Source organism: Ambystoma mexicanum, chromosome 4q (genome assembly GCF_040938575.1).
Source record: "Ambystoma mexicanum isolate Mex_15411 chromosome 4q, UKY_AmexF1_1, whole genome shotgun sequence".
Taxonomy (NCBI): Eukaryota; Metazoa; Chordata; class Amphibia; order Caudata; family Ambystomatidae; genus Ambystoma; species Ambystoma mexicanum.
In genome coordinates this window covers 929,949,051-930,525,766 of record NC_090928.1, presented here as the reverse complement: position 1 = coordinate 930,525,766, position 576,716 = coordinate 929,949,051, and positions in this window count along the sequence as shown.

The following is a 576,716-nucleotide window of genomic DNA, read 5'->3' as shown; positions in this document are numbered from 1 at the left end:
CCACTTAGATTTGTGGTTTTCCCGCAGGGCCCAGAGACTGATTACATTTCTCATATTAATTCATAGAATTTTGCGCACAAGTCGTGCATGCGGCTGGCGCACAATGTGAGCGTTCGAATGTCTGCGCCAGCCGTGTGCGCTAAAATCGATTTCCACGCACAGCGTATTCATGGATTTTAGCCTCCAAAACCAGCCGTGGCGCACAGTGGCGCAGTGACCCTGCAGCAGCACCAGTTATGCCCCCAAGAACGCCCTTGCGCAAGGAAAAGCCATCAAAATCCCCAATCCAGCACAAAGGGCTGCGCTAACCCTGGACCAGTTTACAGGGCTGCCAAAAGCAAACGCCAAGCGGGGAACGTGTATTACTGGGGCTCGCGTGAAGTTTCACATGAGAAAAGGGCCTGTGCGAGTGGGGTACGTGTATAACTGGGGTTCACGTGAAGTTTCACACGCGATTGGAGCAGGCTACATGTATTATGGGGTTCGTGGGAAGTTTCACACGCGAAAGGGCCTGTGCGAGTGGGGTACGTGTATAACTGGGGTTCGCGGGAAGTTTCACACGCGATTGGAGCAGGGTACGTGTATTACAGGGGTTCGCGGGAAGTCTCACACGCGATTGGATCAGGGTACGTGTATTACGGGGGTTCGCAGGAAGTCTCACACGCGATTGGATCCGGGTACCTATTTCGGGGGTTTCATGTCCTCTTGCACCCCCACCCCCCAGCAGTGCAGGGCACCTGCCAGCAGGCCCCGACTCATGTCCCACTCGTGTCCCCATACACCCCCACCCCCCAGCAGTGCAGGGCACCTGCCAGCAGGCCCCTGTAACGCTCACCTGGTTCCCACGGGGGAGCTGGTCTAGTCTGGATTGCTGTGGCCTCTTCTAGCGTGATGCGCAGGACCCGGAACACCAATTGGACAGGGCCTCCAAATCGTGCTTGCCTGGCCCGTAGGAATATCCTTCTGCAGATGAGAAAGGGGATTAACAGTCTGCAGAATAGTGTGCTAGCTCCCCCTTTCCCCCCTTCGTTCCTCTCTAACTTCCTCCAAACCCACTTTATGGTTTGGAAGGATGAACTCTCCATCCTGCTTCTGGTGCAGGGGCACGCGTTCGTCCAGTTACTTCACTGGTTTTCAGAATGGCGCTGGCAAAATCCACTTGACTTTCCTGAGCGATGCGTCGTAAGTATGAAAGTTCAAAGTTCAAGTGAGGCCCCCTTTATGTTGTCTTTCTAACCTGTGATCTGTCCTTTATTTCAGGTGCAGAATGAAGGCGATGCGTCGAGGGGTTAAACTGCCGAGGTGAGTAGTGATGAGGGCGATCCCTCTAAATGTCCTTATCATTCCCCAGAAATGTCTCTTGTCCTTTCCCCATAGGGACCGGGGTACGGTACCTGCCAACCGGGCGCCGCCGACCCGAAATGTGGAAGAAAAGCCGGTAAGTATTATGGCTGTTAATCAGGCTTTCCTTCTGTGTTCCTTCTGCTCACCTTTTGTTTCTTCCTCTCTCCCCTAGGTGCAGAGATGTGGCGTCCGATGCTGACAGCCGCGATGGAGCCGGGAGATGTCTCGAGGACAGGTGAGTGAAGCGTGGCGCTGCAGCGAGCAACGCAATGCTTTTAAATGGAAGTCTTTCTTCAGGGATGCTGGCGAGAAGATTCCGGATGCAGGTAAGAAGTTTGAAATAGTCCTTGGTTTTCACCTTTCTCTTCTCTTCCTTCCTTGCAGGTCTTCCAGGTTCGAGGCGGGCGTGGCTGGAGTCCAGGAGCAGGAGCCGACACGGTGAGCGTTAAGCTGCAGGAAGCAGAACAACGCGAAGCATGAGCTGCTGTCTGGGCGTGGCTTAAATAGCCTCCAAAGAAGTCCCAGGTATGTATCCTTCCCCAACTAGATATGTATCCTTCGCTGGCCACGCCCGAGTAAAAAAATAGTCCCTATGAAAAAATAGTCCCTTTCAGGTCTCAGGGAGGCCTGAAGCGTGCAGCATGGTCTGCATCAGGTAAGTGCACAAAACACCTCCCTTTATGAGCCTGGTGCCTATGGCGCCAGGACTGATGTCCAACATGAGCCTGGCACCAAAGGCGCCAGGACTGAGTCCAAAGAGCCCCTATAAGGGGCCGCTGGGCTTTTACCCGAGGGCATGATGTCTGCTTCCGGGGGTGCTGGGCCTGGCCTGGTGCTCCGGGGGTAGGCATCATTACAGCACTCCCCCCCAAGGCCCCTCCCAAGGTCGTTCCTTCTGGAGGTTTAGGTTTGTTTAGGAAATTCCGATGGAACCTTTTTACCAGCCGAGGTGCATGTACGTGATCACTTGGTTCCCAAGACCTTTCCTGAGGCCCGTACCCTTTCCAATCAATTAGATAGAAAAGTTTTGATTTTGAGATCTTAGAATCCAAAATGTTCTTCACTCGAATTCAGGCTCCCCATCTATCTGAATCGGTTCTGGTGGCTTTGTTAATCTGGTTCCTGGGTGCACTGGTTTCAAAAGTGACACATGAAAAACGGGGTGAATCCGCATGTTAGCTGGTAGATCGAGCTTGAATGCCACTGGGTTGATTATAGCTTTGATCGAGTAAGGGCCTAAATACCTTGGATTAAAGGTTCGAGGCCCCTTGAGTGATAGGTGTTTGGTAGCCAACCATACTTGATCCCCTATTAGGTATGGAGGCGCCTCTCTTCGATGCAGATCTGCATTCTTTTTGTATTTCCCTTTCGCATGTTGCAAATGTGCAGTTGCATCCTTGAAGGCTTGAGTAATCATAGAATGCAAATGGTCCACTGCGGGCATTTCAAGGCTCAGAGGTGAGTCCAAGTCTGAAGTATGAGGGTGATGTCCATATAGGGTATAAAAGGGGCTCTGACCAGTTCCAGAGTGTATCGAGTTATTGTATGCATATTTACCCACCCATAACATGTCCTTCCAATTACCCTCCGATTGGTGCAACATACATCGTAGATATTGTTCAAGGGTCTGGTTCATTCTCTCCGTCTGACCATCGGTCTGTGGGTGGTGGCTGGTCGAGAGTCTTACGTCGATTTGTGTCAGTTGACAACACTTTTTCCAAAAATGAGAAATAAACTGGCTTCCCCGATCGGAGACTAGTATGGACGGGAATCCATGCAAACGGATGATATTTTCAAGGAATTCCTTGGCAAGAACAAAGGCTGAAGGTAATCCTTTCAACGGAATAAAGTGGGCCATTTTGGAAAATAAATCCACCATGACCAGAATAGTATTGTAACCATTACAAGAGGGCAGGTCCGTGATAAAATCTAGTGACAGGGTGTGCCAAGGTGCTAGTGGAATGTCTAAGGGCTGAAGAAGACCGGCGGGTCTTGTCTTTTGACCTTTGTTTTGGGCACAAACTCCACAGGACATCACGAAAGATTAAATATCCTTTCGCCAGGAAGGCCACCAGAATTGTCGTTTAACCTTTTCCTCTGTTTTGGCAATGCCAGGATGTCCTTCCATCAGGGTATCATGATGACGGGAAATAACCAGTTCTTCCAATTCCTTTTCTGGCAAAAATAAGCGTCCTTGGAAGTAAGGTAAGCCATCCTTGACTGAAAAGTTACACCCCCTTTTGATCCAATCCTGCAAGGCTGAAGAGTCCAGGAATTGTTTCACTCGTGCTTGAATGTCTTGAAGGGTTTGTAAAGTGGTTATCCCCAAAATTCTTTGTTCGGGAATTATCGGCACAGGTTCTGAGTTTGTGTCTATTTCTTCCATTCCAATTCGGGATAGAGCGTCCGCCTTACCATTCTTATAGCCGGGGCGGTAGGTGATTACAAAATCGAACTAAGCAAAGAACAAAGCCCATCGGAGCTGTCGAGACGATTGAGCTTTGGCAGTTTTTAAATATTGTAAATTCCGGTGATCAGTGATCACGGTGATGGTATGCCGGGCGCCGAGGAGATAATGCCGCCAAGCCTTAAAGGCAGACTTAATGGCTAATAGTTCCTTATCGGTGATCACATAATTTATCTCCGGCGGTGAGAACTTTCTGGACCAAAATGCTACGGGGTGCGGTTGGTTGGTTTCAGGGTCTCTCTGAGACAGGACAGCTCCCATGGCTAAGCTGGACGCGTCGGTTTCGACTATATATGGGAGATCGGGACGCGGGTGCTTCAAAATAGGTGTGGACGTGAACTTAGCTTTCAACTCCTGAAAGGCCTGTTCGGCTTCCTCGGTCCATTCAAAACGTTTATTTTTTCGCAAGAGTGCAGTGATGGGTTGCACCACACGTGAAAACTCCGGGATAAACCTGCGATAAAAGTTGGCAAAACCAAGCATGCTTTGGACACCTTTCACCGAACTAGGTGATGGCCATTTGAGGATGGCATCCACTTTCCGTGAATCCATTCGGACCCCTTTAGGTGTCAGGATGAATCAGAGAAACTCAACCTCGGTGGTATGGAAAACACATTTTTCCAGCTTGGCAAACAGTTTGTGCTGGCGCAGTTTCTCTAGGATGGCCCTGACATCCTTTCTGTGATCAGATTCCGAAGAGGAGTACACAAGAATGTCATTGATATACACGACAACACAGACATCGATGAGTTCCCGAAGGACATCGTTCATGAAGAATTGGAAGGCTGCAGGCGCGTTACACAACCCGAAAGGCATCACCTGGTATTCGAATAGTCCATATTTTGTACGGAGGCCGTTTTCCATTCGTCGCCTTCTTTTACTCGTACCAGATGATAAGCCCTCCGGAGATCTAACTTGGTGTATACGCAAGCGTCCTTCACCTGGTCAAGGAGTTCAGGGATCAGAGGCAGAGGGTAACGATTTTTAACAGTTATCTGGTTCAATGCGCGGTAATCGATACAAGTTCTAAGGTCGCCTTCTTTTTTAGGCACGAAGAACAAAGCTGAGGATGCCGGGGACTTTGACGGGCGAATGAAACCATTGGCGAGGTATTGATCTAAATATTGTCTCAAATGCAGATTCTCTGGTTCAGTAAGGGCGTAAATCCTGCTACAAGGGGGTTGTGCACCAGGCACCAGATCAATTTGGCAATCGTACGATCTGTGGGGAGGTAACGTGTTGGCCTGTTCCTTTTGAAAGACGTCCTGAAAGTCTTGGTACTCTGGAGGTAGTTGCACGGGGACAGAGGTTACTGATGCTAGATTAATCTTTGGATTTTCTGGGTAGCAGGTTTGTGCACAATCCGGGAAGGTTATTCGCTTCGCTCGCCAATCAATTCGAGGATTATGTGTCTCTAACCAAGGGATTCCGAGAATAAGCTGAAACTGTGGAGCCTTGATTACATCAAACACAACTGCCTCCCGATGGCCATCCGGACCTACAAGTGTCACCTCAGCTGTGGTTTGTGTTACCGGTCCAGAGGCAATTTCGGTTCCATCTACTGTGGTGATGACATCTTTGTTGGTTTTAGGACGCAGAGGGAGGTTTATCCTAGAGACCAATTCTCGATCCACATAGTTTCTTATAGCCCCGCTATCGATGTATGCCTTTATAGCATGCAACCGTTTAGGCTGTTCCGGATCTACGAGGACCATTGGCACAATGAAATGCGAGGTCTGAGAGTTAGTTTTCAAGCTCGGCAAGCGGACCCCTACGCTTGCCAGGCGTGGTTGTTTCCCGATACAGAGTTTCCATGGATTTTATCAGCGGCTCCTACCACCTTCTTGGGCTGCTTAACCGGGCAATCTCGTAGAAAGTGTCCAGAGGACCCACAATAAAGGCATAATTGCATCTGTCGTCTTCTTTCCCGTTCTTTTTGAGTTAGGGGTCCTTTAACCCCTCCGATTTGCATAGGCTCCGAGCCATCAGCCCCCTTGGGGTTAACGTGAGTCTTGGCCAACACCCAGGTTTCAAACTTGGACCGATCTGCTTTTCTGTTTTGCAGCCTGTGATCCAATTTGACCACTAAGTCTATATATTCAGTGCATTCTTGGGGCGGATTTACAACTTGTGCCAGGACATCTTTAAGTTCTCCGCGTAGACCTCGATAGAATAACGTAATTCTTTTATCCTCTGGCCAGCCAGTTTCCACAATTAGTCTATTGAAGGTTGCAATGTAGGATAGAAGGTCTTGATTGCCCTGTCGCAGAGATAGAAGTTCGTCATCCAGAGCCTGTCCCTGGGAGTGTCGGGCAAATAACCTTTCCATGCTTGTTTGAAATCCTTGAAAATCACGAAGAATCGGGTCATCTTGAGTTACCAGTGGGACTGACCAATCGGCAGCACAGCCGCTGAGATATGACAACACAAAGGCTACCTTGGTCTGATCATTAGGGAAGGCCCCAGGTCTGCATAGGAAGTGCAAACAACACTGATTCATGGATACGGCGAATCGTTTGGGGTCCCCAGCAAAGCGTTCAGGTGGGGCCAGCGGCATGTTTCCAGGTAGATTAATCTGCACCGGGTTACTGGAAACCACAGGAGCGGGGTTCCCCCCGGAACCGGGTAAAGGAGTTTGTCCAGCTTGACCTTGCAAAAGCTGTCTAGCCAGGTCATCAGCTCTATCCTTTATTACAATCACTTCCCTCCTGAGGGCACTAGTCTCTTGACGAGCGGCGTGTACTTCGGCCCGTAATTCCCCCAGTAATTGGGCCAACTGGTCAGTTTCGGAAGTTTCCATAGCGCCTGGGTGGGAATTTGTAGGAAGGCTTCGCATTCTGTAACGCTCACCTTGTTCCCACGGGGGCGCTGGTCTAGTCTGGATTGCTGTGGCCTCTTCTAGCGTGATGCGCAGGACCCGGAACACCGATTGGACAGGACCTCCAAATCGTGCTTGCCTGGCCCGTAGGAATATCCTTCTGCAGATGAGAAAGGGAATTAACAGTCTGCAGAATAGTGTGCTAGCTCCCCCCTTTCCCCCTTCGTTCCTCTCTAACTTCCTCCAAACCCCGGTTTAAGCTCACCTTATGGTTTGGAAGGATGAACTCTCCATCCTGCTTCTGGTGCAGGGGCACGCGTTCGTCCAGTTACTTCACTGGTTTTCAGAATGGCGCTGGCAAAATCCACTTGACTTTCCTGAGCGATGCGCCGTAAGTCTGAAAGTTCAAAGTTCAAGTGAGGCCCCTTTTATGTTGTCTTTCTATCCTGTGATCTGTCCTTTATTTCAGGTGCAGAATGAAGGCGATGCGTCGAGGGGTTAAACTGCCGAGGTGAGTAGTGATTAGGGCGATCCCTCTAAATGTCCTTATCATTCCCCAGAAATGTCTCTTGTCCTTTCCCCATAGGGGCCGGGGTACGGTACCTGCCAACGGGGCGGCCCCGACCCGAAATGTGGAAGAAAAGCCAGTAAGTATTATGGCTGTTAATCAGGCTTTCCTTCTGTGTTCCTTCTGCTCGCCTTTTGTTTCTTCCTCTCTCCCCTAGGTGCAGAGATGTGGCGTCCGATGCTGACAGCCGCGATGGAGCCGGGAGATGTCTCGAGGACAGGTGAGTGAAGCGTGGCGCTGCAGCGAGCAACGCGATGCTTTTAAATGGAAGTCTTTCTTCAGGGATGCTGGCGAGAAGATTCCGGATGCAGGTAAGAAGTTTGAAATAGTCCTTGGTTTTCACCTTTCTCTTCTCTTCCTTCCTTGCAGGTCTTCCAGGTACGAGGCGGGCGTGGCTGGAGTCCAGGAGCAGGAGCAGACAGGGTGAGCGTTAAGATGCAGGAAGCAGAACAACGCGAAGCATGAGCTGCTGTCTGGGCGTGGCTTAAATAGCCTCCAAAGAAGTCCCAGGTATGTATCCTTCCCCAACTAGGTATGTATCCTTCCCTGGCCACGCCCGAGTGAAAAAATAGTCCCTATGAAAAAATAGTCCCTTTCAGGTCTCAGGGAGGCCTGAAGCCTGCAGCATGGTCTGCATCAGGTAAGTGCACAAAACACCTCCCTTTATGAGCCTGGCGCCTATGGCGCCAGGACTGATGTCCAACATGAGCCTGGCGCCAAAGGCGCCAGGACTGAGTCCAAAGAGCCCCTATAAGGGGCCGCTGGGCTTTTACCCGAGGGCATGATGCCTGCTTCCGGGGGTGCTGGGCCTGGCCTGGTGCTCCGGGGGTAGGCACCATGAAAGCCCCCACTCATGTCCCTTTGTACCCCCAACCCCCAGCAGTGCAGGGCACCTGCCAGCAGGCCCCCACTCATGTCCCACTGCACCCCCACCCCCCAGCAAAGCAGCGCACCTTCCAGCAGGCCCCTACTCGTGTCCCACTCATGTCCCCCTGCACTCCCACCCCCCAGCAGTGCAGGGCACCTGCCAGCAGGCCCCCACTCATGTCCCACTCATGTCCCCATGCACCCCCACCCCCCAGCAGTGCAGGGCACCTGCCAGCAGGCCCCCACTCATGTCCCACTCATGTCCCCCTGCCCCCAGATCATGACGATCCTCAATCACGGCCCTTATGGCCAGCCTCCCCAGCCCAAGGACCCAACCAAGTATTGCATCCACCCACATAGAAAAGGCAATTACATGATACAACCCCAATGGCAAGTATGTAAATGAACACATGTCCGTCACACACACACAATGGGTGCAAGTGAATGTGAAAACCCATATCATGACATGCATGAAACCAATGAGATAATACCACACATCGAAGTATGAAGAAAAAAATGTATTAAACACAACATGAATGTAATCATAATCCAAAGAAATCCAAATGAAATGGTGTCCAAAGTCACAGTCTAACAAATCCAAGGGAAAAAGAAAGTGAAAACCATTGCTCCATGGTGAAAATAAAGGTGAACTATGTACAGATGAACAATCCAACCGATGAAATGAAACCTATCAAAAATACTACCTAATAAAAAACTATATACAAAAACGTGGTGCATTGTCCAAGCGCAACCAAAATAAAGAAAAAACAAAAGGAAACCTAACACTATCTAACTATATATAATGGCGGCGGGCAAGTCCAGCGGCTCACTCTGGTGTCCCGGGCCAGGGCATCATCGAACTCCATGTCTATTTGCCGGAGGTGGGCCTCTGTCCTGGCCCCGAGGTCTCGCAGGCAGGCACTCATGGCCTGTTCCAACTCCCTGCGTGTTGCCTTGAGGCACTCTGCCCGCCTCAAAGCCCGACGCATGGAGAACTACGCCCTGACCATGGTGAGCCGCGCCTCTTCCACCCGCCGCCGCTCCGCACCTATCTGCTGGCCCAACCGGTGCCACACGGAAGACACTCCCATTCCTGGGTCCTCCTGCCCTCTGGCCGATGCCTGCCCCTTCGATGTTGATGGCCCGAGCCATCATTGCTCCCACCTAGAGCCTGCTCCTGCTGCTTCTGTCCATGTGCCATGTCTGATGGTGCCTGCACATCCTCCATCAGCTGGTCTCCAGTTGTGGTGTCCACCCCTGCTGGGCTGCCGACTGCCGACTGTGGCAGGGATGTGAGCTCCACCAAGCTGGCTGTGTTGGTCGGGCCAGGTCCACAGGGGGCCCTGGTGGAATCTGGGCTGGAAGATGGTGTGGAGAATGACTGGCGCATAGTCTCCACAGAGGAGGAGAGGTCCGCCAGAGTGCGCGACACATGTAGGAACCCACCAACCAGGACGGAGCCCATACGTTCGTGGGACCCCTCGTCCACAGGTAGTGGAGAGGCAAATGACATGGCACTCTCCCCTACCTGCGGACGGGCCTGGGACGGGGCCTCCCTGCTGGTGCATGGTGGTGCAGTCACAGGGTCAGGGACAGCGACATGCACAGGCCCCTCCACGGTGACCTGTGCTGCCTCCTGACCCTGGACTGCACCACTTGCACCAGTGGTACTACCCCCACCAGGCCCCATGTGCGGCTCAGTAGCGGGCTCCTCCTCCTCTGTGGAGACCACCAACCTGGATGTCTCCACACCGTCTTCCGCCAATGCAAGCCCCTGTGGGGGCTCACCCGGCCCTTCCGCCACAGCGTTGTGGCAGACGCAGCACCAGCCCCCTCTATCCCGGATGATGGTAATTCCTGGGAGGGTGGCTGGGCCTTGCGTCGCCACCCAGTGGAGGCATCCACGCCGCTTGGCTCCACAGCGCCGTCTCCGCCCTCTTCTTCACTTGATGCTGCGTAGAGGGAGACATAGAACACAAGCATCCGGATACAGTACAAAATACCCTAGACAGGAAGCAATAACACATGAGTGGCACTGTCAAATGTCACTTCCATCCTGTCATTCCACAACACATGGGTGAATGCACACAACACACATGCAGAAACAGTCCTGGTGCCTGCAATCAACATCAACATTAATGTAGAAGGGCCCCTGTAAACCAAGATGTTGCCTTCAAAGTCACATGTATCCATGGCGTTTCAAAGTCACACACACACTTCTCAGGCACACAAACACACATGTGCAAGATACATGTACATGACATCAGCACCCATTCCTCACCCCCCTTCATGTCCAGGAACAGAGACAGCCATGCTTTCATGTGTGCATTCCGCATAGAGCTCCCCATGTTGCATTAAAACACATGCACCAACCATGTGGTTCACACATAACTGGTCTCACATGCATGACCATGATGTCCCTGCACACACACATCCATACATGGCCTATGTCACATATACAAGCAAGCATCAGACTACCAGCACACTGCAACATGCCCTGTCTCACACAGTAATGCTTGGCCACTTACTGCTCAACTCCAGACGGGTCTGCCTCAGAAGGATCTGGGCATGGAGCGCTGGGCCTACGCATTCCAGGACCCTCATCTGGATGTTACTCATGCGTGCCCGGCCCCCCTCCGCGAGACGCCGGGTCTTGTGGAGGGTCCTGGACCTGAAGTTCTCCCAGCACTTCTTGACGTGCTTGATGTTCGGGTTGCCACCCCCTCTGCGTTGTTGGCAACCACTACGTCGTCCCAGATCCTCTCCCGTCCTTCCTTGTTGGCGGGTGATGTTCCGAAGAGGGCATCATAATGCCCCAGGACATGCTCCACCAGGACACCAACTTCAGTGGCAGTGAAGCTGGTGGCCCTCTGCCTCTCTGGCTGGGGGTTGCCAGTGGTGCCAGATGGAGATGTGCCCGACATGGCAACCCCAGAGGCAGGAGTGGGTGGGCAACTGGGTCTTTGGGGCTGGGCTGTGGAGGGATGGTATCCCAGTCGGGAGTCTTCTGTTCCAGCAGGGGTGGACACAGCAACTGGACCCCTGCAGATGGCTGATGTGCAGTCACCAAATAGCAGGGCACGTTGGCAGCAGACAGTCAGGCAGCAGCAGATGGCAGGTGGGAGCGTGCTCAGGGTTCTGGGGGCAGGAAAATGGCCTTCAGGGCAGGACCATGGTCTTCCGTGTGTGTATGCATGGCCAGCTTGATACGGAGTGATTTGGCATGTGAAAATATTGCACGTCAGCGTGTAATTCAAGGAAAGGTCCTTAGCGCATAAGCGGGTCAGCACACATATGCGATTTCATTGGACCAAAGGCCCTTAGCGCGTAAGCGCGTCTGTGACGTATCGCACACGGGCGTTGCCCTTTCGCGTTTAAAACTTCATGCGAACCCCAGGAATACACGTACCCCACTCGCACAGGCCCTTTCGCGTGTGAAACTTCCCGTGAACCCCGTAATACACATACCCTGCTCCAATCGCGTGTGAAACTTCCCGCGAACCCCAGGAATAATGCAAAAAAAAAAAAAATGAATACATGATGAAACTATATACAATCCATTGTCCAAGGATTTAAAGGGTCCATGATCCCAACCAACCAAATGAAACCTACCTAACAATCTACCTAAAAATAGACTATACACAAATTTGTGTGGCATTGTCCATTGACCACAAATAAAAGGAAAACGAAAAGGAAACCTAACTCTAAAAACTATTTACAAGGGCAGCGGGCTAGTCCGACGGCTCACTTTTGGATGTCCCGGGCCAGGGCATCATCGAACTCCTGCTCAATGTCCTGGAGGCGGTCCTCTTCCATGGCCCCGAGGGTTCGCAGGGACGATGACATGTTCTCCTCCAACTCCCTGCGAATTACCTCGAGGCACTCAGCCCGCCTCAGGGCCCTCCGCATGGAGTTCTCCGCCTTGTTGCTGCTGCTGCTGTGCCTCTGCCTGTGCCCTGGCTCTTGCTGCCTGCACATCCTCCTCCGGCTGGGGTGCAGTTGTTGAGGTGGCCACCCCTGCTGGACGTCCGACTCCCGACTGTGGCAGGGATGTGTCCTCCACCAGCCTGGCCGCAGGGTCAGAGGCAGCTCCAGAGGGTACCCAGGTGATGCATGGGTGGGAAGATGGCATGGAGAACGACTGGCGCGGAGGGGGTTCAGGTGAGGAGGGAGTCGCAAGGAGTTCCAGCACACGGAGGAATCCAGCACTGGTGACCCGTCCCAGCAGGTCAATGCGGTCAAAGAGGCACCTGAGATGACGTGCAGTCTCTTCACAAAAAGACTGCACGTCACCTTGCATGCCCCGTTGACGCAACGCTATCCCGGCCAGGACAGGCTCAACACGGTCCCGGATAGCCATGTCCGCAGGGAGAGGAAGGCCAGTTGTTGTGCGCTCATCCCCTTCCTGAAAACGGGTCTGGACGTAGGCATCCCTGCTGGTGCCAGATGATGCGGTGACAGGATCAGGGACATGATTGCACACATGCACCTCCATGGCGGCCTGTGCTGCCTCCTGTCCCTGGTCCTGCACTGCACCACTAGCACCAGTGAAATCCCCACCTCCAGATCCCGTGTGTGTCCCTTCCAGGGCCTCCTCATCCACCAAACCCCCCACCAACCTGGATGACTCCATGCCATCTTCCTCCGTCGGACCCTGTGGGGTCTCAGCTGCCCCTTCTGCTGCCGAGGAATCCACCTCCTTCGCCTCTTCGACCTACCCTCAGCAGCTGCAGCCTGGGACGTGGCACCAGACTCCTCACTCCCCGACGAGATGACAATCTGGGAGCGGAGTCGGGCCTTGTGTCTCCGGCTGGCGGACGATCCCTGCCGCTGTGCTCCACAGCACCCTCTCTGCCCTCTTCTTCAGTTGACGCTGCAGACAGGGAGAGATAAAACACAGGCATCACGGCACTGTACAATGGACTGATACACACATGACAGTTGCACATGAGTGGCAATGTTTAACTTCAGACACGGCATCACACTCCATGACACACATGTCATTTTAACTCACACACATTACCATTTCAACAGCAATATTGCACCAGGCAGCACCATCCATACACATACAACAGCATGAACAGCCAAAGGTGAGCCTGACATCACATGAAACACAAGGAGTGCACTAGACATGCACACACGCCACCACACTTACATGCATGTCTACATCTCCTCCAACTGTTGCAGTGATGAGATCGCCATACATGTCACATCTGCCATTCATCCTTCTACATATCAGTGTCACGTGCATCCATGTTGCATCACAGTTGCACACTTGTCAGATACACATACATGCACATGTACACAGTGCAGGTACATGCATTATGAACCACCATTCATGCCACAACCATGCCAATGTACATACACAGAATTTCAAACATGTGTGCTCCAACACCTGCATTTGCCCAGCATGCTTACCAACACATACACCATCAATGTGCCTCACAACTGAGAGGACTCACATGTGGCAGCCTCACGCCCATGTTCATACACATCCCTACATGGCCCTACATAAACACATGTGCAACCTGCACACTACTGGCACACCACGATACGCACAGCGTACTATCAACATGCATTTACACTTACCGCTCGATTCCAGACGGGTCTGCCTCTCAAGGATCTGGACGTAGAGCGCTGGGCATATGCGTTCCAGGACCCTCATTTGATGGTTCGACAGCTGGCCCCGGCACCCCTTGGCATCCGCTGCCTTAGCGAGGCGCCGGGCCTTGTTGAGGGTCCTGGACCTGAAGTCCTCCCAGCGCTTCTTGACATGATGTAAGTCGCAGACTGCCACCCCCTCCACGTTGATGGCAGTCACTATGTCCATCCAGATCCTGGTCCGTCCTTCATTGTCGGCGCGCAACCTTCCAAAGAGGGCATCATACTGACCCAGGACTTGCTCCACCAGGACACCAACTTCGCTGGCAGTGAAGCTGGTGGCCCTCTGCCTCTCTGGCTGGGGGTTGCCAGTGCTGCCAGATGGTGTAGTTCTGGACATGGCAACCCCAGAGGCAGGAGTGGGTGGGCAACTGGGTCCTGGGGCTGGGCTGTGGAGCGATGGAATCCCAGTCGGGAGTCTACGGTTCCAGCAGGGGTGGTCACAGCAACTACACCCATGGCTGACGTGCAGTCAGCAAATGGCAGGGCACGTGGGCAGCAGGCAGTCAGGCAGCAGCAGATGACAGGTGGGAGCGTGCTCGGGGCTTTGGGGGGCAGTAATTCGGCCTTCTGGGCAGGAGCCTGGTCTTCCGTGTGTTTTCGCATGGCCAGCTTGATACGGGGTGATTTGGCACGTGAAAAAATTGCACGTCAGCGTGTAATTCGAGGAAAGGGCCTTAGCGCGTCAGCGCGTCAGCACACGCACGCGATTTCATTGGACCAAAGGCCCTTAGCGCGTAAGCGCGTAAATTACATTACGCGTGTGGGCGTTTCCCTCATAGCACGTGATGACAGAGCACACGTGGAAAAACTGCACGTCCGAGTGTCATCGCGTGTAATTGGAGGAAAGCGCCCTCATACACGCGTATCTGACGTGTACGTGTGGGCCGGTTTAAAAGCTACGTGTAGGACGCCATTTCCTTGTACGTGCTTTTCGTGGAGAGCGAGTGGGTGAAATCTGTACTTCTTGTCGGTTCACACGCGATTACTTCACAGCGTTTCTAGTTCGTACTCCCTGTTACCTCTGACAGCTCTTTTCTGAATTTTTGTTGGGCCTGTTTCCTCAAACTTCTCCTTTTGTCCTGTCTCAGACAGCATACAATTCTTCTTTTGGCGGGAGTGTTGCCAACGCGCACACGTGCGTATTTTTCACGTTCTTTTTCCAGGCAGACGGTGAGTTCCGCACGTACTTAGCAACTGTGCTTATGCCGTGTGTCGCGTTCCCCTTCAGAGGTCATTGTAGGCTGCGTGTATTACGCGTACGCTTATTTTTGTGTTTCTGGGTGCCGCAGCGTAGTGCGGGTTCATTTTTTCACGCACGTGGTCTACAAGGGGTTGCGTGCACGTTAATTTTTTATTTTGGGCTGCCTGTGCGTTGTGTGACCCGTCATCTTCCCCCAGGGGACACAGACAGCCTTGCCAGAGCACTGGGGTACGAATTCCATCTAGTATCCTACCCCTTTAACCCCCAATTGCCCAGGACAATATTTTACTGCAACTCCCATACGCACAACAACATCAGTGCCATGGTTGGGAGGCGACCAAGTGGTAAGGGAGGCAAAGGTGGCCGACCTTCAAAAGGTGGGCGTGGTAGGCGCGGTAGGGGATGTGGCTGGGATTTGCAGGGTGCCCCTATACTCCCATGTGTGGAGGAACAATCAGGGACACCCATGCCACCCCCCCATGGTTGAGGGAAACGTGGCTGACACCATCCCAGCTCAGCCCCTCAACAAACTCACTGAACATGAGTCTGTTGCTCGGGCCTTCATCACAGAGGAACAGATCCAAGGTATGGGAGAACTACCTGATTATGATGCATTGTCCGGTGAGTGCCCATGCATGTGTGTGTAATGCATGTGTATGTTGTTTGGGTGACGGGTTCTGATTGAGTGCCAGGTGAAGGTGTGTGTGCCCGAGTGGTATGGGTCACCCATGTGCTTCATCCAAAACATTCAGCGGCCTTGGATTTGGGTGTGACAGTATCCCTTCTGCCCACAGTAGTAATGTAGCGCAACATTACGGCAGTTGCCCTTGAAGTGGCATCTTGCAACAACATTGTTTGTATTTTTCATTGTTCGTTCAGGCTGATTGTTTCAATTCTCCCACTTTTGCTACGCATTCCTCAGCCCTATTGTCACATTTGTGACATGCTTCTGTCATTGATGAACCCCACATTGGCCCACATGTGTTACCTTGTTAGGTGAATGATTTGACCATTCAGGCTGATTGAGTATTGGCCTGATCACATACATTTTTGGGGCCTGTTTGAATGCGGAACATGATAGTTGTTTGCTGTCATGTTGAAGTGCACAACCATTGATGTGTACATCGGCCTGCAATCACTGTATTTTTGTACACTGCATGTGTTGCAGTGTGTGGCACATGCCTATTTTGTCACACTATGTAGCATTTTCATCTCATCATGTCCATCTCACATGGATGGCTGACAGTATTCCTTCACTGACATACGGATGTACTTGTGGAATGTACCATGGCTATGGTACATGCCATCTGTGTGATGGCATGTGTCATGCATGTGTATTGGACATGCCACTAACAGGCCAATGTGTGATGACAGTGCTATCCAGCATGCAGCAAATGTGTTGCTCTTCCATCTTGGTATCATCGGTGTCTGCCTTTTGCCTCCCCTTCCAACTCATTGACAGTGCATGCATGGGATGGTTATAGTCATGTGGGACATGTGTAAATCATGTACTGGTTCTGTAGCTTGTCAGGCCTATTTGTGTGCTATGGTGCTAATGCCTGTTTCCATTTTTTGTCTTTCATGTTTTTGCAGGGAATGACACACTTGATGCTGTTGAGGTTGAGGAGATGGTGCAGACCCAGGAGGGATCTCAGGCATGACCGGGCACCAGTGGGGGGCATGGTGTGGTGGTGGGTGAGAACCCAAACTTGCTGCAGACCATTCTGTCCAGGGGTGTCTCTGGGTGCACCTCCCCAGACCTCTATTCAGGTGCTGATTTGGATGATGAGACCTATGTGCCGTCGCAGGTAAGTGTTTCTGGCAGGGATTCTGTTCTGTCCAACCCACCTGCACCAGGGGTAGAACCCTCTATGGGGATGTCAGTGTTGGTAAGTCCGCCTTTGGCGGTTACGGATGCAGGGTCACACTCCACAACATCTGATCCTGTTCCTGGACCAGCAGATCAGAGGGGGAATGCAGTCCTGCAGCCTCAGGCAGTGCCGGCACAGCAAGGCACAGATCGCCTTGCCCCAAACAGGTGTGGTGCCCGCCGACGCGGTGGCCGTACGCCACCAGGCAATACCGCATGGGAACAATCCATGTACGGTATGGCAACCCAACAGGCAGCATCAGTTGAGATGATGGCTCAAGCAATGGAGAGGGTGGCCACTTGAATTGTCCCCCCTGAAAGGCAGATGGAGCAACTACAGCAGGCAACAGACTCCATTTGCCAATCACACAGGGAGGACATGTTGGCGTCCAACAGGGACAGACGGGCAGCACTGGAGACTCTACGCCAATCGATATCAATAGAGTCCCAGGGCCACAGGGAAGCCCTGAGGGTAGAACTCCATCACCTCAGGGAGACTCTTGTTGACCTTGAGGCTTCCACTAACTTGAGGACAGAACAGCAGCTGGAGCGGCTCACACATTCGCTCTCAGCTGAGATGCAGGCAACTCGGGAGGCAATACGGGCATCACGTCAGGTGGTGCATGGGGATCTCCGCACTATAATCCTCCAGAACGAGACCTTCCACACCTGCATGCTTGCTGCCATGGAGGACCATACCAGGGCTTTGTGTGGGCTGCCTCCCATAGCACCACCACCTCCTGTGGCAGCAGCAGAGGGTGGTGAGAGCGACAGCAGCAGTTCTCCCACATTGGCATAGCCGTGCAGGCCATGAGCCCATGGAGGTGTTTTTTTTTTCCCAACATCCACACAGGTGGCTGTTGGCGCGCACCCTGTCCTTGGACCTCCCGGGTGGCCCCCCCATCCCCCACATGGCCATTTTTGATTTTTGATTTTTGATTTTTTTTTACAGTGTGTTGCCTTGTGTGGCTCTCGTGGGCATCCACTGTATTCCGGCTGGGGACATGCAGGCTTGTCCTGAGTTTGGGTTAGATGCTTGGGTTCGTGAGACACACACCCCTCCTGCTTCCCATTTCAATGGGCTTGCAAAGGGTGTGCCCAAGTGACAGTGACTTACACAGTGACTTTGGACTCCCATGAGCTGTGTGGGCAGTCTGTAGTCAATACTGTGTATACATTCCTAGTGGATATTGTTGTTGTAGTGTACACAGCATGGTGTATTGATATGTGCTTGTGCATTCATGTCTTCTTCCTAATTTGCAGGTTCATTTCTCATGTATTCACGAGGCCGTCTACTTTGGAGATGGAGTTCATGTTGTAAGCAGTGCACTTACACATTTGCGTGGCAGCCGCACTGTACAGTTGGAAGTGGTCGATCAGGTTGTAAGACTACCACTACTTTAACTTAGTACTGTCATGTTTATGCTATGTTTGAGGTTGTGTAGCTGCATTGTATTGTTGATAAGTATTTAGTCATGTGCGTTGTTAGTTCGACATTACTGGGAGCATATTGTGTTTGGCCAGTTTCCATTAGGGACACTGTACTTTGTGACACTTGTGTCATGTTTTGGGTATTGCTTTGTTTGCTCTCACAAAGCATGACATGCCATGGTGTGTTGGGTGGCGGTGCTGGGGAGGGGTTGGGTGACATGGCACTGTTGTCATGTTGTATCTTGCAAGGGGGTAATGAATTTAGCAGCATAGAAGTGTGTCTTTTGATGACACAGCATTGGTGGTGTTTGTGTACAATGTAACACTTCCAGGTGACCAAACTCAGGCTGGTATGGTTGTGACAGTTGACTGTCCCTTATGTCATCATCATTGATAGTCAGATGGTATGTGCCAGGGCTGTGCGCACTCCACAGGGGTGTGATTTAGGTGAAGTAATTAGCCACTAGCTGCGTACGGGCTGCTTCACCCCATGCCCTTTCCCCTCCCATTTGCAGCGGCCGTGCATGTGGTTGGGGATGTGGGGGCACCACCATGTCCACGGGCAGGCCCCGGTGTGTTGCAATGTTGTGCAGGACACATGCTGCCACTATGATCCTGCACACTACTGGGGGATAACAGCTGCCTGCCAGAACAGTCAAGGGAGCCAAAGCGTGACTTGAGCACTCCGAATGTGCGCTCCACTATGCCCCGGGTTGTAATGTGGGCTGTGTTGTATCTTACCTCGGGTGGCGTGGTGGGGTTCTGAATTGGCGTCATCATGTGGGTGCTCAGAGGGTAGGCACTGTCCCCTGGGGAGGTGGTGATGGGTATCATTAGCGGGGTTGTGACATTACTCAGTATCTGACATGCATGCATGTGCTGTGGCATTTATACTCACCGAGCAGCCATGTATCGCCATGCCGCCCAGCTTCTAGGTCCTGGTTTAGGGTTGACATTCTGTAAATAAAACTGTCGTGGGTGGACCCTGGATAGTTGGCATATACTGAGGTGATGATTCCCTTGGCATCACATACTACCTGGACGTTGATGGAATGCCAGTGCTTGCGGTTTCTATAGATGTGCTCTGATGCCCTGGGGGGACGTAGAGCCACATGGGTGCAATCAATGGCACCTAGGACTTTGGGGAATTGTGCCACCCCGTAGAAATCCTGGTAGGTAGCCTGCCTTTCTGCAGGTGTTCTGGGCAGGTATATGTGCCTGCGGACTGATGGGCGTGCAGTCATGATGGCCAAGACCTGGTGTAGGCAGCGTGACTGCGTGGCCTCTGACACCCCCCCCACTATAGCACTTGTCCGCTGAAATGATCCCGTGGCCAAGAAGTGCAGTACATTGAGGACCTTCTCCAGGGGGCTGAGTGCTTGGGAGCACAGGGTGGGTGATGTGAGGTCATCCTCGCACTCACTCACCAGGTCGAGTATTATGTGAGGTGGAAACCTGTACCTTCCATACACCTGGTCATCAGGCATCCCAAAAAGGTTGGTTCTGGGTGTGAAAATTCTGGGCCTGACTATCCTTCTCCTCCTCCTGCTGTATCCCACGTCATTTGCTGCTAGGAATGGTATATTCATCCTGGCGTCTGAGCTTGTTTGTTGTTTGCGCGCACTTTTATGCTGCACGGGTCCACGTACGGCTGCTTCCTGCTGGCGTACGTGTTTCTGGATTAGCGCGTCTTTCTTGGCACACGCGTTAGCCCCGTTCGAATCCATGAATACGTGTTTTGAAGGTGCTTGTGGGCGTTCCGCACATTTGCCTCCTGTACTTCCCCCGGGACGCCCACATTTTCACGCGTTGTTCCCCATTTCGCGTGTCACGCCCTCTGTTCCTACTACTTTTGTTGTGTGCGACGCACTATGAGCGATTTCGCTCTGCGCGTAGCGCGTGCTGTTTGGACACGTGTGCGCCTGGTGCGCCACGCAGAATTTTGGCACACATCCTGGGATTTACATGCGCACGGACTTCCATGAATCGCTGTGCGCGGGTTTCGCTGCAATTTTCGCACTGACACTGCGATTCGCACGCTTTTGCACGCTTTTGCACGCTTGCGCTGAAAATTTCATCGCACATTAATTCCATGAATCGGCCTGACAATGTATGTAGAAATTGGTGTATTAGTTAAATCTGTACAGAACCAGCATTAGAATGGTCTCAGTAGTGGCACTTTGATTATTTAAATGTGTTCCAAAATTACTTATTTGCCGGAATTTGACAAATAAACGTGCACTATGGGCCTCAGGATTACATTATAGTGCACACTTAACAGTTTTTGTATTTTACAAGATTTGTTGTGTATATAGTATATTTTTTTTTGGTTTACAGCTTTTTTCTACGATGCAGTCAGCAAAGCAACAACAATGTGCTAAAAGGAAGGATCGTTTACAGGGAAGTAAAGTTTTACAATTTAATATTTTAAAAAGCAGTGTGTTCAAATCTGTACATATAACTAGTGCAGCTAATAAAACAATACCTGTTATTAATAATACATTTTTGAAAATGTGCTATTTCAGATAGAAGATGCACCAACTGAACACATTAATGGAACACAGAATATTTTTAGTGAAAGTAATACAGAAAACATTTAGAAAATCTGTTAGTAGCTAGTAAAAAAACATTTTTAGAAGAAAAGAAAGGAAATGTGCAACCAATTTGAAAAAGTGAAAAAAGTGGAATGAAGGTAAGAAAATGTTCATCTCTTGACTTTTTGCAAATCTCGGAGAAGTGTAAAAAGAAAATCTAGATATGTTGCAAAGCTTTTTTTGCAAAATAAAGTAATAATTAAAAACGCTTCCGATGTGAAAAGAAAATTGTTTATTTTTATATTGAATAAACTTAAGAAATTACTTACGGTGACTACACCATTGCATGGAAATACAGAAACAGTTAATGTACTTACAACTTTTGTGACGTGTTTGGTGCAGAGTGGAAAAACACTTCTCATACAGAAGGATTTTTTAAGGCAGAGTGTTACATTCAAGAATAGGATGTGCTTCTTGCTATTGATGAGAATGGGCGTAGCCACAAAATCAAAACGGTGTGATTTCGAAAGAAGAAGAAATCCTAAGGTCAGATAATACAGAAATCGAATGTTCAGGTCAGTCTACAATAAAATCTAAAAAGCAAAGTGATGTATGGATGTGCAATTTTGTGAGCTATGTTGATACGTTTTCTTGTTAAGTCTTAAAGAGATTTTTTACAAGTTTTGTACTAAAACAATAATTTTCAAAGGCTGATCAAGATGCTACAGAGAATAGATGACTGTGACGTTTGTGAAAAACAGGACTTCTGGGTCAGTCTCTGGCTTGTCTTGATAAAAGTAGATGTGAGATTCAGTTATATCATCATATATGGATGCTGCCTGCACATCATACGAAAATGAAATACCTTCTAGTTAAACTGTATGAGTGCAAAACACCATGTATGTCTCTTGCACTTTTCAATCAAACACTTCTGACTGGAACTGTCAAATGTGTAGTTTTAACACTGCAAATGATAAACAGAGTGCACATAAAAGATTATGTGTACATTGATGAAACACTTACAATGAGTGGAAATGATGATCCTATGCTTTCAAAGGTTCTGACTTTTCAACAGTATTAAAAAATATTGCAATGTTTCAGTTGTCCTCTTCTGAAAGACTTGACATTGTTTTCGTATCATGTTGACTCACTTTTTATAACTCTCAGGTGCAACTAGTATACATTGAGGAGAAAATTAAACACAGTGTAGAAGATGTTTGGAGATAACTGTATCTGTATTTGTTTGTAAAAGAATGATTTGACACAAGTGAGGCACTTTATGTTAGTAGACATTGGGGTTCATTCCGAGTTGGGCAGTAGCCATGGTGCTTTTAGCTTTAGCACCATGGCTGCCTCCCATACCGGGTCCGGGTCCGGTGTGGCTGAATGGGGACTTACCGGATCATTCCGACCCTGGAGGACCCAGTAAATCCCCATTCAACCAACCATTCCCCATTCCCATTTGAGCCCCCATAGGGCTAAATGGGAATGTGGAAGGCGCTAATAACGGGCCCGCGAATAGCAGGCCCGTTATTAGCGCCCTGGTCACTTAGCGGGACCCGTAAACGACGTATGGTCAGACCATGGTCAGACCACACGTCCTTTACGGTTCCCGCTAAGGGACCTCGGAATTAGGCAGTAAGGGATTATCGGCACCGGTCTCCTTACCAGTGCCCAGTATCCCTTACTGCCCAACTCAGAATGACCCCCATTGTGTTGGGTTTTATAATAAAACAAGTATTCCTTCAAGAAGTGTCTAGAATGACATAGTAGTGCCTAATATCCCTGTTGTACTTCAAAAATTGAACATGTTTGAAGTTATTGCATTGCAAGCTGTTCATCCTTTCCAAGTTATTGTTAGATTGCAAACAAATATGTGAATCCTGCCTAAAATCCCATTAGTGCAAGGTGTAAGAGGCAAGGTTTTTGTATGTACCTCTCAATTGTGAAATTGCAGATTATTTGTTTTAGTAAAAAGTGTTGCCACAAAAAATAAGAACATTTGGCTACAGCATATAGATGTTGGAAAGGTGATAAACGCATTGGTGTTTCTATTGCAACACAATGATTTATACAAAGACAGTCTGACCGTGCCAGACTTGTCTATGCTTGATGTTGAGTCAACAAACAAAAGCAGTCAAGCTCAATTCTAACGTCTATCTATTGCAGAAGGGAATTGTTTGTATGGGCATTGCACTGTTCATCCTCCACATTCACGTGAAGTAATGGGTGACAGTTTAGAATTGTATCAAATGAAAGCAACGAAAGGTGCACCAATCAGTGTCTGCGGAAAGAGGTTAGAAGCTCTTTGTTTCCCTCTACTTTTCCCTATTGGAACACGAGGCAGATTGGATGATTGGAATGTTCCAATTTCTTCTTCATCATATCATTGTACAAGAATTTATTCTGAAGATTCCCAATTCCGCACCAATGTTGAATGTATTTGTCACTGTATGAAAGTGAATTTTCCACATTATGGTATGATGTTGCTCAAACACTCAGATACAAAATAGATTTCAAAATCTTTCTGCATTCGAGATTCTGCTACAGGTGAAAGAAAAAATGTTTTAGAAGGTAGACTTGCCAATATTCTTGCCACAATGAGAGGAACCAAGGAACCATGAAATATTACTATAGGAGACACTCAGAGGTTAGATGCATGATCAGAAACTCGGGCCCTCCAACTTGCTTTGTGGCTTTAAGTTGCACTGAGTATGGTTGGGATGCTCTTGTACAGTGGATTTGTGAACACAATCCACAGAAAGAAGACACAGAACACAAAATACCAGGAGAATTGTGTTCTATGAAACCTGTAAGTGTATTGTGGTTCTTTCATCACAGATTTTTAGCAATGTTTCACGTTATATGTAATAAAGAAAATGATCCACATATACATATGCTGTTTTGGATTAAAGATGCACCTCAGTTTGGTAAAGAAAGTGATGGCAGTGTGATGGAGTTCATAGACAAATATGTTACTTGTTCCATTCCTGCTCAGCATGTGAATGCTGTTCTACAGAACAAGGTGGAAACATTTCAAAGGCACTCATATGGTAAGTACTGTCAGAGCAAATGCAAACATAAAGACAAGTGCTACACTTAGTGCAGATTTGGCTTTCCAAGGCCTGTGACACCAGTTGGTCGAGTGAATACTTTGATGTCATCTTTTCAACACCATGTTACTGGTGCGCCACTGAGAAATATCTATAATTTAAAATGATATAAGGAATGACAATTCATTAATGATTACAATTCTGTCATTTCTCAGCTTTGGAATGCAAATACTGATGTACAGTATATTGCTGATAATGCAACAGCTGTTGCTCGTTATGTTACAGCATACATGGCAAAAGCTGAAAAGAGCAATGCAGCTGAAGTATGGGCGGACTTATCAGCAGATAAAAGTCTTAGTCAGAAACTTCCAAGCTTTGGTCTGGAGATGCTCTCACATAGAGAGTATGAACGATACAAAGCAGAATATTGGCTAACTAGTTTACCTCTGTATGGATGTAGCATTAATGCACTTTGGTTAAGGCTTGGCCTAGTTACTACTAGAAATCGGGTACTGAAGCCTATGAGTGAAATTCAGCAGTTAGCCGAATCAGTACCTGACAGTACAGAGATTCTGAAAACCAACCTAATTGATACATATTATCCAAATCGATCAATAGAGTTGGAGGATTTTTGCGTATATGAAACAGCAGAATGCTACTCGTATTGAAAGATTGAAGTAAACAGTGACAGGGGACGGTTTAAAGTACATGGATGTAGTGCTTGTCTAGTGAGACATGAGAAGGCAAGTCTCATCAACCACATGAAACTGTCTGAGAAGAAGGAATTATTTATTTTTTGTCTTTTGCAGTTGGTTTTCCCATGGTGTTCAGAGAGTGATTTATTTGGAAGTTTTGAAACTTATGAAGAATATTTTTTTGCACAAAAAAGCCTTAAGTATCAACATTTTCAGCACTTTTTGGAGTTACTGGAAAAAGAACTTTTGGTAGCCGAATTGGCAAAAGAGACTCCTGAGGGCAGTCAAGATTCTGCAGCAGGAAGTTAAAATGACCTTGGTGAGCTAATTATGAAAAATTATGTTGAGCTTTGCCATGAAAGAAGTAGAAAGCGCAAAGCAACAAACTAAAGGTTCCAGATGCAAATTATGATGAAATAGTTAGTAAACTTGTGAAAAGTGCCCAATTTCCAATGTGCTGTGCATATGCAGTTGCTATTCATAAATCACAAGGCTTGACTTTAGAAGCAACACTTATTCACATTGGTCATACAGTGTTCAAACAAGGAATGTCATATGTAGCTCTGTCATGAGTGAAAAATATTGAAGGTTTATTTTTAATAAACGTTGATGAAAGAAAAGCAACAGCTGACATTTCTTGCATTAAATAATATAATATGTTATGTACTGTATGCTCCTCACCTCAACCTTATACCTGTTCCTGCTAAGCACTTAGCCAGGAAGCGTACAGAATCATTGAAACTACATTCAAATAAAACCATTCCTCTTAGAACTAAAAAACAAGACAATCTACCAGAGTTGAAAAGTCATTCCAGTATGACATACTCCCATTGTAAATTTAGTAATGAAACAGGAGTTGAATGCTATGCTAAGGCAGCTGTGTGTATGTTGTTCCAAATGACATAATTGATGCAAGAAATAGCTTCGACAGCAGATAAGCTGCTATGTGTGGAACTTTCATTTCTTAAAATATCTGTAGATGAAACACCACACAGTATATATTTGGCAGTGTCGATCCCAAATGTATTAGCTCTAGCAAGTGAAAATCAACTATTTTCTCAAAATGCTCAGGAAGATAATCAAGAATTTGTAATGACTGTCTTTGATTTATTACTGCAGGAAACTGTTAGTGTAGATAGATATGTAGGAATTAGTTATGAGGGGAGGCATAGATATCCACAATGTAAGACAAATTACACTAAGGATATTTCTAAAAGATGTGTATATGTTCCTATCCCTAATCAGAGAAGTGTAAATTGTTCTGATCTTCTAACCGAGCATTCCATGATATGCAATGCAGTGACTGTGGTTGTAATTAACACACCAGTAATGAATTTTGTAATTAGTCAAGTTTCTATTACTAAGAAAACCTTTTAGACGTGTGCAATTATTTTTCATGAGGGGGCATCTATTCACTGTGGACATTTCACAACATGGGTGCGTACAGAAGTAGATTGGTCTGTCTGTAATGACTCTATAGTCACACACCAAGCTAGATTGTCAAAGGGTTTAAATAATGCTTACTTAATGTTGTTAGAACCAACTTTTTCAAATATATCTTTTATATTCTTAGTGAATATAAACATACAGAATAAATGTTTAAAATTGAAGAATAAGTGTTTTATGTTAAGTAGAATATAGATTGTTACAAGGATGTATTTTAAAATTAGTATGAAATAAATGTAGAGATAACATTCTGAAGATTACATACATTAGAAGAGGAAGCATCATTCTGTAATCTTCTACCTCTGTTTTATTGTGTAAAACAGTGTGTATTTTGATATGTACAAGTGTTCCCTATAAGTACCAGGTTACATAAGTGCTTCCATGTACATTATTTTCAGTGTTATGGAGTGTAGAAGCTGTTTATGAAACAACTAAACAGTAGGATGTAGATACAAAAAAGTAAAGTACAATGGGCCTCGTTACGAGGTTGGAGGTAGCCAAAGCAGCAAGGCTACGTCTAAAGTGGCAAGAAAATCTGGCACCCGCGAATGAGCAATTGCCAGGGTATTCAGGCCCCGCCGGACTCAGTAATTTCCCTTTCGTGGGTGCCGGTGCCGGTAGATCCCCATTCCCATTTGAGCCCCATAGCATGGAATTCTTTTGTTTTTCTATACTGGCTTATAAGAAAATGTCATTAGCTCCTTAAAAAGGATGCATACCAATTTGAAAATAAGTATTCTAATGGCAATTAAGTTTGATTACATAAAAAAGTATTCCACACTGCACACACCTATCTGTGCAAATAGATGTTTTAAATAACAATCCCAATTTTTTATAACTTTCAAATATGATGTGTAGATTTTGAGATGTCATTATTAACTTTGTATGTGTGTATATCACAGATTTCACAAGAAGTATGGAAAAGACATTAGTTAGGTTTTTAGGGTAGCTTGTGGTAAGTGTTAATACATTTACACACACACACACATGCATTTACACACACACACATGCATTTATTGTCTTCCTATTATTTGAAATATTGGTATGACTAGAGTTCAACAATATTTATAGTCAAAATAATGTTACAATATTGGCATGTCTTCATACATTTATTTGTAAAACTGAAGCCATGCCTAGGTTATATGTCTTGGTTTCCAGGTTAAGGTTGCAAACATTAATCTGAACATTTGTCTTTATTTAATATTTAATAAGTTCTGTACAGAATTGAAACACGGCTTCATTTTAGTGAAATGTCTTTATAGGTGCACAAATATTGACATTAAGGCAATTCTATTTATTTTATTGATAGTAAACTGTTTATACCCCTTCTCTTTGAAACTGTTATTCTTTTAAGCTTCTTTGACATAATATTCATTTGTACAATTGTTAACAGTTTTCTCAAACCTGTCATATACATATGAATGTATAAAGTCAGATACTATGTAATTTGTCTTCTCAAGTTCCGCAAGCTCCTCCAGACTTTCCTCTTCACCTCCTCCTTCCCTTCATCCCTCCTCTGCTAAACCACACAGCTGGTGAGATTGGTGACAAGAGCTCTTGTGTGTCCTATTGGGCCCTGGCCTCCCACCCCCAATTGCTGCCAGCCCCCAAACACTCCCAGCACTTACCTTGGCACCCACTGCCTTATGCCACCACATGCCTGCACTTAACTTATTTATTAGCAGCTGACCATGCACCGAGGCACGCACAACTGCTCCCCCAATCCCTCATCCCTTCTCTCTCTCTCTCTCTCTCTCTGCACTTGCGCGTTCTGATTGCTTTAATGTACTTCACTTTAAACATTTATAAAGTGCAAACTTTGGACCCGTAGGCATTAGGGTGCTGATAAACAAAAAAAAACGATCACATGCAAGGCACAGGTAAGGAAACTCGAGTGGGGAGATACCAGGAGGGGGGTATATACAAACAGTCACGTTTTCAGCTTTCCCTTGAAGGATTCCAGATTGTTCTCACATCTAAGATCCAGTGGAAGATTGTTCCAGGCTTTGAGTGCAGCGATGTGGAAACCTCCTTTTCAGCCTTCCTTGTTCTTCTTCTAGGTAGCATAAGACATTTCTGATTGCTAGATCTGAGGGATCTGCTGTGAACCTTTTCCACAATGAGATCTTGCAAATAATTGGGCATAATGCAAAGTCTGCATTTAAGTGTAATCTCAAGGAGGCAGTAACGTACACAGGTCTCCACCGGAAGCCAATGCAGTGCTCGTCAGGCATCCGAAATGTGGTCACGGTGAGCCCCATGACCACCCTCACTGCCGCGTTTTGGATGACTTGAAGTCTGTTTGCCTCGGTTTTGCTGAGTCCAGCTAGAAGACTACAACAATAATCTATTTCAGCACCAACAATGGCTCTATCAATTGTCTCTGTGTTGGCCTCCATGATGAAAGTTCTAAGGTGAGCAAAAAGCTTGATGTAATAGACCGCAGCAGAAACAAGGCTCCCAATGTGGGCCTTCATTGTGAGCTGCTGGTCAAAGAAAACACCTAAGGTCTTCACTTTCTTTTTGGGAGTTATCTTGACATTTCCCATTTGAAAACCCTCATACGGAGGGCTAATTTTAGATAGCATGGACGGCGTGCTAATAATCAAGAGCTCTGTCTTGGCCCTGTTCAAGGCCAAGTTATTCTGCACCATCCAGTTCTCAATGGATGTATAGACGCTGTTAAGTTCTACTTCATCCCGAGCATGAGTAACAACCATGGGGACGACACACTGCGTGTTGTCCGCATAGTTGGTAAAGAGGATCCCCTCCTGATTCATCACAGCCAAGAAAGGTGCCATGAATATATTATAAAGGAAAGGGGAAATACCCCAAATTCAACAGAAACCGGGAGGGCCACAACCTCCTCAAAAAAGAATCTGCTTTTAATATTGTTCAAGAAAGAAACAAGCCAGCGAACCGCTGCTGGAGAAAAATGTGCCACTTCCTCCAACCTGGCGACCAATATTGAGTAGTCGACCAGGTCGAAAGCAGCCGATTAGTTCAAGAACATCAGCATAAAGGAGAGACCCTTGTTCACACGGTCCAGAAGCCTGGACTTCAATTCCAATAAAGCATTTTCTGTTCCAAATCCTAAATGCTCACAAGTCAATACTAGGTCCACCGCTATCTTTCATTTTTACTTGATTTTCATTCCCATATTCCCTCCCTATTGCCCTCTGGGTGTTTTGAGACACAATTTACTTGAGGTATAAGCACCTTACAAATGCACAATAGATAAATACATATATATATTAATTGTAAAATATTTGACAGAAGTGAATTTGTTTCTCTCCAACAAGAAGTTTTTTTTTTCCTCTGTAGCATCCATCATTAATACAACCTTTATTGGTTGTGCACTAAGAATACATTCAGTATTCACAAAGTACTATTATGACAAAAAACATCAATATTCTTCTTTTTATTTTATTAAGAAATGCATTTCATTCTGTTTCAGAATTACTGTTACTCAACAAAGAAGATGACATATACAAAGGTAAGACAACTTATTAATATAATATTACAGGGCCTGCGGTAGCCAACCTGTAGTTATGATTAAGCTTCTCAACCCATAGGAAGAGCACTTTTTGGGTGGCTTATACCTTTGCCCCCCTGGACGAATCCTTACCAAGCTGGCAAGTTTGGTGAGGTTTCATCAAGGGTATGCAAAGTTTTAGAGGGGTCCCAAAATGTCTGTTTTTCCCATAGACGCAATGGAAAAAAATTGCTCACGTGTACAGCCCAAACCGTTGGCTATATTTTCACCAAAATTGCGGCAGGAGTGGCAGCTTGGTCCCGAAATCATGCTTTTGGAAATTTTGTGTAAATCCGTCCAGTAGTTTATTTTAAAACGACCCAAAAGTAGATAAACAAAAATTAGTGATATCTGAGTTCAGTTCGTGGTCTGATTTCCTTATTTGGCCCATGAACAGGCATCTGATTGGCCTAGAAGGTGACATGAAGACCACGGATATCGGACACGCCCACTGATTGGATGGTGAAACGCATGAAGTGCATCAGATTTTTGGAAACATCCGCCATTTTGAATTTGCGGACAGCCACCGCTGTACACAAACATCGCAGTAAAACATATTAAAAAAACACAGCATTGCACTTGTCAAACATATCAAACAGTCTGTGGGGACGTGAGGGGTGATGAGGATGGGATGGTATATGGCCATAACAAGCCAAAAAACTGGTGTTTTTCATCCCCGAAGTCTGCAAACAGTCCGGATGTTCGGGTACAGTACTGTGATGTTCGTAAACACTTCAGATGTTCACGGACATCTATGCCGATTTCTGCATTACAGGATTGGTGAAAAGCAGTTTTTGAATAGCTTATATCTTTGGAGGTAACTCAATGAAACTACATGACATTTTGGAATTGTATTGTAGACTTGATACTGAATAGTTTGGGAAGGAGTGGAGCTGTTTTGCCAAGAGGGAACATAATTAGAGTGGGGGCCCAAAATATTGTAAGGGTTTATAAATGTGGTGCCATTTGACGAATCTACACAAAAGTTTACAAAACCATTTTAGATCTAGATATACATGTTTTTGTAAAGTTTGGAGGGATTTTGTGAAGAGGGGGCTAAATTTGAGGGTGGGATCAACCTTATTAGATGTCTTATAACTTAGTTGCCATTTGACGAATGTGGACAAATGTTTTCAAAAAGATTATAGACCCAACTTTGAATGTGTGTGTAAAGTCTGAATGGATTTTGTCTAAGTTATATGACTATTGTATGTAGATACATTTTGACACAAAATATTACATATCGTGTAAAGGAGCATTGCCAAGGACCTTAAAGCATCGTTTTGCAAATGTGTATGTGTTTTATTTTTTGACAAGTGTCATAATATATGTACAAAAAATTGTGATATACCTTTGGTGACTGAGGTATAGCCTGTGGCCATGGGCAGTGACCAGATTGTCCGGGTCATGGCATAAGGTCATGACCCAGACAATCTGGCTACTGGCCATGACCATGAGGGATGAAAAATGGGGTTAAAGTGGTCATGTCCAGCTGGGACCGGATATGTGGTAAAGTTATTTGGAAGTGGGATAGGTTTGAAAGGGCAAAAATGATATGCCTGTGGAAATATGGTCATAGGGTTCTCTCTTTGCCTTCTGCAGGCGTCCATGAAAAGGGAAGATGGTCTCTGTAGGGAGCTCCACATTCCCTTTCGATGGTGGCCATCTTGGAAAAGGATTTTCCTTCCTACACCGGGACGCCAGACGTGTCCCGGTGTTGGAAGAAAAATCCTTTTTTTTAGCACCCCGGGTTCCTGCTTTGCAGGGGCTGGAATCGCTTGGGCCGATAACTTGAGCGGCCAGGTCGTTACCCCCCATTCCAGCCCCTGGAACAGGGGATGACACCACCTTATACCCATTAGCATAATTCAAAATGCTAATGGAAATGTTGAAAAATCTTATTGGGTCTGTGTACTTTACTGAGAAATTTAAAGTAGATGGAGTCTATAACATTTTTTATTTTAGTTCTATTTTTTAACTGTGAAAGGTGGTTCCTAAAGGAACTTTTCTTCTGTTGTTTTTCTGCTGTATTTTTTTGTTTTGTAGCAGGAGAGGTGGAGAGGGAAATGAGAGAAGAGGCACCAAGCACTAATATGAGGGGGAGGCGGACAGGGGAAGATGTCTCGCGTGTGTTACTTCTAAGGTAGGGGGCACTGTTTCTCATGCACCTTGATTACAGCTTAAAAAGCACTTTGGAATTGCTTCCCCCTGCAGAGTGTTGTGTTGCAGCATATACAGAGTATTGTTGTCTTCGAAAGATATGGATCAACAGCCTCTTTTGTTGCTTGCAAGGTAGCTGGTGGGATTTTGTGTACCACAGAAGTAGGCTGTGTGGTTACAGTAATGGTTGAGGAAGATGAGGTGGGGGAAGACAACCTACTACTTGCTAAGAAAGGAACAACCTTTTTGAGAGCCATGCATTGGTTGAATTTGGTGCACCAGCGCATGGAGGTGGTCCCGTAGGAGTCCTGTCCAGGTAGTCTGCGACTGAATACAACGTTGCACTCAGTGTATTTCACTTTGGTAGCTTTAGTCTTTGGTACATTCCCAACAGTGGTAACGAACTGCCACACCCATGATCCTCTCTGGGTGCTAGAGGTAGGCCCTTCCTCTACCTCATCTTCTTGGTCCTCTTCATTGTCTTTGGAAGTACTGCACTTTTTTGTTGTGTAGGTCTTCCAGCTGCTGTTGATGGTGGTGGCTCTTTAGAAGGAGGGATGGTAATAGCTGATGCCATTTTTAAGATAATTAGCAGTTTTGCTAATATTGTTCCAAGTGTGTGCTTTGTACTAGATTGTTAATGGATAATGAGTAAGAATAGGCACAGGAGCTGTGCAAGGATCAATTTTGAGCTTGAAAGTTCTAAGATCAGTCGAACATGCAGTTCTGAACTGTCCTCGAAGTACGGACATGATCGCGAAGAGCGGACGCATTTACGGAAATTCATGCCACACGCGAGCGCATGGTCACGTGGTTCTGTCTGGAAGGAATGTGATGATGTCAGACATTTCGCGGTCGTCGACGGACACAGAAAAAGTGGAATAAGTTGCAGAAAGTGCATAGAAGTGTTAAAAATGACACTTGACGGTCAGAAATGGCAGAGTATTAATGTGAAACTTTGTGAATTGCACAAACATATTGCTATATTGGGGTAAGTATGATGTTAGTAAGTTGTAGGGAAATAGCATGCACTGGTAAAACCCATGAAATTCACAGAATAAACATTGTTAAAGGGAAGCTACGGTTAAGTTGCACTAATAAACACTCTGAAATTCAATGAAAAATGTTATTAAAGGGACGTTATTGTTAAGGTGCACTAATAAAAACCTATGAAATTCAATGAAAAACCTTTGTTAAAGGGAGGTTATGGTTACAAATAAAACCAAAAAACCTCTGAAATTTGCCAGTTATGGTAATCTAAGCAACCATAACTCATGCCACCACTGTGTGATGTCATCTTTGATGTCCTGGGTGTTAGTCTTAGCAGTGTATGGTGGTGGCGCGAGCTATGGTTGCTTAGTTTACCATAACTGGTGAATTTCTGAGGTTTGTCGGTTTTACTTGTAACAATAACATCCCTTTAACAAAGTTTTTTCATTGAATTTGATAAGTTTGTATTGGTGCAACTTAACCATAGTGTCCATTTAACAACTTTTTTTCATTGAATTTCATAGGTTTTTATTAGAGCAACTTAACCATAACTTCTCTTTAACAAAGTTGTTTCAGTGATTTATATACATATATACAATTCACATATATATGCACACAGATATGTAATTTATTTATACAAATATATATATAGCCGTGTATACAGCAGCAGCCAATGAGATCTGGGTGTTTGTAGACATGTCTAAGGTGAGCAACTGCCGTGATGCTATCCGCAGCTATGGGCCCCGTCCGGTAACATCATAACTGCGCCTATAAGTGAAACATTTGTGGGATTTCAGTCACTGAAACTGAATAAAACTATTACAATATATATTGTAATATATGCCTGCAGTCTGTGCTTAATTTCATCTATTTTTGCAACTCAGAGCATGGCCCTTAACAGGGCTGTTTCGGGAGAAGGGATGAAGGGTGGAAATGGGAAGGAAAACACATAAGGATGAAACATATAACAAAGGGAATTAAAATAAAATGGCACATGTAAATATGATTATTTTTCTAATAAACAGGGGGTGTCAATTAAAAAGAAAACTAAGGATGACAATTAATATGGTGTTCAGATATTACGTTTTCCCAATCCTTAGTTGTGGCACCTCCCACGGCTACCCATTGGTGGCATAGTTCACACATGACTCTCCTGAGACATTGGGAGCTAGTAAAATTGGAACAGGTGGAGATGACACTGCTGCAAAGGTTGACGGTCATTCAGTGTCGGTGACCATCCACTGGTGGATGCAGGTGCTGGAGGTGGTGCTGATTTACATGTCTGTAATGCATGAGCCCCATACATTTAAATTTTGTGATGTTCATGCGATTTCCGATATGTGTCATCCACATCATCCCAATGCACTTGCACCAGATGATTTATCAAGACAGATGTTCCAAGGCTTTGCGACGGAACATTTTACAGTGCGCGTCTTAGAGTCTTCTTGCACAATGTGCACTGTTTGTCCTCTGCCTCCTTTTTAGAGCACTGTTCCTTCATCTTGAAATATCTCCTACTGTCTGCAGAGGTTCTTAATCCTGTGGCGTTCTTCCTGGGTGGTGATGGATTGGGGACCCTGATGACATTGTCATCGCTGCTGCAGCTGCTCTCATGGATTTGACATGTTGCAATGTTCAACTGGGGAGTAAAATGTGAAACAAGAAAAAATACAACACTAAAAAGACAATGCCACACAAAATGAAAACGTTTTTTAAAAAAGAACAAAAATCTTTAAAAGAAAATAGACAAACTGTTCAAATCACAAGACAAGGGAAAAGAGTATTAGGTTAAAAGTGGGTAAAAAGGAGGAAGAATTAAAGGGTTAAAGCTGTTCCTGCAGTTACTAGGATAGTCTTTCACTAACAAGTACTGATAGCATTGAACAATCTGAACTTGATTTTTGTGGGAGTGGTGCTTATTCGCGGCGCCGCACCTCTGCATGACCTGATTGGTCACTTTTGCACCTGTGGATTTCATCATGTGGCATGGGCGTAGCCATGTCAACACTCTGCAGCGTGCGATTGGTCCATTCATTTACGTGGCTAAGAGTCATGTGCAAGCGTGTAACCACAGTGTGCATTCTGATTGACAGCCTCACAAGGTGCGAAGACACATAGACATGCTAATGATGCACGATGTCCGATTGGATGATTCAGCACGCACAGGTTTCATCATAAAGCGTGGGCGTCGTCACGTTGAGACGTTGCAGTGCATGATGGGTTAATTTGTTAATGCCGCAAGGAGTCATGTGCAGATGCGTAACAGCAGAGGGCATTCTGATTGGCTTTCGCATGAGGCGCGAAGACATGTAGAGGGGTCAACAAGGCACAATGTCCGATTGGGCCGTTTCATGCACAGATTTTGTCATACAGCGCGGGCGTAGCCGCATTGAGTCACCACAGCATTCGATTGAGCCATATGTTGATGCGACTAGGAATCATGTGTAGGTGCGTTACCGCAGCACACATTTTGATTGGCTTCTGCACGAGGCGCAAAAAAGCGTAGATGCATCAACAAGGCACAATGTCCGATTGGGGCTTTTCGCGAATGCGGACTTCATCATATGGCATGGGCTTAGCCATGCTGAGACACCACAGAGTGCAATTGGTCCATTCGTTGAGGCGGCTAGGAGTCATGTGTAAGGCGTAACTGCAGCACATGATCCGATTTGCTAGTGCAAAAGGTACAAAGCCACGTAGCGGCGTCACTGAAACTCAAAATGTGATTGGGCCTTATCTAGACGTAGCTACGTCCATGTGCAGGTGCATCTTCTCATTGAGCCATGTTATTGGCCAATGATTTAGGCACAAACACGTCATTGCACTTGGGCGTACCCGAGTGTATGGGAACGACATTCTGGTTGGTTATATCATGCAACCTGTGGTTATACCCCTTTCCCAAGCACCTCTTTTCTTTTTTCTGTATTTTCTTTTTGTCTCTTGGTGGTTGAACTTCATTGTAAGCCTTTAGACTTAAAAAGCAGTAACTTGATTTATCTATTCCTTATTTACGTTTCTTGTTCCTATAACTTTGTCCTTTGTAGTTTCACATTTATTGTTATTTTATTTTGTATTTATTTATTTTTTAACATTTTTATATTAAGTGACAGATTCCTTTTTGTGTTGTGTATTTTTACAGTTTTCATTTTTCCTCCAGAGTCTTGCATTTTAAAATTACTACGACCAACAGTAATGATGAGAAGGTGTGAGTGGCTTCTGCTTTATTTCCATGGATAGAGCAATGTGCCCAGAAAACTATTTCTGACAGTTGCCAATATTTTTGGGTAAAGGACCAACACAGCAAGAAGGAGACCAAGGAAGTAATGTGCAACTTCTGTAATAATATTTTGCAGAGGGGACCTTCAAACAAGCCATCGCAAAGTTTCAGAACCTCAACGTTACTTCAACATCTTGCCCGCGTACATTGGGATGAAGTGGACAAATCGTATAGGAAGGCTCATGTGAAACATAAGGTCAAAGCGCATGGAGCAAGAGCAGCATAGCAGTATTCATTATCTGCACCACAGTGTTCCAATACGATTGCTACATATTTTCCACCAGCTAACACCCAACCTCAGCCCATCCTGTCTGTACCCGATCTTTCAAACTGTTTGGTGATGTGCAAAACCTGTCACACCTTGATTGAGGTGGGTGATGACTAGACGGTTTGGGCAAGGCTGTTTGAGAAAATCAGGCAAATTGTCAATGTTAGGAATATTTATAAATAACAATTCTTTTTTACCCCATTCTTTAGATGAAAAAACACACAAAATAATGTACAAAATATAAAACATGAAGAAAAAAAAGTTCCCTTTGTTTACTCTTTGTTTTATGAATGAATCTTAATGTTTGCCCTTCCCAGTTCGTCCCTCTTTTTTTCCCCTATCCCCCAAACCGGTGCTCTTCAGGGCCAACTTTTCAGTAAAAATAGACAATACAAACAAACACTGTATAAATGGATCAAAGACCTTTAATTGATTGTTTTAATCCATATTCACATTTTTTCATTAGAGCCATGAGTATTCCCTTTCAATCCATGGGTAAACCTCCCCATTTGTTGCCACTTTTACCGACGCATGCATTTGTGGTAGCCGCAGCTATACAACTGTTTTTAAAAAAAGACATATGTACATATATGCGGCAGTAGTTTTGCAAAGATTTATTTTAAAACAATAGTGCACTCAAAAATGTTATTGTCCCGAGCGTTCGGGCATGTGGTTTTAAGAGAACTGTGATAGATCGTAAAAACATTTCCTATGCACCTTACCTTAGTTTTTTGCACTTTTACACATGTGAAATCAATGAGCATGGCGCTGCCATCTTGTGCTAATCTTATTCGTGGATCGATCTCCCTAAATTGAAGTGCCCCTGCAGCACTAAATCATATCACCCGCCCCTGAAGCTGACATCAGTATTCCTACCGATATTCTCTACATATTTTCATGACGTTAGTGGGCAGCGTAGCCAAACGTGCACAGTCATCACCTATGGCTTAATGTCAGTTGACGCAGAACCCGGAATATCAACACACGTGTCCCAAATCAGAATAGAAAACACTATTTTTAAAGGAAACATCAATACTTTGCAATTTACAATGTGCTTTTATTTCACAAAATACCCTTGAAGAAGATCCAGTGATTTCGATTTACCGCACATTTTTTAATGTCCTTGGGTTAGAGTATCAAAACTTTATCATGAGGCACACAGTGTTGCTTTCGGGAGAAGATGCCCATTCGACGCACCTTGAATCGCAACGCTTCAGCATCAGCTTCTTGCTAGACTAGCGTAAACAATGACAGGTTGCTACTTGTCACTGGTACCGCCAAAGGGTATATCGGTCCCACATCAGTGTAATGGAAATCTATCTGTTTGGGTGTATCTGCCACTGCTGGCTGAAAAATCCATCTGTTGGAATCTGGAAACTATGGCATTTGCAGAACGGCAAAATATAGCTGTGTATAAAACATAATAATAATATATTTTAGTAGCCGTTCTTTATTCAAATGTGTACATTTACCCTGTAATTCTGCACCGGGTGAAACCTAATAACAAACACAAACCACAAACAATGGAAACACACAGCTGCGGACACTCAAGGTGTGAAAAAACACATAACAGGTTATCATTCCATGTTCTAGAGAGGGGCGCCTGCTACCTTGTTTAAAAATGTAATGGAACTGGCAACATCAAATTTCGATAAGTGAACCAAGTCCCCTCGGAAAATGTTCTGCACCCAGCACATCCAATAATACAATGTTGATAGCACACCCTGATATTCCATGAGACAAAGTGGTTAAGATATAAGTGGCCTCCATGCAGGTTGTGTTTGCGGGTCGTCGATGAATGATCGTCACAATGTGCTCAAACTAACAACCCATAACAATGTAAGCAAGCAATACCGGTCAGAAAATTAGACCTTTACTCGTTCATCTTTAAACTCGTCTTTAAACTGAATAGTTCAACTTACATTATATTTGGTAGGTCCATTCTCTTGGCGTAACGCAAAGTGTCCGCTCACAACAACAGATTGAAAGTAAATGTTCCATTGTCCAGTTTCAAAATAGTGGGCCTCATTCCGAGTCGGGCGGTAAGGGTTAACGGTCACCGGTAACGAGACCGGTGCCGTTAAACCCTTACCACCCTATTCCGAGTTCCCTTTGCGGGTTGGAACTTAACACCTGCTTTTTGCAGGCGTTAAAAAACCACCCCGCAAAGGGACCTTGGAGCTAATTACGGCACCGTAATTTACGGTGCCGTAATTAGCACCTTCCCCATTCCCATTGAGCCCTATGGGGCAAAAATGGGAATGGGGAAGGGCCCATGGTGAATGGGGAATTACCAACCCCGCCAACCTTGGAATGGGGCGGTAATTCCGCCATTCACCATGGCGGAGTCGGAATGATAACGGCGTCAACCAAGGCGCTAATAGCGCCTTGGTTAACGCCAGGGTCGGAATGAGGCCCAGTGAATGTTATCATTTTTGCGGGTATTTGACACCTTCTGTCCTTCAAGCCATAGCGAATCCTCCCTTTCGTCCAAGGTTGCATAACAATTGAGCTTGTTTAGAGCGTGTATGCCTGTAGCTTTCATTTTTATGAATGAAAGCCACAAACGTGTCAGTGTGAACTCCTCACAAGCAACATCACACGAAGTGACCTTCACTCCATGGGAGTGATGAACCCAGCGGACCAACGTGGCATTTGAAATATGTTCGAAAAATAAACAAATTGTTTGCTGACATCCACCAATGCCATGCGATCATGAATACTTTTTTACCCATTAATAGTGCTAGTGATTTAGTTATTTTTGGACAACAGTTACACTGAAGGTAAGTAAAACAGATAGTACAAGCCACTGAATGTCTGGTGTAACCTAAGATTCAGTTGTGTCTGTCTGAAACAAACCATGACATCATATGATGATATGATATTGCATTTATAACGTTCCAATGAACAAGTGCTTCAAGGTGCGACGAGGCAATGCAGGGGGAACAGAGGGAAGACAGAGACAATCATCTTACTAGTGTTGGGAAGTAGATGATCCTTGCCCCCCTCCCCTTCGTTCGTCATTCTCGAAACATAACATATGTAATAACCAAGGGGGTAGGTGTAGCCAACCCCTGCGACATTCCGTTACACCACAGCCCATTGAAAATAACACATACACTATAGTTTCAAGCCCCTCATCCTTCTACTAGGCCCGAAAATCCATCTCTCTGTACAAATGCAGCTCTCCCATCCCCAGCGCCTCGCTCAGCCAGCCCACACCATCTCCTTCCCAATGCCACATCTGTGCGTGCCCTATTCTCGTGGAGGAATGTGCTCTGCTAATAACGTGAGACACTGACAAGTCATAAATCCAAGTGCCTATTCATCCACACTGAACTTCCCACGCACTAACAACCTCCACTCCATCAGGCCTGAGCCCACCCGCTCAGACCCCACAGTTCCTTTCATGCTGATATCCATCTGACCCTCACGTTCCCTGATCAGTCAAGGACACATATCACAGCCCTTATCCCATGTAGTAATATATTCTCCCAAAAAGCAACACACGTCTACCTATATCCTGAGGACCCAAGCAGGGCAGATGATCGCGCAAGTCCAGTTGAGGGGGAAAGGGGAAAAGAGCAGGCAAAAAGTTGACAAAGAGGATACATTTGAAAAGACAATTTGTGCCATCAATGCCAGTGGTTTGGGTCTAGCAGAGGGATTTACAGGCACCTAGCAACCACAGACATGTATGTTATCGTTCGAGGACCAGTAATATAAAGTCTGGGAAGGCAAAAGATATATATTAATGAATCATAAACTGGATTAAATCTGCATAATGAAACACTTCTTAATACTTAATACTTTTTATAGCATTGAAATTCAAGTTTAATAGCATTCCATTGTTGGTGTACAATGTAGAAACATTGGGGAACATATCCCAAAAGTTATAGTGAGCACATTAAGAACACTGCTGCAAATCATTTATACTGGGAAGTCAACTGTTCAACAAGTTGAGCTTTAGGTGGACAGGGCTCGTTTGCAATGTTTTGTGGCATTGTATGTGTCCTAGGAACAGAATCAGAATCCATTGCATGGGTATGTATGGCCAACACAGTCAAAGTGAGATCTTTCACAAAATCGAATTCCATTTCCGGGTATATTGGCTTTTTTTGCTTTGTTTTGCAAAGGCCAAGGTAAACTAAAGCATCCCAATGTTTCTGGCAGTTCTTGATTGTTCTCTAACTAGGTTCTTGCTATGGACTAATACGGCTAGTAATGTTCGGGCTTGAATACAGTCTATGCCGAAATTAAACCTTTTGGGCCTGTACTTTAGGCACATATTGTAGAACACCTCCAAATCACCAGTGTGACAGAATTCTGTGAGTCCCTTTAGGTCTATTGAAAGAGTTTTGTCATACACAATCTTCTCAAGAGCTTTGTGTGGAGGTGAACATGGCACCAACCACTTCTTCTTGCCTTCCTGCTCTCCCGATAACGGTCCATGTGCACATTTGTGAATATTTTGGTTTTCTGTCCATGAGTGAACATTGGAACAGTGGTGCATCAATAAGTGCCATTTTTCAAGTAGAATTTCCACAGACCCATCACAAGTTTTGGAGCTCCACCAAAGATGGTTGCTGAAAGACTGAGACCACTGTAAAATATTTTCTGAACCTTTTTTTTACCAGCAGCTGGGATTTATTTATTCACTGATTTGGCAACATGCCATATATCAAATTGATGACAAATGTTTGGAAACTGCTCTCGCATGGCCTTGGCTGTTGAAACATGTCTTTCAGTGGCTATGAGGTCTATTTGCATTCCCCTTGATTGAAGATGTTCGAGGGATTTATGAAACCATGTTTCTCCATGGCCACTGAGGATTTACATTGGGACACCTGCACAATCTCCGAACTCACAAGTTTTTTAGTTTTCATGTCTTGAAAGTGGTATGTGCAGTACTTTGCTGAAAAACTGGGGCTGTCACTCTGTCCGTCACCAGCTAGCCAGAACTGTTTGCCAGAGAATGTGCTTTCAATTGACATCTGTACAATTTTCCAGGCTTGATTAATAGCGGGGAGTAATAATTCCCTTTGATATTTGTAGTACTAGGTTTTAGCAAGGAACTGAACTCCCACAAAATGACAGAAACTGGACATCTTACTGATTTCCAGCATTGGTTGGGCAGACCATGAAAATTTATGATGGAGGCTGACACAGCTGGCTTGGATTTTAAGGTTAGTGCCTTGTAATACATGAGACACATGCACCAATGGCTGCCCACATATTTTACCCCTGAATGTATGGACACATTTGAGCATCATTATAATGTCCCCCAAGCAACTGTCGAATACAATGGCCCTCATTACGACCCTGGCGGAAAGTGACTGACCGGACCGCCACAGCGTAAATAGCGTTTCCGCCATTGCACGATGGAGCAAAGTGCGGCCCATTCCGACCCATCGGGCATGAGCACCACGCCATGGCGGAAGTGCAAAGTCCGCGATGGCGGAAATGACCCCAAAACGGCCCACACCGCCGCCGTACGGCGCCCTAGGTGCAATACCGCCACCCATCATAGCGGACACCGCAGTGAGCGCCAACCGTAAAGTACGGCGACCGTAAATATACGGAAACGGAAGTAAAAACATGGGCCCGGAACGGGAAACAACACCCCGTACACCTATAAAACCACAAAATACACACAACCACTAAAAACACCACCCTGAGACACATCCCAACCCGTCATCCACCCTAGTGAAACCAAGAAAAATGGAAAAAGTAGCGAAGAAAGCGTGCGACCGCAAGCGGCAGGTTCACTTCTCCCGTGAGGAACTCACCGTGCTAACAGAGACCCTCCAGGAGAATGCCGCCGCCGTCTTCTCCACGCAAATGACCAGGACGGCACTTGCGAACAAGAAGGCCATATGGGCCCTGGTGGCACAGCGGGTAAGTGCGGTGGGGACCGCACCCCGCAACCCACAGCAATGCAGGAAGCGGTGGGACGACCTGCGGATACGCGTCCGTAGCATACTTTCTGCCAACCGCAACATTGCCACAGCCACCGGGGGAGGGTCGGAATCACCCATCAAGCTGACCCCCTGGGAAGAAATCTGTGCCTCCACCATTGGAATGGAGAGCATAGAGGGAGTCGGAGGGATGGAGAAAGGAGTGCAGACATCCGGAGAATCAGGTAGGTGGCCCAAATAAAACAATGCCAAAACCACAATGTACAATCATGTGAAGTACCACGTGCCCACATAGTGCAACAGAAACACATGGCCAGGAGAACATCCACACACATTGGCCTGATAGCGCACTTTAAAACCACAATAAATACATAAATAATTAAAAACCCCAATAACACCCACTACAGGTGCAGCAGGCACACCCTAACTGCAGGCTGCCAAACAACTGCACCCTCACTCCACACACAAATGAAAGCACCTCCAAGGCCCCGACCCAAATCACCCTCAGGTACCACCCCAATGCATGTGATACATTGCCATTCCAATTCCCACAGACCCATCAATAACGCTCGCCCTCCTTTACTCCACCACAGGGTCCGATCCAAACGACGAGCTCCAGGACACCCCTACCAGCACACCTGCAAAGAGGGCCAAGACCGACGGCCAAAGACCCTCCACCTCAGCTGCACGCATCAAGACACGGCAGCAGCACATATCAAGTGGCAGCACACAGGAGGGAACATCAACAGGCACCCCAGCAGCCAGCATGCCCACAACAGCACCACCACAGGTCCCCCCAATGGATGCCACAGAAGGTACTGCCTCTGGTGGCAGCAGCACCATAGGTGACACCCCATTAATGGCAGCATGCTCCGACACAGAAGACGGGGATGTCGAAGTCAGATCCATCCATGACCTGTCCCAATCCCCCTGTCTGTTCCATCCCGTACACCATGAGGATACCACGCAGGGGCACCCACAAGACGACGACTGGCCATCCCCCACAAGCCCTGTGGCAGGGCAACATGAGGCGAACAGCCCCTCTGTGACACCACCGCAAATGGCCATGGCCCAGCAGAGGCAACAGTCCCTCGACCAGTTAATCGTGCAACAGCAGCAACTGGCCACGCTCCTCAAGGACCATGCCGATGGATGTGGGGGCACTAAGGCAGACATAGAAACATCAACTGAGACACTTAGGGCACAAATCGAGAGTAGCACCGAGAGCCTGAGAGTCCAAATGGAGAGTAGCACCGAGAGCCTGAGAGTCCAAATGGAGAGAAGCACCGAGAGCCTGAGGGGGGAACTGCATGCGACGTCCAAAGACGTATGTGCCGAACTTGCCGCAGTGCGCCGTGTGCTCACTGAGCTCTCACAAACCCTTAGGGACATGCATGGACGTGAGCAGGCAGAGACATCATCCGTTGCAAGTTCCGTCCAGGGCAGCCCCCAACGTAGATCTGGGAGGAACCTGCGCTCCACAGGCAGGGGTGCCCCTGATACCCGCAGAGGGGGCTTGCAATAGCCACTGCCCACTGACAATGAGCATCTTTGGACACTGGTGTTCGGGGGGGAGGTAGGAGGGTGGAGGGGGTGTGTTGGGCTCACTTGGGTGGCGGGTCGATAGGGTGTTCAACATGATATCACATATGCCATAAACAATGCACGATCAAACAATGAGATGTGTGGACAATGATCTTTGTGTACTAGGCCATCATAGGCGTACAGTCCTTTTTGTGCATGTACCAGACACACACAGTGCCACGAGTCCCGTGTCCATGTATCAGCCACCAGGCGTGAGTGCTAGAAGCATGCATCTATGAGATGCTGACGAATTTCACGGCCCTCCTGTGCCTCGCAGACTCCTTGAGGTGCTGCCACATCCCCACCCTCATCATGACCATCTTCAGGTGCTTGCAGTTCTGCGTCAGGGGGCATGGGCACATTTCTACGTACGCACATGTTGTGGAGCATGACACATGCCATCACCATCTTTGCAACCTTCTCATGGCGGTACAGGAGTGCCCCGCCAGACCTGCTGAGGCACCGGAAACGGGTCTTCAGTAGGCCGAATGCCTGTTCAATGACTACACGGGTACGTGAGTGGGCATGGTTGTAGTCCTCCTCATGCTGGTCCCGTGGGTTCCGGACTGGTGTGAGGAGCCATCTCTTCAGTGGATATCCGGCATCACCTGTATGTGGACGATAAACGAATTATGTGGAATGCCATAGCTACGTACGCACCCCCCCCCCTTCCTGCCAGGTCATTGCCGCATCACATACCCCACATCATCATGCATGAAATGAGACTCACCGAGTAGCCAGGATCTGTTCCCTGCGTGTCGCTCCATGTAGCGTGGTATTGTAGAGTTCCTCAAGACCATAGAATCATGGGTTGATCCAGGGAATCGGGCACAACAATGTGTAATGATCCTGTTGGAGTCACACACCATTTGTACATTCAGTGAATGAAATTGTTTTCGGTTGCAGTACTGGGCCTCCATGGCATGTGGGACGACCAATTCCACATGGGTGCAGTCGATGGCACCAATGCAACCCGGTATGCCGGCAAGTGCATGGAAACTTTTGTGTTTCCTGCTCCGAGCGTGGTAGAGAGATGTAGTCGTCTGCGTGCTGCAGGAGGGCATCGAGCACTTGCAATAGTGTCCGTGAGAACAATGGCTGAGAAATGCCATGCAACTGTCCGACTGTGTGCTGGTAGGTGCCTGTGGCCAGGAAGTGGAGTACAGACACCACCTTCAGTAGGGGTGGGATGGCGGTTGGGCTATCTATCATGCTGACAAGGTCAGCCTGTGTCATGTCCACAATGGCGGCTATGGTGTCCCGGTCCAAATGGTAGAGGGTGTGGATCTGCTCATCAGTGAGGTTGAACGGATGTGCTCGGAGGCGTGGGATTGCGGGCTGCCTGCGTGGTGGTAGTGGCTGTGCTGGCGGCCCTTGCTGGCCATGCCTTGCCCTCCTCCTCCTCCTGCGTCTCCTCCGTGCGGCCGGTTGTAGTTGGTGTTCGTCTTCTTCTTGGAGTTGGAGTACTTGCAGTGCTATCAGGTCCCCCAGGGCCAACATCGCGAGTCCGGCCGGTAGCATTTCGGAGTGGTTGTGGGAGGAGACTGGGCGTGCAATTTATGTGTTTTCAGGCTGTATGGCCTCCACCTGTGGTGATTCATTCCACCTGTGCAAGCTGCTCTCCCCTTTGGGCGAGCACGTCCCGCACACAACGCTGCAATTCGAGGAATGGCATCTTGCTATTACAATCATGTATTAGTACCCGATGGCCGTGTAACATTGGTTGATATGTTCATTCGGCTATGGTCCCATTGTTTCACATGCATTCTTTGCAGTCGCGAACAGACTTGTGAAGGGTCAGTGGAACGTAGTACTCGAGTAACGGTGGGCCCTCATGCATCACTGTACCGAGTTGCACCGACGGGCGGGGCGTCCCATTTGTGGGTGAAGGCAGTTGCCATTTTCACACACAGCCGCACTAGATGGATTAATTTGTGATTTCAAGCGGCCACAGATGCCTTTTCGACGTGATGTTGCAAATGAGGAATTCGAAGGGCGGCGCTTTCGGTCTTCAGCTAGCGGCGAGGAGATGCCCACAGGTCTGACTGCAAATATAACGTTCTATTGTTCAGTGTCCTTGGGACAGGGGCCATGGCGAGGATGCAATGATTGATATGAATAGTTTGGGATGCGCAATATCGAAGTGGATGATGAGGCCGGACGTTCCCAAATACATGTTACTTCACAACACTGGAATTACGGGCTGGGGCACAGTGGATTTTGCAGGCTGCATAACGCACAGACTCAATGGAATTCTCACATGTTATGTGAGTATGGAAACAGGCGTTATCATTACGGGATGAGGGAATGATGAATGGATGCATGGGCAGATGATTTGATACGGTGTTTGCCATGTACAGGGCTTCTTGGAATCTGTCCGCCTCCCCTGCGCTATGTGATGCAGGGCTGCCATAGTGGGACCATCGTCTATCTGGCCTTGTTGAGCCCTCCCTGTCTCGACGCGCTTTCAGACACTTGTGTCCATGCACGTTACCAATCCCATCTGATGGATTCTGTTTTCACAGACGCATGCACAGGTACACTCGTTTGTGATGGTGTTTCCACCTCGATATGGATAGTTATGAGTCGCAAGTGGTTTTGGGGTGGTGATGATCCTTTGGAGTGGGCTAGCATGCATATGGCTGTGGATCTAGTGTGATCATTGAAGTGAGTTGTTCGAATGTAGTTCTGATGGCCATTCTTTTCTTTTTCTTTTCTTTTGGTTGACAGGTATCTCCTCCCCTTTTGCCACTGCCATCTGTATGCCACTCCTGCAGATGGCTTTTACTCCCGACACCTGCTGCTTCGTGTTAATCAGTGGAGCAGCATTACGATCTTATGGGATGATCGCCAATGGGCCACATGCCCTTACGCAGTACTAGTGGCTCGGAGCAACATTTCGGCCTTTCAGCTGTACTAGTGCCTCCCTATTGGGACGGCCCTGCGGTTCTAGGCGCTTCCATGTTGCCTTTTCGTACGGAATGTAGCCCCTGTGTACCATGAGGGAACAGGGCGTCACACAGGAAGTAGCTGGTCATTTCTTGCGGATGCAGCCCACAATGGTGAAATGTGTTTTGGAGTTCATGGCCTAATGGCTGTATGGGCTTGGTGAATCTGTTGTGCATTAAATTTCTATTCTGATATGGGCCGTGTAGCGTTCTTCTTTGCAAGTGATGTGGCATATTCCTATTTGGGGAGCGATGTATTGTGAGGAGATCTGCATTGGGTTCCAGCTTCGGAGTATAGTTGCGTGGTACTGTGCTGGGCGCGTTTGCCTACGAAGCCCAGTGAGGTCAGGGGTGAGGGCTGCCAATATGACTGTTTGGATGATGTCATGCTCAGGGGCGGGGGGTAGGTTTTGTGTAACAGATGCCGGTCAGCCAGGTGGATTGGTGGAATGATGTGATTATCGGAATTATGCTGCCTGTGTTTGCGTGCGTTTCTTGGTGGGAGACTGAGGTCATGTCCATTGGTATAGCTTCTGTATTCGTGCCATCTGTGCCCTGCAGCTCCCATTGGCCCCTCTTGTGATTCTTTTGTTCGTTGGCATGCATGGGTGACTTGTACATTTCACTGGTTGCATTGTGACTTCGTTGCACCTACGGGGAGTTGTACTATGTGGCCAGGGAGCGGTGTACAGGCACTCAGTGGGGCCGTTTACGGTTGATTCGCGATGCCGTACTTCTCACCATGGCGGAATGGTACTTTCCGCCGTGCTTGATGGCGTTAGGTACATGTCCGCTAGGGTCGGAATTCGCGTACCCTTGCGCCATGGTGCTAATTACGGTTTGGCATGGCGCGCGCGCGCGTACTTGGTGCAGTTAGCGTTGGCGTTCACTACGGTGTCGCTAATGGCATCGTACTTTACGGTGACGGGTCATAGTCGCACCGAGCGCTATTCGATGGCGGTATTGCATTTCCGCCATCGTTTTTCGCTTTCCGCCAGGGTCGTAATGAGGGCCAATGTATTTTTGCTCCTTTATCAGCCAATCGTCCTGCATGAATGTAGTTTGTGACTCAACTGTGGTGGACAAATCGCCCAAACTGGCCAAATTGAAGTCAAGATATTTGGCAAGCTACAGTCTCTGTTAGTTCATCTTGTGTTATTTGCACTAGAATTGGAGAAACCCTCAAATTAGAATGTTTATTGGGTGGACATTTTTTCCCGGGTGTAGATTGTTCACATGGTCTGCGAGGAATTCCAATGCATCTTCATTATAGTCAGTTTCATTTTGTTGACTTCTCACATTGTAGCAATGGTCCAAGAACACTTTGCTGGCTTTGCCGGTCACATTCAATTCAGTTTCAGGCCATTGGGCCTAAACATCACAAGTCTTAACCACCAAATGGCTTAAAGAATGGAGAACGCTGCGCCTCAAATAGTAGTTGCTCCATGGTGAAATCTGTTTGGACATCTTTGGTTTCATTTGTTGTCTCTGTCTTTATACTTCTTTCCCTTCTGGGCCTCTAGGAGATGTGTTGTAAAAACATGTTCAATGTATAGCACACATAGCAGATAGCGCTATAAATACAAAAACATGTTATGAAGAAAACAACAGTCCAAAACACTTATAGAAAGTGAAATTGTTTGTTAGTTACCCAGGTTTTCTTGATTTTCGGAGAAACCGTGGTCTTCCCTGTAACGACTGCAACAGCAAACTGATCCACCACCACTGAACCATGTGCATCCACTTCTAATTCCACACCTTCTGTACATTCCTTGAATAGAATATTCATTAGAAAAAAACAAAAGTCAATTGTATTGGAAATTAAAAATGTTCATCGCACAGAGTGCTTACACACATACCCTTGCAAACAGTGTACGTCACTTAGTCAAAATATACATTTCAAATTTCACCTAATGAATGGCAAGTGTACTTGATCAGAGATCACTGTGCAAAACATACTGATTGTAATGTTGCCCTCACACATTTTGCAATGTATTCTGGATTAGAGAGGAAGTGTGACGTTAGAACTGATATCATAAAAGTTTGAAACACTGCACGTTTATATGAATGTCACTGTCTAATAGTATCCTATGTAGGATTTACTTTCTTTCATTCAAGGGAACTGTAAGTACGTATACCTCAAACCCGGAACCAGCTGCAAAGGACAATGTAATTGTAGTCGAAGTACCAGCATCCCCCTGTAACACAGTACTTGTTTTAGTACAGATGAAAGCAGCGAAATGGGACAGAGGGAATGGGATGCAGCCAATGATACATATAAAGGGAAACCCATAAATGCCACGTAGTGTAAACAACCGACAGGATACATAAACAATTTCATATTATTTGAAATTCGAAGCATAATACATTCTCGTAATTGAAAAGTGAAATAAAATGTACCTGATAGGCGCTTGGAGTTGTTGTTGACTCCGGAAAATAAATGGTTGCAGAATCTTGCTCCTTTCTTTTCAGTGCGTTGTCATGAAGTGGAAAAAGGGAAAATTAGATTTGCATTAGTTATGTGGGAAGATCCACCTGTTGAGAATATGAACTTGGTATACTGGACGTGTCAGTGGTTTCGTCACTTGAGAGGGTCTGTGCTTCCATCGGTATGCTTTCCTAAAAAAATGGACATGTCATGCAACCGATTACGAAAACATTATGCTTCTTTTGAAGGGCACTATGGCATTGTTTTCTATGGTGATAATTACTTAATTTTAGGCTCCATAAACCAGGGACAGATGTATAGTAAAATGCGGTATAGTGAAAATGTAATACAATCTGGTAAATATGCAAACTTTAGTAATAGAGTTGGAATTGCATTTGGAAGCAATTTACGAAACATTCTGGGTCGACGCTTTTTTGTGTACTTCGATTGGTTGTACATATCTGCGGTATAGTGCAGGCTGCAGATGTGGAATAGATTGGCCCTCAAGTCCCCCAAGACAGCCTGGGCTCTACTTTCAATCTCGTCCAACGTAAAACCACAATATTGAACCCATCTTCGAATTAAATCAATATCTTTCGGGTATGTATGCATGATTGTGTCCTGACTTTTGACATGGCTCCTAGAACGGCAACCCAAAACCATACAAGCAGGCATTCTTGAAAAATCTATAAGATCTGTATAAAAAAGTATAAATAATTACCAAAAAATGGTACTGTATGCATGAGATTGATGGAATTATATCACAGCTTTCGATGCAATGTTTGTATTGGTCAAAGAAGCAAAACCTGTGTAGCGTAGTCGAATATATGCTGGAATACATTTAATACAGAATTGATTGATATGACGCAAATCGTAGCATGTTACTCGTCCGCTGAATGTACTTTCATGCTTCAAAAGGAAACATGCTTATAGACATGGTCCGAGAAAAATGCAATTCTATTACAATGGACACTGATGAAATGTGCTATATATAGAGATTTGAATCCTTGAAACATTAGACAATGGTAAAGTCATTGAGATGAGTGACCATTACACTACTGGGTACATTCAGTCAAAATAGATGGAACAGTGAAGTTAATAGGTGACCTGCCCTTACCTTGAATAACAAACAGTTTGATTCAGCAACCAGAGGAGTGAGTAGCAGGAGAGTAGGTAGCACAATAAAGAGTTGCCTTCCAGTGCTCACAGATGTTCTCCGGATAAATATAACGGGCTTTATAAAGGATTTTAAAAGTGTGTGTATATGTGAATGTGTGACATGTTTCTGGTGGGGTCTGCTGAGGGGAGCCTGGAGACGCTGGGTCTGGGGAAGCCATGTGAACAATGGCCCCTGTGGGGAAGATACCTTTGAAGTGTGCATGGTGTTTGGCACCTTGGCCGTTCCCACCCTACCAGCCCCCTTGGGAGCGCACAACGGCAGGTGCAAACTGCCATTGATGGTGGAAGGGGTTGGGTGGGCATGAGGTGTGTAGAAAAGGCCTGGAACACTGCTGAAGGGAGAGACACACGTATGTGGATTGCACAGGCTGGGTCTGCGAGAGAGGGGAGCCTGGAGACACTGGGTCTGGGGAGGCCATGTGAACAATGGCCCCTGTGCAGAAAATACCTTTGAAGTGTACAAGGTGTTTAGCACCTTGGCCGTTCCCACCCTGCCAGCCCCCTTGGGAGCGCACATCGACAGGTACGAAAAGCCATTAATAGTGGAGGGGGGACGAATGGGAATGAGGCGTGTAGGAAAGGCCTGGAACACTGCTGAAGGGAGAAACACACTTATGTGGATTGCATGGGTGTAGTTTAAGAGAGAGGGGAGCCTGGAGACACTTGGTCTGGGGAGGCCATGTGAACAATGGCCCCTGTGCGGAAGATAACTTTGAAGTGTACATGGTGTTTGGTACCTTGGCCATTTATAATGAAGGGGGCATGGATTGTTACAGAGGAGGTGAGCGTAAAAGGGCACCAGCCATTCTTTAATTTCCCTCATAGACAATTGAGCGTGTCCTTGACTCACTGATAAATTGAAACAACTATTCATAAAAGCTCTTTTGTATTTTATTTTGTTGCTGATGTTGATGGCACACATCTATTACAAATTGTATACATTGTGTTGCAGCACAGTGTGGGAAAATCCCATGTACTGTCCGTTGTCACTGGGCAATTTGGCGCAAATGGCTCCAACAACACAGGCGGGCATTACTTGTCGAACGCGGAATCTAATCCTCCCATAAAGCCAGCATGTAAAGGAATGATAGGCCACCAGCCTGTACCACCTCAGGAAGAGAAACACACATACTGTATTTAAATGAACCTGATAAGTGTACAAACTTTACTTGAAAATGCACCATGTATCCTATGGCATAGTTGCCCATACAAATGTTACTTCATGGATCAATCAACTTGGGCTTTGAAGTGTAGACGCATTACAAAAGTTAACACCCATGCAATCCATAACGTTTGAGGCACAGGGAAGTATTGTTTCTTAGTTTAATGTGAAAGACATATAAGATGAACACTCCGATTTCTCCAAAGTGCGAGAATTGTATTCAATTGGTAGACTACATTCATTAGGCAGTGATAGATCAAAGTTATGACAATATATGAATGGTTAGTGGCCTCAGTGGTCAAACTGTCATCACATCTAGAGTACACATACTCGTTACTTGGATTGCGAAGGGGAACTGTTGTGCCAAGTTCATGCATAAGCACCATCATAATCCTCAACATGGACCTTGTGAGGCAGGCTGCCCTGACGTCATGCAGTTCGGTAACGCATAGCAGTGATGTGTCTTCTTCCGATATGTAGGCCAAGCATCCAGAGTTTTCTCAGCAGCAGCAGTTCTCTTCCTCGGTTGGCATGACCTTGCACCGATTGCAGGTACATCAGGTGGAGACGTCTTGCATGAGACTAGGATCTGGCTCAGGATCTATTGATTCCTCTTCCCAACTGTCGTCCGATGCCCCATCATTTCTGCATCTTTCTCTATCAAGTAATTCCACCTCAGAATACTCCGGCTCGTACTGGTAGGGCTGCAATGTTGCCATTATACAACAAAATTGAAGCCAATAGTAATGCTAGTATAAGTATCTGTTCGCAAGGGGCTCAGTGCAACGAAGATAGTGAACAGAGCAGAAACGAGTAACAGGCTATACAAAAAAAAACAGTGAAACGATTGAAAAAGCAACTCTGATGTTGTCTGGTGAGAAACAGTCTGTTTATTCTTATTGTGGAAAGAGGAGTCCTGCCATTTCCATGGAGACACGTCATTATCTGGCATGCAGAGAACGTTGACACGAGACGTGTATTTGCGTTGTTAAATGGGCCGTACGCATCTAGTGAGGTCAGCTTCAGGGGCGGGTGATATGATTTAGTGCCACAGGGGCACTTAAACTTAGGGCGATCAATACACGGATAAGATTAGCACAAGATGGCTGAGCCCCGCTCGTTGCTTTTGCATGTGTAAAAGTGCGAAAAACTAAGGTAAGGTGCATATCAAATGTTTTTACAATCAATCATAGTTTGATTAAAACCACATGCCCAAATGCGCGGGACAATAAAATTTTTGAGTGCACTATTACTTTAAGATATGTATATATTTATTTATTTATTGTTCGCTTGTACAACAAGCAAATTCTGTTTCAAAGCGCCCACATGGCAACAGGGAGAGTACATGGGACTAACACATTAAAATACATAAAATAATACATAAAATAATAAATACAGATGAGGGAAAATTGCTTGTGGGTGAGCAACAGATGGAGTGCAAGGTATGGTAAGTGCAAGCCTCCAGGACGGAGGGTGTGCAGAGGCAAGTGATGAGGATAGACAGAAACTGGGGTCGATTCGGTGTGGGAGGTCATGGCCCCGAAGATGCATAAGGGCTGTGGACACCAATCAAAGCAACTGTGAGAATTAGCAGAGGAGAGAAGGGGGGAAGGAGGAGGTGAAGAGGAAAGTTATGAGAAGCTTACGGAATTTAAGAAAGTCCTGCTCAAGATGTAGAGGGAGGGGGAGGCTGTTTCATAGAAGGGCGCCTGCTGAGGAAAGTGATCGACCTTCTGCCCTCTGTTTAGCAAAGTCCTTTAAACACAAAGAGTTGGTGCCAGAGGAACAGAGAGTTCTAGAGGGAAGATATTTAGTAAGAAGGAAGAATATTTAGTAAGAAAGAGTTGAAGATAGTGTGATCCCCGTCCCCAGACAGCCTTGTGAAAGATACTGCAGGATTTGAATTTAATTTGTGATGTAACCATGAGCCAGTGAAGACTTTTTAGGGAAGGAGAGATGTGGTCTCTGGGCTTGAGGCCAAGGATAAGTCTTGCTGCCCTTTTCTGCACTAGATGGAGGGGCTGCAGTGTGGAAGAAGGTAGATTGCGGAGGAGGCTATTGCAATAGTCATGCCTAGAGATAACCAGGGTTCGGGTAACATTGATCTTCTGACGTAAGTGAGAAAAGGTAGAATTCCTTTGAGAAAGAAGAGCTGAAAGTGGGGCTTATTGGCAATGTCCTGAGTATGATGGAGGATGGAGAGAGAGGAGTCAAAGATGACCCCAATATTTATGGATTCAGTAGATGGAGCAGGGGGAGAGCCCATGGAAGCAGGCCAGAGTGAAGGGAAGAAGGCGGGAGCAGGGGTCCCAATGGGAAGGATCTTAGTTTTGCTGGCATTGAGGCAGAGATCATTGGAGGTGCACCAGGCCTAGATGGCAGATAGGCAGTCAGAGATGATGGTTGATATTGAGGGTAGTCTTTGCACACAGTTACTGTAAAACTTTCATAACTTTCTTTTAATCAATAGTACTTATAAATGTAAACACTTTAAAAAGTTAAGTAAATATGCAAAAACAATTATTTTTTGAGAATAGGTTTATTTGGGGAATGTGGTTGCACAATTTATTTTTATTTTACTTTCTACACATGATACATCATCTTCATCTGCATTATTACTATCAATTATCTATGGAATAACAAAACCCTTGAATTTCAACAAAATTCAAGGAAAAACCTTTAATTGCAGGGACATCAAGTTGAGTAATAAATTGTAAAAAGAAAACTTGAGATTCAAGGAAAAAATGTTAGTTGCAGGGACGTTAAGGTGAGTAAAACATTGTAAGAAAATATTTAAAATTCAAGGAAAAAACGTTAGTTGTAGGGACGTTAAGGTGAGAACTTAACATGACAAAACCCTGACAATTTAGCTAATGCCAATTTAACTTTGTGCACCCTGTTGCACAGTCTATGCCTACAATGATGACATCACAGATCACATCACTGATGACATCCCTAATTACATTACAACAGTAACAGGCAATAAGGATGGCCGTCAGCCATGGTCAGTGTGCATTGCCAAATATATTTTAACACATTAATGGGTACTAATCATGGCCTTCAGTCATGGACACTGGCCACAGACTTCACAGATGTGCACTGTATATTTTTAAACACTAACAGGCTACCATATCATAAAATTCCATATCATATCATATCTACCAAGGTTTTGGCCTTCACCAGTGGCTACAGCTTTTAACCATGTCCACTGTATATTATATACACTGATTAGGCACTAGCCACGGGCTTTACCACAAACCTGGCCAGTGGGCACAACCTTTTGCTGTGCCCACTATATATGTTAACATATAAAAGGGCCACTAGCCATGGCCTTTCATCTTGCGCAGTTTGTACATCTTTTGGCCATGTCCACTGCATACTTTAAAATAATAGCATGCCATAAGCAATAGTCTTCGGCCTTTCCCACTGTATATTATATACACTAACCAACCACTAGGCATGGTCTTCACCACAATACTAGCCACTGAACCATGGCTGTACTGTCACTATATTCTAACAGATGAATGGGCACTAGCTATGGCGTATAGCTATGGCCAGTGACTACAGCTATCATCCTTGCCCACTGTATATTTTAAAATAGTGATGGCCACTAGGCATGGCTTTTAACCATGCACATTGGTATTTTCCAACACAAACTGATGACTAGCTATGACGTTTGGTGATGGCGAGTGACCATAGCGTTAATCATGGCAAGTCCATGGCCTAAATTGTTATTTAGAAAATTAAATTTTTTATGAGCTAACTTATTAATCATGTTATGTCTAATGCCATTATTGATGTGATCTGTTATATACAATGTAATTAGTGTTGCCACTGGGGATGTCATCAGTGATGCAATTTGTGATGTTATGTGTTCACCTACAACATGTTATTAGTGATGTCATCAGTGATGTGATCTGTGATATCATCATTGCGGTCATAAGTTGCGCAACAGGGGGCACAACGTTAAGGTGGCTTAAGTGGAATTTTCAGGGTTTTGTTGCATTAAGTTCACCCCTAACGTCCCTACAACAAAAAAAGTTCCTTGAATTTCAAAGGTTTTTTTTAGAATGTTTTACTCACCTAACGTCCCTGCAACTGAAGTTTTATTCTTAAATGTATATATATATATACTTAGATTAAATACACCATCTGCAAAAATCACTAAAATAGAAAAACATTACACCAAACTTACCCCTGATGAAAGATCACAGAAAAAGCAAAGATAGCAAGATGATGAAATCTGATGAATCAGGGGTGGAAAGAAAACAAAAACCACAATGTTCTTTAAAACATATGATCTTGTGTACAAAAAGGGACTAAAGGTAAAATAAAAGTCTCTTGGGCCCAGAGTTGGACCCAAGTGGCAGATAGAAGTCAATAATACCTTTCTGTGGTTCTTGATGGTTCAACACCATCAAACTAGGCTTCTCAGTACTGTTTGTGCAGTGTGAATCTGGCTCAAATGCATCGGTTGCATTGTTCCAGACAGGGTTGAGCTGGGTTTGAGCTGAAGTATGTTGCAGTTCAAAGTAGTGTGGATCATGAGGGTCGCCAGGGTTGTTTCGACAGTCAGATGACAGTGAAGGTGCTAGTGACTGAATGTACAGGTCAGGACGGGCAGTGCGATGCAGCTTTGAGGGTCACGGTTCAAAGAGGCCACAGAGTGGTTGTTCGATGGGCAGCTTGAAGTGGCGTTCAGTGTAGTCCAGATCACGGGGGCAACCAGGGTCGGTTCGACAGCCAATTCAACAGTGAAGATGCTGGTGCTGGATGCACAATTTCAGTCAGGAGGCAACCGGCCAGGCATCCGAAGGTCATGGTTTTAAGGATCCCTGAGGGTCTGGTCGTCTATCAGTGAAGTTCAGAAACTTAGATGCTGGCATTTCGAAAAAACGGGGTTCAAAGGTGGAGGGTCCAACACTGAGCTTTAAATTCGAGCCAGAGAAAAATCATGCACAGCTGGTGCGGTGCGACTGCAAACTGGTTCGAGAGTGTTCAACAGTTGCTCGAAGATCAGTTACTTGCAGCTCCAGATGGCCCTGGCTATTTGATTGGGCTGAGCAAGCCTGAATCGTAGCTCGAAGCGTGCAGCAGCAAAAACACAGGGATCCTGGTTGTCTTGACTCTTCATTTGCTGTGAGTGCCACTCCAGGGACTTAAAGATATTAATAGCCCTTATTCTTGGCTTCCACCATGGGGGAGGTGGGCACACACTTTCAGGGATCACACAACACAATGAGGCACTGGGTAGCAGCGTGGCTGACAGAGATGGAGGTCTTGCTCCAGCAGCAAATTACACACAATGTTTGGGAATGGTTAGGGAGGAGGGTTTACTTCAGACTTAGCTACAAAGTCTTCCACTGTAGCAGAGGGCTTTGGAAAGACAACAATCCCAACAGAGATCCAATGAATTCTTCTCTGGTTGTTGTTCAAGAGTGAATCAAATAAGGCAAAGGTTTACATACGTTTGGATAAAAGCAATCCTACTTTAAGCGTCCAATTCCTGTCCTTGGAACATGTGGAAAAAAGCTAATAAAATGATAACAAATTAAATAAATATGGTGTTTAATGGTGAGGGTGTTTGAAATTTGGTGCAGAACAAAGAGTGTGAACTTATTGCCCTTGCTACAATTTTCCCTCAGCCATCCAGCCACAAGATTATTTGCACATTTTAATAAATGCAGTAGTTGTCTAGCAAAATTTAAAAAAGAAGGCCAATTCCAATAAGGTGTTGGCAGAGGTGTCATATGAACCCTGCTCTCGTAAATGCTTATTCAGGGATTATTGATTGATAGGGAATTTATAATGCACCTATACACAAGGGTTTAGGTTGGTTTTACTTTGCGAAAGCAACACCCTGCAAGTAAGCCTCATAAGACCATAGTTATAGGGGAGCCCATTGTGACATATGCAAATGTGTTGATGTTCTTTTACATTTCTCCTGGCTTTATCTATAATATCAAGAAGTGTAGCACAAGTCTGTTCCCATTTCTACTGTTTGCGGATTAAGCTTTGAGTTCACAAAAGAAGAGAAAAGATGGAAAGCGGGATTGAACCGTGGGCAATAATGTGAAGGTGAAACTGATTCTCCTGACTCAATTATTCCCCTTGGCCGTCTAAACAGTGAAATGGTGTTAGTCTGCGTATTTTACATCATCATGCACTCAGCTCAGGCAAAACCTGAGATTGGGTAAAATGGCTCCTGTCCAGTGCCATGCTAAGGAAGGGAAGGCATAGTTACTTTCTCTACAGGCATGGTGCCAATATGGAGAAAGAAATAAATCAAGCAGGTCACTTGATGAGACAATGGTTCTCACATTGAGGCAACGGGTGCATCCTATGCCCACTGATATTTCAGTTCATATTAACAGGTAGTGTAATTTGTCCTTCTTTTGTGTCCTGCATTTTGTGGTTTGAAGTACTTTAGACTCCCATTTGAGGGAAATGTCCTCTTTCTCAAGCCTGACAGGATAAGTCATTTGGTTGATCACTAGATTAAAAATTACAGCTCCTGATATTTGCAGGATCTTCAACGTGGAATAAACATTTACGAAATCCCTATGGTGAAATAAAATATGACTGCACTGCGATAACATTTACAAAGCACTTCTTTACATTTGTTAATGAACACAGCAATGTAGATGCATGGATTAGAAATGGAGGGTCAATTGAATTTGTTCCAATAGCTCTATGTTGGACACTGGGGTGGCTTTCATTTTGAGGAGTGGCTCTGCAAAGCTACAGTTCACTGCCCAGTCAAGGTCACAATGTTTCTTCAGGATTTATCTTGATCTATTTTAATGCTGCGTTGAGCATTTTCAGAAAGAAAATAGCAATATTTTAAATTGACACTCTTAAGTGCAATATTTCCTCCAGGCAAAAAGACAGACTTCGTGTGACTTGTTATTAAAGAACATATACAGACTTTCATCTTTGGTTTGAATGTGTTTTTCCAAAGACTGATATCTTTCTTTTGCCTTATTAATTTATAAGCTACTTAAATTATACAAATTAACAAGGGGGGGGTCCTGGAAGTCTCTCTACCAGATATTAGTCCTGGTTACGAGAGCCTTACCCAGAATCTTTAGCTCACTATCCAAGCACTTTGAAACACATTGTGTATAGGCGCTATATAAATAAACTATCATATCATATCTTTCACAGAGGAGAAATATGCAAAACATATCAGTCTTTGTCCTGCCCTGGGGCAGTCCAGCCCCAAAATGCTAGGCAATTCAGTGATGGTCAAGAGTACCAACAGCAACCCCAGACACGTGTTTCGGTCTGGTTTAACCTCATCAGTAGGGTGGACCTGTGCCTCTCTAAGAATAGTGAGCAAGGGGTCCATGTCTGGATTCCAATTGTAATGTAGAGTGAGACCCAAAGCTACATAAATTATGCAAATTAACAAGGGGTGTCCTGGAAGTCTCTCTGCCAGACATTAGTCCTGGGTACGAGAGCCTTACCCAGATTCTCCTCTTTCACAGAGGATAAATATCCAAAACATATCAGTCTTTGTCCTGCCCTGAGGCAGTCCAGAACCGAAATGCTAGGAAATTCTCCTCTGAACAAGAGTACCAACAGCAACCAAAGACACGTGTTTCGGTCTGGTTTGACCTCATCAGTAGGGTGGAGCTGTGCCTCTCTAAAAATAGTGAGTAAGGGGTCCACATCCGGATTCCCCTATTAACTCAGGGTGAGACCAAAAGCTACTTAAATTATGCAAATTAACAAGGGTGGTCCTGGGTGTCTCTCTGCCAGACATTAGTCCTGTTTCTGAGATTCTTACCCAGATTCTTTAGCTCACTATCTTTCAGAGAGGAGAAATATCCAAAAACATATCAGTCTTTGTGTTATGCCAGGACTGGTTCTAAGCAGTACACAACTATTTAATAGTCTAAATGAAGACAGTCACCAACCTGGATCCGGAATTTTGGCTAGATGAATGGAGAATTTACCTAGTCGCCACTCCGAGCTGCCGTTCCTGACAGGAGCGAGGGGTGGTCTCCAGGGAAACCCTTGTGGGGAAGAAAACCCTTGGTTGGGCTGCTACAGAGCAGTGAGTCCGGCTGGATTCCACAAACAAACTGACAACTCTGATGTGGTGGTTCCAATAGTTTAAGTGGGCGCCAACTGAAAGAAGAACGAGGGATTACAGAATGCTCCAATTATAGCCCTTTCAGGAAACGTAGGTGTGAGTCTTACCATAATAACAAGTGTCCAGAGTCCCAGAAGAGGAATGATGATGCTGCTTCGTGTAGGCACTGCTAAGGTCAATAGTGTCCCTATTATAGAGTATGAATAGTATAGTTGGTAAGAAAAGTAGCAGAGAGAGAATAAGACGTCAGGTTGAACTGTACTGTGTGCATAGTTTTGCTCACCATTTTCAACGATAAGCGTTCTGCAGAGAAGGCAGAAGTGTGTTTTCTACACTTGTCTCCTGCTGGAGATTGTAGATCAGAGGCACACCTAAGAGAGCTTCCCCCGTTGGTTAAAGTCATGGGTGTGTGTACATGAGAGACCCCATATGTAACCACCCACTATAGATCTGAATGCGAACCTACCCGCGACTGCGGGGCTGCCGCCAGCTGGGGGAGGTGTGTTTGTAGTCCGAACGCGATCTGTACACGAGACATAAGGAGGACCGGTGCTGGCAACGAGAGAAGGAGAAATTAAAAAGCACTAAGAGAAATAGAATCAGGAATGACAGAAAGTACTAAATAAACTGGATTCTGGTTAAATCGAGGATACCGAAGGAAACTTACTTTGCGTCGGCAACTTGGAGTGTAGCAACACAAAGACGCGTTGGGTCCTGAAGCATAAAGGTATTCCCTGTAGCTGCGGGTGTGGATTGACAAACAAACAGAGGCTGTACCACTAGAACAGTAACCGCAGCTTGTTGCACGGAGCTGCCATGTTGCAGAAAGCCGTGGACCGGGCTGCATAACGCCTGTGTATTGCTTGTTTAGGCACATCTGGTACTGGCGATATGTGGGTACTACAATGAAGCGAGTGTGTTATTATAGTATCCCCCCTTCTAGGGGGGAACACCCCTGGTTTGCTTGCATGACCCCGGTGGAAGGAGCGGACCAGATGTGGTGCATGCATTGCGGAAGCTGGCCACCATGTACTTTCTGCAGGTGAGTAGCCCCTCCAATCTACAAGATATTGGAGAATCCCTCTGCAGTAACATGAATTGCATATCCCCTCTACCTCGTATTCCGGACCTGTTGATGTAAGAACCAGTGGGGGTCTTGTCGTTACTCTGGGATGGAATCTGTTACGCACATCTGACTTCAGTTGTGAGATATGAAACACAGGAGGCATGCGACGCCATGAGTCAGGGAGATGAAGACGGATAGCTGAAGAACCAATTTACAGTAAAACTCGAAAGGTCCCAAAGTACTTAAGGGACAGTTTGGATGGCACCAGATGACGTGGAAGGATCCGGGAGGCTAACCACACATATCTTGATCTTTGGTGCCAATGTCCTATGTCCTATGTCGATTGGCAAAATGGTTTCTTCTTTCTTGTGCCTTTTGTAAGACGACACAAGCTCTCTTATGGTCTTTCTGGGTATTGTTCACAAGTGCATCAATATCTGGGACCTGGGTAGCTGGGGGAGACAAGGTAGGAAAGGATGCAGGATGATAACTGTATGTACAGAAGAAAGTACTGGATTTGATTGATGTATGGTTAGGAGTTATTATATGCATATTCAGTTGTAGGCAGTAGATCTTTCCAGTTATGCTGGGCCACCGAGATGTAACAGCGAAGGTAGCCTTCTAGTGTCTGATTAAGTCTTTCAGTCTGGACGTTGGATTGTGGATGATATCCGTAACTGAGAGCACGAGAAATACATGAAGCGAGCACAGCTGTTTCCAGTATCGTGAGTTATACTGTGGTTCACGGTCAGAAATGATGACCTGCGGTAGACTGTGGAGAGAAAAGATTTGCTCGATGAAGACCTGTGCCATCTGGGCTGCTGTAGGAATTCTTGGTAATGGAATAAAGTTTGGAGAATGAATCAATAGTAACCATCACAACAGAGGAGCCTCCTGAAGGTGGTAAGTCCATGATAAAATCGGTGGATATAATTTGCCAAGGTTTGGAGGGAATCAGCATTCCAACCAACTTGCGGATCGGGATGTGCAAGAAACCTTAGATTGGAGACATATGGCACATGAGGTGATGTATTCTTGTATGTCCTTGTCCATGGAAGGCCACCAGAAATGTCTATGTGCCAGATCCTGTGTGGTAGCTAGACCCCTATGCCCAGCGGAACAAGAATCGTGGCATAACTGGAGAACCTCATCTTGTAGAATCCTGGTCGGGATGTATACTCTCTACCCGTGAAAAAAGCATCCACCTCCCTTCACCAACTGATAATGTTTGAGAAGGGGGGCCTGTCGGGACTCCAGTTGAGCTGACTGCTTCTTGATCTTAGACAGAAGATCTGAGACTACCTGGATCACCATGGTCTTTGGGAACATGGGCTTGGACCTGAAATAAGTGTTGATCGCCTGGTCCTTTCTTTTTTAATAAACATATTTTATTTAAACATATTCATACAACATATCAACAGTTTCCCCCCTCCCCCCTTCCACCCCCCCATCCCGAGTTGATTCCTTGGTCTGTTCATGTTTGTCACTCCATGCATCACCTCCAGTAGTATGTCGCCTGTAATGTTCAAGATAGGACCCCAGTGCTCCCGCCATTGCCCACCAATAGTTCTCAGATTTCATGTTCTTCCCACTTTCCCCAGATCTTCGTAGCTTTTGCAGGGCACCCCGTGCCGTGTATATTCTGTGTTCTTTTGTCGCGCAGATGTCCATTTCATTGACCCATTGGTCGACTGTTGGGCATTCCGGTGCACCCCATTTCTGTGCTATGTCCCGCTTAATCAGGCCCATTGCTGTGGAGAGAAATATACCCTCCCATTTGTTCAAGGTGCTTTCATCCGGAGCGCCCAGTAGCATTATTGTGGGTTCTAGTGTTATTGTATGGCCCCGCATTCTTGTAAGTACTTGTGAGCATTGTGTCCAGAAGTCTCTGATTTTGGGGCAGTCCCAGAGGAGATGAAAAAAAGTGCCCTCCTCCCCCCGGCATCTCAGGCAATTGGGATCTGCTGCCCTTCCCCAACCGAAAAAGGCCACGCAGGGGTAGTATACCCTGTGGAGTATTTTGAGCTGTACCAGTCTTATTCTGGAGTCTATTGCGATTTCGCGAGGGTGTATGAGCACCTGAATCCAGTCCTCAGGGTCAATATCCCCAATATCCCGCTCCCATCTAGTTTTGAGGCTGGCCATTTCCGGAGTAGCGAATGCATTGATGGCCTTATACAGTATAGTCGTTACCTTGGTGGGGATATGTTGAGTCAGTAGGTTACGTTCCAAGGGTGTATAATCTGGTGCGTCAGCAAGTTCTTGCCTGTAACCCCTGAGAGCGTGCATTAGTTGTGTATAGTGATATTGTTCTGCTGGCGGGATTCCAAATTTCTGTTGAAGCATTTCAAATGGGAGGATGGCACCATCTGCGATAACATCTCCCACTGTTGTTAACCCAGCCCTCACCCATCGGGTGCATGTAGTCAGCGTTTTAACCTCCGTCAGCATATGATTGCCCCATAGTGGTTGTGCCATGGTGATCCTGTTCTCCCAGCCTATGTGTCTATGGGCCTGCCTCCAGACAATCATGATATGGGAAGAAGTAGTTTGTGCATGGGGTCTGGGTAGGCTTTGGTATAGTGTTCGGATTGGTGGGGTGTCCTGGGTAATAGGTAATTCCGCTCTGATGTGTGGGAGTTCTGGGTCCTCATGGCGGAGGTCATTAACTACATTTAATTGACTGGCCCAGTAGTAGGATCTGAGATGTGGGACTCCTATGCCCCCCTCCCAAACAGAACGCTGCAGCGTGGCTAGTGCTATTCGGGGCTGCCCCCCCTTCCATATTAGTTTCCTTAAGAGGCCCTCTACCCGGGTGAACTCAGAATTTGGTATGGCTAGCGGGGCGTTCTGCAGAACATAGAGGAAACATGGAAGTGCCATCATCTTGAAGAGGGCCGCTCTCCCCATGAGTGTTAGTGGCAGGAGCCTTCAGTGCTGTACGTCACCATCCAAGCGGTCGATCAGCGGGTGTAGATTATGCAACACATAGTTTGATAGTGTCCCAGTGACCCATATGCCCAGGTAACGAAAACCTTCCCTCTCCACTCGACATGGGGGAATTGCCAGATCGTCGCCTTTAACCGGCAAGAGGACTGATTTCCCCCAATTTACCCTGAGGCCACTGAAATTCCCGTAGGTCATCAGCATTCGGGCCATGATGGGGCATGCATGGTCCGGGTTACTCAAATACAACAATAGGTCATCTGCATAAAGGGAGAGTTTATCCTCCCGTCCGTTTGGCCTTTGGAATCCGGACCATGTAGTTACTTGTTGGAGCCATCGGGCTAGTGGCTCGATTGCTAGGGCGAAGAGAAGGGGGGACAGTGGGCAGCCCTGTCGAGTGCCTTGGCCCAGTGGGAAGGTTCTAGAGGTCCAACCGTTTACGCTAACTGCGGCCAAGGGGTCCTCGTATAGAAGTTGAACCCAGCTGAGAAAGGTTTCGCCTATGCCCATACGCCGCATTATTGTCCAGAGACTTGCCCATACCACCGAGTTGAACGCTTTCTCAAAATCAATTGCAAGCAACGCGAGTGGTGTATTAAGGGCTGGGGCCCTTTCCAGGAGCAGGTGTAAACGTCGTAGGTTCATTCTGGTCGATCTTTGCGGCATGAAGCCACATTGATCTTGATGGACCAGTGCCATTATGACCGTTTGGAGCCTATTGGCCAATACTTTGGCCAGGATTTTAGTTTCGCTATTAATGAGCGATATCGGTCTATACGACTTACATTGGTCGGGAGGTTTTCCTTGTTTGGGAATGACCACGATATTGGCGGTTCGTAGGTCCGGGGGTAGGGTGCCCTGCGTCTTGGCGGCTAGGAACAGATCACAAAGGGGGGCCGTCATCTTGTTGGTGCCTAACTTCTTCCAGGTCTCAGCCGGGAAGCCATTTGGGCCTGGTGTTTTCCCCAATTGTAGTTGGGTCATGGCCTCCGCGATCTCGGCTTCATCTATTTCCCTATCCAGATGTGCTCTTTGGGGTTCCAACAACTGCGGGAGCGTGATCTCCTCCAGAAGGGATGAGTCCATGGGGGCCGCTGGAGCGGCGTAGAGCGAAGCATAAAAGTCGGCAAATGCCTGCGCTATTTCTGGTTCTGTTTGGGCAGGTCTGTCTGGGCTATCTGTAATTAATCTAACATGTCTGTGCCCTTCCTCCCGTCGCTCCAGCCATGCCAATAGTTTACCCACTTTATCTCCCTGTTCATAAATTCTGGTTTTGGACTCCCTGTGTGCCTGTCTGGCGTTATCCAGCGCTGTGTTATGCAGGGTAGCTCTGGCCTTTAACAGGGAGCGGTGTGTTTCTGGGGGAGCCTTGGTGATGTAATTGGTTTCCCACTTTTTTTACCTCAGCCTCCGCCTCAGTTACTTTCCTATGAAGTTCTCTGCTTTTGTTGCATATCCAGGCCGTCAGCTCCCCTCTAAATACCGCCTTGTGTGCTTCCCAAAGTGTCACTGGGTCCTCCACCGAGCCCGTGTTAATTTCGTTGAATTCGTCTGACTTTACAGTAATATGCTCCACGAATTCAGGGAGGCCCACGTAGTAGTTATTTAATCTCCATGTTTTGGGCGGTAGGGGACGCTCCGCGTGGAGCGTCACCTCTAAGGGAGAGTGATCTGATATGCCGCAGGGGAGGAGCTCTGCCGCCTTTACCCTATATGCTTTGGGGGTTGGGAGAAAAAAATAGTCTAACCTGGATAGGGATGCATGTGTTCCCGAGTGGAAGGAGAATCCCCGGTCTGTTGGGTGTAGTTCTCTCCACACATCGCTCAGACCAAGCGCCGATGCAAAGGTCGCTAGAACTGTGGGCGGCGCGGGTTTCGATTGCGGATATGGGTCCGGTCGAGTGTGTTACACATAACATCATTAAAATTCTCTCCCAGGATCCACAGCTCCGCCTGCTGTTGCGCCATCAGGGCCGTCACCTCCCCCAGGAGAGCCTCCCCCAATCCCGGTGGGGAATATATTGCTAGAATAGCCATTGTCTCCCCCCAGAGTGTACCTTGAATCATCACGTCGCCCGATAGTTGGTTCTGCGTAAGAACTGGCAGTTTGAGCCTGCTAAGTGGGTCTCAGTTAGAAGAGCTACATCAGGGGAGCGTCTGTTAAGAAACTGTAGGATCAGTCGGCGTTTTAAACTTGAGCCCATGCCATTCACATTCCATGTGAGGAGCTTAAGAGACCTATGGCGTTCATTAGACATCGATGAGGCTAGTGTATTTTGGCAATCGGGGTCGCTATGGTGTTGTGTAGCCATTACTGTCTAGGGGTTTATGGTGTTGTGCTCTGCGGGCGCGTGGTGTGTATGAACTTAGAAACATTGTGTTCGCATTTGGTGGGAGCGTGGGCGGCGAGCACTGTGTGTTTGGTGAATTCGCTATGGACGTTTGCCTGGTATGGTTCCCCGGAAAAAGATAAACATAATACAACTTCCCTTCCCCCGTCCCCATACTCCTCCCCAACATGTAGTATCTGTCGCCCGAACTCTACTGGCACTTAAAAACTATGTCACCAGGTTAACTTAACATGAATTGTTCACACTACCCCTCCGACTTACTATACCCGTGTGGGTCTGGTGTCTCAGGTCTCAAGTCGGGGGCATTGAGGCTGCCGGTGGCATGGTGTGTTACTGGTGACTGCTTGCGGTTCATGTGATCCGTTGCAGGGGGACAGGGGTAATCCGCCATCGATGATACTCCTGGAGGAGTGTTCCTTGCTGCAGGTTGTTGCTGGGAGAAGTGGCCGGGCATCGAGTACGCCGTGAATCAGCCCGTTCACGTGTCCGGCCGCTGCACCTCTTTTTTCTTAAACACCCGTTATTCATTGGGGTCTCCGTCTGGTTCGATTGGGACCTCCGGTCTGGGTTGCTGTGCAGGTCTTTCTCCCCGTGGTCGGGGTCTTGACCTACTTCTGCGATTTTGATTCGGTCCAGTCCAGTCCCCCAATGTGAGTTTCTGTCCATCTCCAGGCCTCCATCTCCAGGGCTCCAGCGGGTCAGTAAAATGGATAGTTTTGCCCTCATGCAGGATTTTCAGTTGGGCTGGGAACACGTTCATGGCGAGTAGTTTCCTCTTTAGGTGTTCAAAGGATTGTCTGGCCCGTTCAACCTCACGGGTGTAATCTGGAAAAAAGGCTATTTTCACTCCATTATATGTCATTGACCCTTTGGTACGGGCCATTTGTAGGATGGCGTCTCTGTCGCGGTCATTAAGCAGTTTTGCGATGATTGTTCTCGGGGGAGCCCCGGGGATCGGGTGTCCCGTGGGCATGCGGTGTGCACGCTCCACCGAGAACATTTTTGAGAAGGTCTTTGGTGCAAAGAGATCCGCCAGCAATTTCTCCAAGAAGAGTTCCACGCTGGGTCGCTCTGCACACTCCGGTAGTCCCAGGATACGAATGTTGTTGCGGCGGGACCTTCCCTCTCCCTCGTCGACTCGGGCCTCCAGGGTTTTCAGTCGGTTCAACGTTTGCATGAGTTGTTGGTGTACCCCGCTCAGGTCATCCTCCACTCTGGAGATTCGTTGTTCCATTTCCGCGGTCCGGGATGAGAGTTTCTGGAGGTCGTGGCGGAGGAAGGAGACTTCGGTGGAAATGGTGTCCATCTTCTGCTCCACCGAGGCGCGCAAGTTTTCGATGGCGGCCATCACGTCCTTAATGAGAGTGGTTCCTCTGGTTCCTTTGGCGGAGAGGGGATTACCCTCGAGTCCTCGGTGCTTAGTGCCGTAGTTGTGCTTGTGGCGTATTGGTCCATGGTGTATTGGGTCGAGGTTTTCTTATTCCTTTCCTTGCCCATGGTATTGCTTTGCGTGGGTCGTTTGTTGCCTGTTTGGAAGGGGCTGTTTTTCCCTGCCTTATCTCGGGCCTCTACCGTGATCTTGTAGCTTGCTTACAGTGTTATAGTCTCAGGAGCCTTAAGCAGTAGTGGTCTCCCTGAGGTTCTGTTCACCAATGAGTTGTTCGATGTATCACCTCGTTTATCTTGCCTCCTTAGTAACTTGATATACGTCGTTCGTATGTATTTCTGTATCAAGGAGGGCCAACTCGCCTACTCAGTTCTCCCCTCGCATCGCAAAGATGGTTCCGTTCAGTATTCCACAAGGTTCTCGATTATCTCCTCCCCAGGCGGCCGCACCGTAGCAGGAGTGTGGTAGGCTGCCTCGCCAGGTTGCCAGGCGCCGTGGGATGTCGGTGGTCAGGCAGGGAGGAAGGAGGGTCACAGGCCCTTCACGTCTGTTCCCGCCATTCTGGTTTGGTCCTCTTGACTGGCGATGCTTTCCGCGGTGTCCCGGAGAAGATATCTCGGGCTCTGCCCGCCCAAGAGCCAAATGGTGCTCCGAGGTACCGCTGCCCGGGAGTGGCATTGTGACGCGGGTCGATTCCACCGTCGCATGCCGGGGGTGTGGGAAGATCGCACAGTCCGCTTGCCCTCAGCCACAGCAACAGGATATTGTCCACCGCTGCGCAAAGTCTGTGGTTTGAATAACGCCCAGTTGCTCCGAGGGTATTTAGTACCGCATCTGCTCCGACAGTTGAGATTCGCAGCTGCCCACGTTTGTCTTGTCGCGGCTTGGAGGCAGCCATCTTGGTTGGGCCCGCGCGATACGTTCTTACAGTTTCCAATGCCGATATCTTGCGTTTTCCGGCGTGAATCTGGCCCCTTTCACGGCTAGGTGCTGCTATCGTGTTCCGCTGCCCGGATTTATTGTTTTTTAGCAATTTCATCTTTTCGTAACGCAGGATATTACAGGATTTTTCAGGCGGGAGCGCCGACGAGTCACGTCCTCATCGCTCGCTCGCTGGCCACGCCCCCGCCTGGTCCTTTCTTGATATGGCGTCTGCACGAAAGTTGATTCTACCTGGAATGAATGAGAACTTGATTCTGTATGGAGAGAAGAAATGATCCCAGGGAGCTTGACTGCTTTTCTATGTCTGGGCATATTGTACGGCACGAAGGTTGTCATGATCCGTTCTCACTTCTGTCTGGAATTTGGCTCCCAGTAACAGGTGACGACATACCTCAAAGGCCCTTTTGATGGCCAAAAGTTCCTTTTCTAAGACAGTGTAATTCACCTCCCCAGGGGAGAGTGTTTTTGAAAAATACACAACTGGGCGTTCCTGATCTTGAGCGTCCGATTGCAGAAGAACCGCTCCTAAAGCATGATGGGATGCGGCAGATTAAGTGATGAACCTGCGGTTCTGATCTGGAGTAATAAGGATCGGAGCACTGGTGAATAATTCTTTAAGCTTTTCAAACGCTAGCTGTGTATCTGATGACTAGTGAAAAGTAACTCCTTTCTTCAAAAGGGATGTCATAGGTTGGGTAAGTGTGGAGAAATGTGGCATGAATCGACGGTAGAAATAGGCGAACTCTATGAATCGTTGAATGTCCTTAACAGATGAAGGGGTAGGCTATTTCCGGCCAGCTGCGACCTTCTCTGGGTCCATGGTGATACCATCGGCAGACAACACGTATCTAAGATAGACCACCCTGGGCTGGTCAAAAACACACCTCCAATTTGCAAAAAAGGTGGTTATGTTGCAACCGTCTGAGAACCTCTTTGACATGTTGTACTTGATCCTTAGATGAGGAGGAGAACACTAAAATGTCATTGAGATGTACTATGACGTTGTGAAGTAAGATATCTGCGAATAGAGGATCCATAAAACACTGGAAGACAGCAGGAGCGTTCGATAGACCAAACAGCATGACCTGGTACTGGTAGTGACCAAAAGGGGTGCGGAATGCCGTCTTCCACTCATCGCCTTGTCTGATTCTGAACAGGTGGTAAGCCCCATGGAGATCCAATTTGCTAGATATCTTGGCTCCATTGACGGCTTCCAAGATATCCGGTATGGGAGGCATAGTATACCAGTCGGGGATCGTGATCTTATTCAATCCGCAAAAGTCTATACATAGACGGAGCGCCAAGGTGTTTCTCTTGGGGAAACAAAAAAACGATGCCACTGCAAGGGATATCGATTCCATCATAAGACCGTTCTTCAGATTGGTCTGTAGGTAGTCTTTAAGCAGGTCTTTCTCCTTAGCTGACAGGATGTACATCTGTCTGAACGGCAATGGTTGGTCAGGGACTAAATCAATAGCACAATCGTCTCATCTATGGGCAGCAATTCTGTGCATTCAGCATTAGAGAACACCTCCTGGTATTGTTGCTAGGGAGCAGGCAGTTCAGTAACGGAGTTATGAGTGGTAACTGCTTCAGGGCTGGAAATGATCCTGCATGAAGGTGTCTGTCCACTGTTTACTATGCAATGCTTCAAACAATGCTCAGAGCCCAAGAAAAAAGAGCCTGCCGACCAGTTGATAAAAGGATAATGTATCCTTAACCAGGGCAATCCGAGAATCATGGGGTAGTGTGCAGCCTTGATTATGTCTAGTACTACTATCTCTTGATGTGCACCAATATTAATACCCAGTGGACCAGTCTGGTCACGTATAGGACCTGAAACCAATGGGTTACCATCAACACTCTCAAAGGGTATCGAGACGAACTTCATATGTCGAGGAATACCGGGTGAGCAGGCCCATTGGTCGTCAATGAAGTTCCCTGCTGCCCTGCTATAGACAAGTGCTAGAATGTTTTGTATGTGTGAGTCACCTATGGTGAAAGACATTAAAAGAACCAACATGGTGGTATTGGAGTGATTAGTGCTCAAAGAGGAATGTGAGATTGTTGAGAAACCATCTACTTGAGTGGATTCCTGAACCGTGGTTCCTCCTACGGTCGGGGATTGGCATTTCCTGACCTAAGTGGGGGGGGGGGGGTGTTGGGGCATTCCCTGACTGCGTGTGTATTTGCGCCGGAATACATACATGGCCCTTGTGTACTTCATCTAGTGCATTCTTCGGGGGACAAAGGTCCACATGCGGACCCTAACTGCATAGGCTCATCTGTGACTGTAGTCTGACCAGTGGCCAATCTAACTTCTGGGGTGGACATGGACTTTGTAGTCCTACCTTTCCATTTCTCAACCTGTCTCTCTATAATTATGTAATCCAACTGCATAGCCAAAGCAATGAGATCAGTGAGGAGGAGGGATGGGGTACCCAAGAGACCACTTCCTTGAGATCCTCAGAGAGTCCTCTCCTGAAGATTGTCACTAAGGCATCATCTGGCCAAGCAGTTTCACTGGCCATCTGCTTGAAACAGGTGATGTATGTGAGAACATCTTGATTTCCTTGTCTCAGGTCGAGAAGATGTTCCTGTGTAAGGAAATAGGTTGCTAATCTATCTATGAGGTCTAGTGGAGAAAGAATTCAATTCCCGTGATTCCTGTGACCGTTGGTTCAGCTCTGGTGAGTTTGGGTATGTTCATTTAAGGCCCCCCCTGGGCCATGCTGCTTGTTGGTGATTGTCGATTTTGGAGGCAGGCAGGGGCTGAGGGCAGAGGACCATGAATTGCGGCAGAGAAAGCTGGAAGTAAGCCCTGGTGATTTACAAGCTGTGGAGCTCATTGCTTGGAAGCTGGGAACGGCAGTGAGAGAGGCGTGCAGCGTCTCGTGCTGCAAGGACTATGAGGCGATGATGGTGGCCCGTTGTTACGCCCACTCGGTTTCTGCGGAGGTGTTGGGGCACAGTTGCATCCCTCCATGAACTTGAATCACCCCCTTCAGGCCTCTTCCTCAGTAGAAAAGCTGTAAGCGGTGGTACGTGGTGATACTGCTCCTGCGTGGAGATAAGAGTGTGTGAGTGTGCCAATCTGTGATTGTTGTACCTCTTGAACACTTCACCTCAAAGTACGGTTTCTGTGAGCATACGCCGGCCCATAAAGCTCACCTGTGAATTATGGAAGATAAGCTCTCTGCTACTTCTGGCAAGGGCGCATCGAATGGGATCTAGTTCCTTCACTCATCCCTGATAAGGATTAGCCCAGTCCAGTTGCAACTATGCTTCTTCTTATGATTGGTAAGTCTTTCTTGAGCTCTTGTGATGCTGTTCGTTCTGTTTAATGTCTTTATATGTTGCTCCTATTTATGCCCGCAATAATGTCTCTCTTCTGTTTTCTTCCCTTAGATGGAAATGCAACCTCAATGCAGCTGCGAGACGCGGACGAATGGAAGATGGATGCTACCGCAATGTTCGACAGCAGGTAAGTGATGGTATAAGGAAAAGCGCGAAGTATGGCGAAGCGCAAACTTAAAGTGACGGTTTTTTCGATGTCTAACCTTGTCTTCTCTTTTTCCTTGCAGGCGCTGCTGTGGATGATAGAGCATGTCGTGCTGCGGTGCCAAGATGAAGGTTTTGGTGGTCCGGAAAGTGTAAAGAGATGTACAGGTAAGAACAGCTTCCCCCAGTTGATAAGTATGCTGGCAGGAAGCAGGATGTCCAGGAAGCAGGATCTTCAAAGGTAAGTCTGACCTCAGGCGACGGTGAGCGTTACGCTGCTTGCAAGTGCGGAATAACGCGAAGCATCTGTCTTGAGGATCGGGGCTGCTTATATAGCTGAGATCGTGGGCACACCCATTAGGGCCGGCTTACCAGCCACACCCTGCCACTCCTAGAGACTGAGCACGTGCAAAGGCAATCCATTAGCAGCCACACCCAAGAATACACTTGGGGCTGCTTAATGGATGAAATGTTCAAGGTTAATGTATCCTGCTTAATGGATGGAATGTTCAAGGTTAATGCATCTGAAGTACTATGTCCATAATAAAAGCTCTTTTGGTGTTAAATGGATGTTCTCGTTTACTTTTGTTCATGAGCCTGGTGCCAAAGGCGCCAGGACAGTGTCCACCTAGGTCTCCTGTGCATGCGACCCCTGCATGCCTGTTCCCCTGACTTCATGACCATGACACCCGTCCAACGCGCATTTCTTTTTGCCTGGGGTAGGATTAGCATATGCACAAGATTAGCATATTAATCATATTATATTAATTAATAATAAGATAAGGGATTAGCATATGCACAAGATGTGAGCTGTTCCAAACAGTGGGTCATCTGGACCAAGAAAAGGTACCATCTAATCCATTAACAGCTATTTACATTACAGAAGAGAGTAAGGAGAAGAAAGGCTGTAAAGCTGTAAGCTGTAAGGGTGTTTCTCCTCTCCAAAGTACATGGGGTGTTGATTGAATTTTTTTCTAGCATTTACAAATTTTACACAAGTTTATAAGATGTCTGTGGACAATGTCACAGAATTTAAAGTACCACACACTTGCTCCTACAATGGCCAGATTCTGTGTACGCCATCTGTGACCACAAAAGCAATGGCACCTTGCCATCACCATAGTCTCATTCTAAACCAGCTGAGAAATGTAAAGAGGGAATGTAAAACACAAAGGAGAAGCTTGCAGGTCCCTGAAAATTGAGCAAAATGGCACCTGTATGAGGAGGATCAAGCATTTTGAAATGCTTGTGCTACTCTGTAAATTGGGTGTAGGGTTGTAGGATGCTGCCTGTAACAGCTCCTTCAGTCTAAACCGCCCCATGTACAGACCTGCCTTGAATACTGTCCATCACCCTACATTACTTTCTGACCTCACCTCGCTTTGTTTTTCAGTTAGTGTTCTGTGATGGTTTCAATCTTAACTATTTTACTGCACTTACTCAGTATCATGGGCTGGTCTGACCTCGTCACCTTATCCTCTTATGTACGGGTCCCATGGGTTCTGTTCTTGGGCCACTGCTTTTCTCAATATGCATTATTCCCCTGACTGCACCCAATCAGTCTTTCAACCTTGCAAATCATTTTCTTGCCAAAAAATCTCAGAACTTATTTTCCTCCTCTTCTCCGACTCTCTCTCTACTGTCTCAGCCTGCCTCTCTTTGTTTAGTCTTCGAGGTCTTCTCACTTTCTTCATCTCAACCAATCCAAAACTGAAATACTCTTCATCCCTCCTTCCACCTCATCTGTGTTGCCTTTTCCCTTCGGTCAGTTCTTGCCTTCTAACTTTCTTGGTTTTTCCTTCCATGTAGCAACCTTGTTGTTACCATTGACCCTTCCTTATCTTTCTCATATCGTATTTCTACAACCTCCTGTATCTGTAATTATCGTCTTTATGATCTATGCTGTATACAATCATTCCTTTTCACATCACCAAACTTCTCATCTCCACTTCTATTCTCTTTGAACTTGATAACTGCTGTGGCCTCCTACTGGGTCTTCTTTCTTTTAATCTTATTTGACTCTCTTCCGTTTTAATTCCTGAATCTGGGTTCTCTTTTCTTTACAGGCCTGATCATTAATCATTTAATCTCTTCTGTATATTTCTTTCCTTCCCTTTGCATCTCAACTTCTTTGCCACTTTCTTACTATTGTCTGTAAATGCTACCATACCATACCTGTGCTCTCTGGTATCACCCTATTTCACACCCACTCTCTCCATTTTCAACACCTGCATCTTCTCTCTGTCAGAAAATCTTGTGCACTTTCTCGCTTCTGCTCTTTTTCTCTTCTTGCTCCAAATGTGTGGAACCCTCTTCACCTCAATATTCTTTCTTCTCCTCCAATTCACACTGTTTATACTAGGCTAAAGGGTGCCTGTGCTTTCTTTCTGCTAATTCAAGTGTCTCGGTTGCTATTCATTTTTGTATTTTATCTATTCATATGTTGTACCATTTATTGTAATTCCTGTACATTACTTTGACGAAGGTGCTCTATAAATAGCAATAAAATACAAAATACATACACACATGCAATACAAAGAAATAAGCTTGTACGCCCCGTAACTGAGCAAAATCACATTTGTGTGCATAGGATCAGCCATTTTGTAAATATCATGGCTACTCTGTAACCTGGGTGTAGGGTTGTAGAATGCTTCTGCAAGAGATCCTTTAATCCACCTTGACATGTGTATAGTCACAGACACAACCACAAACAAACACACACACTCACACACACACACAACATTTACATACAAACACACATACATAAATACACACACATGAGGAATGTTAATGTTTTTTATTGTCTAGACTTGATCAATATAAGTCTTAGTGTGAGCAAGATGTCGCTTATAGAAACCTCAGCATCATCTCTGACCCTTCTCACACCTTTTCTACTTTCATCTCCAAAACTGGAACAGCAGCTCATCACAACTTCTTAAGTATTAGGAAAATCAGGCACCTCCTTCCTTTCAACACCGCCAAGCATCTCTTAACCCCTCTTGTCTTCTCTAAATTGGACTACTGTGCCAGCATCCTCTTTGGCCTCCCAAACTATGCTTGCTGTCCTCTCGACATGATCATTAACTTCCTATACAGGAATCTCTTTGAACTCCATCACTTCACACCTACTTCCTTGTACCATCACCAGGCTGGATTGCTGATGATGCAAAACTGGGCCAGATTTACATTTCTTCTCCTGGTTCACAAATCTATCCATGATAAGGCACCACTGCATCTATCCTCCTCTATCCAACTCTACAAGCCTTCTCGTAATCTCTGTTCTGCCTCCTCGGCTACCCGTGAGGCTTCTTGCCCTCCTGTGTTTCCTCTCACTTCCGCTCTTTCTCTCTTCTTGCTCCACGTACTTGGAATTCTCTTCCCCGGACATCCAAGAAACAGTATGCATGGATTTGTTTAAAACCAAACTGAAAGCCTACCTCCTCACTTCTGAGTTATCCTCTTAACCTACCTCCTATCTGCCTGCTAACTGACATTTTTCCTTGCCTCTAACGTGCCTCTGTCCCTCACTTCCTCTGCCTCCACTCTAGCACTTCAGCCATCATGGTCACATCCCGAGCCTAGCTGGCCCAACCTCGTAGCTGCACTTAAAAATGTCCAATGTTAGTTGCCCTTAATATATGTATTGTGAGAAACATGAGGGTATTCTCACTCCTACTCCCCTTGGATCCTCTGCGCAGGCGGCCAGGGAAAGGCCATTGCTCTTGGATCCAGACCCTGGGGGTGGAAAAGTGAGGGCGGATCACCTGGATGTAGGGTTTTTCAGGATTGGGAGTGGAGAAACCTTGGGTAAGACATGGTACCCCCCTTTTTCTATTGATGACAAACCTAACCCTTCGTAAATCTTTATGGGCTATTATAAGCCAGCTCCCCTCATTTTTCCACACGTGACACGTGACAATACGTGGACGAGGAAGAGGTGACTAGGAGTTATACACACCAACATGCAGCTACACCACTTTGGTACTGGGATGAGTAAGAAGGCCTCGGAGGAGTACCGTTGCCAAGACCAGGCATGTCTTACTAATAAGCCTAACTATGATATGATATGATAGGTCATTTATAATGCGCCTGAACACAAGTGTTTCTAGATGCCACAAGACAAGGAAGGGGGGACAGAGGAGGACAAAACAATGATCTTACTAGGCCTTGTGACATTCAGATCGTGCAAGTCTGGGGGGAGGCAGGGGGCAGGGGGAGAAGTGCTATGGGGCAGGGGGAAGGAGAGTGAAAGTAGCTCGTAAGTGCATAAGTTGGTGGCTGATAAGTGCAGACAGTCAGGGTTTCAGGGTTGCAGATACAGTCCCTTATGTGGTTGGGAGGCCTGGTGGCAGTGCAAGGGCAACTAGTCATGCTGGAGCCTGGTCCCGTAAATTCAGTGGGTGGCCAGGTAACCAGAATGTGAAGCAGACAGGGACATCAGCAAGGGAGCGGGAGAGAGAAAGCAGAAGCAAAAAGGAAGGTTGGTGGTGGATGAGCGGAGGACTCGAGAAGGAAGATTTTGTAGGAAGAGAAAGTTGAATGTAGTGTGAACCCCAGCCACAGAAAGCCTTGTGGACAATGCATAGGGTCTTGGACTTAATCCTTGCAGCCACGGGAAGCCAGTTAAGAGATTTCAGGGCTGCAGAGATGCAATACCTGGGCTTGAGGCAAGGACAAGTCTCGCAGTCCTGTCCTGGATAAGTTGTAAAGGGTGAAGAGCAGAGACAGGCAGATTTAGAAAGAGGCTGTTGCAGTAGTACAGCCTAGACAGGACCAGGGCTCTGGAGAAAGTGAGAAAAGGAAGAATACCTCTGAGGAGGTGTAGTTGATAGTGTGACTTCTTAGAGATGTCAAAGATATGAGGAGAGAAGGAAAGGGTGGAATTGAAGATGGCCCCAAGGTTCTTATCCTCAAAGGAAGTGACAGGTAGAGGGCCCAGGGTGGGGGCCAGAGTGATAGTGGGAAGGTGGGTGCAGGCGTCCCAATGAGGAGGATCTCAGTCTTACTGACATTAAGGCAGAGATAGTTGGAGGCACACCATTCCTGAATTGCGAACAGGCAGTCTTGTATGATAGAAGGAGCAGAAGAGGATGTAGGGAGCCTCAAGGAGAGCCGGGTGCCATCCACATAACACTGAAATTTAGAGCAGAAAGAAGAGATGGCCAGAGGTGCCAGGTAGTGGATAAAGAGCCAGGGAGAGAGGTTAGACCTCTGGGGGACACCACAAGTAGGGAGAGAGATAGAAGAGAGGAAAGACCCAAGTTGAACCTTGGAGGGTCGATCAATGAGAAAGGAGGTCAACCAGGCAAGGGCCTGACTAGAGATGGCTAGGTTATCGCAGAGACAATTGAGCAGGATGGAGTGGTTGACTGTGTCAAAAGGAGAATGAGGACAGAAGGAAGGTTGGAGTCAAGATTGGAGAGCAAGTCTTCACGGGTGTTCAGTTTCCATGCTTCTAGCTGCTCTGAAGCCAGACTGATGGTCATGGAGACAACCAACAGATTCAGTATGTAGATTAAGCTGGGAGATGGCTGGCTTTTCCAGGAGTGATGGAGATCGGGTGATAGTTTTCCAGAGTGGAAGAATCTGCAGAGAGGTTCTTAAGAAGTGGGTGCACTAGGGAGTGCTTGAGAAGGGAGGGGAAGGTTCCAGTGACATAGGAGTGATTTCAGAAATCAGCCAAGGCTGGAGCAAGGGTGTCAATGTGGTCCTTAATGGTTTTGGAGGAACAGGGGAGCACCTGCGTTGACAAGACTTTCAGAGATCAGACTTGTCTAGAAACTTTGTAGGGGGTGAACAGGGGGAAAGAGGACAAAAGCAGAGGAGAAAATGCCAGAGAGTGGCCTGGAATGGTAGATGGAGAGGAAGAGGAGGTAGAAGCAGAGAGAGTGGACAGGACGTCCAGAGTTTTAGTGATGAAATGAGATGCCAAAACCATGCAGAAGGCCTGGGCGGGAACATGAGAGGTAGAGACTGCAGGAGTTACTCGATGCTGCAGAGATGTGGGCTTGGATGTGAGCTCTCTTCTCAGAGAGGACAGAGAGTCTGTATTCCTTTGGAGCAGGCAGCAGGCCAGTTTGTCAGAGGGTGCGCTTTATGCCCTCCATTTCCTCTCAGCCACCCTAAACTTGGCACTTAAGGGCGACGAGGTCAGAATTGTACCAAGAGTTACACTTGGATGAAGGCTTCAAACGGATCCTCATGGCAGGGGCAAGGACATCCAGAGTGTTAGAGATAGAAAGATGAAGGTTGGAGAGGGCTGGGTCAGAGTGTGAGTCAACCAAAGGTATAGGAGGAGGTGAGAAAGTAGCGGCGAAAGCCTACACTGAGGCACACTTCATGGGCTGAATTACTGAGAAGGTGGGTGGCAGTGCGGTGGTCGGCTTAACCTGAGGGACAAACAGTGAAAGGTGAGAGGAGAGAAGAAAGTGGTAAGTCCAAGAGAGCGAAATGGTGAGAGGGTTTGAGAAGGGCATGTCTGACAAGATCAGAACATCCAGGGTGTGTCCTACCGAGTGAGTCAGGCCAGAGGGGAGAATGGAGAGAGAGGGAGAGTCGCAGATGTTGCAAAAGAGCCCACAGGAGGAGCTAGAATAATCCAACTGGATGTTCAGGTCTCAATGGAAGAGAAGTTGAGAGGTAGCAGCAAGAATGGAGGAGGAGAGGTCAGCCCATTTGTAGAGGAAGGGGGTGACCTGGCCAGGCGACCTGTAGATGGTGGCCACAGTGAGCGATGTGCCAGGAGTGATAGAGAGCCTGCAGACCAGACATTCAAAGGAGGAGTAGGCCTGCATATGAATAACAGAAGCAGGGATCCACTCTGGGAAGATCAGGGCTATTCCCCCAACAAGACAGGTGATTCTGGCTTCAGAGAGGATCTTGTGCCATCAGGAATGAGAGTGTCAAAACTGGTGACAGAGCATGCCATGAACCAAGCCTTGGTGAGACTGAGTACATCCAAATCAAACTCTTCCAGGAGACGGCAGATGTCCAAGGAGTGTTTGGCAGCAGAGCGGGAGCTAAGAGTAGCAACGTGGAACAGATTGCCACCTTTGCAAGATTTCCCTGGAGGGGCACAAGCATAAGATACATGCTCTGGAAGTGTAAGAGGTGCCAGAGAATGGGGAAAGAAGGAAGAAGGAGGAGGCAGGTTAGTCAGAGAGGAGGAAGAGAGTGCTGGAGAGGTGGCAGAGAGGGGAGAAGGCAGAGCGGCCAGAGAAGCTCCGGAAGGAGCCCGCGAGGTTGCAAAGGAAGGAGGTGGCAGAGTGGCCAAAGAAGCAACGAGGATTGACAGAGAGGTGGCAGAGGAGGGAGGTGGCAGAGAAGCCAGAGAGGGGTATATAGGAGTAGCACGAGAAGAAAGGATGTTGATGAGACTCGGGAAGCGTCAATCAAAAAGGAGGAGATTGGCCTGAGGGCCCTGGATCAAGACGGTACCATTTAAGTAATCATTAATGATGGTCTAGGAGTGGAAGGGGGTCAGGAGGGCTTCCCACTGGGTGCCACCATTTATGAGAGAGAAGGAAAAAGGAGAGGGAACAGAGACCATATGAGGGCTCCATAGGCCTGGAGAGGGAATGACAAAGAGGATGTCATTCAGGGTCTGTCTGGAGGAAGCACTGTTGTAGGTATCAGCAATATGGTGGCCTGGCTTGGACACCAGGATGTCCCTTTTGAGCTTCTTCCTACCAGACTTAGTGAGAGGGATAGGATAGGCAGCCAATTAAGAGAAAGGACTCAAACCTGCAACACTTTTACAGAAGCCAGGCTTACAAAAGGGGTGTGAACAGGATGGTGAAGAGTTAGAGGGGAGATGCTGATGGAAGCCGTGGTTAGTCATTATGCAACCGAAGAGGAACACTGAGGGTTACAGCTAGTGTGAAGTGGGAGCAGAAGCTCTGTGGGGCAGAGTCAAGGGGAAGGAAGGAGACCTGATGAAGGGTCGTACTTCATTCCATCAAAAGGATTGATCGTTCTTCGGTGGTGCTGCAAGAGCGCAAGAGTTTCTGAGGGGCAGAGAAAGAACCCCTGGAAGGAAGCCACCAAGTTTGTGGCCCGAGCGATATGAAAAAGGACTTCAGAGTGATCCGGTGAGTTTCACAGATAGACAAACAAGTTATTACTGTAACTACGAGGCTCATTAAGTGAACTGCTATTGTTAAATGAGAGCAGAGGCTTGTACAATGTAGCAGAGTGGTTGTATGTCTAGTTAATGGAACAATCACATTTTCAAAAGTCTCTGAATATTACAAATCCCTCCTATTCTCGGAGTAGGGTGCAGTGACAGCGCACAATAGTTCATCGCTATTTGTACATACTGTCCATTTGGTTTTTTGGGGAGGCCCGGCCTTCCGAAATTTTGCTAAGGGAGGTGGAGGGAGGGCCCAGGCCAAAAAAAGTTTGAAGACCACTGCACTAGTTTGTTCTAGTTCTGAGGGCAAGAATAGGTTTTGGACACAGACTATTAAGTTGAACTATTTGACTAAGACTTTCCTTAATTGTTCAGGAAGGGAAATCCCACCTTATCATAGGACAAGTTAGGCTTTTGACCACCCTGACATTTAAGTTAATAAATATCTTTTGTTTGATCTTTAAATCTATTGTCTGTGTCTTGCTTCACGATGCCTTCACAATATGCTCACTTATGTATTGTTCCCGGTAACTGTTCCTTTTACTCCCTCCGACAACCTGCTCAGAATGGCCCTCAAACTCACCCCATTGTTAGAAGCCCACTGCTACCCGTCAAATTTGATTTCTTATGTATTGTACTTTCTTTTGTGATGAAAAAAGCATTGCTCCTCCTGTATATAAATAAATAAAATAAAACAAATTTCCCATGTTGCTTTGCATTTCATCACAATCTGATCCGCTGTTGCTTTCGAGATAAGAATCTGTGCACCCTTTAGTTGCTGTATGTGCCATGCATAGAAAGCATGCTATATCTTTTTGTTTACTAATGATAAAGATTTGAGATAAGAATGATTGTGTACTCTTTATTTGTTTATCTGCCATTTTTAGAAAGCATGCTTTATTTTTGTGTTCTCTAAAAATAAAGATATGAGGTAAAAATAATTGTGCACCTTTTATTTGCTGTATTTGCCATTGTCAGAAATTATGTTATGTCTTTTGTTCACATGGTAGATGTATTTCTAGTTAGTCTGAAGAATGTTAACTGTCTTTGTTATATCTCAAAATACAATTTCTTTTTTGTTTTGAATTGATCCATAGCATCTATTACTTTTAGATTTTGGCAAACCAAGACATCTTGGCTGTCGTATCTCCTATGTAGTCTTTTTATCCCTCCAATATGGCGCCATTTATGTATGCGCATATATAGGGCTCCGTTTGGTAGTCCTTTTTTACTTTCCCTGACTCCCACGTAGAACACAGAAGCAGTTGCTTCAGCTCCGTCGGCAGTGGGGACTCGTGAGAGCGGCTACATTGAAGTCAGACGTAGGTGTTGTTCAAGTAAGTTTAAATGTGGAGCAAGTTCGATTTTGTACGCCAGTTTGTTTCACGGCAGATTCTATCACAGCGAGTGTCCGCTGGAATGTGTGAAACACAGTACTGTGATACTCATAACGTCCGGAGATGAAACAATGCAACATGCTGAGATACTTAGTCCTTTCTTTTGCCGAAACACGCTGAGCGGTTTCCAATTGTGCCGGCTAACTATGTTTATTTGAAGCTGTGTTTTCAGGTATCCATTGTGGGTACTATGGTAACGGGGTGTGTTTGCTATTGATTTTAGATTTATGAACACCTCTGAAGCCTCTGGTTACATTGAACCTACTGATCATGGATGTAATTTGGGACAGTGAATGACTACCTGACATTTAGGTGATCCCAGGGCTGGATCACGCATTGTGAGCAAGTTTTATATATGGCCAGGTAATTTTTATGTCTCGTTAATTGGGCTTGTTGAGGATCTTTTCTCTCTCTTCTGTTTACCATACACTTCTGGTGGTGGGTTGCTCTACTTACTATAGGTGATCTTTTCACCTTATATATCTAATTGACCTCATTCATAGTGGTTAGGTGAGCAAATAATATTTGTTGTCGCCCGGTAAGTGACTATTGATAGTCCTCCGTTTGTAGATTGTGAATATGGTTTCACACTGAGGGTGACTGTCTAGACTCTTGGTAATATGGTCATGGTGACTATGGTTTTTTCCTTCTTTTTCACGTTCGAGGCCTTGCACCTCGTTTTTGGTAGAAATGGAGAATAATGTTGAGTTAACGTTTTGTGAATACTGAGTACTTAGGCTCCTTGTGTCCCTTATATCTTGCAGCTGGTGTGTACTACATCTGTTGGTGGATGTGCTTAGGACCCCTACTGCACAACATTGAAAGAATTTTAATACTACAAGAAAGAAGTGTTTGTTTTCCCCTGAAGAGAGTTCAGCCATTGTATGGCAACAAGAACTGAAACATGTTACATGTCGGGATTATGCACATCATTGAAAACACATTTGTTTTATGATATTGTGATTTGCTGCTAAGGTTGTGTTTGCGTATGTGGTATAAATGATTGATGAAGAATGGTTTGAATTGAGTAATTGAACTGTATTTTTATGATCAGTTGTTGTGCTTTAATATGGGTCTATTTTTCTAATGTTTCTAATTTTTCCATTGTGATGAATAATACATTTATATATTTTGGTATTTTGGTGTACTTTATCTATTTTTTCAAGATATAAGTACATGTGTTCTATTTAAGAATATATGTAGGGTCTCAGTATTATACTTGTATTGTAGTAGTTTTGTGTCCTATCTCTTTGCTTAAGTATATTGTGATACCCCCTAAAGGTAGAGATAGTGAATATTAGGGGTAAATACTGTTTGCCCTTCTTTGATTTACTGGCTGTCGATTCTCAGCATGAAATAAAAATAAATGCCCTGCGAGAAAGTGGTTCACGGTGCATGACAGTGGGGTAACAAAAGGAAGTGTATGTTGCATGCTTTAGGGTGTTTCTCCAAGCATTGTGATTGGAATGCCCAAGGACATGGTTACAAATATGATTCATCCATATAGGTGCATAATCAGTGCAAGTGGTTTTAGTCCGGCACACATCCAAGTCAACGCTTACCATGTAACACACAACTGAAATCCTTATTTAGGCAACCAGACGTGGACTCCCTGCTCACTGTGCTCAGAGAGTCACAGCTTCACCTCACTGATGAGGCCTAACAAGGCTGAAACAAGTGTATGCGGTTGCTGTTGGTACTCTTGTTCAGAGAGAAATTGCCATAGCATTTCGGTGCTGAACTGCCCATGTGGGCGGGACAAAGACTGATATGCAAATGAATATTTCCCATCTGTGAAAGGTACAGTGAGCAAAAAGTGTGTGCTGCAAACTCTCATCTCAGAACAGGTTATGATGCCATGTTCTTTCTGTAGAGGAGCGCCTGCTACTTTTTTTTTAAATATTTGCAAGGAACTTGGAGTTTGTCACCCTACTTTGCCTGGGGGCAACCAGACGTGGATTCCCTGCTCACTGTGCTCAGAGAGGCACAGCTTCACCTCACTGATGAGGCCCAACAAGGCTGAAACACGTGTATGGGTTTGTTGTTGGTACTCTTGTTCAGAGAGGAATTGCCATAGCATTTCGGTGCTGGACTGCCCATGTGGGCGGGACAAAGACTGATATGCAAATGAATATTTCCCATCTGTGAAAGGTACAGTGAGCAAATAGCGTGTGCTGCAAACTCTCATCTGAGAACAGGTTATCATGCCATGTTCATTCTGGAGAGGAGCGCCTGCTACCTTTTTTGAAATATTTGCAAGGAACTTGCGGTTGGTCACCCTAAGTTACCTGGGGACAACCAGACGTCGATTCCCTGCTCACTGTGCTCCGAGAGGCACAGCTTCACCTCACTGATGAGGCCCGACAAGGCTGAAACAAGTGTATGCGGTTGCTGTTGGTACTCTTGTTCAGAGAGAAATTGCCATAGCATTTCGGTGCTGAACTGCCCATGTGGGCGGGACAAAGACTGATATGCAAATGAATATTTCCCATCTGTGAAAGGTACAGTGAGCAAAAAGTGTGTGCTGCAAACTCTCATCTCAGAACAGGTTATGATGCCATGTTCTTTCTGTAGAGGAGCGCCTGCTACTTTTTTTTGAAATATTTGCAAGGAACTTGGAGTTGGTCACCCTACATTGCCTGGGGGCAACCAGACGTGGATTCCCTGCTCACTGTGCTCAGAGAGGCACAGCTTCACCTCACTGATGAGGCCCAACAAGGCTGAAACACGTGTATGGGTTTGTTGTTGGTACTCTTGTTCAGAGAGGAATTGCCATAGCATTTCGGTGCTGGACTGCCCATGTGGGCGGGACAAAGACTGATATGCAAATGAATATTTCCCATCTGTGAAAGGTACAGTGAGCAAATAGCGTGTGCTGCAAACTCTCATCTGAGAACAGGTTATCATGCCATGTTCATTCTGGAGAGGAGCGCCTGCTACCTTTTTTGAAATATTTGCAAGGAACTTGCGGTTGGTCACCCTAAGTTACCTGGGGACAACCAGACGTCGATTCCCTGCTCACTGTGCTCCGAGAGGCACAGCTTCACCTCACTGATGAGGCCCGACAAGGCTGAAACACGTGTATGGGTTTGTTGTTGGTACTCTTGTTCAGAGAGGAATGGCCATTGCGTTTCGGTAGTGGACTGCCCATGTGGGCGGGACAAAGACTGATATGCAAATGAATATTTCCCATCTGTGAAAGGTACAGTGAGCAAAAAGCATGTTCTGCAAACTCTCATCTCAGAACAGGCTATCATGCCATGTTCTTTCTGGAGAGGAGCGCCTGCTACCTTTTTTGAAATCCTTATTTATTTTAAAAGTGCATTCCTGTTTCCTATTCTTGCGCCTATCTCGAAACAATGACCTCCACTAAAACGTCTATAAGTCACTCCGTTTTTGTGCTAGAAACAAAATTTCAACTTCTGCTTACAGCTAACACCCACAGCTTTAAATCGCATACGGTTCACCCATTATCGCGAATATCAGTGAAAAGTTTGCCGCAAATTTCTTTTTAGGGAAACTCTGACACGTGTAAAACAGCTTTTGATTGCTTCCGACTTAATTTTTTAGATTTCAAATTGTTTCTTGGTATTAAGTCATTGCTTGTGTTTGTGTGCAACTATCCAACGTGGCTCCCGTAAGAATGTATAGTAATTTCAGCAATTTTGAACATATTTGGTGTTTTGCCCAATCCATTCTAAGATAAATTTAAAAGCCATTCTGACAGCTTGACAGTCAATTCTGTTTTCTCTTGTGTTTGCTGGGGGAAAGTGGGATTGATATTCTGTTTGTATTCTGCCATTCCTGAATACCTGCTCTCTCCTCCTATCTCTTTACATTGTCTTTTCAGGGGTTGAGGGATGTGCTGGGGGAGCCTATAACCGCAGTGCCATCTGATCTGAACACACACACAAAAGTATAATTTCTGTGCTGAATTGTTTTGCTCACTATTACTCCTTCTGTGTTCTGTGTTACATCACCCCATTGGTGATTAGTGTGTACCCATTAAAACATAGTGTGATTAATTTGTAAATACATAAATAAATATTTTATCTTTGCAAACCAGCCTGATTCCTAGTTCAGTGTGAACGGAGGGGTTCCACGAGAGGGGTATGATATGAGTGGTATATCGTTCAGAATAAAGAACTTTTAGACAAAAATAAATAAGGATTTCAGTTGTGCATTACACGCTAGGCGTTGACTTGGGTGTGTGCCGGATTGAAATCACTTACAGCTTGGGGGCTCGTCACGAGATCCTGAATTAGACATACCACTTGTGATAGTCTAACACAGCATGCTAACTGACGGGGAACATACACCTTGTTGGGCTACCACACTGTGCTACACTGTAAAAACACCCTTCAATAGAAATACTCAAAGGAGTCGGGCCTGTTTTGCAAAAATAAAATAACCTTGAGATAAGTCAGAGGGAAATTAATATTTCCAGAATGGCGACCTTAGTAGAAATCAATATGGCAAAAGAACACCCACTGCACACATTGTTTGTCAAGGGTGAATGGGTAGAGCTGTATGAGAGTGCCTAGCTGCAGGAAATCAAACAACAAATCACTGTCATAGAATTATATACATGGCAGGACCAGGGTCCACTGCACCAGGCACTTAGTGAATTGTATATGGCCCCAAAAATAAAAGAAGAGCAATGTAAAATTGCCAAAATAGCGGCTTACCTATACCTCCACATTGGAGTAATACAGGAAAAATATGCCGAAAACCTAGTTCAGGCAAAGAGGCAAATACAATCCATAGAGAAAATCCAAACTGATTTGAACTCTTCAGAGCAAAGGCTACAAAAGAGGCAAGAATCAAAGAGAGAAACTAGACAGTACCTGACAAAAGTAAAGGAAGATCTGGATCTCCTGCAGCAAGAGAAGGTAGAGCAAGATACCCAATTACTGACACTGCAAAGAGAGTGTCAAGAAAGGTTGGATTTGCTACAACAGAGCCAAAAAAAGCTGGAACAACAAGTAAATTATAATAGAGCCTGCGAGGGGAAGATAGTTGCCCTAGAAAATCAGATTGATGAAATGAAGGAGGAAAATAATAAATTAATAGTGAAGGATCTCCACACTCAAAAAGATTTTGATGAGGAGCACCAGAAATTATGCGCCATTAGAAAACAATGGGATGACCTGGCTGCACAGAGGGGCACTCTAATTCAGGAACGGAACGCCTTCGGCCAGGAAGTCAGCCATTTAAAAACCAAGGTGGAAGAAAATCACCTGGCCCTTCAGGGACTGGGTGAACTCAAAATGGACTATGAAAAGCTGTTAGAGCATACCAGGAGGGTGGAAGATACTCTGGTAAAGAATCATCAGGCCAATCAGGATCAGACTCAGGAGGTGAGTCTCCTGCAGCAAAAGTTGTCCCAATACTCCCAATGCACACAGGAAGCACAGAGAGCAATGAGGCTCTCTGTGAAAAAATGACAGGTTCCATAGACAGATGCAAAACAAAAGAGGTGATGGCTGGAAGGTTTAGAATGAATCTTAACCTCTGGCATTGCTCTGGGCAACCCTCCATACCATCGTTCTTCGCCTGCCAAGCCATTACAGAAGGGGAGAGACCATATGCAAATCAGGCTTGGCCCCACCCCCAAAGGGGTAGTCCAGCCCGAACTGCTAGGTCACATCCCTTCTGCACGAGACCACAAGCATCCCCAGAACATGTTTCAGCCTTGTTCGGCGTCATCAGTGAGGAGTAGCTTGGGTCTCTAGGCCCAGCAGGCACGGGACCCATTCATGGTGACAATAGCAAAACAAAAGAGGTGATGGCTGGAAGGTTTAAAATTAATCTTAACCTCTGGCATTGCCCTGGGCAACCCTCCATACCATCGTTCTTCGCCTGCCAAGCCATTACAGAAGGGGAGAGACCAGATAGCCATGCAGGAACAACTAATAGAGACCAGTAGGGCCTTAATAGAAGAACAAAAGGGTCAGATTCTTGCATGTCATCAGGGAGTAGGGGCTGAGAGAGATGAGGTCAGATGGGAGAGGGAAACCCCTGAGCATAACCTCAGGAACCCTGTTCTCGCCAGAAACTTTAATCCCTTCAATTCCATGGACTCTGCCATCCCCATGTCCACTGGCTCACATGAACCAAGGCCACGGGGAGGGTAGATTTCAACCCAATTGTAAATATGGGGCTAATAGGTCAGCGCCTCCCAGAAATAGATTGGCGGGCATCTCTGTACAGGTTCCCAAGTGCTAGGGCCATCTTCTCTGATCAGGGAGACTCTAGTGAGGGGAGAATCAGAGAAATGGATCCTCAGAAATATAATTTACCAAGAGATCAGGCAGTGACAACTCACTCAGTTTTTGTGCTAGAAATAGAATTTTAACTTCTGCATGTAGCTAACATCCACCGCTTTAAATCGTATCTAAAAGCGCATTCCAAATCCATATGGTTCTCCCGTTATCGCGATTATCACGCGTTGAAAGGTTTGCCACGAATTTCGTTTTAGGGAAATTCTGACACGTGTAAAACAGCTTTTGATTGCTTCCAACTTGATTTTTAAGATTTCAAATTGTTTCTTGGTATTAAATCATTGCTTGTGTTTGTGTGCAACGATCCAAAGCGGCTCCCATAAGAATGTATAGTAATTTCTGCAATTTTGACCATATTGGGTGTTTTTGCCTAGTCCATTCTGAGATAACTCTATTAAAAGCCCTTCTGACAGCTTGACAGTCAACTCTGTTTTCTCTTGTGGTTGCTGGGGAAAGTGGGATTGATATTATGTTTGTATTCTGACATTCCTGAATACCTGCTCTCTCCTCCTATCTCTTTACATTGCCTATTGGATGTGCAGGGGGAACCTATAACTGCAGTGCCATCTGATCTGAACACACACACACAAAAGTATCATTTCTGTGCAGAATTGTTTTGCTCACTATTACTCCTTGTGTATTAAAGAGATTATTCTGTGTTACATCACCCCATTGGTGATTATTGTGTACCCATTAAAACATAGTATGATTAATTTGTAAATACATAAATAAATATTTTAACTTTGCAAACCAGCCTGATTCCTGGTTCAATGTGACCGGGGGAGTTCCAGGAGAGGGGTGTGATATGAGTGGTATATTGTTCTGAATAAAGAACTTTTAGACAAAAATAAATAAGGATTTCAGTTGTGCATTACATGCTAGGCGTTGACTTGGGTGTGTGCAAGATTGAAATCACTTACATCAGCAAATGCAAATCCTTTTAAAGTGCATATGAACTGTACACCTTCAATCACATGAGCATTGGAAAATGAACTTTTGGTGTCTAGATGTGAAATTATCCGGACTTATCTGTTTTTCAGGGAGTGGTTCTGGGTCTTCAGTAAACATCCTATGAACTAGAGCTTCCGGTGAGTTTTTATCCAGCCTGTATTCTCAGGCTCACACTTTGTGGCTGTCCTTGGAAATTTAAGATTAGCTCTACGTTTGAACGGTAGCTGGTAATTTTTCTACATTTGTTCTAATTAGTCATGCCAATAGTTTGGCTTATTTTCTATTCTTTGTTCTCCTCATTTTGGCTTTCACTACTAATTCACCACAAACACCTTACTTGGCTGAGCAGGGACAATTAGCAATATTGTAAAAACCGGAAGGTTATATTTGAAAAAGAAGGTAAAAAGGTGAGTCTTGAATTATGGCTATAGTATATGTGATATCCCACCTGACATAGCAAGTGAAGGAGATTATGTTTTAGACTACTATGGGAAAGCTGTGTAAAAGGTTTCAATGCACTGTGGAGCCATGGTTAAAAGTGGCCCATGAGAGACATATATTGTTCATGTGGGGGCAAGCATTACATTTCTCTTATTAGAGATCAAGTTGCAAGACAACATTAAATCCCAAAATACATTAAAGAGAGGAAGTAAAAAAAACACTCTACTAAGCCCTCAAAATAGCTCAAATCATTGAGCACACATCATTAACTGCATCACGGAAACACACATGGAGATATGTGAGATCAAAGAAGAATGTAATGTCAAGGAGGAGGCAAGGAAGGTAGCACTGAAGGATGTTACTTGAAAATAGTTCCATATTTCCTGTGCAGAATGTTTTCTTCATGCATGTGTCCTAAACATTAACTCTTTGCAAAAGCATGGGAGGAATTTGGCAAGAGTAAGATTCGTAGTGTGAAATAAAGTGGTCATTGATCCAAAAACGGTTCAATGTTCCAGGTGTGGAAGTGGTCAGTATGATTTTGTGGCAATAGGAGGGTAGATAACTATATACCCGAGTCTGCAATAAGGTGCACGTGGATGTTTTCGGTAATGATTTGACTATATCATATTAAGCATGTTGATGATCTAATCTCTATAGAGACACACACAATGAACCTGCGGTTGTGGGTCCAGTTCAATATAGCTGCAAAGATTAAGCAGAGAGGGGGTTTGTATATGCTTCTAAATGTGGGAATGCCCCTCAGCTGACATCACCAAAAATAATAATTGTTTAAGGTAGATCCTACTACTCAGAGTCCTGTTATGATGGTGGAGGTGCCTGACAAATAGTGTGAAGAGTAGAAAGATATGTTTTCTGTCATTCTCCGAGAGTCAAAGGGGTTTGACTACTGGATTATGTCAAAGAAAAATGCTACTCCACAACTCCGAAACATTAAACATATTTCCCAGCTTACGCAGAATCTCTTAAGAGGTTTTAGGAATTGCTAGGTTAAGGAGCTTTTAAGGAAATGGCCATTTCTGAGTAGAATGACCCCATTGTGCATTAGCCAAAAATCCCTCAGGATAAGTATAGATTTTACAGATTTCAACAATTTAATCTGGGTAGAAAGTTGAATGGCAGCTTACTATGTTTCTACATTTGTTCTCATTTGTCAAGCCATTTATTTGGCTTATTTTGAACTGTTTTGTTCTCATCATTTTGGCAATCACTGTTAGGTGGAGACGTGATTCAGAAAAATTGCCAGTTCTGACTAGTGTGACCCAATTGCTCAAGACCAAAAGCCCTGACGATAACTAATGATGTCCAGATTTCAGAGAGTTCAGCAATGTATTCTCTGAGGATAGTTACTCTCTATTGATGGCTTCAGAGGGTGTTGCCCCTTTGAATAAGACATCGATGTGCTACTTGGAGACTTGAAATGCTGCATTGGTATGATGATTGTGATGTCTACTTTGGTAGTTTCGAGAAAGACAGTTAAAAGTAGATGCTATGAGAGCTTGAATGAATCATCATCATTACAGATACCCACTGGCAATCATGCATTTTAATGTTCCATCCTGATAGCTTTCACACAACCCGGAGTTTAAGCTAGAAGTTTGATGCTCAGTTAATAGATACTTGAAATGGGTAACCCAAGAGCCTCTCTCAGAAGATTCCTATCACTGCTATTTTTAGTTCATATATAAGGTGTAACACCTTAATTTTTTTGCGCCCTGATTCCCAAGATATTTAGCGTCTGACAGTTTACCATAGACTGATGACATCACGCTCCAGGCATTCATAGAAAGGAGTGAGGTTTTGCTGAATGCCTTCCCCGTTATAATATATGTGTTCTCTACCTATCATGCTCCCCTCTTAGAACATAGTAACCCTGCATGGAATAGTACATATGTGCAACTATACTCCAGCCACCTCCGACATCTTCTCTCTCCCCGTTTAATTGTTCTCAATCCTTGTGTTTATTGAGAGTTTTTGAAACGAATTAGTTTCTCTGCATAGGTGTGTTACTTTACTATCTTGTTTCCGTGCAGCAACAAGTAAATTGCTTATCCCACTAAGACCATTCAAGCGAGCCAGTCCCATCCCAAATATCATTGTTCATGATTTACAGTGCAAAGCCTTGTTGCATTAGTCATGGGTATTAAAATGTTCATCCAGCATTTAAAGTATTAGACGTGTTACATCAGGATCCATGTAATGGTCAGCATGCATCATGCGGATTGTCCATGCAAATACCAGAGTGCCTTCTATATAGTAGTCTTTGTTAGCCTATTGTGCACACCTCCCTTAAGTTCTCGGTTTTGTGTCTGTTGTGTTCTTTCCTTCGGGTATGCTGGGATTAGCCAGGACAGTATCAGTGTAGAGATGACAAGCTGACATAGAAGCGGTGACAGATATGAAGGTAAGTTGGAGCACACATTTGGGGCTGCTCTTTGTGGGAGTGGCTTTAAATAGGCTTTTATCGGACAATAGCCCTCAAGACATCAACATTCCCACAAGAATTTGAGACCTCCCTGGAACAACTTCTAGGATTACTGAAGACAGGATACTTCATGCATGTTCTGCACCATAGGCCTGCGGTGTTGCTTAGAGTCAATTTTTTGTGCATGAGGGTTACTGTGAAGAGAGAGTGTGTGTGTGTGAGTGGATGTGTGTGTGATTTGCCTCAGTGCCCTCATGTGCACAAGCTGCCCCAATAACCAGGCCTTTGACTTTCTTCCCTCAGAGCCAACCTACCAGCCCTAACATGTGTCCCATCAGTCAGCCCTGACCTGCCAGCACTGACAAATTGTTATCATAAGAACGCTTAACCTACTTTTGTTGGCCCTGGTCAGTGTTTTGAGCAATTTGATTACATTATGAGCGCAAGGGCTCTCCCAACAGTCCCCCATAGAGCGCTATACTGATTGATTCTGCCTTAATGACTGCTAACGCAAATGTAGTAGACTGCCCTATGCAGCTCATAGCTATCTTTGCAATTGCCACATTTACATGAAAAAAGACACACTATCCCCTTCTTCTGGCAGGAAGAGAGGTAGACAACTGGTTGAAGTGCTGTAGCTTCAGGAGGCTTGGAATACGACAGATAAGCCAGCTGCCTCTGCTGTGCAGGTTTTTCCTTTCTCTCATGCATGAGAGCCTAGTTCTCTGTCACTGCTGCATGAAGCTACTAAGTGCTGCTAATAGGACCCTGGAAGAGACAAAGTTTTACACTGGGGGCTGTACTCCAGTGACGTTGATTCACCAAAACACCAAGGGTGGCAGAAATACATCACACACCCAGTGACATCACAGGAAGTGATGTCATACAACATTTGACCCTGGTGACATCACATTAAATAATGGATGACATTTAACCCAAATGACATCATCACCTGAAGTGACTGATGAGTGCAAAAAACATACATAAGCTTACATTTCTCAAAATACCAAACCAGTACTAATACAGACTGGACTTTTTTAGAAGCCAATCATATTTTAACCTGGGTGCTGCCTTGATATACTATGAAAGGGGTTATGTTATGATAGGAGTAGCCCCGTTCAAATCAACATAGGCTGTCATGCTTATGCCACTACAGCGTTATATGACCATTTGCTGCCATCTTATACCAATTATAGCTGTACATGTCAGGCTTAGTAATCATTGGCGAAGTAAAGCCCCAATTTCCTAGGTGCTGCCACAATACAGTATGCCAAATGTCGGCTCTATTTGCAGATACTGCTATTGTATGTCTGTTATAGTCTTGCAGTCTAGGTACAGTCAACATATAATAGCTATAGCTTCCAGTAGTTTATAGCCAGTAGTTTATCATATGCCAGGTGCATCCTCAAATGCTCAGTAATGTCACCCAATATCAGTGAATGCCTCATAGACCTGCTAGGGTCACCATATGTAAAGGAGAGCCTCAGATATCTAATTGCTGCCATCATATTTGAAGTGCAGCCTCAAATGCCCCAGTAATTCAATTCAATGCCATTTATGCATGGCATGATGTGCAGGCTCACATGTAATTGGTCCCTGCCCGCCCAGTTGCACACCCGCACTGCCTCCCAGAAACCCTTGCACTTGGGTCTGTATCTCTATCCCTACAGTCCCCCTACCTGCACTTTTGCATACCTGCTGTCTGCACTTACCCTTGCACCTGACACCTGCTGGCCGTACTTCTTGTTATTGTTTTGATCCCATGTACAGCAGTGCCCCCTCCCCTTCCCCCTGGCACTTTTCCCCTTCCACACCCCTGCACTTGCACAATCTCATTGTCACTTGGCCTAGTAAGATCGTTGTCTCTGTCATCCCTCTGTTCCCCCTTCCTTGCCTCGTCGATCCTTGAAACACTTGTGTATAGGCGCGTTACAAATGCCATATCATATCATATCATGTGCTAAGCTCAGCCTCAAATGATCCATAACTGCCACAAAGTTCCTTAAGTGCCTGCCTCTGAAATGCTCAAAATAGAAAGCTTTTCAATGCTTATTGGGGAGATGGAAATGTAAGTGGCAGACTTAAACAAAAATTAATGTTTGGGTTAGAAATTACCCTTTCATGATTTGCGCCTCATCCTGCGCCCAACAGGTGTAGGGGGGACCCTAATTTCTCTGCATTTAAAAGTGCATACCCTTTGCGAATTTTGGATGCCCTTTTAAATGTGTACAGTTGCCCCCTGATTTGGCCAAATGCACAAAGGGTTGAAAAAGTGCATCTGAAAGCGCGCAGCGCTTATTCACGTATAATTTGAGGATTTGCTGCTCCATTGTTTGGTGCATCTCATCACTTGTGCCAAGAAAAGATTTCAGCTTTGCCCCTATGGCATTATTCTGAGCCTATGCTTGGATTTCATGCTGACACTTATGCATTTATCCTAATTTGTTACTTATACAGCGCTTTCGCCAAAGCATGTTACACAAAACACTGTGATATAAAATTATTTTACTCAGCAGCCAAAATGAATGCTCAACTGTCAACTTAAAAAAAGATAAGTAGACTTGCTATGGTTAGAACCGGTAGAATACACAAAGATGTCAGCTGTGAGCACCTAACCCGCTAAACTATTTTAGCAGCTGTTTCTCCTTTAACGTTAAATGCTGGGTTACTATGCATAACCATGCAAAAAAAGACAGGCATATACACCCTTAGCACTTATGAGGATATATTCCTAATGTTTCTTTTTACCTGCACAATTGATTAAACATCTTCCTGTGTCACAATTGGATAGCTCAGTGAGTTAAATGTTGAACTCTGACATGTGCCAGCGTGCACTTTTCAAGTTTATATTTCTGGATGGCTGATTCAGCACTTTATCCATCTGAGGTTGATACATTGTTTGTTTATTTTATTTATATAGCGCGCCTGACCCAGGGGAATCTGGGCGCTCTAAGGTAAGACAGCGGTTACAAGTTAACAATCATACATAATAGCACATGGGATACATGTTACATACAGAAGCAATCCTGAGGCCTAAAATGTGCTGCAGGAGGTTTGTGGCAAAGTAATACAAGCATAATTATATACATACAAAAGAAATGCAAGAGCATAGATGGGCAGACTGGGTTAGAGTGTTAGATCTTATTGAGTAGCCAGGAGATGGTGTACTTCTAAATTTTTCAAAGGTTTGAATGGATTTAATGTCCTTTGGGAGTGTGTTTCATAGCTGGGTGGCAAGGACCGGGAAACTGGAGCCTCCTGCTCTTTTGAGGTTATATCTAGGTACCACTAGACATAGTGTTAGGGGATCTCGTGGTCTAGGCTGAGGGTCTCAGGGTGAATTTGTCAGTAAGATAGGGAGGGGCTTGGTGGTTCAACGCTTTGTGGGTGAGGCAGAGAGTTTTCAAGTTAATTTTTTCTTGTATGGAAAGCCATTTGCAGAGTTTTCTAGTTGCCGAAATATGTTCTCTTTTGCGAATGTTAAGTGCGGCTCTGAGCACATTATTTTGAAAAATATGCAGTTTGCTAAGTATGGATTTGTTGGCGCCGAGGTAAAGGCCGTTGCAATAGTCCAATTTGGACTGAATGAGTGCTCTGGCCAGCGTAAGGCAGCTGTTAGGTGACAGTAAGGGTCTACATGCCCTGATCAGTTTGCCAGCATATGCAGTGGCTGATGCAGTCATGTTTACCTATTTGGTTAGTTTGGAGTTAGCATTGAGGTGGAAGCCTAATGTTTTAACATCTTTGGCAATGGGTATATTGTTCCCATCTATGTAGATACTGGCGTATTTAGGACTTAGTTTCAGTAAGTTGTTTGATGACCCGACTAGGAGCATCTCACTCTTATCATCATTCAGGCAGAGGCTGTGAATGGCCATCCATGCCTGAATGATGGTGTAGACTTCGTTGATCCGAGAGACATCGGTGTCATAGGTGCCGGATAGGGGTAGGAGTATCTGGGTGTCATCTGCATAGTTAGTGTAGGTGACACCCAGACGGTCCAGTTTGTCGAATAAGGGCTTTGTAAAGATATTGTACAAAATGGGCGAGACACATGAACCTTGTGGTACGCCACATGTGTTGGGTATGGGATTGGCCACCATTGTGGGTGAGAAAACATGCATGGTCCTGTTGTCTAGGAAGGATTGAATCTATGTGACAGCAGAACTTGAAAAGTGTGCTGCTGATGAAAGGTGGTAACATAATATCTTATGGTCAACCAAATCAAAGTCCGCCGAAAGGTCTAGGAAGAGTAGGATGGCTACTCTTCCTTTGTCTTTTAGTTCATCGATCTGGCTTTTGAGGTCAAAGAGGGCAGTTTCCGTTCCGTGTTGGGGTCTGAAGCCAGATTGACAAGTTCCTAGTAGTTTATTTGACTCAAGATAGTCTTGGATTTGTAAATATGCAACTCTTTCTAGGATTTTCAATAACAACGGGACTGTTGTGATCGGTCTATAGTTTGAGGGTATGGACGGGTTGAGAGTTTGTTTCTTGAGTAATGGGAGAACCCAAGAAGTTACAGGGTACTGCATTGTTGGCGAAGGAGGAGTTTATTAGTTTGGAGATAAAAGGGGCCACATCTTTGGCCGCATCTTTTATGATCTGGGCTGGACAGCTGTCCCCTTTACAATTTGATGGTTTCAATGATGCTATTTTTTTTTACCTCAGGTATAGATACCTTAGTGAATTTGAATCCTGAGTTATGGTGTGCGGAGACGGGCGTAGTAGGACTGGTTGGATGACATGTGATTAGTTGGTGTCGTTTGTTAGTAATTTTGGTCTGGAGCCCCGTGATTCTGCTAGTGGAGCATTTTGGATGCTATGCTGGTGCACCAGGTTTTATCTTTAGTACAGGTGTCTGCTAGGGTGTTAGGGTTTTCCAACTCTCTTAGGATGTTGAATAATTCTTTGGTGATAGAGGCTGCTTGATTTATTCTGTCATCGAAGGTTTCTTTTTTGGTACAGATAATCTCACTTTTGTAGGTAGCTGTGATGGTTGCTAGGTTAGTTTTGTTCTCTGGAGTAGGGGTATTTTTCAGAGAGTTTCAAGTTTCCTCTTTTCTGTGCGTAGTAATTTTAGTTCAGTGGTGAACCGGGAGCAATTTTAGTGGGGCAATTGTGTCAATGGCTTTGTAGGTGTTTACCATCAGGTTTAGGTCATTAGTGGAAGGTAGTGCATTGAGTATGAGAGTTACTAATGATGTGATGGCCTCAGCTGTGATATTAAGGTTATTGATATTGATATCGAAGGAGAGGAGGTGGTGGAGGTGGTGGTCAGTCCACAAGAGGGCCGATGAGTCTTTTATGGTGAGATTGCAATTAAGGTCTGCTACCCAGTCGAGTATCCTACCTTTCTCATAGGTAGGTTGGGTACTTTTTTGTAAGAAGCCATGTTCTGACAAGGCATTGGCTAGGGAGATGGCAGGCAAGTCGTTCGGTCATTTAACCCACGGTTACAATCCCCAAGGATAATGTTTTGCACTGTAGGTTTAGTGTTGTCCGCCACTAGCAACGTGACGTCTTCTTCAAAGGATCCTGGAGGCCCTGGGGGTTTGTATATTAAGTGGATTGTAATAGTATTTTTGGGTGAGGTTAAGTGCTGTTAAATTTCATAGTAATAACACCATTTTACATTATGTAGAAGCAGTTGGAATCAGGAGTCAGACATGAAACACTATACATACAAACACAATATAGCAGCTATTTTACCTCGATACAGGAAAATCTAGGCCACAGTAACATCAAAACGTGGAGTATTTTTGTGCAAAATGAAAGACCTCAGAAACATAAAACATTACATTTAAACTCTGAATAAGAAGCTCCGGTTCTGGGCATCCAATCTTCCTGGGCTATATATACAAATAATAATCTCCATCTGCAGTTTTGTGCAGGGCCGGTCATAGGAGGTGTAAGGCCAAGTATGGGAAATCAAGTGTGGGGCCCATCAAATTGGCAATGGATGGCATCATGGGAAGTGACATCAGATGAAGTGACATCAAAGGAAGAATAAGTTGCTTATCTGATAGCACAGTTCTTCACAACATACTCCATCTATTGCCATTACTCAGGACTCCCAGAAATGTTAAATAAACATGTACAGAAGTGTACATGTGCATTATGCCTAGTCTTACATTCCATGCACTTCTGACCAATGCTAGACAACTAAGCTCCACCCCAGAGTCTCCTCTCAGATTCCCCCCTTGCCTGTCACAAGATCTAAAACAGCAGTGTCTGCAGGTAAGTACTGCATCAGGCTTGTTTTGGTACAACATTATTCCGGAGTAGGCTCCATTTAATGCAAACCGCCTACGCTTCATTGGTTATTTACAAAATACAGCTCCTGAAAATATTGAGCTTAAGGATTTTCTCTTGTCAAAAGGCTGCCAACAAAGGAATGGACACACTAATCCACCCCTATCAAAGTATGTTCCTTATTAGTCTGAAGTATGTGAGTGAGGAGTGGCAGGCATATAAAATACCCACTTGCAGCCCTCTAACAGGGAAAGCTGGGGTCATCTGGTCAGTGCAGGAAGCGCAGATATCAATATGCCCAGTAAAGACGGGGTGTAGTTCTAAAGGTGTGTTGCTGGACTGAGTTTATCATTTTAGGATGCCTATGGATTTATTCTTACACACTAAGGATAATCAGAGTTAATGAGTATTGTGTTTGCCTGAAATCTAATGCTAATGTATTTTTTTGTCTGTGAGAGCACTTTTTTTCCCCAATGACCGGTAGGGGAATATGTTGGTCCACCCACATGTTATGATCTATACATATTATTTGTATTATCCTATGCTATGCCACGTCATGCCTGGTTATTATTATTTGTATGTAGGACATTCACGGGCAATCTTCCCTTGGGTCAGACATTGCAGAATTTGCTGATGGGCCTGCTGCCTACGTCCCGTTCCTCAGCGTATGAATGCAGTATCAATTGGGGAAGTAGGGCGAGGGGTTTGCAGGCACACAGGCACTGGGAATATTCTGTTCTTACGTATATGTGCAGTACAGAAAATAGCTATTACAGAAGAATGTTGCACACCACGGAGGCTCAATTTGTTTTGTGTGTGATCCAAACTGGATGTGCCTATAAAGCATGTTAATGTCAGAACAGGACTGGATGTACTATGCTATGATATAGCACTGTCCATTCCTATTTTGTTCTATCTCCGCCTCCTCTTGTCCACCTAGATATAACCTCTCTTCCCCTCCCCCAAAAACACAGCTCTTCACTTGTTATTTCAGATTGCATGACACCGCCAATGTGGCATTTGGACATGTGAGAGACACCTTTGAAACATACACACTAAAGTAAAAGCGCAATTCAGAGAACACAGGCAATTGTGGCTAAGTGCCCTTGAAGTATGTCAGCTGGGCAAATGCCGAGCAGATCAGCGAGGAAGCGAACAGGTCAACGGCTGGAGGAGCAACTGCCACACAGCATTGCAGGAGCAGACTGCCACACAGCATTGCAGGAGGAGTGACTGCCACACAACATTGTAGGAGCAGACTGCCACACAGCATTGAAGGAGCAGCCACTGCCACACAGCATTGCAAGAGCAGCGACTGCAACACATCATTGCTCGCACATGAAGGGAAAGATGACCACCGGTAAATGCAGTGTGTGTGGAGAGGGACAATGGGCCTCATTCCGAGTACGGCGCTAACCAATGGCGCTATTAACGCCTTGGTTGACGCCGTACCCGGACCGGCAGCGCCTTGGTGGATGGCGGAATCACCGCCCCATTCCAAGGTTGGCGGGGCGGTAATTCCCCATTCACCAAGGCTCTTCCCCATTCCCAAATGAGCCCCCATAGGGCTCAATGGGAATGGGGAAGATGCAAATAACGGTGACCGTTCATTACGGTCACCGTTATTGGCTTGGAGGCCCCTTTGCGCCCTCGACTTTAACACCTGCTCAAAGCAGGCGTTAAGGGCGAGGGCGCAGAGGGAACTCGGAGTATGGCGGTAAGGGAATACCGCCACCGGTCTCGTTACCGGTGGCCGCTATCCCTTACCGCCATACTCGGAATGAGGCCCTATGTGTTTTAGTTGAAATAAGAAAAACGGGTTGTACAGTTCAAAAGCCCAGAAAGGGGCGTGCATTGGAGATGTCGAACCAAGTGAGAGAAAGAAGATTTCCTCTTTTGTTGCTCCTGATGGCTGATCGAATACCTTTAACCTACCAAAAAGAATGTGTAGATCAAATACATGTAATACACTTAGGAGGCTAACGAAGTCAGTTTTCCATATGCAACAGTTGTAGCAGGACGTGCATGTAGGCCTGCACGTGACAAGACAAAGACTACCGAGGTCTTCCTGAATAAGCATGAGTCTCCAAAATGACAAATGCAACTTGAGGGGACATGAAGGCGAATGCATCCACACACTTTTTTTCGACCGAGGACGCCCCCCATCTTGTTTTTTTAGGCCGCGTATCTCATTAAAATCAAAGAGGACATGTGTATCCTGCAACAGGAAAAGTCTGACCAGGATACCAGATTTCTGGCCTTGCAGAAGGAGTACCAAGAAGGTTAGGACTCCCTATTGCAGAGCCAGAAAAAGCTGGAGCAACAATTAGATTTCAATAGGGCATGTGCTGAGCAGGTAGTCACCCTGCAAAGCCACCTAGATAGGGAAAAGGCAGAGAGCAATAAACTGATCCTGAAAGACCTGGATACCCAGGCAGAGTTTGATCAGGAGCACCAGAAAGCTGGTGCCCTTCAAAGGCAAAGGGACGACCTGGCGGCACAGATGCAGACTCTTAGTCAGGAAAGGGACACCTTAGGCCAGGAAGTCTGCCATTTAAAAAGAAAAACTGAAGAAAATCACTTGGCCCTACAGGGGCTGGGTGACCTCCAAAAAGAGCATCAGAACCTGTTAGAGCACACCAGGAGGGTGGAAGAGGCTCTGGCAAGAAAGGAGCAGGCCAGTAGGGATGGGACTCAGGAGGTAACCCTCCTGCAGCAAAGACTGGCCCAGTACTCCAGGACCAATCAGGAGGCACAGAGAGAGAATGAGGCTCTCTGCCAGCACAATGATAGGCTCCAGCAACAGGTAGCCATGCAGGAGAGACTGATAGAGTCTAGTAAGGCCTTAACTGAGGAACTGAAAGCGCAGGCTCTTGCATTGCAACAGGGAGCAGGGAGGTTCGCTGGGAAAGGGAAACACCTGAGCATAACCTCAGGAGCCCTAGTACCAGAGGCCTTCATCTCTCCCAGTCCCTGGACTCTGCCACCCCCATGTCCCCTGGCGCACATGAGCACAGGGCCATAGGGATGGCAGATTACTATCCAGCCAAAAAGATGGGGCTCATAGGCCAGTACCACCCAGGAATGGATGGGTGGGCATCCGGGTATGGGCACCCAAGCACAGTGCAATTTAATGGGGAACCCCAGGAGAGTAGGCCCACTAAGGGCATCCTGTAAACCTCTGCCCAGTTAGGTCAGTGGGGGGGTACCCATTAAATCCTGGTAGCAAGGAGGGATCTGAAGACTTCTCTGAGCATCACAGGACACAGGAGACCAGGTCCCCACATTCTGCTAGCTATTCCCAGGCTCGCAGAATCCGGGAAAACCTGGAAAATCAGACGGGCACCTCTGGGAGCAGTGCTTCTGAATCAGAGGATGAATGGACCAGGGTTGCCCGAACCAAAAAGGCCAATAAGGTGAAAAGGGCCTTGCTTAAGGATCCCTTAAAACAGATTAAGGCAATCAGGAGTGTCATCACGCCTTATCATAAAAACGCCAAGTATTCTGTTTGGGAACTCTTGGAGCTCTATGAGCAAACGATGGAGACTTTCCATTTGAAGGACAGCAGTAGCTGCATCCAGTACGTCAAATGGACATTCTCCCCTGAATACTCCAGTTTCTTTGCAGGGCTGGAGGACCAAAACCATTCAAGATGGTCCACATATAGGGCGGCCATCTTGAAACATTTTTCTGTACATAGAAATCCCCAAGAGGCTCGCAAGGCAGCCTACAATTTTCAATGTGGGGAGGATCAGGCCCCACAAGAATTTGTGCAAGAATTGAAGCGTGCCTTTGCGCAGACCACCAGAATGATGCACACGGACAGCAGAGAAGTCATCAACACATTTTCCATGCTCTTCCCAAGTACATAATGACCCAGCTCGTGAGAGATTTTCACGAGAAAAGATCTTTAGACTGGGTCATTGAGCAAGCCACCCGGATCTATGAGGTGCAGAAGCCCATAGAAAATAAAAGTAATGCGCAGAAAAACCCCAAAACCAACAGCACCCCTGCTGCTGCCAAGGTGGCAGAGGTAAAGGTTGCCCCCATTTTAGATTTGGAGATGGGGGGCCTAAAAACCTGCCTGCACCAAATAATTCACAGCCCAGAAGGCCCTTGGGCCAGTCACAGACAGGGGTCCCCCACTCCCCTGACTATGTAAGTCCCCGCTACAAGGGAAACCGACCAATCCTGGGTTATGTGTGGACTCCTCCAGCCCAAGGGGGGGGATCCAGCAAAGCACCTGACCCAGGGAACTTCCCTCCTAACTTCCCACAGGAGGGCAGAAATTCCCCAAACACTGGGCAGAACTTTTTTTCCAGGTATCCACAAGGTTTCCAGCCCCAAAACCATCCATCCTTCTTTCCCCAATTCCCTGAGCCCAGACAACCTAATCCGGGAGAGGGGAGGCCAAGGATGGAGGGGTACCCAAATCTTCCCAATCCGCGGTATTACCAGGGAAGGGATAGCTACCCTTCCCGGGATCAGCCCAGGGGAAAAAATAGAGCCCCGTATCAGCCTGAGTGGGTTTCGCAACTTGAGCGCCAGGTCCAAAATATGGCACGGGATCTGGGTCACATACTGAGGGATCAACAGAACCCTCAGATGAGCATGCCACCGCAGAATGCCCCAAACTCTTGGCCTGGTGCTCCAGAACAATGACGGGTGCAGCACCCCGATAACCCACCGGTTTCCAGGGAGGAGGCACAAGGGGAAGGTGGGTGTAAAGCCTTGGAGGAAGCTTCCTTCCCAACTTGTAAACAGCCCCTGGAAAACCAGGAACCGGAAACAAAATCTCCTACCCCTGAAAGTCTGCCACCCAAGGAGCAGAGAGGGGGTAGGAGAAACAAAGGACCCAAACAGACCCACTTTGTGGAGGAGGTAAAGGTCTTCCAATTTGAGGGAGAGGGATCTCAGAGGATCCTGGGAAAAGGATCTTCTCCTTCAGAGATGGGGGAACTCCTCCCAAGGCAAAATGGGTCCCAAGAGATTCCAATCCAGACTGGGTGGATGTGGGGATTGAGCTGTCACCGCCCATCACCCTATCCCAGAACCAACAAAACCAAACCTCCATGGTTCAAACCCATCCTGGTGACTGCCTCCAAAAAGGCAGGGGCGGCCCAGAATCGGAACCAGGGGAACCTAAAACCGAATCAACAGACTGGGTAGATGTGGGGATTGAGCTGTCGCCGCCCATCATTCTATCCCAGAACCAACAATACCAAAATCACATGGGTCAAACCCATCCTGATGACTGCCTCCAAAAAGGGGGGGGACGGCCCAGAACCCGAAACCATTTCCAGTTGCCAATTTTTTCTTTCAGATTCCCCAGGCTCCCCACAGAATTCTGCCCAAATCTCTTCTCTCGCCATGTCCAAAACCAGAAAATTAGCCCACCAGTTGTCCAAAAATGTGCATTATCTGTGCCCCCTTGAGGAGAAGGAGGGAAGATATTATGCCCCGGTAGAAGTACAGGGGCAGGGTACAATTTTGGCACTGGTGGACACTGGATCCCAAGCTACCCTTCTGTCCAAAAGGGCCTTTGATGAACTAAATGCAGGAAGGGGGGAGAATTACCAAATTCCTCTCACCTCTCTTCCTGGACAACTGCAGAACTTTGACGGGAAGGAAATTCCCATTGAGGGGACTGCAGACTTGGACATTAAAAATGGGCGACACAAGGTGAAACACCCGGTCATAGTAGTGACTCCAGAGGGCACCCCTTGTTTACGAGGGAATGACCTCCTGAGAAGGTTGTCACCCCTAATAGATTGTGTAAACAAGGTCCTCTGGACCCAGACTAGTCGGCCAATAAAATTAAAACAGAGTGTCAACCATGTTAGTTTAAATGGCACCTGCCACATGGTTGAACAAAAATCTGACCAAGTAGAATTTCACTTCCAGGACAACCAAATTCCAGACGTGACAGTAATAGCAGTAGGACAACAGACTGGTGATGGGGGGTCCTCTCTATTTCTGAAAATCAACCTTCCTTCCAGTTTAAGGTGGTATTCCACACTGGAAGGAAACACTCTGAAATTCTTTACCAATCCACAATCAGACACTCCCACTCCTATAGTCCAGAAAGATGTGAAATCAGCTCAGAGCCTGGCTGATATTCAGCAAATCGAAGAGCAGTTGTTCATCCCTGTTCAGTTAAATGATGGGAAGGACTCTGTTCTCGCCCAAGTGTGTGTGAACAACGGTAAGCGCTTCATCAGCGAAGCCATGTTCCGCCAACTCCCAAAAGATCCAGCCATTCCCACATTCAAACTGATAGACAAATGGGAAATGAACCTGGAAGCACCCAATTCCAAACATCTCCTGCCAAGCAGGTTAATGCTCAAAATCTCCATTGGCAACAAGAGCATAGTCCATAAATCTTGGGTTGTGCGAGACGTCACTGCCGCCTTTTACTTAGGCAGTGACATTCTCAATCGCTTTGCCATTAGTTTGGACCTAATAAACTTCAAAGCTTGGTCCCGATTAGCGGATAATCCCATGGGCTTTGATGATCCAGAAAAAGCATTTAGGTCAGCTCAATTGCTACCTTATGCAGTTGAAATTCAGCTTAAAGAGGAAGTCACCATCCCAGAAAGGATCCGACAATTCTCCCTGGAAGTGAAAGTTAAAAGAGGACAAAAATTGAAAAACCCTGATGCTTATATTCATCTAAATGCTTCTCTCCAACAGCAAGGGTTAGGGGTAAACCCAACCCCATTAGTCAACATAGAACATGACACCATTCCAATAGAGGTGGATAACAGCGACTTACAGAGTATTACTCTAGCCGCAGGAACCATCATTGGAATGGCGGTTGATGACCGACATTTCTCCATTGATTTAGGAAATGAACTGTTAGGACAAATCCCCAAGGACTGTTTTGACAGTGACAGTGATGACAATACAACACCAGACAGGATTTTAACCCGGCATGGGGGGAACTTCCTGGTGTACACTTCTTGCCCTTATGGTAAGGAAGATGTGACTTGTGACTTCAGGACGGATGAGGTGATTTTTCAGGTCCATGAGGGCTGCCTTTCCCAACTGAAGCCTCCAGTCCAAATCAGCACTCTGAACAGGGACTTCTCCACCTAGCTGGAGGAGGCCGCTGAGATAGCCAAACCAGAAGTCTTTCCAGGCTTCAGGCAGATGGTGGAAGAGAGAGCCAACCTAGCTGATGCTTGTGTGACTCTAGAACAGAAGCAAAAGTTGAAACAAGTTTTCTTGGATTTCCAAGATCTCTTTGCGGTAGACTCATATGACTGTGGTCGCACCGACATCCACACAACAACAATTCCCACGGACCCTGGAATGACTCCAGTGTTTGTGAAGCAATATCGCTTGCCTCTCGCATCCATGGAGTCCCTTACGGAAATAATTAAGAACCTTGAGTCCCGGGGAATAATCTGTCCAGTCCACAGCACTTTCAATAATCCGGTGCTGGGAATATTGTAGCCAAACGGCCAGTGGAGACTCTGCGCCGACCTTAGGGGGCTCAACAAATGGGTCCATACTTCCCGATGGCCTCTGCCCTACATTGACCAAGGGCTGGCCCAGATCCAGGGGTCACAGGTATTCACTGCAATAGACCTGACCAATGGATACTGGACCGTGCCTGTCAGTAGGGAGGACCAATACAAACTGGCTTTTACCTTTGGGGGCCAGCAGTACACATGGACCCGGACTCCCTTTCGGATACCTCAACTCCGGCAATTAATTCAACATTTTCCTACATAAGGCCATGCCCGACCTGGGTGCGAGGGGTAACCTGGCTTATGTAGATGGTGTCCTCATCAAAAGTTCATCTGTGGAGGAACACATAGCGGAGATCCGTTATGTTCTGACGCAGTTGAGGGCCGCCGGAGCAAAACTTTCATTTCAGAAAGCACAGTGGTGTAGAACCCGTGTTAATTTCTTGGGGCATGAGATTACTCCTCAGGGTCTCTGTCCCCAGGAAAAGAAAGTGAAAGCACTTCAGAAACTGAAGGACCCCACCACTCTGCGGGAACTAAGGAGCCTCCTTGGACTGACTAATTACTGCAGAAAGTTCATTGAGGGCTACGCAGAGATCACCAGACCCATGATTCATCTCTTGAAGGGGAGGGTCAAGTGGGAATGGGGTCCAGAACAATCTGAGGCAGTAAGACAACTCAAGAGAAGCCTCTCACAAGCGCCTTGCCTAGCTTACCCTGTCAGAAACAAGGAGTTCTTCCTGGAGACAGGGTTCTCTAATACGTGCTTGACGGCAGTATTATACCAAAAGCATGACAAGGACAATAAAGTAATCTCCTATGCGAGCAAAACTTTATCCTCTGTGGAGGAGAAATTCAACGATTGTGAGAAAGCACTCCTGGCAACGGTGTGGGCATTGAAGAATTACCGCCCGTTTATCCAGGGGGAACACATCATAGTGGAGACTCGACACCAGCCTCTGCAATACCTCCAAAGTGACAGAATCCGGGCCGGAAATGTGAGTAATTCCCAATTTACTTCCTGGATTCTGTCAATGCAAGGCTTTCCTGTGGAGGTCAAATATGGCCAAAACAAGAAGAGTCCCCTCGCGCAAGGTCTGGCTGACTTGCATGATTGTGCCAGAGAAAACTGTCTCGAGGACGAAAGTCTAAAACAAGGACAACATGGAGGCATACCTTAATTCCCCCCACAAAGTCTTTGAAGAAGACAAGTGTGATGGAATGCCCACTGTCTATGTGGATGGATGCTCTTACCATGTTGACAACAACGGGGAAAAAGAACTCGTGGCCGGCGTAGGGAACGCATGGGTGAATGAGTTTCCAGAACCCTCCGCTGGATACAAAATTGGTCCCCGAAGTAGTCAGGTGGCAGAATTGATGGCTCTGCATCAAGCCATCCTCACTGCTGTCCAACATCAACTCCACGAACTGGTCATAATCACAGATTCGGATTATGTACGGAACGGGATTGTGGAGCACCTGGTTAACTGGAAAACCAGAGGCATGCTATGTGCTAATAACAAACCTTTGAAACATGGGAAGTTAATCCAAAATATTGATGATCTGGTCACTACGAATGGGATGACCATCTACTTCAAAAAGATCAAGGGTCATTCCAAAGTAGAGGGACCAGACAAAACTGGAAATGACTTAGCTGATCAGCTGGCCAACATCGGGGCAATCCAAGGGGATCTAATAGAAATAGAGTCCCTTTTGGGGGAAATCCAGGTCACTGCTATCACCAGGTCCCAGACAAATGCTCACAATGATCTTTCAACTGCACAATGGAGTAAGGAGACCCCTGATGCTGATTTAATTACAGCTCAAAAGGGGGATCCAATAATTGGTAAGTTTTACCAACACATTGAGGACCCTGAGAACTTTCCCCTGATGGATACCGATTACATTGGGAAGGAGGACCTTAGAGTGTTGATGAAATGTCCAAAGATGTTCCGAATCCAAGACGGTTTGTTGGTAAGGAAATCCCAAGCTGGCCATGATCAGTGGGTGGTCCCTACCTCATTCCGAAGCCTGATGTTAAGTCACGCCCATGATGCGGCCACCGCCGGTCATAGGGGGTTTCACACAACACTGGAAATCTCAAGAGAAGTTGCATACTGGCCACACATGGGGCAGGACCTCGACCAATACTTGAAGGGGTGTCTGGTGTGTGCACAATTGCAGCCATCACCCCTCACACACCATGCACCTTTCCAAAAGAGGGGGATGACACTGCCATGGTCAGATTTGCAAATCGACTTCGTAGACCTCTTCATCTGCTACTAAAATGTCACCATTTGAGTTGATGACCGGACACAACATGGTGCTTCCCCAGCATTTGCTCTACAGGACCCAAGAGCAGACACTGATAAATCCTCCACAACTCATGAGTATGTGGAGAATTTAAGGAAACACCTTCAGCATGCTTTTGCCTATGCAAAATCTAGAAAGATCAGCTGATAGCATGAAAACCACTACGACCTGAAGAGCACCAGGAAGGAATATACTGTGGGAGACCGGGTCTATCTATACAATTTCCAAAGGAACCAGGCCAAACAGCGAAAATATTTGCCTACATGGAAGGGACCGTTTGAAATTATAGACAAAATCTCCCCTGTAGCTTACAAGATCCGCATCCCCAAAGGCAGTTCGGCAGAGGGGGAAGACAAGTGGGTACATATAAATCAGCTAAAGTGTTGCCATCCCAGGCACACACTGCAGCAACTGGAGGAGTCCTCTGCAATACCAGAGGGGACCGCTCCAGATTAATTCAGTTCCCATCCTAAAATATCCCACATATAGTCTCTAAAACATTATGATTGGAAAGAAAATGTTTCATGTTATATCTTGTTTTAAAATAAGACTGAAAAATGTATCCTGATGTATAAAATGTATATGCTGACCCACCATTAATAGTGGTGGAGAAATGTCTACAAATAGGTATTGCCGCTTTTGCTTTATCATCCTAGGAGAGATGAAACCACGGAGACAGACCAAGGAGAACGACCCGGAGACCGGGAGCAAAGATCCGAGGGGCCCGGGGTACCGCCCAATATTCCCATCAGGACAGGCGAGGAAAACCGGTCGATCCAACCAGATGGAGGAAAAGATGCTGAACTGTGCCATCTACGGAACTGGAAGAAAATGAGGCGACCATCCCAGATCTTGCGAGTTCCATCAGTGAAAGTAAAGAATGGCCATCGCAAGAGGGGGGGCTTGTGGGATGTTTTTACCCATGCAGCCAAGCCCTACCATAAAACTGTGCAGTACTGGCATTGAAAACATCATGATGACCAGAACTCCCCAGAGAGTGCACAGGGAAAACATGAAGAATAGGCTGCCACCCATTTTTGCCTATGTTGTGAGCACAGGAGGGCACTGCCTAAAACCACCATTGGGCTACACACACAGTAGCCTGAAACCATTGGGAATGGCAATGCTGATTGCCAAAAGCAACCTAGAACTGTGGGGAATTCATTTTCTTAATGTCAAAAATGGTTGCAATACTGGTGCTCACCACTATCAGAAAGCCGGCGTTTTAGAACCACCAGACTTTTGTGTAAAACTGAACAAATGAACCCAAACCAGGCCAAGGAAAGACTTGCTAAGAGGTGGATACAATGTAACACTATATTCTGAAATGACTTGAAGGAATAATTATTTAATGTATATATAAAAAATAGCTGGTGATGTCAGCAGCTTAAGTGAATTTGGGTTTAAAGCCACTAAAATCTAAATGAGTGACCTACTTGTGAGTGTCACATAGGTTGCAATTGTTTAAATGTCATAGTTTTGAACTTAGAATCAGCATTCTAGCTGCATGTGCAAAAATTGTAAGTTGGATTTGAATGTAGAAAACTGGGAACTAAAGGGACATTTAGCTGAAGCCTGGCTGAAAGAGAGTGAATTCTGCCCGGCAACTACCCCCGACAGGAGGGAAACCTGCTCAGCCACTCTTCCCAGGCCTATCTGCATCCTGCTGCCCCTGCCAAAAGGAGATGACACCACCCTGATTGGATTAGGGGAGGAGCACCTGGGGACTGCAGGAAGTTGAACAAAGCCCTGTCCTGGGCTCAGGCAAATGTTATATTGGGGGGGTCGTAAAATGGCTTCCTCTTGGGAGAAACTGGGAGGGGCAGTGCCTGTGAGAGCCAGCTGAGCTTGGGGGAAGTGGATAAACCAGAAATTCCACCATGTGCTTTGGAAACCACACCTCTTTGGGGCCAGAGCATGATTTTAAAAAGATGGATAATTCACAGTGCGGATTTGTCAAAATTATATAAAGAACATCATCATTTTTGTGATTTTTCTGTGCACATTTTAAGAGGTGTTAGGACCCTGTGGATGTTCTTGGGGATAGTAGTGGAAAAAAGGGTTGTTACTCCAAATGTATGCATGTTAAAAATCTGACACTTTATCATCTGAAACCCATATCCCTGGTGCACATCTGTGTAAAATCTGGAAAGGTTTAGAGGTCGTTATCTGGATGAACAGGGGAGAATTCTGTCATTAGTGGACACAACATCGTACAAAGACAGGGATCGGATGGTTTGGTGCTACAGAAAATATGTTAACTGGGCCTATAATATTAGAAAAATGGTACATAGTTAAATATGTATTTGGGTCAGAAATAGATTTGTGTGCAATTTGACAAGGGGAGGTTCCTCTGACCATAAAACCTACAGCATCATTCTGACACTCCATTTCTTTCCCCCAATCAAGGGAGAGAGGAAAGCTTGGCCAATGATAAGTGAGCGGAGCAGGCTTAGCTAGGCCCAGGCACACACCCATTTTCAAAACACATAAAAGGAACATTGAAACCCAGGTAGAGACATTCACTTTCCACTTTCTTGCGGGACGCTTTGCCGGGAGACTTCAGACTTCACATCCAGAGATCCAGACTTCAAATCCATCAATCTCCAGAGACCAGAAATTAACTCCAGAATTTGTAGCAGAGAGGCCTGAATCCACAAGCTGAATCCTCTTCAGCAGGCCTCAAAACCAACCAAACTATTCAACAGCCGGGCGAGTTGTTTGAATTCTTTGCCAAGAACTTTTGCAAGAACCTGTAGCAGTATCCAGAAAGCAGTGCTGTATCCGGAACCAGAGAGAACCAGAGACCAGATCACTGTGAAGAACTGCTAGCAGAAGTCCAGCCAATCCTGACCCGATCAGTGACGAAGTCACAATCCTGTCCAAAATCTAGTGTGAGTACCCAGCTAGCACTGTGCCAAAACCAATCTCTTAGTTTAAAATAATCTAATCCAAACTATTTTAGCCTATTAGAACTGCCTTCTAAAATCGTGTCATTCTGTCATCTTTTTTTTTTTTTAAAACCTTTATTTTTGGTTTTTGTAATTTTCTGTTAAAACATAGAAACAAATACTCACCCACATTAGGGTGGACTTAACTCTGCGCCGTGTTCCTCCCATCCCTCGTCCCCCCTTTCCACCCCGTCAGTCCCCCCCGCTCGGCCCAAAGTTCAACTGTTTGTGATGTCCTGGTTCCAGGTCGATGTAGCATGGAGATGGTGCCGCTCGTTCCGAGCCCTCATCGAGACTCCTCTCCCATGTTTGAGGCAATTGGTTGGCTGGTGGAGGCCTCCTCTGATTCTTTAAGCAGGAATATTATCAGCGGACCCCAGATGTCTGGAGGGCGGGCATGAAGGGGAAGTTGTTTGACAAAGTCTGTATCCACGTCCTGGCAATAGAGGATGTCCCTGCGCCAAGCGCTGAATGTTGGGGGGGGGGCCTCGACCCCAGGACATGGCCACTCTCCTCCTGGCCAGTGTTAGCAGAAGTCCCGCCAGCTTTCTGGTCGGGGCGGGGAGCAGCCTCGTCATGCCCAGTAAGGCAGTTGTGTGGCTTGGTTGTATTGCCTCTCCCACTATTGCTGCTGTTGTCTCTAGGACTTGATTCCAGAACGGGGTTATTTCGGGGCAGTCCCATGCCAAGTGGACGAAGTCTGCTGAGTGTACTCCACATCTCTCACATTTTGCCTCTGCTTCAGGGTGATGTTTATTAGCTTTCGCAGGGGTGTAGTAGGTCTGGTGTAGAAAGTTAAAATGGATTAATTTAAGTCGCGAATTGAGAGCGATTTTTGAAGTCTGCTTCAGGATGTAGGACCAGTCTTCCTCTGATATTGTACTATGCAGGGACCTTTCCCATCTGGTCTTTGCTTGGTGGAGTCTCGGAGACGTATCAGAAATAATAGCTTTATAGATTTGTGACACCAACTTGCCTTCCCCTTGTGCTTGAATGACGTTGTGTAACAGTTGCCAGGTCTGAGGCTGACGTGGGAAGTCCGGCAGGAGCGCTTGAAACGTGTATCGGGTCCTGAAATAGAGGAATATATCCAATGCGGAGTTGCCGCCCTTCGATTTTGCTTGTTGCGGGGTTATAAAGCCGTCTTCAGTGAAGAGATCTCCCAAGGTCTCAATTTTCAGTTTATCGGCCCATTGGTGGAATACTTTTTCCGACGTTAGTGGTACTCCTGGGATGAATTTCACCGGCAACAGGGGAGAGTATCTCGTTTTTACCCCGTATCTATGGGCTAATCTGAGCCAGGCTCTGTATGTTGACAGCATTGCGTTCATGTTGGCGTTGGGGATGGGAATTTGACTGATGATGACTGCGGTTAGCAGATTTGGTGTTGCTAGCGCTCGTTCCACCTGAACGTGAGGCCTGATTGTGTGGGTAGCATACCAGTGACTGAGAAATTGCGCTTGTGCTGCCCAAAAGTATTTCTTCAGGTCTGGGAATGCGAGGCCACCGCTCGCCACTGGAAGTGTTAGTGTTGTGTATGCTACTCTGGCTGGTTTGTCTGCCCATAGTAGTTCGAGGACCATGCTTTTTATTCTTTTTAGATAAGTTTGGGGAAGGAATATTGGAATGTTGGTAAACAGGTAGAGTAGTTTTGGTAGAATCACCATCTTGACTAGAGAAACTCTTCCCCAGAGCGTTAGTGGTAGGGTCTTCCATCTTGTCACTTTTTCCTGGAGGGACTTAGTCACCACTTCGTAGTTGTCGCGGAATACCTCGTGGTAGCTTAGGGACACATGAATTCCCAGGTATCGGACGTCGGATGTTTTCCATGTGAGTTGAAAGTCATCTTCGAAGGGTTTGGTGGCTGGGGTCAGCGGGAATATTATGGACTTTGATTGATTGATTTTCAGGCCGGAGGCTGTTCCGAATTTGATGACCTCCCTCATGACTGGGTTCAGGTTCTCTTCGGGATCGCGGACGAACAGGACCACGTCGTCCGCATAGAGAGATATGATAAGCTTGTGCGGTCCAATGACGATACCTCTCTGTTGTCGATGTTCTCTTAGGATGGAGGCCAGTGGTTCCATCACCAGGGCGAAGATCAAAGCAGAGAGTGGACAGCCTTGTCTGGTGCCCCGTTGGATTACCACTGGAGCCGATTTTGCCGTACCTACGATGATGTTGGAGCGTGGTTCGTTGTACAGTAGCGATACCAGTTTGATGAAGCGGGCGCCCAGGCCCATTCTGGTGAGTATGGCAAACATAAATGGCCATCCCACCGAATCGAATGCCTTTTCGGCGTCGAGGAGGACCGCTATTGCTTGAGTTGAGGGGTCTAGTGCCTCAATGACACTGAAAAGCCTCCTGACGCAGAAGGTCGTGTTGCGGCCTGGGACGAAGCCTGCCTGGTCCGCCAGGACGAGGGTGGGCATCAATGGTAGTAGCCTTTTGGCCAGCACCTTTGCAAGTATCTTGTTGTCGAGATTGAGGAGGGAGATGGGCCTGTACGATGCGCAGTCCTCTGGAGGCTTGCCCGGCTTGTGCAGGAGAATGACGTTGGCTTCGCGGGAGGAGTCGGGAAGAGTCGCTTTTTCTAGTGCATCGGTGTATACTGTCGCTAGAAGGGGAGCGAGGGTGGTGGCGAAGGCTTTATAAAATTCTCCTGTTAGGCCGTCTGGACCTGGAGCTTTTGAGCTAGGGAGGGTTTTGATAGCTTCTATGATCTCCTCTTGTGTGATGAGGTCGTTCAGTGGTTCCCGCAGGGAGTGCTCAACCCAGTATAACTCTGCATTTTCGAGGTACTCCAACGAGACTTGTGGGTCACTGTCGTGACTGTTGCTGTATAGGTCCTGATAGAAAAGCCTGAATTCCTCCGCTATGTCTTCATCGGAGTGGACGAATTGCCCCTGCCTGGTCCGAATCCTTTCTATAGGTGAAAGTTTGTTGTGTGCTTTGATCAGGTTTGCTAGGAGGGCTCCCGGTTTTTGTCCTTCGCCATATTGTCTGACTAGACTGTTGCGATTTAGAAATTTCACTTCTCGATCCGCTGCGTTGTTGAATTTTTGTAGCTCTACCTTCAGAGCGACTGGAATGTTTGGGTTGGTTGTGCTGGTGCGCTGGAGTTCAAGTTGTTTTAGCTTCACTTCACAGGAAGTCAGCTCCCGCCGAATGAGTTTCAGTATGCCATTCTCTTTGGCGTGGCAGACCCCTCTGATGAAACACTTTAAAGTTTCCCACAGTGTACTTGGCGAGGTCACAGATCCTGTATTGACTTCGAGGAACAGCGCGATCTCTTCTCTTAGTTCGGCAGCGAAAACCTCATCCCGCATTGAGCCGGTTTTGAAACGCCATCGTTGTAGGGGGGGCTTGGGGTGAGTCGAGTTTAGAACGAGGGTTACAGGGGAGTGGTCTGAGAGAGTTCTTGGAAGGATATCGCATGGGCCGTTGGTCCACGGGCCGTTCACCGAGGTAAAAAGATAGTCGATCCGGGAGCTTGAGTTGTGTACAGCGGAATAGAAGGTGTATTCCCGCAGCTCTCCTTTAGAAGTTCTCCATGCATCCCTCAGATTGAATGCCTTGCAGATTTCTTTTATTTGAAGGCAGGCCTTGGATGGAGGTTGTGTGGATGTTCTGGACCTGTCTCTCACCGGGTCCATTACTGTATTCATGTCTCCGCCCCAGATTATGGTCGCAGGTTCTTGGTGTGATAGATGGGATATTACCCAGCTGAAGTTGTCTGGACCGTCTATATTTGGTGCGTAAGAGTTAACAAAGGTGATTTTCTGGCCTGCTAAGATGCCGCTGACGAGGAGAGTCCTTCCTTCGTTGTCTTTTGCAGTGTGGACAAGCCGGAAGCTGATCTTCTTATGTATTAAGATCGCGACTCCTCTGGAGTAGGATGAGTATGAGGAGAAGTATCTGTGACAGCCCCAGCTTTTAGCCCACTGATGATCCTTCCCCGGGAGTAAGTGAGTTTCTTGAAGCATAGCAACGTCAACTTCATGCCTTCTAAGATACTGGAGTATTTTCCTAGTTTTTGACGGGATGTTACCTCCTCTTATGTTCCAGGTTATGACTCTGAATAGCACGGGTCAAGGTCTATATTGAGTCGTTTTTTGTTCCCTCTGATCTTGCCCGGAAGCTCGGTGGCTGGGCGGTGAACCAGCAGTGGTGGCGAGCGAAGGGGACGTGGGACTGGAGGACGGCGTGGAACTGGTGGCGCAAAACTTGGACGCTCCTCGTGTCTAAACAAAGGTGAGGATGCGCACCTCAACTGGAGGTAGTGTGGTAACTGTGACTTCCCTCCCGCGCGCGGGTAACCCCCAACTGACCCGCGAGGTTCCCTCATCATAACTAAACTATAAGGGATGCTGTGCTTGGGGCGCTTGTGCCTCCTGAGAGGGGAGGGTGGCTCTCCGACGTACTAGGAGTGAGTCTCTGCGGTCTTAGGTTTTGTGCATTGGTGTCATGGGTATGAAACCTGTCCCTTCGAGCGCCTGGGACGACCGTTATGGCGGATCTCTGCGTCTTCTGTTTTCACGCTGCTGCAAGGGGTTATTAGGGGCGGTTCTGCAGCCAGCCCGATCAAGGTAATCGCTGGCTTCCTCAGGTGTGTGGAAGAAGAGTGCTTTCCCATCATGTTGAATGCGAAGTTTTGCTGGATAAAGCATTGAGTAGAGTATCTGGTTGTCTTTCAGCCTCCTCTTAACTGTCGTGAAGGAGCGCCTCAGTGTTTGAACGGTAGGGGAGAAATCTGGGAAGAACTGGATTGAGTCTCCGTCATATTGAAGGTTCCCCTTTTCTCTGGCTGCATTGAGTATCGCATCTCTATCTTTATAGTTTAATAGTTTTGCAATAATTGGCCGTGGATTTGCGCCTGGGACTGGTCTGGTGTTCGGAATTCTGTGAGCTCGTTCAACTACAAACAGTTTGGAGAGCTGCTCTTTCCCGAAGAGGTCAATGCAGATCTGTTCGACATGGTCTTCCATTTTCGTCAGGAGTCGTTGTTCTCTGATGCCGATGATTCTGATGTTGTTCCTCCTTGAGCGTCCCTCTAAGTCTTCGTTTTTAGCGCAGACTGCTTTCATCTGGGATTCGAGGGTGGTGACTCGAGTGGCAAGGCTCGCTGCGCCATCATCCAGGTCGGATACCCGTTGCTCTACTGTATCTAACCTATCGGCGTGCTTGTCGAGGCGATGTTGCAGCTGGTCGACTTTGGACGACAGGTTGTCGAGTTTGCTGCCCAAGTCGCCAATTCCAGCTTTAAGGTCCATCAAAATTTCTCTGATATCGAAGCTTGGCAAGGGCTCTTCAGGCAGGGACCTAGTGGGTGTTGGTGATGCCGCTCTGCTAGCTTCGGGATGTGGTTTGCTGGTGGATCCCGTCTCAAAAGTCAGTTTCTTTTGGGCTTTGTCAACTTTCCCCATTTCGAGCTACCGTCTGCTTCCGCACAATCGGGAGTGGAACAGGCGGATCGACCTCTGAGGTACTCAGGTGGGTTCGCTGTGCTCCTCTGGCTACCGGTATTCTGGTTGTAAGCTGCCGAACTTTCCCTGGGCCTCGATGCGAGGGGTAGTGTCGTCGCTCGGTGGGGCCTTTCTGGGTAGGTGTCGTAGCCCAACCTCTAGGGGTGAGGTTGTTAGTCGGAGTCTCCACTGCCTACCGTTATGCTGTGAGTTAAGGGTTATTGAGGATCTTCGATCTGGGCTCTTTATCTTGGCGGTTGTGGGGATCGACAGTGCTAGCCCTGGCCCAATGGGCTGATCGCTGCGACTTGTGTTGTGGCTGTGGGGGAATGGTGGTGGTATCCCTCGGTCGCTTCGCTTCTGAGGGGGGGGTGGCCCCCGATAATTTCGCACTTCTAGGAAGCCAGGTGTGGGTCGGATGTGGCCCTCACATCGAGGGGAGGCAGTTGGCTGGGCGCCAGGGACGGTTGCTGGCGAGGCGTATCTTGCTGTGCCTCCCGTATTCACAATGGATCCCGACGGCAGTTTCGGGCTTCAGCCGTCAAGCTATCAAGCGGATCGGGGAGGCAGCCGGCGCTGGGCGGGGGGGGGATCTCCTACCTGGGTGCACGGTGAGGATGTTGTTGCCCGCCGCCCCTCCTCTTGAGCCTCGACCGGGCCGCAGCAGGGACGGAGACTGTATGTCTCTTGGCGCTGCTGGCGCACACGTCTACCCGCTACTTGAAGCGGCCCGGTCCGACGCCCCGACGGGTCTCGGCAGGCTCCGGTTGTCAGGTGTTGCTTCTCGCACTTTAATGGGAAGCTCCTGCCCCCCACACCCGATTTCTTCTTCCGTCCCTGGCGTTCCGCTGGCGTGTACCGCAGGCCTTGCTGGTCGGGCCGGAACACGGCTGTCGCTCTGCCGCCGGAGACGATTTTCGTATCAAAATGTTCGTCTGCGTTTCCTAAATGCACCCGGCTGTGTTTGTGGGTGAAACGGACACCGTAGAGAAGAGGATGTCGCAGGATTAATGGAGAGCCACACGGAGCTCTCTAGGAGGCAGCCATCTTGGATGGCTCTCTAGCGCCCTCTATTCTGTCATCTTTAAAACTGAAAACTGACATCTGTCATTCTGAGCTTTAGAATTTCAAATCCGAAAAACTACTTTCACAAAATCGTCCGTATCTCCGGAACCGTTTGTGCTAGGAGCGAGTTTTAACTGTCATCTTAAAGCTAAGATTCTAAGCCTAGAACCGACTTCCTAATCGTGCCTCCGTAATTACGCTCGACGCACGCAACTAAATTTGCCGCGATTTGACATTTTGCTTAATTTCAGCCACGTGTAAAAATATTTGTCCTTGTTTTTCTTGCTGAAATTTGTGTGCAACCTGACAATCATTCATAGAACATTGCTAAAAAGATCCTGAACTGATTCAAAGTATCTATCAACTACCCTGAACCCCCTATAGGGAATTAAAAGCCTCCTTAGCATATTTCTCACTTAATTGCAACCACATCAAAGTATCTTGCCTGTGCTTAAAACTCATACCTGTTTTCTTCTAATCTTGCTACGGGGGAACTGAATTATATTTGATTGCATTCCTGAGAACTGTGTGCTTTCCTCCTATCTCTTTACCTTGCATAGAGGTGGGGGGGGAGTGAATTGTCCACGAAAAGTGATTACATTGTCTTTTGTTGAAGTCATATCAAGTTTATTTTCTGTACTGCATTTTCATTCATCATTGCATTGTCTTTGAAGCCATAAAAGCATTCTCAGCTACTTCATCCTCTCTATATCACTTCTAATCCATCAAAAAGAGTGTACCACTGTACCATTATCCATTGTTGATCACTTTCATCTTCACAAGTGTGCTATCAAACATTAATTTATTATAAAAGTTTGATATGTCTATTTATTGTTTAATTTTCAAACAAACCTTTTAATTTGCAAAACAAACCTACTTCTTGGCTCAGCGGGGTCGGGGGGATTCTGAGAGAGGGGTGTTATCCAGAGTAAATGAACTGGACATAAAAATACATCAATAAGGGCTTCCATCAGCATCCCAGACTAGGCATTGACTTTGCTGTAGTGTTGAATTGAAGTCGCTTACAGTTGTAGCAGCACTCTCCCTTCCTCCTAGTGCCGTCCCCATTATATAGCAGCAATGACATCTCCAATTTTACAATCTTGAAGAAGTACCCTGCCAAAGTTCTTGTAACTAGGATTGGACAGTTCCCCTCCTCTCTCCTCCCAGCCCATCTCAACGGATTGGTTAGTCTGGAACAGACATATGGCAGCACCATTTGCAATCCCCATTTGTTTGCCTGTCAAACTTTTGACTAAAGCTAGTTATGTAGCAAAACATCATCATTTCACTAGCAACTGCCATAACATATATATTTGCCTTTTCAGTTAATCATGAGGAATTAAATAAGATGACAGCCAGGTCTGCACCTTGTTGCATGGCCATGTGGCAATTTCACCAGTTTGCCAACTCTTAGATTCTGAATATTTCCAGGTCAGCCAGGAACCTAGTATAACTGGCCATTACAGTTCCCTAACTCCTAGGTGCATTAATTTTACATCCAAAATCGCCTGGAAATTACCTAAGAAATGGTACATAAATGAAGACAATCCGCCTTATGGTTTCTGGGAAAAGGCCCTAAATTATAACAGTCCTTTTAAATTAATTAGTGTGTATGTCCAGCAAATGGGAGATTTGCTTCATCCAGCCATCTGTCTCCCTGGGCCAGCCTATGAGTTTTTTATGAGTCTCTTTGAAGTTGGTTGTTTGCTCTTTCAAGGTGCAGGCCCCAATTTCACAAATTGTGGTCATGCTCCAGCCAAGGGGGACTGTCCTGCTGTCACTGACTTCAGAGCCAGCAAGTCTGGTGAACACTGAGTTGTCCACACCTTCAGCAGGACACACTTTATTGCAGTTACAATTAAATGGTGGATTTAACTTGCAGTGGGGGATTTCTTTGTGTAGTTTGCCCACCCACATGCCAAAATGGTTTGCCTTGGGCTGACAGAAAACTTTTCATGGAAACAAAGTGTGCTTTTCTTTTTAAATGTTAGCAGTGGTATATTTTTCACATTTAAACTGCAAGTGCACATGTCAGACCATTTTTGTGGGGGTCAGTGTTTAAAAATCCTGCTAGGCAAAACAGTTTTTGTGTCAGTCCTGAGCAAAACCTGCTTTTCATGTGAAAAGTACTTCAGTTAAGGGCCTTTGCATGCACCCCACACACCCCCCATTCATCCATGATTCTTTAGGGGGAAGAGCAGGGCAGAGTGGGGTTTCCTTAGGCATCCCCTTTTATTGTATATTCCTCTTTCTTTTGGAGCCCATGCAGATCAATTTTCTTCATTAGGGAGAGGGAACTTTAGTCTACCTTTCCATCTTTGGGTTGGGGGTGTAGCATGGCACCCCCTTTCTTCCTTCATTAGGGAGTGAGCACTCCAGCCTCCTCCTTTGCAATGGCGGGTGTGGCACGGAACCCCCTTTGATTCCTTCTTCCCAGGGTCTCTGGGGTTCTCACCGGAGTCCCCTCTTACCTCCAGGCTGGTATTTAAGGAGGTTAGTTCTCTAATAATAGAAAGAAAAAGAGGTTCAGTACTTTTTACGCACATATTTTCCTGGAAGATTTACATAGAATTGACGACAATAACAGCATACAGATATAGAAAGATATTTCCACCATTTCACAAAACATATTTTATCAATTTCTTTCTTTTCACAGTGAGCACCAAGTAAATTACTCCCTGTTATTACACGGCCACGGTAGTGGGCGTGTAGTTATGGTTAATTTGCTGTTTCCATAGGAAGAGCACTTTTTGGGCGGCTTATAACTCTGCTCCCCTTCGACGAATCCTCACCAAACTTTGCAAAAATAAAGTATATGATCCACTCTGAATTTATTTGCAAAGTTTGGTGAGGTTTGGGCCAGGGGGGAAACTTATAGGGGGTTCCCAAAATGTCTTTTTTACCTATAGAGTGAATGGGGGAAAAACTTTTCACATGGCTACAGGCCAAACCGCTGGACGGATTTTCACCAAATTAGTGGCTGTGGCAGGGGCTTGATCCCAAAAGCGTGCTTTTGTAAATTTGGTGACAATCCGTCCAGTAGTTTCCTTTAAAATGACCAAAGAATATGTCTACAAAAATTAGTGATATCTATGTCCGCTCCACGGTCACACTTCCCTGTTCGCTCCACGGACAAGATACTGATTGGCATGGGGGGTGTAGTGTGATGACCGCAGACACGCAACGTCTTCGCTGATTGGCTACAGCGGTCCGTGATGTACGTCTGAATGTGTGGATGCGCCCGACATCTTGTATCCGAAGACAGAACGGTCGCCACCAGAGGCGAAATGCTGTTTTAGAAAGTGTTTTGCTCTGCTACAGTGAGTGGGGAGGATTGCAGAGTAAGAGATGGGTTAAATACTGTACCTGTTTGGATGGTTTTTGTTAATGATGTATTGGCCATGCGAAATGGCGTTTGGGAAAATATTGTGATCTTCTATAGTGATTGGGGAGGTTTAGAGAGCAAGAGATGGATGAAATACTGTTCCTGTTTGGGTGGCAACTGGTAGTGATGTATTCTCCTTTGGCGCCTTCCAGAAAGTGATGGGTGTAATAAGCGTAGTATTTCAGTACGTACTGTGTGCAGGCACCTTGAAAATGATCGAAGGACACAAGTGGTGTTAGTGACCATTGACATTGCGTTCCTGTCGTTATTACATTACATTTTCCTATGGGTCGCTTATTGATTAGTACGACACCATGGTTGTGACACACGGCCACACTAGTGGCCGTGCAGTTATGGTTAAGTTGCTGTTTCCATAGGAAGAGCACTTTTTGAGCGGCTTATAACTCCGCTCCCCCTGGACGAATCCTCACCAAACTTTGCAAAAAAAGTATATGGTCCACTCTGAATGTATTTGCAAAGTTTGGTGAGGTTTGGTCCAGGGTGGGAAAATGTATCGGGGGGGGTCCCAAAACGTCTTTTTTTCCCATAGAGTGAATGGGGTAAAAACTTTGCGCACGGTTACAGGTGTTAGTGACCATTGACATTACGTTCATGTTGTTATTACATTACATTTTCCTATGGGTCTCTTATTGATTAGTACGGTACCATGGTTGTGACATGCTGCGGTGGTTGTGGGCAGGGCCTAGAGTCTTGGATGCATGGCCGTAGGCCGTATGCCGAAGGCCATACTTCCAAAACTGTAGGCCCTGGCCACAACCACCGCAGCATGTCACAACCATAGATACACCTGTAGTATTGATTATGGATGATATGGGTGTGGGGAATGTGAGCTGTGTTGGGTGCTTGGCTGAAGGCCATGCTCCCAAAAACAAAGTTATAAGGGCTGGAGGTATAAGCCAGTGCACACCAAACATTGCAATATCTATGGACATACAGCTAGGCATGCAGTCTGTGGCGAGATGAGGTGAAGCATACCACTCCTATCAATACACTCCTACCACTGTACATCACTGAGGTGGTTGTGGGCAGGATGTAGAGTTTTGGCTGCATGGCTGCAGGCTGTAGGCAATATACAATACTTCTAAAACCCAAGGCCCTGTCCACAACCACCACATCATATTACAGCAATGCATACACCCGTAGTATAGGCTAGCATGTTAGATGGTTCTGGGGAGGGTGTACAGTGTCGGATGCATGGCCGAAGGCCAAGCACCCAGAAACGACCTTATCAGCAGTGCAGTTATAAGGCAATGTACACGTATACATTCAAATGTTTGTGCGCACATATCCAAATGTGTAAGTCCAGCCCACAACCACTGCAGCATATTAGACAAGCACTTTAGTGGCTGTGCTGTTATGGTGCAGTTGCTGTTTCCATAGGAAGAACACTTTTTGGCAGCCTTATACCTGTGGTACCCTTGGACGGATTGTTACGAAAGTTTCCACCAAAAAAATAATCTAACACTCTGAGTTTCTTTGGAACATTTGTTGATGTTTCGTGCACGGGGGATGAAAGTTATAAGGGGCAGGGGTTCTCAAAACATCTTTTTTCACCTTAAAGTGATTGGGGGAAAAAGTTTGTGACCGTAAACACGTGGCTCTTTCTCTGATTACTTGTAGAACAGCGTGAAATACGTCAGCTTTCTTCTGTGGCCCCCCTATCTTTTATTCATGTTTTAGTGTACGCGCATATCGCCAGAAACTCATGTAAAAGAAGACAGCATTGGAATTGTCACATTGATGTAATAGTATTTCAGAAGGACACGTTTGAGGGGGCCACAATGGGATGTGGAAGCATAAACTGAAAAAGTGCAATTTTGTTGTCGCCAAAGTGATACGTTTAAATTCAAGCTTCTGCTCACTGTACCATGACCAATTATGGCGTGTGAGTTACAATGTTTTTGAAATTAAATAGCGGTCAGACTGGCGTAGTTAGTGTACAAAACTAAGGCCACCATCTGCAGTGTTTGCAGGAAACAGTGCTTCTGGAGGTGTATGGGAGTAGCAGTGAAGGCCAGATGAGTTGCTTTTTCGGTTGACCGCTCAATACGCCCGTGCATCCGAGTGAATGTATAAGGGGCAATTGTTTTTTGACCTTGACTGATAAGGTTATGTTTTAAAAAGTTTGTAGGGGACTTGCAATATCAGTATACGAAGACTCTTTGCTGCCAACACATTGGTATGTAACTTGCACAAACAGAATGGAGGCAGTAAATATTATATACGTTTATTTTTGCACACTGTACAGCGAACTGCGCTTTATTGTACCATTACTGTACATCTAATTGTGCTAATGTACCTGCCGTATTACCTTTATGCATTGTTACATTTTTCCTGTAATGTTGCAGAGGGCCCTGGTTGCACGTTTGTAGCTCATGAGTGCACTCATTCATTTTTAGCATTATTATTTTTTATTTGAAACGGTAACTTTGTCCACATAGCTTTGGGTGTAACTTTGCATGTTTTTTTGGTATTCTTTGAAATCAGGAGACGTAATATTTTTTTAATTGTCCTTTAGATTTAATTTCATAAACCATTTATCATCTTCCTGTGTACTTGCTATTTTTTTTACTCTTATGGCTAGGATGGCCAACTGTCCTGGATTTCGGGGGATTGTCCCGCAATTAGGTGCTCCGTCTTGCGCTTTGCAGAGTGGCTGTGCAGGACGCAGGTTGTGCTGACTTGCGTCGGACCAACCTGCCTCCAGCACTGCCACTCTGCAAACTGAAGGGGCCACGTACACAGCACGGCGCCGCGCCTGCTGCTTTTTTTGTCCGCCGGCTCTGCAGTCTTGGCTCCTTTTGAGCCTATAGTTGGAACTGCAATGCTCTGACACCTTGCTTAATTGAAATGGTAATGATTTGTTCCTGGGTCGTGATGGGCATGTTTGCCTTTAAAAAACATGATCATTACCTCCCAAGGACAAACCATTTGCATTTCAATTAAGCCTTGACGTCATGACCGCCTTGTCGGCAAGTGTCCCGTGACAGACTATCAAAGAGTTGGCGACTCTACTTACGTACTTACGGCGCATGCACAATGTGGCCGTTTGTAGCCTGATAGGTTCTCTGGTAAATTAGTCAAATTTTATTAACATATAATGTTTGAACACGTAAGTTTGTGTTGTACTTTGCACATTTTCTGTCTTTTAAAAAAAATGTTGGTATAGGTTTGTTATTGACACTTACTTTCTTTACATTTTCCCCCATAGGTATATCATGCCGTACTGTGTCTGCCATGGTTTTCAAATGCTGAGTGAGGGCTTCTTCGGACAGCAAATGCAACTGCTGGTGAGCGGTTGCCTGTCCATAATAATTATGTAGAATGAGTCTGTAAACCTGATTTGTCCATACGCTGAACTCGCTATTCGGAGCAACGTCACTTCATTTATGGTGGTGTAAGCTCCAGGTCATGACGACTTCTGGGAAATAACTGTGGAAACAAAGTGACTGCTTCAACGAAGAGTTAAATAATTTTGTATGCCAGAAAAATAACGTGTTCCTATTCTTCACCATTTCCTATGCCGCCCTTACAAGCAGTGTTGTGAACGTACTGAAAATGGGCTTACTCCGAAAGACTCTGATAGTTTGTTGTTAAATAAACCTACTTTGCAAATTCTATAATGTTCACGTTTTCTTTTATCTTCCACTGTATATTTTCAAAATATAAGTTATTAGGTTGTAAATCGCTGTATGTTTATTTACAAGTGTTGTGTCACGTCGCGTGCTTTGTGCAGCCTACCATGGAAAGGGAAGAGGGCCTATGTATGCAATAACCGCCTTACTTTTCTATGGCAGACATATTGAAAGAGGATTTTGATTGTAATCTAAATTGGCAAAGCATACTTTTTAGTAGCACACGCTACTGGTTTGCTATTTTAGACTTTTACTGGCAAAGATTATTTAGCCTATGTACTTTTCTGAGAGATATGCAGTACTTTGAGTGTATGCAAAATTGTTTTTTTTTCCCCTTACAATGTGAAAGGCCGTTATTAACGCATTATTTCCTTACTTTATGGGCACCTTTCTTTTTTGGCACGGCAGGTAATAAGAAATTTGCGAACGGCAATGAGCAAAAAGGCAACAAACGGTACTATGGGTTGGTGGATGTCCGGCGACAACTTTTATCCGTTTGTTATGTGCAAGGTAGCGCCACTGTTTCTTATGCTTTCACATCACACCACTGCGGCTGTTTCTTAGGGAGGAAGGACGCCTTCAGCTGATGTGTTCTTCAGATAAGTACAACTTTTGCTACCGATATATAATGTGTGGTGCATTGCTAATCGCTGCATACCAATACATGTTGGCATTGTGTACGGCAAATGTTGGAGGTGGATATTCCTACATGATTATAAAATGTATTTCCACACTGCCCACCAGGTATAGATCGTACAGTTAAGTGTGTACTGATTCTGGGACATGTCACGGTGCAGTATGACAGCATACCTTCATGTGGAATTTTCCACAAGGTGTATACTGTTTACCAAACGACCCTTGGTAAAGGGACGTTATGGTTACGTTGGTCTCCTGAAAATCTTTGACATGCAGTACACCATTTTTTTCTTAACAAGATCTTATACTTACAGTGTCCTACTAAAAACTCGTACAATTCACTAAAAAAAAACCTTTGTTAAGGGGACGTTATGGTTAAGTTGCACTACTAAAAACCTGTGAAATTCACTAAAAAAATGTTATAAACGTGACATAATACAAACGTCACATTATAGTTCCAAGTAAAACCGAAAAACCTCTGAAATTCGCCAGTTATGGTAGCCTAGGCAACCATAACTGCCCTCACCACTGTGCACTGCTAACACTAACACCCAGGACATCAAAGATGACATCACAAATGTGATTGATGACATCACTAATGACATCACATGTGTAGCCCCTACGTTTCTCTTCACTGCCATATCTAGGCAAGGTGGTTTTATTTACTGACGGGCAGAAACTTAACTTTCAAAAGGTATACTTTTATAGATATTGCTGTTCCCACATGTTCTTACAGTACTTTCCTTACATTTCAATCCCATTTTATGATGTACATATATAGGGGAAGAAGCAGGCCTGCAACACAGCTATCATTTTTGTGCGTGCATACAATCGTGTAGATTATGCACAGTTGCTAATGACACTGCCTCCTGTTTGCTTACTTTTCTCTCCACATATAAGCCTCATATTTGCATGCATTGTACTCCATTTATCTTTTGGGGCTATTACTAGAAATATGTAGTATGTGTTGAATTATTACCAAATTAGTATATTTTACAGACAGAAAAGTCTCATACTGAAGCCTTCACCGTTTTATTATACAACTTTGGAAAATACAAACATAGCACCTTTCTGGTGTATGCTGAAGTCTATACCTACATTTCTGTATGAGTAGGTTCCTGTACTAGAAAGAACACTGTAATGGAATTTTGATTAGAACACTACATTGCGTGATGAAGTATACAGTTTATTACACATGTCCCGATAACCCCTGATACTTTTTTGCCAAACTTTCATTCACAACCCCTTGTCTGTAAGGTAAACACACATGTGATGTCATCATTGATGTCACCAATGACATTTGTGATGTCATCTTTGATGTCCTGGGTGTTAGTGATAGCAGTGCACAGTGGTGCGGGCAGTTATGGTTGCCTAGGCTACCATAACTGGCGAATTTCAGGGGGTTTTCGGTTTTACTTGGAACTATAATGTGACGTTTGTATTATATCACGTTTATAAAAGAAAATTGTGAATTTCACAGGTTTTTAGTAGCGCAATTTAACAACTTTTTTTTAGTGAATATATATATAGTTGTCTTAGTTTCAATCCAATTTGTCATCATTCCTATTCATCCTTCAGATGGATACTCTGCTCGACTTTCATTTGGCTCCTCAATCAGTCGAAAAGCATGTCTGGGATGTCAGCTTTTTAACGCATTGATGTGGGCCCATTTTTCTTCTGTCTGTTCTCCTTTTGGGATATGGATCTTATAGGCAACAAGAGATATTGTACCTACAATTTCAAAGGAACCATGCGAATGAGAGTCTACTCAACCACAACAGCAGCCTCCCCCAACCCAGTAACCTGTGGTGTCCCACAAGGGTCATGCGTATCACCAACACTATATAAATGCATTTACAAAGCTCCTTTTTGAACAAACTAGACAACATGGGTATCACATATACCAATTATGCGGACAATACGCAAATTCTAATCCCAATAACAGGATTTCACGACACTGACACCCACAACCTGAACAAAATTTACCTCGCCATCCAGGCTTGGATGGCCCAAAACGAATTATGCCTGAGCGACGACAAAACGGAACTCATCCTAATTGGTAATAAATCCAAACTCGATAACTTGCCAAAACAATACGAATCCTTCAATATCGATGTAAATAAGATACAGGTCAACAAAGAAATAAAAACCGTGGGGGTCTACATCGACTCATCTCTTTCCCTCACAAGAAAGGTCTACGCCGTTGTCTTGTCTGCAGCCTACACTTCCAAACTTATCAGATCTGGCAGACCTTTTCTCTGATCTGACAATAGGATCACACTAGGAAGAGCCTTGATCTTCTCTAGGATAGACTATTGCAACTCACTATTCGCAGACACCAGTATGAGGAATATCAAAAAATTCCAAGTTGTGGAAAATAACGCAATCAGAGAAGCTTTAAACATACCGAAAAATGAGCATATCTCCTCTACCAGACGTCTCATACACTGGCTACCTGTCCATGACCGGATCAAATTCAAAATTCTTACCCTTAGCCACAAATGCCTGGCAAACAAGGCTCCAACATATTGCAGTAACAAAGTCACCAGAACCCAATCCATTAGATCCACCCGATCCTCCTATTCCAACCGTATCACCATCCCAAGATTTAAGAGGGTAAAAGGAGGGGGTTCCAGCTTCCCGGTAGTCGCGGCTAATCTATGGAAATCCTTACCACTACAATTAAGAAACGACCCATCATTGTGGTCACTCCAAAAAAATCTCAAAACTAAACTATTTAGTCTAGATCCACAACTATGACATTCCTGGGACAGATGATAGGTGACACACCGATTACGCTCTCCATGAGGACTTATATTAAAACAAAGTGTTAGTGTTATCATGTCTGCTCTCTTTCTGCACCTGGCCTATGAATGTAAATATAAACTGTAACAAGTAACAAATACGTACCGTTCTTATGAATGTAACTGCAATCTGTAACTTGCAACATGTAAGATGTAACAAAACTCCACTGTAAAACGAGAGAAGATGTGATTGATTCCTCTTTTTGATTCCCTTTTTTGTAGGGGAGCTCTGTGTGTGAGTTATCTGGGTTGAAGTTGAACACACACAAGACACCCCTTTAGGTAGCCGTTGAGGTCCTAGCCCATGTGTGGCCAGTAGACAACCTTGCACAAGATTTCTAATGTTGTGTGAAACCCCCTATGACCGGCAGTGGCTGTATCATGGGCAGTGTTCCCTCTAAGCTGTGCGCATGTGCGCTTGCCCAGCATCCTTCTTGGTGCCGCTCAGAAGAATTTCAGGAGCGCACAGAGACAATTCCCACCTATTCAAAAAGATGTAATAAGGAACAAGCCACAGCAGCTACCTAATACTTGTTTTCACTCAAAATGTAAATAAATTATAATAACTATTCTTAATATTCTTGTCTGAACTTTATGCATTGCCCTACTATGCAAGCTTGACCTTAAAAACCTAAAACCCCTAAAAACAGAATACATCGACGATAAGTTAAAAAACAAATATTAAAAAGTGGTTCCATGAACAGAAAGTATAACTAAGATATGCCTGCACACATTAACCAAATTATCGTCCCTCCCTACTGACGACTCCTATACTTGATTCTACCACATGACTCTAACTCCGCCCAAGGCCACATTCAGATATTACTAAACAACCTTGACTCTGCCTACCTTAGCTCTGCAAAAGGTTACCAGACTTAGATACTTAGATACTATTCTGGTTTTATTTTTGTTACAATATGAATGACGTTTAGCACAAGCATTACCCACACTATGCAACCCAAGTTTCAGCTCAAATATTGGATACTGACTAAGTAAGCAGGCTACTAGGATGTGTAACCTCATCCCATTCTTCCTATTCTTTGCACATATGTCACACAAGCACTTTGAAAGCCCCCCTTGCAGGTTAACGCATTATAAAACTAAAATATGTATTTGCCCTGTAAGTATTTTGATTGGGCAAATGTCATTCTCAGTGTCTCCTACTTTAGCATTGCTGACATTACCCTATAAGCAGAGAGCAACATTTCAATATCATTTACTTGGCCTGCGAGGGATAATTGGTATGGACTCTGCCTGGCATTATTCGTATATAAAATTAGTGCAACAATATTCAGATAACTAGAATGTTTTTCAGCAATCTGCAACCTTTCAAAATGTTCAGAGTTCCATGGAGCATAGACCTTAACAAATGATATTTTAACTCGCTGCTATACAAGAATGGTTTCACTGAGCACTTGTATAATCCTACCCAACAATTGAAAGGTGAGGTATGTTGCAAACAATCTTGCATGTACTTCATAGTAATTGTGCACATGCAGACTTATGACAGATTTTTCTTAAACTCCATATAATATCATTGTGAGATTTTAAATTGGATTTGCTTGCATTGTATTGTAGGTATGCAAATATCCCAGTGTTTTACTGCTACAATCCCTCACTTTTTACTGAGTCGTCTCATCTAATATTGGAGGCTAATACAGAAGCTGGGGAGGGGAACGGGTGGAAGGGAACAGGAGAACATTCCCTTGGGGTGAAGAACAAATCAGCAACTTTCAACAACCAAATCAGATGTTTTGGCAGTACAGTACAGTGAAGGAAATGTTTGCTAAAGAATAGGGAAGTATATAAATAGTCTAGGAAACTGCACCTTCTCTTTCTGTCTACGCTCAGCTGCTAAGGGCTTTTCAATATAATCATGGTTTTGCATTCATTGCCTCTAGCATCCCCGTGCATCATGTTCAACTGTTGAATTTCAGAGGACGAGTCCCTATTTAAAGAAGATGGTACTCAATTTGTTGTACCTATGAGCATTGATACTGTTGACTTTAAGGGCAAATATATGTAATGTTCTTCAACGGGGCACCAGAAGAAACCTCAGTAAGGCTCTTGTTGATTTTTGTCTAGGCTGTGGTGAGGAAGGGTGGGCAAAACTATAATCTGTATTATGTGCCCTGTAATTTCACTTCCTATGTCAGGGTTACAAGTAGGGTTTGTATACGATTTTACTCCATAATTGGAATCAAAAGATTTTTCAGGGAGTAAGAAAGTAATTGGCTTTTCCAGTAGGGATATTTCATGCTTACTAATATATGTTGTTTCCCCTTAAAATTCCACTTGAGATCGGGCAGTAGTATTATTAGAGTTTCCACCAATTCCACTGCTCTGCTGGTCATTGATTCGAAAACATATCAGTGTAACTGTGTGGGTAGAAGCAGGGGTAGATTACTACATGTTCATGGCTTCCCTTTTTTGTTGGGCATATTGCCCTGTTTTAGGGAGTAAAATGGATGGTGTATATGCCTCCTTGCCATAGGGCCAGTTTTGAGTAAATGTTGTCACAACTCACAGACCAACATAATGTAGATAGTGAGCAGGAATTCTGATCATCATATTCTGTGGTGCAGTTAGTCTGATACAATTGTCCTTACACAAATTATGAGGCATTTTCTCCTGGGTCTTGAATTACTCCATTAAAGTGGCACATGAACTCTTAGTAGCATATTTTCTGACACATTCCCTTCATTTACAATTATTCAATTTGCAAAAAATTGCATAATGTCAGAATTTTTGACAGCCGCATCAGTGATTAGCGATACCTGTTTTTGTCATAAACAGGAGTTGTTTCCCAATGGCATTAACCACTTTCTGTATTGTCTCTGAGCAGTGCTGACAATTGAATAGCCCTGACTAAACCTATTGTTTATCCTGAGCAAGGCAAACTTTTTTTGTGCATACATGTTTTTCTCTCTGCACAGGAGTACTTTTGTTAGGTACTATGGCATATGTGGAAGTCTTGACTGGTTGATAAGCTCCTTGTAATCGCATATGAAATAATTTTTATTTAGCCTATATTTCAGAAAAAGAGTTATAAGGTGCTCCTTTTACACTGATTTGTAAAGAATTGAGGTGATTGGGAAGGGGAAATTGACTTCCAAACTCTTCCGAGATGGTATCTCATGAACTACGCATGCTCAAAAAGTGGCTTACATCGTTAACATGGAAAATAATGTGCGCACAAAGAAAAATAATTTCCGCACTTAGAGAAAAATAATTAGAGGGAACATTGATCATGGGTGTCATTTAATATCAGACTACCACCCACTGGTCACAGCCATGTAGGGCTCTCCTTACCAACAAACCGTTTTGCATCCGGAACACCTTGGAAAACTTCATCAACACCCAGAGATCCAGTTTACCAGTATTTTCCAACTTTGTTAAAGGAAAGCTCATGGTGTCTTTGATGTTTCTATAAAGTTTCCCAATGAGTGGGTCCTCTTTCTGTGCAGTGATCAAATCTGCATTTGGGGTAACTTTATGCCTCTGGGCAGTTGAGAGTTCACTGTTCGCATTAGTCTGTGACCTGGTGACAGCAGCACATTTGGATTTCCCTCAGCAGGGATTCTGTTTCTATGAAATCCCCCTGCAGAGCTTTGATTTTAGCCAGCTGGTCAGCCAGGTAATTCCCAGTCTTATCTGGCCCCTCTATCTTGGAATGACCTCTTATCTTCTTCCAATAGATGGTCATCTCATTGGCGGTCACCAGATTGTCAATTGACTGGATCAATTTGGCATGCTTTAGGGGTTTGTTGTTGGCACAAAGCATGCCTCAACTCTTCCAGTTAATCAGGTGCTCCACAAACCCATTCCTGACATAATCAGAACTAGTAAATCATTATAACCAGTTCATTGAGTTGGTGATGCACTGTAGTGAGGATGGCTTGATAAACGGCCATCGACTCTGCAACCTGACTACTTCAGGGTCCTATTTTATAACCAGCAGAGGGCTCCAGGGTGTCATTTACCAAGGCATTCCCAGTTATTTTTCTCTGTTGCTATCAACATGGTAGGAGCACCCATGCACATAAGCTGTGGGTATCCCCTGACACGTGTCTTCTTCATAGACCTTGTGTGGGGAAGTTAAGTAAACCTCAATTTTTTTTGGGTCATTAGACTTTGGTCCGTGAGACTCTTCTTGTTTTGGCCTTATCTGACCTCCAAAGTAAAGTCTTGCATGGATAGAATCCAGGAAGTAAATCTGGAATTACTAACGTCCCCGACCTGGATTATGTCACTTTGGAGATATTGCAAGGGTTGGTGAGGAGTCTCGACAATGATGTACTCCCCCTGGATGAATGAGTGGTAATTTATCAATGCCCCTACCATTTCCCAGAGTACCTTCTAGAAGTCATTGATTTTTTCCTACACAAAGGTCAAAGTCTTGCTTGCGTATGACATGACTTTGTTGACCTTGTCGTGCTTCTTGTATGATACCGCTGTTAGGCAAGTATCTGAGAACCCTGTCTTCAAGAAGAACTCCTTGCTCTTTATGGGGTAAGCCAAACAAGGAGCCTGGGAAAGGATTCTTTTCAGTTGTTTAACTGCCTCGGATTGCTCTGGACCCCACTCCCACTTGACTCCAGCCTTTAATAAATGGACCAATGGTCGCGTGACCTCTGCATAGTCTTCTATGAACTTCCGACTATAATTAGAGAGTCCAAGAAGGCTTATTAATTCTTGCAGAGTGGTAAGGTTTTTTAATTTCAATATGGCTTCCACCTTCTTCGCGTGGGGATTCAGACCCTCAGGGGTGATCTTTTGCCCTAAGTAGTTCACTCGGGTCTTGAAAAGAACAGTTTTGTTCCGGCTTTCTGCAACTGGGTTAGAACATAGTGGATTTCTGCTATATGTTCCTCCACAGTAGAGCTCTTGATCAAAACATCATTCACATAGGCCAGGTTTCCCCTTTCGCCCAAATCGGGCATGGCCTTATGTATGAAGATGTTGAACTCATTGTCAGAGTTTATGTATCCAAAGGTGGTTCATGTCCACGTTTACTGCTGCCCCCAAAGGTAAAAGCAAGCTTGCACTGGCCTTCCCTACTCACGGGTACTGCCCAGTAACCGTTGGTCAGGTCAATGGTGGTGCACACCCTTAACCCTTGGATCTGGCCAGTCCCTGATCGATGTATGGAAGGGGCCATCTTGTCATGTGGACCTATTTGTTCAACTCCTTCAGGTCTGCACATAATCTCTATTGGCCTGGGTTGTTGAAGGGTACTGTGGAACGGACAAATCCTCCCATTAAAAATTAAATATTCGTAATAAAATCTTGGAGTGACTACATGGATGCAAGAGGTAACCAATATTGTTTCACAAATTCTGAAGCCATCTCAAGGTACGTGGGAATTGTGGTTGAATAAATGGATGTCAGTCCACAGTCATATGAGTCCACTGAAAAGATATCTTGGAATTCCAGGAAGACCTGTTTCAGCTTTTGTCTTTGCTCCTCAGTCTCACAGGCATCAGCAAGATTGATCATTTCCACAACCATCTGCTTGAAACCTGGGGAGACCTGGGCTTGGCAATTTCAGCAGTGAGAGATTGCTTTTGATGGTGTTGATGTAACGCTCACCTGGCTCCCACGGAGGCGCTGGTCTGGTCTGAGTTGCTGTGGCCTCTTCAAGCGTGAAGCGCAGAATTCGGACCACCGATTGAACAGGACCCCCGAATCTTGCTTGTCTGGCCCGTAGGAATATCCTTCTGCAGATGAGAAAGGGGATTAACTGTCTGCTGAATAGTGTGCTTGCTCCCCCCTTTCCCCCTTCGTTCTTCTCTGTCTTCCTCCAAAACCCCCGGTTTAAGCTCACCTTATGGTTTGGAAGGATGAACTCTCCATCTGGTGCAGGGGCGCGCGTTCGTCCAGTTACTTCACTGGTTTTCAGAATGGCGCTGGCAAATCCACTTGACTTTTTTGAGCGATACGCCGTAAGTATGAAGATGCAAAAGTTCAAGTGTGTTAAGACAGATTTCTGAACTCTGTCCTGGTGGCGCAGAAGTTCAGAAGGCCAACCTAATTACTTGGAACAGGGTAACCTCTGGACAAGCCAGACCAATCAAGGTAGCGATCGCGGCGGTCAAGACTAGGTCTCAAGAGGGGTGAGGGTGACTGAAAGCCCGCAATGAGCACACAAAGCAAGAGCGCTTACAAACTACTCCAAACAGTTGTTATATCAAAAATAGATACACATTTATTTTAAGGCCTTTAAAATAATGACCGTAGCGAGAAAATCACAATATCACAATATTAAACCAACACATACCATATCAACACGATATATATACAAATACACAGTCGCAAGCGTTTAAAGCACGAAATATGTAGTCCACCTGCCAGGGAAGGAAAACAGGCAGTGCGATAATGCTTTCGACTCAGTTCGCCTTCATAGGCACCTAACTAGATGGAAGTCCGAGCCCTGCGAAGAGTGGAGCCTTGTGCTCAAAGTACCTGCCACGCCGGTGCCGACGGGCACAAGGGGAAGCTCTTCGGAGGAAGTCAGGCGGTTCACGTTAGTGCACAGCAGAAGAAGAACAGGTTCCGCAACTCAAGCGCAGCCTCCACAGCGGGCAGAAGCAGAGCGCGAGCGCGGCAAAAGGGTGCTGTTTTTACACAGCAGGGAAAAGCAATGGGATACTGCAGGAGGGCGACCAGATCCTAGATATACTACTCACCGGTCCCCGAAGCAAGCAGACCCAGGCTTCTCCACGATAGTTTCAGCAGCTGGCAGGTTCAGAAGAGCAGGGAACGCTTTGTAGTCGTGTAGAGCAAAAAGACGTCCCAATCGACGAAACCGGCACTCCCTTCAGACCTGGGGACGCCAAGCGTACGAAGCGTGGGAGAGGGACAAGGACTCGCAATACAACACAACCTGGCGGCGGTTGCAGAGCCAAACTCCTTGGTAAGCTGGTCAGTCAACTGGATGGCCCAGAGACGCTTCCGAAGGCTTACTTGGCAGGAGATGGTTGAAGATGCCGGGAATAGCTGTTCCTGCTATTCCAAAGGTCGAAGCACCAGTACAGGCCTTCTGGTTCGATCAAAGGAGGACAGGGGCTCTCCGGACGACAGCAGTGCAAAGGAGGATTCCTTCAGCGGGTCACCAGCGATTCCTCGGTCCAGCCTCGTAGTTGCAGGATACTTGGCTCCTGTATTCCTTCGTTCGTGAGAACTCAGGAGATCGACATGGTAGTGGTGTTTCCAGCCCCCTCTTATCCACGGTTCCCTTTGCGCCAAAACGGAGGGGAGCCAATGGGAGATCCGCTCATCAAAACACATACCATACGTGGACCAATCACGGACCACGGTGGTCCCAGGCATTCACACCACCCTAGACTCTCTGGCACCCAGGATGTGTATTGGGACCAGACATCCCAGCCCACACCCTGGAGGCACACAAACGACATGTAGAAGCCCGCGAAAGCAACCACGTTTCGCGGGAAAGTACATGCCCAAATAAGGAAGGCCCCAGGTCGCCGGACCTGGGGAAGGTGAAGGGAGCAAGACGGACAGTGGACAGGACAAAGGAGCCTCGCGGCCTGGCCATTTTGGGAGCCAGGCCACCATTTTGGGTTCAGTGCAAAAACGTGCTCAGAACGCCAAAAGGAGCTCAAAATAAACAATACGATCGCTGCCACCATTCCAGTCCCTGAATGACTTGCACCGATCAAATACATTCCTAAAAGAGTATCTAGGGCCTGTAGAAGGCTAGAGACCCAAGAGAGCTGTAACTTAGCTTACAGTGCCCTCTTGTGTCGTGTTGCACTAAAGCTGCGACACGATAAAAGAAACTACGGGAAACCACGTTCCCCGGTACTGACTGTCTTAAGGGCATGTCAGTTTCCCCGTAAGAAAGGAGCGAAAGCCCAGAGAAGTGCGGCAGAAGGCTGTACTTCTCTGGCAAAGTCAAGAACAAGGTTAAAAACAATAGCAAAAAGTTTAGGGGTTGCCACATGGAAGGAAAATTCCCTACAATTACGAAATCTTTCCAAACAAAGTGTGAGCCTCCTTTTATGTTGTTTTTCCTAACCTGTGATCTGTCCTTTATTTCAGGTGCAGAACAAAGGCGATGCTTGAGGAGTTAAATTGCCGGTGGTAAAATCAGGTGAGTTAGTGATGAGGGCGACCCCTCTAAATGTCTTTATAATTCCCCAGTAATGTCTTTTGTCCTTTCCCCATAGGGGCCGGGGTGCGGTACCTGCCAAAGATGCGGCGCCGACCCGAGATGTGGAATGGTTCACCAAGAAAAGCCGGTAAGTAATATGGCTGAAAATTCGGCTTTCCTCTTGTGTTCCCTTGCTCACCTTTTGTCTCTTCTTCTCTCCCCTAGGTGCAGAGATGTGACGACCGGTGCTGAGAGCCGCGATGGAGCCGGGCGGCGTCTCGGGAACAGGTGAGTGAAGCGTGGCGCTGCAGCGAGCAACGCGGTGCTTTTAAATGGAAGTCTTCCTTCAGGAATGCTGGCGTGAAGATTCCGGATGCAGGTAAGAAGGTTGAATAAGTTCTTGGTTTTCACCTTTCTCTTCTCTTCTTTCCTTACAGGTGTTCCAGGTTCGAGGCGGGAGTGGCTGGAGTCCAGGTACAGGAGCAGACACGGTGAGCGTTCAGCTGCTGGGATGCAGAACAACGCGAAGCACGTGTGGCTGTCCGGGCGTGGCTTAGCCTTGGAAGAAGTTCCAGGTGAGTATTCTTCCACAGCCCCACCCAAGTAACAAAATAATTCCTTTAGAAAAATAGTCCCTCCTAAGCCTCATTTGGCTTGGTTCTTCATGCAGCATGGTCTGCATCAGGTGAGTGTGCAGCATGGTCTGCTTCAGGTAAGTGCACCAAACACTTCCTCTTATGAGCCTGGCGCCTATGGCGCCAGGACTGATGTCCAACATGAGCCTGGCGCCAACGGCGCCAGGACAGAGTCCAAAGAGCCCCTATAAAGGGCCGCTGGGCTTCTACCCGGGGGCGTGATGCCTGCTCCCGGGGGTGCTGGGCCTGGCCTGGTGCTCCGGGGGTAGGCATCATGTCAGTTGACCTGGACAGGGGATTCGAGGAAGTGATCCTTGACTCTGAACACTACCTCCTCTCTCCTAATGTCACAGGGCGCCACTTCCACACCATAGGGGCAGGAAGAGTACACCAGGAAATTCCCCCCATGCCTAGTAAATATATTTGCTGGAGGAATACAGTCGCTGATGTTGAAACCGTCGTTTGGAATTGGTCCTATGATTTCATTACCTAAATCAATAGAATAATTTTGGACATCAACTGCCATTCCAATAAAGGTATCTGTACCCAAAGTGATAGTTTGAGGGTCGCTGTTATCCACCAATATTCGAATGGTGTCGTGTTTGAGGTCTACTAGAGGTGTTGGATTTAAATACAAACCATGTGTTGGAGATGGGAATTTAGACTTATTTATGCATCCTGATGTTTGAGGTTCTGCCCTTGGTTAATTTAGAGTAAACTGTCCCATGAGGATAGCTCAGCGGCAGCGTGCTCGACTTGGAAACAAGACGACACAGAGCAACACAGGTTTGATCACTGGGTCCGCGCTTAGAAACCTCTGGGTATTAAGCGCGTTATAAATAACCTATCATATCATATCACCTGCCCTGGGATGGTAACCTCTTCTCACACTTGAACTTCAATGGCATAAGGCAGCAATTGAGCTGACCGGAATGCTTTTTCAGGATTGTCAAAGCCCATGGGGTTACCCCAAGTCGGGACTAGGATTTATTATGAATTATATGTATCCCAAGAGCAGATAAGAACTGGTGATTCCCTGATGTAAGTTCTGTTTTGGTTGATTTTCGGTTTCATATATGGGATTGAAGGTTTTGACTGTATCCATTATTTGTCTCTCTACACTCAATGAATTGCACTTCTGTCTCAGTGATTACTTTTTGTATCTGTGTTCTGATTTTCCCAATGGGCTTTATTTGGTTTTATTAACATTATGAGTATATATATTCTTTTCACCGTTGTATTACAGCACAGCCCTTGAAAAAGAGCAGAGCTCGAAAAACATGTCGGCTTGTCAAAATAAAATTTACCATGTACTGTAGTACTGACTAGCTACAAGTTTATTGAATTTGTTTTATCAGTATCAAACCAACTTTCAGGATATATGCGCAGTGTGACTGTGTCATCCAGTTGGTTTTATTATTAATTAGGATCAAATTCATTGCAAACCGATTCAGAATGTCACTGCCCAAATAAAGGAGGGAAGGGACATCTCTCACTACCCAACTATTATGCTCTATGCTTTTGTCGCCAATGGACAGTTTTAGCATACACCTGCTAGGCAGGAGATGTTTGGAATTTGGGGTTTCCAGACCTACTTTACATTTGTCAATCAATTCAAATGTGGGAATGGTCTAATCTTTTGGGAGTTTCTTCAATAATTCTTCGCTGATGAAGCTCCATCCATTATTCAGGCATGCTCTGGGGAGCACCGGCTCCTACCCAACATTTAACGGAATGGGGAAAAACAACTGCATGCTAATTTTCTGAATGTCCTTCACACTTTGAGAGGGTTCTTCCTTATCTGGTTTCACGGGACTCAATGTTTGTTTTGATTTTGGACTGGTGTAAAATTTTAGGGGGTTCCTTTCCAGTGTGGATTGCCACTTAAAAGTGGGATCATGGTTGATTTTCAAGAATGGAGAATGGTTCCCATCTACCGTTTGTTCTCCTACAGAGATGACAGTGATGTCTGCGATCTGGTTAATTCTGAAAATGGAATTCTACATCCTCAGAACGTTGATTAATTAAATGACAGGTATCGTTCCTGCTCACATAATTGGCACTCATTTTTAATTTTAGAGGCCGGTTTGTCCAGAGGACCTTGTTTACACAGTCAATCAGAGGTGATAGCCTCCTCAGGAGATTGTGCCCCTGTAAACAAGGTGTGCCATCTCGAGTGACAACTATCACCGGATGTTTCGGAAGATGACGTCCAATTTCTATTTCCAGATCCCCAGTCCCTTCGACGGAAATATCATTCTTGTTGAAATTTTGGACTTGTACAGCAAGTGGTGTGAGGGGAATTTCGTGGCAATCCCCCATCCTGAAATTAGTTGGTCAAAGGCCATTTTGGACAGGAGGGTGGATTGGGATCCAGTATTCACCATTGCTGATAATTCACACTGACCCTGCACCTTGACCAGTGCATACATTTGTCCTGCTTTGTCCTCCAGGGTGCAAAGAAAGTGTGAGTTATTTGACAGTCCAGAGGTCATTTTCTTAATCTTGAAATCCAACACACTGTGATCTTGGAAAGTTTTCTGTGTTGGAGTTCACAATTCTGTAAATAACATTTTGCAACTCGCAATGGGAGTTGTTGGGGGATCCTTTTCCCCGGCTCCTTTGCGGTCCACCTTTAATCGGTGCCAGTTCTCAGAACCTGTTTGGAGAAAGGACACCCGCTCCATTTCAATTATGTCTGGCTCACATGTTTGAGGTTGAATAGTTTCTGGTTCTGATCGGTCTCCATACTTACCCTGTCCCACTCAGGGTCTTTTGGGACCCATCTTTCTTTAATAGGGATCCCCCAATTTTGAAATAGAAGGTTGCTTACCTGAATCCTCCAGGGATTCTTCTCTTTCAAAGGGGATAATCCGGAGTTCTTCCACAAAGTGGGTTCTTCTTGGCCTCTCCTACTTACCCTTTGCTCTTTGGATTCTAACATGTTGGGGGTAGAAGAGACACTTTCAGGCTGAGAGGAATTTAGGGGTTCTGTTTGGGTGAGAAAGTGTGCTTCATCTAGGACTTGGCATCTCCCCTCCACCCAGGCCCCCTCCTCAGAAACCTGTGGGTTGTCGGAGGTTTCCTCCCGTCATTTCCCCCCTGGGGCATCTGACCTGCGGGTTGGGGAATTCTGGGAAGTAGGGTTGGGTTAAGAGTTAGACTGAGCCCTCAGCATGTACCACATGTCATTGGTCAGTTGCTGGACCTGTCACTCCAGCTGCGAGACCTTGTCTGGGAGGTAGGGAAGTCTCGAGTCAGACCTCTACTGCTCCTGAAAAGGGTAACTGCCCCTTCTCCGGGAGTAGTTCGGGTACTGGAAATTCCCCCCATAATTTTCTGTTCTGAATCTCCCTTCTCCTGGGTTCAGGGATCTATTGTCCTAGAACTGGGGAGAGAGAGGAGGACCATTTTGGAAGTTCTGGTTTGAGGGATATCTGGGGGAAAAGTTCAAATTGGGAGGTGGAGTGATACTTCTCTCCAGAGGGAATTTTGCAGCTAAGTTTTCCGAGGCAGTACTTACCCTTTTGGTTCCCCCTTTGGGACGGGTTAGTGTATGAATACCCCAAGATTGGTTTGGTTCACTTGTACCTAGGGTTTATATAGGTGGCAGGGTCAGAGGGTCATTGTTCTGGGCCCCTGACAACCATTCAATTGGGCTGGGTTGAGGGGTACCTTCTGCCTTCCATTTTCCTTGTTGGCAGAAGGGTTACTTTTAGACCCCCCATCTCCAGATCCAATGGAGGGGTCATTTTTAACTCTGCCACCTTCCCAGCAGCAAGGATGCTAGATGAGTTGGGCATTATGGCAATATTTTTACTCTCAGCAGGTTTTTGGACATAATAGATACTGGTGGCCTGTTGAATCTCCCAATGCAGGGTCCTATGCTCGTGAAAATCATGCACAACTGAGTCAGGATGTATTTGGGGAGTGCATGGAAATATGTAGTTATGAACTCCCTACTATTCGTGTACCAACTGACAGGAAGTCTGAGCAAATGTGCACTTTAGCTCATGCACAAACTCCCTAGGTGCCTGATCCTCCCCACACTTTAAGTTATATGCAGCCATACGGGCCTCTTGTGGGTTCCTATGTGTGGAAATGTTTTTCAAAATGGCTGTCTTACAGGTGGGCCATTTATAATGATCCTGGTCCTCCAGTACTCATGTCAATTTTTCAAATGCTATACAATTCACATAATTCCTGATCTGGAATGATGCCATCATCTGCTCAAGTTCCAGGTGCTCCCATATTGAATACTCATCATTCTTGTGGTTTGGGGTCAAGAAGCTCTTTATGGCCTTGTTCTGTCTGATTGGGTCTTTGACAAAAACCCTTTTTTCTGTTTCTGTGTCTTTTTCTTCTTCTGTACCAGAGTCCATTCACCTTCTCACTCCGAACTGCTTCTGGTGCTCCCATCCCTGTCTTCCAGAGACTCCCTGTCTCAATGAGACTGGGAATATCGCCCAGAACCACAGGGTGTGGACTCCTCCCACCTGGACCAAAGGGAACTCTCAGGGTCACTCCCCCTGGAGTTCCTTTTAGGTCCAAATGGAACCCAGTTTCTTCATCCCTCCTACCAGTGAGCTTGGAGAATTCCCCCTTCCCCTAAATATACAGAGGTTTTTAGAATGCCCTTCCTAAACTGAGGGTCTGGCTTTTCTCCTTCAGCGAAGCAAGCAAAGTGGTCTTTTTGTAGTCGCATCTTCAGCCAATCTAACTCCCTGACATTCTAATTATAAGAGTTTTTATGGTCTGAAGTACTTACAGTATTATGCCTTACTTTCTAAGACACACTGGTCCGGCTACTTTCCCTTCTGTGTGGAGTCTCATCCGTACCAGACAAGGGTTGGCCTTCTGGATCAATTGGGCTTAACCTGGGTAAGTCCAACTGCCTCATGTTCCCCTGTTCTTTGTCAGTGGCATACATGAGGTCAGTTCCCATTTGTACCTGGCGGGTGGAAAATGATGGGCCCGAAGCCCCTGATGGGAAGGGTGCCTCACCTTGATCTGTGGGCATTGTTCCATATCCTGTTTGGTTAGGGTGCCTCAGGGCCTGTTTATGATTTTTAATTTCTATGGTGAGGCTCTCCCAACTGATTCTCTCTGTCCTTATTTCCTGTTGGTATTCAGAGAGCAGTTTTTTTTAATTCTGACACTAAGGCCTGATCTCATATAACCTGCTCTGAGCTACCAACCAATCTTTTGTTTTCTGCACCTCATGCTGAAGTGATACATTCTCCCTCTGCGAGCCTTGTATGCTGTGTTCATATTCAAGGTGCCTTTCCTTCAGGACACTAAACTCCTTCTCTTGCTCATCACTACAATTCGCTGCCTCTGATAGTTCAGCTTCTATTGTCTCATGCACCTTCCAAGCGCATTCCCTTCTCCTCTAATTCTGGTCAGTTCCTGAGAACCTGACTATTCCTTATCTACCTCTATTTGCAACTGATTTATCCTCTGTAATAGGACATGGTTATCCTGATTCAAGGTCTTTTAATTGAATCAGCTGCATCCTCTGTTGTTTCAGAGTACGTATACCTTGATGCATTTCATCAAACTCCTTTTGTGAGTCCCTTTCTGTAATGATAAACTGACAAATTCCCCTTTATAAGGTCTTAATGTGTTGCTTGAGGGCCACAATGCCATCTAACAAACCTCTAGTATGACCAATTTGGTCATTCAATTGGCCTTGAAGGCTGCTTACCGTATCTGCACCCTCAGTGCATGCATTACTCAGTGCAGCGAACACTATCTCTCTCTCTGCACTGGCTTGCTGTTGTGTTTTCAGCTCCTGTTTGAGTTGTTGAACAAGATCATGGGCCTTTGACAGGTCTCCAGTCTGATTCATTCTACTAGGCTCAATATCTTGCCAATGCTCTTCCACTAAAAGCAAATTAAAATATAACTGAGCAGTTAGCTGAGCTATTTATATCTGTTCTTCACGAGCATTCTGGGTCATGTAAAATGCCTTGTGCTTTGTGCAATATTCCACCTTCAAGTCAAATATCATTGCTTAATGAGGTAACCTCCTGCACAAGTCTGGTTTACGAGTTTCCAGCCTCGCCCTCAACTCATTCTCCTTTAAGAAATAATTTAGCTATGAGATGCTCCCTGGCTTGACCACTTTGTACAGTAGTCATTTTAAAATGGCTTTTTGCAACTTTTGTTGAGCTTTCTCTATACAGGGGCAACAATCACCCTGTTCCTGCTTGATTTCCTCAGACAAATCAATTCTTCCACAATCTTAATTTTTCACCTGTACACCTCCCTGGAACTCAGGGGACAAGTCTGTCCCAATGCACCTTGTCATGAGTTGGAAATACCTAGCGAAATCCCGGCCACGACCCCCCAAATTGTATGAATGTGCTCAGGTTAATTTAATTAAAAAGCAGAACACTTTCTAACACCTACAGCCATGAGTGCGGGTCACAGGCCAGAAATGTACCCACCAGACCACTATGCTGTAGAAGGCAATCTTGTATTAAATGTCGCATTTTGGTATATTACAAAACATTGAATATTTCATAAAATACGATTTTTCTAGGATTAAAAGTAACAGACCTTCGGTTAGAGCAAAATTCACTCTTGTATTTTGTGGGTGTTGGTAATACATTTTATGTAATGCAAATACTCTTCTTCAATTGCAAAAGGCCAATTCAATGAAATGTGCTTACTTTCCTTGAAGAAAAGGTAACCCTCTGTGAAGTCACTTTTTATTTCATGTGCTAATGATCTCGCAGACTTTTATTTTTAAGGATATGTGCCCTCCTCTGCTGCTCTCCCTATACCTACGGAAATGATGCACCTTTAAGGGTTTATTGAGAGGCCACCCTCAACACGGGGAGTCCCTTCCCTCCCCACTCAAGGTTTCATACAACAACCTGTTTAACAGATTATTGTATTCGGCCCTACTTCAGATGCATGTCATGCCCCTTGCACCCCTCCCCCTGAGCTACCAATGAGCCAAGAAACAGGTCTGTTTATAGGAAATATATTTAGGTTTATTTTGATTAATGTTATGAAACTCTCACTGAAATGCCAAACACAACTTTATCTGTGGCACAACACAATACACTCTTCCCAACATAAATAAATCACGAAAGTGAGTTAAAAACAAAACAAATCACAATAGACTTTAAAAAAAATGTAATTGAGCAATAACCAAAACAATTATAAATGTAGTGCTTCGCAATTTTGATTTTCCTGCAGGCTTAAAAGGCTAGCTGCAGGGTTTTAAGATTGGTACAAATACATTTGGCATTTATAATTTCACCCACACCTTTGGTTTAAAATAAACACAGGGTGATTTAGCGGTTTGTTTTTCAGACGCCCCCCCACCCCCGACTTTGTTCTGTGTTGGGGAAGTCGAACAGAAAAAGTGGATAGGATTTGGGGAATTTTGAATTTCAGAGCCCCCTCCACCAAAAGGCCTCTTTTGGGGAAGCTGCATGGGAAAGATTGGGATGATTTGAGAATTTAGGATTTTCAGACCCGTCCACTTTAAAGGCCAGTGTTAGGGGAAAGTTGGAGAAAAGATTGGACTGATTTAAGAACAAAGACACCTCTCTTCCTTAAAGAAGTCGGGGTCCACAGGACAACAAGGATTACCCAATTGAATTATAGGCTATCGTTTTTCAGCGCACACTGGGAAGTGAGCTTTGTTCATTTTTAATTTTTAGTTCCACCAAATGGAGAAGTAATACATTTATCTTTTTAGTTAAATAGGCTAAGGATCTACACAGTTTTGCCCTTCCCCCACACTATAAAGGGAAAGGATTTAGGGGAAGCAGACTGCCCCACCTTTTTTTCCCAGGGCTCATTTCTACTTATATCGAAAGCCTCCGTTTAAAGTTCAGAATAGTCAGCTACATGTCAGGACTCGCTGGAAAGATAGTGCAGGAGTCTGGTCACTCCACTCTCAAGGATGGCCCCCCGCTGTCCACCATAGGACACAGTCAGCATTTAGGCCTTCCTAGCAATAGATAGCTCCACCCAGATGCACTCTCAGCAATCTCCTCTGGTGTTCCCTTGCAACTGTCATAATTTAGGTTGCAGCAGCACTCTTTAGATGGCAAATTTCAGCAGCTCTGTCCCTTCCTCCTAGTGCAGTCCCCCTTATATAGCAGCGATGACAACATCAATTTTACAATCTTCGGAAATCCTCATTTGTTTGGTAAAAACGAGTTATGTAGCAAAACGTCATATTCATACTTTTACCAGCAACTGCCATTATATATATATATATATATATATATATATATATATATATATATATATATATATATATATATATATATATATATTTTCCTTTCCAATTAATCATGAGGAATTAAATGAGAAGACAGCCAGGTCTGCACCATTTTACACGGCCTGTGTGGCAATATTCCGTCATTTTCACAGAAAGAATAACAGTTGTGAACATGTAATTTCCTACCCATATTCCTAATTTACCCTTCACCAGTTCACCAACTTTTACATTTGGGACATTTCCAGATCAGCTAGGAACCCAGATTAACTGGCAATTACAGTTTCCTAACTCATAGGTGCATGAATTTTAAATCTCCAAAATTGCCTGGAAATTGCCTAAAGCATGGTAAATAAATTAAGACAAGGTTGCTGGGAAAATGTCCTACGTTATAATAGTCCTTTTAAATTAATTGTAAATGTGTATGTCCAGCAAATGGGAGATCTACTTCATCCATCCATCTTTCCCCCTGTGCCAGCCTGTGACCAGATTTTTTATGAGTCTCTATGAAGTTGGTTGTTTGCTCTTTGAAGTTGTAGGTCCCATTTTCACACATTTTGGTCATGCTCCAGCCAAGAAGAACTGTCCTGCTATCACTGCCTTCAGAGACAGAAAGTCTGGGGAACACTGAGTTTTCCATACCTTGAGCAGGAAACACTTCATTGCAGCTGCAATTAGATGGTGGATGTAACATCCATAATTGCAGTGAGGGATTTCTTTGTGAAGTTAGGGTTTTCCTTTGGCCGACAGAAACTTTTTCATGGAAATAAAGTGGCCTTTTCTTTTGAAAAGTTAGCAGGGGTACATTGTTCACATTTAAACTGCAAATACACATGACAAGCCATTTTTTGGCATCAATGTTTCAAATTCCTGCTGTTCATGTGAAGGGGACCTTCCCTTTTCACTTGCAGCCATAGGCAAAGCCGTTTTTGTGTCAGTACTGAACAGAACCTGCTTTTCATGTGAAACGGACGTCTGTTTGGGTCCTTTGAATGAACCCGCTCATCAACGTTCCTGTGGTTTCCTCTCCTCTCACATCCTCCTGGCTGTGCCGTTTGGTAGACTGACCTCTGTGTGCACACTGACAGACAAACCCAATATGCCATGCACTTCCCAGCAGCTTTCACCCAACTCGGCCTTCACACCGCTTGTACATCAGTGGTTACCAACCTCATCATTGCCAGACTATGATCCTGGATGCTGTAGCAGATGCAACTTTCCATCAGAGGTTTTGCCATTGAAATGGGACCCTCTTTGATAGCTCTCACCTCTTTCCTCTCCTCTTGTCATGTTCCTGCTCTGGCCATTGGAATGCAGGTGTATGCTCTACTGCTATTCACAAACTACCAGAGGGCATTACATTTGCAAGTTAACAGGGAGATGCCCTAACTAACAGTAATATAACACAGAACACGGGGAAAAAGACATCTGTGTGACAAACTAGGTTACAGCACAGAGATATATACAATCACCTATGTAGTCAGGGGGAGGCAAGGCTGTGAAGGAACACCGAAGGATTGAGCGATTTTCTTTCTATACCTGCCTATTGTAAATCTAAGGCTAGATAGCGCTGATGTGCCACTTATCCCTGTGTTCTGTATGCTCTACTGCTGCAGACTATTTGGAGTAGTTGCTGAGCATCTGTGTTTATATGTTTCAGAGTAATCAGTGACTGTAGTGAAATCCATATCACCAAACTCAACTGGGTCATGCCGCTCTTCGACCATGAGCATCAGCAGTCTACACTTGTGTGCATTTGTGAACCCTTTTTATCTTGCAATCCATCTGTCTTGTATGAGCTGTTGTCTGCCGCCTTTGTTTACTGGCATGATTCCTGCTGTGGCGTCTTTCAATCATCTGTTGCTTTCCCAGCTAGCCCATCTGCTGGTAAGTGCCTTTTGCTGCTAGTTCCAGATTACTTGTGAGGTGCAACCTAATCATGTTCTCTTGCAAAATCTTCATTTTGGTTGTATTCATATCTTCATAGTTGATGTGAACAATATGTTAATGAACCCCCTTGAGGTCATATCACAATGTCATACTGTGAAAACAGAAAAAGAATATCGAGGCTGAGTAACCCAAAAGGAAATACACAGAACACGGGTTACAAAGGAACGTACAAAGTACTTTATTTTATACTGAATCCAGTTACAAAAAACAGAGCAAAATCAGATAGCTATCGGCCCTCAGTACAACACAACGAACTCCAGCCTGGTTCAGTGTGTTCAGTGAGAGACACTGTACATTAGAATGCATTCGCTTTTTATACATTTAGTGGGCGCGATGTCCGGCCCCACTTCGGGTTAATATTCCTTTTAATACATCATCGATCTAGGGTTCGTGCCAAGTCTCAAATAACGGCATATAACTGGTTTGCCTTTAATACATGTATCAACAAGCGTATGCAATAACTGTGTATTCTAAAGTTTTCCATGCAGGCTTTCTTAAACATTAATACAATGTAGTTAAACAGATGTTCTTCGTTCAGTATTTGAATACATTGTCTCAACATGTGCTCGTGGATTAGTTTCATTGCACGAGTAATCCTTCTACACATAGGTCAATGAAGGACAAGGTCTCAGTTCATGACCTCAACAAGTGGCCTGCAGGTAAATTAGACATTAGCTATGTACAGAGGTCAAGACGGCCATGTTGTATTCTGGAATGACATCGTCCACCTTTTTAGCTCACAGGGTGACTTTTACACAACGAATCCTAAAATTGCGGTTTGACCTAAAATGGCAGCTTACATGGATTTAAGGTCAGGACCTTGCAACACAGATTTCTTTCGCAAGCGACTTTCGAGCAGCTTGGCGTAGGCCAATATTAATATATTTATTAGGCACGATATACTTTCTATTTCGACAAACCCTCCTTTTGGCCTATGCCAAGTGCTAAAAACTACTTTGGATCTCCTTGCAAATACCTCCATGCTTCATTGTCCATGCAGCCTAAATCACTATCAGAAATATCTATTGCCATTAGGTCTTTTGCTAAAATATCCTTCAATAAGTATTCTTTGGAAGTCTTATCTGGGGCATACACTTTATGTCCTATCCAACCTATCGCTTGTGCGCAACATCCTCCTAGCATCGAACACATACCAGGAAGACACTGAATACAGCAACAAAGAAACAACAGTATTCCCAAAATAATCAATAAGACCGAAAGCACCTTCCAACCCCAAGATCTCAAGAAGTCCCAGAACCAAGCGCTCAGATCCAAGTTTCCCTCGGGAACATGCACTTCGGAACTAAGGACGTGCAGATTCTGTATTGCCTTGAAGATAGTTGGGGAGGAATCTGGTATGAAAACACAGCAAGCGGACCCCACTAATTTGCATACTCCACCACGCTCAGCTAGAATGACATCTAATGCCTTCGATTTTGAAGTGCTACTAATCTTATCGCCTTTTGTTTTAACGTCATATTATAGAGTATGTCCGTGGTACGGTTGATGGTTCTCTCCAGTACTCTCGCTAGTTTTCTAATATCTTCTGAATTCGCTATCTGCCCCCAAAATGGCACAACTGATTTAGCTATATCTCCCAAAACTTGTGCTGGGGTGACACTATTCCCATCCCGCCGTGGACGAGCCTTCGAAACTTCTTTTGTACTAGCTATAAACACCCCAGGTAACAGGATCCCTAAATAACAGGTTCCCTGCCAATCCCTGGGCAACCACAGGAATGCTACATTACCGCAGACAAAGTAGATGGGTTCGCCTACATACAAAGGTCTGTTCTCCCCAGTCAAATTTGCAACGTTGGCACAACCTAAAAAGTTTCCCATTGACTGAGTTCCATTCCTCTGTATGCAAAAAGAAACTGAATCGGGGCTATGCTTAACAGTGTAAGAAGGAGGCATGGCATCCTTATTGCCTATCGGAGCCATTTTAAAGGAAATCAAAGATTGGAAAGGACGAGACAGTTTGTCAGAAGGCCTAATAGAAGCAACATTCGATTTACTCCTATTTGCAAAAAAAGCGAGCATCCCAGGGGAGTCAAAACACGTTTCTCAAAACTATTCAAATTGGTGCCATCAAAGTCCCTGAGATGCTATCATTCCATCGGCCAAAGAACAGTGCTCTAAGAGAAGCATAGCAGGCATTTGTCAACGGTAAAGGATGAATATACCAACCTAGCCCCTTATCCCCGTGTTGCGGTAAATGTGAGCAGACCCAGCAGTTGTATTTATTAAAAATGGCATGTGAAGCATTCATGATAAGTAGTAGAGTGTTATTGTGGTACCTTTGTCTGTGCTGGGAATCCCGAGGGGATAAAGTATGCAAATGTACAAAGGGAGTAGGAACAATCGGTGCACTTTCAGTAGGCAACAAAAGGTCTAAAGAGTGAGTTTCCCCGAGATACCACAATCCTAAGGCAGCGACTATTAAAAAACCAAATATCATTATAAGAATACAGCAATACGTTTTCGGGGCCCAGGCATTTTGTCCATTGTCCCGGTTGGTCACCCCCTTATTTACAAGTCCCATATGAGCGGTAGCGGTGGCGGGCATCGTAGTCTTCAAACGAAAACTCCAAAGTTTGTTGCTGGCGACCTCCTGGTTGAGCGACTTCTTAGTCCTTCCACCACGCCAGCCAACAGAATCCCCTTTCTCAAATTTGGGCAAAAAGCAAACCCTCGATGACTCTTTTCCTTCTCCGAATGCACAGCCGAACCGTGCCGTAAGTCTATCAGATGCACAGCAAAACCGTGCCGTAAGTCTATCTTCGTGGTCGCAGGTTATATCGGACTTTTCCTGGTACTGATTGATCCGGAAACAATATGTTGTCACTTCCTGCTGGAAGCAACGTGTCAGAGGCAAGTGAATGGGCTGAATTTGAAACAGCCGTTTCCAGGTACAAAATTTGTGGAGAGTGTGGAGACAAAATGGCAGCTTCCCCAAGCCTCCTGGGCTCAGAGATATTTTCTGACACACTCTCAGTGCTGCTTACTGCTTTGGGATCATTGGTTGCAGTATCAGCGAGGGGTTTTGTTTCTTCTGTAGCGTGTGGCACAGGGTGAGGAAGTTTCTTGATGTGCGACGTGTGGATCCAGTTCTTTCGTCCAGCTACCCGCACTGCTGTCTGGGTGACCAACAGGACTTGGAATGGCCCACGCAAGCGAGGCGCGAGGCAGGAGGTGCGCTCAAATGATTTGACGAGCACCCAACTCCCAGGCCGTATTCCATGGCCCGGGTCCTCGTATCGCACAGGTAAAGCTTCTCGTGCCTGGTGATGAATCAAATACAGGTTTTTAGTCAATTGGCTAAACTAATCTGAAAGTAGTACATTTTCAACATTCTTTAAAGTTCGACATTTTGGAAGGTTCCAGATATTGGCAGGTCTCTCCATTACCACCTCAAATGGAGAGAGCCCAGTCTTAGTTTGAGGGGTTGTACGCATGGCTAGTAACACGATCGGTAAGGCGTCCGGCCATTTTAGTTTGGTGCCGGCACACGTCTTAGCGAGCTTGTTCTTGATGATACCGTTGTGTCTTTCTACTAGCATGGCGCTCTGAGCATGTCTGGCCGAATGGAACCGTTTGTCAATTCGTAATGCTGTACATATCTGTAGAATTACAGCGGCAACAAAATGTGGACCATTGTCCGACCAGATAACTCTTGGCAAACCGAACCGGGGGAAGTATTCCTTTAACATGGTTTTCGCAGTGGTCATGGCTGTAGCATCTTCAACAGGGAAAGCCTCAACCAATTTACTAAAGGCACAAATGACTACGAGGACATACTTTAGATTGTTGCATCGTTCCATTTCAATGAAATCAAAGTGAATAACTTCGAAGGGGACAGAAGGTGGGCCAAAACTTCCCCTTGGAGTTGATGTCCCCTTTCCCACATTGTGTTGTAGGCAAATCATGCAGTTCTGGACATAGCGCTGAGCAATTTTCGAAATCTTGTCATTTGCCCAAACTTTTTCTAACATTTACGTAACCTGCTGGGCACAAACATGTGTAGGGCCATGTGCCATGACAACCATCATCATGACATAGGCGTCAGGTAACAGCCATTTCCCTTCGACCATGTCCACCCAACACCCATCATCATCAAGTTTCCCCAAGCCTTCAGCCCACCTTTTAGACTCTTCCATTGTGGCATCAGCTTGGATATCCCGTACAGACCCAACACCCTCATCCATTACACAGGCATCTACAGTCTCCCTTGAAACATACATCTCCGTGAAGAGATCTGTGGCAGTTTGTCTATCTATCTGATCAGCGAAAGCATTCTCTTTTCCAATATCATCTTCAATCTTTCGATGTGCTGCACATTTCATAAATGCTAACTGAGTAGGGAGGCCAAGCGCCGAGAGTAGTTGTACTATTAGGGAGCCATGTTGAATCTTGGTGCCATGCGAAGTTAGGAACCCTCTTTCTGACCAAAGTCTCCCAAAGTTGTGAACCACCCCAAAGGCATACTGACTATCAGTATATATATTTACTGCAAGCCCATCGGAAAGTTCACAAGCTCGGGTCAATGCTACAATCTCTGCGGCCTGCGCAGAATTATGCATAATTCTCTTAGTTTCCACAACCGTGCTCAATGTAGTGATTCCATAAGCGGCTGTGGATGTACCATCCGGAAGTTTAAAGAAGGAGCCGTCACAAAACAGCTCTCCTTGCGGATTATCCAAAGGAGTATCTTTCAAATCAATTCTACCCTTTGTTTCTTGTTCGGTCATATACAAACAATCATGTGACTCTTCATCGCCGCAAGTAGTATCTTGCAGAAAAGGTAGGAGTTTAGCCGGATTAAGGACACAACACCTCTTAATTTGAATGTGAGCAGCAAACAAGATCAATTCATATCTTGTCAACCGTGCAGTGAGGTGTTGCGTTTGAGTTCGGTTCAATAGAACATCTACAGAGTGAGGCACCATCAGGGTTAGATCATGGTCTAGGACCATTCCCTCACTCTGTTTTACTGACACGGCAGCAGCAGCGACAGCGCACAAACGTCTTGGCAAAGCGCATGCTACAGGATCAAGGGCGGAAGAATAGTAACCGCACGGCCTATTCTTCCCTCCATGTTCCTGCATTAATACAGCCAAAGCACATCCATCACATTCATGCACGAACAACACAAAGGCCTTTTCATAGTTTGGTGTGCCCAAAACTGGTGCAGAGCATAATGCAGTCTTAAGCAAGTCAAATGACTGCTGGTGTACCGCGTTCTATGGCAATGGTGAAGAAATGCCCTTCTTCGTCAAAGCCACCATCGGTTTGATCACTAGCGAGAAATTCGGGATCCACAACCTACAGTAAGAAGCCATACCTATCAAGGCCCTAACTTCCTTCTGTGTATTTGGGACAGACATGCCAGAAATGTGTTTTATTCTTTCAGGTGTCAATCTTCTTCCCTCCTTTGACAGGAGATAGCCTAAATAGGCGACCTCCTGACAACAATATTGAAATTATTTAAGCAAAGCTTTGTGACCATGCTTAGCTACATGAATAAGTAACAACACAGTGCCCTCCTTACAGGCACTCTCAGAGTCAGCAGCTAGAAGCAAATTGTCAACGTACTGAAGCAAAGTACAGGTAGAGGGCAATTCAAGGGTATCAAGTTGTTCTTTCAAAGCCCTACTATAAATACTAGGACTCTCTGTGTACCCTTGAGGTGCACGAGTAAATGTAAACGAGCGTCCCCCTAAGGTGAACGCGAACAAATATCTACTATCCTTGTGTATAGGAATACTAAAGAACGCATTCTTTAAGTCCACAACACTAAAGTAAGCAGCTGTAGCTGGAATCATGGTTAGGATTGTCGTTACATCAGGCACAATTGGAAATTGTGGTGCCACAACTTTATTAATGGCACGTAAATCAATTATAAAACGGAATGGAATTACATTATCGCCTTTCTTGTACGTGGGTAAAATCGGACTATTACACAAACTTCCTGAAATTTCTTCAATCACCCCGCGATGCACAAAATTGGAAACAATGCATTTCAAAGCTTGCTCGCCCTCAACCGAAATCTTATACTGGGGAATGCGTGGCAGCTCATTCCATGTTTCAAAACTATTTTGACAGGCTCAATCTGTAAAACACCGACATCATTGTCGTCGACAGCCCACAAGCTGTCTGGTACATCAATGAATTCTGGAGGCAAAGGTCTTGTCAAAAATTGCGAGACAAAAAATTGCTGTGGTGAAATCGTCAAGCGCACTCCATCAGAAGAACAATAAATCACTGCATTTAATTCTTTTAACAAATTTAACCGGAGCAAGTTCTCTCCGCAATCCGAAGTCAACAGAAATGAACACTGGTCCGTAAAGGGACCCAAAGAAATAGGTACTGGCATAGAAACCGGACAAACAACTGGTGTACCGGAAAACCCTACAGAAACATGGGTTTGCCCTGACAGTGGAATGTTTGGAACCCGCGAATGATCAATGGAACACTTCTGTGCTCCAGTGTCTATCAAAAACTGATGTTTCCTATTTCCCACCACCATTTCAACGTAGGGACCTTTCTGATTGACGGGAATAGGTGTAGGTTCCAAACCCTGCTTCGGGCAATCCTAACGAAACAGAATATCATCAAAAGGAAGCTCTTCAGATAAATATGCAGCAAAAGGATGATCGAATATATTCCTGGTGTCCACACTCGGAGTCTGATTGTCCTATGAAAAAGGTTGCTGAGGGTCCTGTGTAAACTGACCTCTACCAGGGCCCGCTATGCCCGGACGACCTCTGGATTGCCTACCCATATTACCAAATGTATTATTCGACCTTTGTTGAACGACGGGGCATTGTGCTCGCCAATGACCTTCTCGACGACAATAAGCACACTGGTTAATATTCACAGGACCCAAGGGCACATTCCCCTGCGGGACATACTGACCTCTAACGTGAGAACTACGTCCTCTGGGGCCCCTAACAATTTGCTGCAATAGCACTTTAGTTTTTCAATCCTATCTTTTTCATTATTGACACGGTTCTCATAGTACTGAGCCATGTGCAGTACTTCTGATTGTGATTTCACCTGCCAAGCGCTCTCAGAAGACATCATTTGTGATTGGATGTCAGGCAGCAATCCACGTACAAATTTGTCCACAAATAATCTTTTCCCAGACTCTGTGCCACTGAAATCTGAGAATACCTGTTTGAACAAATTAAAGAACTAGGTAGCACCTTCAGACTTTCCTTGGACACAGGCCGTAAGCTTGTCCCAAATAATTCTCTTTTCGGGAATTATGGTTTTTAATTTAGCAATGATTCTATCAGGCAGCCTGTTGCGGTCTTTCACCAGCTGGCCTTTCCCCATCGAGTCTGGTTATTTTTGCCCATGTATCTCCCAACCCGGGTACATCGTCAATAGTTCTAACTTGTTTCCATAAATCTACGGGCAGGAGTACAGGAAACAACAAATCAATGTCACCTAAGGTGAACACTGAGGACTGCAAAACGGATTCTATCTCTTTATAGAACCCTGTCGGATTGTTCCTAATATCGGGAATAGATTGCCTAATAGTATTCACTTCCGGTTTTGAGAACGGGACGTGAACGAACTGTGATACATAATGTGCAGGAATGTTCACAGCGACTATATTATTTACAGCATCGGCCAACCTTCGGGACAAATGTCGGAGGAACCTCTCTCATAGGCAACTGAGAAATTGGTGACTCCGAACGCTTACTAAGCAACAGAGTCAAGTCGAGCGCTAAAGCAGTCGAAGAAGTGTCAAGTGAAAAAGCTCTCTTATAAATGCTCAATAACTATGTGGGACAACTAATCTTCCTTTTTACACATTCATCCTGCAGGTATTCTACCATTACCTGTATCACTTTCCTCTGCATTTCTAACGTATATTGACTATATGTGTCATATACCTCAACTGGCGTTATCGATGTGTCTGAAATCCATTTAATCGCTTCTTTCTTACAAATTCGCATTTCCTCCGATATCGGTTTACGACACGGAAGGAACTGTTTCTGTACATACATATTTTCCTCTTCATCATCCTCATTCTGTAACTTTTCTAACTCCTTTCTATACCCAAATAACCTCTCGACATGCTCATTTACCTTCTCCACAGTGTCTCTAGAAAGCGCTAGAGTATTTAGATCCCTTAACCCTTGCGGAACATCCGCATTATTTAATCTTCGCCACATTATACATAACTGAATCCCTAAACCTTCAATAAAAACATTTTTCTCAGGAAAATTATCTGTATTACAAAGTGTGGCAAAATCCCTAGCTTGATCATCCTTCTCCATACAATGCTTAGCCCATGCAATTAACTCATGTTTCTTCTCCGGCGGGACAGTATTGCAAGTGACAACTTTTGTTCCTGTACCTCGATCGATTGCAAGCGGCTTAGGACCACTTGGAAGAGATGGAGCAGGCAAATTTGATGGAGGTATTATAACTGGTGCGATAAAAAGAGGCGGAGGAGCAGGTGGAGGGACAGAAACCGGAGGAATAGGAACAACAGGTTGAGCAGGAAGAGCAGGAATAACAGCAGGAAGAGGTACAGCAGTGGGAAGAGGAACATACGGAGGTGGCGCAGAGGCACCAGGCCTTCATGCATTTAATGTTTTGTCAATAAACATCAGAAATGTGAAGATCTTTAGAAGGATAGATTTTCTGAATTCCAAGTGAGAAAGCCCTATACATAATTTTAGTCACCTCAGACTGTTTGTTTTGGTCATATAACAATGCTTTTTCAGCGTTCGTTTTATGACGACGTGCATGTTTCTCTCTACCTTTAAGTTATTGCAACACTTCTTTTTTCCAATTCTACAAAACATCAAATGCTGCAGGTCTAGCCTTTTTCTTTAACAAGACTGACTCCAAATATTCAATACGAGGGATCTCAAAACTACCATTGATTGGCCACTGAAGTTCGGAGGCATGTCTGGTTTGTCTGTGCCAAATATCATTAAATACTATACTTCCAATGCCATACTTACAGTTCATAGTACATGCCGGCGACACCTCCTGTGGTGCGGGACAGCTAAATTCCAAAGATTGTCTATCACTGCGGAATCATGCCCTAAAGCAGGTAGACAATTTCCCAGGCATATCTCAAATTCTTGATGTTACCTGGTCAATAAATGTGTCTGCAGATACAATGCGCCAAAATTCAAATTGTCAGGGTTAAATTAAGAATCGAGTCACGACTCACCTGACCAAACCTAAGGAGGACCGATCGGTACTTCTAAGAATCTTACCTAACTAATCTTACCTCGTGTATGGTGATTTCGGCAAATCTGCCTGCCTCGATAAGTGGACCCTCGTCAAGACGCTGTCTCGGACCACACGCTTATCGTCCAAGGATCGGGTCGTGCAGTGCTGTTGAGGTGTCGCGTCTCGTTCAGGGGGCCCCTTATGTCACACGGGCGCCAACTCTGATAACAGAAAAAGAATATCGAGGCTGAGTACCCCAAAAGGAAATACTCCAAACACGGGTTACAAAGGAACATACAAAGTACCTTATTTTATACTGAATCCAGTTACAAAAAACAGAGCAAAATCAGATAGCTATCGCCCCTCAGTACAACACAACGAACTCCAGCATGGTTCAGTGTGTTCAGTGAGAGACGCTGTACATTAAAATGCATTTGCTTTTTATACATTTAGTGGGCGCGATGTCTGGCCCCACTTCAGGTTAATATTCCTTTTAATACATCACCGATCTAGGGTTCGTGCCAAGTCTCAAATAACCGCATATAACTGGTTTGCCTTTAATAAATGTATCAACAAGCGTATGCAATTACTGTGTATTCTAAAGTTTTCCATGCAGGCCTTCTTAAACATTAATACAATGTAGTTAAACAGATGTTCTTCGTTCAGTATTTGAATACATCGTCTCAACATATGTTTATCGCGTTGCCTAGCAACACTTACTTTTGGCCCAGAAGGCCACCGGCAGGCGGAAGCCGGCCCACTCGAGGAAGGCCCTGGAGAGTAAGGCCCCTTCCTGTTTGCCCCTGTCCCCCATTCCATCCAGACGCCTGAGAGGGCAGGAGCCCTTCACTGTGCACCTGATGCACCTCTACAGTCCTGCCGACCTACATCAACACGGTCTGCTGGAGCAGCCGTGCATCATCTGTAGCCGACCTACATCAACACGGTCTGCTGGAGCAGCCGTGCATCATCTGTAGCCCTCCTTCTGCCCACTGCAGGTGAGCCTGAAGCCCACCGGCGGTGCGCTTCACCCCGCGCATCTGCCTAGCAGGCACCCGGAACCAACTCGGAGCGCATCCTAAGATGGCCGCCGCCATCATTGTTTATCGCGTTGCCTAGCAACACTTACTTTTGGCCCAGAAGGCCACCGGCAGGCGGAAGCCGGCCCACTCGAGGAAGGCCCTGGAGAGTAAGGCCCCTTCCTGTTGTTGCTCATGTGCATGGTGCTACTGCTACTGCTCTTATGCGCCATATCGCGCTGCGCCTCACTGATGCCACTGCAGCTGTGTTGTGCCCTGTAGTCGCTCATGGACCACAGTAATTGTGTTGTGCCCTATGGTCGCTTATAGACTACAGTAAGTGTGTTGTGCCCTATGGTCGCTTATAGACTACAGTAAGTGTGTTGTGCCCTATGGTCGCTTATAGACTACAGTAAGTGTGTTGCGCCCATGGCCATATATACACCATACTGCCATTTGCTTGCGCCCTATGGTCACTGCAACTCAACACTGTGTGCTTGACCTCACTCACTAGATAATAACACAGCAGACTTAGCAGCTACTCTGCCTGCGCACTACCCAGAAACTAGAACTCTAGCTATTCATCTAGATACAGGACTCTCACACATTATATTATGTTCCTTATACTATCCTATCTAGTATACCTGACCACCTCACTCGCCCTACTGGAAAGACTCACCATGTCGCCCCTTATAGCAACCACAATACAACAATCCACTACACAATGCAACGTAGCTGACAGAAACCTAAGACTACGAGCAAGACTACCCAGAATCTTTGATCCTCTCACCAAATACGAAAAAAACACCATTCGAGCCAAAAAGGAACCTACTCCCAAACCTTTCACCCATAATTACATTATGCACAACAATTACCAAACAAACAAAGAAACAAGTGCCACTCCTAATGCAGCAATAAATACTGCTACACACCCAAACCGCACACCTAAACTCAAAGGAGCCTTAATAAACGCTAGATCCTTAGTCGCCCATGCCATAGAAATATCTGAAGTCATCTCGACTGAAGACTACGACTTCCTAGCCATTACAGAAACTTGGCTGCATGAGGCATCAGGCCCAGCACTATCCCTAGCTGTGCCCAACAATTATACTATCCTCAGAACGGATAGGTGCGAAGCTCGAGGTGGCGGACTAGCCATCATCGTCAAAACTAAACTTGGGATGAGACTCACCCCTTCACCAACCATTGAATCCTGTGAGATAATGTCTACCAAGACCTCAACAGCTAACTCTCAAACTCTTAACCTTTACTTGATATACAGACCTCCAGGTCCTATCAAGAATTTCATAGAAGACTTAACTACCATCCTATCAGAAAACCTCAAAGATACTACTCAATCAATACTACTAGGTGACCTCAATATTGGCTTCAATGATATCAACGACGTACAAGCCACATCAGCATCCAACACCCTAACAGAACTGGGATACACCCAAAGAGTGTTTGAGCCCACCCATATCAAAGGGAGAACCCTTGATTGGATTGCTGACCACAACTGCAATATATCCACTCTCACCATCTCACCCCAAATCTGGTCAGATCACCATCTAATCTCATTCTCCTTGGACACTGTCACCCCTAAACTGCAACAACCGTGTGCACCACCTGCACTTACCAGAAACAAAAAAAAACATGACACTAGACAAACTACTTCCCGGAATCATGCCCACTTTGGACGCTTTACCTGACAACCTTAACCCTAACAGCCTGTTGGAAGAATTTAACAACATCATGAACAAAACCCTTGACGACATCGCACCACTAAAGCTCAGAAACAGCAAACCACAGAGCCACCTGAACAACTGGTTCACCCCTCTCCTAAAAAATCTGAGATTAGAGAAAAGGAAATGGGAAAATACGTGGAAAACTAACCCCACTCCAGAAAATAAACTGAAACTAGTTAACATCTCTTCTCACTATAAAAAATAAATCATTTTAGCTAAACAAGAGACTTGCAATAACAGAATTACACAAGCTAATTCAAGCACAAAAGAACTGTTCGCCATACTCAGAGAACTGGAAAACCCAATAACACCTCAAGATAACTGTCTTAAAGATAAAAAATGGTGCTCTGAAATCCAGCACGCTCTCTCTAACAAAGTCCGAAACCTTCAAAAGAAAATAGAACTAAAACGTGAGACATTAGCGTCCAATATATTACCGCCTACTAAGACACTCCCTAACTTCAAACCCACTACGCAATTCCACTTCTCCAAAGTCTCCATACTAGAAGTAGAGAAAGTAATACTCGGTCTAAAACCCTCCAACTGCAAAGGAGACCTATGTCCAGCACAACTCATCAAAGATGCCGCACGAGATCTAGCACCATTTATCACTAAGTTAATTAATGCCTCCTTTACCACAGGCATTATCCCCAGTAACTTAAAAGAGTCTTGGGTGCTCCCACTCTTAAAAAAGGCTACTTTAGACCCCACTATACCTACCAATTATAGACCTATTACTACGGTACCGTTCCTTTTGAAGATCCTGGACAAGGTGGCATATATCCAAATCCAGAATTTCCTGGAACAAAACCAACTATTAGGCTCCCGACAATCTGGCTTCCGCCCTCTTCACGGCACAGAAACTGCATTGATTGACCTTAAAGCTCAAATAGACAAAGTACGAGATTCTGGAAAACCAGCACTCCTCCTGCTACTAGACCTATCGGCCGCTTTTGATTTAGTGGACCATAAAGTCCTATGTAACCACCTAGCTTCTGCAGCACACTTCTCCACTGAGGCCATAGCATGGATACAATCTTTCCTTAGTGACCGCACCATGAGGGTTTTCTCACCTACAGCAGCTGCAGACCCCATCCCTATTACCTGCGGTGTGCCACAGGGATCGTGCGTTTCACCAACGCTATATAACATATTCACTAAGCCCCTGTTTGATGATTTGGACCATCTGGGTATCACGTATACTAACTACGCTGACGATACCCAGATCCTCCTCCCACTCACGGGGGTTTACGAAAAAGATCTAGCACTGGTGAACAAAATATACAGCATCGTTCAGGCATGGATGGCAACCCATGGATTATGCCTGAACGATGATAAAACTGAGCTTCTTATCCTAGGCACAGCACCCCTCATCAATAAACTAAGTACAAATTACTCCTCCTTTATCATAGATGGGAACTGCATACAAGTTGCTAAAGAAGTCAAAACATTAGGGATCTACCTTGATTCTACCTTATCATTCTCCAAACAGGTAAATTCCCTAGCTTCCTCAACAGCCTACACATGTAAGCTCATTAGAGCAGGAAAACAATTCCTATCCCAGCACAGTTGTCTAACACTAGCCAGAGCCCTTATCATCTCTAAACTAGATTATTGTAACGCACTGTACATAGGAGCCACTAAATCCATCATCAACAAAATCCAGATACAGCAAAACAAGGCCCTCCGAGCAGCATTGAACATCCCCAGGAGAGAACACATTACAGAAACAAGAAGGAAACACAAATGGCTTTCCACCCATGAGAAAATCAGACTTAAAACTGCATCCCTCACATACAAATCTCTACACAACAAAGCCCCAAAATACCTTAAGGACAGATTCACCAGATCACACTCCACAAGACAAACCAGACTTGCTTACACCAATCGCCTCCAAGTACCTTGTTTTAAACTGACCACCATAGGCGGAGCTAGCTTCCCAGTCAAAGCTGCTCAATTGTGGAACGAATTACCTACTACCGCGAGGCTAGAACATTCTTTTTCCAAATTCAGGCAAATTGTAATTAACTGGCTGACGACAGCTACTGCCAAATGAATATATGAAAATGCTTACGCCTGTCTGCTACACAGCATCTGTACCATATGATTGTAAACTTGTATTTGTAAACTTGCATCTGTAACTGGCAATTATCTGTAACATGTAACTGTAACCCGTAATTTATGCTCCAAGCTGTACATCTTCTTACTTTCGGCGCCCTTATACCCCAGGGTCCGGTGCGCATAATAAATACTAAACAAACAAACATATGCTTGTGGATTAGTTTCATTGCACGAGTAATCCTTCTACACATAGGTCAATGAAGGACAAGGTCTCAGTTCATGACCTCAACAAGTGGCCTGCAGGCAAATTACACATTAGCTATGTACAGAGGTCAAGACGGCCATGTTGTATTCTGGAATGACATCGTCCACCATTTTAGCTCACAGGGTGACTTTTACACAACGAATCCTAAAATGGCGGTTTGACCTAAAATGGCGGCTTACATGGATTTAAGGTCAGGACCTTGCAACACAGATTTCTTTTGCAAGCAACTTTCGAGCAGCTAGGCGTAGGCCAATATTAATATATTGTATATGTAATGAGGAGTAAATAGCCATTGCAAAAGGTGAATTGGGAAGGTAGCAGCCTATATACTTGAGTAGCTTGCAAGACCACGGTGCAACAAACTCCACAACGCACACCTTGCAGGTAAGGTATGAACGCAAAATGGTAGTTAGTGTATGGGTTTGTGGATTGTAACTTCACTGCAGATTGGATGGTGGTGCAGTAGTCCATATCAATTTTGCTGGGGAGAAAAGAAGAATGTCCTATTGCAACTCCACAGGCACATTTAGAGAAGTGGCAAAGAGTTACAAGAGGGAGGCTGCAGAGACAGACACTTTTTGAGTACTAGTAGGTCGTGTACTGATACTATGTATGATCTACTATGATCTATTTATGATGATCAGTTTAGGTATGATGTCTTACAATTTGTAAAAGAGGCTTCTAGAAGAGGTTTTAGAGTTTTGTGAGGCTTCAAGTAAAACATGTTATGATGTATTTGATATGTATGTTATGGTGTGTTATTTCTGATCTGTTAATGGGGTCCTCTGAATAAAGAATTATTGACTGACTTAGAGTAAGAAGAAAAGTGCAAGGAGCTGCCTCCGGGTGCGAGAGGAGAAGCCCACCAGCGGATTCCCAAGAAGTGGTTATCAGAAGAGGTGAGCACTAACTTCAAAAGGTGCAGAAATGCTCAGAGGCGCATTTTCCCAAGAGACGCTGGACAGGTGTGGCATGTATTTGCAAAAAGAGGTACAGTGAAGCTGAGTGGGACACTTGACCACCAACAGGCTGAACAGCTGAGACTAGGAGCTGCTTCCTGAGGTGCTGAACAGTCCAACCAAGCACTTGTCAAGAGAGGTACAGAGAATCTGATGAGCCCTCGATACAGTGGCTGCAAAGAGCCAAGCATTTGCTAAAAGAGCACAGAGAATGTGATAAGCACTCGATACAGTGGGTGCAAAGTGCCAAGCACTTGCCAAAAGGGGCACATTGAAAATGATGAGCCATCAATACTGTGGGTGCAAAGAGCCAAGCACTTGCCAAAAGAGGCACAAAGAATCTGATGAGCACTCAATGCCGTGGGTGCAAAGAGCCAAGCACTTGAAACATGAGGTATTAGAGAGTTTAGCAAAGCTCATATCACTTGAGGTGTTGAGGAGGTGAAACAATGTCTTGCCACAAGAACGCTTGTGACAAAAGGTCCCGAGAAGAGTGCTCCACGCAGTGCTGATAAGAGTACTTATCACAGGAGGCCAAGAAAAACACTTATAGCAAAAAGTTACAGTGAATTCTGAAGAGCACTTGCTCCATGAAGTAAAAGGCATTGTGAAGTCGAAAAGAATACTTACAATACAAGGTGTATAGAAAGCTTCAGGCCTAGCAAAGATAACTTGGTTTGACCTGAGTAAAATATTAGCATGGCTCATGCCTGTATAGGATATATATGGTGAGAGGATATATCCCGCTGCCAAAGCTGGAGATGGTTTATTCCTTCGGAGGCTTATAAGAAGCAAACAACCACAGAGGCGTTGGCAACTTGTATACAAGCAAAATGAATATGTTTAAAGTACCCAGTAACTTGACCTTGTGTTAGGGCCATAGCTCCCTTGGACCATACGCCAACTTGTAAAGCAGTCTTTTCAACTAAAAATACAAACGCTTTTTTTCTTTTGGGTGATTCATCATTCAAACATTTCAGAAAAGGAAATATCTTTAAATACCATGTGAGTGACTCACGTCTTTGTTCTGGGTCGGAGCGCTGGCGTCACAGAGCACCTATTGTATGGGGAGGATTTCCTGACCTGGCCGATTTTCTCATGGCAAGAGACGTCGGTGTCTGATTGTGTATGTATGTACGCATTGCAGTGCAGTGTTAATAATACTCTTTGGCTCCACGTGGTATGGTCGCATTGGAGCTTGGTATTCATTTCTGTGACTGCTGCCATTGTCACAAAAACCTGAGAGTAGTGGTTCGCCTTGGGCTACATGTGCAGGCGATGTTTCATGTGGAGACAAGACTGGCTTCTTTTTGTTGTCTTTTTCCTAGATTTTGGATTCCACAATGATGTTTCTTCTTTATAAATGTATGTCGCACATATGTTGAATTAAATATTTTGAGGGACCATCCGACATGTAACTGGCTTGATGCAAGCATATGTTTCTAAAATATCTGCCACTCATGCAGTGGTAGTGCCCAGAAATTTGAGAGATTGTCGTTTGGAAAATTTTAAGAAGTTTGTGGACTATATATTTAGAACCCGAAGCATAAAAAGAAAAAGAAAAAAAATACAAAAAGGCTCAGCACCAAATTGCACCAGAAACAATTTGCACCTGCTAATGGTCTCCAGATACGCATTTTTGATGGCTGAAAGAACTCCTCTTGTGCTCAATGATCAAGTTTTACATGGGGCAACATTCTCAAAGGGGACGCCTGTGAGTCAGGTAAAGGGAGTACATGTCAGCACTTAATACTAAGTGAGAAGTTGCTTGTAACCAATAATCACGCTGTGACAGAGTACCATCTGGTGAGGGTCCCTTTTTATTTTTATTATTTGAAACAATGATTCGTGTTATTCTGTTTCTGAAAGGGGAATCTGCTAATAAGACCCCCCCCTTTCAAAAAGCTACATGCCAAACGCATAGTGCATACATGTGCCCTTGCAGCAGGAGTCTCCCAACAGCTGCAGCATCTGTTCTTCAGTGGCACAGGGCAGGTATATGTGAACTCCTGACAGATGATTTGATCCAAAGTGTCTGCAGCCAAAGGTGACATTTGAACTTCTGCACGTTTGATTCCAAATTGTAATATTATCCACCGGGTAGCAGCTTGGTATATAAGAATAAGCTATATCTGGTTGTGGTATGGTGGATGATAAGTGGACACAAATATTAAAGCCACACAAATATGATGTTATACAAGTGTCAGCTCTATGTTGTGTGCCCCGGCCAGCTTTGTGAGGGCAATGTATATTCATGGCAGCCTGGCTGTTGGCACTTCTGCAGTGAGACAATAGCCAGGAAGCTGTTTTACTTTGAGTCCCGGGAAGAAGGGTAGCACCTCCCCTTGTTGCAGGCACCAGAAGGGGTGAAGTTAGTGCAACCAAAGAGGGAAAAGTGGAACTAACAACAGTTCCCCGCTCTTGCTTTTCGGTGGGGCTTTAATTCTTCCTGTGACCTCCAGTTCCTTTGGAACTAGGCACTGTGTGTCTGATGCAAGAAGGCAAGGGTCACTTGTTCTTGCAACAGGAACTGGACCCTTTACAAAGGCTTGTCCCTATCCAATCCCTAGTGACAATTCGCCATTATAAGGAAGGGGTCTCCGACTCCTTCTTTGATTCCTTCCTGGACACCAAGAAGAAGACAACTCTTAAACCTTGTGGGGACTGAAATACATTCCAAAATCCTCCGATATAGATGTGAAGGCAGTTGCATTCAAGGCAGAGGAGAGCACCCCCCAACCATACCCTGGGCAACATTGAGGGTGAACTGCTGTTGACTAAGACATGCCACTCTGCCAGCTTTCCTGGATCAAGGCTTCTCACTGGAAGTGAAGGACCCCTTCAAGTGTCAGCATGACTCTTTGGACTAGGAAAAGCAGAGTAAGAAGTGCTTACCTTGTCCTGGACCCTGAATTGCAACGACCAGCAACAAGGAGCCCAAGTGCAGCTTGAATCCTGTTTGCATAGCTTCAAACCACATTCAACAACCTTTCAGTCGCCAACAACGGTGGTGCTGATTTTGACACTCCTGCATCGTCGAACAATCTCCCCTGTTTCGCCCACAGCGTTCATCGCTGCCTTGGTTTGAATACTGTCTCACCACTGTAGAACCAACAGGACCTTGCCTCGACCCAACCTGAACTTCTGGAAGTTTTCATGTCATGTATTGCTTCAAATGCAATATAGAACTGCTCAAAGCTGACTCATCATCAACTTGAAGCCTGGAACAATGGTACTCATTGCATCTTGAAACCAGTTCAACTACAAGGACAGCACAGAGAAGACAAGTTTGATGGTGTCAAACCACCCACGATCAAGAACAAGGTACTGTCCTTTTTGTATCTTTTCTTGAAAAGACATCATTTAAAGTGACATTGCTGCAATAGCTTGCATTTTCACCCATGCTCAAGTATGCAGAATGCTGTTCTCCACAAGTTTTGCATTTTCTGCATTCTTTCCACATGGGGTGAGTTTTTGCTTGTGCCTGAGTTAGATAATTGCATGGTTGGATGTTCAATTGAATCACATATATTTTCTAGACCCTTAATTGGACATTCTTTCATTTTACCCTATGGATATGTGGGTTGCCACTGTTATCACTTAACGTCATGAATGTATAGAATGCCCTTGGCCCATGTTACACACGGCAAAGGAGATATACATATCCAGCTTTGTCTGTTTTACCTATATAATTGTAATCACTGCTGGTTCAGAATTACTGTGGGGCTTGTCATTACGTTACACATGCATAACAAGTTGTTTTATTTTTTTATTTTTTTATTTTAATGATTTTTATTTATTAAGCATCTAAATTCATAACAACAACCATGAGTCACAATGGCTGTACATGAGATTGATATGATACAAATAAAATATATAAGAAATGAATATATGAAGAATATTAGAGATTTTAAATAAAACAATCGCGCCATTATGAGCACACGCAAATGGTATGTAAAGGTTGCAGATAAATTTCCGTTTTATATGTAAAAATCATAAGACATACAAGGGACACATACAAAAGACCACATGAAATGAGAGGAAAGAGACAAGAGGAAGGGGTGGGGAGGTGCAATGTAATTGGTCTAATAAGCATGTAGGTCAATCTTTCACAAGTACAGAGAATAAAATTGATCGAGATACATAAGATAATATATTGAGACAATGTTCTATGACCCATGAGCTGACATATTGTGATAGTCTAACTAATTAATGAAAGGGGCCCATTTCAGGTTGTACATTGGCAATTTGTCCAAGTAGGAGGCCATGCAATGTTGAATTCTGTGAGTATGACAAACGCTGTTCCACCAGTTCTTGATGGAGATGTTTTTAAATTGCTTCCAATTGCTGGTGACGAGCTTGAAGGCAATAGCTATAAGAAGATCATATAAAGTTGAGGACGGGAGAGATATCTTTCCCTTGACTGCAATGCTGCCAAGAAAAACATTAGCAAAATAAACAGTAATCTGAACTTTAAAGATAACTCCCAGGGATCTCCAGATATCCTGCCATAATCGAAAGAGGTAAGGACAGTCATAGAACATATGTTTGTAAGAACCAGGGTTATTACCACAACACCAACAATTACCATCAGCATGAGCCTGAGATTTTTTAAGTTTTAAAGGAGTAATGAAGGCTCTATGCATGAAAAATAGAAGGTTTTGTGTGATATTGGCCAAAGTAGAGATTCCGCCGATTGAAGACCATAACAAAGTCCATGTGTGATCATCAAAGGTAGTGCTGCAATCAGTTTCCCATTGAGTTTCGACAATCCATTTCGGAATCAATGATTCTGCCGGTACCAACAGTTTATAAAGTGTGGCAACTTTGACATCAGAAGCAGGGTAAAGCAACTGTAACTCCAGGGAATAAGGTGATTAAACATTATTTTCATGAGCCTGAAGACCGGCTAAGCATGCATTAACCAATTTGTTGTAGAAGGTCAAATCTGATAAAGGAAGAGAGAAAGATTTCCTAAAATCCTAAAATGATCTTATAGTGTGATTTTGGATGATTTGGTCTATGTATCAGATACCTTTAGTGAGCCAGATCTTCCGGAAAAAAGATTCTACCATTGGTAGTAACTGATGCCTTATGCGATAAATATGGTGAGAGCTCTTGGGAGAGGGATGTTTACACCAGGATGGGTTGTCATTAGAATCTAATGTGGCATACCAGAAGCTAGTCTGCCTAAGTAGGAAAGCATGGTGATATTTTGTGAAGTCAGGAAAACAGACTCCTCCCTGTTCAAAAGGGGTTTTGAGTGTGTTAAGTGCAATGCTTTTAGATTTACCTTTGCCCCAAAGACAATTGAGTAGGATGGACTTGATGGATTTTAAAAACAGTGGTGGGAAGACGAATGGGAAACCTTTGTAGCATATATAAAATGATGGGGGAGAGCAACATCTTGATGTTGTCAAGACATCCCCACCAGGAAAGATAAAGGGGGGACCGGGTGGAGTTATGTTCAGAAAGCCTATTGAGTAAAATGCCTCTATTGATTTTAATAGTACTATTAATAGTAGAGGCAAACTGTATACCTATGTATTTATAGGCGTTAGCACACCATTTGAAACAAAAACTGTCTAATTCATGTTTAAAGCAAAAGGAATTCAGGGGTAGTAACTCTGATTTGTCTCTATTTAGCTTATAACCTGATACTGTTGTAAATTCCTGTAGTACAGCCAACAGGTGTGGAAGGTGTTGTTTGGGGTTCTTTGACATGATAAGAATATCATCAGCATATGCAGCAACCTTAGTTTCATAATTACCAAAAGAAATCCCAGGGATATTTTTGTTTTGCCTAATGAGTTCTAAAAGAAGTTCAAAAGATAACACATATAAAATAGGGGAACGGGGCAACCCTCTCTGGTGCCTCTTTGTAACAAGAAAAAAGATGATGTTTGACCATTGAATAATATGGGGGATTTTGGGTTTGAATAAAAATGTTTGACTAGGGAGATGAAGCCCATGCCACACCCGTGCCATTGTAGAGCATGGAACATAAAATCCCAGTTAACTCGATCAAAGGCCTTTTTGCCGTCTGGTGCAATGGCTGCGTAACCCTGATTGTCATTTTTTATCTCTGGCAGCTGGCAGTGACGTGTAAGGTGTTCAGTAAAAGTCTAGCATTGGCTGAGATGTTTCTGCCCTTAACATATCCTACTTGATCGAGTTTGATAAATTTGGAAAGGTGAGATTCTATTCTATTAGCTAACATTTTGGAACAAATGTTACTTTCTACATTAATAGGCCTATAGTTTTTAGGGAAGTCAAGATCTTTTACTGGTTTAGGAAAATGAATAAGAAGGGCTTCAGAAAAAGTGCCAGATGAAACTCCTATGGACATGAAAGAGGAAAATAGGGCTTTAAGTCTGGGGGTAAGCTGATGTGAAAATTTACTGATACAATTCTGTAGAAAGGCCATCTGGTCCTGGAGCTTTGCCTCTACTCAGCCCTTTGATGGCTTGGTTAATAACTTATTGTTCTCCCTCAAGGAGGTCTGTAAGATCAGTTATAAGGTAGGAGCTTCTGCTAATACCACTAAAAAAGTTAGATAGATTGGCTTCTGAGATACTAGAATCTGGGGAATGTAAATCAGAGTAGTATTTCTTGAAGGTTTCATTGATGTCTGAAGGATCTGTAATTACAGTTCCTGAAGTATTTTTGATACTACCAAAGGACTCTACCAGCTTTATTTGAAGTTTGATAGATTTTGGATTTATACTTTAATATAGCACCAGAGACTTGTTCAGTGAGTTTTTTATTAATTTGAAAACAAAGAGAGAGGACGGTGTGGAGGTCAAAATTGGAGGTGGAAAGATAAAATTGTTTTTCAGCCTTAGAAAGAAGTAAGTAAAGATTATCAAGGTCTTTTTTATACTTGTTCTTTTTCCTACTGGAATAGGCAATAATGTGTTCTCTAAGGGTGGCTTTGAAGGAATCCCAATTATTACTCACAGAAGTGTCATTGTCAGAGTTATCTACAAACTATTGATGTTGGAATGACAGTAGTGACTGGTTGAAATTCTTATCCTGAAGGAGACAGTTGTTGAATCTCCATCTAGAGGATGGTCTTCGAATATCTGAAAGATCCAATGTAGTGATAACAGGGGCATGGTCAGAGATAATAATATTTGAGATGTGGGAGTTGGTAATGGAATTCGTAAGGCATTTGGTAACAAATATGTAGTCAAGGCATGAAAGGGTATTATGGGGATGAGAAAGGAATGTGTAGTCCAAATCCACCGGATGTGCAAGTCTCCAAGTGTCAATAAACTTGTCTCAGATAGACACTGCTTAAAGGCTACTCTATCAGAATCGTCCCAGGACCTAGTATGATAGCAAGCTCGTCTGTCTCCTTCCCTTCGCTTGTTTTCTTTCCACTCCCCCCACACCCTCCAGCACTATCTGAAATGTCATCAGTCCTAGTACGATAGTCGCTTGTTTTGTTTCTCCCCTCCCTTTCTGCACCCCTCTCCCTCACCTTTTCTCTGGCTCTACCAGAAATGTTGTCAGGCCTAGTACGGTAGTCGCCTGTCTGTTTCAAGTTCCTTCCCACTCTCCCCCTCCCTTCCTTATCTATGGCTTAGCTCTTGCACTATCTGAAATGTCGTCAGGACGAGTACGATAGTTAATTTCACATCCTTACTGTTCATGGCCTGTAAGAATGTCATTGTATTTTCCCTTGTTCCCTCCCTTGCCTTGAAGTGCTTTGAAACACATTGTGTATAGGCACTTTATAAATAAACTATCATATCATATCATGTGATTTGGTTTTTTTTGAATGAACATTTGGATTTTCTATCCAGGAAGGGGTCATAGACTTGATTCATGTCCCCACATAGTATAAGGTTAGGGAAGTTGGATGTAAGAATGATCTGTTTGATAGAGAGCCAGAAATGTGTGTCAGGAAGAGTGGGACCATAAATGCACATGATTATGATGATGTCTGATCCAAAACGCAATTTCACCCAGGCCCATCTTCCATTGATGTCTACATCCTGACCAACAATATTATATGATCGTTTTTACTGATCAGAATAGCTACACCATTCCGCCTACCCATAGCAGCACGTGCTATTACATCCTTTACCCAAAAATATTTGAGTTTCATAGCTTCTGAGATGGAGAGATGGGTTTCCTGCAAACACACAATGGAGGGATAAAGCTTGTTCAGATGGGAGATGATTTTGTTTCTCTTAATGGGTGATTACAGGCTTTAATATTCCACGTTACACATCTAAACACCATTGTAATTTACAGAAATTATTATAAATGAATTAAGAAACCTGTGAGTAAAAAAGTCATTAGGTATTGTAAGCAATCTACTGAATATAGCGATCTGAGCAAGCATGTGATAGAAAAACAAATGCACTACTAATTGTAAGGATGACCACGAAAGGGAGACACAAAAGGAAAATGGGAAGGGAAGGGTACATTTGACCAGAAGGATAGAAAACAGAATTATACACCAGGTTTTTAAAAACATAACAGTGATGGTATATCATGGATTAGAGATATAAATGGGATCAAGTAACCTTAAGATAGAAGAAGGGTGAAAAAAAAGTTGGAGCAGATGACACCAGCAGGGCAACACAGCCCTGAGAGAAGAAGGGTACCCAGCGGTGCCCAGCCCACCACTCTAGTGGGAACATATTAAGAACTGCAGCATAACATGATATAGCAAAAATAGTCAAGTTCCAGATGTTGAAGGGTTGATGGGCAGAGATGTATCCATATTTGTGGTTTTGAGAGAGCAGATGAACGCCTTTAGATCTGCAGGATCATCAAAGATTGAAGTATGACCTTCAAATGTTAGTTTAAAGGAGCACAGATGATATAATCCATACCTGATGTTGAGCTGTTTAAGCACAGGATGGTAAAGAGAAACTCCTTCCTACGTTGGACTGTCTTCTTGGTGACATTTTGTGATATGTAAATCCTGTTACCGTGCCAGATTAGAGAGTTCCTTTCCTTGGTTTTTGATATAATGAGCTGTAATTGGGTATATTCCAGCAAGCAAAAAATCATAGTGCGCAAAGAGCGTTGCGATGGTAGTGAACTTCTGTCTGGGTCAATGTGGTGTGCACATTGAATATTTGGGGGTATTCCTTTAGGTATATGAAGTACCTCTGAAAGTAGGTTTTGAAGAAAAGCAATGGCATCATTCCCCTCACATCCCTCCGAAAACCCTGTAATAAGAAGGTTATCACACCTGCTTCTGTTTTCTAAATCTTCCTTATGTTTTTGAAGGTCTTTAACTGATTTCTCCAATAATAACACTCTTAAGTGAAATGTCTTCAGCAAGCCCAATTCTATTTTCCATTTCTGCCATTCTATTTTCAAAGACATTCCACCTTTCATCCAATTGCTGTAATTTTTGATTGGTGGTTTCTATGAATGGTTTGGGTGACCTTATTTCATGTAGTATAGTATAAATTGCAGGATCCACTGAAGGCTGCGGCAGGGCGATTCGCTTTTTTGCCTTTTATTAGCAGTAGACACTGCCTGAGATTCCTTCATGGCTATAGGCAGTTTTTGATTATTTTGCCCAGAGTCCATGTTAAAATGATAGGCCGGCAATAATGTGAAGAATATACCAAAGAAGATATGTATCCAGCCCCAACAGAGTCAAAGATTAGAGCATAGCTCTAGTACTTCATAAAGTTGTCAAATGTACTTAATATGTGATATTTTAAGTGTATTTCACTTTAAATTAACTTTTATCCTATTTAGCGTGGTACCTTAGCACAAAGAGCAGAGAGCACAAATTTATAAAGTTAATAAATGTTCTAATTCATGCTGTCAGAAAAGCAATACACTTTAAAATACCCTTAATACTGGTTATTTCTGCTTAATATCACAGGCGACCATTAGATGGTGCTTTGTCAGTTGTGGAATGCCGACTAGGCCCAAGCCGGCTGATAACGTGACAGCTGTGCCGAGGGTTTCCTCACACGTGATACAGTATGCAGTATCAGCTGCTGTGTGAACAGGAAAATGGTGCGAGCACTCCGCGGAACGTTGGAGTATTAACAGGGAAGGTAGCAGAGTTATCTTCTGTGACAGCTGTCACCGTCGCTGGACAGGAGGAATACAAAAAAGTTCAATGGGGCACGTGGTTAATGCCTTGCTCTGCCCAGGTAGGTACAATTATAACAAGGAACACAAATGAGCAAGGTCATGAAGGTCTCAATGCTGACAATAGAGTAACTGAATCCTGGACTGGTCTCAACAGAATTGGTGGACACAGAAATGCGGAGAAGTCTGTATACTGCAGTTTAGTTTTAATTCATGTGCAGTAAGTGTCACAATACACTTGAATTTAGAGAAAATAGGATACTCAAATTTAAACATACAAGGTCTAGTACCTAAGTTACATTGATCAAAAGACAAATATTTGACATATTGGATTCTTTGGCTTGTACATTCTCTACAGATTCCTTGGGAAGGAAACTAGAGAACCTAGTGAAGTAATAGTCCGGTGATCAGCACAATGGCATGAAAACAATCTAAAGTTGTAACAACATAAACAAACAAGTCAACATGACAGTGTTTCGGACATTTTCAAGATTAGCTAGGTGAGCTATAGTGTGTAGGCCTTCATCAGGACCGGAGATTCATAAGGAAGGAGTATCCTATGTGGTCTGCTGAAATAAACAGACAGACAGTGTGTCAGGAGTAGGTTAATTCTAAAGTGGTCTAGCAATAGAGATGTCACTGAATACATATAGAGAACAAGAGGGTTCCGGTGCTTACCGGTTCCAGGGAGCACAGTGGCTCAAAACATCTTAGTGTCTGTGTACACTGAGGAAGATAGTAGAATTCATTTTCAGAGGGGTCATCATTCCTGTCAAGAGAGATAATGGAATGCTCAGTGGGGCTTTTGATGAGCCATATGGTAGTACTGAGAGTTACGGGTGAACAGTCTTACCTAAAGTGCCCCTGTTGATGGTGAGGAGTTCATAAAGGAGGCAGCATATTAATTGCGGGCGTTGTTCCTTGAGAGGGCAATTTGGAATGTCTCTGTGGGAACAACCGAGAAGGAGACTCAATAATAGAGCCGAGAGTGTCCTACATGGGAGTAAGTGTGGTAGATACACCGTGTAAGGACATGCTCATATTGATGGCGGGACTGTGCCTCAGTTGGCGTGTGTGGGGCCCTAAAGGATGAAGGTGCAGCCCGTGTGTCCATAAGGAGTCGTAGTGATGGAGCATAAGACTAAGACTAAATCATGCCCTTATGGTGCGAGGCGGTGAAATTATGCGCCATGTGGCACGTGTGACTGACAAGAGTTGTAATAATCCATGGTGCGGTGTGCACAGCGGGACACCCTCTGGGTATTGAGGCATCCTGCGGTGGAGAACACACTAGTGTTCAGCATAGTGGTCATGATCTCATGCAGTCAAATGGCACCCGTAGTAGCATGTGAGCTGTACCAAAACATTAGGCAGCGGCAAGTGGTAGAAAAATGCACTCGCGTGCAGGTAGAATATGCAATGTAAAACAGCCCAGAGTGCGCAGGGCCAGGTGTGGCAGTGCCTGTGGGTGTTTACCTCTGGAGGGAGTTATACGGTGCACAGCTAGGATGGTGCGACCGGCGGTCTGTGTGCATGCTCCTGCGTGGCTCGCATAGAATGGCGTTGTCATGGAGATAGCCTTATTTATATAGGCAGCCATTTTGGGAGCATCGCGGATGAGTGGTCCTTGTCAGTGCCCATCAAAAATGCAGACGATGAATGTACACGGGGGCATATTGAATCCACATAACTGTGACAAATATGAGCAGCGAGATAGCTTGTTCTCGGCTGATGTTAGTGAATATGGCACGTAAAATCAGGCCGTGATTGAGACAGGCATGAGGATGGGCAGCAGAGTTGCCAAATGGATGGACAACATGTGACGAGTCCAAAAATACCAGCAACCATGTAAGCATTGTAATGATGTACCAACGCATTTTAGTTCATTTTTGGCGTTTGATAAATACCTATTAAGACATGAGAATGCTCAATTTAATTCACAATATGACAATATAGAGATGTCGTGGTTAGCAGCGGTGTGTATACCTTGTGATGATATAGACACACAGAGCACACTTTTCATTCTAATACAGCGCTAGACATATGCCTACTTGTATCTTGGATCTTGTAGCCATCAGGAAGGAGACTGTCAAAGCTCGTGACAGAGCTGGCCGTGAACCATGTCTCAGTAAGACTAAGGACATCAAGGTGTAGTTCTTCAAGGAGGTGGCAGATGTCAGAGGAGTGTTTGACGGCAGAGAGAGAGTGGCGAGTGGCAATATGAAGAATGTTGACAGCCTTAAAGACCTTCCAGTGAGGGGTACAGATCAGAGGTACGCCCTGCAGAGGAGAAAGAGCCCTAGGAGGGGCAGCGGAGGAGGAGAGAGAGGGCAAGGTAGCCAAGAGGGGAGAGGTGGGGACAGCAGGAGATGAGAGGAAATTGATGAGGCGAGGGAAGCTCCTATCAAAGAGGAGGAGATTGGCCTGAGGGCCTTGGACCATGACAGTGCCATTTAGGTAGACATTTATGATGACTTTAGAGGAGTCAAAGGAAGCCATGAGAACTTCCCAGCAAGTGCCATCATTAATGGGAGAGGAACAGATAGGGCAGAGCACAGAGACCATATGAGGAGTCCATAGATCTGGCGAAGGAACGACAAAGAGGATGTTGGTAAGGGTCTGTCTGGCAGAACCATTGGAGTAGGTGTCGGCGATAGGAAGACCAGGGTTAGAGGCCGAGATATCCTTTTTGAACTTCTTCCTACTAGACTTAGTGAGAAGGGAAGGATAGTCAATGGAGAAGCAGTTGGAGAAGATAGGAGAAACAAAAAGCGCCATTGGGGTGGAAGTGAGGAGAGGATGGAGATACTGTGGGGGCTAATGCAGGTAGGTGTGGGACAAAAGAGAGTGGTGAGGTCACTGGGCTGGCAAGTTACAGAGAAGAAACAGTATACAAGCAAAATACAGAGAATTTCGCAATGGGCAGCAAGATTTGACTTTTTAGCACAAAGCAAAAACAGCAAGATTTGACTTTTTAGCACAAAGCAAAAACAGCAAGATTTGGCTTTTAAGAGCAAAGCAAAAACAGCAAGAGTTAACTTTTTTAGCACAAAGCAAAAACAGCAAGTTTTGACTTTTAAGAGCAAAGCAAAAGCAGCAAGATTTGACTTTTTAGCACAAAGCAAAAACAGCATGATTTGACTTTTTAGCACAAAGCAAAAACAGCATGATTTGACTTTTTAGCACAAAGCAAAAACAGCAAGATTTGACTTTTAAGAGCAAAGCAAAAACAGCAAGATTTGACTTTTTCAATCTTGGAATTGGATGTTAGCAAAGGGGTTTAGGAAGCACTGCGCAGCAGGATGACAACATAGGAGTAACAAGCAGAAAGAACAGTGATAGTCAAAGGCAGTAGGAGTGAGTCCATAAGGAGGGAACTAACCCATAGTTCTGGAGGTGGCAAAGTCAAGGCAGTCCGCATTTCTTAGAGGAGTGAGGTGGGTATTTATATGCGGGATACTTTCATTGCTACTTTTGGGAAATGTGCTCTTGCTAATATATTCTGAGAACCAAGGGTGTGGACAGGATGTTATTCTTATGGGGAAAGGTATTGCATGGTGGATTTTCATGCTTGCTATTGGGGGGTTTGCTAATACAGTGGAACTGGGTAATATGTTGATCATTTGAGAGAGTTCTTGCGTAATGGAAAAAAATTATCTTGCACACATCTTTTTTCTGACATGACTACCCTCAGGTTTATAACTTTGAAAATCCAGAGCCTCGGCGATCTGATTAAGTGGCACAGACTCTGAGTTGCAGAGATAAGACGACTCTATATTCCTTCAAGAAACTCGCCTAGATAACACTAAATCTGGCAAAGTGGCTAGGGAATAGATGGGCCAGGCATTCTGTGCACACTTTTATTGCAAGAGGCGGGTATCGATTTTGTTTCACAAACATATCCAGTTTGTCACCCTAGATACCTTGGTGGATCCAGAGGGGTGATGCCTATTAGTTAGGGGTACATTTTATCAACAACATATTACCATCCTGAATATTTATGGGCCTATGGATGGCAACGCTGGGTTTCAACAAATGTATTCATGAAATGTGCACCCTAAATGGGTTCTCTCCCATTTCTAGGTGGGATCTTAACGTCACATTGGGCCTCATTACAAGGATGGCGCTAAGGGATTACCGGCACCGATAAGGGCACCGGTGCCGGTAATCCCTTAGCGCCATACTACGAGGTCCCTCAATGGGTCCCGTCCTTAATGTGTGGCCAGACCACACGTTAAGGAAGGGACCTGCTGAGGGACTTCAGTGCAAATAACGGTACCACTAATAGCTGTACCGTTATTTGCTCCTTCCCCATTCCCATTGAGACCTATGGGGGCTTAAATGGGAATGGGGAAGGGCCTTGGTGAATGGGGAATTACTGCCCCGCCAACCTTGGAATGGGGAAGTAATTCCCCCATTCACCAAGGCGGAATCGGTAAAATACCGGCGGCAACCATGACGGCTACTAGCGCCATGGTTACCGCCGTCCGTGTAATGAGGCCCATTGTCACCAGCGGTTGACAGGCAACCGGCACCTGCTACTTGCTCTATTATGCCTCAAACAAACAAGATGATGTTGCTCCTTATGGAGGAGCTCCGATTGAAGGACGTATGGAGAGTGCTCCATCCAGTATGGCGGGACTACTCATACCATCATAAAAGCTTTGCCCGGTTAGATTACTGCCCCGTTTTGTCCACTATATTATCCATGGTTGATCAATGAGAGATCCTCACTATTACGAACTTGGATCATGCTCTGGTCATCTTGCAGGTTACTTTCCTGTCTGTGTATAGTCAAGCTCCGCCCTGGAGATTGAACTTGGCATCACTACAATACCCAGAATATGTTGAACATTTAGTTGAGCAATCTGACCTATTTCGGGAAGAGAATTTGAGAGGCAACTTTATCAGGTGGCAGTGTATCCCTAGATGGGTGTACAAAGTTAAGCAGTAGAATACCCAAGAACAGCAGCTACTAGAGAATCTACAGCAGGCAGAACAGGCACATAAACAATCTAGGGTTCCCCTGTGTCTCACTAAGGTAAAGAAGCACCATCACTACTTTCAGGGTGCACAAATATTTCGCTAGGTGGGCTCAATCCTTTTATGAGGAAGGAAACTGGCCTCTTCATCCAATTGCTATCACTTTAAAAGGTGGTAAACATGTCCAACCTATCGATAAAATTAGAGGTAAATTGGGTGACATGCTGATCGCTACCTCTAATATAAATGACTGCTTTGCAGAATTTGATCTAGAGCTCTATGCTCCCACATCCTATATCACAGATGGTTGGATACTGTAACGCTCACCTGACTCCCACGGAGGCGCTGGTCTAGTCTGGGTTGCTGTGGCCTCTTCGAGCGTGATACGCAGAACTCGGAACACCGACTGAACAGGACCCTCAAATCTTGCTTGTCTGGCCCGTAGGAATATCCTTCTGCAGATGAGAAAGGGGATTAACAGTCTGCAGAATAGTGTGCTTGCTCCCCCCTTCCCCCCTTCGTTCTTCTCTAACTTCCTCCGAAATCCCCGGTTGAAGCTCACCTTATGGTTTGAAAGGATGAACTCTTCATCCTGCTTCTGGTGCAGGGGCGCGTGTTTGTCCAGTTACTTCACTGGTTTTCAGAATGGCGCTGGCAAAATCCACTTGACTTTTCCGAGCGGAACGCCGTAAGTATGAAGATTACAAAAGTTCAAGTGTTGAGCCTCCTTTTCTGTTGCCTTCCTAACCTGTGATCTGTCCTTTATTTCAGGTGCAGAATGAAGGCGATGCGTTGAGGGATTGAATTGCCGATGGTAAACTCAGGTGAGTTAGCGATGGGGGTGACCCCTCTTAATGTCTTTATATTCCTCCAGTAATGTCTTTTGTCCTTTCCCCATAGGGGCCGGGGTGCGGTACCTGCCAACGAAGCGGCGCCGACCCGAAATGAGGAATGGTCCACCAACAGAAGACCGGTAAGTGTTATGGCGGAAAATTAGGCTTTCCTCATATGTTCCTTCTGCTCACCTTTTGTCTCTTCTTCTCTCCCCTAGGCGCAGAGATGTGGCGACCGGAGCAGACAGTCGCGGTGGAGCCAGAAGAACTCCTGAGGACAGGTGAGTGAAGCGCGGCGCTGCAGCGAGCAACGCAGTGCTTTTAAATGAAAGTCTTTTCTCAGGAACACTGGCGTGAAGGTTCCCGATGCAGGTAAGAAGTTTGATAAAATTCTTGGTTTTCACCTTTCTCTTCTCTTCTTTCCTTACAGGTGTTCCAGGATCGAGGCAGCCGTGGCTGGAGACCAGATGCAGGAGCAGACACGGTGAGCGTTCAGCTGCTTGGATGCAGAACAACGCGAAGCGTGAGCTACTGTCTGGGCGTGGCTTAAATAGCCCCCAAAGTAGTTCCAGGTAAGTATCCTTCCCTGGCCACGCCCGAGTGGCAAAATAGTCCCAATGAAAAAATAGTCCCTTTCAGGTCTCAGGGAGGCCTGAATCTTGCAGCATGGTCTGCATCAGGTAAGTGCACAAAACACCTTCCTTTATGAGCCTGGCGCCAACGGCGCCCGGACAGAGTCCAAAGAGCCCCTACAAGGGCCCGCTGGGCTTTTACCCAGGGGCATGATGCCTGCTCCCGGGGGTGCTGGGCCTGGCCTGGTGCTCCGGGGGTAGGCATCATGACAGATACCCACATTCTTGCAAGGGCTTCAGATGCTGAGTGCCTCTGACGTGGAATGCTTCCATCGAATGTCCCGTTTATAGAGGCAGATGTGGTGGCCGCTATAGTGCGACTTGCAGCGGAGAAGGCAACAGGGCTGGTGAACTTCCGATTGATTTACATAAAGTGGCAGTAGAGACTCTTGTGCCTAGGCTGACGATAGTGTTTTATGAAGAAAGAGAAGCAGGGTTGATCCCCAACTCAATGCTCATTGTCAATATAATAGTCTTTCCCAAGGTGGGCAGAGATCCCCCAGGATGTAGTGCATATAGGCCTATCTTTCTAATTCAATCTGATGCAAACATACTGGCTAAGTGCTTGGTGAGGTGACAGGAGTGTGTGCTTCCCTGCTTGGTCCACCAGCATCAAACAGGCTTTATAATTAATAGACATTCCTGTGATAATATAAGATGCCTATTGAACACCATTGCTAGTCGTGCCAAACCGGGTGACATTATATTGTCCCTCTATGCCAGAAAAGCATTTGACAAGGTCCGTTGGGACTATATATTTTTGGTCTTGCAGAACTTCGGCATTGAGGGATACTTTGTGGATATCGTGAAATTGTTATATTCGAATCTAATAACATTGGTGGTGACCAATGGCTACATGTCTGCTCCGTTTGCTGCACATGGGTACTCGAAAAAAGTGCACTCTTTTGCCACTATTGTACGCATTGGCCATTTAGCCACTTTTGATTAAGTTCAGAATGGATGCTGCTTTGTAGGGCATCGATCGTTCAGGTGTGGAGCATCTCATTTCATTGTACGAGGACAATGTTCTGCTTTACCTGACTAAGTGGCAAACTAATCTTCTGCGTGTTTGTTGTATACTACAGGGATATGGTCCATTAGCAGGATATAAAATCAATTATGACATATTAGATGTTATTCCCCTGAGGACAGACCTGTGCATCCCTGCTTAAATTGCAGATGCAAGCAATAAAGTATCTTGGTGTGTGAATCCACACCCAGACCGATATTTTGGTCCACAATTACTAGCCACATATACAGACCAAAATTAAAACTGATCTACTCAGAGAGGACATTCTGCTTTGGTCCATTACGGTAAGAATCAACATGGTAAAAATGAATATCCTGCCGAAACTAATATGTCTGGCCGAGATGATTCCTTTGCCTATGCCAGCTCATGTGAGGCAGGATTTGGATAGGCAGAATTGGAGGTTTATATGGAGACATCAAAAGGCTATGTTGAATAATAAGATACTTCAGGCAACTAAGTAAGATGGGGGCTTGCACTCCCCTCTTGGCGATCGTATTTCTTGGTGGTGCAGGTGAGTTGGTTGGATTAAAAGATGGCTTACTTCAGAGGATACCTCTAGCTATCAGATTGCAGAACTTGACATCCTTCAACCTTTTACACCCCAAGAGGCTATTGCTCTACCTTGTGCACAGCTCTTGATTCATATCAAAAAGCATCCTATTGTAGGGCCTACTTTAGGACACTGGTCCCAAATGCTTAAACTCACTGGGGTTGACACAAATATGATTCCACCATGGGTTAGCCTTCGAGCTCTGTTGAAAATGTGCTCAAATAGACAGCAGCAATTTAGTTGGGTGGAACAATGGCAACATGTGTGCATCATGGACCTTTTTGAGGATCACACTCCAATGCTGTTTGTAGGGGCTAGGGCCGTTTTGGGCCCAGCACCGACTGCATGGCTAGTACAACGAGCATTGATTATGTCTCAGATTTCTCAAGCCACATTTACTTGGGAGCCATCAAATTGTGAGTCTGAGCTGACTTAGGACCTGTCTAACTACCCCAAAGTAAGTCCCTTTTTCTATCCTGCACTCCAAATAATTTAGAAAGAAATTCAACACTTGCGGCTAAGTGGGCAGATGATCTAGGGATCAAATTAGATAGCAAAAATATACATACATTTTTCTCTGTGATCAAGGATGTATCGTATCATCTAGGCAATAGGGAAATACAATTTAAAATATGGCAACGCTTCAATTGTACCCCCGTTAAGATGTATGCAATGAAATTAACTAATAGCCCATAGTGCTGGGGAGGATGTGGGCAGCTTGGGATGATGGGATATTTATTTTGGTCTTGTTCTTGGATTCAGACATTCTGGGGGATAGTATTAAACGGGCTTGCAAAGGTTCTAGGGGCTACTTCAATTCTAGTGCCTGTGTCTATGTTGTTTGGTGCTGAGGTGGAGGATTGGCACAGTTATAGCTATACCAGGAAGTTGATACACGTCATGTTATTAACTCATCGTAAGGCAAACCTGGTTACATGGAAATGAACTAATGTACATGATCAAATTATGAGGGCAGTTCTGCTGTCTAGGTTATGCTCTTGTGAGAGAAAGGCAAATAGACATTGTCATGGGTCTCCCAGAGCGGATTGAATGTGGGACCTATTTGATCAATATATTTAGACTTATCTGGTTTCTGGTCTAAACTGATGGAGTGGGATCAAGCTGGGATTAAGCTATTCTAGTCAGGAGCCGGGAGTGGGTAGTAGGAATGATTTACATTTTAATGAATCACTTGGTTTTGCTCAATCTCCTGTAAATTGTATTCTCCCGCACTGTGCGTACTGCCTGCTTCATAATCTATTGCTGGGTCATTTATGTATACCATGCATGCCGATATTGCAATGGATTCTTGATTAGAATAATCGATGTTTAGCTGCTCCGTTACCTGGTCCCCTATGGTTTCTTCTTTCTTTCCACCCTAATCTTTGTTCTATATTTCTTGCGGTCGGGGAGGATTTATTTATTTTCGTCATCCGGTGGTTTGGGTGAAAGTTTGGGTTCCACTGGACTTTTTGTAAACAAACCGACGGGTTTGGCCTGCTTTTGCATATTATGTACCTGAGTTACCCTACCAGGGTTTCCTTTCTTTTCTCTGTTTGCTTGGGTTGTCCAAGCTGTTTGTATTTACCAATAAAAATATTTAAATTAAAAAAATACAAACCCTCATTTTATAAGAGGAGTATATGGTAAAAAACAAATGGCCGAGTTAATGCGAGATGAGCAGGCACTGTTTATTTCAAATATTTTCTGATTCTTCCAAATAATTAGAATCCTTAAATCTTGTATAGTTGGTGGGGTGTGGCCCACTGTATTGTGCCACTTTAATAAGCCATCGGTGTGGGCCGCACACCCTCAATACCCACTAGGGGTTATGTAATTTTTAAACTTCCTTAGGTAAATGATTACCTGAAGCCTTTTGTGGTTTTGCAAATTGTGAAATTGCAATCTTCGGTTCTAGTATTTTTTTACCAAATATTGCAAATATTTGTTTCAAGCAAATATGTGACTAATTGGCCAATGCATTTCGGATGCTTGATCCTTCATCAGGGCTGAGTTTAATCCCTGTTTTCCACTGCATATCATATTCAACAAGATTGCAATTAACATTACATTGCTCATGATATTAACATAACGACAGGGTACCCACATGGGAAAAACACACAACATATAGAAAAACAACAAACATATTCTCTGTGAATCCATTATTTTTTTCAATCTAATGTACACAAGACACTGCTCATTTCTATATTATTGTCCAACCACATCCTGGTGTATTCTTCAGACTTCTCAAGTGTGCAGTTATAGCGATTACCTTGTCACACATAAGAACACTAAACCACAACTTCCTTCACCTTCAACATATGTTGTGCTTCTTGTTAGTTAGAATCTATGGTTAATGCATACCTCTCAACCTTTTTTGATACCAAGGCGGGTGAAAACCCAGAAAGGCCATAAACATAAAAGTAGGACTGCCATAAAAACATGAAACGGCAGTCCTACTTCTATGTCGCTGACCTTTTACGGGAGGGGGTGGGGAGGAATGCTCCCAGGCACAATCCTCTCATTGGAGGAGAGTGCCAGGGAGTGGAAGGGGGAGGAAATGGGGGCGTGAAAAGCATGACACTTGCTTTTCACGCCTCCATTCGCACAGGAAGAGTCGCGCCGGGACCCGATTTCGGGATCTCGAAATCGGGTCCCGGCAAAAATATGAATCGTAGCTCTCACCTTTGCCAAGGCGGGTGAAACAGATGAGCTGGCGGGTGGGCGGGTGTGTAGATGCTTTGGCGGGTGACACCCGCCAAAAGCGGGTGAGTTGAGAGCTATGGGTTAATGTGTTTAATGATTCATTGCTGATTGTGCAGACTAACACTATCTGTTAATGGTGACTGTGTGCTCTTATCTATGCGAGACGTAAACTTGCTCCGTGATATAGAATCTAACCTGAATAGCAATCGGTTTTAGTGAGCTGCAGTAACGTGATGCATTTAGTGTGCTGCCTGAAATTTACATAATTACTTTTGCACTTTAGAGGCAATCACTGGGTTAAGATCCATGATTAAGATCAAAACTCTGGTGCAATTACCTTCTGAAGAAGATTTGGGGTCTTGAAGCGCACATGTCCCGCGGTCCAACAGTGCTGTGGTGTACGTGTCCAATTTCTTGTTAGTTCAGTTGTCATGATGACGTCATCAAACAAGATGACCACGCGCATGGAACTGCGTCGGCCATCTTGGAGTGGGTTAATACCTACGCGTGATAAAAACAACTATGTTATAATTTACAGATGCATCTGTTAGCTCACAAATAAATGGTATCTGTTGTTATAGGCGTGCCTGGTTGTATTTAATTAATAATATATGGCGTGTCAATGCTTGAAGAAATCGATGTAAACACCCATGAATAAATAACTCATATCATATCAAGGTTGGTGGGATAAAATTGATATGGTCATATTACCATATAGTGCTCAGATCGAGCCTGGGCACACCCGAGGGTAGAAGAAAATAACTTAGATTACGACAATGATGTCTGTGTAATCTAGTAAAAAACAAATGGCAACATACTCTCTGGGGTATATGTTTGTGCTGAGGCACATCAGAAAAGATGGCAGTAAAAGTATTTAACACCACGTTTTATGATCTACCTCGTGCATGTTTAAGGCAGAGTTGGTGCGTGGGCTGGGAATATCATGTCCATCTCTCTTTCCTGCTTTGCCTTACACATGTGGGTGCCTTACCACCAGCATAGATTTTCGTGTCGAGGTAATGCAATGGAAACCTTTAGATCCTCCTGAAATTAAGACCTGGTAAAAGTAGGCAGATTACAAAAGAATACATTGTTAATGCCTCCTGCATCCGAAAATTGCAAGCAACGCTTGTCAGGTGTTCAGTCTGATCTTAATACAGGATGTACGCTTTTAAACCACACTGTAAAGATATGGCACAGCAGAAAGAAAAATTGCTAGTGTCGCAGAGATTTTCTGAGCATCATGACCTGAAGTATGAAATAAATTGACGCAGTGTGCACATACTCCATAGTCCGTTTAGTTCCATTATTTTATTCACAGTGAACATGAAACCCATTTCTATGATTCATACTCTGCATGCTGAGGGCTCTCATGAACTCAGGCTTAAAACCGGTAATTCCTTATGCACGAATCGTGCCATCTACAAGGACTTGTTTCCAGATTCATATTCTTTACATGGGAAAGGGAAAGCGATGTACAGGGTCACGTACAGGAAGCATCCAGATTCCAGGGAAATCACTTGCAGGGCTCCACAGGAACCTGAAAGACGTTCCAAGGGTAGAGCTGTTAAGCAATTGAAAGAAAATCGATCATGTGGAATATTTACACTGTAGAAAATAAAAATAAAAATAATAATAATAATGTAATATAATATAATAATAATACGTTTGTCTATTAGACACAGACACACTTAGATATATTTCGCATAAACATTGACTTTCCTGCAATTAGATACAGGACTCAGCTCTGTAAATAAACCAATATCCACAGATAAAGGGGAATATCTAAAACATGTATAGCCATCTAGCTATTTTGCTGCGATCTACAATGTTTCCCCGCAGGACGATTTCATCGAAGCCTGCTTGCCCGGGGACACTTTTGCCACTGCAGGGAAACATCTCTCCCGTTCCATGCCCCCCTTTCCTGTCTGTTCCCGATGTGGGTGACACCCCCGCAAGCCTAGTTCCCTCCCCTGCCCTCCCCTCCCCAGTCATCTGCGCAGCAGGGGATGCCGCTGCCACCCTGTCCCTGACCCACTCTCCTGTTCCCAACATTCACTCACAAACAAGTACACCACACACATATATAGACACACCACTACCCCTGCCCAAAACCCTTCCTTACCTGACAGTCCATGCCACCTCCATGATCAGCCCACTTCCTCTGTTTACAGTAAGCGCGAATGCAGTTCTGCTACACACAACTTGAGAAGAAAGGGGCCCTTTGGGGAAATGGCTGCGAGGAAAATGGTCAGACCGTTTTTCAGTAGTAGTAAAATAGCATTGTTGCTCAAAGGCACAGGACGTTTTAGGAAGTGCCCTGCTTTAGCAAATGGCCTTTACCACACAGAATGGGCATAATTATAGGGGGGACAAGTCCCCCAACTTTTTTGGCATGTCTTTTTGCATTGCGGCCACTGCTTCAATTAAGTAATTGGACAGCGCAAGCCTGGCTGGGCCGCCCAGACAGGCTCGTCTTGCCTCATTACATAAAGCTACTTTATTAAAGCGGGTGAACTGGATGCCCTGTGCGGCTCAGTCCCTCACCCTGGCTGGCATGACTCAAAGACAGCAGTCACTGCCATGGTGCTGGACTGGGTGGTGTGGGGCCGACTGTGCTGCCAAGCTGGCATGCACTTGCACGGCCATACTAGCCAACGAGCGGGCGTGTTGCTTTCCAGCTTTGCTTGTGCGACACAGTCAGGAACTAGGAAGCTCATTCAGCTGCCTGCCTTCTGTCTGGAGGTGCACGTGCGGGAGGCTAGCAGGCACAGTTGAGCCTAGGTGTTAACTCGAGAGTGAATGGCGACATTTGAAAGCAGAGCAGATACGTTTTTTTTTTAATTGTGTTTGTTTGGAGGGCTGCGGGCTAACCCTGAGGGGCTAACTTTTAGGGACTTTGGTAGATTGGTGAACTTTGTTGGTGCATATTCTAGTTAGACTATTCTAGTCAGCTTCAATGTTGAACACTCTCTGTGTCAGAAACACACACTTAAGAACTGTGAGAATGAGCTGTCTCGCAATGCCCTGCTCACTCACCTGATTGGCAAGTACCAGGTCACCCATAATGATGTCCATTGCCTAAAAATGTATGCATACAAATTGAGGTGCTAACAATGAAACGTGTTAAACTATTACTAATTTCCAGGCCTTTGTGAAAAGTGCAGCCCCTCTCAAGCACTGTTTGTCAGGTCCTGTCCTGCCATGACATTGTAGTTCAGCCAGGTCAGGTCAACGTAGCCCAAAATGTTGAGGGTCACAGCCAGGGCAAGATAAAGCCTCATCTGTACAATGGCTGTTGCGCCACTGTCTGCATGTGTTATTGTCTATGTAATGTACATATGAATGTTGTGAGGGCGCAGTGCATGTCAGTGGAGGTACTGGGTGCATGTGTGTGTAAGTGTGTGCAAGCATACATGTGTTTACTCTTGTTTCTGAATTCATAATAATGAATACATTGTTTGTATGTTCTGGGTGGAATGCGGTTTGTGAATGTTATGTTGTGTCACCGGGTGAATGGAAAACCCGGCTGAAGATGTGTGGGTGCCCATTTTCAACCTTATAGTTGGGGCCCCCTGCTTAGAGCGAAAACAGTCTGAGGCACCTGTGTGGTGCATACATTACAATGGCGACAAAGATAAGGTCAATAGCCGCCATTTATCATGTGGTGCCAGCCAGCAGGGAGCTTAAACAATAAAGGCCCACTGAAGAGTTATAAACCCTTCTTTTTCAGGAAGTGGCTGATGTGGAGGACCAGTGTTAGAAGGCAATGAGATGATAACACTTCTGTGTATCCCGTGGTAAGAGAAAACACAGCTTGTAATGTGAGCACTGCAAAGTGCACATTTTAAGCCCCAGAACAAAACAAGAGAGAAATTAATATATTGCCGTGTTGCAAGACTTCTGAGTGATGACTGGCAACATGGGGGCAGGTGCAGGGGGGCACCCCTGAGGCATGAAGCCTACTTCATTTGAAAAGGTTGAAAGGCTCTGATGCCGTCCTTGGTGAATGGGGATGAATTGTTTGTGTGTATGTATATGTGTGCATGAAAGGCAGTGAATTCTAAAGACACACTCTTGTGTTATAACTTTCAGAAGACTTGCAGTCATTAGAATTGAATTTTAAAAATATGCCACCAGTCTTATGACAGTTATAACTGAGCGTTGGCAAGGTATTCTTGTGGTGCAGTAGTTTAGTTCAATCCCTCAGTGCCATCATCCGCCCTTCCTCCACCCCACACCTTCCCTTCAGTTGTCATGTCCCCCTCCCCAAAGGTGTTCCGCAAAGTTATTCCACTGGTTCTTACAATGATTGATCTTCCTCTGTACAATTCATAGTCATAAAAACAAACGCTTTGAAAAGGCATAAAAAGCCATGGCACTGGCTCGTCAGTGTAATAACTTTGCCATAGCAAATGCAGGGATTGACAATAGGTAAAAGTTCATCTTACAGAGAAAAGGGCAGAATGAATGTCTCTGATGGGCAGCGGAAGACTGGCAACATTTAGCATGGGGGGCAAGTTTACTTTTCTGGCCCATAGTGCAATGGCCCAAGCTCACAGCGCAGTGTCCCAAAAGTACAGAACAAATAAACTTTATACCACCCCCCACACATTATCAAGTATATTTAGTAAATGTTATTGAAATTACTTTCCTTCTATGCAACATATGTTTTAGCAATTTGTGTGGTTTCTTAGACACCCAGAACTTTCAAAATGTTCACACTTACAAAAACATAGTGACATTATTTCACCAGGATAATATAATTGTTGAAACGGGAAATCTGGGATCTGAGCCCAGTTTTCAATATGTCACAGTTTGTAATTTGACAGCAGCCTTACATCTCCTACCATCCCATCTTTAGTTTTAGAACAATGTAAATAGGTGGCACAGCTAGAGAATTCATTAGTAGAGCAGAGTAATTAATGAACTAGGGAGCCTGGGTTTCCTCTCAGAGCCAAACAAGAGCTGGCATGTTAAAAGACCCATGCCTGGTTTACTGCTTCCTCAGCCCACAACACAAAACCGATAACTGCCACCCTGTCTACCCAACCCCCACAACATACGCCCCTCAGTCGGGTAGGACATAGATCTCAGCAACTGTCAAACTGCTTCCCTACATTCCAGATGTGTACCTCAGGCTCATTTACCGTATCTCCCTTACCCATCATCCTCCTGTGTCCTTCTCTTGCACCACATTCTCAATTAACTTGCAGACCTCTGTTCCCCTTTTGCTCCATCCTAACTCAATCCCTTTTGCTTACCTTGCATGCTCTTCCTGCCCTTTCCAAAATGCTCAGTCACCAATTCCTTGCCACTGATACCCTTTAATTGTCCATCACACCAAGCACATTCCTTGCCATTGGCCACCCTCAGTTGCCCCTGCTTATAGTTAGACAATAGACCACCATGATCTGGCAGTCAGCCTTGCAAAACTTGACAAGAAGCTGTGGTTGGGTTCTTGCTTTTAATTGTGGCTATGGTGCCTGCAGTTGAATAATGCAGAGTGAAAGACGGCGAGGGAACATGACTGTGTTTGTACCCCCAAGTTGCACTTCCTTGGAAAGTCAGCTTCATATTTTAACTCACAGAAGCAGAGAGAACTGCAAGGGGAATACGCCTTGGACCGGTGATGGAGAAGGGAGCAAGAGCTGACTATTACATTTATGTGTGTTGTGAAATAAGGTGTAGTGTGTGTGTTTCTGTGAGTAAAGTGTTTGAGTGTATTTGTGACAGTGTAATGTATAGGGGGAAGTGTGACTGGATCTAAATATCTGAATCTAGTGTTAATCTGCATTTGTGTTTTTTTGTTGATAATATAAGAGAACAGTATTCTGGATAAGGCAATGAAAAACAATCACACACTTGAGGTTCATTCAGCATTGGGAGGTAACAGTTAAATAGTCAGTATTTGTCAAATACTGTTGACTTTACCGTCCACCCAATTCAGGTTTTGATCAAATACCATCAATTGTATTCCGTTGGACTACTGGCAGTGTTATTTTAAGAGCACTTTTGCATTAATCCACCTATTTTTGCCACCATCTTGAGGGTGGAGGTAAAAAATCCAGACAGGCCTCACATTTTTTAAATCTTTCTTTTTACTGTACAGAACCAAACCACAGGTGCTTCACGTTCGATAGAGGGAAAAAGGATTTTACAAAGGGGCTTATTGAGGGGGTAAAAAGGTGTGCATCTCTGATTGCGTCCTCTCACCAACTTACCCACATAGTGCATAAAAGGGACAGAATGTAACCTGTTATGCATAACAAAATCAATAGTAGTGATATGGGCCACTAATGCACATAATGCATTTCTCCCTCCACAATAATGCTGAAAATGGCTGAAAATAAATGTTACTTTTTTTTATATTACCGCCATTGGAAATGGGAATTCTGAAATAGCACTGGAGCTATTCCGGGAGGACCACTTCAGCTGGTGGTAAATTTTGAGTAGAGCACATTTTCAGAAATACCACAGTCATATATAGTGTCAGCAGTATTAAAGAATCCATCCAACTCTGAATGACCCCATTAGTTTATAGTATTCTAATAATGAATGCCTGAATATTACAATTGTCTACAAGGGTTTTCAACTGTGATATGACATGATAGGTTATTTATAAAACACTTAATACCCAGAGGTTTCTAAGTACAGATACAGGGATCGAACCTGTGGTGCTACGTCATCTTGCTTCCAAGGCAAGCACGCTGCCCCTGTGCTATCCTCCCTTTGCCAAAAGTAAGTACCACAAACAGTCCAACAGCCATTTCTAAAACCACCATATAAGTAACATCCATGGGTGCTATTCAGGGTGCTATTAAACACTTTTTGTATGAACACACTGGTGATCAGGAAATTCACCAGCACATATGGGAAGCATTCATACAGAAACATACCAAGGACACTCTAAGATATGGACCCTTACTTCCTTGGCAAGTAGGAGTGGTGATAAGTTGCTGTGGATTGTAACAGACCAATGGGGCACAGTGGTGTCAACATTGCCATCCAGGGTGACAGAATCTGTTATATAAGTGCATACATTGCCGCTGAAAGGTATGAACATATCCCTGCAGCCTAGATACTTCTCCCTCTCATTCACTGTGGATGCCCATGGGTGGGGGCTGCCCAGGCAAATCTACAACATTGCTGAACCCCAGATGAATGCCTTGCCCCATTTACGCAGAATCTGGGCAGGCTTTGCAGAGCTTGGTTTCTTTGTGGCAGGCTAGATTCTGAATGATTTTGTCATTTACAATTTGTTTTTTTTATATATGTTGGAGCTCTGACACCTGTGGCAACAGTGCAGCCAGCCTGGGGGGCAATTGCCCCTTTGCCCCTCTTGCCCGCCTACCCCTGCTTATGGTACTTACTTAGAATGAACATGTTTCTATCTGTTTGTAAGGGAACACTGTGCTGTTTTCATCAGAAGAGGTGCTAGCGTAGGTGTCTAGCTGTGGCACGTAGCTTGAGAAAGTCAACACTCATGTATAACAGTCACCTTTTTAGTCTGCGGACTTGATAAAGTTCAGGCAGAAGGCACTCTGCCAATAGACACTGTGCAAACTCAAAAGGCAACCTCTTACAGGTTTACTTTGGAGGCTTGCTCTTCAGTGTCTGCTTAAAATGATTTTTCTTGTAGACAAAACAAACAAAGGACTAAGACATACGCACATCTTACTGTGCACGCTGCACAGCTGACTAAACAACTGACCTCATACAGCCAAAGGGCGTTCAGCAACTCCTACCCATGCAAATGAAAGGAAGTAAGTGTTATTATAATAATTGCTTAAGTTAAGCCCCATTGGACATGTTTAAGGCCAGAAAAAAAAACAGAATACTCACAAAAACAGGAGCCATGAATGCAATGACTTCCATTGTGTTTAAAAGAAGACTTTCGACTGTGGATCTTTAAATGCATTTTTAAACTTTCTGAAGCACAACGGAAGTACATACACAGCTTTGAGTAGTGCGCATTCAAACTTTCATGCTATTTATTCTGTGTTATTTTGCTCTGCTAGTGCCAAATCACGGCAGGCGAATTTTTCACATGACTGTAGTAAATAGCACTAATTATGTTCCTATATATTATGTGTGCTTTTGCTTTTCAAATGTGCAATGTGATCACTCATTTAATACATATTTAAATAATTCTAAAAAAAGGGACATTTTTGCCAGGTACAATGTGATCTGCTGCAATTTGAAAGCCCCATGTGACATGTAAACAATAATTCAGCAGGAGGAGGAGGTGCACGAAGCTAAGGCTGTGCTGAGCCACTGATGGTGCAGCAGGAGCTGAATAGGATGCGGTAGCGACCACCATGTGGAAGCGCTGAGCAAGGTGTGGGGTCCAGTGATTCTCTCGTGTAGGCCCCTCTGGCTGCTCCCAGTCCAATGCTGTGATGAGGCGTCTTGCATGACACCAGATGTCAGTCAGAGTGGACACCCGCGTGGCTCCATGGTACGGTGCTTTCGGTGGCATCAATGTCATAGTGTAGTGCGCACAAGGACGTCGGATATTCGGAGGAGGTGATGGCCGTGGTGCTGATGTGCAAAGGAAGGACTCTAAAGACACAGAGGGACCCGATGAGAAGGCCCCAAGGAAAGACTTGCTAATGTTTCTGCAAATGGTGGGATCTTCCCTCATCTCACTTACCTGAATTGCTTTGGAGATGACTATGTGGCAGTGTAGCAGTTGCAGGTCGACTTTGTATCTAATTCTCCTTGGGTGTTCCTGAGAGCAAAGGTTGGGCATGCCCTAGGTGAGATCAAGGCTGTGAGTGTTAATTGGCGTTTGAGGTGATTCATCTTTTTACCTCTGCTGTTGTACCCCGTTGCCTACGCTCTCATCCCCTAAATTTCTCTATTGTTTTTTACCTGTATCTGGAATGTTAAATGTTAAAGGTATTTGTACCGTGCACCGTCACCAACGGAATTGGTTCCCAGGCGCTCTGGCGGATCTGTAAACGATAAGGTGACAGAACTCAGCCATTACGCTTCTTGATTACTTTGCCCCTCAGCCAGCCAGGAGACTATCATGGTGACTTTGAAGGACACTTTAATGCAAAACAAGCCATTTGGCTACTCTACCTTCAGCTTTGCAATTGGATTTTGAAAGAATGAGGTAGGAATGTTCACCTGATCCCGTACCAAAGGTTCCATGTGTTAATATCCCCGCAAAAATATTGTGATACAATAATATCGCCATATTTTTGCGGCGATATTGAGGCATGGACCCTGCGGGGGACACCTCCACAACCCCCGCTCCCACAAATTATCCCCACCAAATATATCGCATATGGCGTTCCAGACGACCATATATACGGCGATATTTTTTGTGGGGATAATATGTAGCGATACCGTACCAAACGATTGGTCTTTCTCTTAAGCATGGAGATATTTTGACCCAGACTAAATTTTAAGGTATGCCACAAATGTTACCTGAAGCTCTGATTACAATAATCAGCACATCTTAATATTGGATACATGTTTCATTCAAGCAATATAAAGAAAATTAATGATATACGTACTTCACTGAAATGTGTGATTCCATATTCTCCCATACCCATTGATAATTATAACGTGGTAGAGACAGAAAGACTAACTACTCACGAGAGAATTAATTGATCACTTAGTCAACCATGGTGGCAGGATTATCAAACCCCAAATTTGCACCTGGCGCAGGGTGGACTAGTGTGCCAGTCCCAGAGGGGTGTTTTGGCCACAATTAGCACAAATGAAAGCCTCTCCCACAGTGCTTAGGAATGACACAAGGGGGGTCATTACGACCCTGGCGTTAAGGGTTTAACGGTGCCGTAAAAGGTCTCGGCGCCGTTAAACCCTTAACGCCTGATTACGAGGTCCCTTTGCGGGACCCGACTTTAACGGCTGGTTTTACCAGCCGTTAAAGTAGGGTGCCGCAAAGGGACCTCAGTGCTAATTTGCGGTACCGTACTTAGTGCCTTCCCCAGTCCCATTGAGCCCTATGGGGCGAAAATGGGAATGGGGAAGGGCCATGGTAAAATGGGGAAATACCGCGCCGCCAACCTTGGAATGGGGCGGTATTTCCCCATTCCACCATGGCGGACTAGTTACAACACCAGCACCACCCATGGTGCTAATAGCGCCATGGTTTAGCGCCGGGGTTGTAATGAGGGCCAATATGTTACCTTTCCCCATTTCGTAAAAGATTATCTTTCCCCATAACATCCTGGTAAAAAGCATTGACATGCCAATGAATGGGAATATCTCACTACAAGGAAGATCCTTTATTCCATAATAATTTGGTGACCTATACAGTGATCCATGTTTCATGCTAGATATCTCCAGCCTCTAAGCACTGTAATAGCCAATGTCACTATTATTAGCCCTCGTGGTACTCCATTCATTGACCAAAGGGTTGGCGAAGGGCAGAGCCAGTCCGACTGGGATATCAAACCCATGGCACACAGCGTCGCCCTTCCTGAGGCGAGTTTGTTGCACTTGAGCTATACTCCCAGCCAAACCTGCTAAACCGGGCTCCACTTAGTATTTCTTATTTGTATTTATTATGCTGTTTTCGCAATTGTAATGCACTACATGCCATGAGTGGCCTCGGAGCGCACGGCAAGAGGGCAGAGGACGGAGAGGTCATAAAGAAATGCCAGGTGTTTCACTGTTTTCACTCATGAGACCAGCCCAAAGTAGACAGCAGAAAGGTGTATCAATTGTTGAAATCTCAATGTTATAGAAGGTTGCATTTCCTCCATTTTGCAGAAACCAACTCATAAAGAAACTGGTATTTCGTCCGACGTTGAATTGAAAACATAAGGAACGCAAAGGAACAGTTTCAACTTAATGTGACAAGGAACCAATCTGATGCACAGATTATCAACCCCAGATTTGCACCTGGTGCAGGGTAGACTAGTGTGCCAGTCCCAGAGGGGTGTTCTGGGCGCAATTAGCACAAATGAAAGCCTCTCCCACAGTGTTTAGGAATGACACAATATGTTACCTTTCCCCATATCATCCTGGTAAAAAGCATTGACATGCCAATGAATGGGAATATCTCACTACAAGGAAGATCACTTATTCCATAATAATTTGGTGACCTATACAGTGATCCAAGTGTCATGCTAGATGTCTCCATCCTCTAAGCACTGTAATAGCCAATGTCACTATTATTAGCTCATAATGAAACTGGTACCAGTTGAAGAGGTATTTCATCCGACGTTGAATTGAAAACATAAGGAATGCAAAGGAACAGTTTCAACTTAAAGTGACAAGGAACCAATCTGATGCACAACCTCCGATATAGAGACTCCATATATGGCACACAAACTCACACCAGGTCATGCTACAGATGCGACTTACCATTCCCTCAGAGATGATGTACTCAGCTGTAGGTCAAGTATGAAACAAAGGTGGCCAACCAAACAATTTCCAATGAGTATGCAGAGGAGGAGCCCTCACAGCCCTCAATCATCAAGAACAAGACATTGTAACAAGGCAAAAATAAGCCTACGAATGTGGAAAGTTGAGAACAGAGTTTGAATCCAAGTTCAGACTCACCAGAAATACAGGAAAACAGAAGGTACCAAAAAGACTACATATACCTGATGTCTATGAACAGAGCCATGATAGTCGTCACACGTATAAATAAATGTCAGCAAACAACCAATGAGCTTCTTAATTGACACACATGCCATCAAAGGGACTGACTAATAACTGTCACGCTCACCTGATTCCCACGGAGGCGCAGGTCTGGCTTCGAGTGCTGATGCTTCTTCTATGGTGAAGCGCAGGACTCTGAAGATGGACTCACTGGCTCGCAGGAATATTCCCCTGTGCGTGAAAAGGGAGTATTACCTACTGACGGAATAATGCTCAAGCCTCCCGCTCCCTTCCAACCCTCCACGATACCCTTCCTCGATTCCCCGTGAAGTCTCACCTTAGGGTCTGGAAGGATGAGTTCTCCATCCTGCTTCTGATGCAGGGGCGCGTTGAAACCCAGTTACTTCACTGGATTGAGGTTTGATGGGAGTTCAAATAAGCTTGACTATTCAGGTAAGGCGCTGTAAGAGTTCTGTAGCAAGTTCAAAAGTTCAAGCTTAATAATAATGTTCATTGTCTTATTGCAGCAAGCGCTAACGCTTATGTCTTTTTCCCCTTAGGGGCCGGGGTTCGGAATGCCGGAGATATGGCGCCGACCCAAAGTGAAACGTGCAGTTCCAGTAAATGACAGGTAAGTTCTGGATGAGCGTTCAGGTAATGTCTTTGCATTCGCTCATTCAATGTCTTTGTCTTTTTTCCCCATAGGGGCCGGGGTCCGGAATGCCAGAAAGCGGCAGGACCCGAAATGAAATGGGAATGACCCAACAGGTAAGTCTTAGAAGGAAACTGAGCTTTTCCTATTCCCTTCCTTCTCTCACCTTGTGTTCTTGTCTTTTTCTCCCTAGGCTCTGGGAAGTGGCTGCGGATCCGGATGATCGCTGCTGAAGATGGAGGTGCCCAGGAAAGGTGAGTGAAATGCAGCGCTGCAGCGATCGAAGTGAAATGCTTTTAAAATGATGTCTTCCCTTTCAGGATCGTCGGTGTGAAGTCTCCGTGATGCAGCTTTAGCAGGTAAGGTCTTCTTTCTCTCCAATTCTCTCTTAGCAGGTGACCCAGGATGCTGACAGGCGTGGCTGAAGTCCAGATGCAGGAGCTGACACGGTGAGCGTCCAGCTGCGAGGAGCAGAACAACCCGAAGCGTGAGTTGCTGATCGGGCGTGGTTTAAATAGCTTTGGAAGAAGTTCCAGGTATGTATCCTTCCACTGATCAGGTATGTATCCTTCCCCGACCACACCCAGGGGAAAGTAGGTCCACAGGTAAAGTAGTTCCATTCAGGCCTCAAGAGGGCCTGGATGTAGTAGCACGGTCTGCATCAGGTAAGTGCACCTTAAAACACTTGAACACATGTCTAGCTTTATGAGCCTGGCGCCTAAGGCGCCAGGACAGGGGTCCAACATGAGCCTGGCGCCTAAGGCGCCAGGACTGTGTCCAAAGGGCCCCAGCTTGGGCCCGCTGGCACTTCCCTGGGGGAAATGATGCCTGCCTCTGGGGTTGCTGGGTCGGACCTGGCTCCTTGGAGGTAGGCATCATGACAATAACACAACCTACACACTGACCACTGCTACCATCAGCAGTGGGCATGTTCCCCTGGTGGGTACACACCCCTAAAATGATATGCTATAATATGATATGGCATTTATAACGTGCCTATACACAATCCCTTGGGCTAATTCGAAAACTGGCTCACAAACAAAGATGGAAACATTACAGCAGACACCCATGTCTAAGACGGTTCAGTGGTGTGAAAGTGCCTATTGAGTTTCAGAATAGCCCTAAGACTACAATTAGTAGTGATCAACTATATATTCAACTACGCATAATCACAAAAAAAACTAGGCGGAGCAAGTTTTGCAGCCTGGTTGCCCAAGAAGCTGGAATATGATCCCAATCTATTTGAAACAATGTGCAACGCTGCAACAGCAAACAGTTTGAAGGCTAATAATAAATGACGTCCGCTTTCCATAAATAATCCCCGCTTCTCCCTATGACAGTTTATCATTTGACTAAGAATGACTTCTCAATCCCCTAACTGCTTCTATGTTTTGTTTTCTGTTGTTTTTGTCCATGTGAGCGCCCTGAGACCTTTGGGTGAGAGTTGCGCTATATAAAAAAATATTTAGTTAGTTAGCTAGTATATGCAGAACCTGTAGGTTAGCACACCTGAGATACCCGTGAAGCACCCCAAACTATTGAAAGGCCTCGAAAAATGTAAAAGGTCTGTATATATATATATATATATATATATATATATATATATATATATAATGCTGCACATAGAGTAAAAGGGCACACCTACACACCTATGCCCAGTATCCCAGAACAGTGGGACTTCTTCTACAAATGACAGTAGTCCCAAAATCAGAACAGGCTAGATTATGCATCGACAGATAGCTTTCTAATACAACAACAGAACGCTAACAACACCCAGGGGCCAGATTACAGAAACTTTTCCCCGGCGCAAGTCCAAAATTGCACAGTATTAGCACTAGGGCAACGTTTGCCCTATAAAAGCACTGGGAAATATTTCAAAACCATTGAAAACCATTGCACCATGACAAGTGCAGTATGGCATGTTATGAGCGCCAAGTCAAAAATTGCCTGAGACCAAAGAAAACATATTTTGACTGCATTTTTGAGATATGATGAGAACGTAAGCTCTTCTTTGCTAACTATTTTACTATGTTACTGTGCTTTTGTGCTGCGCCAATTTACCAGCGTTGTCGTTTCAAAGTCCCAATATTTGGCCACAGAGTGGATTATTGTGCCCCCACACAGGAAAGCCAGATCTCTGTCTGATGGAAAGGAGAGCATTACAAAGGGTGAAGAAAGAGGGAGGGGAAAAGGTGACGAGGTTGCAGACAGAGAAAGGGAAATCCACAAGGGAAAACTGGTTTGTATTAGAATGGAGGGCTGTCCGTCCAAGATATATGTACTCACTTCTAGAGCGGGGTGACACAGAGTGTCGAGGTAATATTTGCATTGGGCTTCCAAGTCCACTTTCGGGTAGTATACGAAACTAATTGATTAATGTTGGGTGTGTGAGAGACTCTTGAGCATGCCCAGGTAACCTCAAAACGTATATAGGTTTACATTTTATGGGGTGCCCTTTAATATACCTTACCTGATCATGATGAGGAACGGATTCATGAAGTAAACCAGCAATTAAGACAGTATGGGCTTGTTGATATTGAAACCCTGTTCTTTTATATACTCAGGTGTATTGTTAGCTGTGTGAGTATGGGATTTACATTGCCAGGGACACATGTCTAGACCTGCTCTTGTCCTTACCCACATTGGTTCAATGTTGGAATACATTTGACAAGTGGTGTGTGACAAGGCCCTGACATATGTTTTAAAGTTCTCTGAGTATCATGTATTTTCCAGGTACCTTTTTTAGTTTACATGGTTTTCATTGTATTTTTCCCACTCAACTTTATTTTCCCAGGACATTATTTTATGTTATGTAATGATATATTATTAATATTATCATTGGGTTATTTATACTGGGCCAGTGCATATAAGAGGGAGATAATGGAGAGGTTGTGGCTGGCATGATGTGCATTTTAAATAGGGAAAAGGTTTGTAAATTAGTGTTCAAAGTATTGAGTGCAAGTGTTGTGAGTGCATATGCAATATTTGGGTTTGTGAGGGGCTCTAGATGTGCTTGGGCAATCCTATGTATTTTGTGAGCAAGGTTTGAGAAGGTCATGATAGGTGGGTTGCCCAAAGATATGAGATACCAATCTTGTATGTATGTTTTGATTATAAGAAGAAATCTATTGACCAGAAAGATCTACCAGCAAAAACTCTTAACAAAGCCCTTCAAACACTCAGTTTCCAACAGGTTAGCATAGACCCCACCCACATCAAGGGCCATACTCTAGACTGGATAGCTCAGCACAACTGTCAGATCACAAATAAGGCTAGCCTTCGCTTACCTTGGACTGACCACCATGCTGTCCTCTTTCAGATTACTACCACTAAGACAGCACACCAACCGTCCATAACAATCCCACCAGCTTTTTCTAGGAGCACCTGCCAACTGACCAATTAGAGACTCCTACCCTACCTCACAGTCTCTGCCCTAAGACCACCCTTCTCTATAGACCCCGAAGCATTAGTCCAAACATTCAACACTATCATCACTCAAGCCATAGACACCATTGCCCCACTCACTCACAGCAAAGCTAAACGCACCAAACACGCCAATGCTTGGTTCACTCCTGACCTCCTCGATCTGCGCTACAAAAAAGATATGCACTTTCCATTTGGAAAGCCAACCCCTGTGATTCCACAAAAAATGAATACAACAGACTTGCTAAAATATACAAAACAGCCATAGTCAAATCTAAAGCCATATATTTCAACACCAGGATAGACTCAGCGAGCTCTAACAATAAAGAGATGTTTTTCCATATTCAGGTAGTTAGAATTACCCACTCCTCCTCCCAAACTCATTGATAAAGATCAAGCCTGGTGCAACAGCATTCAAGATGCTATGCTCAACAAACTCGACCTGCTACATAGCAACATCACAACCAGCCAGCAGGCTCCCAACTATCAAGCACCCCTCCATCATGATGAAATAATGAACACTGACACTACCGAAAACCCTAATTCACCCCTAGTCTCCTTTAGAGAAGTCAGCAAAAAGGAAGTCCTAGTACTCATGAAATCCATCAAACCATCTAATTGCAAAGGTGACACATGTTCAGCCTCACTTATCAAAGAATGCACCCCTACACTTACTGCCTTTGTCACCGCCCTCATCAACGCCTCTTTCTCTACCGGCATAGTCCCAACATGCCTCAAGGAAGCATGGGTCCACCCACTTCTAAAAAAAGTCACTAGACCCATCCACACCAGGTAACTACAGGCCCATCACCACAGCCCCCTCCCTCCTCAAGATAATAGACAAAGCAGCCTACCTGCAAGTCCAGCAATTCCTGGAAACTAATAACCTCTTCGGTCTCCAGAAATCAGTTTTCCGCTCTGGTTATGGAACAGAAACAGCCTTACTTGACCTACAAAACCAAATAGATGACATCAGAGACTCTGGAAAACCTGCCCTACTACTTCTCCTTGACCTTTCAGCTGCGTTCAATCTCGTCGACCATGAAACCCTCTGTCAACACCTGTCAACCTCCGCACAATTCTCCCCTAACGCCACAACATGGATCACCTCCTTTCTCAAAGGTAGAATTATGAGAGTCTTTTTCTGACTTAGCCTCTTCTCACCCCAGCACCATCCACTCTGGAGTTCCCCAGGGATCATGCATATAACCTACCCTCTACAACATTCTCACCAGGTCCCTATTCTGCATCCTTGACTCCCTAGGCATCACTTATACTAATTACGCTGATGATAGACAGATCCTCCTAACACTTACAGTCAATTACGAAGCAGATTCCAAAACACTTAATGCCGTCTACACTGCCAACCAAACTTTGATTGCCAAAAACTGGCTATGTCTCAATGGAGTCAAAACAGAACTACTTCAAGTTGGATCCCCAGAAACTCTAAAAAAAATTGGTCAACCAATACACTACCTTTACCATTGATAACATACTTATCCCAGTCTCCCAGTCTGTAAAAACCTTGGGCGTTTACTTGGATTCAAACCTCTCCATGACTAATAAAGTCACCTCGATCACCTCATCCTGTGCCTACTACGCCAAGCTTATAACCGGCGTTAGGCCCTACCTAACTAGGGATAACTGCCTGACGATAGCCAGAGTTATAATCGGTTCCTGTCTAGACTACTGTAACACCCTCTTGGCTGGTACATCAAAAAATAAATATTACCAAACTACATACTGTGCAAAAGAATGCCCCCCGTGTGGCTTGCAATATCCCTGGAAGAGACCGCCCAATTCTGAGGTGCCTTAGCGGGAGCCACAAAGGACGTGTGTTCTGACCACATGTCCTTTATGGGTCCCGCTAAGGGATCAGGGCGCTAATAACGGGCCTGCTATTCGCGGCCCCGTTATTAGCGCCTTCCCCATTCCCATTGAGCCCTATGGGGGCTCAAATGGGAATGGGGAATGGTTGGTTGAATGGGCACTTACCGGGTCCTCCAGGGTCGGAATGACCCGGTAAGTCCCCATTCAACCAGACCGGACCCGGACCTGGAATTGGAGGCAGCCATGGTGCTAATAGTGCCATGGCTACCTCCAATCTCGGAATGAGGCCCTTTGTTTTGCTCGCCCCTTGGTCCCTGGCATGTGCCAGTTGTATGACTTGGTCTTCCAATTCTGGAGGGATGACCAATGCAGATCCCATTAGGGGCACTCCTTCAGTCCCATTTGAGAAATTCACCCTCACCTTACATAGTCCTTGTTGGAACACCTGCACATCTGGTGTTCTATGTTGGTTCACCACTAAGAAGATTCTCCAATGCCCTGAGTGTAATAGGGTGAGTAGATCCTGCAGTCCCTATTTTGTGTTATGGCATCCACAATGTATTTGAAGGACATTGCCTGTGTTAGGACTCACCTTGTGATCATGCTGAGTCTTTCAATGTACTCATCTACTTCTTTCTCTTCTATGGAACATTCAAGTGGGTGCTGAGACAGGTAGTCCACAGGATTATCCACCCTGGCTCAGAAGAGGAGTTTTACCCCATGATCGTGGAACTATATCAGCCACTTTTCAAGCTGAATGGGGGACATGGTTCCGACCACTGTAGCATGGGGACCAGGGGCTTGTGATCCATGTACAGGGTCACTGTATGACCAGAAATGTATAGGTGGATTAAGTTTACAGTATAGCCTATTTGACAATTGGGGTGGTAAACAATACCAATACAGTATCCTAGCACCTCATAAAGTGCCAGTGGGGGCTCTCTACTAGCATTAGTAGGTCTAGGGTAGTGAACATCACGGCCCTTGATAAGCCCACAGGAGTGAAATCAGGAATAAATCCCAGCGTACCGCACAAGTGCGGAGGAGTTTCTGGATACTCTCTGTAGATCCCTTGAGGGCGAGATACCTGCTTGCCTCGTACTCCTCCGCACTTGTGCGGTACGCTGGGATTTATTCCAGGTGCTAGGATACGGTATTGGTATTGTTTACCACCCCAATTGTCAAATAGGCTATACTGTAAATTATTCCCTCCTGATGAATGTTCCACACTTTGTTTTAGAGGAACAGAAACATGTCGAGACATATCTCTGGACTTTAAACAGAGAGTAAAATTTATAACATATTCATCCATATCTGGTTGGGTACCTTACTAGTTAGGTTGACAAGTACCCTCAGTGGTCGTATTTTTGCTATAACATTACTTTTAACTAGCCATTGGAGCCTGCTACGTATTCCCTATTGTTGCTTTCTACATGGGATGTGACAATTTCTGTACTGTGGACCTATCTATTTAATTGGATGTTTTAAATCTGACGATCTTTTCATTATTAAAATTTCATACTGACTTTTTAACCTTCCCTGGTCCCTCCTAGTCTTTTACTAAGAGTGTTTATGCCCTACACCTCTAGTACCTGCTTCATAACTTTGTCTCCCTATACTCCTACTACTATCCTCCCGGATATAGACAAAGTATACACTGCTAATTGTGATTAGACAGTAGTATACCGGGTTTCCTCTCCTTGTAACTAGTCCCAACTGGAGCGACAGGTCCAGAACCTCACCCAGGATCTGGGTCGCATGTTGAGGGCTCAACAGAACCCTCAGTTGAACATGGAGTCTCAGAACCCCACAAACCAAGGGTCTGGCACCCCAGAACAATGACGGGGAGAGAACCCTGACAAGTCACCGGTTCCAGAGGAGGAGGCCAGGTGGGGAAGGGGGGTGTAAAGCCCTACAGGAAGCTTCCTTCCTCACCCGTGAAAAGCCCCTGGACACCTAGGAACTGGAACAAAAATCTCCTTCCCCAGAAAATCTGCAACCTAGGGAACAGATGGTGGGTAGGACAAAGAAAAAGACCTCAAAAAGGCGCATTTTTGGGAGGAAGTTAGTGTCCTCCAGTTTGAAGGGGAATAATCCTTAGAGTATTCTGGGAAACCATCTTCTCTTTCAGGGACGGGGGAACTCCTCCCGAAGAAAAATGGGTCCCAATTAAAACAGAGTGTCAACCATGTTAGTTTAAATGGCACATGCCACATGGTTGAACAAAAACCTAATCATATTGAGTTTCATTTCCAGAACAATCAAATACCTGACGTGACAGTAATTGCTGTAGGACAACAAACTAGTGATGGGAACTCCTCTCCGTTCCTGAAATTCAACCGCCATTCCAGTTTTAAGTGGCATTCCAGACTGGAAGGAAATACTTTGAAATTTTGTACTGATTCACAATCTAGAGGAGAGAATAAAGTTCAAATCCCTGACCTGTGCATAAATGCCTCTATGGTAAAGCCCTCAGTTACCTTAAGAATAGTTTGGTATTATATACCCCGCAGAGACAGCTTTGCTCCAAAGGCAAGAGCTTATTGATAGTACCTAATTACAAGTTCAAGTCAAGCATGGGCAGATCTTTTGTAGTGCTAGCAGCTCAGCTGTGGAATACTCTTCTGACGACTATGAGAATGGAAGGCAATCACTCAAAGTTTAGAAAACTCCTGAAGACTCACCTGTTTAGATAATTCAGGAGTTCCCAGCTACCCTGTCAGTTTTATAGTTAGACAAAGGAGGTCTTTCTTTTATATAGTTTTGTGTTTGTCTTGTCAAAACTCCCTGATGCCTGCGGGCTGCCAGCGCTATATAAGATGAAATACATACATACATACAATCTGAAAATCCCAATCCTATAATCAAAAGTGATGAGAAACCAGCTCAAGGTTTAGCTGACATTCAGAAAATGAGAGGAAAGTTATTCATCCCTATTCTGTTAAATGGGGGAAAGGAGTCTGTTCTCACCTGAGTGTGCGTGAACAACGGTAAGAGCTTCATCAGCAAAGCCATGTTCCGAAGGCTCCCAAAAGATCCAGCCATTCCCACATTTAAATTGATCAATACGTGGGAAATGGGCCTGGAAACTCCCAATTCCAAACATCTCCTGCCTAGCAGGTGTATGCTCAAAATGTCTATAGGTAACAAAAGCATAGAACAGAATTTTTGGGTCGTGCAAGATGTCCATGCTGCATTCTATTTAGGCAGTGGCATTCTCAATCGGTTTGGCATTCATTTGGACCTGATAAATTACAAAGCCTGGTCCCTACTAGGGGGAAATCCCATGGACTTTGATGATTCTGAAAAAGCATTTCGGTCAGCCCAATTGCTGCCATATGCAGTTGAAGTTAAAATTGGAGAGGAGGTCACCATCCCAGGGCGGACACGACTATTCCCACTTGAATTAAAAATGAAAAGACGACAGTAACTGCAAAATCCTGACGCACATGTAAACCTCAATACCCATCTCCAACAGCAGGGGTTGGGGTTAAACCCAACACCACTAGTCAATGTAGAGCACAGCACCATTCCAATACTGATGGATAACAGCAACCCTAGGAGTATTACTCTGGTTGCAGGCACCATTATTGGAATGGCAGTTGATGACCGACATTTATCCATGGATCTAGGAAATGAACTGATAGGATTAATCCCTCACGACTGTTTTGGCAATGACAGTGACAATGACATACCACCAGACAGAGTCTTCCCCCGGCAAGGGGGGAATTTCCTGGTGTACTCTTCCTGCCCTTACGGTGAGGAAGAGGTGACCTGTGACATCAGGCATGATGAGTTGATATTCCAGGTTCAAAATGACTGCCTCTCCTACCTGAAACCATCTGTCCAGGTCTATACTCTAACCAAAGACCTCTCCACCCAGCTGTAGGAGGCTGCTGAGATAGCGAAACCGGAAGTCTTTCCAGGCTTCAGGCAAATGGTTGAAGAGTGGGTCAACCTAGCTGATGCCTGTGAGACTCCGGAGCAAAAGCAAAAGTTGAAACAGTTGTTCTTAGATTTTCAAGATCTCTCTGCGGTGGACTCGTACAACTGTGGTCGCACGGAAATTCAAACTACAACAATTCCCACGGACCCTGGAATGACTCCAGTGTTTGTGAAGCAATATCGCTTGCCTCTCGCATCTATTGAGTCCCTGACGGAAATCATCAAGAACCTTCAGTCCCGTGGGATAATTCGTCCAGTCCACAACACATTAAATAATCCAGTGCCGTGGATTTTAAAACCAAACAGCCAGTGGAGACTCTGTGCAGACCTTAGGGAGCGCAATAAATGGGTCCACATGTCCCGATGGCCTCTCCCATACATTGACCAAGGACTGGCCCAGATCCAGGGGTCAAAGATATACACTGCCATTGACCAGACCAATGGGTACTTGACCGTGCCCGTCAGTAGGGAGGACCAATACAAGCTGGCCTTTACCTTCGGGGGGCAGCAGTACACATGGACACGGACTCCCTTTTCATACATCAACTCCGGCAATTAATTCAACATCTTCCCAGATAAAGCTATGCCGACTTGGGTGAAAGGGGTAACCTGGCTTATGTGGATGATGTCTTGATAAAAAGCTCAACTGTGGAGGAACAAATAGCGGAAATCTGTTATGTTCTCACCCAGTTGAGGGTTGCCGGAGAAAAGCTGTCCTTCCAAAAGGCACAGTGATGCAGGACCTGTGTCAACTTCTTGGGGCATGAGATAACTCCTGAGGGTCTCTGTCCCCAGGAAATGAAAGTGGAAGCACTCCTAAAACTGAAAGACCCCACAGCTCTGCCTGAGCTAAGAAGCCTCCTTAGACTGACTAATTACAGTAGGAAGTTCATTGAGGATTACGCAGAGATCACAAGACCCCTGATCCATCTGTTGAGGGGGGGGTCAAGTGGGAGTGTGGTCCAGAACAAGCAGAGGCAGTAAAACAACTCAAAAGAAGCCTCTCACAAGCGCCTTGTCTAGCTTACCCTGTCAAAAACAAGCAGTTCTTCTTACGGACAGGGTTCTCGAATACATGCTTGACAGCAGTATTATATCAAAAGTATGACAAGGTCAATAAAGTCATTTTCTACACAAGCAAAACTTTATCCTCTGTGGAGGAAAAATTCAACCATTGTGAGAAGGAACTCCTGGCAATGGTGTGGACATTGAAAAATTACCACCCGTTCATCCAGGGGAACACATCATAGTGGAGACTCCACACCAGTCTCTGCAATACCTCCAAAGTGACAGAATCCAGGACGGAAATGTGAGTAATTCCAGAATTACTTTCTGGATTCTGTCAATGTAAGGCTTTCTTGTGGAGGTCAGACAAAACAAGAAGAGTCCCCTCGCGCAAGGTCTAGCTGACTTGCATGATTGTGCCAGAGAAAACTGTCTCGAGGATGAAAGTCTTAAAACCCAGGACAACATAGAGACGTACCTGAATTCCCCACACAAACTCTATGAAGAAGACAAGTGCCAGGGAATGCCCACAGTTTTTGTGGACGGGTGCTCCTACCATGTTGACAACAATGGGGAAAAGGAACTGGTGGTTGGCGTTGGGAATGCCTGGGTGAATGATGCCCAGCAACCTTTTGCTGGGTACAAAATTGGTCTCCGCAGTAGTCAGGTGGCAGAGTTGAAGGCAGTTCATCAGGCCATCCTTACTGCCTTCCAACACCAACTCAACAAACAGGTCATAATCACTGATTCAGATTTTGTCCAGAACAGGTTCGTGGAGCACCTGGTTAATTGGAAAACCAGAGGCATGGTATGTGCTAACAACAAACCGCTTAAACATGGCAAGCTAATCCAAAATATTGATTATCTGGTCACCTCTAGTGGGATGACCACCTATTGGAAAAAGATCAAGGGTCATTCCAGAATAGAGGGGTCAGACAAAACTGGAAACGTCCTATTTGATCAGTTTGCCAAAACCAGAGCCATCCAGGGGATCTTCTTGAGATCGAATCACTGTTGGGAGAATCCAGGTCACTGTTATCGCTAGGTCCCAGATCAATGCTCACAATGAACTCTCAATTGACCAGTGGAGTAAGGAGACCCCAGATGCTGATTTAATCATGGCACAAAAAGGGGATCTGATTATTGGAAAATGTTATCAACACATTGAGGACCCTGAGAACTTTCCCCTGATGGATACCGATTGAAGTTTCCCAAAATGTTCCGATTCCAAGATGGTTTCTTGGTAAGGAAATCCATCTCTGGCTGTGACCAGTGAGTGTTACCTACCTCATTCCAAAGCCAGATGTTTATTCACGCCCATGACACGGCCACAGCTGATCATTGGGGGTTTCACACTAATTTAGAAATCTTGTGGGGGGTTGCATACTGGCCACACATGGGGCAGGACCTCGACCAATACTTGAAGGGGTGTCTTGTGTGTGCACAATTTCAGTCAACTTCACTCACACACCTAGCTCCCCTCCAGAAGAGGGGGATGACACTGCCTTGGTCAGATTTACAAGTAGATGTCATCGGGCCTGTGATTCGCTCCTCTGGGGGGGGGGGAAGTACATGTTAACCGTAGCATGTTTGTTTACCAAATGGGTGGAATGTCCCCAGCCCCAAATTGCAAGGCAGAAACAGCAGCTGCCCTGATGATCAACCATATCTTCTCACGTTTTGGCCTACCCCAAAAGGATTGAGTCAGACCGAGGTAGTCACTTCAGCAGTGAAGTAATGACAAAGACGTGGGAGCTACTTGGGGTATAAAGGAAACTTCGCATTGCATCCCGCTTGTCCTCTAGTGGGGGAGTTGCGAGGTACAACAAAACAATTGTGAGCATTCTAAAAAAGTTTGTGGCAGACTCTGGGCCAAGTTGGGACATCCGATTACCGCTTGTCCTGATGGCCATCAGATCTACACATTCTTCTGCGACCTAGATGTCTCCATTTGAGCTCATGACTGGATGAAGGATGGTGCTACCTCAGCATCTGCTCTATAGAACACAAGAGCAGACACTGATAAACGCCACCACAACTCATGACTATGTTGAGAATCTAAGAAAACACCTTCAACATGCTTTTGTGCATGCTCAGCGGGATCTGGAAAAATCTGCAAAGGGTATGAAGACTCAATATGATTTAAAAACAACCAAAAAAGAATACCAAGTAGGAGACAGGGTCTACTTGTACAATTTCCAAAGGAACCATACCGACGAGCGTACATTTTTACCAAGCTGGCAGGGTTCTTTTGAAATTGTAGATTACAGAATCCACATCCCCAAAGGAGAACTGACGGAAGAGAAATGGGTCCATATTAATCAGTTAAAAAGTTGTCACCCTAGGCACACTTTGCAGCTTATTGAGGAGCTATGAGAAAACCAAATAGAGGAGACATCGGAAGCATGAGAATAAGGAAAAAGAAGAACCAGAAGGGAATAGATAGATTTACAGGTATAATTATTTAACAGGGAGTATTTTTCTTCATTGTCAGGACGAAAGGGATTCTGAAAACTCTAACCAAAATCCCTAGTTATCTGTATCTTGTGAGTGAGCTTTTGTCTTGTTATCTGAATATTGTCATTATTGAAATGTATGTATGTCCCATGGCTGTCACCCTTCCCGAAGGGCAGTCAGTGGAAAAATGTAGTCACCGGTTATTTATCTTATAGATTCCGACTGGTTGAGCCCTTCAAAGGCCACAGAGGACTTCCCTGGGGACCTGGAAAGGAGAAATCAAAGAAAAGCTGGAGGTGTCGCTCAACACCACAAAGGAAGACCTCAAGGAAAGCTGTGGATGTCATTCCACGCGCCAACGAAAGACAGCAAGAGGATTGTGGTGTACCGCTCCCTGATGGAAGAAGGACTCCTACCTGATGAACCTCATTTTGCCCTACCTGATGAACCTCATTTTTCCCAACAAATGAACCCCACTCTGCCCTACTCTCCCTCAACAAGGTCTCAGAAAAGTTAGGGGGGGATTTGTGGACTCCATTGACCCATTGAACAGAATTCTTCTCCATAACCAAGCTGCACTTTGGAAGTCAACAGCAAAATGGCTGCGCTGGCTCCTTGAGGCACCATTGCGTCAAAACTGCACCTTGCAGCGACAAAGGGATGGCTGCACCATCTTGCCAAACACAAAATGGGCGAGTTGGAACCAGGAGCACACAGAGAAAGGTGCCAGTGTGTTCTGGGTTGCACCCAAACGAAAAGAATCAAAGCAGTGCTGCACTGCTGCTTGCAAACCCACAGTTCCCATTGAAAAATTAAAATATTTACATTAAAAATGATGCTTTTTCCTTTTATCCCTCATCACACTATTTTATTAAGGAGACTCTGTCATGCCCCTTCACATTCACATGGTGCTCCAGCAGACAAGAGAAGTATCTTTGAATGACAGGATGTTGTTCAGTCCTGAAGGAATCAAAAGAAGCTTTACTTCAGCCACATGGGAAACGCTTTACTTTTGGGATACAAAATATCAAAGATCAATGCGTCAAAGAAGCCATGGCTCTGGGCCCATGTCAATTTCAGTGCATCTGTGTTTCAATCACAAAAGATGTTTCAAACACAAAACAAAGGATGTTTGCCTGACTGCCTCTATCTCCATGCCTCTCACGCCCTGCTCCTCCTATCACGCAGCTGGTCGGTGAGTCTGCTCTTCCCGACCCTCGGCCCCGCTCCAGCTCATCCCCTGTCCCTCCAGTCACACAGCGGCTCTGTGATTCTGCTCCTCCTGACCCACAGCACCACTTCAGCTCGCCCTCCCTTGCTTGGAGGCTCAGTGTTGGCGGGTGTTCATGCCCTGTTCTTGCGGCGCCACTCCAGCTCGTGCCCTGCTCCTCCAGTTACGCAGCGGCCCTGTGATTCTGCTCCTCCTGACCCACAACACCACTACAGCTCACCCTCCCTTCCTAGGAGGCGCCATGTTGGTGGGTGTTCGTGCCCTGTTCTTGCGGCACCACTCCAACTTGCGCCCTGCTCCTCCAGTCAAGCAGCAGCTCTGTGATTCTGCTCCTCCTGACCCACAGCACCACTCCAGTTAGCCCTGCCTTCCTTGGAGGCCCAGTATTGGCGGGTGTTCACACCCTGTTCCTCCTATCACTCAGTTTCTCTAGCACGAAGAGTGCTGCCACCGACCCACCGCAGCTCTACTCCAGCTTGACCAGATCACCACTAAGGCCCCTGTATCAATGGATTTTTGCCTGACTGCCTCTATCTCTGCGCCTCTCCCGCTGGTCTGCGCAACTCTCCACTACACAACTTCTCCAGCTCGACCAGTCCACCATCTGGACCCCCGAATCCATGGACGATTGCCTGACTGCCTCTATCTCTGTGCCTCACTCACTGGTCTGCAAAACTTTCCTCAGTGTCTTTACTGAAGGACTGTGCCTATTTGGCTCTCTCTCCCAGACTGTTCTGCCTACTTCTCGCTCTGCATCTGTTGGTCAACCTGTACCGGAGCTACTACCGCTTACCACCTGACTTTTCCACCATCTCCTGAGGATTTTCACCATCTCCCCTTTATGTAGTTGTCACTGCCTGTACCGGAGCAACTACCACGGACCACCTGATTTTTCTCACCGTCACCTGAGGATCCTCCTCCCTCTACATCCGTTGGACTACCTTTATTACCCAGCCTCACCTCCACTCCAGCAGTCTCCGCCAGCTCTGCTCCCACTTCCCTCCCTCCCCAGTCCCTCTTGCACAACTAACTTTCTCAAAGGCCTGTACTCCCTGTTATGCTCCACACCTCCCGTCAATCACTCCCCTTTTCCCTTTCCCCTCCCTGTTCCTCTGATTACCCCCTCACCACTCTCTGTCTCATCATCATGGCCATCTCCTCCTTTCACTTTCCTTCATCCCCTCACTCCCACCCTGCTTACCACCCCAACACATCTACTAGATGCCCCAACCTCACCTACCCACAACTAACTTGCACCCAACCCAACTCCATTGCCGTTGCCCTTTGGAATGCCAGATCAATCTGCAACAAAACTTCTGCTACCCTTGATCTATTCCTACACCTCAAACTTCACTGCATCACCGAAACATGGATCCCACCTCATAATACTTCTGCTTCAGCATCCCTCACTTCTTCCTTCTCTTTCACCCATGTTCCATGACCCTCAGGCCGTGGTGGCAGCAATGGACTTCTCTTGCGTCCCACTGACTTCCTTCTCCCTGTCCCTCTCCTCTCCCAGTCCTCCCCTCCTTTGAGTTCATGTATAAAATCTTTAACTCCCCACAAGCTATCGCTTTCCTTATTATTTACCGTCCTCCCGGCCCCCTTGGTTCCTTCTACAAGGACATTGATCACCTCCTCAGCCTCATCACCCCCAGTCCAGCCCCTTTAATCGTACTGGGTGACTTTAATCTCCATCTTTCCTCCAACCCTCCCTTTTCTCCCCTCTTTCCTATTCTTGACTCCTACCTCCTTAGCCCTCTGCCTCCCCCACTCACCTTTCTGGCTCTACTATTGGTCTCATCTTTACCTCATCATTTACAGCTTCTCCTAGCTCCTTCCTACCCAATTATCTCTCCAACTACTCCTTAATCTCTGTATCCCTCTCTCCCCTTCCCTCTCCTCCCCTCTCCCCTCATCCACCACCCCTTTTACCGACGTGATCTACGCAACTTTGACCCCTCTCTCTTCCTTGCTTCCTGCTCCTCTTCCCTTCCTCCTCCTCCATTTCTCCTCTCTCGTCCAACAACGCATCTTCTACCATAACCACTTCCCTCTCTTCTACTCTCGATCTTCTTCACCCTCTCTCTCCTTTCCACCCCTCTCGCAAACGTGCCCAACCTTGGCTTTCTTCTCAACTCACCTCTATGCGTCGCCTCCTCAGACGCCTTGAACGATGCTAGTTAAAACATCCCTCCCATTCTCATCAATCTTCCTACTACTCCAATCATACCCTCTACGACAGCTGTCTGCACTCTGCCAAGCTTTCCTACTTCTCTGATTTACTCCACTCCCAATCCTCCCACGCCCACCAAATTTTCCAAACCCTAACGTGTCTTCTCTCTCCCCTACCACTGATCACTCCATTGCCTCTCCTCTCTCTGCCTCTGACTTTGCCAACTTCTTTTCTGATTAAGTTCTCAACCTTCGCCAAGACATTCTCGACTCCACTTCCTACTCTCCCCCCTCACTCCCTCCCTCTCTTTCACCCTCCAGCATGTCCTCCTTTGCTACTGTCACCCACTCCGAAGTGTCCCTCCTTTTATCTAAAACTCACCCTGCTGCCTCTCCATCAGACCCCATCTCCACCTCCCTCATTCCTAAAATGTACTTCTTCCTCATTCCCTACCTCACATCCTTTTTTAACTCCTGTCTATCCACTTCTACCTTTCCTTCTTCATTCAAGCATGCCACTATCATCCCTATCCTGTAAAATCCATCTGCCAATTCCCACTTTGTCTCCAACTTTTGCCCCATTTCCCTCTTTTCCTTTCTATCTAAACTCCTCGAACCTATTGTCTATTCTCAACTCTTCTCCTTCATTTCTACCCACTCTCTTCTCCCCCCTACTCAATCTGGTTTCCGCCCTCTCCACTCTACAGAAAGTGCACTCACCGCTGTCCTCAACTCACTCCTATCTGCCCGGTAGTCAAAGCACTCCTCCATCCTCATTCTCCTCGATCTTTCAGCTGCCTTTGATACTGTTGATCATCCTCTACTTCTTAACACCCTCTCTTCCTTTGGCTTCAGAGACTCTCTCCTCAATTGGCTCGTCTCCTACCTGTCCAACCGCACCGTTTCAGTCTCCTGGGGAGGTTGCACCTCTCCTACCTATCATTTCAACCATGGTGTCCGCCAAGGTTCTGTCCTCGGCCCCTTTCTCTTCTCAATCTACACTTCCTTCCTAGCTCCGATCATCTCCTCTTTCGGTATATCTCACCATTTCTACGCTGATGATACCCAGCTATTCCTCTCCTTTTCTTCCTTCTCCCCCGACATCCATCTCAAGCTCTCCTCCTGTCTTTCTGCTGTCATATCCTGGATGTCCTCCCACTTTCTGACCCTCAATGCCTATAAAACTGAATTCCTTTTCTTCCCAGCTACCAATCCCTCCTCTCCTCCTCCACACATTCTCTTTTCCTCTTCCCAACTCCCCTTTTCCCCCAATGCCCACAATCTTGGCCTTCACATCGACTCCAACCTCTCCCTCTCCCACCACATCTCCCTCACCTTCCGCTCTTGCCGCTTCCACCTCTATAAGATTCATAAAGTCTGTCCCTTCCTCACCTTTCATGCTACAAAACTCCTCATTTCCTCCCTCATCTGCTCTAGACTCTTCTACTGCTGCTCTCTACTCTTCGGTCTCCCCTCCTCCCATCTCTCCCCTCTCAAATGTATCTACCACTCCGCTATCCACATGCTCTGTCTTCCCTCTCCTCATGATCACATCTCCTCTTCTCTCGCCTCCCTAAGCTGGCTCTCCTGCCACTCCCTTCTAAAATTCAACTTCCTCTGCCTTGTCTTTAAATCCCTCTATGGTCTCGCCCCACCTTACCTTTTCTCTATCCTCACCTTCCACTCTCCCCCCGTCCACTTCATTCTGCTGATCTCTTCCTTCTCACCTCTCCTCCCCTGCCCTGTGCCCCATCCCACCTCAGATCTTTTCAACTTCTCGCCCCTTTCCACTGGAACCGTCTTCCCCTCCCCATACGCTCCATCTCCTCCTACTCCTCCTTCTGCACTTCTCTCAAGTCTTACCTCCTCCAATCTCCATCATAATACCTGAGCTATCTCTTTCACGTTGGTCCTACCCCGCTTCCTACATTTTGACTACCTCCCCCACCTCCCGTTCCAGTCATGTAATACCTTACTGTTCATGTAAATTGATCTAAGTACTGTTTTCTGATACTTGTTTCATTGTTGCTTATGCTTGTTATGTATTCTTCTGCTCTCATGTAAAGCACTTTGGATGTAAGCGCTATATAAATCCTAATAAAATACAAAATACAAATTCAAACAAATTGCTGCCTACCAGAAACTAACTATGGCTACAAAACAATGTGGAAATGCAGAGGGACGAGACAAACCAAATTTTCAAGGAAAATGCCAGCTGGCTTCACACATGTAAAAATTTGCTTTTGCAAATCAGAAACAAATCTTCTTTTAAAAGTACCATATTGAACAAAAACTTGGCTGTGCCTAGCAATGTAAAGGGGTTTGTTGCTGGGAAACATAGAGGGGATGTTTTATCCAAGAGGTTTGTTTTGATCCAGGAAAAAATAAAATAAAAGGAATTAAACTGCATTGCCTGAAATTTGCAAGCTCCAGAACGGGTTTTACCCTTCTGGCTAAGCTAAGGTTCCTCCAAAAGGGACCACCATAAACTTCCAGGACACGAAAGTGATAATTGCTAGCTTGAAAAAACTTTGAATGGACAATGACAAAGTAAGTTCACACGCTCGTCAGACATTTGTCTGTGCTCCAGGCTGGGACAATGGACATCTGTGACACTAACCTGTGAAGTGGAAGCGGCCATAAAACCTTCAATCAAACTGGGAAACCCCCATCCCCACACTGAGCTGAAGTGACAGTTGGTGGTAGCGGAAGAAAAAGAAAATGGTCCAGTGAAGGACAAAAGCGAGCCCATTTGTTTCAAAAGATTATTCTATTAAGAAACGTTGAAGACGGTTATTTTTGAAGCAGACATTTTCAAAAATATAAAAAGTGAACAGTTTTAATGTAATTTTGTAGGGTGTAATTTAAGATGTTGTAGCCTTCACTGCCACCTTGGGAACAGAAATGGCAAAGAATTGGGTTTTCTAAGTAAAGTATACCTGATGCCACTGCAAATTTCGATGCTGACATGCCTAATGATAATCCACACACCTGTATAATGTTATAGAATTTTAAGCCAAATATTTCACACTAAATATTTAAAAAAAATATTAGAAGGGCGAAACAATGTCTTACAGACTGCAGAGTTGGACTGGCATGTGCTGCATAAAATATGTAACCTGTTTATGTAATTTGTTAAAATGCTACCACTGTACAAATGTGCCATTTATGGCAAAGCTAGATTTTAGCTAAAGTAACTGTGGGAGGGTCTGGACATTGTAAAACTCACATCATAAATCTGACATCCCGCCCTTGAAACCCAACCAGCTGAGAGCAAGGTGTCAACCATTACCCCTGACCAATACAGTTGTTTAGAGGCGTGCTCAGCTAAGCCTGCCCCACCGAATAGTTCTATGATGTCACCATGCTTTATATAAAGGGTGGCTGACAGGACTCTGGACACACGCTTTCCTGAATTTCCTGCGGCTGCGTTCCTGATCTTCCACATTCATCCAGCCTGATTCCAGATCCTACTGCAAAGCCAAAGCATAGCAGATTCCAGATCCCCTGCAAAGCAAAAGCATAGCTGATTCCAGTGCCAGGCCAAAGCATTGCTGATGCTTCCACAGCAAGGCCTCGACCCAGAAATCCCACTAACAAAAGGGAAAATAATGTGTTATTCTTTTGGGAAGCATCCTGAAACCAGATTGGCTTTTTGCCCACTGCAATCTGCTCCATCCCGCTGAGTTGTTGGTGTGCTTTGACCAGACCTTTGCCCAGCTGTCTTTTGCCAGGAGAGTCCGCCATGCGGTGACCTGAGTCCTGGAGTCCAGAACCCGGTTGACGGTGCATAATCCCAAATTTAAGAGCGGACTGTGAGTATCCACATCCCATCAAACATAGTCTATCCCATCTTGATTTGTGTCTTTAAGCAACCCTATCCATATCCTGATAACTTGTCTAACTGTCAGAATTCTCTGTGCATCTTGTCATTTACCTCCACGCATTAGCCCCACTTTCTTATTCCTTTTTGTCCTGCCTAGATCATAAATCCTTAGTCCTTAGTCCTTAGTCATATTTTGAGTAATCAAAGTAATTTTCGCATAATGTTGAACACTGGGGTGATAGGGTTGATGTCGCGAACACCTTGGATCCTACTGTGTCCCTCTTTATCAATATAGTCTTGCTAATCTAGTTTAAGTCAAATTTGTAATTTTCTCAGCTGATTTTCTTTCCTCTTTCATGGCTTCATTTTACCCAAATCAAACCTTTTTCTATCTTGCATATCTCATCCAGTTACGTAGCTAGAGACACCCTTTCACCTCTATCTTATCCTTGTGATATACATCTGTCTCCCAGCCCAAAAACCGCATTGGAAATCCAAGTAATTTACCAATTTTTCATAAAATTTGTTTGTGAGTCATTTTAAATGGGAATTGAAAACAAATGAAATTTTCTAACGTGATAATGCGGCTGCAGCATGTTCTAGCTTTCCACTTGTTTTAGAATGGTATGCCTTTTGTTGATCCATTGCCTTGTGATTGCTAGTCTTTATGCCCTACTGCCTTTGTGAGAAATCATATGTGCCTCAAACTTTTAACCGCACATTATTTATTTGTCCATTTCCCAGTGTCATTTTATGCCATTGCGAAGGGTTTAAAATCCTTTCTTTTCCCTCTTATTTTGTGAGGGAAGGATTTTGATTCTGTTTGCTGCCTCTTATCCCAGACTACCTGCTGCTTCTTTCCATCCACTCAATTTGATTATTTGTGGGTTCAGGGAACATTGCAGGGGGAAACCTTAACTTGGGTGCTATCTATCGTAATTGAAAAAGTGCTCCTATTCAATTGTGCTTTGGATATGTTCATGTAGAAGGTTAAACAAGTGAAGTTCAGTAGTCTTTGTTGTAATTATCACCCCATTGGTGATTGCTGCCCCATATTAAAATGTATGTGATTTTTGTGAATTCTAATAATAAATAAATATTGTATTTTCACCAACCGGCCTGGTTCATCGTCTATTGTGACATTTGCCCATTTGTATAAAAGGGGGTGTGAACCGGGTCGGGTATCGGCTCAATTTGAATTCATTGAAATTAAAGAAAAAACACTCCTTTTGAGCGCAACATCACAATCACAGGATATGACCAAGTGTCCAGGTCCAGTGTGTGACACCCGATTGGTATCCTTAACAAGTTACAACAGACATCAACAGACGTTTGGCTCGAGCGCTCAGTGAATTTCTCATAAAACCCACCTTATAAAAATATGTCACTCATGATGTCATACTATGTGGCAAATAATAGGAAACCTACGAGGGATTGTGATACATTTAAGGGGAATATGTAAGTATATTTTCAATATGGGCTGTGAATGTGATTGGTTATCTACAGTCAGATGGACACCTTATGCCTACCTCTAAAGACACGTCATCTGCGACACTCTTAAATACACAGTATATCATTAGTCTTCAAACTATAAGGCCCTTCGTTATACAGCCCCCTATAATTGGTTGCCATGCTTGTGACATTTCTGGAACATCCGGTTCACTTAGCAGCACGTAAGCTCATACCCAGGTGCCATGAGGTGGACTTTACTTTACCTCCCCACCCAATTAGCCCATCATCTCTCATCACCCCTGCCTTCTGCCATGAAGATTGTCTTTGAACTTGGCCTTGCAAAGTATTCTTGTTTCTAGTAACATATGGGAGTGCGAGCATGCAGCTGCTCCTCTACAGAAGGCTCCGTCTAATGGAAGGGATGATGACCATCTGCGATTAAAGATGTGGATTTGTCGCTTGGCAAGTTTAGGCGGTGGTTGCAGGCACAGTAATTGGGAAGTCTGCATCACATTTAATGATGACAAGTGTTGATGAGGACTGGTACTTGCTTTGACAGGATGGTTAATGAACATCAAGGATGACTATTCCGTTTAATCCTGGTGCACTGCAGAAATCAAGGAGATGTCTTCAATGTACTCCTCCTTCTGCCTATTGGGATTGTGAGTCTATCATACTTGCAATGGCTGGCAGTCTCCCTTGGTGAGTCTGTGACAGGTGTGTAGGACAGCTTGTGTTTTGAACAGGCCATAGTGCATGGCAGACATCTGAAAAGTGCTTTTGTTCGTCACATCTTCAGCAAGCTAGGACTACAGCTGGGTATGACTGTATGTGTGAAAGGAGACCACCACAGGTGTTGCATTGTCTGTACTAGTCTTCAGACTTCTTAACACCAGAGGGTCTTGAGCAATTGTTATTTCTGGTGTGAGACCTTGATTGAGGTTTGGGTGCAATGGAATGTGTCTCTTCCACCGGAACCACCTTGAATGCCTCCACCATATGGGTCACTCTTGTCTAGGTCATTCACTCTATTTAGCTCCAGAATTCTTTGTAGTGGGATGTCTGGCTCTTTAAGTATTTGTCAGTGTACTTTTGCTGATGCACAATTCTGGATGATTTATATCAACATTTTCATCCAGTGGTCTAAATAACATGGCTAATTGATGAAGTTGTGACCAAGCTTTGTCAAGGGATTCTGTTGGGCCCTGGTGGGCTTATCTGAAATGGAATCTCTCATAGTCTATTGACTATTGACTAATGGTTGAAATTTACTTCCTTCGTAGTAGCGTATGAATCGTCTCTCGTTTATAGTTTCTTGAAGATTTGGTGGCCCTCCCCTCCTGCATACGACAGCAACATGGACTTTTTAGCTTCATCGTCATCCTGACGTGTGTGACGAAGAACATCTTGAAGCTTTCCACCCAAAGGACCAAACGGGGGCCCGGAGCAGCTGAGATTTCAACAATGTCAAATTGGGACACAGGGTTAACTGTAAACACCATGGGGCTGAGAGTGCCTGGAAAGGCAATTGTTCCACCTGACTGGCAGGGCCTACTGCTAGGGGCATTCTGGATGAAAAGGATAACCCGTTGACCTCTTCAAACATGTCCATAGAAGTTATGGGCTCCAATACAGCTGGACACCTATCAAAAAGAGTTGGGGAGCAGGATCACACAAGCACTAGTCCTTGGGCCCCAAACAACCACACTCCCTGGTGAGGTAGATGCCTCTCAACGATGTTGTCAATATGCACAGGAAGACTGTGTGCTCTGGATAGATGCAAGTGCCTTTACAGGGGCGTTAAATGACTACAATGGCAGACTGCCTGTGGTTGTTGCTGAGCATTTAACAGAGGAAATCAACAATACTTTGGTTTGTTTCTTATTTTTTATAGGAACATGTGAGCCTTTGTTCCATCATCATGAATGATGAGGCACAATGTCAGAGTGACGCCAAGCAGGAGAGGAGCAGGTGATGCTTCAGGGGTGAAAGGGAAGTGCCGGGCCATGGCCATGTTCACCACGATGAGCCAGTGTGACTCCTCCCACCAGGTGCACCAGAGAGGAGCATAGGACACACATGTGCGGAGGTTGTGAGGCCCTTCACCAACCTCATTGCCAGTTATGGGCCAGAAGGACCACGGTCATTCGATGCAAGTGCTGCATAGGTATTACCGCTTGAAGGAATGGTGGGCAACCACACCAAAGCAGATGAGTATGGCAAATGACGAAACATATCCCGTATCTCCTCTTTTATTCAACATTAAGTGTCTCTGCCTAGGAGCAGAGACGCTTAACAGAGTTTCATAAAATTATGTCCCAGTACCTCAGGCGTGCTTCGGCCATCTCATGGTCACCCCTTCACCATATTGAGCAAGAAAAATAACTCCAGAATGAGCCCAGGATCTAATTCCAGCAGGCCCATGTGGAGGCGCCGCTTCGGGCCTTTGACAAGGGCAATTCTGTTCTAAGAATGACATGCTCTTCAGAAGCACTAGCGTGTTGTACCCACCTGCACAGCGCCCCCATAGTCTTTTTCTTTACCTATACATGGGGAGCCTTTTCATCGCTGCACACAGCACATGCAGCACAGCAAAGTAACATTCATTGGACTTTACTGTCAAGGGTCCACAATGTCATTATTTCTGCATCGGCAGCACAGCAGATGACTCTAGGCTGCCCTCCAAATGCCAGCGAGTGAAGAGGTGAAAGGTCATGCATCATCCAGGCTGCCCTATGTCACCAACATCTCCCTCAAGTGCACTCTAATGTGACGTAACACTGCTCCATTATTCAGCTGCAGGACTGCTCACATAATGCATGCACCTCACAGGAATTCAATGTTTACAGTACTTCGAAGTATTCCTGTTAAGCGCTAGTGAATACCATGACACATTGCTAAAAACCAGAGAGATATAGTAGCAGGCAACAATTGTTCTTTGACCATACACCTAATGCTATAGATGCAAATTAAGCCATCAAATGCGTTTTTTTCTGCATCTCGGTCACAGAACGTTAGTGTTGGGGACTGCTCCGGGTCACCGGGCAGCCCTATGCTCATGTCGGGGGGACACCCGATGGGGTACACAGGTGCAGCGCTCACGCTACAAACACCAGGGTGGGGGTCACCTCACCCGCTCCGGATCACCGGAGCTCACACATGGCCGGGTGGCAACTGGCTTACTGCGGCCCCGGCTCTGGGGGCACCCAGGCCGGGGTCGCCTCCCCAGCCCGACTCACAGGGCTAGGGGAAACCACAGGGACGGCGTTGCCTGACAGGGGCACTGTCCGGACTGCGTTGCCCGGCAGGCGCACCGTCCGGACGGTGTTGCCCGGCAGGGGCACCGTCCTCGAGCTGGGCCCCGTCCTTGGGCCCAGCTGCTACGATGCAGCACCAGCATGGTGCTGACAAAGGAACGACACCGGAGCCTCAAGATGGAGTGACTGACGAGCCGGAAGCGGCTCGTTACTTTTATTATGTTGGTCACCTGGCTACTGCCACATGACCCATGACAACATCCTGGGAGCTACCATGCTCCCAGGAAGGGCATTATGCAACAGTTAATGTCACTACACCATCTTTCATTTCTAGGAAGTGGCAGCTAACATGTTCTTTCCTGCGTCCCTCTTCATAAATGCTGCAAAGCGCTACCTAAATGCTAAATATCACAGTTCCAATCTCTTTACACCTGTGGCTGTTTCTGCCAGATACTGCTGCCTCCTCATTGTATCGTTGTCTGTTTCACACAGTTTGTAAGCTTGATAGTGTAACTGTAAAACACATGCCCTACTGAAAAAGAAACGATTCGCCATCTTCTGCTGAACTGCCCCAAGACACGAGAAATCCGTCGTACCTACTTGAAGAACAACATCTCCGACTTCTCATCGTTAGACGAGGAAAATTGTTGGAACAAGTTGATTGCAGGCGATAAGCCTGGCTGGGCCCTAGCCACGGTAAACATTATGCAACACACCATCAACTTGAAGCGTCCCTTAGAGGCATAGCCGACCGTTGCTCTCCTGTCGATCTTTCCAACAAAGGGCCTATACAAGTTAGGCCTCTTTACACCTGGTTCTCTTGCCGGCCCAGAGCCGCTCGCCGGGACGCCATACGCTCCAACAGCAGTCGTTCTTTTTTTTCGAGAACCTGCACCTACTTGAACCAGACACTGAATTTGAAATTATTCAAACGGATCTTCAGTCATTTTCGCTTTGTAAAAAAATCCGAAGTGATTAAACACAAAAAAAAAAAAAAAACACATGCTCTTACCTCATGAAGGACGGCAGCCACTGCAGGTTCTGGATGTCTCACTTGGCTGTGCTCCCTTCACAACATGCATGGGTCTGTTTCTTTAGAACTCTTTGACACGGTTGAATCTAAAAATGTGACTTTGCTCTGAGGTATCAACAGAGTCAGGATGCATCAAATTCAAGCTGTTTTATTCTTACAAATGTACAATACTCCAGTTTTACAAGGGAGACACCCACCCATCCATTCTCAGGCATACTCAGTTCCAAGTGAGACTCTCAGAATTTTACATGCATGGCATTTACCCAACATTCGTGAGCAGTCATTCATCAACAGCCATCAAAATTCTACTGTCAAGCAAGCAGGACCAGAGAGACAAACATACAATCTTATCAGATACACTCTATCACTCAAAGACACACACTACACATTCCCTGCATCACGGCGAGTCGGGAATGAGCCGAAGTATTGAAGGTGATGATGGTGCGACCACATATTATAAGAAATAAAATATCCCTTAAGATACTTTAAAATGATATTATAAGTGACCTCAGTGTTTCCTTGCTCCCGTTTTTGGCCACAGAACTCTTTGTTATCTTAAAATAGCCTTATAACGTATGGTTGGGGCACTTTATCCCATACGTTACAAGTGAATATGCAACCATAATAAATCCAACTATAATAATGTATTGCTGGCGCTATAAGGCGCTATAACAATGTATTACACGTTATAGCGATGTCACAATACCCTTAGTAGCTTTATCACCCAACACCTGTCATCTCTCCCGTATTGTTATTGAGAAATATTTCTAGGGACAACAGCAAAGCATCCGGTTTTTGAGATAAACCCTTACCATCTAGGATGCAGTACTGAAAACGTTCACTGAGTCTCTCATATACACATGTTTTTACTATTGATTGATTGATTGATTTGTTATTTATTAGGTCCCAGCCCAGTAGTGCAAGGTTAGCCAGGCAGCAGTGCAAGTTGGGCCAAGTGGCAAGTGCAGGGGGACTGGTAAGCGGGGGAATGGGTGTCCTGTAAGACTCAGAGGACACTGAGCATCCAGTCACCATACGGAGCAGAAGAAAGGGAAGGTTAGCAGGGGAGATGGAGCGAGAAAGAAGAGTAGAAAAGGTAGGTCTTGAGGAGCTTATAGATCTGGCTCAAGGTGGAGAGAATTGAACTGGGTGACCGCCAGCCCTTTAAGATGAGTGGCAATACTCTTGAGATGGATGGGGATGCAGATTTTATTCATATATCAATAATCTAAATGACTCAGGTATTTGGCAAAAAGGATAACTGTTTTAATATCAATTATCCAAAACAGACATCAACGGACATATCCGCACAAATTCTTAGCAAAAAATCGTCATAGGTGATGTCAACCTACGTATTTTTTTTTTTGTCAAGTAGTTGTACCCTTAGGGGATGCCATGTGGGTTAAGGGGAAAAAGACCCCTAAATGTTTATCTTTTGTTTTTTTGGGGGGTTTTCTCTCCCCTTTCCTGTTATACTCGTCGAATTGTCTTTTCACCTCTACCCCGGTGTGTGTTTCTGTGTATTATTGTGTATTATCAAGCACTTTTATGTTTAACTGTTTACTATTGTATTTTATGACACAACACTGTGTTTATGTTTTATAGGTTTTGTTTTTATTTGATTGAATAGTATGCAGGATTGTTGACTTTGGATTATAAAAGGTTTTTTCTTAACCATATACAATAAAAAAAAATGTTTAATAGCATTCTTTTCTAGCAACCTACATATTTATTAACATCATCCTACGTGGCAAACTACAAAAACTACAAAAACCTATTGGAGAAAGTGATTGGGTCTAAAGAGATATCTAAGAATATGTTCTATGCTAGTATGGGACAGTGAAAGAAAATAATTGGTTTCTGAACATCAGGTGGGGCAACTAAGCCCTCCCCTTAAATAGGTTACTATGAACGTCACTAAATACACAGCATCCTATTGGCTACACAAACTATAGGGCCCTTGATTATGTGGTCCCCTACGATTGGTTGGCACTCCAACCATTGTCAGAACTTTTCCACCTACAATGTCAATTAGGACTTTGAACTTGTCCATGGGAGTGTTCTTAACACTGGAGAATTCAGGGAGTAAAGGCACGCTCTGCCCTCGTGTGTAGGTGTGACCATCATGTTCGTCCAACCGCATCCTTCCACGTGACTGAAGACCACAAAATAGAGCCTCTCTTGTATTTAAAATACTATTTTCTAATAAACCTCTGGTTCCTTCCTTGTTTTGTTCATGCCTTTTGAACAGGAGTTTAGTTCTTTCACACAATTTGTATCCAATGTCTGCTCCCTCCAGCCTGATAAGTCTTTGGATTCTTGGCTTGGCTTCATGGCTCATCCAGCCTCGCCTTTCTGAGATTCACTTTGTAATTCATTTGTTTACTTACAGTGCCACACTGGAAAAAGAGGCCTTCCTTTTTTAGCCCAGCCCTGCTATAGTTCGTAGTGGAAACATCCAATCTTTACTCACTTATGATATATGCATATGGTGGCGTGTGCCGCAATCTATTCACTATAAAGCTAACCTCAAGAATACTTTGCCTGCTTGCATTTCTATGCATCTGTACACATGTAAACTGGCTTGATATCTTCATCAGCTCTGCGGCATAAGCTTTTTCACCTTGGTCCCAAGAAGTCACTGATCCTTTGTACTTTCTTGATGCCTTATAGAATATCTGCATTCTCTTGTCTCTGTATCTCTTCTATGTACGTCAGCTCGACTCTCCATGATGTCACCATTCATCTTGGTCATTCACTTGCTCTGCTTCTTCTGGGATTTCATTCAAATGGCCATCATATTGTCTCGTATGCAAGTATGGTTTTCTCAATGGGAACATTGCTTCCAGGATTCTCTTTGGTATCAGTATTCTTATTGGTACGGCATGTGTCTCATACTCTGGCTCTCAATATATAGATACTATGGGCAACGTAGTTGAGGTGGGGGTACTTGGCTCCCTCTCTATAGAATGGAGGCACACGCTTGCATGCTAACACCATCAAAACTACAACCCGCTAGGGAAAAAGGCCAGAGACACTGCTTGAAAGTATAGAAAGTATTTATTTCTACAAAATAGAGATGCATCAGCAAAGAAACTCAGCTCGTGTAGCACATTATAAGCACAAACAACATCACTGATGACGCATTTACAGATAGTACAATTCAACAATCCTCATTAGAAGAGCTCTATACATGTAGGGCCTGCTCCATATGTGATGCCAGGCCATAGGTTCATCGTCATCTGTCCATCTTCATCCATGTGGTCGCTGCTGGGTTCGTCATCCACAATGAAGCTGGCCTTACAGTTATTTGGCTACTTACACAAACAATGTTACTTATTGTTGTAACTCTGCACCTGGCAGATAAAGAGATGGCCTCGGGGGAGGGCTGAAGCGACCATAACTCACATCCTCCACTCATTTGCCAGACATTGGGGTCCTCCAACTTTGTTTTGGGCCATAATTTGCTGCCACCGTGCACCTCACTGTGCAAATCACATGACCCATTTCTGAAGACACGATAGCCTTGCCTTTTGATCTTAGTGATCGATCGAGGGGTGTAAAATTATTATGGTCAGTGGTCTGGGATTGGATGGTACTGTGGCATGTGGGGGTCTCAGGATGAAAGCATTGCAAAGCTGTATTTCTCATGTGGGGATTGTTTGGGGCAGGAGGGCCTTGCTATCTGTCTTCACTTCATTGCCTGCAATGCAACAAGAATCCAAAAAACAATTTATTGGATTCTTGTTGCATTGCAGGCAGTCTGGGTCTCCAACTTTGAGTCTCACATTGTGCGGCTAGAAGTGCCTTTGAGCCTACCTAGTGCAAGATGTACTAAGCATTGGGCTTCTAGCCTTGGTACTTCCTGTGGCGCTAGAACATTGAGTGCACCTGATGCATGCAATATCATCAAACACACATAGCAACTGCCATTCACTTTGCCTCTCCCCACTGAGATCATGCCTGTGTACAAACTATTAGATAGTTCTGAGTGATGCACATCTTGTATGGCGTTGAGACCAAGGCCATGGTAGGCATCATATTTCACCTTTCATGCTTATCTCTTTGTACGTTTGGGTGCACCTATATTAATAACACCACTAATATTATTTACATCAGTAAGGTTTGTGTTATGAAAAGCATTGGGGAACCTTGAAATTAGAAGGGGCCTAATAATATATTCTTACAATCCAGTGCAAGAGGGTGCATTCTTATCATGCACAGAGTTGTTGACGTGTTGATGCATAAAGTTGGGCCATGGGGAAAATAGATAGTAAGTTACATTTGAGTGAGATTAATTTTCATTTTCATCTGACCTATTATTTACAGTGAAATTGTAATGTCTTCCTCTACCCCCAGTCCATCTTCTTCACTATCTTAAAGGCAAACATGCATGCACACAAAAGAGAGAGAGAGAAAGAGGGAGAGGATGCAAGAAAATCCTCTTGTGCAAATGTAACGTTCGTAGCAGCTGTGCGTGTGCACGGGTTGGGGCCAATCGATATTGGTATGCTGGTAGTGGAAAGCAAAATTAGTTAGTTACACACTGCCAGTCTCGAGGGTGCTGGGGCAATGTCCGGGGGTGTTTTCTGAACATCATATAGGTGTATCCAATAGCAGAGCCCCTTCACCTTAACCGCAAGAGGAGTAGAGAATACTACCTCAAACGGTCCATTGAACCTGGGGCTGTTCCACCTTCAGACAAAGGAATGCACAAATATAAGTTCTCCTGGCAGCAGCAGTTGAGTAGGTGGGGAGTCAGTCATGGAGACAGCTGTGGCATCTTTCTCATTTTCTGATCAGGGTGGTGCAATCTGTCAGGAATCACATTTGATTCCGTGTGTTAGGGTGGTTAGAATGTCTTTGAAATCATCACCTAAAACAGCTGCCGCCATATGGGCGTCTGACACCCTCCTAACTGGGGACAGGGGTGTGTGCATACAGCAACCAGTTACCACCTCATGGATGACAAATGTTGATCCTTGCTGGGTTCCGTGTGCAAACTGAACCGTGGCATGGGTAAGCAATGCACCCAGTTTTTCTTCAACGTAGTGCAAAGATTACACAGTTTACTTTTGAGGAGTCAGTTAATCCTCTCCACAGCTCCATTGGCCATTTGGTGTTTAATGCAAAGTAGTGCAGTAATTTCCTTAAATCATTCTTCGAAAAATGTGTGCTATTATCTGAGCTTAACACATTACACACATCCCATTGGGGGAATACTCTGTGGACCGAAATGTTGCAATGCATTTGGCATCTGGATATGCACAAGGACCCTCCAGTACCCATTGTGAGAAGGGGTAGATGACACCGACCAAATTTCAGGACGCATTGCATCTCTCGCCAAATCCACGTAGTCTATATGAAACTCGCAGAAACGCCCAGTGGGGTGGGGCAGCGTGCCTCTCAGTGTTCGTAATGTCATGCATGTACTGAAACCTTGACACACGGTGCATCTAATAACCATATTTGTTAAATGTTCCTGAATATTTGGACTAAACTAGTCATCATGTATGTCAGCAGTTTTGTGGTGTTTGGAGGTGTGGGATCGGTGATGAAGCTGGTCAAACGCTACTACGAGCAGTATGTGTGGCATTATTGCTTTCCCTGTACATTCCTGTCTCCACAATAAATCAGTAGAGGACTGTTTGCATCCTCTTTTGACCCACAACTCTTTTTCCTCTCCCGGGGTCCTTCCATGTAACTCAATAATCTGTGCTATAGGCAGGGCATTGTATGAGACAGGTGGCTGATCAGTGGAATGTGTTGCAACAAAGTATTCAGCCACAGTTGGTACTTTAGTCATTCTGGTAATCTTTTGCCATTTCCATGGTAAGCATCCCACTTAAAATTCTACAATTGCCTATGTGTATACATATTATCACTGGGCATCATTAATTTACAAAAACGTACCATGTACGCATTTCCCAGAAATGACATTTTCCTGGCGTTTGCCTCCTCAACATGCTAGAAAAACCTACAGTCTTATTTTAATTGCGCGAAAATATTTAAACTGTCATAATTTCACCTAACTGTTTCTTTTGATTACTGAAATAAATGTTATGATCTGAACAGTCTCTGAAATCAACTGGGCCGGCTTTGTTTCCAAATATGGGCAGTCTTTACCACCCCGAGCCACATTTCAGGCTCTGGCCAGCTTAGCCGGGGGGTTGTCATGGATTCGCCTTTGATCTTATTCAGTTGAAGCTGAGGGCAGGTGTCACCGGAAATGTACACCTCTGTACCAGGGCAGTCCCCTGATCCATGGTACTTGGCTGGAGAAATGCCAGAAAGTCTGACGAGGGTGCTAGATTCTCCACCTTGGCCCATTCATAATTTGTGGGGGAGATTCCTGTCCGAGGGAGGTTTAGCGCCTTTGCTTTTCCTGGCCAGGCCCCTTTATCTTGCTATTTTCAAACACACATTTTTTTCTTTTTTTTCTTACTTTCTTTCACAAAACCCAAGTCTTTTTTGAATAAATATCATGTATATTTTTAAAGCAAATCCCCATCTCCCATCATATTTCTATGCAAGCACAAGGCCTCATATTAACATTTCACTTTAAAAAGACATTTTCTTGCTTGGCAAAAGCACCATTTCACATGTGGGTTAATTTTCTTGGATGTCGCAGATGTGGTTTTTCCTCGCATCCTTATTCTGAACACTTCCATAGCCCTAGTCAATTTCTAATACACATGAATCTGTCCAAGTAAAGGGTTCTTTGAAACTGGCATCAAGCAAAATGAGAAGGAGCTTTTTGTGAAGAGTTTGGACTGTGTTAGATTATTGCAAAAGTAAAACCTTTGCCTTACGGCCTGGAGTGAGTTTCTCTGCTAGTTCACAGATTTCCATTTACATAAAATACCTTTCAGAGAGGAATGCCCTCCTTTGCTGATGTGTAGCCTGAAGATAGATGGGCATGAATGTGTCTTATCTGGAGCCAAACTGTGTAATGTTGAAGGATAAAAAATGGCACCAGTGCAAAGCCATTTTCAACTCAGAACATTTCCTTTTTTAGTTGGAAGTTTTATGCTGGCAACATATCAGCACTGCCTTTAAATTCTTGTCTTTTGTGCACATGAAGAAAATAACTTGCAGGAATTCTCGGGGTGTTCTATGTTTCATCTCGCCCCATATGTGTCCGGCAAAGACAGCGCAGCCATCATTTTTGTAGCTGCAAAACACACTTTTGATGCAAGGGAATAGCGCTCAGCAGAGCCAGCGCTGCCATTCAACTTGTAACTGCTGAAATGCAGTTTGGTGGTGTTGGGGAGTTCTGCTGTGCTGGTAAATGTACCCCACACTGTAGAGATAGAAAGCCTGCAGACCAGGCATTCAAAGGAGAAATAGGTCTGAGTGGGGATGATGGATACGGGGATCCCCTCAGGAAAGATCAGGGCCTCTCTGCCTCCCGGGCTATTGGGCCTGGGCTTAAAGAGGATCCTGCAGACCTCAGGGAGGGGTGTGTCAAAACATGTGACAGCGCTGGCCTTGAACCATTTATTGGTAAGAGCGAGAACATCCAAGTCCAGGAGTTCGAGGAGGTGGCAGCTGTCAGAGGAGTGTTTGACAGCAAAGAGAGAGTTGAGAGTAGCCATGTGTAGCAGTTTGCCACTTTTGAAAGACTTCTGGGGTGGGGTACACGAGAGAGGAATATCCATTGAAAGTGGCAGAGGAGTCAGAGAAGTGGGAGGTGGAGGTAGCAGAGGAGTCAGCAAGGTAGTAGATGTCATAGGATCCAGAGCAGTAGAGGAAGGAGGTGGTAGAGAAGCCAGAGAAGTGGTAAAGGAATAGCAGGAGAAAGAAGGAAGTTGATGAGGCAAGGGAGGCACCTATCAAATAGTAGGAGTTTGGACTGAGCACCTTGGACCATGGCGGTGCCATTTAGATAGACATTAATGATGACTCTGGTGGACTGGAAGGGGGTTAAGAGGACTGGGTGCGACCATTAAGCAGAGAAGAGGAGGTAGGAGAGAGAAGTGCAACCATATGAAGCATCCATAGGTGGGGAGAAGGAACGACAAATAAGATGTCAGTGCGAGTCTGTCTGGAGGAAGCACTGACATAGATATCAGCAATGGGAAGGCCTGGATTGTAGACCAGGTGTGCTTCTTGAGCTTCTTCCTTCCAGTCTTAGTGAGAAGAGTAGGACAGGAGATAAAAAAGCAATAAAAGAAGATGGAGGGAATTGAAAGCAACATAGTGGGTGTGATAGAGAAAGGGCACATGAGAGGAGGAGAAGAGAAAGACGCACTGCACAGAGCTACACCCCACCGGGTGCACAAGGAGGGGGTTTGTATAAAAAAGGGGGGTTAAATAGAGGGAACACAGGGCAACAGAGAGTGCAGACTGAGACAAGTAAACAAGGGCAGCAACAGACAGTGAGTGGAGAAAGCGGTGGGATCCAGACAGACTCAGCTCAACCTAGAGAGGAAAAAAAGCCCTGGAGAGCAACTATAGTTATGCCAGCATGAGAGGGAGCCCAGAGAAGAAGTGAAAGGCCTAGTGGACATAGCAAGCCGTGTGGAGGCACACGCAGGAACATTCACCTAGAGGGGAGATGCAGAGAATGCAGGAGAAATGCAAAGAACAGTGATAGAGGCCAATGCATTCACCTAGATGGGAAACATGCAAAACAAGCAGGTGAAAGCATTGAAACAGTGATGTAGGCCAAAACAATCACCCAGGTGGAAAAAATGTGGACGATGAAAAGAAATCCAGAGAAACAGTTGCAAAGACACAATAAAACAGAGTATGGCTACCCGTGAGAGGGACAGCCCAATGGATGCGTAGAGACAGTGCAGGGAGAGATTTGCATTGAAATGGAAGTAAGCGTGATGTAGAGCAGTTTAGTAGGATGCAGTAATGGCTGTGTCCCCTGCCTGCACCCATCTTACCTTATGGTCGCTGCTGGTCGACGGCTGCGCTGCATGCTTTCACTCTGCATTCTGACCCTTTTATCACCTAACACCTGCGTTGCACAACACTGCAGCCTTATTATCCTCCAAGGGCTTTGCCCCACAGGGTACGAACCTCGTTCCTTAAAGGTTTGGATCTGTGGATGTAGTGCAACGTGCTATGTATCGATGGGCAGTGTCTCCTGCAGTCCTCTGTCTTACAACACTGCGTCCTTGTCCTGCGAGAGCTTTGCTGCAGAGGGTACGAACCAAGGTCCTTAAAGGTGTGGATGTAGTGCAACGTGCTACGTATCGACGGGCAGCGTCTCCTGTGGTCCTGCGTCTCATTACACTGCGGCCTTGCCCTGTGAGGGCTTTGCCACGAGGGACATATCACCGGTTCTTAAAGATTTGGATCCATGGACATAGTGCAAGGTGACACGTATCGCTGGGCAGCATCTCCTGTGGTCCTGTGTCGTATAACACTGCAGCCTTGCCCTGCGAGGGCTTGCGAGGGCTTTGGATGGTTTCTCTGTATGGTTTCTATAGTTAGTAGGATTAATGCAATATGATTTTGATCAATGCATAAATATGTAAAAGTGTCTAGTTCAATAAACTTTAAAAAGATTACTGTCATTGTATTCTCATGTAGAATTATGATGAAAGCAACAGATGAACACCTGCTAATGCCCTCTCGTTCCATCTTATACCAATTATCTGACAAGGTTATGTTATTTTGGTGGTTTAAATGTTAGCGGTTAAGAGAATCAGAATATTGTACCATTTTCAGTATGGCTGTTATTGTGAACCCTCGTGCTCCTATTTATAGCTTAGCATATGGCAAACTGTCATTCGTGACAGAAAGAACTAGTGTTTTTTGTTTTTAAAGCGTTAATAATAGACCGAAACCCTCTATCTTCCAATAAAGAAACTGGCTGCCCATCTGGAGCTATGAAACCACTGATGGTGGACGTCATTATTTTTGGAAACTGGGTGACTGGCAGAAGATGTTTTCAGAATCATGCACCCACGTGTCGTTTCTGCAAAGGTAAACAATTGCACACATAAGTATGCCACCCTAAATTACACCTGCATGTGGTTGTGCATTGCCACTAGACATGATGCTCACATAAAACCATGTGAAACCGTGTCCAAAATTAAATGTGTTATATTGTACAGGACTCATAAAGAAATTGTACTTACCTCTGAATTTACCACAAATAGGTTACACAGAGTAACAACTGCCTTACGCCTGCAGGGTGCTACACTATTCGCAAAAGAAGTTAAACCGAGTATGTTGGACGTACGCCTGACCTACTACTATGAGTAAGTCAGGTGCAAGTTAGAGTTACGTTACTAAAGGTCTTTTGTGCATATCATTGCCCCTCCAGGTGTAAGTCAGAGTTACTCCATGTAACCTCTTTGTGATTTTGGCCAGAGTGTACAGTACACATGCATGGTACTAACTGGAATTTAAAAGTATTAACTGTAAGGGTTTGGGAACCTTCAGATCAATGAAGTGCGAGGAAAGGGAACACAGAAGAGTGCAAGAGCATTAATGTCCAAGAGTAGAACAGAAGGGGCAAGTGCAATACTACATAAAGGGGAATAAGAGTCAGGAGCCTCCCTATTCAGACTGGAATTGCCAAAGCAATCCAAATTGCCAGACTTAGTCAAACTGCAAAGAAAGTTCAGAGGGGTTGAAAGTGAAGGAGTAGGCCCATTAGGCAGATAGCGTTCGGACATCCAGTTAAACACTTATTGTACCATGTATTGTTAGATCATTCAGGTGTCAGTTATGAGTTCAGATACGTGTGATAAATGTTTGTGAGCTCTTGAAAGTTAGGACTCTGTGGGTGTTATCCATTATTTCGTATGGCACCTGTAGGGTTGCGTCCAACCGGGAAGGAATTATGTCTATAGTATACATGTGATGTACATGCTCATTCCCTGCTGTAGTTTCCTGAAAAACACCTGCGAATGAGTGAAGAAAAATATACTGTACCCCTTATCGTCCTGTGTATGCACTCTGAAACAGCTTGCAGTCAATATAGTACTGTATAAAAAAAACAGTCAATCTAAAAACACCATGTGTGCCTACATTAAACACCTTTTAATTTAATTTAGCAATTGGGATTCACCTTTTGTCAATAGTTCATACTTTGCATGGGAAACTGCTTTGCGAATCAGGCCCCATACATGCTTTGCCCAGCCCTAAAAGGGGTCTCGGAGTCAGTTACATGAGAGATATTCTACCTCAGTGCCACTTTGCCAGTGTACCTGCATATGGTGACCCTACTTGGTACTTGATAGAAACTGAATGAAGTTATAGCTATCATCCTCCCTTAGGGGGGCATACAAGGCTGGTAATGCCCGCCAGTCCTAGTGTATGTGGGCGAAGCCAGTGCCTCTGCAAGGGTTCAGGGCGATTACTGTCCCTTTACAGACACTCCGAAGCATGGGTGATAGCTATTCGCAATTTAGGGCTACAGCCGAACTGCAAATAGTTTATTTAAAAAAAAAAAAAATGATGTACCTTGGTCTTTTGAATAAGAATACACTTTAGCCATTTGTCTTGGAATTATCTGCAGTTTAGTTATTAATGCAAAGAACCACATGACTTAAATAATAACTGTTCTGATTCTGAATGGTAGTGATATAGCGTTAACAACCTGTTCCAAGGGCGGAAGGGGGGGATAATGGCCCGGCAGCCTGAATTAAAGGCCCTACCGAAGCAAGGGCGTTTAACAAGGTCACCCATTACAGCCCCTGGAATGAGTTGTTAATGCCATTAGCACCCGTCCCAAAGGCTGGGGGGGCTAATACAAAGTATTTTCTTTCCGTGAACAGAAAATACTGTTCAAAGATAGCCGCCATGGAATGGGAAGGCGAGCATTGGGTCAACGGCTCTCTTTCCATGACAGCCAACCAGAGCAGAGAATGAGCTAGTGCCGCCGCAATAAGGTAAGTGGGGGGCAGGGTTCCGAGGGTGGGGGGAAGATTGCGGGTGATCACCAGTTTCAGCTTGCGATTATACATTTGCTCACGTTGAGTTTAACTATATTTGTTAGATGTTTTGCATTAATTGTTGTCAAGTGCATCTGAAGATTTGAGCACCCCAGCTCTCAGGTACTTGAAATTATTTGTAAAATATGAAACAATACACTTATATTCGCACTTGACGATTCCTGTAACTGACAAATCCAACCTTCCTTTTCATTTTGAAAACAGACACACTATGTTCCTGTTTGTCTTTTGTGGCCTCCTCCAACTGTTGAATTTCTTTTGCTAGACATTTGCAGGACATCAATACAGCATTCTCAGAATCTGTTGGAGATTTAGGGTACTTGACTTGCCATTTATTTCCATACCCCTCGAATGGAGATGGCACCATCACGTTTTGATAAAAAAAATTCCTGAAATTGCAGTGGTTGAGTGTCTACTTTTTGGGACTTGGTACTTTAATAAAATAATGTGTATTTGTTTCTCTGGATTTCGTCACATTAGCATATCGAGTACTCATGTTGACTAGTTATTGGTATTTTTATAATTTTCCACTTGTGGATTTTCACAGATACAGCCAGAGGGCCGGTGACATTTTGGAAGGTGGCGCATTACTGTGCATTAAAAGGCGAGCGAGGAGCTGCAGCAACGAGCTACTGCGACTTTAAGTGGAGTCCCCTCCCTACAAATAGTGACTCCAGGCGCGAAGCGCCGCGCCGAGTCCCGAGTAGAGTCCAGTCTGCTCCAGTCCGCTACAGGACGCGAAAGAGAGGGGCTCATGGAGAAATTCATGGCAGTGGTTCCTGGCCCGCTGACCCGCCAAAAGACCTCACAACAGCGGCGGCAGCTTGATACTGCAAAGCCCCATGAAGAAAGCAAGGTAAGCGGTCATAACGAACATTCTCAAAGTAATAAGGCAAGCACACAAGTAGTGCTCCCGCTAACTATATTGGCCGCTAGATGCCGGGCGGGAGCATCTGAGACTAGCTTCAGGCCGCTGCCACTGTCCTTGTCATTTACTAAACGCAGTGAAAGTAACAAGACATTCTTTGAAGATCGACAAATAGAAGAAAACAATGCTTCATTTGCATCCCCGTTTGATATCACTGATACGGAATTACTTGAGGTTAGAAATCCAGAGCATGACATTGACACTCGATCAAAATCGCCACAAATTGCATCAAGCGATAGAAATCGAATAAATAACCTGCTTAATAGCCTCAAAGAAGCTGTACATCCATTTGCGCAAATATCACTGCAGACAGATGGGCTAGAAACAGAATCACAAATATCTGATACGCCAGTGGTGCAATTCAATAAGCCAATAAATGTAACGGATTCAAGTAGCGAGTTACAAAATGGCGCAAACGACAGTCTAATTGACCTCACTTCAAATAACTGCGTCTCGTCTGCTTGCATTGACTTGCCTGTAGCTGAGATTGAACTGTGCAATAAAGCAGCCATAACAAATAGCACAAGCTACATTTCCAAGCAGTGGGGGAAAATGCAGGTTGAGGCTTTAGAACTCCCATCTAAGAAATCCAACTTGAACACGAAAATACCAGCTGGTCCTAACCTGCTCTCAAATGAATTAGCAGCACGTGAACTCCGGTCAACAGAGCGATTAAAAACGGACTTTGATGCAATGAAGGAAAGGCTAGATGAGAGTTTTGCAAAAAACTTTCCATCTCCCTCCACTGCACAGTCTCAGAGACATGGAAAGCTAAAGGAATTGCAATCAACGAGAAACACAAATGACGTTCACTTTAACAACACGAAAGAACGCACAAGTACACCATATAGGAAACCAGATACGCCATTGTTCGCAAAGAGCATACTAACAATATCAAAAAATCTGGAAGAGAACTTAACAGAAAATAACAGTGCAGCAATGCCGAATCTAAGGAGTGCAGTGGGTCATGTTTCCTCAGGTACTGGTACAAAAACACAGCTAGAGATGGAAAATGGAAATAGCCTCGAATGTAATCTTTCCACTGCGGCAACTTTACAAATACATAATAATGTATTGGCGGCCGCAACAATAGCCCTTACACCATTCACAAAATTATATGAAGCCTTGTATGAAGCAATAAAGGACCAAGGCGCGATGATCGGAAATCTGGAAACAAAACTAACGACAATGGAATCTGTTAATCAGCATCTTCAACATCGATTAGACATAGAAGCAGAAGCATCCCTAAAATGGCAAAATCGCTTGAGTGACATTGCAATTAAAGAACTGACGGATAAATCTGAACTGATAGAGGCAGTATTAGAATGCACAAAGTGGATCCGTCATAATGCAAGAAAATCTACTGCAACAGAGCTGCTAACGTGCAACCACAATACTAAGTGTGAGATGAACCATGTCCCAGTATCACTCACTTCAGAGAAAGAGTCCTCACAGATTACGGAAAAAAAGACCAGTCAGCTGATTGCAACGAGTAACTCGCTACAGGGCTCTTTAGAGTCTATTCAGCAGGCCTCTGAAATAGCAATGTCAAACAAACTCCAAGATTTACAAGGGATGGCAAAAGTACCACCTGCGACTGCTTCTCCTCTCCAGCAAGAAAAGTCTCTAACGCTAAGTGCTTCACAGTCTGGTAACGAACCAGCTCAAAGACTATTAGAAACTGATAATTCTCAAATAGCTAGTGTTAACAATGAGCAAGTTCCAAGTTCAACTTTGGACGCAAAAAAAAAAAAGCAAATTTCCTATGACATATTTACCGGTCCTGCCAAAACCTTGGTGTCTGATGAGAAGGTAGTCCCACAAGTGCAACAAAAGAACATAGTAAAAACTAAGCCAACTAAATCGAATGGCATCCAAATGAGAAAGTCCAACAGCTCTAAGAAATTTATAAGGAACTTATCAACACCTCCGAAGGTGGGACTCTTTGAACGCAATGGAAAGGCTCCATCACAAGCTTTATCAAATTTTAATAGCGAAACGAAGACTAGTAATCATGAGTACCACACAGATGCACAAAAGAAAAATCCCAATAAACGTCCAAGAGTTGAATTGGAAGATGGAATAGACTCTCTATCAAATGTGTCTGTTGAGCTATGCGATCTATCAACTTATTCAGTAGAAGAAGGAGAAGAGTCAAAGTTAGCTGACTGTATTGAAGACCAGTCAATTACATCTAGAAGACAATCATTGGGGATTGTGAGTAATCCAAATTCACGATCAAATGAAGGAAGAAATGATTATAAGCTATGTACGTTAAATCCAAAATTGACGCAAGCTCAGCAAAAGAAACTAGCTAAAAACTCTTCAAGCGAGGTGCATCAGAATAAGAACGAGTGTCAGACATCTGTTTGGAAATTAGAACTTGAAAACATATTGAGTAATAAAAATGAAGTAAATCTCAATCGAAGAAATGTAATGAAACTCCTACACTGTATTCCCTCACTTAGGACAATAACCTCGGAAGACATCTTGATTGTCGAATATGTGACTGAAAAACGCTCTGATTGGGTGAGACTGCACATACAGTCGCAAATAATTAAAAAAACGTTATTGGCAGCAAAGGATGAATTACTCTTCTTTGGATTTGAGCTGTCATCTGAGATTGAAATTGAATTAACTGACAATGAAAAGGTAACTCATGATCATGATAATGTCCATTGGAAAGGAGAGAGACGAACAATTGAACAGAATTCAAGAAAATCAAAGTCACCAATAAAAAAATCTACAAGAATGGACGTCATGCACAAGAGAAGATCAGAGAACTCTAAATCGAGGCAACTCAATCATCATTAGCAGCAAATAAAACACAAGGAGGTTCGTTCATCTCTGATTTCATGGAATACAAGGGGTTTCATACATTTATTTAATGAATTGCCCTTTACACTTCGAGAAAATCTGGCAATTTGTTTGCAGGAAACATGGTTACGAGAAGTGCCTGTCAGAGATGGATATGAAATCTTGTTAAATCCTGCCGGAAAAAACTCTAAAGGCCGTCCGTACTCGGGGCTAGTGACGATGATAAAAATCAATAACGCATGGAAGGTGATCAGAAGTGAAAATCCAAATCTATTCGTGCAGAGCACACTATTGCAAAGCACGCAAAAGAAAGATATGAAGATCTCTCGACTATTGATCATAAACACATACTGGAATCCGGCAATGATCTCGACCAAAGCATTTATAACATCAGTAACAGCAATAATTGATATCTGTATGGCTGACCCAATAGATCTGACAGTCATTATTTGTGGAGACCTGAATTTTTCATGGCTTGAAAACTCAGAATGGCCATCGCCCCACACGTCTAATTCAAAGTCACAAAAGATAGCCCGTGGGCAACGCTGGAAAACCGAACTGGAACTAAGAAATTGTCAAATGCTAAATGGAAATGTTAGAGGAGACATCCCCCCGAGTTATACTTGGCACCGGAATAATTCATTTAAAACATTAGACTACATTTGGTCTACAAAAAATTTGTTATGCAAAATTGATCAGCTGAGAATTATAAGAACGGAAAATAGCCATCATGATGCTCTTAAGCTAACCTGGAGGATGCCCTCCGAAACCTTGGCAGCATCACAAACAGGGAACCTGGAGATTAACAATGGGGCGAACAGATTGAGAATCAGCAATCAACAAATAAATACTCTAAAGAAAACCTTAATGTCTGATGTGAGAACGACAAGAAGTAAAATAAATTATGCGCCTTTGCTTCAGCAATTTAAAATCAAGACACAAGGGAATAAAATCATCTCGCGATCGAATAAACATGTCTACAGTGCAACAATTAGTGCAGCAAAAAAAGCACTGCACAGGGACATCAGAAGCCTGAAAAAAAAGCTAGGCACGCAATCATTCAATGCTATTAAAAAAAGAAAACAAAAATATCGAAATTGGCTGAAGTCCTTTGCTCTAATTCGAGATCAAGAAAGAGCAGAAACGATACTAAACCTCATTAAGAAACACAACACCAGAGAGATATGGACAATTCTAAATCAAGGATTGCTAAATCAAAACGCTATGATGGCAAATGGAATTAACTCAAAAATGTGGGAGATCCACTTTAGACTCGTCTTCAAAAAATCATCTAAAAATGTGATGCCAATAACATCAATGAAGAAGACTAAATGGAATGTGTGTGAATCAGCAGAAGATATCCTGGTGGCAATTGAAAGATTAAACAACTCGAGAGCAGCTGGCCCAGACGGCCTAACTAATATCATGCTTAAAGAGAACAAGGTAGCATGGTCTCAATATATTGAAGAAATCTTCGCAAGAATTGCCAATATAGGAGAATTGCCAAATTCATGGAGATCTGCGATTGTGGTTCCGATTTTTAAGAAGGGTAATCGGGACGATCCTGCTAACTATCGCCCGATTGCCCTTCTAGATACTATCGGAAAGATTTTCGCAACCTTTCTACAAAAAAAACTGTCTAAATGGGCTTCTAATGTTGGGATAGTGGACCCCCGTCAGACGGGATTTACACAAGGTGTTGGTACAGAATTAAATCTAACCCTACTAAATATACTAAAATTGGAAGCCTTACAAAAATCAAAAAATGTATTCCTTGCTTTTGTGGACTTACGACAAGCATTCGATAGTATTAATCGGAACCTACTGTGGGACAAACTTCAGAAATGGTCGTGCCCAGCCGAATTACTCGATCCTATAATGGCTTTACACGAGAACACAAGAATCAGCGTTCGTATCAACACACAAGGAGGTCTCACAAATGAAATTGAAACTGAGAAAGGTGTAAAGCAGGGATGTCCTTTAGCAGCCACGCTCTTCAAACTATTTATGGCAGACCTACCTATATCATTACAGGGAACAAAATGCTTTCCCCCGAAAATAAACGGGCAACAGATCAGCTGGGCCATCTATGCTGATGATTTGGTGCTGATAGATTCGACTCCGATCGGAATGCAAAGACTTCTAAATTCGCTTCAATCGTATCTCCAAAAAAATGATCTTCAAGTGAATGTAGCGAAAACAAAAATCATCGTATTTGGCCCTCAGCAAGGACACCGAAATAAAAATTTCAAATGGTTAATCGACGGTGAACAAATTGAAATTACTTCCACCATTCGATATCTAGGAGTCCTATTCAATAAATCCATTCGTGAATGGGACTGGGCTCAACAACTAATTGATCGTATGCGAAAACTGTCTCTCCAAGGAGCAAAGATACACGCCGAATATGGAAAATTCTCACTGATTCCAGTTTTGACCTTCTATCAACAAAAAGTGGTGCCGACGATAACTTTTGGGAGTGAATCCGCCTGGAATTTGAATCAAGACATTTGGCCACGATTGGAAGGAATTTTTTGGCGAAAAATACTAAAATTACCGTCAAACATTTCTGTGTTGGCTATCCGTTATGAGCTGTCAATAGAATCCTTATACGGAATAGTTCTGTGGAGATCGGCAGCACTATTGAGAAAAATGTATCTACCTACATCTGCTATTCCATATCATATCTTGGCTCCAACCAAAGAATTCCCTCACGATGGTCTGGTTAAGAGCTGGGCAGATAAAATAAGAGCGATTTTGCATCACGCCGGCATTAAGCTAGAAATACTTTTAAAGCTACCGCAGATTGCTAAGAAAAAGCTAAGATTGTGGATCTGGATTCAAGATGAAGAAAAACGAAATTGCCTCGCTTCTTCTTTACATAATGGTCCAGTAACTCATGGTATTGATTTAACAGCAAAATATCTAAAACTATTCCCATCACGATACCATCGTGATCAGTTCTTAAGATTAAAACTAAATCTCTATAAAACAAAGGAGATGCTATGGCTGAAACGTGATAAAGAAACTGTTTCCAATTCATGCAGATTCTGTAAGACACACATTGAATCCTCCAAAAATTTGATAATTGAATGCACGGAATTAAAAGACATAAGATCTCTCTTTCTAAATAACTTCATCCCGATAACCGGAAATATGGAAGAGTGGTGGTGGACACTGTTATCTGGAAATAATACCCATTTAATTTGTGCGGCAATTAACTTTATGGATAAGATTCTAATAATGCCCTAATATGTAGCAGCTAAGGATTTGAACTGCACAAAGACCGAGGCTCTATGATTGTATTGTCTTGTTTTGTTGGAATCAATATCGTTTTTTTTATAGATTTAAGAATGAATGTGGTAAAAAAAAAAAAAAAAAAAAGAATGTTTCTACTAAGGGAAAACGTGTTTGATGTGAATTGTGATAAAAGTTTAGTTAAACTATATGTTACAATAAAAAAAAAAAAAAAAAAAAAAAAAAAAGATACAGCCAGTGTCAATGAAGTATTATTTAGCTCCTCCTCTTTGTGTTTTTTGATTTGTCACATGGCTTCCATGTATTAAAATCGTGGAAAAAATGGCTGTTTACACAAAAAATCAAGGCTGTGGTTTTGCCGCTGCAATCCATGTAAAGGATGCGGCGGACCCCCAAAAATATGAATGGAAAAAATGTGTTTCTTTCTAGAATGGGACCAGGCGAAACAATCACAAGTCAAAGGATCACTTTTAACGAGGAGGCAGTCATAGCAACTCAATTTACTCACCTTATTTTCAAGTTACCCTCTTGCAATGCACTGCCTACTTGTGACTGAGCATTGCTCCAACTTTAACAGCTCTTCACTGAGCCAAGGTATTAGAAGGGATGCAGTGCTCTCCTATTGACAATTGAAGTTATGCTAATCTGCCCCCACACTTTTTCTACTGTACTCCTAACTGCCGCTTAGTTGCTGCACATGCGCTAATGTGTTACAAAGCTAATTAAGAGTTGTACAAGTATTAAGGGGCCACTCTATTCCAAATACAGAGTTTTCGCCACAACATCAAGCACCAATTGACTGCCCAGACCTGCTGCCTGTCTGCTCGTATCATTTCATCAATTCTCATGTATGTGTACTTTGTTAATATTTTCTACTTTGTTCCTTTGCAAACTTGAATTTTAAAACCTTTTGAGCCTCTGTAGCCCATTTTGGTTGTGGGTGAGGGCTGGCGGGTGAAAAGGTATACAGTGTTTATGGACCTCAAAGTGAGAGGAGAGGGACAAGATGAAGTACAGAGAGGTTTCATGAATAGTAGATTCTATGACAGGCGCTAGAGATTGTAACGAGGCCCTGAGCTGTCTTGGTCTTATGCCATGTGTCAGGCTTAAATTTGCAAAGTGAGGGCGTAGAGGGAGGAAGGTAGAGGATTGTGACCTTGAAGTGAGGAAGTGGCTAGAGTGAGAGGGATCAAAGGAGAGCATAGCAGAGTTGAGGAACAATGAAAGGAGGACCTGATCATGGGAGATGCCATGTGTGTTGGGTTGGCTGTCATGAATGGATGACATCGAGTGATCAAAGAGACAGTTTTTAGGGGGATATCTGCTGAGGGATTTGAGGACATTTATCCTACGGGTGTACAGGTTTCCAACCACTTATAGACCAACATTTCTCGATGGGTTAGCAACGGCAGAGAAGTCTTGGCTCCACTAAAGGGAAGGCAGAATGCTTGCAGGTAGGTACACGTAGTGCTAATAGATAACCCAAGTCCTTGTGTATACACATGTTACGTGCAGACAAGGCAGCACAAGTTAGATCTGTGGTGCCGTAGTTGCCCCAGGTCACACACTACTCATCCAGGCCTGAGAAACACCCGACCGTGTGGTACATGGCAGGGGTAATACAGTAAATACCAGGAAATGTTCCAAGATCAGATGAGCCATACAACCAGCAAACAGGACCGGTGGAGCATAAGAAAGATCCCAGGATGAGATTCCAGCAGCAGTAAAATAAACCAGGGACAAGGTCCAGGACCAAATAATCTGGGAACTAGATCCTCAGCAACAACAGCCCATCTTCACAGCAGTCTGGCAGCAATTCAGATAAGAATCTGAGGAATGTACAGGGTCTCACCTAGATAAAGACAATCACTCCATGGCTGGCCAAGACAACATATTAATCGGAGCCCAGGGCAGCACACAAAGTTTTTGGTGGCCAGCGAATTAAGTCCACCCATACAGGATATTGGTTGGAGTTGTGCGCTGTAAACTAGTCTACATCAATGCAGGGCTGGGATCACAGTGAGTCCACATCAGCACAACGGCCATTTTAGGCCTACTTTTTCCAACAACCATTGGTGAAGCAAAAATATAAAAACATCTGCCACCAGCCTACTCCACACCACACTCATGGAGTGGCAGAATCACCATGGAACCATAATGGGATGCTTAAAAGCAAACATTCCCCTAGTAGCTATATGGGCTAATAGAGCACCACATCAGAAAAAGGATGGCAGTGGCAGGAGATTTCAGTAAAGGTCCCTCTGACAACAAAAGTAAAACAAAAAACATGGGATCAAGAAAATGAGTTAAATGATTAGGGGACATGTAAAGTGGGTCCAGAGAATCCCAAAAATGGGATTCTGAGCGAAACTGAGACAAGATCTAGTTAGTGGGGACAGAAAATGTCAGGGAAGAAAGTGTCACTTAGTATGAGTCCAATAAAAGGCCCTGGTCATAGAACAGATTGATTGTCCAAGAGGTCTTTAAATCATAACGCTGGCGATGGGGGGGGTTGTAAACAGATGTATGGTCAAAAGAAGGACAATGGAATGCCGATGGTGGGAGATAGGTAGATCTATGAGCTATCTTAGTTAGCAAGACAAACCCAGCACTTCCCCAGTTAGGTCAGAGAGAGAGTGCGAAGGGAGAAATGCCCGCCTGGGCTGCAGTAGGCATGTATGTGTGACATGATCTGAAGTCATCCAGCTCCCCGTTATTGCCATGATTTCAAGATGGGGGTTTCAGGATTGTGTTGGGAATAGCAATCCCAGGTAAAGGGTGTGGACAGAGCTAGGAGAGATATTGATGGAGAGCAGAAGTACAACATGGGCTCTTGAATTGAGGGAAAGTGGAAGGAGCCAAAGAAGAATATTTGCTTTAACTTATTAATACGTGTTGGGAGTGAGAGTGCTGTTTACAAGAGCTGTGGGCAACCGGGATTGGAAGGCATTAGTGCATAGATGATGGCACCAACATGTATTGGACAACAGGGCGGCCACGCAGCTCATGGGGCAGTTAAGGCATGGATTAGATTGGGGATACACATGATATGGTGGAGGATGGAGGAGTGCGGAGACTGGGGAATAGAGAGAATGTTCATCAAGGCTGGATGGCTAAAGATGCCATTCTCATTTCGGGCTGAAGCGGTAGGAGATCATTGTGGCAATGTTCAGTACACACGGGCTTCTGGGGAGGAGCTGGGGTCCTGGTCATCCGGTCAAAGTGGCATAAGGGCAAAGGGCACAGCTGCAGTATGTGGGATTGCACTGTGTTCAGATACTTTGCACCCTGGGGATGATCGAAGCATTCATTCTGGATTGGACACTGATTTGGACGCTGGATTGGATAATGGGTTTCATGAACCGTTTCCAGGGTGAATACAACGTATCAAACAGCCTTATAAGCTATTTAAAGTAAAGTTTCTTTCAGTGGAAGACATCACATTGAAAAGATTTAGAGAGCTGTGAAATAAATTCAAAGTAATTTGAAACACATGTATCTTGGAGTAAACAGAGCATAAGACATAGAGGTCCTTATATTGAGGAGATGGGCAGGAACTAAATCGGCAGGTACTGCAGTACATAAAGACACACACACGACCTAGAATAACCACACAATCTCCCATACCGTAAGCACATTTGTGTGTACGTAAAGGAATGTGCACAAAGCACATGAAAATGACTCTTTCGCTTTGCTGAACATTTCCCAAGAATGATCCCCGCTTCCCATTAGATAAGATGTATATGAGTGATCGAATGAGAAAGTCATCAAATGCACATGAAGCACAGTGATCGCCCATAAACATATTATCACACACCCTCGGGTCAACCTTGTGATTGCCAAGTTACTAAATGAGCGGGTGGCTGATTGAACGTGTGTGAAGCACAATAATTACCATCCTAATACTCAACCTCATGAAACATAGTTGAAGCCACATAGTTAGTGGCAGAAGTAATAACAAAGAACGAAACTACTGACGAAAGCTTAGCCCTCAGGAGAGGCCACGCAAGTGCATGACCGCCAGAACTGCTCTCGCCTCACAGTGACCAAAGCTTAGCCCTCAGAAGACGCCACGAAAGTGCATGGCTGCCAGCACTGCTCTCGCCTCACAGTGACCAAAGCTTAGACCTCAGGAGAGGCCACGCAAGTGTATGACCGCCAGCACTGCTCTCGCCTCACAGTGACCACAGGTTAGACCTCAGGAGAGGCCACGCAAGTGTATGACCGCAAGCACTGCTCTCGCCTCACAGTGACCAAAGCTTAGCCCTCAGGAGAGGCCACGCAAGTGCATGACCGCCAGCACTGCTCTCGCCTCACAGTGACCAAAGCTTAGACCTCAGGAGAGGCCACGCAAGTGCGTGACCGCCAGAACTGCTCTCGCCTCACAGTGACCAAAACTTAGACCTCAGAAGACGCCACGAAAGTGCATGGCTGCCAGCACTGCTCTCGCCTCACAATGACCAAAGCTTAGACCTCAGGAGAGGCCACGCAAGTGTATGACCGCCAGCACTGCTCTCGCCTCACAGTGACCAAAGGTTAGACCTCAGGAGAGGCCACGCAAGTGTATGACCGCAAGCACTGCTCTCGCCTCACAGTGACCAAAGCTTAGACCTCAGGAGGCGCCACGCAAGTGCATGGCCGCCAGCACTGCTCTCGCCTCACAGTGACCAAAGTTTAGACCTCAGGAGAGGCCACGCAAGTGTATGACCGCCAGCACTGCTCTCGCCTCATAGACAACAGACTCCGGCCACAGCTCATCCAATCGAGCAGCGAAAGGAACAGTGGGGCTCTAGATGGCAAGAAACAGGGCTGCCCAACAGAACAGGTTGGGGCGGATGTTGAACCCAGCCAACACATGTTTTGGTGCTGATAATCTTGAGTTGGAGAGCCTGCAGACATAGGAAAGATACCAAGAAGGCTGTCAAGTAGTGTGGTGCGTGGACAGGTGATATTGTGAAGGTTGTTGAGGATTGTGGGGACTGTATTTGTTACCTGCTTTCTTACTAACTGTCAGGCGTTTGCCCATCCTCCATGCCAGTTTACTACCTCCTTATTGCCATGGCTACCCAGTGTGTCAGGAAGCCTTTTGTAAGATCAAAAACGAATATATTTTCTAATTCAACCAATGTTTTTATTCCCTCAAACACACAGCTCAAAATATGAAAAAATAACAAATACACATGTCTGCCTTCCCTCACCAATTAACTGGACATTCCTTAATCCCTGGGAATATTTCCCAGGTGAAATGATCTTCCATAATGTGCCACATGATTTTCCTTATAGCCTGGATATAATTATAGCTATGTTCTGCCCCCACATGACCCGGCTGCTTCCTTCTTGGCTGGTATGCTTATTACATCAAGATGCTATGTTTAGTTCCAACAAAAGTAATCCATTTTACAAGAAAGCATTCATTTTCATTTCCAGCAGCCAGCCCAATGTAACGCAGTTATGAGAAAACAACTCACTCCCCTTAGCACGTACCTTAGTCAATTGCTAGGGTCTGCAGGATGAATCCGAGCTGAATATATCTTCTTAAAAGGTTCTGTAGCCTGGCTCTTCGGTGATATCCGCCTGCCCCCAAATCTGGACCTGATCCATTCACATTCACATTGACTGCTTATTTCTTCGGAAGGCCATTTTTACCCCCATAACAACAATAATTTCCAGTTCCAAAGTCATGCAATTGTAAACCATGTATGTCTTACCCTAACATTGCCTTGGTCCATTCCTGGGTCTTCTTGGTGATGTGTGTTTTGAAAAAGAGATCACAGGCGATGCTAAAGTTGATCATTTTGTCATGGGAATTGAACCCCTGTCGTTTGCTTTTACTCGTCAAGCCCCAATTTTTAAACCTTACCATTGCTTAAGGTACGGTCTGCCACTCTGTGATTTTACACCCTTCTATTTGAGATTATTGGCTCTCATGCGTGCAGGGGTGTTGCTAGGTCTGGAAATGATCTGGGGCTATGCTAATGTCAGGACTGTTGGGTTTTGGGGCAAGCTAGCCTTTTGGTTGTAGCACCCGAGCTTCTATCTTGGGCTACAACCAAAAGACCCGGGGCTATAGCCGCCTCAGTCCCCACCCCCTAGCAACGCCTCTGAATAAGTGGACATACGTGGGTAAGAACTCACCTTAGTTTGCAGTTTTGGCATGGGCTAGATATCCTTCTCAGGGGCAATGCACTCGCTTTAGGAAGAATCTGTAGGAGTTTGACATAAAGCACAATATAGCACCAATTAAATAAATCAAAATAAACTGTCCGCGCACCAATCTCCTAGGTGACACGCCCCCTATGCAGAGTGTGGCTTCATTGATTCCCACTGCCCCTATCCAGTGGAGGACTGTATTACTGCACAGTAACAGCACCGATTCAAAAGAGACCTCCCGTTATGACGTTAGGCGCATGTGGAAAACAGAATTCATTCTAAAATGAAAACCTTGAATTAAAATGAAAGCAACCATGCATCCGCGAAGGTCCAAAAAGCCACATCAGAGGCATTTCAGCTTTTGGAAGAATGGCTGACCACACGCATTCTTCAGAGCCGAAACAATTAAAATCCTGATTACAATCATTAGTTTAAAAAACAACGGCGCAGTCCTTTGAGGAGATGTCTGGAATTGGTTTCTGGCAATTATACAAAAACATGCTCTCTAATCAAGAGGCAGCAATTTCTGTGTAATTGAATGCATAAACAATATAGAATACCAAACAAGGCTAAATGCTTTTCACTGTTAAAACTGCTAAAGGTGCAGCTTGCAGTTAACAAAAGCCAAAGCGGAACTCCATAGCTTGCAGAGATGATATATTTACAAGGCAACACCACATGGATCCCCTTCATCAGGTAACTTTACTATAACTGAAATATGGCTTTCATTTGCAGGGTTCAAAGCCTCTCAATACATGTGCTAGGTGATCATGGGAAAAGGAGGAGATGTTTTGCGTTCACGCCAAGTGCCTGTTTATGGTCTGTGAAAAGGAAATGCAGGTTTGGTAAAATTAGACCTTTGTGTCTTCCACTTTTGTTTGATCCATTCATTGCAATTGAATTTTACAGAAGGTATCAGAAAATACACGTTTTGTTAGACTGGACAAAATACCTTTTGAATTTGTGTGTGTTACATTCAGTTGCTCAACACCTAGGCCATCACGTCACCCCTCCATGCCACCTGACTCGCTAGATGCCATCCGCCCCTCTTCTCTCCGCCACCCTGTACAGCTGTACCCTTTCCTCTGTGCCCCGCTGCGTCCTACCCCCTGCTGTTATCTGTTCTGTTGTTACCTCTGTAAAGCGCTCCGTTATGTATCTCTATTGTTGTATACCTCTGTAAAGCGCTCTGCAGCTTCTCGCAGCTAGGACCATGCTCAATAATTACCATAATAAGAGTAATAACAATAAAAATAGTTGTCCTACAAAGGAGTCTTTGTAATATGCAAAACATCCTACTGTGCACTGCCTCGCATTATAATATAAACAGACGTCATGAGAGGAAATGGGAAATTATATCAGGCCAAGAAGAGCTTCCTGTTATCAGACCACGGGTAATTCTGTTCATTCTTTGAATTACATATTCATAGCACAGAAGGTTAGCAAAAAATAATGTCATTTTAATAGTGATAACTAAATAATGAGTACATTACCCTGACAATTCTCTCCTCCTCTTCCCAGTTTTCATTTGTTTCGGTTATCAATCAGCCTGTACTAACTTCAAGTATTGCGGGTGACTCCCCAGCAATGGCGGTTATGGGACCACCTTTAATTCCTTGATGTATTGTTTCAAAAAAAATATATATATCTGAAATGCATTTGCTGGGCATTAATCAAGATATTGTAAAGGTTGAATTGGCACGAATGTATGATTTGTAGGCTGCAACGGCAATAACAATTTTTCAAATTAAGAAAGAAAAAAAGTCAAGCAGAATGCTTATGGGAAAAAAATCAATCAAATGAAAATAAAAATGCCTGGAAAGACTTACAATTATCCTACAAAAACAAAATCTTAGAGGCTAAACAAACTTTCTATGTCAATAAAATAGAAAAGGCAGAGAAAGACTTGAAATCTACCGAAATCTTCAAAAACCTTCACTTCGCCTCAACACCCATACCCCTTGTAGAGAAGACTGCATCGAAGCTCAGCAGGCTTTCAACAAAAGAATCTCTCTTGCACGGGCAAACATTTCAAAGGCAATAAAGAATGAACTGGGTGATTTACCCCAAGATATCAATAAAGCGGACCACGCACGCTCTTTCCACTTCCAACACATACCAATCGCCGAAATGTGCATCATTCTGAGATCCATGAGCTTCACCAATTGTCAAGGGGAAGTCCTTCCTTTAAAGCTAATTTTATGTAAGCACAACATCTTCGCCCCTTTCCTGACACGATTTGTGAACTCCACCTTTTTTCATGGCATCATCACTAATATAATCAAACAGATAACTGTCACTCCACTGCTAAAACAGACAAACCTTTGCCCAAGCGACCCAAATAACCTATGTCCCATTACAAACTCCTTGTTTCTCCTAAAGAGTGTCGACAAAGTAGCATCCTCCCAGTTTCAACAACATCTGGAAAACCTAGACATTCTGCACCCAATGCAATATGTTTTTAGGGCACAACATGGTACAGAAAGCGCCCTACAGGACCTCAGTCACATATGCTCGACTTTCTAGAAAAGGGAAAAGCTGGCTTGCTGGTATTTTTAGACTTGTCAGCCGATTTTGATTTATAAGACCACGGGTGCCTACTTAACATCCTGTGCACCAGCGGGGAGTGGTCAAGGGACGCTGTAAACTGAATCCACTAATTTCTGAGCAACAGAATTTCCCAAATATGCTGGGGCGATGCATCATCAGATGTGGAGGAAATACTGTGCGGAGGCCCGCACAGGGCCTGCCTATCTCCATCTCTGTTCAATGTATACATGAAGCCATTCTGTGACCTACTAACCAGTCTGCGTGTCTACATTGTCAAATACGCTGATGACACCCAGTTCCTAATCGAGCTGAGTGGCAACTATGAGAATGACACATCTAGACTAAATTCCCTTTACGATTCAATAAAAGAGTGGATGATGTGAGTAAATCCCTCTAAAACTGAACTCATGATTTTCAGCCCCAAGATGGCAAGAGCAAAGTGTAGTACGAAGTACAAACACTTGTACATGCACGAAAAAACATTGGCACCCCAGAGAAGGTTAAGACACGGGGAGCCCATATAGAAGCTTTGCTCAGCTCCAAAGGGCATGTTGATGGCATGGCTTTTGTAAGGTATTTGTAAGTGCAACAGACCACTGCACTGTGGGACTGTCTCTGTATCCCTACAGCCCCTCCTCCCAGCATTTGTATGCACTATCTTGCACTTGCCACCAGCTGGCCCTTATTATTTATCTTGTTCTACTAAACCTGTACTGCACTTCTCCTCTCCCTTTCCCCTTGCACTTTTCCCTTGCCCCCACCCTGCACTTGCGCGATCTGAATGACACCTGGCCTAGTAGGATCGTTTGTCTGTCTCCCCTTGTCCCCCCCTGCCTCGTCGCGCCTTGAAACACTTGTGTATAGGTGCGTTATAAATGCCATATCATATCATATCATGGTTAGAAGCTCACAAAATCACCTGAGGGTGCTGAGACACGCTAAACTATTCTTGCCGCAAAACAATCGCAAAGTTCTGGTGTGAGCCATTATCATGTCTCGGCTGGACTACTGTAATGCTCTTCTCATAGGAGCCAACAAACACTGTTTAACCAAACTGCAAATGATTCAAAACGAAGCGTCGGGATAATTCTCAACATCCATAGGAGAGAGCATATCTCTGCGGCCAGGAAAAAAACGACAATGGCTGTCGATTTCAGCTGGACTTAGATTCAAGTGCTATCAGTTGCCCAGTGCTGCTTACACGGATTGGCACCCACTTACCTTAAGAAACGTATAATACCTTACATACCTATCAGAGACCTTCGATCATGCACCCAAGGACAACTGACTGTTCCACACTCCAAAGAAGCCAACTTAAATGGTCGTTCTTTTGACATCGTTACAACCCTCATGGAATACACTTAACAGAAATTACGCCTGGAGAAACGTCACCTGACATTCAAGAAACAACTGACGATCTGGTTATTTAAATAACCCGCCCACTCTCATTGTGTCCTCTTACTTTCTGACTGTTCATGCTATGTTAACTGTTTCTGTCCAGTGGCTGATGCATGCAGGATTTGGCGCAACACAAATCAAATAAAAAACCTATAACAAAATTGATTTGCAGAGAAAACATGGGAAAAGAAAGCAAATTATACAGATTATTTAAAAGAGCAATATATGTGCAATAAAGTAAAGAACTGCCTCTATGTTTTGTTTTACTGCTCTCACTGCCTTGCTTTCTCTGAGTGACTGAGAGAGACCCTGAGAGATAAGTCGAAGAGAGTTTACAGGAGGGAGGGGGTGATTTAACTCCAAAGGGAGTAGAATTTACTTTAGAAATGTGTATTTGCTTTTGGGTTTGCAGCACAACATGTTACATTCTTAGCTACCCAGCAAATGTATGTTAAAATGGTAGGTGAAAATGTATTCTCGTCTACGGGCATCTGTAATTCCCCAACCACAGCCAAGGGCCATACGCCCTAACTGTATTAGGACAGGAACTAATAAAATTGCAGATTGCACTGTTTAAATTAAATCCTGTACCTTGTACACCCAGTCAATATTTATATATACATGGAGCCAGTGGATGCCCTCCAAGCTGCACACAACATCCACATCCACCAATACACTGACGACACACAGCTATACCTCAAGATCGACTCCATCAAGGACATCCACAGGCTTAAAACCTGGCTCTCGCTGATCGAGTCTTGGATGTCCAGTGCATACTTGAAACTCAACCCCTCCAAGACCGATTTCCTACTCCTCACCAACAAATCAGAACATCCAGACGTACAGACCTGGCTAGTAACCATGAACCTTGAGGGCTTCACATCCAAGCTCACCTTCTGCACCAAGTCGTCAAGTTCCACATCGACAAACAGCTCTCCTTCAAGACACACATGGCTAAGAAAACTCAGACAACTTGGTATCAGCTCTTTCCTCTCTCTAGACAGATTTAGATCCACCGTTCAAGCGCTGGTCCTATCCCACCTGGATGGGGCAATGCCCACGTCAAAGGCCTCCTGACATCTATCCCTTATGCCCCTGAGAAGAAGAGGTAGGGGAGCCAGAGGTTTCATGTGTACCGCTGAGCGAGGGCCGAGCCTGGGGGTCAGGCCTGGCTCTAGAAGGCCATCACGGGGCGAGCCTCAGAAATGATGGAAAGAAATGAGGGTTGAGGGCTGTGCAAGGGTAAAAAAGAAGGTGTCAAACCATCAATAATACCAAGGAGACCCCATAGCATATTGGTGTACCATGTACATATACATGCCAGTAATCATCAATAAATAGGGCTTTAGAAAAAAACATTTTAAGCTCTTTTTCCTCCCAACTACATTCATTTTCACTTCAGTGTCATATTGTTTCTCATTACCATTAACTAGGGTTCTGTTGAACAGTGCAGTAACTGTTTGTGTGAAGTTGCTACTTTAATCTGTGGGGATGTGATCAACAACAGCGCTGGAGGTAGCCCCTCCCTCCACTGCGTCCCTTATCACCACTACTCCGGGGCCCCTGCATCTTCATGTCCTTTCTGCACAGAAGAGGTTCAGGAGAAGGCGGTCAGTCAATCCATCATCAATGAGAACAAAGTCTAGGGCAGCAGGGCATACCTCTCCTTTCCTCGTGCAAGAGGACCCTCCTTAGAGAATCCTAACTTGAGATTCTGGAGGGGTCGAGGAGCATCTGCCCCCACACCATCGATTCATCAATAGATCACCAGTGTGTCTGGGACCCAGGCAGTAGGACACTCCCTCCTGGGGGCTAGGGTCTGTTTACCATCCACAGACTGATGGGTTCTAATGAGCCTCTCCTTGCAGCAAGCACGCCGCTCTGCCCTGCTTGACAGCGCAGAAGAGAAGGAGCTTTTTCAAGAGCATCCCAATCCTCCAATGGGCAAGTGCGGCTCTGGGCAAGAGGAAACCCCGACCATGGTAGGAGCATGTGTTCTGGGGACGAGGAAATCGCTTACGGGCCCATAGGTCAGTGCTCAACCTCCAGAACTTGTAAGACAAGATAGCTGCACCATGTGAGGACAGGGGTGCAGGATTCACTTACTCCAACACAACTCAATAATGAGGACTCAGTAAGTTGGCAAAGGGAAGTCTGTTTAATGACAATTACATGAAACAGAGAAACAAATGGAAATCAGCAGCATTGCGATCACCTGTCTCGCTCCGACTTCCTCGAACCTCAGTCAAACAGCAATTCTTATAGGCAAAAATCGTCATCACTGACGTCTAATTTCTATAAAAAATCATCATGCAATATAATTGGTTAGGAAAGGTAACTTAAGTAAAGGTGTTATATCTGTATATGATAATAGGGCATGCGGATTGGATACCGCTTATCGGGTGGGCGTCTACGCCCATCCCTCTACATCATGCATGATAGAGGTCACTCTAACTACGACGCCCTATTGGTTACAATATCTATAGGACTCCAGATAACTTGGTCCATTGTGATTGGGCACGTTACACCCCTAGACATAAATTTCCACTTTTAATTAGCAGCATGCAGAATGGACACCCCTGTGCCTGGTGTCCCAAGTTTCACCCTGTCACCCTTCCATCAATCAGTGTTTTAGGGCCTCGAAACTGTAGTCTCTTATCGGGAAAAGTTATGGCATCCTCGGGTCCTGGATGACATCAGGCGATGGTACTTCTTGGCGCCTGGCCGGTCATGTGTTAGTTCACCATGAATCTGCTTCAGTTTCCAGCTTTTAGTGCATTTAATTCTGTGTCAGCCTAGCCACCTGCATGGGCCCCCCTTATCTTGACCTTCATGAGGCAGGCTGGTATGCTCTGAAGTTGGAGTCTTGTGAGCTGACGCTCTCCTCCCCTTCTCTGGTTGACCTCGATTTCCTAGGCATGAGCTGCTCTTAGTTGAGTTTCAATTCCGCTCCTTCACTTGCCTTTGGCTGGGTTACGAAACTTGGCCTGTCAGGCCTCTGACCGCCTGGGTACATTTCTGTTTTTACAAAATGGAGTCACACTTGTATAATGTGCCTTATTGAGGTAGATATATGGTTGGCGCTTGCCGCTCTATCTTCTACTAAGCATTGCAAGCAGTATCGATTTCTTATCATCTTGCGTTTCAAGCCTATTTACACACGTTTAACAGGTCGGTTGCTTCCATCTTGTCATGTAGCACCATTTCCTCGCGTTTTACCATTGTCTCTTCTCTGTGTCCATTACATTTATTTCATAGTTACCCGCACTGGGGTGCTTGGCTTCGATAGCCGCTTTTGTTCATTCACGAGTCTGTGCAGGCCCTTAAGTCATTTCCACTGGCCTTCCATTAAGGCTCTTGGGGTCCTTTCGTGGACCGTATGTAGGTACTCTTCGTTCCGTATCAGTGGCTGGTATGGCTGTCTGATAGGGTACTGTGCTGCCCAGGGTTGTCTGGTTATGGGTGCTTCAACAGGTATGGATCTTCTGGTGTATACCGGGCAGAGTCCCAGTGCAGCTCTTTGTAGGTTAATTTGTTCTTCATACGTCACATACCTTGGCAAGTATGCTCCTGGTACCTCGAAATGAGGGGAAGGGGTGCAGGCCATGTCTGGGACCTCCTCTACACTCCCCCCTCTGGTCGGTTCATCGACCACTTCTGCAACCTCCTTTGCATTCATTTCTTTTGATTCTTCGGTGTCATGTTCATCGTCTTCAGCGTTTGTACATGATAGTGTGAATGTGTGAGCCTTTGGAGTCCATATTTTTATCACTCCCTTCAAACTCCCTGCTGTCTTTACATGTTCGTCTTCGTTCCATGTCATCAGCTGGCATTGTCCTTTTGGGCTGCAGTAGATCCATTTTCCTTCGTACCTTCTTCGTTTCTTAGGGTATGTGAACTTTGTTTCCACTGGTGCAAATTTGCTGGCTTTCACAAAGTCTCTTATTTCTCCATCAGTCAGGTCTCTGGGCTTCCACCCTGGCTCGACATCAACCATTATTTTCATCCCTATGTCTTTCTTCGCAGTTTTCTGGCACTGTGTAACGATTATCTTGATAACACAGAATCCTAGCAATACCATTGCTAGTAGAGCTCCCAGAAACTTGAATATATCTGCCATCCATTGTGGGACCCACGAGAATAGGTCTCCAAACCAGCTGTCATCGTCCACTTCATCACTTTCATCGATCATCTGGTTTTTCAGGCTTGTCAACATGTTTATGGCCTCTGCTAGGGTTCCGTTTTCTTCATCGTGTGATGGTACAAATGTGCAACATGATTCTCAGATTTGTGCACAAAGTGTTAGGGAGAATTCTCTGTTTAGGATGAATTTGCTAACCTAGTGAGTCCCCCAGAAGCTTTGCTGGATTTCTGGAGTTTGTTTTCTTCCATCCTGCCAAGAGTGAGACTCTTTTTCTCCCACTCTTGGACATGAATGTGTGTAATTCCTTTGAATGTTAATGTGTTCTATGGGCTATGGGGTCTTTTACTCCATAGGGTCTCATATGTTTTTCTATGTGTGTTGCACCACACCCTACGTGCCGTAACACTGGGGCGTCCTAGCGGACCTCTGTCATAGACTCCATACCCAGGGACTGACTACTGTCTCCCCGGGCATGTAAAGTCACCATTGGCTTTACTAGACCTAAATTTACTAACAGAACTAGTACAAACCATCCTATTGTGGACGTACTAGTAGGGGTAATTCGATTACTCCTGGATCTGTTACTCGAGGGGGGCACTGTCCCGTCCCCCCTCGTCGAGTTTTGGCTGGTGGCAGTGGAAACTACTTGTTATGTTCGACCCCGAATATAATTCTATGGGATTATTCCCATTGTTGGAGATTGATACTGTTTCTCGTTAATCTCTAACATACCTCCGGTCTACTTATCTTAAATAAGTCTATCGGATGGTATTTTCTGCCAGAACTCAGCTTTTTAAAATGGCGTCTGTGTTCGTCTCTGTGACTCCTAAACCAAAGGTTGAGCCCTTTGTTCCACTTTTGGCGGGCCTCTGTACAGAGACCCTCCAAAGTGGTGCCATTCTGTCTGGGTTACCACAGGGGTGTGGGAGGGGGTTTAGGCACCCTGGACCGAGTTGCCTTGCCAACTCCGGTCGCACTCTGGTGTGATTGGCCCAAGTGGTGAGCCTCCCCGCTCACCACTTAGCGTGTGTTGATTGACAGCTAGGCTGAATGAATGAGGGTTTTCTGCATAAAAGCAGGGCTTTTGGGACTGGATCTTCAGAAGTCGCCACAGGACCTAAGAATCTGACGAGGGTAAAGCTGAGCCGACCTGCAACGACGACACCTCCGGTGGAGCCCTGCTGAACCGACTCACCACTTCCCGACGACAGAGGAGATCTCCCTGCCGGAGAGTCTCTTCCCCTGACTGGTGGGAACAACCAGTCACCTTTGCTTTTTATTCGCCTCAGGACGCAGTGGTCGAATTGCCTGTGCAGAGCACCTCGGAAACCGGATAGCCACTACCCCTGTACCGCGACCAAAAGGTGGTGCCTTGTGATGGAGCACTCCGCGGCTGGTCTCTTCCCTGGTGGTGCACCGGACTTCACTTTCTTCGACGACGAGATCTTCTCTACTCTGGGCAAAGACCCGACGTGCATCCACCACCAGGAACAACTGCCCCCGCCGGAGCTGTCTCTCCACAATCAAGGTACTGTGTCCGCCTGGCTTCCATTGTTGCCGCATCGAGTGAGGTGTCTTAATCCTCGCCTCTCCATAGGGTCGCCTCCAAGCTTTCTGTAGCGTGTTGTTCTGAACTGGTTCAATCTTCCAATAACAATTTGCTACACATACTCGGACACATTTCCACAAAGAGACTTTTTGGGACATATCGCCTTGCCTCTCTCCGAGTGGGCCTGGCCTCTGAACTTTATGATCTATTGTGGTTCTTGTCTTCTTGCCTTGCATTTTTCCCGTGAAGTATTGAACTGTGTTGATTTCGTAACCTGCTTATTTTTCTCTCTCGTCCTAACGAATACTAGAGTGCCATCTAGGTGGCAGCATACACCTCTGTCTGCAAATAAGTGATGCTGGTATAACCTAGACTTGTCGAACTATTGTTAGGGGGATTGATCTTTTGCTTCGTAGAGTAATTGTAATTGAATTGTTTGCCGTGATAGTGCCAGAGTGTTTTCTATAGATGTTCCGTTATAAATAAATACCTTTTTATCTTTAAACTGAAGCCTTGTACGTGTTTGCTTGTCTTACTGTGAAGAATTGCCCTATATTGTATACTCCACATACTGCTTAACTCTTCTTGAGAGAAGTCTGACTGCTCAGCCACAGCTACCAAGTGAATCTGTGTGGTACAGACTGCTACCAAGTGGGTTTACTGCCAAACACCTGTAGTCCTAAATCTTTTGCAGTGGTCCCAGAGGGAACTGCACAGGTTTCCGCCTTAACACACCTCCATCCATTGCAGTGATCATGTCAAGCACATATCTGTTTTGGAGGGTCATCAGTCTGATTGCTCTCAACTGTTCTTTGATCGCCTTGAATCCTTTTTTAGTGGTATTGATGGTCTGCAATAACTCCCATCTAGTTATCTGCAACCATTTAGTATTCCCTCCAACTTGGATGTGGGGCAAGAGTAGTGTTGTGAATACAGTTGAGGTGAGGCTGAACAGCCTGTGTTTGTATGGGATTGCATGGAATGCTTCTTCTGATTTGGGAGAAAAGTATTTTCCCTCTTCATCCTGGATACCAGTTCCACAGATCTCCTTCTTCTTAGATGAGCATCTGCTTTCGGGAAACTATCCAACTTCAGGTCATTCTTAGGGATCACTAGCGTTGTAGCGTGGACGTTCACTAGTGTGCATATGCCTCCCCAGTTCTTCGGCAACCTTATGTATGCCTTGGATCCACACGCCCAGTAATGGTCCATAATAACTGTGGTTCCTTGTGTCATTCCTGGAGCTTCAACCATTTGTCCGCAGTTTTGATTCTCTCCCATCTTCCTTGTGCCATTGTTTCTGAAACATAGTTTCAGGCTCTCCAGTGGTACTATTTGCAGGGGTCCTCCTCTATCTTTGACCCATGTTAGCAGTTTTATCAACCTTGGCCACAGAGGTTTGCATAACCTCTGCGAGTTCTCTATTGCTTCTTTGCATGCTCCAAGGACCATCCACACTCGGCAGAATACTACTCCGTTCTCCCATCCATCTGAGGAGACCACTGACCCCCAGATCTGCATTTGGCCTCCGTTCTTCCATATTTGAGCCTCTTCTGCAGTCTTTCCTTGAACGTTCAGTCTCGGGTTAACTTCCCATCTTATTCCTGATCCTTTGATGCCAGGGTTCTCGTACCTGATCACATGGTGTCTGTTGTGCGCTCGGTTTCTTGTTTTAATGTCCTGGACGTAGCAATCTTCATCTGGGTAATCCTTTTCGTTGGCCCATATCAACGAGGCATCTTTTCCCATGAATTGTCCTCTGGTGTTACACATTGCTACGTGTGACATACAGTGTGCTGTAGGGACATCAATTTCTACAGCCACAAAGATCTTGGATTTTCCCCTGCTGTATGGTAGGAGAGCACAAACGAAGCATTCTCCTTCCGACTGCCTTCGTCCTTCTTCCTTCATGTGCTGGTACCATATGTTGTTTCCGAGATGGGCTGTGCTGTCCAGGTAATCATTAAGTTCATTGTTATCTTCGCGTGGGCTTCTCTTGATTCTCAGCGTTCTTCTGTAGTTGGCCATGACTATGTCTGTAAATGCGTCTGTCTTGCTTTTCCTCTTTAGGTGTCTCAGTGGAGCAGGCTGCCTCGACTGCATCGCTGTGGTAGGAGAAGGTTTTGTGTTTCTCTTCCTCTCCTCTTGTTGGTTTTCATCGTGGTTCTCTGGCCGCCATTGGCTCACCATCTCCTCAGCGTGAGGCTGAGTTATAGATCTGGTGCTTGGTTGCAGTGCTCGAGCTGGCGTGTTTGTCATTATAGTCTCTGCAGTTCTATGTTCCAGCTCCTTGTGCAGTTTCTTTGCTCTGACTATGAATGGGAACAAATAGTCTATCAGCATTTGTGTTTTCTCTGTGAATTCCTTTGTGGCTACTTCTGTTCTTTTGAGGGATTTTGCTATGCTCTCTCTCTCTGGTGTTTCACCTGGCTCCTCTTGGGTACTTCCACTGTTTTCTGGACCTGATTGTTCCGCATGCAGTCTCCTCTTCTCTGCTGCTTTCGTTGGAGGCCCTGTAGCCATTGACACTTGCCCTTGTCTGTGTGCATCCTGTGTGTGGGTGCGTGCAGTGGTCAGGTCAGCGTTTTCATTCATTCCGTGTTGACCCTGTCTCCAGCTTTTCTCTTCATTTGCTACCTCAAATGTGTCTAAATCATTGCTCATTACATTTAAATTGAGTTTGTTACTTTTATCATCAGGTTTTCTTGGGACTGGAATGACTCTATAGGGTCTGGGTGCTTTCGTAGGCCCCAGACGTTCATTATCTGGTGGGTGCACTGAGATTAGGGCACTTCGCGAAAGCAGTTCTGATTGTTAATGACAGAAAAACAATAATAATAACTATACATATACACACAATCGTTCAGAACAACAATTTTCAGCATTTTCTTCCAGGGAAGTGGGGGCGCCCTTCTTTTGGGGGTAAAACCAAGTTACTGTTCTGGGCCCCCATTTCGAATGAGTTCATAGGCAATTATTTATTCCTTCTTTTGCTCTAATCTCGTATTTTGAGAGTTTGTTACTATTAGAGGGACAAGTGCTTCTCCAAATGTCCTCCCTCACGTGAGTGACGACGGTAGTCTCTGGGTACTCAGTACAGTTCCTGTGCTAGACTATGGAAAAGGGTTAGGCTAGCAACTTTGGTACATCACATTCATTATGCATATTGAAAATAGGTGAGGTCCCAATGCAAGGCTCGAATTTGCCTTGGTCCTGAGGACATGCTGGAACTTGCTCAATGCGAAAGGATGAAAAGATGGAACTGCTAAAAAAATAAAAACAAAAATAAAAATAGGAGTGAACATATGAAAAAACAGGAAAAAATGAGAAAAATGAAGGAAAAGGAAAATAAGATGGTGAAGTTCTTGTGTCCGCTCCTTTCACTCTGTCTCTCGGCGACAAGTTGATGAACAGTGTCTCTCCCCTCGATCTGCTCCACAGCGGAAAGTTTATTGGACTCTTCTTAGGAATTCTCGCTGGAAGTTGGACAGCTCCACTTGGAGCATTATACCATGGAGAAGTGTGCCCATGTATTTGTATTTGTTTATTTATAACGCGCAAACCAACAGGCCCAAGGGCATCAGGGCGCAATTTGTACAAGGTTGCAAGAAAAGAACATACAGGGATATAAATTACAATAAAAGTGTGTCAAAACAGCAAAAAACAAACTTAATAATTACAAATATTACATAGGGTACAGTAACCCTAGGCTCAGCAGAGGAGGTATCCCTGAGGTAGTTAGGAGGGTAGCAGCCCGGAAATCATGTAAGGGAACAGGCGGGCTGGGTAAGTAGGACAAATGTCTGAAACAACTATTGCTGGTCAAAGAGCCAGGATTTGGTTTTATTCTTGAAGGTGTTGAAGGAGTCTTCAGCTCTGATGGCAGCGGGGAGGGTATTCCAAAGTTTGGATGCTAGGACAGGGAAGCTGGTGCCTCCGGCTTTTTGGAGCTTAAACCTGGGGATAGTAAGGCAGTTAGTCTGGGCAGTTCTTAGTGGACGGGCAGTAGAGTGGCGCGAAAGCCGACTGCAGAGATAGATCGGAGCCTTGTTGGCTAGGCATTTGTGCGTGAGGGCCAGTGTTTTTAGGGAAATTCTCTGCTTCACGGGTAACCACTTAAGGCTAGTTCTGGCTTCTGAGATGTGGTGGTTACGAGGGATGTTCAGGGCCGCTCGAATTGCATTGTTCTGGGTGGTTTGGAGTTTGGATAGATTTTCTTGGCTAGTGCCTAAATATAGAGCACTGCAGTAATCTATTTTTGCCATGATAAGTGTTCTCGCTAGTGTGACGCTATTGTGGGTGGTGAGGAAAGGTCTACAGGCTGAAATGAGTTTGCACGTGTAGGCGGAGGTGGACCTGACTGCATTAGTTTGTCTTGACAAGGATAAGGTGGAATCTAGGTAAAAGCCTAGTGTTTTAGTGTCTTTCGAGACTTGTATGGAGTTGCCGTCTATGGTGAATGACTGATAGGATGGCTCAAGTTTGCTAAGGCGTTGTGAAGTACCCAGGATAAGTAGCTCCGTCTTATCGTCGTTCAGACATAGCTGGTGCTGGGACATCCAGGCTTGGATGACCAAGTAGACGTCATTGAGGGCCTTGGTGTCAGCAAGATAATCACCAGAAATGGGAATGAGTATCTGGGTGTCGTCCGCATAGTTGGTGTAGGAGACACCCAGATAATCAAGCACATCAAAGAGTGGTTTCGTGAAGATATTGTAAAGAGTAGGTGACACGCAAGAACCCTGAGGAACACCGCAATGAATAGGGGAGGGAGCTGCGGCAGCGGAAGGTGCAAAGACCCTCATAGATCTGTTACTCAGGAAGGATTTGATCCAGGCCGCTGCGGAGGGAGAGAAGTTGGCAGCAGAGTGGAGGTGCCTGCAAAGGATCTGGTGGTTAACCAAATCAAATGCGGCGGAGAGGTCGAGGAGTAATAGCATTGCTAATTTGCCCTTGTCCTTCAGGACTTCGATCTGGGTTTTTAGGTCTAGTAAAGCCGTTTCGGTCCCATGTCTGGGCCGAAATCCGGATTGTCGTAGACCTAACAGATTGTTAGATTCAAGGTAGTTTTGGATCTGCAGATAAGCTGCACGGTCCAGTATCTTCAGCAGAAATGGTACTGTAGTGATGGGTCGGAAGTTTGTGGGTATGCTAGGGTCAAGGGACGGTTTTTTTAGTAGCGGGATCACCCAGGCATCTTTAAGGTTGTCCGGGACAATACCTGTTTCAAAGGATGAGTTAATGAATGTTGTAATGAATGGGGCTAGGTCATGGGCGGAGTCCTTAATGATGGGAGCTGGGCACGGGTCACCTTGGCAGTTGGAAGGTTTCATCCTGAGGATGATGTTTTCTACTTCGGTGACAGTAAGCGGTGCGAAGGTGAAAGGTTTGATGTTGGCAGAGTTGGAGAAGGTGGGCCTAGTGGGGGAGAATGAGTGGTTGTCCCGCCTCAGGCAGTCCTGTTTTTTATTTATTTTAGATTGGAGCGTAGAGATTTTGTTTAGAAGGGCTGCTTGAATGTTAGCACACCATTTGCTGTCTTTCGTGCAAGTGTCTGGCGGGGAGACTGGGGTTTCGAGCTCTTTTAGGACTCTAAAGAGTTCCTTGGAATTAGAGTCGGCTTGCATGATACGATTATTAAACGATTCTTTTTTAGCAGTGATGATGGCGTCTTTATAAGTGAGGGAGGCGAGAAGGAAGCCGTCTTTATGCTCATCAGAAGGGTGGCTTTTCCAACGGTTTTCCGCGCAGCGTTTGGCTTTGCGGAGGATTCTTAGCTGTGGAGTGAACCATGAGTTGAGATGTGCTCGTGGTTTAGCCTTCCTGGTTTTTATTGGTGCTATGGTGTCAATGGCCGTGAGCATCGTTTGGTTGTAGATGTCTGCTAGGGAGGTGGGATCAGAACAGGCGTTGGTCGCCGCATTAAGAGAGGGGAGTAGCAGTGGGAGGAGTTGTTCTCTTGTTATGTTTTTTTTATTACGGGTGGGGAGGGCTGGGGCTATGGGTGTTAGGGCTCGCGGGGTAGCTTCAATGTTAAATGTTATGATGTGATGGTCAGACCATAAGCAAGGGGAGTTATTGAGGACCTGGATGTTGCAATTGGAACCGGCTAACCAACCGATGGTCCTGCCTTTGATGTGGGTCGGTTCTTGTATGTACAAGGTGAGGCCAAGGTCGGTAAGAGCATATTCCAGATCAGTTGCTACAGGATCCTTAGGGTCACCTCGACCAAGGTTGAAGTCACCTAAGATGATTGTTTGGGAGTTGTTTTTTGTTTTGTCAAGAAGAAGAGTGGAAATTTCACTGACAAAGGTGGGTGCCGGCCCTGGAGGCCTGTAGATAAGGTGAAGGGTGGCCGTTTGGTTAGGTGTCAGTAGTAATTTGATTGTCAGCAGTTCAGCTGATTCAAGTTTGGATTCGGATACCACTCTTAGGTCAAGGGAGTTTTTGTGGATGAATGCCACGCCGCCACTTCTAGTATGGGTAGAGGAGCGGTCACAGCGAGTGATGCCATAGTCAGGCGGTAAGGCCAAGGATAGAGAAGGGCCAGAGGCGGCATGTAGCCAGGTTTCAGATATGGCAATGAAGTCAAGGTCGGCAGTGGTGATAAGGTCGGCTATGTCAAGAGCGTGTGCTGTGAGAGATCTAGCATTGATGAGGGCACCCTTGACCACAGGCAATTTAGCCCCTGTGGTCTTAGTTTTGCAAGTGGCGGTGGGCGAAGGTGGGCTGGGTGGAGTGCGTGGGGCTTGCTTGGTATTATTGGTGCGGGAAGGACGAATGCGGAATCTGGTGCCTAGTCTCGTGTTCCTGAGAGTGAGAGGGCAGGGTTGGTTGGGGGTAGGTTTTGTGGCAAAGTGTTTGAGCCAGAGGGCTGGGTCATTGAGGTATTGGTTAATCTGGTTGCAGGGGTGGTGAGCGTCAATGGTAGTTACTGAAGGACTCGATGAGGGTGTCAAGGTCATGGTGGGTGACGCTAGGTCAAGTGGGTAAGGGCAGGCCAGGTTATTAGCCTCAGTGGTAGGAGTGGTTGACTTGGGTGGTTGAGTGAGTAGGGACAGATGTGTGGTAAGGAGGTAGTGCAATAGAAGGCGCACGCTGATGTGCATGATGGTGGTGCTGGCTGCCAGAGTGGGTTCCCTATGAGCTAGTTGGCAGGGACAGGAGATGGTCTGTAGGCGACCAAGAGGCACAACACAATTGTAATAGACTGTAAACGACCTTAAAGCACAACACAATTGAAATAGTCTGTAAGAGACCTTAAGGCACAACACAATTGAATGGTCTGTAAGAGACCTTAAGGCACAACACACTTGAAATAGTCTGTAAGAGACCTTAAGGCACAACACACTTGAAATAGTCTGTAAGAGACCTTAAGGCACAACACAATTAAAATAGTCTGTAAACGACCTTAAGGCACAATACAGTTATAAGGTGGTCTAGTAGTGGCCCAGAGGCACAATATACTTATGATATGCTATAGTTCGAGAGTTTCAAGGGTGGCCGGAAACACGTTCAGATAATAGTGGCTCAGAGAGCATGGCTACAGTAGTATCCCTAGTACTGGCATGCGTGATTATACTCCTTGAATGACGGTCCACGTAGTAAAAGGGGTACTGAAATAGGCCGATTGAGGAGGAGTCGTAACATTGCAATCTCAGTAATTGGACAAGGACAGGGGCAAAGTACTTACAGTAGGATCTCGTTGTATGAATGGAGATGTTAGGATGCTTGGATCCGATAGCTTGCCTCAGGCTTTGCAGAAGGCGGTCGGGGAGGCTTAAATTGGGCAGGGGGGGTGGCCACGCCGCGCTCCCAAGCACGTAACAGGCGCTGGAACAGGCCTTTGTGTGGCCGCCGGCGGTTCCGCCTACCGGCGGATGGAAGCAGTGTAAAACTGCTTCGAGCGAGGATCAGCCTCGCTTTCGTGCCGCGCGGCGCCCGGCATGCGGGAGTCAGGTACTCTTGAAGACAGGGTCAGGCAGGCCCTTCGATGGTGCCGGCGAGGATGCACTCCGTGTGCGTAGAGTGGATGGGAGGGGGGGCTCCTGCCCTCTACCCTCAGCGAGGAAGGATGGAATGGGGGCACAGGTGCTGGAACAGGCCTTTGTGTGGCCTTCGTGCTGGCCGCCGGCGGTTCCGCCTACCGGCAGATGGAAGCAGTGTAAAACTGCTTCGAGCGAGGATCAGCCTCGCTTTCGTGCCGCGCGGCGCCCGGCATGCGGGAGTCAGGCACTCTTGAAGACAGGGTCAGGCAGGCCCTTCGATGGTGCCGGCGAGGATGCACTCCGTGTGCGTAGAGTGGATGGGAGGGGTATGGGGTGTTGGCCGGATCTCTAAGGAAGGTGATGACATCAACATCTGCAGGCCTTCCTACCATTTCTGGATCGTCTGTGACTAATCTAAACAGAATGTTCTGTGCCAGCCGGGTGTCCTCGGGTGATAGGGACATTTGTCCTGTTTGGCTGTGTCCAGATCACAAGCTTTTCTTTTGATTTGCACAGTCTTTGCACCTTCCCGTCGCGTGGATTACCACCAAATGATTTAATTTAGTCCACAGCTGACTCAGTTGAGCTAGGTTTCTTGGATCTCTGATATAAGTGCGTGTATCAGTTGTTCTCCCAACGAGCCCTGGGCACTTCTCGATTATTTGGAAGAACAAATTAAACGTGAGTTCATCAATGTCTATTGGCGGTGGATGCATTTGTTTCCTTCTCACCGTACTCGGGCAGTACAATGAAGGCTTCCATGATGTCAGTCAGTAGTTGCCAGATTATTTTTTTGTTGGCCGGATCTTGGATAAAGTCTGTGACACTGGCTCCTCTCCCTATGAGGGATGGGTATGATAGCACCACGAGTTGGAAATAGGTTAGCACATCCCACTTGAGACGTCTGTCTCAATACTGATTGCTTCAGGATACTGTGTTACACTCTCAGGCAATGTCCTATTTGCAGTCTATCAGTCTATTTGCAGTCTATCAGAGTCTTGATTCTTTGTACTAATTGAGCATGTCGTGCATTCAAAAGTTCATTTTATCAATGTTGTTGTGGTTTAGGATGTGCTTCTCTTCTCTTTACCCTGCAACTGGGATGTACAGAGTGTTCGTTATGTCCTTATTTCCCCTTGCTTGGTGAACCTGTCCAGTTCTATGCCACACTTTGCATCCAGGTTCTTTGTCTTGGTTTTCTGCTCATGCGTCCTTCTTCCTCGCCATGGATCTTGTCTGCACGTGCTGAGGTTCTTCCCCGTTGTCTGTTGTTTCTTTACAGTTGGATGCAGCAGGAGGGCTCTCTCCTATATAGGGTTTAATGTCATTCAGGAAGATCCACGCCCTTCTGCCCTGGAGCTTGACGGCAGAGAGGGTGCAGTCCTCTACGATGAAAGGGCCATTAAATCTTGGCTCCTCCCACCTTTTCCTGGTAAAGTTCTTCACAAGCAGGCTGTCACCAGGGAAGACGAGGGGCGTATTTACACCTTGCTTGGTGTCTTCTTCAGCACTTCCTGCTGTGTTTCGTGCTGCGCCGTCCCCTTTTCGCCGTCGCTGCAGCTGCCCTGTGATGACAGAGGCGCTGGATGTCATACAGTCAAGGTACTTTTGCATCTCTGTTCCCAGGACCTCTCTAGTCAGCTGGGCATCACAACTAGCTCTATCTCGAGGAGTAAGAGGGGTCCTCATCCTTCTGCCTGTAGCTATCTCGTGCGGCGTGAGATGATGGTCGGAGCCTTGTTGGTTCCGAAGTGCATACAATGCCAATGGTAGACAGTGCAGCCATCCCTTCTTTAATGTGAGCTTCAACTTGGCTATCCTCTCCTTAAGCAAGCCGTTGATCTGTTCACATATCCCATTCCCCTCAGGATGATACGCCGACGAGAACTCATGCTTTACACCAAGCAACAAGCTAATCTGTTCAAAAACTGAATTTACAAAGTGAGCCCCGTTATCTGATCTCATTACTTCACATACCCCCCACCTAGGGAACTCCTCCCTCACTAGGAACTTGGCAGCACAGGTAGCGTCTGGGTGTGTACAGGGACCTGCTTCTATCCATCTAGAGAATGGACACACCACCACCATTAAATACCTGTACCCATTGCACACTTGGATCATGTCGACGTAGTCGATATGCAAGTGCTGGAATGGTTCATTTGGCCTGGGAATGATTCCTCTCACTACTTTTAATGTGTGCCCAGCGGTGAATTGCTGGCAGATTATGCAGTTCACCATAAAAAATGCTACATGCTCTGCTAAATTCGTAGTGAACCAGTCTTCTGCGAGCGTTGCAGCAAGATTTTCTTTTGTCATATGGATGGGGTAGTGTAGTTGTTCTAATGCTACTTTTAGAAGGGCGACAGGCATTACTGGTGCTGTCTTGCCTCCACAACCCGTCGGAGGGGTTTAAAGAACACCCTCGACGCTTCCACAAATTTTTCTCCTCCTGAGGTGCCTCTCCCTGGAGCTCCATTAGCTGAGTCTGCCCCATATTGCTATAGGCTTCTGGTGTGGCTCGCGCTACCATCATCTTCTCATTGGTACGTGCCACCTCCACGTCCATGATTGTTTCAGTTTTGGATGCCATGCACTTGAATTCCGTGTCCACTTCATGATTTCCAAGTGACACGAAATCCGTCCCCTTGGTATGAGTGGCGCATTTCACGACTGTTATGCCCACTGGGAGCTGTAGTGCTTTTATCAGCCTGTCCAAAAAGGCTGCATTTTGCACTGGCTCGGAGGTAGCCCCTCCTTTTTCAGCGCGCTAGACCTGCATGTACTGTGGACGTCACATAGGCTGAGTCACTGTACACAGTTACTTCCTGGTCTGCATGATTCTCAATGGCGAGTATCAGTGCCAGCATCATTCTCTGTGGCACCTCCCGTCTGATCATTTTGACCCAAAATGTGAGACTTACTTCCACTCTTGTCTCCTCTAGGTCAGGGTGCTCTTCGAACAGATCGTCATCGGTGATGTCAGTCACTCGATACCATTCTTGGATGGCGATAATCGCACACCATTGTCTGCTTTCATCATCATATCCTTCGACCAATACCACTTTCCCTCGCACTGCGGCAGATTGTATCATTAAGGGAAACACTTTTCCCTCCTCTTCGTGCATGGGTATTCTTGGTCTGAACAAAAACTCATCAGGGGTTCTCATAGTTTTGTCTGCGAGGCTTGGCAGTCCCGCCATAAGCACCCGCATGCCATATGCAAAGACTTCTGACTCTAACGGAACAGGTCTCATGGCTATACGTCCTGAGTATGCTCTGATCATTTCGCACACATTTGAATAATGCATTCCTGGAGTGGAGCACACTATACCATTCTCGGTAAATGAGATGGTCGTTTAATTTAGTCATCGGGTCTCGGCCCAGAATATTTACTGGGGTCTGACGTGAATATAATAGGGGTACATTCATTTCGCGCTCTACCACTGAGACTGGGAGTGTGTCTGAAAAGGGAACTCTACTATGAGCTCCAGTGAAAGTATCTATAGCCTCGCCGGACAAGGAACATTTGCCCTCTCGTATGCATGAGCGCGTTGCACCCGTGTCAACTAAGAAGGAATATTCTTTCCCCCCTATGGTGACATTCACCCTTGGTTCCCTGTTAGGGTCTGGTGTCACTGATAGGATAGAGCACATCAGAGTCCCCCGTGAGCTGTACTATTTCATATATAAGTTTGGCCCACTGTATACTTGTTGATTTCCCCCAGCCCCAGGGTTAACTCCCCCTCCGGAGCTAGTGCCCTGTGACATTTGCGGTGGTGCCTGCTGGGGTTGACCCTGCGGCACGTTCCCCATGTTCGGTGATTGAACCACTTGCTGTGCACCTTGCTGCACGCTTGATGCCTGCGGCTGCACTGTGTCATTTTGTGCACCGCCCTGTTGCGGAACGGCATGGCTGATTCACCATGCTTGCCCCCATCCCTTGGCTGTTTTGCCACATGTCTTGGCTTCTGCACATGCGCGCCACGTGTCCTGTTATTCCACACAGCCAACACGCTGGCGGTGGTCGGGCCATCTGTCCATCTGGCATAGCTGGACCGCCCATCTGCGCGTTCTGAAAGTCATTTTGATTATTATGAAAGCCTCCCTGGTTACCTCGAAACCCTCCTTGATTACTCTGCCATCCTCTTCCTCCAAAACCCCTTCCTCTTAGGTAAAATCCTGCGTTACCCTGATTATTCTGCGATGGGTTGGTCGCTTGTTGTGCACTTGGTTCGGCTGGGCTGGTGAGCATGGCTCCCTCGAGAGCATACTTCGAGAGCTTCTTTTGCACCAGCTTTGCCTCCTCGCCCTTACGAGTTGCCTCCTTTTTCCGATTCATTTCTTGCAACAATCTACAGTAGTTTGCAATTGTCAACTGTATTTCGGCCCATGGTTTTGCTTCTACTCCTACCAAGTTTTTGAGCTGCTTCTGCACTGGTTCAGGCAACCCTTGGCATAATGTGTGGTAGAATACAGGGATAGATTTCGTCCAAGACTCATGCGTTTCGAGCACCCACGCATCCTGAAAATTCTGGATATAAATCAACGGGTCGTCTGACTCTTTCATTTTTCGAGTCATTATAGCCCCATATCAGAAGTGTCTGGATATAGCGTTCGCAGCACTTTCCACACTGCTGCCCTATAGTTATTAAATGGTGCTCCGTCATGGGAGGTGTTAGTTAGGGTTACCTTAGGATAGCCTCCCCGTTTCCATACATCATCTGCTGTTTCACCAAGTATGGCAATTAGGAGGCCCTTAATGTCCCCTATGTCTAAGGTGACACCCCCCGTCATTTTCTCTAACTCGTGTATCCACTTTCCGGCTCCCGATGTCAGCATTGGAAGCTTATTTTTAAGGTTCTCTGGCCATGGATTATATTGTGGTCTTGCTCCCCCCTTTTCTAGCAACGGGAATTGGAATGCACAGTCCTCCTTTTCTTTCCCCATAGCTCTCCGGTCTATCGCCGGGGTGGCATTCCCGCCTTGCCGTCTACCTGGCAATGCCCTTAATCTGTCAGCATAGGCAGGTGCTGACGCCCCCCTCTGACCGTGGGGTGTTCCTTCATGTTGGCCGGACTGCGCGGCAGACTTCGGTGTCCCACTTGTGGACCCGCTAGCATCTGTTCATCGTACCCCTCGGTCCCCTGGGAGCCGTTTTTCGCACCGTCTCCCTTCTTCATGTGCCACATCCTCTGTTTCCCCACCAGAGTCAGATTCTGAATACTCACAGTTTACACAACTCCTAGCATCTTCTTCGTTCTGCCCAATCTCCAGCCTGTCTAGGGACAGTCCCCTGCTCCCACTACTTCGGGTGACATCCTCAGTGTCATATAGCTGAGTGCTCTCTATGCACTCATCTTCCCTTCCCCCATCGGATATCTGCTCTAGCACCATCTCATCGTATATTCTATCAATTGTTTCCCCGATGCTTCAAGTGTCGAAGTCATCTTGAATATTTGTCCCGCTTGTACCTGGTACCGCATCGCTTGAAGGAAAGAATTCTTCTATGTCTTCCCGTTCGCCTGTAGGATTGGGTTTAATCACTTCCCGCTCCAAATATTCAAGATCCCGTGCCCTCTGTCTGTGCTTACGTTCTATTTTCTCGTCTATTTCCTTTTGCTTCTTTGCTTCTTCCCTAGTCTTATCTACTTCCCTCATCCGCTCATTTCTACGTTCTTTTGCCCTTCTACTTTCCTCATCTTCCTGCTTTTTACTTTCCTTTCGTGCACTCTCCTTTCTTCCTCTAACCTTAACATGTTCTGCCTGTACTTTTTATAGGCTGCGTACTGTGTGCGACTGAGCGGTATCTCTTGCTCTTCGCGATATATATTCTCGCCTTAGCCTATCCTTCTTCCTTGTCCTTTCATCCCTTTCTTCCATCCCTTTCTCTCTCTCTCTCCTTTGCGTCTCATCGGACCTCTCCCTTTGCCTCAAATCATCACTTCCTTTTCCATCCAACTTCAGTAATATTTGACCTCCCATCCATTTGTCTTTCGCGAATGCTATCTCATCACCTCTACCCTCATTTCCTTTATGTTTATTTCCCTCTTTCTCCTTATCTGGAGGTGCACAACTCCATGCCCAATCTTTCCCTTCATCTTCGCATCTCTCTTTGTCCCTTGAGACTGGGGAGGCGATATTGTTTTCCTGTCCTTCTCCCTTATTATCGTCCCTACTGTTCGTAGGCGACTCATATGCGGGGTTGCTATACCCCGTGGCTGCCTTAAGTTCTCTTAGTGGGTAAAGATCCTCTGACTTTCTTCCTTCAATGACTGGCTCAGGCGAGGCTGGTGGCGCGGTAGTCATCTCACCCCCCTCCGTACATACATTTAGTATCCAGTCTGAGGGTGGTTCTTCCACCTTTGTTTCTTCAAACATTTTCCACAACCGCAGAACAGCAAGATGTTTCTCTAACTTCTTGCCCGAATATGTGGCGTGTAGGAAGGTAGTCATGTGCTGTAAAACAGCCTTAGAGAGTGACCCATTCTGCAGCCAAGGCATAAACATCTTATTGGCTGTACCCTTAACCCACTCTGTGCTGTATTTTTTTTTAGTTTTGGTGCATGCTTGGGTAGCTGCATGCACAAATGCGCAAGCGGGGTAACTTCCTCCATTTTTTATTTCGTCACTAACAGTATTTATGCAATTCTTTAACCTTTCAATGGTATGAGCGAGCACCACATACGCAAGCTCTAATCCAATCTTTTCCCACCAAAATTTGTACCAACAATTTACTCAAAAGCCATCAATTCAATGGCGATTCCCTCTTAGTTACAGAATCGCGTAAAGCAAAAATGCATTTCAACCAATCATTAATACAATTATTTTACATTTGATATACAACAAGACACATATGACAGACACTCGACAGACTAGACAAACACCAGCTGGACACACATATACCTGCCTTCTAATCAATACCCCGTCATGGGGTGTAAACAAACCCCTTTGATGCTGTCTTTAATCGTCACCGTAGCCTAAATTGTCCCCCACTGTGGACTATGAGTTCACGTTTCTTCTGACCACTCTTTAAAGAGCAGGAATAAGGCGAATCCTTTCGTTTTTATCTCAGCTGCCCCCCTGGTAATCCTTACGTTTTGTCTCATGTACCCCCCTGGTAATCCTTACGTTTTGTCTCAGGTGCCCCCCTTGTAATCCTTACGTTTTATCTTGGGTGTCCCCCCAGTAATCCTTACGTTTTATCTCAGGTGTCCCCCCGGTATCCACTCTTTATTTCTTATGCTTGAGTCATTACCCCCTATATATATACAGTCTTCTCTACTTCTATTTTATTTTTTCTCTGCCACCCTCCGTTACCTTTCCCTTACTTACTCTAATGCCTACAAGACATTTGCCAAAGTAACGAGTTTGTTGTTTCACTTACCGATCGCATCTTTTCCTCTCTGGAACTTTGTGATCACCGCCCCTTCCTCTTCCCACTTTTAAGATTTTCGTCAGATCCGCTGCTCGTGGGAATGAGAAAGGTTATGCTTCAAAAGGCGGGTTCCTTCAGACCCAATGCAGATTTTCGAAATTTTACTCTATCATTGTCAACGGGCAGCTTCTCAGTCTACTCAGCCGGAATGGCGAAAGGACTTGTGATCTTACCAAAGGCCTAGAGTTACTTTGTGCAGTCGGTCTAAAGGTGTCTTATTATTAATGATCAATAATTAATGGCTGGAACCATCCTCACGCTACCAAGTGATCTGGGGAGGAGGCCGCAAAACCCCTATGTGTGTGCACTGAGGAGCGGGGTTTCACTGACACGCCCATAGATCAGTGCGCACCCTCCAGAACTTGTAAGACAAGATAGCTGCACCACGTGAGGACAGGGGGTGCAGGATTCACTTACTCCAACACGACTCAACAATGAGGACTCAGTAAGTTGGCAAAGGGAAGTCTGTTTAATGACAATTACATCAAACAGAGAAACAAATGGAAATCAGCAGCATTGCGATCACCTGTCTCACTCTGACTTCCTCGAACCTCAGTCGAACAGCAATTCTTATAGGCGAAAACCGGCATCACTGACGTCTAATTTCTATAGAAAATCATCATGCAATATAATTGGTTAGGAAAGGTAACTTAAGTATAGGTGTTATATCTGTATATGATAATAGGAAATGCAGATTGGATACCACTTATCGGGTGGGCGTCTACGCCCATCTCTCTACATCACGCGTGATAGATGTCACTACAACTATGACGTCCTATTGGTTACAATATCTATAGGACTCCAGATAACTTGGTCCATTGTGATAGGGCAGGTTACACCCCTAGACATAAATTTCCACTTTTAATTAGCAGCATGCAGAATGGACACCCCTGTGCCTGGTGTCCCAAGTTTCACCCTGCCTCCCTTCCATCAATCAGTGTTTTAGGGCAATGTGTCAATTAGTTGGCTAAGGATGGCCTCGAAACTGTAGTCTCTTGTCGGGAAAAGTTATGGCTTCCTCGGGTCCTGGATGACATCAGGCGATGGTACTTCTTCGCGCCTGGCCGGTCACGTGTTAGTTCACCATGAATCTGCTTCAGTTTCAAGCTTTTAGTGCATTTAATTCTGTGTCAGCCTAGCCACCTGCATGGGCCCCCCTTATCTTGACCTTCATGAGGCAGGCTGGTATGCTCTGAAGTTGGAGTCTTGTGAGCTGATGCTCTCCTCCCCTTCTCTGGTTGACCTTGATTTCCTTGGCATGAGCCGCTCTTTGTTGAGTTTCGATTCCGCTCCTTCACTTGCCTTTGGCTGGGTTTCGAAACTTGTCCTGTCAGGCCTCTGGCCGCCTGGGTACATTTCTGTTTTTACAAAATGGAGTCGCACTTGTATAATGTGCCTTATTGAGGTAGATATATGGTTGGCGCTTGCCGCTCTATCTTCTACTAAGCACTGCAAGCAGTATCGATTTCTTAGCATCTTGCGTTTCAAGCCTATTTACACACGTTTAACAGGTTGGTTGCTTCCATCTTGTCATGTAGCACCATTTCCTCACGTTTTACCATTGTCTCTTCTCTGTATCCATTACATTTATTTCGTAGTTACTCGCACTGGCGTACTTGTCTTCGATAGCTGCTTTTGTTCATTCACGAGTCTGTTCAGGCCCTTAAGTCATTTCCACTGGCCTTCCATTAAGGCTTTTGGGGTCTCTTCATGGACCGTATGTAGGTACTCTTCGTTCCGTATAAGTGGCTGGTATGGCTGTCTGATAGGGTACCGTGCTGCCCAGGGTTGTCTGGTTATGGGTGCTTCAACAGGTATGGATCTTCTGGTGTTTACCGGGCAGAGTACCAGTGCAGATCTTTGTAGGTTCATTTATTCTTCATACGTCACATACATTGGCGAGTATGCTCCTGGTACCTCGAAATCAGGGGAAGGGGTGCAGGCCATGTCTGGGACCCCCTCTACACATGTATCGCAGGGGAGGGTATTGATGCACTAACCCATCAGCCCCCTTTCTGCACTCTACCATCTACAGGGAAAATAAACGCAATCCAGGAAGTCTCCACAGAGAGTAAACATTGGGCTTCGAGAAACAAACATACCTGCCAGAAACCAACCTTCCTGCATTCCACTGGCATTCATTCCCTAACAATCTAGGCGCTATAAAATAATGGTTTGGATAGCGCTTTCTGACCACAGCCGCGCAAACATCATTGGTTAAATGATTTTTAAACTAGAGTGGACTGCAAGTATATTTGATAATTAATATGCTTACCATGCTTCAAAATGCTAGGTTTCGTTCCTGAGAGGTCCTCCATTTCGCAGCTGTCTGAGAGAGGCACATGACTGAAGACACTGTCGCACAGGGGGGCCCAATGCAGTGATTACGGACCTGTTCAGCAGAAAGGAGAGACAACCCACGCACTTGAGTGGAGTCATGCCGTTTGCATTAGAAAGGCCAAAGATGCGTTTCAAGGTGCACCACTGCTGACTAAAGTGAACCTGCTCTTAGTAAATTGAGGGAAGTGCTCATCAAGGGTCTACGCATATACGACCAGATCACCCCGGCCCTCATCGACCTCCACTGGCACCCACTTCATGCACAAATCACCTTCAAGGTTTGCTTTATCATCTATAAGGCAATCGCCCTCAAGTCACCAAGCTTTCTCGCAGAGAAACTCAGCATCTCGGGTGGACAGCACACCGCCAAAAGCAAGGACATATATAGACTTGAAATCTGCTGCTGAAAAAAGAACAAGACCTGAAAACAAGCCTTCTCTGACTACACCCCAAGACTATGGAACCTCCTCCCCATCAGCATCAGACTTGCTCCCATGCTCCTACAATACTGAAAAGAACTCAAGACCCACCACTCAAAGGAATCTCTCCTACTCAACACCTAGCCCATCACTTCACCCCCCGCGCCACATGACTTGGAAGCCGCCATCCATCCTCTCGTCCCTGCCACACTCTACAGCTATGCTCCTCCTCTGTTTCCCTCTGTATCCTTCACACTGCTGCGTATCTATTCTGTTGTTACCTCAGAAAAGCACTCTGTTATGCATCTACACTATTGTATACCTCTGTAAAGTGCTTGGTTGCTTCTTGAAGCTAGGTCCATGCTTAATAAATACCATAATAATAATAATGTTGTCTTTGATTGCTTTTTTGTGATTCAACATGCTCAGTGTTACATGTGGTAACAGCATCTTAGAATGTAGCATTCTACATGCTGTGCTGCAAACACAAATGCATTACAAAGCTTTTAAAAAAGAAAGTTACATTGCATTTCCTTTGTGAGTTAAATCCCCCCTCGCTCCTGCTACCTCTGTTCGGCTTATCTTGCAGGCTCTCAGTTGGTTCACATTTCTGTTAAGTCACGATCATTGGAGTGGATTATCACGAAAGCTCACACTGATTTCTGAGGTACCTAACCCATCAGCTCTGAGTACTCCTCTGTTGGACTTAGAGACAGCAGGACCAAAGACCTACTACTCTGCTGGTAAAGATACTAACAGGCAGGATATACCCCATTTTTAAAGTCAACCAAATAGCTCTCCACATGGCCAGCAATATACCAATCCAACAAAATCTGAGACTTACATCAATTACAGTTCTTTGGTTCTAGGCCTATCCGGAGCTGCAAATATACTCCTCTGCCATAGAGAGATAATCAGAACCAAGGATCAGATTTCATAAGGGAATCCAAGCAAGAATCACTTTCAGGAAAAAAGCCAATCACCTCCTCCTAGAAACAACTGCCAAGACAACAGTCTCCCTCCTCCTAGGTTCCGGGACAACAGATCCCAGTATCAAGGTGACTGGAGGAAAAGCAATACATACAAAAATAACTATCAGAATTATCAGCATTACTTCTCCAGAAGAGACAAATATGGTCCACATGACGATCAGAGGTTTGAGCAAAGATGAGCCTTCAGTCAAGTGGGTGGAGAAAAGATTTCTTATTTGGAGCCATAGGTCAAATTACTGACAGAGAGCATTGGTCAAATGATGAGATCAAAACAGTGAAACCTCCATACGTATGCTTCTACTACTATACAGACTGAATCAGTGGGTCAGAATGGACAATGACAGGAGGACAATATTCCAAATTAATATGCACAAAGAGAATAGGAAAAAGATTTCTACCAAGTCGCTAAATCAAGTGCATGGGCTCACTCCTGCACTGAAGACACACGAAATCACAGATCAAACGCATTTCTCCCAAATATTCCTCGGGTTAGTGATACAAGTCAGTCGGTAATATCTCCTAAACCACACTGCCCAAATAGGAATGCAAATACTAACATAAATGAGCATCCTCTCACAGGTGATACCTTATCAACTCGAGAAAGTAAAATGCTCAGACAATAACATGAGGAAGAAAGTGAAAGTGCCCTTTATTCATCTGAAGAGGAGGCATCAGCGATAATGAACCCCAATACTGTAGTTGGTTGGAGTAGTGACCCAACCATACATGGTAATACGAGAATGAATAGAGAATTCATCTTTAAAACTTTTTATAAAATCCCGATGTTAAGACTTTTGAACTCAAACGATGTACAATGGGTTAAACTTGCAAATGAAAATAATGGTAGAATGATATGTAAAATATCCTCATCAATTATTTTGAAACAGATATGGGATTTTAAAGATGACTTTGCTCAATTAGGTGTGCAATTAAATCTATTACACGATGAAAAGAAGGCCATTCAGTATTTGAATTATGTGGCCCCCCAACCTGAGATTACTTTCGGTTCCTCAGATAGGGAGAATGGTTCTCCTATTCTGATGTCTGATGCTATTGCCCAACTAGCAACTATTGCAGCTAATATAAAGGACTGGTCCTGGATAGGCAACTTAGTGAATGCTGTCACGCATAACAATTCAGTAAATTTGTCCCGGTAGCTGATAGAATATACAGGTATTTTCCTGGAATGTGTGTGGTTTTCGCAATTTTTTTTCAGCTTTAACATCAAATGACATATTCACTATTCCAGCAATTATTATGCTGCAGGAGACTATGTTCTCGAAACAGATGTTAGTTGATGGGTACAGTGTGATATCGAGTCTGGCGAGCTGTTGTGGGATGGGACGCTCTTCTGGCGGCCTTGCAATCTTGATAAATAATAGGATTAATATACATTACAGTGAATCGTATTCTTCTAGTAATATCCTGGCTGTAGATATAGAATTATTTCCGGGGAGGAAAGAGTTGTTCCTGTTTATAAATATGTATTTTAATCCTCAAACACAGGATATAGAAGTTTTTTTGAACTCATTTGATACAATATTTGAAAATGCTGTGGTGAATAACAAATATGAAGGTATAATCATTGGGGGGACTTTAATGCAAGTTGTTCGGGTCATATTGATGATATACAAGCACGTGTTCTTTCATTCAATCAAAAAAAATCTGTGATATCCGGTATGCGATGGAAGGAATTTTTCCGGCAATGGAATATGAGATTCGTAAGTTTACATCGGGATACTTTACAATATACTTGGCATAGGGAAAAAAATTTGTCAACAATTGATTTTTTTGTCTTATCTGAAAACCTTCTAAACTTATGTTCTCCTTCTCATTCCACAGATGTGCGATTTAGTGACCATTGTATTATTTCTATTGAGTTAGATCTTTCTTGTATGATTCTGAAAAACGCTCCTGAATTGGTTCCAATTGAGATAGAGCATTCATCGGGTGCTATTCGGTGGAATAAATCTCTAGGCCTAAAATTGATGAAAAGTTTGACTAGTCTAACTAAATTTCACCCCGATGTTGATTATACAGCACAAGAGCTTCTTAAGATTGAAACACGTAACAAAAATATCATACGTAATTCACTAAATCAATCCTCTGAAAATAACTTGAGGAATAAGATAATTCATCAACATACATTTGATAGTCATATAGTAGAGTTAAAAAATCAGAAACATAGTAAACTAAGACACCTCAAATTCCAAAATCTTAATCTGGATGAGTATAATGAGAGTAAAAAGCAAATAATATGCTTATTTAGTAGAAACTGCACACGTTATCGGCAATCGTTGCATCTTCTTGATAATCAAAGAATTATTAGATATTTATGTAAGCATGACTCCAAATCTATTTGGTGAATGTTTGATAAAACTAAACAGATTGCATCAGAAACTGCGGTATCTAACGTAGTGTCTGCTGAGAAATGGGAATCATTTGTTGGTGAAAATTTCAAACTGCCATTAGCATTTGCTAACAAAATATTTACAATTAAAAGGCTGAATGTATTACCTCGCATCTTGTGGTCAGTTCAAGATATTACCTGGGCCATTGGGAAATTGAATTTCTCAATGGCATCAGGCCCAGACGGTATTCCAGCTTGTGCATTTAAAACTGACCGTCCATTTTGGGCAAACATACTGTATTTAAAGTTTGAGAACATCTTCAGAACTGGGGTTATTCCTCTTTCCTGGCATATAGCCATGATTGTTCCTATCTATAAAAAAAGGTAATCCTGCAGATCCTATTAACTATAGGCCTATTGCCTTCATGGATTGTTCATATAAAGTCTTTACCATTCTGCTTCTAAATCTTATACATAATTTTACGGAATCACATGATATTTTATCCCCAAATCAAACTGGTTTCCGTAAGCAAATGGGAACGAATACTAATGCAGTTATTTTATCGCATATGTTATATCTATGAAAAAAAAAATGGGTAATATATATATGGCATCGCTTGATTTGCGTTCTGGCTTCGATTGTGTGATCCGAGATAAGCTTTGGTGTAAATTGAGAAAGTTGGGCATTCCTGAAAATATTATTCAAATACTTGTCCTGTTGCATTCCGATACATATTTTAAGATTAGAATCAACAGGCGGGGAGACGTGACTAATAATGTGCCTACATAATTTGGGGTAAAGCAGGGTTGTAGCCTTGCTGCTACTCTTTTCAATCTTTATCTGGTAGACGTGGCGGAGATATGGAAGACAGTTTTATGCTATCCGGTGAATCTTGGACATCTCAGGATTCTCTGGCTAGCATATGCCGATGACATCATAATGTTTGATAGGACTCCTTATGGACTCCAAAATAAACTTGAAGCCTTTTCTACGTTTGCTAGAGAACACAATCTATGAGCAAACGTGGATAAGTCTAAGATACTTGTTTTTTCAGGTTTAAGTAAGTCTCCACGATATTCTTGGACAGTTAATGGTCTTAAATTGGAGAGAGTTTCTACAATGAAATACTTTGGCTTTGATTTCTCAAATGATTTTTCCCAAAAAAAATGGACGCAGATCATATTAAAGAAAATCAGGCCTTTGGTTTCTCTTCTAAAAATAATATATAGGAAATACTGTAAATTTTCTTTAAGCCATGCTCTTCAGTTCTATCAGATGAATATTGAACCTATAATTCTTTATAATCTGGATTTATGCTTGCACGATATCAATGACTTTTGTGGACCACCGTATGTGGAAGCAGGTACCGGGATTGGCTAGCTCTATACCAAATGCATGCATCCGTGTGGAATTGGGTTTATCAAGTTTAGCGTCTCGATTGTTGTGGCGTCAAATAACCTTATATGCTAAAATTTAAAATCCTCCTAGAAACTCAATGTATGTGGAGTTTTCAAAAATGTGCTTGTTAGAGCATCCAGTTTCGATTGTAATGTTCAAACAACGAATGGAATTAGCACTACAGCGGATTAATATCACAAAAGAAGATGTTGTAGGGAGAGTGGCATATTGTAAAAAAATGTTGTATCAAATGGATTGGGTTGAGGCACAGGAAAAAGTCAGTACATATCTGTTGCTTCCTACTCACATTAAAAATCTCCTAGGTTAATGTACATAGAGTGTTTTCCTAACCATAAAGTACGTGATATGTATATGCGTTTTTGTTTGAACCAATTACATTCCAAAGCATGAATAGGACAATGGTTGAATTTTGAAACAGATGTTTGTCGCTTTTGTGCGATAGATCCACAAAAAGAAACCACAAAACATCTGGTCATCTATTGCAGGTATTTTGAAGACGACAGAATCCTGTTTATGGGTGATAAAAATGTTGGGAATTCTATTTCTTATCGTGAAATGCTATGGCAAAAATGTATAAGTAATCCTCATAATGCTTTTATGTGTGCAGTAGTTAGATTATTAGTTAAAATTGAAGATGAACTATTGCAAAAAATGAGTGGTTAGGCTATTGATAGTAATTGAACATTTAGAATTATCATAAATCAAATCTGTCATCATTTTAGAAATATTAGAGACTTTTGAATGCCTGTATTTAATTTGTGTAAGAAACTGTGTATGATGGTATTTGTATTAGTTTTAAAACTTGTGTTTATATAGTTTTTTTTGGATGTGATACACACAAAAATTTTGTAAAATGTTATCTTTGTACTAGAATTTTAAATGTTAGTGTGAAAAGTTGCTTATTCTTGTAACGATAACACACTATGAATAAATAAAAATAGGAAAAAGAGGACACAGTAGGAAAGATACACAAAGCCGTACTGGAAGCCCCATTAGCACATTGCTGAGTTTGCTGAAAAATTGGTAGCAACCAATAGTGACACCTCTGCACTCATTGAGACAAAACAAAATAACAGCAAGAAAGTGAAGTTCAGTCAAGAGAAAAACATAACAAATATGAGAAAGATGAGACCTCAGTAGCGATAGAGCCAGAGGTGTTGTCAATGATTTGTCATGTGCCCTATGTGGGAACCAAATAACCATTGTAGGCTCATATTAGAGATAGGCCCTACCGTGACTCTCTCAGTCAGATCTCCAGTGCACGTAGCCCTATCTTCACCATGGTTAAATGAGAAATATAATGCAGACAGCCCTCTCAGCCTAGAAGAGGGGAGTCCCCTGAGTACACCTAAAATTGGGAACCCCTGCTGCCAAAGGCTGTGCATTGTCCCTTACCTGAGCCTCACATGGATTTGGTTGATGTGTCACCTCTAACTCTCTAATTCTCTCTCAAGGTTCTCTTTCTCCAAATACAGCCTCTCATTTACATGGGACACATGAGGGTTGCATCAACAAACCCCTCTTCTTGCACACTCTAGGCCTGGAACCTTCAAGTCTGCCTGACCTTTTGACTGACTGAACATGTATTTTGGCTGACTGAACATGTATTTACTTAAGAAGCTGGAAACAATAACACCTCGAGAACTTTGGAGGCATGTGCACCCAGCACCTTCACATTGAGTCTCATTTCTCTTCCAGATGTGCAGAGAATATGGAAATCTCAGTATGCAACGCCATGTTCCACAATACACCTTATTAGCCCCTAAGAGACAAATGTAAATAAATGCCTTACATTTTTTGTAGCACAAGAATGTTTGTCTTTTAATGTGTCTTGCATTTATTGAGAATCAAGGCAGGGTAGTAAGGTGTGAAAAATATCAGGGGTCAAGCAAAATGTATCTTTATATCATATTGTTGTGTTTGGTTTTATATCATAATTAAGATTTTTAAGCCAGTGCTTGGGGCTCAGTTAGAGTGACCTAGTATATGTAAAGTGATCCCTAATGGGATTGAAATGGATGAGGTTGTGCTGGAGACCGTGGCTCGATCATACTTCAAAAAAAACTCATCAGACAAGGGGATCTGTACAACACAGAAAGGTTTATTTTCAGTCAGCTCGAAGCCAGCAGCAGCCACAGTCGGCCAGTCAAAAATTCTGGAACTACAGCCTGTTCATTTTAAAAACACCTTTTATAGCAAATACAGAATTAAACAATATTTGTATGCACATCTGGACCTTACTTTTAATAAATTGTTCATTGGTCCTGATTAGGATGTCTTGCTTTTTCACAAAATAGAAAATGGCAGCTTTAAATACATGACTCCTTATGCAAATTAGCAAATCTAGGTACTGTCCCAAGTTTCCAATAAACATGAGACCTTTTCCAACTTTGAGAACTGGTTTCAAAGCAGTTTGGGATGACACAGACCTTCAGACTCCCTAACATACCGTACCCAGAACATAGATAAACTGTCCAGCTTTCTATTGGGTAATCCCGCTTTTATCTCCTTTTAACCCACTGCCAAATTTTATTTATAGAGAATCTTTCAACTGTTTAGAAAATGTATATTCCTTCCATTTAAACTGCTGAATCACCTCATACTTGCTCCTGTTCAAATACACTCCCATGTCTGCACACAACTCTTAATGTCTGTGTTTCTCAGGTTTGTATAAACACTTTGTGGGATTCTGAGATTTGCAGCCATTTAAACTGAGTATCCATAAAAGAATGGATTATATGCCAATATACTATCCTTCATATGTACACTTATTCTAGCCTAGTGTCTGTGTTATGTATGTTTGTTTAATGTGCACACTTTTTTTGTATCCTATGTTATCCCAGACAAGGTTGCTTAGTGATCCCTTGTTCCAATGTTTGTTTACCTTGAAAAAGGGCAACCTGACTTACCTAAACAGACAAGAATGCTGATTTCTATAATGTTGGACAGGAGTGTGACATATTGGCCCTAATCACCATATTTGCCTGTCTACCATAAGAGGATAAGGGTGTTCAGTTTTGTCTTGTTATTCCAAATACTTTAGGATTTGAATTGTAATAATGCAGAACATATTACATAATGGGCAGGTGTAAGAGATCCATCTGCACTCTTCAGTGCCAACCACAGACTAACAATCCTGATTTTCTTATAAAATGGCAATTCTCCGCTAGACAAAATATTTCTCTGGGGAATGATTGAGCAAGTCCCTTGGCACATTCTCCCAGATGATTGAAGATCTTCTAACACATTTGGAGACCTTAGACTTTCTTGCTGTGATACGGAGTGAGTGGAAGCCTAGACTGACTTGATGATGTCTAGTTATTATTACCAACAAAAGGGCTGAAAGTGTTCAATGACCCAATGAAAGGTTAAATGGGGTAAGGGCTAGAACCTTAGGGGCAGGTTTGAGGAGTATTCGGTAACGGCTGAAAATTAAAGTGACCACCAGCCTTAATACGCTAAAGCCTTTACCAGGTGGCAGAGTTCTATCCAAAAAACAACACCAGAAGGCATTGTGGGCTAGAGCCTGCAAGGGTTCTGGCACCTGGCCCGCAGGTTCCACATAGGACCAATCAAGAGTAACACTGCTTGCTGTCTACTCTTAGCCTTGGATGCCTGGCATAGAGGACAATTGGGGGTTCTAAAGATAGGCACAGTTAAGGTGGCATGTGATGCTGAACTGCAAATGGCAGTTGGGTTGGTTTGGATCTAAGGTTGCAAATGCCTGACTTCTTGTTGATGCAGGGCGGGAGGCATCCATAGGTTGCTCCAAGCCCTGGCTGATCCGTCATTATTTTAGGCAGTGGTGTTCTGGTTGCGATCCTGGGCGCTTGTACCAGCACAGGTCTTATTCGTATTAGCTGAGGTCACAGGAAGGAGAAAATGCATTAGGATGAGTAACATTACTGAAAAGGAAGGAAGATGTAATAATGGACTGCCTTTGGGAGTGGGATTAGACTGGATCTAAGATGGCCACTGCATGACTTCCTGTTGATGGATGGAAGAAGACATCAGGAGTGTGCTTTCAGGCCATTGGAGGGATCACACCTTATTGCAGGAGGTATTGTTCAGCTCTTGATCGTGGCAGCTCTTTTGGCTGCAGGCTAATTATAGGCTTGGAGGTTGCCCATTTTTTTTAATGTGGCAACCTTTCTTGGCTAATCTGTATTCTTGGTTGCCCAATGTTTTAGGAAAGCACGATCTTGTACTAAATGCGGTACATCAATGGTATGCTTGCATGTCTGTTCTCGACTTAAAAATCCTTCCTTCAATTGTAAATTTTAATAAACCACCAAATATGGATATGTCTTTTCTGTGTGATTTCTGAAACTGGACCACGGAGGTTTGCATGCATGCAGAGAAAGTAATACCTGCTTCCCACTGTGGATGTTTCTAAGATTTATTTTAAATACATTACGTGCAATTATACTCCATAGACCATACAGCTGAGGCCACCTATAAATCTACAATGAATCAGCGATTCAATTAAAGTAGTACAGCATCCAAAAATAACATTGAAAATCATTTGCACATTTACTGTGGCCAAAACCCACGTACTATACAAGTATTATCTTTGAAAAAAGTAAAGCAGTATGTGGAATTAATTGAAAACTCCTGTGCACACAATATATAGTCAGCAGGGGAATTTCCGCATGCCCACTTTTGATTTGAGTTGGCCACACACTTGCAGACTTATGCAGCCTGTGCCACAAGCTGACATTTGAGAAGCACACTTTGAAATGTTCTTGTGGGTGTTTGGTAAACAGTTCAGGGCTGATATTAGTCCAAAGCGGAAAACTGCCGATGGCCCACATCACTGATTCCTATTACTTTCTTACAGTACTGCGCCTAGGTTGCATTTTTGCCTTTCAAATGGAAATGCTATGAGCAAACAATACATATCTGCATGCATGTTATGTTTGTTTCTTACACAAGTATGCTTCTTGTTGAGCAATTCAAGGGTTTGGAGACATCAAAAGAGGTCTTGGCAGCAATTCCTCCAAATGTAAAGTTAAATAGTCTTGGCAAGACGTTTGTGCGGAGATTTAGAAGGCTGGTCTGATATTTGAATAACAGAAAAAGAAAAGTAGAGAGAGGCGATGTTTCTCTTTTTTGCAAAACCACTTTTTGACCCCATTTGAACTGCTGCATCCTATCAAGTGGGTGACAAATGGAATTTGGCATCATATCCAAAAACACGTTCCTGTGGATGCAAAAATATTGTCGGAAATAAATAAATAAATAAATAAATATAATTGTGTTGTTTTACCGATTATTGATCGACCCCACCCCATGAATATTATGTGCAGAAGTGGGACAGAGAAATCCATATAGAAGTAAATGTTGGCTTTAAATTGTTGGTTTGATCCACCAATCAGTTGATATTACGGCTTGTCAAATAACTGTGTTGATTTCTAATCATTTGAAAACCCCGAAGTATCGAAATATAACCCAGCTCAAAACTTTAAAGACAGTAGTTGAAGTAGACGTGTACAACGAATACAACTCATATCACATGGCATAGGAAAAATTGGGTAGAACGCCAAAGCCATTCAGCAGAAAAAATAGAAAGAGAGGAGTCAAGTTGAAGAAGAAAGGGAGAGATTGACAAAAGAAAGGAGGGAAGGAGAAGGAAGAGTAAGCGTGTGTGCTTTAGTGGTTTGTTTCTGCATGCATGTGTGTATGGGGGTCATTAGCGCCTACACACGCATTTGTGTGTTTGTAGGCAAGAGAGGGAGAGCACAAGACCAGTGCAGAGTATAGTTTGGCAACCTCACAAAAGCATAGTTGAGCTCACTACCAAACCATCAATTGCGAAACCATTTGGCATAGGGCCTCACACTTGGGTATGTTGAGCATAAATGTTAAAGGCAGAGAGCTCTGTGTGGTAAATAGCTGCAAACCCAACAGTGAGCAGAGAACGAATAATGAGTTTTGTTTGTGGAACTCTGATTTTCAGATTACTGGAAAAGAGAAGGGGTGCAGAACAAGCTGAATGTTGTGTAATCTAATGATTTCAAGCCGATGACATTATCATGCTTTTTCTTTTCCTATGGGGCTCATTTTCGAGGTCACTGTAATTACGCGGCAGGGGGTGTTATATTTACACTTTTGTGTAAACAGGTCCCGGCCACGTAACTGTCCCTATTTGCTCATCGGAGTGCAGAAGTGGAGTGCAAAATGGTGGCGTACTCACCTCTGTGCCACCCTTTTGCACTTTGTCATGCAAATGGAGTAAATGACGCCTGCCATGTACACCTGGCAGGAAGCGTTTACAATGGATTTTGGCCCAGCCATACATATGAATGTATATGGGGTGTTGCGTTAAATGTGTAAAAGCCTTATGCAGGGCTTTCACACATTTCATTTATGCAGCAGAGCAAAATTAGCTCCCATGTGTTTTTACTCTTAAAAGTACAGTTGAAAAACCCAGAGAAGTTTTATAGTATCCCATTACTTCCCATGCTGGTATTTGGACTCTTCCATTAAGGATGGAGAAATACATTCATTTCTATAAAAACAAGCAACTTCCCCCAAAAAAATAAACAAGGAGTAAAAACACTCAAAATAGAAAATGGGAAACAATGTACACTAAGGAGCCTGCCCCCTGCGTCCAAACACATAATTTCATTCATATCTTTGGATCTGTGATACAAGAAGACCACTAACACAGAAAAGAGTGATAATATTATAGCTGCTTGATCTTGTTGGGAAGGGGACGTCCCCGTCCCACCTCCCTAAGCGTTTTAGAGTGAAGCGAGATGCATTCAAAGCACTATGATGGGCTGGGGGAGGAGGAGGAACACTCCCAAATTAACAGGATCTCACTCAAATATAACAAATATAGTCTATCTACATAGGACAGCATAAGGCTTGAGGAGCATTGCTATTTTGCCTAGATATAGTAATCATAGGTAGAAGGGAAAGCTTGCACGTTAAATGCAGAATTGCATGCACTATGCCCAAATTTGCGAGACAAGAGAAATCCCCTTCCATGAGGACAGCCGACACCCCCAACCGCCACAACGCCTATTCATTGTCCTAACAATGTTGCAAAGATGTTCGAGAGGAATGTGCCCTATAAGGCCATGATTACAGACTGGCATCTGGTGTGCATGTTATCTCACACTGGCCAAAGCATGGCCCGGCCCATCCCCTGGCGACCACAAGCTATAGCCCTTATAAATGACTAAAACCTAAGACCTCTGAATTCAATGGCATAAGGTGCCCTTTGACCACCAACCCCAAAGTATCAAGTTCTGAGATGTTCAAAGAGGATGGAAGGGCACATTATTGAAGTGACAATTGTGTGATTTGTATTGCGAGGTGCTGGAAGGGATAAATTATAGTTCAAAATGAGGGTGCAAACCTTGGAGCCGGATGGTGTGGAGGGGAGTGAGTGAAATGTGTGTGTGAAGGTTAGAGTGCCCAGGAATCTTCTTTGTGCCTGTCTTAAGGCCTGCCAAGTGCACAGTATGAGTGATAAAATAGTTGTATGGTAGGAGTATAACTAGATTTTCATCTTCTAGTGTATAAAGAAATTACACGTTCATGATGTGTGAACAAGCTGAGAAGTTGAAATCTGTACATAATCAAGAATTGTTATCTAGAACTTGCCCTACCGAACTACATTGGCTTTCTCTCCAGGCCTGGAAACTGTTAAATACTGAATGTATCATCTACAAATCAGTCATGAGCAGCACACTGTAACGGATTTAAAGACACAACACAATCCAGACCAGGACTCTTTCCACTGGCAAGGGATGTGGTGCACAATAAAAATGCTTTTAATTGTACTGATTTCGGATTCTGCTTTGAGAAGGCACTCAACCCGTCTCACACCCCCCCGCCCCCCGGTTAACAAACATCCCATGTCTCAATGGACCATAAACTAGGCCGATGTGTAATAATGGAATATTTATTTATTTTTAAATTCAAATGCAAAATCAAACAAATCAAATTTAGGGCAGCAATCACCAGTGGGGTGGTAAGATAGAGCAAAATGTAATAATACAAATAATTTAACTTTCTGACATTTGACACATAAGTTTTATCTATGGAAGCAAAGTCACTTTTTGGTCATACTTGGTATTCTTTTTTGGTTGTTTTTAAATCATAGTGAGTTTTCATCCTCATTGACGATTTCTCCAGATTCCGCTGAACGTATGCAAAAGCATGCTGAAGGTGTTTTTTTAGATTATCAACATATTCATATGTTGTAGAGGCGGTTATCAGTGTCTGCTCTTGGGTTCTATAGAGCAGATGCAGAGGTAGCACCATTTTTCGTCCAATCATAAGCTCAAATTGAGACTTTTTTTCGCAGAAGATGGTGTAGACCATGACAAGTGGTAATCAGATGTCCCAACTTGGCCCAGAATCTGCCACAAACATCTACAATGGTTTTATTGTACCTCTCAACCCTCCAATAGAGGATGGGTGGGTGGGATGCAATATGAAGTTTCCTTTTTTCCCCAAGTATCTCCCACATCTTTGTCATCACTTTGCTGGTGAAGTGAATTCCTCGGTCTAACTCAATCCTTTGGGGAAGACCAAAACGCGAGAAGATGTGGTTGATCATCAGGGCAGCTGCTGTTTCAGCCTTGCAAATTGGGGCCGGCAGACATTCCACCCATTTGTTTAGCAAGCATGTTACTGTTAACATGTACTTGTTCCCCCTAGAGGAGTGAATCACGGGCCCGATGAAATCTACTTATAAATCTTACCAAGGCAGCGGGGCGTGGCTTGAGCACACAATGTGAGGACGTGTTGGGACCGAGCTCCCGTCCAGATCCTCAACAGATCCTTGTGAAATACGGCAACATTGATGCACAGAAGTAACGAGCAAACGTTCCTGTAGTGGAACCCACTCTGCGCAATCCGTGCCAAGAACGAGCAGAATCAGTGCCACCAAGCCCACTCAGCGAGCGACTGAAGTTGTGCCCCGGGGCTGGCCAAAATGGCAGACAACGCAGAGGTATGAGGCCAACAATGACGCGTGGCCTGCGCACATCAACTAAACACTGGGCGGAGTGTTAGCAACGAGTGCCGCCGCAGCAAGACTTCCGCCGCATGAAAAGCACACAATATTGGAGGCCGATTGTGGCTCTGGGGACCGGGGCTGATCATGGACTGCAGGACAAAGCGGGAAGAGGCAGGGACGAGGTGACGCATGACTAGGTCCGATTGGGACTCCGCCACGAACATGCCCTGAAGCCGCTGCTCGTGCAGCAGCCTACGCCGGAGACCCGGCTGAGAAGACGCAAGCTACACCGAGGCCAGGAGTGAGACATTTGGCCGCAAAGGAGAACAACGACTAACACAAGGTGAGCCTGGGAAAGCTGGGGGAAGACCCAGACAGTACATACCTCAGCGGGTTGCTCCTGGGGACACATCAAAGCCCTCCTGGGCAAAGCTGAGAGACAACTGTACACCAGACATGCTGCCTCCTACCCGCAAAATACTCAATAGGGTGTGGGTCCACCCATAAGGGCAACGCAAGTGGAGTGACTCCCTCAACGGAGGCTGTGGCTACTCTGGACAAACACAAAGGCGCTGCCCCGTATAACAAACAATGGACACCAGGCACATCTCATTAGATCTGCTCCGCCACACAAGAGCTGAGGTAACATTACGAACTGGCGCACCAACAAGCCCAAACGCGACTCCTTAAGCAAAGTGCAGACGCCAGCCCGCATAACATTATAACCCCAAGAACCAGCAGGAACTAGTGGCCAGCTTGCACCAGACAGGAACGCGCCTGCACCAACCAACCTGGGGCACGCTTGGACTGACCAGCCCCAAAGCAGAGTGAGCAGCACCAGCAACAGGGGATAACATGGCCCCACCAGAGCAGGCCACCACTCAGTGAGACCAACAGGGAGGCATGCCAGACCAGATGCCACCGTGCTGCATGTTAGGCAGAAACCTGTGCAGTTCCCTCTGGGACCACAGCAAAAGATTTAGGACTACAGGTGTTGGGCGGTGAACCCACTTGGTAGCAGTCTGTACCACACAGATTCACTTGGTAGCTGTGGCTGAGCAGTCAGACTTCCCTCAAGAAGAGTTGAGCAGTATGTGGAGTATATAAGATAGGGCAATTCTTCACAGCAAGACAAGTAAACACGCAACGAGGCTTAGTGTAAAGATTTTAAGGTATTTATTTATAACGAAACATCTATGAAAAACACTATGGCAAGTCACGGCAAACAAATCAAACACAATTACTCTACGAAGGAGAAACGATCAATCCCCCTAGCAATATTTCGACAACTCTAGGTTCTACTGGCACCACTTATTTTCAGACAGAGGTGTATACCTCAACCTAGATGACACTCTGATATTGGTTAGGACGGGAGAGAAAAAGATAGGCAGGTTATGAAATCAACACAGTTCAATCCTACGCGGATAAAATGCAAGGCAGGAAGGCAAGAATCACAATGGATCGTAAAGTTCAGAGGCCAGGCCCACTCGGAGAGAGGCAAGGAGCGATGTCCCAAAAAGTCTCTAGTGGAGATGCATTCAAGTCTTTGTAGCAAATTGTTATCGGCAGATTGAACCAGTTCAGAACAATAAATGAGAAAAGCTTGGAGGCAACCCAACGGAACGGAGAGGATTAAGACACCTCACTCGAACCGATCAAAAGGGAAGCCAGGCAGACACGGTACCTTGTTGTGGAGTGCAAATCCGGCGGGGGCAGTTGTTCCTGGTGGTGAATGCACGTCGGGTCTTTGCCAAGAGTAGAGAGGTTCTCGTCGTCGAAGAAAGTGAAGTCCGGTGCACCACCGGGGAAGAGACCAGCCGCGGAGTGCTCCGTCACAAGGCACCACCTTTTGGTCGCGGTTCAGGGGTAGTGGCTATCCGGTTGCCGAGGTGCTCTGCACGGGAAATTCGACCACTGCGTCCTGAGGCGAATAAAAAGCAAAGGGGACTGGTTGTTCCCACCAGTCAGGGGAAGAGACTCTCCGGCAGGGAGATCTCCTCTGTCGTCGGGAAGTGGTGAGTCGGATCCGCAGGGCTCCACCGGAGGTGTCGTCGTGCAGGTCGGCTCAGCGTTACCCTCTTCGGATTCTTAGGTCCTGTGGCGACTTCTGAAGATCCAGTCCCAAAAGCCCTGCTTTTATGCAGAAAACCCCCATTCATTCAGCCTAGCTGTCAATCAACACATGCTAAGTGGTGAGCGGGGAGGCTCACCACTTGGGCCAATCACTCCAGAGTGCGACCGGAGTTGGCAAGGCAACTCGGACCAGGGTGCCTAAACCCCCTCCCACACCCCTGTGGTAACCCAGACAGAAAGGCACCACTTTGGAGGGTCTCTGTACAGAGCCCGCCAAAAGTGGAACAAAGGGCTCAACCTTTGGTTTAGGAGTCACAGAAACGAACACAGACGCCATTTTAAAGACCGAGTTCTGGCAGAAAATACCATCCGATAAACTTATTTAAGATAAGTGGATCGGTGGTACGTTAGAGATTAACGAGAAAAAGTATCAATCTCCAACAATGGGACGAATCCCATAGGGTTATGTCCGGGGTCGAACATAACAAGTAGTTTCCACTGCCACCAGCCAAAACTCGACGAGGGGGGGCGGGACAGTGCCCCCTCGAGTAACAGATCCAGGAGTAATCGAATTACTCCTATTAGTACGTCCACAATAAGATGGTTTGTACTAGTTCTGTTAGTAAATTTAGGTCTAGTAAAGCCAATGGCTACTTTACATGCCCGGGGAGACGGTAGTCAGTCCCCGGGTATGGAGTCTATGGTGGGGGATCCGCTAGGACGCCCCCGTGTTACGGCACGTATGGTGCGGTGTAACACACATAGAAAAACATATGAGACCCTATGGAGTAAAAGACCCCATAGCCCATAGAACACATTGACATTTGAAGGAATTACACACATACATGTCCAAGAGTGGGAGAAAAAGAGTCTCACTCTTGGCAGGATGGAAAAAACAAACTCCCGAAATCCAGCAAAGCTGCTGGGGGACTCACTAGGTTAGGAAATTCAGCCTAAACAGAGAATTCTCCCTAACACTCGCCCCCCCCAGACTAAGGGACAGGAGGATTTAATCCACTCCTGGATGAATCTCATACCTCTAGTCGATGACATACATCCTAGAGAGACCATCAGCATTTTGGTGGTGACATCCTGACCTGTGCTCAATGGTGAAATCAAACCCTTGCAGGCAGATCGACCATCTCAATAGTTTTGGGTTTTCCCCTTTCATTTGCATTAACCATCTCAAGGGTTGGTGGTCAGTCTGAATGACAAAAGTAGAACCATACAAGTACGGCCTAAACTTCTTCAGCGCCCACACGATAGCAAAGCACTCTCTTTCGATTGTTGCCCACCTTGTTTCAGGATCCTTCAGCTTACGGCTGATGAAGCAAACGGGGTGCTCCCTACCTTTCCCATCCAGTTGACTGAGTACGGCACCTATTCCTACATTTGAAGCATCCGTCTGCACAATGAAGTGTTGGCGGTAATCAGGAGCTCTGAGTACTGGGGCTTGGCAAAGAGCCTTTTTCAGGTTTTCAAAAGCCTGATTGCACTACTCGTTCCATTTAACCTTTTTAGGAAATTTGGGCGAGGAGATGACATTCAGTGGAGAAGCTATGGTCCCATAGTTCTCTATGAAATTCCTGTAATACCCAGTGAGGCCTAGGAAGGCTCTCACCTGGGTTTGAGTAGTCTTTGTTGTCCAATTCTGCACAGCTTCAATTTTACTGAGCAAAGGCCTTATTTCTCCACCGCCTACCTCATGCCCAAGATAGACTACCTTACTCTGTCTAATTTGGCATTTGCTCGCCTTTATGGTCAGATTGGCTCGTCCAAGAGCCTGCAAAACATCTCTCAGGTGGGTTACATGTTCTTCCCAGGAATTGCTGAACACTGCGATGTCATCCAAGTATGCCATGCAGAAGTCCTCCATCCCATTCAGAACCTGGTTTACCATCCGTTGAAACGTAGCAGGTGCATACTTCAGTCCAAAAGGCATTACCTTAAACTGGTATAAGCCAACGGGGGTAGAAAATGCAGTTTTCTCCTTGGCATGGTCTGTCAGGGCTATTTGCCAATAGCCTGACGTCAAGTCAAATGTGCTGAGGAACTTAGCGGCGCCAAGTTTATCCACCAACTCATCTGTTCTTGGCAAAGGGTGGGCATCAGTCTTGGTGACTGCATTAAGAGCTCTATAATCCACACAGAATCTAAGTTCTTTAGATCCGGCCTTTGGTACTAACACAACTGGGCTAGACCATGGACTAGTAGAGGGCTCTATTACCCCGAGATCGAGCATCTTGCTGACCTCACCTTTGATGTGGGTTTGTATGTTTTCTGACATGCGGTTTCCTCTGCTTTTGACTGGCAGACAGTCACCAGTGAGTATGTCGTGCTGGCCCCAAGGGGTCAAGCCTGGTGAAAGCAAGAACAGAGAGGCAAACTGATTCAACATAGATTTGCACTCTTGTTGTTGCTCGGGTGTCAGATTGGAGGAGAGATTCACTCCTTCAATTTTTTCATCTAAAGGCAAGCCTCTGAGGAGATCCGGAAGAGCTTCACTCTCTTCTTCTTCCTCGGATGACGCTAGAAGCAACGCTCCTACATCAGGTCGCGAGACATACGCTTTAAGTCGATTGGTGTGAAAGACTGTCGGAGCCTTCTTGGGATTGCCCAAGTACACCAGATAGTTAACCTCTCCGAGTTTACCCACTACTCGGAAGGGTCCCATCCACTTATCTTGCAAGGCCCTCTGCCTTGTTGGGATCATAACTAGAACGAGCTGGTCTTGAGCGAACTCAACCATGTTAGCCTTTTGATCGTGCCAGTGCTTGACCAATGCTTGTCCAGCTTTCAAGTTATCGCTTGCTTCTGTCATCATGTGCGACATTCTCCTCCGGAGACATATCACGTAGTCAGTCACTCTGACTGGCTTGGGGGAAGGACCACTCTCCAACCCCTCCTTAATCAGGGCCAATGGACCTCTGACGGGATGACCATAGAGTAGTTCGAAGGGAGAGTAACCTACTCCCTCCTGAGGGACTTCTCTATAAGCAAAGAGAAGGCATGGCAGTAGAAGGTCCCACTTACGCTTAAGGGGTTCCTCTAAAGCACCTATCATGCTCTTCATGGTTCGGTTGAACCGTTCTGCCAACCCATTGGTTTGTGGGTGGTAAGCTGTTGAGAACTTGTAAGTAACTCCACAGGTTTTCCACATGGCTTTCATGTAGTGGGACATAAAGTTTGACCCCCTGTCAGAGATTACTTCCTTAGGAAACCCGACCCTAGTAAAAATACCAAGGAGGGCCTTAGCCACAGCCGGAGCTGTAACAGTCCTCATAGGAATTGCCTCAGGATACCTAGTAGCATGGTCTACTACAACAAGTATAAACCTGTTGCCTGAGGAGGTTGGAGGATCAAGGGGACCAACAATGTCAATCCCTACTCTCTCAAATGGGACTCCCACAACTGGGAGAGGCACTAAAGGTGCCACATTCTTGGAGCCAACCTTACCAGAGATCTGGCAGGTGTGGCAGCTCCTGCAGTGTTTTTCTACTTCGGCCCCCATCGTTGGCCAATAGAAATAGAGAGAGAGCCTTTCCTTAGTCTTCTTGAAACTCAAGTGACCAGCCAAAGGAATCTCGTGAGCTAACTGCAAGAACTGTGGTCTGTTCTCTTGGGGTACTACAAGTCGTTTGTAGTCTCCAGGTGCAGACTCGGTCGGTTCACTGTAGAAGGGGCCATCTTCCCAGTGCAACCTGTATTTCCCAGGCTCTTGCCCTTCAGCTTGAGCTTCTGCCTGGCGGCGAAGACCTTCCAGAGTTGGACATTCTCTCTGTCCCTTACTGAAGTCTGCCCTGCTGGGTCCACCTTCTGCCAGTAAAGACTGCAGCTCAGGATGGTCAATAGGGTCCAGATCTCCAATGAGTTCCTGGCCTTGCATTAGCTCTTCCTCAGAGTCTAATTCTACCACACAGGGTGGTACCTCCCTCTCAGCCTCGGCTGGAGGTGGAGTTACGGGTGTAACTTTGGACAACCTTGGGGAAGTCCTTGTTGGTTGCACTGGAATGCTGGCTGCTGGTTTCGGGGTAGAAGCCTTAGGTTTCCCTTTTGCCTCTGATGTCTTGGAGACAGCGGCCGACAATTCCAGTGGAGCAGGAGTGATTTCTTTCTTCATCATCTCCCCGAGGGTACTGCGCATGGTCCTCTCTCTTGCAGGTCTGGTTAGCTCCTGTAACCGTTTACTAGGAGGTCTGGGAGTATGCGATACAACTCCGAGAGTTTTCAAATCGTTACCCAACAGTACGCATCCTGGTACCTCACTCTGTATGCTGACAGGTATCTTCACAGTCATGTCGTTACACTGGATGAGAACTGGTAATTGGGGAAGCATCTGCACAGGCCCTCCAGCTAACTTGGTGAGGCGTTTGGGTGCCTTAGCAACATCCTCGGCCTGAAAAAATGATTTATCCACCACAGTTATGCTGGCCCCAGTGTCCCTAATGGCAGGAGTCTCCTGACCATTCACCTGGAGACTGTCCTTATAATACTCTTTAGTATTATCGGGGATAGAATTATAGACATCTAAATTCTGTTGTTCCCACAACCCCAGAGATACTAAAGAAACGCTGGCTGAGACTCCAATGGGTTCGTCAGCTAGTAATAGAAAGTTTCCACTTGCCATTTGGACTTCCTCCTCTGGAGCGAAGGCTAAGGAGACAAGCTGGACCCCTGAAGGTTTACCCTTACATATGGGATCTCCTTTCACGTGGTCTGTCGAGCCACAAACAAAGCATTTACCGAATGCTTTCTGGAATGGTGGCTTGTTCTGACCTCCTTCCGGTTTGGCACCAGAAGACACACTATTCTGCTGTGGTTTTCCTTGTGGCCTACCCTTCTGGTTTTGTTTGGGGCCCTCTTTGGAATGTGAGTTATTAGAATTCTCTTTTGAGTCTTTTTTAGGCTGTTTTCCCTCATCCTTTTTCTGAGTTGCCCCAGAATCCTTATGAGTAGCCCTGTTGGCAACCCACAAGTCAGCAGCCCTAGCTAGCTCCCTGGAATCCAATTCCTTCGAATCAGCCAAGTGCTGTCTGAGCTCAGGAGAACAGGCATCATAAATAGACTCCAACATAAAAAGATTTCTCATACCTTCATAGGTGTTCACTTTGTAACCCTTAATCCATCCCTCTACGTTTTTCAACCCTTCACTCACCCAGGTAGCCCAAGGGGTACCATCATGCTTTTTGAGGGTTCTAAACCTCTTAAGATACTGGGAAGGGGTCTTCCCGAATCTAGCTTTTAAAGCTAGTTTCACACTTTCGTAATCCGTCTTATCCGCCTCCCCCAACTCCATTACCACATCAGTCGCAACAGGAGGGAGCCTAGAGAACAACCAGGGAAGTAAAGCATTCCCGGTGATGTCCTGGAGCCCATGATTGTATTCAAACAGTTTCAACCAATCCAACACATCCAATCTCGGTTCATACATACCCACTAATTCCTTCGGCATCCGGGGTCTTTTGGGACTGGAGCTCCTAGAGGAACCAGAGGAGAGAGAAGCATTTTCCATAGACAACTTTTTCATCTCTAACTCGTGATTAAGTTCTATTTCCCTGAGTCTCAACTCAGCTTGCTTCTGCTCGGCCTGGGCATTCATCCGTCTGAACTCGTGCTCTTGGTTTCGTTCGGATTGAGCCAAGAACCGTTTGTATTCTAGTTCGAGCTTCATTTATTCAAGTTCGAAATGAGCAGGGTTACTTGTGGGACCTGGTATGGGCCCCGTAGGTACAGCTGGTAAAGCAGGTAGAGGAGCAGGGGAGACAGTTTTGTTAGCCTCTCCGTCCTCGTCAGCCTCTTCATCGCTATCATCAGAATTACGATTCAGATCAACACCATCACTGTTATCTACAGTTGCTGGAGAGATTGGTCCCTTGAACCAGTACCCAGACTTTGGTTCGCAAGCAATCTCTCGATTAGTTCTAACTTCTTGCCTCTTACAGGAAGATTCTCTTGCCTACAGAGAGCTCGCAGACTCTCGGTATTTTCACCTGACAAAGACTCTTGACTGTAAGTTTCCATCATAGACATGTTTTTTTGAAAGTTGCTTTTTGTGCAAAGTTTTGTGGTTAGTTATCCTACAGTGTCGAAAAGCACTCTAAACTGTATACTCGATACAAATCCCACCGCTGTACACCAGTGTTAGGCAGAAACCTGTGCAGTTCCCTCTGGGACCACTGCAAAAGATTTAGGACTACAGGTGTTGGGCGATGAACCCACTTGGTAGCAGTCTGTACCACACAGATTCACTTGGTAGCTGTGGCTGAGCAGTCAGACTTCCCTCAAGAAGAGTTGGGCAGTATGTGGAGTATACAAGATAGGGCAATTCTTCACAGCAAGACAAGTAAACATGCAACGAGGCTTAGTGTAAAGATTTTAAGGTATTTATTTATAACGAAAAATCTATGAAAAACACTATGGCAAGTCACGGCAAACAAATCAAACACAATTACTCTACGAAGGAGAAACGATCAATCCCCCTAGCAATATTTCGACAACTCTAGGTTCTACTGGCACCACTTATTTTCAGACAGAGGTGTATACCTCAACCTAGATGACACTCTGATATTGGTTAGGACGGGAGAGAAAAGGATAGGCAGGTTATGAAATCAACACAGTTCAATCCTACGCAGATAAAATGCAAGGCAGGAAGGCAAGAATCACAATAGATCGTAAAGTTCAGAGGCCAGGCCCACTCGGAGAGAGGCAAGGCGCGATGTCCCAAAAAGTCTCTAGTGGAGATGCATTCAAGTCTTTGTAGCAAATTGTTATTGGCAGATTGAACCAGTTCAGAACAATAAATGAGAAAAGCTTGGAGGCGACCCAACGGAACGGAGAGGATTAAGACACCTCACTCGAACCGATCGAAAGGGAAGCCAGGCGGACACGGTACCTTGTTGTGGAGGGCAGCTCCGGCGGGGGCAGTTGTTCCTGGTGGTGGATGCACGTCGGGTCTTTGCCAAGAATAGAGAGGTTCTCGTCGTCGAAGAAAGTGAAGTCCGGTGCACCACCAGGGAAGAGACCAGCTGCTGAGTGCTCCGTCACAAGGCACCACCTTTTGGTCGCGGTTCAGGGGTAGTGGCTATCCGGTTGCCGAGGTGCTCTGCACGGGCAATTCGACCACTGCGTCTTGAGGCGAATAAAAAGCAAAGGGGACTGGTTGTTCCCACCAGTCAGGGGAAGAGACTATCCAGCAGGGAGATCTCCTCTGTCGTCGGGAAGTGGTGAGTCGGATCCGCAGGGCTCCACCGGAGGTGTCGTCGTGCAGGTCGGCTCAGCGTTACCCTCGTCGGATTCTTAGGTCCTGTGGCGACTTCTGAAGATCCAGTCCCAAAAGCCCTGCTTTTATGCAGAAAACCCCCATTCATTCAGCCTAGCTGTCAATCAACACATGCTAAGTGTTGAGCGGGGAGGCTCACCACTTGGGCCAATCACTCCAGAGTGCGACCGGAGTTGGCAAGGCAACTCGGTCCAGGGTGCCTAAACCCCCTCCCATACCCCTGTGGTAACCCAGACAGAAAGGCACCACTTTGGAGGGTCTCTGTACAGAGCCCGCCAAAAGTGGAACAAAGGGCTCAACCTTTGGTTTAGGAGTCACAGAGACGAACACAGATGCCATTTTAAAAACCGAGTTCTGGCAGAAAATACCATCCGATAAACTTATTTAAGATAAGTGGATCGGTGGTACATTAGAGATTAACGAGAAAAAGTATCAATCTCCAACAATGGGACGAATCCCATAGGGTTATGTCCGGGGTCGAACATAACAAGTAGTTTCCACTGCCACCAGCCAAAACTAGATGAGGGGGGACGGGACAGTGCCCCCTCGAGTATCAGATCCAGGAGTAATCGAATTACTTCTATTAGTACGTCCACAATAAGATGGTTTGTACTAGTTCTGTTAGTAAATTTAGGTCTAGTAAAGCCAATGGCGACTTTACATGCCCGGGGAGACGGTAGTCAGTCCCTGGGTATGGAGTCTATGGTGGGGGATCCGCTAGGACGCCCCCGTGTTACGGCACGTATGGTGCGGTGTAACACACATAGAAAAACATATGAGACCCTATGGAGTAAAAGACTCCATAGCCCATAGAACACATTGACATTTGAAGGAATTACACACCTACATGTCCAAGAGTGGGACAAAAAGAGTCTCACTCTTGGCAGGATGGAAAAAACAAACGCCCGAAATCCAGCAAAACTGCTGGGGGACTCACTAGGTTAGGAAATTCAGCCTAAACAGAGAATTCTCCCTAACACTGCATGAGAAGCTCTACTAAGCGCTAAAGGGAATAGCAACTTGAGGGCATAACCATACGTAGCCCAGGCACTACGGGCCCCCAGCGCAGACACTGACCATCACATCAAACAATAGCAACTGCCCACCCTCGCCAATACACTGCCTGAAAGACACTGCCACACAGAGCAGCCGATAATAACTCAGGGGAACAGGAAGGGTTTGAACCAGGCACACACTGACTGGCAATCACAGAAGCAGATGCACACGCTGGCCTGAAGCACAAGAGGACCGGCACAGCCTGGTGACCTACCGCAGCCCGGATCCGCAAGGTAAAGCAATGTCCCCTCCCAAAGGGAAGTGCAAAATTAACATCATGGAATCCTTCGCAGCAGCCCGCCGAAAGGAACAAAGACAGGAAGCCAAAGGGATGGAACCAGCCCAACAGGCTTCGAGGAGCACACAAAATACGAGCAGATACTAGAAGCAATATCAGGGCTCCGCTCTTTCACTAACACCAAGATAGAGGAAGTGAAATCGGACATGCAACTTATGTGGCAAGACACGAGCAACCTTGCCGAACACGTAACAACTACGGAATCAGAGCAACAAGAGATGTCCACAATGGTGAAAGATGTCCAGGTCAGAGTGGAGGAGCTGCATAGACGCAATCAAATATTGGAAGAAAGGGCAGAGGATGCCGAAGGAAGATCCAGACGCAACAACGTTCGCCTACTTGGTGTTCCGGAGGGGCTTGAGGGATGCAACCCTACAAACTTTATAGAGACTCTGCTACAAGAGGAAGTAGGTGCCGGTAGACTCTCCCAAGGGTTTGCCATCGAAAGAGCACATAGGGCTCTCCAGAAAAAAACACCACTTGGCTCGCACCCTCGCCCGATCATAGCCAGGATCCTAAACTTCCAAGACAGGGAGGTTATACTACGTCACTCACAAGAGGAAGGTGCAATAAGTAGAGACAATGCAAAGATCACGATTTACCCGGACTACAACCCGGCCGTCCAGCGAGCGAGAAACTCCTTCGTACCAGTTAATGCCAGGCTGCGACAGTTGAACCTTAAATACATGTTACTCTACCCGTCCATCTTCCTAGAGACCCCAGCAGCGGCAAACATATGGCTCGAACACAACAATATGGCTGATAACGGGGAGATGGCGGCACGACCATAACACTGATGAAACTGGACCCTACTGGAACGTTTCGGCCATGACAAGCAATTACCTTCGCCAATGCCTTCGCCAACAGAGATGGAGGGTCTGTCACACCGCCTGACCCGAGCAAGACGCATGACCCCACGAAAGGACTGATGCAGGCCTGGTTCCGTTGCATCACAACCCACCAAAGACGGCTTGGCGAGGCCAAGAAGTGGCGGGGCACCCGAGCATTGCCCACAAGGCGCAACTGCTGGGTGTTTTTGTTTGAGTTCACCAAGTTACCGTTTAAAACGTTCTTTATTCTTCACCACGGCACACACAGGGAAACGGCGAACATCGGAAACACTATCTTGGACAATGCAACACGATGATGGTAGCTAACGTTAAGGTGATGACACGGAATATCAGAGGGATGGGTTCCTATATGTGTAGGAACAGGACCAAATCCTACCTGAAACACGTTTCCATTGCACTCTTGCAAGAAACACATATAACAGCTGATGACACTGCCAAATTGTCTGAATGGTGGGAGGGACAGGACTTTGGCGCGTCATACTCCAAATATGCACGTGGAGTTAACACCTGGATTGATGGCACGGTACCATTCAGGCTACAGTCAAAAGAGGTAGACAAGGAAGGGAGGTACTTGATACTGAAAGGAAGCATTGAACAGCAGGAAATATGCGTCCTCAACACTTACCTCCCCAACTACAGCATCCCGGCGTACCTGTCCAAGATAAGTGCCAAATTAACACCCTACCATGATGGTCTCTTCATTATGGGGGGGCGATTTTAACAGCACACAAGATCACACGCTAGACAGATCTAACCCCCCAATACCAAAACTACCCCTGCCCAAGGCCCACTGAACAAAGTATTAGAGAATCTGGACCTGGCTGAGATATGGAGGGAACTCCATCCGAACGATAGAGCATACTCATACTTCTCATCTCCCCACACACTGTACCTGCTCATAGACAAACAACACCTGCCCCAAGTGGAGTCAATATCTTACCTGGGAAGATCAATATCAGACCACTCCCCACTCCTTATGGAATGGAAAACACGAGGTCCTAGACCACCCATACCACTGTGACGAATGCCAACAGAAGCCCTCACTGACGGGGCCTTCAGGGAAGGCCTCTGAGACAAAATACAGGAATACCTAGACATCAATATAGGCACCGTAAAGGGATGGGACACAATATGGGAAGCGCTAAAATTAGTGATCAGGGGGGAGGTCATCACCAGTGCCGGAGGTATAAGGAAAACCCTACGGAAATAACTAGAGGCCAGGGAAGAGAGGATCACCCAACTTGAAACCATTGTGCCTAAAACAAGGGAAGCAGAGGATGAACTTTCCGCAATCAGAAATGACTGCTAAAATGCATGGGCAAGACTAGCCAAATTTGATTACATAACCAAGACCACTAGAACACACGCAGAGGTGATAAACCAAGCAGACTCTTGTCGTGGCTGTGCAAAAAGGAACACCCGAAACACCTGATCACTGAAATCAAAACCTCCACCGGTGAGATCTACACATCACAGCCGGAAATCAACGAGGCATTTAGGCAATTCTACTCCGAACTGTACAGCCACACAACAGTGATACCACAGAGAGACATGTTAGACACCCTAGAAGAAATAGACCTCCCAACACTAAACGAAGCCCAGAAAGCTACCCTAAACAAGGACCTATCGGTAGAGGACATAACTGAGGTGATTAAATCACTGTCCACGAGTAAGACCCAGGGCAGTGATGGACTACCCCCCGAGTTCTATAAAACTTATGACACAACCCTGGCCCCACTCTATTGGAAGTCTTTAAGGAATCATACGAGAAAGGGACGGTGCCCAAAAGCATGAGGGAGATGCTGATAATACCGATACCCAAACCTGGGAAACCCCGAGAAGAATGCGGCTCGTACAGGCCGCTAGCCATGCTCAATTACGATATAAAAATACTAACTACTATCCTAGCCCAATGGGCATTTTGGGCATGAAGATCAGAATGGGTTCATACAGAACACGGCAGCGAACCTGCGTCGACTACAACACATAGTGGCACAAATTAAAGACCTACACAAACCATACGCAGTGGTCTCCTTAGACGCCACAAAAGCCTTTGACTCCATATACTGGGAGTGGTTGCTGGAGGTCCTGAGACAGTTTGGGTTGGGGGCATCCTTCATTAGATGGATAAAAATACTATATCAATCACCAGTGGCTAGAGTCAAGACTGGGAAGACAGTGTCAGGACTATGGGACATCCAAAGGGGCACCAGGCAGGGCTGCCCGCTATCAACCATGTTATATATTCTGGGCCTGGAACTGCTAGCTATATATATGAGAAAGCAGTTCTTCCACGCTGGCATTAGAATAGGGGGCGAACACCACATAGTTTGATTATGTGCAGACAATGACTTGTTATATCTGAGAGACCCCCACCTTAACCTACCAACAATCCTAGAGGTCCTAGAGAACTTTGCCCGGGTGTCAGGGATTTCCTTCAACAAAGAAAAATCCAGTATATTCCCCCTGGCTGGCCTAGCTGCACGAACTGAAACTGATCTCCCAACGATAGGAATCCAATGGAAACTGCACACCTTTAGATACCTGGGAATCAAAATCTGGCTCACACCCGAACAAATGCACAGGGGTAACACTCAGGTTGCGGTACATGGGCTTAGGAAATCAATGAAATTCTGGTCAAAACTACCGTTATCGATGATGGGAAGAGCTGCAATGATTAAAATGATAGTGCTCCCAAGGTTCGTATACTTTTTCCACAACATACTTTACTTCATACCGTCTCCTTTTATTGGGTACTGGAAAAACTACTGGGGGAGCTACTGTGGAATAACACCAGGCACAAGATATCCCTTGATATACTAACACTACCATACACAGCAGGCAGAATCCAACTCCCAGACCTAGAAAAATACTTCCTGGCCGCACAACTAAGCCATGTGGCCAAATAGTTGGCAGATGAGTATACCCCGAATCCAGGTTACTCAGGCAACCCGTAGCCCCAGCGAACCTGAAGGAAATATTATGGGTCCTGGTGGGGTGCCTGGGGAAACCCAGATGCTAGTAGAGCTGGGCAAGAAAGTTTGGGCCAGGAACCAGAGACACACAAGAGGGACACACCCCTACTCCGCAGACATACCGATTGCAGCAGGGGTATGCAAGGGGGAAGCAGATCTAGCCCTGATGAGACAATGGGAGAGGCACGACATCTACACCTGGGGAGACACATATGAAGACGGTACTTTCAGGGATTCGAGACCATGGTGGCCGAGGGTCTACCTAGAGGCCAATTCCTATGGTACATCAGAATCAGAGAGGGCGCCAAATCACAATGGAAAGGGTAGCCAGGTGAACCAGAGCTAGACCCACTGATAACACTATAATATAGCCTAGGGGACGGTTGGAAATCAGTGTCTAGGCTCTACGCCCAACTATCGGACAGACCCAACCCCAAAAGTGAGGCTCTGAAATTGAAGTGGGAGGCGGACCTGGGAGAATACATCACTAAAAAGGAATGGGAAAGAATCCTAACATATCCTAGAGAGGTGTCAAGAAATACCCGGTTCAGACTAATCCAACTACAGGTCCTATACAGAACATACATGACACCAGAGAGGATAGCCAAAATCAACAAGACCAACACCCCACTATGTCCCTGATGCAACTCAGAGGGAGCGGGGATTATTCACATGTTCTGGGGATGTCCGAAGATCCAAAACTTCTGGTCCAAAATAGAGCAGACCTGCAGAAGACACGATACAAATGGTCCTGGAAAGAATGCCTTCTAGGCGCATACCCAAGAATAGGTAAACTGCGACATATAGTGAAACTTATGGACATGGTGTGTGTGCTAGCCAAAAGAGCTATAGCCATCGCATCAAAATTTCCCAGGGGCCCACACTTCCAGAGATTGCAGAGAGAACTAGAGCACTGGACAGGGGCCGAAACAACGGTATGGGGAGAAGGGGTGGACAGAGCGGGAGGAGAGGCAAGCTCAACATACGAGGACTGGAAAGCACTAATATGAGATATGTTCCACCCATCGGACGACAACCCCCCCTGAATCACCCGCTGCCCACTGGGACACCATTAAATCAGACTCATAACCAAACACTCAGCAAAGGCACCCACAGAACTATTAGACTCGGCATCTTTTGACCAACCCGCCATCTGGAAGTTTCCGATACCCAAAAGATCAAGCAAGCAGGGACACGAGCCCCAGCATATTTAAGTGGCACGAAGACTAGTTGTTTAGTTAGTTTGTTTGTTTGTTTGTTTGTTCTTTTTTTCCCTATTCCCCTCCCCCTTTATGGAAAAAAAGTTTGTTAATTGACTGTCATGTAACTGTTAACAAAAGATAAATGCCAATAAAATACTTTACAAAATAAATAAATCTGACCAAGGCAGTGTTATCCCCCTGTTCTGGAGGGGAGGTCGGTGTGTGAGTGAACTTGGCTGAAATTATGCACACACCCCTTCAAATATTAGTCGAGGTCCTGCCCCATGTGTGGTCAGTATGCAACCTCATGCAAGATTTCTAGAGTGGTATGAAACCCCTGATGACTTGCTGTGGCCGTGTCATGGGCGTGAATTAGCATCAGGCTTCGGAATGAGGTAGGAACCACCCAATGGTCACATCCAGAGATGGATCTCCTTACCAACAAACCATCTTGCATTCGGAACATTTTGGGACACTTAATCAACGCCCTGAGGTCCTCTTTTCCAATTAATCAGTTTCCATCAGAAGAATGTTCACAGGGTCCTGTTGATAAAATTTCCCAATAATCGGATCCCCTTTTTGTGGCATGATTAAATCAGCATCTGGGGTCTCCTTACTCCACTGGGCAGTTGAGAGTTCATTGTGTGCATTTGCCTTGGACCTGGTGACAGCACTGACCTGGATTTCCCCAACAGGGACTCGATCTCAAAGGAGATCCCCCTGGATTGCTCTGGTTTTGGCCAGCTGATCAGCCAGATCGTTTTCCAGTTTCTCCTGGTCCCTCGATTCTGGAATTGCCCTTAATCTTTTTCCAATAGATGGTCATCCCATTAGAGGTGACCAGATCATCAATATTTTGTATGCGCTTGCCATGTTTAAGTGGTTTGTTATTAGCACACAGCATGCCTCTGGTTCCCCAATTGATCAGGTGCTTCACAAACCCGTTACAGACATAATCTGAATCAGTGATTATGACCAGTTTGTGGATTCGGTGTTGCACGGCAGTGAGGATGGCCTGGTGCACTGCCATACACTCTGCCAACGGACTATTGCAAGGACCGATCTTGTACCCAGTGGAGGGTTCCAGGGCATCATTCATCCAGGCATTCCCAACGCTGGCCACCAGTTCCTTTTCCCTGTTGTTGTGAACATGGCAGGAGCACCCGTCCACCTGAACTGTGGGCATTCCCTTGCACTTGTCTTCTTCATAGAACTTGTGCAGGGAATTCATGTACGCCCCCATTATATCTTGGGTTTTGAGACTTTTGTACTCGAGACAGTTTTCTCTGGCACAATCATGCAAGTCAGCCAGACCTTTCGCGAGGGGACTCTTCTTGTTTTGGCCATATCTGACCTCCACAGGCAAGCGTTGCATGGACAGAATCCAGGAAGTAATTCTGGAATTACTTACATTTCCTGCCTGGATTCTGTCACTTCGGAGGTATTGCAAAGGCTGGTATGAAGTCTCCACTATGATGTGCTCCCACTGGATGAACGGTCAGTCATTTTTCAATGCCCACACCGTTGCCAGGAGTGCCCTCTCGCAATCATTGAATTTTTCCTCCACAGAGGATATGTCTTGCTTGCATAGGTGATTACTTTATTGACCGTGTCATGCTTTAGGCATAATACTGCTGTTAAGCATGTATTCGAGAACCCTGTCTCCAAGAAGAACTTCTTGTTTTTGACAGGGTAAGCTAGACAAGGCACTTGTAAGAGGCTTCTTTTGAGTTGTTTCACTGCCTCTGCTTGTTATGTACCCCACTCCCACTTGACCGCCCCTTTAACAGGTGGACCAGGGGTCTTATGACCTCTGCGTAATCCTCAATGAACCTCCTACTGTAATGAGTCACTCCAAGGAGGCTACTTAGTTCACGCAGAGTTGTGGGGTCTTTCAGTTTTAGTAGTGTTTCCACTTTCTTTTATTGGGGTCAAAGACCCTTAGGGGTTATTTCATGTCCCAAGAAGTTGACACAGGTCCTACACCACTGTGCCTTCTGGAAGGACAGTTTTGCTAAGGCAACCCTCAACTGGGACCGAACATAGCAGATTTCCGCTATGTGTTCCTCCACAGTTGTGCTTTTAATCAGGATATCATCCAGGTAGGTCAGGGTACCCCTTTCACCCAAGTGTGGCATGGCCTTGTGTAGGAAGATGTTGAATTAATTGCCAGAGTTTATGTATCCGAAGGGAGTCCGGGTCCATGTGTACTGCTGCCCCCCGAAGGTAAAGGGCAGCTTGCACTGCTCCTCCCTACTGATTGGCACGCTCCAGTATCCATTGGTCAGGTCAATGGCGGTGTACACCTTTGACCCCTGGATCTGGGCCAACCCTTGGTCAATGTAGGGAAGAGGCCATCGGGACATGTGGACCCGTTTGTTCAGCTCTCTAAGGTCTGCGCAACGTCTCCATTGGCCATTTGGTTTTAAAATCCCCAGCACCCGATTATTAAAGGTACTGTGGACTGGATGGATTATCCCACAGGACTCTAGGTTTATGATCATTTCTGTCAGGGACTCCATAGACGCGAGAGGCAAGCAATATTGCTTCACAAAGACAGACGTCATCCCAGGGTCTGAGGGAATTGAGGTAGTATGTATTTTGGTGCGACCACAGTCGTACGAGTCCACAGCACAGATATCTTGAATATCTAAAAACACCTGTCTCAACTTTTACTTTTGTTCCTCAATCTCACAGGCATCAGCGAGGATGACCCACTCTTCAACCATCCGTCTGATGCCTGGAAAGGCTTTGGGTTTCGCAATCACAGTGGCCTCCTCCAACTGTGTGGAGAGGTCTCTGGTTAGGGTGTTGACCTGGACAGAGGGTTTCAGGTAGGAGAGGTAGTCAGGGTGGATCTGGAATATCACCTCATCCTTCCTGATGTCACAGGTCACCTCTTCCACCCCCCCATAAGGGCAGGATAAGTAAACCAGGAAATTCCACCCTTGCCAGGTGATGATCCTCTCTGGCAGTATGTCATCATCACAGTCATAGCAGTCATTGGGGATTGGTCCTATAAATTCATTTTCTAAGTCCATGGAAAAATTCTCGCCATCAACCGCCCTTCCAATAATGGTTCCTGCGCCCAGAGTGATACTGTTAGGGTCATTGATATCCACCACTATGGGAATGGTGTTGTGTTCTACATTAACTAATGGTGTTGGGTTTAACCCCAACCCTTGCCGTTGAAGATGGGCATTGAGGTGTACATATGCATCATGATTCTGTAGTTTCTGTCCTCTCTTAAATTTTAAGTCAAGTGGGAAATGTTGGGTCGATCCTGGGATGATGACTTCCTCTTGAACTTGAACCGCTCATGGCAGCAGTTGAGCTGACCGAAATGCTTTTTCAGAATCATCAAAGCCCATAGGATTGCCCCCCAGTCGGGACCAGGCTTTGTAATTTATAAGGTCCAAATTAATTGAAAACCAATTGAGAACGTCACTGCCTAAATAAAATTCCGCAGGGACATCTTGCATGACCCAACAATTATGCCCTATGCTTTTGTCACCTATGGACATTTTTAGCATACACCTGCTATGCATGAGATGTTTGGAATTGGGAGTTTCCAAGCCCATTTCCCATTTATCAATCAATTTAAATGTGGGAATGGTTGGATCTTTTGGGAGTTTACTGAACTATGCTTCGCTGTTGAAGCTCTTTCCATTTCTTCAGGCACACTCTGGCAAGAACAGACTCCCTCCCCTCATTTTACTGAATAGGGAGGAACATATGTTTTCTTATTTTCGAATTTCAGCCAACCTTTCAGCTGGTTTTGCATCACTTTTGACTACTGGATTTCGATTTTCAGATTGGGGATGGGTATAAAATGTCAAGGGATTTCCTTCCAGTGTGGAATGCCAGTTGAAACTGGAGGTTGATTTTCAAGAATGGAGTGGAGTTCCCATCACCAGTTTGTTTGTTGTCCTACAGCAATCACTATAACATTGGGTATTTGATTATTTTGGAAATGAAACTCAATTTGATCAGATTTTTGTCGAACATGTGGCATGTGCTATTTAAACTGACATAGTTGACACTTTGTTTTAATTTTATTGCCCGGTGAGCCTGAGTCCAGAGGACCTTATTTACACAGTCTATCAGGGGAGACAACCTCCAGAGGAGGTCATTCCCTAATAGACATGGGGTTCCCTCTGGAGTCACGACTATGACCTGGTGTCTCATTTTATGTCGCCCAATTTTAATTTCCAGACCCGCAGTCCCCTCAGTCCCCTCGATGGGAATTTCCTTCCCGTCAAAGTTCCGGAGTTGTCCAGCAAGAGGGGTGAGAGGGATCTGGTGCTGAATTTAGCTGCTGGAAGGCCCTTTTGCACAGAAGAGTGGCTTGGTATCCAGTGTCCACCAGTGCCAAAAATGCACATTGCCCTTGCACCCAGATGAGGGCATAGAATCTACCTTCTTTCTTCTCCAATGGGCAAAGGTAATGGGCATTTTGGGCAAGCTGGGCGGTTAATTTCTTTATTTTATTATTATACACAGTGGGATTTTGGACAATCCTCTGTGTTTGGGAATCTGAAAACAAAATCTGGCATTCTGATATTTTGGGAGTTTCAGGCTCCCCTTTCCCTCCTGATTCTGTGCTGTCCCCCTCTTCTTGGAGACAGTCACCAGAATGTCACCAGAATTGATTTGTGGAATTTGAGAATCCCCTTTTTTCTCTAGTTCTGTACCCCCCCTTCTTGGAGACAGACAATTGCATTCTCTGGATAACAGTTCTGGGGTTCAGGGATGAGTGATTCTGAATCGGTCCCCACACCTACCCAGTCTGGAGTTCTGGTCTCTTGAGACCCATTTTTCTTTGAGTGGAATTCCACTGTCCCTGAAGGAGAAGGCTTTCTTCCCAGAATCCTCCAGGGATTCATCCCCTTCAAACTGGAAGACACTGACTTCCTCCACAAAATGGGCCTTTTTATTTTCTTTGTTTCTCCTACCCACCCTCTGTTCCCGGGGTTACAGATTTTCGGGGGCAAGAGATTTTAGTTCCGGTTCCGGGGTGTCTTTAAGATTTTCATGGGTGAGGAAGGAAGCTTCCTCTAGGGCTTTGAACCCCCACTTCTTCCCATGCCTCCTCCTCTGGAACCAGTGAGTTATCGGGCGTCTCTCCTCGTCATTGTTTCGGGGTGCCAGACCCTTGGTTTGAGAGGTTCTGAGCTGCCATGTTCATCTGAGGGTTCTGCTGAGCCCTCAACATGCGACTCAGATCCTGTGTGGGGTTCTGGACCTGGCGCTCCAGTTGGGACACCAGCTCCGGCTGGTACTGGGATTTTGGATAAAATCTGGGTTGTTCTCGGGAAGGGTAACTATCCCTTCTCCCGGAGTACCCTGGCTACTGGAGATTCACTTGGTAACCCTCCACCATAGGCCTCCCCTCTCCCGGATTGTGTGGTCTGGACTCCTGAAAGCGGGGAGAGAAATGATGGTTGTCCTGCATGTTGGGGTTTGGAAGGTACTTGGGGAAAAACTTAACCCAGGAGTTGGAGGATTACTTCCCTCCGGAGGGAAGTTAGGAGGGACATTTCCTGGGGCAGTACTCACCTGATTGGATCCCCCCTTTGGGCTAGGGGAGTCCACACGTACCCCAAGATAGGTCTATTGCCCTTATACCTAGAACTAATGTAATTAGCAGAGTTAGAGGTCACATTGGTGGGGTTTCCTACCTGACTACCACCTGCTGCTGATTGATCAGAAGGTCTTCTTTGCCTCTGATTTGACTGGTTTTGGGAAGGTGTATTTTTAGGCCCTCCCCATTTCTAGGTCCAAAATGGGGGCAACCTTCACCTCCGGAACTTTGGCAGCAGCGGGGGTGTTTGTTGGTTTGGGGTTTTTGGTTTGGTTTTTGTTTTCTACAGGTTTTTGGACCTCGTAGTGCTGTTATCATGAACATCTCTTACCAGCTGTGTCATAGTATATTTTGGGAGTGCATGAAAATATGTGTTTATAAATTCCCTACTATTCGTGCACACTTGCCTAGTGGTTTGTTGCAAATGCCAGTTTTAGCTCCTGCACGAATTCTCTTGGGGCCTGATCCTCTCCACATTGCAGATTGTAGTCCACCTTGCTGGACTCCTGGGGTTTTCTGTGTGTGGAGAAGTGCTTCAAGAAGGCCACCTTATAGGTGGACCACCTGGAATGGATCTGGTCTTCCAGCCCAGCAAAAAAGCTTGAGTACTCTGGAGAGAACATCCATTTGGCAAATTCTATGCAATTCTGGCTATTTTTAATATAAGAGAGGTCATCATCAGTTCATATAGCTCCAGATGCTCCCAGACAGAATATTTGGCATTTTTGTGATATAAGGTCATGACATTTCTAATAGCTTTAATCTGTTTAATGGGGTCTTTCACCAGAGCTCTCTTTTGTTTATTAGCCTTCTTTTGCCACTTCACCTGCATCCATTAGCTCTCAGACTTAGAGCTGCTGCTATTTGAGATCCCCTCTTTATCTTCTAGGCACTCTGTGATTCTTTGAGCTTGGGAGTTGCTCTCAGAATGGTGGGGCCTAGTTCCTTCTCCCCTGTTGTACTTTGGGCTCTCCGGGTCACTCCCCACCGATTCCCTCTTTTGCACAGGAGAGTAGTCTTCTGACTCCTCCCTTCTTCCAGGGTTGGTGGAGAATCCACCCACTGCCCTGATTGGGTAGAGGTTTTCAGAATACTCTTTTGGGGCTTCAATGCATGCTCTTTTTTTCTGCAAAGCTAACCAAATGGTCCCTTTGTAGGTGATTTTTCTGGAGGTCTAGCCCCCTGATTTTCTCCTCATAGGTCAGATCCCTCTGCAATGACATTTATGCATCTAAACAGGGACGCCCGTACATCAGTCTCTAATGGGCGCTGTCCTGTCAGCTCAATCATACTAGGCCTAGTGAAGTCTGGTCGCCTCATGGTTTCTGGCTCATGTGAACCTGTAGGCATGAAGTGAGCAGTGTCTTGGTATACACAGGGGTAAAGGGGTATGAGGCCCTTGGTAGAGAGAGCATCACACTGTGATCAGGGGTGGCCCTCAAGTTCGGGGTCTCAGTTCGGGGTCCCTCAAGTTTTGATTCAGCCTTGCATACCCTTTTTCAAACAGCTCCAGTTTCCCCCTCTCAGCCCCTCTCAGGCTAAGGCCTGAGCATTTTGCTCTGCTATCACAGCTTGACTTACCTCTATTACCTTCTCTTGAGCTGCCACCCGGCTTGGGAGTCCCCTGTTCTCATCAAAAAGGGCCTCATTGTCTTTTTGTGCTGCCTATATTACCTGGGAACATTGAGACCAATTTTGTTGCAGGCGATGCATCTCCTGGCTTTGCCCAATTGTTGCCTGGGTGGTCTTTTCTAGATCACCTTCTACTTGTCTTGTATGCCCCTTTTAGTTTTCATATTCAGTTTTTAGGTCAGCCAGTCCCTGAAAGTCTGACTCTCTTTTATGTAGGTCTGTTTTTACTCTGCACACTTCTTGGCATAGGGCATCGCTTTCTTGATACAGGGTGCCAACCTGTTCAGTCAGGTCATCCCTTTGTTGCTTGATAGCATTTAATTTCTGCCGTTCTTGATCAAATTCTGTTTGAGAGTGTAGTTCTTTAATAATTAACTTATTACTTTCCTCTTCCAATTTCTCAATCTGTTTTTGTAAAGTGATTATCTGCCCTGATCAGGCTCTGTTACATTTTAGTTGATTCAATTTCTGTTGACTCTCTTCAAGTACTTCAACCTTTTCTTGACACTCCACTTTTAATGCATCTACTTGGGTGTTTTGCTCTGAGTTGGTTTGTTGCTGTACTGCCAACTCCTCTTTTAAATGTTTGATGTGAGTTTCAAATTCTACATCAGAATCTTTGCTCTTTTAAATTTCTCTTCTATTAGTCTTAATTCACTCCGGATTTGGTTTAAGAGCTTGGACTGGTTTTGCGCAAAGATTGCACTTTCCCGATACTTTTCTTCAATGACTATCAGGTGGAAATATATATACGCAGTAAGTTGGACCAACTTAAGATGCTCCTCTTTAATACTCTGAGTCATATAAAACTCAGTCAGGGATTGATGCAATAGTCCACTGTCCCGCAACACATCCATGTTTATGGAGGTAGAAAAAGCTAACACAACCTCCCTGAAGAGAGTTTGAGTGGTTGAGACTTGAAAGTACTTTAGGATTTAACCCTGGTAATTTTTTTACATTGTTTGGACTATTTACATCTGGGATTCAATCTTGTCATTTTTTTAACTGTGTTGGGATTTAACCCTGTTATTACTCACATCCGGATTAAATGACTGGGAACCAGAGTGCGTGCCTGACCTTCTTTTTCTACTTAATGTTGCAGGAGACCCGGGCTCCAGAGGCAGAAGCACCGGGGTTATTATGCCCCCACCTTGGAGAGCCATAGTCATGGTTTTCCCCCCTTCCTCAATTTTGGGTAAGATTTGTGTGTTTGGAGGGGAGTTGGTTCCTGGTCTCCTGAATGAAACACTTGTGTCATCACTACAATAACCATAATCCCTTGAGACTGAAATTGGAAAAGTAATTAGCAACACCTGAAAAGGAACACAGCTAAAACAGCCTACCTGAAGAGAGTATGAGACTTGAAAGTACTTGGAGGAGTAGAACTATAGTGCATTTGATCTGCAGCAGTTGGGATTTAACCCTGGTCATTTTTGAACATTGTTGGGGCTATCTGCATCTGAACTGTGTTGGGATTTAACCCTGTTATTACTCACATCAGGATTAAATGACTGGGAACTAGAGTGCGCACCTGACCTTCTTTTTCTACTTAATGTTTATGGAGGTAACCTGTTGCATCATGTCTACTAGCAAGGCCTCCTGATCCTGCTCTGCCTATTCCCCTCTAATGATCAGTTTGGACAGAAGGTGCTGCCTAGCCATGTTTATCTCCACTGGGGTCATTATGAAGTGTGTTCTTCCTTTATTAAATTATTTATATCAAGACAAATCTGTATTCTGCTTTTGTCTAGTTCAGGGTTCATTTTACTTAATTTTTACATGCAGGCCTTATACATAGGTCTACGTTTTGGGATGGCGCTTTTACAGTGTAAAACAGTTTTCTAACCACAAAAAGTATCACTACCTTTTCCGGGTTAGCCTGCTCAGTTAATCTATCACGGGTGGAAAAATGTATCTCAATTCCGGCAACGAGCCCCCACTGTGTAACGGATTTAAAGTCACAGCACACACCAGACAAGGACTCTTTCCACTGCCAAGGGATGTGACACACAATACAAACGCTTTTAATTTTATTGATTTTGGATGCTGCTTTGAGAAGGCACCCAACCCGTCTCACACCCCCCTTGACAAACACCCGTGTCGCAATGGACCATGAACCAGGCCGATGTGTAATAATGAAATATTTGTTTATTTTTAAACTCAAATGCAAAATCAAACAAACCAATTTTAGGGTAGCAATCACCAGCGGGCTGATAAAATACAGCAAAATGTTATGATATGAATAATTTAACTTTCTGACATTTGACACATACATTTTAAATGGATATGGAAGCAAAGTCACTGTTTGATCATACTTATAGATAGCACAACTGTTAGGCACTCCCGCTGCAACACTCCACCAAACACCAGCTGACTAAGTTTTGTATGGGTGGAAAGGAGTGGCAATGAGTCACAAAAAATATGGAAAAATCAGATTGTAAATCTGACCTACCACCCAGAATGGGAGGCCAAAACGAAAATCAAACCGTTGAAAAAATGAGCGAAATGGCATTCGGAATTTACTGGATAGTTAGAGGACAGTTTACATGTGTGGTAGAATGGATAGGACAGGAATTCGAGTGGCTGCATTAAAGAGGCAAGAAAGCTTACAAACTACTGGGCAGGGAATTAAAGCAACATGAATACAGGTAAAAGGAAAACACACGTGGCAAAGTGGCAAAATTGCAATTTCTTTTTCTACACAGATTTTAAACAAGCAAACAGCTAAGGAAATGGGCTAAACAGTCAAAATCGGAAATTGGTTTTTCTGATAAAGGACAAAGGCACATATCAGATAGAATAATGGAGTGAAGGGAGGACTCTTATGGGGTGACAGTATAGGTTTATTTATAGGAAATGAAAATCGGATTTTATAATGAAAGCAATCAGACAGGCAAAAATCGGTTTTGTTAACAAAATTATTTGTTCTACTGAGACGGTATTTTAATGAAAGCAATCACATGGGAAAAAACAGTTTTGTTAACAAAATTATTTGTTCTACTGAGACTGTATTTTAGTGGCTAGATTATTAAAGGAAGACATTGCACGCAAGGTGGTTAATTAGCAATTTTAACAAATTTGCGCCATGCAACTCCTTATATGGGAATTAATTAATGTATCTCAAAAATGGTGCTAAGGATTTACACAACTAGCTGAAAGGATTTGAAAAGAATGACACTAACAGATGTATACTACAAAGATTCTTCTAAGGACCGGATAAACAGAGGATGCTAACAATTTGGGAAGTTACTAGGATTCTTATGGGGTTTTTATAGGGTTTGGACAGAATGCAAGGTAACAGAGTGGTGTAAGCAGCTTTTTGGTACTGGGGTGGGTGATACTTACAAAATGCAGTTGAGTGGGGTAGTTCGGAAAGCTAACCGGGTCTCTGGACAGCGAGGCCAGTGTCTGGTCACTGGGCAGCGGCTGGGTTCTCCTTTATGGGAACAATGGGCAAAAGGGGTCTGGTCTCTGGATTCTCCCAAAGGGGATCAGTGGCCTCTCCTCTTTTCTCCCTGGGTTTGTGGGCCTGTCTGGATCTAGATGTATCATTCTGCCTGGATAAAGATGGGTGGTTCTGCCTGGATCTGGGTCACGATAGGTGGTTCTGCCTGGATCTAGATCAGCTACCTCTGGAGTCTTGGAATCTTGCAGGGTGAATTTTGAATGTGTGGATTTTTGAATGTCTTGAATCTCCCTATGCCTCCTTCTTATATAGGCAGGATGACATCAGAGAATGTTTACAATGTGGGCGGAAGTAATCTGACCATAACCCTTGGATAGGATAGGTCAGGCTATGGGTGTCCCCTCCTCCCTGTGGGTGGATTGGTTCCAGGGAAGTGACATCAGTTTAAGTGTTTGTATTTTATGACTTTCCTTTGTTTCACCACAGTACATTTTACAAAAATAAGTTATGGAACAAAAACCTTATATTTACAATCGTCACCAGCATAAAAATCAGATAGGCAGATTCCATGTTTCACCAGGAATATGCCAGTTCAAATGCCAAGTCTGTGTGATGCTGCTTCACCCTTTGTGCATCATTCTGCAGTGTTTCACAGAATTTAGTAATTCTACTAATGGCTAAACATACGCCTAACAGTATCTGGCATATTTTCTCCAAATTTAATATATTTGCCATTTATGCTTTCCTCAGAAATGCCTTTTTACTGCCATTCACTTCCAGCACATGCCAGGAAGACACACAGTCTTATTTTGTTTGTACAAATATTACATTAAAACTGTCATAATCTCACATTGTTCACATTGTTCAGCTTGTTCAGATTACTGAAATAAACGTCTTAATATTAAAAGGTGTTTAAATCAAATGGGCTGGATTTGTCCCCAAATGTGGGCGGTATTTACAGAACCTCCCCACCCCCGCCAAATGTCTTCCCTTGGTCAGCTTGCACAGCGGTTGCCATGACTCCCCATTTGAAGTCCTCCAGTTTGAATGCCAAGGAACTCACACTTTTGAGGCAAACACAGTGCTTGACTTGTCCTTTGTCCTTCGGAGCATTTCTGCCATGCAGTCTTAGGCAACCTGCAATTATCACACTTGTCAGGTCCATAGAACAGGGCCCCAACCCTGGCAGTATCAGTTCACGGGGAGGTGTGACATTGTCCTTTAAACCAAACAGGTCTAACAGGAATGCCTGAGCTTCAGCCAGGCTGTTGAAGTTCTTTTGTTTTAAGGGGAAACACACAGAGCACAATATACATATGTTTTTGCAGACTCTCTTCCCAAATGTACAGTTGTGATTCTATACAAGCTACAGTATTATTTCCTATTTATTTTTCACAATGTTATTTCACCACTTTGTAAAAGCAGGTTTCCACGGGTTCATTTTATTTTCCTCATGTTTATTTCACAAAAATGCAGTTTTGTTCGCATTTACTATCTGAAGGCTCTGGTCAGTTTCTGTACACAGGGATATGCTTGAAAACTGGGTTCTTTGTAATTCACATATAGCAAGAGAGAGAGAGAGAGAGATCTTCTTTTGAAGTACTTTGTGTGGGTTAATTTGTTTCCAAAAGTAAATTCAAGCCGGGTTTCTGTAGAAATCCGGAATCTTTGCTTTCGGTGATTTCCCAATACATCAGCTGGTCTGGGAATGTTTCTGCCTCACGTCTTGCCAGCCACCAGAAATAAAACATGGCAGGAAAGGTTTCCTTGAAGGCCACATCTTTGTGAAAAATGAAATCAAGAGTAAATTGCAAATCCATCTTGGGTGTCATGTGTGCAGCTGTAGTATTCAGTATGACAGAACAGAAAAAGGTGATGCTGTTCTAAGCAAAGGTAATTTTCTGCTTGATTTAGATGAAAGAAGCAAGTGCAGCCATTTTTTGTAGTGGCAGTGTTTAAGCTTGCCACCCCTGCATCAGGGAAAGAAAACACAGCCGCTTTTGGGTGAAATGTGGAAATATGTTTTTTGTTGTAGCAGGGTTTCTGTTGGGGCTGGCAAATGTACCCCACAGCACCTGCATATCTGGCAGCCAAGCACCACATATCTGGTGGCACACGCTCCTTGCGCAGCAAATCGACCAACAGGCTCGAATCACAACTAGTCCACAAAGTGAGGACCCACAAACAGTCCTTCTCTTGTCATAAAACCCATCAACTGGAACTCGATCCCAGTTTCGAATCGGCATGCCCACACAATTCTCCAATTGTGGACATTTCTCAAAACATGGCTTTTTCAACAACACCTGAACATAGGCTAATCCCAATGTACACAATGAATGCAACTCACAGTAGTGCTCTACTCTTACAAGATGCCAGCCCAAACACTGGCTACCCAATCCTTGTACAGTGCCCCGCTGATCTTGGTCTGCACTTTAACCAATAAAATAAAAAATTAAACAAAATCATTTGTGAAGGAATCATTGCATGTTATTTCAAAGCGTGTGTTGGATGTAGGCATACATCATTTCTGTTTTATGACCCTGCCATTGAGATCTAATGATGGTACTCAGAAGGTCTTGTGATACGTAAAGGCCTATTTCAAGCAAAAAATGACAGAAAATAGGAGATCCAGCAGCAGGTGAAGTCAATCTGTGCAGTGTTTGTCCGTCCAGTCTGCTTATACACACCCCACCCTACCTCCAGCTTCAGAGGAGTATATTACAGGCCATTCAGGATTTACAGCACTTATGCATGTGTGGCCTTTGGAATTTACATGCAGATTGAGTTTGCCACCATTCCTCAAATCCATACTCTAAAAAAGAAGAGACCGGAGCTATTTCAGTCCATAGCTGGTTCCGTGATGGCATTAGGACTGTTAGTATCTTGCACCAAGGTAGCAATACTCAGTTTCAGAATGATCATAAGGAAAATATTACTTTCGCCCTCAGGGATGCCTCAATAGGAAAATTTAGATATGTGGCAACTTCCCATAAATAACCCTGATATCATCTTGGAAACATGCACACTTGCATTATACATTATATTATATTATATCACTTTTCATTACACACACTATACTCCCAGGTTCATTTATCACTGTTAACTATGTGGGAGCTATACAGACCTTAACAGTTCAATTTTCAGAAGTATACTGTCTTAGATAAAGAGCAGGCCAGGTTTTGCCTCTTCACAAATGGCAGGTGCATCTTCAACCTGCGACACAAATTCCATATAGTCAGAAATATGCACTGACTATGCAAGAAAACAAACTCCTTGACAAATACCTGGTTTAATATTTGGCATATAGGTTTACCCAGCATCAGCAGTTATGGTTAAGTTGCTCAAGCCAGCCTTCGACAAGGTCAACCATACCATCCTGCTCAACCATCTCCACGATAAACTGGGTATCACTGATCAGGCTCTGGCCTAACTGACCTCTTTCCTCTCTGATCGACCCTCCCAGATCCAACTTGGGTCCTTCCTATCATCTATTTCCCTCTCTACCTGTGGTGTTCGCCAGGGGTCTAACCTTTCCCCCTGGCTTTTCAACCAATACCTGGCAACTCTCATTCACTGCATTGCAATTTTCTGCTCCAATTTCCAGTGCTATGCTAATGAACCACAACTCATTTTCAGGCTGCCCTCAGCCACCTCCTCTCCTTCTCTCATTTCTGATTGCCTAACTGCCATTCGTGATTGTTGTGCTGCCAACGATCTTTGTCTGAACAGCAGCAAGACAGAGATCCTCCTCATCAGCACACCTTCAGCCTCCTTTCCCCTCACTCTCTGGCCAGCCTCTGCTGGCCCTCCTCCTACCCCCACCTATGAGGCTAAGAACCACAGGGTCATCTTTGACTCCACACGTTCCTTCTCCTCCCACATCTGAGATGTCTCTAAAAAGTCAAACTTCCTACTGCACCTCCTCAGAGGTACTCTTCATTTCCTCTCCTTCCCCGAGAAGCTCATTGTCTCCCAAGCACTGGTTCTCTCTAGGTTGGACTACTGTAACAGCCTCTTTCTAAATCTACCTTCCTCTACACTACGCCCTGTGCAGCTAATCCAGAACAGGGCTGCAAGACTTGTCCTTGGCCTCAAGCCCTGGGAACATATCTCTCCAGCTCTGAAATCTCACCATTAGCTCCCAGTGGATTCAAGGATTAAATTCAAAACCCTATGCATTGTCCACAAGACTTTCTGGGGCCTGAGTCCATAATACCTTCAGCTTTCCATCCGCAAATACCTCCCCTCTCGATCTCTTCACTCCTCTACTTCCAACTCCCTCAGGGTCAGTCGTTTCTCAAAGAAATGAGCTGGGGGTTGATCTCTCTCTTTAGCTGGGGCCTCCCTCTGAAACAGACTCACTGCCTCTCTGAAACTTGATGAGTACCATCTCTGGTTTTGGAAGCACCTCAAGACCTTCCTCTTTGCTTCTGCCTTCACTCCCCTTCTCCCCTGCTGATCAGTTCTTTCTTGGCACTGTGCACCTGACCTACCCACTGTCTTCCGGGCCCAGGTACCGGATCACTCTGCTACCCCCCTGCACTGTCTCCAGGCCACCCCTTGCTCTGGAGGTTGTATCTGTACCCATACAGTCCCTCCACTTTTTCTGCACTTGTCAGACACACCCTGTCTGCTGCCTTAAACCCAGCAATTGCCAGGTGCTGGCTGCACTACCACTGTTTTTTGTCTTTATTTATTATTTATTATTATTGATCTGTTTTCTCCCTTGATCCACACTTTCCACTTCTCCCACCCTCCCATGCACTTTTCCCCTCTCCCTCTCCCATGCACCTGCAATGTCACTGGGCCTAGTAAGATCGTTGTTTTGTTCTTCCCTATTCCCCCTCCCTCGCCTTGTCGCACTCTGCAACACTTGTGTATGAGCACAATATAAATACAATATCATATCATATATCCTGTATTTTATTTTTTGAAAAGTGTGAAAATGTAAGTTCACAAAACAGTGACATAACATTGGTGTTTGGTTAATGGGCCTGGCCGTCAGCAAGGAGAAATGTTTATTGTAATTTGCATGCAGCATGTGCAAAGCGGGAGGTTTAAACGGGAAAAAATATTCTGCCTGCAGTTAAAGCCTGCTGTGGTGGACTAGATTACAACAAACTTGCGCAACGTGCATTAGCAAGGACCTAAAAGCATGTTTTTGGAAATCTGTCTTTTGTTTTATTTTTCCAAAGTGTATGAATGTAAACAGAAAAACTAGTGATATATATTCGGTGTCTAGGTAGTGGGCCTGGCCCCACGGCAAACGCAAATGTGTACTCTGATTTGCTCTTCTGATTTGGGGAATGAGGCATGGTTGAAGCCCATGCCCCATGGATTTGGAGACTGGCCATGATTACATTATTAGGGTATAGTGGACATTGAACTAGGAAGCAGGGTAGGTGCAGTAAATAATAGGGGTGGTTTGGTTTGGCTGGGGTCATGGTGGAGTCTTATGATGTAGGCAATTGAACTATGATTAGCATCCCCAGCATGCGCTGCTGATAATGACAGACATAAATAAGTATGTGTTGCAAAAAAAAATATATTTATTAAAGGAGGTTTATAGTTCTTTCATATATATCAAAAGAGGAATTATTAATAACTTATACACAGTGATGTAACACCACAAAACATTTTCACGTATAAAAACCTATTAAATTGTCAGAAAAAACTTTGTTAAAGGGATATGGTTAAGATGCATCCCACCCTTGGGCCTCCTCTCCTCCAGTAGTTAGCCAGTGGTGTCCCACCTCCTTGTCATCTGAAATGCAGATGTAAAAGATTTGTAGAAGATTGTTAAGTGGCAGTTGTGTGGAAGCTTAATATGGTCATAGGTTTATATGTACATTTGGAAGTGATTGGTGGGTGAATTCTGACTATTTGCAAGCAGGCATTGAGGGAGTGTTACAAATATAAAATTAAAATGTGTAGAAGAGCTGTCCTGTGCAGTTGTGTGCATGTGCCATCCTGGTCTTTTAATGATCCATGTCCTGGAAAGGGGACTGTGGAGGCTGTGGATAGTTAGTCCTTATTGTATGCTACAGAAAAGTATGTGGGACAGAAAATTGTTTGAAAATGGTTTCTGTCCTTTAATATTTTTCTCTAGTATACAATTGCCCATTAGCACCCTTGGTGGGGGAGCCAGCCAATCAGGGGGCTAGGAACGCAGGCTTGAACTGCCATTACAAACCCATGTTCCAAGCCACCTGATTGCTGGCTCTCCCCGCCGCCATCGGCCTCCCTTCAGCCTCCATCCTCTGCCCCATTTGATTGTTTTATCCCCCCTTCTCCACCGCCGCCGGGTGGCACCGCCACATTCGCTGCTTCTCTTTGCCTCCTGCAGGCCACCGTGGAAACGGAAGAGGGGCTCTGTACAGAGCCTCACCTTTCCTTTTCATGGCAGCCATCTTGGAAACGGATTTTCCTTCCTACAGCAGGACGCCACCCGCATTCCGCTGTAGAAAGGAAAATCTTTTTTTAGCACCCTGGTTTACTGCTTTGGCAGCCCATGGTGCTTATGGCCTTCATCCTCGTTGCAGGGACTGGTACAGGGGATACCGGCCCAGAGACCTTGTTATCTGCCCTCGCTTCACTTGAACTGATAGCTTGGGCTGCTCATCCTTTATCCCCAATTCCAGCCTCTGGATCAGGGGATAAACACCACATTATTGCAATCAGCATAACACAAAATGCTAATGGGAATGTTGGAGAATCTTATCGAGTCTACTTTACTGAGAAATGTAAAGTAGACGGAATCTATAAGATTATTTCATTTAGTTCTATTTTCTAACTGTGAAAGGTGGTTCCTAAAGGAAACTTTCTTTTATTTTTTTTTATTTATTTACGGACATGTCAGAAAGTACGGTGGGGAGGGAAATGAGGGAAGAGGCACCAACCACTAATATGGCGGGGCAGGTGGACAAGAGAAAACGCTGCGTGTGTGTTACGTTTAAGGTAAGGGGAAGTGTTTCTCATCCTGCTTGATTACAGCTAACAAAAGCACTTCAAAAATTGCTCCCCCCGGCAGAGTGGTGGGTCGCAGTATATACAGAGGACTGTTGTCTTTGAAAGATATGGACCAACAGCCTATTTTATTGCTTGCAAGGTAGCTGATGGGATTTTGTGTCCCACAGAACTAGGCTGTGTGTTTACAGTATTGGTTGAGGAAGACAAGGTGGAGGAAGACAGCCTGCTACTTGCTAAAAAAGGAACAACCTTTCTAAGAGTATTACAGTGGTAGTATTTGGTGTAGCAGCGCATGGAGGTTGTTGGAGTACTGTCCAGTTAGTCTGCGACTGAGTACGGCGATACCCTTTCACTTTGGTAGCTTTAGTAATTGGGAAAATAAGTGTCACACCCATGATTCTCTCTGGGTGATAGATGTAGGCACTTCCTCTACCTCCTCTTCTTCGTCCTCTTCATTGTGTTTGGAAGTACTATGCTTTTTTTGTTGTGTAGGTCTTCCAGCTGGTGATGGCGGCTCTTTGGGAGGAGAGATGGCAAAGGTTCATGCCATTTTTAAGATAAATAGCAGTTTTGCTAATATTCTTCCAAGCATGTGTTCTGAGCTAGATGTTAATGGATAATGAGTAAGAATAGGTGTAGGAGCTGCAAAGGGTACATTTTGAGTTTGAAAATTCCTAGATCAGCAGAAAATGCAGTTCCAAACTGTCCACGAAGCACAGACCCGTTTGTGAATTGCGGACGCATTCGCGAACACGCCATCATTACCGCGCACACGTGCGTGGTCACGTGACACTGTCCGGAAAGTCCACAATGAGGTCAGACATTCACAGAGATTGAAAAACACAAAATCAGTGGAAAAAGTTGCAAAAAGTGTATAGACATGTTAAAAATGATGCTAGAAGGAGGAGCACGGCAGAGTTTTAAGTTGAAACTTTGTAAATTTGACAAAAATGTTGCTATTTTGGGGAAAGTATGACATTGGTAAATTGTAGGAAATTAGTGTGCACTCGTAAAAACCCATTAAATTCTTTGAAAAAAAGTTGTTAAAGGGGCGTTATGGTTAAGTTACATTAATAAAAACCTATGAAATTCACTGAAAAATCTTTGCTAAAGGGACATTATGGTTAAGTTGCACTAATAAAAACATATGAAATGCAAGGAAGAAAATGTTGTTAAAGGGACGTTATGGTAAAACCAGAAAAACCTCAGAAATCCACCAGTTATGGTAAGCTAAGCATCCACAATATGCACCACCACCGTGCACTGCTAAGACTAACACCAAGGACATAAAAGGTGACATCACAAATGTCATTGATGACATCACATATCTGGGCCACTTGGTTTTGTTTACCTGCATGATTCAGCTAGTTTTTTGTTTTTACTGCCTCTAATTTGTATGCATTGTGCATTTTTATATTTATTTCTTCTACTAACACAATGGTAAGTTTTCAATTGTTACCTATTTATTGCAAGTTTAACATTAGTCAAAACACTCATAAGGTAGTATTTATTATTTTACTATCGGAAATTACCAGATAAAAAATATTGTACTTCTATGGTGCTTGCTGCAACGATTGGCTATATGTATGTATGATTAGGTTCCACTACTATCAACAACACTAGAATATAATCATTTCTTCACATGAGTACATTCTTTAATACATTAAGTAGTTCATGATTGCTCACCCAGTCACTGCTAACATCTTGTTTCCAACATTATAAACTCAACCCCTTGTAGGGAATGTTTATTAATGTGAATTTAATATGTGATGTCATCAGTGATGTCATCAATGACATTTGTGATGTCATCCTTAGCAGTGCACGATGGTGGTGCGAGTTATGGTTGCTTAGCTTACTATAACTTGTGCATTATTAAGGTTTTTTGGTTATACTTGTAACCATAAAGTCCCTTTAACAACGTTTTTTAATTGTATTTCATAGGTTTTTGTTAGTGCAACTTAACCATACTGTGCCTTTAACGTTTTTTCAGTGAATCTATATATATATATCAGTGAAAAAACTTTGTTAAAGGGACGTTGTGGTTAAGTTGCGCTACTAAAAACCTATCAGATTCAGTAAAAAAACTTTGTTAAAGGGACGTTATGGTTCCAAGTAAAACCGAAAAACCCCGGAAATTCGCCAGTTATGGTAAGCTAAGCAACCATAACTTGCGCCACCACCGTGCACTGCTAAGACTAACACCCAGGACATCAAGGATGACATCACAAATGTCATTGATGACATCACTGATGACATCACATGTCTGGCTCCCCCTTTTTTCCTTTACTGACATATCTAGGCCACATGGTTTTCTTCAGTAACAGTCAGGAATTAAAAGTGGAAAAGGTAGTATATTTGTAGACTTATCCTTCAAGTATGTTCTTACAATATTTCCCTTAGGGTTCAGTCATATCATATGAAACATATACATAGGGGAAGACACAAGCATGAAAGACAGAAATCCTTTCTGTGCATTAAAATTATCAGTAGAATTATCAGCACTTTCTGATAGTTCTGTTGTTTTATTACTGTACTTTCCCTGTATATGCACCTATTTTTATATCTTGTATTCACACTACTTTCCTTAGGGTCCAGTTACATTATGCGATATATATACATAGGATAAGTAGCAGCTTTGAAACAGAGCAATCATTTTTCTGCATAAAGGTAATCAGTTAGGTTATGAACATGTTTTGCTACTACTGCTGTTTTTTTTTTTACTTCAATTTCCTTGTATATACTCATATTTGTATGTGGTGTTGTCTCTTTGTGTTTTGTCTATAATAATGCAATTATGTAGTAAGTGGGTTTTATTATCTACTTATCACATGTTTCACAGTATGCAAAAGTCTAATAAGAAAACAGTTATCATTTCACTATTCAACATGGCAAGTTTATGAATATTGAACCTCCATCATGTATGCTGCACACAATGCCTATGTTTCTACATGAACACCTTAGTATACTGGATGGACTAATTAGCCCTTGATATTTATTCCAATGATCCTTTACACTTTTCTTTATTGACATTACAATGAGAAACCCTTGTACAGACTTTTCATGAAAGGTAAATGCACATGTGATGTCATCATTGATTTCATCAATGACATTCCTGATGTCATCTTTGATGTCCTGGGTGTTAGTCTTAGCAGTGCACGGTGGTGGCGCGAGTTATGGTTGCTTAGCTTACCATAACTGGCGAATTTCAGGGGGTTTTCGGTTTTACTTGGAACCATAACGTCCCTTTAACAATGTTTTTTTATTGAATCTGATAGGTTTTTAGTAGCGCAACTTAACCATAACGTCTATTTAACAACGTTTTTTTACTGAATTTCATAGGTTTTTAGTAGCGCAACTTAACCATAACGTCCCTTTAACAAAGTTTTTTTACTGAATTTCATAGGTTTTTCGTAGCGCAACTGAACCATAACGTCCCTTTAACAAAGTTTTTTACTGAATTTCATAGTTTTTTAGTAGCACAATTTAACAATAATAACTTTGACTTTATGTACATGTAATATGGAACATACTGAACCCTTTCTACTTACTTTGACTGTCCGCGGACATGTTCGGACAACAGTACCACCACCTAAAAACTCTGGGGGGGTATGTGTAATTGTTATATCATAACATAGGAACATTTAACACATTCACAAAGCAGCACACATACAAAGTATATGTAGTGATACTTAAGAAATGTAACCCATATATGTAACACACTAACCATTCATTTAAATACAATGGCCCTCATTACAAGTTATGCCGGTAGCCATGCCGCAATTTGCGGCATGGCTGCCAGCAAAACCGCATCCGTGTCCATGTCCTCGGAATGAGGACTTACCGGACCATTCCGAGTCCGGATGGCGCGGTAATTCCTCACTCGAGGACACAGACACGGTTCATCCCCATTCCCATTTCAGCCCCCATAGGGCTGAATGGGAATGGGAGACGGAGTAAACAACGGGCCATTACGAGATGGCCCGTTGTTTGCTCCCTCTTCCCCTCGTGGGACCCGGTATGCACGCCTGGTTTTCCCAGGCATGCTTAACGTGTCCCGCGAGGGGAACTTGTAATGTGGCGGAACGGGTTGAACGGCGCCGCAGCCTTTTACGGCACCGTTTAACCCGTTCCGCCAGGGTCGTAATGAGGCCCAATATGTTCTAAAATGGAATATACCAAAAGAAGATAAAGTGGCTTCCAACATAATTACCTCACAGACACTTCACAACTAAGAACAAGACCAGACGTACAGACTACTCATCACATATCGTACCTGAAATAGTAAGTGCACTTTCTGTATTAGATAAAAAAAAATATTACTTTTTTGTTTTCTCACAGAAATGTGTAGTACTCTGGAGTGGCTAGAGGAGCATTTCCCACGAGAGGAAATGTCAGAAGATAGTGCACCTAATGGTACACACTTTACAATATAAACCAATTAATAAATATTATTTTGTATACATTTAACATATACTTTTGTTTTTGGACAGGCCATACAAAAATTGAAACTACTAGAGAAAAAGAAGCGGTGGATAACACTCTGGAACACATAAACGAAAAAATGGACCAATTTATGGCAAATTTTACCAATTTAAAAAACTTTGTGGAAGATCACTTAAAACTAACAACATGATACCATTGTCCCACCTGTACTTGTCCCCCCTCACCATATCCCACTCATTTAACCCCAAACTCTCTCCATGGACCAAAACGTTTTGATGACATTTCCATCCCTTCTTCACCTGATCCCAATTATGTCGAAATCCCTAATTCTCCTGTTTTTGTTTCCGTTTCTGCCCCACCTTCTCAGTCATAAATTGTTAATATATGTCAAATAAAGTTACTTTTTTTATATTGGGCCTCATTAGGACCCAGGCGGATTTCGCGGTGCTAAATGCACCGCGAAGCATGGCGGAAAGCCGCCGATAGCGCCATGGGGGTTGGCGGATTTACCGCCCCATTCCGACCTCGGCGGAGCGGTAAATCCCCAATCCCCATTCTGCCCTTCCCCATTCCCATTCTTGCCCCATAGGGTATAATGGGAGTGGGGAAGGAGTTAATTACGCCACCGTAAAATACGGTGGCGTAATTAACAACGAGGTCCCGTAGCGCCATGGTTTTCTCCGGCTGGTAAAACCAGGCGGAGAAAACCTCCATGGCGCTACGGGAACTCGTAGTATGGCGGAGAGGTACGCCATGCACTACGCTGGCGTAATACCCTCTCCGCCAGGGTCCTAATGAGGCCCATTGTGTTGTAATTAGTTTCAGTTCTTTTTGTTAAAACCAATTTAGGTGTCCACGGACAGCACGGCTGTTCGGAAATGTTCGTAAATAGACGAAAATGTAAGTGTCCTGAGGACACTATATCTGTCCGTAATGTTCTCATGCAAGTTGAAACTGTTCTAAGAACACTCGTAGTGTCCTGAAATGTTCGTAAATAAACGAAAATGGAGGTGTCCTTAAGAACACTATGCCTGTTTGTAGTGTTCGCTAGCAAGTTGAAACTGTTCTAAGAACACTCGTGGTGTCCTGAATTGTTCGTAAATAAATGGAAATGGAGGTGTGCTGGGGACGCTATGTCTGTCCGTATTGTTCGCAAGTAAGTTAAACTGTGCTAAGAACAAACGGCTTTCCGTAACTGTTCATTTTACGTGTGACGCACTTTTAATTAGTTCAGGACCTGAACACTGTCCGTAGAACATCAACACGCATGCGCAAAAGCAATGTCCGTACATTGGGTGTCCTGTGGACGGCCGCTTCCTTAGCGAACATGCTCACAAAGCAACCATGTGACCGCGCCCACGCTGATCGCATGTTCTGAATGCGGACACTGTTCGTGTCCCCGAACAGTTTAAAAGTACATTTCCAAGTAATCCACAATAGTTCTCATTAAAATCTCACCATACCACAAATCCCACATACTAATCCTAAATTTCCACATAGTTTTTGTGACTTTTGGAAACTTTTTTGGTGTTCGATCTGTCTTGCGGATGGCACGCATGTCCGCGAACCGCGTACAAGCACCCCTATAAAAGACCACGCCCTAGAGCTCATTCTCATTGTGTTTCTGGCTATTCCACAGACCACAATGCATTTTGCTGCATACTTTGCAGATTTTGAGATTTCCATCTCCAAGCCGATGACATCCATGGCTCCACTATTGCCACCTGGTGCTACATCTGCCTCAGCACCACCCCCACCCCCCCCCCCACCACCACCATCTCTCCAAGGGCCTGGAGAGGGGAACAGGAGTGAGGATACAGAGGAGGAAGAAGAGGATGATGAGAATGAGGTAGAGGAAATCCCTACTACCTGCCCTCGCCGTGATTCTTGGGTGTGGCGGTTATTTACCGTTCCTGGGAATGGTCCTAAGGCTCGGGTGAACCGTGTCACCTGCAATCAGTGCAAAATGGTACTCAGTCGCTGGAGGCATGGTTCGTACAGCTTTGGGACCACTACCATGAAGTGACACCTCAACTCATTCCACACTGGGGCCATTCGCCAGGTTGTACCTTGCGAAGAGCGTAGTAGGTTGATTGCCTCTACTTCATCCTCCGTTTCTGATCCTGTCACCACAAGGAACACCTCTGTGGGACAGCGTCTTCCTCAAGCTGCCTCACAGGCCATACAGAATTATGATGACCCTTACCTTTCGAGGATCATAGTTGTATGTATGTACTGTGACACAGTACTCTGCAGGGGGGAGCGACTTCGGAGTGCTTTTGAGACTATCGTCTCACAGCACGAGAAGACCTGCTCACTACCCAAATAAAACCCACTCTACATCTTCCTCTCTCAGCTCGCCTTTCTTATCCCTGTGGTTGGTGTCCCCCCTTTACCCTCATTTCCCCTCCTCTCCTAGTGTGTCGTGTATAAAAAACCAAAGAAAATACAAAATAACAAAAATCAAAAAAAATAAGGCTCTTTTCAGAGCCGCCTTTCACAGTTAAAAAATAGAAGTGAAGATAAGTAAAGCAGGGCCCTTTGTATTTCTTGAAAGTCCCCGGACAGTTCGCGAACATAAAAAAAATTGGGGTACTACCCTATTGAAACCATTGCATTTTTCTCTGGGAGGAAGTGGTGGCTCTGAAAAGAGCATTTGGGAGGTGTTTGTATGTCAAAAATTATTAATACTTAACACCTACTTCAAAATGGATGCTGTATTTCTAAAAAAGGTTGCAATGCATTTTGTACATTTGTCAGAAAATTCTGATTGCCAGCATAAGTAAGATGGACTCCATCTCTGCGAAGAATGTATGTACTACGAAACATAATATTTTCATTGTAAAAAGAGGACATGCCAAAATCTCTTAGGAAGGCACAAACAGCCTTATTAACATTACGCCTTGCTTTCTCCATTTGTGGACCACATGAGAAAGAACAAAGCCACATTTGTCTCTGCGTAATCCATGAAAAAATTACGTTGGAGTTTGGAAACATGTCCATGATCTTCTGAAGTCCTTCTTTCATTGCAAATTGCAAAGAAATTCCAGACACATGTCCTAAACTGTTCCCTCCACAATGAATTACAATTATGTCTGGATGTTCCTCTATCTTCAAAGTTGCACAGAGAGGTAGCAAGTCCAACCACTTCATTCCACGCACTCCATGCCAGTGCACTTCCACATGTGTGAATCTAAGATCTATAGATACTCCACAGCTTTCTGCATGCACCTTCAACCAATGTATCCACGAGTCTCCCAAAATCCACACAATCTGTTTTCTGAAACACTCAGCCATAGCTATCTGTTCTTCTCGCAGCAAAAAGAATATCTGAGAAAACCTCTCCTAGCACAACACACTCACTAAACTTTACTGACCAATCCCTTGCTACATTCAATCTCATTTGCATGCCTCCCCAAATTCCCCGGATGTAATACGCAGTGTCCTAGAACTACCGCCATGTCCGCGAACATATCGTAACATGGACAGCCCTTCTACCATTTCCACTTCACTCTCTGTGCCATTCCCTCATTGGATGTAGCTAAGAAATCACATGCCCATCCACCAATCAAATCCAAGACCTCTACATGTAACTACATCATCATAGATCAGCACTGCAAATGTACGGTGAATCTCTCGGAGTACAAATCTCATACCATTGGCAAGCACGATCTACGAGAAATACTGTACAAGTCTCCAAGATTTCTACTTGCAGCTTCGTCCATATCCATATGCATGAACACAAACTACAGGTATGCATATTTTCTATACAGTACATGAACACATTTTCTTACCGACTTTTACCTTGTACAATCTGTAAAATGAATCTACAATCATTTTTTCATTGTCCTAAAATGAACTGTGACTTACAAACCTTTATACCGTTTAATTTCTTCATACACACACACACACGCAAATAATGTTAAACTAACATTTTTGAAATAAAATATATAGACTACATATAATCAAACAAAATTATATGCACACTCTATGATCAAATCTCAAACAATAATATTTGTACAAACACATAATTGGTTTTAATTATTTTAATTTATATAATTACTTGCATTTATATAGGACAAGCAGGCTATGACATTGACTCACTGTTATGTGGAAAAGCAGGCTATGACACTGACTCACTATTACGTGGAAAAGCTTAGTTACAGGAATAGTGGTATACAGTGGTACATTATGAATTTCACAAGCCATAGTAAAGATATTTTCTTTCCTACAGTTAGTCATAAGGTAGTTTTAATGGTTTTGAAGAAGGCGCTGAGCATTTCAATTTTAAAAATGTATGTCTTAATTAAAAACAGTGCAATATACAAACCAAATTACTAATTTCTTTCTTTTACAATTGCAGTGAAGACCATTCTCCTGAAAAGAAGCAGCCGAATTTGAAGTACAAAGAACAACTAAGAAGCAAACTGCTCATTTTAGAAAAAAAGTAAGTAGAATGTTACCATAATATTTCAATTATTACTCAAACACACTGTAAGGTTAATTCATACTATTTCTGTGCCTAAAAATAGAGATTCTGCACCATTCTGACCAAAAATCCCCCGTCTTAAACAGTGATTTACTGGCAGAATGGCCGGCAAATTCCTATTTTTCGACACACAAATGACCCATCTCAGCAGCTAGAATTTAGATGTTGTAGAATAAACAACTGTTTTAATTGTATAGCTTTAGATATACTATTTATACTTCTCCACACCACTGGCTTACTTTTTTCTGTCATCTGAACCCCAGTTTAGTAACACATTAATTCAAGAATACCCATCCCTAGTAGTTGTACTTCCCAATGCACAATCACACACCATTACATACATCTTTATCATCTTACTCAAACACTCATGCACACAACACACATGCATTGCAGGACACCCCAACCCATACCTTCTGTATTTTTTTCAACAGACCCTAAAGAATGCCCACCAAAAAGCAACTCCGTAGAAAGGAACGCAGAAGTAGAGCAAATGAAAAGAAAAGTCTCATAAACATCCATCTATAGCAGAATTTGTAAAAGAAAGTTGAAACACAACAGCTAATACAGTCATTTAGTGAAACAGAAGACGCTTCTAGTACAAAAACTTTGCCTCCTCTATCAAAAAGTAAAACAACCCAAAAAACAATTAACAGAAAACCAACTATCACTACAAATAAAACTTCTTCTATAAATCTTGATATAGTACAAAGTAAGCATACCAAGAAATGTATTTTAGCCAAAATGTTCCGTCACAAAGTCCTTCAAAATCTTATAAAAACAGGAGAGAAACCAGGTTCAACAATTCAAACCTATTGTAGGAAAGTAATCTTAGAAGCATTGATAGACAGTGCAATTCTTCTCAAAAGAAAGTTATTTATTTTAGTGTTAAACAGAATGAAACCACTAACAAAACTAATAACAAAATTACAAAAAAAGACTTCTCAATAAACGAAATGTCAACAGAAATAACTTCTTAAATATCTGTGGAGATGAATGGAGTCACACTACAAGCACAGAACCATACTTTAATGAAGAGCGTACAAACAAAAGCAAACAAATACAATTGCCATACATAGCAGTGGTCGAGGTTATGAAAAAGTTAAATATACCATAATGGAACAAGAAGTACTCCTTACAAAAATATGCCCTGAAAATGTAGATTTGCCCCTCCATTCAACTGAATCAGAACATCTAGTGTACAAATGGCCATGCACGTCAATGTTTAACATTCCCAAAAAAAGTTCAAGTCTTTACGCCAATTCCTCAATCAATATGTGAAAAGCAAAGACAAAATCAAAATTAAACTACTGCAAAATATGGATGCTTGTCCAGTACGCAAGTACACAGGACTACAAGGACATTCATTGGCCTGCATTACAGGACCTACTTGCAAAACGTCGTTCCATGATATCAGAAGGATATCAACACATCATGCAAGTATAAGAAATCTAGTTTATAAACTGTATTATGCTAAAAGTCCTGCTTTAGCACTAGCCAATTTAAATAACATTTTTCTACATGGTACATCAAAAGACCTACTAGAAGAAATCGACTATATCCAGACAAAATAGTTTGGAAGTGAAACCCACTTACAAGATGAATTAGCTATAAATCAACTTCGTAACAATTCTGCACATGGCAACCTTTCACTACACACATACAAAAAAGAAATACTAAAATTTGAAAGTACTTCAGCTGAAGTACCAAACCACGTGTGTGTATGTTGCCGCAGAACTTTTTATAAAGGTAACACAAAAACTGCAGACCTATCATACAAAATAGAAGACAATGAAGATTCTAAATGGTTTGAATTAGCTCTCTACCTTATAGCAGAAAACAAATACGAAATAACTGACCCCATAATACTTTGCAGTTACTGCACTACAAAACTTGACAACAACCAAACTCCTTCATGTGCTATCACAAATAACTTGGAATTATATCCACTACCAAAACCCCTTCAACAACTTAATTGATATGAGAGCATCATAATTCAAACAGTGCACCCATTTCAAGCAATGATACGCCTTCAACCAAAAACTGCAAAATTACCTCCCTCTGAATTAGTGAAAGGTATTCGTGGAAAAGTAGTGCATTTACCATTAGATCTAAAAGAAAATGTGCACACTCTAGGAGTGCAACGTCCAATGCAACAATCTTTAATTATCTTGGTAAATGAAGTACCTACAAAAGACAAAAAAATTTGGCAACAACTGGTAGATTTATATAAAGTTAGAGAAGCCCTGTAATATCTTAAAGAGAATAATGAATATTACAAAGAAATTATTATTGAAGAAAACTTGAAAGATACAACTGAAATAATTCAAGAGACACAAGAAGCTGGTCAATTTGAGCTTCTAGATCCTGCTACAATATCAAACACTTTAGACCATTATACAATTCATCCATTGCACTCTAAAGACACCATAGAAGATGCACTGGAAACGTACCAAATGCGTCAAACAAAAGGATCACCAATCAGCATATGGGAAAAAAGTATAGAAGCACATGCTTTTCCTCTACTCTTTCCTACTGGCAAAGGAGGAAGATACGATGATAGACCTATTCAAATATCAGCATCAGAATATGGCTCATTATGAATGTATTCTGAAGATCCCAGATTTCGACAAAATGTGGAATACATATTCCACCTACTCTTTGAAAGTGAACTAGCAACTTTATGTTACGGAGTTGCACACATATTAAAATCAGGATCACACTTTCAAAATATGACAGCTACGCAATTATTACAAAAAGTTCAACAAAAAGATGAGGTTTTACAAGCAAATCTTACAAATCTATTAGCAAATATGCGTGGTACTAAAGAGTACTGGTTTCGACGTCATGGAGATGTACGTTGTATGATCAGAAACCTTGGCCCACCCACTTGGTTTGTTACATTAAGTTGTGCAGAATATGCATGGGAAGATTTACATGCTTTCCTACGCATATCAAACGGAAACAAAACAGACATAGATATACTAACACCTGGAGAACTTTGTTCTCAGGATCCTGTTAATGTTTCAAGATATTTTCACCATCGCTTCATTGCTATGCTACATTTTATTTGTAATAAAACTGTTCCTCCCCTTGGAGAAGTGCAACACTTCTTTTGGAGAAAGGAATACCAAGCCAGAGGAGCACCACATGTCCACATGCTTTTATCGATTAAAGATGCTCCTAAATTTGGTCAAGACAGTGATTCCACTGTTTTACAGTTTATTGAAAAATATGTCACTTGTGAAATTCCATCAGAATCCACAAATAGTGATCTTCATGCAAATATTTTACAATTCCAAAGACACAAATGTGGCAAATACTGTCGTCGCAAATACAAAAACAAAGGGAAATACTACACCAAATGCTGATTTGGTTTCCCTAGACCATTTACAAATACAGGTCAAGTGAACAACCTCATGTCTTCAGTTAGACATAGTGTTAAAGGTAAGTCACCTAAAAATACATATTGCATAAAAAGAAAAGAAGAAGAAAAATATATCAATGATTACATTTACATTGCCCACTTATGGAATACAAACATAGATGTGCAGTACATTGCAGACAATTCTACTGCAGTTGCACAATATGTCACAGCATACTTAACCAAATCAGAAAAGACAGAGCTCCAAGACCTCTGGAATGACCTGTCATCAGATAAAACAGTGTCTCAGAAATTATACACCTTGGGCATAAAAATGCTGTCCCATAGAGAATGTGGATCCTATGAAGCAGCTGATCGATTAACTGGTAGTGCATTGTATGGTAAATCTGAAAATATAGTATGGCTAAGTCTTGGTCCAGCTAAATCTAGAAAAAGAGTTCTAAAATCATACGAAGATATAGAAACAATAGCCAAACATGATCCCAACAGCCAAGACATTTTAAAAACAATTTATTGGACACATACTACCCAAACAGGAGTACCACTTTGGAAACCATGTGTCTATACCACATAGCCCAAAACTACACATACAAAAATAATATAAAACCTGATGAACAAAACCGTAAATACAAAGTGACAAACTGTGAAGGCAGCTTAGTAAAACTTACCAAACGAAATTTAATTAATCATATCAAATTGTCATTAAAGACTCCTCAACATAAAGAAGTATATTACATGTTCCTGCTTCAACTCTTTAAACCATGGAGAAAAGAAGAAGAATACTAGATAACTATGAAGATGCTTTCAAAGCAACGGAAAGCAGTATAAATGATGTAAACGTTGCACAGTACAAAACAATGTTGCACAATGAACAGCAACATGAAGAAGAACTCCAGGCCCAACTAGATAAGGACACTCCTGACAGTAGTCAAACTTCTGTCACAGGAAGCCAAGAACCACTGGGAGACCCACTAATAACAAATGAGGCAGAATTAGCTATGATAGAAGTAGAAAACACCATGTGTCAGTATGAAGATAAAGAAGACCTAACTATACTACAATCAAAGCTAAACAATTAGCAACGTAACATTTTTCAAGAAGTAACAAAAGAAATTGCACATGGTGTACAACATGAAAACAAAGAATGCACCTGTCAAAATTACAAACCTATACTATTGTATGTCAGTGGTGAAGCTGGTTCTGGCAAAACATTCCTAATCAAAATCATCAGTAAGTTCCTTCAACAATTGACAAACAACAAACTGTCAGCTGTTGTCACTGCCCCCACAGGTTTAGCTGCCCACAACATAGGTGGTGTCACTTTACACCGATTACTACTCCTGCCAGTAGAACACCAAAACAAATTAGAATATTACAAACTTTCAGCAGAAGCTGCAAAGGAACTACGCAGAGTATTGAAACAAATGAAAATGCTACTAATAGATGAAGTGAGCATGGTGTCCAACCTAATGTTGGCTTTGATTCACCTCAGATTACAAGAAGTACTCAAAACAAACTCTGAAGAGCTCTTTGCAAGAAAACACATTATTGTTTTCAGAGATCTTCTTCAATTGACACCAGTAAAAGGTGAGCCTATTTTTAAAACATTAGGACACAAACTCTGCCGTAAAACTGTTGGCAGCATTAGAAATGTCAAACTTTGGCAACATTTCCAATACAGAGAATTAACAGAAAACATGCGCCAATCTGCAGATCTCACTTATGCCAACATCTTAAAAAGTATCAGAGTTGGTATACTTTCTAAAGAAGCAGAAGCAATATTGAAAACCTGTCACATTCATGCACTTTATGGTGAAAATGCATGTGCTACAGATGCTATGGAACAATTAGCCCACAAAAATGTCAATTGTATGGCCTTAATGCCAACTCTTGCAAGCTGTTTCAAATTCAATGAAATAATGTTAAGTAAAGAAATGCAACCAATAATGGAAATTAGCGCCACAGACATACTAGATGTACATGGAATGACACTACCCATGTGTGACCAAGCCACAACAAGACTAAATAGTTTAGAAAAATCAATCTCAAACACAGCAGGCTTGGAAAAGATATTAAAATTATCCTTAAATTGCTTATTAATGCTAAAACGTAACCTTGACGTGGACCAAGGACTAGTTAATGGAGCACCGGGTACAGTTGTTGGCTTTCAAACATACCCACGTGACAACAAAATTCAGTTTGTCAATATTCTCTTTGACAAACTTTCAGAAGTAAAAAGAATAGGGCGCTCAACAGCTCGACAGCTCGATTCCTTCCTTCCATTGTTCCTTATATAATCTACCACGCAGGAGCCATAACCAATTCAGGGCACTACACTGCATATATAAAAAAGAAATGTGGATGGTTTGAATGTAATGATAGTACAATTACTCTAAAGCAGAGATTACCAGCAAATCTTACAAACGCTTATTTAATGTTCTTAAAACCAAAATTTGATAACTAAACTGTACTTAAACCTTAAGTACACTTGTAGTAAAAAAATATAAACTGTCACAATATTCCAAAAGCTATCTAACTGCCCAAAGATGCTAGAACAACTAATCAGATAAATTAATACGACTCAAATAGAGAAAAAAATAGACAGTTAGAATACGCCAATTGGTATCTAACTGTCCCAAAATTTAGAAATATCCAAACAGATAAATCAATACCACGAAATTATATAATAAAATAACAGTTAGAATACGCCTACTGGTATCTAACTGCTCCAACAGACCCAATGATTTTAGCAACAAACACAGAAACTGAGCAAATTGCACATTACTGGTTTGTCATCTACTAAATATGAGGGTCAAAAAAAAGAAGAAAATGTTGATTGTACAATGTAATAAGTCCTTATAAAATACTAATACTAACATGCTATTTTCTTTTATCACAGAAATGAACAAGAAAAACGTGGACTCCCGTTACTAAACCGAATAGTAATACAACCATCGCAGCATATTACACCCATACTGGCTTATAACATTGTTCCTTATAAATTTGTTTTTGACCCAAAGTTATAAGCCACTATGAGTGCGATATGCTGCAGTGCTTGTGGCCAGGGCATAGACTCTTCGGTGCATGGCCAAATGGCCATGCACCCAACATTCTATACCCTGGCCACAACCACCGCAGCATATCACACCCATAGATTCAAGCATTGCAACCATTTTAATGTCCGCGGACACAAGGAAGTTCCTCAAACACATTCAACTTGCCAGAGGACAATACGGACAGCGTCCTCAGGACACCCCCATTTTCTTTATGTACGAACATTTCAGGACCCCACGAGTGTTCTTAGAACACTTTCAACTTGACACCAAATCCATTCTGTTTATTTACGAACATTTCAGAACAGCCGTGTTGTCCACAGACAAATCGAACACAACAAAAGCGTCTAGCACATAAAAAAAATACAACATTGCACCTATCTCATACTCCCCCACCCTCCCCAAACACTCTTACACAGCAACACACTCCACTAAATACAATTTTTAAACCAAGTTTCACCTCGCTGTCCGCGGTCGTCCGTGAATGCAAGATGTCAGGCGCCACCAAAAATCTGACGTGCTCCATGCCCCACGTCGTCTAATCAGCGAACACGTCGGATGTCCGCGGACATCACGCAAGCCGCTCGGCCAATCAGGGCACTGTCCACGGAGCGAACCGAGAAGTCCGTCCGCGGAGCGAACAGAGCTATCACTAATTTTTTTGGCTTACATTTTGGTCATTTTAAAAAAAACTACTGGACAGATTTACACCATGTCCATGTAATATATATTACGGAGTGGCCATGTAGTTATGGTTAAGTTGCTGTTTCCATAGGAAGAGCACTTTTTGGGTGGCTTATAACTTCGCTCCCCTTGGACAAATCCTCACCAAACCTTGCAAAAAAAGGATATGGCCCACTCTGAATCTTTTTGCAAAGTTTGGTGAGGTTTGGTCCAGTGGGGGCAAAGGTATAGTGGGGGTCCCAAAACTATTTTTTTTCCCATAGACATAATGGGAAAAAACTTTGCTCACACCTACAGCCCAAATCGCTGGACGGATTTACACCAAATTTGCGGCGGGAGCGGCGACTTGGTACCGAAAGCGTGCTTTTTTTTGATTTGGTGTAAATCCGTCCAGTAGTTTTTTAAAAAATGACACACTTCCCTATTCGCTCCGCCCACAGGACGGGGATGGGGCAGGCCCTTCCGTGATGTCCGCGGACATCTGACGTGCTTTCCTATTGGCTGCTGTGAAGCGTGCAGTGAGTCTATTTTGAGAGACGCCCACCATCTTTGTTTACTGGTTCATCGGAGCGTTGCACAGTAAGCTCCGTGTGCCTCTCCCATTCCCCCCACCCCCCGCTCATGCCCCGTGTCTCTCCCGTTCCCCCACCCCCTGCTCATGCTCTGTGTCTCTCTCCTGTTCCCCCCACCTCTGCTCATGCTCCGTGTCTCTCTCCTGTTCCCCCACCCCCTGCTCATGCCCCTTGTCTCCCCTGTTCCCACCCACCCCCTGCTCATGCCTCGTGTCTCCCTCCCGTTCCCCCCACCCCCTGCTCATGCCCAGTGACTCCCTCCTTTCCCCCCACCCCCCTCTCATTCCCCGTGTCTCCCCTGTTCCCCCCGACCCCCCGCTCATGCGCCGTGTCTCCCTCCTTTTCCCCCAACCCCTTCTCATACCTTGTTTCTCCTTCCCGTTCCCCCCACCCCCGCTCATGTCCCGTGTCTCCCTCCTTTCCCCCCAACCCCCGCTCATGCCCATGTCTCCCTCGTGTTCCCCCCACCCCCCGCTCATGCCCCGTGTCTCCCTCCTGTACCCCCCCACCCCGCTCATGCCCCGCGTCTCCCTCCTGTACCTCCCCACCCCGCTCATGCCCCGTGTCTCCCTCGTGTTCCCCCCACCCCCCACTCATGCCCCGTGTCTTCCTCCTGTACCCCCCACCCCCGCTCATGCCCGTGTCTCCTGTTGCCCCCCACCCCCGCTCATGCCCCCTGTCTCCCTCGTGTTCCCCCCACCCCCTGCTCATGCCCCGTGTTTCCCTCATGTTACCCCCCACCCCCGATCATGCCCCGTGTGTATCCTTTTGCCCCCCAGCCCCCGCTCATGCCCCGTGTCTCCCTTGTGTTTCCCCCCACCCCCGCTCATGCCCCGTGTCTCCCTCCTGTACCCCCCAATCCCGCTCATGCCCAATATCTGCCCTGTTCCCCCACCCCCTGCTCATGCCTTGTGTTACCCGCCACCCCCCGCTCATGCCCTGTGTCTCCCCTGTTCCCCACACCCCTCCGCTCATGCCCTGTGTCTCCACTGTTCCCCCACCCCCGCTCATGCCCCATGTCTCCCTACTGTACCCCCCACCCCCCGCTCATGCCCCGAGTGTCTCCTGTTGCCCCTCACCCCCCCGCTCATGCCCAGTGTCTCCTTCGTATTTCCCCCACCCCCCGCTCATGCCCCGTGTCTCCCTCGTGTTCCCCCCACCCCCCGCTCATGCCCTGTGTCTCCCTACTGTACCCCCACCCCCGCTCATGCCCCGTGTCTGCCCTGTTCCCCCACCCCCGCTCATGCCTCATGTCTCCCTCCTGTTGCCCCCCACACCCTGCTCATGCCCCGTGTCTCCCTCCTATTGCCCCCCACCCCTGCTCATGCCCTGTGTCTCCCTCGTGTACCCCCCTCCCCCCGCTCATGCCCCATGTCTTCCTCGTGTACCCCCGACCCCCTGCTCATGCCCCATGTGTCTCCTGTTGCTCCCCACCCCCTGCTCATGCCCTGTGTCTTCCTCGTGTACCCCCCACCCCCTGCTCATGCCCCGTGTCTCCCTTGTATTACCCCCCACCCCCGCTCATGCCCTGTGTCTCCCCTGTTCTCCACACCCCCCAATCAAGCCCTGTGTCTACACTGTTCCCAAACCCCTCCGCTCATGCCCCGTGTCTCCACTGTTCCCCCCCAACCCCCGCTCATGCCCCGTGTCTCCCTACTGTACCCTCCACCCCCGCTCATGCCCCATGTCTGCCCTGTTCCCCCCACCCCCGTCATGCCTCGGGTCTCCCTCATGTTCCCCCACCGCCCGCTCATGCCCCGTGTCTTCCTCATGTTTCCCCCACCCTACCACTCATGCCCCGTGTCTCCCTCGTGTTCCCCCACCCCCCCGCTCATGCCCTGTGTCTCCCTCATGTTCCCCCCACCCCCTGCTGATGCCCCTTGTCTTCCTCGTGTACCCCCCACCCCCTGCTCATGCCCCATATGTCTCCTGTTGCCCCCCACCCCCCGCTCATGCCCCGTGTCTTCCTCGTGTACCCCCCACCCCCCACTCATGCGTCTCCTGTTGCCCCCCACCCCACGCTCATGCCACGTGTTTCCCTAATGTTCCCCCCACCCAAGCTCATGCCCCATGTCTTTCTCTTGTTCCCCCCACTGCCCCGCTCATGCCCCATGTCTCCCTCCTGTACCCCCACCCCCCGCTCATGCCCAGTAAATGCCCTGTCCCCCCTACCCCCGCTCATGCCCGTGTTACCCCCCTCCCCCACTCATGCCCTGTGTCTCCCCTGTTCCCCACACCCCCCACTCAAGCCCAGTGTCTCCACTGTTCCCCCACCCCTCTGCTCATGCCCCGTGTCTCCACTGTTCCCCCCCACCCCCTGCTCATGCCCCATGTCTCCCTCGTGTTCCCCTAACCCCCCGCTCATGCCCCGTGTCTCCCTCGTGTTTCCCCCCACCCCCCGCTCATGCCCCATGTCTCCCTCGTGTTCCCCCCACCCCCCGCTCATGTCCCGTGTCTCCCTCCTGTACCACCATCCCCCGCTCATGCCCCGTGTCTCCTGTTGCCCCCCACCCCCCGCTCATGCCCTGTGTGTCTCCTGTTGCCCCCCACCCCCCACTCATGCCCCGTGTCTCCCTCGTGTTCCCCCCATTCCCCGCTCATGCCCCGTGTCTCCCTTGTGTTCCCCCCACCCCCGCTCATGCCCCGTGTCTCCCTCCTGTACCACCCTCTGCTCATTCCCCGTGTGTCTCCTGTTGCCCCCACCCCCTGACCCGTGTCTCCCTTTTGTTACCCCTCACCCGCCACTCATGCCCTGTGTCTACCCTGTTCCCCCTCCCCTGCTCAACCCCCGTGTCTCCACTGTTCCCCCATCCCTCCGCTCATGCCCCGTGTCTCCAGGGTACCCCCACCCCCACTCATGCCCTGTGTCTCCCTACTGTACCCCCCAGCCCCCGCTCATGCCCCATGTCTGCCATGTTCCCCCCACCCCCTGCTCATGCCTCTTGTCTCCCTTCTGTTGCACCCACCCCCTGCTCATGCCCCGTGTGTCCCTCGTGTTTCCCCCACCCCCCGCTCATGCTCCGTGTCTCCCTCGTGTTTCCCCTACCCCCCGCTCATGCCCCGTGTCTCCCTCCTGTACCCCCCACCCCCCGCTCATGCCCCGTGTGTCTCCTGTTGCTCCCCACCCCCTGCTCATGCCCCGTGTCTCCGTCATGTTCCCCCGCACCCCTTGCTCATGCCCCGTGTGTCTCATGTTGCCCCCCACCCACGCTCATGCCAGTGTCTCCCTCGTGTTCGCCCCACCCCCACTCATGCCCCGTGTTTCCCTCGTGTTACCCTCCACCCCCCACTCATGCCCTGTGTCTCCCTCGTGTTCCCCCACCCCCACTCATGCCCTGTGTCCTCCTCGTGTACCCCCCACCCCCTCTCATGTACCATGTGTCTCCTATTGCCCCCACCCCCTGCTCATGCCCCATGTGCCTCCTGTTGCCCCCCAGCTCCCGCTCATGCCCCGTGTCTCCCTCGTGTTTCCCCCCACCCCCCGCTCATGCACCATGTCTGCCTCCTGTTCCCCCAACCCCCGCTCATGCCCTGTGTCTCTCTCTTGTTCCCCCCACTCTCCGCTCATGCCCCGTGTCTCCCTCCTGTACCCCCATCCCCCGCTCATGCCCCATGTCTCCCTCCTGTACCCCCCACCCCCGCTCATGCCCAGTGTCTCCCCTGTTCCCCACACCCCCGCTCAAGCCCCGTGTCTCCACTGTTCCCCCACCCCTCCGCTCATGCCTCGTGTCTCCACTGTTCCCCCCACCCCCCGCTCATGCCCCGTGTCTTCCTACTGTACCCCCCACCCCCCGCTCATGCCCCGTGTCTGCCCTGTTCCCCCCATCCCCCCGCTCATGCCCGTGTATCTCCTGTTGCCCCCCACACCCTGCTCGTGCCCCGTGTCTCCCTCGTGTTTCCCCACCCCCCGCTCATGCCCCGTGTCTCCCTCGTGTTCCCCCCACCCCCTGCTCATGCCCCATGTCTCCCTCCTGTACCCCCCACCCCCACTCATGCCCCGTGTGTCTCCTGTTGTCCCCACCACCCACTCATGCCCCATATCTCCCTCGTGTTTCCCCACCCCCTGCTCATGCCCCATGTCTCCCTCGTGTTCCTCCCACCCCCGCTCATGCCCCGTGTGTCTCCTGTTGCCCCCCACTCATGCCCCGTATCTCCCTCGTGTTTCCCCCACCCCCCGCTCATGCCCCGTGTCTCTCTCGTGTTCCCCCCACCCCCGCTCATGCCCCGTGTCTCCCTCCTGTACCCCCCACACCCCGCTCATGCCCCGTGTGTCTCATGTTGCCCCCCCTCCTCCTGCTCATGCCCCGTGTCTCCCTTGTGTTCCCCCCACCCCCCGCTCATGCCCTGTGTGTCTCCTGTTGCCCCCACCCCCGCTCATGCCCTGTGTCTCCCTCATTTTCCCCCATCCCCTGCTCATGCCCGTGTTTCCCTCGTGTTACCCCCCGCTCATGCCCCGTGTTTCCCTCGTGTTACCCCCCACCCCTCCGCTCATGCCCCGTGTCTCCCTCGTGTTCCCCCACCCCCCGCTCATGCCCTGTGTCTTTCTTGTGTTCCCCCCACCCCCCTCTCATGCACCGTGTGTCTCCTGTTGCCTGTTGCCCCCACACTCCTCTCATGCCCTGTGTCTTCCTCGTGTACCCCCACCCCCTGCTCATGCCCCATGTGTCTCCTGTTGCCCCCCAGCTCCCGCTCATGCCCCGTGTCTCCCTCCTTTCCCCCCACCCCCCTCTCATGCCCCGTGTCTCCCCTGTTCCCCCCGACCCCCCGCTCATCCACCGTGTCTCCCTCCGTTTCCCCCAACCCTTGCTCATGCCCTGTTTCTCCTTCCCGTTCCCCCCACCCCCTGCTCATGCCCGTGTTTCCCTCGTGTTACCCCCCGCTCATGCCCCGAGTTTCCCTCGTGTTACCCCCCAACCCCCGCTCATGCCCCGTGTCTCCCTCGTGTCCCCCCACCCCCGCTCATGGCCTGTGTCTTCCTTGTGTTCCCCCCACCCCCCTCTCATGCACCGTGTGTCTCCTGTTGCCTGTTGCCCCCACACCCCTCTCATGCCCTGTGTCTTCCTCGTGTACCGTGTACCCCCCACCCCCTGCTCATGCCCCATGTGTCTCCTGTTGCCCCCAGCTCCCGCTCATGCCCCGTGTCTCTCTCGTGTTTCCCCCACCCCCTGCTCATGCCCCGTGTCTGCCTCTTGTTCCCCCAATCCCTGCTCATGCCCCGTGTCTCCCTCCTTTCCCCCAAGCCCCCTCTCATGCCCCGTGTCTCCCCTGTTCCCCCGACCCCCCGCTCATGCGTCATGTCTCCCTCCTTTTCCCCCAACCCCTGCTCATGCCCTGTTTCTCCTTCCCGTTCCCCCACCCCCCGCTCATGTCCCGTGTCTCCCTCCTTTCCCCCAACCCCCGCTCATGCCCATGTCTCCCTCGTGTTCCCCCCACCCCCTGCTCATGCCCCGTGTCTCCCTCGTGTTCCTCCCACCCCCGCTCATGCCCCGTGTGTCTCCTGTTGCCCCCCACTCATGCCCCGTATCTCCCTCGTGTTTCCCCCACCCCCCGCTCATGCCCCGTGTCTCTCTCGTGTTCCCCCCACCCCCGCTCATGCCCCGTGTCTCCCTCCTGTACCCCCCACACCCCGCTCATGCCCCGTGTGTCTCATGTTGCCCCCCCACCTCCTGCTCATGCCCCGTGTCTCCCTCGTGTTCCCCCCCACCCCCCGCTCATGCCCTGTGTGTCTCCTGTTGCCCCCACCCCCGCTCATGCCCTGTGTCTCCCTCATTTTCCCCCATCCCCTGCTCATGCCCGTGTTTCCCTCGTGTTACCCCCGCGCATGCCCCGTGTTTCCCTCGTGTTACCCCCACCCCTCCGCTCATGCCCCGTGTCTCCCTCGTGTTCCCCCACCCCCCGCTCATGCCCTGTGTCTTCCTTGTGTTCCCCCCACCCCCCTCTCATGCACCGTGTGTCTCCTGTTGCCTGTTGCCCCCACACTCCTCTCATGCCCTGTGTCTTCCTCGTGTACCCCCACCCCCTGCTCATGCCCCATGTGTCTCCTGTTGCCCCCCAGCTCCCGCTCATGCCCCGTGTCTCCCTCCTTTCCCCCCACCCCCCTCTCATGCCCCGTGTCTCCCCTGTTCCCCCCGACCCCCCGCTCATCCACCGTGTCTCCCTCCGTTTCCCCCAACCCTTGCTCATGCCCTGTTTCTCCTTCCCGTTCCCCCCACCCCCTGCTCATGCCCGTGTTTCCCTCGTGTTACCCCCCGCTCATGCCCCGTGTTTCCCTCGTGTTACCCCCCAACCCCCGCTCATGCCCCGTGTCTCCCTCGTGTTCCCCCACCCCCGCTCATGGCCTGTGTCTTCCTTGTGTTCCCCCCACCCCCCTCTCATGCACCGTGTGTCTCCTGTTGCCTGTTGCCCCCACACCCCTCTCATGCCCTGTGTCTTCCTCGTGTACCGTGTACCCTCCACCCCCTGCTCATGCCCCATGTGTCTCCTGTTGCCCCCAGCTCCCGCTCATGCCCCGTGTCTCTCTCGTGTTTCCCCCACCCCCTGCTCATGCCCCGTGTCTGCCTCTTGTTCCCCCAATCCCTGCTCATGCCCCGTGTCTCCCTCCTTTCCCCCAAGCCCCCTCTCATGCCCCGTGTCTCCCCTGGTCCCCCGACCCCCCGCTCATGCGTCGTGTCTCCCTCCTTTTCCCCCAACCCCTGCTCATGCCCTGTTCTCCTTCCCGTTCCCCCACCCCCCGCTCATGTCCCGTGTCTCCCTCCTTTCCCCCAACCCCCGCTCATGCCCATGTCTCCCTCGTGTTCCCCCCACCCCCCGCTCATGCCCCGTGTCTCCCTCCTGTACCCCCCCACCCCGCTCATGCCCCGTGTCTCCCTCCTGTACCTCCCCACCCCCGCTCATGCCCCATGTCTCCCTCGTGTTCCCCCCACCCCCCACTCATGCCCCGTGTCTTCCTCCTGTACCCCCACCCCCCGCTCATGGCCCGTGTGTCTCCTGTTGCCCCCACCCCCCGCTCATGCCCCCTGTCTCCCTCGTGTTCCCCCACCCCCTGCTCATGCCCCGTGTTTCCCTCATGTTACCCCCACCCCCGATCATGCCCCGTGTGTATCCTTTTGCCCCCCAGCCCCTGCTCATGCCCCGTGTCTCCCTCGTGTTTCCCACCACCCCCCGCTCATGCCCCGTGTCTCCCTCCTGTACCCCCCAACCCCGCTCATGCCCAATATCTGCCCTGTTCCCCCACCCCCTGCTCATGCCTCGTGTCTCCCTTGTGTTACCCGCCACCCCCGCTCATGCCCTGTGTCTCCCCTGTTCCCCACACCCCCCGCTCAAGCCCTGTGTCTCCACTGTTCCCCCACCCCTCCGCTCATGCCCCGTGTCTCCACTGTTCCCCCACCCCCGCTCATGCCCCGTGTCTCCCTACTGTACCCCCCACCCCCTGCTCATGCCCCGAGTGTCTCCTGTTGCCCCTCACCCCCCCGCTCATGCCCAGTGTCTCCTTCGTATTTCCCCCACCCCTCCGCTCATGCCCCGTGTCTCCCTCGTGTTCCCCCCACCCCCCGCTCATGCCCTGTGTCTCCCTACTGTACCCCCACCCCCACTCATGCCCCGTGTCTGCCCTGTTCCCCCACCCCCGCTCATGCTGCATGTCTCCCTCCTGTTGCCCCCCACACCCTGCTCATGCCCCGTGTCTCCCTCCTGTTGCCCCCCACCCCTGCTCATGCCCTGTGTCTCCCTCGTGTACCCCCCACCCCCCGCTCATGCCCCATGTCTTCCTCGTGTACCCCCACCCCCCGCTCATGCCCCATGTGTCTCCTGTTGCCCCCCACCCCCTGCTCATGCCCTGTGTCTTCCTCATTTCCCCCCCACCCCCTGCTCATGCCCCGTGTCTCCCTTGTATTACCCCCCACCCCCACTCATGCCCTGTGTCTCCCCTGTTCCCCACACCCCCCAATCAAGCCCTGTGTCTCTACTGTTCCCAAACCCCTCTGCTCATGCCCCGTGTCTCCACTGTTCCCCCCCAACCCCTGCTCATGCCCCGTGTCTCCCTACTGTACCTCCCACCCCCACTCATGCCCCGTGTCTGCCCTGTTCCCCCCACCCCCCTCATGCCCCGTGTCTCCCACATGTTCCCCCACCCCCCCGCTCATGCCCCTTGTCTTCCTCGTGTACCCCCCATCCCCTTCTCATGCCCCATATGTCTCCTGTTGCCCCCCACCCCCCGCTCATGCCCCGTGTCTTCCTCGTGTACCCCCCACCCCCCACTCATGCACCATGTGTCTCCTGTTGCCCCCCACCCCACGCTCATGCCACGTGTTTCCCTTCTGTTCCCCCACCCAAGCTCATGCCCCATGTCTCTCTCTTGTTCCCCCCGCTCCCCCGCTCATGCCCCATGTCTCCCTCCTCTACCCCCACCCCCCGCTCATGCCCAGTAAATGCCCTGTTCCCCCTAGCCCCGCTCATGCCCGTGTTACCCCCCACCCCCACTCATGCCCCATGTCTCCCCTGTTCCCCACACCCCCCACTCAAGCCCAGTGTCTCCACTGTTCCCCCACCCCTCTGCTCATGCCCCGTGTCTCCACTGTTCCCCCCCACCCCCACTCATGCCCTGTGTCTCCCTACTGTACCCCCCAGCCCCTGCTCATGCCCCATGTCTGCCCTGTTCCACCCACCCCCCGCTCATGCCTCTTGTCTCCCTTCTGTTGCACCCACCCCCTGCTCATGCCCCTTGTGTCCCTCCTGTTGCCCCCCACCTCCCGCTCATGCCCCGTGTCTCCCTTTTGTTACCCCCCACCCGCCACTCATGCCCTGTGTCTCCCCTGTTCCCCCTCCCCCGCTCAACCCCTGTGTCTCCACTGTTCCCCCATCCCTCCGCTCATGCCCTGTGTCTCCCTACTGTACCCCCCAGCCCCCGCTCATGCCCCATGTCTGCCCTGTTCCCCCCACCCCCCGCTCATGCCTCTTGTCTCCCTTCTGTTGCACCCACCCCCTGCTCATGCCCCTTGTGTCCCTCCTGTTGCCCCCCACCTCCCGCTCATGCCCCGTGTCTCCCTCGAGTACCCCCCACCCCCCGCTCATGCCCCGTGTCTTCATCGTGTACCCCCAACCCCCCTCTCATGCCCCGTGTGTCTCCTGTTGCCTCCCACCCCCCACTCATGCCCCGTATCTCCCTCGTGTTTTCCCCACCCCCCGCTCATGCTCCGTGACTCCCTCGTGTTCCCCCCACCCCCGCTCATGCCCCGTGTCTCCCTCCTGTACCCCCCACCCCCCGCTCATGCCCCGTGTGTCTCCTGTTGCTCCCCACCCCCTGCTCATGCCCCGTGTCTCCGTCGTGTTCCCCCGCACCCCCTGCTCATGCCCCGTGTGTCTCATGTTGCCCCCCACCCCCGCTCATGCCCTGTGTCTCCCTCGTGTTCCCCCCACCCCCGCTCATGCCCCATGTTTCCCTCGTGTTACCCCCCACCCCCCACTCATGCCCTGTGTCTCCCTCGTGTTCCCCCACCCCCCACTCATGCCCTGTGTCTTCCTCGTGTACCCCCCACCCCCTCTCATGTACCGTGTGTCTCCTATTGCCCCCACCCCTGCTCATGCCCCATGTGTCTCCTGTTGCCCCCCAGCTCCCGCTCATGCCCCGTGTCTCCCTCATGTTTCCCCCACCCCCCGCTCATGCACCGTGTCTGCCTCCTGTTCCCCCAACCCCCGCTCATGCCCTGTGTCTCTCTCTTGTTCCCCCCACTCTCCGCTCATGTCCCGTGTCTCCCTCCTGTACCCCCATCCCCCGCTCATGCCCCATGTCTCCCTCCTGTACCCCCACCCCCGCTCATACCCAGTGTCTCCCCTGTTCCCCACGCCCCCGCTCAAGCCCCGTGTCTCCACTGTTCCCCCACCCCTCCGCTCATGCCCCGTGTCTCCACTGTTCCCCCCAACCCCCGCTCATGCCCTGTGTCTTCCTACTGTACCCCCCACCCCCCGCTCATGCCCCGTGTCTGCCCTGTTCCCCCCATACCCCCGCTCATGCCCGTGTGTCTCCTGTTGCCCCCCACACCCCGCTCGTGCCCCTTGTCTCCCTCGTGTTCCCCCCACCCCCCGCTCATGCCCCATGTCTCCCTCCTGTACTGCCCACCCCCGCTCATGCCCCGTGTGTCTCCTGTTGTCCCCACCACCCACTCATGCCCCATATCTCCCTCGTGTTTCCCCCACCCCCTGCTCATGCCCCGTGTCTCCCTTGTGTTCCCCCAACCCCCGCTCATGCCCCGTGTGTCTCCTGTTGCCCCCCACCCCCCACTCATGCCCGTGTCTCCCTCCTGTACCCCCCACACCCCGCTCATGCCCCGTGTGTCTCCTGTTGCCCCCCACCTCCTGCTCATGCCTCGTGTCTCCCTCGTGTTCCCCCCACCCCCGCTCATGCCCTGTGTGTCTCCTGTTGCCCCCACCCCCGCTCATGCCCTGTGTGTCTCCTGTTGTCCCCACCACCCAAACATGCCCCATATCTCCCTCGTGTTTCCCCCACCCCCTGCTCATGCCCCGTATCTCCCTCGTGTTTCCCCCACCCCCCGCTCATGCCCCGTGTCTCTCTCGTGTTCCCCCCACCCCTGCTCATGCCCCGTGTCTCCCTCCTGTATCCCCCAAAACCCTGCTCATGCCCCGTGTGTCTCCTGTTGCCCCCCACCTCCTGCTCATGCCCCGTGTCTCCCTCGTGTTCCCCCCACCCCCGCTCATGCCCTGTGTGTCTCCTGTTGCCCCCCACCCCCGCTCATGCCCTATGTCTCCCTCATGTTCCCCCCACCCCCTGCCCATGCCCGTGTTTCCCTCGTGTTACCCCCCGCTCATGCCCCGTGTTTCCCTCGTGTTACCCCCCACCCCCCCGCTCATGCCCCGTGTCTCCCTCCTGTTCCCCCACCCCCCGCTCATGCCCTGTGTCTTCCTTGTGTTCCCCCACCCCCCTCTCATGCACCGTGTGTCTCCTGTTGCCTGTTGCCCCCACACCCCTCTCATGCCCTGTGTCTTCCTCGTGTACCCCCCACCCCCTGCTCATGCCCCATGTGTCTCCTGTTGCCCCCCAGCTCTCGCTCATGCCCTGTTTCTCTATCGTTTTTCCCCTCACCCCCGTTCATGCCCCGTTTCTGCCTCCTGTTCCTCCAACCCTTGCTCATTCCCTGTGTCTCTCTCTTGTTCCCCCCACCCTCCGCTCATGCCCCGTATCTCCCTCCTTTACCCCATCCCACGCTCATGCCCCGTGTCTCCCTCCTGTACCCTCCACCCCCGCTCAGCCCAGGAATCAGCCCAAAAACCCCAAAACCAACAGCACCCCTGCTGCTGCCAAGGTGGCAGAGGTAAAGGTTGCCCCCGTTTTAGATTTGGAGATGGGGGGCGGGGCCTAACAACCTGCCTGCACCGAATAATTCACAGCCCAGAAGGCCCTCGGGCCAGTCGCAGAGATGGAATCAAGGAGGTAATCCCACAAATGGGGTCCCTCGCTCCCCAGACTATGTAAGTCCCCGCTACAAGGGAAACAGACCCATCCTGGGTTTTGTGTGGACTCCTCCAGCCCAAGGGGGGGGATCCAGCCAAGCACCTGACCCAGGGAACTTCCCTCCTAACTTCCCACAGGAGGGCAGAAATTCCCCAAATCATGGGCAGAACTTGTTCCCCAGGTATCCACCCAACTTCCAGCCCCAAAATCATCCATCCTTCTTTCCCCAATTCCCTGAGCCCAGACAACCAAATCTGGGAGAGGGGAGGCCAAGGGTGGAGGGGTACCCAAATCTTCCCAACCCGGGGTACTACCAGAGAAGGGATAGCTACCCTTCCCGGGATCAGCCCAGGGGAGAAAATAGAACCCCGTATCAGCCTGAGCGGGTTTCACAGTTAGAGCGCCAGGTCCAAAATATGGCACGGGATCTGGGTCACATACTGAGGGGTCAACAGAACCCTCAAATGAGCATGCCACCGCAGAATGCCCCGAACTCTGGGCCTGGTGCTCCAGAACAATGACGGGGCAGCACCCCGATAACCCACGGGTTCCCAGGGAGGAGGCACAAGGGGAAGGGGGGTGTAAAGCCTTGGAGGAAGCTTCCTTCCCCACTTGTAAACAGCCCCTGGAAACCCAGGAACCGGAAACAAAATCTCCTACCCCTGAAAGTCTGCCACCCAGGGAGCAGAGAGGAGGTAGGAGAAACAAAGGAACCAAACAGACCCATTATGTGGAGGAGGTACAGGTCTTCCAAGTTGAGGGAGAGGGATCCTCAGAGGATCCTGGGAAAAGGATCTTCTCCTTCAGAGATGGGGGAACTCCTCCAAAGGAAAAATGGGTCACAAGGGATTCCAACCCAGACTGGGTAGATGTGGGGATTGAGCTGTCGCCGCCCATCATTCTATCCCAGAACCAACAATACCGAAAACCCCTGGTTCAAACCCATCCTGGCGACTGCCTCCAAAAATGGGGGGGGCAGCCCAGAACCGGAACCAGGGGAACCTAAAACCTAATCAATAGACTGGGTAGATGTGGGGATCGAGCTGTCGCCGCCCATCATCCTATCCCAGATCCAACAATACCAAAAACCCCTGGTCCAAACCCATCCTGGTGACTGCCTCCAAAAAGGGGGGGGGGCGGCCCAGAACTGGAACCAGGGGAACCCAAAACCATATCCAGTTGCCAACTTTTTCTTTCAGATTCCCGAGACTCTCCACAGAGAATGCCCAAATCTCTTCTCTCTCAGTGTCCAAAACCAAAAAATTAGCACACCAGTTGTCCAAAAATGTGCATTATCTGTGCCCCCTTGAGGAGAAGGAGGGAAGATACTATGCCCCGGTACAAGTACATGGGCAGGGTACAATTTTGGCACTGGTGGACACTGCATCCCAAGCTACTCTTCTGTCCAAAAGGGCCTTTGATGAACTAAATGCAGGAAGGGGGGAGAAGTACCGAATTCTTCTCACCTCTCTTCCTGGACAACTCCAGAACTTTGACGGGAAGGAAATTCCCGTCGAGGGGACTGCAGATTTGGACATCATTTGGCTCATGCCCCGTGTCTTCCTCGTGTACCTCCCACCCCCCGCTCATGCCCTGTGTGTCTCCTGTTGCCCCCCATCCCCGCCCATGCCCCGTGTCTCCCTCGTGTTTCCCCCAACCCCCGCTCATGCCCCGTGTCTCCCTCCTGTACCCCAACCTCCCGCTCATGCCCTGTGTGTATCCTGTTGCCCCCCACTTATGCCCCGTGTCTCTCTTATGTTCCCCCACCCCCTGATCATACCCCGTGTGTCTCCTGTTGCCCCCCACCACCCGCTCATGCCCCGTGTCTCCCTCATGTTCCCCCCCTCATGCCCCATGTTTCCCTCATGTTACCCCCTGTTGGGTGTCTTGACCCACGTTTGAACTATTATGATGCAACATTTGGTGCGGTGGGCTTAGAAAATCCAAGATGGCGGAAAATCCCACATTTGCGCCAGAATGCAGGAGAACCACGCAGTTTTGCGCACACCAAAATGGTCCCCTGACCTGCCACCCACCAGTGCAAAGAAAGATGGTCCTGTTCAAAATCCGTTTTTATTAATGTCAAAAATTGCTAAGATCATGGGCCCGAAACCACCAAACAAAAATCCAACTATGGTTGAGTGTTTACCTTACTCTACTGCAGATCCACATCAATGCCATGTCAAGCAAGGATCATATACTATTAAGTAAAATCCTTTCTTTTTGAAATGTATTAATTCAAGACAGCTGTTAAAAATAGGTGCAGTACCAGCATTGGACACTGACCGGCGCTGGCGCTCTATACATCCTGACAGGAGAGCTGTCTTGCAGAACTGTGCAGGGAATAGAAGGTGGTCTTATGTAATTAAAAGTTCAAAAGACTTGCTTTTCCTGAGAACCATTAACACCTCAGAGACACACACAACAGCCCAGGATATCACATGGCCCTGTTGATTGAGAGGGAGGAGTTTCCCCTGCAGCCTGCAGGACACAACACAATAGACCCTGTCCATTGAATGGGGTATGCTGATTTTGGGTGTGGACTGTAAAGAAGTCTTCTGGAAGAAGGAGTGGCCTGTGATCTCTGACTCACCAAGTTTCTGGGGGCCGGCTAGACTGGATTGTGGATTCATATTGCAGCAAATATATGTTTAAGTTAAATGCTTCTGGAATATTGTACTAAGCTCACAGAAATATACAATTTGGGGGTCCTTAATATGGAAAATGCCCTCACGATTTCAAACCAAGCTCCACTTTGTGCGGTGTTCTGGGACCGAACCCCGCTATTTATTAATATTGCAGACACTGTGTTTAGGATAGAGACATAGTAATTTCCAGTAATATACTCAGGGAAGGGGTGCAGGTCTGTGTAAGATTTGATAAAAAACCAATGTTGCTGAAGCTACCAAAAATGAAAAAATGTTGTCATTTCTTAACCCAAGCTCTTAGAAAGATCAGAGTTGGGCAAGCATGTACCTTAATTCATCTGCAATGTGTACATGTAATTTCAACAAACTGTGTATCAGGGAAATATGTGTTTTGGGTAAAATTAATTTTTCTAAGTAAATGCAAAGGGGAGTGTTCTTTCTGTATGCCATAAAATTGATGCCTGATGACACTCCATTCCTTCCCCCAATCAAGAGAGAGAGGAGAGCTTGGCCAATGATAAGTTGTGAGGGGCAGGCTTAGTTATGCCCACGCACACACCCATTTTCAAAACACATAAAAAGAGACTGCTTTGGACAGGCAAGTCATTCACTTTTCATTTTCTTGCGAAGCATTTTGCCGGACGACTTCAAAATCCAGAACTCAACTCCAGATAGATCCATAACCAAGCCAGAACTTAAAGCAGGGGCCCATCCACAAGCTGAATCCTCTTCAGCAGGCCTCCAAATCTTTTGCAACCAAACTATTCAACAGCCAGACGAGCTGTTTGATTCTGGCTAGAATCTTGGGCCAGAACCATATCCAGACCCAGAAAGCAGAGCTGTATCCAGAACTGGTAGCAGTCCCAGAAAGCCGTGCTGTATCCAGAGAGACCAGAACCAGAGAGACCCAGACCAGACCGCTGTGAAGTGCAGAGCAGAGCTGACCCAGAGAGCTGTGACTTTAGAACCACCCGCCAGGAGTCCAGTCCAAACCTGATCAGACCTTGATGGCCTATTTCAAATTTATAGTGTGAGTACTCAGCTATAACTGTGCAGAACCCATCTCTTAGTTTAAAATAATCTGATTCAAAACATTTGAACCTGTCCAGAACTGCATCATAGGAATCGTGTGTTCAATCTGTCATTTCAAAGCTGTAAAAGTGTCATTTTGTCATTCTGAAGTTTACTTTCATTTCGAAAAACTATCTCCACAAAATCGTCCGTATCTCTGGGACCGCATGTGCTAGGAACGAGAAGCTAAGATTCTAAGATTTCCAACAAGCTTAAAACTGACTCTCTATTCATTATAGTTGTTCCGTAATCGTGCTCGATGCATTCAGAAAAATTACCGCGAATTGAAAAATGAGCTCCTGTCAAAATAGCCGCTCTTCCTTGAACTGCTAAAATTCGTTTTCAACCTACTAATCCCTCATTGAGTGTTGCCAGTGTGACTTGAACTAATCTTAAATAGCTATCACCTACCCTGAACCTCCTACAGGGAATTAAAATAATTTTTCATATTTTTCCCTTCATTGCCACCACATTTAAAAGGATTTGCCTGCTTTAAAATCATACCTGTTTTCCACTAAGCTCGCTGGGGGGAACTGGAACTTTGTATTGTTATTGTATTCCTGAAGACCGTGTGCTTCACTTCCATCTCCTTATCTTGCATATGGGGTGAGTGAATTGCCACCAGGGGAAAAGTGAACATATTATCTCTTGTGAAACCCTATCAGTTATTTCTGTACTGCATTTTCTTTCCATCATTGTTTTTCCTTGAAACCATAAAAGCATTCTCAGTTACCTTTTCCTTCCTATACCTACTCCTAAGAAATTAAATAAGCATACAATTGTCATATTATCCATTGTTGATCACCGCCATATTCTTAAGTGTGATATCAAATATTAATTTATTATAAACGTGTGATATATATATATTGTTTAATTTTTCCAATAAACCTTTTAAATTGCAAAACAAACCTACTTCTTGGCTCAGTGAGGTCAGGGGGATTCAAAGAGGGGGGTGTTATATAAGGGTTTATCATCCAGAGTATATCTTGTCATAAAAATATATAAATAAGGGCTTCTCTTGGGCGTCCCAGATGAGGCACTGACTTAGTGGGATTGCTGAATTGAAGTCACTTAACACCCCTACCCCCCCGCTCATGCCCCGTGTCTCCCTCGTGTTCCCCCCACCCTCCGCTCATGCCCCGTGTCTTCCTCATGTACCCCCCGCCCCCGCTCATGCCCCGTGTGCCTCCTGTTGCCCCCACCCCCTGCTCATGGCCTGTGTCTCCCTCGTGTTTCCTTTCTCCCCACCCCCGCTCATGCCCTGTGTCTCCCTCCTGTTCCCCCACCCCCCGCTCATGCCCCGAGTCTCTCTCTTGTTCCCCCCACCCCCCACTCATGCCCCGTGTCTCCCTCCTGTACCCCCCAACCCCCGCTCATGCCCCGTGTCTCCCTCGTGTTCCCCCCACCCCCCGCTCATGCCCCGTGTCTCCCTCCTGTACCCCCACCCCCCGCTCATGCCCCGTGTGTCCCCTGTTGCCCCCACCCCCCGCTTCTGACCAGTGTCTCCCTCATGTTCCCCCCTAACCCCGCTCATGCCCCGTGTGTCTCCTGTTGCCACCCACCCCCCGCTCATGCCCCGTGTCTCCCTTGTGTTCCCCCCACTCCCGCTCATGCCCCGTGTTTCACTCGTGTTACCCCCTACCCCCCCGCTCATGCCCCGTGTCTCCCTCGTGTCCCCCCACCCTCCGCTCATGCCCCGTGTCTTCCTCGTGTACCCCCCACCCCCTGCTCATGCCCCGTTTGTCTCCTGTTGCCCCCACCCCCCGCTCATGCCCCATGTCTCCCTCGTGTTTCCCCCAACCCCCGCTCATGCCCTGTGTCTCCCTCCTGTTCCCCCCACCCCCCGCTCATGCCCCGAGTCTCTCTCTTGTTCCCCCCACCTGCTGCTCATGCCCTGTGTCTCCCTTGTGTTACCCCCCACCCCCGCTCATGCCCTGTGTCTCCCCTGTTCCCCCCACCCCCCGCTCAAGCCCCGTGTCTCCATTGTTCCCCCACTCCTCCGCTCATGCCCCGTGCCTCCACTGTTCCCCCACCCCTCCCCTCATGCCCCGTGTCTCCACTGTTCCCCCCACCCCTCGCTCATGCCCCGTGTCTCCCTACTGTACCCCCGACCCCCCGCTCATGCCCCCATGGGTATTAACTTTTGACATCACATGTGTATTAACTTTTCATGAAATATGTGTACAAGGGATTTTTATTATAATGTTGAGAAACAACTGTCAAGGATCATTGGAATAAATGTCATGAGCTAATTAGTGCATTAAGCAATGCATTGATATAAATAGCATTCTACTATGAAGTTCTGTCCAGTATACTAACCTACTCATGCAGAAACATAGGCATTGTGTGCAGCATATATGATGAAGGTACAATATTCAAAATGTTGATATGTTGAATAATGAAATGATAACTGTTTTCTTATTAGAGTTTCACGTACTGTGAAATATGTAATGAGCAGCTAATAAAACCCACTTTTTACATAATTGCATTATTACAAACAACACACAAAGAGACAAGAACACATAAAGATATGGGTATATACAGGGAAAGTGAAGTAAGCAAAAAAGCAGAAGTAGTAGCAGAAATAATTCATAACCTAACTGATTATCTTTATGCAAATAAAAGATTGCTCTGTTTGAAAGCTGCTATTTACCCTATGTATATGTATCACATGATGTGACTGGACCCTAAGGAAAGTAATGTGAGAACAATGTATACAAATATGAGCATATAGAGGGAAAGTACAGTAATAAACAAACAACAGAACTATCAGAAAGTGCTGATAACTCTACTGATTATCTTCATGCACAGAAAGGATTGCTGTCTTTCATGCTTGTGGCTTCCCCTATGTATATGTTTCATATGATGTGACTGGACTGTAAGGGAATTACTGTAAGAACCTATTTGAAGGATACGTCTACAAATAAAATACAATTTTTAGTTTCTGACTGTTACTGAAGAAAACCATGTGGCCTAGATATGTCAGTAAAGGAAAAAATAGTGAGCCAGAAATGTGATGTCATCAGTGATGTCAACAATGACATTTGTGATGTCATCTTTGATGTCCTAGGTGTTAGTCTTAGCAGTGCACAGTGGTGGCGCGAGTTATGGTTGCTTAGCTTACCATAACTGGCGAATTACAGGGGTTTTTCTGTTTTACTTGGAACTATAACGTCCCTTTAACAACGTTTTTTTACTGAATCTGAAAGGTTTTTAGTAGCGCAACTTAACCATAACGTCCCTTTAACAAAGTTTTTTTACTGATATATATATGCGTAAAAGGGAAATGTGTCGATACGTGTGTGTGTCTGTTTGAAATGTTCGGCATACATCCCAACATGCTAAAAACCTGAAATTTAGCATGTGGGTAGATTCCATGGTGTAGACAATATAGAAAGTATATCATATAAATATTTCTAATTTCTTTTTTATAATGTTTTATATAAGCAGTCTGCAATGTTTGGATATGAGGTACTCAAATCCTGTCTGTTCGAAATGTTCAGCATACTTCCCAACATGCTACAAACCTGACATTTAGCATGTGAATAGGTCCCATGGTGTACACAATGTGGAAATTATCAAACATACTTTTTTCTAATTTTCTTTTTTTAAAGCGGTCTGCAGTACTTGGACATGTGAGAGTGTCCGTTCGAAATGTGCAGCTTAATTCCCAAAATGCTACAAACCTGAAATTTGGCATGTGGGTAGGTTCCATGTTGTAGACAATTTAAAAATTATATAATGTGTGTATTTTCTTTTTTAAATGTTCTGCAATGCCGAACCCTGCCTTATGGCTACGTTCATTGTTTCTAAAGTTCAGCAGTTCATGAAAACCTCAGCAGTTCATTGTCCCCAAACTTTACACACTGTCAGCATTCTAGCGCATTTTAAGAGTGATTGGTCCCATCTGATACACATTAATCTCGTTATTGGCCACTTTTGTGCACCTCAATTTATTACCTCGGAAGGATGAAGGCAAGAGACTGTCCGGAGGTGTACTGAGTCATTGGGCCTCATTATAACTCACCCGGTATGGAAACAACGGTGGCGGTAAACCCACCGCCACCGTTGTTTCCATGCCGGGCGATTACACAACTCCTGCAGGCCGAGGCGTCAAACCCACCAGGTCTGACCTGGTGGGATTAACACCGCCCACCTGCAGGCGGACTTGGAAACACTGGCACCATGACGAAATGGTGCCGGTGTTTCCATGATCCCCATCCCCATTGAGTAGGACTCAATGGGGATGGGGATTAACACCATTCCACCTCCGATATTCCCGGGACACCGGGGTTGTAATGCCCCGGTATTTCTGGGAGTCAGGGAGGCGGAATGGTAATACGAATCCGGCGGTAACCAGGCAGTTTTACCGCCTCAGTTACCGCCGGACCCGTAATGAGGCCCATTGTCTAAGATGCAGCTTTTCCTCATCAGATACAGTATTATCAGCACAGTCTTAATATGAGCGTTACAAGGCACTATGAAGTCATGCCAATCAGGAAGGAGGATATGACTAAGGTTGCGGATGGATAGAGCTCATATTATCAGAAGGCCTAAGCCTTGGGCACATTATTTTAGCCAGAACATTTAGGATTGTTAGCACTGCAGAGTGCCTTTTATTTGAAAGTCATAGGTGTGCTGCTCTTGCTATGTCTGCTGGTCAGAGACATAAACACACACATTTTGGGTACTAGATGGTTTCAGTGTCGTTTAAGCAGCCACGTTAGGCCAGTGAGGATAACATGGATGCAGTGGGAGAGGGAGTACAGCTTGCTTCATTACTAAAATAGGATGACGCCGAATTTTGAAGAAAAATAGACATTTATTGTAGTTTCTAAACAGTATTTATGGGATCCAGCAAACAACAAAAGGCCCTTCTGACCAACGCAATCTGACGTTTCGAAGGGAAAGCCCATGTTACTGAAATGTTATGGTTTGCTTTTTATGTGTACAATTTATGCAGTGATCGTTCAGGCAAACAGTTAAACTCTGGACATTGCTCATTGCGGCTCTTTGATTGTCTCGGAGACGTTCAGGGTCTTTGTAAAGGGGGCTTAAAAGAAGCAGAACACAATCCATAATGTATATAATGACACTGCGTACAACCCAAAGAATAGCAGCACTGTGCCACTCACAACATGTATCTCTTTAAACATACGAACTCACACATGAAACAATCACTTAGGTTGCTGACAGGCGTCACAAACACAGGCACTGCACGTTCAACAATAAACAGAGCGCCAACAGCCTTACTGATACACCCACTCGAACATTCAATTCACCTATTTTACATCATTCTTACATGGACACCCACGCAGTCAATAAGTGAACCCCCAGAGAAAATAAAACCCCAACAAAAACAAAACAAGCTGTGCGAATTTTCAAACCAAGCACAAAGACAAACACAATTGGGCCTCATTAGGACCCTGGCGGAGAGGGTGTTACGCCAGCGTAGTGCATGGCGTACCTCTCCGCCATACTACGAGTTCCCGTAGCGCCATGGCGGCCTTTTCCGCCTGGTTTTACCAGGCGGAGAAAACCATGGCGCTACGGGACCTCGTTGTTAATTACGCCACCGTATTTTACGGTGGCGTAATTAACTCCTTCCCCACTCCCATTATACCCTATGGGGCAAAAATGGGAATGGGGAAGGGCAGAATGGGGATTGGGGATTTACCGCTCCGCCGAGGTCGGAATGGGGCGGTAAATCCGCCAACCCCCATGGCGCTATCGGCGGCTTTCCGCCATGCTTCGCGGTGCATTTAGCACCGCGAAGTCCGCCTGGGTCGTAATGAGGCCCAATTACACCGTGCACAAGCCATGAAAAGGTATATAATATAAGCTGGCCAGTATAAAACCACTAAACTCACCACTATCTGAAAAATATAACTCATATTTCATCATCCCCAGGGCATACTCCAACATACAATCCTTTTCCAACATTTGGGACACACCAGACAGACCCTCACACAAATTTGCAGAGAATCAAAAGCAGTGAGTAAAAATGCATATTTGAGTCACCCTGCCTAAAATGCTACAAGTCCGAATCAATGGAAGGTGTGTGCAATACACATGCTGATTTGATGGACTGCATATCTGTTTTACAGACTGTAATATTGTGAGTGGTGTAATAGAGTGTGTTTACCATGAATCCTTACATGGCAGCCGGTTGGTTTAAGAGAGCATTGGTATTTATGCTATAATGTCAATATTCTGAATGGTGTATAATTGGCTTATTGTTCAATGTCATTAAGATAATTATTTCTCAATATTTGTGCTTTTCATGGTTTGTGATAAGGTTTCAAGTCTATCTGAATACCTGTAAACACCACCAATGGTGACATTCAATGACTGTGGCCAATGTGACATGTCTACACCCATCATTAAATACAGCATTAACTGTCTATTATCTTGAGAAGGGAATACATGCTGATTTCTGAGTTTTTATTTTCAGACAGATCTGTACACTACATAAACATGTCTGCTTACAGCACCAAATGTCCCTTACTCTTACACATCCGGTATTGCTGATATGTGTGAGTCATGGGTGGGGTATTTGTCTTTCTGATTACATTGTACGGGGACAGTTGAATGCATATGAGTCCACGCTGGATCTGGTTGTGTATGTTACTCTCTCTAGATAAGCAGGACTTGGTAGGTCTTCTATCAAGGCCTCCACTTGAAGTATTCTTGTACTTTCCGATTTCTGAGGGCTACGGCATTTTCCACTCCCAATGCTTTCGTGTGATGTCTTTCCCCCATTGAAGACTATCAGCTCAGAGTTAGGTTGGGCCTGATATTTCAGCATAGGTTCATTATTATTGTGGCATCATTTAATTCTTTCCATAATCGCTTCCCAAAATAGCATACATATATGCATTGATTTGTGACACATTTGGATACAAACAGACGGAGTGGACTCAGTCCACCAGAGCTAAAATGAGAAACACTGAATGTCCTCTTTGAATTCATGAATTAATGCCAACCACGGGATCGAATAGTAGTCGTCAGGTTTGCAGGCAGGACACTTCACCACTGCACTATTATGTATGAAAAATAACAAACAACTAAAGGTGAAATGTCCCATTTCGGTATTGCATGCTATAAGGAAAACATTTGCATTCGTTCTTGGAGTCTAAAACATGCACACCTTTTAACGTTTTCAAAACACTATTAGAAGAAAATATCCTCTCTTGGTTTTGTGTGTGTGTGGATTTACGAAAGGGAAATGCCATTTTTCCTGTGCAATTTGGGTGGCTGTGCAAAGCAAATGTAATGAAATGTGCATAGTTCTCCTTGATATGCTAATTTCTGATGACCTCACATCCCATTGCGTTTGTTGATGAGTTTTTTAGGACCTGACCCCTGCATACAAATACATATTTTGGAAATGATACTCTTAGATGTCATTTAGAGATGCATTGTATGTGCATTGATAGGTCAAGGCTGTGATTCGCCTCTTATTCACGTTTTCATGTTATCCTTTAAGGAAGCTGTTTGCATGGTAAGTAATTTGATATGCAGGATCAGAGACATTCAGCAGAAAATGGTATTTAAAACTATGCATTGTACCAACTCATCGATCAGTATACAGCTGACTCACTCACTTATAAAATCAGTTTCGTAATGTTTAGTGGCATCGATTGATGTTTTGATATCACGCCAATAAACTTGATTGTTTTCTGATTTTATAATCTACATTTTTATCATGCATACATAGAATTATGATGAAAGATCACTGCATCTTTTTAAAGGAAAGCCTACTAAAAGAGTTACTATCTTATGTGCTTGAAACACCAAAGCAATCGCTATGCACATGTAATGTGACTGCATGCCATCGCTTCATGTCCACAGGGTGTGTAATTGCCAAGCATGCATCTCGCTAGACTTCTAGATACATATTTGCAAATGGTTCGTTGCTTTCCATATATATTCGCACCTTGTAAGTCCCATACATGTAGACTCACATAACATACACGTTGATATTGGTGTTCAGTTATCGGAAGGCGATGTAGGTTTTGCCTCGTGTTTAAACGTCTGCAGGATTCTATTACTAAAGAAAACACTTTTCTAGTTGGCACAGAACCAGCCTGCAATCTGTTCATTTATCGCCCATTTTATGTTGGCAGTATGTGTCTGTTCTAACTACAGGAGGCTAAACCTCGCTGCCAACATAGAATTCCACACCGTAAAAAGCTCCTGGCAGCAAATACATTATTACAATTTTGTATCATGTCATCTAAGAATCATGCAGAGAGGATTTCATTGGTGCTGATTCTAAATTGAAATATATTTGAGCGTGCTGAGCCGGCTAAAGTGCATGTTAGACAAACAAAGCCGTGAATGCAAGGCCTGAGCCTCATAGTAACTGAGTCCCAAAGAAACATGCAAGGGGAAAAAAGTGCATAGGATGTGCTCCATAGAATGGGGCGATTCAGAGCAATGGCCAGCTCGCTTCATTTGCATGCACATTTGTGCTAATTCACCAGCAGTCGCATCTGGGTGAAGGGTGCACAAGCCTCAATTGGTGGGCCCTCAAAGTATGGAAAGCTAAATGTATGAGATAGAAATGACAAAGGGAAGGCATAGGGTAAACTTGCTGCTCCAGGTTAACACTATATAAGGTCTCATCACGAGTTGGGCAGCGCAGTAAAATTGCAGCAGTAGCGCTATTACTGCTGCATTACCGCTCGGCCCGATCCCGAGTTTGGGTGGACCTCAGAGCATTCACCTGCAGCTTTGAGCTGGAGGAGTATATGCCGACTTTCTGACCATTTTTGGTGCAATTACAGCTGCGCATTTGAGCCGAAAATGCCCTATTGAGTCCAATAGACTCAAAATGAATGGGGATTTACCAGAGACCAATAGGTACTAATAGTGCCGGACCAAGTTGCAGTAACGCTAATTGCATTTGGGTGCTAACCCGCCCAACTCATGATGAGGCTCATGCCCAGAAGGGTCACAAATGACCCTTTATGCATTGTGTTTGCCCTTGCACCCATACCATGCTGCAGTCAATCAGGGTTAGAGGAACTACTTTATTAATGAGTTATACTTGAATGATCTTCAGAGGAAGAGTGGAGAACATCTACTGGACCCAGGTCAGGCATTTAGAGAAGAATGACTTGGAAGACTCATACCAAACAAGCATCCACGCTCACCACATCATTTCCAAAGTGATATCATTCAACCTGCCAATCACTCAGGCACATGCATTCAGAATAGGACATACCTCCCGCCTTTCATACACAAATGCACAATGGTGGATCTCCAAAGAAAAAGGTCAACGTGTTCAATAAAGATGGTACACGGAGCAGCATATAATAGAGCACCACATTTAGACAACATCATTTACACTCTAACCAAAAGGTTCCTAACAGTTGCTCATTAAGACTGTTGACACATACAGTTGATACTAGTCCCATTTGCTATGAGTAAAGCTCACTAACACTAAGAATGGAAAATAGAGTTGGCCATAAGCACTACACCTAACACACCAAGTACCATTCCAAGATCTTCTTGTAAGCAGCGCACAAATGGCATGCACATTAAAACAGAGCGTACGCATTACATTTCATTCAACCACACATCATCTCCAAGGTGACATCGTCCTCATCCCTGCTCTTATGGTGCACAATAGGTAGTCATACAAATAGAGGGTGAGGCTACAGCCAGTTAGGATCAAATTAACGTCTTCCTTTATTTATAAGTTGCACTTGAAGCATCATCAGAGGTCGAAGACAGATCACCTTCCCAGCCCTCAGCCCAGGGTATACATTTAGGGGCAACTGACACTCGTGAACCACTCACAATTAGCAATCACCTAGAGTTTCTCCACAGTGGCATCATCCATCATGCCAGCCTTTCAGGTGCATGCTTTCAGGATGCCACAGTGTCATTATGTAATTGACTGGCCCCATCGCTGCTGCAACATCTGCATATCTACTTGACATTGAATATGCTGTGAGGGCTGGCCAGCGGAATAGGTATTTTAGGGTGCATGCCAGTGAGTAAGCTGTGGGCTGCAAATGCAGCACTATTACTTTGCACAAGTACCTGACACTGAAAAACACGACCAAACCAGGATGTTCATGGGCAGTACCGCATAGCATGGTTGACGTAGAGGAAGGGGTAGAAGTCAGCTTTGTGTTCACCATGCTATGGTAGAGCTCCAATATTACTAAGATAAAATAAGAGGTTCTCACAGGGCTAGACCAACTACTCATGGGATGGCTGGTAGCAAGAGTAGGAGTGGCTGCTCTTCAGTCCATGGGGCTGTTACTCTATCCACTCACCTGCTCCCATAACATGGAACATCTCCTACTACTGGAGACATCTGGAAAGATACTGGCAAATGGTTGTAATAGAAAATTGACTACTGTACCATGCAAGGGCTTCGTCAGTTTATTGTTGTGATGGCTATGGGCAAGAATGAAAGATGTCACTGTCTGTATTGTCACTCTGTATCCACTGACCTGCTGCCATGGATTGCAACATCTCCCCCTATGACCTACATCTGGAGTGAGCACAAGAACTGGTGAAGTGTTATAGTTTACAAGTGCAACACCTCAAAACTGAGGACTGGCACAGGATATTGCTGTTTTGTTAACGTTCCCCCTAGGTCCTTAGTTGACATTTCCCACTTCTGGTAATGCAGAGATGATTATCTGTCATGGGCTGAGTTCCCGAGTCCTTGAACATTGATACCATACAATTGGGTGACTGCCAGAAGCTTGCTGGAGCCGACAACCTAAAGGATGCATGGGTTATCCCACTCCTCAAAAAACCCTCCCTTGACCCTAATATCCCAACTAACTTCAGACCTATCACTACGGTCCCATTCCTGCTCAAGATCCTGGACCGCGCAGCCTACCTGCAGATTCAGGATTACCTCGAACTAAACAATCTCCTGGGCTTAAGACAATCAGGGTTCCGCCCTAAACATGGCACGGAGTCAGCTCTGATCGACTTGAAAACTCAGATGGAGTCACTGAAGGACGATGGCAAACTAGCTCTTCTCCTTCTCCTCGATCTCTCCGCGGCTTTTGATCTGGTCAACCACCAAATACTCTGCCAGCATCTCAAATCCGCAGCCCACTTTTCCGACTCTGCCAATGCCTGGATCCACTCATTCCTGAGCAATAGATCCATGAGGGTCTTCTCACCGCTGGCATCAGCGGATCCCTCCCCCATTCACTGTGGCGTTCCTCAAGGCTCGTGTGTATCCCCTACGTTGTATAACGTATTCACCAAGCCCCTCTTCGATGTGCTTGACTATCTGGGTGTCTCCTACACTAACTACGCGGACGACACCCAGATACTCATCCCTATCACAGGAGACTACACAGCTGACACCAAAGCCTTTAACAATGTTTACTCGGTCATCCAGGCCTGGATGGCACAGCACAAACATTGCCTTAATGATGATAAGACTGAGCTCTTACTTTTAGGATCAAATCATCGGCTCAACAAACTAGACCAAACCTACAAGTCCTTCATTATTGACGGCAATGACATTAAAGTCTCCAAAGATACTAAGACGCTAAGGGTCCATCTTGACTCCTCACTTTCTCTGAACAGACAAATAAATGCAGTTAGGTCAGCTTCGGCCTATACCTGCATACTTATCACTGCCTGTAGACCCTTCCTAAACTCCACCAACTGTATCACACTCGCCAGAACTCTTGTTATGGCCAAAATCGACTACTGTAGTGCTCTCTACCTAGGGACCAGTCAGTCTAACCTTAATAAATTGCAAACTGTACAAAATAATGCCTTAAGGGCAGCCTTAAACATCCCAAGACGCTCTCATATCTCCTCCGTGAGATTGGACTTACGCTGGCTCCCAGTAAAACAGAGAATTGCCCTGAAAACCCTAGCTTTGACTCACAAATGTCTGAACAACAACGCCCCACCTTACCTGTCCACTCGCTTCTCACGCCACACCTCCACTCGACCTACCAGAGCAGCCCAAACTCACAGCCTCATCGTGCCTAGATGCAAACTCCAAAAAGCTGGTGGTGTGAGCTTCCCCGTCCTGGCCTCCAAACTCTGGAACACCTTGCCCACACCTATCAGAATTGAACCATCATTCCACTCCTTCAAGAACAATGCTAAAACATGGCTGCTCTCCCAAGACTCATGAGACTTTGACACAGTCCAGACTCCATGTGGAGTACAGAACTGAATATACATTTTCTCTCTGCTCTGTCCCTGTATTATACGCTGCTAATGGTACCCTTCGGTACATGTATATATGCTGTATATTTTTGTAACTCACTGTAACTACTGCTTTTTGTAACATGTTTAAGAGTTTGTACATGTATATATGCTGTATATTTTTGTAACTTCTGTAACTACTGCTTTTTGTAACATGTTTAAGAGTATGCGCCCGGTTGCCCCTGGGCCTGGTTTTTTGCGCTTTATAAATAAAATAAAATCAAATCAAATCAAAATATTATGCTGATGAAAAGTGATTTTTTTTCAGGGGCCCTAGGAGCTATGATGGGATACTTGCCTTTGGAAGATAGCATCAGGGGTTCCGGATTTGCAATTCAGCTCTGTTGTGCTCCTGTTGGCTCCACTCAGATTTCTTGCCATTATTGGATTATACCGAGGACTTGGACAATTGTGAAATTATTTTCTTCTTGTTTGATTTGATCTCTGCTATTCAGGTTGTCACTTAATGCTGCTCACTTTCTTTTTATTCTGTTGTACCTTCAGCTTCTACTACGTAATCATTCCTTGTTTTATGCATCTCTCCCAGCTTCAATGTACCTTTCATTGGATAAATAGTGGCTCGGTATAACAGTAACATAAACTATAATTAACTCACTGTGAACTGCAAGAGAAGGGTGCCATGATGGTAACTGGTTTGAAAATGCCTGCCAGTAAACCCGAACCTCATGGATGCCTGCTACGATACCTGTGCCTGGTTGCCTGGTTGTCTGATATGCCACCAATTTCAACAAAGCTCTTAAAATACATAATTGGACTGTTGTAAGGGCACTGAGCATTGCATGCGGTCATGACACCAGAGAAAATTGCTAAATCATCCATCAACATATGTCAGCATGCATGACTGGCCACATGAAGAACACAAGCTAAATGTTAAAGGCATAATGCTAGCTCCACCCACAAAGTCATAGAAAAGTGGCCTAGGATGTTTTACGAACACTGAACAAAGGATGGAGGAGTAGCAAGGTGGCTTGGGAAAGGAGTTGGTTGGAGAGGGAGTTTGACTTGGAAAAGTTAAAGGCTTTATTCCTGGATAGTGCACAAACTGCCTTGATGTCATGCAAAAGTGGGGGGAATGCCTTTAGAGTAAGGTAAAGGGAATTATCACCTCATAGATGTTTCTGCCACTGTCAGCAGGCACAAATACCAACACAAAATAGTTGACAAACATCACTTGTGCAGATGCCTTACCACAAAAGCCCCAACATACCTTCTAAAGCCCTCATCAATCGATAGATGTTGGTTCCATTACACAAATGTACACAAATACAGAGCAACGCAATACACCAAGAAAACACACACAATAGGTCACTGGTACATCCCTATTCAGCGCTATTAGTGCTTGGGTTTTTCATGTTACGAAGCTCTGCATCCTTGGTGGTGCAGTTAGGACAAAGACAACAGAAGCAATGGAATGAAGCAATTCATTACAATGGTTGCAAACGAGAAGACCGTGAAAGAATAAGTGATAGGCCAGTGACATAAAGTGTATTTGCCAAACCCAACATACTCTGGGGAAGTCGTATTTATTTATTTATTTAATTAATTATTTTATTCTAGCCATTTATTTATTCATATACAGGGGGAACAATGCGCTTTTGATAAAATAAGAACTTGCAATAGCTAAGAAATCAGATTTGACAGGAAGCAGTGAGCTTCTTACAACAGAGTGGGCCTCATTACGACCCTGGCGGTACGGAGTGAACGTCGCCGTAAAAGGGGCCGGCGCCGTTCACCCCGTACTACCGCATTATGAGTTCCCCGCGTGGGACACGGAAAGCACACCTGGGAAAACCAGGCGTGCTTACCGGGTCCCACGAGGGGAAGAGGGAGCAAACAACGGGCCATCTCGTAATGGCCCGTTGTTTGCTCCCTCTCCCATTCCCATTCAGCCCTATGGGGGCTGAAATGGGAATGGGGAAGGATCGTGTCCGGGTCCTTGTCAGGGGGAATTACCGGGTCTTCCGAACTCGAAATGGCCTGGTAAGTCCTCATTCCGAGGACCCGGACCCTGACGCAATTTCGGCGGCAGCCATGCCGCCAATAGCGGCATGGTTACCGCCAAACTCGTAATGAGGGCCAGTGAGTTTAAGGGGCATTCTGACGAGGTTGTGGAGGGCAGCAAATGGAACAGTAACCAGAAACAATACATAAGTGGACATACATGGAATAAAGTCAACCAACATTGGCATTTTTAAGTGCAAATAGGCAGTATGGCCAGCTGAGCTCGGGATGTGACTATGATGGGTGAAGTGCTAGAATGCAGGAAGAGGAAGTGAGAGACAGAGGCATGTTAGAGGTGAGGGAAACATGTTAGCAGCAGGCAGATGAGAGGTAGGTTAAGGGGCTAACTCAGAGGGGATGAGGTAGGCTTTTAGTTTGGTTTTGAACAAATCTATGTGGACTGTTTCTCAGATGTCTGAGGGAAGAGAACTCCATGCAGGTGGAGCAAGAAGAGAGAAAGAGTGGAAGCAAGAGGAAGCACAGGGAGCGTGAGGAGCCAGATTGGAGATTACGAGAAGAGCTTATAGAGGGGATAGGGGAGGATAGATACTGTGGTGCCTTACCTCAGGGAGATTTGTTAACATGAGAAGACATTTAAATTTGGCCCTGTTTTGCATCATCGCCATCCAGCCTGGTGACGGTACACGGAAGTAGATGTGAAGTGAGGTAGTTCAAAGAGAGTCCTGGTTGTGAAGTTAATAATCTTGTCAAGAGGACAGAAAGCATATTTGGGGAGACCAAAGAGAATTCTGGCACAGTAGTCCAGTTTAGAGAAGACAACAATGTTTAAGAGATGTTTGGCGGTGTTGAAAATAAGGAGGTGCCTGATAATATTTAGGAGGTTGAGGTGAGATGCGGTTCCAGTTTTGGAAATGAAAGTAGAGAAGGTGTGAGAAGGGTCATACATGATGCTGAGGTTTATAGCTGAAGAAGCGTAGGGGAAAGTGTCACATGGGAACTGGATAGGAAGAGATGAGAGAGAGCTTTTGGCAGGGAAGAAGAGTACCTCTGTTTTGGTAGAGTTTAACATCAGAGCCATCCAATATTTAATAGCAGAGAGACAGTTGGACATTTTGATAGAGAGATCAGAGGAGAGTTCAGGAAAAGACAAGAAGATGTGGGTGTCATCTGCAAAGAGTTGGTATGAGAACCCAAATGAGATTAGTGCCCCAAGAGCAGATGTGTAGAGTGTGAAGTGGAGCGGACCCGAGCCTTGTGGAACACCACTAGTTAAGAGGAGTGAGTTTGGAGGTGTTGTTTCTCCAGGAAACAGAGAATTGGTGAGGTGCAAGGTAAGAATCAATCCAGGCAAGGGCTTGATCGAGAATCCCAAGACGAAAGAGAGTATTAAGGAGATCAGAGTGATCAACAGTGTCAAAGGCAGCTGACAGGTCAAGGAGAATTACGATAGAGGACAGTGCTTAGCAGAGTTGATGAAGTTGGCCACATTCATGAGAGCAGTTTCAGTGGAATAACAGGAGCGGAGGCCTGCTTGTATGGGGTCTCAAAGGTTGAAGATGTCTGAGAAATTGGTAAGATGGTTCAAGACAACCCTTTCCAGCAATTTACAGTAGTGTGGAAGGTGAGACTCAGGGCAAAGGCTAGCCGGTAGTTTCGGGTCAGACACCTGCTTTTTGCAGAGAGGGATGACATGGCAGTTTTGAAAACAGAGGGAAAGCAAGCAGAGTTGAAGGACAGGTTGAAGAGTTCAGTGAGGAGAGAGGCCAGTATAGCGGCAATAGGCTTGATTAGCTGAGAACCAAGATGGTCTTAAGAGGCAACAGAGGGGTTAGCCTTCATCAATAGAAATAGCACTTTGGCTGTATTAGTGTAACTAAAGTGGGAGATGGAGGTAGAGGATGATGGTAGAGTAGGTGGTGTGTAAAGTGTAGGAGGAGGGAGTGTGAGGAAGGTCAGGAGAGAGTCTCTAATTTTGGAAATGTTTGCAGCAAAGTATTCAGCTAGGTCATTATCTGTGAGAGTGGAGTTGATAGTCATAGACTTAGGAGGAGTGAGGAGTAAGTTTAGGGTGCGCTGTAGACAGTGAGGATGGTTGGAGTGAGAGTCAATGAGGGTTAGGTAGAATTATCTTTTACCTTTATAAAGAGTGGACCTGAGAGAGGTCAGGGCAGAGAGGTAGAGTTGTAGGTCCACATGCACCTCCATTTGCACAGCAGCCAATGCATGTCTGTGCAGAAAGAGCATATGAATGGGGTTACCCATGGTTGAGGATGCTGAGACTTAGGGGTGAAAGTAAGCAGTGGAAAGTGAGAGGAGAATGAGTCATATAGTAGGGATTGTAAGCTGGAGAAGGATTTTTTGTTGGAAGAGGTATCGGGTGTGAAGAAGGAGAGTTAGAACTGCAGGTCAAAGAGAAAGGGGGGAATGACAGAAGGTTTACATTTCCTTTTAGTAGTAAGTGAAGCAAGTGATGAGGAAAGGTCAGAGGATGGAAGGGGGATGGTGGGGCAAACAACTGAGTGATCAGATATGGATGTGTGGCAGTAGAATTAGTGGCTGAGAGGAAGGTAGAGATGAATAAGAGATCTAAAGAGTTACCCGCTGTGTGCTTAAGTAGATTATAGATAGAGTGGTGAGCGAGGTCATGAAAAAAAGACTGAACTTCAGATTTCTGAGAAGTGGTGGAGAGGAAAGGTTAAAGTCACCTAAGAGAATGAGGTGATGTTTAGTAGAAGGATAATCAAGGAGTTGCCCAAGATCATCAAAAAATGGTCCAGTGGGACCAGGCAGGTGATAGATGGAGATGATGTGAACCGAGTGAGGCAGAGAAATAGTAGAGATGGTGAATTCAAAAGAGGTAGGAGAGGATGTTGCATTGGAGATTTGTGAGCCATTGAGGCTGGATGATGGTAGGTCTGACACCTCCACCTCTGCCAGTCAGTCATGGAGAGTGAATGAAGGATAGTTTGGAGTTATGTAGGGCTGCCAGAGTGGCAGTGTCAGATGGATGAATCTAGGTTTCAATGATAGCAAGAAGGTCTAGGGGAGGAAAGATGGAGTGAAATTAGTCAGTGATAAAGCAGGTTGTGTTGCCTACAGACTGAGTATTCCAGAGTGCAATGTTCAATTGAAGAGATAAGGAAGAGTAGAGAAGATGAGTCTCAGAGGAAGAGAGGGGAGGTGGATAGGTGTTATGGTTAGCTCGTCGGCTCTGTTTCTTTGAAGGAGGTGGAAGAGAAATGGAATAGTGGGAGATTTGAGTTGTGAGTTTTATTATAGGGATAGGGATCATCCCTTAATCCCGCTTTCTTCCCCTGCCCCACCTAACCATAAACATTACTACCTAAAACCCTCTCACATTACAGGCAGACACATAGACACACACACAAAAGCAAACTGAATCGCACACACTTATTCACCCACCCATCCCCTCCCTTCCATGAAAAAAACACTCCTCCTCAACTCACACAAACACACATACATTTACTCTCTTCCCCTCCCCCTCAACCCCCAAACATCACACCCACACACACATATATGTTATACTTAGCTCTCCCTAACTAACCTCTTCCAGCGCGCTGCTCCTGTCTGCCCCTACACGCACTTGTGTGTGTCCAGGGACATGACAGGCCACTTTAGAAAGACCACTCTGAGTTGTCTCAGAACAGTCTTTCCAGATCAACCTTTATTAATTTTGGTACAGTGAAAAATATTGTTTCACCCAGTACCAGCTACAAGGCTTCTTTCATGTGTGGTCCATTTTTATTGAACTCTGATGAGAAATACTGTGCTGATAAAGTGAGTAAAGAAATGTCGCTTCATTTAGTCGACAGTACACAACATATGACACAGATTTCACTATAAAATGTACGTTCATGGATCTGCATATCCAAAAATGTAAGAAGGCCCAACAACTGGCTTTTAACCAACTTTAAATAAATAAAAGGAAATGCTGAAAGCCCCAGTTGAAAGTGGAACTCTCTGCATTCATGTAAAACGGTACCATACCACATTACAACATTGTACTGAACAGAAGTCTGCTAATGAACAGATGTGGAGTCTGCAAACTGTAAAGCAGCATTACATCTAATCACAAATAATATTGCTCCCTATAAATAGTGGCGAGCAGAATGAAAGTAAGCCAAGGTTTCAAGTGCTAGTGTTTACACTACCTGAAAAACATTGTAATGTATTCATCTCTTATATTATCAATGTTGGCATTTATTTTCAAATGAAGAATCACAGTGCACATTCCTGTAATTAGATAAAGTGTTGGCATGTAATTTCTAATGACACTTCATATTGTACAAGCCAAGTCAGCTTGTAGGGCATTTCATTCAGAATATCATAAATAATATATCTGAAGTATAAAAGTGATATCTTCATAATTGCATGTCGAAGTTTGTTGTGATTACAAAATGATTTGTTAGTGAGTAAATTCAAAATAGGGAATACATTACTGTTTAAATAAATAGGACATCAAGAGATTTCTAACAAGGTTTTGGCAATGCCTGTTTTTATAAGCACTCACGTGACACCTGTGGCAAACCCATTTCTTCTGTTTAAGTCCTCCATGCACGATCAAATGGGGGAAGGTTTAAATCTCCCAGGAGATTTGTTGTGGTCGTCTGGAGGGAACAGACCTGTTTGTTTGTTTTTAGCATGTAAATACATTAAATTCACAGTCTGAGCCTTCAGGACATGGCCTCTAAGTTAATAATATGTCCCCACTGTTATAGCTATATTTCAGGAGAAAATATTCAAAAAGAAATGTTTAAATTCCAGCAAGACTGAATACACATTGGGCCTCATTACGACTCAGGCGGTAAGGGGTTTACGGCGGCGTAAACAGCGCCGACCCTTACCGCCTGATTCCGAGGTCCCTTAGCGCCATGGAGGTTTTAACACCTGCTTTTAGCAGGTGTTAAAATCCATGGCGCTAAGGGACCTTGATGTTAATTACGGCACCGTAATTTACGGTGGCGTAATTAACGCCTTCCCCACTCCCATTATGCCCTATGGGGCAAAAATGGGAATGGGGAAGGGTAAATGGGGATTGGGGACTTACCGCCCCGCCAACCTCGGAATGGGGCGGTAAGTCCGCCAACCACCATGGCGTAAACGTAGTTTACGCCATGGTGGTAAAGGTACGACCCAGGCGGTAACTTACCGCCTGGGTCGTAATGAGGCCCATTCTCCTCAGCTGATACAAGTCTAAACAGTTTACATGGCAATTTAGCCTGTGAAAGCCAGACATGGCTTCAAAGGGAATATTATTGCACTTAGCATTCCAAACTCTGAAAGGGCTCAAATAAAACTGACCATCTGGAACCATGAAAGGCTTATAAACAAAGGAGGCATGTCAGTAAACCCTATTAACTATTAACAGAAAGGCATATCTGGGCACGAAGTTTCTTGATTTTAAGAAAATGGTAAACAGGTTTTCCCATAAAACCACCACAATATAATTCTGAAATATTAATAAATAAGTCATATTTCATTGTATATTCTCATGTTGAGTCCCCGTTTTCCTCTGCGAAACCAAGGACCAGGGGAATCGCGAAGTTCATACTTCATCAATTTTTTATGTTGCCACAATGAAAAATGGCACACAAATGAATTTGCATTCAAAAGTGTTCAGAGCAGGCAATCCCCACCTTTTCACATCTATTGCAAATATGATCAACCTGTGGAGACTACGGGGTGTACTCTCTGAGAGTATCTGACTATTAATCAAGTAACTGGAAAGACTTGACTAATCCAAAAGTGTGAGGTAAGAATCACACAGTGTGGGAACAATCAACATTATAAAAGCAGATGAACACACAAGGAATGGGGAAAACTCTCATATTTTTGATAGTTGATATTTTATTGAATTTATATAGCGCTCTTTGCCAAAAATCGCTGATACAAACAACATTTAAAACAATGGTAAACCAGCAATGCAGACAAACCAAAACTGAAAAGACTAGAAATTCAATTAATTCAGAGAATGGACAGAAGATAGGTTTTAAAATGAATCTTGAAAATGGAAAGAGTAGAAGAATAGCAGGCAGAAAGAGGGAGAAAGTTCCAGTGCTTGGGAGCGAGAAGAGTGAAGGAGCGGAAACAAGATGATGCATATGGGGGCTTAAGAACAGTTGGAAGAATCTGGTTCTGGGAACGGAGAGCCCCGATAGGAGAATAGAGTGAAACCATAGAGGAGAGGTAAGGAAGAGCTAGGCCATGAATACACATACATTTAAAAGGAGACGAGATTCAAAAGGGAGTATCGATATTGAAAGTAAGATGGTGTAATAGAGGAATAAAGAGAATAAGGGCAGTAGTCAATACGGGAGAAAACCAAACAAAAAAGAAGAAGCTTTGCAACATAAAATGAGATATAGGGGTGGGTATAGCCAATATTAAAGAGAGTATATCAAAAGGAGTGAGCAGTGGAAGAGATATGCAAAGAAAAAGAAAGCAAGGGGTTGAAGATGACACCCAGAATACACGCAGAAGTAGAAATTGCCAGAGAAGATGTGGGAAAAGAAAAGAAAGGAAGGGGAGACGGTAGACGAGATAGTAGATGCAGGGAAGAATAATACCTCAGTCTTTGAAGGATTGAGGTGAAGAAAATGAGAGGACACCCAATTCTGATCAGCAGAAAGACATTTAGAGACAGTAGATTTTAAGGAAGCATCAAAAGAGGAAAAAGAGAAAAATATTTGAGTATCATCTGTATGCAGATGAAAAGTAAGACTAAAGGAAGAAATTAGAGCAGAAAGGTGGGCAATATAGAGGGAGAACATTAGAGGGCCAACACCAGACCCTTGAGGGACACCGTAAAGAAGAGGAGGTTGTGTGTCCAGTCCAGATCACAAAGTAGGATCACTGGGAAAGATAAGAACGAAACCATTGAAGAACAGAACCAGTAATCCAGAGAGTTAGAAATAAGGAGAGCGTGATCGACAGTATCAAAGGCAGCAGAAAGTATAATAGAATAAGAATAAAAGAGAGTTTGGAAAGACGAGCCAAAAGAAGAGTGTTAGAGACGTGTAGGAGAGAAATCTATGTAGAGTGAGACGGTCGGAACCCAGATTGGAGAGGTGGCCAGAGAGAATGAAGATTCAGGTAGGAAGAAACCTGAACAAGGACAGCTCACTTGAGGAGTTTAGAAAGAAATTAGAAAGAAATTGAAGAAGCCGGATACGATGGAAATTAGCAGGAACAGAAGGATCTAGATGCTTCTTTATCAAGATTAGAAGAATAAGCACATTCTTGAACAGAGAGGGAAAACAGGAATTAGAAAAAGAAGAATTAATGAGTGAAGTAAGATAAGGAATAATATGGGGCTAGACCTGGAGAATGAGAGCCGAAGGAAGGGCATCGGAGGACAAGGCAGTTGGATGAGCAGGAGTAAGTAGAGCAGAGGTGTCAGAGACGGAAGATAAAGAATGTGAAAGTAGACCTACAGGAAGAAAGAGAGCAGGGGAAGGAGGAGAGAAAAAGGAATAACGAAGAATGACAAGATTTGCAGGGGTGATTGTGGATGTGAAGTGCCAACCTCAAATCTGAAGAGGTGACAGCACAGTTACATAACATGATGGGGCACACAGAGCATCTGCCTGCTTGTCTAATAGGCACTATTGCTGGTGTGGTTAATGGTGGGGCTGGTGTTGGCACTAGTGTTGATGATAGTGGGTGTGATGGTGATGACGAGCAGTGTGAGGAAGAGGAGGGAAAGAGGAAGATCATGCAGGTGAGAGTGTGGTGGAGGAGGAAACGGAGGTGGAGCAGGCAGGAGTGGTGGATGAGGACAGTGTCAATGAGCAGCATGCAAATGAGAGGCCAGTTGAGGAGAGCGAATTTCAGGCAGTAGCAGAAGGGTCAGGAGGAGGAAGAATTAAATACAATTATGGTGCAAGCAGGCCCTGGGGTCCATGCAGAGGTGTAAGGAGAGCAAAGGTAGTGCCCCCCCTCCTTTGCCACTATTTTTCTCGTGCTTTGGATTTGTTTTTACAGTGCCTGAGTTGGCTTTGCCAGCAAAGTCTGAAACAATGAAGAGCACATTGCGCCAGGTGTCTATCAGGAGGGGTAACATCCTGGCTATTCTTTCATTGGGTAAACAACACTCCTGGTAATCCTGCAGTGCTTGCACAGGGAGTGTATGACATTGTCCATCGTGAACCCCAAATGAGTGAGAAGGAATAGGCTAACCATAGGATAATGGGAAACAAAATCACCATTGTAAGCATAAGTGAGTCCTTCCAGTGAGTCGTGTTCATGGAGCAACCATGTGGTACCCACACACAAAATTCTCAGACGCATTGCAGTCAGCATTCAATGGTGTGTGGGTTCTAGAGTCCGTGCCCCAGAGTGCAGGGACACAGATAACATTGCCTTCTTTCCTTTGTTCTTAAAATAAATTAATTAAAACATTAAAATTGCAGAAGATATAAACTTAAATGAAAAACTAAAACAATCCACAACATGTTACATTTTGTTCAATATAGTTTGGTTTAATTTGTTGCACTTTGATGAGTAAAGATTCAAGTGACAATAGATATTTCAAAAGCAGCAATCAGGAATTATTTTCTTTTATATAAGAATGACTCACTCACTGAAATGTTTTGTAGTCTCTCTGTCCTCTATTAGTTTGGTAGCACGCCATTTACATGTCACGGAGAGATGCTATAAATAGGGTCAGTTATCTTTGCAAACAAAACAAATGCTAATAAATAATCAATCTGTTTCATGTGTGGGACTGAAATGCAGGGCATGGATGCACAGTAAACACACAGGGGGACTGGGGATGTGTATCAACCTTGCACAAAATCCCAAACGTTTTCACACAATCGCAGTACGGGTTCAGTTAGCTGGTTAATATTTAGCATACACTTGCATTCAAGCTAAATAAGCTAAATAAGCTTGAATGCAAGTGTATGCTAAATATTAACCAGTTAACATAACCTATACACTGATTGTGTGAAAAGGGAATGGATGCACACCTAATTTTAGATGCCCTCCTGCAGGGAAGGGGGTGCACACACCTACTTTTTGCTTTTATCGTAAAGGTAATTTATGCCAAACTTCACATGTAAAGGGGCGCTCACCTATTTTGTACTGCACTTATGCAGCGAAGGAGTGCAGCAAAAAAGAGGCGTGTGCCACATTTCCCGCATGAGTGTGGCAAATGTTTGTGTCCAGCAGAAATTAGGTCTGGAACCGCTTTCCTGTGGGTGGATTGGCAAAAAGCAGGTGCACACGGTTTACCTGTGGGAATTTTGCAAAAATTAGGTGGCAGGAGTGTTCTCTGCCTTGAGTCTGACATAACGAAGGTGTTCTACTGAGAGCAGGTGGAAAACATGAGGTGTGTGCCTCATTCCCTGCAGGAGTTTGGCAAACATTTTGGTGTATGCCCCTTTACTGTAGAATTGTGTAAAAAATTGTGTGTGCAGCCCCTTCCCTGCAGGAGAGTGGTAGAAACACTTAAGGAAAATGGATGTGTGCACTCCCTTTCCTGCAGCTGTGAAGCAAACATTAGTTATGCACCTCCTCCTCTGTGGAAGTGCGAAAGGTCTTGTGTGTATATTTCTTTCCCTGTTTCCCTGTGGGAGTATGGACAACATGTTATGTGGCACCCTTTCCTGCAAGTCAGTGACAACATTACATGTGTGTCTCCTTCCCTGAGGGAGTGTGACAAAAAATGTAGGTGTGCACCCCCTTACCTTCTGCAGTGCAGCACATTGTGGGAGTGTGCTAAAGGTTCAGTGTCTGAAAGACACAGGTAGTTCACTCTGTGTGGTGGCATGCCCAAGCAGGCAATATATATTGTGTACCGAAGTGCTACATTCTGATCAAAGAAATACACTCCTGGGCAAGAAAACACATGTTTAACATCCAGCCAGAGTCATCTTCACAATGCACAGTACCACAGTACCATTGAACCTTCAGACACTGAGACCACAGTAGCTGCAAACCCCACTCCACTGCCCCAGATGACGTGCCTGGAACAGAGGTAAATCTAAGAATATTATGGTTGACTTGCTGAGCTAAACAATACTTTGCTGGGCTTGTAAGAGCATCTGTATCTTTCCATAGCCAGCTGGATATGGTAGTTATCAATGTTGATGAATGGCAGTTGTTTGACATAAGGTAAAGGGTGACGTCTGTTGTCCAAGACAATTGAACAAGCAGCATGGAAAACATGTTCCTATTGAACATTATCTGGGTGTCAGTTTATGATGGCAACTCAGACACGTGCTGCTGTCCTCACAGACCTCTTGGAGAACCAATATTGCAGTGGTGTATCATCCTTTCCAAGCTGGCATGTGCCACATAAATATGCATCCACCATCCGTGCACCAGTGAGCTCACTACTGCTAGCTTTTGTGCAACCAGGCCCAGAGAAATTAAAGAATGCAGAATAAGGAAATGAGATCCACAGCTGTGTACGTGTGAGAGTTGCACACCCTACATGAGGTTCCTCTGTACCTGACACATTTTCACTTATGAAGATGGGACTAGCACATAAGCGATTTCCTCCGTTCTGTTGGGTATGATTAGCTGCTTCTTCTGAGTGTTGTCTTGCACATTTCACATGCATCCTCTCAATGTGTCGACCTATTTGCCTCAGTCAGGAATGCAGATACTTTCCCCTTAGAGCAGGGGAAAAGGAAAGATGCCAAAATATATTGAATGTTAAATCCTGCACAATATCTAACTTGACCGTGCTTTCACGATCTGTTGCCTTTTCACACAGGTTAAATTACAACATGTATATCAATAGATGTACTTCACTAAGTGACATAGAGGGCCGACAGACTCTGTGGATGCTTCAAGGGGCTGTAACACACAGAAGACATTAATCATGAGCTGCCAATGATTTGGTGTAAAAATGTCCTGTCCGGTGCTCATCTGTGACTGTAGCTGTTATCACTTGCAGCAGTGATTTGCTCTGTCAGGGGGTAAAGCAAATGCAATGTAGATGTATATAGGATCAACACAGACATGTTAACCTTGTGATGTGGGAGTTTGTGTTTCACCTGCAACACTCTTAAACAATTTCTAGTTCTGTATGGCTGACTGAAATTAGAGCAGATCTTGAGTGCCACTGTAAGTATATCATGAAAAGGGGAACAATCACTACATAGTGTTGTCACTAAAAGATGGAGAACATACAGAAAGTATGGGGCATGGAGTGTACCTGTTGCAGGCAGCACCTTACCCTAACTAGTCAATTGCAGTACAAGGAAGGGTTTGAGAAGTGTGGTTTGTATGCATATTTATTTATTTATTTATTGTTGTTTTTAGTTTAATTGAACTTTTACAACAATACATATATATGTACATACTCATCATCAAATCAACAATTCATGCTGTATCTATATAAATATAGAATTTCTTACTACTAACATCTAAAACCTATAAAAGGTATTCATGTTCATCTACAAACTCAAGTTCATGGGTGAATATCACATTCATACATGTGATAACCTCTTTTTATGCGTAATGCATATTTTTGCCAAAGGGCTCTGGCAGCTAGCTAATAGGGGCCCAGGTTCCACGGGAAACTGAGGAATACTCAAAGGTTAGCTGGCATGTCGCATTGGCTGCTGGTGAAGAAGCCACTGGTTTGTATTACCGACATAATCTCAGTTTCAGGGTCATCCACCTCTCCCTACTATAGAAATGGACTTTTCTGTCAGTTTAATAGTGAGGGGTACTTCAGTGCTGCTCTTTGGGCATACCATTGATTATATTGTTGGCTTGCAGCTTAAAAGATTCCCTCCCCACTCCTCATTGATGTAGCAAGAGCTTACTGTGGCATGAACAGCTGTTCAGCTATGATAGGACTGAAGTAGGCAAACCTCAGTGCTGTGTGCTCAATCACTGAGACCAATTTACTCCAAATTTCATTAATGGTTCTAATCAGGTAAAGCCAGAAGGTGCAATCTTTAATTAAATATCTTTCATTCTTCTTTAACAAACAATGCCACAAAAGCAGACCTGTAAGTGTGGCCAATGCATTTTGGAAATACATCCTTCATCAGGGCAACTCTCAAGAAAGAGTCAAGGACACAGACCAAAAAGCAAAATGATCCCTCTGGAGGGATTCAAAGTAGCTACATACAAATTGCACAATGCACAAGTTTATCATACCTGCCCAATGGGACAGTAAAATCCAGCCTCTGTAGAAGACAAATCATAAAAAGTCTACTGAGCAGGAGAAAAAGAAAAAGAAGGAAACAAAATGTCCAGAAAGAAACAAATAGACGCATCTCTCTGTTGAAAGAAAGAAATGTGTACTGTACTGTAGGTGTCGGATTGTACTGGGATGAATTCCAGTATAAGAGCAAAAAGGAACGCTCAATAAGAAACCCTCTTGATGTAAGATTCATGTGGTAATATAAACAAGAGGTTGTACGGAAGACTCAATAACCTGTTTTGATCATAGCCCTACAGAAGCTAGAACAGTACGTACCCCCAGGGGGGACTGTTAGGAAGACATCTGATGTTAGTATGATTTCTAGAATAGTGATAGACTTTAGAAGGATATGTCTATGGCCACATTTGGAGAAGTCTGTTCTTGTAATTTAGGGTTAGTCTCGAGGCTAAATGATTTATACAAATAGGTTTGAACCTTCCCTAGGGCATCACCGTTGGACTTGTTAGAATAGGGCTCCCGTCGAGAGGGAGAGATACTTGTTTTAATATGTTGAAGGCTTCTGGAGAACTGAGTTTTGAGTTATCCCACTCTTCACATTACTTTATGAAATATTTCATTTTATTGGGCTAGAATACTTTCCTTGTACTGACAGATGTTCAGGCAACCCAAGGCCTTATATTGTTAATCTTAATAAACCCTTATGGAACTTGAGTTGTATGTTGTGTCATTGCGTGACATCCACACAGCTGGCAGCACTGAAGTGTCAGACATAGCCAAACTAGTGATAACATTAGAAGTACTAGCGGCCACCTCAACATGTGTTTCAATGCTTGGTGCCATGGTTGATGTGATTTTGGTCACTGGCTGATTCTGTACTATGCTGCCACCCAAGATTTGTACATCCCAAACACCTGCAGCAGAAGCTGTGTCTGCTTTAAACCATGAAACATTTCAATGTCTTCCTCTGCCCTCCCACATGTTTCCACTGGCCGTGAGGACATCTTATTCAGTGTTGGGTACTGCCTGACTCAGCTCAGACCCATAAAGTCCTGATATAGGAATTATTTTTTTATTGTCTTTGGTTTATGCAAATTAACCTTTATCAAATGTTTACAATTTCACAACATCATTATTAATAAAAACAAATACAATTAGAAAATCGATACAAATAGTTACAATTATCTTAATGATTTAAAACATATCCACTTTCGAATACTTCTCATTTATCTAAAAAGCATAAAACATTTGAATTAGGGCTATTGGCCTCAAATTGTCTGGATTACTGGGTTTACCTTTTTTGTAAAAAGGGATCATCGTTGCTGAGCACCAAGAACCCGGATTGTTTTTGATCGAAAAAATCGTGTCAAATTTTTATTTGAAAATCGAGGCCCCCAGTTCTGGATTCGATTTTATAACATATGGCGGGATCCCATTTGGCCCCGCAGATTTAGAAGGTTTAAACTTAGCAATTGCCCATAATATATCACTGTGAGACCACAGGGAGGCCCAAGTATAGAGATTGCATAATTCCGGGATTGCAGATACATATGCTGGCTTGGGATGCTGTATTTTTCATAAGATAATCGGTCCAGACTTTAGCAAAAATAGAGGATTCTATTTGATCGTGTGATTTACCCATAATGGCTCTCAGGGTCGCCCATACTTGCCTCGAGTTATTTTTAATCAAATTTTGTATCTATACAATTACAAATCAATTCAAATAGATACAATTATCTTAATGATTTAAAACATATCCACTTTCTAATACTTCTCATTTATCTAAAAAGCATAAAACATTTGAATGCAAATATAGGAATTTCTAAAACTAAAACTTAAACTGCTGTGCAGTGTGATCTTGAATCTGACCTAAACTGCCAATGCAAGCTGCAATGCTTCACAAATTAAGCCACCACAGTGCAAATTCCTCCTCATTTGTGACAAGTAGAGTGTTGCACCACAAGCATTAGTTGTAAGGTGGTTTACAACTAATGCTACTGCCTGAGTGATCAGAACCACCCTGCAAAAATGTCTTTCCAGCACACCCTAAACCCTTTTCCTCTTCTCCCATACTCTGCTAATAATGACCGGCAACCTCGTTATGAGGGATTAGCTTCTAAAAATTGCTTGCCAACTGGGCTCTCCTTTGTGCAGCGCTTGACACTCTGACAGTGGAGGTTCATGCATTTATATAGAAGTTGACTAGTCTCCCCTATATAGTTGCCCCACATTTCATGCACATACCCAAGTATGCAATACTGATGGATGCATAATTTAAGTGCCCAATAATTTTTTTGTCCTACCGCCCATCCGGTCTCTTGATTGTATCTGAAAATTATGATATGTGGGTAGGTTAGACATCTTTTTTTCTGCCTGAAGGAGTGATGAAACACAAAAAAAGCTTGCAAATATGGAAATAAATTACTTTGTAATATAAAGCACAAGGCACACTTGCACCGCACCTTTCATCACTCTTTCAACCAAAACTGGTTCGGAATACAGTGAGTCACCTTTTCTTTTCAAAACACCTTCTTTATCCTCACCCAATCTCCACACTGAACCTCCAATTCCTTTTTTCCTCTCTTTGCATTCTCTTTTACACCCCACTTAGCTTTCCTTTCTTTAATTCTTCCTTTCAACTCATCCACCATGCAGTCCGATTATCTTGCCCTTCCTAACCACATCTTTTTAATTACATCTGGAAATACCCTCCTACAATGTGCATACCATTGTTGGTGAGGATGCTACTCAGCAACCCTTCCATCGCAAATACTTCCTGCAAAAACTCAACTATCCTCTCATCATGCATCATTCTCATTATCTTATATTAAACCCACCTGGACAGCTGATCAATTTGGACAACAATGTCCACTTCCCAATTCAACTGGGGCTAATATGTCCATGGCCAAGTCATTCCACACCTTTTCAGGCACATCAGTCTCTACAATTGGTTGGGAGGCTGGGATTTTATAACATCTCCCTTCCCTGCTTTTACACATTCTATACGACAGTCCAGTCTCCTTTCCACTTCACGGTCAAAGCCGGGTCCCCAATACACTCCTCTCAAGACAGCTTTGATTTGGGTGACACCCACATGTCCCTCATGCACCAGGCCAACAATCTTCTTACAAATATCCAAAGGTAAAACTACACGTTCCCAGCAGTATAGCAAACCTTCCACTACACACAATTCATCTTGTACCTCCCAAAAGGATCTTTCTCTCTGACTTAACAAATCTTTAGGTGGCCATCCCATATCAACATACATGTTAACATTCTTTAAACTTTATCTTTATCCATAGCTTCCAGCCATTCTCCCTTAGTCTCAATGTCATCATAGTTCACACATATCAATTCTGGAATTTCTTCTTGTTCACCTTCCTCCTCCTCTTGGCCTCCCAAACGCAAAAATGATTTGCTAAAATGATATTGCACACTGGTATTACTTCTATATTAAATGTATGACATTGTTGTCTCGTTACCCAGCTCACCACTCTTCTGGACACTTTTCTTAGAACCTTTGACTCAAATATACTTTTAAGAGGTTAATGGTGAGTTCGAATCACAAACTCCATACCCTACATACATGACAAAATATTTATATGGCCCAATGGCATGCCAATGCTTCCTTCTCTAAAACAGATACATTTTCCTCTGGTCCCTTTACACTGGAGAAGCATGATCAATAATTTCATCCTTCCCATCATCTCTGATCTGGGACAGTACCGCTGAAACACCACCATCACTGGCGTCCACTGTATCTACACTTCTTCTCCTTGTATCAAAGCAATTTAATGCCTTTGCTAATTCACTCTCCTCCCTGATCCTACAAAATATATTTTTGCATGCACTGTTCCATATAAATTCTTCTCTTTTCTTGAACAACTTCCTAATTTCTGTCACCTTATCTGAGAAATCTTTAACACGTTTCGGTAGAACTCAATCCTACCTAGAAATTATCTAAGTTCCCTTTTCATTGCCAATCTCACAACTTTCTTAATAACATTCATCATCTCACCCTTGGGTTTTAAACCAGAACTTAATATCTCATGACCCAGATACTCAACCTTCTCCATTTTGAATACACATTTCTCTTTTCTTAAAGACAGGCCATTTTCAATAATCTTCAAAACTTGTTCCAGAACCAGGTCATGTTCATTCTCACTCTCACCACACATTAAAACATAATCTTGAAAGCGAAATACTCCTTTAATCACCTTGAACAACTGATCCATTACCTTTTGAAATGAAGAGGGTGCAGATACCAAGCCAAATGCCATCCTCCTAAATTGAAAAAACCCATTCATGAATTATGAATGCTGTCAATTTTCTTCTCTCTTCTTCTAGCTCAATTTGATGATATACAGAAGATGGTTATAGTGACTATTTTGAATGATATTTTTCCAAATGTCACTATGTCGAAAACATGTAATCGAATGTTTTTTAGAGAATATTCATTTTTTTTTTAAATGGGGGGTTCCGCCCAAACCTTTTTAATGGGGGGGTTCCCCCCAAACCCCATTTTTTAAAAACACTTTTATTTACTTACAAAAGTCCCAAACAAGTATGAAATAAAAAAATAATACATTCAGAAAAAAAAATTTGACGAAATGCTTTCGACCTATTTGCATTTTGAAAAAATGCATTCAACATACTGACTGGATACCACAGAAGACATATCTAATTTTGAAAACACCCTCCCCTTTCCTATCATGGATAACATTACATTCATGTTTGGCAGTGGGTGTCTGTCTACTACAACACATTTGTTTAATTCATGCAAGTCAACACATAATCTCAACTCACCGGTAGGCTTTTTCATCACCACTAGTGGCGAAATCCATTGTACATCTCCTGCCCTCTCAATAATACCTTCTCTTTGTAACTTCTCAAGCTATCTTTGTACACCTTCTCTAAGAACCAATGGTAATGAACTTAACTTTGCATGCACGTGAGTGCTTCCTTTCTTCAGTATTATCTGATGCCTCATCCCCTTAACTTGTCCTACAACTTTCTCAAACACCTTTTTAAATTTCTCACAGACAGTCGTATCTCCAATCTGTAATACTTGTTCTGACATATTAGGATCAAGTCTGATGCATAGTTTCTTTTGGTCATGCCATCCTAACAAAGTTGCTCCCTTCTTTCTTACATAAATCTTCCCTTGAGCACTTCTTCCCTTAAAGGCAAATTGAGCATCGAAATAACCCGGCGTTTCACCATGAATTAAAATAAATAAACCCGACACCTCTATTTGGTCAAGATTATATCCTCCAAGATTCACATCAACTTCATGTAAATCCTGGACATTACCTACTACCACTCGCTAAAACACCTCCTTGGGAATCAATTATATTTTTTGCCACTGAGTCAGCCATCATAGAGCCTTCTCTCCCTTTCACGCTGGACATGGAATAGGGGCTCTCACACTCCTCATCCTCTAAACATTGTACTACATTTACATTAATAAACCTATTTGACAGTCTTCCTCATCTTCAGAGGATCCCCCTTCCTCTTCAGCTCTTCATCTACATACAGAATGTATTCTTTAGCAATTTTTTTTTTTTACAACAACTCGTAAAGTGCCCTCTTCTGTTACATTTGGCACACACAGATTTGTGACAAGGGCAGATAGGAGAAGCAGGGAAATGCAACCCACTTCCACAACGGAAACATAACCATTCATATCCCTTCCGATGCATTGCCCACTCTGTTTTCCACACCACTATACTGATTGGACATTTCTTTCCCCTTCTTATTTAGTCTACCTTAAGATACCTTTAAAACTTCAGTCTTGTTATCTTTATTTTTTTGCTTCGGTTAACTTGGCCACACATGCTAATGAGTGTTCAACGTGCTTGGCAATCTCTAAAACTTCATCTAGTGTTGTTTCATCTTTCAACCAGAGTTCCTCTCTTATATTATTGCTGTTGCAATGTATCATGAATTGGTCTCTTATATACCCGTCAAACTTCTCTCCAAATTTGCAGGATAATGCCAAGTGATGTAATGCTGTAACATATTCCTTTACGCTTTCCCCATGTTCCTGTACTCGCACCCAAAATTATAGCTTTTCATAAATGGTGCTAGTTTTAGGATTGAAGTATCTGACCAATTTTAACAGAGCTCTCTCGATTTTATTGGGTGCATCCTCATCTCCTGTCTTACCTAGGGGTGGTAGAGTGTCGAAGGTTCACTGCCCTTCATACGCTAAAAGGTACATCAGCAGAGAAGCCTTCCTATCAGTAGATACAGCATTTCCGTAAACAGCCTTTATGTAGTGTAAGAAGCCTTTCTTCCATTGGCTCCATTTTATTTTCACAGGACCAGATGATGCCATGAAGGTGGCTGGTCCTGGTGTGCCTTGCATGGCCATCTGGCTGTATTAAACTAGTGCTGGTACACCAGTGAATCTGCTCTCCTAACAGTTGCGATAGTAACGTATGGTTAAAATTACCCTGTCCTGACCCACAATTATCTTACAGTATCGGTGTATCAAATAATATGTATGCTATTGCCCTACTTGCAAACTCCATATACAAGTGAAGGCTGCAAAATTGAACTAGACACAGTAAATACCATAGGTAAACAGAAAGCGCTGCCAGTCTTTCATGTCATCCAGCGTTCCTGATGCTCCTGAAATGCAATCCATTGATCGCCCTTGCCGTATCACAGCTGCCTCGTCACGTAGCACGGGTTGCCATGGTAACGCTAGATAACACATATGGCTGTTGCATGCTCAGGGACATTGTAGGGTACTTTTCTTTATCTAAGGAGCGCTTGCACTGCAACAAGAGACTTGTGCCGCATCCTTTACTATGGACACGCAATCTACCTTCTCGCTAGAGCGCTAAACAACTTGCTCAAGGGCATCTCCCAAATAGTCTGTGGGCCTTTGGTGCTACCTTTATTGCACTAAATGCAGAAAAAGTGCCAGTCGCGCCTGCAATTTTGCCTCCCACCTTTTCAATATGATTGTCTTCCAGATCGGAGTGCAGGCTCCTCTTTGATTCACTTTTCTTTCTGGAGCTGCACTTCGCTCCCCTTTGTTTTCTGCTTTTCTGCTTCTACATGTTACCAGGCACACATAGAAGGACAGGCTGTTGTCATCGCAGGGCGTCGATTCCTTCAATCAAGTGGCAGCAATTGAGGTGGGCGATACAGCTAGGTAGCCTTTTCACGCTGAGGGATGTGTATTCATCTTTTAACTGGTCGCCATTGATATAAAGCATAAAGCAGGCAGAAAGGATGCTTTATATGGAGTGAATTTAAGATTACAGGTAACAACCCGCAACACAGCCTCTTCTCTCCATCACAGCTCTTCAACTTAACTGATCAGAACCTTGAGACACAATCTTCTGTTTACACTCCATCCCCCATATTCCATGTTCCATCTCCCTCTTTAAGCACATCATAATACTTTGTTCGCCTAATTCAGGTAGTGACTTGTTCTTTTATTTTAGGTCATCACTCTATCTAGAGCCGGCACAATGGAAGCATCATAGTTAAGGTGCACAGTTTCAGCACCTGCCAAATTCCAGGGTTTTTGTTGCATTAAAAAAAGCACCTTTACATCATTTTCAGGGGATTCTTTGCATCAGATTGTGTCACCTCAACGTTGCCTCAACTAAGGTGTTTTCACTGAATTTCAAGGGTTTTGTTGCACTGAACTTATTCACCTTAACTGTCCCTTAACTAAAGTTGTTTCACTGAATCTACATATACATGTAGTTCAGTTTGCTTATACCATGTTAGCCAAGAGTTAACTCAAGTATTGTTCCAGTTTATATCTCACAATGCTCCAACCACAAGGCTGTCAGACTATGCTGCACTGATTATCTGTTATAAGGGTGAACCTGATGTGCAGTTGTCTGCAGCCTTGTGAACTGTCTGTATTGGATTGCACAAGCTACATATACATTAGTCTTAAGTTTTGAGGAACTTTTTTGTATCAATATCATATATTAGTACCTTTGCAACCTATTTTTGCAATTGTTGTTTGTAATTTTAAATTTATTCTTGCTTGTATTTCTTTGTTAGTAGCTGTTTGTCGCATGAGTGTAGGCTAATACGGAGACATTGGGCCTCATTACACGGATGGCGGTAAGGATTTACCGGTACCGGTAAAATACCGGTACCGGTAAATCCTTACCGCCTTACTACAAGGTCCCTTTGCGGGTTGGGGGATTTAACGCCTGCTTTTTGCAGGCGTTAAAATCCAACCCGCTAAGGGACCTCGGAGCTAATTACGGCACCGCAAAATTGCGGTGCTTTAATTAGCGCCTTCCCCATTCCCATAGAGCCCTATGGGGCAGAAATGGGAATGGGGAAGGGCAATGGTGGAAGGGGGATTTACTGCCCCTCCAACCTTGGAATGGGGCGGTAAATCCCCTTTCCGCCAAGGCGGTGCCGGTATTTTACCGGCATGAGCCATGGCGCTAATAGCGCCATGGCTCACCGCCTACCGTGTAATGAGGCCCATTGAGTTCCTCTACTCCGTCTGTAAACCTTGAAAAACACACACTTGTGCCTGCACTGCTTTGCGCCAAAGTAGGTGAAAGAACAATTCTCATTCCGATTGGTTGGTTTTATCCATTTTTATTTTGTTCAGAAATTTAAGGTTTAGCCCTTTTGGAGACATGTGTTTTGGCGTTCGCACTCCGCCTTTTTCAAATCTGGGCCTTTACAAGATTCTCTATTGTGTATAGTTCTAACAAGTCCTGGGTTCAATCCCACCTGAAAATTATATTGTTTCTGCTCCAAGCGTTGTCGTACATATACATTAGCACTGTAACAGAAAGGCAATTATCTGGATCTGAAGGCTAGCATTTAGGCTAATTTGCATACTCCAATGCTTTTTTTATGTTGCCCTGAACTGGAGGTGAACTGCCTGTGATGACTACTGGGTGGTGCTGTGGCATGTGTGATTTGGACGAAATTGCTTATTCTACATATATTTAATATATTCCTCCACCCAAAAGCAGTACCCCATGAAATATTACCTTATTTACAGAATACTGAATGCAGTAATGTAGCATTTAGCATGGAGTCCTATGGAATTTGGAATTGAGAAATAACTGAAGGCTCAGCATGACTCAGAATCATGCTGACCCTTCAAGGTATTGCATGCTTACCTCATGCAGTAAAGGTTATTGTGTTTGGCTGTGTTACCTCCAAATGTGTCTTCACCCCTATACTTGAAAAGCATTACAAAGTACAAGTCTTGTGGCTCTCATGTAAAATTGCACAACAAGTTAAGCAATCGCTTCTAACCTGCATATTAATTCCAACAGGAAAAACTCAGCTCAGACTTCAGTAACACGAATTTGGGCAATATATTTACTACAATGTCTGCAATATGATCTACATACCTGCCACATGATTAGCCTGGTATTGTATTGGCATACCTGGCAAATGGGGTGAGTTCCTGGGCCTTTAATATAAGTAGGTTGACATCTAGTGTGAACGTCTTGCATGTGAAGAGATTATCAGAGCATTTGAGGGTAAAACCTGGTAACAGTTCCTCTCCACAAAAGTCACACTATTGGAGCAGCCAATGTGTGTTTAGCAATGTAACAGATTCTTTCACATCAAAAATACAGACACACTGTTGGCCTCTTTATGAGTCCAGCGGTAACCCTGCCGGTGCTACTGGTGGGTTGTCATCAGACTTGTAATATTTTATTGACACCTAGCTTCCAGGTGCCACTAGGACCTTACAGGTCCAGGCAGACCGGGAAGCTGGGGGCTGGTAAAAGTTAGTCCCCATTTCCATGGGAATGGGTTTACAGAGGCATCGGCACCGTTACTAACAGTACCAATGCTTCCGTGATGAGTTTGCCTACCGGGGCCGCTGTGCCCGGCAGGGTCAGACCTGTCGGCGCAGTGGCCCCTTCAGTCAAACTTGTAATTTGCCGGTCCGGAAACAAGGGTGCTGGTAAGCTTACCGGCACCCTTGTTTCCAGCCCGGCAAGGTCGTAATGTGGCACACTGTATAGTTGCTTAGTAAATATGGATATACATTTTAATCAGTGAGAATTCAGTGAAAACGCAAGTAGAAGCAAGACCATATGAATGCATAACTTAGTTTGAGGGCCTTGTAGGCAATCATATTCTTCTAGTAACGCATTGTATTCAAATGAAAGACCCAGTGGAAATAAACAGATTCAATTCAAAGAAAGTGTTTACGAATGATTAGGTTACACTAGTGTTTAGAAATATGAAAATATTTCAATCGATTCCAGCACATTCTACCTTGAATGCACGCCACAAACCATGTTTGCATACTTTATAAAATGGCTGTAATGACTTGTAAGTAGAAGGAGCAGGGAACAAAAGGTTTGCATAGTGGTCCAACCCATGGAGGGAGTTACAGAAAAGTAGAGAAAACCAACATGAAAGACAAGCCAAGCTACACCATGAATTTCTTTTTGAATATACAGAGTAGCAGTTGCCCTCATGCGTACATTGGCCTAGCACTGCGTATACCAAGCAAACCTGCACTAAACACACCTACTGCATGCACACTATGGCTTCACAACCTACGTCTCTCTTATATTTTGAACTCCCAATGGCGTTGATAAGGTAGGGCCTGAGTGGGCACGGCCCACCCAAAATCTGTAAATGTCCACATAGTAGCGCTGTGTGGGCATTTACAGATGTTAATGTCACTGTGTTTTGACCAACTACATTAGCTTCAGGCCCCACTTGTTAGACACTCATGGCTACGCCTCTGATTCCCATGATCCCTCGCCATTGACCATGCTGGCTACGGCTGATTGAGTTTGAAGTCCAAAACAACTGGAGAGCCAAACCTCTGTTATACACACATACTAAACAGACACACACACAAAATACACATACACACACACACACACACACACACAAAACACATATAAACACGCTGCATATATAGACACCTCACAAGCACATGCATGCAACACGCAAGCAAACACAGACACATACAATGTACACTAAAAACCTTGCTATTTTTGAACGTTCAATTTGAATTGTATTGATGTATGTATACATTGGAATAATAAAGCAATGGGGCACAGTACACAGGGGAGACATCTTGGAGGTTGCACGTAATGCCCAGGAGTTGCACAGGCTGCAGGGATGTCTAAGGCAAGCAGGGAAGTAGGGTGGGTAGGCTGCAAAGAGGAGAAATGAGAATTGATGTCCAGTGGCGTGAGATGTTCTTTGAAGAGTAGGATTTCCAAGGAAGGAGGGAACCAGGCTGATCTGCAGTGGTATCTTGATCCAAAGACAGGCTGCATAGCAGGAAAATCTGTTTTCCAGATATGTCCCTCTTGCCATTCTTTATTTCCCGACTGACCATCAAACCGTTGACCTCCAGGGATAGTGAGTTTCTGAGCCAGGTAGAATAGTGTTTTATATTGTGACTACTTTGAAGTGGATGCAGTGTAGGCTGTTTTGAAAGTGATTTGTGCTTTGAGATACAGCTCCCTGGGAATTGGGGTGAACTGTAGAATATGTGTTTTTTGCGATGAGGCATGCTCTGAATGCCTCAAGATTTCAGAGTGGTCAAGAGGGCATCTGGGGTACCTGCAAGTAGGGCCTGCCATTATCAAAGTGGGAGATGACTACAGCTTGAAAAATGTTCTGAAATGTGGAGCAGGCATGAAGGCTTGAATTTGCAGAGGGGTATCAGCTATTTGCAGAGGGGTACCAGCTGTACCATGATTTTCAGGTTTTCTTGGTGATGAATGTTTTGAATGAAAGGTCAGAGTAGATGGGAAAGGCAGGAAGAGAACCTGAATTGCTATAGCTCATGTGCTGTTTTGGTTAATATTCAAAAGCACCATCTGTTCTGAATGTTTTATGTATTGTTGCTTTTTTATTTCAAAAGGGTGTTTAGATAAATAGTGTTTTGTATGTTACAGGACCTTTTTATTTTTTGCTCATATTGAGGCAAAGATAATGCCATGGTAGTGCGGGATGGCAGAGAACGGAATTTCAGGTGGGATACATAGCCTTCAGATAATCTTTGACAATGTGATAGCCCAATTAACATCCATGGCATGCTAAAACCTATGTGAGTACCCATGCAGTTGCTACCCATCGAACAGGTTTTATTCTCATTTGTCATCTAAACTGCAGGCACTGTCATAGATCTTTGGACAATGAAGAGGTGACCCACTAAAAGTGGGTCTGGGGAAGACCATCTGCTATGCGATGACAACCGACAGGTGGTTTTTGGAGGATATCTCAGGGCTTCTTCCGGCTTCCCTACCTCCTACTTTTTGGCACATAATGGGGCTCTCCTCTCCCCTCAAAAGCGCTGTGCACACAGCGAACACTGACAGCCCCCACCTTTTTCATCCTGTGCCTCCCAAGTCCCTTTCTCACAGATGCTCTGAGACAAGATGTTGCAAACAAACACTATATTCTTTGCACTCTTCCTCTGAGATCACTGTCCTGTGTGTGACCGAGTGGAACCATGACTTGTAGTTCATCCATCTCAACAAACCTGTTCCTGCACCTCTCACCCCCCGTTGTTGGAAAATGACTGCTTGTTCAACCTTGTACCCCTCCAAACAAAAATATTCTTTTGATGTACCAGAAGTGTAACCCTTCATTGCTGACCACCCTAGAGTGCCCCTCATAAAGCCAGACCCCTGTCAAAATATATTCCGTCCTAAACTAACATATGTCACTCCACCCCCTACGTGCTCTGATGTGCCAGACCTGACGGCTATCAATCCAGGCCCCCACAGGTTACCTCAGAGACAAGACTCCCATATACTTCACCTCGCCACTGACGCAAAGTCGGATAATGCAAACACACGTGTACAATTTATAGGCCTCTAACATATACTTAAAAGGTATAGTGATGATCATTATTTACTGCATGTCTAGGATAAGTGTGTAGATCAGTTTATCTGGAACCAGACCTGACCCAACCTTCACCATGCACGGCCCTGCCCCACTGAACCACGTGATGTCCACCCTCCAGCCAAGTCATCAGCCAATCTCGTGGAGCCGGCCCTTTCAGAACTATATGTGCACCCCCTCCCTAGCCAATGAACAGTAACTTGTAGTCTGTATAGAAATCGTCACTGATGAAACTGTAACACTTTAAAACCTATTGTTTCTGTATTGTTTGCCAGAGCACTCTCAAGGCAGCAGAAATCTCGGGATGCTGAATCTTATATAAAATCTTTGCAGAATTTCCATACCAATCTCTTGGTCTCATTCCCTACTGGGGTGTGTCCTTAATTCTGAGTTGTAAGTGATTTCAATCAGGCACACACCCAAGTCTCGCCTAGCATGTGGTGTGCAACTGAAACCCTTATTTATTTTTATCTATAAGTTCAATATTCTGAATGATATACTACTCATATCACACCCTTCTCAAAATACCTCCAGGTTACACTGAACCAGGAATCAGGCTAGTTTGCAAAGATAAATATTTATTTATTTAGAATTTAAAATCACAATATATTTTTAATAGGTAACAACAATCACCAATGGGTGACTAGAACAATGAATAATATATTTAATGCACTGGGAATCAGGTAAGGAACACAAAAGGAATGCAGCACAGAAAAGAATACTTTTGGGTTGGTTTGGAACAGATAGAACTGTGGTTAGAAGTTCCCCCTACAACACCCCTTGACCCACCAATAGGCAATTTAAATAGATGTAAGGAGAGAACAGGTACTCTGGAATAATACAGAACAAACAGAATATCACTGCCACCTTTCCCCCTTAAACACAAGAGAAAAATGAATTTGACGTTTCAATTGTCAGAATGGCTTTGAAACCGGCTGAGCAAAAACACTAAATTTGGTAAAACATGCTTAAATTATTATACATTTCTGCTGGAGCCGCTTTGAACAGATGTAAATAATCAAAAGCAATCATTTAATCAAAAGAAAACATTTGGAATCGCAAAGGCAAAGTGGGAAATGATTTAAAGGCAATTCACACGTGTAAAACATTTGCAAATGAAAATCTGCAGCAAACTTTTACTATGCGATTTTTGATTAAAACGGGTGAAGCACACTGTTTCGCACTTTAGGTTGTGGATGTAGCTAGGAATGTTAGGTATCAGTGGGAATTGAAATCTCGTTTCTATCGTTAAAACTGAGGGAGTTATAGAGGTTTTAGTGAGAGTTGTTATTTGGAAATAAAGACACGAATTTGGACAAAAACTTCAGTTCAAAACCAGAAAATATGGATTATGCTTCTACTCAAGACTAGAGCATGCAGTCTAGACAACAAGGTTGGGCCACAGTAAGCTCTGAGACTTATTCATGACTTCAGTAACAGATCCCCAGCACCTTCCCCGGCGGAACCAGTCCACACACTCGAAGTGGGATTTTTGGATTAGAGTTACACAAATAAAAATGACTATGAAAATGACACTTTAGCAAATAGACAGAATACGATAGCACTAAAGATTTTGACACTGTTACTGGTTATCGAGGTAAGGGTAGTTCAGAGATTGGAGTGGAACAAGATCAGGCAAGGTATACAATAATTCTCTAGTGTCTTATTAATACTCACAATCCACTGGGATTTAAGATTTTAGGCACGTCAAGATTCTGGTCCACGGATCGGGTCTAACAGGGAAAGACAGCACATCAGGCGCAGGACTGGATCAGCTAGGCCCGTCACCGGAACTGCACAGGATCTGCCCTTCTTGTTTCTGGATATTTCAATTCAGTGGGATTGCGAGTCCATCAGGCAAGCATTTATGGCAGCAAGCCAGATAGTTTCAGTATGCTTACCTACACCACAGCGCTCCACTGGGTTGTAAGGATTAGTTCAGGATTAAGTGAGGCCTAGCTGAAAACGGTTCAGCTACTGCTTGGCCTGGTGATTGGCATCTGGAATGATGTTGAAAACTGGATGTTGAATGCTGGATCAGAGTGCTTCGCTGGAATCAGAAGAGAGAGTCGATATGTGTTGTCAGCTGTCTCTAATTATCCTTTCCAATGACATTACAAAAATGGGTGTATGGGCCGGCTTACTAAGGGTGCCCCTGTGAACTGGGATTGGATCAGAGACTCATCTCCGAGTGATTGGATCAAGGACAGAGGATGTTAACAGTCCTTAGAAACCTCCCCTAATCAGTACTATCAAAATCAAATTTTTTCCTAAATACATATTTACACATTTGTAACCTCTATGAATCACATACATGGATTACATATATTATGGAGTACCTGTTCCTCAAAATCCCACAGCTGTGAGACCCTGTATCACCTTTTTGCAGCATTTTGTCCATTTCGCCATGAACACATTTTCCAAACTTTCTCCAAATTTACACAAATATGCGTGTTTACCATTGGAATGTGTGCGCAAAGTTTAATAATTCTAGCCTAAATACATTTCCCATAAAATCACATATATTGTCATTCCTGTTCAGAATATGTTACACAGTGCCACCATGTTTTGAAATGTAGGGCCAAAACTTAGAGTAACAAATCTGCCCGTTTTATATTCTTCACCATTTCTGATAGCGAGTTATAAGCCTCTAAAAATTGTTCATTACAGATTCTTAGCAGCAAATGGTCTGCCTTTTGTCAGTCTCTGGAGACAAGGAGCATCCCCCCACCTTTGGGATTTCCTTCTGCAAGCTTAGTTTACAATCTTTTCACACGTACGTTTGCTGGCCTGGAGGATCTGCCATTGTTCAGTCCCAGGCAGCAGACAAAGGTCTGTCCTACCCCACAGTTATCACATGTCAGTCAGCATCTGCTGAGAGGAATGCCCTCCCCTTTGGTTTAAACCTGTTTTTCAACTTCTTGCAGGCCCAGCCAGCCTAAGTTACATTTTAATTTCTTGACTTAAAATCAGCACAAAAAAACGTAATGCATCAAATGACATAGATAAATTACATTCTTAGATTTAAACCTGTGGGATCAAAACAACTGAGATCCATGTTCCTTTCAGCAACAGTCCTTTTATATTTGCTAATCCGGCAGATCTTTAGTTTTAGACAACTTTAAGTTTAATCAGGAGAGCCCATTTGACAGGCGCTGTCACTCACAGGTAGCCCACTGTGGCTGCACGCAGATTTCTGACAGGCACTGTCATTCACAGTCAATCCAGTTTTGCTGAGAAAATGTTTTGCCTGTAACATTTTAGGACTTTGTAAATTCACAGTGCTTCATTAGATTAAATGAATTTTAGCACCAAGCAAGATTTTGAGTGTTGGACAGTGTTTTGTACAGGCATTTTGATGTTTCAGCAGCACAGTAAATGTCATTTACAGGTGAATTTTGGAGTTTCACTGGCAAAGCGCTGCTGTGCCTTGGTACCCCATGTTTACTTGTCATGGAGCCAACTGGCACTTTTTCTGCAGCGTGTGCTCTGTTCCACCACACATGCACCATGGGTGGCAGGTTGTGCAGCCATCTTTTTGTGTGTTGAAAAACGCGGTTTTGGAGGTTTTGACGCACACAAGGGTTTTGCCGCAATTTTGCTGTTTCTCGCACCATAAATAGAAGAGTGAGGCCACATAGTATAGCAGAGTGGGTCAATACATCCCACAGAGTTTTTGTTGGTGATGTGTGGAGTGAGCGCCTTCACATCCATTGGACAACAAAACATACAAATATTCACAAGTAGAAGGAAGGCAGTTTGATCACTACCTAGACATTCATAAGGTCTGGACCATTATACCACTCGGGCGCTCCCGTTTTCCCAATTAAGGATCTAATTATTGGAAGGGAAGTGATATAATAGGTGAAAGAACAAGGGCACATTGCAGTAGTTTGGAGGTGGATGCAAGAGCTAGAAAAGACAGCGAGAGGAGCAAGAAACAAATAGAGGAGTGATGATGAGAGCAAGAGCAGGAAGAAGGAGAGTCAAGGAGAAGGACAAGAAATAAAGGACATAAGAGCATCAGGATGAGGTTCTCTGGGAGCAGCGAGAGATCAGAAGGAGGCAACAGCAAGAACATCTGGTGAGGTGAAGAGAGGAGAAAAACTAAAAGAGAACCATCTGCCAGAAGTAGAAAGGACTAGAGACAATTATGGGTGAAGAGATTGGAAGGAGAAATGGAAGGAAGAGGGAAGCAGGAGTGGGAATAAACCAGCCAGGAAGAGGTAAAGAAAGAAATAGCATGACCTGGAAAACCCAACAAATGGCTGAGACAGAAGAAACGGATACAAGTGGAATTGATTGGATGTAGTAGGTAGCGTCAGAGGGGAGAACAAGTGGCGGAATGCCAAGGTAACTGGCCGAGACTGTTGGCAGCCTCATTTTCCAGGGTCTATGAGTTGGTGTGGCTCCAGCTCAGACACCCATAAACTAGAGATCATGAGTGAGGTTAGCCAGTAGCCAAAAAGAGCATGAGCTGGTGGAAGTTGCAAGACCAGCAATTACAATAAAGAACATTTTTACTCTGAAATTAGAGAGATTACAAGAAAATAAACTGACGATCAACAAGCAAGAGTGAGGCTAGCAGGCGGCACAAAGACCAGATCTGGTTTAATGGGCAAGTCCACCAACGATCGTGAAACACTTGCCCAGCAGTCTGGAACATTTAATGCTGACAGACAGGATGTGTTCTATGGGTTGAGCCTGGTTGTGAACTACAGGAGACAGGTCCAGCGAGATGGTGCCCCTGGTGGTGCCCCTGGTGGTGTGTGATAATGATTACAGTGTGAAAGTCCAGCCAAAAGCAACATGGAAGAAATTGTTCACCTGAAAATCATCTGCATAATTTATCACAACTGTAGCTCTGCAATGTGGAGGACAATCCAGGAACTCTGACTGGCTTTGACTTATGGACCTTGATTTTGTTCCGGGACACTTGTTGACAGTTCTTGAACGTGTTATGTTATGTAATGTAATGTGGGCTTTTGTTAAGTGCACTAACATCCTCACTAGGTACAGAGGTCACAATGTGTGCAACCAGCTTCTGAAGCGGAGAACGGTATGCCACGTAGGAAACTACCTTTTTGAATAGGCAAGAATGTTTGAAGCTCTTTTACAATTTTCCTCATTTGAGGGTGATTTCTTCCAAAGATAGTGCTCGAGTAGTACAGCCCGAATCACGCTCTGACATTAATTGGTCATTTATGTATTTGTGCAGCAAAATGACAGTGGAATTTATAATAGCAATGTCGGCTACCTTTCTGAAAATGGGTTATTTGTTCAAAGTGGGAGCCCCATACATTGAAAAAGCAGGAGTGCCATTAAACAGAAAGCAACCGGGAGGGGAGGCTATGCCCAGATCCCTTCGTATTATGAGTTGGCACACCAGAGGGCATTTGCATTTCATTTATGAGAAAACGTGTCTGCACAAATTTGAAGCTTTTAATGTCTTCATGGTGCAGGAAACATGATTGAGCTCCATTCTTACCCGTGATGGGTTTCAGAGTTTTAATAGGCGGTCCAATGAACACTGGGTGGGAAGACCTAGTGGGGGTCTTAATCATTGGTATAAAGAATGTTTTACAAACATGTGAATTCAATGTGGGCGAGCCCTCTGAGTAAGTTTTGGTTGTTATCTAAAGGGGCAGGGATAAATGATAGGAGACAACTCTTGCTAATTAACCTTTGTGATTCCCCCAGGGGGGGCAGCAACACGGGGCATTATGGATTTTTTGTTTGGAGTTTTAGCAGAGTGATTCTGGAATTCCCCTAATGGGGATGTCCTTGTAGCTAGTGATTTTGATGCCCACTGTGATCTAGTAAAACTTGATAAAGAGGGGCCATTAGATTGGGTTTTGTCTGCGGGAGTCTCAGTGCCCAGAAATCATGGAAGAAGATGGCTGGATTTTATGTATGTGTATGGTTTAATATACTTAAACCCGAGTGATTTGGTAAATGCTGATGACAACCAGACATGATCAAATGGAGTGGTTACACCTAGATTGGATTACATCTTTTTAGGGGGTACTGTGAGGTTTTCGGTGGGGTTCTTTAATCAGACTTTGACAGAGTCTAGCAACCACAACATTTTACAAGGCGAGATCATTGAGATGCAGGCGCCTGCCCAGAATTGCTTGGAGTGCTCCAACCAAGTTTATTCCCAGGGTAACAGGATGACTTTTTCGCAGAATAGAACTTTCTCTATAAACAAAATTCCCGCCAATGATGAAATCCCAGGGATGCTGGACTTTATTCTTAAGGTAAAGAAATCAATAGAAATCCTTTCCTCTTACGTATATTGTATTAGTGCTGCCCTGGTTAAATTTAGTTTAGATAACATAGGTCATACAGGGAAGGTCTACAATCCGACGATTGCGGCAAAGTAACAAATGGTCTCCTGCAATATTCAGTTTCTGGAAAAATTGGGGAAAAGGGGTACTATCGCACACCCTCGCTGTAAACAGTTTGTTTCCAATACTCATACAAAATAAAACACCTGGGTAAACATATACAAAAACATGACCAGAACGGCAAGCTGATAGATCATGTTAAATCTGCTGAAGACCAACAATAGCATGCGATTTTGGTGGGTGGCAAAAAGCTTTCTCTACCCGAATCGCACTAAAGAAATGAACCCCAAATCAGAGGCTAATTGAGAATGTCATATTGGACGAGCTCTATGGCTCTACTTAAGTTCTCTGGAAGGACCTTTCTATTGCTCCTGATGCCACTATTCCTACGGCATTGAATTGGAGTGTGTAGAATTCTAGAGGGGTGATTATGCAAATGAAACCCTCTAGAGCCCTGGGACCTGATTTCCTTTCAAATTTAGTAATAAGAGGAGGTCTGGATCTGTGGTCCAAACTTCCTTGGGGAATATTGGGGATTGGGCTAAGACATCAAACTGTATACAGAGTAAAGGCAACTCTCCTGCTGATTATTTAGACAGATTTAAGGTGGTGTTCTCTCACCAATCCAAATGAGACAGCTGAGGAGGCCGCAGCATTTTCAGCCTCTCACTGAATGTCCAAGAACAGCTAACAAAACATGTGTATAGGCTGGAAAAACAATCCATTGCAGATTTGTTGACAGTTGTCAACCAGAGATGAAAGAGACTCTGGAAGCTCCCAGCATACCAGTAGATCAGGAAGATCAGTATGTGCAATGCCATGTACAAGGGAAATCAGTAGCTTGCTTAGTGGGCACTCGGGCATATAGATCTGCCTTGCGGATTAATGGTTTTCTACATATTCCTTTATCCAGAGAGTCAGGATGGTGGGCATCTGAAATACAATTGTCCACCCACGGACCAGCATTCCTTTCTCTTAAGTCTCATGCCACCTGAAATCATTAAGGGAGAGATTTGTTATGCACAATGAGGTGCACCATATATTTCACAACTAATGGGGTATTTTTGACCATGACCTCAGACAATACAGAAGTGGGCATAGCAATGTCATGTGCCACAAGAGGGAGAGCCCCATGACTCTACCCCGTTGATTGTGTGTCTGTCACTGATTGTATGGTGATGCCCAGGACATAACTCTGATGTGCCACCGCCAGATTATGACCTTGAGTATTCTGTGGACAGATCTTGTTTTATAGATCAAAGTGGGCAGGTGGTCATGGGGAACACAGTATGTGCTACGGGGTAGTTGCGGGAGAGTGGAAAATTACCTCAAGTGTTGCCAGCACAAAATAACCAAGCTGGTGTCTCCCTCTAGGGTCTGCCGGCTCATTAATATGTTAATAATTACACAGATTTGTGTTACACGTTTGGCTTAGCCCATGACTTTGGACAACTCTTTAAGGAAAGAGGCTTCATGACCTCAACCAGAATGCCCATAAAAAATTGTCAATATGTAATAGCACTGTGAGATGCTATAATGTTGCCTGAATGGCTTGAGATTATCAAATGTGCAGCACACTAATCCCTGGATGATCCCATTGGTGTCATGATGCCTATGCCCAGGGAACCAGACCAGGTCCAGCAACCCCGGAAGCAGGCATCAAGGTGTTTTGAGCAAGCCCAAAAGCCCCTGTTAGGGGCTGTTTGGGTGCGGTCCTGGCACCTATGGCACCAGGCTCGTATGGAGAGTCAGTCCTGGCGCCATAGGCGCCAGGCTCACAGAGTAAACTTACCTGATGCAGAACATGCTGCAAGCTTACCTGGTGCTGACCATGCTGCAGAGCTCCAAGCCAAATGAGGCTTGGAAGGGACTATTTTACCTAGGGACTATTTTTTTAATCGGGTGGGGCTAGGGAAGAATACTCACCTGGGACTACTTTGGAGGCTATTTAAACCACACCCGAAGAGCAGCACATGCTTCACGTTATTCTTCATCCAGCAGGGTAACGCTCACTGTGTCTGCAAGCCTGCATCCAGTCTTCTGCCACGCCCGCCTCGAGTCTGCAGCTCCTAGAAAAAAGGAGGAGCAGAAGGAGAAAGGTTAGAATAAGAGCAAACCTTTGATCCTTACCTGGATTCCGGATCCACCGCACCTTCGAACTGGAAGAAAGTAGCATTTACGCGCCGCCTCTCCTGCTGCAGCACCGCGCTGAACTCACCGGCCCTCGCAGCATCCTTACGATCCACTGCATCCTTCTGCACGTTCCCCCGCATTCTGGCACCTAAGGGGAGCACAAGAACAGCAAAGGTGAGCCAAGGAAATAAACAGAGGCAATAGTAACTACCCCCATAGACTTACCTGATTACCGCCGGGGGTACTATTCCTCTTAACGGGTCGGCGTAGTCTCCATTGCATCCTCGCCGCACCCCGGCCCCTAAGGGGAACAAAAGGACGACAAGGTGAGACAACGGGACAATAAGGGGAATTCTCCTCACCGCAATAGACTTACCTAATTTTACCGCCGAAGGCATAATTCCTCGAACTTCATATTTTCTCGCCACACCTGAATAAGGGAACAGGCAGCTTACATTCTGGCCTTATTTTATTGAACTGTGTAGGATAAGCCAAATCCTTACCTGAACTTCGTTAGCTACCACGAGGAACTCTTCGCTGGGGTCAAGCTGCAAACTGCAAGGAATCGGACAAGAGTGAAAGTCAGACATGTGAACTCTTACGAACTACATATTTTTCGGAGTCATTATTGTGCTGGAACTCATCGATTCCTTTGAGCCAGTGAAGCAACTGGTTATCAACGCGCCCCTGCGCTCAATGCAGGATGGAGAGGTCATCTTTTCAAACCATCAGGTGAGACTATAGGCGGGGACATCAAAGGTGATCTGTGGGGAGAACAGCAGGTGTGGTGGGAATTTACACTCGACTCCACGGGTGGTTAATTCCCTTCCTCCATTTGCAGAAGGATATTCCTACGGGCCAAGCAAACGAAGCAAGGTGGGCCAGTCCAGTCCGTCATCTCGGCCCTACGCGTCACATTGGTGGAGACCGCAGCTGTCCAGTTCAGATCGACGCCTCTGTGGGAGCCAGGCGAGCGTAACAATTGGTTGTGGGAATGATTTTGCACGTAGAACAGCTTATCTGGTGACCCCCTCGTAAATGTTGATGTATATATTCTTCCTGTTAAATCTGGCCTGGATGAAACCCCACATAGGACCATGGACGACCTAGCTTATATGCAAGAAAATATTCTCTCTGGTGAAAAGGATAAATGGATTAAAAGGGGCTGCCGTTTGCATTAGGACTCTCTGTGGAGAGATGGGCAGGGTCAGTTAGTGGCTCTAAAAATATTACTGTCACACCATATTAAGGTGTATAATGGGCAGGCGCATGTGGGAAGAGGTGAAGACCAGGGATGACCAGGAAGAAAATCAGAGGGAAGAGGAAAGACAGTGGTCGGGCACACTGCAGGTTTTTATTGATTTGTTGCCTGATTCTTTCTGGGCCACCGACGATCATGAAGTGGGATATGTACATACATGTCAGGCAGTACGGATAAAGGTAGATGCTTTCAACAAGTTTCCCTGCACTCCCCAACAACCCCTGAGACCCAAAGCTGAGGCAGGTATCACACCAGTCATTGAATGGCTCTTAGTCCAAGATATTATATTCCCTACTAGCAATCCAGGTAAGACTCAGATTTTTCCAGTGAAAAATCTGGGGAATGAAGTTCATTGTTTTGTTCAGGACTTAAGGGCTGTGAATGCTGTGGTGATACCTTCCTTGCCAGTGGTGCTGAACCCAGCTACCATATTGTCTTGCACACAACACAGTATTTGACCTCTTCAGCAATTTTCTCAGACCCATACACAAAGATAGTCAGTAGTCACATTGAGGAGTCCAGTACACTTGGACCCATTTGCCTCAGGAGTATACAGAGACATCCACCCTCTTTTCACAACAGCTAAATGAAGAACTTGATGATATAATGCCAACAGAGAAATCAGTGCTGGTGAAATATGTTTAGGATTTATTGATTGCCTCACCATCATATGAGGCTTGCAAGGAAGATAATAAAGTACTATTGACAGGGGTAGAAGAGAAGGGACACAAAGTTTCCAAAGAAAAGTTCCTGTTGTACACCCATACCATGCATTATTTGGGCCAACATGTTATGAAGGGATTTTGCCTTATATCCTTCTCCGGGCTGCATCACCCACTCTGGGCTTGCCAGATTTTTAAAAAAGGAATTCACTCTGTACTGCCATGAGAGGAATGGTTTTGCTCTAGCTGTCCTCGCTGAAAAGCACAGGATCCATCACACACTAAGGGTTTGCCCAAGGGATTTAATATATAGGTTGAAGTTCAGTGGAGACAGTGAGGAGCCATGTGCGGCCTTGCACATGACAGGGGTGGGATTTGATCAATAAGGAGACATGGAAAGTGTGTCCTGTCAGTGAGAAAAGAGATGAACAAGGCAAGTATGGTGCTGGAGAGGTACATCCTATGGGCAATGATATCTAGTAGAATGGTGCGGTTGATTGTGTCGAAAGGCTGCAGAGAGGTTCAGCAGTATGGGCACTTATTTGTGTCCTTTTTAGTACACAGATAGATAGGAAAGGCATATAAGGAGGAACACAAAGCTTGGAGGTGTTGTTTGGTTATTTACCCACCCATTAACCGCCTATGGTTATGCTAATCTCTATGGCCATTCCACCCAATTCCTGCTTCTGGTGGCCCAAAACACTGACTCAGAGAACTCTTTGAGCTTGCATTAATCAATTCTCATCACCAAACTTTGCAATCGACGAGCCTGGCAGTGTTTATTTTAAAGCAGTCTTCTGAGAGTTAATGACTTAATTGGAGTTTTAAAAATACTACAGGTATAATAAGAATGTCTTAACCTGGTCTGCCTTCAGCGATGCGATTTTTAAGCACTATGTGTGTCCTTCAATGAAGTCTTTTAAAAACAAATATTGGCAATTCTAACCATTGTGGCTTGTGTATACTTATTAGGCATGTAGAATCCCAGATACTTGCACATTTTCTCGCCTGCTAACGCCTATGGCCAGTTAAAACCAGGATGGCAGCATCTGGCAAGTGCCTTTCCCACATCTTTTCAAAAACCCAAACAATTGGCATTGCCAATGCTGTTGCAGTCATTGAGGATGTGAAGAGTAGCGGTTTCATCGGAAGCTAGACTAGAAGGGACTGAGTAGGTTGTTTGTGGTCATGTGTTGTTGCAGTTGGGGAGTGACAAAGATCTCCATGATTCTGGTGAGGTATGGTAGAATAGTAATGGGGTAGTCATTTTCTGGGAGCATTGGGATGGAAGGTGTTTTTTGGCGAGGGGTGAGATTTGTCCAGTTTTTGGTGCAGAGGGGATGGTACTGTGTGAGAGATGGGAGTTGATGTTGTTGAGCCAGTGGGGAGCTAGGATGCAGCTTGAGGTGGGATTATCGAGGAAATGTGCAAGTTTTCTTTTGGCAGCGAGGTAGATGAAGGTATCTGTGTCGATGGGTGGAAGGAGTCCCATGCATGGAATGTTTGGGAGTGTGGTGTGTGAATGGGAGAGCAGAGGGAAGGGCTGTCCTGATGTAGTGTATTTTGGAGTTGAAGTAGTCCTTGAGGAAGTTGCATACCGCAATGGACTATGCTGCAGAAAACGTGCACAGAAGTGGAAAAAGAAATTCTGGTCACCCCTACAATTGATAACAGAGCAGATTCTAGGGAAAGTAAACATTCGGGAGATGATTACAACCCTGAACCACCTGTAGTTGAACCACGTGTAGTTGATCCACAGCCGGGTTATTCACAGAGAGGGATTAGATGCTCAGTATGGTGGTTTGAGGAGATGGAGCGAGGTGGTATGTTATCAGTTGGGTCGTGGGATGATGTCACTTCCTACTCCACTCCACATCGTTATGTGAGAGTGGATGAGAAGCGAACAAAATGTTCCAGAACAAGAAATACATCAGGAGCCGGGCACAGAGAAAGTTAGTATTGTGAGCCCCCGAAATAACCAAAATATACGCACATCTATCATTGGTTTAGTGAAAACTCCCAACGTGTGGCGCTTAATTATGTCAGAAAACATCTTGGTTGTTTGTTGTGTGCCTGAGAGACTATAGTAACATCAAACCTGCGAAAGACATGGTGATACAGTTGAGAGAGTATGACTGCCCGCCCCACAGAGTTTGTGCCTTAGATGCTATATTCCTGAACTTCCAAACGTGACTGCATGCTGTGCCAACTGGCATGTGAGAGGCGTGCCGTGAGTGTTCTGGTTCATTTATGAGTCTGTGGTAGGTGCAGACAAAAAAACTTTGTGGCACTCTTCTGAAGTTACATGAACTTGAGAGGAGGACAGAAGGTGTGCGCTGGTGCACTTTGAGAGGAATGAAAAGTGTGAAGAGTTTAAGTGAAAATGACAGTCTCCTCGAAACGCATGAAAAAAGCGGAAGAGCCACTGCGACCCGACAGGACAGAATTCAAGCGCTAAGCCATTAAATCTTAAAAGGAGACTCTTGGAACTAAGAAACATGATTACGTTCAATAGCAACCAAATCATGGAAACAACTATCTTAACAACTGTACCCACCAGGAGGGCTTTAACGCAGAAGTATCCAGGACAAGCACACAGCCCCTGACTTGTCTTCCCAGAAGTTCATAAATATGAGTACATTTTTGCCAAAAACAACAGGATGTATTTTGGAATAACGCAGTATACGCTTAGATGTGAATGGGATTGCTTTTGGAATACCTAACCACGCATTTGCAGTTGGAATGTTAGCTGGAAACATTCAAAATGAAAGGTGTCTCTTGTTTACATTTCATATCACAAAATACAGACTGCATGGACTGCAAAAAGACACAGTGGCATTTACCTAAACTCAGTACCAGCATTGGAAGGATTGGCATGAGTTCACAAACAATATTGAACATGTTTGCCAGGGAAGACATGGGAATCTGTCACCCATTTAGAAAATGCTCTATATTTATCCTTAAAACCAAACACTAATGTATGGAAGGTTTTGAATTAATCATGGCCACTGGCATTGGCCTAGTCAACTCGCCATTAAATTGGCCTAAATCGCAAAACGTCACAAAAGTGAATAGGAGAGCAGGAGAGGGTCTTTATTTACTTGACTTGCACAGGCGACCTTGCTCATAAAGGTGACATGCACATCTGGGGGCTGTGCATAGGCTCGAATTATGGACTGGCTGGGCCCCTTGCATAAATTAGTGTTGCAAGCACGCTCAGGATACTAATGTACAACAGTCTTTCAGTACGCAGGTGTGTGCTGGGAGTGCAGTGATGGGACCTTGAATGGCCTGTCATCCATCCAGAAAAGTGAGCAAAGAACAAAACCACATTTCTTTCCCAATTTGGGGAATGCAAATGCAGATGGGACAACAGCGGTTCATACTGCTGCACGCCTGCATCCAAAAATGCATCAAAGGGTCAGATATTTCACAGTCCGCTGTGGCTGTTCAGACAGGTGCAGGAGAATGTTTCTGTTTTCTATGTGCAGCCCCTCTATGAATTTACAATGGGCTTTAAAAGCCCATAATGCCCTATTGTGTATGCAATGGCACCAAGGGGACTGGTTAGGTCATCAGAATGAGCCACGCATTTTGGGGAGCAATTGAAGGAGACGTGCTAGCTAAATCAAAATGCTGAATCAGTCCGCTTATGTTTTAGTCCATCCGTGCCATTACATTAGGGGACCTGCCATCTACCAATCAGTCTGGGTCCTGCCATCAATGGGAGCGCAGTACAGCACAAGATACTAGGCTACTTCTTTTCAGTGGGGCAACCCAAGCAACTCCTGAAATGTTTCGGCCATTTTAGAGCACAGCTTTGGTCCCTGTGGCCCAGCTAGCATTGAGAGTGACATCGGGGAATATCCTTTTTCAGAAGGGGTTACCAATTCTGGCATGTTGCCCAGAACAATGCAAGTGTTGATGATTTCTTCAAATCCATCAGTCATTATCTTTTGGTTTGTTATTCATTCTCGGTATGCCTTTCAGGATAACGTGTGAATGCTGCTTTGCCAGAGAGAATGTGCCAGCTTGCACCCCCGATCCCCCACACCCGAACACAGTTTATTCTCGAACAGAGAAGTACCAAGTCTGCTTCAGATGCTTGGTTAAGGCCTGAAATCTATTGGATGGTGCAGCGGTTGCAAGATTCAATATAGGACGCATGAGAACTGTCAAAGATCAAATAGCAAGGCACTTGAATACTTTCTTCAAGTGACTGGAAGGTGGCAGCATTTTTTATTAGATTGAATTTTCTTCCCCCTATATCTCTGGGAAGTTTTGTATATTTGAGGCAGGTTCCTCAGAGTAATTTGAACCTTTAACGAACGCTGGGCCACGATTAGCAATGAATGTGCCATCCATGGAGCACACATCTGTACCACTCTGTAACACCTGGTGTATCCCTAGTCCCTGTCAAGCTACGACGATTCCAGACAAAATAGGGATGTTGCTAGGTCTGGAAAAGATCAGGGCCTGATCTAATCTCGGGACTGGCGGGACCCAGGGCTAGCTATCCTTTTGGTTGTAGCTCCTGAGCTTCTATCCGGGGCTACAACCAAAAGTCCCGGGGCTATTGCCGCCCACTTCCTCCCCCCTAGCAACGCCTCCACAAGTGGGATCAAAAATAAACAAACGGCCTTGAGAATTGTTTTAAAGCCCTATAAGATTGATGTATTCTAAGCGCCTGTTAACATCACCGAACAGCGGAAAAGGGTCTGAAAAATAGCTAAGTGTGTGTTGGAGTCTTAGCAGGGACAAGGCACCGGGGATGACGTGGGGATGTGTGCGACCCAATATGCCAGAAGCAGTGGCGGCTGCTTTAATAGGGCGGAGGGGCGCCGCCCCCCCACCCATAGCCCCCACAACACCAAGGAAGTGTGCAGAATCTGCAGAGAAGAGAACAGTGTTCACACAAGTTCTCTGATCTTCGCTTTCTGCTCTGCATAATTTTTGCACAGCGTGGCAGCAAATTAAATGATTAAATAATGAATCTGCCAGCCGGTCTAATGTTGATGTGCTGTCTTCATGGCTGCTGGGCCTGCCACACTGACAGAGCAGGGGCGCGTCCCATTTTCCGCAGCTTTTTTCAATGTAAAATGCGTGGAGCTCGTAGCTCCACGTATTTTACGTAGCTTCATGGAATATAAGATGCTGGCGGGGCGCTAGAGAGGTGGCCCCGCCAGTATTGATCTGTGCGCAAACAGCGCACCACTGTCAGGATCTGACACCCACTGTAACTTGGCATAGCAACAAGGAATTTATTGGAATGTCATTGGCTGTTTGTCAGCCAATGACATTCATGTTTGTGGGTGGGATGATGGGCGCACGCTTGTATCCGGGGGGCCCCCTTCTCAGTTCCTGCTGAGTTGTTGTTGACTGTAGAAGTAGAAGACTTCTGAGCTGCACAGAGAACAGCAGAGGGCCCCCATCTCGTACACAGCCAGGCTGGTAAGCGTGTGTGTGTTAGTGAGAAGGACACTTCCGTACGGTGCTCCCAGGACTGTCCAAGCCATGCACTGGGAATGCAGGGCCTAGTTGTGATAAGTGTGTCGCCGATGCTGGTAAGGCCAGGTAGGCCCTGCATCAACGCTCGGCTCTCACTGCCAGCGTGACAGATGTGGCATACGGTTTGGCACAATGTGCCCAGTCTGTACTGTAGTGCCTCTAATTTTTGGCAAAGTTTATACGCGCGCACTTTGAAAATGTGGCATTTTTAAAGTCAGCAAGTAAAAAGTATATTTATGAGCGTTCGCATTACGAGCACAATTAAAATTTGGCATTGCTTAATGAGCAAGGCACCTCAGCTAGCATCATGTAGTTAGCATATACGCACGTATTTATTGAGGGGAAACAGTAAAGCACGCTTTTGTCTTTATTCCCCAAGTATTGGAGTCATATACCTAATTACATTCGCCTCCAATTTGTGGCACTTGTCAAAATCAATAATACACAGGCGGTATTTTATATACAATCTGTTTGTAAACAGTTGACGCGCATTTTTGAATGTTCCACTTTTCATGAGACTGCTCACTTATTAATATTAGCAAATGCAGACATGTGAATTTGGAAAGGAAACGAATGATCGAAGATTCACTGCACTTAATTCAAATGTATGTTCTATTCAGGGATCTAACCCGGTTAATACTTTTGCAACAAACCGCGTTAAATCAGACAAGGTTAACATACAACACAGGTAAAACCATTTTTCAAAATTCTTTCATGTTGTATTGCAAAAGTTGCAAAAATTGCATTGTTTAAGGAAGGTCAAGCAGAGAGTTAGCAGGCTTCAAAAGGAGCATGTTTATAGCACCTCTTAGCATGCCACTCACTACGCGTTGCACGCTAAGATCACTGCTCTGCTGCTGGTTTAAGGATATGATAATCCGCCTCACTGATGTATTTGCCCCTCATCTCATTTCTCACTTTTACTTCCCTTTTTTTGCACGCATGCTGTGTATGGCCATCTTATCACCTTTCAGGCCTCCTGCCACCAAGTCCCCTTTAATAGTCAGCCCACACCCAACTGCAGCTGCGCAGTGCCTCTTGCCACCCGCTGGATTCTGCCTTTATAAGTTATGGGTTAAGTTACGAAGGTGCAAAGCACAGCAACCCGTAAGGAATGGCAACTACTGTGCCTAGATACCACTTAATGAATGCCACAGATGAACCTGCTCTAGTAAGAGGGTAAAGAGGGTAAAGAGTTAACCCTGTATTTTGACCCTGACCTCTCTTCCTTCCATTATTATTGCATTTAAGAGTGGTAGTTGTCTGTGTATTATTGGGTGATGGGGTTTTCTGCCTTTAAGGAGCTGTAATGCATCCCCTCTCACCAACGTATTGTGGTTAAACCACTGTAAAATAGCTATTGGGGGACTTTTGGTTCTGGTCACATGCAATGTATTTTAGACACTGATGGGGGCTGGGGGTGTTTTTATAGTATTTTTTAATTGTTAAGACGAGCTGGCCGCCCTTCAGAATTACCTCACGTTTTATTCTGTTACATAATTTATGCAACTTCTAATTTTTCCTCATTTAATGCACACTTCCAAACATGGCCAGACCTTTGGGGTTTTGCTAATTTACCACGGTTACTGGAGTGGAAATCCATTGAAAACACAATTTCACTCTCCCGGAATATGCTTCCTGTGCATGTATGCTCATTGAGGGTAAATCACTGACCCATTCTGGAGGGAACACTGGTCACCTGCTGGGTTTATCACAGCTGTGTTAAACCGAAGCAGCCAATTTCAAGTGTTAGACCCCCCGCCCCCACACGATAGCAGTAACAAGGGGACACACTGGTGCTTGGGATGAAGCCCAGTACCTCAAGGATGAATGACACCTCCTTGTCCCACTGGGGCCTAACATGTCGAGGACAGCAAGCCATGGGACCAGGCTGGTCATTGGTCATTAGTCAAGGTGAGAAAACCCTCCTACAAACAGGACAGACAACACCAGATGCTGAGAATATTCTGCTGCCCAGGCCTCCTTCCTGCATCCTGTAGTGCTTTAATTGGGCTGTTTTACCTAATTGCATTTCAACATCAAAGGCAGTTTTATTTTAAACCTCACCACTTTTGTCATTTGACACTGGGAGGCATGGTGGAACAGAACAGCCTTTGGTAACAGGGACTATGTTTTTTTTTTAATATATAAGGCAACACATTTCGGTGGGCAGGGGGCTAATCCTTCAAATGTAGGGAGAGGAGGTAACTTCAGAGAGTTTGGGAGAAGGGCAAACTTACTTGTGTGGGAGCATCTAACTTCTTAATACATTCTAATGAGACTATTCTGGTGCACCTTCAATGTTACAAGCAGTTAACTCTCTCCTTCACGTCTGAAACCAGACACTTAAGGACTGCTGTGAGAATTAACTGTCTCCTGTTCCCCAACATTTCAAGGTGGGGACACTAAAGCCCAATCTGCCCAATGGTCGCTACACCACTGTGTAGGGGGGGGGGGGTTATCTGTGTCTTAGTATGGCCCTGATGAAAAATCTGTGTTCTCAATATAAGACATTAGAGAATTAAGTTTGGCCAGCACAGCAGATCTGGATGAAGGCATATGAATGCCAGTAACAGCATGACAAAATTATATTTTTCCATCATTACTGGATATCTATATAATGAATGTCTTTATACATACACCATAGTACCAGGTATTCTCAATGCAAACTGCTGTAAAATACACCATCACACCTGCACACGAAAGAATAATGTACCACCATTAGTATATAAAACCTAATGATTTTATGTCATATTTCTGTGGGTTTGGATAGTAAATTGCACACTTTAGAAGCCAATTTACATTGATGTGGGTTGGCCTCGCTCGCTCACTTCAAAATTCTCCCGGAGAAATGTACGCCCCACCAGCTTTCAAAGTCACCAGCCGCCACTGGCCAGAAGCAGAGGCTACTTTCACCTAACAAATATGCCTGGGGATTTATGACCTGGCTTGTGTTTCCATCCACAGCTCAATATGAAAACGTGTCTCAGATTTCCAGGCGACCTGCAACTGCACAGCATGTGTAGTTGCAGATTTCACATAACTGTAGGCATGCAGGTAGCTGTGCCCAGAGGTGAGCCATGTCAGGGAAGTCTCCGGGAAAGATAACGGGAGTGCAATGGAAATGAGGGGCAACACCAACCAAGCAGCAAATGCAACCATCAATTGCACCCACTTGATTAGGGATGCGTCTGCCTCACCTCACACTCGCACCTACCCAAAATAGCAACAACGCTGAAAAAGTGCAACAAAATGGCTGCTTCAAACTTTAGTCGCAAACGAGGACAATGATGTAGACAATCTTTCACCAGGTGGCCACATACTTGGTAGACCTGGCAAGGAAATGATGGGGAGGGATCACCCTCTGCCATCTGTGATAATGCACATCATTTGCCTTATCCTCTTCCACAGTCACCAATGCACATGTGAAAGTGCTCCCCATGCTTCAGTTCCTGGCAACTGGATGGATCCAGTCGGCCACTATTCTATCAGGAAGCATGTTGGCAAACGAATCACATAGGCCCTCATTACGACCCTGGCGTTGGACCATGGTGCTAATAGCACCATGGTCCATGCCGGTAACTTACCGACTCCGCCATGGCGGAATGGGGAATTACCGCCCCATTCCGGGGTTGGCGGGGCGGTAATTCCCCATGCCGCCATGGCGCTTCCCCATTCCCATTTTTGCCCCATAGGGCTCAATGGAAATGGGGAAGGCGCTAAGTACGGTGCCGCAAATTGCGGCACCGTACTTAGCAACAAGGTCCCTTTGCGGGTTGGTTTTTAACGCCTGCAAAAAGCAGGCGTTAAAGTCCCCAACCTGCAAAGGGACCTCGTAATCAGGCGTTAAGGGTTTAACGGCGCCGCCACCTTTTACGGCGTCGTTAACCCCTTAACACCTGGGTTGTAATGAGGGCCATAGTCAGCACCAGGAGCAGCGTGCCATGATCGGGTGCATGGAGCAGTGCTTCCACGTGCCCCACATGTGCCAGAGAGACAATGGATAGCACGGAACGTCTATGCCCTTGCTCATTTTCCCATGTTCTAGGGGCACTAGACTGCACTCATGTACAATTGCAGTCACAACCCCGACTGAACGAGCCCAGGTTTCATAATCAGACGCTTGGGCATTCCTTTATTGAACAAGTCTTCAGCTCTGCCAGGGGCACAGCATCACGTTGCTAATGTTTTCTGTTCAACAATCTGCAGCTGCATTTTGCAGCACTAATTTCTGTAAAGTTACAGAGCATAAATCACACCATTATGAGTCTGTTATTGAGTGCATATCACTATGTTATGTAATGTTATTGTATTGTATGGGATTGTATGTCTTTCATAACATGTCATGGTATGTTTATAAATAGCATTGCTGGCGCACATTTGAGGTTGCTGTAAATTACTATTACAGTTTTATTTGTTGGGTGCATTGTAGTGAATTTGCCACAGAAACCACTAACTAATGTGTGATGTTGCAATAATAGGTGGAGCAAGCTGCTTAATCAACATGACTGTCGTTCCCTAGAGCACCTGACTGCAGTCAAGACCCAGTGATCACATGTTAGGGAGTACTTTATATTACATGCATATTTCTTATCATTACATGCTAAACTGTACATTGCATTGCATGCATTTGGCATGGCGTGGCCTAGTCTTACAATGTACAGCAGGAAATAACTTTACATAATAAGTGTACATTATAGTCTCTGAAAAAAGAAAACTGCCTGACAGAGACACGTCATGTCAGTATTCACGTGTAGCACCTGGGCTTCTAACTCAAGGGGCCTGTGATCCCAGCAAAAGTCAAATTAGACTCTGTGGGCTTCTGAACATGCTTGTGACCACATGTTCTCCTGATTTCTACATTTCTAAAAGGTTCCTCTTATTGCAGGTTTTTAAGCCTACTTCCAGAATTGCCTAAGCAAGCTTGTTGGACCCTCAAACACCCCAAAATACCCAATCTCTACCTATAACTCATCCACAACTGCTTTGCAATCCCATTGTGTATATTAACCCAACATATATTTTGTGTTCTCACATCTCCCTATAAGATAGCCAATATGTATAGTGGACACTGCACTTCCATCTGCCTGACTCCCTCCCTGTGCCTGCAACCTCCTTCCTCCATTTCCAGCCCACCTATTTCACTTTTGCTCTTACTCTCATTTCCAGCAGACTGGTTTCCCCAAGTGGGGGCACTCTATGCTGTGGAAAGGGATTGGTGTGCTGCCACAGCCAGTGACACGTGGAGTCCCAAATGACGACCAGTTTAGGATTTTGTATTCTGAATGTTTTTTCACAGAGATTTATTTTATGGTGTGCACAACTCCTGGAACCTGATAGGATATACAGACGGGAATCCACTCCAATGAATCTGTAAAACATACAGAAAAGTTAAAAAGAGGGTCGGACTGGGGAATAAAACTTGAATAAAACTTGCTCGGGCACTAATTGAAATAAGCCCAGAGAGGCTAATGGCAATTCATAACCTTTGTGGCAGGATGTTTGAGTACGAGCCAACCGGGCGATTCTTGGTAAATTGTGCTGTCATTTAGGCATTTTAAACAATATGTGTTCAGCGAGACCAGTCAAAACTAATAGCTGCACAGTGGGGTAACTCATCAAACTTGCCCTCTTTGGCCAACCACCTGGCCCACATTGACCAAAATAACATGCCCACACTATATGTTGGGCCCCCACTTCAGGCATTGCCCTATTGCTCTATAGAACAATCCAACCCTGGTTAACACATGCATATCTGTACACTTCCCAGTCACAATGCTATTGCATCTCTCCTAGTTGACCAATGAGAGCTGTGGGACAGGAGAAGTCCGGCAATATAGTGTCTCCAGCGATCAAAACGGTCCTTTGCAATTGTGCAGCTTTGTCTCTATGCGCAAAATAAATAATGATTATTCTTTATATTTGGGCCATGGCATTTTACTGGGTCATGTAGAGAAATGACCCACCTGGAAGACTGACCTTCTCAGTGAACCTCACCCCACCCAACAGTTATCAATAAATAGAGGACAGCACATAAATGTATGGAGACATATTTGTTCTCTTCCTAAAAGGCCTTGCAAGAATCCAGCACAGACTACCAGACCCAACCATTCATTCAGGATAATATCCCAGACCATAAATCTACACCACCAATCCATCTCATCCCCACTCCTTTCATAAAACGTATAGAATTAGGGATTTAGAGATACAAGTTTTAGAAAACAGAACAACACACTCAATCCAAATGAGCATTCTAAGACAGCAGGCAGATTGAAAGCTTGTCGGAATGACATCACTACGCCCATACATACATGAGGGATAAGTATGTTAAATGAGTAAAATGTAAACTACATATTAACAACTACTGTGCCCAGAATAAGAGGGACATGGGGGAATAACCAGAAAAGGCCTGCATGCTGTACTTACTCAGTGACACATGATGCAAAAGACTCATGTTCATAGCACACTGTATACCTACCATTGACACTTTTCCGGTTTTATACACTAAAGAGTGAGACCAGACACAGACATGGCAGTGATGAGACGATGGGAGGAGAAAGGAATATATGCGTGGGGTGATGTATACGAAGAGGAGGCCTTCAGGGAGTCTGACTCAAGGCAAGAAAAAGAAGGGGTGCTGAGTGGGCAGTATCTCTGGTACCGAAGAGTCCATGAGGTGGCCAAAAAAAGGTGTGAGGGTTGGGCAGAAGAACTACAGGCGGAACCACTACTCACCCTGATGTATAATTTGAGCGATGGCTGGTGGCAAGTTTCCAGGCTGTACAGTATGCTAATAGACACACCCAACCCCAAGAGCACAACATTGAAAGAGCAATGGGAGACAGACTTGGGTACAGATATAACAGAGAAAGAATGGGAGAGAATACTGGGCTACACCAAAGCTGTATCTCGGAACCACTGCTTCAAAATAATACAGCTAAATGTGCTGTATCGCACATACATGACTGCGCACAGGATAGCCACGTTCAATAATAATGCTAGTTCACAATGCCCATGGTGCGGAGGCGAGGGACCTGATCTAATACACATGTTTTGGGGTGTGGACATGTGAGAGGATTTTGGACATGGGTAGAACAAGCCTGTGGAGCGGCTGGCATAGCAAGGTATGAGTGGTCGCTGAAGGAATGTCTGCTTGGGGCCTATCCAAGAATCAGCAAATACAAACATGTGAACAGATTCAAGGATATGGCATGTACTTTGGCTGAGAGAACCATCGCCATGTCCTGGAAAAATGCTGGGGGGCAACAATATGGAAAATGGCACAGGGAATTTGAGAAGTGGGCAGAGGCGGAAACCAGGGTGTGGATGGAATGGGTTAATAGATCTGAGTCGGGTGGCAACGATAAATGGGTTGCATGGAAGGCACTGTTGTGGGACATGTTCCAGCCCTCTGACGATAAACCTCCCTGAGTGGGATACATAGAGTAAGATACACTTGCTTTATGCTCAGACAGTTACTTAACCGCACCTAACCGATAATTGCCACTAATGAAACCAGGAGAGTGGGAGAAAGAGCTGAGCTACGGGCACTGCGAGGCCTGCCCCGGCGATCACTGCAATGCACCATATGGCCCGCGTAGGAAATTGTTTGTTTGTTGTTAAATTGTTACTATTAAACTTTGGTATACATGTATGTCATGTACAGAAAGCAACATATTGAAATGCATGGTTGTATTTAAACAAATGCCAATAAAAACATTTAAAAATAAATTCAAGGTGCTAGAGCACATTTGGTAGATCCACATCCCTGGATGCTTAGTTCTTCCCCCCCATTAGCCAGAAGAGTGCATATCTTCCTGTGGAGATCGGCGCACAGAGTCACGTGCAAGAAGAGTTGGTCGGCAGATCCCCCTTTGTCGAAATTCATGTCCGGTCCCCGCAGGTGCCCTGTGGATGGAAGGCAAACTGGTCGGTTGAGGGAGAGTCGATGCCGGAGGATTTGAACTGAGTCAGGGATGTAAGTAGAACAATGAAAGTGGCAAAATAGGGGGAGGGATTGTGTTGTTAATAATAAGTGTAAAAAGTAACAGGATTTTATTGGGAAATTACAAAGAGAAATAGATACCTCGATTCCTGGTTCCAAGGGGACAGCAGGGTACACACTAGAGTAAAAGGGATTAAACATTTCTGAGGCAAGGACCGCAGAAGAGTGTGTATCAAACTCCAGAATATACTGAAACTGAGAACAGATACATTTACTAAGATAGTAAAGGAAGGCGTATACAGTAAACATTTTAAAAGCGCACATGATTGGGGTTATGAAACTGTTAATATAAATCTTTTGTTGTGTCTAGACTAATTAATATAAAACGCTAGTAAAAGAAATCAAGAGATTGGTGAAAATTTGAACCAAGAGACTGACCTCAATCAGGAAGGGAAAAAATCAAAGGAAAGAAATATTTAAATAAAGAAGAGACTCTTAAAATACTACTAATAAAAGAACAATGTAATAAAAATTGAAAGAAAGTGTGAACGAATGAGGAAACAGAATATCATTGCATGGATTTTTAAAATAAAAAGTGAGCAGTTAAAAAATAGCCCAATTGGGATCATAAACAGTGATTGATGGTGCCTGCACCAATTGACCGCTGTGGTATATTTGATCAAATAAAGAATCAAATAAAACAACGGGTAAGTATTGATGCTCAAAATTGGTCTGTCATCATGGAGGATACACCTCTTTTATGCACGACCAATAAGACACTCATGCCGTGGCCTCAGGAGGGTTTGCTGTCAAAAGACATATTGCGGCATATGACAACATATTTGCATGCCCCATATAAGGGGAAAAAGTAGCAGAAAAGGCTAGCCATTTTAGAGCTTTGGAAAATGTACCAGAGTTAGAAAGAAGATCCAGCCTATGGGGAGTGGATGCTAAATCAGCATAAATGGGAGGATGAAATGCCTTTGGCTCCCCTTCCCCTCCTGAAGAAAAGAGTGCAGATACAGAGGAGAAGCGATTTGACCGTTTAAAATAATTGAAAGCAGCGGCGGGGTTATTTAATCCAACATTTTGTTAAGGATTTCAACCAGGCGATACACACCTTGGTCTTCGCCTAGTATGCAGCGCACAACTGAAATGCTTATCTAATTTTGTCATATAGATTCAATATTGAGATGGTACACCACTCATATCACACTCCCTTTTCAAATACCCAGGGTCACAATGGACCATGAACCATGCTGGTTGGTAAAATACAATATTTATTTATTTATTTTAAAATTCAAAATAAATCAGACACGTTTTAATATGGAGCAGCAATCACCAATGTGGGGATAAATACAATGAGAATGTGAGCAATGCACTGGGTTTAACCTGCTAGTGGAACATAGGCACAGCGGAACAGGAGCATTTTTTGATTTAGGAAAGATAGCACCCAAGTTAGAATTTCCCTCTGCAATGTTCCCTCACCCCACAAATAATCAATTCTAAGTGGATAAACAGAAGCAGCAGGTAATCAGGAATAAGAAACAGGAGACAGAATCCAAACCCCTTGCAATGTTATGAAATGATACTCGGAAATGGACAAATTAAAAATGAATGTTTGTTAAAAACCTGGAAGCAAATATAATTCCTCACTAAAGCAACAATGCAAAGACACTAACAATCACAAAGAATGGATTACCAAAATAATATAGTTCGAAATTGAGTGTAAAGCTTAAAACAGATTGCAGCAAAATGACACGTTGGAAACTTTGCAATTTTTCTAATTCCCGCCTGAAACTAGCCAAAAGGTTTTTAATAGAAACGTGTGAAATTCACTGATTTGGAGTGTGTTGTTTTTGTTGGGGAATGGAGGTGTATCCAAGAAACAATATGGAAGTGAAATTAAGTCTCTATCTGTTAAAATGGGTGAGTTCTGCAAGATATAAAAAGGTGCACTTTGAGTAAAATGGAGCTGTGAAATAGGAAAGGAAATCAGTTGTGACAAGAACAGTTTTACTTTACTCTCGAGTATTCAGGCTAGGCCACCAAAGATGGACGCAGTAAGAGTCAGGGTTGATTCGCAATTCAAACCCTGTCACCCTAGCGCCCAACCCTGGTGGAAACCAGTCCGATCACTCGAAACAGGACTAATGGCTTAGGATTATACAAGACAAAATTGAAAAGAGAAATGGCACTAGCACTAGAAATCAAGGGCAGGGTTGCACAGATAATTCTGACAGTTTTACAAGTTATCAGGATGAGGATAGGGTGGTTTATAGAGTGGGATAAGGACAAAGGCAAGCCAAGGTATACTATGGGTTTCTATGGGGTGGTCATTTATACTCACAGTCCACTTTTAGTTTTGAGGATTTTTGTTCCGTCGACGGTTCTGGTCACTACATGGCAGCGTGCCTGGCAAATAGCGGGGCAGTCCTGGTCACCGGATGGCACTGGACTGGAATGGCAATTCTGGTCACTGGATACTAAAGGTCAGCTGGATGGCAGGATTGCAGCAAGCATGTAGTTAGGGGGCAGCATGCCAGTATGATTCAGGATGCTTCCCAAAAACACCACAGCTTTCCCTTTTGGTTATTTGGGAATTTTAGTGGGATTTCAGAATTGAGGACTTGCTGGGAATAGGACCAGCACTGCTTGGGTTTGGCAGTGGGACCTGGAGTATGGTCAGCAATGCTTTTGCTTTGTAGTTGGGATCTGGAATCTGGTTGGATGGAACTGGAACGCAGCGCAGGAACGTCAGGAACAGTGTGTGTCTGGAGTCTTGTCAGGAACTCTTACTTATAATCCACAGTGACATCATAAAAGTATATGGTTGGGCAGGTTTAGCTAAGCATGCCTCTAAACTATTGGATTGGTCAGGGGTGCTAGTCCCGCCTCGCTCTCAGCTAGTTGGATCTCAAGGGAATGATGTCAGATTTATGATGTAGGTTTTACAATGTCCAAAAACCTCCCACAGTCACTTTGGCTAAAATCCGATTTTGCCACAAATGGTACATTTATACAGTAGAAACATGTAAACACATTACATAAACAGGTTACATATTTTATGCAGCACATGGCAGTCCAATCCTCCAGTTTGTGAGACATTGTTTCGCCTTTCTACCAGTTTTTAGCGCTTTTCAGTGTGAAATGTTCAGCCTAAAATTCCCTAACTTTGTACATATGTGTGGATCATCATAAGGAATGTAAATATGAAAATGCACATTGGCATCATGGATACTTTCTTTGTAATCCATGATTCTTTGCCATTTATATTCCCAAAGGGTCAGTGAATTCTACCATGTCTTAAATGAAAGGCCATAAAATCACTTTTAAACTGCAACATTTTTACATTTTTACAAAGTCTTGCTGCAGACCTAAAAGTCTTTAAGGTTTATTTATAAAATAGTCTTTGGAAGCAAATGGCAGTCCTTTGTCTGTCACTGGCCCATTTTCTCCTTTCTTCAGCTGTAACCAATGGTCACTTCAGCCCTGTGTGGGGTGGGGGTTCCCAGTTTGATTGAAGGTTGTATGACCCCCTTTCACTTCACAGGTTAGTGTCCCAAGAGTTCTTTTGTCTCAGCCTGGAGCACAGAATGTCTGACGAGCATGTGAACTTTCTTTGTCTGGTCCATTCAAAGTTTTTCAAGCCAGCAATTATCACTTTCGTGTCCTGAAAGTTTATGGTGTGGCTCCCTTCCTAGGGGGAAGCTTTAACTCTGCCAACCGGAATAAACTGTTTTTGACAGCTTGCAAATCCAGCCAAGGAGGTTTAAAACCTTTATTTTCTGATATTTGGTCCTGAATTAAAACAAACCTGTGGAATAAAATAGCCCATGTTTCTATTTTCACCAGCTCCAAACCACTTCACATTGCTAGGTAATGGCAGGCTTTCCTTCAACAGTTTACTTTTTAACCCAGGCATTTTTCTTCTTTAGTTTTGCAAAAGCCCATTTTTACACATGTGTTGAAAACTGCTAGCATTTCCTTTCAAATTCAATTTTTCTATCTGACTTCCCAATATTGTCTCGCAGCCATAGTTATTTTCTTCTAGGCAGTAGATAATTTGAAGCACAGATGCATTGAAACTGACATGGCTCGGATAGCTGGAGTCTCTTTTGAACTACTGAGCTTTGATACATTTGTAAATAAATGAACTTGTTTTCCCGTGCGAGTAAAAGCCTTGTGGATTTCTCTCAGAGTTTGTTTGACAGGGCCTGTCATTCAGAAATCATGCCTGGTTTTGCTGAGGCACAATGAGATACTGGGCATGGCAGAGCCTTATTAATCACAGTGATTTAAGGGAGAACAGATAGAAATAGCGTCAGCAGCATTATTTTAAAGGTGAAAAGTTTCCTTTATAATGGAGATCTTGGGCTTTCAGCAAAGCAGTGCTGCCTTTTCACTCCATTTCTTTTGTACAGGTAAGAACCCACTGGCACACTCCCTTAGTGTGTCCCCTTGTTCCATCCTGCCCCTGTGTGCTTGGCAAGGAGGTGCAGCCATCTTTTTGTTGCTGCAGAAACGCAGTTTTGAGGCCATAGCGCTCACAGGAGCCAGACCAGCCCTTTTGCTGTTTGTGCGCACATGCAGCTTGGTGATGTGGGGAAATACTGTTGAGTGGGTCAATATATCCCACAATATGCCCCCTTGTTATAGCACTGAGGATAATATGGAAGAGAGCAAGAGCAGAGAACGCAAAGATATATCAACACGTGATGAAAGTAAACAGCGTGATGAGAGAAAGGACAGACAAGACAGATGAAAGGAGATAGAGGAAGAAGCAGGGGAACAGAATGAAATAAAAGATAAAGGAAATTACAATAATACAGAATCAAATGGATGAGGGGATAAATATTGCTAAAGCTAGACGATAAGGGCATTAATGGGGTATGAGAAAGAGATGAAAGAGAAGAGTGGGTAAAGTAAGAGAAGGAAGAACAAAGAGCATACAAAGAAGAGAGAGATGAAGATTGCAAGCAAATGGAACAATGAAGAAGATATGGGGCAAGAAAAGAAAATGAGTGATTAGAAGAGAAGATACGAGAAAAGATAGAAGCCCAAAGAATGAAAGTACGTAGGTTGCAACGAAGACGAGAGGAAGATGAATTAAGGGAGATGAGCAAAAGAGAAGAAGAAATGAATGGGAGGAAGGATAGCTCAGGGGCGACGTGTTTGTCTTGGAAACAAGACAATGCAGTGCAACAAAGGTTTGAATTCCAGTCCCGCACTAAGAAAACATTTGTTGGTATTAAGTGCATTATAAATTTCTAATTATAATTATAACAAGAGTAGAGGATTAAAAGACGATGAAATCGAATATTTATGCCATGGGAGCATAGTGCTGATTGATGCACGAGAAAGACTCGAGGGAGAGAGAGGGTCACAACAGCCTCAAGGAATGCTGAGAGCAGCATGGGCTGATAGGCAGGATACAGAAGACATAGAGCAAAGACTTGGGAAACTATACAGGCAAGTGAGGTACAGAGGTAGGTACAGAACCCAAGAGAATGTAGAAGATTACATATCAAAGGGAACTGAAGGTAGATCAGGTGACGTCATAACAGACAAGTACAGAACATTGTCTTTAAACAGTTTAGACCTTGACAACGCAGAAGAAGACAATAGTCACACGAGCTGGGGCATAATGGTGTCAGACGAAGAAAGGGCCGAGAATGAGAGGGCGCAAGCAGAGTGCACATGTAGATTTTTAAAAGAATCAAGTACAGAAAAAGGAATAAAATGGTCAGATTTAGAGGACCTTAAAGAAAGGACACCAGAACCAATACCTTATGCTGAGCAACTACCAGCATGATCTCTTAGTACAGGGGATGTATCCTCACCATATGTAAGCAGGTTAAGTCCAATACCAGGAAGGAAACGAATGGGCGAGGTTAGTTCTGCTTTGAAGGCAAGGAGTGTAGGTAAATAGGATTATGAATCAGGATTTTCACAATTCCCATTTTTGGAGAAGCCGGTCGATGACCAAAATATATACCATGGCCACAGATCGATGAAGACAATTTAAGGTATAGATTGCTGAGTTTAACTTCCGGTGCAGGAAAATTGATTTTTGAATTAGAGAGGATGACATCAGGAATGACGTTAGCTATACGTGATGTAAAAGGGCTCCTGGCAGCCATCCAAGGGGAGAGAGCTCACAACATTTGGAAGCAATCTGACTATGCAGGTGTGACTGCGCAAAACATGACACACAATGGAATGCCATTTAATAATTGCAGAGCAGACGTATGGCGAGCGCTCAGAGTGCAATATCCCGATACATCAGATATGGGTGCCATTACAACTAGGAAAATGGGAGAGGATGAAGATCCTGTTGCTTATATTCAAGTTATTCAAGACAAATGTCAGCAGGAGACGTGTGAACCGTGGGATAAAACTTTAGCATTATTCTGTCAGGGGCAACCCGAGCAAGTGCAACAGCAGTTGAAAAAACAGGTGGGAATGTAAGTGAATATCTCAAAAAATGTAGCAGGCGCTCCTCTCCAGAAAGAACATGGCATGATAACCTGTTCTGAGATGAGGGTTTGCAGCACATGCTTTTTGCTCACTGTACCTTTCACAGATGGAAAATATCCAATTGCATATCAGTCTTTGTCCCGCCCACATGGGCAGTCCAGCACCGAAATGCTATGGCAGTTCCTCTCTGAACAAGAGTACCACCAGCAACCCCATACACATGTTTCAGCCTTGTTGGGCCTCATCAGTGAGTTGAAGCTGTGCCTCTCTGAGCGCAGTGAGCAGGGAGTCCTCATCTGGTTGCCCCCAGGTAACTTAGGGTGACCAACCACAAGTTCCTTGCAAATATTTCAAAAAAGGTAGCAGGCGCTCCTCTCCAGAAAGAAAATGGCATGATAACCTGTTCTGAGATGAGAGTTTGCAGCACATGCTTTTTGCTCACTGTACCTTTCACAGATGGAAAATATCCATTTGCATATCAGTCTTTGTCCCGCCCACATGGGCAGTCCAGCACTGAAATGCTATGGCATTTCCTCTCTGAACAAGAGTACCACCAGCAACCCCATACACGTGTTTCAGTCTTGTTGGGCCTCATCAGTGAGGTGAAGCTGTGCCTCTCTGAGCACAGTGAGCAGGGAGTCCACATCTGGTTGCCCCCAGGTAACTTAGGGTGACCAACCACAAGTTCCTTGCAAATATTTCAAAAAAGGTAGCAGGCGCTCCTCTCCAGAAAGAACATGGCATGATAACCTGTTCTGAGATGAGAGTTTGCAGCACATGCTTTTTGCTCACTGTACCTTTCACAGATGGGAAATATCCATTTGCATATCAGTCTTTGTATGATGCCCAAATGGGCAGTCCAGCACTGAAATGCTATGGCAATTCCTCTCTGAACAAGAGTACCACCAGCAACCCCATACACGTGTTTCAGCCTTGTTGGGCCTCATCAGTGAGGTGAAGCTGTGCCTCTCTGAGCACAGTGAGCAGGGAGTCCACATCTGGTTGCCCCCAGGTAACTTAGGGTGACCAACCACAAGTTCCTTGCAAATATTTCAAAAAAGGTAGCAGGCGCTCCTCTCAGAAAGAACATGGCATGATAACCTGTTCTGAGATGAGAGTTTGCAGCACATGCTTTTTGCTCACTGTACCTTTCACAGATGGGAAATATCCATTTGCATATCAGTCTTTGTCCCGCCCACATGGGCAGTCCAGCACCGAAATGCTATGGCAATTCCTCTCTGAACAAGAGTACCACCAGCAACCCCATACACGTGTTTCAGCCTTGTTGGGCCTCATCAGTGAGGTGAAGCTGTGCCTCTCTGTGCACAGTGAGCAGGGAGTCCACGTCTGGTTGCCCCCACGTAACTTAGGGTGACCAACCACAAGTTCCTGTCAAATATTTCAAAAAAGGTAGCTTGCGCTCCTCTCCAGAAAGAACATGGCATGATAACCTGTTCTGAGATGAGAGTTTGCAGCACATGCTTTTTGCTCACTGTACCTTTCACAGATGGGAAATAACCATTTGCATATCATTCTTTGTCCCGCCCACATGGGCAGTCCAGCACCAAAATGCTATGGCAATTCCTCTCTGAACAAGAGTACCACCAGCAACCCCATACATGTGTTTCAGCCTTGTTGGGCCTCATCAGTGAAGTGAAGCTGTGCCTCTCTGAGCAGAGTGAGCAGGGAGTCCACGTCTGGTTGCCCCCAAATATTTTTGAAATATTTGAAAGGAACTTGGGGTTGGTCACCCTGAGTTACCTGGGGGCAACCAGACGTGGTTTAGTTCCTTTTACCGATGAGTTACCAATTTCTGAAGGAGAACATGATATGTCAATGCCATTACTATACTCTAGGCAGACGCCAGTTAATATATTGGGACGTGACTTAATGACAAAGCTTAACATGATGATATCTTTCACTGACAAAGGAATAATGTGTTCTACTCCAGGGATACACTATATGAATGTGGGGGAGTTTATATTAGCCTTTAGAGGCCAGAAGGCATTACGAGGAGTACTTTTAGATCCAGAAGTATTTTTGGATGTAGTGACTATCTTATTATCATGGTTACCCAGGTTGGTATGTAAAATACTGAGAATACCTGATGAATTTCTGTTTAGACCAAAAATCCCTATGAACGAGGAAGGACAGATAATTCCCTTAGAATTAAAAACAGCAGTGGTCAGAGAAGAAAGGGTGATGCTTCATGGGACAGATAATGAAGGAAGAGGATGGAGGACAGTGATAGCCCTCAGTGAAAGATACAGTTTGACAGATTTGACAGATGTAGAACTGTTTAGAGATGATTACTCTGATGATGATGAACTAGTGTTTTTTATCAATATCACTTATTGGATTAAAGTAAAGAATACAGAACTACTGCAGAGAATGGCCTTGGTAGAAAGAAGAATGCCATTCTTTCAGAAGGACTTAGAGAAAGTGGAAGAGATCTTATGGACTATGAGCCCATATGATGTGGGTTTATTAAAAAGGATAGGTGCAGTTAAAATTAAATTAAAGTCAGGAGTTATTTTACCATGAGAAAAGCAATACCCCATGTCCAGAGAGACGGATTAAGGTATGTTTGAGACAATTTCTGCTTTAATTAAGCAAGGCATATTGGTGCCATCAGACTCATCATGTAATACAGCCATGTACCCTCTGAGAACATCAAAGGGGGGTCGTGGAGATTTATTCAGGACCTTCACCCTCTAAACAATATGGTCGAAGCTGAGTTTCCTTTAGTTCTGAATCCTTTTCCTGCAGAAATGAACCTGCAGATGTAGAGACCAAAAAAGTAGTCTATTATCCACCCACATCTAGTTTAGAAAGAGAAGATGTTAAACAAATTACAGGATGATGCATGTTAGCAAAGGAGGGCGTTAACATGCTATCTATTGTCCAGTTAATTGAGATACAATGTTGAGCTCCACAAGAAGAACAGAATTTATGGAGAAGGCAGGGTGTTCTTTATCCCGCACTTAGACAAGTTGGAGTCAGGATATCACTGGAAAGCCAGTTATGCCTCTAGCTTTATTGAGAGTATTGCTGGAGCAGATTCACTACCCAGCAAACGCGACTCAAGAGAGTTTTGCTGAAACAATTGCAGAACAGTGGTTCTCACCCAATTTACTAGAGCATGTGACACAGTTCATTGTGAATTGCATAGTGTGCCAGAAATGTACCACAGGACACACTTAGCGAACAGTGAGAGTAGCAATCCCTAGACCCAACGGCCTATTTCAGCATCTACATATAGATTATGTAGATATGCTACAGATATGCAATGGCTACAGATACATGTTTGTCGTAGTATGTCCTTTTTCTCGATGGATAGAGGCAGGGCCATGCACACACCCTGATGCCCTGTGTTCTGCCAAGTTCCCCAGGTGTTCCCCAGGTTGGGGGGGGGAGGTTTTGCAGCCTGACAATGGACTGCATTTTGTAAATGAGTTGTTTGAACAGATAGGTCTCCTATTAGGTATAAAATATACATTTTCTTCATCTTATCACCCACAGGCAAATGGTGTCTGTGAGAGATTAAACAGAGGGTTAAAAGAGCGCATATCCAAGTTAAACATCACTTTGAAAAGGGGATGGTTACATTGCTTGCCCCTTGCCTTTTATGCCCTGAGAAATCAGCCTGGTTCAGATGACCATCTAGCTCCTTAGGAGTTGGTGACTGGATGATGCATGAGAATGGCACTTGCTTCTCTGACTAGGTCAAGAACTGATGCCCACAGTGTAGCAAAGGCATTAGGTGACGAGATGCACGATTACCTAACAATAATGATTGCAAGTGTTTCTTTCATGTCTCAACAGATCAAGAACCAAAGGGAGGGGTCAAAAAGAAGTGTCAAAGACAGTCAATATGATAGACAGAAGATTTGCTGTAAACTCCAACGGTATATCCAAGAGACCAGGTGCTAGTGCACAAATGTATATGCACCTGGAGTATGGCCCATTTTGAAGGCCACATGAGCTAGAGGAAGCTAGCCCCACTGCTGGTAAACTGAAGAGGTTGAAGAGCGTGGCTACATCTACATGACGTCAAACCCTAGAAAGGCAAAACATGGACCCCTTCCGAAGATATGCACAGAGAAGAAAGAAAAGGGTATCCGGTTACATTTTCGAAAACATATTTTCAAAATACTAGTTTGTCGAGAAAAAAATTCTCCCAAAAAACGGGGGGTTTCAAAAATAAAAGAAAAAAAAATGTGAAAAAAATGTTCCGTCAAATTTGGGTCAACAAAATGGTATTTCGAAAATATGGCGTTCGAAAATGTCACTACAAACCAAAGAAAGGTAGTGCTGCCTGTGCAGACCCATCCAAACGAAGCAAGAGAAGTAGTTCTGCACGCAGACCCGTCCAAACGCAACAAGAGAAGAAGTTTGGCGCATGCAGGCTTGCCTCATGGCTAGAAACGAGAATAAGGAAAACAAAGTGCACACAAGCACTAGAGATTATGGACTAGCCATTTTCAAAAATCAACTAAAGACCAGGTTATCTCAAAAATCAACTAAAGACCAGCGTTTCTCCAAATTGGACAAGGAGACAATAGACTTTGTGCTACCTTGGAATTCTCTTTTTAGACAGGCTTCAAGGAACAACGTGAGAATGTTATGGAATTTGAAGAAGGAAGAAGAGTATCGACCATCGTTTATGATACCTATTATTACACTAGTATACACACTGTTGTCTGTTGTTTTTTCCTACATATTGCAGACCTATCCAGCGCTAAAACCACGGGGAATACATAATATCACATTTCGGGAAGACACCAAGAATTACTGTATTGTCTGGGGAGTGATAATTGCAATAATACTCCAGTTTCTGATATAGAAGTGATTAAAAATGAGATAACAGATTTTCATATTAAAGTCATTACAAAACTGAGAGGCTACAACATTTCAAAGATTCATTGCCATCAGAAAGGGGATAGGTGTTCATGGAATATTGATGATGATATCAGTTGGTATTATGATTTATGTTTTTCTCATTATTATTATGGCAGTTCAAAATGTGGCAAAAGGTAGCACAGATATGGAGGGTATTAATGAAATATCTATTATTGTTCCTGCTTAAGGTATAGACAGCATGTATTACAATGTAGCTAGGAGGTTATTTTGATTTAAAAGGAATGTTGGGGAGGACCATGAAGATATAAATACATATCTTGATTATTTGGCTCATTTAAAAAATTACCTAAGTTATCAGCATATGAAGTAAGTGGGAGAGAGAATGTCAGATGAAAGCTGCTTTGTCTATTCCTTAATATTGTATGCCATTGATGCAGCAAGGCCATTTATCACCAAAAAGATGGCTGCACATGATGCAATATGTCATCTAGCAGCATGTACGACCATGTAAGTGATTTCAACCCGGCCTCCACCTAAGTCAATGCCTAGCATGTGATGCACAGTTGGAACCCTTAATTATATATTTTTGTCTATAAGTTCTTTTATTTATTTTTTATTTGTTTATTTGTATTGACCCGCACTGCTCGGAAGTAGCGGGGTGCATACGTGGAGACCCGGACAGACAGTGATGGACAGAACAATAACGGGACACTTCATTACACATCAGAATTAGGTCATAAAAGGACATAGGGTCTTATCTAGGATTACTCAAAAAGCATGGTTTTGAGTTTTTTACGGAAATAATATAGGTTAGATTCTAGTCTGAGGCTTGTCGGTAGTTTGTTCCAGAAAGCTGCCACACGTGTGTGGAATGTTCTTCCTAGACCTAGTTCTTTTTTGAATTTAGGAGTTGTTATCAGTCCCTTGGCTTCAGATCTTAATGTTCTGGTACGGTTGTAGGGTGTTAGTTTGGTCTTGAGGAAGGCAGGGGCTTTTCCATAAAGGCATTTATGGGTTACACACAAGGGGGGTCATTACAACCCAGGCGCTAATTGCGCCAACTTTACCACCATGGTGTAAACTATGTTTACACCATGGTGGATGGCGGATTTACCGCCCCATTCCAAGGTGAGTGGGGCGGTAAATCCCCATTTCCCATTTTCCCTTCCCCATTCCCATTTTTGCCCCAGAGGGCATAATGGGAGTGGGGAAGGCGCTAATTACGCCACCGTAAATTACGGTGGCGTAATTAGCATCATGGCAGGTTAGCGTCATAGATTTTAACGGCTGCTAAAAGCAGCCGTTAAAATCAGAATAGGCATTAAGGGTTAACGACGGCGTTAACCCTTAACGCCTGGGTTGTAATGAGGCCCAAGGACTTGAATTGTACGCGGTCTTCCTTTTTCAACCAATGTAGGTCTCGTCTGGCTTCGCTGATATGATCTCTCCTTGGTTTTTGTTTGATAATTCTTATCTCCTGATTTTGAATCAGTTGGTACTTGTGTAAGCTTTGTTTGCTGGCTCCAGCAAGGAGTGTGTTACCATAGTTCAAGCGTGATAAAATGGTGGCTCTGGCTATAGTGGCGCAATTTTTTTCAATGAGAAGGGGCCTCATTGCTTTTAGGAGTCTGATACAATAGTTGCAGTTTTTGCTGACATACATGGCTTGAACATCTGCATTGAGTGTAGCTTCCAGGGTCATGCCAAGTGTTTTGACTTTACCAACTACATCAATGCAGGATTCCTTGATTTGGAATGCCTTGTAGTCAGACGTACGTTTAGCGCGAGCCTGGATGGATCCAAATATCATTAACTCGGTCTTGTTGCTGTTAAGGCACATCCAATTATTGTTCATCCACTCTTCTATATTCTTATAGATGATATTCAATGTAATACTGTCTTTAACGTAATCACCGCTCAATTCCATAACTAGCTGGGTGTCGTCAGCATAGTTAGTGAAAAATACTTGAAGTTGTTCCAGTAATTCACACAGGAGGCGTATGCAGATATTAAAGAGCAGCGGTGATAAGCTGGCTCCCTGAGGAACTCCACATGAGATGTTATGTTCAGTTGAAAATTTTGGAGATGTGAAATTCTGTTCTCTAGAAACGAGGTGAGCCAGCTTATTGCTTCATCGGAGCAGTTTGCCGTTTTCACTAGTGCTTGTTGTAAGAGTTGGTGGTCTAACAAGTCAAATGCAGCACTTAGGTCTAAAAGCACTAGTAAACCGGTTTTACCTTTGTCCATGATTTCCAGCATTTTTGATTGTAAGTCTAGCATTGCTGTCTCTGTGCTATGTGCTGCTCTAAAGCCGGATTGTTGCGGATGTAATAACTCATTTTTATCTACGTATTCCTGTAGTTTAGCTGTATCGATTTTGTCCATGACCTTAAGGGTGAAATTGCAGTTCGTAATGGGCCTGTTAGGGACGCCTTGGTCTAAGTTGGGGTTTTTTGCCAATGGGGTAATGGTGATTTTTAATATTAACTGGCACTGTTTTATCTCTGAAAGATGAATTTACAATTTTAGTAAATAAAGGGGCGAAAATGCCAGAGTGTTCAAGAATGATTTTCGGTGGAAGCTTGTTTTCCGCACAGGACAACGGTTTCATAGATGCCAGTGTTTTCTTCATGGTATCAATAGAAATTTGTTGAAATTGGAATTTCTCTATCCCCAAGTCAGTCGTCAGTTCCACTGAAGGGTCAGGTTGTGGCTTGGTCTGAAGGGCGGATTATATTTCTGAATGATGTACACTTATATCACGCCCCTCTCTTTGAATCCCCCTGGTCTCACTGAACCAAGAAGAAGGTTGTTTTGCAAAGTTATAAGATTTATTTTAGGAATTTGAACAATACATATATCACACTTTTATGAATTTGAACAATATCTAGATATCACACTATTAATATTTACACAATGATCACAAATGGGTGATATCACAATCAACAATCTCTTTAATCAGTAGCAGTATGGATGAGAAGAATAATGTATCATAGAATAAAACTTAGTGTGGGTTCAGTCAAATGCAATGATAGGAAATTAATCACACAGAAATAATACCTTTGTGTGTTCAATCAAATGCAATGTAATCACTCTTTCCCCTTGATACTACTCAATCCCCCCTAACATGCAATATAGAGATGGAAGGGGAGAAAACAGTTTTCAGGAATATACAATCTCAACCAATACAGTTTCAATCCCAATTCCCCCCCCCCCCCCCAGCATGCAGAGATAAACAGGGATGATTTCAAAACAGGTCAAATTCCTTTGAATGTGGTTTTGAATAAATGGGAAAAACACTGAAATATGAATTTAATTCTCTAAATATGATTCAAAACTAGTGGGAGCCGCTTTGTATGGTTTCAGGTAAACACTAGCAATGATGATTGAATAACTAGCAGATTGGAAACTGAATTCTGAGGTTCGATGCAAAGAATAGCTATTTTACACGTGTTGAAATTGAGCCAGATGCAAATCCGTGGCAAACTTTTCAGCGTGCGAGAAATGCGATTGCGGCAAAATTATTTTGGGTTTTGCTTTTGGGTTTGTTTGAAAGCTGAGGATGTTAGTTTATAGCATTAATGGTATGGAAGTTACAGAGGTTTAAGGTAAAGGTTGATTTTTCTCAAAAAGAGTCAAGATTTTCAAATGAAAGAAGCGCTTTTGAATCTACACACAGATTTTCTTTACACTTAAGGAGGCTATGAAGATGCAAGATACCCAACGGGACAGCCACCAGAACAGCAGCGCCTCTGCTCTGACTTTTGCCCGCCGAGACACTTGTCTTTCTTCAGCAAATATATTAGCGCAAAGATTAATTTATCACTACAATTAACAAAGGTCTATATGGATGAGGGAGAGATTCAGAAAAGACAAAAGAGATCCTACAATGCAGTTATGGATATGCTAGAATGGTTTTGGATTGGATTACTTAAAGCTAAGAGATTGGCCATGAACAATTCTATGCTAGATACTCCCAACTATGGTTTGGAATAGGCCCGTCAAAGATCTGGTCAAAGGTTTTGGACTGGAATCTGCTAGCCCACCGGACAGGATTCAGGCGCTTGGTTCTCCACTCAGCACGGCACTTGGTCTCTGCATGGCCTCTGAACTGGATCTGATGGGTTGGTTCTGGGTTACAGCTATCTAGTTACAGATCTGCTCTACTGGTTTGGATCTCTGGGTTCTGGCAAGAGTTCTTGGCAAGTAGCAGAAACAGCACAGCCAGGCTGTTCAATTTTTTTGTGTGCCCCTTGGAAGTCTGGGGTTAAAATCAGGTTGCAAGATTTCAAAGGCCAGCTGAGAAAGGTTCAGCTTTGGAATTGGGCCTTCTGCTTTCAGAGTTCTGGAGTCTTGGATATGGGTTCTCCTGCAGAGCGCTTCACCAGTAAATCAGTCGATGTGTGAATCTGTATGTCTCTCTAGGTCTAAACAGTCCCTACTTAGGTATTTCTCAAAGGGGTGGGTAGGCTGATTATACTAAGCCCACTCTCTAGGAATCCGATTGGTCAGAGTATTTCCCCTCTTCTGATTTGAGAAGGAAATCTACTGTCATAGTGATGCTGCAATTTACAATCCAAGGAGTACCTCCCCTTTGTTTCAGTACAGTATGCCTATTTTTCACATAAATCATATTTACAATATCACCAAGTTGCCAATAATACATATTCACATCACAAATTTAGTAGAGCACGTATCCGTCTCAGTCTCATTTTAGTGCAAGCTTCGGTTAAAAAATTAACAGTTTTTCGCGCTTGTATTGGGTTTCCCAGTGTCAGATCTGTCCACGTTCTTCTCCATACATGCGCATGACATCTGGGCATAATCCTGTGAAGTTTCATATTTCTAGCATTATCACAATTGCTACAACATCAACATTTCGGTAGTCCTGTCTCTCAACATCGGACAGAGTTCAGAGTAGTCTCAAACTGTGAGCAGCATTTTCATATTAACAACCTATAAATTACCGATTTTAACCAGTTTTGTAATCTAAGATACACAAATTTGTAAGGCCCTGTCTCCATGGTTTGGCTGGGCCCAGAGCAGTCCAGGGCTCTCTTTGCTGGCAGTTGGTTTCTGTTGATACCCACATTTGCATTTCCTTTCAGTCCAGGAAGTCTTTTGTTTCTCTCCCAGAGCAACAGGCCAAAATCTCCTCCCACCTCCATTAACAACTCAATGACAGTTCCTGAGCAGAGAGCAGGGGGAAGATGCCCTTTGTTTGGAGCAAACTGTGGAATGTGCCCTTGAAGTCCAGTGTGGCTAACATTAGTTCACTTTTAAAAACATATGTTTAAAATTGTCTTTTCTAAATAAACTTACATTTTCAACATACAGATTGAATTGCAGCAAGCAACCAAATGCTTTTGATGGCAAGTCTCTTCTTTTCCACAATTTGATTTTAAGACACAAGTTTTAAACTGCCAGTATAAGTAATTGACAGCTTTGACACAGGCAGGCGGCGGTACTGCGCCCATATTCTGACATATTTTTCCAGGCAAGCACCTTTTTGAATATGGATTTTTAGGTCAATTCTTTAAATAAAGTGATGTTTAACACCCAACAGGGATGTTGGATCTTTTCAGAGGTTAAGGAACCATGATTTTTGCAATTTTAACAGCCAAGGAAAAACGGATTTCAAAGCACTTCTGGGTTTTCCTTGGCAATGCAACACCGCATTTTCAAGTAGTTTCATTTCACTCTGTGGACAGCCCTATGACAGGTTTGGTAGTGTGGTCTCCGGTTCCACCACTGACACAGGCAAAATGGATTGCCGGCCTATTTTTCAGGTTTCTATGTGCACTTCTCAGAGATTTTTGCAAACATAAGGCTTTTCGGCGGCCATTCTGTTGTTTTTTTATGAAAACAGCACACAGTGATGTTGCAGGGCAGAGCCTAGTGGGTCGGAACATCCCACAAGCCCCCCCTTGCGATTTGGCGTTGACCGTCCATCAATGGGAAGTCGCAAGACTGGGATGATCAGTCTCTTTTCTTTTGGTTCCAAAAATGGCAAAGTTCATCATCTTTTCTTCCATCAGGGGTGGATCGACCAGTTCCTTTCCCGGTCCTGATGTGGGTATGGAGCGATACCCCGGGCCCCTTGGATCTTTGCTTCCGGTCCCTAAGTGGTCCTCCTTGGTTTTAGTCTCCATGGTTTCCCATTCTAGGATGACAAAGCAAAAACATATATGTAGACATTTCCCCACCACTATTGATGTAGTGGGGCGGATACATATATTTGACGAATCAGGACACATTTTTCTATTGTCAATTTATATGACTATATAGATGGAATATTTTATAGTGGCAATTTCTAGGGAGCTGGAGTGACCCCTTCTGGGGTTCCAGAAGACTCCTCCAGTTGCTGCAGAGTGTGCCTAGGATAGCAACACTTTAGTTGGTTAATGTGGACCCACTTATCTTCCCCCTCTGCCAAACTGCCTTTGGAGATGTGGATTTTGTAGGCGACTGGTGAGATTTTCTTTACAATTTCAAAAGGTCCCCTCTAGCTAGGCAAAAATGTGCGCTGTTTGGCCTGGTTCCTTTGGAAATTGTATAAGTAGACCCGGTCTCCTACATTGTATTCTTTTCTAGTAGTCTTTAAGTCATAGTGGGTCTTCATGCTATCTGCAGATCTTTCTAGATTTCGCTGAGCATAGGCAAAAGCATGTTGAAGGTGTGTTCTTATATTTTCAACATACTCATGAGTTGTGGAGGCATTGATCAATGTCTGCTCTTGGGTTCTGTAGAGCAGATGCTGGGGAAGCACCATCCTGCATCCAGTCATCAGCTCAAACTGTGACATTTTAGTTGCAGATGAAGGGGTACATCTGATGGTCATTAGGACAAGAGGTAATTGAATATCCCAACTTGGCCCAGAATCTGCCACACACTTTTTTAACATGCTCACAATTGTGTTGTTCTATCTCTCTACTGCACCACTAGAGGCTTGCCGATAGGCAATGTGTAATTTCCTTTTGACCCCAAGTATCTCCCACATCTTTGTTATTACTTTGCTAGTGAAGTGGCTACCTCGGTCTGACTCGATCTTTTGGGGTAGTCTAAAACGTGAGAAGATGTGGTTGATCATCAGGGCAGCTGCTGTTTCTACCTTGCAATTTGTGGCCGAGAAACATTCCACCCACTTAGTAAACAAGCATGTCATGGTCAACATGTACTTATTTCCCCTAGAGGAGCGAATCACGAGCCCGGTATAATCGACTTGTAAATCTGACCAAGGCAGTGTGATCCCTCTCTTTTGGAGAGGTGCATGGTGGGAGGGATGTTGGCTGAAATTGTGCACACACAAGACACCCCTTCAAATATTGGCCGAGGTCCTGCCCCATGTGTGGCCAGTATGCAACCTCTCCTAAGTTTTCAAGTGTTGTATGAAATCCCCTATGACCGGCTGTGGCCGCATCATGGTCGTGACTTAACATCAGGTTTCGGAATGAGTTGGGGACCACCCACTGATCATGACCAGCTAGGGATCTCCTTACCAACAAGCCGTCTTGGATTCGGAACATTTTTGGACATTTCATCAACACTCTGAGGTCCACTTTCCCAATGTAATTGGTATCTGTCAGGGGAAAGTTCTCAGGGTCCTCAATGTGTTGATAAAACTTACAAATTATTGGATCCCCTTTTTGAGCCGTAATCAAATCAGCATCTGGGGTCTCCTTACTCCATTGTGCAGTTGAGAGTTCATTGTGAGCATTTGTCTGGGACCTAGTGATAGCAGTGACCTGGATTTTCCCCAACAGGGACTCGATCTCAAGTATATCCTTTTGGATGGCTCCAGTTTTGGCCAGCTGATCAGCTAGGTCATTTCCAGTTTTGTCTGGTCCCTCTACTTTAGAATGACCCTTGATCTTTTTCCAGTAGATGCTCATCCCATTCGAGGTGACCAGATCATCAATGTTTTGAATTAATTTTCCAGTACACCAGGTGCTCCACGAACCCATTCTGTACATAATCCGAATCTGTGATTATGACCAGGTCGTGGAGTTGATGTTGGACAGTAGTGAGAATGGCTTGATGCACAGCCATCAACTCTGCCACTTGACTACTTCGAGGACCAATATTGTACCCAGCGGAAGGTTCTGGGGTCTCATTGACCCGTGCATTCCCTACCCCGGCCACAAGTTATTTTTCCCTTTGTTGTCAACATGGTAAGAGCATCCATCCACGTAGACAGTGGGCATTCCCTCACACTTGTCTTCTTCAAAGACTTTGTGTGGGGAATTGAGGTATGCCTCCATGTTGTCCTTGATTTTTAGACTTTCGTACTCGAGACAGTTTTCTCTGGCACAGTCATGTAAGTCAGCCAGACCTTGCGCGAGGGGACTCTTATTGCTTTGGCCATATCTGACCTCCACAGAAAAGCCTTGCATTGATAGAATCCAGGAAGTAATTTGGGAATTACTCACATTTCCAGTCTGGATTCTGTTAGTTTGGAGATATTGCAGAGGCTGGTGTGGAGTCTCCAATATGATGTGTTTCCCCTGGAGAAACGTGTGGTAATTCTTCAATGCCCACACCGTTGCCAGGAGTGCCTTCTCACAATTGTTGAATTTTTCCTCCACAGAGGATACAGTTTTGCTCGCTTAGGAGATTACTTTATTGACCTTGTCGGGCTTTTGGTATAATACTGTAGTCAAGCATGTATTTGAGAACCTTGTCTCCAAGAATAACTCCTTGTTTTGACAGGGTAAGCTAGGCAAGGCGCTTGTGAGAGGCTTCTTTTGAGTTGTCTTACTGCCTCGGCTTGTTCTGGACCCCACTCCCACTTGACCCCCACCTTCAAAAGATGAATCAGGGGTCTTGTGATCTCTGCGTAGTCCTCAATGAACTTTCTGCTGTAATTAGTCAGTCCAAGGAGGCTCCTTAGTTCCCGCAGAGTTGTGGGGTCTTTCACTTTCTGGAGTGCTTCCACTTTCTTTTCCTGGGGACAGAGACCCTGAGGAGTAATCTCATGCCCCAAGAAATTGACACGGGTTCTACACCACTGTGACTTTTGAAAGGAGAGTTTTGCTCCGGCAGCCCTCAACTGTGTCAGAACATAACGGATCTCTGCTATGTGTTCCTCCACAGTTGAGCTTTTGATGAGAACATGAGCCAGGTTACCCCTGTCACCCAGGTCGGGCATGGCCTTTTGGCTTCAAATTCCTCAGCACCGGATTGTTGAAGGTGCTGTGGACTGGACGGATTATCCCACGGGACTCAAGGTTCTTAATTATTTCAGTAAGGGACTCCATTGGTGTGAGAGGCAAACGATATTGCTTCATAAATAGATCTTGAAAATCCAAGACAACTTGTTTCAATTTTTGCCTTTGCTCCAGAGTCTCACAGGCATCAGCTAGGTTGACTCTCTCTTCAACCATCTGCCTGAAGCCTGGAAAGACTTCTGGTGTTGCTATCTCAGCGGCCTCCTCCAGCTGGGTGGAGAAGTCCCTGGTCAAAGTGCTGATTTGGACTAGTGGACTAGTGGCTTCAGGTGGGGAAGGTAGTCCTTATGGACTTGGAAAATGACCTCATCCCTCCTGAAGTCACAAGTCACATCTTCCTTACCATAAGGGCAGGAAGTGTACATCAGGAAATTCCCCCCATGCCGGGTAAAGAACCTGTCTGATGTTGTGTTGTCATCCCTATCGCTGTCAAAACAGTCCTTGGGGATTGGTCCTAACAGTTCATTGCCTAAATCTATGGAAAAATGTCGGTCATCAAGTACCATTCCAAATATGGTGTCTGCGGCTAGAGTGATACTCTTTAAGTCGCTGTTATCCACCTCTATTGGAATGGTGTCATGTTCTATATTGACTAGTGGTGTCGGGTTTACCCCCAACCCTTGCTATTGGAGAGAAGCATTTAAATAAATATAGGCATCAGGGTTTTTCAATTTCTGTCCTCTTTTAACTTTCACTTCCAGGGAGAGTTGTCAGGTCCTTTATGGGAAGGTTACTTCCTCTCCAATCTGAATTTCAACTGCATAAGGAGCAGTTGAGCGGACCTAAATGCTTTCTCTGCGTCAGCAAAGCTCATGGGATTGTCCGCTAATCGGGACCAAGCTTTGAAGTTTATCAGGTCCAAACTAATGGCAAAGCGATTGAGAATGTCACTGCCTAAGTAAAAGGCGGCAGTGACGTCTCGCATGACCCAACAATTATGGACTATTCTCTTGTTGCCTATGGAGATTTTGAGCATACACCTGCTTGGCAGGAGATGTTTGGAATTGGGTGTTTCCAGATCCATTTCCCATTTGTCTATCAGTTTAAATGTGGGAATGGCTGGATCTTTTGGGAGTTGGCAGAACATGGCTTTGCTGATGAAGCTCTTACCATTGTTCACAAACACTCGGGTGAGAACAGAGTCTTTCCCTTCATTTAAATGAACAGGGATGAACAACTGCTCTCCAATTTGCTGAATATCAGCCAGGCTTTGAGCTGATTTCTAATCTTTCTGGACTATAGGAGTAGGAATTTCTGATTGCGGATTGGTAAAAAATTTCAGAGTGTTTCCCTCCAGTGTGGAATGCCACCTTAGACTGGAAGGAAGGTTGATTTCAGAAATAGAGACGACCCCCCCATCACCAGTTTATTGTCCTACTGCTATTACTGTCACGTCTGGGATTTGGTTGTTCTGGAATTGAAATTCTACTTGGTCAGATTTTTGTTCAACCATGTGGCAGGTGCCATTTAAACTAACATGATTGACACTCTGTTTTAATTTTATCGGTCGGCTAGTCTGAGTCCAGAGGACCTTGTTTACACAATCTATTAGGAGTGAACATTGCAGGAGGTCATTCTCTAGTAAAGAAGGGGTGCCCTCTGGAGTTACAACTATCACCGGGTGCTTCACCTTGTGTCGCCCAATTTTAATATCCAAATCCACAGCCCCCTCAACAAATTTCCTTCCCGTCGAAGTTCTGAAGATGCCCAGGAAGAGGAGTGAGAGGAATTTGGTATTTCTCCTCCCTTCCCGAATTCAGTTTATCAAAGGCCTTTTTGGACAGAAGGGTAGCATGGGATCCAGTGTCCACCAGTGCCAAAATTGTACCCTGCCCCTGTATTTGGACCGGGGCATAGAATCTTCCCTCCTTTTCCTCAAGGGGGCACAGATAATGTACATTTTTGGACAACTGGTGGATTCATTTTCTAGTTTTGGACACTGATAGGGAGGTGATTTGGGCAGAATTCTGTGGGGAGTCTAGGGAATCTGCAAAGAAAAGGTGGCAACTAGATATGGGAGAAGTTTTGGGTTCCCCGGGTTCCGGTTCTGGGCCGCCCACCCTTTTAGAGGCAGTCACCAGGATGGGTTTGAACCAGGGGATTTTCATGCTATTGGTTCTGGGATTGGATGATGGGCGGCGCTAGCTCAGTCACCACATCAACCCAGTCTGGATTTGAATTATTTGGGACCCATTTTTCTTTGAGAGGAGTTCCCCCATCTCTGAAGGAGAAGATCCTTTTCCCAGGATCCTCTGAGGATCCCTCTCCTTCAAATTGGAAGATTTGTACCTCCTCCTCAAAACGGGTCTGTTGGGGTTCTTTCTTTCTCCTACCCCCCTCTGCTCCTTGGGTGGCAGACTTTCAGGGGCAGGAGATTTAGGTTCCGGTTCCTGGGTTTCCAGGGGCTTTTATACAAGTGGGGATGGAAGCTTCCTCCCAGGCTTTTCACCCCCCTTCCCCTTGTGCCTCCTCCCTGGGAACCGGTGGGTTGTCGGGGTTCTTCCCCCGTAATTGCTCTGGAGCACCAGGTACAGAGTTTGAGGCATTCTGCATGCAGAGGGTTCTGTTGAGCCCTCAGCATGCAACCCAGATCCTGTGCCATGTTTTGGACCTGGCACTCCAGCTGTCACACCCGCTCAGGCTGATACAGGGTTCTGTTGTCTCCCCTGGGCTGATCCCAGGAAGGGTAGCTATCCCTTCTCTGAAAATACCCCTGGTTTGTAAAATTTGGGTACCCCTCCACCTTTGGCCTCCCCTCTCCCGGATTGGGTTGTCTAGACTCAGGAAAGTGGAGAAAGGATGGATTGTTCTGGGGTTGAAAGTTTTGTGGGTACCTGGGGAAAGAGTTCTGTCCAGGATTTGGGGAATTTTTGCCCTTCTGGGGAAAGTGAGGAGGGAAGTTCCCTGGGTTAGCTGCTGTTTGGTTGGATCCCAACCCCTTGGGCTGGAGGAGTCCACACATAACCCAGGATGGGTCGGTTCCCCTTGTAGCGGGGACTTATGTCGTCAGGGGAGTGAGGGATCCCATTTGTGGGGCTACCTCCTTGGCTCCCTATCTGTGACTGGCCCAAGGGCCTTCTGGGATTGGGATTATTCTGCTGTGCAGGTGGGTTTTTAGGCCCCCCCATCTCTAAGTGTAAAATGGGGGCAACTTTCGTCTCTGCCACCTTAGCAGCAGCAGGGGTGTTGGTTGTTTTGGGGCTTTTTGTATTATTTTTGTTTTATATGGGCTTTTGCACCTCATCAATTCATGTGGCCTGTTCAATGACCCAGTCTAGTGATCTTTTCTCATGAAAATCTCTCACTAGCTGGGTCATGATGTACCTGGGGAGAGCGTGGAAAAAAGTATTCACAAATTCTTTGCTGTCCGTGCACACTCTTCTGGTGTCTGCACAAAGGCATGCTTTAATTCCTGCACAAATTCTTGTGGAGCCTGATCCTCCCCAAATTGCAAGTTGTAGGCTGCCTTGCGAGCCTCCTGAGGGTTTCTGTGCACAGAAAAATGTTTCAAGATGGCCGCCCTATTGGTGGACCATCTAGAATGATTTTGGTCCTCCAGCCCCACAAAGAAGCTGGAGTATTCTGGTGATAAGGTCCATTTCACATATTGAATACAGCTTTGGCTGTCATTCAAATGGAAAGTTTCCATCATCTGCTCAAAGAGCTCTAAGTGCTCCCAAACAGAATACTTAGAGTTCTTATGATAGGGTGTGATGACGCTCCTTATCGCTTTGATTTGCTTTAAGGGGTCCTTAAGCAAGGCCCTTTTTTGCCTTTATTGGCCTTCTTGGTTCAGGTAACCCTGGTCCACTCCTCCTCTGACTCAGAGGCACTCCTCCCAGAGGTTCCCGTCTGGTCTTCTAGACTCTCCCGGATTCTGTGAGCCGGAGAATGGCTGTCAGAATGTTGGGACATAGTCTCCTGTGTCCTGGGGCGCTCAAAGGAGTCTTCTGATTCCTCCTTGCTCCCAGGATTTGATGGGTACCCTCCCCCCCACTGTCCTAGCTGGGCAGAGGTTTTCAGGATGCCCTTAGTGGGCCTATTCTCATGGAGTTCCCCACTACATTTCACAGTACTTGGGTACCCATACCAAGATGCCCGCCCATCCATTCCTAGGAGGTGCTGGTCTATGAGCCCCATATTTCTGATTCGATTGAAATCTGCCATCCACGTGGCCCTTGGCTCATGTGCACCAGTGGACATGGTGGTGGCAGAGTCCAGGGATTGGAAGAGGTGAAGGCCTCTGGTACTAGGGTTCCCGAGGTTATGCTCAGGTGTTTCCCTTTCCCAGCGAACCTCATCTCTGTCAACCCCTGCTCCCTGTTGCCATGCAAGACTCTGAGCTTTCTGTTCCTCAATCAAGGCCTTACTAGTTTCTATCAATCTCTCTTGCATGGCCACCTGCCTGAGGAGCCTGTTATTGTTCTCACAGAGAGACTCATTTTCTCTCTGTGCTTCTTGTGTTGTTTTAGAGTACTGGGCCCGTCTTTGCTGCAGGAGGGTGACCTCCTGAGTTCTGTCCATACTGGCCTGGTCCTTCCTTGCTAGATCATCTTCCACCCTCCTGGTGTGCTCTAACAATTTTTGATGGTCTTTTTGGAGGTCACCGAGTCCCTGAAGGGCAAGGTGATTTTCTTCCAGCTTCTCTTTTAAATAGCAGACTTCCTGGCCTAAGGTGTCCCTTTCCTGAGCAGGAGCCTGCCTCTCTGCCGCCAGGTCGTCCATCTGTCTTTGAAGCGCACCAGCTTTCTGGCGCTCTTGATCAAATTCTGCCTTGGTATCCAGGTCTTTCAGGATTAATGTATTGCTCTCTTCTTTCTCTCTGTCTAAGTGGCTTTGCAGGGTGACTACCTGCTCTGTGCATGCCCTGTTGAAATGTATTTGTTGTTCTAGCTTTTTCTGGCTCTGCAGTAGGGAGTCCAAACTTTCTTGGTACTCCTTCTGCAGAGCCAGCATTCTGGTATCCTGGTCTGCCTTTTCCTGCAGCAAGATACCCATGTCCTCTTTTATTTTGATTATGTACTGCCTACTATCATTTTCTGACTCCTGGCTCCTCTGCAGCCTCTGCTCAGAAGAGTCCAGATCAGTTTGGGCCTTTTCTAATGCCTGCAGTTGCCTGTTTGCCAGATCTTGGCCCTCGGCATATTTATCCTGAATTTCTCCAATATATAGGTATAGATATGCCGCTATTTTGGCAATCTTGTTTTGCTCTTCCTTTGCCTTAGGGGCCATATATAGCTCACTCAGGGCCATATGTAATGGACCCTGATCTTGCCATGTATCTAACCCTGTTGCAGTGATCTGTTCTGTGATTGCCTGCAACCACACATTCTGATCCTGCTCTGCCCATTCACTTCTTACAAACAGTTTATGCAATGGGTGTTGTTTAGCCATATTCATTTCTACTGAGATCGCCATTCTGGAAATATTGATTTCCTTCCTGACTCACAGAAGTTTATTTTATTTTTGCAAAACAGACCGTTTCCTTAGAGCATTCCTATGGAGGGTGGCTTTTCACAGTGTAACACAGCATGGTAGCCCAACCGGGTTTATGTACCCTGTCAGTTAGCATACTGTATTAGACTGTCACCAGTGGTATATCTAATTCAGAAATCCCGGATGAGTCCCTAATCTTGTAAGTGATTTCAACCCGGCCTCCACCTAAGTCAATGCCTAGCATGTGATGCACAGTTGGAACCCTTAATTATATATTTTTGTCTATATGTTCTTTTATTTTTGAATGATGTACCCTTATATCACGCCCCTCTCTTTGAATCCCCCTGGTCTCACTGAACCAAGAAGAAGGTTGTTTTGTAAATTTAAAAGATTTATTTTAGGAATTTGAACAATATATATATCACACTTTTATGAATTTGAACAATATGCAGATATCACACTATTCATATTTATGCAATGATCACCAATGGGTGATATCAAAATCAACAATCTCTTTAATCAGTAGGAGTATGGATGAGAAGAATAATGTATCATAGAATAAAACTTAGTGTGGGTTCAGTCAAATGCAATGATAGGAAATGAATGCAGCACAGAAATAATACTTTTGTGTGTTCAATCAAATGCAATGTAATCACTCTTTCCCCCTGATACTACTCAATCCCCCCTAACATGCAATATAGAGATGGAAGAAGAGAAAACAGGTTTCAGGAATATGCAATCTCAACCAATACAGTTTCAATCCCAATTCCCCCCCAGCAAGCAGAGAGAAACAGGGATGATTCCAAAACAGGTCAAATGCTTTTGAATGTGGTTTTGAATGAATGGGAAAAACACTGAAAAATGAATTAAATTCTGTAAATAGGATTCAAAACTAGTGGGAGCCGCTTTGTATGGTTTCAGGTAAACACTAGCAATGATGATTGAATAACTAGCAGATTGGAAACTGAATTCTGAGGTCGGATGCAAAGAATAGCTATTTTACATGTGTTGAAATTGAGCCAAATGCAAATCCAAGGCAAACTTTTCAGCGCGCGAGAAACGCGATTGCGGCAAAACCATATGGAATTGGAATGCTGTTTGGAAGTTACAGAGGTTTTAGTAAAGGTTGATTTTTCTCAAAAAGAGTCAAGATTTTCAAATGAAAGATGCGCTTTTGAATCTACAAACAGATTTTCTTTGCACTTAAGGAGGCCATGAAGATGCAAGATACCCAACGGGGCAGCCACCAGAACAGCGGCGCCTCTGCTCTGACTTTTGCCCTCCAAGACACTTGTCTTTCTTCAGCAAATATATTAGCGCAAAGATACATTTATCACTACAATTAACAAAGGACTATACAGATGAGGGAAAGATTCAGAAAAGACAAAAGAGATTCTACAATGCATTTATGGATATGCTAGAATGGTTTTGGATTGGATTACTTAAAGCTAAGAGATTGGCTATGAACAATTCTATGCTAGATACTCACAACTACGGTTTGGAATAGGCCATCAAAGATCTGGTCAAAGGTTTTGGACTGGAATCTGCTAGCCCCCCCGGCACAGGATTCAGGCGCTTGGTTCTGCACTCAGCATAGCACTTGGTCTCTGCACGGCCTCTGAACTGGATCTGATGGGTTGGTTCTGGGTTACAGCTATCTGGTTACAGCTCTGCTCTACTGGGTTGGATCTCTGGGTTCTGGCAAGTGTTCTTGGCAAGAAGCAGAAACAGCACAGCCAGGCTGCTCAATTTTTTGTGTGCCCTTTGGAAGTCTGGGGTTAAAATCAGGTTGCAAGATTTTAAAGGCCAGCTGAGAAAGGTTCAGCTTTGGAATTGGGCCTTCTGCTTTCAGAGTTCAGGAGTCTTGGATCTGGTTTCTCCTGCAGAGTGCTTTGCCAGTAAATCAGTTGATGGGTGAATCTGTGTGTCTCTCTAGGTCCTAAACAGTCCCTATTTATGAATTTCCCAAAGGGGTGGGTAGGCTGATTATACTAAGCCCACCCTCTAGGAATCCGATTGGTCAGAGTATTTCCCCTCTCTTGATTTCAGAAGGAAATCTAGTGTCATAGTGATGCTGCAATTTACAATTGAAGGAGTACCTCCCCTGTGTTTCAGTACAGTATATCTATTTTTCACATAAATCATATTTACAATATCACCAAGTTGCTAATAATACATATTCACATCACAAATTTAGTAGAGCACGTATCCGTCTGAGTCTCATTTTAGTGCGAGCTTCGGTACAAAATTAAATTTTTCGTGCTTTTGGTGGGGTACCCAGTGTCAGATCTGTCCACATTTTTCTCCATATATGAGCACGACATCTGGTTATAATCGTGTGAAGTTTCATATTTCTAGCATTATCACAATTGCTACAACATTAACATTTCGGTAGTCCTGTCTCTGAATATCGCCCAGAGTTCAGAGTAGTCTCAAACTGTGAGCAGCATTTTCATATTAACAACCTACAATTACAGATTTTAACCAGTTTTGCACAGTTCTCTATGAGTCTTTTTCCAAAAAGATATTTTCTTGTAATCTAAGATACACAAATCTGTAAGGCCCCGCCTCCATGGTTTGGCTGGGTCCAGAGCAGTCCAGGGCATTCTTTTCTGGCAGTTGGTTTCTGTTGACACCGAATTTGCATTTCCTTTCAGTCCAGGAAGTCTTTTGTTTCTCTGCTAGAGCAACAGTCCAAAATCTCCTCCCACCTCCATTAACAACTCAATGACAGTTCCTGAGCAGAGAGCAGGGGGAAGATGCCCCTTGTTTGGAGCAAGCTGTGGAATGTGCCCTTGAAGTCCATTGTGGCTAACATTATTTCACTTTTAAAACCACTTGTTTAAAATTGTCTTTTCTAAATAAACTTACATTTTCAACAAATATATGCACAGATCTCATAATTCCAGTCTTTTTCAAACATCGAGATTGAAATGTAGCAACCAATATTGCTTTTGATGGCAAGTCTCTTCTTTTCCACAATTTGATTTTAAGACACAAGTTTTAAACTGCCAGTATAAGTAATTGACAGCTTTGGCACAGACAGGCGGCGGAACTGCGCCCATATTCTGACATATTTTTCCAGGCAAGCACCTTTTTGAATGTGGATTTTCTTATAATGAAATGTCTTTCTCCTGACATTGTGCTTAGGTGGATTCTTTAAATAAAGTGATGTTTAACACCCAACAGGGATGTTGGATCTTTTCTGAGGTTAAGGAACCATGATTTTTGCAATTTCAACAGCCAAGGAAAAACGGTTTTGAAAGCACTTCTGGGTTTTCCTTGGCAATGCAACACTGCCTTTTCAAGTAGTTTCATTTCACTCTGTGGACAGCCCAATGACAGGTCAGGTCTCCGGTTCCACCACTGACACAGGCAAAATGGATTGGCGGCCTATTTTTCAGGTTTCCCTGCGCACTTCTCAGAAATATTTAGCACACATAAGGCTTTGTGCCGGCCATTCTGGTGTTTTCTGATGAAAACAGCACACCGTGACATTGCAGGGCAGAGCCTAGTGAGTCAGAACATCCCACAACCAGAGATCAATTCAAAGGAAAATGTGCAACTTTACGATGGCGATCAAGAGGAACATTTCCATATGAAGATACTTATATAAAGACAAAAAGGATGGACAGTGGGATGGGGTGGACAAGCACAAAATGTACGAATACCAGATTGGAGAAAGACTAAAAGTTGTCGAGATGAAGAGGATGGACTGCTCAGATATGACTGAACAAGCAGGAGAGCCAGGATGCTGGGAGAGACCTCATCTATTTGTATTTGGGCATGCTGCCACCAGTACCGGATGGGAAGATGGACTGTTATCTAGCCCTGCACACCTATTGAAGAATGAACCAGTAGACATAGTGCAACTAGTGATTGACAGATGCCTGGAATCATGAGCCAGATGGATCGACAACAATGCAGCACCAGTATCTATAATGCCATTGAAGAATGCAAGAACATGCTTCAAGAATGGTAGGAGAAAACAAAGGATTTGGACAGACAATCGAGGTCCCATGAATGAATATAGGAACTGCCATACTGATGGACCGATATTGGGCTTGTGGTTCCAGAGCTTGCATGCAGTTGCCTATGAATCATGGAAGAATATGCTCTATTGTAATGGTACATGATCCAGTATTAGTGATTCCTCAAAGTGATCTTAATATCGATGAATTCCCAAAAATGGATGAGTGCATGAGGAAGAAGAGATCGCTCAACCTCTATCGAAAGAAGAGAAGTATTTATTTCTCAGCAAAATCAAAAGAGGCCTATGACAATATTCCAAATGAGCATAAACTGTTCAGTAAGCCAGCAATGATAATGGAATCTATATTCCTGCCAGGACTCCAGACTGCAGTAAACGCAAAGTGGCTGAAGATCACCAGATGGCAGCTGTTACAGACAATAAAAGGATCCAATACAATCAGAGAAGAATTGAGGGCCATCAGGCTGGTGACCCATCAGAACAGGTATGTCCTGGACTTAATTACAGCAATGGAAGGAGCTGTGTGCGCCAAGATTGGGTCTTCTTGCGGTAACCTCATAACATCCCATGATGAAGAGAATGTAACCCTGACAGAAGCAATAATTATGCTGACGACTCTGCATATAAAAATGGAAAATGAAGTTGAAGGGACAGCAGGAGATGAGAGGTACTCATTCCTATTGTCATGAATTCCAACCTGGCTGGTCAATACTTTCAAAATATTGGGACCAATACTAGTGTTGATATTTCTAGGATTTTATCTTGTAAGGATTATCTTGGGACAGTGCCAGAAGACTGCCAAGAAAGCTATTGGGATGAAGATAATGATTGACATTCACACTGGAACAGGTGAGAAGATGAAAAATGAAGCCAGTACCCCTGAGAATATCAAGAAAAGTACCCTTGCACCTCCAGGAACCAAGGCCCACTACCCTAAGGATCAGAAGATATGTAGGACGTTGGATATTCTGTTTAACACCTGGAGAGCGCTTCCACATGACCTTGCGTGTGGATGAACACATAAAGAACGCAGACCACCTGAGGGGGGTGACAAAGGTTCGAATCCCAAAGAAGAAGACAAGATGCTGAAAAACGATGAAGAGGAGATGAAGACCATGGAAGAATTGAATTTGGTCAAAAATTCAAACAGAGGGGGGAATGTAGAGGAGCAGGTAGACACTATCTTGCCAGTTCCCGCCCTCTCACCATCATCATGTTGGAACAGTCAGAGAAAACATAAATGAGACCTCCTACATTTCTCCCATACTCCATTGAGTCTTCGAGAGATGGTATGCAATCAGACAGCCATACAGAATGTACACTCACACTGCAAGTGTGGAAGGATGTGGCATGGAAGAATGCTACATGGAATGATGTCACGTGCCAAGATGTCAGAATGCCTCACTGAATATTGTGAACGGACGTTAAAGTGAAATCTGACGAGGACAACGTGATGTCATAAAGAAGATATATGAACCTATGCTAAAATTATATGAAAATACTTAGAAGTAACAATGTAACTGAAGCACTAAGAATAACATGTACCTAAAGCTAAGGTAATCATGAATCTAAAGAAAATGAAGTAACTTACTGACCAGTAACTGTAAATATGAAGTAACGCAAGGTAGAAAGAAAATGTACAGAAGCTTGTTATAGAGGAATATATAATGTGGCAAGGACACCCCTAGTAGGAAAACAGACTCTGGCTCACATTGAACTTAATCAAGCTACCGCAGAAACAGACAGAGGCTTTAGAATCAGGATATTCAGAAAAATAGTACTGTGTGCAGAGCCGACGTCAAGGTGGGCCCAGAGTTAAGGACGCTACGTTTAAAGGATAAGCACAGAGCAAAAAGGGAGTACATGGATAAGCTCTGAATGTGGGACATTCTACATAGATGGAAGAAAAAGAAACATCTCTGAGAGCCAAACTGCTAGCCAATTAAAAGCATGCAAAGTTCATATGCGATAGAGTGAGCAAGTCTCTAGAGGCAGAGAAGAGCAACAGCACCCTGCATAATTAAATCAAATAGCAGTAAATAGAAGGTTGAAATGGACAAATTTGTGCTCTCTTCACACGTGACTCAGAAGTCGAAAACAAAGGGTATTCATTAGAGCTTTAAGCTAAGATAGTGGGGTGCTCACACTCCCTTGAATGTTCCAGGGCAGTGATCAGGAAACAAGATCAACTACAAACGGAAGACTTTGGCTTGAGGCCTACTGATGAGAGATGATGGACTAATTGGGAAAATGGGGAGTAACCTGATGGGATTCACACACCTAAGTTTTGTTTCACATACATGCTGCTAAAGAGCTAAAAGTCCAAAGTTGGGATAGTAAGCCAAGCAATCAGTGGGGTTGAGAGACAACCTAACATGCAATGTAGAGTAGACCAGACTAATCCACTGTTGTTTTGTGTGCTATAATCAGTACTATACATATTTAGAGGTAGTTTGAGGCATTCCCTACAGATAGTACTAATCCTTACATGTTCTATAAGTAGATTTGTTCCCCTTAACCAGTCCCTTCCCTTGACAGGTTTTGTATTTTGCCATGTAGAATGACGCATATTGGGGTATAAGACCTCCATGTAATCAAGCTTCTGTGTGAGTGTTCACGCATCACTCCCATGCCTGCAAGTTCGCCCTGCTCTATTACATTGAAAATGAAGTAGTATTTTGCGATATTCCTTTTAGAGTCTGTCCGATTATTGGGTCTGAGATCATTATTTGTAATTCCATCTAGCACAAAAGGCACTTCAAGGTGCTAAAGCACACATGCATCACAGTATATAACTAAGCACCCACTAGCACCATCAGGCAAGGGATTTGAACCTGCTTGCATAAGACTACATGGGATTTGTGCCCACTCGCAAATAATGTAAAGATCACATGGTAGAATGAAAATACAATCTATAGAACAATGTTGCACACCTTAACATCATCTCTAAACATGGAAATAGTTTACCCCCATTAAGTAATATACAAAGTACACAGTCAGGACAATAGGTACTCCTTGTTCTCCCTGACTATGATAAATGTTAAGGGAGTTTTCCTAAAGTCCCACTTGGAGGTAAGACTTTAGTAAGCTATCCAAGTGGTTTGTAGATCCCCAACTCTTAGCATCAGTCTGTACTACTGCTGGAGCCTTGTTGGAGTGGCAGAGCAGTCAGGCTGATCATAAGAGGAAGATGTGCGCTGTATCTAAGTACACTGTACCTAGTTAGTAATGCACATCAAAGAAACACTGACACATAAATGTATATTAAGAATCACTTTAAATTACTTAGCACAATTAACCAAAACACTTTAGAATACTTTTAAAAGTCCTCTGCTCAGTTTGCAGTTGCTTGCGGTTACATTTGTTACAGCATTTGACAGTAATGACAGTTCTATTATAATAATAACGCGCACCCAGGAATCTTAGCAGAAATACAGTAAAGACATTTACTCTGCATCCACATATAGGACAGTGACTTTTGGGAAGGAAAATTGTTGGTTAGTGCAACACTAGCAGTTTTTAAGGTTTTATAGGCAGTTTATTCACACAGCAAGTCTTTTAAGGTCCAAAACACAACCCTAGCTAAAGGTGGTTTTGAGCATGCTTAAAGTCTTGACAAGCAGCAGAATACGAAAGTTCATGTGGATACTTAACAGTCTCTAGTCTCTAAGATGCAAGAGGACACAATCAACATTGCAGACCTTGTTAAAGGACTCGCTAAAGGGACACAAGCAGTGGCTTCAGTCGGAGGTAAGAGGGGGTACCCTGGACACTTCTATGTGCACTCCAATGCTCTGCGGCGACTTCACGGATCAAGGTAAGCAGTACCTTTCTCCCCACAGTGCCTTAGGTTAGAAGAAAAGATCATGGCTGGATTCTCCTCCATGTGGCGGCACTGGACATGACCTCCGGATTCCTTGTTCTGATGACGAAAGGCAGGACAATGGATGGGGTGGCTCAGCAGCAGTCTTGAGGGAGGATGTTAGGCAAGATTTGGAGTAGTACCCTTTGGGTGCACTACAACAACCATGACCTCCTGGCAATAGGAACCCAACCTTTAGTATAAGTCTGTAGTACACAGGCTGGTAGTGTGGCTGAGCAGCCTAGGCTAATCTCAAGCGGGATCAATGTGAGCATTAGGGGAGTTACACAGAGATTCACAGTTACAACTAGCCAAAGAAACACTTATACTCAAGGTCTCTTGTTTAAAACATTATTAATTTATGTAACAGTCAGTTTGATTAAGCCTTCTTCAGAAGGGGCAATATAATACAATATAATAGTAACACACAAATACACTCCAAAATACACACTCTTAGTTTCTCTAGATCAGATCAATACTGAAAAGGTTGTCAAAGAAAAAGGGGTTATAGAATAACACAAGAGATCACACACATATTCTGAAGCAGGTAAGTACTTTTGAACTCCCCAATGCAAAGCAAATCAACCCTTTCCTGGAGGGAAGGTAAAACACAAGCAGTGGAGAGAAGAGTCATTGAGGGAGCCATGCCAGCCAATGACAATTGGACAAAAATCTAGGTGAGTTGAAGCACTTCTTGCAGGTAAGTAAAAGTCTTGCACAATGTTTTAGAAGTCTTTGTAGAAAAAGAAGAATCAATGTACGGTCACAAGCTGGGAGGCTTGTGAGAGGTAGAAGATGCAAGCAATTCTACAGAAGCAACCAAGACAAGTCTCAACTGAGATAAAGTAAGGTTACAACAACAAGAGGTAAGTTCACTTAGTCTGTACAGTACCTTTGGTTAGAAGAAATGGTTCCAGCTGGCTTCTGTTCCTGTGTGGCTCTGCCGATCCTTTTGTTCCTGTGCCTCAGTTGTGGGGACAAGAGGTAGGACTTCTAGGGACTCCTGCAACACAACGGGACGGTCGGCGACACAAAAGGACCAACTTCTATTCAGCAGCACTTCGCAGTTTCAGCTCTTCGCGTCTCAGCAAATAGCACCACCGCAGACTCTCGGATACTACTCTGGACTTTCCTCGCATCTGGGATCCAGCACTCTGTTGAGGTGGCTCAGGCTCAGGCTTGGTCGGTCCTGCTTACTGGGAGTCCAGAGAATCTTCCACAATCTCGGGTCAGACTTAAAATGGATGCACTCTGTTTGGTGTTCCTCTCCCTGGCACCTTAGTTGCAGCAGCGGCAGCAGTGGAAGCACAGCCAGCTCTGAGAGGATGTCCAAATGAGTTAACTTTGGAGTTGATTGGTCCCACCAACTCAAGGGGAAAAGTCGTTCTCTAGTCGAGGCGAATTCGGAGCTTCAGCACAGCAGCAGGGTTTCACCAGGTAAACCAACTGTCCAGGAGTTGCAGCAGGCATCTCTTCCAAGTTCATCTTCAGATTCCTTTGTCCAGTGTTCGACTCTGCCTTCCAAGCTAAAAGCCTCACCTTTTCTGTAGGTTTGTCCCTTTAATTCCAGCCTAGCTGTCAATCACACAGCAGGGTGGCCTTCCTTGCCAGACAGCCAGGTGGCCATTCACCTCTGGGTGCATTTCTGCAACCAAGGGGATTAATCACGGTGAGTTTCGGGCACCTCCCTCACTTTCTGCCCCTGCCAGACATACTGGAGCCAGAGGCGGGCTTCACTCGTGAATCGTATCAAAGACAAAATGAACAAAAGGACAAAACCTGGTTTGGTGTACAGAGTAAATCTCAAGAAGGACATTTCCAGCAAGAAATGGTGAAAAAGGAAGACTGGAGCCATTTTGACAAAATGGGCACCTATGGGTGCCTTACTGCAGTTGCAAACGCTGCCTGCGGTAAAAACACACAATGGTAGTAAAATGTAAACCACTGCCACCAGCCATTATTTGTAGAAAGGGTAACATAAAAATGGTAAGATAGTGTGTACTGGGTCTAGAAAGTTACAAAATGTAAGTAAAATCAGTTTCACTTTATTGCTCTTGGAAACAGTAGTTTTACCAAGAGAAGGTATTTAAACCTTTGGGAAATCTAACTGACTTCCCTGTACCACTGCACTGAAGGTGCTGTGTGTCACAATGCAAAGATGATGCCTATGGAGTTTGTCAGACTCCAAAACCAAAAAGAAACACAGTGTTAAATCACAGAAAATAACATGAGAGAGTAGGAAAAAGGTCTCACTCTCTCCAGGTTGAAAATTAAAAAGTCCTAGCGTACAGCAAATGTGATGGGGGTCTCTAAGGTAGAGAGGAATTAGCACATTTCTGAAAATTCTCCCTAACATAGTACCTTTAGCATGGCATTCAGCAACTTCTCTGGTCACTCTGCGATTTTGGTGCTTTATCAGCAGCAGCAACAAAGAATGCAATTTGGCCAGACAATCTTCTGTGCTTCTCACAGTCACACACTCTGCTGAGGAGGTCTGGGTGAGTTGGATCGGATATCTGTAGTGTCCTTGAGGGCTCAACAAAGACTTGGACGAGTTCGGCCTTTCTATGACAATGCACTTGGAATGGGCAGCAGGACTCCTGGTATTGGGGTTTTGCAGCTCTGGAAATGCACAGGACCTCGGGAGAGGGCTCAAATGAAACTTTACTGTGTGACTGGTTGTTCCCATAAGTCAAAGGGAAGGAGTCATCCTCATCGGAGTTCCTCTGTCACACATAAAACAGGGTCAGGACAGCAGTGGTTGCTTGATGGGGTTGCCAATGGTCTGCAGGCATCTCTGGTCGTCTTTTTCTTCGGTTGCTTGAATTTCCATACAGTTTCAGTAAGACTCCTCTGCAATCGCTATCAGCAATTTACAGAAAGGGGCGGGTGGCTGTTGTAAGTGATTTCATTCCGGCACACACCCAAGTCATGCCCAGCATGCAGTGCACAATTGAAACCCTTATTTATTTTGATCTATAAGTTCAATGTTCTGAACGATATACCAATCGTATCCCACTCTTCTCCTGAAACCCCCCCCCCCCGGTCACACTGAACCAGGAATCAGGCTAGTTTGCAAAGGTAAATATTTATTTATGTATTTAAAATGTACTCACAATATATTTTAATAGGTAAACAACCATCATCAATCGGGTGACAGAACACTGAATGATATCTTTAATGCACTATGAATCAAGTAATGAGCACAAAAACAAATGCAGCACAGAAAAGAATACTTTTGAATTGGTGTAGAACAGATGGCACTATGGTTAGGTGTTCCCCCTGCAATACCCCTTAACCCATCAATAGGCAATGTAAAGAGATTTGAGGAGAAAGCAGATATCCAGGAATAGGACAAATCAAACAGAATATCAGTCCCACCTTCCCCCTTCAAACACAAGAGAAAAAGGAAATTGACTTTTCAGCTGTCAGAATGGCTTTGAAATTGTCTTTGGAATTGACGAAGCAAAAACACCAAATGTGGTCAAAAATACTTAAATTGTTATAGATTTCTATGGGAGCCACTTTGAACAGTCACACACAATCACAAGCAATGGTTTAGTCAAAAGAAAACAATGGAAATCTCAAAGTCCAAGTCAGAAACAATTTAAAGCTATTTCACACGTGTAAAATTTCTCAGAATGTAAAATTGCGGCAGACTTTTCCTTACGCGATATTCGCTATAACGGGTGAATCGCTATGGATAGCTATGGATGTTAGGTACAAGTAGGAGTTGAAATTTCATTTCGATCACAAAAACGGAGGGAGTTATAGAGGTTTTAGTAAAGGTCGTTTTTGTAAAATAGGCGCGAGAATGGAAAACAGAAATGCACTTTGAAAATGAGAGATACGTTGAGTACAATAGATTATGACTATGAAAAAGCAAATGCCACAGATGGATCTTACAGTCACATGATCAGCGTGACCCGCCTGTTGTGGATACTCTTCTTCTTCAGATGAGAAAAGAGGCAGCGCAAAGATAGTTCTAGCAACATAATGGTTCTGAATTAAAGATAGGATGGGTTGAGATAGGGATAAGACAATCCAAATATACTATGGGTCACTGTTATTCCTATTAATACTCACAGGATAATTTATTAAATTGGACCGTCAGTTCTGGTCATGGATTGGATCTGTTCTAGGAAGAACAGCACATCGGGCACAGGAACGGATCAGCTAGGCCGGTCACCGGATTTGCCAAGAATCTCCCTTCTTGATTGTGGATATTTCAAACAGCTGGATAGTGAGTTCCTCAGGCAAGCCTAGTGGTAGCAAGCCAGAGAATTTGTGGATACTAGTTCAAAAGGCCTTCTCACACCACAGCACTTCAATGGGTGGCAAGAGAAAGTTTGAAGATTTAGGCCTTGCAGAAAGTCAGTAGTTCTCTACTGCTTGCAAGAGTCTTGGCATCTGGATCTGGAAGGATGTTAAAGCTGGATGTAGAATGCTGGATCAGAGTGCTTCGCCGGAATCAGGAAAGTGAGTGGATCTGTGAGTCCCTATGTGTTGTCAGCTGTCTCTATTTATGCTTTAAAATGACACCACAAAGTGGGTGTATGGGCCGGCTTAGCTAAGCTTTCCCCTGTGAGCTGGGATTGTGTCAAAACTTCATCTCCGCCTTGCATTTGAGTGATTGGTTCAAGGCCGGATGATGTCACATTTTATGGTTTGGTTTAAAGTTCTTAGAAACCTCCCTTTAGCAACTGGTCTCAAAATCGGATTTTATACTAAATACACATTTCTACATTGGTCACTGTTACACAAATCACACACAAAGATGCCATATTTTATGTAGCATCTGTTCCTCCAAATTCCGTAGCTGTGGGGTCTTGTCTCAACTTTCTACAGAATTTTGTCCAAATACTATGAACACAATTTCCAAACTTTATGCACATTTCCACAAATGTATGTGTTTAACATAGGAATGTGTGTGCACATTTTCACAATTCTAGGATTAATACATTTCACATAAAACTACGTATATTGCCATTCCTGTCCAGAACATGTTACACGGTTCTGCCACCTCTTAAAATGTGCAGCCAAAAATTAGACTAACAGATATGCCCTTGGTATATTTTTCACCATTTTGAATCACAAGTTATGAGTCTTTAAAAATTGTTCTTTGTTCATGCTTAACAGCAAATGGTACACCCCGTTTTTTCTCCATTGGGTCCACGAGCATCCCACTCCTTGGTTGTTCCTTCCAGGAGCCATTTACTACCCTCTCACACCTCCGTTTCCTGGGCTGAAGGGCCTGCTTTTGTTCATTCTCTTTCTGTAGACAAGAGTCTGGGTTAACCCACAATTAATCCCTCCCTGTGAGTTTTAGCTGAGAGGATATCCCTCCCCCTGGGAGAAACCTGTTTGTCTACTTCCAAAGGGTTGCAGCTCAGCCAAGCTAATTTATTCTTAATTAAAAATCCAGGAAAAACCAAACTTGTTGCATCAAACATAAATACATTACTTTATTAGTTTTAACTCTGTAGGATAAAGCAACTGAGATCTGTATTCTTTTTAGCCACAATCCTTTTTATGTTTACTGATCCGGCAGACTTATTAGTTTAGATCACTTTAAAGTTTCATCAGTAATTCATCTGACAGCTGTCATTCAGGTAGCCCAAGGTACTGCACCCAGATTCTGACAGGGGCTGTCAGTTTACAGACAATCTAGTTTTTCTGGAGAAATCTGTTGCTCTTCACATTTAGGACTTTGTATGTTCGCAATGCTTCATAAGATTACATGAATTTTAGGGCCGAGAAAGATTTTGAATGTTGGAAAGTGTTGTGCTAGAGGCATTTTGGAGTTTTTAGCACAAAGCAAATGTCATTCATAGGCACATTTTGAAGTTTCATTTGCAAAATGCTGCTTCTCTCTTTGCACTCTGCTGGTCATGGAGCCCACTGGCACATTTTCTGCCGTGTGTGCTCTATTCCACCACACATGCACCATGGGTGGCAGGTTGTGCATCCCTCTTTTTGTGTGCTGAAGCACACAGTTTTTGTAGGTTTTTGGCGTGCACAAGAGTTTTGCCACCATTGTTGCAGTTCCTTGCACCATACTATCAGAGTGATGCCACATAGCATAGCGGAGTGGGTCAAAACATCCCACACTGTCCAATCTGGACAGCCAGACCCACAGTGGGAGCTGGTTACATTCAGACACTCAGGCAGACAAGGGGCAACGTAATGAAAAACTCCTTCCACACTTGCTGCCTGCCCAGACACACTAGAGTCTAGGTGGGGACGCCGAAGGGTTCCCTCCAAAGTCAAAATACACACACACACACATCCCCCGCTCCCAGGACAGTAGAAAGTAGGCTGACAAATAACAACCATGCTAGTATTGGTGGAAAAAGAAAGGAGCCACCAAGTTAATACTCGAGTGACCCTATTGTGTATAAGGGAGACAATAGACTTACCAGTGGTAGAAAATGTACACAATAGTTGATAGAACATGTCCGCTGCCACCAGCCATAACTAGAAGATTGTCTATGTGACATAAAAGTCACACAAGCATAGAGCAGGGGATACTTAGTATCCCTTTGGCACTCCTCATAGGGTGGTGTGTGCCGATTTCTCAGACTATAATATTTTAGGAGGGATACTAAGCATCTCTCTATCCTTAAGAACTGCAGTTACTCTACGATATAGACAAGAGTCTCAAAGGAGGACCCAAAGGGTCCTCAGCAAAACTGCCCATAAGGAGCTTTGTGCTACAATAGTAAAACATACACATTCATTAAAAGAGATATGGAGGAAAGTAGACTCCATAGGACAGTACATTATAAAGGAAATAGTTCAAAAAGACAGAACCCAAAGGAAAAAGGCTCCACTCTTTCAGGATTAAATGAAAAGGTCCAGAAGTCCAGCAAAAAGTGCTGGGGGTCTCACTAGGTGAGGAGATGAAGCATAACAATGATAAATCTCCCTAACAATAAACAGAATTAGAAATAAAACCATAGGAAGATGTCAGAACTAAATGACCAGGATTAATCTTTAATGTAGACATTGATGAAAATCATACAAGAATATATGTATATATATATTCAATGAAAAAACTTTGTTAAAGACGTGTTATGGTTACAAGTAAAATTGAAAAACCCCTGAAATTCACCTGTAATGGTAAGCTAAGCAACCATAACTCGCGCCACCACCGTGTACTGCTAAGACTAACACCCAGGACATCAAAGATGACATAATAAATATCATTGATAATACTGTAAACAATAAATATGTGTCTCTTGATAAACTGACATCAAGAAACTAGATTGTGAAATACAAACACAAACTCGCATTCCGTCAAAAAACAATGTTAAGTGCAACAATTGAAACATTTAAATTTAAACACATTTCTTACATGATTAAAACACATTCGTATTTCTCAATTCGATGGGCCCCGTATTCTTACTTGGCCAATTGCCTCTATATCCCTTTTGTCACACAATTATAAAAAAACGATCTGATTCCGCAATTCAATGGGCCACGTCTTCTACTTGACCAGTTGCCCCTATATCCATACATGTACATGTTTCAGCCCTATATGGCGTTTATTGCTGTACCTTCTTCAGGCGTATTTTGAGTTATTTCTCGTGCTTATATTAAATTCAATGAGGGATCTACAAAAATCAATAGAGATCCACCACTTATTAGCTTGTGACTCCACATACGTTATCACCCATCACGTCATCACTCTCTGGACATCTGACAAGCTGTCTTACTATGAATTTTTAACAGATATAGGTATTACCCTAGTACCCATGACCACCAATTTACGTACAACACTAGCCAATGCTTGTTACTTCTATTTTAAAGCACCTAACACAGTACTGTCCATCCCACTGTTTGTTACTATGTAAATGTTTTTGATCAAAACATATGCCCCCTTAATACATTAAAAAAGAATACATAGAAATCAATGAAGCTGCTGAATAAAACCAAGAAAACATGTGATGCCTCTGCAATGCAAATAACTATATTTCATGGTTAAGTAGTAACAAGGTGTTATATTATTATGTTACAGCTTGAGTTTAACATTGATACCCACTAAACATTTAAATAACCAAAACAGCTTCAGTATGTGAGCATGTGAAAACGTACCTTAAGAGTGGAATAGATTAATCTTAATATAAACCCGGCAATAGTTGAGAGATGCACACCTATAATGCCTTTAAAATGTATTTTTCACTGTGCACCAATATCCAGGCGCACCCTTCTACATAGGCTTCTTTTAAACTAAACACATGCCACCAACATCCCTGCAATATGTTCGGATCCTCACCAACAAGAATTCACAACACTATAATACTCCCTAATGAACATGACAGTGCAACGACTCGTGAAATGTAGTTATGTTGCTTTGCATAGATACTGCAGCAGAACCAGGCCATCAAGTCTGGGGTGAACTTATATTGACTAGAGCAGATAAACCAACAGAGCTGGGAGGTGAGACAGGCTATCATAGAGTCAGGCCATTGGAATTGTTAGTGTTGGAACTATAAAGTGATGTCAGGTGCTTCCTCGAACAAAATGCTAACACCTATGCAGATTTTCATGCCATTCACATCGTGCTCAAACAAAGATGCCATGACCGGTGCTTCGTTACAAGTTGGGAAGGGTGGTTACATATTTGTGTTAATTAAACTAATGGCATTTTGTTCAGCCCCACAGATTCCGACTTTATTAAGTTAAAACCTCCAGCTCTTTGTTGGAGGTTTTTCCTGCACATTTCCCACCAAAAAACAGAGGATTAACTGTTAGCGTAAATTCTGCCTGCGGAAACCCACATTGCAGTTCTGTGGAGTCCCTGAATAAGGGAGGATTAACTCCTCGATTCCACCACTCCTAATATGGCGAATTTAATGCAACTATGAGGGGCGGAAATGCTTTTTCGCAATGAGGTGCATTACTGCAGGGTCAATGTGCAGAAACACAGAAGGGCAAAGAAGAGTCTGTGTGGATTTTTATAGAAGACGCGTGAAAAGAGGAGATGATAGATTGCTGCCACACTGGGTATAACTTTGAGTATAAGTATAGTAATAATATTGCCATGAAAAAAGTCTCCAGGTTGGTGACTTTTAAAAAAAAATGCATTATGCATTAATGATGCACCCTGCAGGCTAGCAAACACTTTGCCCAAATATTCTAGTACTTGAGATAATAATAGATAAACATACCCCTCCTACAATATTTGGGTAAAGAATTTTGATAGCCAGGAAAAAGGACTTTTTCACAGCGACATAATTACATGGATCCAAAAAATGCTTGTAACAAAAATATTGCTATTTTTTAAAAAAAAACTTAAAAAAATCAATACTGGCATTGTCACAGTACAGGAAAAGCATGTTCAAGAGGCGTGTTACAACTCAGTTACAGCAAGATACGTCATTAGTCATATTATACAAGATGCAGGGGGGTAGGAAGAGAGAGGGAGAGGGGGGAAGGAAGACACAGCAAAGTGAGTTATGCAGAGGAACCTGGTGCATCCCCAGTTTCTTCCTCTTCCTCTGCCGCCAGTAAGTATGTCCTGAGGGAGGGCATATGTCCTTGGGCTTAGACGTGGATTGGATCCCTCGTACATACGCCTCTTTACTTTCTTGTGTGTGGATTAGATCAAGTAACCAACTTCTGCGAGTGGGGGGATCTTTCAACTTCCATTTCATTAGGATACTCCGTTTAGCCACGGCTCCCCCTACTGCAAATAGTCTGCGGCCTTTAACTGAAGCATTGCCAATATCTCCCAGAAGGTATTTCTGCGGTGTGGGGGGGATGTTCATGTTTAGTATGTCCTCCATGGTGTCTGCCACTTCTGTCCAGAAATGCTTGATTGGCGGACTTTCCCAATACATGTGGATGGCTGTTGCGTTGGTATTTTGACACCGCCACTTTAGCACAACTTTAAAGGTGGATTGGACTCAACATGGTCATTTGTGATAGGTGGATTTTTACCTTACTTAAATATTCATAAACCTACTCTGTGTAGGGTGCTTCTGCAGTGTTTTCATTTCATGTTGTCCCAAGTCCTGATCATGGAATATTTTATTGCTTTACAAATGCATCTCTAGCTTTTCAATAAAACAAAACATCTGCAAATGGTTTTCGTCAGTAAACGAAACAAATCAAACTACGCTCAATACGTAGCCAACCAACATAACTGGTTGCTCTGAATTTCATATTTTCTTGAAAAGGGACCAATAACTACAAAACCAGACTACAGCCTCAGAACTGCCACGGACTCTTTTTGATTAGAGACGTCAGTGGAGATACCATTTCTATGGTTACCATGTGCATTCCAGCGGTGATTCAAATTCTTCTGCATAATTCAACTTGAAAAAGACCCATGTTGTGCCAGTGCTTCAGAGAGATGCAAATTGAAGACAGCTTTTGCACCAAGTGGTCTCTGTTACTGTGCAATTTTGAAACAAAAAATCCACGAGCATTGACAAATCCTCCAGGGCTGGACCAGCTTCATGGGTGGTTAAACCAAAGTAGTGTGTGCTTGATGCAGGAGGTTGGCACTATGCTATGCTTGTGTCCGTGATATGAATGCTGTCTTATGCTTCATCTGAACGCATAGATCCTGATTCACAAACTCGCACCTCAATTTCCTCTTGGAGCACAGTGCATGCCTATTGCAATGCACACATAGATGGGCAAGTTCACAGAGCCGTTTTCCCTTCATGCACGGGCCATGGGCATACGCAAGTGGCAAAATCATTCACATTCTGTGGATGCACTGCTTGACAGGAGTGAATCTGCATGCACAAATGCACATGCAGATTTTGCTGCTGTGAAGCATAACAGCTTCACTGCCGCAGTTGAAAGTGCATTCTTATTTGTGTAAAATAATGAATGCAATAGAAGGTATTAAAATATTTGCACGTTAGAGGTACATTTATGTTTCCTATATAGCTTCTTTCTCTGTGCTCAAATTTATATAATAATATATACATTTACTAGGGGATATTTGTGAATCTTTGATTATGTCTACTTACTGAGTCAGGCATATAAATTCACCTATTCTCTTTTTTTATTGGATATTTATTTTTCAAACCTTTACACATGCGTTCAATTTAGTGAATAAAAGGATCCATAAAAAGATAAGAAAATCAGACAGTAGTACAGTTAAATTAACAAAACAAAAACAAAAAAGAAAAAATACAATAAACACGTTCATTCAATTTCATCATAGGACAACATTGAGATAACAAAGTCTATTTAAGATCTCATACAAATACAAAAAAGCACACTTGTCGATATATTTTTTAAACAATTATTAAAAGTACATGACCAGTGCTATTAGTTATCAGCTCACATAAGTCATTCTAAAATAAAATAAGATAATATGGCTAACAGATTTCCAAACCAGGACAATAGCAATTATCAGACCTCTACTATACCCGACACCCATTTTACCCAGAATTTCTAATCTGTGGTACATGCTTCACATGTTTACTGTAACACAGGAGACAGAATGAATATATGGCCGGGCACAGTGTGGTCACGTGTCTGATTGATTCTATTTGTTGGTCATCACAACATAGTCGACACGTGCATTTCTCTTTGGGGATGCCAAGCCATGCTCCTGTATTATTGAAAAACTTCGAGTCTATTGAATCTGAGCAGCCTGAAAAGGCTTGTAATAGCAGGTGATGGAGCAAGCCTGATCTGTTGTTGAAGTTTTTTTAAGGTAAAAAACATTTGGGCAAAGGTAGAGAGTGATTTCTTACTAGCAACATTTTCGTGGCTATTCACCCAGTCCCATTTGTTGGTGCAGTTACTAAATAGTTTCAACAAAGCACATAGGCCTTATTTCCACTTGGCATTCCAAATAAATCAAGAAAAATAAGTCATCATTTAACCTTTTAGATTGCAGTACACCATGTTTATGACTTACAAAGGCAGCCTTAGCAATACCCAACAAAGTATCATCCTTTTCATACTTTATTTTATAGAAAGGCTGCCCCGATTGATCTTTAACATGGTACACAATGAGATAAATCCCAATTCGAGTCTCACAGCTTCGACTGGGGATGAATTTGAGAGACCCATCGCTTTTCTCGACATGACGCCCTCCACTCTTTTTTCGCCCAAGCAGTTTGATCTTTGTAAAATGTTTCTAGGGCATAGCGCAAGGTGGGGACAAGTTTTTGTTTACAAACATTTATAATGCCAATAAGGCTGTAGCTTAATGGTACTACCACCTGTGTCGATGTCATAGCCAAGGCAAAAATAGTTTGACACTCTCACTATGGCGCCTAATGCACACATGATTGGAAATCGTGCAGCACGTTTCTCACCAAAGCCCATGAATTGTACGATTAATACATATATAGGTATTATCACAGATGGCAAAGTCGTCTGCGTACTCGGGTCAGCCAACTTTAGTATGACCCAATTTAGGAGGGGCATTATTAACATTCTCCAAGTCCTGTCCCTGATCTGATACAAGCAGGTTACATAGGAGGGGGCCAGTGCACACCCTTGTCTGACCCCCAGCATAATAGGAACCGGTTCAGATAGTTCCCTCAGGTCATTCAATCTTATGCAGGCCTTATTATCATAGTGTAGATGTTGTCATGCATAGAGCAGGTTATGAGGAAGCCCCATATTTTCTCCAGTTTAGTCCACAATTGTGATCTGACCACTGCATCAAACGTGGATGAAAAGTCTACAAAAATATGTATAATGCTATTCATTTTACAACTTCGATTGTTAAATTAGGGAGTTTAAAATAAGTATATTTATACCGCACGAAAGCCCCTTCCGAAAGCCATTCTGGAGGCAACTCAGAGCAGTGTTATTCTCAGCCCAATTGTTTATCTCCTTCAACAAGAAGGTTGAGAAGATTTTACTGGCCAAATCCGTCAGAGCCAGTAATCTATAGTTCTCATTATAAAATCACCTATATGTATCATATCTTTTCAAGATGACCAGTTTGTCTCTGATTTTAAAAGTTTCCATGTCCATCCAGGCTGGTGTCGCATTGTCCTCTTTCCAGGCCTCCATTTGGGGTTATTTTGTGTGCTTCCAATTCTCGGTAATGATTCATTTTTGCGCACCCGATGTTTTGGCATCGAAAATTTATCATATGTTGAATGTTTCTCTCATATAGGTCACTTAGCCCTTTGCTGTACAATTGAATATTACAGCACAGATTATGTTATAATTTCTTTCACAAAATAGGTTTACTTTGCTTTAGTTGACAAGTGTGTCAATCAATGTCTCCTCCTCGCTTCTGCATTTCGAGCACAAGCTTAGTTATTTTGATTTATTTAATGTCTGATTCAGTGCTTGCACTGCAACTAGTCTCCTGTCAGAAATCACTTTGCGGCACTTTCATTCCTGTTGCATTTCCACTTCAAACACGCATTGGCAATGCAAACAGTTTGGGCTTTTGTGTAGGCATGTGAAAGGCACTTGTTAGGCACTACTCTAGTGTTATTAACTGGCGATTGATGGTAGAAGTTGCAAAAGGGTGTGAGTACATGGGCATCTAATAGTAGTGCCTGGCAAATGCCTATGCTTACACAAAAGCCAAAAATGTTGGCTTAAATAGGACTTCAATGAAGAACATGTGTGGTGCTTTTAAAGAGTGGCTGCAGCCAAACCTGGCTAAGACATTTATATTACACCAGCAGCACATTTACAACTCCAATTAAGTCATGAAATCACTCGCAGTCACTTCAAGTGCAACATTTGAGGGTAATGCTTGGTTAAAGTTAGCTCAAAGAGTTCCCATGATGAGGTGATTTGGGCAGGAAGAGGCAGGTACAGGGTGGGAATGACCATAGGGATTATCATGGCCATTGACAGTCAATGGGTGGGCAAATAACCAAACCACACCTACAAGCTTTGTGTCCCTCCTCATATGCCATTTCTCCATAGCTGTACTCTAATGCAATAGTTTCTGCTCATAGGTGGCGCTAAAATGTCAACTATGAGCCGAAACTATAAATGTAATTTACCATGCCGTTCAAGGCCCAGTTGTCATTGGAAAATGGTCTAGAGTCCTCACATGGGTAATGGCTGGTCAACCTGTTAGGGATTGATTTTATCGTTGCGCCCACCTGGGTACAAGCACCCAATGTATAGATTTGCATGGGTGGGATCGATGCAGGTCTGTTGTTCCCACAGCGAATCCCATTCAACTCAAACAAACCACTTTTGAGATTTGAGAATCCATATTCATATGACATGCGGGGCCCGATGAAAGGTGCAATTTGTGTCTCACATGCTTTGACATATTACCCTTTATGCCCCCCTGCACTAGGATTACCTTCCATACAGTCACCCCAGAAACAGGTTCAGCAGTCATTGCAAAAGGCACAGATAAATTTAGACTACGAAAGAATGTATACAAAAGATAAGCAGGTAAACAGCACAGGAAGTACCACAATATAAGTGTTTGACAGGTTGTGACTGTCAATTGGACCATTTACGGGCCTTAGGAGAGGTCAGGGGAATCAGCAGTAAAGATGTGGCTCCTGTACACATTGTGCGGTGTATTTAAATGCCCCAAACAGAAATTCCTTTTGCCCGAAAAGCCACATTTAAACAGTGCTACTAAAAACGGCCTGCTTTGCTTTTATTTCACATGAGTGGAAAGCATTGGAACACTATAAGCAAACATGGCCCTACTTTGCTGTTATTTCACCTGAATGACAAGAAGTCATACACCTCATCCAAAAACAGCCTTGATTTACTTTTAATTTACATGATGGCCAAGAATTTCAACACTTCAATCAGAAACAGCTTTTGCTTTCCCTTTCACTTGAATAGCAGCCCTTTAAACACTGCAAACGAAAAATGGCTTGGCTTTACTTTTGTACACGTCAAAGTAAAGAACCACGTGGAAGGAGGCCTACCCCTCATTATCAATGGACCAACAGAAAATGCATACTTGCTCAAGAAGGAGAAATCGAAGAATCCTGTGACTTGCAAGACATGATTTTAAACATTAGAAGCAAAAAGCTTGCACACTTGTGAAAAGAAAAACGGCTTTAAAAAGCCACAGTGAAAAGATAGCATGGCTCATGCAGTAAATGTCAGGGAAATATCATGGAGGGTTGACCAAGCAAAGGTACATTATGTTTTAACCCACAAGACTCCAGTCACCTTTGAAGAGAAACTTAGTACAGGGAAAACCAGTTCGGGCTGAGGAAGGAAACTTCACAATTAAAAGTCATGCTTCCAGCTGGAAGTCACATCTACCAGTGAACCATCCCGCAATAAAATGTGATGTTGCTGAGGGCGTCATAATTCCCTGTTCTGCCAGACATGAAGGCAGGAGCCCAGAGATTTAAAAGAAGGCAAAGTGTTGCTAAAACTTGACTAGGAGGTGGGATCCTTGCCTGCACCCACCTCAAAGAGCAAACTGTTAAGTTCAAAGGGACTAATAAAATCACTGGTCACCGGCTGAGCCCAGAGGAAGACAGATGGCTCTGGGGGATGAAGAGGCCCTCCCACAGAGGGGACCGACACTCCCAATTGACATTAGAGGACTGATTTCATTTTAGGCATTTTTTGCAGCAATCAGAATGCAAATTCATTTCGTTTTATGCTATTTTTTCATTTAATTTCCAGGCAGTTTGAAGGTATTAATTGCATTTTCCTAGGACTTTGCGGACTGAAAGGGCCAGTTAAGACTAGTTTGTGGCTGATCTAAAAATGGGACAAATGTGACAGTTGGTGAAAAGATTGAAATTACATTAGGAACATGCTTGATCATTTGCAGAATCATAACTATTGTACATTTTATGAAAATGACAAAAATGTGCCAAAGGGCCATGCTACATCATACAGAGTTGGCGATCGGCTTACCTAATTCCCTATGACCAACTAAAACCACATATCTAGTTCATATGGCAGCGGCTAGTATAATTATGAAGTTATGAGACATAGTTTTTGCCAAAAAAGTGGTAATTAGAACAGAGAATTGTAACAAATGCAAACAGACAGATGCTACTCTCCTCCCCTGAACCAATCATGCCAGAGGGCAGAGAGGAATGATAAACTGTCCTATCCAAGCACCATGGATAATTAAAGGGTAATCTGTAGTATACTACACATAAAAAGCTCTTTATAGTGCGCCACATCCATTGTAGGGGAAGGAGTTCCCTAGCTGGCGTGTGATGTGTTATAAACTGTAACATTTCATGCAAACCATCTTTCCATGCCTTGTGAGAGGCCCTTCTCTTTTAGCGGTGGAGAACCTCATTGCCCATTCCTACATAAAGCAGCCCTCCCACACTCAGAACCAAATAATACAGAACCCTTAGCACCACAGCCAGACAACACACAAAGGTCTATGTGGGAGTGGACAACAAAGCCGACCAGTGCCCATACCAGCTCACAGCCATTGCCCCAAAACTGAGTCAAGAAACAAGCAATGTGGGGAGGGCATGATGTGGCCTGCAGACAGACATGCAGCGCACCAGACTACTTATTTTAGGAGATGTTGCATTAGGAAGGTAGGGTGCCGCTCTAGAGCTATTGCTAAACCTTCAATCAAGCACGCCAATGATTGCCATTCACATTTGAGAACTTTGCCAGAAGCTGATGTCCTCTAGCAAGTCTTGACCCCAGGAAAGAAACCTTCATCAGGTAGGTAGCCTTTCCTGTGACTCCTCAGAGCCCTGCTGTGGTGAAAACTGAGAGATTTGTCATTCACAAACCGAAAACAATGAAACCCAGTTCAAGATGTGCTAGAAGCATAGCGGTTAACAGTAGCCGGTACATTCTGAAAATATGCTTCATGAGGTTCAGGATCGGACTGGTCCATACAATTGTCTTGGGCACCAATTAAAAAGTGGCCCACAGTTGCATATGCCAATTTGTTCATTTTGTGACAGTGTTTGAGTAGTACTGAAGGGGGCAATTTTTGATAAAACATTTTCGTGCATTTTAAAAAATATTTATTCAGTAACTCTGGTCAAAACTACTAGCCATATGGTGAAGTAACTTATCAAACTGGTCAACATGGGACAAAAAGGTGGCCCACTTTGACCCAAAAAAACTATCCCAGATTAGCATTTTGTGGTTTTGGTTCGGGAATTGTCCTATAGGCCAGTCTGAGCTTGATGATGTTAAGGAAGCAAGAAAGAGGTCAGTCCCTAGTACCTGTTAACGCCACGTGTTAGTTTATAAATGAGTGCTATTGCATAATGAAGTTCACGTGTTTGGCAAATGAGACTGAATGTGGGGTTGAGATAGCAAGATCATATGAGTAACAGTGTTTTGAAATATTGAACATTGGCTAGAGCCAAATAGCAAAAATAATTGTCTGATAACTTGCCTTGCTTATTCAATTGAAGAATCTCTACCCCTCCTTTCTGTTCTCCTCAGTCGCCCTTCCCTTCGGGCCAACCATCAGACTAACCTACAGCCGGCGCTGGTCCCTCTGAAGGCAATCACAATGTGAGCTGTGAACTGCAAGGCGAGCATGAAGACACAAGGTGGGCCACACCACACCCTCATTATCTGTCTTTGTGTCCTTGTGAATCACACAGCTGTGTACACCTCTGGCAGTGTTCTATGTGAGATAGAGTCCAATTATAAATGTACTGTTAAAAATGTTGGTGAAATTTGTCAATACACATCAGACATTGGGCCTCCTTACCAGTACAAAGGTGCAGTAAAAAAGTGCCAGTCATCTATTTATTTATTCATTTTATTTCTAACGGGCATAAACAAGTCCTGCGGGCATAATAGCACAAGGACATCATAAAACAGGATCAGAGAGCAGGTCAAGATTGGAGAAATTAGATGTATTGCTGAACAGAGCAGTCTTGAGATCACGTTTACATTTCTCAGAGCTAGTGCAGGCTCTCAAATCTGATGGGAGATCATTCCAGAGCCATGGCGTTGTGCGGGCAAAAGATTTCCGTGCGACAACAACCAGTCCTGCCTTGGGAATAAGTAAAAGATTGCAGTTGTTAGATCAAAAAACTCTCCTCTCCGGCAACCTGGCCAATTTCTCTGCAAGATATCTGGGGCTATCTCTATGCAGGCGATGATGTGTAATGCAGAGTGTCTGAAATATATCTCTCTTCTCCACTGGAAGTCAGTGGAGATTTTATCTTGCACTAGAGACGTGGTCAGATCTCTTTAGACCTCCCACCACCTTCACCGCATTATTTTGGATAAACTGCAATCTGGCCAGCTCCCCTTTAGCAACACCCTGGAGGAGGCTGGCCTAATAGTCTATACAAGCTCCAATATTCGCTCTTGCAATTGTGGCACACTTGGATCTATTGAGGAAGGGTCTGATTTGGGTCAGGAGTTTTAAGTAGTAGCCAATGCTAGACACCAGGCTACTAATCTGTGCTTTCATGGAGAGCTCCTGGTTCAGTACCACCCTCCAGCTCTTTAGTTTGTTGAGAATCTTAATTTCACATCTTAATTTCACATCCTGAGATGTTAAAGGCCTGCTATTCATTCCCAGGTTTCCTGGTCTGGGCAACAGTGCCGGCAAACATCAGCTCTGTTTTTTGGCATTCAGTGCTACCCCATTGTACCTCATCCAGGATTCAATGTGGCTAAATATGCAGTTGACCAAGATGGTATCTTTGGCATAGTCCACGGTGAGGCGGATCAAGCACTGAGTATCATCAGCATACTCAGCATACAGGGTGCCTTCCTCATCCAGCATTTTGAAAAGGGGATGGTAAAGATGTTAAAAAGCATAGGTGAGATACATGCCCCCTGAGGCACACAGCATATCACCAGATAACTTTCGGCCATGGCATCATTACAGAAAACCTTAGCCAATCGGCCAGAGAGAAATTACTTGACCCAATTGGCCACATTGGGAGAGAAAAAAAAGTATTACATAGTCTCTGTACCAATATACCATGGTCCACCACATCAAACGCAGAGAACAAATCAAGCAGCATAGGCATAACTGTGCATCCCTCTTCAAAATGGTATAAAATGTTGGATGTGAGGTCGAGTAGGGTGGACTCAGTGCCATGTGATTTCCTGAAGCCCGACTGTTTTTACCCTAGAAGATGGTTGGTTTCCAACAAACCCTGAATCTGGGTATATGCTACATATAGCCATGAGAGCCATGAAACTACCACTTCTAAAGATGGTGTTACTAACATGCCTGTAACACTTATGAGCCATTCCCCTTACTTGGACTGGATTGGAAATGCACAATTGGAGGCCCATGACCGTATGAAGAACAAGGTATTTTCAGCATAGCCTATCTCACAGCCGACCTCTACGCCTTGAACGCCCTCTCGCATTACAGGTTACAAAAAGGCATAACACCCAGACCAGGAATACACCAAAACTAGCGGGTGTTGAAACCCCCCTTAATGGACTTGATTGGTAGCACTAATATCAAAATCGCATTACGTAATACGAGATTGATTGACAAACATGCATTATACATTCATGACTATATTGCATGTCATGACGTAGACATCTTATGTCTTACGGAAACTTGGATTACTGACGTCAGCGGCCTCATGATCGCCTTGGCCATGCCTGAGGGTTATGTTATCTACTATAAAAACTGAGAACAGGGCCATGGGGGGTAGGGTAGCTATTATAGCTAAAGATAAATTCCAATTTCCAGAAGCCCAAGCCAAAGTAGCAATTGTAAAGTCCTTCATCTGAAACTCACCCCCACATACTGTACCTGTGTGAACTTCATATTACTATATCAACCCCTATTGGCATGCCAGATTTCATTGAACACATTATACAATTATTAAGAACGTTAAATGGTCCAAATGTTACCACACTATTTGTAGGGGATCACAATAGCTGGCATAAGAACACCAATAACAAGAATGTACTTGAAGAGACCAACCATCAGCTTCACAACAACGCGCCGACATCGAACAAAGACAAATATCCTTGACTGGGTAGTCTCAAGAAATCTGGAACTCGCTATCAAGAACACAACTCCTTGCATATGGTCTAATCATTATATGATAAACTTCACCATTCAATTGCAAGACCCCTCCAAAAAAGACGAGCTAATAACACTAAAAGGGTCACCAGTCGTAACTTCAAAAGAGTTCAGGCCTCAGGCCTTCAGGACTGTCTTAACAACATCATGTCTTCCTCTTCCAGTCTCGACCCTCCAGAGCTTTTAGTCAAGACATATTACAATACCTTGATGGGGATGCTGAACAAGGTTGCCCCTTTCAAGAGGAAAATTGTGAGAGAAAATATTAGTTACAGGAAAAGGTTTGCTCCACATCTCTCTATGCAAAAAAAGGAAAAAAGACGTGTGGAGCCATGCTGGCTAAAACACCCAACTACACTTAATAAGGCTGCCTGGAAGACTCTGGAACAGTCATATAAAGTAGCCATCCTGAACACTAGAAATAACTTCTTTAATGAACAAATAAACAGGGCAAATAACTAAAAAAAGCTTTTCAACATTTTCCAGCTCCTCAAAAAACAAAGCTCTCACTCTACCTATTTCCCGATAGTTCAGGATTGTACGGACATCCAGCAGGCCTTTGCTGACAAACTAGCTATGGCCCGTGACAAAATCAAAAATTACCTGAAAGGCATCACATTATGTGCCTCGGGGGACCAAGTGCACCATGTCTTGGGAATCATCCAAAGTGCCCATCGAATAAGGAGCAACCTGCCTTTCACTTTAAGTCCATCACAAGCCTTGACATGGAGAAGACCCTGGCCTCAATGCACCCTACCTCATGTTCAGAATATATCCTTCCAGTGAACCACATTTTGGATAATAAAAGCATCTTTATCCCCTTTTTCCCCAGATTTGTAAACTCTTCTTTCAATCAAAATCATGTCCCAGACATCATCAAAGTGGTGACTATAACCCCTATGATGAAGAAGATGGGGTTGGATCCACAAGATGCTAAAAACCTGAGACCTACCTTTTGTAATTGAAAATCTTGGCTAAAATGGCAACTATACAACTCCAGGCTTTCTTTGAAGCCACCTCCACTAGACAGTCAGATTTTAGAGCCGAATACAGCGCAGAGACAGTGTTGCTTGATCCTCATTCCCATATGCTTCAGCTTGTTGACAAAGGGAAAACAACTCCACACATTGGCAGATCTGGGGAATTGTGCCCAGAAATCTATCAGCTGAGAACATCCTTCCTCTCGCATAGAGAATCTTCTGTGTGCTGGGGAGATGGTTCATCTAAATGAGACACAGTGGTCTGTGGTGTGCCACAAAGTGTGCATATCCCCCACTCTTTTCAACGAGTATATGAGACCACTTTATGGCCTTTCAGAGGATCTGGGGGTCCGTTTTACCAACTATACTGATGATACCCAGCTGATCAAGGAGCTCCCAGGGGACTACGGCATTGACACCACAAACCTTCAACGCATCTATAATACAATCGAATGCTGGATGACTAAAAATTGGATGTGTTTGAATGGAGGAAAGAGAGAACTGCTGATTTTCGGGTCCCCTCAGCTTGTGCCAAATTAAACAAGTACTCCAGCTTCAACATCAAGGATTGCATTATCCTGGTTGTGGGGAAAGTGAAGACCTTAGGCATCTTTGTGGAATCTTTCTGGAATCTTCTCTCAACGCAGGCACAGGTGAATCAGATGTCCAGAAACTCCCAACATTACCTTAGGCTACTAAGGCACATAAAACTCCTTATTTCTGAGACAAACTGTTTATCGATAACACGGGCTATCACCCTCTCTCATTTGGATGACAGCAATCTCCTGCTGATAGGTGTTAACAAAAGGTGCTTGAAAAAACTCCAAACCTTAAAAAATGATGCAATTCGCACCATCATTCCCCAGCAAGAGCACATTTTGACCAGTAGACAGGTTCTCTATTGGCTCCCAGTTTCAGCACAGATACAGTTCAAGACAGCCACTCAAATGCCTTTACAGGAATGCGCCAGCCTATTTGAATGTGGGCCTGACCATAAATGAGCCCAAAAGAATCTTACGCTCCTCTGACTTGGCTCTGGTTAGCTGCCACAGGGTTAAACGCACAAATGACCATTTCAAAGTATTTCCTACCTTGGCAGCCCAATTGGGGGAACTCCTTACCATTCATTTTTTATTGGCCACGAACATAAGGACTTTCTGTAAATCACTAAAAGTGTTCCTCTTTATTCAAGGCTGATTCTTCTCAGACCACTGCAACTCTGCTGCTTCTTTCTTGTCCTGCTCCTACTTAGGTATGTCCGACTGTGTATTTGTGTGCCCTGATGCTCATGGGTTTTTCGGCGCTACATCAATAAATAAAAAAACACATAAAAGGCCCTGCTTTTGGTCCTTGCGGTGCTGGGGGACTCTTCAACCTGTTCGCTGAGCAAAGGGCAGCCCATCGTCTGCCCTTCCCAGTTAGGTGGGTTGCAGAGGAGGCTTGCAGTGCTGTCACTTCAATAGGCAGAATCCTGGGTACCAGTGTTCCAGCATGGTGGTCAGTCAAAAGGCCGAAAAAAAAATATCGAATAACAAAAATATCGAAAAGAAATCTCGAAAAAAAAATCACATTTTTTATTTATTTATTTATATGTATTTTTGGGGTCAGGTAAGTAAAAAAAAGGGGTAAAATAAAAAAAATGAAAAGAGGGGAGCTGGTGGGGGGAACCCCCCCATTTCGAAAAAAAACATTAAAAAAAAATTGATATTTTTTTTTCGAGATTTTTTGGTGCGACCTTTTTTTAAAAAAATTTTTTCACTATAAACCTTCCAGCATCACTCGTGCTTCCTTTCAGAAGGTCACTCCAAACATTTCCTTGAAGCAGTTAGGGAGAGGGTCTTCACACTCCTTGGAAATCCTTAGCTCCACCCCAATGGATGGGAACTTTGAGCAGTCTTTACCGAATAAGGCACCAGTGAAATCGTATTTAAATGGTACTTCCAGATCAGGGGTCAGCAACCTTAAGCTCTCCATGTGTTTTGAACTACAACTCCAATCAGCCCTTGCCATTATAGTCAAACGTGAGGGAACTTGGTAATAGTAGCCCAAAACATTCTGGTACTTACCATACTATTGTTATGTTCAAAGTTTCCATGCTGGCTCACACCCTCTTGAAGATTGTAGCCTGACCTCGGACATGGTACCTTAAGAGTCAAAGGAGGTGTACCATTAATGTGGGCCTTTTTTCACCTTATCATTTGAGATCACTGCTCTTCCAGTAGCAGTGTGGGGCTGAGTATGACATTAGAAGACACTGTTCATACCTGTACTTCTGCAACTCAGAAGTCATTTCGACACAACATACTTTGACTTTTCCATTAGCTAAGGAAAAACTGAGAAGGGAAAAGACATCCATCTAGGATTGATCGCTATAAAAAAAAGTGCAAATTAAGACTGAAAAAATATCTTATGAACAAGCCTACATTGGACTCTCGGACCATTGTCACTGAAAATGTGGTACAAATATGGGCACTGTAAACACAATCGGTTTTCTCAAAAATGGCCTCAAGAACACACTGTCACCCAAAGATGGTTTAAAGATTTACATTTTTGTTAGCATTAAAGGGGATATTTAAAGGATGACCCTCTTCATCTAACCTAGGGATGGGGAGTCCCTCCTTAACCCAAGCTTCCCTCAAACCCAGAATAGTCACTCGTGATTGGTATCCCTTACATTGTAAAAACTGCCTGGCTCAAAGTGATGGCCTAAAGGCAAATTATTTATCTCTCTGAATGACAGATAAGGCATTTGCATCAGAGAACAATTTAAGGGGTCCTCGCTTGAAGATTCCCCACAGTAATGTACCTTAAGGGTGTTGTGTCTTCCAGACACTCAAGTCCCACTTGATCTTCTCCTTTCACACTCTCCTCTTCCTCTCCTCTCCTCATATCATATCATACTTCTTTCTAATACTCTACCTTTTCTCTGCTCACTCTCCTCCCTCCTACTCCACCCACTGCCTCTACCTCCGCTCCCTGCTCCTGTCTCCTATATCATTCCATTGTTCCTCTCCCTAGTGTCTACTTCCACACTCCAATCTTTCTCTCAGTCCTCTGTTATTATTTCTTCACCTCCACACTACTAATTTCCTCTCCATCCTACTACTGCCGTCCACCACTTTATTACTCTCTCTGTACTACTATCCTCTCCTACACTACTGCTACTACTCGCACCTCCATAGTACTACTAGTAACACCTTCCCACCACTACTACTGCTGTCCCAGGACAATAGCTCGTGCTTGTCTTGGAAGTGAGAGAAGACAGACCAACATAGCCTTGAATTCCCGTCCCAGGCTTAGAGTCTGGCCTCTGGTATTAAGTGTGTTATAAAAAATAAATTAATTAATTACTACTTCACCCACAGCTACGTTCTCATTACCTCCCTACTCTCCTCTACCAACTCAACTCGCTCAGTCAAGCTCCCAAGTACCACTTTCTCTCACCAACCAATGCCTCATTTTGCACACTTTGCCCCCAGACTTCTCTGCACCGTATCTCCTTTGCATGGTCTCTTGATCTGCCTCCACATCCTCTGACCTTACTTGAAAAACCCACAGATTCCTCCTTCCTACGTCTCCTTTTATTCTCTACCTTCCCCTTCTATTGGTTATCCTCCCCTGCTGGTTCCCCGGGCCAACCACTTACGGTTATTTCCCCCAGGGAGGTGTTACAATTGACAAAACACATGTAAGGAGCTCTAAACCACACCACTTTGTCGTATACGGGTCCACCTGGATTTGTCAATGGCAGTCTACTGCTGTTACATCAATGTCTCATTCCGAGGAAGGGCATTTCATGTGCCTGGGATTGCCAGTTTGCCCTGGGATCCATTCCCTGGCCCCAGTACAGGTGAGCGTATTGTCTCTATGAGTGATATTGAGGCTCTTTCTGAGTGCATTGATATGTGGGTCGGTTTCCTGAGTTGCTCAACATAGCTGCTTCCCTTTGCTGTGCTGCCGGTTTGGGTGTGCAGTTTGTGCAGCAATTTTCCAAACCGTCTCTGGGGCAGTTCTTGCACTGTTTCACCACTAGGTTTGCATCGTGCGAGACAGGTATGTTGTGATCAACAGTGGCACTCTGTACATGCATAATGGCACAACAAGAAGGGGCATAGGCTGGGACTCTCCTAACTTCCACCTTCCCCCTCTGGGATAGGACTGGGTCGGACTTTCACCATGGTAGTCCTCCAACCCCAGGCTGAGAGAAGTCCCCACCCTCTCTTGACAGGGTCAGATTACTGACACTGTTACAGTTTTTTAATGACAGGATACAGTCACTGCAGAGACATTAAGCTCACTTGATTTTGGATATATAACTGACAGTGGATTGGGATCACACTCAAATTGTGTACCCACCATGGAGAAAGTCAACACATTGGATGTATTCCAAGGGTTGGTGGTTGGAGATCTGCAAAAATGTATTGTTAATAAAAATTTGGATTAAGAAAAAAGTTCTTCTGCAAAGAGAAATGCAATTCAGTCATGCAATCATTAAAATTAAATTGCAATACAATCATAAAAGCCTCAGATATTATGAAACAAGTATGTATGAAACTGAAATGAGATGAAAACTATCAGAAAAATAACTTTATAGATCATACAAATTTCAAAAGGTTAAGAAAGTTACTATCAGTCAACCGAGTGAGATCTCCAATGAACAGATCTTACTGTGTTTATAAGAGAAGCCTTATTTAAAAGTGGATTTTGCAGGTACTCCCTTCATTTATGTCTCATTCAAATCCTACAAATGAGATAAATCCCTGAGCAAAACTCACTGTTGACTCCCAGAGCTCAATCTGTGAGACAATTTCAATTTTTGTCAGCAAGTTTCTACTTCCTTTTGTAACTATATAAAGGACAGCAAAGATGTCTTATCAAGAATGAATAATAGAAGAAATACTTACAGGGAAAGCAGAAAAAGTCCTATTCAAAAGTCGATGCAAATATTATGAAGGAGGTGAAAAATGTGACCGGCTATTAGCAAATCGATTACGAGTAATGGACAATGAAAAAACAATAAATGCTATTGAAAACAGAGCAGGTCATTTGACATATCAGCCTAAGGAGATCAATGATAAATTCAAGGAATATTATACAAATTTATATTCTTCAGAAGTACATGAGAGCAAAGAACAAATAAGCCAATTTATTAAAGGGTGCAATTTGAAAAGTCTACAGTCAGAAGACAGAGTGATGCTTGAGAAGGAGTTGAATGTAGAAGAGCTTAAACGAGCAGCAACTCTTTTAATTCTGGCAAATGCCTGGGGCCGGATGGCCTCCCTTCAGAACTATATAAAATTCTTCCAGATGAGGTTTTTAACCTCATGTTGGCAATGCTATGTTCATCATTGGGTGAAGATGTGCTTCCATCTTCCAAACAGCACGCCACTATTTCCCTATTCTTAAAGCAAGGGAAATCACCAGTGAACACGAGCAGGTATAGACCTATAAACTTGATAAACATTGACAATAAGGTTCTTGCTAAAGTATTAGCATTGAGATTGGATCAACTATTGCCAATCGTTATTGATCAGAATCAAGCAGGCTTCATTAAAGGGAGACATGCCTGGGAGAATATGATTAGGTTATTGTTAACCTTACATGAAAGCAAGAAACTATCTAAGGTGGTGGTCATATTATCACTGGATGCAGAGAAGGCATTGGTTGGTTGGTTGGTTGTTGGTTGGTTTGTTCGTTTGTTCCATCGAATCGAATGGTTATACCTCATGGCTGCGCTTGAAGGCCTTGGATTGGGAGAAAATATGATTTGATTGATTCAGCTTTTATATTCTAGGCCAATGGCTAGTGTAAATATGAATGGTTTCACATCAGGCATAGTTGAACTGGAAATGGGGACAAGACAAGGATGCCCACTCTCCCCTTTACTGTTTGTCATCGGAATGGAACCCCTTGCAGCGAGAATAAGATGAGACACATAAATTCAAGAAATTCATTTTGGAGAAGCCAGTCAGAAAATATGGCTCTACGCAGATGATATGCTCCTCGGAATACAAAATATTCATACATCTATTTTGGCGCTAATTAATCAAATTGATAACTTTCACAGGTACTGAGGGTATAAGATTAACTGGTCAAAATCAGAGGCATTACCGGCTTCACAAGCTTGTACAAGTCAGCAACTGCGTAACTACAATTTCAAATGGTGTTGTAATAGGATGCGTTACCTGGGTATCTGGCTAACAAAAGAAGTAGATCAAATGATGGACATTAATCTGACATGCGTTATTAAGAACCGGGAACAAGACTTAAAAAGATGGATCGAGGTGAGACTAAGCCTTTAGGGAGAGTCAATGCAATAAAGATGATGTCAACTCCACAAATCAATTATATTCTTAGCATGATCCCCCTGATGGCTAAAAAGAAAGATATAAAGAAAATAGAAAGACGGATACAATCCTTTCTGTGGGATGGAAAACAACTACGCTATGAAAACTTCAATTATCAACAGAAAACTGAGGTTTGGGTGTGCCAGATTTTGGAAATTACCATTTGGCACTTGGAACACAACATCTGCTACCATTCTTAGAGAATTCTGCGGATATCTGGACGCAAGCTGAGACTAATAGATGTACTCCATTAACACCAAGAGTAATACTGACCACAGAAGACGCAGCAGGATGCAAGTCATATGCACCAACCAAATGTATAAGGCACTGCTGGAAAAGACTAATGAATACAACTAAACAAGATGTATCTAGTTCTAGTATCACCTCTCTGTGGTTAAATCCTGACATTAAACTAGGAGGCAAAAACGCTTTTTTGGCCAAACTGGCTATTGAGTGGGATACTATGGCTGGGAGACCTATTTGTGGATAACAAATGGATTAGCTTCAAAAGATTAAGTGAAGAAAAGGATCTTAAAGACTGCACACTAGGGGAGTACAGGAAACTGAAGAGGGCAGTGGGGGATAGAGTACCAGAGAAAGTAAAAAACTGGCCAGAATGGTTTCAAGACTATTAATTGGACGGTCACATTGCCTCTAAGGTTTACAAACATATGGAGAGATATAAAGAACCAAATAAAGAGTTACTTGACAAATGGTCTGATGTGCCAGGATCTGAGGTGAGTGAAAACAAGTGGATGAATTTATGTCAGAATGTGGCATTAACATGTTTAAATCTAGGTGAAAGAAGTAGACGAATTAAAATCCTGAACAGAGTATTCTGGATCCCGCAATAGCTGTATGCAAGTGGATTAATGCATTCAGGGGCCTGCTGGAGATGTAAACATCGTGTAGGCACATTCGAGCACATGATTAGGACTGCAACAGCTTGCAAACTTACTGGAGGGAGGTTACGCTTAGAGTGAATAAGGTTCTCTTGCAAGATGAAGATTATGATTACTCAATTATTATTCTTGGGGAAGAAGGTCTCGTAGAGGATTTCTCTTTTCCTCAACAATGTTGGATTTTCAATGCTTCGAATTCAGCAAAAAAGATAATTCTAAGGAAATGTAAAATTGAGGAAATACCAGATGTATCAGAATGGATTTTGGACTTGCAGCAAGTGTTGAGGATGGAAAGAATTATTTACTACAGAGACAAGAAAATAAGTTTATATGAGCAAATATGGGATAGGTTTCTAGAATTATAAATGATTTGTTTGAAGGTATTGTCCAGCTTGATCTATTCTGAGGATTTGCAAATGTTACATGACCTTACTGTAAAGAAATGAATTGTAATATTTATGTATATATGTATTAATGTTTGATTGTTAATGTTATGTTTGTTTGGTTTAAAATGTAATAAATACGTAAATACAAAAAGAAAAGAATGAATAACATACCGAGGAATGTAGCAATGGAACGTCGGAGAATGGTATTGTCTCTTTGTACAGAAGCAACAAACATATAAATGTATTAGAGACCATATACATGTTCTTCAATACATGGTCTATTTGTTTACTGTGTAAAAACCAATACGTTTTGAAACGTATTGAATTGCCTCTGGAAAATAACTTATTTGGATCAACGATCTGTTCAAAATAAGAGCCAATTTGGAAATTCTACCCTGAGTGACTAGGTTTTAGGTTTAGAAAGCCCACCTAAAATCCTGCAGCTGGTATTCCCATGGAATACTGCCAATGGTATTGCACAAACCCTGATTGGTTGGATGGTAAAACGTTATTTTTACCACCCAATTTTGAATGAACGCCTATGTCTCTGATCATTTTTCATTGTCTTGTCTAGGACACTCTTATCTTATCTAACCAACAAAAGACACACATGCAAATAAACAACAGATCTCACACACTCCACCTTCCTCAAAAACACACATGAATATAAAAGGTTGCTCTTTCTTCTTCTCCATCCCCAGATCCCAGGTGGATTCTCGTTGCAGTTCCCTATGCTTTCATGAATTGAAATATGCAGCAGACTTTCCAAGAAAATGCCACTCAGAGTGCTATAGAAGCCAATACCCCTCATTGTCTTTCACTCTGCATTGTCCACGTGCAGACCCCAAAGAGTGTGCAGACCCCAAAGCCACAATTAGCATCAAGACCCCGACCACAGCTTCTTGTCATGTCTGGCAGAGGTTGACTGGCAAATCAAAGTGGTGCACTGTTTAAAATCGTTTTCGTGTTGTGGGGAAGCAGGATGCCAGACACAGGTCTTTTGACATGGCAGCTCATGTTTGACTCTGAAACTGACGCCAGACCCCCTTGTTAAAAATAGCTCAGCTCTACCAATGAATTTTCGAGCTCACGACCAGGGATGTCATTTCACCAAAATGGCATGGGTAGTGGAAGTGACATCACACAACCCTTGACCTCTGATGACATCACAGGAAGGGATGTCATTTGACCCCACCCTGAAGTGACATCACGGGAAGCAATGGAAGATGACTTTTCACCACTTGACAAAACAGGAAGTGGCATCATATAGCATTGTGTCTAAGTACACTACGAAAAATAAGGTTACACTATCACTGCAAATTGATATACATTTCATACAAGAATCACCATATGTATTATTAATATCAATGTGTATAGGCCCTTGTTAACAAATTACTTTGAATGCAAGCAGACGTCCAAGGCCAAACGATAATGATGTGTTATTATATAGCTCTTAGGCTTAAGCGCTTCATATAGAACAAATATAAATTCAATATTACCCAATCTGTGTTAGTTCTCATTTATCTCCCTCAGCAGATGAAAGGCAGAGTTGACCTTGCCGGGAGTCGAACCTGCAGATCACACACTCATTTCAGCAGCGAGCACTCAACCTACTCAACCCACTGAGCTATCTTACTGCTATAGCTATCAGAAAACCAGCCACTCCAGAAACAAAAAGCCACATGCTGCTGGCCACAGCCCATGGAACTCTATAAAAAAACTTTTTAAAAAACGTTTTTAGGGGTAGCAAGGGAGTCCTCAGGCATCACAGGTGCGACTCCTGGCAACACATAAACGACGTCCATGCTTACCACCTATTTACATTGGTCTAAAACTAAAGATGGGACCGGATGGAAGGGAAGGAGATGTAGCGTGCTTTCAAATTGCATACTATGACACAAGGAAACCTGTACTCAAATTCCAGCGTTCCCATTTCACTAGTAATATTATTCTGGTGAAACCATTTTACGTTTGGCATGTGGAAGAGTTTCCTGGAATTTGGGCATGTAGAAACCACAAAAATAACTTTAATATATGTTGCAAAATGTTGCATAAAAGGAAAATAATGTCAATAATGTCTACTATTTATAATTGTGAAGGATGCACTGGCTAATCAGAATTACTACTGATGAAATGCAATATTGAACTTCCTTGAGAAGGCCTGAAAGATACGAATAGTTAATTTCTTCTTCTTATTCATTTTTGATTTCGTGTGTCATATAGATTTTCATAACATCATGAAAAAGGAAAGGGATGTACCAGGTCTAATAATGTCCCTCTGTTAGTTTTTAGCTAAACGTAAACACACCGACCAATGGCAAAAGAGAGCTCAGGAGGGTGATGAGCCACTGGGAGGGAGTGCAGCAAAAGTCAGGATGGGTGAGGGCCAGGCAGCAATGAATGGGTTCGTAGGTCAGCAGAAGGAAGTAGAAAGATGGAACAAGTAGGCAGGATTGCCATATGTGGATAACATAATGGTGAGCAAATCCTAACCATACACGAAAGGTGGATTTACAGGACATTAAACAGTGGTAGTGAGGTAACAGAGAAAGTCCCCATGCATCATACGCACATAGACAGGATGGAAGATGCCCATGAACTGGGACCTTAGAGGGGGCGGGCTTTGCCGGGCGGCTCCCGAACAGGATACAGTTTAAACAAAGCGTCTGCCAATTCGCATTATGTTTAAGCGGGCTTTGGCGATGTAAAGGCAGAGTGATACTGCAGCCCCTTGTCTGCTTGGAGGAGGGGGGCAGGGTTCCTTCGGAGCGTGTGGACTGCCGCGGCTAAGGCAGGGACTACCCAGGCCTCCCTTCTCTCTGCGCGTTCCCTGGCATTCTGCAGAGGCGGGCTTCGGCGATGTAAAGGCACAGTGATTTCACAATCCGCAACGGCGGCCATGATGGAGCTGAAAGTGCTCCCGTAACACAATAAGAGCCCAGCAAGGGCTTACCGTGGCTATTCTGAAACCCAAAATCATACAAGGTGGACTTTAATGTACTAGCTCAGTTATGTTAAATAACTGGTATCTCCTGTATTAAAAGTAATAAAGATGACCTCTACCTCATATTTTCTTGAGTAATCACCAAGAAAAGAGAGCTTGATCACAAATATCGCCAAGTCTCCTGCTTATTCTTTTTGTTTGTACTTTCTTGTGGTGTATCACATTCTTTCAATGCCTGCCTTCCATCTGTTGGGCCGCCTTGCTAGGCCATTCTCACCTTGCTAGCACATTGGGTGCATAATTCAATGGAGTGCAGCTGCAGTGCAACTGCCATCTGCTGCTATACACAATCGATAAAATCAGATCAGGATTTCACATCGAGGGGTCTCTTTTCTTTTAAAAATGTAGCAGCTCATCATCGCCATTGATTTAACAACTCAAAATTTAAAAAAGCAGTGTTTCCTGCTTTGATTTTGAACATTACACTTTCTAGAATAACCCAGATGCATTTCTAATGTTTTATTCCACCTATTTTACTATATTCATATGAATATTTTAATACAATGACATATGTAGATTAAAACATTACTGCATTCCCTGTTGTCATTTCTCTTGGAATTGTGAACCATTCTTGTTTTGTCTTAAAGGTTTCTATCTTTTATCGTGTTCACTTAGGAGCCCGAGATTGTTTCACAGAAAAGTCAAACAAATGATAGGCCTCATTCCGAGTTTGCCAGTATCCTGGCAGTAGAGCTGCCAGGATACCGTCAAATGTAGATACCGTTTCAGGCACTCTGTCCGGCGGCATTGCCACCAGGTCCCAAGTGTCGGAGTGACGGTGTAAATCCCCATTCCTGGAGTCCCAGAGGACTCCATGGGAGGATTTGCCATCATTACCGGCATCGGCAATGCTGCTGGCAGTAATGAGGGCTTTTTTGCCCGTAGGGCACCTGGGTGCACCACCGGCAAACCCATAGTCGGCCGGTCCGGTAAAGTGCCGGTATCCACAAATACCAGCACTTTTTCACGAAACCGGCCGACTTAGAATGAGGCCGAATGTTTGGTGGGTGGGGAGAGTCCCTGTTGTATGGATCTCTGCATGACATGTTGCAATCTGTCCCCAGGTTAAACAATCACATTTATGGCAATCATATTTAAGCCATGCACCATAAATATTTGGATGGGAGGCTTCGTAAGTTTGCTTCATGTGACAATTTATATTTGTATGCAATTTACATGGATGTATGGGATATGCATAGGTGAAGAATTTGGAAAAATAACGATGGATTCTCCTCATTACCAAAATTGTGTGAACCTGGGCAAATCACTCTCGATCTCTGTGCCTCAGTCTTCTCAACTATCTACATTGTTAGAGCATACAACAGTGACCACTTAAGAAGTACTACATGAAAACTAAACGCACCGCTAGTTTTGGCCTTTATGTAGGCACTAACAGGAGTGTCTAAAGGAGGCAAGAAGGGCGAGTGTGGGAAAGAAGGGCTAAGATGATCAAGGGAAAGAGGTGTAGTAGCTACAGAGGGAGAGAATGGAACTTTCATGGTGATGTGTTGTAATGAGTGGTCAGGGACAGGAAGGGTGATCCGGTGCACTGGGATGGACAGAAATCACTGGTAAAGCATTCAGCAAATCGGTTCAGGATATGGACAAAAACCATATGTGAACAACTGGATCCAGTAGAAACTGTTTGGAAAAAGTAAAATGGAAATTCCAACAGGACAATCTGTCTTCAATTAAAACATAGGAGTCAGAAGGGTTTAAGTATCACAAGTGGTTCCAGATCATCTGTGAGTCGCTCCGGTACACCCTGCTTTCAGGTGACAAAACAAACAAAATCCCAGAATTCCAAGACAAAAGGGGACTGGATGGTTTCTTCATTCATGGAACGTGGAATCTTGAGAGCTCTGAGAAATGCATATTTAAAGAAGCAAATGCTATATGAACTATGCATTATATGACCCACATTATCTAGGGTGGCCAACCGTCCAGTATTTTGAGGGACTGTCCCAATTTCAGGGACCATTTACGGGGTAACTCACACAACTTCCTAGAATGGGTAAACCTTCTGACTTTTGTCCCTTGAAGCAGGATTACTTACCCAAAGCGTTCAGAGCTCAACATTCACGCATTTTCGTCCGACAGTTTGAAGTGGAGAGAAGCAAAGGGGTTCCTTTGAGGTTTCACTTTGCGTCAAAAAAGCATTTCAATCAGAGAGATTAGAGGTCCGTGGCCGAGGTGTTAGTGGAACACGTACTGTCCCTTAAGTGGCGTGAATGGCGTGTGGCAGTAGACGGGAGTGAAACATAATGCTGGATGCTGTGCGAAATAAAGACTCAAGCAGATGACCTTATATTGAGTTGCATTTCCAAATACCTTTGCAGGCTGTGAGTGCAATCTTCTATTCGGGATAGGTAACACTGAGCTGTGATCATATTCTACCTGTTTCTATGACCATTTATATAATGTCTGGTTCGTTTCTTATGTGATTCATGTTCTTTTCAAGTCATTGCTATAAACCAAATTATTATTTAATCTCATGATCCCAGAATCTTAATAAATACTTCTAAGAGCTATACGTGGTGACAGGTGCAGTCATTAAACGTGATCAACGGCAAATCATTTCATCTCACTGCGCCTTATCATCACACTTGGCCATCCCTAGAAGTCATTCAGTTGCAGCTTCAGCTTTTAAACGGTAGAGGTTTTACATATTAATATAGGACTGACCATTCATATATTGCACACCCCAAATGTCTTTGTCTCTTGGCACCACCTGCAAACCTTTTTTTATGTCGCTACCAATGATGCCCTGATGACTCACCCAGCAATTTTTTATTTTCTGGAATACCACTTCTGATGCTATCACTACATATGCAAATTAGGGGCTCATACATGTCCTTTGATGCACAGGGCTTTGGAAATCTAAGGAAAGGCCTGGGGGAGCAATTTAACAGGTTGGTACCCTGTATACATGACATCACTACAGTGTAATTTTTTGGCTTTGCTGTCTATGCTTTTAAAAAAACACTAATGTTACCAGCAGGGCTCAAGTCGAGGGTACACGGAGGTGGACGGAGACCGGCCACTTTGTTTTAGAAGTCCCCCCACTTTTTTCAGAGTGTCCCTCAATATACTAATTTCTGGTGACACCATATTCAATTGGTATGTTAATGAGTCCCCCACTTTCTTTTTTAGGACTTTACCCTGGTTACCAGAAAAGTGGAAGGAGTGGAGATGGAAGGAAATGATGCTATATGGCACTGCGCGCACCGCAAACTGCACTGCCGCATCTAAAGCGTCTTACGAAACCATTTGGTAAAACTGGCCACCATAATATGATCAAAGTCACGAAAAGTCACGAAAAGTGAAGTGTCACGTTTGTAGTAGAAAGGGGAAAACTTTCTAACCGAGTAGCCGTGCACAGCTTTAGCCTTGGCTAAATAAAGGGACTGAACATGCAGAGCATTGACCTCATTCCTCCGTACGCACAGTGCCGGCCTTTGACTCTGTTTCCTGCGTTCAGTAGAGGCGCACGCAAGGCCCGCACAGACGCGCCATTCATCCCGTCACAGTGCCGTGCAGTGTACCAGTGAGCGGAAGTGCCTGGAGGGAAGTGTTGCGTTGCTGCACGGTCTCCTGCTGGTGAATGTTGACTTTAAAGCAGGCCGGCGGCCTCAGCTGGCGTCAAGCTCCAGCTTAATAGCCGAGCGCTGAATCGATTCTTCTTTTGTTCTGTTGGTGTTTCTGGGTTTAAAATTGACCCCACGTGATGAACTGACGATGGCAGCAATTCCAAAGGCCAGTATTTCTGGCTGTTGAATCTACTTCTCTATTACCGTTCACATTCCTTGGCATTTTCTTTCAAAGAAGAAGTTATAACAATAGCATGCTATTTATCTAGAGAGGGAAGCTGCAGAGTTTGGTTAGGCCTGGGGATAAAACTGTCGGGAGGCCCCCTTACTAATGTTTTGTTCTGTTCCAGCGGTTGTGCCATCAACAGCAGCAAATGCAAGAAGTCTCCTTTGAGTTTAAGGATGGAGGGAGCTCTTAAATGGAATTGAGAAACGTGAGCGCTCTGACTTCCAGCATTTGTCCGCTTGAATTATGAAATACATGCGTGTGATTTTTTTCTGGTCAACCACCTTCTGTGGAGCCCCTGGAGGACATCCTAGGCTGCGTTACTGCATGCAAAGTGGCCAAGCCTATCAGTCTTTCTTTCGCATGCACTTGCTATTGTAAACGATCGGTAGGTTTGAATAGGAGGTAGTAAGTAAAGGCATCCTCAATTTAGTGTAGCTTAGTAGTTTGAACACATCAGACACAAAGGTACAAAATAAGTCTGCCTTGGCACAGCGAAATGTTGTCCTCCTTGTGTACTAGGAAGACCGGTGCACTCCACACAGTCAGATTTACGGCATCATGGATGCTTAAGTATACAACAGACTGGGGTAGTGTGACCGAACGTAGCAGTGTTTGTGAGGGTGGAAGCTTTAGCCAAACAGGTAAATGCGCGGTTTTAGGAATGCCTTTGAAGACATAACAGAGAGTCTCCCTGGCAAGGGATTAGTGCAGGTGTCATTTTTCCGCTGTAGAGAAAGCATAGCGTGAGGTAAGGACGTTGTAAACATAGGCATCGCTTACACCTAATAGACAGCTGGAAGGCTTAATAAGAAAGCACTGTGCGATGGAAAGAGGAAGGAATAGACATTGCATGTAATGCAAGCACGTGGACACTGCATATCGCGGAAGTGCCTGGAAAGTGCTGTTAGCTGTGGACCACGCTGTTTCCACCATCTTGGACTCCAGATATCAGTCTCTACATTTGGACTTCTCTTTATGAGCTTAATTACTTTTGGCTCCGCCCCCATTTTTGTGCCGCCTACATAACCAGGCATGCGCGCGCACTAGTGCGCACGCACTGCAGAAATGCCAGGAAAGTGCTGTTAGGTGTGGACCACGCTGCTTCGACCATCTTGGACTCCAGATATCAGTCTCTACATTTGGACTTCTCTTTATGTTATGCTCTATATATATCTCGGACCACAGACACACTAATGGACATTATGGTACGCTATATTTAGATCACGGACCACAGACACTAATGGACATTGGTATAGGAGTATCATGTTATTGTACCTACAATTGTCTCAATCTCTCAATCTCATGACTCAATCTCTCATACACATGTTGTTTATCGTGGATAACCAAAAGATCATTCACAATTTATGTCTCAATAATAAGAGATCGGTGTGAGCAACTTTGAGAAATGCCATATCCACGTATTCAGGGAAAATGATTTGGTCGATTTCTGCAGAGTCATGGATCTCTTATATGACAGAAAAGTGTAAGATGCCGACTGTGTACAATAAAGTGTTGTTTCAGAACTCCAATAGGGTAATTATGGGTTACATCCAAACTAAAATACTCTAAGGCTGCAAGACCCAACCGTATTGCTGATTGTGTTCTCAAACTCAATCCCCCTTTGGGGCATCGATTCTAAAGATCAAATATGACAACATTTACAAATCAAATTATCTAGCAGAGTCTTGGCTCACTTCTGTTATTATCCTGATTTTCCAAAAGGGTAATCACTATGATCTGTCCAATTTTCACCCAATCGCCCTCATGGATGCTTCCGAGAAGGTGTTTGCTATTTTCATTTTAAGAGAATTAGAAAGTTATATTCAGCAACATGACATTATTTCTCGTTATCTGGTTGGCTTACGCAAACATATGGGGACTGCTTTGAATACTATCATTTTATCACATATTCTTGAATGGACCAAACATCCTAACACCAGACCAGTATATATGGTGTCCTTAGATATGTCAGTGTTGTTTGATTGCGTAATACGCAACCTTTTATGGAACAAAATGGTTAGGCTTGGATTCTCTCTGCAGTTAATTCTTATGATGTCTAAGCTGCACTCTAATACTAGCTATATGGTGAGGATCAATGAAGATGGCGCTCTAACTAAGCCCTTTGACACACTTGTGGGGGTTACACAATGCTGTAATTTGGCCTCTACCCTTTGTATCTTTGTGACCTAAATTATATATATGGCAATATAAAGTTAGTTTTCCTGTCATATTCGGCAACTCCACCTTCATTGGATGACGTTTGCCGACAACTTTATATTTTTTGATAGAACACCATTTGGTCTTCAAGCCAAACTACTAATGTTTTCTATATAAGCACAGGAGCTAAACTTGCATTAAAACTCCAGTAAATCTAGGATCGTAATATTTACTAACAGGAAAAAATTGTGTGTTCGTTTAAATGGTCAATAGATGGCCTTTGGATCTAATGTACGCTTTCACTTAGGTACCTGGGTTATAATGTATGCAATACTTCATTTTTAAGCATGTGGAGGATTGCTCTCAATCAAAAAACAAATCTCTTTATTTCCCAGATGAAAGTCATATATAGAAAATATTGCAGATTTTCCATGATGCCGGTTATAGATTTTTATATTATTAAAGTAGAGCCAATTATTCTGTATGGTCTGGGCATTTGATTGGTGAATATTGAAAAACCATTGGATCAATTGCAGGGGCGTATTTGGAAGCAGACTCTGAGATTATCCAGTTATTTGCCTAACTCGATATTGAGACATGAACTTGGTTTCTCTTCACTCTCTTTCAAATATTGCTGGAGACTACTAACCAACTATGCAAAACTGAATTCTCCTCCTCGCAATTCGATGTACGAAGATCCCTGTACAATGCTCAAAGATGCCTATCCCATCTCAATATCAAAATATGATGGCAAAATTAAAATATGACTGGCAAAAATTGATGGCAACATCAAGGACCTTTGCATGCATCCGGCTGAGGTCAAGAAAAAATTGAATGAATTTGATTGGTCTTGCACCATTGAAGCACTAAGCACCTACAGTAGTTACAAAGAATATGCACATTTTATAACTAAAAGAACTCTTTGAACATCATACTTACTTTGTCTCCCATGCGACAAGGCTGGTGATATGTTTTTGAGAGTTAAATTGAATCAATTTCCGACCAATGAGAGAATCAAACGTTGGCAATCTAAGATGGAGCTAAATATAATGATGCTTGTCGCTACTGTTTGTGTATTCAACAACCAGAAACATTAACATATCTTGTAATATTCTGTCAGAATTTTGAAGTCCGTAGAGCATTGATTTTTGGTAAATTTAACATCGGAGATGCTACATTCTCAAAGGAATGGTTATGTGTTAGATGTATGTTGGAAAACAATACCTCATTAGTTTTGTCTCTAACTCGCCTTTTTTTTAATGTAATATTTTATTGGTTTTGTAATATACAAACTGTGGTCCTTACCGGACCAAAAACACAAAACAAACTAAAACAATAATATCGTACAGTGGTACACTCAAACAAGCAAATCATACAAAATCGCAATAGAGTTGCTATACTACGTCTAACTCGCCTTTTGACCATCATTAATGATGAATTATGAGCAAAACTGAGTACACAACTTCCTTTTAGAATGGATGACAAAGTCTAGCTCCTAAAATGTATTGAAGAACCTAACATGAGTGATTCGCAGTCACAGTTATCCAATAAATGTCATCAAAGTTAGTATATTAATTGCGTATTTACATGATCTTATAAAGTAGGTTAAGTTTGTTTTTTATCAAAAGATATATGTTTTTATATGTGGTGGCACTGACAGAATAATGCTTTATTTTATACGCTATTGAGATGATTTGCACATTTGCTATTTTACAAAGAATTCGGAAAAAGTGTGACCCATTTATGTTTATGTTAGTGTTACAAGTGAAATGTAATTGATTCTATTTGATAATTGTCTTTTAATAGTTTTCTAAAAATGTCAGTTACTCTTGTTTTCATTTCAATATAGAATGTTTAGTCTGTTATACGATGACATACAACTTGAAATTGATGTTGAACATTGTTAAGAACTATGCTGTAAAAGGTTGTTTACAAACTGAAAACAACCAAATAAAAAACACAAAAGAAAACACTGCATATCCATTTGTCTGTGGTCAAACGCTGATGAGAGCTTCCAGTGGACTGGTTTGGGGTGGGGCCGTCTTCTTGATTCCAGCTGATAAATTAATGCACAGTTATAAGTTCCTGGATAAACACCTTGATATGCATATTGACTTGTGTACAGATTCAACCCATGTGAAGGGCTTTACAAAAATGGCCCATCAGTTGGTAACTGCAATGGGCCGTTAGGAACCACAATGGAACTGGAGGGCATCACAATGATTTTTCGCCCATTGCTCATGCCAAGATTACATTCGCATTTCATGATGCCTAATGTAAAAAGTGCACCACTTACAGATTTTGCCCATTTAAAAAAAACATGAGCTATGTAACATTAACACTCAGGCATGTGAGAAGAGCACTCTGCAGCATGCATTTGTGCTTCACCCAGCACAGTTTTGTATTACGGAAGAAGATTTTTTTTAAGGTCAGGGAGTTTGCAAGGGTTGTTATAATGAGTAGATTGGGAGGTTTTTAACATATCTGTTAGTGAAGATGAGGGTTTTCGGTTGATCTTTGTGAAGAGGGCGGAAGTTTGTGATAAGGAAGGCTAATGCCGAGGCCAACCGGTTGATGAACATAGGTAGTATTCATGCCAGAGAGGTTGTCACTGAGAAAATGAGGTCCGAGGCCAACTGGTTGATGAACAGAGGTAGTAGGCATGCCAGAGAGGTGGTCACTGAGAAAATGGGGTCGAGGGTGTTTCCATATGAACATGTAAGTGGGATGGGAGACTGTTGGGTATGTTGTGTAGATTTGGAGCCTAGCGGTATTTTCTTACCACCAAAAACAAAAATAATTTAGTAATAACCACTCCTTGTATTTAGATTAGGTTTGGTATTATAGTGGTATAGTAGCTATGCATTATTTCAGTACACAGATACATTCAGTTGGTATAAATTTCGTTGTGGTATAATGATGAGCATAATTTTTTTGTTTTATTTGTGGCCCCAACATACAAAACCCCTTTTTTTTTGTTTAGACTGTTCTTGTGATCTCTAGAGGCCTCAGGCTTCTACATTATTCAATAACACCAAATTTTCATATGGCGTGCCACTTATGGCTGTTGTCACTGATTTATCTACACCAGCGAGCTATGCTTCCATAAAGTATTCACAATAACATGTGGTATTATCATTAATTTATTTACATTAGTGAGATTATGTTTCCATGGAGTATTCACAATAACATGTGATATTATCACTAATTTATTTACATTAGTGAAACTATTTCCAGAGGCCTCTCTCTCTGCTGATTCATGTATGCCCAGCAGACAGATTTTGTTCCACTCAGAAGCCTCACACATATATACACTGAGTGGAATCACGCACACAGCTATTTGTAATTACTCATAACATAACATTTTCCACATACGATGCTTGGCATATATTACCTAACAACCTCCCCTTTTATCGCTTTGTTTAGATGGCTCAGGGCTTCCTTTTAGAGCACCCCAGCGAGAACATGCAGAAGAACATGCAGTTCCAATCTGCAATCTTCTATTCTCAAGCCGGTGCTCATCAACTAGAATCCCCAGCCTGTGAAGGTCAACAGTCGACTGGAATGATGCCTCTCAGCCAGGCAACCCCACAGCCACTTCAGCCAAGTCCTCACCGAAGCTATGCAAAATGGACACTGCCTTTCTTCCTCCCCGAGGTGCACCAAGAAACCTCTGTCACAGCCCCTAAAGTGACGCCTGTCCGATAAAAATCCATCATGTCATACCCTCCTTCTTCAAACAATAGCTCACTTTCACAGTAAGCAACTGTAACAAAATTGATTTCCTGCTCATTCGAGTTTTGTTTCCTGAGCAAGGACCCTGAAAAGCACAGAGAAAAAGAGAGAAAAAAAAATCTGAATGCACATTTAAAGTGAGCCTCAGCCTGCCACATTTTGCACATGGAGAATACATTACAATATTAAGAAGTTAAAATCGTGTTAGTACTTGTTAATTATATTAGTTCATTAATTATCTAATGTGTCTCCTGCAATAGAGGCATTTCAGGTGAGAAAAGAAAAAAAAAATGGTGTGCTTTTTAAATGAGAAAATGGTTTGTTTTTGACCTGTGTAGCCTGTCTTTATTTACATGTCCATATGTTACACCACTAAAGATGATGTGCTTTTACAATGTGTAACCTGTCTTCATTTGCATGTCCATATGTTACACTGGCCAAAAATGGCTTGCTGTACCGCATTATAGCAATACATTTATCCCATGCAGTGGCGCTGCACTTCAAAAACACACTAAATAATCCTACATATCCCCTCCTTTTTCTGAGAATTTGGCCATGGTCCAAGCCACAATTGGAAGAAATCCAACTTGCCCCCTTTCTTCTTTTAAAATGTGCTAATCCAACAAAATTAATATTCACCTGTGAAAAATGAAAATTGAAAAATCACTGTTCAATCATCATAATATCAAAATTCATCTCTGAGTCCATCAGTTCATATCAAATACTTTACATATTTCTTCCCAATGGAAGTGTCCATAGTCCAGTGTTTTAATTTTATACTTGAAGTTAATCACAAAACAATAAAATAAAACAAATAATTAAAATAAATAATTAACATAACAGATTAAAATAATTAATTAAAATAAATAAATACGCGGAACTCCATACTCCAGGACACTTGTCTGCATCTGATATGTCCCGACCGGCGATGTCACATCATTTGGTTCATTCGGGTGCTCTTTCATCTTGGCACTCTTGGATCCTTTTTCCATAGAAGTCATCTCTTCTTTGGCATTCCGGTTATTTTGTCTTCACCTCCACCCAGAGGTAGGCATCATTTGATCTTCATCCAGGGGACTCCAGGACTCCATCGTCTCCCGTGGCCTCCGGTCCCGGAACCTCTGACTAAATGTATGTTAATATTCTAAATCAAATAAAAAATAAACAAATTAAGTACATAGCACAATACTAACTTCACCCTTTTGCCAAAAATAAAACATGCTTTGTAAAACATTTCGCCCTTTTTCTCTCGCCTTCTGAAATTAAGCACAGGTTAAAGAGAAAACAAACATACATAAAACAACATTCAATGTTTAATATATTTTCATTTTGCAAAACAATTCCATTAATTTCAGCTTCCATTTTTTTTTCTATATATATATGTATATCACAGAGTTTATGTTCCATTATATTTAACCATCTTTATTAAACTTCTCTGCCGCTGCTTTCTGACTAGACCCATTTACCTTACCTTTTTATGTTCAAGGGACTTTATCTGTTTCTACACGCTCAAGTTGTTTAATCTCATGTCTGGGGTGGCAGGGTTTATTTTGATTCACAAACTGTTCTATTGCTGTTTCACCTTCAGTCTTCAAAATTTTATAAACCACAGGAGAGACCGTATCTATAATTTGAAATGGCCCCTGCCAGGCTGCTAGAAATGTAGAATTCTTCTGTTTACCTTTTCCAAAATGAAATTTATACACCTGATCGCCCACACAATATTCCTTTACTGATGTCTTTTTATCATAATATGACTTTGCACCGTCAGCAGCTCTTTCTAGATTTCTCTGTACAAAAGCAAATACATGTTGTAAATGCTTCCTCAGTTCATCAATGTATTCATGAACTGTGGATGCACTCACAAGTGTCTGCTCATGTGTTCTGTATAGCAGGTGTTGTGGTAACACCATTTTCCTACCTGTTAAAACCTCATGTGGACTAATACCTGTTGCTTTGGCAGGAGATGATCTGATTGCCATCAAAACCAAAGGTAAATGTAAATCCCAGCTGGAACCTGCTTCTGCCACGAATTTCTTTAATATGTCCAAAACAGACCTATTACTGCGTTCAACTCCACCCGAAGAAGCCGCCCGATATGCAATATGTAGGTTTCTTTTCACACCCAGTATTTGCCAAACCGTACTCATTAGAGCACTTGTGAAATGACTTCCTATTCTTTGTGGCAACCCAAACCTTGAAAACACATGATTCACCATTAATGTGGCTGCCGTTTGCGCACTACAATCTTGTGCAGGAATACACTCAATCCATTTCGACATCAAACACACCACACTTAAAATATAACGGTTCCCCCTGCTCGACCTCTTTACAGGCCCTACATAGTCTATTTGCAAATCTGACCATGGAAGAGTTAGGCCTCTTTTCATTAATGGAGCTCTATGCATTGGTGAAGCAGGTTTAAATTGGGCGCATACTAGACATCCTCTAGTATATAATTCCACATCTTGGGACATATGTGGCCAGTAAGCATAATCCTTTAGTATTTCCAGTGTTTATTGTGAACCTCTGTGGCCTGCAGTTATTGCATCACGTGCATGGTGTAGCATTAGCCCTCTTAATGAAAGAGGTACCACCCACTGTATCTGTCCTGTTATGGACTCTCTAATCATGAGTCCATCCTGTAGTCTAATTCGTTTTTTATTCTTTAATAGCACCCTCAACTCTTCTTTTCCTATACAATCATTTTCTGTTAAAGGGTTTTGTTCAGGGTTTATCAAATGATTATAATATATTCCCAAAATTAGATCATCCTTTTGTGCCTCAATCAGATCTTGGTCTGGTGTATCATAACTCCATTGGGCTACTAGTTGATCTACCTCCTTTGGTGCTTTAGAACGTGTTACTGCATCAATTTGTATTTCACCAAGTAAATGTTCAATAGGTAGCAATTCTCCCATCACAGCCCCAATTTTAGCCAGGTGATCTGCCTTATCATTCCCCTCCTTATCCTCTCCTGGTGTTTTTAAATGCCCACGAACTTTTCTCCAGTATATTGCTAAATCATTTTCTGACACCAATTTGTCTATGGCTTGTATCATTTTTCCATGTTTAAGTGGTTTCCTGTTGTATGTAGTCATGCCTCTCGCTTTCCAGCCAGGTAAATATTCCACAAAGCTATTTCGTGCATAGTCAGAATCAGTCACCAGGACAATTTCACTGAATTTATTATCAACTTCAGTAGCAATTGCCTTATAAATGGCTGACAGTTCTGCTACTTGACTGCTCCTAGCTCCAATTCTCATCCCTATACTAGGGACGCCTTCACATTTCAACCAGACATTTCCTATTCCTGACACTAATTGTTTATTACTGTCATTTTCAATGTGAAAAGCACAACCATCAACATATACAGTTGGCAAGTCCTTGCATGTTTTTTCATCAAAAGCTTTGTGTGGTGATTGTTCAAATTCCTGCAAATTAGGTTCTACTTCCATTTCGTTTGATACTTGTTCAGCTGCACAGTCATGTAAATCTGCTAAACCTTGAGCAATTGGGCTTCTCTTATTTTGGCCATTTCTCACTTCTACAGGAAAGCCTTGCAATGCCAGCGTCCATGAAGTGATTCTGGATTGTGCTAGATTACCTGACCTAATTCTTTTACTCTCTAAAACCTGCAAAGGTTGCTGATTTTTCTCAATAATCACCTTTTCTGCCTGAACAATGGGGCGGAAATGTTGTAGCGCCCACACAGTGGTTAATAGGGCCTTTTCACATTCATTGAATTTCATTTCAACTTGGGAAAACTCCTTACTTGCATAGGCAATGGTTTTGTGATTCAAATCATGTTTTTGTGATAACACTGCTGACATACAATGTTCAGAGAAACCTATTTCTATAAAGAAATCCCTGTCCTTTATGGGATATGCTAAACATGGTGCCTTTACAAGACATTCCTTTAATTTAGCCACTGCCTCAGACTGCTCTTTTTCCCATTTCCAGGGTGTATTCAGTTTAAGAAGTTTAGTCAATGGTTGAGTGATTTCAGCATAATTTTCAATGAACTTTCTGTTATAGCCTGTCATTCCTAATAAACTTTTTACCACTTTCACATTTTTAGGGTCTTTGAGTTTTTGTATAGCCTCTATTTTTTTCTTTTGTGGATTTAGTCCATGTTCACTCACTTCATGGCCTAGAAAGTTCACTTTTTTCTTGCACCATTGTGCTTTTTGTAAAGACACTTTGGTGCCTGCCTTCTGCAATTGGCCAAGCACATGTCTTATTTCATCAAAATGGCTTTTCAAGCTTTCATTATTTATCAGCACATCATCCACATAAACTATGGTTCCTCTTTCTGCTGCATCAGGCATAGCTTTTCTCAAAAATATGCCAAATTCACTCCCACTATTGACGTACCCGAATGGATTTCTAACCCATGCGTATTGAGTCTTATCAAATGAAAAGGAAAATCAATTCTGTATCTCCTCTGCCAATGGCACTCACCAATACCCAGAGGTGAGATCTAATTTGGTAAATACTTTTGAACCATGTATCTGAGCTAATCCCTGATCAATGAATGGCAGTGGCCATCTGGATACTGGCACTCTTTTATTTAACTCCCTCAAATCTGCACACAGATGCCATTGACCATTTGGCTTTAACACACCTCAAATAGGTGTATTAGATGTGCTATGAATGGGCCTGATGATTCCCTGCGACTCCAAATTTTTAATAATCTCTGCCAATGACTCTAAACACGCCAACGGTAGTCTATACTGGCGTGCAAATATTGGACTTCTGTTACACCCTTCCGGTAGCGTGGCCACATGTAAATCAGTTAGACCGCAATCATAAGCATCTTTTGCAAATACATCTTTAAACTCCATAAATATCCTCCTCAGTTCATTTCTATCCTCATCGTTGTCACATGCATCCGCTGATAAAATCTGCTCCTCTACCATTTTGGAGAATTCTGGAAAATGTTCTGGCATGGGAATCTCAGCGCTTTCCTCTAATTGTATTGCTGTGTCTCTTTGTAAAGCTGCCACTTTTAAATGTTTTGGCATATCAGCTTCCACTTCAATGGGCTGATTTTCTATTTCATTTTCATTTAAGTTAAATGTTATGCAATCCTCTTGATGACAGCACACTGTCTCGCTTGAATCATAAGGGTACACAGAATGAATTTTAAATATCCCTTTGGGCTGAGAGTCCAGGTATTCTTGCAATTCACCCTTAGCATCTACATACTTTTCAGGGATATTTCCAATCACCATGTTATTTAGATCTGCTGTGTAATGTGATTTTTGTATGGCCATTCCTATTGGGGAGTTTTCCTCTAGATGAATATCCCGACAACCTTTATTATTCACCATAGTTTTTACAGACCCTTCACCCACATCTACCAATGGAATGTATTCATAATCCAGGCCTTGCTGTTTCATGGATTCATTCAGACACACAAATGCATCAGAATCTTTGATCTGCTGTCCATTTTTGCATTTCAGTGTTATTGCAAACTGTTTTGTGAATGCAGGGATAATAGAATCTTTCCTCATTTGTAATTCAATTGCATAGGGGACCAGCTGTGCGCAATGATAAGCCCTTCTTTTGTCTTCAAATTCAGGTGCCGGCCCACCTATGCGTGACCATACTCATAATGTTCTTTTTGTAAAATCTGCATTTCTGACACAACCTCATCTTTATCTTGTCTAATGTGGTCCACCAATGCTTTTAAGTGTACCAATTCTTGTTCACTGTCCTCAAACTGTTTCTTGCTTTTGGACAATTGAACATCAAAATCTCTACATTTTAACTGCATGTCTTTTTGGCATACATCCAATTCTGCTCTTCACATTTCCTCTTTCTTACTTGCCCCAGCTAAGTCAGTCTTTAACCTGTTAATTAGCTGGGTGTCATTTTCTTGCATTCGCAGGGACGTATTCAAAATAAACCACATTTTGGCGCATAGCCATATCAAACAGTCTTTCTCTGCATTTTTTTCGGCAGCATTTAATAACCTTAGAAGGCAGACCTAAATTATGCTGCCTTCTGCAAAAATATTGTCTAGTTTTTCTTTCTGCACCCCACCATGAATGCGGTATTGCCATTCTGAGGTACTATTCGATGACCACGTCCCATGTGCAAATAACATTGCCTCTAAATATTGCACTAGGTCTGAGGATGTGGTTTCCTTTTGAGACATCCTGAAATTCGTTTTTAGTGACACACTGCTATTATGAAATGCGTTCCCTTTAATGTAGAGATGGCGGTGTGAGACACACTTGCCACTCCCAGTAGGTGCTCTATGATCACTTTCCCGGACTGCAACGCACCATAAATATGTTGGGTATTTTGTGTAGATTTGGAGCCTAGCGGTATTTTCTTTCCACCAAAAACAAAAATAGTTTAGCAATAACCACTTCTTATATTTAGATTAGGTTTGGTATTATAGTGGTATAGTAGCTATGCATTATTTCAGTACACAGATACATTCAGTTGGTATACGTTTCGTTGTGGTATAGTGATGAGCATAATTTCTTTGTTTTATTTGTGGCCCCAACATACAAAACCCCTTTCTTTTGTTTAGACTGTTCTTGTGATCTCTAGAGGCCTCAGGCTTCTACATTATTCAATAACACCACATTTTCATATGGAGTGCCACGTATGGCTGTTGTCACTGATTTATCTACACCAGCGAGCTATGCTTCCATAAAGTATTCACAATAACATGTGGTATTATCAATAATTTATTTACATTACTGAGATTATATTTCCATGGAGTATTCACAATAACATGTGGTATTATCACTAATTTATTTACATTAGTGAAACTATTTCCAGAGGCCTCTCTCTCTGCTGATTCATGTACGCCCAGCAGACTATCGGATTTTGTTCCACTCAGAAGCCACACACATATATACACTGAGTTGAACCACGCACACAGCTATTTGGAATTACTCATAACATAACTTTTTCCACATAGGATGCTTGGCATATATTACCTAACAACCTTCCCTTTTATCATGTGATATGGGCTAACTGCAAACAGAAGCAAAAAGAAGCCTTTACACAGGTTGTGATTAACATCAGTTTCATTTCAAAAATCATACATTACCAGCTTTGCGAGGCTGTCTTTTCTAAAATAAACATAAGAGAAACAATTGCAACATACATGCATTTCATTAGATTATTTGCAACAATAAAGAAAACAATGCATCAGTGAACTTGCATTTAGATGGCAACTTTAGAGTGTAGCATTTAAATACAGTGCTTCTTCAATGGAAACTATCGCTACGCTGCCTGCCTGAAATAGATTTCATTCACACACCGCACTCTCACTTTGTATCAGATAATTACCAGCAACTTGTAGCTGTTCAGCACGCGAAATCTCTGGGCTGGTCGCTTTCTTTAGATGGCTCAGGGCTTCCTTTTAGAGCACCCCAGCGAGAACATGCAGAAGAACATGCAGTTACAATCTGCAATCTTCTATTCTCAAGCCGGTGCTCATCGACTAGAATCCCCAGCCTGTGAAGGTCAACAGTGCACTGGAACAACGCCTCTCAGCCAGGCAACTCCACAGCCACTTCAGCCAAGTCCTCACCAAAGCTATGCAAAATGGACACTGCCTTTCTTCCTCCCCGAGGTGCACCAAGAAACCTCTGTTACAGCCCCTAACGTGATGCCTGTCCAATAAAAATCCATCATGTCATACCCTCCTTCTTCAAACAATAGCTCACTTTCACAGTAAGCAACTGTAACAAAATTGATTTCTTGCTTATTCAAGTTTTGTTTCCTGAGCAAGGACCGTGAAAAGCACAGAGAAAAAGAGAGAAAAAAGAATCTGAATGCACGTTTAAAGTGAGCCTCAGCCTGCCACATTTTGCACATGGAGAACACATTACAATATTAAGAAGTTAAAATCGTGTTAGTTCTTGTTAATTATATTAGTTCATTAATTATCTAATGTGTCTCCTGCAATAGAGGCATTTCAGGTGAGAAAAGAAAAAAAAATGGTGTGCTTTTTAAATGAGAAAATGGTTTGTTTTTGATCTGTGTAGCCTGTCTTCATTTACATGTCCATATGTTACACCATTAAAGATGATGTGCTTTTACAATGTGTAACCTGTCTTCATTTGCATGTCCATATGTTACACTGGGCAAAAATGGCTTGCTGTACCGCATTATAGCAATACATTGATCCCAAGCAGTGGCACTGCACTCAAAAAACACACTAAATAATCCTACAAGACTGAATGAGATGATGATATTTACCAATGAGTGTTTTGTGGTTTTGGTGGGTGGGGTTAGTTCACAGACATTTAAGAAATACAATATCTGGCCACTTCAGAGAACCTAGAGCACCACAAATAACTGAAGCAACAATAAGTATGGTAATGTAAACAATTGAGAAGCAGTTGCAATGTCAGGACAGATGAAGTCCCCAGGGTGTCTGCAGCACATGCTATGGACAGCACAGAATGTGGTGGAGCTGGAAAAGTCACCTACAAAGTTCTTGCTGTTACCAGGAAGCTGGTACATAAGAGGACATGTGGTCAAGTAAGTGGTGATGAGTAAATAGCAAACAGACAGGCATCTGAAGAAAAAGTATGATCGGTGGAATTAGTCTTGTAGTTGACCGTGAATATTTGTGGACAGTGATGAGTCCAGAACCACCTGTCTCTTGGATGCATGGTCATAATCAAAAGTTATAAGCTCATCAAAGTATGGTATTAGGTTGAAGGTGAGCCACGTTTCACTGAGGAAGAAGCTGTCAAAGTTGTAGGATGTAATGATGTTTAATGTCTGAGACATGTTTTTGAGTGAGGCAGCGGATTGTGGGGATGAGATAGCTTGGGAGAATATCTTGCGGAAGTGTATAATTGTGTGTTGATGTGTATGAGGTAATTGGATGTTTTGGTGTGAGTTGAGTCTTTGGGATGAAATTTGTAGTTGCAGTGGTTTTGTAGGATTTGCCCGGTCTGAATATGAGTGTGGCACATGTTAGCTAGCCAGTGGGGGGAAAAGGTCATGGCCCTGAGTCCTTTTTTTCCTTTCTGGCTCAAATAGGGAGTCACGATTAGAGTTGCCCTTTGATGTTTTGGACATTAGCTATTCGTAGGGCATAGACATTTTCTAGTGGAAGTTGGCGCCTTGTGGCGCCTCGACGTACACTATTGGTCAATGATATCCAGCATGATGGTAACAAGTACTTAAGGACAGTGACAGGCTTTTCTGGATTTTATCTTTGTTTCTCTTTTCAGGGCCATGTGGCACTATCAGCACAGAATAAGATTCCTAGTTCAGATTCAAAGATTTCTTACTTTTCCTTTAAGGTTCAGGGTAGAGGGAACGAAGGTGGGAAGGGCAGATCAGGGTAGAAAAACTTTAGAGGCTCAGGGTAGTGAAAGAATCAGCACAGCACTGTTCCCTTGTTAAGTTGAAACAGGTGCTCTGCATTCATGCACTTACTGCCCCCAATGCACCTAGCCACTATTAGAAATTGGTGTGAGCTTCCATCCAGTTTGCAATAGATCTGAGTGTCATCAGCATAGTAATTGCAAGCCAGACTTTGGGGGTCATTAAGAAGCATCTGCAGGATCAAAACAATAATGAGGAGAACAGGTGACGAGGGAAAACCCTGCTGCACTCCAGAAGTAGAGATTTCAAAGGAGGGGTACATAAGGCCAAGAGTGATGACAGGTGGCTCTTCCCTGGGAATGAGAGCATTAGGACCTACTCTAGCAACCTCTGATGATAGGCTGAACAAAAGGAAGGGCAAGTTCCTTGTGCAGCGAGCTCAAGAAAGACTAATACACAGATTTGACCCTCATTAGCTGACCCATAAAGCTGCCCCATACCTCAAGTTAAGCTGATTTCATGCCATGGTGAGGTCTGATTGCTGACAGAAATTGGTGAATTAGACTATGGGTGTCTAAGAACAGTAGTTTAGAAACTGCAATACTCTCGCTGACTTACAGTAACAAGTAATAGGACAGAAGTGATCAGGTTTTCTAGTTGTGAGTTACTCTTAATTTTGCAGTGCTTTCTCTAGACCAGTATTCAATAAAATCAGACTATTTGGTCTTTAGACAAAGAATAATTGATGATGTGGTTAATGAAAGGGCCCATTTGCAGACCTTAGTCTCTAATTGCACAGGTTGTAATGACATTAGTAGCACAGTTAGAAGGTTTAAGGTTGCTGCGCAACAACAAGATTAGAGCATCCAGGACTAGAGAAAAGTCAAAATAGGGAGCCTGAGACAGAATATTGTCAGAATTAGGGGTGTACCAAATTTCAGTTTTGAGTAAGTATTTGGGTGAATTTTGGCTGAAAACCAACTATTTGAATTAGGCTGAATACTTACTTGAATACTCACTCAAACCCGAAGTCCAGTCCACTTTCTATGATTAGCTATCTCTCTCTGTTTGAGTGAGAAATCTAATCATCAAAAGCAAGGACAGGCTGCAGCAGCCAAATAAGATCTTTTCTTTCCGTATTGGCTGTTGCAGCCTGCCCCAGCCCTGAGGCCACGGTAAGCCCTCCTCCCACCTCCCCCACTTCCCCCGCCACTTTTGTTAGGGGGTTGCCAGTTCTTAACCTAGTGGATCCTCCGCTCATTAATGCAGGTGCAGAGGCTGCCATGGCAAACCTGGCAGCTCCTGCAATTGTTGCTATGGGGTCACCAGGACTTGCAATGGCAGCCCCCTGGCTTGCTTTAAAAGGAAATGCAGCTGTCGGGACTGCCAGGGCAAGACTCGGGGACCCTCACCACTGTTGCTGGGGGGTTGACAGACCTTGCCCCGGTGGCCCCATTCTCCCATTAAAAAATAAGCAGCTGAGGGGGGCCGTCAGGGCAAGCCCTGGCGACCCTCACCATTGTTGCTGCAGGGTCACCAGGCCTTGCCCTGTAGGCCCCCTGGCTCATTAAAAATGAAATGCAGCTGTGGTGGTTGTGCAGGGAAAACCCAGCAACCCCCGCAATTGTTGCTCGGGGGAGGGGTCACCAGGCATTGTCCTGGTCTCCTCCACTCATTTACAAAAAAAGCAGCTAAGGGGACTGCCAGGGCAGGACCTGGCGACCCCTGCCATTGTTGCTGGGGGACACCTGGCATTGCCCTGGTGGCCCCCTCCTCCCATTTAAAAAAGAAAAAGTGGCATTGTTGCTTGAGGGGCAACACATGGTCTTACCCAGGCAGCCTCCCAGGTAATTTAAATAAATACTGCATATGGGGCAGCTGGGGCAAGGCCTGGCCACTCCTGTTGCACAGAGTGTTAAAATACAAAACAATATGAGGGGGGTCCAGGGCAAGGCCCACTTCCCACCCTCATGCAGCAATTGCAGGGAGGGTGGTGGTCACCGGGCCTTGCCCTTGTGAACCCCATATTGTTTTGTCTTTTAAAACTATTTAACTCACTATTCGCTCCAGCCAAATAAACTCGGTATTCAGTTGAATAGTGACTTGTCTATTCGGTACAGCCGTAGTCAAAATGTGCTTCAGCAGTGCCCAGCAGAGAGGATGAGACAATCATTGCATGTCAAACAGCATTCTCCAAAGCACTCACAGAGATGCTGTTCATTACATCCTTAACGTAGGTTGCAAAAACATCAGAGAACGTAATGCCTAAGTCAATACTAGGGAAAAGGAGGGGCAATTCGAGAACAGAAGAAAACATTGCCCTCTTACGGTCTTTCTGAGCATTTGTAAGATGTGAGTAGTCTTGCTTAACTTGCCAGATAGTCTTATGATAGGCAGCCCTAAAAATCATAAAACTAAATAGCAATCCAAACAATAATGCTAACATCTTGCCATCAATTCTCACAAATATAACAAACAGCTTCACAGGGCTGCCATCAAATGCCAAGTACAGCCTCAAATTCCCCTATAACACCATCATAAGACTAGTATGGTTAGAAACAGAATGCAGTCATTGCTCAACCAATGGCGAGTCCAACATTTTAAATGTGTGGCTGATTGTCTGCTATATGTATGTCCCTGTATTGTGGCTGCCCAAGGCAAAGTAAAGTAGATTTCTGCTTCGGGTCATATAAATTGCGCCAACCTTTGATATTATAAGTAAATAAAATGCACAACTTGGAGAGTGTTCAAAAACAGTGTTTTTGGTTTGCTAGTACTTGTCTTTAGACAGTCGCAGAAAATTGCAATGATTTGTAGAAAGTTTATTTTTCAAAGCAAAGCAAATGGTTAAATCTCAAAGTAGTCCTTGATTGGTATCCATCTCCTTTAATTTTTAAAGGACACCATCTGTGTTCACAGTGCTGATTATATTCAGTTTTATGACTTCTCAGATTTGGTTGAGTAGTTTCTGATTCTATAAAAAGTTTCTGTAAAGAGTTTATCAGTTATTTGGAATCCTTGTTGGACTTTAATTGCTGATTTTATAGAAGGTTTCTCTGTAGTATGAAATACTTTTTTGAACCCTGGCTGGGCTTTTGCGAAAAGGAGATCTTCAGTTTGTGTGTGTCCTCTTTGAAACATCCTCAACACGTGTTTCCCCACTATGTATTGAGTGGATCATCCAGAGGTTATAGAGAGCATGTCCTTGTTTTAAAATCCTTTAAGAAGGGTGTTCGAAATGGTGTTTGATTTTTAGGAGAAGTGTTTATTTGTGGAAAAAAGAGCAGTTTTGGACGTAATTGAAATGTCAGGCGCTTCAACGCCGGCGCTTCCGTGACGAAGCCGGTCTACGCCGGTTCACGGCGTCCTACGGCACACGGCTGAAATCGCTGTCGGATTTCATACACAGGCACTGCCAGCCAAAATTCAGATATGGGCTACCCCAATATCAACAATCTCCTGTCTCAAGCTGTCATTTTACAACAGCAAGGCATGGTCTAGGAATTTCTTAGACACAGACCTGAGCCCCTCGAACAAAATGTAAGACAGACCAGAAGTATACCACCCAAAACTGACATACATACTGAAACAATTCATGAGATAGAGGCCAGTAATGCCAATATTAAAATTGCATTACTAAACACCAGGTCAATGACCAAACATGCACAAGAAATTCACGATTACAGTATCAATGAGAATTTAGACATTTTATGTCTAACGGAAACATGGTTACAAGAACCTGTTGGACCCACTATTGATATTGCTATTGCATCTGACTACAACATCTACCTTAAAAACAGAGAATCCGGAAAGGGCGGAGGAGTGGCGATCATCGCAAAAAACTCTATTAAGCTCTTTGCCACCCCGAATTAAGTGTTCAGGTTGTGAAGTCATTCACCTCAAACTGACCCCCACCCAAAATAACTGTATAAACATCATAGCCTTATACAGACCTCCATCTTTAACATCAGAATTTAATGATGAAATTGTGAGCATCCTAAATAACCTCAAATCCATCAATACAGAAACCATTTTGATGGGCGACATAAACAGATGGAGAGGAAACCAACATGACCAACAGGCCCTAACCCTAGAAGAGGACCTACAAAATATTGATTTTACCATCATTTATAAAGGCCCTACGGCTATTACAGGGAACCAGCTGGACTGGATTGTCACATTTCAAAATTGAAATTTCCATGACTCTGAACTTTAAAAAGGAAAAACCATCTAACATACCCAAATCAGTTTGTGACAGGAATTTTAAAAAAATCACGAGTAGCATGCTCTCAGAAGAAATGCTGGAAATCATGAACAACACCAAGGATGAAGACCCTTGTGAATACTTAATAACAACATACAATCAAGGCATGACAAAATTATTAGACCTTCACGCCCCCCTAAAAAACAAGAAAGTCCGACCCAACTCTAACCACCAAAAATGGTTTAATTCAGAAGCTGTTGAACACAAGAAGGACAAAAGGAATCTTGAGAGGAAATGGCTTAAAGAACCCTCAGAAGCTAATAAAGCAAATTGGAAGAATGCAGACCGCATTTACAAATCCAAAATCATAGATTTGAAGAAAAATCACTGTAATAACATCATTAATACGGCAGCAAACTCCACTGGAAAGCTCTTCCAGATCCTAAAATCGTTGGACAAACCTACCACTCTTACTCCACCATTCCAACCAACTGACATGGACTGCGAGAAACTCCAAACTGCATTTCATAATAAAATTGTCAAAGCTAGAGAAAACATCATAAATTCTCAGACTACAAATACCTTATTTGACACCAATCTTCTAGAGAACAAGACCAAATCAGAAAACCCCAAATTTCATTTCAGGTCCATCACTCTTGATGAAATGAAAAAAAACACTTTCCAGCTTGAGATGCACATCATGTTTGGAAAATGTATTATCCCCAAAATTTATTTTGGACAACATAGCTATCTTCGCCCCCTTCTTTACAAAAAGGGTTAACACTTCTTTTAGGGACTTAACAGTACCCAACATAATCAAAACTGTTACGGTCACCCCCCTGCCAAAGAAACCGGACCTCAACCAGCAAGACCCAGCCAACCTTAGACCTATGACCAACTGCAATTTTCTGTTGAAAATTTTGGATAGGTTGCTACAGAACAACTACAAAAATATGTGGATGAAAATAATTTACTACATCCACAGCAGTCCGGATTTAGATCCAGCCATAGTACAGAATCTGCTCTGCTAGATCTTCAGACAGAAATGCGGTCAATATTAGATAAAGGCATATCAGGCCTACTGATATTGTTGGACCTCTCGGCAGCATTTCATTTGCTGGACCACACAAAACTCCGAGAAGCCCTGGAAAAATCAGGAAATTGCTCATCTGGGGCAACCGAATGGATAGCTTCATTCCTTCAAAACAGGCAATCGAGGATTGTCTGGGGAAATAAAACATCTAATACCAAACCGGTAGACTGTGGAGTCCCACAAGGAGCCAGTTTCTCCCCACTTCTTTTTAACCTTTACATGCACTGCCTCTGTACCATGCTCTGCCAAATGGGTATATTCTTTACGAACTTTGCTGATGATACCCAGCTGGTCTTAGAACTTAGTGGGGATTACGACAAGGACAGTGACATGCTCTCATCTTTATATAACATTATAGAATGCTGGATGAGAGCAAATTGGATGTGTCTAAACGGCTCTAAAACCGAGCTCATGATATTCGGTTCCATACAGGCCAGAAGAAAATTGAGTCCACTCTACTCCTCATTTTCCATTAAAAACACCCAAATACCGATCTCTGAAAAAGTGAAGACCTTAGGAGTATACCTTCAAGCTTCATTAGGTGCTGAAGCCCACACAGTTTACCTAAAGAAAAACTGTCAATATCACCAGATATTACTAAAAAAAATCAGACCTTTATTAGACCAAAAGAATAGCACGACCATCGCTAGGGCTACAATACTATCCAGATTGGATTATGGTAACGCCCTACTTCTAGGAGCAAACAGCAATTGTGTGAAGAAATGTCAAGTGATTCAAAATAACGCCATCAGGACCATCACAGGAAGAACTTGGAGGGAACACATCACTGGCGAAAGGAAGGCCCTCCACTGGTTGGCCATGAAAGAAAGAATCACGTTTAAATCTCTCACGATGGTTCACCGTTGCTTATACGGTAATGCGCCAGCTTACCTTAAGAAACACTTCAACTGGTATGCCCCAACTAGGCGGCTCAGATCCTCTAATACAGGCCAACTGCAAACATTCACAACAAAAAAGCAGCATGGACTTGGAAAAGCCTTTCCGACTCTAAGTATAAAAAAATGGAACAAACTTCCCACCTCACTGAAGCTCGAGTCCAACTACATTTCATTCCGTAAAAAATTGAAAACATTACTTTTCAATTAACTCCGCGGAACAGGCTAAATCTCTTTGAGGAAATCGGTCAATTTACTTGTGTCCTGTTTATCACTATTCGTTTTCCTGTCTTCTTGTCAGCGCTCTAATGCCCGTGGGCTTTCAGTGCTTTACAAATAAACAAATAAATAAATAAATAAATAAATAAATAAATAATTGTCCAAAAGCTGTAGGCACTGCTATCCGCGATCTGACTAGTATGGTCACTAAATTTAAGGTCTAACCTTGCTGGTTCTGTAATCATATGCTGGGTGCAGTTTAAAGTGCTCCTGAAATGCAATCAAAGGCCTGGTAGAATCACAGTAAGATAGCCCCACATGCTCATATGCAAGCAACATGTGCCAATTGCAGGCTCGAATACCTCAATAATCACATTGCATGCCTGGACCCTAAAACACACCTTCATAAGTGCTGCACACAATACCTCCAAGCAGAGGCCTAGGCAGGGTAGGGCCTGAGTGGACAATGCCCACCCAAAAAATATGTAAATGCCCACTCAGCATTCCTGTATTATCATTTATATTTGTTAATGTCACTGCGTTGGGCCCAACTACATTAGCTTCAGGCCCTACTTGTTAGATATTCCTGGCTACACCTCTGCCTCCTGCAACATGAGAGTTCCTAGAGGTATTCTGTGGTGTGACACATATATTAAATCATGTGATTGCCACTGTGTCTTTTACATGTCTCAATGTGGAGAGCTCTGTCTTTGCTTCTTGTGTGAGCTGATCCAGTGTGTTGTGTGTTTCCTGTGTGCATGGCAAACTGTTCCAGGTTCCTTGTGTCATCCGACTCTCACATCCAGATGCTCTCATCTAAGAAGGTGTTTGCAACCAGGAGGATTTCTTCAGCTTGATATTTCTGTTGTTATAGCAGTGCAAACAGGTTCCAATAATGTGTACCATTGACCCACTCACTACCTTTGAACCACACACCAAGGTGGATCACTGGTAAAAACTAGAAGCACTGCAAGACTGCTTCACACCAAGCACCCTGCTTCTTGCCACCTGCGGAGCTAGAAGAGGGGTTGCCCTGAATCTATTGAATAATATAGTGTGTTTTCTTTCTCAAATGAGATTAGGAATGTCCTTTAAAATGTAAAAATATTATTTAGGGCACTTCTAAATTGATCTTTTAAGGGTTCTGCAGGGTCTAGAAAAGCCCTTGTCGTGATTTATTATAGGGTCCTACTCAACTCAAGGAGTTCCTTTCCCCCTAAGAAAGGTTGCGCACAACAAAGCACTGTTATTTTAGTTCAGTTTGGTAAGGCCTCCAACCCGTCTGACATCCAACCCCAACAAACACCCGGTGTCACAATGGACTAGGAACCAGCCCAGAGTGCAGTAAAAATATATATTTTTTATTTATTGAATCAAGATTTGAAAAACAAACTAACATCAGCCACCAATGCTGTGGCAACACCAGAACAAAAATGACTTTGGTAATGGCACCAACACAGAGATAATATTAAGCTATGCAGTCACAATTTCCCGCAACTCTCTTTTCATATCACTCACCAATACAGAAAAAGAACAATTCAAGGCACACAGTCATTGCTGATTTGGTTATAATACTTTTTTCTCCCAGCAACCCCCACCCGCCAAACATCAATTAGACTTGACACCTCTGAATTGAAGGCCAGTGGCAGCGAGTGGGAACACAATGGGAAAATCGTTAGGGGTTCTGATAGAGAAATGCACTCTTTGGAAAAGGGACTCAATGGGAAACATAGTTTTGCACTTATTACCCCAGATGCAATATGAGGGAAAGAAAAGCAATGGGAAAAATCATTGTGCATTAAAAAAAGGCTGGGCTTTGAGGTTTGGGTCAGAGCACAATGGGAACAAAGGGGCAATTTCGGATTGTTCAGCACACCTGCAAAAGGAAATACAAGGCTTCACACTTCTGATTTAAAATGAATGGGATCAATGGAGAATTTCATTTGCACCCTGAACACTCACTTGGAAACACAGCTTTGGGGATGAATTCTTTTGGATTCAGAACCCCCACTTTCTGTACCGAAGTCAGGGGTTTTCTTACAAATAGTCAATCAAATCTTTATGTCTATAACGGCTCGAAACACACGGGGGGAGCTTGTTCATTTCGAATGCTAACAAAACAAATCCTGTGATTTCTATAGGGGAATTTATTGATTTACTTTAATTAAATATGCCAAGGATTTACACAAACAAACAGAGTATTTTGCTAATGGGAAATAACTAGAACAATACTTGAGGAAAATGCAGGGCCTACACAGTCTATGGCTTTGGGATAGTTTTACTTACAGGAGAGGCATTATAATAGGCATCAGAGAACAGCAGGGCACCTCTGGGACAGCAAGGGTGTCAGTCATGGATAGTCCCCTCCTGCTCCTCCAAGGGGTCCCAGTCAGTTTCTATGTCTCCTGGTCCCCGTATCCAATGCAAGCTTTGGGGCATCTCTGCTTGGGTGTTTCTCGCAAGAGTCCAGCAGCAGGTTACCTACTGGAATAAAGTGGAAAATGCCCAGGTCTGATGCAAACTTCTTATAGAGGAAATTACATCACACACTTCTCATGATTCCCACGGAAGGGATTGGTTGGTTCTCTCCACCCACCGCCCACCTGTGTGCAAATAGGACAAGTTGAGAGACGTGGGTTAGGAAAGCTAAGGGAGGAGAAAGCTTTGTCACCCCAAACTGGGTTTTGCATGTTTAAACTCCGAAAATCCATCAACATGGCAAGTACCCTGATTTTTCAAATCTTTACATGTATGGATATATTTCTAAGAACTACATTTTAAGGAAAATCAGATGATGCTAATCTGATACTAATCTGAAGTCAGCACAACCCTTTCTTTGCAGAAATACAGTTTTTCTTCGTTAACTCAGGTGCCGCATCAGTGAAAGATATGACACTTCATCATACAAACGTTAATTTTGTCCTTCACCCTCACACCAACTTTCAAATCTCTTGAAATCATGGTAAGGCCCAAATCAAATTATTCTTAATAACTTCTGTTATGTTTATCACACACAAATCATTTTGGCATGTTGGAACGAGCGTTGTGGCATTTACGATGCGCTCTTCATGCAATAAAATGCATGTTTCTATTAATTAGACCCCTGCCTCACAGTCCTCACTCATTCTCCTAGCCCAGACCTTTTTTTTAAAGTTTCATTTATCCTTAAACGTGTGTCCAACCAGATGCTGGTTCAGGTTTATTTTAGCCTATCCCTCTTTGGCTTCCCAGGGGTCCTTGATATAGCTTAATTCACATTTTATGGGAGTTGTGACCTCAAGGTCGCTTCTGCTGAAAAAACAGGCAGGGATTTATCTGTTTACACTGTGGTTCACATCTCTGGCAGTGTACTACTTTGTATTTTTAAGCAATGACCCTGATTGATTGTTGACAACCAGACCTCCCTCTCTGGGACAAGCAGAGGAAAGATCTTTGAGGTTAAAGTTCCAGTTCAGTAGAAATGCCCAGCTGTATGTACAATTCTGCAAGAAATGGCTTTTAATTCACACACAATGCATTTTACATGAAGCATTTTATAAGGGATCCAGGCTTTCTGTCCATGTGTAATGTATTTCTTTAATCTCACAGTTGCAAAAAACATGAGTATCACTTCTGGATTGTACACACACAGACCAGCTATATGAGAAAACCATGTTCACCTTGAAACCAAGTGGGCACTTCTCTTTGCATACTGTCATTTGGGATGAGTTAAATTAAATTATTTGATTTCTTATTAATGCAATAAGTTTGGTTTCAATTGAGATTTCTGGATCATAGTCTGGTATTATGTAACTTTGATGCCACATGCTGCCATTTCTCCGAATTCCATTTGAAATGGTGGCTTTTCACAGTCTATGAAACCCTCCTTTCAGCCACGTCTTTCTTTTTCCTTGCAGAAATGCATTTTGCATATCTTTGCACTTTTGAACTTCCAAGCACATTTTGCTTCATTTGAGATGTAGGCCTGTTTTTAGTTCAATAGACCTCATGTCTGACATCAGCATTTCTGTGCTGGCTTTAGACTTCAATGGAACTCCACCTTAGCCAGTTTCCTTCATGTTACTCCGGCCTCTTTATTTCTGGCATTCAGGGGCTGTATTTTACCCCACACCCTGCAGGGATCTTGGCCATGTTGTATTGGATATGTATGATGTCACCCTGATGGAAAAGAATAGAATCTGTGGTTAGCGCTCTTTCTTGAAAGAGTGACATCAGGAACGGCAACAGAAAAGGTCCCACGTAGGTCATGAATGACATGCGTCTGTACATAAGAAATGGGCAACACCATGAGTCTCAATATGGTTGAAATAATGGCAAAGCACAGTTCCAGATGTGTAGTAATCTGCAAATGCAATCCTCCTTTCTCCGCATACCTTGACAATAGTTGTGACTTCTAGAGTTTGTGATAAAGGGCAATGTGTGCACCAAAATGAAAAACACACAGAATCAAGGGCAAATGTGTGTGTTCCTTTCAATCACCAGTACCTCAGGCTTCATTGTCTCTTGACAATCAATGTGTATCTAGTGCTGCACCACACTTGTGCATAGAAGTATGTGAGGTGCAGCACAAGAGGCATGAGGAAGTTAAAAAGAAGAGTAAAACATGAAGCACTGGAGAGTGGAAACGATGCATGTATCTGTTGGTAGGCACATTTATGGCACACCCCAATCCATTTCTATTAAACTCAGTTCATGTGAGCACAGTGGAGGCTTTTAAACAACTTGCAGTTGGTCTTCCATTGCTATGCAGGGAATGGAGTCACATCTTGAGACTGGCCTAACATGTTGCCATGCACATTGACCTTTTAGTCTGGTGTCACACCAAGGACAGCTAAAAATATACAGTAACATAGATGTACTGTATATTTTTACCAAACACTGATGAAATGATAATTTGAAAATAAATAAATGTGATATACATAAGAACTTGTGATGATTTACTTCTGATACTGTTGTATGATCGCATAGGTGGTTGATGGTAACACATTGCTGATGGAGAGTCATTGATGCAACAAGTGAATCACAAGCCAATTTAAGCGTGTGCCCTCTGAAGATGATAATATGAGCTCAATTATGAGCCTTCTGAATGACGGGTTAGGAGGGATAGAAGGTTCTGGGTGCTTCCTGTTTATCATCCCTTTAGATTAGATAGACTTCAGGTGTCCATACTCATTTAGGAAGTATTCTTCAAGTCTGTGATTTGCAGTGAGGGAATTGCAGATTAAAGAACCCTATATTGGAACAGCTCTTACTCTGAAGCTCTTGTATCTGGAGCGGCCAATATTCACTAGCTTCTGGGTGGCCCACCTCAACTGTCCAGGTGATTGGTAGAGTGGAAAGACCTTGAAAAGGGAGTCAACACGTGTGACCAGGTTTATCCCTGTTGCTACAGGAACAGGGTATTAAACTGCAATATCTTCTTGCTGGGTAGCCAATGAAAAGTCTTGAAGGCATGCATGGTGTAATTGTAGCATCTTGGGCCAAGAATGGACATGGGAGCTTTGTTCTAAATTTGTTGGAGTTTGGTGATCTGTTTTGAAGGAACCGTGTTTTAGATGGCAGTGCCTTGGTTTAGGAATTACTGTTAGCACCAGGACGATTGTAAGTAGGCAGTAAAGAGGAAGGACTGCATAGCTGCAGTAGGTTAAATCAGCACGTTTTGGTCTGTTATCCAATGCTGCGCAAAGATCTAGTAGTATAAGTATGTGGACCTGGTCTTATATTTTGTTGTATTTTTTTATTCTTTGATATCCAGACTATCACTTTTAGGAAGCGTCTAGGCACAAAGATCGAACTGCCACAGAAGAGTGAACATTGAAGCAGCGTAGAAACATCTAGCATGGCAACCGTTGTGTACCTTGAGATCAATTGCAGACCTGTAATTGGAAATTTGAGCTGGACAGAAGCAAATTATTTTTTACCACTGGAACCCATAGTCTGTGAGAGTATATTATCTTTTGATTAAATATTATGTTTTTGAAAGAGATGTGTTGTTCATTTGGAATCCAGTGGATTTGGTGAACTGCAAGTGTTATGCATTTGCATTTCTTCAGTTTAACAGACAAGTGAACCTGCTGCCACATTCGGGATATTCCAGCCACAGGTGGTTTATGGAGGCGGCTGGGTTCAAAATAAAGCTCACAATAAAATAGTCCAACTCAGAACATATCATGGATTCCTTCTTTTTAATTGCTGAAGGTAAGGCTTGATACTGCATTAATGTTTAAATTCATGGTAGATTATATTCAGCATCTGTTTTTAAAGCCAAGACTGTTCTACTGGAACTGGGCTTGTATTGGTTCCCATTCCAATATACAGACTGAATCTGTCTGTAAACAGATCTGGCTATCAAACAAATGCATGTCAGTTTCAGATTTAGTCTGATACACCCAAGAGGCAAGATTATACATAAATCTGTCTGTTGCCGGCAAATATTGTTAGGAAGAGCAATTCAATCAGGCCAGCAAAGGGGCACCTAGATACATTAAGCAAAAGAGGTGACAACACCGATGACAGTAGTACCCCCAATTGTACTAAGGGGAAATATATTATAGTGATGGGATGGCAACTAACTGCATACCGGCCAATGGAGAAGACTCAATTCAAGTCATAGACAGCCCTCTTTCACCACTGGTCTTCACACTTAAAGAATGTGCCAATGGTAAATTGTGTCAAATTCTCCCAAAAGATACAGTAATATTATCTCATGAACACCATTGCAAATTATTGATAGTCAACATGATTGATGCCTGTGTTGGTTTCCTAGAACAGCCTAAACCCATCCTGTACATTATTCATGGATTTACCTTCTACCAAAAACCATTGGATTTGAGTTTATTCTACATTCTCAGCGTGCTTATCTAGAGATGGGATTTCAGGAACATTTGTATAATTAGGACGAACCAGTGCATCCATGGTGGTTTTCATATTGAATCAAATGGCCACTGACCGCTTAAGTGGATAGATAATCTTTCAAGAGGATATTGATGAAATAGCAAAAGTTACTAAATCTTCTTATATAAAAGTGGCCACTATTCTATCCATGTGAGGTGGACATAGTAGTTCCATAAACTATTTTGTGTTTGAAGTCATAAACTCAGACACTGATTGGTGCTTATTTTTGAGACTGAGTAAAGTCAGACACTATGCTAGGTATTTTGTTAAGAATTTAGTGAGTGATAGTGTCTCTTCCATTAATTACCACTATTATTGGTGCTATATAAATCACATTATAAATCACAAATAAAGAGCTAAGGAAATGGGAAATATCTTCCAATACATTTTAGCGGATTAATATATGTGAATAGGTGCAGGTGCATACCTGGCGATATGCAGAGTAGAGCACAACATACTTCACACAAAGTACCTGCAATTTTCTGTGATCAGAGCATGTGTCACGTCCGACTGCATTTCACTCCACACATTTCACTTCTCTGTGACCGCAATGTGTTAGCATTCATAAGGCCAAAACAGTTTGTTTATCTCCACAATTAGTATTAACAAATGTGTGTCTGGGACATTCTCCTCTGTAAAACATATAATGACAAGGCAACACTGTTGTGTTTTCCTATTATGTTTATCTATTGGACTCTATTTCCTTGTATCAACCAAGAAGTAAAACACGGTATCCTACCGTCCGTAGGATGATATCTCACATCAGTGTTTTATCTCATTATTCTTTCAGTGCCAGATATTATGGTGACATCTGGCCTTGGTTTCCTCTTGCGTTTCCTGGTGAACGTAAACCTGCTGGATTATGAGTGGTCACTTAGTTAATGTTTCTAAACCAGAATAAAATTCGATAAAGTTCCTCGTTCCCGTTTAGAAGCTCTTACCGTAGCGATTCTTGCAGGGTAGTTACTATGTAGTCAGCGTCTGGGTTGTGAAGTCGTTGTTATGGAAATGATGTAAGCTCTGACGCTGCATGCTCACATTGGGAAATGCCAGGACACGCAGCATTGTCAGTTGTCTAGGTGATAGATTTACCGTAATGTCACGTAAAGCACACAGCTCAGAACTACTTTATTTGAAATGGTATTTTGGATACAGCCGGCAATCACTATAAAATAAGACGGTATAAAATAAATCATTATGAAAATCGTTTTTATGGAAACGTAGTGGTGAGCTCTAGTGCTGCATGCTCGCATTGGGAAACACAACAACACGTAACGTTGTGCGTTTCTAGATGACGGCCGTGTCGTAATGCCATGTAAAGCGTAAAGCTCCAGAATAATGTGTTTGATATGATGTTGAAGCCAGCCGGCGATCACTAAGAAACAAGATGTTGTGCAGTATGGAATGATTATTACAATCTATGGACATGTGATGTTAAGTGCATGCATAACGACACGTGTGATACAATTGTGCGTGACCTGGTATATAGGTGACATCACGTTATGTATGATACCAAGCTTGTGGCAGTTGTGAAAAAATCACATCCATTGTGGCGGTTGGTGCCCCATACAAGAACATAGTAAGTGATGTTATGGATATGTGAGCTATTGGATAAGTGCAGGTCTCAAGAAGCAGAAAGATGGAATGAAAGACAAGCAAACTCAATGAGAAAGGTGATTTCACAACAAAATCAGTAGAGATAGTAAGCATGGCTTACTTATAGGGGGTAAACATTAATAGACATTAATGAAAGGAAACATCATTGGTAAAAGTCTCATATTGGTATCTGGTTATGCTGTATGTCTATTGTACTGTACTGACATATTGATGTAAATGTCTGTGTGGGGGAGTACCCAAACACATTAAAGTACCTTATGTCATATTTAGCAAAATGCCGGTTATAGATATAGACAGTGTAGTGCTCATAGAGTTCCTCTTTGATGCTAATATCTCTGTCAAGCCAGTGGCAAACAATTACATCAGTGCTCTGCCAAACAATCTCTTGAAGAAGGGGACTGCTGGGAACGGCTCCTAGTGTCAGTCAATTACTTCCTTTTGTTCTGTGTAAAACAGACACATTTGCTTTTGCCAGGGTGGACTTACTTTATAGAAGGATGGATAAAAGACCAGCAGTCAGTTGTTCATTGGCTCTGGACTATCAGGTGGGATCGCAGGTAATGTAATGTGGAAACAGGGATGTAAGTCTCCTGGGGAAGGAAAGAGCTTACTCTACAAAGCACCATTGCCAGGGATGGTGAAATCTAGTCCCTTATCATTCCTTCTTAGATTGATCAATTCTCTTGGTATTATTAGGTCTATTGTGTCCCCATAGTTTCCAAAGAGTATATATGACTAGGAAGTCTGATCAGGAAAGGAAAAGGAGTTGAATCACCGGGCCCATGGTCAATGTCCTCCTGGCCATATTTGTGGACAAGGTAGATCTCAGACATGCTGGCGGGCCTCTATGCTGTTCCAGGTGAATCACATTCTTATTCTGGTCCTGTGGCTTCCCTTCCATCCTTCCTGGTTGAATGGGTTGGTTGGGGTTTTGTCCCAACTAGTCTAACTTTGGGTCCCACTCGGCCACAGGTGAAAAATGTGCTTTGTGTTTCCCACTCACGTGGCTCCTCTCAGACATCACCAGAATTGGAATCATGCCTTAATTCTATACAGGCAATTACTGGCCTAGGTTTGTGCCTTCTGTCCTTCCAGGCTTATTTGGGACTGGGTCGGTGCCTTTCTTTATTCAAGATATCTTTCAGTCTGAGTCCAGGCCATCAGTCCCACTGTGCTTTTTCGAGACTTGGAAAGGCCTTCTATCCTTCTGCACTTTATCAGGACTGGGGAAGAACCACACCTTTTTGCTGGCTTGTTGAGACTGGGACATGCCTACCCTAGCCACAGTTGGCATCTCCGGAGTTGGTGCATCAGGAGTGAACCCTCCTACCCCTGCAGCTCCTTGTTGGGTTGCATCATGCCCTATGATGGCGCAGCTCCATTGGTCGTTCTTCCTTCCAGGACTTCCTCAATCAAATGCCCTTTCTCTCACTTGCTACAGTCTGTGTTTTCCTGCACGGTCTGAGTAATTAAAACATCTGCACACTTGTGTAAAGGATCTAATTAATGTATAACACCAGTCCTCCTGTGCACAAAACTGAATACTGAATAGTAATGCTCAATAGTGTAAATGTATGTTCCAAATATGTTATTGCTATATTCTCTAACGAAAGTCTAATATATAGTGTGCCTGTTTCACAGACAGCGTATATGTACATACACCTCTTGTTCAGGTTTGGATGCAAAAAATAAATGCACACATTTATTGGATACAATTTCTGAATTTCATCAAGATTGAAATTAGTAAATCAGTTGCATACGCTATTCAAAAATCATTTTAATAATAATGCAGCGCGTCACAGCAATCATTTAAAAACGTAATTGAGGAAATAAGGGCTCCAGGCAGCAGTGATGAAGAAACAGTAATTTATTTCATTACAGCGACAGCGGCCTATGAGAGCCGAGTGCCAACATGGCTCTCTCCCTGCAGTCTGAACTGTAACCCATCAACAGTCTTAGAATAACATTCTTAGAACTTAATGAGCTCATAGTGCAGCTCAATGCTTAACTAGGATCTGGTAATACATTTTTATTAACTTGTTTTAACTTACACTTACATCATAACACATCTCATCCCTTATGTGCATACAGCTGTTTACTCCACATAATAATCCTTAAACCAGCTGGGTTTGTTCTTGACTCTATTTGAATGCGTCTCTGCTGCAGACCTTGAATTGTTGTCATCCTTGGAACATTTATCTATAACACTAGAGTCTCTGATACTGTTATTAGCAAATTCACCATTGTCATGTTCACCATTGTCATGTTTATCATGTGCATTGTCCTTCATGCATTCTGGACATTTCACAATTCTGGACATTGACCAACACTCCCCCCCTTCTACAATTACTACATTCTTTCTTACTGCAGATATTTTCTTGGGACCAATGTATTTGCTTTCTACACATTTGGGAGTAAATCTAGGGTTCTTTATGAGAATACAATCTCCCACTTTCCAGGTATTACTTTTGACACTCTTGTCCTCATCAAATCTTTCTTTGTACACATCCTGTACTCCTTTGATGAGAGTCATAATTCTCTCGCGATCAATGTTGGAACTCTTGGCTAAGTCCATCCACCCGGGACATAGTTTTGTTCCAGGTTGTCTCCCTTTCAATGACATGAACGGAGATACATTTGTAACTGAGTGTGGTGTGGTACAGTAGTTCCATATCATTTCTCTTACTACACCAAACCATCTTAGATTAGAAGCCATGGCCAATTGCAAACCACCCTTTATGAACCTATTGGCTCTCTCAACGAGGCCGTTGGCCCTTGGATGATATAAAGCAGTTCTAGTGTGTCTGATGCAAAATTTCTTCAAGAAAGTTAACATCCTTTCAGAACAGAATTGTACTCCGTTATCAGTGATTAATTCTGTTGGGAAACCCTCCCTGTAAAACACTTCCTTGAAGAATAACACCATCTCTGCAGTGGTTGCCTCACGCAAAGCCTTCCATTCAATCCATTTGGAATGGTAGTCTACTAACACAACAATGTATTTATACCCATTGTCAAGGTTTTGTAATGGTCCTATCAAATCAACTGCAACTTTTTGCCATGGTTCACTCGGTACTTTGACAGGAGTTATTGGTACTTCTCTAACCATCTTGGTCTTGTCACTCTTACCACACTCTCTACAACCCCTAACACACTTCTCTGCATCGCTGTCAATCCCGGGCCACCAGAAATATTGCCGCAAATATCTCTTTGTTCCTCCCATGCCCAGGTGACCTTGATGTGCTATATTTACTAAATGAGATCTGACTCCACTGGGGGGTATTATCCTATTTCCTTTTCTAAGTTTACATCCGTCCTCGGACCTACTTAACTCATCCTTCACACCAAAATATCTGTCAAACTCTTTTCCCACAATATTCTTGTGAGGCCATCGTTCTCTGGTCCAAATCATAGCTTGATTCAATATTAAATCCTCCTCACCAGCTCTTATCCACATCTCTTTATAAATGGCATCATGCTCAATTTCTGCAATGCTCACATCTTGAAATTCAGGCGCTCCCTCCAATTCACCATCACATACAGGTAATCTGGATAAACAATCTGGTACCACATTCTCCCTCCCGGGAATGTAACACACCTTGAAATTATAACCCAAGAGTTCTACCATCCACCTCGAAACTCTTGGAGACCCTTTGGCCCACTCAGAACCGTTCATCAATTGAACCAAAGGCTTGTGATCTGATCTGACGATAAAAGGTCGACCCCATAGAAAGAACTTGAAGTGCGTGACTGCCCAAAATACTGCTAGTGCCTCTCTTTCAATGACCGAGTAATTTTTTTCTGCTCCTCTAAGTGGCCTGGATGCAAATGCAATTGTGTATTCAGTTTGCCTTAGTCAAACTGAGTCAAAACTGCTCCTAAGCCAAGGGTACTAGCATCAACTGAAAGCAACGTTTTCCTGCCAAACATGAATCCACTTAAGGATGGGGCCTTGACTATACAATCTTTGATTTGCAAGAATGCTTCCTGACACTCTTTGGACCATGTGTACTTCACGTTCATTTTTAGTAACTCCCTCAATGGAGATGAGATGGATGAAAAGCCATTCACAAATTTATGGTAATATTCCGCTAGTCCCATGAAAGAACGTAGTTGGTCCTTGTCTTGGGGCTGAGGAGTATTACTAATACTTTCTATGAGTAACTTTTTGGGAGAAATACCTTCTTTCGAAACTTTGTGTCCCAGATACTCCACTTCCTCAACACTTATTTTACATTTGCTTCTTTGGACCGTTAACCCACCCTCTTTCAGTCTGCATAGTACTGCCCTAAGTACTCTGTCATGCTCATGCTCATTACTTGCAAAAATCAGAATGTCATCTTGAAACACCTTAACATTTTCTAACCCTTTTAACACTTCCTCCATCACCTTTTGGAACACAGATGCGGCCGAGGCCAACCCAAATGGCATGCGATTGTATTTATAAGTGCCTTCAGGTGTGATAAAGGCAGTGAGATGTTGTGATTCTCGGGAAAGGGGAACTTGGTGATAGGCAGCAGAGAGATCAATGACAGAGAACAATTTGGGTTCGCCAAGAGTGGAGAGTGTCTCGGAAATGTTGGGCAGGGGATGTCTCTCCACCAGAATATTGTGATTAAGACTGCGCAAATCTACACAGAGTCTTAATTTACCATTATTTTTGGCCACTAAGACAATGGGGGACAACCACTCTGTGGCCTCAACAGGTTCAATGACAGCCTTATCTACTAAGTTTGTTTGTTTGTTTGTTTATTTATTTATATAGCGCTCTTGACCCGGGGGTATATATGCGCTTTGAGCATCAGGTTACAGGTAAAAGACAATAGTACAGTATTAATAGGGCATAGATAATAGTATACAAACAATATACATACAATTGGACATTCAGGGTGCATACATATGTAGTAGGACGGTTATTTGTTGGTTAACCAGGAGATGACCTTAGTTCTGAAGGGTTGGAAAGTAGGTGTAGATTTAATATCCAGTGGGATGGAGTTCCAGAGTTGTGATGCCAAAGTTGGGAAGCTGGATCCTCCGGCTCTTTTAATGGAGAATTTGGGAACTGTTAGTTGTAATGAGTTGGACGATCTGGTGGTTCTAGTGTTCTGTCTTAGTGTAAATTTGTTCGAGAGGTAGGGTGGGGCAAGATGATTAAGGGCTTTGTAAGTAAGGCATATGGTTTTCAAGTCTATTTTCTGTCTATTTTCTGTTGGATGGACAACCAAGTTATCGAGTTCACTGCGTAGTTGTGCTCTCATGTTTAACGGCACATGTCTCACTTTATGAACAATAGGCTGAGTGTTAAGTTTTGGGGTTGGGAGATCAGTACAGATACACAGGAGCCTCAGGTGATCGTAGACAGCTTTACTGGGTTCGTGGTTACAGGGAACACAACAGGAACATACATTAGGTAATCAGGAAAAGTACTTAATCAGAGAGACATCCACCGGTCCCCCTGCTCTTAGGTTTCAGTTCCAACTGATCTCTTATGGAATGAAAGCAGTTTCACCCAATAACATTCCACAGCCAACACTCCATACTGAACACTCTAACTCAAACACACATATCAGGGAAAGACCAGAGTAAGTAAAACCCAACACATCTCCCCCCTTACATAACAATGAAATGATGGGAAGGCAGAGGGATGGTGAACTATGCAATTTGGAGTTAAACACTTAGAGAAAACAATCCACAAACATCCTCCTAAAATGTGCCCATCCAAACAATCAAGCTATTTCCTTACAGAGACCTTTGCAGTAGCTACATGAAGCCACACTACTCCTGAACTATCACCAGTACCATAACAGGCCTATTATGGAACTAACACTCGGGGACCAGCCCTCCTTCTAACGCAATTCTTACTCCAATCATACATCACTACTGTGCCCTACTTCATCATCCACCAACAACTGGTTGTGCCAACACACAAACAAACAGGGTTCTACCCCACTGACCGCCTAAAGCAACACTTACAAACCACTTTATGGCACCAAACGATAACATCGGCACCACATACCACTGCGTATGGCACCAACTAAAAGTCGGTACAATACTGGAGCAACCATATGCTCTATCGGGTAATAAAACCCACATCACAATAGTACTAACACTGAGCAACCATATGCTCATTCAGGTATTCAAACCCACACCACAATAGGTGCCACAACTGAGCAACCATATGCTCATTAAGGTATTCAAACCTGCACCACCATAGGTGCCAAAACTGAGCAACCATTTGCTCACTCAGGTATTCAAACCTACACCACAATAGGTGCCACAACTGAGCAACCATATGCTCATTCAGGTATTCAAACCTACACCACAATAGGTGCCACAACTGAGCACCCATATGCTCATTCAGGTATTCAAACCTACACCACAATAGGTGCCACAACTGAGCAACCATATGCTCATTCAGGTATTCAAACCTACACCACCATAGGTGCCAAAATGTTAGTTACAAACACCACAAACACTTCCTCATCACACGTCTCTTGTAAAACCCAACACATCTCCCCCCTTACATAACAATGAAATGATGGGAAGGCAGAGGGATGGTGAACTATGCAATTTGGAGTTAAACACTTAGAGAAAACAATCCACAAACATCCTCCTAAAATGTGCCCATCCAAACAATCAAGCTATTTCCTTACAGAGACCTTTGCAGTAGCTACATGAAGCCACACTACTCCTGAACTATCACCAGTACCATAACAGGCCTATTATGGAACTAACACTCGGGGACCAGCCCTCCTTCTAACGCAATTCTTACTCCAATCATACATCACTACTGTGCCCTACTTCATCATCCACCAACAACTGGTTGTGCCAACACACAAACAAACAGGGTTCTACCCCACTGACCGCCTAAAGCAACACTTACAAACCACTTTATGGCACCAAACGATAACATCGGCACCACATACCACTGCGTATGGCACCAACTAAAAGTCGGTACAATACTGGAGCAACCATATGCTCTATCGGGTAATAAAACCCACATCACAATAGTACTAACACTGAGCAACCATATGCTCATTCAGGTATTCAAACCCACACCACAATAGGTGCCACAACTGAGCAACCATATGCTCATTAAGGTATTCAAACCTGCACCACCATAGGTGCCAAAACTGATCAACCATTTGCTCACTCAGGTATTCAAACCTACACCACAATAGGTGCCACAACTGAGCAACCATATGCTCATTCAGGTATTCAAACCTACACCACAATAGGTGCCACAACTGAGCACCCATATGCTCATTCAGGTATTCAAACCTACACCACAATAGGTGCCACAACTGAGCAACCATCTGCTCATTCAGGTATTCAAACCTACACCACCATAGGTGCCAAAATGTTAGTTACAAACACCACAAACACTTCCTCATCACACGTCTCTTACAAAACAAGCAAAGATAAATTGAGAGTACAAGAATGGTAAGCGAGAGTTCAACACTACTATCGAGTCCATAATCTTTACCCTACAAAGTCCTTTGTGTTTGATGAACCTGTGAATGAAAAATGTGGTTAGCCAAATTAACATACATTACATTTGTGTGTACCTGTGAAAAAAAATTAAACATCACCATGCATATAGGAATATGAGCATTTGTTTGAAATACATCTGATAACTCCATCGCACACGACACTTTTGGCTACTCACGTTCCTGGTGCCAAACATCACCAAACTGCTGTGGTTTTACTATATGTCACCCCAAGTTTGCCATCTCTCTTGGCACTATGCTACCGGGAATCACCTACCCACAAAGCATGTCCACTGAATGCTATTGGGACAGCTTAACCAGAACCTATATCAACTGCATGTCACATTGCAAGCAATAGGTTTTCACATTGCAGGTACAAATTGATGGCATCACACTCATGCGTCACATTAACTCACATTGTATGCCAACAAACAAATTGGTTGCCACGGCCCATTAAATGGGTCTACAGATGACCTGAGCACAGCCGCTTGTTGGCTGCACCAATTTGTGACACAAACAATAAATAAAACATTGCCACTCTACATTAGAGGTGAATGCTGTGACCATCGCAACGTACACATTGGCCTTCACCTATCCCAAATACAGTTAACAGTACCTGGAAAACTTCAACACGGCAGCAGCACAAACCGTGTTATCAGGAAAGAAGAAAAACATAACAGCCTTAACGTGGACACAGGGCACTCTATAAACCGAAGGACCCTGTACACGAACTGTTAAGTTGACATTCTCACTGTTTTGACTCTGATGATCCGAAACGTGTAATTTTCCCTTTCATTGCAGATCCCAATGAAAACGTCTCCTTTTCTTTTTTCGAACCATCCCAAAACAACGGACGTCTAGAGCACGTTGAAAAACACATTTCCTTTCACTTCCTGGTATTACGCAATTCGTGTGGGACGTTGAGCACGTTGAAAGGTTCTTTTCTCAGAGCTCCCTGATAGTTCCAGCTCTAAAGAACGTCCTCCTCACATTCGCTCAGCCTGCATCGCCGATACCCCAGGGAGCAGAGTGACGTCATCATTACTGTAGAGAGCGCAGCCACAAACACAGCTCCCATGACCAACCGTCAACCATCCACAAGGCCTTGATCTTTACAATCCCCAGACTGTCCTCATCGGAACACTCCTGACTCCAGCGCCCGGATCACAGTAAGACTGCCGACACTTTCCGTTATTTTTATTTTTCACTGGTGCCTTTCTCCACAGCTCTGGATAGGTCCCATAAGTTATACACTGAAGCACAGTTCACTGAACACGCGTTCTCCCGGCCCCCAAGCATGCATGCTGTCATCAAACTACACTGCCAAGCATTTATACTCCGATGTGTCAGAGTCCCAGACTTCTGCTATAAGCGCTCGTAGTGACACACTATGGAAGGAGCACTTCCTCAGATGCTTGTGGCAGTTCTTTTAACTGTGCAGTGCACTACCCCCAAATTTCCTCCAGTGTCCCATTTATAATGCTCACAGTCACACGGGACAGGGGTGTGCTCACCTTAGGGCCAGAGAGGGACCCTTCAGGTCTAGGGTGGACCGGTGGATGCCTCTGTTTCCACTCTGCTATCTGGTGGATGTCGCTCGTGTGGATTTTTTCCTGACAGTCACTTATGCCTTGTGGTTTCAGCTTCTTCTTACTCTATTACTCCTTTTCAGTACGTTTCTTGCTCCTCTTCTCCTTTACTCCTTTCTGTACTTCCTTTCTTCAGCCTCCAAGATCCTCGTCGCCAATGTTAAGTTTTGGGGTTGGGAGATCAGTACAGATACACAGGAGCCTCAGGTGATCGTAGACAGCTTTACTGGGTTCGTGGTTACAGGGAACACAACAGGAACATACATTAGGTAATCAGGAAAAGTACTTAATCAGAGAGACATCCACCGGTCCCCCTGCTCTTAGGTTTCAGTTCCAACTGATCTCTTATGGAATGAAAGCAGTTTCACCCAATAACATTCCACAGCCAACACTCCATACTGAACACTCTAACTCAAACACACATATCAGGGAAAGACCAGAGTAAGTAAAACCCAACACTGAGATTCTTTCTTAAGTCTAATATGATGTTCGAAGTTCTTGAGTCTGCCCAGACCTTCGGTGAAGACCTCTGGGAACTCTCTTGACCACATATCATCAATCTCGGCAATGGTGACAGGCTCAGTGGCACTAGCTTGCACCCTGACTCTCAACTTCCTTTTTTCCTCCCAACCTAAAAGGGAGGCTCCCTTTCTTGCAACCAAAATGTCAGCTATGCATTCTCCACCTCTGTATTGCACACTTGCAGTAAACTGTCCCAGCATCTCAATAGGGGATTCCGCATAGCCACAGGGCCGAATTCTTGGTGGATCCAGCATTGATTCATCCTTTTTTAGAACATCTTTAAATGTCTCTTTAGAAATGATGGTCCATGGGGAACATGTGTCAACTTTCATGAGTATTTCTTGACCATCAATTACAAAAACATCTGTTGGACCTTTGCTGTCTCCTCCTCCAATGGTCGAAATCTCGAAGACATGTCTGGGGTTGTCTTGCGAGGAGTATACCTCCTGTATGTTGTAAGCTGAGTGAGCACCTTCTTCTTGGTTGTCTCTGGTTTCTAAGAGATTTATTGATGACCTCTTGCATACATTAGCGAAATGTCCTCTGGTCCTACACTTGAAACATTCAGCATTCCTTGCTGGGCACGAAGGGTAATTCGGACCATGCTTGACACTGCCACATCTGGTACACTTCGCACCCCATGTTCCTTTCCTGCTTGTATTGACATTAAGTCTCTTCCTGTGATCAACTGCGCACACAGCTTGGGTACTCTGTTTGTCAGACTTCAGTTCTTTGACATATTGTGAGGTTTGTTCTATGCTTCTGGCTAGGTCCACTGCTTCATCCAACTTCATGTCTTTTGCCAACAATTTCTCCTGTATCCTAATATTATTTGTGCACCTCACTAACTGATCTCTAATTAACGAGTCAGATAGATGTTCGAATTCACAGGAGTGGCTTAATGTTCTTAATGAGGCTATGTACGATTCCACGGATTCTGAAGACTCCTGCGTACGCTGAAAGAACTTGTGCCTCTCGAATGTAACATTTTTTTTTGGCTCAAAATGATCCTTGAGTTGTTTAATCGCAAGAGCATATTCATCTGTGTCCTCCGCTTCACCAGCTTGTGCACTGCCTAACCCATCAAACACTGCACGGCCTTCCACACCAAGATTGTGAAGTAATAATGCCTTTTTGCGAGTTGAGCTGAATCTCTCTCCTCCCATTGCCACCAGGTAGTTTTCAAACATGTCTTTCCACCTGTCCCACCTAACTTGGGGGCGTCCAGGTTCATTCAAAAATGACATTGGCGGAGGTATTGAAGCTGCCATGTCTTAAGCGGTAAAAAAAGGTGGTAAAGAGTGGGCTTGCTAGATGCAACCAATAGACTCTGGATCTGTTCAAGTATGCCCAATGGATGCACAGACTGAGCAGTGACAGTGCTGTGCTATGCAGACAAAGGGATCAGTCTTGTATGAGTACAATCCCTTGTGTATGATGTCACAATCCTCCTTACACCAGTCTGAATTTGAACGTGATGCTTGCTCATCCACAGAATGGATACATGTCATAATGGCTGGCTCCTCAAACTTGCCAGAACTGCATGGGCAGGTTGCTCAGCAACGATAATGTCAATGCTAGGGAGGCCACGCCCACTTCCTTGCTCAGTGACTAGTGCTCGAGCCGGGGATCCTTGAAAGTAAACACTGTTGCTTTGAGACAGAGTCAATACAGTAATGGGGAAGGCAATATTACACCCCCAGGGGACGCGCCTGCTGACCTGTTGTTCCGCTCCTCCTGACCTTCCTGCAGCATCCGCTGTCGCACGGGATTGTGGAATAATGCAGGCCGCGCTAGGACGAGACTTCAAAGCAGTAGGGAGACACTGCTGAGAGACATCCTTGTCGCCAATGAGGAAATAAGGGCTCCCAGCAGCAGTGATGAAGAAACAGTAATTTATTTCATTACAGCGACAGCGGCCTATGAGAGCCGAGTGCCAACATGGCTCTCTCCCTGCAGTCTGAACTGTAACCCATCAACATTCTTAGAATAACATTCTTAGAACTTAATGAGCTCATAGTGCAGCTCAATGCTTAACTAGGATCTGGTAATACATTTTTATGAACTTGTTTTAACTTACACTTACATCATAACACAGCCAAATATGTTAGGGGAAGAACCACACCTTTTTGCTGGCTTGTTGAGACTGGGACATGCCTACCCTAGCCACAGTTGGCATCTCCGGAGTTGGTGCATCAGGAGTGAACCCTCCTACCCCTGCAGCTCCTTGTTGGGTTGCATCATGCCCTATGATGGTGCAGCTCCGTCGGTCGTTCTTCCTTCCAGGACTTCCTCAATGAAATGCCCTTTCTCTCACTTGCTACAGTCTGTGTTTTCCTGCACGGTCTGAGTAATTAAAACATCTGCACACTTGTGTAAAGGATCTAATTAATGTATAACACCAGTCCTCCTGTGCACGAAACTGAATAGTAATGCTCAATAGTGTAAATGTATGTTCCAAATATGTTATTGCTATATTCTCTAACGAAAGTCTAATATATAGCGTGCCTGTTTCACAGACAGCCTATATGTACATACACCTCTTGTTCAGGTTTGGATGCAAAAAAGAAATGTACACATTTATTGGATACAATTTCTGAATTTCATCAAGACTGAAATTAGTAAATCAGTTGCATATGCTATTCAAAAATCATTGTAATAATAACGCAGCGCGTCACGGCAACAATTTAAAAATGTAATCTAAATAAATTACAACCATTAAACCCGGATGTACACCTACGCAGATTCATGCCTACACGTAGCGAGCTGAAATGTAACCAAAAGAAAAGAAAAGTCACACAGGAATTGTAATTTCAATACAAATTTATAGCTATATGATGGTGTATTACCTACTAATGAACACATTATACTGATCATATTTCATAAGACATTCTTCTAGGTTTTCCCACTTAACTGATATGGTTTATCTGTCATTATAAAGTGTTATATTTATGATTCTAGAAATGAAATTCCACATATTCACTTGATAGTGGTTGCACATATAATTGTAGGTCCCAGTTGGCAATAATTCCTACTCCTTGAAAGAATGCTGTTTTATTTAAGAGAATCCTTCTTTTTAGCCTTAATCTTTTTATTGTCTCTATACGGGTTCTGTAGACAGCCATGATAACACTGATCCTGTAGGTCGCTAATCCGATTTGCTAAACTGCACTGAGAATGGGCACGTGTGGCTGGCTGACATACCCCAGAGCAGATGTTGGAGGTAGGCGAGAGTTGGTGTGCTTATGCATACTGGGACCTTCTGTGCTCTCTCCCCACCTGTTACCTCACCCTGGCTTGGTGCAGTTCATTAGGGTGCATTGTGGCCAAAGTATCTTGGAAACCGTGAGTTTTGTTCCTCATGTCAGGACCGGTCCATCTACGACCACGATGTTTTGTCGATTTCAGGCAACCGTCTCATGTATGAAGGTGCTGAAATCCGGGTAATTGGGTGGGTTCTCCAAATGTCATGTAGATAATAATATCCAGAGGGTCCTAACAGGTAACTATGTGAAATTTAGTGCAGATTGGTGAAACAGTGTGGAATTGTATAAGGAACAAGGCTTCACCGAGGCACAAACCTACAAACAAATTTTGACTTGTGCTGAAATCCGCAGAATGGGGTGTCCAAATGTCATGTAGTCAATAATGTCTGGAAGGTCCTAACAGGTAACTATGCAAAATTTGGTGCAGGTTGGTGAAACAGTGTGGAATTGTATAAGGAACAACACTTTGCCAAGCCACAAACTAACACACACATTTTAACTTGTGCTGAAATCCAGAGAACAGGATGGGATGTCCAAATGTCATCAAGCCAGTAATAATAATAATAATTTAGCGTTTATATAGCCCTACGAACCATCCGGTATTTGAGCGCTGCTTATTTGCCCACAGTGTGTGGTGCTAACCTATCAACCTCAGAAGGATGAAAGGCTGAGTTTGGCCTTGCCAGGATTCGAACCAGTGTCAGAATGCTCTTCACAAATGTCAAAGCAATCTCTCTACTCGCTGTGCTATCGGACCAGCTGGAAGGTCCGAACAGGAGGGTCCTAATGTCTGGAGGGTCCCAACAGGCAACTATGCAACATGTGTTGCACATTGGTGAAACAGTGTGGAGTTGTATAAGGAACAATGCTTTGCCTAAAAGAGAGAACATAATAACAGATATTAATTATAGCACAATAGCGACATCACCCAAAGGGGAAAAATACATTGTGAATGTAATAAAAACAATAACAACACCACAACAGCCCAAAAGCCCCCAACCACATTTCCCCTTGCCACCCTCTCCGATACATGCGCTTACCAACAAATGTAATATGATGTCATGGCGTAGCATACACAGCAGTCAATCAATTAAGTGCCCCCCCCAGCAATACAGCGTTTGGCCTGACCACAAAGTAAATCAGGAATCTGTGGCACCTCGAGTGCACCCGGGGAGAAGGCAACTTCACCCCGCGCGCCCCAGTGCTATATTCATGCTCAGTGGGAGCCTTGGTATCAAAGGGCCCAGAACACACACAGACTCACCACAAACCCATCTGGCTCGAACCGGCCAGCCTTCGACAAGTGCCCACCTCAGAACCCCATCCCAAACAGCTGATACACCCCGCTTCATTTAGGTATTAGGATCCACCACCTCCCAAAATAGCTTTGCTTGCGTGGAGCTAGAAAGATGCTTTTAAGCGCCACGCTCAAGAGCACACAGTTTAGCGAGCAGGGTAGTCCATGCAGCCTTAGAAGGTGAGGTTTCAGATTTCCAGTTGAGAATTAGCAGCTTGCAAGCTATGAAGAGCATTATGTGGATGAGTCTGCACTCCAAGGGGTCAGCATGCCATTCGTCACTGCTCGCTCCAAGCAGCACAGGGCACGGGGCATATAGTAGACCGACATCACCTATACATGAGACCCATCCGATGAACCATGTCCCAGAAAGTTTTGACCCACGGGCATTACCACATAATGTTTCCCATAGTCCCCAGCCACCCACAGTGCCGCCGGCAATGCAGTGATAGTGTGAGACTCTTCTTGGAGAGCTTTCTAGGGGTGTAGTACATTCTATGGATGAGTTTGAACTGAATTTCTCTGTTCTTAATGTTAAAGGGCACAGACTGAATTCCAGCAATTCATTTGTATGTGTCCAGGGTCTAGTGTAATCTCTAGGTCACTAGGCCACATGTGCACCAGTGTGCTAGTTCTATCTGAATTGTTAGGGATGAACATATTGTAAAATGTGCGAAGGCGTGGAAAAGTTGTGATGGTGTGTTTCATTTCCTGCTCACATGCAGACAGTACGGCCCAGTCAGATTGCTCGGAAGTATGTGTGGTAATAACACATTTGAGAGTCCTATATACTAGCCAGTCTGCCTCCCCAGCCCAGGACTTGGCACACCTCATGAAATGGTAAGGGATCGTCACCCGCAAAATGGTACATTACACTAATGTGTTGCCTTGTGCTGTCTTGACAAAGGTACAGTTTATGGTTGAGCCCATAGGACAGTAGTGCTCTGATACTGATCCAGGCTGCCGCCTTGTGAGTGAGCGAGTCCAGTGCAGCCCATATCTTGTGCCATTGGGTAATAGTTGGGCCTATAATAGGGTGTGTCTTAATCTGGCGAGCCACTTTGGTTGGAGGGATGGTCAGGACTTCCTGCGGGGATTACACAGCTAGTAACGAAAGAGCTATCCTCCTCTGGCTTGAAGCGCCATCTTGATTGAGCCATAATTTGGCCCAGCACGCTTGTGCCACCTGGTAATACCCCTTCCACGATGGAAGAGCCAGCCCACCATCAGTTCTCAAGGCCTGTAATTGTTTCAGTTGAAGTCTTGCCTTCTTCTCCCGCCATATAAATTTGGAGATGGACGTGTCTCAGGTCTTGAACATTAGTGGGGTAGGTGCCGCTGGGATCCTTGTGGCCAGGCATCTCAACTTCGGCAGGGATTTAATTTGAAAGGTGTTTACCTGTTCCGTAAGTAAAAAAGCTAGTGAGTCCCACCTTTGCAGGTCCTTTTGTCGAGGATCGGGTGGTAATTCAGATTCAGTATCTTGTTATGTGTTAATGTTCACCCCCAGATATTTGATGTGGTGCAACTGCAATCTAAAAGGGGCAACTCTGCCTGGGTCCCATGGGAAATTGGTTCTCAGTGGGAGGATCTCTGATTCATCCCAATTAATATTGTTCCCTGCCATGGGAATTAATTCCTGCAGGAGCAACTGGATCTGTGGGAGCGAGAAACTGCATTTACTGACATAAAGGAGAAGGTTGTCAGCGTATAAAGAAACTAGGTGTTCTTCAGCTCCCCTTGAGATACACATCCATCCTGGGCCATGTCGAAGCTTGGTCGCTAATGGTTCAATGGTTAGTGTGTAACGGAGGGGGAAGAGAGGTCACCACTGGCACGTTCCTGAGTGTAGGTGGAAGGTGGCCAAAGTGGTACCATTCTTGACCATGGCGGCTTCGAGGTTGGTGTAAAAAACTTGATCAACTTGACAAACGAAGGAGGAAAACCAAATGTATTCAAGAAAATGAAAATAAGATCCCACTGAGCCTTATCAAATGCCTTTTCTGCACCTAAGATGAGGACCGCATCCTCTGGGTCTGCCTCTCCTGCCACTTTATGAAGTAGCCGTTGCATGTTGTTGGGTGAGTGTCTGTTACAAACGAAGCCTGCCTGGTCCCTATGGATCATTTGTACGAAGAGCCCTCAACACTTTACCAAAATATTTGCATCAGAGTTGATCAAGAAGATGGGTGGGTAGGAACTACAGTCCTCCTGGTCCCACCCCTTCTTGTGGAATATTACTATGTTAGCAGCCAGCATTGACTGTGGTAGCCAGCTGCATTTGCCAGCCTTGGAAAATACCACTGGCCATGCACATAGGCATTAAATGCATCCCAACAGTCATGGGCAGTGTAGCCCGGCAACAGGTTAGTCTGCTAGAAGATTTCTATGTCACCTTCTAGGTGTGTGAGAAATTCTGGGTATCATAGGCCCTTAGATTCAGTCTCCAAGATGGTACCCCAAGTGGTACATCAGGCAGAGCCATTCACAGAATAACAGGCGCATGTTCCAACAGGGCAGTGGGTAAAATAACAGATTTCTGAACTAGGTGTGTACAATTAGAGGGTAGAAGCCAGTATTCAATGCTGGAGTAGCTGTGATGGCGAATGGAAAAGAATACATAGTCCATTTGCCTCTGATGTTGAAGCAGCCAGATGTCCCACAGCCTAAGGTCTTCCATAAGAGAACTAAGTGTAGCCCCTTTTTGGGGGACATTGCCTAGGGTTGTATTTGCACCCTCCCAGTCAAATAGTGGGTCAAGAGCAACATTTAAGTCTCCCCCACCACTGTCAGTTCCACATGAAGCGTGCACACTCAGTGAAGGTATGTGTGAAAAATGTTGGGTGTCGGTCATGGGCGCATAGAGATTGAGTAGGATGAGAGGTTGTGGCTGGATCTGTCCCTGAATCAGGACATATAACTCCTCTTTATCAGGCAGCATGTTAAGAACTTAGAAGGGGATGCGTGTATGAATAAGTATAGAGACCCTTCTTTTTCCCTGGCAGGGGGAGCCTTGCAACACCAACCTAGCTGCAACCTAATTTTGTAGATTCTGCAGTAATTGAGGAGCATTTCTTGTAGGAATATTATGTCTCTCTGGAGATCTTGCATGTGGTTGAGTATGCACCTCCATTTGATGGGGTGGCCCAGACCCTGTGTATTCAGTGTCACTAATGTAAGTCAGGCCATCTGAGCCTAATGAAGGGGTTCCAGCCTTAGTCGACCAAGAGATAAGTCATTGTACCACCAACCACACCACCCACATTGTAGCAGTCATGCATGCATGATTCACCCCCGCCCACCTAACCCAATATGCGAATAGCCAATGCCATGATTGCAGTCACATCAGCATTTAACCGGTGAGCATGTAATTGGAGATGTACCCAACAACAACCCCCCCTAGAACAATCCCAAAACAGTAGGAACACAATGAACATTGTGTTTGAAAAACCATATCACAATACTTTGCCAGAAAAGCCAATGTGTGTGGCTGGCTAGGAGAAGTCTGTGAAATATCTCCCTTCACCACACATACCAGTGTCCCCATGGAGGGAACATTGGGAGTCATATTCATAGTAAAATGTGACATACGAAAGTCAGAAGTATCAGGAGACGCACAGGAGGCCGCAGGTGAGGAGCCGGTATAATACGTACCCCCGTTGAAGGTGCAGGTGTCGATCATGAGGTGTTGGTGCCACTTTTGGGCTCATCCACCTCTGAGCATGAGGAGAGTATCAATAGTTGCTTCAATAATGCTGTAGGGCACAGTGTTCACTATAAAGGATAGCGGGCCGGGAGTATCTCTGAGCCAAGGGCCACCCCATTGAATTCCATCCACCAAGATAAACTTTTGGCCTTGTTGGCCTCACCTCACCACTCCCTCCAGTCTGTGCCCCGGGCCCTTGGGTCTCTTATCCGCCTTTTGCCATCTCTCTCTCATCCTGGACTGACATTTTGGTTGCGATGAGGAGCAACTCACCTGCTCCACTCCATCGTCATCTGAGAATATTCTGCGGTCGCCAGGTCCCGTTGTGTTAGGAATCGCAAGGCAATTTCTGGTCCTCCAAGGAGTACAACCGTCTGTTGAGCTGAATGCACCACATCGCTGGAAAATTGAGATAGAAGTTGTATTCTGTGCCCTGCGGCGCCTCAAACAGCAGGTTGAATCCCTTTCTGCACTGGGAGACTTTGAGGGAATAGTCATTGAAGATCTGTATTTCGACATTGTCCACTCGCACCACCCTGCGCTCAGTACACCATCAGATCCTCTAGCTTGTGCTGGAAATTTAGTAAGCGCATGGTGATAATGCATGAGCACTCTCCTGTGGCACGTTTGGGGATAAGGGCCCTGTGCACTTGCTCAATTGTATCCAGCTTATCTTGCAGTAAGGCACAAACATAAGCCTCTTGGTCTGTACCCTTGACACCTTCCGGAAGGCCCACTAGGTGAAGGTTATTGTGCTGAGACCTATTTCCCCGAGCTTACAGCTTGGCCCCTAAGCGCTGCACTTCCTCGATCACACCGTTGAGGTCTGTGGCGGTTGTGTCATAGTTATCCTTCAGTGAGCTGATGCATTGTTCATTGTCTGTGGTTCGGACAGCCTGAGCGTTGAGGTGGGTGTGCACATCTTGCAGTTCCCTCTTGATATTCTGGATGGTTGCATTTGTTTCTTGGGTCCATTAACCTATGACTTTCACCTCCATCAATTTAGCTTGCAGTTGCGTTTGGATGCCCATCGTGGGGCGGCGTCTGGATGAGTGGTGCAGGGATGTGTCACTTGCAGCTCTGCCCACCAAACTAACTGAGTCTAAGTCCATGGATGGCTGTGACATGCCAGGAATGCACATGCAGGTGTGGTGGCAACCAGTGGACATAGGCAAAGAACTAGTAATAGCTGGCAGTGTGCTATGTTGCCTCATTTATCTCTGGATGTCAGCAACTACTGGGAGCAATCTGAAGTAATACATGTGCTTCAATCAAAACTTTTAGATGTGGCACCAGTCCCCTCCTGCATGGAAGTTGAGGGTATGTACGGCCTCACCAGGGGGGGGGGGGTAGCTCCAGGTGCCCCTTTGCACACCAGCAACATGTGAACTGTAGGATGCACACTGTCTTAGACCACCCGCTGAGCTGTGCCACCTGCAGGCTGTCATCGTACTTCTGTGCGTGGAGCGCTTGTCACTGGCATCAGGCCTTAGTTGTGTGCTGGGGTCAGTATTTATAAGAAAGGAAAATCCCCTCTGTCCAATCTGAACTGATACCTCCGGTTCCACCTCAGGGTCCTCAGTTACTGCTAGGACAGGACACATTTGCACTCCCTGTGGGCACCCCTTTTGGGAAAATGTGTAGGCAGATGATGCAAATGGATTACTGCCCCACCACTGTCACTCTGGTGTATTGAGGCACAGTGTTCTGTCCCAGTAGTATAACCCCTTCTTGGACTTGTGTCTGTGCTGGTGCCTGTAGTATGCTTACCATGCCCGGGGTCCCTGCCACTGTCCCACCTTGCACCTGTACTTGTTCCTGGGCGGATATACCTTGTGGTTGTGTGGGTTGCATCTGTAATTGCTACTGTGGCATCACTTGTACTTGCTGTGGTGCTGGAGTATAAGGTTGCTGTTGTTGCCTTGATTGTGCTGTTATTGGGCATGTTTATGCAAAATAACCAACATTTCCACATGCAAAACACTGTCCTCCAAACTGTGGTCCAGTGCCCCTATACCCCATTCTCGTTCTTCGTGTGTAATATCCTCTGCCAATTTGATAAAATGCCATGTAACCATTTATTCCACCTGTCTGCACAACCCCTGGCTGTTGCTGCATTTTTTCAAATGCAGGATGTTGCTGCATCGTTCCCCACTGCTGATTGGGTGGTATTTGAGTGTACCCTCCTGGTTGCATTAACGTTGCCACTGGGAAGCCCCATGCTGTGCCTGTGGAACGATAACTGGCCCTGTGAGTACTGCTCCTTCCATGTTTATTTCAGCCATTTTTGCTGAACTAATTTGTTTTCCGCTCTTGTTGAAATATCAGCTGTCTCCTTCTCCTTCTCCTGCTGTCTCTTGCAATAGTGTACAATTGTCGCCTGTATCTCAGGCCACCCTTTTGCTTCAATTCCCACTATCTTCTCTAAGGATGTCTGCACATCTGTGGGGATCCCCCTCACTAAGATGTGATAAAAACAAAGGTGTGTTGTCGTCCCATGACTGTTTATTTTCCTGCATCCACATTTCTTGTATGGATTGTATGCATTCTGCAGGGCCCTCATCAGGCTTTATTCTATGAGCCAATATAGAACCCATGTCTGATGCACCTGGATACAGCTCCCTTAGAGCTCTGCAAACATGTGCTCGATAGTTATTAAAGGGTGCTCCATCATGTGTGTTAGAGCTTAATTGTACCGCAGCGTATCCGGATTGTTGCCATGTTTTGTCACTTCTCTTCCCAACCAACACTGACAATAAACTTTGCATATCTCCTATAGCCAATGGGATTCCTGCTGTCTCTTTTTCAAAGACATAAATCCTCTTGCTCACCCCGCCATTAATGAATGCAGACTGTAAACCAAATTGTCAATATCCATTGTCTGCCATGGTATGAAGAGAACCTTGCCCTTTGCTTTCTGCAAAAGGGGCATCTGTGTGAGAGTTCTGCGTTTATTTCCACGTTATGGTCTTGTTGCAACTGCTATTCTCGTTTTCCTACCCCAAAGCATATTTCCCCAATCTCCCAATGTCTCCTCTCTGTCCTCCTCTTCTCCCTCCGTTCATCTCCTTACCATGCTCACGTCTGTCAAATTGCATGTCTCTATCTTGTCATCCCCATGATCGCTGTCACCACTGTCCTCTCAATCTGATTCAGTATTCACACCTTCTGTCATGTCATCTTCACTGTTGTCTGAGTCTTGTACCCAGCTGTTGATACTAAATTCTTTGCGTCCTGCTGTCCACCCCTGCTCGTCAGTTGCCTTTCGTTGTTCTTTTCCTTTTGTCTCCATCGCATTTTCCATGGCTTTCTCTGCTTCGTTGAGCACAGAGTGAAGTTCCTTCTGGGTTCTCTTTTTAATGTCCATTAAATATTTCTGCCTTCCCTTCTCATCTGTACTACTGGCACTTGCTACACCCTCATATTTACTTTTACTTTACTTACTTTGAGACACTTGTTTAAGATTTCTATATCCTGTAGCTGGTTTTAGTATTAGGTAGATCGTATATGGAGGGGGTGGGGCACTACCCTGCTCCTCCTCCTCTTTCCCCTTCTCAGTCTCTTTATCCTTTTCTTCATATAACTTCCATAGTCCTAAAATACCGTGCCTCTTTTTAAAATGTGCACCTTTGTGGGTAGCTGACAAATATGAATACATACTGTCGATAATATTTTTGTCGAATGTTCCCTCCCTTTCCAGGCCATTCCTTGTAACATTTCCCCACTGTGTCATGTACCCACTCAAAATGGTTCTTTGTTATTTTGTCACAATATTGGGGCAGTTTCCTACACATATGATTAAGTGGTGGGTCCACCCAATAGGACGTCATTATCGCACCTTAATTTTTATAGTTGCAATACTCTTTCCTTTCTTCTTCTTCTTCTCCTTTATAATTGAAAACTTTAAACTCTCAAATCCTTATTCAATCAATCCCATTCACTCAATGTTATACTTACTGCTTACTTGTTTGCCCTATTTTCATTCACTCTGGCCTTCTCCACAGGCCCTGCCCTTTCATACCTTGCACTCCACACTTGCATACATTGGCCGTCTTCACAAGCCTGTGTTGTTAAGTTATATTAGTACTCAAATGGACTTCTCCCTAGGCCCAACAACTTAAAAAAGGCCTACTTTAGTATGTTAAAAGAACAGTTACTCCCCCCTTCACTCGACTGCACCTTTAACTCGCAATACACAGCTCTGTAAATGTTCACATGTTATTTCGGCTTTGGCCCTTCTGTCATCTCCATAACCACATTAAATAAATACTATGACCACTTTCCACAACACTAAAAAACAAACTGGCGCTACTCAAAAAACACGTGTGCACATGTCCCTCAAAAAAATTCTTCCTCAAGGAAAATAAAATGATGCAACTATACCAATTGCCTGCACTATGCACAACTCTTGTCTAACAAAGTCCGGCACTTACTACGCAACCATTTGCTCTAATGCAAATATGCCACTGTCTACCTGGTCCCTATCGGATCGGCAGACCTAAAATCTAAGATTTCTATGCTCAATCGCCTCCTACCACTCTGAGCATGCGTTGCTTTACACCAAAAAATAGTCCCTCCCACCCCTTGCGCTTTTCACACAGAAGTACACGTATCATTTTAGAAGATTCTTCACTTCTCTCGACCTCTGAGTCTCCCTTTAGAGGCCTGCACTTCAGTGGGAGTGAAGGCAATGCTGGGCCATGCAGACCATTAGGAAAGTGATATCCGCGGACCTCCTCTGGCTTGAGCTCTTAGTACTGGCCAATGGACACTGTCCCGCACTCCTCCCGAAGCTTGGCTGGAATTCCCACACCTCAGTCGAAAGGCTGAGATATCTTGCTGGGGCCTCCAAAAATGTGCCGGGTCGCCTCGGAACTCAACAATAAAAATTACAAAAGTAGTCACAAAGGAGTGTATGTAGGCAAGAAGTAACACACATTTATTCAGGGCCCAGATGCAGCTGAGACAGCTATATTCAAACAGATTGTGGAACAGAACTGCATGAAAATGTGCTGTCAAAGAAATGCCCCTGAATCTAAGACTTTTATAATACTCCAGCTGATTGACATTAGAAACTTGGCAACATGAAAAAATCTCCCCACACCGAGCTGATTACATCAGACATTTATAGATAAGCATACATTATATTCTGTAATTGGGTCCAGAAACCTTCCCACACCACCCACAATTAGAATATGTGATCTCACAATCCAACCACCACTTCCCACATCATAATGACAATTAATTGAAACATTTGAGACAACCAGCGGAACTTTATTAAACTGCCCATCTTCTAATCTAAGATCTTGTGAAAAGCACTCCCCTCCATGACACTTGCAGAGCCTTGAACCATGAAAGTACTGCTATACAAATGTTGCATATTAAGAACTCTTTGGCCTTCTTCCCAGGCAAAATGCGCTAAGGGGCAATTTGAAACCACTTTGGCACTCAGTGGCAAAACACTGGCAGCCACTAAGGGCAGAAACCCTAAGGCACGTACTCTAGAAAAAATAAATCCTTTTGTTACTCATCTTCTGAATGACCTGCCCACGGATTCCGCCCAGAGTTTGTCTACAGCCCTCACCGACACCCTTACTGATATTACCAACCAGCTTGCTCCTGAGAAACTGAGGAAACCAAAAGCTGCTCATACTAATAAATCCTGGTTCACACCTGCCTTACGCAAGCAAACAACTTGTACGCTCAAGCAATACTATAATTGGAAAAGGAATACATCCCCTAACTTGCATATGGACTACCAACAATTGGCTAGAGAATATAAAATTGCTTTACTGGAAGCCAAAAAGAGTTCATTTAATGATAGGATCGTCTTGGCCAAATCTGAGACCAAGGAGCTCTTTAAAATTCTCAAAGAGCAAGAGTCCAATGTGGCCCATGAGACGGATGGTGTGGCTAAACACAGTGCCTGGTGTCAGCTAATACAGGACGCCATGGGTGCAAAACTCCAGGGCATTAAGTCCAATATCATCACTAAAACAGCTATGGCCCCTAATGACGGCTCCTCGTTAATGTGCGACGATTACTTGCAACATACGTTCATCCCACAATTTCCATTTACCGCTATTACACTAGCTGAGCTGACAGAGGTTGTCAATCATCTCAAGACAACCAGCTGCAAAGGTGACCCCTTTTATACCATTATTATTAAGACATGCCCCCCTATTCTTTTGGAAGCTATCCTTCAATTTGTCAATGGGTCTTTCAGGGAGAGCACTGTGCCTGACAACCTTAAACGGTCATGGGTGACACCTCTGCTAAAAAAAGTAGGTCCCTCCAAAGAGGACCCCTTGAATTATAGGCCTATTACTAACTCGATTTTTCTGATGAAGATACTCGACAGAGTTGCTTACAAACAGCCAATCACCCGGAATGCTTTCCTATTCTTAACTGCCGACAATCAGGCTTTAGAGCCAGACACAGTACAGAAACTGCCCTTCCTGAACTTAAATCAAGACTTTTGACTAGCATGGATAGAGGAGAAGCCTCCTTACCCAAGTTATTGGATCTTTCCGCTGCTTTCGACCTGGTCGACCACCAGTTGTTGGTCACCAGGCTCGAAAAAGTGGCTGCTTTTTCCCCAGAGGCCTCTCTCTGGGCAGCCTCCTTTCTTCAGAACAGGGTCAGCTGTGTATGTTCAGAAATAGTGGAAGCAACCATGGTAGCGATCGAATACGGGCAACCGCAAGGAGCAGGCCTGTCTCTGTGTTTCTGTAACATTTTAACAGTGCCCTTCTTCGCAATGCTCGAACAAGAAGGCATCTGGTTCACGAACTTTGCGGATGATACCCAGTGTATCATCCCCCTGACAGGCAACCATGCACAGGACGAGGCAAGGTTAAACAAAGCATACGCCTGTATAGAAAAGTGGATGATCATGAACAGGCTGGCCCTTAATAGGACCAAGACTGAACTGATGATTGTGGGGTCACCCATCACACTTTTGAAAATTGACTCCTTGTATAAAAGCTTCCACCTTGGTGATGTCAATATTAACACCCTCAAGAAAGTCAAGTGTTTGGGGGTTATATTAGACCAGCACCTCTCCATGAAGGCCTATGTGGAGAGCGTAGTCTCAGGAGCAGCATACTATATGAGACTTTTTGCGCATCTCCATCCCCTAATTTCTAAGAACAATGCGGAAACACTGGCATGGGCCATCGTGGGAGAAAAATTGACTATTGTTGCAGCCTCTTCACTGGTATTAGCAAAACAGAAATCAGTCGTCTCCAGGTGATTCAAAATGGGGCCGTAAGGGTAGTTTTGGGCTTGGCTAGACGCGATCACGTAAAGCCAGCATGAAGAACTCTGCACTGGCTCCACGTGGAGGTGAGAATTTGCTCCCGCCTTTTGCTGATCACCTTCAAAAGTCTGTTGGGCTCAATGCCTGTCTACTTGAATGATCTCATTATGATCAAGACCACATCTAGATCTCTGAGATCTAATGAAACCAGAACGCTGGCGATTCCTAGAAGTAAATCCAAAACGGTATCCAAAGCTTCCTTTGCAATAGCAGCACCGGCAGCCTGGAATAGCCTGCCGTTGGACCTGAGGCTGGAACCTAATATGGAATGCTTTAAGAAACAGCTAAAAACCTGGTTGTTCGACTAAACAAGCCTTACTCACCTTCCTCCCTCGGACTGTCTCTCTGGTGACCTTTTTTGTTGTAATTGTCCTATGTGTTGTCCGCGGCATCATGCCTCCGTGTCCATTTCTGCACATTATAAATCTAGTAAAGTAACATAAAAGTAAAGTACTCTTAATTCCATCTAAAAATCATGTTTTGCATATTATTTTAACTTATTAAATGGTTACGCTCTACATGCCTGTCGGCGGAACCCATGGGTTCTAATCTGTGACTTCGAAAAATAACAACCATTGTTTTGCTTCTTACCGTATCAGCCTGAGATTGTGGGACCTGTGATGTGTTACCAGCCACAGTGGCTTTTTTTGCAGATTAATAAAAGTGAATACACGTTGGCTGCAAAGGTATGCTACAAGGCCTATTTACCACATTTTAGCCTACCTCTAGGTTTGGTTAAACGCACCCGTGCCAACTACAGTTCTGTTATCTGTAAATTATTTTTATTTTGGGTTTGACTTGTGTAACGATTAGAAGAAGCCCCCTCTCCTTTTACAGTGCTACTCTCGCAATTGATATGTGCGCACCTTTTCATTGTGCAGAACTTGCATTTTCATTACAGTTGTATGTGTTGCATGTCTGTAGGCATCTCGGGTGTTGTTGTATCTCCGTCCCTAACAGGACCAGATGTCCTCCAGTGAAGACGTGCGTCTCTATGGACTGGGGAAAACGCACCTACACAGGTGTCCCGCAGGGGCCTAAAACAGCTTCAGCCGGCGCTGGCCCTGTAACTTGCAGGAATATCTTTGCCCCCCACAAAGGCCCGTCTGGGGGCCCGACCACTCCATATCATATGGCAGCTGTCGGCGAACTATGCCGCTGGATCGCTCTCACCTTTGGCATGCCACTTGGGTAGCCCCTTGCTTCAGCTTCACAGTGGCAGGCGATCATCGCCTCCAGTGGATGCAGTTTGATGCTGCGACCCACACTGCAATTGCCTACATCCCTGACAATCCACGCTGCATGCAGTCTTCTGCTGCAGCTGCTCCCCCACTCCAGCAGCGGCTGCAGAAAGGCAGAAAGAGGCAAAGAACCTGCAGACTGACAGGACTTCTACACCGGGAACCTCAATCAATAATGCGCCATGTGAATCCGCCTTCAACCCCACCGGCCACTCAGCAGCCTGTAGGGATAATTTTAGAACCCACTCTGTAATGGGAAGCAGGATGATATTGGGCGGTTGAGCTCGTCTTCCACAGAGCTCCGTCACTCTGTGGCCATCTTTCTCTGGCTCTCGAGCAGCCCCCCCCCCCATCCCTTAGAGATTACATTCTTAATAAAAATAGCAAAACTGTATCTACTAGTGTCCCCCAAACTGAGTTCAACATCAGGCTAGCCCTGGCCCAGTCCATTATTTGGTCCAGCTAATGGTGGGAACGCCATTTTCTTAAGCAACTATCACATCTCTCATTCAAACTCGCAACTGACCCTTCACTTCCCTTCATAATACTTGTAGGTTCATCTGCTCTAGGAAACAAAATTTCAGTATGGTATGCGCTGCCGGATGCGTGGAAAAGCAAATCGTGCAAAGGCCACCACTTGCTGCAATGATTCGGACACACAAAAAGAGAGTACAAACATGGGACTGAACACTGATGGAATTTCTGTGCTGCTGGCTATGATGGCCTCTCGTCATTTGCTATGCCTTTTAAGAGATCTGTTCTGGATCCCATAATCAAGGTTGTACACGAGAAGTATGATATTTTGCCTGGCAATTTCTAAAAGAAACAGTTACAGTATAAGCACTAGAGAGGACATCATATGTCCGTTCCTTGCCACATGATTCTGATGCCTTCGCCCCTGCTCCTTCATTGTCGCCTGATTTGGAATAGCTCACATCTGGCCTAGTGCAAGGGGCAATCAAGCCACAGACTCACTCCTTTTATGAAATACTGTCAAAGTGCTGTGGTGCCGTTTATTAAGAAGTTGCAGACTGCGGCAATTATTATTTTGCTCATCACCACCAATGTTTAATATACAAGCCGCTGTGCTCTAGTTATTATTTCTGTTTTGGTACTTCCACCATACTTTTACAGATTTTTGTTAAACTTGATGTTATCACGTTATACTGACCATAAGCAGTCAATACACTTTGTTCCTACTTTTAAAGTTTTGTCTGCTATTTGATTATGCCATTTGCCAGTAACAATACATTTTCAGCGCTACAAATAAATGTGTTTTGACTGCATGGTAAATCAATGGTCAAACTCTGTCCTCTAAAGTAGGGTGGATATTGGTTCTAACCTTACAGATATTTTCACTAAATCATAATCCCACTTAGGGCGATAGAAACCCTTCTAGGTCCCACTAAATTCAGTTGCAGTTGAGCAAATGTTACATCTGGAACACACGACTTCCCTCACCTCACTCCCCCTTGCATTCAAGCACTACCTTTTGGTTCTCTTTTGTTGCTTTTTTTGCTATTCATTGCATTTTTCCATTTGGCTAACTTTGAGCTCAGTTATTTGCTGGCACACTGGCCCTATTTTTTTCAAAATACTTCTACTGCTTCACTCCGTCATCACTCTGGGTTCAAGTAGAGGGTAAGAAACACTCATCTTTTGTTTGGCAAACGTCGAAGGTAGAATCCCAGCGTTACCTACTGGTCCCCTTAATTTGATAACAAAGTGACTATTTTATATGCTGTTTTAGTTAAAAAAAATATAATCTCTATTCCTTCATTTGCCTGGGGTTTAAACAATGTGTATATTTATAAACATTTTCATTGGATCTAAACAATGTGTATGCTTGTAACATAGCATAACACTTTAATAATTACAAGATGCATTTCTTGTGTATGCAACAATACAATTCTTACCTATATTGATATGCCATTATATGCTTTGCGTTGTTGGTGTGCCTAAGAAATGTATTTAGAATTTAAAATGGGTGCCGACATGTGCTATTGGCCTGGTGTTCGGCCGACGAGCGAAGACCACCGGAAGCCCACCAAATTGTTCACAGCCCAAGCCCACCAAATTGTTCACAACCCAGTTCATGCAGCAGACAATGCATATACAACGTTTAAGTGCTGGGCTATTATACATTGCTATGTAAATTGGAAGAACATACTCGCCCTTGGCACTTAACATTACAACTCGTTCCATTTTCGATTATGCTTTCTGAAACAGGGAACGTTGGACTATCATATGGCAATGTGACTTTAGGGTTTTCGTCAGATAAGAAAGCTAGTTTCGAAATGTTTCCAATTTGGAACACCCTCTCAGCCTTTCTCTCGTTAATAGCCCTTTTTTCTTAATCCTGAGACACCTCCCTTCTTCCACGTTGTGGCGTCAGGACACATATTCGCTCGTTTGGCCTATTTTATGATGGATTCTCATTTCCCCAACAGCACTGACACCCTGTTCTTAAGATGGCATCCGTGCTGACGGGAACAGGGTGCTTCTGTGGCACCCAACACAGGTTTTCAGTCCCCGCAGAAACAGTAAGGGATTTGTGGCCAAAATGAGATCTTTGATGATCATTCAGGAGTGAAACGTGAAACAGGCAATTACCTCACACCCAAAATACAGCATACGCCTTTCTGCTTTATAGCCATTGCCCAAATGTCTGGAATGGATAGCCAACATGCTAACATATGTTACAATACAATTTTCAGCACACTATCTGGGCCCACAATGACATAGCCACATTGATGGGGGTTGAGTCTCTTGGAAAGTCTATTGTAGGCCGGCTAAATGAGGTGGAGGTGTAATGATGGGGCCAGATTTTTCTTTAACAAATTATTAATTTTTCTGAGCCAATTTCGAGTTACTCGTGGTAGATTAGGGCCCCTTAATCTAACACTTTGGGCTAGCCAACTCAAATGAGATGAACTCATGAGTCTGGATTTGTCTACGACTTATCATGAATTCTTACAAATGTATTGTCCACATACCGTGAAACACAAAGCACAGTATGCGTTGACTGGACATAGGTGAAGCACCAACACGAAATGCAGCTGTTTCTCAAACAGGTATGTACTGGACATCAAACCTCAGTATTTAAGGTAGTTCTATGTCTCTCAGAGTGGGTCTCGGCCCCGGTAGAGGAGAAGAGTTTGGGCTTCTGATCTTAGTGCTCTGGGTAGCGGTAGCTCAAATGGTATATACTAATGGGTCCATATGTTTCTGTGCCATATCAATAATTCTATTAATTGGTCTCTTGAGACAGTGAGTTATATGGCCAAGTAGAATGGGGTTGTGGTTGCTTTGACTTTGTAACTGATGCAGGATGTCTAGAATGTGATGTGTTATTGAAAGGGTAGCTAGTGCATTCCCTTGAGGAAAAGAGTGACGAGGTCACATTTTCTTAGTCCTTTGAGGAGTCATGCTGCCGCCTCCTGGAAGGCTTTCAGAGTGGTCATGCAGCAACTTGGGTACTTGCAAGCAGATTGTTCCCACCACCCAAAATATTTTAAAACAGCTGAGGTTGAGTACATCATCACTCCTACTAAACTTGTGAAACACTGGAAACATTGAACTCTTTTGAGACATTAGATCATGACTCCCTGGTGCAGCGTTGTAACACAACCAATTTCCTCCAACTCTCCTCTAGATATCACACCACCCAAAATTGCTAGAATTTGATATTCAGTCTTACAGCACGATATTCGTCACAGAATTAATTTCTTCTCTAACTAGCTGAACCTTCCAGACACCACAGAAATATTCTATGATCAAACCTCTCCTAAAGCAGTCTTCTCTGGATCACAATGACTCAGGGAGCTTTCAACCCATCTCACAACTTCCTTTCCTATATAAACAAATGGAAAGAGTGGTGGTTCCTCAAATGCAAGCCTATGTTGAAGAATCCAACTTATTACTTGGAGCCCAACATGGCTTTAAACCATCATAAAGTACAGAATTGATTACCACTTCAATATTACACCATCTCAGAGAAAGGGCAGATATAGGAGGCTCTGGAGCATTGATCTTACTGGATCTGTTGGCCACCTTTGATACAGTGGACCATCTTATCCTCTGAAAGCATTTACCTTTTGAGGTACCATACTCAAATGGCATCAGTCTTTTTTAACATACCAGCAAGTGGGCATTAGTTTGTTTCTCTCCCAAACATACTCCATGAGTTGTGGGGTTCCACATGGATCATTCCTATCACCTATCCTCTTCATCGCTATATCTGTCTTTTAATTGACGTAAAGCACAGCAATGGGCTAGTTTTCCTTAACTATGCAGATGCTACAGAGATCATTTTAGATCCAGACATGGCTGATGATATCTGGACTAACACAGTGAGAGAGTGTCTTATCTCATTCAAAACCTGGACAGGCACCAACTCTTTAAAGATGAACCAGTATAAAATGAAGATCTGACAGTAAATATAAACTCTTTTTTATTGGAAGTCCTCCTTCGGCCAGATAGCTTTGGCCAATGCCCAGAGCCTAAATGAGAAGTAAAAAATCTTGGTATTACATTTGATCAAGAACTATCTTGAAATAAACACATTTCAGCAGTCACAAGGACAAGCTTCTTTCTAATCAGAAGAAATTAAGCACCACTTAACATAATTGTTCTTCAGACAGCAAGTAATGATCATGAGCTAATTTATATCATCACTCCTAGACCACAATAGTATTTACCTAGGCTTTACTAATACCCTGGCGTCAAGACTGTAGAGAACCCACAATGCAGCAGCCAAGATTTGTCTAAAGCGCAAGAAACATGGCCATATATCATCAGCATTATGAAGGCTACATTGGTTGGCTACAATAAAATGAGCCATTTTTTTAAGACTGAATTTGTAAAGGGTTCTCTACTTGCAACTAAATTCCAATTTTACACCCTCCACTTGATCACTTATATCAAGTAATAAAAGATGACCAATGGTCCAAATGTAGATTAAAAACCCAAGTTGGATGACTGTATTTGGTAAAAGCGGCTTAGATTTCGAACTTGCCCCCTTCATCTTTACATAGAGAAACCAGACTAATGCATTTCCGTAGATGCCCAAAAACCTTCCTCTCCAATCTCCATTAATCTACAATATCTTAATAGAGCTGATGTTTAACTCACCCTTTTATAGCACCAAGATACCTCCAGGTGACCGTTGCACTTTAAACCCCCCCTACCACTCCATCATACCATACCACTACTGACGGTATCCTTGCCTTTTGAGTGTATTTTGTGCTCCTGATGGTGAATGTGCCCGTGGGTGTCTACCTGTATCGCAGAGGATTGGTATTTATCCCATGGAAATGGAAGTAATTCTTTGACTCCATGGGTAGGTATTTACCTCGATGGGTATGTGACTTGGAGGGGTGTGGACCTCTGGGTTGGCCCATGTAGGATAGACACTCAAGGTGATGGTGTAGTGATGGGTTTCGACTTTTCTGTAAGCCATCATTAATTCTTCTGAATCAATTGTCCACATGCGGTAAAACAGATTTGACATGAGCAGAAATAAATGGAAGACTTGCCTCAGCCCACCATGATGGACACAATTCCTTTACTTTGGAACCACAAGTAAGAGAACTCATCAGAAATCACTTCTACCACCTGCAATTGATTCAACACATCATGCCATATTTCGACTTCCCACAAAGAACTCTGGCAGCCATTGCAATTCTATTTTCAAGATTGGACCACGATCAAAAAAGCTTCCTTGTGTGTCTCCCAAACTACCTTCTAAACCATCTACGTAAAGTTCAATGTGTAGGTGTTCAAAGCCTCCTACGACTTGAAAGATAGTAACATATCACCCAGCATTCCAGGCCTTTTACTGACTGCCATTCAAACGAATGATCCATTGCCCACCATGCCTTCCACAACAGAGGGCCAAACCCTTCAATCAACCAAGACACTTCAATCAACCAAGTCAGCTTTAGTGAATATCCCGTGATAAAACAAGACAAAACAAGAAAACATGAAAATGGCAGCGGTGCATGGTGCACATTGAAATAACATAACACAACAAACAGACACAAAAAACATCCTGTATCCCGTCCGCAATATAAGGGCACACTCTGTAAAAAAAAACAATAGATCAGGGAAGCACTCCCCAGTGACCGCACACACCCCACATGCCTCGAAACAACTTTACAAGGACTCAGAAAATGGGTACCTTTCATCTGCACCCACCAACACAGTGGGTTTTACGTCTTGCCTTTCCCTTTCCCCCATCTAAATTCAGCCTTCCCCTCTCTTAAAGGCCACTCAAATGATATAAGACATCCTACACAAGAACTGATTATATTACTTTACATAATATATGGAAACAAAATCAAACAAGACCAACTTTGGTGCACTTTTCAAAATGCAAACGTTTTAATATAGGTTGCACCAACAGAACCGTGATTTGTTTCATTATGTCAGAGAAACTGTACTCTCAAACTAATTTGAAATGGGCAGACATTCTAGTGCCCCAATCTACCCTCTGCCCATAAGGAGGCAATTGGCACCATTCTGCTCTACCTGCAATAGTTTGATACGGAATGTTGGAGAGCCGAGTTCGAAAGGGTTGCAGTCATTCAGTACAGTGGAGGTGGTAGCAGTGACTGCTGTTATGTTTAACTCCTGCATGAGAAAAGGCAAGAGTGCGCACATGATCTTCAGCTGAAGGAAGATTGTGCTAACCACAAAGTTAACTTTAGGAATAAGAGAAAGATTTATCAAATTGAATCTCTAGTTTTTTTCTCACAGGCGTGGTGGAGGCAGGGGTCCCATTGAGGGGGAAACAGGTGTTTTCCAAGACATTGTTGGAGACTCCCACTATTAGCACATCTGTTCTGTTCGAGTTCAGTCGAAGACAATTTGTGAACATTCACTAGTTAATGACCAATAAGTCTTCACAAAGAGATGCAGCTGACAACCCTCCCAGGCTCCTTGGTTATGGCAAAGCTTTGTGGCACTTGCGCCATACAATTGACAACATCATTGTTACAGAAGAGATGGAGAGAGGGACGGAATGGGGGTTCTGAACTGAGATAGCAACAGGCAATACCATGGCATGAAACCTCCAAATCACTAAAATCTCTTTTTCTGTCCAAATCCCCCAGTTCCCTAACAATATTCGCTCCAATCAGCACCTTTGTAAGAAGCACGTCAGTGCCAGGCTTTCCACTTCCCAGCTGCCCAGTGATTTCATATGGGGCTATTTTGGGCAATGTTTGCTAACAATTGGGCTATGTTAGAGCTACATTTGATGGCAGAACTTTATCTTGTCATCCTGTGACTATCTTTTTACATCGATCTACCCACTACACAACCACTCTCTCTACTCCCATCCCTACTCTGTACCCCCACTAACCCACACCACCCCATTACCTGTGCTGGTTGGGTTTTATTTCGACTCCCAACCATGATCAATGTAAAACAGAACAGGTCAGATGCCATCCCTTGATACAGCCAAGCCCCCAATCAACTTGTAGAGGAGGAGCCAAGTACCCCAATCCAAAGTTCCGCCCCTATATTGGCCATATGTTAGGAACCAGAGATGGCCACACATGCAGTTCCAGTGAGAATGACTATACCACAGAGAATCCTCAAGACAAGGTACCCATTGAGAAAACCCTACATACATGCACAAAGACATAGGGCCTAATTACGAGTATGGAGGTAGCCATGCCCTTAATAAGGGCATGGCTGCCTCCATACCGGATTCCAGGTCCGGGTTCCTTCAATGAGGAATTACCGGGCCATTCCAACCTTGGAGGACCCGGTAATTCCTCATTGAAAAAACCCATCCCCATTCCCATTTGAGCCCCCATAGGGCCTGGGCCGTTATTAGCTCCCTGGTCCCCTTGCGGGACCCGCTAAGGACGTCTGGTCTGACCAGACGTTTTGAGCGGCTCTCGCAAGGGGACCTCGTTAGGGCATCCCATAAAGAACGGTGCCAGTCCCATACCGGCACCCTTCATTACGGGAGCGCCAGGGTCGTAATGAGGCCCATAGTGTTCTTTTGGATGAAGTTCCAGAAGAAATTTGCATTTGAATGAGAAAGAAGATTGGTGACGTCATACGAAATAGAGCTGACATACCCTGAAATGATATATGAGGCGTAAGAACATTAACCTTCTCTATAATCTGAAGAGGAGGTGTCAAGGATGAGCAACATTTCGGGTTTGAGATGAAGAGGCTCATGCTACAGAAACATTGAAGAAAATGCAAAGTAATTTTACACTTGTACAGATGCAGAAACGCAAGCAGACGAAGTAATCATAAAGCTGGTTACATAGTGAATAGTTACGGCGATGCGCCAATGCATACATATAGGAATGTATAGAACCTGGATATTCCACGATGCACTTTAGAAAGGCTTGAAACCCTATAATTGGAAGGGATTTTAGTATGGCACAGTTGGAAATAAACTGATGGCGATGGAGAAATACAAGAAAGGCTTGGCTGGCCCAGCACCAAGAAGTCGAGGCCACAGTGAGCCTGGTTGTCCATCCAGTAGTTACATGAATGTGAGAAAAAAAAACTTTTGTTTGGAGCAGTATAAAAAAATACTGAAGGCGTCAAAAGTTCACTATTTAAGAAAATTAAAGAGTGATCTACAAGTCACATGGTCAGATCAAATAGACATTGGGTCCAGCTACACCGAAACCATGTAGCTACTCCCTTTTATTCTCAAGCACAAAGAGCTTCGGGAAGGCCAAATTCAAAGCCTTAATTGACTGGCAGACTGTAGGAGTAATGATAGATGTGGGCTAATTGGGTGAGGAGGCATGATCACGCCGACCATCTGTTACGCTCACCTGGTATCCACGGGGACGCCACCCAGCCGTAGGGACTCTGGTATCCTTCTCTGACTGGGCAACTGGGGTAAGCAACCCCCCAGCACCCTGTATGCCCGCAGCCCCTCTGGACCTCTCCTCACCTTGTTAATTCAGGTGTGCGCTCCGTCCTGCCTTCTTGGCAGGGGCGCGTTGTCCTCTGTGGGCGAATGCGATCTAGTTACTTCACTGATGCCGGCCCGTTTTTAGTCTTTCAGGTAGGTCTTATTGCTGTTGTATATTGTTGTTATTCTTGCATGCCTTTCTCGGTTTAAATAATGTCTTTTTCTCTTCCTTAGGTGCGTGGAAGTCCAATGTGATGCATTGGCTGAAATGGGTCTCGATGGTAAATGATGGCATATTAAGAGCGCCTTGATGCGGTAAGTAGGCGCTATGCGCAGCGCTATGATGCCTTGCCTTTGCTAACCTGTTGTCTTTTCTTTCCTATAGATTGCGGTGCTCACCCGGTGTATGAAATCCTGAGGCGATGCTGGTCGAGGGACGAGTTGCGAGGTAAGCTTTTCGTCACAATTCGTTATGTTGTAAAAGTGTCTAATGTCTTGTTTTTTTCCTTTTTTGCAGATCCGCCGGTCCAGGAGATGCGCTGATCCTAGGATGCTGTTCGCAGGAGCTGTGGGCAGCTAACAATGAAATTACAGGTAAGCTGCTGCTGTTAACGATGTCCTTTTGTCTCTTTACAGATGCTGTTCTTCCGAGGTTCGCGGGTACAGCTGAACACGATGAACGTCAAGTTGCAGGATTGCAAAGCGACGCGAAGCGTGTTATCCAAGTTGGGTGTGGTTTAAATAGCTTCAAGAAAGTCGTCTAGGTAAAGTAGTTCCTAGGCTACCACACCCAAAACACTATACCGCATAGCTTGGCACTTGAAATAAAGTAGTTCCCTAAACACAAGTCTTTATTAAGTAGGAGCCTGGCGCCAGAGGCGCCAGGACTGGCCCCAAGAGGGCGTAGGCAAAGGATGCCTAAGTTTGTTGGAGACCCGAGCCAAGACCCCTCCTGGCCCATGGGCTTGCCAGGGGGGTTTCTGGATGTGGGTCGTGACACCATCCATGCACCTGTGATGCTAGCGTGTGGAATATTCCAGAAGGGTACAAGCATGCCAACAGATGAGGGAGCCCTATAGTTTTTGTAACTAATTAATCATCAAGTAGTTTATGAAGATGACCTGTCGCTAGGGATGGGCTTAGGTGCCCACCTGATTTAGAAACCCAATCACTACCCTCGTTAGTATGGAATGTATACTTAGATGTTCCTTGTAAACCAACCATAACTCTCAGTAGGTTTTTGTAGTTTGCCACGTAGTGTAACGTCAGTAATGGCGAGTATTGATTATAAAAGTTATGTTTTTTCTGAAATGTATTGAGAGCTCGAGCCAATGTCGGGCGATGTCCATTGTAACTCCCTGTTTTAGATAATTGATATTAAAACAGAGTTCAATTTTGCCAACTTCCTGAGTCATTTTATCATTGAACGATTATTGAACGCAAGATCTTTAGTGGCCCATGCCACAGACATTGCGGCTATCATTTCTATCAACCAATTAGACTTTTCAGATGTCACAGAGACCTGGCTTCACTCAGCAGCTGGCCTGGCCCTATCACTAGCTGTCCCTGAGACCTACACTATCCTCAGGTTAGATAGAGAATCCTCTAGAGGTGGGGGAATTGCCTTCATCACTAAGTGCAACGTGGGTCTGAGAGCTACACAACATCTACCACTACTCTCTGCCAAACCCCTCTCAGTTAAATTACCCCTGTCAGCCTCACGTACCAGCGCTTTGTACCTCATTTATAGGCCTCCCGGGCCCATTGCGTCTTTTGAAGAAGACATACTAACCTTACTTGATACTAACACTAAACGTGGGTCACAAACCATTATACTTGGGGACTTCAACCTAGGCTTGAATGACCCCAACGATGCTAATGCTGTCTTCTTAGCAAACACAATCAGAAGATGGCCTTACCCTTAAAAGTAATGCCCCTAAGCATATAAAAAGCAGCACCTTGGATTGGATTGCAGACATTAACTGTAAAACCTCCATAACCGCAATCAAACCTAGTAATTGGACAGATCACCACCTCATCTCTTTCTCCATACAAGATAACCCACTACCCACTAATGAACTCAGTCAAAGCCGTGGCACCCCCAGCCCTAACAGGAAATAAATGGAATATAACAGCACCATTTTGCCCCTCATCCAAACTATCACCAACATGGCTAACCTCCCTACAGACCCCACTTCACTTGTCGACATGTACAATACTACTATTAGCCACGCTATCGACTCCATTGCACCGCTTAAACTTAGCAAATAGAAACCCTGGGCTCATCTGAATACCTGGTTTACTCCTATTCCGAAAGCCCTATGCAATGAAAATAGACATGCGGAAGCTCATTGGTGAAATAATCAGTCTGAACAGAACAAAATTAACCTAACCACTCTGGCAGAAAGATATAAAAAGGAAATCATCCAAGCAAAAAAAACTACCTTCAACGAAAGAATTGAAAAAGCAAACTCCAGTACAAGGGAACTATTCTCTATCCTAAGAGAACTAGAATCCCCTGTCATCCCTATCGATACATGCATCAAAAACCAAATGTGGTGCAACAACATACAAAATGCCCTTTGTAACAAAATAACCATGCTCCAAGAAAAAATAATAGCCAAAAAAAACATGCTCCATAAGAATGTACTAGTGGCACAAGAAAATATACTCCAGGAAGCCTCCAATAAACAAGCTAAACTGAGTAATAAGTTCAACTTCAAACCTATATATGTAAAAGAAGTGGAAAAGATCATAACATCACTAAAACCCCCAGATGTCTAGGGGATTTGTGTCCATCACCTATAATTAAAGAAGCAGCTAGAGACCTAGCACCTTTTATTACCACACCAACCAACTCCTCATTCGAAACCTGCTCAGTTCTGATGAATCTTAAACACACCTCGGTTCTTCCCCTACTAAAAAAGGCTAACCTAGACCTGAGTGTACCCACAAACTATAGGCCAATAACAACTGTACCGTTCTCCTAAAGATCCTAGATAAGGCTGCATACCTTCACATTCAATCCTATCTGGAGTCTAACAACTTACTAGGCATCCATCAATCAGGCTTTAGACCTAGAAACGGGACAGAGACTGCCCTCATCAACCGAAAGAACCAAATGGATCAACAGAAGGACAAAGGAGAAATGTCCATTCTCCTCCTATTGGACTTCTCAGCCGCGTTTGACTTGGTTGACCACAAAGTCCTGTGCAACCACCTCAAATCTGCTGCCCATTTCTCGAAAGAGGCCACCACCTGGATCAAATCTTTCCTAGATAACACATCCATGAGAGTGTTCTCTCCTACCTCTGCAGCGGGCCCAGAACATATCACATGTGGAGTGCCGCAGGGTTCCTGCATCCCTTCAACCATGTATAACATATTTACGAAGCCCCTGTTCGATATACTGGATATGCTGAGTGCCTTATATACCAACTATTCAGATGATACCCAGATTCTTTTCCCTATCCTAGGAGAATATGACACAGACATAGCCTTGATCAACAAAATCTACTTGATCATACAAACCTGGATGGCCACACACGGCCTTTGCCTCCATGATGATACGACTGAGCTCTTGGGTCAACCAACAGTCTGAATAAGCTCTCCCACCATTACCACTCATTCATCCTCGATGGACTAAAAATAAAAGTCTCAAAGGAGGTAAAAACCACTTTGAAACTCAATAAGCAAGTAAATGCGACAGCCACTGCGACCAGTTACTCATGTAAACTGATCTACGCATGCAAACCGTTCCTTACCACTGAAAGTTTTATTATGTTGTATTACGTAATCCGCCCGCACTATATCCTGTGCTGCAACTACGCCAATGATACTCAAATAATCCTAAAGCTCCTCAACTCAGACTCCAGCTCTCAGCCTAACCTCACAGCCTGCCTCCTTGACATTGATTGTTGGATAACTACAAACCACATCCTCCTAAACCCCACTAAAAACAAAATCATGGTGTGCAGCAACACCAAGCTCCTCCGCCACACTTTACCTTGGCCCATGGGCCAACCACCTACCACCTCTTCCACAGTAAAAAACATTGGATGCACGCTGGACTCTGACCTAACTCTCTCCCGCCAAATCAACAACGTATCTAGGTCTTGTCATTACCACCTCAAAATTCTTAGATGCATTTTCCCTACCTCTCCTTTCCTAACAGACTTGCCACTGTTAAGTCTATTGTATTGTCGAGACTGGACTACGCTAACTTCCTTTAACTCGGAGTCCGGGCATACCATCTCATTAAATTACAAAGAGCACAAAACGCTGCCGCCAAAATGCTACTAGCACTGGGCCCAAGAGACCACACCTCTCCAGCTCTCAGAACACTCCACTTGCTCCCAGTTGGACGAAGGGCCACTTTCAAGACCCTCTACGTCACCCACCGAGCAGTGCACAAGACCGGCCCTCTATACCTGCAAGACAAGCTAAACCCCTACCACCCACTGCACACTCTAACAGCTCTGCCTTCCTTTTAGTGATACCAACCACCAACGGTCAGGATAGGAGGATCCTTGTTCTCAGCCTTGGTCCCCACTCTATGGAACTCTCTTCCACCCCACATCTGACACACCGAAGTCTACTTGTCATTCCGCAAACTACTAAAAATGTGGCTCTTCCCATAACACAGTTGACCACCCAAAGATGTGTCCAAAACCCCCAGCAACCCAACAACAAAACACACAATTAAGCTGTCCTACCTGGTGCTCACCCACATGATAGGATATAATGGATGGATTAATGGAATGATTGGAGTGAATCGAGTTGATGGATGGAGTAAACAGAGTGGGTGGACACAGTAAAAAGAATGTCAGAGTTGATCGAGTAGAGAAAATAAAGAAGCAAATGGAGTGGATAGAACGGATTGAGTGACAGGAATGGATAGAGTGGATGGAACGGATGAAACGGATGGAGCAGATGGAATGGATTGAACAGATGGAGTGGATGGAACGGAGGGAGTGGATGGAAGGGATGGAGTGGATGGAACGGATGGAGTGGATGTTACGGATGGTGTGGCTATTACAGATGGTGTGGATGTTAAGGATGGTGTGGATGCCACGGATGGTGTGGATGTTAAGGATGGTGCGGATGTTGGCAACACCTGTTCCCCATGTTGTTTCCATATATCTGCACCCCTATATATTTATCTACCTGTATCCCCATATATGTCTGTATCCCATATATAAGTGTATCCACCCTGTCGCTATATATCTGTATGCTGCTATGTACGTCCCATCCGTCCTGCTCACGTGCCTTGTCTCAGGCACTTTACTGATAACCACCATATCACAACACTACGGTTACTCTCTACTATACACCTTCATTCAACTAGAACAAAGCTATACCCCTGATAATTTGGCCTAGCTGTTCATATACAAACACGATCCCATGATCACCTCATCACCCTAACAAAACGCAGCTAGCTGAGCACATTCCGGCTAGCTGGTCGTATAGGCGTTCCTCAGACTTAACACAGCCTGAATCCATTCTGGGTGTCCACCCACATGACTGCACACATCCAACTGATTTCCTCAGCACCAGACCTATCGCTAGAAAGCAGCTATCATCCAACAACTACACCAGCTGCACACATATCCGGTGCACCCATGCACAATACGACCCTCTCTCTTCTGACTTGAACTACGGTTCACAAGGGCGTTCAACCTACCAGCGCTTTGAGGTCATACCAATGATATATAAGGCGCTATATAAATGCCAAGTAACATAACATAACATGCCCTCATCCTATCAAAGCTGGACTACTGTAATGCTCTCTATCTCAGTACCAGCAAACATAACATCAATAAATTACAAACACTCCAAAATAATGCCATGAGAACTTCCCTAGGTATCCCGAAAACACACCATATTTCTCACGATAGCCACTCCATTAATTGGCTCTCAATAAAAGATAGAATAAAGTTCAAATCCATAAACCTCACCTTCAGATGTATTGCCAACATGGCTCCTCAATACCTAGTGGAGAGATTTACCACACACACCTCAGAATGCCCCATCAGAATGGCACAAACAAACAGCCTTAGGATCCCTAAATTTAACTTAAAAAAGCAGGAGGGACTAGCTTCCCAGTCATGGCAGCCCAATTATGAAACTCAATGCCTGAATCCCTTAGACCTACACTGTCCTCTTAAACCTTCAAGAATGATGTAAAAGAGTGGCTGCGCTCCATTGACAACTATTTATGAACTCTGTATGTCTGTGATGTATCTGCCTCTGTACATAGAACTACTGCTGTATATAACTTGTTAATATTGTAAATGTAAAAGTAATTTTCTTTACTGAAATGTGCTTGTAACCTTTAAAATGTACTGAGCCCTGATACCTCAGGGTTGGGAGCGCCATATAAATGAATAAACAATACAATACAGTTGATGTTTGAATAACTTCTGCATCCCCATCCACCTCTAAGTATAGCTGCCTTGTCTTAAAGGACCCCAGGTCTGTGGGTCCGAACCACCATCACCCACCCAATCTACTCCCACTCTTTCTAACCCTACCCACTTACCCACCAATCCCCCCTGTTCTACTCTCACCCACCCAAAAACTCTCTCTACCCCGCCCACCCTAACCCCACCCTAACATCACCCTAACCCCACCCAGTCTACCACCAACCATTCTACGGCACCTTTTCTAAATGCACCTACTCTACCCCACCCTCTCAACTCCTACCCTCCCTTGCCCCCCCTTTCTACCCCATCCACCCACCCTTCCCTCACTCTCTCTACCCCAACCTAGCCACCCTAACCCCACTCTCTCTACCCCACCCACCCTACCTCCACTTCATCTATCCCACCTACCCACCCTGCACCCACTCTCTCTACCCCCACCCACCCTAACCCCATTCTGTCTAGCCCTAGTCACCTACCCTACCCCCACTCTCTCTACCCCCAAACACCCTAACTCCATCTTCTCCAACCTCACCCAACCAATCCCCATTCTCTTTACCCTCACTAACCCAAACCCCATTCTCTCTACCCGCACCAACCCACCCTACCCCTATTCTCTCTACCACCACGCACCCACTCTAGTTCCACTCACTCTACCCCAATCCACCCACACAACCCAAGCTCTCTCTCCCCACTCACCCTATCCCCACGTTCTCTACCCAACGCACACACCATGCTGCCACTCGCTATAAACCCACCCACCCACCTACCCTACCCCAAATCTCTCTAACCCCAGCCTCCCACCCAATCCCCGCCCTCTTTACCTTCACCAACCCAAACCTCGACACCCACCCACCCTATTCCCACTCACTCTACAATACCCAAGCTCTATCTACCCCCACTCACCCAGCCTCCACTTCCTCTAAAGCAACCCACCACCCTGCCACCACTTGCTCTAAACCCACCCACCCTACCCCCATTCTCTCTAACCCCAGCCACCCACACAACCTCCACTCTCTCTACCCCCACACACACTACCCCCACCCTTCCAATCTCAGCCACCCAATCCCCACCCTCTTTACCTTCACCAACCCAAACCTCGTCACCCACCCACCCTATTGCCACCCACTCTACATCAACTCACCCATGCTACCCAGGCTCTCTCTCCCCCCCACTCACCTGGCCCCCACTTCCTCTAACCAAGCAACACACCATGCCGCCACTTGGTCTAAACCCACCCAATTACCCTACCCACTCCCACTCTCTCCACCCCTGCCCACCCTACCCCCACCCTCTCCACATCCACCCACCCAATACCCACCCTCTCTACCCACACCCACTCAATACCCACTCTCTCTACCCCAACCACTCTACCTCTACTCTCTCTTCCCCACCAACCCTACCCCAGCTCTCTCTACCCCACCCACCCTACCCCCACTCTCTACCCCACCCAACATACCCCCACTCTCTACTCTGCCCACCCTACCCCCACTCTCTCTACTACCACCCATCTACCCTATACCACTCTCTCTGCCCCACACACCAACCGTATCCCCGCCACTCGCTCTACACCCACCTAACCACCCTACCCAGATCTCTCTACCCCCACCCACACTGCCCTCACCCTCTCTACCCCCACCCACCTAATCCCAACCCTCTTACCTCACCCACCCTACTCCCCTCTCTACCCCACCTTACCTTCACTCTCTCTACACCCACACACCCACCCTACACCCACTCACTCTATCCCAAACCACTCTACCCACACTCTCTCTACCCCCACCCACCCATCCTACCCCCAATCCCTCTACCACCACCCACCCGCACCCTGCTCTCTACCCCCACCCATCCAACCGCACTCTCTCTACTCCACCCACCCTATCCTCACTCTCGCTACCCCCTCATCAATCCAACCACTCGCTCTATCCCACCCACCAACCCTATCCTTACTCTCTCTAGCCAACACCCATCCTACTCACACTCGCCCAATCCCCACACTCTCTAGCCTCACCTACACAATCCATACTCTCTCTACCCACACCCTCCCTAACCCCAACCTGTCTACCATATGACCACCAGCTCTTTCCTCACCCACCCACCCTACCCCCACCCTGTTTATCATGACCCACCCACCCTACCCCAAACCTCTCCACCCTACCCTCACTCTCTCTACCCCAACCCACTCACATTACTCATAGACTGGGGTTCTTGGCCATTTGAGCCTTGGGACTGTGCCGGACTCTGGGCATTGACAGAGTCCAGCAGAGCCCCTTTTCTCTAGGCTGAGCTAGCATGAGGCTCACAGCAATGCATGGTGAGGTTAGGAGATTCACAAGGTGGTGGTGAACAAGGAATGTGTATTCTAGATAGAGAGATCTATCTAGCTTCTTTCACCTCCTTCGGAATGCCACTGGGCCCGGGGACTGGCGACCCACATGAGAGCCTGGCGCCCAAGGCCTGCGCCACTACCCTCAGCTGTCCCAGAGCTCTAGTCATGCAGCATTACAGCTTTCCCTCTGGGGAGGTTTGGGGACCCTGCCAAGGCTCCCTGGGACCACAGCTGGGCCTGGGGAAGCATGATCCATATGGGAGACATGCGCTGAAGGCCGGGGGCAGCACACCCGGTTGTCCTGGAGCTCTGGTTGCACTGCATTACAGCTTTTCCCTCAGGGGAGGGATGTGGGGGCGTTGCTGGGGCTCCCTGGAATCATCACTGGACTTGTGGACGGTTGACCTACACTGGAGACAGGCACTCAAGGCCAGGTTCAGCACTCCCGGCCATCCATAGATCTGGCCATGCTGCGATACAGCTTTTCCCTCCAGGGAGGGATGGGGACCCTGGTGGAGCTCCCTGTAACCACTGCTGGACTTGTGGACGGTTGACCCACATTGGAGACAAGCACCCAAAGCTGGGGACCTAACAACCGATCATCCTGGAGCTCTGGCGGCGCTGCATTACATCTTTTCCTGCAGGGGAGTGATTGTTACCCTGGCGGAGCTCCCTGAGACTGCCGCTGGACTTGGGGAAGTCGACCCACATGGGAGACAGGCGCCCAAGGATGGGGACATCATCCACAACCACGCTGGAGCTCTGGCCTGGATGTGTTAAAGATTTTCCCACCAGAGAGGGATGGGGACAATGCATGTGCTCCCTGGGACAGCCGCTGGACTTGTGGACGGTCGACCCACATTGGAGATAGGCATCCAAGCCCGGTGGCCGCACCGTTGGCAGTCCTAGAGCTTTGGCCATGCCGTGTTACAGCTTTTTGCTCCTGGGAGGGACGGGTACCCTGCTGAGTCACCCCATGACAGCCACTGCGCTGGGGGACGGTCACACAAATGGGAAGCAGAGGCCCAAGGCCAAGGGCATCACCCCAGGTTGTCCTGGAGCTCTGGCTGGGCCATGATACAGCTCTTCCCTCCAGGGAGGGATGGGGACCCTGCCAGGGCTCCCTTGGACTGTTGCTGGACTTGGGGACAGTCTACCCACATGGGAGACAGGACCGAGGCCCGGAAGCAGCACCCCTGGCCATCCTGGAGCTCTGGCCATGCTGTGTTACAGCTTTTTCCTCCTGAGAGGGATGGGGACTCTGCAGGGTCATCAGATGGCAGCTGATGACCCGGGCGCGGTCTACCCATGTGCAAGGCAGATGCCTAAGGCTGGGGGCAGCACTCCCGGCCATCCTAGAATTCTGGCCATGCTGCGCTACAGCTTTTCCCTCCAGCGAGGGATGGGGACCCTGCTGGGCTCCCTGGAACTGCTGCTGGACTTGGGCGCAGTTGACCCACATAGGAGACAGGTGCCCAAAAATGAGGACATCATCCACAACCATCCTGGATCTCTGGTCTGGATGTGTTAAAGGTTTTTCCTCCAGGGAGGGATGGGGACCCTGCCGGAGCTCCCTGTAACTGCCACTGAATTTGGGGATGGTCGACCAACCAGTGTGCCAGGCGCCCAAGGCCCAGGACATCATCCCCAACCATCCTGGAGCTCTAGCCATGCCACGTTACAATTTTTCTCTCTGGAGAGGGATTGACACACTGCCAGGGCTCCTTGGTGGGGAAAAGCTGTAATGCAGGCCAGATAGAGCTCCAGAATGGTTGGAGTGATGTCCCCGGCCTTGGGTGCCTGACTCCCATGTGGGGTGACCATCCCCAAATCCATCGGCCGTCCCAGGGAGCCCCCGGCAAGCTCACAACGCCTCCACGGAGGGAAAGCTGGAATGCAGCCCTGTAGAGCGCCAGGACCCAGAGATACAGGACCCAGAGAAGAGGTCCAAAAGAGAAAGGACCAGAGAGCAGAAACTTCAGATGAGCCCACTATCAGTAGTTCAGTTTTCTCCCCGTTCAGTTTAAGCCAGTTAGTAGACATTCACTCTCCGATCGCCTGCAAGCATGTCCTAAACCTGATAGCTGTTTCTGGTACTGCCGAATCAAGGCGGACCAGGATCTGTGTATCGTTAGCATAAGCATAGAAGGAGAAGTCATGGGAGATGATAAGTCCAGTAAGCAGCTGAACATAGACATTAAACAGAATGCAGGAAATGGCAGCGCCTCGAGGGACACCACAAGAAAGTGCAGACGGGTCACAGCGAAAAGGCAGAAGGGAAAGATACTCCGAGCTGTCATTTAAAAAAGAAGAGAACCAGCTCAGAACTTCCCCCAAGAGGCCGGATCCAGCAAGGCAACACCATGAACGATGGTATCAAAGGTGGCGGACAGGTCAAGCAGAATCGCTGCCCCTATGCCGCCTAAGTCATGCAGTCGAGCGAGATTGTCCACCACTGAGACCAGAACCTCTGCGCTGTGATCTGGCCGAAACCCTAATTGAGATGGGTGGAAAAAAGAGGTTTTCTCCAGAAATGTGGTGATAAGAGGACATACCCAAGATTCAAGCACCTTCATCAGAAACGAAAGTAAGGAGATAGGCCAAGAGTTGGCAGGCACTGAGGAATCAAGAGTGGGTTTTTTCAATAGGGGAATCACTAAAGTGTGCTTGAGAGAGGCTGCTATGAAACCAGTTTTCAATGAATCATTAACTGCTAGTGCAACTAGTGGGGCAATCTGGACTATCACCTTCCTTTGAACCGATAAAGGAATTGCGTCAGTGTGGGAGGCTGATTTAAGCCTTCATGAGGGCACTACAATTTCATCCAGGCAAAGGACTGGAAATGCATACCAGGTGGGTCCTGGCAGGGCAACTACCACCTCTGGTAGTACAAGGGAGGATCGAGACTGAGAGACCTGAATGTTCTTGTGAATGTCTACAACTGTATTCACGAAAAATAGCAAAAGAGAGTCACAAAGAGATTGCGACGCAGGGACCCTTTAGAGGGAACAGAGGACAAGGAACGAACTAATTTAAAAATTGAACGGGGCTGGTTAAGATACATTTCCACTTTTTGGCAGTAGAAAGCACATTTAGCCTCTAATATAGCTTTATGGTATAGCTTTATGGTACTGTCCATGCTTGAAAATGTGCCTGCTATCGGGCAGTAATTGATACACCAAATATGCTCCATCTGCCGTTTGCTGAAGATGGAGAGCATCGAGGCAATCACTAAACCAGGGTTTAGATCTCCCTGCCCTAGTTTTCAGTGTTATGCAAGACAACCCAATGGATTCCACCTGCTTTATACTCCAGCAAAAAGCAGGTACCCCCATAGGAATACACAGCACATGCCCATGCCATGCCAGCATCTCAGGAAGCGTGAACAATCACAATTGAAGCTTCCCCAACAGGTTCCCATGTTGTGAAGTGTTTATTTCGATGTGGGAACATTGCTTACAATGCTCCCATAGTAACAACTATTCAGAATTGCAATTATCTCCTCCCCAATTTGCGATCATGTCTCTAACAGTAACATTTCTATTGTGAGTGCTGTATACCATGTAAATATGTCAAACAGTGTTCACAATGAGAAATGACCTGGCTGTCATGTCAGCATGCCAGCTTTGTGTACTCACTTTGGACTACAGAATGCAAATGTGAAAACTAAAACATGGTGCTGCACATGCATATACACTGACATTTGACCCGTAGATTTCCCCCCCACAGCACAAATTCAAAAATGTGGCGACAACAAACTTGTAAAACCTCACTTTTAACATAGCAGCTCCCCACCATGAAATGATGGGCCTCATTGCATGTCACCCGATATGGAAATAATGGTGGCGGTAAACCCGCCGCCACCGTTGTTTCCATACCGGGTGATGGCGAGTCCTGCAGGCAGAGGTGTCATTCCCGCCAGGTCTGACCTGGCGGGTTTAACACCGCCCGCCAGCAGGCGGACGTGGAAACACCGGCACCATCACGAGATGGTGCCGGTGTTTCCATGATCCCCATTCCCATTGAGTCTTATGAGACTCAATGGGAATGGGAATTTACCGAATTCCGCCTCCGGAATTCCCAGGTCACCGGGGTTGTAATGCCCGGTAATTCCGAGAATCACGGAGGCGGAATGGTAAGACGAGTCTGGCGGTAACCGAGCCAGAAAAACCGGCAGATTACCGCCAGACTCGTAATGAGGCCCGATATCTCATAGAAATGTTAGATCCAATCAATTTAAAAACATACAAAAGTAGAAAACATATACTGTGTAAAAAAACTGAAACTCAGAGTTTAAAAGTACATTTGAAACTAACGACTCTTACATATGTCCCAACAACTGAAAAAGAAAACTACTTCACAATGTAGGAACTATACTTTAAACCCTACCGCTCACACTACATTGCATTATTATGAATGCAAACACACTAATGCCCACATAAATAATCTTCACAAACATGAAACTGGGAGAAGCATAACATTCTTTCTTTCCACATCAATGAACACACTCCGCCCAAGCTTTCAATTTATACATGTAATTATAAGTAAATTACGGGCAACCTTGTAAGTGCTGCAACATATTATTCTGTCACAAAGCATGTCTACCCATATTACAGAAAGGTCATATTCACTCTAGAAAATCCATGACTATTGCTTCAATTCATTCCATTTACATCACAGCTCACTTTCAGATATGTGTGTGGCAAAGAGGACAAATGAAACACGACTTGCATTTACACTGCTCCCCGCTTCTGTGCCACACAAATGATCCAGCATGTGTGCTGAAATGTATTAGCATTTTTACCCACAACATAAAGGCTCTGAAACCTACAGCTTTTCATATGTTCTGAACAACAACACCCACAATCCCTCAACATTCAATATACCAGCAAAGGCGGATGGAAAACATACACCAACACATCTCACAGCAAAAACTTGCAGAACCCTGAAGACCTTAATTGGATTGTTGTAATGCATTCCAATTATATACCCATGAAGTAACCTGTGCCTTATGTTATAAAAGTCATAGAACCAACTAATACCACTTACTATTTTCATAACATAAAGGGCCGAAGTAGTTAGCGTGAGCAAGAGCATTGTGTGGACCAAATGAACAGCGCTGGGAGTTGAGAGATGAAATTAAATGCGTATAGAAACTTGCAGCGCAAAGAAAAAAGAGTAGTGCCTGGAATGCCCAAAACATGCCTCAATGACAAACAGAACATAGCACTGTGGAACAGCCTTTGCACCAGACCCATGGAAAAAAGTAATTAAGGGGTACTTACCAGCAATCACGATTACTTCCACTCTTCTCCTGCGACCGACAAGTCCTCGTCCCAGTACCCCCACTAACCTGCACCTCAGTGCCTTCCATTAAGGAAGCACCTACAAGTCCACCCCCTTCCCAATACACGCACTAACCTGCACTTCAGCCTCTCTTCCATGACTTTCCCATGGAGCACACACAGCTGCACAACAACAGCCAACCATACTGTCACAGCAGCTAGACTTTGGTCCCTTGATGTTCACATGACATTGTACACATGTGAGGTGTATTGCCCAGTGAATCAGAGTAAGACCACATCCCTTCTCTTCATCTCCAATGCCGATATGCTGTACCTGTTTAGGTAGTGTAAGCAAATCTACATGGAGAAGCAAGTGCCAAAAGGATACCTAAACAGCTGTGGTAGCATGAAAGAACACAATGTACTTTGAGAAGTGAATGGGCAGAAGTGAATGAGCTGCCAACAGATACCCCAAACCTCCCTGCTCTGTGGAACATCTGGGAAAACACCAAAATGTATGAGTACCAGCCCTCAATAAGGGAGACAAAACATCGTCATGAAATATATCTCTCATCTCCAAATGTCCCCCCACATCGCCATCATACACACAATCCAAAACATACTCAACCATCAGTAAACATGCACAACTCAACACAATGAATGGGATCAGGCAACCGTCCTTTCTCTACTCGTAAAATACATGTCCACATAGCCATATGGGCAGGTCAACAAAAGAAATGCCACAATAGCTACCTCAAACAACCCCCAACATCACTCAACACCCATCAACACATATACATAGGAAGTGCCGTGCCAATCACAGAATACATGGTTAACACACCCATGCACACTATGTCCTATAATGACCAACATGCCTGTACTGCAAGGCATGGAAATAGCCAAGCAACAAATGTGTATGACAAAGACATGAATCACGTGCGGCCCCAAGCATGTCTTCTTCCCACACCTATCATTGTCCACATATGTACATTGGACATTAAGGCATCATGCTAAACATCACACTCACATGCACACATGTCCCACAGCAAACAGGCCAATACCAATTTGATCCACAGAGTGTGGTCAAATGCACATGACAGCCATAGGACATGCTTAGTTGGAGATCATGTTAAAACAAAATGAGCATATGGGGAAAGAAGCACAAAAGCATGGATACACCAACAAGCACGGACATGCTGCACATGGCAAATGGTGCTGTTCAACAATAAAATATAAATAAATTGATGTACAGCTATGGACAATGATGGAAACAGAAAATGTCAGTAAATAAATAAATAAATAAAAAGGAAACAAAAGCAAACCCACAACTGGTAAATTATATACATGAGTTAGCGGGCTAGTCCAATGCCTGAGCCAAGGCAGATTCTCCATCCACATCCACCTCTTGCAGGCAGGCCTCAGTTTTTTCCCCACAGAGATTGCAGGGCCTCCTCCGCTGTCCTGCGAGAATCCTGTGTTTCAGAGGGCGATGTCAAGTGTGTCAAACTCTCCTCAACCTCAGCCCTGGCCATGGCAATTGCCACCTCATGTTTCTGCTGCCTCTTTTGGTCCTGCTTCCTCATGATTGCCACCCGCGATGACACCAGTGCCTGCAAGAGCTGTCATGCCTCCTGCCTTACTTGCACTATGTGTGCACCTCCTTGCCACCTCCTGCTTGCAATGCCTTCAGCGATTTGGCTCCTTACCGACAACACCTCCTGCTGTCTGGCAATCTGTCTGAGGTGCTCCCTCCTACTGGATGACAATCTGCCTTCACTGCCATTGAGTGCTGTATTAATATATTTGGGGATTTTATTGATAGTATGCAGTATGCCATATCTAAATGACACCATTTGAAAATAGGTGCACAATAGGTGCAAAAAAGTTTTCAGTAACAGCCAGCAGGCAATTTTTCAGAGCATTTAGTAAAAATGTTTTAGCACAATGTGCTGTCATTTTAAAATGAAGAGGTGCACATTTTTACAAGGTGGATGTGTTCATGTGTGCGAACTGCATTAGAAATACATAATTAATTAACCTTATACTAACTGCCTTACTAATATAACTTCAACCCCTCTAACATTATTAATGCAGTTTTTGTGCACAATGAAATGCATTCTATGTTTTTACATGCACACAGTTTAAAATTCACTTTATTTTCCATGAAGAGATGAACACTCAGTCCATGTGAGTGTTTTTTTTTCTTTTTTTTCTATGGAGAGCATAAATATGCACCAGCAGGAAAGGAAAATGAAACAGTTATTTTGCAGGGCTGAAGTCTTCATTGTTCTAAACAGGCGAAGAAATAATTCAGCACATTCTTTTATTCTGATTGGTAGGGATTGGAGGTGGATGAGCCACATCATTAGAGGGCTGACCTAGGGGTGATAGGCAGGAGGATTTTTCTTAAGGAATACCCAGGGGGAAGATCAGATTGTGTTGGGACAGAGAGACAGACATAATAAATGCTTCTGGACTCCATGTGGGTGTGAGCGCTAGCTATGAACTTAAATGGCTGGGAGCTCCCCACACAAAGAGGTCGATTTACAGGCTTTGATGTGAAGGAGTCCTTAGCATTGGGTCTGCGGAACGGCAAGGTCGTACAGATAAGGCCCTGACAACGAGAGTTGCAAACATTACTGGCCTGGTGAGTTGGTGCCAAGTGAGGAAAAAAGAATGCATGGGAGATGACATAATTTGTTGGCAGTGCAGGGAGTTTGAAAAAATATATAATACTGCATGTTTATCTTTCTCCGTGTTAAAAGTGCTGAACACCAAATTCGTTTTTTTTTGGCAATGTGTCTGTTGTTTTCTGTTCTATTTTATACTTTGTAGGCTTGATGCTGTGATATCATATGGTAAGATGTATTTCTGTTTATAATTTGTATATAATACAGAGTGTACAAAAAACAAAGGCTTGGATTTTGGTGTCGTTTTTATATGTCTGTGAACCATTTCTACACAGGGGAATCACAATAGTTTGATGTTTATAACAGAGCGATAAAGCATTTGCTAATTTACCACTGTAGATAAAACAGCAAGCAAGGAAGAGTGACTAGATACCTGCAAGGTAGGAAAGTGTGTGTAGGTGTTGTGAGTGAGTTCTTTGCATGCTGAAAAGAAGTCAGTGTCAGAAGAGACACATAGATTACTGGATGTAAATAAGCCAGTAATATCAGTGACATACAATAGGTGGTGCTCTGAATAAACTCACTGAGTTCTCTAAGGGTGTGATAGGTCTGGGGGGTTCTCTACATGCAACCAAGAGATATTCTAATAGAGAGGAAAGATTTGTTTTATGATGGGGCTGAAGTACAAAAAGCCATGCTCAGTACTATACCACAAAAATAAGGTAATTCTGAAAATACCACAAAGTAAGATACCACTAAAATTACCACCAACACAAGCTAGCACTATATTATCACCAAAATAGGGTAATACTAAACTATCTCTAAATGTAAGGCCAGTTTACCACCAGCGTACCACCAAAATATCACGGTAAGAAAATACCACCTAATCCCGAATTTGCCCCAGTAAGACATCTCCTACATAATAAAATGGTGCGTTGGGCCTGTGGGAACAAACTGTAGAGCAACTACTGGGCGTGACAAGTGTGTTCCACACCGCCATACGTGCATTAAAGGGACCTCATTTTGTTAGAGCAGTGTGACACTGAAAGTGAATCTCAGAATGTCTCAAATTGATGTCACATTCCCAGAATTGGTGAAATATTTAGAGACAAAATGATATGCACATGGAACATGGTCATCAAATAATACCACAGAATGGCATGACCGTATCTATGGGGAAGTTCAGAAAGAACCACTGGACAATATTTTTGAAGAGGGTAGCATAATTCAGGTCTGTCTTCTGAGATTATTAAATGCTGCTGACAAACCTGCAGAGAAAGACTGTTTGATACGGCAATGTGCCAAAACATGGTTCATTTTAAATAGGTGCCTGCGGTTGCAAGAAGCTGATGCCAAGCTGATTAGCAGACTAAATGTCGAATTAGATGGAACTAGTGAACAGGAGAAAAAGTTAAGAGCAGAACTGGAGCTATGTCAAAAGGATGTGCAATCAAAGTGTAAAGAATTTGACACCCAATTGTCTCAAAGGAGAAAACTGTTTGAGGACAGTGAGCAAAAATTAAAACACTTGAAAGGATTGGTAGGTCACATTAGACAAGATAAAGACGAGGCTATTTTAGAAATGCAAGTTTTACAAAGAGAGAATTTAGAGAAAGAAGGTGAACTTCAGACTGTTGAACAAGAGATAGCTAAAATGTTTCAAGAAAGGGACATGCGGGATAATGAGTTTAGTGAATGTCAAATGCAGATGAGCGATATGCAAAATGTGATTAATAAAATGGGTGATGAAAACACATACTTGCGTAAGGAGGCAGACTGACTCCTTAAAAAGTGCAAGGATTTGGAACAGCAGATATGTGATTTCAGGGCCCTGGACAAGCGAGAGGGCAACACATTCAATGGGATTGAGGTAAATTCCATTTCTACATGGGGAAATAGCACCCCAGTGGCTGTGCCAGTGTCTGGGCTTGGTTGCAGCACCTTTGGGGGGATTGACTCACCTATTGGGGGTTACCACCAAACCCATACGTCTGAGACAAGGGTTGAACCACAAAGTAATGCAATTCCAAATATAGCGCCACATAGCCCTATCAAGATAATGAAATCAATCAAGGCCCTGATCAAACCATTCAAAAAAGGAGGGGAGTGCTGTATAGAGGACCACTTAGAAGCAGTGCACGATATATTTAAAGCCCTAGACATACCCAAGGAACAATTCAGACAATATTTTCACTTAACTCTGGATGTTCCCACAGCGAGCATCATCAGGGGATTGAATGAACAGGAGAACATGTTATGGGCAGAATTTGAAAAAGAGGATAGGCGTCATTTTTCTCCATTCCAGTCATTACAGGAGGCAAAGAAAGTTGCATACACGATTACAGCTGGGCCAAATACATCACCTCGCCAATTTCTTCAAGACTTAAAAATAGCTTTTTCTAGTTTTGATGTATCTTTTAATCCCAATTCCAAAGAGTTTAAAACTAACTTGCAGAAAGACATTATATCACAGTTAGTCCGCGAGTTTGATCATGAGAAGTCCCTTGATTGGATTGTCCACCAAAGGACAAAACTGTAGGAAGTGCTCTACTGTCAGGGTAGAGAGGGTGATAAAATGAAAGAAACAAGATCAAAATCTAAAGAATCTTCTGCAACAGTAATGGAGATCAGGTCGGCTAAAATGTCGCTTGAGTCCGCTCAAAGTCCAGGCAAAAATGATATGACACACGAACAGAAGGGTAATCCACAGAGGTTGCCGCCCTCGGCACCGATGTTTCAGTGAGATGATCCTAGTAATAGGGAGAGTTACATTAGCCCTAGGTACTTAGGAGACAGGCCCCGAGCAGGATATCGGCCCGATATGCCAGGTATGAACAACAATCAGAGACAAAGTCAAGATCAAAGAAGTAATAGTCCTTACCAGACATTGGGGACACAAAGCAGATTTGACCCCCAACACCATGATATATGGTAACCAGGACAGACCACGGTATGTGGATCGATTTACTGAAAATGGGAATCAGCATAGGGGACAGTACTCACAAAATGAGAGACAGGACATGAGGCAGAATATGAACTATGCTCCACGTCAATATAATCAATCACCGCCACCAGGGGATTACAACCAAAAAATAGGTACACCCCACTTCCCGCCCCACACAAATCCAGAGTTCAGAAACAATTCAAATAGGACCCACTCTCCTGAGACATACCAGAAGAGATTTAATCAGGGGGAACAACCAATATCGGCCTAGGCCGCAAAGAGAAGATTCTAGAGAAATTGAAAGATTCCAGTGTGTTGAGGCCCATGTAAAAATGTTGGCTGAACAAGTAGGAAAACTCTGTACAGTTCAAAAACAGTCATCAAAGGAAGGGGCAGAAGGTCATAGAAGTGACCGGGTGGCTTCTGATAATAAGTGACTAAATATTCATGACACCTGCAATGATTAAAAGACAGATTCCCCTGATCCGGTTTAGCATAATGACCCAGAGCTGTTTAATGATTTAAAAACGAAAATACATGCAAATGAACATGAGGCCGAAGTTGCAAACACATCTAACCAAGCGTTGAATCAAATGTTGGAAGTCTGTACAAATGAAAATGGAAAAGGAGAAAAACTTGAAATTCCAAGGAACAACGAGACATATTTAAGAAAGACAACTCTTGCACTGATAAAATAATTGATGAGGGAGTAGATGTGAATGTTAGAACACCCTCCCTAGACAATCAAGATGCTAATAAAATACAGGCAGGAAGAATAAGTACTAAAAAGGAGGGTAGAGATCAGCCACCTGAAGACTTCTTTGAGCCACATATTTTTGAAGAAATTAACAAGACTGGTATTATGCCAAATACGAACAAATGGCCAGAATTAGAAAATGACAAATTATCAGGTGATGTTTATACGCATATTCAGTTGGAGAATTGCAGTGTGAACTCTGATGATCCTCAGATGAAAGGGCGAACAGTGGCCACACTCCACATGACCTCTGAACATGGGGAGATGAGTAAGGTTTCTCAAATGGAAATTGACAGACAGGAGGAAAAAATGTCCTTTCATTTACCGATGTGCTAAGCCAAGAGTAAGAAGGGTCTGAGAAAAGTGAGTCCTGAAATCAGTAAAAATGCACACTTTTTGTGTGTATTAGAGGAAGTTGAGGATAGATATTATGCTCCCATTACTGTGGAGGAGAAATGCAATACATTTGCAATGATTGACAAAGGTGCGCAAGCCACGATTATGTCCAAAAAATTGGTAAAAAGTATCAATGAAGGGAGATCTCCACAGAATCAGATCAAAGTGAGATAGACTTAAGGCCCAGTACATAACTTTAATGGTGAGGAGGTGCCTATCGAAGGTGTCACTGAAGTTGACATGAAGATAGGAAAACACAGAATGAAACAGGAAGTATTGATCACATCTATTTGTGAAATTCCATTCTTGATGGGAACAGATTGCCTGGAAAGATTGTCTCCTCTCATTGATGGGGTAAATGGGGTTCTGTGGTCTTTAACCAAAAAACCATTAAGGTCTAAGAAAATAAAGTCACAAAACAGCAGCGTAAATTAATGCCATACTGTTGCCAAATCGAATGATGCAGTGGAGGTGTACCTCCAGAATAGCTGTGTGCCTAGTGCTACCGTTATTTTGATCTGTCAGGACAAAATGCAAAGTGAAAAAGAAAAACAATCGGTGCAGATTTATTTGGATCCTAGAAAGAAATGGCAAACTGAAATAGATGAACACGCATTGTGCTTCTATTTAAAAGAGAAGAAGTGCAAACAGAGCACCATCCCTAAAGCAGACACAGAAAAACACATCACCACTCTTGCTGAAATACATATGGAAGATGAACAGCCATGGATTCATATTGGTATAAAGGGCCATTCTAAAATGATAAAATCCACTTTGGCACTTGAAAGGAAAGGAGTTTTTTAATGAGAAACTACTGCAGAGAATAATGGAAAGGGAGGAGATCCCAAAGTTTAGAATTAAAAACCAATACATCTCTGGTTTGGACAATCCAGATTTTGAAAATCGAATTGCATGCTAAAGATTAATGTTCGACAAAAAACCATCTACCACAATGTGTGGATAGTGAGTGGAACACAAAATGATTTTTATCTGGGCAATGATATCATGCACAGGATGTGCATGGTGTTCGATTTCCTTAACCAAAAAATATAGTCCCCGCTAGGCGGGTCTGCACCCGAATTTGAAGACAAAAGAAAGGCTTATTATTGTGCACAATTGGTGCCATATGCAATTGAACTACAGGTGAAGAAGGATATTACTATTCGAGCATTCACCAAGCAGGTTGCTATAACACTAAAGCACAAGAATGGACAGCAAATGAAGGATTCTGATTCATTTGTCTGCTTGAATGAATCCATGAAACAGCAAGGGCTGGATTATGAATATACCTCATTGGTAGATATTGGGGAGGGGTCCTTCAAAATCATGGTGGATAATAGAGAATGTCAAGATGTTCATTTAGAAGAGAATTCCATGCTAGGAATGCCCATACAAAAATCATATTATACTGCAGATTTCAACAATATGGTGATTGGAAATATCCCTGGGAGATATGTAGATGCACAGGGTGTGTTGCCAGAGTACCTGGATTCTCAACCCAAAGGAATGTTCAAAATTCAATCTGTGTACCCTTATGATTCCAATGAGACAGTGTGCTGTCACCAGGAGAATTGTATATTATTTGATTTAAATGAAAATGAAACAGGAAATCAGCACATTGAAATGGAGGCTGATATGCCAAAATATTTAAAAGTGGCAGCTTTGCAGAGAGATAGAGCCACACAGTTGGAAGAAAGCACAGAGGTTCCTCCATTGGAGGATTTAGGAGAATTTTCAAAAATGGTAGAGGAGCAGATTCTGTTAGCAGATGCCTGTGATAGCGAAGAGGATAAGAATGAATTTAGAAAAATATTTATGGAATTTAAGGAAGTTTTTGCCAAAGACGTATATGATTGCGGCCTAACTGATTTACATGTTGCCACATTACCAGAGTGTTGTGGTAGAAATCCAGTATTTGTGCAACAATATCGATTACCACTGGCATGCTTAAAGTCATTGGCAGAGATAATTAAAAACTTGGAGTCTAGGGGAATTATCAGACCCATTCATAGTATCTCCAACATTCCCATTTTGGGTGTATTAAAGTCAAATGGTCAATGGTGTCTGGGTGCAGAGCTGAGGGAATTAAATAAAAGAGTGCCAGTGTCTAGATGGCCACTGCCATTCATTGATCAAGGCCTTGCTCAGGTGCATGGGTCAAAGGTATTTACCACATTAGATCTTACATCTGGGTACTGGTGTGTGCCAGTGGAAGAAGACATTCAGAATTTATTTGCATTTTCATTTGATAAAACTCAATACGCTTGGTCCAGAACACCATTTGGGTATGTCAATAGTGGGAGAGAGTTTGGCATATTTTTGAGAAAAGCTATGCCAGATGCAGCGGAAAGAGGGGCCATAGTTTATGTAGATGATGTCCTGATAAAAAATGAAAACTTAAAAAGTCATTTTGATGAAATTAGACATGTACTTGACCAATTGCAAAAGGCGGGTGCCAAAGTATTTTTACAGAAAGCCCAATGGTGTAAGAAAAAGGTGAATTTCTTAGGCCATGAAGTAACTGAACACGGGTTAAATCCACAAAAGAAAAAGGTGGAGGCCATACAGAAGTTGAAGGATCCTAGAAACATGAAAGGTTTAAAAAATCTATTAGGAATGACAGGATATAACAGGAAATTTATTGAAAATTATGCTGAAATCACTCAACCATTGACTAAAATATTGAAGCTGAATACACCCTGGAAATGGGAAAAGGAGCAGTCTGAGGCAGTTGCTAAATTGAAGGGCTGTCTCATAAAGGCACCATGCTTGGCCTATCCCATAAAGAATAAAGATGTTTTCATAGAAATAGGATTCACTGAACACTGTATGTCAGCGGTGTTATCTCAAAAACATGATTTGAATCATAAAACTATTGCTTATGCAAGTAAGGCATTTTCTCAGGTTGAAATTAAATTCAGTGCATGTGAAAAGGCCCTTTTGACCACTGTATGGGCATTGTAACATTTTCGTCCCATTGTTCAATGGGAGAAGGTGATCATTGAGACAAATCATCAACCATTACAGTTTTTACAGAGTAAAAGGATTAGATCAGGCAATCTGGCACAGTCCAGAATTACTTCATGGACATGGCATTGCAGGGATTTCCTGTAGAAGTGAGATATGGCCAGAATAAAAAGAGCCCAAATACTCAAAGGTTGGCATATCTACATGACTGTGCAGCTGAATGTGTATCAGATGAGGTAGAGGTAAATTCCATTTTGCAGGAGTTTGAACAATCGCCACTCAAAGCTTTTGATGAAAATACATGCAAGTAATTGCCAATTGTGTATGTCGATGGAATTGCTTTTCACATTAAAAATGACAGCAATAAACAGTTGGTGTCAGGGATAGGAAATGTCTGGTTGAGATGTAAGGATATTCTTAGTATAGGAATGAGAATTGGGGGTAGGAGTAGCCAGGTACCAGAATTAGCAGCCATTTATAAAGCAATTACTACTGCGGTTGATAACAAATTCAGTGAAATTGTCCTGATGACTGATTCTGATTATGCACAAAATAGCTTTGTAGAATATTTGCCTGGCTGGAAAGCAAGAGGCATGCTTACGTATAACAAAACAACCCTCAAACATGGGAAAATGATTCAAGCTATAGACAAATTAGTGTCAGAAAATGACTTAACAGTATACTGGAGGAAAATGTGTGGACATTTGAAAACACCAGGCGAGGATAAGGAGGGAAATGATAGAGCAGATCAATTGGCCAAGATTGGGGCTGTTATGGGAGAATTGTTTCCCATTGAACACTTAATTGGTGAAATACAAATAGATTCAATTACACGCTCTAAAGCTCCAAAAGAAGTTGAACAACCTGTAGTGCAATGGAGTTATGATACACCCGATCAGGATCTGATTAAGCCACAAAAAGAAGATCCAGTATTGGGGGTCTATTATAATAATTTGATGGACTCCAAACAAAATCCTTTAACTGAAAATGATTGTACAGGAAAAGAAGAGTTGAGAGTGTTATTAAAGAACAAAAAATGAATTAAACTACAGGATGGTCTGATGATCAGGGAATCCATAACAGGGGAGATACCGTGGGTGGTACCTCTTTCATTCAGAGGGCTAATGTTACACCATGCACATGATGCGATAACTGCAGGACACAGAGGTTCACAAAAAACTTTAGAGATACTGAAAGATTATGTTTACTGGCCACACATGTCCCAAGATGTGGAATTATATACATGGAGGTGTATGGTATGTGCACAATTTAAACATGCTTCACCAATGCATAGAGCTCCATTAATGAAAAGAGGTTTAACTCTTCCATGGTCGGATTTGCAAATCGACTATTTAGGGCCTGTAAAGAGATATAGTAGGGGAAACCGTTATCTTTTGACAGTGGTATGTTTAATGTCGAAATGGGTAGAATATATTCCTGCACCAGATTGTAGTGCACAAACAGCAGCTACATTGCTGGTAAATCACATATTTGCAAGATTTGGGTTACCACAAAGAATAGAGTGAGACAGAGGAGGTCATTTTACAAGTACCTTAATGAGCAAGGTGTGGCAGATATTGGGGGTAAAAAGGAAATTGCATATCGCAGGTCGGCCCGCCTCTTCTGGGAATGTTGAATGTTGCAATAGATCTGTAGTGGAAATACTAAATAAGTTTGCAGCGGAGGCAAGTTCTAGTTGGAATTTGCGATTACCTTTAGTATTGATGGCCATTAGGTCGACTCCTGCTAAAGCTACAGGTATTAGTCCTCATAAGGTGTTGACAGGAAGGAAAATGATACTGCCACAACATTTATTATACAGGACGCATGAGCAAACACTTGTGAGTGCATCTTCAGTTCACGAGTATATGGAAGAACTGAGAAAGCATTTACAACATGCATTTGCATTTGGGCAGTGAAATTTGGAAAGAGATGCTGATAGTGCAAAGTCCTACTTTGATAAAAAGATGTCTGTGAAAAAGTATAAAATAGGTGATCGGGTATATAAGTTTCATTTCGGGAAAGGTAAACATAAAAACCCAAAGTTTCTTGCGGCATGGCAAGGACCCTTTGAAATAATAGATAAAGTGTCCCCGGTAGTGTATAGAATCTTGAAGACAGAGGGTGAAATAGCAACAGAGATATTTGTTCACGTTAATCAAATTAAGTCCTGTCATCCAAAGCATGAGGTAAAGAGACGAGCAGGCAGAGATGGGTTAGGTGTACTAACTGCATGGGAAAGAAAACTTGCAGTGAGATAACTGATGAAAACACGATAAGTTTATATGTTAATGAATGAGTGAAGAACTGTTAATAAAAAATAGGTTGTGTTTTATTTTGTGAGGAACTAAAAATATAGTAGTATAGTAATATATTAATAAATAAAAAAATGAAAAACACATTAAAAAAAGATTGGGATACTATGCGTTTATGAAATATGCTGAGTCAGATCAATCTATTCTAGCATAATGGAAATGTGTAATAAGGTGGGATATGTATGTTGCTTGTTTCTCTATAAAATGTGCTTAATTGCAGATTTCCAGAAGCAACAAGTTTAATGTTTCATAATGTTTTGGTCCATGTTTTTTATTTTTGGCCAGGTAGTAGAAAGGATAAAATTGGTATTGTTCTATGTACTTAATCTGTTCCTTTTCTATTTGATTTAATTTAGATACAACTAACTATTGTACTGGCAGGGGTCGGAGGTCACAGGACCGGAGGACGCGAGATATGATAGACTCCTGGAGTCCATGGGAGGAAGCCCAAGTAAAGCCTCTGCACCGAAATATGGAGGTGAAGACAAAGAGACTGGGATGCCAAAAGAGATGATTTCTGTGGAAAACGCCCAAGAGCGCCAGGCTGAAAGAATTCCACTGAAGGGATGATGTAATGGAAATTTTGGTGATCAGGACATGTCAGAGATGCGGTCATGAAGATGGTGAATGCCATCAATGGAACAGTAGTCAGTTGAACTTAATTCTACAGCGTTGCTGGTGAATGAAAATGGGAACAATGGAGACCCACATTTTTTTTTATTTAATTGTTTTATTTTATTGTTTTGTTGTCATACATCCACACAAATGAGAAATGTTCATTTCATACATATATAAAGACTATAATTGAAAAAGACATTGTGGCCGCAAACATACATGGACACTTCGGTTGCAAATATATGCATACAATGTTTCATTATACATGCACATGCA